Source organism: Peromyscus eremicus, chromosome 11, assembly GCF_949786415.1.
Source record: "Peromyscus eremicus chromosome 11, PerEre_H2_v1, whole genome shotgun sequence".
In the NCBI taxonomy this organism is placed as follows: domain Eukaryota; kingdom Metazoa; phylum Chordata; class Mammalia; order Rodentia; family Cricetidae; genus Peromyscus; species Peromyscus eremicus.
In genome coordinates, this window is record NC_081427.1 from 37619529 (window position 1) to 38196244 (window position 576716).

At 39.6% G+C, this 576716-nt stretch overlaps 4 protein-coding genes, 3 long non-coding RNA genes and 1 pseudogene across 8 annotated transcripts in view; 5 read left to right on the forward strand and 3 right to left on the reverse strand.

Annotated features, from left to right (window-relative positions):
- The window catches only part of LOC131921769 (uncharacterized), an 11811-nt gene extending 11036 nt beyond the window's left edge, over nt 1–775 (reverse strand). The window contains exon 1 of the long non-coding RNA XR_009382087.1: nt 643–775. This is a non-coding gene — a long non-coding RNA (uncharacterized LOC131921769). The remainder of the gene's footprint in view (nt 1–642) is intronic.
- Nucleotides 776–195967: 195192 nt separating this feature from the next.
- On the forward strand, nt 195968–335961 carry Itga1 (integrin subunit alpha 1). The gene is made up of 29 exons (XM_059276100.1): nt 195968–196433; nt 246916–247036; nt 258499–258611; nt 261415–261503; nt 261619–261730; nt 262424–262551; nt 274575–274723; nt 280073–280223; nt 285539–285704; nt 289769–289842; nt 290715–290859; nt 297089–297231; nt 300546–300689; nt 302385–302642; nt 304787–304917; nt 307420–307586; nt 308587–308723; nt 309879–309989; nt 312007–312216; nt 314233–314313; nt 317273–317349; nt 318869–318958; nt 320312–320414; nt 325045–325158; nt 326920–327024; nt 327171–327275; nt 328788–328880; nt 329767–329883; nt 333584–335961. The coding sequence occupies exons 1-29, from the start codon at nt 196373–196375 to the stop codon at nt 333626–333628; spliced, it is 3540 nt and encodes a 1179-aa protein (XP_059132083.1). The 5' UTR covers nt 195968–196372; the 3' UTR covers nt 333629–335961.
- Nucleotides 203501–209292, reverse strand: LOC131921414 (uncharacterized). 2 transcript variants are annotated; one of them, XR_009381999.1, is made up of 3 exons: nt 208874–209292; nt 207270–207399; nt 203501–204981 (listed from the first exon to the last, which is right to left on the reverse strand). It is a non-coding gene; the product is annotated as an uncharacterized LOC131921414 (long non-coding RNA). The 2 variants fall into 2 exon arrangements; XR_009382000.1 differs by having other exon boundaries at nt 208774–209292.
- Pelo (pelota mRNA surveillance and ribosome rescue factor) lies at nt 208502–210215 on the forward strand. Its single transcript, XM_059276101.1, has 2 exons — nt 208502–209302; nt 209602–210215. Exons 1-2 carry the CDS (start codon nt 208577–208579, stop codon nt 210031–210033), a joined length of 1158 nt encoding a protein of 385 aa, XP_059132084.1. The 5' UTR covers nt 208502–208576; the 3' UTR covers nt 210034–210215.
- Nucleotides 335962–355386: 19425 nt separating the features above from the next.
- Nucleotides 355387–355816, forward strand: LOC131922029 (ubiquitin-like; annotated as a pseudogene).
- Nucleotides 355817–358308: 2492 nt separating this feature from the next.
- Nucleotides 358309–454351, forward strand: Itga2 (integrin subunit alpha 2). The gene is made up of 30 exons (XM_059276337.1): nt 358309–358502; nt 387860–387977; nt 401619–401728; nt 405650–405741; nt 409090–409204; nt 409366–409493; nt 411883–412031; nt 415785–415935; nt 416181–416346; nt 418088–418164; nt 420383–420521; nt 421800–421945; nt 422797–422940; nt 424485–424688; nt 425349–425485; nt 428408–428547; nt 431122–431273; nt 434065–434175; nt 435059–435141; nt 435298–435439; nt 436655–436747; nt 437235–437311; nt 437397–437480; nt 441072–441174; nt 442443–442553; nt 444603–444707; nt 447297–447410; nt 450690–450779; nt 453341–453457; nt 453979–454351. Exons 1-30 carry the CDS (start codon nt 358442–358444, stop codon nt 454057–454059), a joined length of 3540 nt encoding a protein of 1179 aa, XP_059132320.1. The 5' UTR covers nt 358309–358441; the 3' UTR covers nt 454060–454351.
- A 7503-nt stretch (nt 454352–461854) lies between these two features.
- Nucleotides 461855–473617, reverse strand: Mocs2 (molybdenum cofactor synthesis 2). Its single transcript, XM_059276200.1, has 7 exons — nt 473512–473617; nt 472261–472405; nt 467889–468016; nt 467158–467308; nt 466073–466196; nt 462933–462993; nt 461855–461983 (listed from the first exon to the last, which is right to left on the reverse strand). Exons 2-7 carry the CDS (start codon nt 472356–472358, stop codon nt 461946–461948), a joined length of 600 nt encoding a protein of 199 aa, XP_059132183.1. The 5' UTR covers nt 472359–472405; nt 473512–473617; the 3' UTR covers nt 461855–461945.
- A 56773-nt stretch (nt 473618–530390) lies between these two features.
- On the forward strand, nt 530391–535497 carry LOC131921688 (uncharacterized). The gene is made up of 2 exons (XR_009382066.1): nt 530391–531071; nt 534884–535497. It is a non-coding gene; the product is annotated as an uncharacterized LOC131921688 (long non-coding RNA).
- The last annotated feature ends 41219 nt before the right edge of the window (nt 535498–576716 follow it).

Consider the following 576716-nt stretch of genomic DNA (forward strand, 5'->3'; position numbering starts at 1 on the left):
ATTTTCATGTAAGTTTTTCAATAGTTACATAGTTCTTTAAGTGCAAATTTTAGCTAAAATGAAATAGACTGGTATTTAATTAATTTTTAAACATTTTATTCAATTATGACAAACATTGGGAAAGCCTTAAGTATCCATAATTACGGAAAACACTGAGTATATTTCCATTTCTATTATACTCATACCTATTTGGGAAATGTCAAAACTTGCAGAAATTATCGCTGCCATCCAAAGGCAGGAAGCAAATGCTAGATGAGCTATGCAGACCTGAAAGTCTAGGTAATTCAGGCACAGCTGAGATGAGCCCACGGCCAGAATATTGCCTTTCCTCCTGGCACCAGAGAAGCTAATGCTTACAAAAATAAATTAAATGTAGTATCTTTCTATGCTCTTGCTGAGAGAGACAAAATCAGCTGAACACAATGCCTGCTGAAAGTCACAAGGAACCAAGAACTGATTATGTTTCTCAGCAGCATGAGCCTGCTTGGAGAGAAATTGTTTGCAACTCTGATAAAAATAATTCCCTGCAGATTATCATGATAGAAAAAAAAATAAATGAAAATTACTGTGAAACCCTCCCAAAAAGAAAGTCTCAAAAAGCAAACAAAGGCATTAATGGATTCGGAGCAACATAAACATCACCTCAAAACCTTCAGATTGGAAAAGAATTAGTGCTGAGGTAACCCTGCTTTTTGACATCATTTTCAAAGGACTTTTGGGAAATCCTTTTCACAAAATTAAACTCTTGCACTATGGGTTGCACAAATTACTGCCAGTAACCTCCTGTGTGGAAAAAAGAAAAACCACTTTAATCATTCCCTAAAAACAGAAAAATATTAAATTCTTGGCTTCATTAAAACATGTCAGGAGTAACTATCAACAATTCCCAAGAACAGCAAAGACTGATAGCTTGTAATATATAATGAATGTAAAAAATATATGTATATAATCACTAAAATACACAACTATCTCCATAATTATTAGAATCAATTATCTTCACTTAAGTATTATTTTTAAAGCCCAACTTTATATTTTTGCATGGTTTTTAAATATCTACATCAAAATACTGATCATATGAATGAATGTTGTTAATTATACTTATTGCTAATCAAGCTTTCATCTTATTTAAAATTTTTATATGTATACACAAATGAATATGTTACATATATATTTTTATATACACACAATTTATTCATTTGTTTCAGAAAAGTAACACAATATATTGGCACAGATGTCAAACAAAAATTATGAACTCATTGACCAAAGTCGTATTATCAGAAGTAAGTCAAATTTCTAACAAAGATGACAAGGTACAAATGAAGTTAAATTATGTGATCATATAGGAGTCACAACACCCAGGTGCAACTTGCCATATTGGATACTGTAGACTCAACCTAGATCTATAGATAAGTAATTTGTTTGATTTGGGGTAAGAAAATTGAATAGAGATAGTCTAGACAGAATGACCTCATTACATATATTTGTTTCACAGTAGCCCAAATCTAATGAAAACTCCAAATTACTTTATTAAATAACTGTTTTAGTTGTGTATATATGTTGCTTTCTATGAGATACTGGCAATTCTACTGTAGCCATATTAAATTCTCTATTGCATGACAAAAAAAAATGTAAAAGTCCTGTGAAGTAAATGTAAGAAACTAGACAATTTGATTTATTCCTCTTTTTCTGCTGTTTATTTCTTCTAAATTTTCTATTATCAAATTAAGGCATCTAAAATATGTATGTTCAGGCATAAATTTCAGAAAATTTTCCAATTTTAAACAACTAAAAACTGGAAAAACTAGAATATAAGGAAAATCCCAGTGTGCTTACATCTTTCATTTTTAATATTTCTTGGTGCTTACATCTTTTATTTTTAATATTTCTTGGTGCATTTCATTGTACTATTTTAAGTTTAATATATTTATGTTGTTCTTCAGATTGGATTGGATTGTTTGCAATGCTTGGAGAATGGAATATTTGAATGAAAGAAATAAGGACCAGGATTGAAATTTTAGGACTAGGATTAAAATTATTTTGACCTAGGAAATGTAAAACAAATTCCAAAGGAAATTTTTAAAAAACTGGGAAAGTGAGCTAGCAAAAAAAAAAAAAATTGAACTTTATACCTGGATCATTTAAATTGATTCTGTATAACATCAGCATTTATTGATACACATAACATGGTAAGAACTAACAGTGGTTTGGGGCATTTAAACAAACAAAACAACAGAAAAACACCCACAATGAGTGATCTCAGACAGACACAAGGAACTCTTGAAAATGTACAGATCAGTAGACATCATTTTGTGGAGCAATTCCAAATTCTCACAGAAATAAGTAAGAAATTCCCAATACTCTTTAATTTGGAAAAAAAATAAGCTCCCTGAGTGTGTGTGTGTGTGTGTGTGTGTGTGTGTGGCGGGGCGGGGATGATTTCATAGGTTGATACATCATTAAGAACAAAAATCTCCATCTTCTTCAGCTTTCCACAGAACTGAGAAATCCAGGTCATCATCAGCATTTCAGCATTCCTCAGTGCCAGATACTTGACTCCTCCTTTCAATCTGTTATTGGCCACTGTCTATAATCAATCTATTCTCATTGCTGTGGGCAAATGTGTTGTAGTACATGTCATTTTTCTCAAAACTTACAACCAACACTGAATAGAGGACTTTGTCAATTGTTATCCTTTGCAGAATTCTGGTATGACAGACAAAATACAGAGATACACACAGAGACTCAGAGCCAGAGCAGGTAAGGAAATCATCTCTCACCATTTCATGAACATACCAGCAGAAAACACTACCAAGATCCATGTAAAGGAAGTGTCATGTGAAGGCCAGAGATGGGGAAAAATGTTATACATGCCACGCCCAATACACACAGGGGCCAGACAAAATGTATATCCTTTTCTGTGAAAACAGATTTCCCATTCTGAGACATCAGACTGATCAAAGGCATTAGTGATGGAAAGTGGAAGTTTAGCAAAAGTGTTTTATTATATAATTATTATAATTATATTATTATATTATTATATTATAATTATATAATTATATAATTATTTTATAATATAATAATTTATAATATATATAAAATATATGTGTATATATATGTATATATATGTGTATATATATATATATATATATATATATTGCACAAAGATACCCCTCTAATGAGGTCGGGGACTTACACGAATCCTTGTTTAAAAGCCTTTATGCTTTGAGCATTCTTTTCTATAACTAAAATACTTATGGAAAATTACCATTTAATACTTAGGCAGTATACCATCATAGTGCTTGAAAATGACTGTCTAGGAAAATGAGCAGCTAGGAAAAGTAAAATGTAAAGTAAAAAGTAAAATGGAGCATAGAGAGCTCCTCATCTTAAAACAAGGGTCCTCCTGGTCCCAGAATAGCCACTTCTGTCTTTAGGTCAGAAAAAGAATCAAACATACTGGCCTTTGAAGGCTTTCTTTTTCCTACATGATGCCCAAGAAAGTGTCTTGACATTCTTGCTACAGAGGATGTAATTCTTTCCAGGAAAGGGCTCATCATAAGCTTCTGCCCATCACTCATTGTGGCAAATCAAAATGCATTTTCATCCCTTCCTTACTAGGAGAACTCAGTATAGATTGCATGGTGATGTAATAACCCCCAGAGAATAATCATATTTAGCAATCTTACTTTCTTTTTACCCAGAGATTCATGCAGATTGCATATGAAATTCAATTATGGAAAACTAAACTGGAGAGAGAGTTAGCCCAGTGCTCAGGATGTTGGGAAGAACATACCCTTGAGGTTGGGGAGATGCCACTATGAGTCGGTGCTTGCTGTATAAACATGACCACCTGAGTTTGCATCCCCAACACCCAAGTAAAAGCCAGGCACCGGAGTACATGTCTATAACTCCACAGGAGAGTGGAGACAAGCAGATCTTGGGGCTCACTGGCCACCTAATTTGGCAGAAATGGTGAGCCCTGGGTTCAGTGAAAAAATTTACCTCAAAAACAAACAAACAACAGCAAAAAAAAAAAGTAAGATAGTAAGATTGTAAGATGGAGATTAACAGAAAAAATACCCAGCATCAACCTCTGGTCTCCACATGTGCTAACACACGCAAACGCACATACACACACACACACACACACACACACACACACACAGAATTTTTTTTCCATTTTTACCTTTGTTCCTTTGTTTTCCAGAGTGCTTCTATGGAAAGGTTTGAGGCTCAGAGCCCAGCTCTCATTATGACCATGCACAAAGACAGAACAATTCCATGAAATAGGGAAGCGAAAACACAGGAAGAGTAGGATCATCGTAATATCACTAAGCTGTTGAAAATGTCCTTTCCACCCACACTTTTGTTTACTTATAGGAATTAAGTGGCTGCATTGTTTAAAACGCTGAATCCTGAAGCAAAACTCAGCCTTTACAGTCATAGTGCATTGGCACTGGAACTTTAAGTCAGGTAATATACATCATTACACTGTGTAGGATTCTGGTTAAACATACAGTTAGTCTGATGCAGGAAAACAGCAATCATGTTCAAATAATTGGATGTGTTTTTCATAATTGATACAAAATTGGTGATCTCATATAGTACATCATTGGTATGGCCCATTTAATACCTCATATTATAACCATTAGAACTCATGGATATAAAAAGAATAATAACAACGGTAAGAAACTATTATTTGTTGAAAATTAGTGTGTTCCAGACATAAGACTAAGATATTACTCCTAATAGATATGACCACCCAGAAGAGGGACAGTATGCTGGTAAACCTCTAGTCACTGTAAAACATAAATAAATAGTGTAAATTTTATTGATACCACTTAACAATTGAAGAAACTACAGGAAAGAATGAAAGACTAAACAGGAAGAGGGTGGGAAGGCTGAATGTTAGGACTCACTCTTTCTTATCCCAAACCTATGTCTTTAAGAAATCTGACCAAAATACCCACGTTTCAGGATTTTTCTGGTTGACCAATTTGAACCGACAAAAGGAGATGATGTATCAGTTCTGTGTGGTCTGAGCTGCTTGTGTTTGCACTAAATGTCTCATCTATGATGTTCTGAGCAACATTGCTTATTGGTAATTATCATCAAGCTATATCACAATGTGACAATGTAAGTCTTGTTCTAACACTGTCAGAGTATATCTGCATTAACATCACACTTTGTGGAGAGCAGGTTATGGTTTCCCAAAAGGCTCAGATCTGAGAACACCCTCACTATCTGCAGAGGTTCAGGAGAGAATCTGGGAGGCTGCTGGGCTGCAGACATCATGGGATGCAGATGCCAAGCTCAGTTTTAGTTCACAGATGATTGAGAGACTGTCTTGATTTTCTTTTTCTTCCTTCCTTTCTTCCTTCCTCCCTCCCTTTTTTCTTTCTTTTTCTTTCTCTCTTCTCCTCTTCTCTTCCCCCTCTCTTTTTTTCCCTGAGACACTATCTCTCTAGTAGCCCAGGCTGGCCCTGAACTCACAGTCATCCTGTGTCAGCTCCTGGGGGCTGGGATTACCAGCCTTCACTGGTTACCACACTTGGCTGTATGTTTATGGTTTAACTTTTTGCTCCAAGGCTGCCATTTCCCCAGGTCATATGGAAAGCTTTGCTTGTTGATTACTGTTCACTTTTCTCACCACAATTCAGTCTTGTCCAGGACGTTTACAAAGTTAAGGCATCTATGAGTAACAAGGTCCTTTGGATCTCAGTGAGGTTTGGCTGAGGCGTTCATTCATTGATTCACTAACTCTGCTACAATGGCCACATTAAGCTATCTCGCCTATTGTCATGCCTCTGTGAAGGTAGAAATCCCTGCTAGGGAAGTTATTTTTAAAGTGCTAATACCTTCCCAATAAGTTACCAGGAAGCAAAGCTAGACTCCCTGGCCAGCTAGGACTTGTGGCCCATGTCTTTCTCCAGTGATCCTTCACAACTTGAAACTGAGAAAAATCTCTCTGTGATGGATCAAATGTTCTCATCCCTTCAATTCCTTTATAAACATCTCCAAGTTATTATACATTAATAAATAACATTTTCTGTATCTCTAAATAAATACCAAACTCCTTTAGTCAAAGGTTAGCTATTGGAGTGTAGCAGGAATCTTAAAAGTTCTTTTTAATAAAATCAAACCTGAGGCCAGTTATTGGGGTGAATGCTGGAAGATCAGAAAAGCAGAACATACCCCAGCTACCTCACCTGGACAACTTCTCAGCTGATCTTGAGAAATGTGGTGGTATTGTGTTCCCCAAAATATTGTGTACACTAATAAACTATGCTGGAAGATCAGAGAAGCAGAACAAGCCACAGCTACCTCACCTGGCCAACTTCTCAGCTGATCTTGTTTCCTCAGACTGGAAGCCTCTGAGTCCTCATCCAGAATGAATCTCAGCTGAACTGCTTCTCAAAAGCCTGAATGCTTAACCAGCCAAATGCTTCTAGTTTCTGGTCCTCATGCCTTATATATCTTTCTGCTTTCTGCCATCACTCCCTGGGATTAAAGGCTCACTGTCTGAGATTAAAGGTGTGAGTCACCGTGCCTGGCTGTTTCCAATATGGCCTTGAACTCACAGAGATCCAGAGGGATTTCTGCCTCTGGAATGCTAGGATTAAAGGTGTGTGCTACCACTGCCTATCCTCTATGTTTAATATTGTGGCTGTCCTGTTATCTGACCCCAGATAAGTTTATTAGCATGCACAATATTTCAGGGAACACAATACCACCACATTGGAGTAACTGCCTGTAAATCCAGCACCAGGGTATACTCTGAAGTATTTTTATAACTGCATATGTAATTACAATAATGGCAGAATATCTTTTTAGATAAGCAAGGAAGACAGATACCCAGTTGTTGTAGAGGAGACTTTAGAAAATAAGAAGGAAGCATTTGGTTTTCTCATGTTTGTTCACTTTGTTTTGTTTTACATTTTTTTCTTTGTTTTTATTTTTTGAGATTATAAGTACATCATTTCCATTTTCCCTCCCTCCAAACCCTCCTATTATACCCCTCCTTGAACTTTTTCAAATTCATGGCCTCTTTTTTCATTTATTGTTATTACATACATATATGTAAATGTATGTACATATGTATTCCTAATACATAAATAAAACCAGTCGGTGCAGTGGTGCTTGTATGTATATTTCAGGGCTGACCACTTGGTATTTGATAACCAACTGGGGCACTCCTCCCTGGAGAAGATTATTTCTTCTACTCTCAGCATGCCTTAGTTGTTTTTAGCTCCTTGTGTAAGGTTGAGGCCTCATGGTCTTTCCCCCATCCACTTTGGCACGTCTATTATTATCATTCTTGTTCAGATCATGTGTAGGCAATGGTGATGGTAAGACATTACGGTGCAACTTCTGACATCCTAGGAGACACAATGTCACATCAGATATCCTGGTCCTCTGGCTCTTATGGTCTTTCTGCCCCGTTTCAGCAACAATTCCTGAGTCTTGGGTGCAGGGGTGTTTTGCAGCTGTATCTGTCAGGACTAGGTTCCACAACACTGCCTTATGACTGGTTGTAGTTTTCTCTAATGGTCTCCAATGCTTACAAAGGGAAATTTCCTTCACTGGGGCTGGGAACTGTACTTATCTGTGGCTATAAAGACAAATATTTAGAGTGTCTTTAGGGACTATGTTGGTTTAGTAAAATGGTGGTAGGTTCTCATCCAAGATCCATGATTGCACTAGTCCTGAGTAGTTGGCTAGGTTTTTAGTACCGGTCATGATTTTCCTCTTGTTGAGCAGGTCTTAAACCCAGTTAGAGAGCCATTGGCTACAGCCAATGTAATTGTGCTGCTACTGTACCCATAGGGTTATCATGCCATACTAGTCCTTGTTGTGGTCCATAAGTGTCTAGCTGTGTAAGACTATCGGTTCCTTCCTTCCTTTAGAAAGCTTTAGAAACCTAGTCCTCAGAGATGTGGCTTTCCAGGCCAGCTCCAGATCAGGAGTTTCTGGATTCTATCTGAGTTGCACAGTGCCTTCAACAATAGGGACTTATGGAAGGAAGCAATATTTAAAAAAGAACAGTTTAGGCTTAAGTTCACTCACTAGTAGTGTGTGTGTGTCTGTCTGTGTGTCTGTGTGTCTGTGTTTATCCTCCACTTCATTTTGGGTTAATTCTGCATTGCTTTCTTATACTTACACATCCTTTAATGACCACTCCATCACTGAGACTCTTTCCATTCATTCATATTGTTTAAGAACTCTAGAAAAGCACAATGTTTGTTTGTCTTCTCCGTGTTTTTAAGTGAAAACAAATTAATCCTGGTATCAGAAAATAAACCATGGTGACTCACCTTGCCCTGTTTTCATCTTTGACACTCCAGTTCTATGGTAATTTTGCTAGTATCCAAACTGATACTCACTAAGGGAACAAAATTGCTTGGAAGATCCCATAGAAAGCCTGCATAAGGAATTGTCACACCTGACCTGTCTGCCCACTGCTTAGAATGGAGGGAGGGAAAGAAAAGAGGAGGGAAGAAGGAGAGGAGAGAGAGAGGGAGAGGAGGGAGGAGAGGGAAGGTGTAGTGATATTGTGATCCCCAATAAATTTATCTGGGGTCAGAGAACAGAACAGCCACTAGACAGACATAGAGGCCAGAAAATAGTGGCACATACACCTTTAATCCTAGCCTTCTGGAGGCAGAGATCCATCCATATCTCTGTGAGTTCAAAGCCACATTGGAAATGGCCAGGCATGGTGACTCACGCCTTTAATCCCAGGAAGTAATGGCAGAAAGCAGAAAGGTATATAGGGCGTGAAACCCAGGAACTAGGCTGGTTAAGCTTTTAGGCTTTTGAGCAGCAGTTCAGCTGAGATTCATTCTGGATGAAGATCCAAAGGCTTCCAGTCTGAGGAAACAGGACCAGCTGAGGAATTGGCAAGATGAGTTGGCTGTGGCTTGTTCTGCTTCTCTGATCTTTCAGCTTTAACCCAATACTTGGCTCCAGGTTTGATTTTATTAATAAGACCTTTTAAGATTCGTGCTACGTCTGGCGCCCAACTTGTCGGCTACGAATCTGGGAAAAAGCTACTTGCCTATGGCCTTGTGGGCCCCAGTTCAGACCCAAGCTACAGGTTGTTGCTTGTGGTGATGCACACTGGTAGGATTTGCATGAGGCAGAAGGCAGGGCAGAAGGATCCCGAATTTGAAGCTGCCCTAGGAGGCTTGATGAGGGAGAAGCTTTGGCCAGGGACCAGCGACAAAAGGTGGTGGTGGGACCATGGAGGCAGCGGCTGCTGCTCTGAGTTTCTGGCTGCTTCTCATCATGTTGGTGACTGTGGTGATGCTGCTACCTGGGACAAAGGGTTTACTGCTGCTTGTTCAAAGAAGAATTGCCAGGACCACTGTGTTACAAGAAAGCATCGGCAAAGGTCAGTTTGGAAACGTTTGGCAAGACAAATGGTGGAGGGAAATTGCTGTGAAGATTTTCTCTCCTAGGGAAGAACATTCATGATTCCGAGAGACAGACATTTATCAAACTGTGATTGCTCCAAACCACAGAGGAGGCACACACACATACACAAATTCTTCAGGGAACCATGACCATGCCTAACAGCAACTTTGAAATCTTCAAAAGGATGATAGGACCCCACAACAATGATTCTACATGGACTATGATAAAGCCATTAAGCTGACTAACACCACAGAAAGATGGACTTTGGACTACAAACTGCTCAGGACAATTTCCAGATGGCTAGCTGAGATGATCCAGATTTGTAGACTACTAGAGCAAGGACTTGAGACAAGCCCTACATTTTCCCATTGTGCAGAGACTGGACAACAAATGATACAGCAACCTCTCCAAGGATTTGACAATTAACCCAAAAATATTCTTTTCAGGATTCCCTAAAGATGTCTTCACCCCCAGAAAGTAGGAAGTAATTTTAAGAAAACAACATCCACATTCCCAAGAGGTGGGGTGGGTGTTTTTTTGGGTCTTTAAAGAATTATGGATATTGTCATTGTTTACGATGGTTGGTTACAAGTTGTTAATGGTCAGAAAAAACAGCTGAACAAGGAGATTAGATTCAGAGTTTTTCTTTAAAAAAGAAAAAGAAAAAAAGAGAATATAGATATGAGGTAGATCATTGACTCCACTCTGAGAAAAAAAAGATAATAAAATAATAGGATAAATGGGTAAATCATTGAATCTACTCTAAAAAGAAAAAGAGGAAGATATAAAAATGACAAAATACCTGGCTCTGGGTTTGATTTTATTAATAAGACCATCTAAGATTCGTGCTACAGGAGGGAAGGAGAGAAGAGAGGGAGGGAGGGAGGGGAGGGAGGAAGGAAGGGAGTGAGAGAGAGAAAGACAGAGCAGAGAGACAGTGGGGTGTGTTAGGAGTGGACAAAAACACCTGAGGAACACCACCTGAAGTCACCCTCTGGCCTCCCGACATACGAAAGCACACAAATAAAACCAAGGAGGGAGAGTAAAAAAATATTTGAGTGAGCTCTGACTTAATTATTTTCTTTTTTAATTAGTCCGGACATCCAACATTCTCAACAGATTCCAAGTTGGATAAAACCCAAAGGTATCTATAATGTCACAAACCAAACTGGTAAAAGTCAAAGACGACAAACTCAGACAGCAGCAAAGGCCATGCAACTCATCCATGAGAGGGATGTTTGCAAATTGGATGTCCTTTTAAGAATCGTGGATCAAAACACAATAGGCTGTTTAAAGTGTTGAAAGACAAAGGAAGTCAATCAAGAATACCATAATTCAGAAAAGGTACATTGAAAAAAAATAAAACAGAAATTAATCATTCCTAAACTTTGTATGTATGAAGTACATGTGTGTTCCTGTGAATTCTTTACTTTCTAACAGACAAACTCTACAAGAAATATTATAGGCCATCCTTAGACTAACATTAGTTATCATGTTATCACATAATAAGTTATTTCCACATAAATATCTTCATTTTCATACTTTCATCATTATACATAATGACTGGACCTTAATATTTTTTAACTTATAATTTAATTACAATGTTTCTCTCTTTCCTCTCCTTCCTCCAAACCCTCCAAGATACCCCTCCTCACTCTCCTTCAAATTCATGACCTCTTTTTTCACTAATTGTTATTGCATGTATACACACACACAATATAAACATATTCGGTTATACTGTTAATTGCATATATGCTTTCAAGGCTGAACATTTAGCACTGGACAACCAATTGGAGTGTTCTTCCTCTTTCTCTCCCAGCTCTCCTCAGTTGCCTATATAGTTCTGTGTGTAAGCCTGAGGCCTCAACTAAGAGTATAATTTTATTTATTATCCTTCTTTTTGTGTGATTTTAAAAAATACTGTATAAAGAAACAGTTATTTAACTGGGTTATTGCTGTGGCATAATTCTTTTATCCTCTCTAAAGATTTGCCACTGGGATTGGTTTAACAAAAAGCTCATTGGCCAGTACCCAGGCAGGAACTATAAGTGGGACAATCAAACTAGGAGAATGATGGGAGAAGAAGGCTGGAGTCAAAGGAGATACCAGCCAGCTGCAGAGGAAGCAGGATGTGTAGAAAATGAGTAACAAGCCATGAGCCAAACATACATTAGAAATATGGGTTACTTTAAATGTAAGAGTGAGGTAGTAATGAGCCTGAGCTGTTGACTGAGCATTTATAATTTATACTAAGTCTCTAAATCAGTTATTTGGGAAGCGGCTGCCAGTTATTTGGGAGCAGGCAGTAGGTACAGAAAAACTCTGCCTACAGGTTATGTATATATGTAAAAATATGCTTTGAATAATAATCATAGTATAAAGGAGGAAATAACAAAGCTGTTTCAAAGAAATTCCTTTTTTCAATCCCAGTATTCATTCCTTGTCAATTCCAAGTAGCATTTTCTAAGTTAATGTTAATTATAATTCTTGAACAAAGCACTAATAATTTTACTGAAAAGTAAAATAGTAATGTTACTAAAATAGCACACATGAAAACATATATTTAACTTTTTTTAAAATGAAGGAATTGGAGCAAGCCAGATGGATCTGCAAGCAAAAGCACCTGCTATACAAACCTAAAGACCTGAGTTCAATCCCCTGAATCTACATAAAGATAGAAGGAGAGAGAACACCTCAACTTAGCTGTCCCCTGACCTCCACATAGGCACCATGACCTGAACAGCAATGCAAACACATACATATAACAGTTAATGATGATGATGATGATGAAGAAGAAGAAATTAGTAAATTAGTAAATAGAGATCAAAGTAGACCAAAATCATAAGAATCACAGAAGAGTATCAAATGGAAATTATGCTTTGTCAATAATTAGGTTGAAGTAAAATAGGTTATATACTGCACTGGGAAGGCAAATTGCCACAACAAATTTTAAAAGAGATCCAATTACATGCGTTATGATAAAAACACAAATTTGATTTTGTTGTTGTTGTTGTTTGTTTTGTTTTTATTAACTATGAAATGTCAAATGAGGTCTAAAACAGCTCTTCAATTACTACACAAAATATTTTCAGGATAAAAATGATACCTGAACCAAAAAATATATTTTATGCTAAGGAGGATCACTCTTTCAGGAAAACATAAATATATATATCCAGAAAAAGTTCCAAAGACAGAAATTAAATACTAATGGAAATGTGGGCAGAAATATGCAAATTACTGCCAGGACAGTCCCTGTGCTCTGCTTGCATGGAAACTGCAATATTGATTTAACAAGAACATGGAAGACTTGAAGAACAATGTAAGCTAGTAAGTTTCAATCAGACTTCAGTAGGATACTCCTTCTTCTTAAACATTCTCCAAGGTAGATCCAAAATATCTATCCAAATAAATGAAAATTTAAGTTTCACCACAACTTAAAATATTGGACACTTGTGAATAAGTCTGTCAGGATCACTATGGCATAAATTTCTCTCTGAGAGTTCCTGATTTCAATTACATTACATAAATATACAAGAGGAGAATTGCTGAGTTATACAGACCTTCTATATTTTTCCACAGAGGCTTTTTTGTTTGATTGGTTGGCTCAGTTTTGATTTTTAGAGACAAGATTTTTCTGTGTAACCCTGGCTGTCCTAGAACTTTGTAGATCAGACTGACCTTGAACTCACAGAGACCCACCTGCCTCTGCCTCCCAAGTGCTGGGATAAAAGGTGTGCACCACCATCTGAGCTCCAGAGGGACTTTTTTTTACTTAAATTTTTTTTTTATTCATTTTACATACGAACCACAGATTCCCCCTCTCATCCCTCCTTCCACTCTCCCCAGCCTGCCCCCTCCCATCATCTCCTCCAAAAGGGTAAAGCCTCCAATGGGGAGTCAACAAAGTCTGGTTCATTCAGTAGAGGCAGGACCAAGTCCCTCTCCCCTGTATCAAGACTGAGCAAGGTGTCCCACCATAAGTAATGTGCTCCGGAAAGCCAGCTCGTGCACCAGGGATAGATCCTGATCCCACTCCAGGAACCCCTCAAACAGACCCAGCTACACAACTATCCTCTGTATTCAGAGGGTCTAGTCCGGTCCTATACAGGTTCCACAGCTGTTGATCTAAAGTTCGTGAGTTCCTATATGCTTGGTTCAGTTGTCTCTGTAGATTTCCCCATCATAATATTGACTCCCCCTTGTTCATAAAATTCCTCTTCCCTCTTCAACTAGACTTCTGGATCTCAGCCTGGTGCTTTGTGGATTTCTGCATCTGCTTCCATCAGTTACTGGATGAAGGTTCTATAATGACAGGGTATTCACCAATCTGATTACTGTGGTAGGCCAGTTCAGGCACCCAGAGGGACTGTCTTAATTCCTACCAATTATCTGTGAGAGTTTCCATCTGTCTCCAAACTATCTCACCTTGTCAGTACTTTCTTTTTTCCCCTCCCTCTCTTCATTTCTGGACTAGTCACTTTATTGGATGTAAAGTGGTGTCACATTCTAGTTTTGATTTGCATTTTCCTAATAAATGCCAGCACTGTGTTTCTTTTAAATACTGGTGGTAGAAAAGGACACCATTCTAATGTTCCCCAACTCAGGTGGGAAGCATTCGGTAAATACCGTTAAGTATCATGCTTCTTGTCTTTTAACCATTTTAGGAAGTCTGTGTGATGACTTTCTTCAATCATTTCAGTTTATCAATGGCTATTTCCCTGCATTTATTGAGTTGACCACATCTTCATTCTTCTGTCCGTCTAGAGCAGGACACTGATTTTGGATATTGCAGTAACTTTGAATTCTCGGGATAAATTCCTCTTAGTTGTGGTTGTTATTTTTGTTGTTTGTTTGTTTGTTTTTTGTGCCACTAGGTTCAGATATTCTTCTACTATTTACTTTATATTTTATTAATCCCACTTGGAATGTCTTCTTCTTTCCACCCTTGAATTGAATTTTCTTTTTAAATTTTGTTCTCTATTTCTCCAAATGGATGATGAGCTTACTAATCAGGAGCCTTTCAGTTTATCTCATCTGAGTGCTCAGTGCTATTCAAAGCTACTAAGCACAGGCTTGGCTCTCGGGAATGAACATTAGCATGCCTTTTACATTTGCGATATATTTAGAATATTTTTAAGTTTATGTGCCAATTTCTTCTTTTACCTATGACTTCTAGGCACATGTTTTGAAATTATCAAGTATTTAATAATTTCTTAAATTACTTTTTTTGTTTTCATTTCTTTTTTTTAATTTTTTTAATTTTTATTTTGCAATACAATTCAGTTCTACATATCAGCCACGATTCCCTTGTTCTCCCCCCTCCCGCCCCCCCCTCACCTTCCCCCCAGCCCACCCCCCATTCCCACCTCCTCCAGGGCAAAGCCTCCTCTGTGGACTGAGATCAACCTGGTAGACTCAGTCCAGGTAGGTCCAGTCCTCTCCTCCCAGGCCGAGCCAAGTGATCCTGCATAGGCCCCAGGTTTCAAACAGCCAACTCATGCAATGAGCACAGGACCTGGTCCCACTGCCTGGATGCCTCCCAAACAGATCAAGCCAATCAACTGTCTCACCCATTCAGAGGGCCTGATCCAGTTGGTGACCCCTCAGCCATTGGTTCATAGTTCATGTGTTTCCATTCGTTTGGCTATTTGTCCCTGTGCTTTATCCAACCTTGGTCTCAACAATTTTCGCTCATATAAACCCTCCTCATTCTCGCTAATTGGACTCCCAGAGATTCACCCGAGGCCTAGCCATGGATCTCTGCATCCAGATCCCTCAGTAGTTGGATGAGGTTTCTAGCATGACAATTAGGGTGTTTGGCCATCCCATCACCAGAGTAGGTCAGTTCAGGCTGTATCTCGACCATTGCCAGCAGTCTGTTGTGGGGGTATCTTTGTGGATTTCTGTGGGCCTCTCTAGCACTTTGCTTCTTCCTATTCTCATGTGGTCTTCATTTACCATGGTCTCTTATTCCTTGTTCTCACTCTCTGTTGTTGCCCTTCAACTGAAGAATAGATAAACAAAATGTGGTACATATACACAATGGAATACTACTCAGCAGAGAAAAACAATGACATCATGAGGTTTGCAGACAAACGGATGGATCTAGAAAAAATCATCCTGAGTGAGGTAACCGAGACTCAGAAAGACAAACATGGTATGTACTCACTCATAGCAGGATACTAGATGTGGAACAAGGATGACTGGACTGCTACTCACATCACCAGGGAGGCTACCTGGAAAACAGGACCCCAAGAAAGACACGGGGATCGCCCAATGACAGAGAAATGGAATGAGATCTACATGAACAGCCTGGACATGAGTGGGGGTAGTGAAGGGCGAGGGTCGAGGGAAAGAGAGCTTGGGGGAGCAGGAGATCCCAGCTGGATCAACAACAGAGAGGGAGAACAAGGAATAAGAGACCATGATAAATTGTTTTCATTTCTAACTTCTTTGTGTTGATGGATATACTTTATAATGATTTCAACCTTTCAATCTTAAATTTACTGACTCTCATTTTGTGCCTTATCAAATGTTTAATTTACACAGAAGTTACATTTTTAAGAAGAGTGTGAGTCATAGTGTTGAATATAATATTCCTACAAATATCCAGCTGTTCATTTGATATATAGTATTTTTCAAAACTCCTAGATTTTTTTTTTTTTTTTTTGGTTTTTCAAGACAGGGTTTCTCTGTGTAGCTTTGTGCCTTTCCTGGAACTCGCTTTGGAGACCAGGCTGGCCTCGAACTCACAAAGATCTGCCTGGCTCTGCTTCCCAAGTGCTGGGATTAAAGGCATGCGCCACCACCGCCCGGCTCAAACTCCTAGATTCTAACTGATTTTCTTTGTAATTTTTCAGAATTTTATGATTCTTCTCTTAATTTTGCCTCATGCTTCTGAATTTTTTCTTGAGGTATGCATCTTTATTTTTTACATATGGCTCATGTGTAGATAGATTTGTCATTCTAAAATAAGCTTCTTTATTTCCAGCATTTCCATATAACATGGTATATATTTTCCTATCATTTTTTCCTTCAATCTATGTTAAATTTGATCCAGGTTTTTATTTAATTTTTAACCTTATATGTGGCTTCTTTAGGCACATGTGATATGTCCTTCATTTTGAATATGGCTATCTATCTTTATACTGTATTGTATACATTTACATATAATCATAAATATGTTTAAATTTGTTTCTGACAGCTTACTACTTGTTTCTAATATTTTCTTTACTATGGAATATGGTTATTATTTTATATTTTACATGGTTTTTATTTTATTGAAATTTTAGAAATGCCAACTCAATGAAAAAAATTTTTTTTGTATATTTAGCTATTATAAATGGATGACCAGTGTAAAAACAAGCAATAAATTTGAGTGTGTTTAGCTTCAATGAAAAAGATAACAAAGATTGTATCTCTTTATATATATTTACATGCATGAATATATGAACCAAGATAATATATTCCTTTCATAGTTTAAATAACATCACTTAGGTTGATGAAAAAAATCAGTCTAGACAAGAGAGTAAAATATATACAAAATTTCAAGTATGGAACTATGAAAAATATCAAGGCGACTTGACAATAATGACAGGGAACACCAAGAGATTTTCAACTCTAGACTGCGTCTTCTTTTGGGGGTTGGTAAGTCCAACTGCTCAGGTCAGATGCCAACCATGAAAGTACAGATATTTCCTTGGAAGCACTCTGTGGTAGAAATGAACATGAACTGGGTTTGGAGGAAGATATTCTTGGGATCAACACATCCCCACAAAACCATAACCCAGATCTTCAACATGAAATAAAACATGGTCATTTCTTCTCAGAAATAGAATCTTTCAAACAAAAGTTCAATGCACTAATACATTGCCTTTCTTTCTCTCCAAGGAATAGCTTTGTTTTAACTCATTGCTTAGAGTGACTAATTCATGCCTGTGGTATATTTCTATGTTCTAACTCTTTGCTTAGAGTGACTAATTCATGCTGTGGTATATTTCTATGTTCTGACTCTTTGCTTAGAGTGACTAATTCATGCCTGTGGTATATTTCTATGTTCTGACTCTTTGCTTAGAGTAACTAATTCATGCCTGTGGCATTTGCACGCTTGCCATCAGAACACAGATTTCTTTGCTGGCAAATTTCAATCAATTTTTAGGGAAACAAAAGTGTAAGATGAAGCCTGAGCAGCAGGCGGTGAGTGGAAGTGATTTTTAATTCTGAGTGAAGCAAAGAAGAGCAGAGAGAGTCACCACCACCCAACTGATCAGTGGTTCACAAAGCATGGGGTCAGCAGTTACAGACCAGAGAATGAGCTTTAAGCATTATTAGTTCTATTGCTTACCTGGTCCCCTAGCATGCTTTAAATGAATAAAACGTCATTTCTGCGATCCTAAGCAATTTAGATCTAGGGGCTGTCAAAGACGGAAGTACAGTCTCACCTGTCCTGCAACAACAGCCAGTTTTCCAAAATGGTCTACACAAGGATCTGGCAACTAAATAAATCCTACTCAGTGACTACTCAGAGTCATGAAGGGAAGTTTCAGGCAGATGAAGTCTATTCAGCCAGTTATACCAATAATAAAGTTCTAGAGAGTGTGTCCCAGGGGATGATCTGGCACTCACAAGTATATGGGCAACACAAATTGGACTTGGTGAATTAGAAAGAAAAACAGGAGGTAGGTCTGGGAAAAGTTAGGAGAAGAGCAGGAATAAGGAGGATGAAAATGCATGTATGACATTCTCAAGCAATTAAAATACTGTGTCTTTTGAGTTCTATTGAACGTACTCTATAAAAAACATACAACCTAACTTCATAAAAACAGATTTGAGAAAGTTTCAAAGAAACTTTTCTATTGTTTAAAATATACCAATCAGACTATATTTAATGCTTTTCTCGCGGCAGTATTTAACTGTGGGGCAAAGTAGGCACTTTTAATCTCTATAAGAAATGAAATATTCCCTTCCTAAAAAAGAAAAGTATGGGGTGAAGGGTGGCACTTGTCATATGGAATAATACCACAGGTACTTTATCTGGGTAGGAAGTGGGCACTGGGAACTGGTCCTTTCCAACAGTTCTCCACAGTGTCGCGGTGTGTTCCATATGCTCAGCCTTTCTCAGGGAAAGCTTGAGGGATCAGCGTCACAGAAAACTGAGAGTCAAAGGCCAAGGGGTGGGGGGCATGCCCCAGCCACCAGCTACTTAGCTACCAGTTCAAGTTTCTTGTGAGTTTAAAACTGTCATTCTGATCAAAGTCGGAACACTTGAGGACTGCCTGGAGCAGCACAGAGGGCCTGGATTTGCCTCTAATCGCACTGGAGCATTCCTGTTGCAGGGTGTGCTGAACTTACAAGGAGCTCTGACCTAATGGGACATAGTCCCTCTATTCAAACTTGATAGCGACTCTGCTCAGGATTGCCAAAATGATGGCATCTAAATTTACATAGTTTGGAATGCTTTTTTCATGACCCCATGCGTGATGATGGCCTTGTTTTTTCCCTTCCTTTACTTTCTTTCTTTCTCTTGTTCTGAAAAAAAAAAAGCAAATAAAATATACTTGCATTTCTGAAATGCCTTAACATTGCTCAGAAAATTATGGAACAACGAAGTTCTAACTATGAAGATAAACCACATGTCCTGAGACACTGTGGTCTTTTATACACCCATTTAGTGAGACTTTTTTTTGTTACGTAAGTCATCCACTGTAAATTTTCATTTGAACATAAGAATGCCATCATAAATTGATTGAATGAAACAAACCTGCCTAAATATTCACATTTACCTTCAAGGAATTTCATTATTCCAAATACAAATTATCGGATACTTACAACTGAGTTCTGCTTTTATTTAATAATTACATGCACTAGGCATTAATAACAGCATACTTTCTGATTAAATTCATGTTTCCCTGACAAATACAAATGTTAAAAAGAATAATACACATTTCCAAAATAATTATAGTTCATCTGAAAACAGAGATCAAATATAAAACCACTTATAAAAAATTATGTTTCTTCAATAACTGATGCAATCCCCGTGAATACACCAAAGTAGTATTGCAAGTCTTTGTCTGATACTCTGCTAACTGTATACAGGATTCAGTGGAAGAATGTTTGTAAAGAAAGAAAAAAAGCACGTAGGGATAAAATGTCCTTACACGGAGCTACAGCATTATGACTCTTTATAAAGCTCCACCTCTTCTTGATAAATAAAGAGTTAATGACAGTGACATCGGTTAATTATTGTCCAATTAATTTGCTTAAAATTTAATTTAATTTGCTATTAAAATGAAACATAAGGACTGGGACTCAGCAGTTAAGAGCACTTGTTACTCTTGCAGAGGACCTGAGTGCAATTCCCAGCACTCATATGGCATCTACAGTCATTCATAACTCCAGTCCCAGGGAATCTAATGCCATCTTCTGACCTCATCAAGCACTAGACATGCACATACATACACACAAAATAATAAAATAAATAATCCTAAAATGTAAACATTTTTAAATTTAAAAAGTAAATGCTCAGCAACATTTCTTTTGTCTAATTTTAGCCAATAAACTTTCAATGTAATAAACACTTGCAATGATTTTTTTTTTACAAATTCAGTAACATTAAAAATTATTTTACTTCAGTAAAACTGGTCATCATTCTAAAAGATAAGAAACCTGTTTTATAATTCAAAATTTTTATTTCCTGTACTTTCATAAGACTTGCACTGATTAAAGCCAGTCTCCCCAAGAGGCTACAGGCTTCTTCAGAGCATTCACCAAGAATTAACTAGATCTGAGAAAATTCAGAGCAAGATTTAGCTAAGCAGATCCCCAAAGTCAAAAATGGAACTAAGAGGATACAAGACGCTTCATAAAAAAATATTACAGCCACTTTCCCCATTCCATAAGTCCCTTGGGTAATCTTTATCCTGAGAATAAGGTGCCATTCATCAGAACTAACACTGCTATTTATAATATATGATGCACCAATTAGAACATCTGTTACTTCTTTGTCCAAGGCTCATGATAGAGTATGTGACAAGTCTTTATGAAGTATCTAAGAGACATCTATTCAGGTTCCTTGGACTATAAGTGCTCTCCAAAGAAAGCCTTCTGAATGTGGGTGATAGCTGTGGAGCTTGGTCTGTTTGTGGGGCCCCTGGCAATGGGACCAGGACCTATCCCAGTACATGAATTGGCATTTTAGAGTCCATTCCCTATGATGGGATGCCTTACTCAGCCTTGATGCAGTGGGGAGGGCCTTAGCCCTGCCCCAACTTGATATGCCAGGCTTTGTTGACTACCCAAGGGAATCCTTACCCCCTGTGAGGAGTGAATGGGGGATTGGATTGGAGGAGGTGGAGGAGGGACAGGAGAAGGGGAGGGAGGGGAAACAATGGTTGGTATGTAAAATGAAAAAAAATTAAATAAAAAAAGAAAGCCTTTTCCCCAAATATAACATTGTTTATGTATTAGCCAAGTTTTTGTCAGTGTACCAAGTAAAGGTTGCATTGTGGCATTTTCATACATACTCCGCTCTTATTCTTCCACAATAAGAAGAAATTCAACTCAAAAAGTCATCAAAAGATACATAAAAACAGTCCACCATAAAATGCCTGATATGATGTCATTGTTTTTTACTGCTGAGTAATAATACTCCACTGTGTAAATGTACCACATTTTCCTTATCCATTCTTCAGTTGAGGGACATCTAAGGTGTTTCCAGGTTCTGGCTATTACGAATAATGCTGCTATGAACATGATTGAGCAAGTTACCTTGTGGTATGATTGAGCATCTTTTGGGTATATATCCAATAGCAGTATTGCTGGGTCTTGAGGTAGATTGATTTCCAATTTTCTGAGAAACCGCCATACTGATTTCAAGAATGGCTATACAAGTTTGCACCCCCACCAGCAGTGGAGGAGGGTTCCCCTTGCTCTGCATTCTCTCCAACATAAGCTGTCATCAGTTTTTTTTAATTTTGGCAATTCTAACAGGTGTAAGATGGCATCTCAGTGTCATTTTGATTTGCATTTTCCTGATGGCTAAGGATATTGAGCAATTCCTTAAGTGTCTTTCAGCCATTTGCTATTCTTCTGTTGAGAATTCTCTGTTTAGATCTGTACCCCATTATTCAATTGGATTATTTGGTATTTTGATGTCTAGTTTCTTGAGTCCTTTATATATTTTGGAGATCAGCCTTCTGTCAGATGGGATTGGTGAAGAACTTTTCCCATTCTGTGGGCTGTTGTTTTGTCTTATTGACAGTGTCCTTTGCCTTACAGAAGCTTCTCAGTTTCAGGAGGCCCCATTTATTAATTGTTGCTCTCAGTGTCTGTGCTACCGGTATTATATTTAGGAAGTGGTCTCCTGTGCTGATGCATTCAAGGCTACTTGCCACTTTCTCTTCTATCAGGTTCAGTGTAGCTGAATTTATGTTGAGGTCTTTGATCCATTTGGACTTGAGTTTTGTGCAAGGGAATAGAAATGGTTCTATTTGCAGTCTTCTACATGTTGACATCTAGTTATGCCAGCACCATTTGTTGAAAATGCTTTCTTTTTTCCATTATGTAATTTTAGTTCTTTGTCAAAAATGGATGTTCATAGGTGTTTGGATTAATGTCAGGGTCTATGATTCAATTCCATTGATCCATGTGTCTGTTTTTATGACAATACCAAGCTGTTTTTATTACTATAGCTCTATAGTAGAGCTTGAGGTCAGGGATGGTGATTCCTCTGGAAGTTCCTTTACTGTACAGGATTATTTTGGCTATCCTCAGTTTTTTGTTTTTCCATATGAAGATGAGTATTTTTTTTTGAGACTTGTGAAGAAATGTGTTGGGATTTTGATGGGGATGGCATTGAATTTGTAGATTACTTTTGGTAAGATTGCCATTTTTATTATGTTGATCCTACTTATCCAAGATCATAGGAGATCTTTCCATTTTCTGATAGCTTCTTCAATTTCTTTCTTTAAAGACTTAAAGTTCTTGTCATACAGGTATTTCACTCGTTTGCTTAGAGTTACCCCAAGGTATTTTATGTTGTTTGTGGCTATTGTAAAGGGTGATGTTTCTCTGATTTCTTTCTCAGCCCGTTTATCATTTGTATATAGGAGGGCTACTGATATTTTTGTGTTAATCTTGTATCCTGCCACATTACTGAAAGTGTTTATCAGCTGTAGGAGTTTCAGGGTATATTCACTTATGTATATTATCATATCATCTGCAAATAGTGGAAGTTTGACTTCTTCCTTTCCAATTTTTATCCCCTTGATCTCCTTTTGTTGCCTTACTGCTCTAGCTAGAAATTCAAGCAGTTTATTGAATAGATATGAAGAGAGTGGACAGCTTTGTCTTGTTCCTGATTTTAATGGAATCACTTTGAGTTTCTCTCCATTTAGTTGATGTTGACTGTTACCTTGCTGTAAATTGTCTTTACTATGTTTAGGTATGTTTCTTATATCCCTGATCTCTCCAAGAAGGGGTGTTGGATTTTGTCAAAGTCTTTTTCAGTATCTAATGAGATGACCAAGTGGTTTTTTTTTCCTTTCAGTTTGTTTACATGGTGCATTACATTTACAGATTTTCATACGTTGAACCATCCCTGCATCTCTGGGGTGAAGCCTACTTGATCATGGTGGATGATTTTTCTGATTCGGTTTGCCAGTATTTTATTGAGCATTTTCACATCGATGTTAGTGAGGGAGACTGGTCTGTAATTCTCTTTCTTAGTTGTGTCTTTATGTGGTTTGGATAACAATGAATGCTTTAGTAGCATTATTCATAACAGCTGGCATCAAAGTGGAAACATCCACCCATCAGTTGACAAATGGAGAAAGAAGCAAAATGTTTTATGTTCAAATAATTAAATATATTCCCTACAAAGAACAAACTACTAATGCATGGATATGACAGTGTGAACAAATAACAAAAAAAAAATGTGACTATAGAGACTGACGCACTGTTTTATATTATAAGCCTTCATGCACATGAAATACAGGAAGAAATTCAAACCTATAAAAGCAGAAACTGATCAATCTGAGACTAATAGAAAAAAACCGATAGAAAATATAATGAGGGAACTTTGGGAAGTGATGGAAGCATTGTATACTGGGTTGGGTGGTACCAGCACGGTGCTACAATTTACAAAAGGATTGCCTACTTGCACAATTATAAACAGAGAATTTTACAGAATGTGAATGATACCACACAAAACTTGTAAAGACTTGTAAGTGTAAAACTATCCATAGGATATCACAAAAGCTTGAGGCATTTCATCTCACTTTGTCAAGTTCACCATTACAAAATGGTACCCATAAAGTGAATCTTTATGGGTACGAACCAGCAGCTAAAGTAGATCGAGCAAATCTAAACAAGAAGGTAGCATGGGCAATAATGTGATGGCAGGAAATGGAATGTGTTGAGATTCCTGGAGTAGAAAAAGCAGAAACGGATTAGCCGAAGCATGCATTCTTAACTTGGTAAGACACTGTGTCTTACAATGTTGGAAGCATGGTCAGGCAGGAAAGACATTGCTGTTTGTTTGTTTGTTTGTTTTTGCTTTTCATTTTCTTTTCATCTTTATCCATGTTGATACTAGACCAATAATACGACCAAAAATCAGCATTAGTCAGGGATGACCTATGTGGGATCTTTTAGCATTGTCTAAAGAGGGCTTCTACATATAGATGTGTAGCCAAACTTTGAAAAGCCAAAATCCATCTTTGTTTTTATAGCCATGTATTAGGTTTCCTAAATTAATCAAAATCACCACCTTAATATGCTAGAAAATGTGTTATGCAGATATATGTATATTTGGGGGGTTGTTTTCTTTTTAAGTAGGAATTTATAGACTTGATATACACTAGTAGCATTTCTTTTGTGATTTTAAATTTTATTTGACAAACAGTACTCTGCATATATTAACTACAGTGATAATTCAAAATTTTTTTAGAGTTCTGACAACAAAGGAACTCTCCCTAAATAGAGCTCTGGAGGACCCTTCCCTTGGCTCTGAAATGACCTGTCATGGCATGTTATTTTTCAGGACATCATGCACATTGGAGGTCACTACATAACCTTAGAGAATTTTTTTTATTGTGGCTATTAAATGGGTGGCTAGTTCACAAGTTGTCAGACAAATATGGTTCTCTTGGTGCAGTGGGTTTTTACTAAATACTTTATTTAATACTCACATATGCATATAACTTACTTGGATCCAACTAACCCCCTGATTACCTCCTCTCCAACCCCTCCCCTATTCCTCTCACACACTTTTTCCTCCTATCTTCAAATGTTCTCTCATTTCTTTTTAAGTTAATACCACTGAGTCCATTTAGTGTCTCCTGTGTGTGCCAAGGTATGTGATCATCCATTGAGGTAGAATTTTAAGACATTTAGAATATATGTGAAATACCTTGTCTTTTCTTGATGATATAAATGCATCTAAATAAACAAAGGGCAATTGGAAATATTTATTTCAACCTATTAAGCATCATTTAACAAGCTGTGGTTTAAAAGGTCTCAGTAATATGAATAGAAAAGATCCAGAAACCTTGGTCATCTGGCCCATTTCCTTTGGCTGGAGAGGAAGGAGTCAGGTAATGTTAAGTGTGATGGTGAATCTTCCCTGTCTAAAGGTGCTTCCACAGAGACTTAACTGAGGAAGAAGAACAATTCTGAATTAAGTGAACCCCACCCTTGGGCTGGGGTCCTAGACTGAATAAAAGAAAAAAAAAAAAGAGGAAGACAGCCAGACACAAGGCCTCATTTCCTTCTCCACAATGGGAACAGCTGCCTCACACTGCTGCACGTGCTTTCCCCACTGTGATAGATTGTACACCCTCAAATCAGAAACAAAACAAAACCTTCCTCTCCTAAAGTTGTGGCTGTCAGGGATTTGATCACAACGAGGAGAAAAGAAATCAATACAGAGGGACAGATACTGACTGAATTCAAACAAAATGTAAGAGTTCGGAAGACCTGGATTTTAAAATCCTGCGAGTTGACAAATCAACTATGATGAACTTGAAGGCAGGAGTGATTTATTTGGGCCCATAGTTTCGTAATTTCAGTCCATTATATATTCAGTCGTTTTGGAACCTCTAGTGAGGCAGACGAGTACCAGGCAGCAAGAGATTGTGACGGAGGGAAGCTAGGCGTGACAACTAGGAAACAAAGAACAAGAGAAACCAGCTCGTTAAAGGCATGCCCCCCCCCCAATGACCCACATCATCAAACTAGTCACCACTTAGCACACTTGTTGTCATTTTGTATTAGCCATCAAACTATTAGCCACCAATGTACTGATCTAGCAATGAAACTCATGTCCCCACTAGCCAATCACCCTGTGAAGGCTCTGTCTCTGAAGTCTATACCACACTGTGAAAACAAGCCCTCAACACATGAGATTTGGGGAACATCTAAACTCAAACTATAACAATGGAGAGAGAATATAAAGCATATATGGACTCAAAGATCTGTATGGGGGTCATTTCAAAAAAAAATGTTCAAATATCTCTATATGGGACTGATGTATGTTGTAGAATAGTTTATCCATAACCATATTCTCTCAGCACTGACCTTAAGGTGTACATGATTGGTTTCCTATTGCACCCACTAACTCTGAATGATTTCTCTGGGCTGAGAAGCTCTTTAGATTTGCAAACAGAACAAGCTAGAAGTCTAGTTTTTTAGCTCAAAAACAGCCTCCAAATCTGAGCTGAATGCAACAGGAATGCAGAACCTCCTTGGGACAAAAGTTGCCTGCTTGTTCAGTCATAGGAATAGTCAGTGGGTAGACTGGTTCATTTACTGCATTAGGTGATTCAGTTATGTGCCCCATGAAGTAGCATAAATGGCTAGAAGAATACATTCAGGTAGCATTGTTAACCAAAGAGTCTATCTTTGGACTCCAGCATGGTGTTCTCGGGGAATTTGGGCTCTTAGTTGATATTATAGGGCTTCCAGAAGTGCACCAGGATCTTCTACTGAAAGCTGTCATTTTTAAAATTCTATCTGGTGGCTTGGATAAGAATGGCCCCCATGGGCTTTTTGTTTTGTGCTTAGTCCTCAGTTGGAGAAATGTTTGGTAAGGAGGAAGAAATATGGTTTTGTTGGAGGAGATGTGTCACTGGGGACAAGCTTGAGATTTCAAAGAACTCACTCCAGTCCCAGTGTGCTCTCTGTTTCATGCTTGTGAGCCAAAATATGCATTCTCAGCTGTTCCTGCCACCATGCCTTTGCTCAGCCATCATGGACTCTAACCCTCTGAAACTGTAAGCTCAATTATACTTTAAAAGTTGCTTTGATTATGGAGGTTTGTCACCACAATAGAAAACTAAAGAAGACAGCGAAGAATGCTGCACAAAGTTAGACATCGGTTTTGAGTTGATACTAAAAGATAGTTCACATCCACCTCCACCTAGGAATGAAATAGTAGAAAAGATTTAGTATCAATAAGAAGGAGAACACAATCCAAGGCATGTTCACATTATGCACTGCAACGAACTACCAGACCTCAGAGTTCCTAATTAAGACAATGCTGTATACTAGCTCATTAGAAAGCACTGTGAAATCATGGAACAGGAAATTCCAGATATCTGTCACACCCAGGAGGGAAGCACCTCCTGTGTCATCTCCCAACAACCATCTTGGAATGTGCGTGGACTCTGTGTTCACAAAAACACCAGGACTTTGCCACAACCATGTTTCAGGAATGTCCTGAGGTCACAACTCTAATGACCACTGGGGAGAATCAGAGACTCCAATTCCAGCTCCTATCTCAACTCCCAGGTAAGGGGAGGGGGAGCTTTTGACTCTGTCTGTGATTGTTATTGATTTCAATAATTTGGGAAGTGTGCCGATCAACCAGAGGGCAGGAACAAGTGTGCAGAGCTCAGCTCAACTGAGGTCAGCTGAGTATGGTTGATTTGAGTGGTCAGTAATATTTTACTTCCACCTTTATTAGATTTTTTTTACTTTCCCTATATTATATATGAATAAATGATATGATTTTGAAATTCAGACAAAGAGAAACTTGTGCTAACAAAGCTCCACATACCATAGCATGTCTTGGGTACTATTTATGTGATCATCCAAGTGGAATTTGTCAATCATTTCCAGATAGGCTCCTGAGGTTCCAGGAATTCTGTAGTCTGTTTCTGGGTTATTTGCTAAATAAGTGGCATTAGCAAGAAATAAGCCTTATGGCATTTAGTTTTCTTAATAGGTATGCTGCCATAATAATGCTTCTGCTATACCTTTTTTAGAGAGGTATGGAAGGATTAAACGTAGTAAGAGATGCAGAAATTATGGGGAATAATTTGCATGGTGCATCCAGATGCCCCAGGGTGCTGGTTAAGTGTCCAAATCCCTTTGCACCAAAATTGATTACTATGCCTTAGTCTCACTCAATAGCCACTAACTATTTTCTGAAATGAATAAAAGCATCATCACTAATTCTGCCAAAAGGAAAATAGTTTTCAAAAATATGCATAAAAGGGTCATCAAGATGGCATATGCTTGCCATAGAATCCTGATAGCCTAAATTTCAGCCCTGGAAACATGGAAAGGTGAAGAGAGAGGACTGGATCCTTAAAGCTGTTCTCTGATCTCTCTCTCTCTCTCTCTCTCTCTCTCTCTCTCTCTCTCTCTCTCTCTCTCTCTCTCTATCTATCTCTCTATCTATCTATCTATCTCTTTCTCTCTGTCTCTCTTGCTCTTACACACACACACACACACACACACACACACACACACACACACACACACACACGTGTGTTCCCATAGACACATAGTAATAAAAAGATTTTTTTAAAAAACAGAAAAAATTCAGGGGAGATATTTTATAGCAGAAAAATCAGAACCGAGAAATAATTAGAGCCAGCAAGTATATTTTTTTTCAGTAGGTATGAACTGTTCCAAAAGCACACATTAAAGAAACCACAACACAAGTACACCCTTGAAAGTTCAAAGAATTTCTTCCTTCTGCATTTCTAAGAAGAGAAAGTTAGAGTTGCGTAGGAAATAGTGTGGAGAGAGAAAATTTCTCTGTGAACCAGATGGATTTTTTTTTCAGCACTTAGGAAATATCGTAGGCAGCCACCATAAAAGCCTCTGGCTGAGATGTTTAAAGGTGAGCAGTCCCAGCCTTCAGCCAGGCAGTCTGGGGGAGGGGTGAGAAGCTGTGCAAAAGGACACGGAGTCATGTGGTCCAACTGTAAAATAGAAAAATTGCGTGCAATTATTTTACAAGCAGAGTGCGGTGATGTGAAAGGAAGAACTAATGATGATGCTCTCAGCTTGTTAGAAGATTTTCCTTCTGGGGAGCTTGAGGTTACAAGGAGCTCCGCTTGCTGGCATTCTTTCCCCCCCTTCCTTGTCTTCCATATACATAATGCTACAATAAATCCTGCACAGAGGGGGTTAATGTTGCAAGGATGTTTTTAAATAATTTCTGTGACCAAAGCCAGAGATACAAGCCTGGCAATAATTCTCCCTGACTCCAAGCATCCTGTATTGATTGATTAATTATTCCACCAATGAACTAACAGGTATTGACCTTATCTGGTTGAGTAGCATTTAGCCAAAAGTCAGTAATCTACATCGACCACTTAATGGAACATCAAAGCTCAGCATTCTGACAGGTTTATGTCATTCAGCAAAAATCTGTCTACGTTTTGCTGATACCGTGACCTTTTGTATCAAGCAGTCTTTATAGAAAGCGAAAAGCAATGACAAAATTAAATCTTGGAAATAATGCTTTGTTATGTAAAAGGAAGTTCTTCCTCATCTTTTGCAAATAGCTTCAGCCAAGAGCCCATTGAGGGCTTTGTTTTGTGTTGTTTCATTTTTTTTTTCTCTCTGTAAAGTGGTTTTCTGCATGGTGGTAATATATGATATTCTGAAGCAAGAAATTATCAAAACAATGAACTATGAGATAATTAACACGCTAAGGATGGGTTCACATAAAAAGAAGATCTTGGGTCAAAGATGCTGGGTGTTCAAAGAACAAATATGTGTGTACCTGACCACCTAAGTCGAATTATTCTGATTCAAATATTTGGTTAAATCTGCAATTCCCTGCAGCTGCATCTCCCTCTCAGACTACAAGTAATTGTCATTTTTAAAAAAAGTAAGATTTGCTGATAAACTCACATGTCATTCTAATTGCAATTTTATATTTATATTGATATACAATTGCTATGAAAAATGTGCAATATATTCTTGTTGCAATTCCTTTCATTGAAGAATACACGAAGAGACCTAGTAAACAAATCCCCAGCAACAGTTTCCTCATCATCCCTTCTGAGGCTTTCATCTGTAGCTCTTGGTTTACTCCTGTCCTCTAAGGCCAGTCTGCATAAGGTTGCCCATTCTTGCTTCAGAATTCTTATTTTCAAGTTTTAATTATTATTCACTCACTGAAGTCAATCACAGTTATTTAAGCTAAGATGTTTTAAAAATGCTTTCTAGGACTATGCCCATGGGTCACAGTAGATTGTGGGCCTGCCCAGCAGTGTGAGACACAATGGAGAGTACTCTGGATACTTTTTTATTTTAATAAATGCTGCTTGATGACTGGGGGACCCACCTTGTGCGCCTATAGTCATGACCAGCATTGGGCTTACTGGACTGAATGCTCTTTCAATGGGAGACAGATGGTTTTGCTAGGAGTCTCATGCGAAGTAATACTTACAGTTTCAAAGCAGAATCCTGATCTTCCATTTGCAGTGACCATTATGCCTCCTCTGTCTCCACCTTGAGCTCCAGCCACACACTGTATCTCCTTACACTTCAATAAACTTCGTTTATGTCCACAGCTTATTTAATCAAGAACTAAAATTTCCACAACTTATTTAATATGAACACTAAAATTTCCCTCTATAATAATACTTTTCAATACTGTGGAATGGCTTCCATATATAAAATAATAATCCTTGATTATAACTAAAATGGGAAACAGATTTCAGCATGGGTGCTAATCGTTCTCCTTGTCTTTTTAAGTTAAGAGGCCCGCAATAAATCATTTGCTATCAGTTTCCTTGTAAGTAAAATATGTGTGTTTATATATATATATCATTCTACTGTTCTTGAATATTTATTAATAATTTATTTTATAAACTGCTAATGGAAAGGATTATAAAAAGGGAAATAACGTTCTGTATTATCTTTTTCTACTGTTCCATAAATTATGTCAGAAAAAGAATAAAAATGGAAATATACTTTTACCTTAAACAGTCAAATAACAATTTGATCATTAGAAAATACCTTAGCCGGGCGGTGGTGGCGCACGCTTTTAATCCCAGCACTCGGGAGGCAGAGCCAGGTGGATCTCTGTGAGTTCGAGGCCAGCCTGGGCTGCCAAGTGAGTTCCAGGAAAGGCGCAAAGCTACACAGAGAAACCCTGTCTCGAAAAAACCAAAAAAAAAAAAAAAAAAAAAAAAAAACTTAGAACTGAAATGGTTTTTTTATTAAGAATCTGATTTAATAGATACAGTCATGTGATGTCAACAGACACACAGAGGAAAAAAGAAGAGGCAAGGGAGAAGAGAGGCAGGGAAGGAAGGGGAAGGAAGCTATGAACTTCTTAGCACCTTTCTGGGAGGAAGGGAAATGCACACAAAACCTAGGAGTTTTGTTTTGTTTGTGCTTCAAAAACAATAGTAAAGTTCAGGGAACTAAGAAAATTTTAAAATGGATAAATCTCACATAAGTTGTTTTCCTTTAAATATGAAATGATTAGACTAAGTCAGATTACCTAGAGAAATATATAATAGGTTCTGTTATGACTTTTTTTAGATTGTAGGATGCATTTTATGATGATTCCCTTGACCACATCCTCATCTGCATTAATAATGTTGATTGACATCCTGGTCACTTGTTTGGATTTTATCTTTATTTTGTTGGAACTGAGATATTTTGTTTCTGAGATACATGTTTTACTGTACAGTATGCGTTCATCCCTTGAATTTACCTTAATATTCATTCATTTTCACGACAGATTTATGTTGTCTCTAAGCTCTGGAGAAGACAAGATGTTCAGTCTGAGAAGCAAACGGTGGTACCTCTTCCAAAAGCAATAATCTTGAAGCTGGTGCTTTGTAAACAGCATATAATTTTTGACCAAAAAAAAAAAAAGTGGGTGGGTGAAACAGGAATGCAAGTGAGCAGTCCTTACTATAGCAGTTTAGAAAACACTAATTGGTATGCAATTAGTGCATAAAATATTAATTACAATCAGCAAATTAAGCAAATGTATGTACCTCAGAATGAAATTTTCCAGGATTCAAATCATTGAAGTAAATGAGCAATCTGTCATATATGCATGTAAACTGCAATGGAGGAAGTACTATATTTGACTAACATGTAAGACATGTTACTCTGCCTAATGATTGGCTATGGGTTTCTGCATGTACACGCATCAGCTGCTAGAGGAAGCCTCTCTGCTAGGTACAGAGCCTATGAGTATAGCAGAATATCATTAGGAATCATTTCATTGGCTTTCTTTCTTTGTTTGTTTGTTTTGTTTTGTTAGTCATGGTTGGTTCTACCCTAGGTCTCTGAGCCATCCAGCTTCTGGATCCTGGCCATCTAGACAGGGCTCTCTAACATCGTATGGGCCTCAGGTTAGATCCGTCATTTGTTGGGCACTCCCATAAGCTCTGAGCCACGATTGCCCCAGCACATCTTGGAGGCAGAGCAGGTTGTGAGTCACAGATTTTGTGGCTGGGTTGGTGTCACAGTCCCTCCACTGGGAAGCTAGCCTTATTAGAAAAGATGGCTGGTTCAGGCTCATATTCTCCATTACTAAGAGTTCAATACCCAAATGTAAATAACTACAATGTGTCATTCATTCTTTAAAGTAAAAAAGGACCATGGCAAAAATAAAAATAAAAAAGTCAGTTCACTCAGCTTCCACTCAAATAACCACACAGCATCTTTGCCCTCAAATGAATTGTCATTTTCTTGTATGCAGCGTGAGTTGTTTTATGCACACTTCTGATTGCCCATGCAGTGTAGAAAACTAAAATAAACATACTAAATGGCCAAGGCTCAATCAACTAATTGTGGACTCCATCACTGGGAAGGTGAGCTAGTGTTTGAAAAAATTTGTTAGTGCGAAGCAGTGAAAAAGATATTGAGTATGGTAGATCACATGCTGTACATTTGTTGATTAAATATCAGTTTTGGCTGTCATAGATTTTACACCATAATAAACAAAACAAAAAAGTATGGGTTCTTACCTAAATAGATTTGAGCTTTGGATCATCACCAAAAAAAAAGGGAGCGGATAAGTTCACCTAAAGTTTCATAGATTACACTTTAAAAACTACACAGTATATGGTTACCTATCAATTACAGAAGTCTTCAGGACTTGTTGAAATGTTCATATTTTCATTATGGGTAGAATTACATACAATTTCAGGGGATCATAGAAAGGCACAAGGTTCCTTGTGGGCAAGTACAACATTGTAAAGCATTTTATCTGAGACATGGGTTTCATCAGGCTGCCATGCTGACGTGGAATTTTAACATCACAAGAACTCTAAAAATGCTTGAAGCTTGAATAGATTTTTCCAAATATATGTATGATTCTCTCCAAATACTGTGTGTGTTACATATAAGATAATAAATTAGAAGAAACCAATTTTATAATGATGCTGTTTATAAAGCAATATTTAAAAACATGATGTTTTTCTTTCACTTTGTTTTATTTGGGGGCACATGGCATGTACATGCTATGATGGATGTGTGGTCATCAGAGGACAGCTTGAAGAAGCCAGTCTACCATGTGGGTTCTGGGTTTTGGTATCACGTTTGCAGGCTTGGCAGCCAGAAACATGGTTTTTTAAGTCATTGCTTTTACTCCTTGAATGTCTCTCCTCTGTTAAGAAAACCAACCTAAATTATTAATAAAATTGTTTTAATGTGTGTGCACTTTACCTCAAAGAAATTGACCAAATGCCCCTTTTCCTAGAGATCTCAGTTTTTATCTCCACCCTCGTGGCATACAAGGAGCATAAATGAGACCATTTTACATTTAGCTTACTGCTAGTAGTTGATGAACTCGGGAGAGTGTGCCATTTGGTAGTTAGCCTAAAGTAACAAGTTTCAGAAGCATACATGGGAGATTAGCAAAGCCAACACTGCCTGCCTGGGCTCTGTAAAATTGCAGGGCATTACAGATATCTGAAAAAATTTAAAAACTCTCAGCATGGCACTAATCTTACTCATACAAACAGACACACATATCATACCTTAATAGATGCATTATCTAGGGAGAAGGAAGGGAGCTTTTTAGTACCGTGTTGCACATAAACTGGGCTTTCTGTACAGAAAGTTACTTTACACAGATAATGAACCTAAAGTAAAATGGTTATTTCTGGCAGCTAATTCAGCTTTATAGTATATAGAGGTACATTCCTCATAATGGTACCTTCTGATTCTACTTTCCCTGAGTTCAGTAATCAGTGTCAATTACTGCTGGTTTCCATGGAAACAAGACAACGAACGGTTTTTAAATCTTCATTCATGGAGTAGTTTTACAAATAATGTAGACTTGGGGATGACTGCTTCTTCCTGAGGACACCATGCTAAAGCAGATCCCAATAACTTTAACCCCTTCCAATGATGCTTAAAGTTTTGTGTATGGTTTCACTACTACTGGATCCACATGTTTAAGCACAGTGTTCTGTATTTCAAACAGTAAGGAGAGATTAAGTCTCCTTTCCCTGAAGGGATGTTGAATAAACTGCAAGCAGCTGTGGAGCAGTTGGGAAACCTCTGTTGTCAGATCGTTGATTACAGTAGTGCAGGAACGTAGCTAGCATCCTTTCCAAAGAGAAAGATGGTTTAAATGTTACTTTAAAAGATGTTGGCATTTAGGAAGACTTGTGGACACCTGCGTTAGTTACATTTTGTCACTGTGAGAAATGACCTGACAGAGCAGCTTAGAGGAGGAAAGATTTCTTTTAGCTCATAATTTCAGATCTCCACCCACCGTCCCAGGCTCTGGTGAGGCAGAACAGTCCAACGCCAGGCTCTTGTGAAGGAAGAAATTATTCTCATCAGACAGGAGGCAGAGAAAAAATACCTAGACAAGGGACCAGGTATAATATTCAGTCATAGCCCAGTGGTGTTCCTCCAACAAGTCTCCATCTCCTAAAATGTCCAAAGGCTTCAGAAATAGCATCTCCATTAGGGGATTAAGAATTCAACATGTGGCTGGAGAGATGGCTCAGAGGTTAAGAGCACTGGCTGCTCTTCCAGAGGTCCTGAGTTCAATTCCCGGCAACCACATGGTGGCTCACAACCATCTGTAATGAGATCTGGCGCCCTCTTATGTCGTGCAGACATACATGCAAACAGGATACTGTGTACATAATAAATAAATCTTAAAAAAAAAAAAAAAAAAGCCGGGCGGTGGTGGCGCACGCCTTTAATCCCAGCACTCGGGAGGCAGAACCAGGCGGATCTCTGTGAGTTCAAGGCCAGCTTGGGCTACAGAGTGAGTTCCAGGAAAGGCACAAAGCTACACAGAGAAACCCTGTCTCGAAGAACAACAACAAGAGACAGAGAGAGAGAGAGAGAGAGAGAGAGAGAGAGAGAGAGAGAGAGAGAGAGAGAGAGAGAATAAAAGAATTCAACATGAGCTTATATGGGACATTCATATTCAAACTTCATAACACTTCTCCAGTCATTAAGGACAAAGGAAACCAAGGCAGGTAACAATACTGATAATTACATGGTTTTGAAATGCATTTGAATTATTAAGTATCGGTGCCCATTATGTAAGTAATTATTTTCTTCACTGTTTTAGAACAACCCTTATCACGAATACAGATTTGGCGTGTGGAGTTCCTTTTGTATTTGTTTTCTTTATGTATGCTGTATTACTACATAGATAATGGTTTCACATTTTGTTTATGGTACTCACTATTTCATATAGACATTGAAATATGATGACAATAGCACCGGTCAAGTTTCCATCAGTTACTGTGTTTCCTTTTGGGGGGCACTTCTTTTCGTCTCCATAACATCTTTAGAATGGTCTCCCAGGTTCTGAATTTATTGACTTTCGTTGCTTCACCTTGTTGAGATCCCAGAAGCCATGCTCTGTCCTCATGCTTTCTCTCACATCAGTTTGAAGCAAGAATGCCACGCTGACCTTCAGAGTGTCCAAAGGACTGTGGGATACCATGGTTGTGGGTATTGTGGCTCACCTGAAACACATGAGGGCGTTAGCTTTGTTCTATTCCAAACTCCATGTATATTTCCTTTCAATAACAACAGAAGCATCCATCTCCCTTCTTTCCTTAAGTGCATGGTATCACCTCTCCCATGACCTCTGATGCAAGGGAATCTCACACATTGCAGCAGTATATAATTTGCAATCATCAAACATGATTTATCTGTGACACAAAAGTTAAGTTAAACCTCACCTACCCTTAGAATCTATCACATCTCTGTATGTGTGAGTTTGATTTGTAGTAGAATGTCTTCATCACTGTCATGTGCCTCAGTGGGGTTATTTGTCCCACATTTGTTAATGTCAGCTTGCCTTAGATTGAACTCATTGTTATCTCGCTTTTCAAAAGCAACTTTAAAAAAAAAAACCCAGCAGGGCCCAACTGAAATATTTTCTTTCAATACAACCAAGCTGCAGGCATAAAACACAATAGTAAAATATACAATGGGGCAAAGTAAAAGGGCTTTATAGCAGATCTTTGTCATGCCACTGCAAGTATTTCATAACATCAGCGACTGCTTTTCTCAATTGACATCATATAGGTCTCAGTTAATGAAAAGAGACATGGAGCATATTGCATCAAATAGATTCCGGACAGGAAACAGAAAATGGATCATGAATCCAGGCCCCCCAGCTAAAGCAGTCAGACCTCTGAATAGCAAAGGGACTAATGTGCTTTAGCTGTTCTCCCTTCCAGCCATAAACCCAGGAGCGGTACTAAAAATGTTTTCTTTTCTAGGCTGCTCACTAGCCCCTCCCCCCACACACACCACCATGAAAGCCAGTCAGCAAGAATCAAAAACATTTCCTTTTAAATGAATCACGGCATCCCAATAAAGATGCAACACGCAGATTATGTTCAAATCAATGGCAGAACCAGAGCTAGTATCAGCAAGCCTCGAGGAACAAAAATTGCTCACAGTCAGGGGGTGTCCATCCAATCATGAGCTTTGGGGCTGAATACAGAGCACATGCTATGGGCTGAGCAAAATCCCTCCAGATCATCTAGTTTCCATTTCTTTAAATAACTTTAGAGTGCTGTAGTATTGTTCTCCTCATATCTTCCACAGATGGGCAAAGACTGGTGAGCTAAGCCATCCTAGGGGGTCTTCAATGATGCAGTTATATCCAGCAACAATTACAGCTGTAATGCTGGTATCTAGAAATAAATGCTAAAATAAATAAATAAGGAACAGAATTGATTTAAAAGAATAAGTTACTATGTAGAGCCATGTGGAACCCCGAAGAATAAATTCAGAGGAAATTTATAAACATTCAAAGCACTTGCAGTCAACTGTCACTGGTTTTCTATGTGCTGTTTATTTCAAATGTGTGAAAAAGATTTTTTTATTACACAAGGTTATGCATGGCCTTCTCCATATGAGGATATAATATATTTGGATTGTATTCCCCGCAATCTTCTCTCCCATCTCCCAATTCTCCTTTGTTTCCTAGACAGCTCTCTTTCCTATTAGTGTCTTTGGTGCACATATTTCTTATATGTCCATAAGGTCTAAGGCACACAAATGAGAGAAAACATGATATTTGTCTTCCTGAAGCTGACTTAATTTTCTTAATATCATTATGTCCAGTTGCATCTATTTCCTGCAAATGACAGAAAAATGTTATTTTTTTTAATGTTTTGGAAACAGAAGGATAAACAGGATTTGATTCTTGTGACTATATTCTACAATGTTCTTTTCACTCTTTCAGTTGTCTCAATTTTGTTGGTTTTTTGAGCCATCGTGTTGTTGAGACTTTACAGGTGTAGTTTCGGATGTTAGTAGGACTTCATTCACCTTTAATAGCTTCGCACATCTCTTCTGGAAGTACTTGCTATTGTTCTTTCTCTATAACACAGTCACTTTCATATTAGCCCTGCAAGTCTACAAATAAAGGCATGAAGTTCAGTCTGCAGCAGTGAGAAAATAGGAGGAAAGAGGATCAAACGCCAATCACCAGTCTTGCTGCGGAAGAGATGGGTTTTCATGAAGACTTACATCAACTACTTGTAAGATTTCACATGAGTCATTTATCTTCTTGAAATGGCAGTTCTTCGGCAGCCCAAACTTTTCATCTCTGTATTTTCAAACCTAAGAGTATGCTTCCAATTAAGAGGAAAGCAATCCCAAGCCTTTCATAGTTAATCAAAAGAAAGCTCCTGGCCTCCAGACCCTTCCAAGGGCATCTTCTGTGCTCTATTAAGATTTGACAACAGTTGATCTACCATGGGCTATTTTTCTTCTTCACATTATAAAAATTATATGACTATGAGTCACCTCATTTAATCCATTACCTGCTAATAGCCTTCTTTATGATTAGCCTAGAGGTCTAAAATAATAACTAATAATCATCTGCTTGTTAGAAAGCTATCTTTGCTGGAGACACTCCTCTCTCTAGACTCTGCAGCCCATTGTATTTCATGGCCAGACCCCCAGGGTCTGCTGATCTCTGTGTGCAGTCAGGGCATATGGTACAGTTCTCCTCTCTAGAAGGATAGGACCAATTTATTCCAAATAGAAAGGACTTATCAGATCGAGACAGATCTTTAAAACACCTGTAAGATAATTTGGATTAACAGCAGTAATAAAACAGCAAGCAAGTTTCCCTCCCCTTAAAATGATAAATGACTGTGTTTCATTGAGCAGACTTTTCCTTATCTGATTTGTTTTTAAAATGATAAATAGGTTTCCATAAATCTAAAGGAAACTCAGGAGTCACCATCTACCTAATTGAATCAGAGCTTATATGATTCAAAGAGATAAGAACACATTAAACAAATGAGGAGATTTTACATGCCCAAAGTGGATATAAAATTCACCTTTGAAGAACACAGACCAAAACCTGAATATCCAAAGCAGATATACTATCAAAGTTAAAGTGACATTAGTTGAAACTACCCCCATTTATGAGTAAATTCTGCTTTTTGTCTCAGTTTTAACATTCGCAAACATTCTGACTGGGTTTTATCATGATTCCCTCAAACATTTTTTCTTACCAATTTCCCAGTTGTATGCAGTTTATAGTAAAATTTTTTGTCAGTAAAATTCCCTTTCTGTTCATGACCTTGATGTTTCCAGTATTAACTATTAGAGGTTCTGCGGCCTAAATTCTCATCTTTTCAGGGAGAAATCCACAGTGAGCTGTGCTCTTCTGACCCTGATGTCCGCTTTGGCTTGCCTACCATTTCACCTTGCTCTCCTCCTCACAGACCCTGCCCCCACCCACCTTCTGGCTGCAGTCTGACTTTCTTACTACACTGTCTTCTTGTGTTTGTTTGTATGGTGATGGTGCTGCCGCTATGGTCTTCTGCTTTTCCTTCAAATCTTCTCACAGGGAGAACCCTCGGTCCTTCTCCAACCACCATGGACACACATCAGTAGCTCTGCTTCTGAGTCTATCACACACAAAGGCAGGTGCTTATAGAGGAAAAGGCTGGTTTTCATAGACAGGCAGAAAACGGGTTCCTAAATGATTTTCATGAGTAAAGACACAGACACAAATACCGCTTAGAATCAGGGACACTTTGTCACAGTGTCTTCAGACATAAAAACAAAATCTGCTTGGCATGAGAGTAGAAGATAATTGTTTCATTTCATATCTGTAAATCCTTCAAAACAAAACAGAATTCATTTTTTTCCAAGACAGTTAAGTGAATATGAGATTAGCGAATGCTTTTAAGTTTACGGTTGCATCCATGTACCTTTTCATTTTACCAAAAAGAAAAGAAAATGATGAGGCGAAATTTTTCTAAATAATCTAATGCATAAATGATGTTTGCTCCCAATGTGTCATAATGGTTCAAAGAATTTTAAATATGTAAATGAGAACAAAGGGCTGAGATTAAAACTTACTGGTCCCATGCCAAATTCCTATTTACAAAGCCTAGAATTCAATCTCCACTGCTTCAAAAATAAAAATTGAAATAAGTGAGAAGATGGCACTCTTCATTTCATAATTCTTCAAAGGATTTCATAGTATCTATAGCAAAATCCAGAATTCTTGTTAAGATTCAGAGGTCCCTTCATCAGTCAAATTTTGCTAGCGCCTCAAGGTCCAGAGTGTCTCCACTGAATAACCAGCACTTTTCATCCCAAATGACTGCATGGGTCTTCACATGCATTCTATCCATTCTTTAGCAACAGCAAGCTGACACTGGACAATCTTCTTTCTAAATTTCTATATCCAAATCTAACCAAGGGTCACTCTGCTTGGAGATACTTTCTACCATTTTATCATTTATTCAATGGATATCTCTTCTTTATCACCACTCTCTAGACTTTTCTGCATACACATACATATATGGTGATATATATGTATATACACATATATATCACTATAGAAACCATTTGACAACACAAAATGCTTACTGAAATTTATTGTGAAGCTGTAAAGGTGACCTAACCACAAAAGCGCCTGTTGTGCAAAGTCAGATTCACAGCACCCATGTAAAAGGCTGAGCATAGTGGCACTCATCTGTAACCTGAGTACTGGGCATTGGGGAGTAGACGAAAGCAGATCCCCAAAGCTTTATGGCCAGCCGATCTATGCAGTCAGTGAGCTCTGGACTCAGGGAAAGACCCTGTCTCAAAAAATAACATTGACAACAACAGAAAAGGATACCTGACACCAACCTCTGGACACACACACACACACACACACACACACACACACACACGTATCACCTATACATGTACACACACAAACACATTTTCACACATGCAGTACACATGGACACACACATACGAAGACCTAGTATTTGATGAGACCTCTAAAATATCTGCTTCTGCTATTTATCACTTACTAAGTCTGCTTTTTTTCTCACCCATTAGTGTCCTACTTCCAAGAAACAATCAGTATGTGTTTGGGGTGATACATTTTCAGCACTGAGGACAGTTCCTGGCTTGTATAGGAAGTGCTTATCAGGTCTTTCCTTGGATATGGGGAAGAAGTAGCTTTGTATTTTAGACAACACATTGATAAGGATGAAGAACTTAATGCTGCAGTATTCATGCCCCAAATGTGTGGAATTAACCCTCAACAAATTACATTCCCTACTATACAAAAAACTTGGTGCTAAATGTTATAGAATCAGCAAAGACAAAGCACAATTAATATAGCCCCTAAGCTCAAGATATGGCTAAGAATACATTGTATGTTGTGGAAATGAGAGTTTATATAGACAAAGATAAATAATTCTTAATTTGCAGAACAATTTGCCTGAATGGAAATGAAAAATCAAGCAAATGGATATTTATTGATCTGTAAAGTAAATAAGAAGCAGTGGTTTGTAGCCCATAGATCACATGTAATTAAGTTTAATTAGGAAAACATTTATATGGATAATTCAGACACATCTACAGTTTTAACTACTGTTGATGGAGTCATTCTCATATAACAATAAACATTCACTGGTGTTACTTTCTCTAATATCTTGTCAACACTGAATGTGTCTAAATGTGTCCACCAAAGTCTTCTTAACTAACCAATTTTACAAAAATTCACAGATCATGAAAAACAGAAGACTAAAATGTTTCGAGAAAAAGTTATAAAGATAAGCTTATGGTGAAAGAGAAACAAATACATGAAAAAATAATTATACACAGCAAGCAAATTCATACGGATATTATCAGATATTATTGCTAGAACCAGAAAGAATTTTCAGCACTTTAAATATATTTTGTGTTTGAAAAATTAGGAGACTAATTCACAGCATACTAACAAGATCCTACCTCTCAAAATGTATATTCTGAACTCACAATTTTGAAGCAAGCTAAATGTGCAAAATTACTCCAGAATAATTTTGGAATGGACAAATTTTTTTCTTCCACTATAGTAAAAGTAAATGTGGGACCAGCCTTCATTTTATCAGTGTACAAAAACCTAAGGAGACTTTCCTGTGTGAACTATCTATTCTCATTTTTCTTTAATTCATCTTCATTTTTATTTCTTTTGGCATTCCAGACTTTTAACATAGTACAATATACTGGAACAAACATATTTTATATAGTCCAAGAGCTACACTTTTTCTGGCCTAAAGGACCATTTTCACTAAAAAGAAAAATGTTTGTTTTGTTTTCCTTTTGAGACAGGGTCTTATGCACCTCAGGATGCCCCAAATTTTTAAAATGTAGGTATAATTATATTGATGTTATAATGTTAATAAAACTGATTTTCTATTAATTCTTACTAAGCTTTCATACATGAAAAATAGTAGAGGATAGAATAATAGATGGGTGATTGGAGCTTTCCTAAGTAATAATTGGTAACAAAAGACAGAGAGAATTTCCAAACACAAATTATGAAGGTCAAAATAGGACAGGTGAATCTCAGATAATGATCTACTGGCCAAAGAACCACCTATTCTTAAAAATAATAATGTCTTGGAGCTAGAGAGATGACTCAATAGTTAAGAGCACTTAATGCTCTTGCATAGAAACCAGGTTCAGTTCTCAGCACCCACGTGGTAGCTCACAATCACCTCTTACTCCATTTCCAGAGTGCTGATTGCTTCTTCTGGTCTTTGTGGGCTCCTACATGTACATGGTGCACATAACCTCATGAAAGCAGACATATACCTATTAAACATTTATTAGGTATATTTATTAAGTAAATGTGACATAATTTATTAATATATCCACTGGGCCTAGGCTGGAGATCTTCTTTGATTAGCTGGGGATGAGGATATGTAAGTGGTCAAGTGTCTCACCCTACTACACTACATATTTAAATAGTACTGACTAATTGAAGTGCATAACAGAACACATTTCTTTCTACATAATCAGTTTTCATTCTGGATGATCTTGCATTTAATATTCCCATATCAATTTTACCAAAAATGTACTTGGAAATTAAGGAAAACAAAAGCATCATTCTAGGAAATATTACAGGGGGCATATATTATACTAATTTCATTTGTTAATATTTATTTATTTTAATTAGCATCCAAATTTTTACTTGAAACATTTCAGTTTGGCATTTTTCATGCTCTAGAAATCTGTTTGTAAACTTGATTAGTTATGAGACTCTGGTGGATGAATGTTAACTAATTGTTAGTAAAAATAACACCATTGTATTTTTATTGTTATGTAACAATTCCAGCAACAGCAGTTAAAAGTGTAGATTTGTCTGAATTAGCCACATAAAGTTTTTCTTAATTAATCAGGTTGCTTTGCTTCATCATTATACTTTGTGGTCTCAGTATACCACCGTGGTAATATATTCTAAGGATTCTGTCCTACCACAGAGATATTCATGTTTATTGTTGTTTATTATTGTACATCCATGTTTATTGTTGCTCTGTTCATGGAAAAAAATTGAATCAGCCTAGATGGGCATAGCAGATGAAACAATAACAAAAATGTGGTATATATCTACCAAATTTAATCTGAAAAGGTATCTTTCTTGAACCATGTGCTCACAGACAGTGGTTTTGTGGATGTTTCCAGCTCTGATCATGTGGACATGTTAGGTGTCTGTTTACAGTTACATATTCATGAAGGCAGTCAGAACATTTGAAGCTTAGTAAATTATTCTATTACCATTATCTGATTTTTGTCAAAAATCCACTTACCTTAAAAAGTCAGAAAACATTTTGATGGGAACAATTCATATTTTGAAAATTTATTTATTTTTATTTTATGTGTAGGAATCTTTAACTGAATGTGTGTATGTGTACTACATGTGTGCCTGTTGCCCAAGGAAGACAAAAGAATGCATCAGACTCCCTAGAACTGGAATTACACATAGGGTTTTTTTTCTTCAATTATTTTTCTTTTTTTTCCTTTATCAAGAATTTTTTTAATTCATTTTACATACCAACCACAGATGCAGATCTTCCTATCATCCCTCCTCCCACCTCACCCCCAGCCTTTCCCCCTAATCCACCACCCATTCACTCCTTCAAAAGGTAAGGCCTGACAGGGGGTGTCAGCAAAGCCTGGTACATTCAGTTGAGGCGGGTCCAAGCCCCTCCACCTGCACATAGTTCTGAGAACTATATGAGTGCTGAGAATAGAACATGGGTCCTCTATAAGAGTAGCAAGTACTCTTAACTGCTAAGTTATCTCTCCAGCCCCAGGTATCTCATTAAAAAAAAAAGAAGTAAGACAACTCCCATAGACTTACTGAGGGACCATTATCCACATTAATAACAAATATTTTCAAATTATCAGATAAATGAAGATACTTGGAATGCCCTGAATGAGAGACTCACCTCCTCAGATCATACATATAATGAACATTAAAAAAATTAAGATAGTTCTTCATAGGTAAAAGTACACAGATAATGTCATAAAGTTGTAATTCATGTTTGACAATGTTCCTTCTGGCCTCAAAAATGCATGTCAGGGCAACTTTGGATTTAAATTTTCTATAGATTAGCATTTATCTTGTTACTTTTTGGAAATACTTAAATATATATGTATGTATGTACATATATATATATAAACAAATAGTAATGTGGTTTACTTAATTTTATTTTATGAAGTCACTACTCTTTGAGTAATGTTCTTATAATTCCTTTAACAAAACGTACACTAGGTGAATGTCACAAAAACTTTAAGAAAATGTGTTAACCATGACTCAAATCTCAAACTCTATCAATGGAATCAATTCAGCATCAAATATAACCAGTAAGTTGAATAAGTATGTGTATTATTCAGGGTTTTCTAGGGTAACAGAATTTATAGAATATACATAGAGAGACTCTATTAGAATGGCTTTCAGGCTGTTGTCCTTCTTGTCCAATAATGGCTGTTCTGCATTGGAAAGTCCAATTCAATTATTAAGTAGTTGTTCAGGTCATTGAGTCCATGTGGCTGGATGTCTCAGCTGGTTTTCAGCATAGCTCAGAATCTCAGAGAAGTGGACTTTAATGCCAGTGAAAGGATGGACTTGCTAGCAAGAATGAGAGCAAGTAGTCTGATAGCAAGCTTCCTTCACCCATGCCCTTTACACAGACTGCCAGCAGAGGGTGTGGCCCTGATTAAAGGTGGATCTTTCCACTCCAAAAGATCTGGATTAAAAGTGGGTCTTCCACTTCAAATGATTTAATTAAGAAAAAAATCTTGGGTTTTAGTTAGAAACAGCTGTCACTGTGTTGACAAACAAGAATTGCCCTAACAGTCTGTAATGGGCCTGTAATCAAAATAATTTCTTTTTCTTTCCCATTCATCCTATTAAATATTATTCAGTGGTTGGAATATCTTTGACCATCTCCAAAAATAATAATAAAAAAATTCTGAAGACCCATGAATTTAGTAAATAAGCAATTCTAAAGCTGCTTGGAGCTTCAAATGCCTTCATGTCAGAATTTTGATGTTTTCATTCCATTGTAAATATCAAAGCTGATCTTAAATTATACTTCCCTCTTTTTCTGAAGTTTGAAAGCAGCATTGGGTGCCTTCCTTCCCTCATCTCACTATCTGTTGTTCCAACTCTATCTGTAAATGCTAGACAAGTTCTCTTTATGTGATACCAGGGCTTGAATAGGTAGTCGAAGACAGATTCTGCTGGGCTTGCTAAGTAATTCATTTCCATTCTGGAGGTGTTCTGAGCTGAATTCACTAAGAGGGATGCTGTGGGGAATTCATGGGGGGGGAGGGGGGGTCTCTGTGCATTGTCTTTAACCAAGATGGGTCTTCCACAGATTTTGACACTCAGCAAACCCAATCTTTTCTGCTGAGACAGTCACAAAGATTATGGAAAGAACCACAGCTGACTCCTCCCATTTGCCTCCACATTGTGACCCACAGCTTTTAGACGGCTTTCAGCACTAGAGTGCTCTCAACATAGCAGTTAAACCAACCATTTCTTGCTTTTGCCATTTCTGGTTAGACACCATCCTATGCATTTCCCAGATTCCTCCACACTGAGCTGCAACAGCTATGTACAGAGAGGTGGGCATTAGGATGACCCCACCCAGTTCCTTTTTCATGGCTAGAGCTGGAAGATCCTTATAGCACAGACTGTTCTTCCCTGTCTCCCAACCCATCAAAGCTTCTAGTTGATTCCTTTGTTATTAATTCTTTGCTCTGGCTGAGATATGTGAGTTAAAGAACAAAATTCCTCTCATCCTCTGCTAAGTTCTGCATAGATGAGCAAGAGGTAAATAGTTGGGTATGTGGACAAATGTCACAGTGTAAGCTCAAAAGAAATAAGCCAGGCTACAGTAATAGCTTAGTCACATCACAAATGATAATTAGGAAAATATGAAAAATCACACACACACACACACACACACACACACACACACACACTGTATCTATTCCTGGGCTTTGATATGCTTTTGCTTTCCAACATGAAAAACCTCTCCACAATGGTTGTACCTCTACATTTTCCATTCAAAAAACACAATCAGTTTTTCAGCTCTCACTACAGCAATTTGCCTTGCTAGGGAAAGGACATTAAGTATTCTAAGCTTGGGGCTGCCACTGAGGTTATTTATTTTCAATTATGTATCAAGTGACAGCACAACGCTGTGTTGGGAATTGAACTGCTTTGATTCTCCATTAAGTGTGAATTCAAAGCTCAAATGTAGATGTAACCAGCCATGATCAAGGTGGAATCCGACAGGGGTCCATGCCAGTAACATGATTTCATTTAATAGATTCATTTTCAATTTGTCTTCTCCCTTATTCTGTACAAGTAATGGTCATTATAATTAAGAATAAAATGAGCTTGAGCTAACAGGGGCTACAGGAAAAAAAGAAACATGAAGTGCCACCAACATCTTTGTCACCTATAATTATGGATTTATTGAATTAATTTTGTAAATCTCCTTCCCATGTAACAACATATATATGCAGGCAGGATAACTGTCTTCTCCTTTGGATTGATCATGTATTCTCACTTACTTGGAAGAATACTGTCCAGCACAGAGTATTGTTTTGATAAATATTTGATGGGTTGAACTGTACTGAAGAAAGAATGAATGAACTGATAGAAAATGAAAATTTGAATCGATTTTGCAATTAATTCTATAGTAGAAGAGGTTTGACTTTTTTATATTTCCTAGTGAAGTTCCCTATTTAAGATTCTAATTTTACAGTTATTCTAATCATAAGATATTTTCACTTTTAGTTCATTCCCAGAACTTTAGAGGGCCTGGGTAACTATTTGGGTCTTCAGGTTACTGCAACAAATGCCACAAAGCGACGTGATTCAATACAACAGGGATGTGTTTTCTGCTAGTTCTGGATGCTAGAAATGCAACACCAAGGTGTTGTAAGAGTAGTGTTTCTGGGAATGCTGATTCACAGTATGCCCTATCACCACATAGATTCTGGTGCCTCCCAGCAGATATTTGTGGTATTTGGCCATAGCTGCATAATTCTAATTTCTGCCTCTGTTTTCACAGAATATTGCCTCTGTATCTATGCATCTCATCTTTTCACTTATAAGTACAATGTTTTTATCAGATTTAGAACTTATTCAAAGTCAAGAATGATCTTATGTTGAAACTCTTATGTTTGTTATATCTGCAAAGACTATTTTCAAACAAGGCAACATTCATAGATACCAGGGACTGTTAACTAAACATATTATTTTAGTAGACAATATTCAAAGCACTACAGTGATTTTTAGCAACTTGTTAATGGAAGCCAATACTAATGGTCTCAAGAAGTATTAATTCAATTATGCTCACCTGTTTTCAGGGCCTGAGGAATCAAATCCAGGGTCTTGAACTATCTCTATACCTCACCTTGGTTTCTATATTGTCCTCTGAAGCAAGTGACCTCTGGTTACTCCATACCCCAAATTTACCTAGTTTGGTCATTAACAATAAAAAAGAATAAGAATCCTGCCCATGAGTTCTTACCACACTGGCCACTTATATGAATGACCACCTGCCTTTCCTACCCTTAATGTCAATCTCCTGCCTGCCACTGAGCAGAGCCAGTCTATCTTATGTGATGTGCCACCCTCTTTATCACCCCCTCTAAATTACAAGAGGTCTAGACACAGGTTTTCTCAGCTTTAGTTTTCTTTTCTGTCTGCATACCAGATTGTGGTCCACCATAGGGAAGGGAGGAAGGTGGGGGGCGGGGGGAGAGGCATATAGCTGGAAGTTTTTCTGTGTCCTGCCCAATCCTGCAGCCAGTCAGACCCAAGTAAACACACAGAGGCTTATACCAATTACGAATTGCATGGCCGTGGCCTATGGCTCAATTTTCTTGCTAGCTAGCTCTTATAACTAAACTCAGCCCATTTCTATTAATCTATATGTCACCACCTGTTCCATGATTTTACCTGTGCACCATTACATGCTTACTCCTTGCACGGCAGGCTGGCATCTCCTCTGCCTCTGCCTTTCTTCTTCCTGTCTCACTCCTGGATTTCCTGCCTGATTCTAAACTGCCTTGCCATAGGCCAAAGAGCTTTATTTATCAACCAGTCAGAGCAACACATGTTCGTAGCATACAGAAAGACATCCCACAGCAGCGGGGAGTGGGAGGAGGAATAAGAGGGGGATCTGTGGTTGGTATGTGAAATGACTTAATGAAAAATAAAATGTTAGATCCTCAAAAGCTTTCTTAGAACTGCTTAAGCTAGACTGTGTTCTACCACTAGAGGGAAAGGGGAGCTAGACTCCTATAGAGCACCGTGAAGCCTGAGAGGTAACAGAATGCTGGTGACAAAGAACAGGGTTCCAAGGAGGAAGGTTTGCTTTGTTTAAATGTTTTCTACAGCTGTCTTATTTTCACCTGTGAGTCTCACTAGTAATTTTCCCAGCCCCTTTCTCTAGGCATCTCAAGTTGATGGTGCACACATATCACAGAGACAGAATGTCACATTTTCCCCAAAAGTGCAATTAGATTTACCTTATAACAAGGATAGCACTAAAAGATCTATAAGTTTTTTTTAGAATGATAATCATGGCTCAAAGGTGTACTTTTTACATATGCAAAAAAATAATCTTTTTAAAAGATATGAAATTTAGTTGGAAATAGAAATGCATCATATTTTCCCACATTATCTAATCAGCTAGATTCAAGAGACCTTACTTTTTATCTTAAATAAATCTTACCACAATTTGTGAGCTCAGACGGTTGGGAACTTGCTTTCCGTCATCCATAACAACTACTCCAGGGATTAGATTCATTCGCATTCTAAAAATGTTCAAATACAGTCTTCAGGCAGGTTCCATACTACAAAGAAAGGTGAACTGCAGTGGAAGCCTGCGTGCTATCAGCAGTATCAGGCATTAAGTGGCACTCACCTCTGTGTTGACATTGGTACCGTAGCACATTCCGTGCCACCAGATTGAAACAAGAGATTTGCATCAATTACATTGGAAACAGAAATCACAACTCCTGAGGATCCATCAGATTTCTTCAAGCAATTTCATATGAAATCCAAATTTCCAGGATTTTTTTAAAGAAGAATCTGCCTCACTGAGCATGTATGCACATGATGCATTGAACAATTGGGGTTAGACATAATGCTCATTTTCAGTGGGTCTTAGAATTCTGAATTGCACAGTTCCTGCCACTTCATATTTCCTTGGAGCTGGGTTACAGATCAGTTGTTATCTCTAATTTATGGTTGCTGCTTTTTGGCCTATTTCAGGTGTCTAAAACACAAACCTCTTTCTCCTAGGAGACCTGAAATTTGCAACTTGTGTTTTGACCACTCCCTAGACTCCTACTGAATGAAGGTGTGCCAGAAGGGTTCAAGCCATTCTATGAAAGAATGGGCTCTTTAACACATAGATTCAGGAAGGAAGAAAATGCCGCCCTCTGCTCTCTACACTAACTACTTAATCTCAGCCTTCCAGATGTCAGGAGTTTAGCCAGTATTTTTGTGTTTCCAATATTCTTTATAGTATGATCCCAATAGTGGTCTCAAAGAAGTCAATGCAGATAGAAAAAAAAAAAAAGTATTTTGCCTTTCTCTGCTCATGTAGCTTCCTTTCTATGGTGCCTCTACCTCCTACCCCACCACTGTTTTGTTCAAACTTAGCATGAGAGCTTTGAAAATAAGCTTTGTAATGCCTATTTACCTTTGTGTTAATTTAAGGTTGGCTACCTTCTTCTATGTGGAAGAAACCAAACCTGAATCTTTGGGGCAAGCTCTGCCTATGGGTGCATTTATGCTTCAGTGGACTGGAAAGCTCAGGAAGGATAGACCTGCTTGTAATACAATACACCTCAAAATGACCAAGGATAGAATCTCATAGATAAAAAAAAAAAATCAAGTCAAGTTTCATCTGGACTTTAGCTAAGTCTTGCTAAGAGTGAGTTTTACATACTCTCTCAACTCCCTCAGTTATTGCTGAGATTTTTCCATGCCAGAATTGAAGAAGTAATTCCACAGTCATGAGTTTCATAGAAGCCCATTCTGCCTCTTAATAAGCAAAAAGATGAAAGAGAAGTAAGGGGAAACAATGAAGACACAACATATTTTGATCACTAGATGCTACATAAAGCAGCATTTCCAGTAATTTACCATATTACCATCAGAATAAGGATATGTTTCCTCTCTTTTTGTGCGAGCATTAGTGGATATTAATATGCTGTGAGCATTTTCTAAGTTATGAAGGCTTTCAGGCAGTAGCAACAGTTAAAATCACAAGGCTTTTTTTTGGTACAGGCAAACTGATAAATGGAGTAGGACAGTTGTAGCAATGCACTACTTGAATGATTTAGATGGTCTTTGTATCCAACCAATGGAAAGAATACGAGTTTCATAACCTAACAAGAGCATAGGGTAAAAAAAGACCCTGAGAGTTTTAAAACCATTGAAGTGGTCTCTCTGATTTTATCTCTATTCCTCTAACCCCTGCCTTTAGGAAAGCTGTATGATTCATCACAATTTAGAGAGTTCCCAAAATCATTCCTCATCCTGACACTTCAGAGTCCTGGGACAAATCTGACTGACTTGCCTAATTCTAAATAAACTTTGTGGATGGGGTGATTAAAGATGACCACTATTGATAATAATACATTTCTCATTTTGGTTCACAAATTTCTGATTCAAATATCATCTCATCACAAGGACCATCCACTGGTTTAGTGGCCATGGAGCTAATTTAATTATTCCATGGGTCAGACTTCAAATACTAAATATATGTTCAGTCTGAGCGTTATTTTTAAGTGATAAACAAATATCAAACTCTTGTTAATGGTGTGTATATGGAAATGTTTATGGGATAAGTCTTTCACATTTGATAGCAAAAAGATGTATTGATGGCTAGCTAAAGGAATAATGGATACATGTGTGATTAGACAAATATGGCAAAAATGAATTGCAAAATATAAGCAGAGGAAAATGGATTTAAATGTTGTACAAATCTTTTGACTTTTTGCTTATTTAAACTCAGCTGAGTTATAATGTTATTACCTTTTTCCTCTTAAGGTATGATCTTAATAATATTTAATAATAAGGGTTTCCCCAAAGACCATCACCTATTTGCCAGGTACTGCCACTTCCTGCTGACATCTTCTTTCCATCTTGGCTTCCAGAGTACAACTCTTCTCCCACACAGGACCTGCTCTCCAGCCACTTCAGGCAGCCAGAGACCCTGATAGAAAATAAAGCCCCCTACTTGGCCCTTCCCTACTTGAGTTGTTCTGAAGTCCAGGGTGCCAACCATAGACCACTGTCTTCTTCTGGCTAACCTAGATTCCTTTAAAACCTACCAGAGTCCTGCTGGCCGCCTATCAGGGAGCCTCCAGTGGCCCCATGAGACCTTGAGATGTCCGAATCCTCCATGCTGCAGAGAAAACTCATTCTAAGCAGTCTCAAGTGCTAACCAGTATCTGGTAACCATAAGAAGACTTTGAGAAAGCCAATCACCTTCAATACTAGATAAAAAGAAATAAACATCCCTACTATGTGTTAGTCCCCTCCTGAATATTCTAAATATCTCCACTGAAAACAGAAAGGCACCTTGAACAAGAAAGAAAGAAAAACATCAGTCAACAAACTCCAGGTGCCCAAATTCCAGTTCAGAAACAAAAACAACATGAATCAGTTGGGGTTGGAGAGACGTATTAGTGGTTAAGAATGCATACTGTTCTTGCAAAAGATCCATTCAGCTCCCAGAATCTGTGGTGAATGGCTAATGACTATCTCTAACTCCAGTTGCTGGAGATACGAAGTCTTCTTCCGGCATCCATGGGTAACCACACTCATGTGCACCTACTCACACACTGACACACACAGACACACAGACATGTACATAATTTAAAAATAAATGTAAAACTTGAAACAATATAATAAACCAAGATAACATGTTTCCTCCAGAAATAGTAATGCTGCTAATGAAAATGAGCCTCCATAAAGAGAATTAAAAGAGCCGGGCGGTGGTGGCGCACGCCTTTAATCTCAGCACTCGGGAGGCAGAGCCAGGCGGATCTCTGTGAGTTCGAGGCCAGCCTGGTCTCCCAAGCGAGTTCCAGGAAAGGCACAAAGCTACACAGAGAAACCCTGTCTCGAAAAACCAAAAAAAAAAAAAAAGAAAAAAAGAATAAAAAGAGAATTAAAAGATGTTTGTAATTACATTCAAACAATTCAAAGAAGATCTGAAGATATTCAAAAAGAAAAAAAATGAACAGATAAATGAAATAAGGAAGTCAATTCAACATATAAAAATAGAATCCAGCACACAGAATTGCTGAAGAAAACCTAAACCAGAGGTATGCTAGAAATTAATTAATTAATTAATTAATTAAAAACAAACTCAAAGGAAAGCCTCATTAGTAGAATGTATCATGCTGGAAGGGGGACAGGATGGGAGGTAAATCAGAATTGGAAAACAAGGTAGAAAAACTGGATTATGCGAAAAAGGTCAATGTTAAAGCTAGAAAAGCATATGCATGTCGGCATACATATACAAGGCCTGCACAAAGTCAAGTCAGGCAAAAATCTCAGCATGTGTGTGGGAGGGACTCATGAAGTCCCACCTCCAGATGAGCAGCTATTGACAATGGATGGCTGTTGGCAGACAGAGTCAATCTCTTCAGAGAAATGATCTCTGAGGGTCAACTTGTGCTCTAGCAGATGGTCCTACTACATCTATGCACATAAGGGTAGCACTTAGACTGGTGGGGGTGTAAAATAAAAAGTGTACAAGACGTTGGGAGAGAAAATTGGTGGACAGATAGAGGGAAATTAGATGGAGAGGAGGACATTGATCAAAACATGTTGCATGCATGCAAGGAAATTAAAAAACAATTAGAACATCATATCATAGACGTGGGTGAAAGGGAAGAATACCTACCAGTACAAAGGATGTATTTCAACAAAATCTTAGGAGAAAATTTCCAAAACCTAGAGAAAGAGATGTTCATCCAGATCTAAGAGGCCTAATATAGAATAGTTCACAGACAAAATGTCCTCTTGGTGACTCTCTGCTCTAAGCCCTGAAGACAAATCCAGATCAAATCACAGCAGAATTCAACCAGACTTTCAAAGAACTACAAGCATTACTTCTCAAATTACGTTTTTAAAGGGTAGAAACAGAAAGAACACTTCCAAACTCTTCTACAAAACCAGTGTGACTCTAATACCAAAGCCAGAGAAAGATACAATAAAAATTAAATATATAGCCAATGTCCCTGTTAAACATGGCTGAAAATTTTTTCAACAAAATAATTGCAAACTGAATACAAGAATAAATCAAAAAGTGCTGCAGGCCACAGGACTATATCATAAGAACTTAGCTGGTTATGGCAAAGTCACTACCTGGAGGGATCAAGGATTTCCTCCAGAGGAAGCCAAATTCCAAGGAGCTTTTGGTGTTATTTGGCTTGTTATATATCAGCTGTCTTCTGTTATGAAAATCATGTGTGCCTTCATAGTTTTCCCAATTGACGTTTCCCTAAGAAGGGCTAACAGTGTGGACTGATCACTCTCTGGACATACACATTCCAGGTATTTGGAGAACAGCATCAGGAAAGGCTTTCTCTGGAATCAGATATCTCCCTTAGTCACTTTCAAGGACTACAGGAAACATCACCCAGGTGGGCGCCCAACTTTCGAGGACTAACAATGATAACAGCCCACGTGCAAGTCTCCTGACAAGGTAAATTCCACAAGGAGACACTGCCTAGGTCAGGTGGACGTTAAGTAATAGCTTGACACAATTTGGCTCGGACCCTCCCTTTATATACCGGGACTTCCAGGGCACAGGGGGGAGAAAAGAGAATGGAAGAACTAGATGGGTAAGAACTTGAGAGGAACAAACTGAGATGGGGAAGAACTAGATTGAAGGGATAGAAGAGAGTACTAGAGGAACGAGATGGGAGATGAGGAAGAGCCAGATAGGGAAGAACAAGATGAGGAAGAGCCAGATGAGAGAAAATGAGATGGGAGAGGAGCTGATAGGGGAAAGAACTAGATGGATGAGAATCTAGAAGGGTCAGAACTAGATGAAGGAATCAAGATAGAACCTAGAGGGAACAGTAGATAAATATAGAGAGAAATCAGGAAAGAAAGGAGCTAGGCATGAGAGCAGAATAGAAGCTGTGTAGAGAAAGAACTATCACAGAATAATAAAGTGTATGAACTAAGGAGTTTTGTGTACATAGATTCATTTCATTTCATCAAAGATTAATTATCAGCTGGTTGTAGATTCTTCCCAGACCCTGGGAGGGGACTATCAAGGGGCTGGATCCCCCTAGTCCCCGATAAAAAAGATTTTATGTTAAAATCAAGTGGGCTTTATCCAAGAGATGTAAGGCTCATTTAACATACATAATTAATGAATGTAACAAATCAGCAAATAGACTAAAGACAAAAATCACATGATCATTTCAATAGATCATAGGTGCAGGGAAAGTTACTGAAAAAAAACAATATGGCTTCATGATAATAGTCCTAAATAGAATATGACTGCAGGAACATACCTCAACATAATAAAATTTATATATGACAAATCCACAGCCAACATTATCCTAAATGGAGGAAAAAGTGAAGTAATGCCATTAAAATCAAGAATGAGAAAGGCCTGTCCACTATTCCCAAATCTTTTCAATATAATATTCACTGAGTGTTCAGAAGTATCTCTGTACCATAGCAGGAAGTCAGTAAATATAACAATTACATCATGAGATAACACAAGCCTTTATGAATAACAAAAGAGTTTTTAGAATACAATGGAGGAGAAAAAATGAGGAAAGAAACTAATTGATTGCATTCTGATGGGATATCTGAGAAAAATGTTTGACATCCCATGTGTACCTAGGAGCCAGGAGATTCTGCTGCCCATCCTTACCTTAGACACACTGCCATGAATTGACAAATCCCTCCTTCTCTTGACTCATGCCATAGATATACATAGCACCTAGTAGTATGGGGAAGAAAGAAAAAGAAAGAAAGAAAGAAAGAAAGAAAGAAAGAAAGAAAGAAAGAAAGAAAGACAGACAGAAAGAAAGAAAGAAAGAAAGAAAGAAAGAAAGAAAGAAAGAAAGAAAGAAAGAAAGAAAGAAAGAAAGAAAGCAGGGAGGGAGGGAAGGGAGGAAGGAAGGAAGGAAGGAAGGAAGGAAGGAAGGAAGGAAGGAAGGAAGAGAGATGTGCCGATGAGAAAAATAGAGTCCAAGGTTCTTTCCACAGGAATTTCAAGATTATTCATGCTAAGTTTTGGGGAGAAGATACCCAGTGTCCAAGTACAAGAGACAGTGTACAGAGGCAAAGGACATCATTTCGGGAGACCAGATAATTTACTGTCAGCTCTAAGGCTTTCCGTTAATTCCCTGACTGCTAACAGTCAAGTTTCCTCCTATGTAGAAATCAGCGGCACAGGGAAATGCTTTTAAAGAACGCTTCTGCCTCCAGCTTTCTCTAATTTCAGTCTCTAAGGTTTTGCAAGAAGGTCTAAGTTCTGCATTAGTTGCCATTTCTTTAACATTTAAAGGGAGAAAAAGGAGGAGTCAAAGGCAAAATACCATGAAAGAAATGCAGTAATTAGTCTGGGGGTGGGACTGTCGAACTTACGAGACACATCAAAGAAATAATAGATTTGACCTCAGGTACACAAGAAGAAAATGAAGCTAAGTACAATATATGGTGCTGAAACACACAAACAATATACATTTTTGCGTATTCTTTTCCTCTCTGTGTTTAGCTATGTTTTCAGGCTTGATGGCATCCTGGGGAGTAGTTTATTAATACCATGGTATGAGAGACCAAATCAAGGCCAAATGATCTCTGGGAAGAGTTGGTCTCCCAGGTTCCTCCTCTGCTTGTCTATCTGAGGCATTTAGGGACCCAGAGAATTGCTGACAATGAACGGCAAAAAGTAAAGAAGAGAAATGAGAGACATTGCTAAGTCCAGCTGTTTGACTTCTAACTTCCCTTTTCTGCTAAAAGAAGGTCAGGCTATCCATCACAAGAGGATGAATTCTGGGGCACAAGTACCTGCTTATATAATTTCTTTGTAACCTATTTTATTATATTAAAAGAGCCAGGCAATATGTAGAAAAATGTGACCAATTTAGGCAGCATAGTGAAACATGCCATTTGGTCTCATTTATCTTAATAGGGATTTAAAAGGACACTCATGAGCCATTAGGACCCATGAGTTAGATGAGCTGAACAAGTGGTTTTATGTAAGATCCATTCCTAAATCATAAAGTGCCTTCTTGCATCATTAAAGGCAAATATATTTTTTAATTTGAAATTGCAAGAATCATAACAACTTGTCATGGAAACATTTTCAGTCATACTTACTGTGCTGTAAGTACGACTGATAAAGGAGTACCTTTATCCTAAGTTTCCAATCCCTCTGAGATGCCTTAGTGGATTTCCCCCTCACTTGTCTGATGAGGAAATGCAACTGACTTGGTCCCTTCCCTCCTTTGCTATAGCCCTGCATATCATCTTTCAAATGAGCAATAGGAAGAAGCCAATGAGGTACCATTCAGAGATAAGTAACAGAGAAGATAAAGCAAGAGCCGCGGGAGAAGGGAATGAGGAATGGCGGGCAGGTCAGCATGTCAGACATGTTACAAACAAGATCCAGTTTTCTGTTTTCATGGGCACTGTGGCACTTCCATGATAACTACCCCAGGAAGTGGTAACATATCTACCCATCAAGGGTATGGTTGTACCTCATGATGTTTAGAAAAGTGATTCATATCTCTCCATCTTGACTTCATCCCAGATGACATCAGAACCCAGGATAGTATGTTGCATTGCTAAGAATCAGTGTTCTTTTGTGACTAAGGAGATGAAGACCCAGGGTGAAGGAATAATTTGGACTAAAGGGCTGTTGTTTATACAATATACAAAAGTATGATCAGGTGGTTACTTGTATTTGCTACATCAAGCTTTGAAGGCTTAGGATGTATGCACATTTGTTTTGTATTCATGATGAGCCAATAATGTATGCGGTGTTACAATAAACATTTCAGAAATGGAGGCTTCCCTGAGGCACAGGACGGAAAAGTTGTTCTAAGTAGATGAAGAAGATGAAATAGAAAAGAAGGAATGTGAATAAATGTTGCTTCACATGCTTCACATGCTACCCTGCCTATTTTACTACTTCACAAAACGATGACTAATATCACATTGAAAATACTGAAATTGCTTTTAAAACAGGATATTAGAATATAAGTCAAATGGCTTCTGACAGCAAGTAAAAACTGAAAGCAATGTTCCATGCTGGTAAGTGCCAACACTGTAGAGAATGTCTATTGCTTAACCCAGTTCCATGTCAAATGTTTGCTTGACTATCTTGTGCCTATTGGGAGACTACGAACCAGACTTGTGTTTCGTTATTTGTTCATGAGCCTTTATAAGATTTGAGTTGCTTTTCTAAAGTAACTCTGTTCCGGAATTCTAATCTAATGTCCAATCAATTTCTTTTTTTAAATGTGCAATTATTTCAACCTAGCAGGTTGTATTTATGTATTTAGAAACTTATATGATTTTGCTTGTATGCATGTTTCTGGGAATGACTTTTTGGTGTTGAATAACTAATTGGTGTGCTCTTCCCCAGTGAGAACTGTTTCCCCAATTCTCAGCCATCTCAGTGTGAATGAGCCTGTGTTTTTATTAAATGCCTTTAGAATATCTATGAACATCTAAGACTGTATACGTTTTGCTGATTTATATTGTCGTATCTGCATTCATAAGCAATTGAAGCAAGTGAAAAACGTTTCTTATGAGCAGAAAATACTATGATACTAAAGTAGAGTGTAACTTTTGACTACTAACAACAGAAGCGTACATTAGTCTTCATCTAAAATGTTTCAAATTGGGATGCTACAGATTTTAAAATTTTCACAGTTTGTAATATTTGTCCATATGTAAAAGCATATTTTATAGAATACATAATTAATTTATGTTCATATCCATCTCATACAGAGGTCTTCAAGGAAATTTTACAGTTTTTAGTGCACCCACGCTTTGACTATCATATAAGACCAGGTACAGAATTTTTCACTACTGGCCTCATGCTGGAAGCTCCAGATATTTGTAATTTTGAGTTTTTTCATATCTGACTATTAAGAATGCCCAGAATGTAGTATTATATATCACTAGAGGTTGTAATCCATGTATACCTGTCTTTAAAAGAATATAACTAAAATAAATGGAAAAGAGAACAAACTATGGTGTGGCTGAAAAGGCAATCATATAAACTCAAGAAATTACCCAAAAAATTCATGCAGTAACACTTAACATGGCAAACATTCTATATCAACTCTACTTTTCAGTGTTAGAAATGATAAAGCAGTTCGGTCACCATACCTGTAGAGCACCTCTCTTCAATAAGTCAAGATTAACTGGTAGTTTCTAGAAACATCTGATAAGCAATGTTCTAGTATTTACTAAAATCTTGAAGAACATTTTTTCTCAATTCCAAGGAAATGCTTAAGTTTAAAAGTGGTTACTATTAATTATTATGTGGAATGATGTTATAGTTAGTCATCTTTCTGATGCCAAATAGTCTCTAACTCTCACAAATTGATTCTAGCTGCCTGCCACAATTGCTTGTTATCTCAAACATAACTCTCCTATTCTGAAAATTGTGAGAAATCAGTTCTGATGCATTCAGGAATCTTTACATATTATTGTTTAAGTGCTAAGGCACAGAAATGTCTACTCTAGCTTAAAATTTTCCAAGGAAATAATTGGCTTAAGTCGCTACAAATCAATAGGCAACTCAGAATTCAGGAAAGGTCTGGCCCAGCACCCTGAGTGAGTCACAGAAAGTCAATTCTGATCTGACCTGACCTGCATCCTTGATTTCTCCAAATAGGCCCAACAACTTCTCTGGGTACCACTCTGGAAATGGCTGGTGAATTCTGCACTTCCAAATTGTGCGTTCCCATGCCACATCAATCAAGGCAAGAAAGAAAATATTTCAGAAATAAAAATAATTTTCTTATTGTGTTCCACTGACGCTGACTACCATTTTGGATGGCAGGAAGAAGGGACTTGTTAGCAGTTCAGTCAATTAAGAATTAAGACTGCAGCGGGAAGAACAATGCTCAAACCACTGGCTTAGTGAGTCGGTACCTCAAGACAAAACTGAGCAATGTGTAGGAGAGTGATGGGATTTAAATCAGATGACAGTGCCAACAATGACCCTGCAAACACCCACAGAGAGCATTGTATCTAACATTTCAGATAAAGGAATATGTTGAAGAGATGGAAAATAATGTTCTTGTGACAATCTGTAAGGTACAGAGATCATTGCAACATCTATTAGCTGAGAAAAATTCGATCATACAGCTTCACACATCTACAAATATGACTTTGTGCAGGCTAGCCTTTCACTTTCCTGAATGGTATATGACTATAAGAACCATAGAGCATCATGTCCCCTATCAATAACTATATTAATGAATTTTGAAATAATTATTCAAGTCTTAAAAGTTGGAAGAAATGCTTCCAACATTGGATTAGGAGCTGGGCATCTGGAAATGAGATGGTAGTGAATGATGTCAACATACGTGAATGAAAATGAGAACATGAGGGCACTCTTAAGCGTGGTTGAAGAGAAGGGTTTTATTGTAGCTATGAGGGAGAGAACAGCCAGAGTCATCTGGAAACATCCAGACCAAACTGGGCCATGAGAAGAGAGAAGGAGGAGAACAAAGAGAGGAAGAGAAGAAAGAGGGGGCCAAGAGGACCAGGACTGTGCATGGCAGCCAAGATAGCAAGCAGCCAAAATGGCTGAGCTGTACAGCCACCAGAAGCTGGAGGAAGGGGAGCAAAGCCCAGCCTCTGGGTTGGAGAGGTTTGGGTAGGGGACAAGGTGAGAATTGCTGGGAGATGCCACAGGTAATGAGTGAGACTTGTTCCAGGTTTCTTTGGGACCTGACAATATACAGATGTCACAACCACAGGAAGAAGAAACACAGACTCATTGTAAATAGGATATAAATTTATTGGAGGAGGCAGATCTTAAGCTACTTTCAGAGGATTAATAGCACCTACTACACCTACTCTCAAACCTCCCACAACACGTCTTGGTCAACACACAACTGTTCAAAATATGAGAAATCACAGACCTCAAAATGTTTAGAAATCATTAGTTTGCTGGCAATGTATTAAAAGGAAACATTTAATAAGACAGAAAACCCACCAAAAGTCAGTAGTTTTCTAAGTCAGAAGGTATTAATGTTTCATGCAGGTAATGAGAGAAAGTTTGGCTGTGCCCAGGAACTGACAAAAAAAAGAACTCTGCTACACCTCTCAACTGTTTTCCTAGTATAAAAACTGGCTCCAAGACCCAGAGCCCTGAAGTCTTTAAGTAACAACTGTCTAGCATTTGGCAGCTGCCTCAGGACATGTTAACACAGGAATGGTGTGTGGTATTTATTGCAAAAGATACCTCAAATCGTTCAATCATTTAGTAGACCTTTAGTCTATTTTGTGTGTCAAGTATTTTAATACGTAATGGGAATATAAAGAATGAGTGGCAACGTTTAGAGAAGAATAGGAACAAAGCCAGGCTGTTATATGGACTGGATCTACATTGGTGAATTGTGACATGGAATGGGTCCAGGGAGTCATAGAGAATGCATGATGAGCTATGGCAATCTTTTCCTGGGATGGAAAAACTGAACAATGAATGAATGAATGAATTTCATGATACAGAAAAAAAGGGAAAGAATTCTTTTTCATGAAATTACACCAAAAGAATTGTCTGAGTTATAATGGACCATCTTTGGAGCAATGTCCCTTTGATATAATTAGATAGCTGTTTATTCCATGCAAGTTAATGGCATGGGCCAACTCAATTGATTAATACATTGATTTTAAAGGAAACTTAAAGCTATGTAATGGAAATACGCAGCATTCTCATAGTGTGATACATTTTTTTTTATAAACTTCATGCTTTACATAGCTTTTAGTCAATCCTCCTTGATTATAATTTCTCAAGACCAAGACTTTGGTAGGAACTGAACAGCATACAATTCAAAATTACAACTTGTAGTGCAGATATTCTGAGTGGCTGATTAAAAGCAAAATCACATTCTTTGACAATCAGTGAGTAGGCTTCCTATAGCAATTAAAACACCCAATCAAGATGTTGCTGAATGGATGACTACCCCACCTCTGCACTAGGGTAGGTCACAAAAACCCTTATTGGCAAAAAAAGAGAAATTCCTCAGAATATGGTTCTGGGTCTGCTCCAACACACTGACAAGTGCACAATCAGGACCCAAAGACTCTGTGCCATAGAGTGTGGGCAGTGTAAATCATCATAACTTTTACTTGGAACAGTGGGACACAGCATTCTGGTGTACTCCTAGCTTGCCAAATGTTCTCTTGTATGGTATTTGATCCACTGAATAGAGTTACATGGTCTAAGCAATTAAATACTCAGTTACATTTGCTAAAAGTACCAATTTTTGTTTTGAAACCATTCGAAGATTATTTTCAAACACTATCTCTTGCAATTAGCACGTACTGAAGGCATTCCTTAATACATTTAATCACAGGGAGAAGAATGAGTTTCTATTTTTCACAATATAATGGTGTGAGAGCGAGGAAGATATGTTCTTCAAAAGGCTGAATGATCCATGAAAAAATTGCATGATCTGTGTTTGAAATGTTTAAGTTACTAGCCTGGTCTTACCAGATACGAAGCAGAGGGGGAGAGTAGCCGCATAGGTGCACACTAGGAGGGTTGGGGTCTTGGTTGTGGATTAGAGTTTTGCCGCTGTGATGACATAATACCATCATTTAATCCCTTGATTCTCTGTTCTTCCCTTATAAAAAAGAGAAGATAAGATGTATAAGGCTAAATATCAGTTTTCAAGCATTTTGCAGTATAGATTTCTTCAAGTAGGAACATGGTGGTCATCTCAGTGAGCAACATGCTAAGGGCAGATGTGCAGTTACTCTGGCTTAACAAAGACAAAAGATACACCTCTCAAAAAGATTTGCTTATTTTTACTTCATGTGCCTGTGTGGATGCCTACATATATTTCTGTGCACCACATCAGTGCCTATTTCCCTTAGACCCTCCTTGGAAGTTGGAGTAGGGATGTGCTTCTCTGAATTGGAGTTACAGGCAGTTGTGGGCCACCATGTGGGTGCTGAGAACTAACCTCTGTCCTCTGAAAGAACAGCAAGTGCTCTTAACTGCTGAGCCCTCTCTCCAGCCTGGCATTTCCTTTCCGTATCAAAGCACTCTTCATACAGAGTCATAGAAAACTTTAGAATCATATAAAACACATTCATGAGAAGAAAACATCTAGAAGTAGTCTTGAAGATGAGCATTAGACATAGCATTAGTGATTATCCAGCACAACATCATTGTATAGTCTGAAAGCTGAGTCAGATTCTATGTTGCTTTCTGTTTCCAGGGTGTTCAAAATCTTTATTTTTGAATATCTTATTTTTGTACTCTAACTAAAAGAGAAGAAAAAAGCTTTTTATGGCAATCGTCTTCTACAATGGTGGATGCTAAGTTAAAGTGATTTTAACTTCGTTACAACTTTATCATTGTTTTGAAGTTATTTTTATCTTACAAACTAATTCATCCTTTCATTTAGAAAAGTAAATGTGCACCCATCATCATCTTCATCAGGAGAACAGTGGACAGTAATTGATAAAATATGCAATATTCCTCAGTATATGTGATATTCATCTTATAAACTTCAAGTTTTTTTTTAAATCTTTTAGAGCTCTTGTTTTCTCACTCTTGAAGATTACATTGTTTAGCAAATGAACCAGGCTCTGCTGACTCACTATGGGATGCCTTACCTTCTTGTAGGAGGAAATGAGCCAGGGGGATGAGGGAAGAGGAGGAATCTGTGATTGGTATGTAAAATGGATAAAATATTTTCTAAATATAAAAAAGATTACGATGTAGCATGAATCTTAAAAGGTCTTATTAATAAAATCAAACCTGAAGCCAGGTATTGGGGTCAATGCTGGAAGACCAGAGAAGCAGAACAAGCCACAGCCACCTCGCCTCACCAATTCCTCAGCTGATCCTGTTTCCTCAGACTGGAAGCCTCTGAGTCATCACCCAAATGGATCTCAGCTGAACTGCTGCTAAAAGCCTAAATGCTTAACTAGCCTCTAGTTCCTGGTCCTCATGCCTTATATACCTTTCTGCTTTCTGCCATCACTTCCTGGGATTAAAGACGTGTGTCACTATGCCTGGCTGTTTCCAGTGTAGCTTTGAACTCACAGAGATCCAGATGGATCTCTGCCTTTGGAATGCTAGGATTAAAGGCATGTGTGCCACCATTTTCTGGCCTCTATATCTAGTGGTTGTTTTGTTCTCTGACCCCAGATAAGTTTATTAGGGTACACAATATATTGGGGAACACAATATCACCACATTACATTGTCAAATTACATAAGCTTAAATTTATGAAAAACAATCCAGTTTGAGATTGTGTCACTATTACCATTCTAGTCAAACACAGATTTCATCAGCCAAAGTGAAAATTTTAAAGTGTATTTCTCACTCTCATCTCTCTACACAAGTATGAAGCCCGCAAAAGAACTCACTACTTGAGATGCATCCTGTCAACACAGAAGTGGAGCAAAAGTGCCTCCAAACTTTACAGAAGTAACAAGGTTGTGACTTCCAGTAGCATGGAAGTTGGAGGGCACTTGTGTGTTGTGTGAATACAGACCAGACCCACAACACTTAAAACTGCTCTCCCTTCAAGTGACTAAACCACTTCTGCAAGGACTGGACAGAAACGAAAAAACAAAACTCAATTCCTCCAGCAGCCTGGTTAAAGAGGAGAAACGTGACTCCAAAGGTAAATACTCCCATCTGGTGGCTCTGACTGAAATAGCATGTGTTAGCTGAGGATTGATTGTTCTAAAAAATGTTATTCCTTTACCATCATCATTGCCATTTATTAACCCCATCTAAGTACCAGATACCATTGTAGGCACTACATATAAATCTCTTCATGATGAAAATAACATCAATGAGATGTCACTTACATTTTGCAATAAGTTATGCAATGTTGTAACAGTATAACTACAACCCTACTTTCTAAGTTCACAATGAGAGCAAGAGAAGTCAAGGATTCATACATATTGGCAGTCATTTATTCCAGTGGTCTCAAACTTTTCATTTCACAGTCTTACAAATATACTCCATCTCTTGTATCATACTGTTCTTATTCTTCTGTAGACAGGAAATTACAAATACGTAAGTCAAAAGCATAGTCCTGTATGCTCCTTATGTTATTTCTTTCAAAATAAGTGATGTAGTTTCTTTTTTCTCTATTAATAACTGAGTTCAAGTTTTCATTCATCTCTTAGGAGGTGGGCTTTTTTGTCAATAGTGTAACATTTGAGCACGTGAAAATGCTAGTAGAGGTTAGTTAAAGGCCATAAAAATACTCCAGAATACAGAACAAATGCAATGGATCTCGGGACAAAAGATACAAGTTCAAAGAGAGCATTGCATAAAATTTCATGCCTAGAATATATATTATTAACAAATTACATGGAAAAAATGATTCAACCTTTGTGCTACAGGGCACAGTTCACTGTTGTGCCTAATTCCAGAAGAACAATGGAAGACACAGAAACTTATTACATTCACTTTTCTTCTTAGTTTTTAAAACTTATTCTTGGAAGATTTCATACAGGTATACAATACATTCAGATCATGCCCATCCTCCATCTCCCCATTCCTGCATACCCCCATGACCCATTGCATCCCTTCCCAACTTCCTGTGTTCTTGTTCATTTTAATTATCCCACTGCATCCAATCACTACTAAGAAAGTTGGATTTGGGGCAACTTTTCTTTAATGGGTATTTGTTAATGTTGCTCAAGTGCAAGAGACAGAATAAGCCATTACCATGGGGGTTCTCCACTTATGAGGTACTAGTCTAGAGGCCTCTGCCTTAGATCATGAGAGTAAAAAGCCCCTGAACATAGATGCCCATTTTTAAAAGATTGCTCCAGCTTGGAAAGAAAATACTGACCAGGTAAGCCAACCATCACAATTCTTCATGTTTGGTTGCTTCCAGCCTGTTAACATTTTCCAGATGCCTCAGTACCAGAAGTGAGAAACAGTGGCTGCCTTGGTCCTTACCCTTGCCTGTCCTAGCACAACTCTAGGGAAACTAACCAGGACATTCCTTCATGAGCAGTCACAGGAAGGAAAGATAGAGCTTGATGATTTAGTTTTATGGCCTTCTCTGGAAGGAATACTTTTTTCCTATTACAATGAATTTGAATAAGATGTCTTTGGAAATTAAGAAATCAAAGGATTCTGTGTCCTTACTAAAATGAAAGTAAAAACAGAGAAAGAATTATACTTATATTAATATGATAAGATTTGAGTTTTAAGTAAATTTCATGTCAGAAATATGCATCTTTATTTTTTTTAAATTATGGTTTTCCAAAACCATAAACTCTTTTAATATTTTGATACCAAAAAAAATCTTAGGGAGATAAAGAGATTAACTAAAACCAAGTATGTATGAAATGTCATAAGTGGACCTGCTACTCTGAATTCTAAAATAAAAAATAAATAAGATACTTTGAACATCATGGCAAAGCTTTTTATTTCAGCAAATATGATTTAATGTTCAAATGTAATTAATACTATGGAGTATTTGAAAATAAATTTCAGTCCATTTTTATATTTTAAAATAAGCCTACCTGTGTGTGTGTGTGTGTGTGTGTGTGTGTGTGTGTGTGTGTATGCATGTGACCTACATGTGACGGTCATAAGACAATCTTTTTTATTTACATTTTTATATAACATATTTTGATCATATTCTTTCCTCTCCCCCTACTCCTCCCAGATCTTTCACACCTCACTACCCCCACAATTTGACTCTCTCTATATATATTTTTTTCTCACTACAAAAAATACCCAAATATACAATCAAAACAAATACAAAAAATTCAGTAAGACAAAATGCCAAAATAAAACAAAATGAAAAAAAAGAAGCCTCTATACATATACACACACCAAAAAACAATGGAGTACATTTTTGTATTGTCCAATTATTCTTAGGAATGGGGCATGCACTGGAGTGTGGCTGATATACCAAGTGACACTACATTTAGGAAAACTGATTTTCCTTTTCCCAACAGGTGTCATTTGCAAATAGCTTCTTCATTAGGGATAGGAGTCTGTGATCACTTCTGACTTCTCAGTGCTGGAACTGGAGGACACTCTTAGGTGATAACACTTTCCACATTGTCTGAGAACTCTTGTTCATCACTGAGTGTACCAGGCTGGCTAGCCCACGAGCTTCTGTGGATTCTCCTGTCTCTACTTGGCATTTCACCTCACCAGTGCTGGGATTGCAGGCATATACTACTGCAGAAGTGGGGCTTTATGTGATTTCAGGGGTTCTAGACTCGGGTCTTCACACTTGCATGGCATATGCTTTACCTACTGACCTATCTATTCAATCTGAAACCCAGTTTTTAAAACTAGACTTTCATTCTTGCATAGTTCAGATTTATGGTTATACATCAATAACTGTAAATTTGTATCTATAAATAAGTATGTCTCCAAATGCCTGTACTATGTACACACATGTGTACATGATATAGGCAAATTGTGTCATTTTATAGTCTCTAAAACACCATAAGTTGTATATAAAGACTAACACTCCAATTTGAAAGCCTGTTGTAGGAACTGTGTCTATTCTGCCAATCTTGGCCAACAAGCCATACAAATTAGCTGCTGACTGAGGAAGTGGGCCTCTCAGTATCAAAATGCACTCAGTATAATAGTCTTCACAGCCTGAAAGAGCCCCTGAGGTCATATCTTCAACATCTGCATGCATGACTTAGCACTTTAGCTATGGTTGAAATTGAGATGGCAAGCTGCGATATGTACAATGACCAAATTAGCACACCACTGCTTCTCGTTACTGTCAAATTCCACAAGGCTTTCTTCTTCATGAATTATGTCATTAACTCCTTCCACTAAGAGTAGTAAGGGAATAAAACAGACACATGAGCATATAGTGTCAACTCTGAATGTCCCAACCCAGACACAAGCTCCCCAAAACAAAAGAATACCTACAGAACGATTTGGAAACAGTAATAAGATGATCGCCAACAGGGTTAAATTTATGGACAATACATCCATTTGTAAAACTTGTGTGCTTTTTGATTACCCAAAAGGGACTGCTAAAATCTCTGCAGATTCCCAATTCTATCTGCACTCTGTAAGAAGAGATAGGAACCATGTAATACAACTCTTGAAACACTGGGACAATCCACACACAAGTGGAAATGAGGCATCACAATATACACACAAGAATAGAATTGATAAAATATGTTCAGCCATGGGATCTGGTATGCATGATGCCAAGGTCCTTCAGAAGAATTGCCTTCTCTTGTGAGTCACTGAATTGACAGAGATCTAAACTCATTAATATTTTTGATAAGGAACTCCTTTTCAAAATGATATTACTATTATACATGATGACACTGCCCTATGCTTATTGTCAAAGTTAAGACTTATTGAAAATTTACTAAAAAGAAGTTGAAGAAGATGGTTGTTAGGTTACTGGAGGAAGATGCAAGACAGTGTGAATGGAGAAAGCACAGGTTTCTTTTAATGTTCAATTTGATATCTAACTTTTGGTAGGGTTGATGCTCCACCTCTATTAAAGATGTGGCATTGATGTCTCCTCTAGGAATTAGTAGCTATGAATTCAAAATAAATGCCAAGCCTTTGGATAATTGTTCACATTCTCTCTAATTAGCAGCTGTGTGGTAAGTTTTGCCTTTGGGTAACCATCAATCTGACTTCTATTATTCAGAATGTGTACTGATTTAATTATGGAGAATACTACACTGTTTTTATATTTCATATTTTAAAATAAATAAATCACCAAAAAACCTAGAAGTTAATGATAGACCTATGTTTCTTGATTCCTATTGTAAATGATTTGCTTTTATTTTGTCAAGAAATGTTTCTTGTCAGGTGGTGGTGGCGCATGTCTTTAATCCTAGAATTTGGGAGGCAGAAGCAGACAGATCTCCTGGAACTCACTGTATAGACCAGAGGCCAGCCTGGTCTATACAGTGAGTTCCAGGATTGTCAGGGCTACTCAGTGAAATGTTATGCCAAAAAAAATTTTTTAATGAAAGAAACATAAATGCTTCTTAAACATTCATGTTTTCATTTACTGAATGTCCATTCCCAGGGGCAATCATGTCATATAACATGGACCACTTAGACGAACTCTGGAGAGCCTCTGGTCTCCTAAAAACATAAGAAGAAATCATAGGAAGTCTCTTCAAGGTGTCAGTTAGAGAGATGCTTGTGAAAGGTGAAGTCACCATGTAGGATCCATGTTTGCGACAATCAGCTGGGTAAATGGTCCCGATGTCCTTCGAATTTTCTTCTCTGTGACAAGCCTGATATTTACTGAGTGAAGGTCCTAAAAAGGCTATGCATGGACTACTGTTTTCTGTGTCTCCAAGTGAGAATAACCATTGGTGACACCAGTAATCACAACATAAAGAGGAGAAATTTCTCAAAATTGTTTGGAGAATAACCATCAAGTACCAACACCTACCTCTATAGTGCATTAACCACCAAGTTATCATCCTCTTCCCTTCAAAATGTTTGCTGTCACAAATGTTTCTTTTTCCTACTAAATCCTGAATTTGATTTTGGAATTGACCTAGTATGACGTGACTCAAGTAAAAATACTTACCAAATCTTCTAAGATCCGGGTAAGATTTCATTCTCTTCCCCTTTGCACGGAAGCGTTTCCAAACTAGGTACAACAGACTAGTTTCTTCCTGTCTTAATGAGACAGAAACTCAGTGTAGTTTTGATTTTGAATTTCCTTGATCTTCACATTTTTCATTATTCTTAGCAATTTACAATTCTTCTTTTGAAAATTGTCTGTTCATCTTGTCATTTTTAGGGGGTAAATTTTTGAGTTTTTCATATATCTAAATATTAATTCTTTGTGAGAAGAACAGCTGGCAGAGATTTCTCCGCTGTACACTCTTAATTCTCATGTTTTTTTTCTTTATTGTGCAGAATTTTATAATTTTATAAGTTAATGCAATTACATTTGTCAGCCCATCCCCACAGCTATCAGAGTCCTTTTCAGGAAGTTGTTGCCTGTACTTACATTTCCAAATGTAAGCTGGGTGAGTGATGGAGCACGCCTTTAATCCCAGCACTTGGGAGGCAGAGGCAAGTGACTCTCTGAGTTCAAGACCAGCTTGGTCTACAGAGGGAGTTTTAGGACAGCCAGGGCTACACAGACCCTATATCTAATAACTAAACAAACATCTTCAGATGTACTGCCTATGTTTCCTCTAGTACTTTGAAGTTTTATGCCTTACAGCAGGGCTTTCAATCAATGTTCAGTCAGATTGTTAGAGAGATAAGAGATATGGACCCTAGTTTCAGTTTTCTACATGTGAATATCCAGTTTTCCTAGCACTTTTTAATAAAAAGACTTTCTTTGCTCCAATGCATACACATTGCATATTTGAGGAAATCAGTTGTCTGTAGAAGTGTTTCTAAGAACCCTACTCCTTTGGACTCAAGGCCTATTTTTACACCAGTACCGTGATGATTTTGTGACATGGCTCTACAGTATGTTTGGAGCAGGTATTGTCATACTTCCAGCATTGCTCCTTTTTGGTCAGGTAGCTTAAACTATGCTGAATATGTTGTGTTTCCTTCCGCATGTTAGATATTTCTTTCTAGTTCTGTGAAGACCATTATTGGCATTTTGATGGGACTACATTGGATCTAGAAAATTATTTCAGTCGTATGGCCATGTTGACAGATTAATCCTGAACTGACATATCTATCCCTCAGGTAAAGAATACAGACTTAGTCTATAATACATAAAATTTCTCAAACAAAAGTAATAAGTGATTGTTCAGATTAGGAAAAACAGTACTAGAAATTTCACAGTTTAAATGTTTAATGGATTATTTTATATGATAATGAAGAATATACGTGATAGTTATGAATATCAGGTTGAATTGATTACTCCTTTAATAATTTTTAAAGTACATGTCATTTTCATCTTAGCCATATGATGCTAAATTTGCAGTCCTTTAAACTGTGGATTCATGCACATAAAGGTAGCTTGCACTTTGGTGCTCACTCTTATTTGCTTTGGCAAATACCATTTTATTTTAGTTGGAAAGGAAGATTTGAATGGGCTTAGAACCACCTACATGTCAAATAGTTTCTATAGATACTGTGGTTCTTAACCTTAAGCTACATGTGCATGAGATAATTAGAATTGAAAAGTAGTCAGAATAAACTACAAGGTGACAGCAATCCAGTCAATGCTTGCATATCTGAAAGCTCCCTTGATGCATTCATGAAGTTCAAACTTGCATCTGAATTTTTATTTGCTTCATAGAACACTATTTTGGCTATAAAAGCTTGGATCACTTCAGGCAAAGGATATTTGCAACCAATCCCAGAAATGCACACAATCTAAACTCTAAACCCTAAACTTCTTTATGACATCAGAAGTCCAAAGATCATGCAAATGAAGCTCTCTACAACTTAAAATTATCACTCTTTTTAAAAATTGTATATAGACATAGGGCTAAGAAAATACTCAGTGGTTAAGAGCACTTACTGTTCTTCCAGAGGGTCTGAGTTCAGTTCTGAGCTTGAGTTAAAACTGCCTATAATTCACGGGGCGGTGGTGGCACACCCCTTTAAATCCAGCACTCAGGAAGCAGAGCCAGGCATATCTTTGTGAGTTCGAGGCCAGCCTGTTCTACGGAGCGAGATCCAGGAAAGGCACAAAGCTACACCGAGAAACTCTGTCTAGAAAAAAAAAAAAAAACCTGCCTATAATTCTAGTTCCTGTGGTTCTGATAGACTCTTCATGCCTCTGAAGACACCCCCCACCCCCACATATGCAGATACACATAGACACATCAACATAAGTAAAAAACTAAAAATGAATATTTTCAAATTCCATGTCCATTATATATATTTCCCAAAAGGTCTGAACAAAATGGGAGAATCTCAAACAAGTGAGTATCAGAAACTAAACTCTGTATTTTCAAAGAAACCATGCTCGGGTTAATGAATCTGAAAGCCTGTGGACATCGGATTCAGCCTTAAAATGCATAACCAGCACACGTCCGAAAAGGTGGTTTTCTCATTCATCTCAGCAGAACATCAAACAAAGAAACCTGAAATGCACCAACTCCAGTCCATCTGGTTCAGCCAAACCATGGGAAAGGTTTCTAATCACACACTGAAGATCAGAAACAAAAGCTCAATCAAGAAATATAGTCATCTCCTTCCTCCATAGCCTCCCCTTTCCACCCACTCCCTACCCTGTGACCTCAAATAATCCCAAATCTGGGAAACATTAGGAGCATTGCTTTAGCTGACCCCCATTACTGTGCACAGTAGGTGAAGGTAGTCTCTGAGGTAGTGAATGTCAGGGTTTAGTGTGAAGTATAACATTCATTTCAGACACAGAGATACTCCATAAGAAATAAAGACGCCATTGATGGAGAAGAGCATAAATGTCTTACAAGCATAGAACAGTGTCCTGGGTGAGGAAGTGATAAATAATAAGGCTTTCTCACCACACCTGCTACTCATTAGGAGACAGAAGCCTCTTGGCCACCATTCATACTTTCAGCATCTGCCAGAGGAAATAGAGGGCTTTGCAAAGAAAAAGATGTTTTTAAAAGGTGGTGGTAGAACTGAACAGATGCGTGTCTATTTTGTGGATTAGAATACAATGAAATTTAGTGAATAAAGGTTCCATGATTAAAGCAGACACATAAAAACAACATCGATCAAATACAATTATCTAAGAAATGGAGGCTGGTCAATTCAACTCAGAAAAGCATACGAGCTTCAAGTATCCACTTTGCTGTTAATATTGCATGAAGTAAAAGATGTTTCTTGACTATAGAGACACTCTTTGTAGCCTACAAAATGAGGCTTCTTGCTAGGAATTTTGAGGAGTTGGGCCAGAGAGATGGTTCATCTTTTAAAGACTAGGCTCACAATCAAAAACATCAAGTTGGAGAATTAAAGGAAGTAATGAGAATCATAAATAAAAGCTCATCTTTTCACAACATGAAAAATGAGCTGCCTTAAGGATCTAAGTAGTAATGAAAGATGGCTCCTTCGTCTTTTCAAGAACCACTGAGACTGGATGGAGAAAGAGTAGATGTTGGAAAACAAGCCCTCTTTGTCTTTTCAAACTCAACATGGGAGCAACCCTGACAATAGTCTCAAAGTGTAGGGGTTGGGGGTGAAGTGAGTAGCCGACTTCTGAAAAGCTGAAGACTGTATTTTCACTAATCCCACCTCTCCCTTTCTATCAGGAGTCTCTGCAGAACCAAATTAAAGAAAGGTACACTGGAAAATATGCACAGCACTGTAGCTCCTGTCTGAGGCTGAATCTAAAGGCTGATTTAGGTTTGGCTTGAATGAAAAAGAACAATGAAATTGTCATATGCATATGATGCTTTTGTCTATTAGAAAATCATTTGGCTTGATTTACCAGGAATCTGAGTTTCTGAGAGAAGATTAGTAGGAGCTTCAGTTCCTTAGTGCCTCTAAGGGACCATCAAAACCTGTGTTGCATATCTGCTCTCTGCCCTAGATCCATCCCCAGTCACTTTTACAGTGTGACTGCTATTGTTCTGATGTCTTCCTGGGCAGAAAGGAAAACTAACTTGATAACCACTGAGGTTTTTACTTAGATCAAGTATTTTTTGTAGGTACTGATTCTGCTTTCTCATCTTAACCACTAAGCTTAAAGTTTCAAATCTTAAATACAGACAGTATTTGCTATTTCAAATTGCAGCCACAAGGTAGCAGGATGACTTAATTTTGACTCCTTCTAAAACTGATTAAGCAAATTGGGAAATATGTTAGGAATATGATAATGATGTGGTAAAGGGAAACATAAAATTTACCACATGTTTTTTATTGGGAAAAACAATTTTAAATATATAATGCATAAATAAGTGGGGTGGGGGCATCAACTGTTCTCTTGTCAGTGAGAGGCACCGAATATGTGAAACTAAAATTAGTCATATTTGGCTTTTCCTAGTTTGTCTCATTTGCTAAATCCCCGAACCAAAATTGTCATGATTAATAAAAGAATATAGTGCTCAAATTTATCTTTATTAATAGCCAATAATCAAAGACTAGTATATAGAAGATTATGAATTTCCCAAAAATCTTGTTTTTATAAAATAAAGACAGTAGTGAAAATTAAAACCCTGTCCAAGTTTTTAGAGATTTAAATATGTATATACGTAAATCTGAGTCTTTCTAAATAATTTCAAACTCTTATTATTTTCAATATATCACTAAGATTTGTAGCATGATTATAAAATGAACATAAAAATGAAGAGAATATTGTATTCTTTTTGATTAAGTAGTAAATGAAGTAAAATGAGGTCATGAAATGTTCTCCAAACATTTAAAGAAAGTAAAATGCCTCATCTTAATGGTAGTGGATGAGACTTCACAGAGCCAAGCTAGAAACATGTCTCAGGAATCTTAGCTGGTCCCTGGAGGATTCCCAGCATTCCTTTGCATGCATGTCTCCCAAGAGTAGAAGCCTGAGAAAACAGATAAGCATTCCTCTGTGGCACTGAGACCAACAACCCAGACTTGAGTAAGAAGTCTATGGAGAATGCCAGGGCCAAGGACACTTCCCAAAAGATACTTTTCTTTCTTTACCTCAGAATTAAAAAAACAAACAAACAAACAAAAAACTTACTACATACAGTATCGAGTGTGCTACAATCCACAATTGCTAAATGTCTCATTAGACTCACCACAAAAGACAAAAAGGAAAATGTAGACAACACCAGGTGAGTAGACCAATCACTTTTGAAACAGATACATCAAGGGATGTTCCATCATATACACCAATGTTTAATTGTTAATTATAGAGTGAAGCAAGAGAGGATAAAATGGAAAGGTAATTCTTTGTCAGTGGTAATGAAAGAGAATATACTGAACTTCAAGAATACCTGTAAGAAAGAACAATTAATACCATGAAGGAGAGTTTAAGTATAAAAAGTACCCAATCTAAGATTTAATGATACAAAATATGTCCTCAATATGAGTGTTTTTTGTAGTAAATACATGAATAAGTACAGTGGTTCTGCAAAAAATAGAACTTCCATATAATCTAGCTATACCTCTCCCACATCTACCCAAAGGTACCAAACTCAACAAACAATTGAGTTATTGAGTCAACATCAGCACTGGTCATTATAGTCTAGTGATAAAATCAGACTAGGTACCCATGAGCAGATGAATAAATAAAGAAATCATAACATATATTTGCCATAGAGTATTATTCATCAATTAAGACTCAAATAAGACTATAATGCCAGTTATAGGAAAATGGATGGAACTGGAGACCATCGTGTTAAGTAAAATAAGTCAATAGCAGAAAAACACACATCATATGCTTTCTCTTATGGAATCTAAAGAAAGAAAGGATGAGAATATTAAAAATAGCGAGGGATCTAGAAGGAACAAGAATGAGGAAGAAAATATGGATAGAACATGTAGAGAGTTAAAGACAGTCAGAGTATCTTACACATATATGTGAAAATGGTGTAACAAACCCAAAATTTTATACAGTTAATACACAGCAATATAAAAGGAAAAGTATTTTTAGGAATGGGTAAATCTCAACACCTCTGTTCAGAAAAAAAGTCGGAATGCAGTAAATAAATGCTAAAATGATTATAACCATCTTAATTCTTACTTTTGTCTATAGAAAGACTTAATTCCCTAAGGGAGAAATAAAAGCAAAACAAGAAGTGTTTGGGACTATGACCTGCTTTACAGAACCTCAGATGGAAGTTAGAAGACAAATGACTTCATCCCATTCTCACTAAAAATGTTGAGATTCTGTCTCCTAGGAATGTCAGAAGCTACACCCATAAAGTCTCACTAACATGACTGCCCAAATGTGAGCTGAACAAAGATGACACCTATGGACATGCCCATGTGGACAGGGGAAAGCTCATAAGGCTTTTCCTACCCTACACAAGGACCTATAGGCAAGTGAGGAACACTGAGAATAGGGAAATAGTCTTCTCTAGGGAGGAGTACACCAATTGGTCAGTCCTGAAAACATATATACAAGGAACAGTATATGGACTGAGTGGGTTATATTTAGGAATACATATGTATACACATATGCCTACATACATTCAATAACAATTAATGAAAAAAAGAGTCCATGAATTTGAAAGACAGTGAGAAGGGATATATGTTAGGGTTTGGAGGAATGAAAGGGAAAGGAGAAATGTTGTAACTGTATTATAATCCCAAAAAGTTCAAAAGAAAGTTCCCAACCTGCTTTAATATACTAGTCCTCAAATATGCGCAAACACATATCAAATAGTGATTATAGAAGAGTCATTTACCCATCACTCAGTAAGTGCCGAGTCTTGCCTTTCTTTCCTGTATAGCCTGGAACAGAGCGTTGTCAAACTGCTTTCTTTTAAGTGTACTCATTTTCACTTCAGAAGAAAGACAAACCACTGGGGAAATTTGAAGGTTGCTTTTCCTTGTATGCTTTTCCAAGTCTTGGTTGGGTTTAATTTAAAGGACGATGAATGCTGTTATGTCCCAAATCACACCCTATCAACATTGTAATTCTGTGTTCTGTGTTTGCCTGCCAACTGCATACTCATCCTGAATGGCCAGACACCTCACAGACTCTGCCAGTCCAGAGAGCTAAGGAATTAATGAGTTCATTCTCTTCTACCAATATTCCTTTTTTATTATTTCAGAAAAGGAAAAAAATGGTCTTCTCTTCATTAACTCAGTTACCATCTGTCTACTAGTCACTATCTGCATCCTCATCCTCTTTGCCACTATCTTAATTTGTGGCTTTATCCTTCTTGCCTAGTGTATTGTAACAATCGTTCTAAATTACTGTGTTGCTTCCAATATTGAATTGTTTCATTTTCCTTCCATTGACAATTTTCTGGAAAGTTATTTCTCTTTCTTGAAACCTTAATGACTTTGCTGAGAGAGAAAGCTGAAACTCCTCGAGATAGAATTCCAAATTCCCCAAGTATAGGGCTAAGAGGTAAAGGTAAAACTGACATGTAACTTTGAACACAGGAACACACATGGTCAAGGAAAGAACCAACTTCTATGAGTTGTCCTCTGACTGCCACACCCATGCTTTGTGCAGGACACACAAATAAAATAAAATACACTTAAATTTAAAATCAAAGCAAAATTCCCTGTGTGTGCTTAAAGCCAAGATCTTTATGTCTGACCTCTTCTTTTCCTATCCCACTACCTTTTAACTATTGATCACCTTATGTTCTCAGTATTCAGAATTGCATGTAATTTTCCAATGTTTCATGCAAGCTCAGAGCTCTAAGCCACAGTCCTGTATTCAGGACTCAGGTATTTTACCATCTTAAGACTTCAACATAAAACTTCCTTCTATTTCTTTAAGATCCCTTAAGATTTCTTAGTCTACTAAATTTTCCTTGAACCATCTACTCATGTTTTACTAGTTTTTCTTTTTTGACAACCTAGCCCTAGCATATATTTCAAATATTGCGTGATACATTTTATTTTCAAATAGTTTTCCAAATGTCTCACCTTCTATAATTTAAACCTTATAACAAAGAAATACATCCCCATTCACCACCTTTTTTCTATGATACGTTCAGTTACACTAAGCACTAAATAATAAAATTCTAAAAATAGGTAATGCACAAGCTTAATAGTATACATTATTTCATGTGTAAGTCTTTATTCTAGATTTTGGGGAATTACAAATATCTATAAAAAAGTATTGAACATTAAGGAGATAAAGGAAGCAACCCAATGTGTATGTATATCATAATACATAACAATCAAGAAAAGGACAAGAGTTTTTACATGTAAAATAAAACTGGATGTGTGAATTGAGAGACTTGTGAAGCCCCAAACAACAAAGTATGTAAGTTCTGTTGATAATGAATGAGGAGCTCTCAAGGTTTTACAAGCAAGAAAATAAAAACACAAGCTGTGTTTCAAAATGATTGAACTGGGCTCATTAGTTAAGATTAAATGAATCAATGAAAGTTGAGTGCAGAGAAGCCATTTGGAGAATGATTGTAATATATCATGCAAACCATTCTGAAGGAATTGCTATCTGTAGCTCAGAAATGAGATCATAACTGGGAAGTAAAATGAAAAGAACACACTAGATGTATTTGGAAATGGTACAGTCAGTGGTTTCATCCAACCAGATGAAAGGGATTGTCACCCACAAAGAATCAGAGCCTTTAAACACAAAGAAGAAAAGGATGCTGATGATAGGAAAGATGTGAAGATGCTGAAATGGAGGATGACTTGTTTGGATCATTGCTTCCATATAGAGGTGCATCCAAGAGAGTATATTCAGTAAGGAACAAGATGGTGTCTGAAAAGTCAGGGGAAGATCATGATTGAAGACAAAGATTTTGGTCATTTGTACAAAGATTTTCAAAGACACTGGAATGAGCATTAATGCCAGAGATAAATGTAGGAAAAGAAGAGAGTTGGAAAGGCACATGGAAACAACTTGCAGGTACCATGATGAAGGAATAAAAGAGCACAGGAATAAAAGAGAAGCATCACAAAAGAGGAAAGTAATTAGGGTCACTGACACCAGTGAAAGGATCAGTGTGAAAGAACTATTGACAAGATCTAGTAGAGGTGAGGTACCAAAGCCACATGTGCCTACTGAAATGTCTTTTTTTTTCTCAATTGTATTATCTGCATTTCAGTTGTGAAGACTTCTGTGACTACAAGCCAAAACAAACATTTGATTTTCACAAGCCAATTATCTCAGTTATTTTGTTGCAGTTATGCTAAGGTAACAAATATATGCAGTTATTTCTTTGGACTTAATTCTGCATTCAATGATGATATATGCCTTTTATCTCTATCCTTAGACAACCATTTGTCCTAAGGAAAGGGAAAATAGCAGCAGTATAGTTCAGAGAAGGAATCTACCTGCTGAAGATGAAGGAGACAAAGGTGATCAACATGTGATGTATCAGGCTTAGAGTATACCTGAATATATACAGGAGCCCAGGCCACACAAGTGACTGAATGGGAAGATTTCTTTAAGTGTCCTAGAGGAAGACTAAGCATGATTGGATAGCACTGAAGGTCCTTGAAGAGAGGTGAGATGGGAAGAAAGATGGAAGGAAAGTGCCGGCATCAATTTAGCCTTCTGGTTTTTGAAAGGATGAGTGCATTACCTGTTGAAGGTACCATCACCTGTTAGTGAGGAGGTTGGATCAGAGAAATTTTATTGAAGAAGGGCAAGGAGTACAAAATACTCTTCCAAGATTTCTTGAGGCACTGCTGGCCCACTCCTGGGAATGATGACAGTCTTTTAACATACCATCCACAGTCACTGGCCCTTGTAAGGCAGAGATTAGTGAACTGATGTCATGACAGGTGAAAGGTAGCATGAAAAAAAGACGAATGAGGCAAAGAAATTCATCTAGATACTTTTTGTTCTCTGTCCATCTCTACGTGGGAGTAGAAATAAACAGTGAACCAGGACGAACTAGGAAATGACTCACTAATTTCATTTCACAAACTGAGAACTAAGAAGAGGACAATTTAGAGAATTTTTTGTAGCCAGGCCCAAATACTGTTTGGTTTTGCTTGAACTTCGAGCACATGCTAATCATCAATATATTTGACATTTATGATATATTATAATCCAGATGGGACTATTGACTTAGAGGCAGTGAAGATCTTGTGCATATCAAGTACACAATGATTTATGAATTGTTGTAGAGGAGTTAATAAGGATAAGGAAAGGACACTACTTTTAGTCATTTTGTAATCTTTTGCATGTGTTGTGTCCCCAGACTTCTTAGAACAACAGTCACTGTGCTAATCATTAAATATGTGAGAATAACTTAGCTATATGATAAATTTGATTAAAATATTAAGTCCAATTTTGAAAAATCTCTATATGAATTTTAAGCGGAACCATGGTTCCACTCATAAAAATAAGAAAATATTCTTCATATCCCAGATCTCACCTAAATAAAATCCCTGCAATGTTGCATATGCCCTACCTGTTTCCTGCTCTCCAGACCAAAAACTTAGGAGGAATATAAAGTTTGACCGGAATTCATTCAAGATGCTAAAATTCCAGTGACCAGACACTATCACCCATTTAGCTACTTGGCCCTAATGAGAACCCTCTTCCTTAAACTGATTATTGATGGCAGGTTTATGGAGAACTTGGAGCAATGCAAAAGAATGGTTTGGAATGACCTGATCAGTCAGGGGCAGGGGAAACTGGCAAATTGATGATCATTTTTATTCACCATGGTATATAAATAAGAAACTAAAGAGTTTGGAAAACTAAACAAGGCTTGCTTAAAGTAAAACGGAGACTACTCACGAATTTGTTAGGCTGTATCCCTCCTCCAAAATAGGGTAGTGTGAAGTTAAGAGTTTTTCTCTATGAATCACATGTGGGTACATGGGAGCCATGTGCCTTCTTGGGTCTAACATAGCCTTTGGTTTTTCTCTGAGTCAAGTTTCGCTGTGTAGATATAAGAGCTCTTAGTAAATCAACAATAGCTTCCCAAGCAGTCGACCAGCCCTCTCCCTTCTGTTTATATACACTAAGCCTGTGCTTCCTGCGACTACTTCAAAAGAAATATAATTTTCTTAAATAGTACCTAAGGGCAACTGTATAACGTGAAAGAAAGTATAGATGACTTTGAGTCTTTTACTACATGAGTGGGGAAAGAAGGAAGGGGTGATTGAAATGTTACACTGACCAGCCTAGGAAATGGGTAATAACTTGTGATTAAATGCAGATGTCAACCTGGAAAACTCAGTTAATCACAGGTATTAAACCTGCCTGGGAGCCATAAAAAGGCAGGGAGTAAACCAATGAATAACCTGCGTTGAAGTAGTATAGTGACGCACAATTCACATTGGGGAAAAATTATGGACTAAATTTATATTACTTCAACTTTTCCATCTTATACAAATGTTTATGCACAAATGAACAGGCTGTTACATGGGATGGTAACCAGAAAACATTGGCAACATGAATAAATCAAAATCAGAATAGACTATATGTGAATGACAGATGCCTAAATAGCACTTAAATAGAGAGAAAGGTGAACAACTTTCTACTTGAAAAAATCACAAACCACACTAAAAACATAAATAGTGTTTGAGGTGCATGATGCTGGTTAAATCCAAAGATAGTACAATAATACAGAAAAAATTATAGTCTGCATATGCAGGGCCACATGATCACAGCATGGTATCACATAGCTATGGCTCCATGGTTTGGGCTTTGGCATTCAATTGGCACATAGTAAGTGTTAGTTCTGATTTATGGCTAACAGTGCTCCTCAGAGGAAAAATGCAGAATGTTATAGACATGAGAGAACTTCTAACAGAACTGAAGTAAGCAAGTATAATTGCTACAATAGTATGTATATTCATGGCCCGTACCAGCAGTCACCACTCTCTGCCACCTCCAGCAACCAAGGGAATGTTGAGGAGCAGTGCTTCACTCTGAGCCCCCATGAGTTTCCTATTCACCATTCTTAGCTGTTGATTCATCACACTGAGTGACTGGGTCTGCAAAGCCAGTTTCAGTAGTTCAGAAGTTCACTGTAGGACCAGCAAAGCATGTGCACAAACTGAAGAGTAGACTTTAAATTTTGACCCTAATTTTTAACATTTTCATTTCTGATATTGTTGATCTTATTGTCTGGATTTTTATCCAAAAGATTAAAAGGCTGATAGATTTTATGTTGGTCTAAGGAGTTCTATTGACATGTGACAGGGGAAATTAAGGGATTTACAGAAGGAAAAAAAATAATAAAGCCTTCCTAACAAAACACATAATGCAGCATTGAAAACTGAGATAGTGTGGCTGTGGGACGTTTGTAGTTGTAATACTCTCATAGAGTGGAAGGATACGAGTCTTCAGGAAGTCACAGAGCAGTGACAGTGGGAGCCAGAGGACCTTGACCTGGTTCTTCTGACTCCTGAGATATGAAGCACTAACAGCCAGCCTGCAGAGACTTGCTGCAGGGAAATGGTAGACGAAGGACATGAGAGTAAAGAAGATGCATCACATCTCATACCTACAATCGTTAACGGTAACCAAGGGGGATAGTCTAATGGATGAGGCTCCTAGAGAGGCTAGTGCTTGGTCACTATAGTATGTCCATTATAATAGGCCCCCACTCTAAATGGGTCAATGACTACAGAGTTAGTGCTAGTACGCTAAACACCAGGCTTCCTTATCGAACTTGTCTCAGCAGGACAGAAGCCCCAACCTCTACAAAACAAACCCCAGCTCAGTTGCAGTGTGAAACTTGGAAATCCTAACATATAAGCTCAAGATGTAGTCATTGCCACAGCCTGAGCTCTACTATAACTGTGGAAATTCTGGTTTCTGATTCAGTAATTCATACCTACAAACATGGACACGCAAACAAATTTATTAAATCACAGAGAAACTAAATTGACGTTTTTCTTCTGTTTTAGTCTCCTGAGCACACTCTTAAAATAAATGTAAATTATTTCCATCCTACACTATCCAATTTAAGTTTGAGTTATAATTGAATATATCCAGAGGTGAACCAATAGTGTTCTTTAAGGTTAGAAACAGAATGTGCCATCACCTAAGAACTGAGTGGAATCCCATCTCTTGTCAACTATGGTTGACATGAGCATCTTCAGTCAATATGAAGCTATGACTCATGCTGTTTATTACGGGCTTATTCTGTTGTAATGCTTCTTGTGGGTCATCTGGCTGGCTGCATTAAAGGATCTCCCTACGTTTACCACCTCCTGAAAAATTATCAGATGTTGGTGTTTGTATTTGATATTGAAATCTCTTCATCAATTTGAAAAGATCAGAGTACTCTTAGACATATCTTGCATAAAACTAGATGATATCAATAAAGTACCCTGAAATGATAAGTTTAGGAGGACCAAGTATATCCATAACTACTTTTCATTCTGGGAGGAAAAAAAGGTATACTAAGGCCTGGGACAAATACCATTTATGAAGCTCCAATTCCTATCAAAATGGTTGATTCATAATACATTCTGAATAAAGATGTATTGATTGACAGAATGAATAACTAAATGACTGAAAAATAATTTAGCATGTCGGGATGGTTTTACTTGAAGAATCTTAATGAATGTAATATCTAATTTGCTGTTATAAAACTGGACAGAAGAGGAGGTGGGGATCAAGCTGCCAGAAGATATTTGTGATCTTGTTGATATTATTAATTCATTATAAGATACAAAGTGAAACCCAAAATACTCAATTATGTTTCCAATGTTAGGTCTTTCTTTGCTGATTATTTTCAAGTGACTATAGGTTCAAATGCTTTTGGGAGAGCAGTGGTTCTACAAAGCCTCTACCAAGTCTCTACACAATGTAGAATTCCTGGCTGTAAGTCAACATTAATGTTATGTTCACTTACTTGTGTGTTTATGTGTATTTATGTCTATGAAATCAGTTTTATCACCTGTAAATTTACAAGATCCACAATGATTTCCGTTTTTTAAATTGAAGACTTATTTTAGTTATTTCTCTCTGTGTTGTGTATACATATATAGAAAGATAGATGATGGATAGAGATAGATTAGATAGATAGATAGATAGATAGATAGATAGATAGATAGATAGATAAAAATAAGATAGATAGAGGTAAAAGGTAGATTGAAATATAAGGATATATGGTATAGTTAGATGGGTATAGGTCATGAAACTAGAAAAGAGCCCAGATAAGAAGGGATTTTGAACAGGGAGAAAGAAGTAACAAGAAGGTGATGCTACATGTACAGCAGGAAGCAGAAGGTGCAACACTGGGAAAGGGAGAGAGGAGAACTGCTAGGGAAAGGAAAATGGGGGAACAGGAGACAAATAAGGAAAATGTATGTATAAAAGTGTCATAATGAACCCATTACCTTGTATTCTACAGTTTAAAACTAGTAAAATTTGGAAGCTTATTATAATAATTAAACTGCAACTCATAAACCAGGTAAGATATGAGCTAGGTAATATTTAAACATACTATTTCACATACATACACATATACACTTAGATGGATACCCACATAAACAAGTAAACTTGGAACTGACATCACTTCTTCAAGTAGAAAAATGAGTACATCAGGACAACACTCCAAAATTACTGACTAGTTTTGTTAAAGAAGTAATATCACAACTGCTGCCACCCGTAAGGGGCTATGACAATTGGGGAAATATTGTATTTATATATTTCTGTTCTCCACACTATGAATTTAAACAGCAGTGATGCTTCCTGGAATCATCACTATACATTTTCTTCTTCATAAAACCATAGATTTATCTCTAAAGCAACGTACTAAATTTCAGGACACTCTGGACTACAGAATGAGACTTCTGACAAAAAAAAATAACTAAATAACAATTAATATTAAATTCCAATGTTTTCTCTGCATAGTCTTAAAATCTAGTTCAGACAAAGCAGGAATTTAAGCTCCCTCCTCTTAATTGTAGCACCATATGGAAGTGTGCCATAAATAAATATAAATTCCCTCACTGGAAATGCCCTAACAGGGCTGGGTGGGTGCCTACAGGAGACCACTGGAGTTAAATGTGACCAGCTGCTAATTGGCTACACTAAGGGCCACCAGGGGAAAGTAACTGTAGGCCCAAAAGGAGGCAAATTTTTTGCCCTCCCTCCAAAGACTTTTTTAAATCAGAAACTTTGAATACATAATTTTAAATATTTTAAGAAATAAAGATATAGAAACAATAGCTCTCCACAGCAATAGGGAAATGTGAAAAAAATAAGTAGAAACTGAATAAGTTGGAGTACCAATGAAAAAGACATAATTTATGTGTGAGAGGTCCTTGAGATCATCCTTAGCTTAATGATTCATTGACTAGATCATAGGACTCAGAAAAGACTTTCATTTATGGTTACAGATTATTAAAGTGAAGGAATGCAGATTAAACATTAGCAGTAGAACAAATACAAGGAATGAAATCCAGGACAAATGAGGCACATACCTCTAAGAGTCTTGTCTCCATGGAGTCACACAAAGGGGCTTAATTTTACCAGTAGCAATATATGATACCATGTAATGTACTGTAAATCAGGTAGTACACTTGAGTCTTGTGTTCAGGCTTACCTTTAATGCTTTTTTATATGGCCATGCATGAAGCCATTGTCTTCAGGGCTTACCTCAGCTACTTATACTCCGTTCAGTCCTGAAGACCTCAAATAGGTACTCAACACAGGTTAAGGTGCTGGAGCTGTCCAAAGGCAAGTTCTAAAAATTAGGAAGTGTGGAGCTTAAGAAATGAACACTTGTAGACTTAGTCTTCTCCTGGATACATTTGAAGCATATTGAATCTAAATAAGTTCAGAGATTAACCCACATACATCTGCCAGAATCCACTAAAAATTAATCACAGTAAATGTAGAGAAGAGAAGCATATAATGACTCCCTCAGAAAAGTTAGTTAAGGATGAAACAGAAGTAGGTTCTTGCTGTCCACTGAGATTCTAAAGAACATGAATTCAACCTTAAAGGAGTATATCAAGTCACCAGCAGGACAAGAACAGCAAATCTATAACCAGCACTACCTGTACAGCTCACATGCAAACCTTCATACCAAAGAGGAGTCTGCTTGTCCAAGAAAACAGAGTAACTAGTCATTGTGTGCATCCTGTCAGCTTTGGCATTTCCTATTTTGTCCGTGAAGAACAGATTTTAGAGGAATTATTTCACCCTTGAGTCATGTCATTCCATTGCCTCAGGCACCCTTTGTTGGTAGCTTTTATGAGATTTCCTGTCTGAGAAACTTATTTAGCCAATTTGTGACTCCAGTTCTTCATTTGTAAAATAGAGATAATGGTTTTGATATTTTCAATGAAACTCAGACATTCTCAAATAAATAGATGAAATTTTGTAACTTGGTTTGTCTTTTAAAAGGAAATGCTATAAGAAATGATTCAGTGAGAAGTGAATGGAAATTAAAGAATAGGATGGGAGAAACAGACATTTTTGACATTATCTATCCATGTAAAGTCTGAGCTTTCAGTTATGTACTTTGAGGTCATTTGTAGCTTCAGTGAGTGAATCTGTCTGGTCCTAACTCCCCTTGGCTGATGGACAAACACACAGCTATGCCTGTGACTTATTCCTAGGTAGTAGCTCAGTAGAGCAGTGGTTCTCAACATGTGGGCCATGACCCCCATGAGGGGTTGGATGACTCTTTCACGGGGTAGCATATCAGATATCCTGCATAGCAGATAATTACAGTATGATTCATAACAGTAGCAAAATTACAGTTATGAAATAGCAATGAAAATAATTTTATGGATGGTCATCACAATATGAGGAACTGTATTAAAGGGTCACAGCATAGGAAGGTTGAGAACCACTGCTGTTGAACAGTTTCCTATGAAGTGATTCTCATCTGCTTATGGTGAAATTAGAAAACATCAGTGTAATAAAGAGAATTCTGTGGTGGTATTTTACTTGTACTGAAATGTGATTTTAATTGTATGTTAATAAATAAAGTGGCCTGGGGGTCAGAGTTTTAGAGCCATAGCAAGTGCATGGCGGTGGTGGCGCATGCCTTTAAGGACCTGGAGGGCGGTACATACAGGCAGTGACAAGGCAGTCACGTGTTTAGTTTACAACCAATGAGAAGGCAGAACATCTAGACTATATAAAGACATACACACAGAAAGAGGCCCTTTTTTCGGAGAGCTCTCTTGGCTGAAGCAGGATAGCTGAAGCAGGAAGGGTAAGGCTCTTAGTTTTGACCTCTTGGCTTTCTTCTCTGAATCGGCTCTGTGTTTCTTATTTAATAAGACGGTTGGTTACATCTACATAATTCCATAAGTCTAACCATCTGAGAAAGAGAGAGATAGTGTGAGTTCATGTGTGTATACAAACTTACTAAAAGTCATGTGTGATGGGCAAAGCTATGACTCAGTTTTCTCTTCAATGTATTCTTTTAGTGTCTTGGTTTAGGTTGTTCAGAAAAGCCTAACAAATAGGATACATGTATTTAACATGGAGAAAGATACTGTTGTAGGAACTATTTACACAATTAATTTCCGTCTTTATCTGTGTTTGCTCTCTTTGTCTATCATTAATGATAAAATAACTAGGAAGGTCACTCCCTCTTAGTGGGCTAATGAGTAACCAAGTACAACATACTGTATTTTTTCCCATTGTGAGGGGCAGGAAGTCTAAGTAACAGAATACCCAACTACACAGTTTTGTATTAGCCACCAAAGAGAAAGAATTCTACACCTATACTACTTCAGGGGTAAAAAGTATAGAAGATTCTTGAAAAGAGAGCACAGAGGATACAAAGACCTGGGTACTATTTGTCACAACTGCATGTGAATTTATATTACCTCAAATCGAAATAAATTTGATTTTAAATAAAACATATTTTACATACCTTGAGGGGCTAACTGAGCATATCTTTTCTATGGTAGAATATTCATAAAATTTATCATTTAAACAGTGACAACTCAACAGCATTGTTTAATGTTGTGCCCTTTCTTGAAACACTTTGTTATCCTTAAGAGAAACCTCATACCCCTTAAGCAATCACCCCCATTTCCCCTTCTCTTTATCACCTGGTACCCACAAATCTGCTTCCTGTTCCTATGAACATACCAACTCTGGATATCTTGTAAAAGTAGAGTTGTATGTATTGTATTGACTTTTGCTTCTAGCTTCTGACCTTGGTATCATCAAGGCTCATCCATTTTGTAGTATGTATCAAGACTTCACTCTTTTGTATACCTGAATAACATTCTGATATCTCTTTTTAAAAGGGAGCAATCACATTTTATCATCCATTCATCTGCAAATAGCTATTTCTCTACTTCTTGGCTATTGGAGAAAGTGCTTTTTTTTTTTTTTTTGGTTTTTCGAGACAGGGTTTCTCTGTGTAGCTTTGCGCCTTTCCTGGAATTCACTTGGTAGCCCAGGCTGGCCTCGAACTCACAGAGATCCGCCTGGCTCTGCCTCCCGAGTGCTGGGATTAAAGGCGTGCGCCACCACCGCCAGGCTCACAACCAAAAATATAAGAAAGTGCTTTTATAAACAATCATGAACCATTTTTTTCTGTAAGAATATTTTCAGTTCTTTAGAGTAATATACCTAGAAGTAGAATGGTTTGATTGTGTGTTATTTCTATGCTTAACTTTTTGAGGAATAATCAGACTGGTTTCCATGGCAAGGGAGCAATTTTATATTCCTTCCAGTCATGGATGAGGTTTCTTAATTACTTCCCACATTTTCAAAGCTTAGTTTCTGATATATTTCTTCTTACTTTTTCATGTCCATCTGACTAGGGGTGAAGTGGCATCTCATTGTGGTTTTGATGTACTTTACTCTGATGACTAAAGACGGGAAGCATTCTTTTCACGTGCCTTTGTCTACTTGAGTTAATTTATCTGGAGAAACACCTCTTAAAATCCCTTGTCCATTTTCAAATTAAGTTGTTCACCTCTTGGTTGTTCAATCACTGTTCTAAAAGGAAATGAACCCAGGAGGCTTCCAAGTGTTCTTTTTGTAGGTCTCATGGCAAGGATATGTTCATTTTGTGATATTTGTATATATATATGTATATATTGTATACATATACAATATACATATTGTATATATATATATATATGTATATATTCCCTGAATGTGTTCATTGCCTAGGGCTACTATATCAAATCACCAAGAATACATTGGCTTTAAAAAGCAGAAATTTATTCTGTCTTGACACTGGGAACCAGAAGTCCAAAATCAAGCTGTGGCAAAAGTTCCTCACTTATGGGGGCTAAATACATTCAAACTACCATGTTCTACTCCTTAGCCCTGTAATCTTTTGGCAACATAATAATGTAAAATGCATTTAGTCCAACTTCAAAAATCCCCATAGTCTATTATGGTCTCAACAATGATTTAAAGTCCAAAGTTCAAAGTCTCTTCTGGGAGTCATGCAGTCTCTTAATTGTAATCCCCTATAAAATCAAAATCAAAAAACAGATTACATACTTCCAACATATAATGAGATAGGACATAAATTACCATTCAAAAACATAAAGAAGGGAGCATAGTGAGGAAATACTGGACCAAAGCAAAACCAAAAAACCAGCTGGGCAAACTCTAAACTCTACATCTCCATGTCTGGTGTCAAAACGCTCTTCAGATCTCCAACTCTGTTTAGTTTTGTTGACTACAGCACACATCTTTCTCTTGGGCTGGTTTCATTCCCTGTTAGCAGCTTTCCTCAGCAAGTATCTCATGACTCTGGCATCTCTAACATCTTGAGGTCTCCAAGGCAATCCAGGCTTCAACTTCACAGCTTCATAAAACGGCCTCTATTTTATGAAGGGCATAAAAGGGCATCCATTCAGGGACAACTCTGAGACATGCCTGGCCTCGGTGGCTTTCCTTAGGCATGGAGGCAAATTCCTATCCTTAACTCTAAAGCCAAAACCACATGGTCAAAGCTGCCAAGGTCTGCTGCTTGCAGGGGCTGAAACATAGACCCCTTCTCAATTACACCTTCACTAGCTTTCTGTCCTTCATTGCCTAGGCTTGATTTTCCTGAAATTTGTTCTATAAACCAAACTGGCCTCAAATGGAGAGAACTTTGCCTAACGAAGCTCTAACTAATCTTTTATTTAGTTCCTTTTCACAAGTTGGAAACTTAGCTGGGTGGGATCTTGGCCTGAGGTCACCACTCCCTTTATTCCATTTTTTTTTATTTTTTATTTTGCAGTACAATGCAGTTCTACATATCAGCCACGATTCCCTTGTTCTCCCCCCTCCCGCCCCCCTCACCTTCCCCCCAGCCCGCCCCCCATTCCCACCTCCTCCAGGGCAAAGCCTTCTCCGGGGACTGAGATCAACCTGGTAGACTCAGTCCAGGTAGGTCCAGTCCCCTCCTCCCAGGCCGAGCCAAGCGACCCTGCATAGGCCCCAGGTTTCAAACAGCCAACTCATGCAATGAGCACAGGACCCGGTCCCACTGCCTGGATGCCTCCCAAACAGATCAAGCCAATCAACTGTCTTACCCATTCAGAGGGCCTGATCCAGTTGGTGACCCCTCAGCCATTGGTTCATAGTTCATGTGTTTCCATTCGTTTGGCTATTTGTCCCTGTGCTTTATCCAACCTTGGTCTCAACAATTCTCACTCATATAAACCCTCCTCATTCTCACTAATTGGACTCCCAGAGCTCCACCCAGGGCCTAGCCATGGATCTCTGCATCCAGATCCCTCAGTAGTTGGATGGACTTTCTAGCACGACAGTTACGGTGTTTAGCCATCCCATCACCAGAGTAGGTCAGTTCGGGCTGTCTCTAGACCATTGCCAGCAGTCTGTTGTGGGGGTATCTTTGTGGATTTCTGTGGGCCTCTCTAGCACTTTGCTTCTTCCTATTCTCATGTGGTCTTCATTTACCATGGTCTCCTATTCCTTGTTCTCCCTCTCTGTTGTTGATCCAGCTGGGATCTCCCACTCACCCAAGCTCTCTTTCCCTCAACCCTCACCCTTCACTACCCCCACTCATGTCCAGGCTGTTGATGTAGATCTTTTCCATTTCTCTGTCATTGGGCGATCCCCGTGTCTTTCTTGGGGTCCTGTTTTCCAGGTAGCCTCCCTGGTGATGTGAGTAGCAGTCCAGGCATCCTTGTTCCACATCTAGTATCCTCCTATGAGTGAGTACATACCATGTTTGTCTTTCTGAGTCTAGGTTACCTCACTCAGGATGATTTTTTCTAGATCCATCCATTTGTCTGCAAACCTCATGATGTCATTGTTTTTCTCTGCTGAGTAGTATTCCATTGTGTATATGTACCATATTTTGTTTATCCATTCTTCAGTTGAAGGGCATCTAGGTTGTTTCCATGTTCTGGCTATTATAAACAATGCTGATATGAACATTGCTGAACACGTGCTCTTGTGGTATGATTGAGCATTCCTTGGGTATATGCCCAAGAATGGTATAGCTGGATCTTGGGGGAGATTGATTCCCAATTTTCTATATTCCATTTCTTAATCCATTTATCTCCTTGAACACAGAACTTAGCTCCATTCTGCTTTCTGGTGCTCCTTTTCTCCTCAAATATTTTTCCTGATTCAACTTGCTCCTTTTAATTATAAATCTTCATTAGAGTTACCCCTACTAACCACATGACAGAGTCTATACTAGGCTGTTTTGAGATTTCCTCTGCCAATGGATTTACTCCAAAGCTTTTCACTTTACCTCAGGCAGACTCTTCAGAGAAGGGCAAAAAGCAGCCACTTTATTCACCAAAATACCACAAGAATGATTTCTAGGCAACATACTAAAATTCTTCTCATCTAAAACCTGTTGAGTGAGCCTCCCCAAGTTCAAATAACTCTTTGTACTATTCTCTTCCATGCTCTTACTAGTATGGCCAATTAGGCAGTGCTTAAAGCATTCCATTGTTTTCCTAACTCAAACTCTGAAAGTCCGTGTTTCTCCATTGTTTGGCCTATCACAGCAATGCCCCAGTCTCTGGTACCAAGTTCTGTCTTAGTGAGGGTTTCTGTTGCTGTGAAGCAACAACATGACCATGACAACTCTTATAAAGAAAGCATTTGATTGAGGTGGTGGCTTACAGTTTCAGAGATTTAGTCCATTATCATCATTATCATCATGGTGAGGAGCATGGCAGTCAATGTTCATTCAGACATGGTGCTGGCTATATCTTGATCTGAAAGCAACAGGAAATGGACTGTGATACTGGGCAGCATCTTGAGCATAGGAAACCTCAAAGTCCCCACAGTGACACACTTCCTCCAATAAGGCCATGCCTACTCCAGCAGAGCCACATCTACTAATAGTGCCACTCCCTATGAGTTTATGAGGGCCAATTACATTCAAACTACCACAAAAGATTAAGTAACAGCAGTAAATGTCTTTGAAAAAGCCAATTAGAAAAATCCAAAAAGATGTAATTCAGACAGAGTATGAATAAACCTTAATGTGCATGTACAGTAGTGCACATGTTTGTGTAAACATATGTGTGTTGAAGAATGAACAGTAATTAAAAATATTCTTCTTCTCATAGAGAAAAGTTTCAATAAATTGTGGTATATTGATAATATAAAATATTAATTAGAAGTTCAAATAAATGATCTAAATCTGTATATATCGTGAGAAGGTATGGTAATAAGAAATTCAGGTCAATTACAGGATATTGCCTATGGTATGGCATTCATTAAATACTTTTTTCATTAAATACTTTTTAAAACATAAAACTCTACCTTTTTTGAATACACATGTACTTAATAAAAGAATATAGACTATGTATCTATGATGATAATAATAAAATTTCCTTCTGAAAAAGCACAAAAAGGGAAAAAGAAAATCTCAGAGAAGTAGAAAGTCCTCACATAGCTGCAGAGTTCTGTTTCTTTTCTTTAAAAATATGAAGCAGATATAACAATCTTTTATTTTTCTTTAATGTTAGGAGCTGGTAAAGTCTCTCACTAGGAGTCAAATGCTTGTCCACTGAATGTCCTAGAGAGAAGTACCTTCAAATATCTGGGATCTAGGCATTTTCTGAGACCAATATAATTATCTTGGCTATCTCCTATATTTCCTAAACTAATTTGGGGTTTTTCATGAGTCCTTTAAAACAGTGTATTTTACTCTCATGCACCTGATGACCCACAAACCTTTAAACATAATTATATCATATACTATCCTAAAAAATTGCTAAATTATGAAGCTTATTGTCACCCATTTTCCAAAACAATCAACATAACGCAACACAAAAAAGTACTTTAAAACAAAGCAACACATTTTAAAATATGTGACTGCTCAGTCAATATTATAAGTGAAAATGCAATTCTAGTTGCTAAAGCTTATCAAGCTATAAAATATATCTTGAGAAAAATAGATGAATGAAGCATGATCAATGGCTCCTTGAGCCAATGATTTCCTAATATCATTCACTTCTCTTGTGAAAGGCCTCGAGAAAGTACTGTGCAATCTTTTATGCCATTGATAGTCTTTGGGAACTGGTTGCATACAATTACTTTTATGTTTTTCTAAAATCAGCGGTTCTCAAGTGTTCATGTTTGAGGAGACTTGATAAAAGAAACTACTTAGTCCCATCCCTGTGTTTTGGATCCAATGTATCTGTCTTGCCACCTGAAGAGCTGTATTCAAATCACATTCCTAGGTCATGCTGATGCTGTTGGTTCAAAGACCACATTTGAAAAACCACTACTTAGAAAAATGATGTATTTCTTGCTGCCTCTCTTGAGAGGTGGACTATGGACATGTTTGTTCTCAAAACTTGCCATCATCTTTGACTCCATCCGTGGATAACAGAACAAAATGGAAATGATAGTTTCTTGTTCACACACTTGGACTTGCGACACTGAAATAGTGTGTAAGAAAGTCAATTGCTCCAGCGTCCAGCGAGTGGGTGACACACCTATGTCTTCTGTAACACTGGGAAGAGTTAGGACTTTCAGATGTCCCATAGAGAATCTATTATCTCGTGAGAAACAGGTAAATATTCTCTTCCAAAGCATAGGCAAACATCTTGCATGGTGAATTAGGGCTCCCCATGTGAGAAGTCCAAGAAAGAAGGAAAGAAAGATGTGTTTTGTCAGCCAATGTCCCCAACGTGATGTCTCTTTTCAATTGAGTGCTTACAAAGTCACATATCACATTTCAGAGCAGAGATACTGACTTGAATTTTTCGCAGAAAGAATAGAAAAGAATGTTTATCAACAGCGATTCCCCCATCACCATTGTAGACAAAAATGCTAATGTCAGCAATGTCTCTCTGGGGGAATATAGCACACTAGTAATCCAGTGTCTATAAAATGTATGTATTTCAAATGACTCTGAGGGAAATACCATTCCTAAATTCCCTTTTGTGAAAGAGTTGTCATCCCAGAGAAGTGGCCACACCATGATTGTGTTAGGTGTGTTTCCAAGGATCACAATAAGACTGCAAAACTGACAAGTAGTCTTTTTTTCTCAGTATTGATTTTGACTATTCTTGAACTATTCTTTTAAAAAAAATCTCTACGTGCTTCATAATGGTTGATGAATATACCCTGGGCTTATATCCAGGGTATTCCCATAGCAACCTTCCTATTTACAAACTCAAAGTCCAAGCTATGAATCTTTTTCAGATTTCTCCTGGAAAAGATTAGAGCAGAGACAATGGTAGTGTAAGAGAAAGGTCACCAGAAGCTTCCATGGATTCAGACAAGGAGAAAGGTGCAGAAATCCTAAAAGTGTGACAGCCAGGGCAAATGCCAAATGGATGGCCTATGAGGTCAGCTGTGCTATAAGTGTTCTCACAAGGCAGATGAAGGGCCTTTTGATATTTTCTCCTGTTATTCAAAATTTCTGCTAAACCACAGAGTTTCTAAACTCTAATTTTTTTTTTTCGAGACAGTATTTCTCTGTGTAGTTTTGGTGCCTGTTCTGGATCTCGCTCTGTACACCAGGCTAGCCTTGAACTCAGAGATCTGCCTGGCTCTGCCTCCTGAGTGCTGGGATTAAAGGCATGCACCACCACCGCCTGGCCTTCTAAACTAAATTTCTAAACCTAAATAAATAAGTGAATAAATAAGCTACATTTCAGCTCTGTTCCCTTCCTGATGGTAAGTATGACATGACATTTGTACAAAGCCAGAGCCTTCAGAATTTGGGGTCTTTTCTACAGCTGTTTACTTTATACACTGTCTACAATATATGTTTTTGATCCTTATATGCTGGAAGAAATTTCTAAGTCTTTGGCATTCATTTAAGTGAATAAAAAGTTTCCATCAAGGGGGTACAAGTCTCCCTCTGCTTAGAATATCTTTATGATTTCTAATAAGCTGTATTAATTGTGGAGAACAGCCACCCTTTTGGGGCTTGGATCACTGAAATAAATTCTGTCTACATTCCAGGAAATTGCACATTTCCACTCAATATATATATATTTCATGCTATGAATACTAGCCAATAAGTGAATATTTCTGAGTTGTTTATTAATCCAGGATTCTCTGTTTCTGTAGACGTATCTCTTCTTTCTGAACTTTACTACTCCACATTAGTGCCTTATCACTGTATTTGAAGATATCTCAATCCTACATGGCTCTTCTGTGATCCTGATGCCAGGACCTTAGATACTTAGGACTATACCAGAGAATTTATTTATGTGTATCTCTTTGTATCTCAGCTCCTTTTTCATATCCAGAGTTCAGCTGTATCTTGTATGTGGTCCACAGACAAAAATAGAGTGAGGTGATGGGATGAATGATATAAAGTCAGAGTATAGGAACATTGGCTTTATTCCTTCAGTACAGCAATCCTTTGTTCCTCTTCCATAAAATCTCAGTCAATCCCTAAGCTCTCCAAAGCATGAGTTTATCATTTATCAACACAAACTATGATGATTAATTTTTATATTGGGTTGGTTCCTGTAAAAGTAGCCAACAGACTACATGAAAAGTGATATGTTGGATTATTTCTACTTTTTTGGTAAAAGAGCAGACTGATTCTTTTCAAACCAAACCCAGATGAGGCATCTTCCAGAAAGCTACAAGGGGGAATTGTAATACAATGCATGAGAATGTCTGCCAATTGGATCCTGGAAGGAAATAACTCAGAGTTACTTTTCACTTTTGTGAGGGTCATATTACAATACTTGCAAAGAAAAATCCAATATTCAGTGTGAGTTATACAGTAACTTAGTGAGACCAGGGAAAGAAACGCTGAGCTGGTAAAGCTGTGTCCTCTTTCATAAGGTCAACCAGTAGGAAATATAACAGCTAATATCCTAGACAGTGGGAATGCAGCAGAGAGTTTTTTCCCTTCTTTCCCAAGAGAATAAATAAATACCAAGCCAGTCATTTTGAAATCCAGAAAAATCACAGCTGGAAACCCAAAATAAACCTTCTTCAGTCCTCGGATTCTACCCTTTGATTTATTATCTGTTTGAAAAAATCCCACTAAAGTGAGACATTAAATGCACATGTAATTCACTCTGATAGCAAACCTGGAACCCCAACCTGAGATAACTTGCTATGTAGAATAAGGCTGACAGTGTAGCTTTTCAAGTTTAATGCCACTCATGTAAATGATTACTATCCTATTACTGGCTGGACTTTTATCGTCTTCCTCATCTTGTCAAATAAGCCTGTGTGTTTTCTAACCTTATTGTGTTCTGGAATTGCAGATTCCATACCTGATACATATTTCTCTGCTGCCATGCTTCCTCTTTAGAAGCACTCGCTCCAGTTCTCATCTTCTTGCCTTGTAAAGTAGAGACAAGATGTAAAGATCTTTAGAATCACTGTGTGGTCAACTATTTTCTGCAAGCTTTATCTGCTGCTCTTATTACCTTGGTTTTATTTGGAAACAAGAAGACAGCAAAACAAACAGTGGCCAAGGAAGGATGTATATGTGTGGCCCTTCTTAATACTACTGTACAATCATAACAGATTATACAGTTTATTCACAAGCTCTGGGTTATGTATTGTCTCCAGCAAAGCTGGCTTCAGTGTCTAATAGTCAGAGTAAAAAATTCATGAAGCTAAATCCATCTCCATAGCCTGTGTTGTGAGTAACTAAAATTTTTTAGAACATTCTTGCACATTCTTCCAGTTAGACTGTGACATGTTGAAAGTATTTCTCTTCCAAAGAGATTGAAGAAAATCAATGACTAGAAAATCCATCAGAATAAATCATTCTCCATAAAATAGCAGCACATGATTGCATGTTACCCAACATGCACCAGATACTCTTCTCCATCCTTCATATATACAGATTCTTTTGACCATTTCTACATCCCTGCAAATTAGGCATTGTTCCCTCATGGTATGGGATAACTGGAGAGACCAGGGCACATAAAGAGCAAGAAAACACCATACCAAATCCATATTCCTTAGCTGTGATGAGCTACTGACCATCACATGAGACTTTAGCTTCCCTTGTTGACCTAAAATCTGATTGAGGTAAAATGCTTCCCAAGAGAAGGCTTTTCCTGGGAAGTCAATGGCATTTTTCGTATCTGGGCTCTACACCTGCAATAAATGATGGGACACAAAAATCACACTTGATTCTAAAATTCTCTGATTACAACTCAGAGAAGGCTTGTTTGTTCAAGAATGAAAAAAAAGAACCATAAATACTGAAAAATTTTAAGCACTATGAGGTACCCAGATGGACAAAAGCTGCATCAGTATCATTATTCTTTTATGTATTAAATTACTTTTCCAAACATTTATTCTGCATAATGACTCTAAGCATCCACTATACATGAAACACTGGGCTGACCTATAGGGTGACAAAGAGAACTGCTATTTGTTTAGAGGCTATAATGGGTGCCTCATTATTAGGCACAATGTACAGCTATTGTTCTTAACCTTTGCCAGATGTTTGTTCCAAACCTTTCATGATTTCCATATAAAACCAAAATTGAGAATTCTGAGGGCCACTGCTGCATGGGACCCATCATGCCACTGCCTGAATGTCTCCAGCAAAGGATCAATAGTGCATAACTATTTCCCCTTCCATTCTATTCTCCAAATAATTGGATGATGGGCTGTAGATCCCTATTATTTTTTAACCCATTTAAGATAGCTATCTCTGGAGTATTTGCTTCTCACCAAAGATAATGATGTACGGTGAGAATGGTTAAGTGTGAATTGCTTTACACTTCGAACTATGGAAGATTCAGTAGAAAGTTAGAAGGGAGGCAACATAATGGTATGGAAAAATGGTCCCATCACCCATGCTCAGTTCTTGTGCACAATATTATAACCTTGGAGTCATCTGTTTCAGTCTTGGTTAATATATATTACATAGAGTTATGAGCCGAGCATAGTGACCAATGCCTTTTATCTCAGCACTCAGAAGGCGAAAGCAAGTGGATCTCTGTAAGTTCAAGGACAATCTGGTCTACACAGTGAGTTCCAGAGTACCACGACTATATGAGACCCAGTCTCAACAACAACAACAAAAAAGTAACATGCCTATGAACAGTGCAATCACCACTTGACTAGATGATCAAGGAAAGCTGTCATCCACCTACGACATTGATCTTGCTAAATAGTGCAAATCCTGGCCCTTCTTAAGTCCTTCTTTACTAGGCTCTTCTGCTCTGACACACAGGATAATGATGCTAACGGGCTGTTCTCTATATTCAGATGGAAGCCTTTGAGCTTTTCCATTTCCTTTCGTGGCAATTTCCCACACTGGATGGTTGAAGTCACATCTTGGCTTCCTCCTAACAGTTTTCAATTCTTCGCATACTTTTGTCTCTTTCATTTTTTTCCCATATTCCAAATTTCCACTTTCAAAGGAGTCTGTGCTTTTAAGATCTTCCCAAATAGTTCTTTCCTGTTACCCTTCCTGCCTCCTCCCCCCAACCCAGTGCTGAATCCCCCTTTATCTTCTCACCATGCTCTCATATATATAAAACAGACACTAAAACTCTTTTTATTCCAGTTTTTTACTGCAGCTTTTACTTTTAAGATTAAGGCTCTAAACCCAATGAATATTTCATGTGGAACATGTCTCAGCTCTCATTTGCTGAGATGGGTGCAATAACCAAGAAAAAACCTGTAATAAAATAAACTCACTAAAGATAACCAGGCAGTACATATTAAGAGGGCTGAATTTATGACTGCTTGATGAGTGAGAATGTTCTAGAAGAAGAATTGTGGTTTCCCTCTTGTCTTACCTTTCTTAATCCTTTTTCTCAGTGCTGTTCTGTGTCATCCTTTGCTGTTAATTTTGGCAGACTTCTTTCCTGAACCAGTGAGCATGTCGTGTGTCCATTCTTAATAATTTGCTTTTGCTTTATCAGTCACAGGCAAGAGTTTAAATAGTGCTTCACTGGGTTTTTCTCCGATATCTATAAACATCACAAGCCCCGTCCTATTTTATGCACCTAATCTGCTTCTTCACATTTTTCATTTTCCTATAGCTTCCAGCCTCGTGGCAGCCAGAAAATCCCCCTAAAATATGGCTTCCTTTCAGGCACATTGAAGAGTCTTCTGTGGGAGATATAACTAAATCCTACACTTCCCCTTTTCACAAACACAACATTGACTAAAAGGATTACAGGAATGGATTTGTGAGGCTCCATGAGTGACTGGTACTTTCATAGCAAGAAACTCATGATCAACTTGGCACAATCTAGAGTCATTTGGAAATAGACACATTTTCAATCGTGAAAATGGCCCTATCAGCTTGGCTTGTGTGCACACAAATGTCTGTCAAATGTAAAGATACACTTTACTTGGAAGCAATTAAAGTACTTAATTTAAAACACAATGCAATTCTGCCTTTTCAGGGACTGTTCTGTAATCATAAATATCAGTTTGAGTTAAGTTGAGTTAAGTTAGCATTAAAGAAATGAATGGGAAACACTTCATTGGCATGACCAATACTGAGGAACTACAACCATTCAAATAGTTCAACTCCTTTGGGAATAGCCTGTCTATTTTTAATGTATGTTCTTCCTTTTCTCACAGATTCCAAAATAATGTAAACGAAGTAAAAAAAAAAAAACCAATGCTTTTCCATAGTCACAAAAGCTAAATAAATTTTCTCATCTAATGACTTCTTACATTTTTTATCCTTATTTCACTTCTACTGAGCTGATACATGAGTTTTTAAACAAACTTTCAAGTTACTTTGCTAGATTTTTCATTTATGTTATACTTAAATTAGACTTCATATGACATTCATAAACTTAAGTGCCTTCTTAAAGCTTTAGAATATACTCACTCTTGTCTTTTGACATGCAATATGGATGATTCCAGGGAGACACAAAGCAAAAACTGATGGATATTAATGTTTAAAAATTAATCAGCTCCAGAAAAGTAAGAATCTATTTGCTATGTAAATATTTATTTTATTTTTAATTGTGTGTGTGTGTGTGTGTGTGTGTGTGTGTGTGTGTGTGTGTATTTATACCCATGGAGGCCAGTAGAAAACATTGGATCTTCCTAGAGCTGGAGTTAGACACTTCTGAGTCTCCTGATGTGGGTGCTAGAAACTGAATTCAGGTCCTCTGCAAAAATAGTATGCTCTCTTATATACACTCAGTATACACTGAGTCATCTCTCAAAATCCCAACATCTACTTCTTCAAAATAGAAATGTTGATCCCTAACAAAAATGTCTGATATATTTTCTCTCAAGAATACCAAGGTTTTACTAAAATGTTATTTGTGTTGAAAAGAACCAGTCTCAACTCTCCCTCCACCAAACCCAAGCTGATGGATAGAGGTACAAATATTCCAGTACGATCTTGAAGTTAACTGTTATTTAAATTTTAAGGAAAGTGAATTAATGATAAAATAATTCTTAAGAGTGTTTCATTGTGTCAGTCCATAACAAGAGAAATGTATCATAATAGAAAGCTCTACCCTTGGGTAAAATTTTTCATTGTTTCTGAGAAATTTAGAAACATGCATCAAGAAAGAAAATTATTCATCTTCTTTTACGAGATTCTTCTCTTAAAGCTATGTGCTATATAATTAACTATGAAAATATTAAGAAACATTGAAGTTACATAAGTCTTTTTGTACAATGATAAACACTGAAGCATAATTTATGTCTTCAAAATTCAGTTTATATGATAGAATACAGTTAAAGGAAGGTGTAAGTCCTTACATGAAGGTTCAGTTTTAGGTACTAGCTTGAAAGTTGGTGAAATCAAGAGGAGCTTCATTATCCTGAATAAAGGTCTCCCCTCCTCATTCTGTCCCCACAAATAAGGGGCCTGGGACTCCTTCCTGCTGAGCCCTGAGGAACAATCTTCAGTTCTTCTGCCAGCAGCGGAATTATTCAAATCAACCAACTGACCAAGTCATTCCTCCTGAAGGAACCAGGGCTCACTGACTTTGAATCTACTAACCCTGCCTCCCAGACATAGTTGTTCACATGGTTCTAGACTAGAGGCCACATGTGGCTCTGCATTATGCAAGATCCTTCTCCCTCAGGCCCAAGTTCCTATGACAAGTAATATGCAATGTGTCACATTCACTCATTTCCATAGTTCTACAGAGAGACCCCATCCCTCTTCAACAGGGTGAAACAGGGAACTTTTAAACAAAATCTATGTACACAACAATTCACAGTTACATAGAAAAAAGAAGAATTTACAACAAATAGCAACCCAAGACCAAAAAATGTACACAAAATGAATACGAACTCAATTTCACTTAAAAAATGTTCTTTAATGAATTAAAAAGAGCTAACATATAGATGGTAGTTTTCTTTTTCCTTAGTGTGAGTCAGTACATTTTTCTATTTGATTTCTTTTACAATGTCATCAGCTTAATGAATTAAAATGTCTCAAAATAAGTTCTTTTCTTTTCCCTAGCCGTGAAAACATAGACACCCTCAGTTACTCTGCTCTTTCTGTTACCTGCCAAGAGCGAGTCTAAGAGAACCTTTTTGAGTAGTGGCTGGGTTAAGTTCAGTGTAGTCTGGTACTAGCTTACAAATTGTGATAGGTTAGATAATGCATGGCATTCCACAGTTAATTGTTACAGCAATAAGCAAGAGTTCTTCCATTAACACAGCTAGATGGCCAGTTTCACATAAGAGATCCCTGTCTTCTGGGCTCTGCTAGTTCCTCAAAACTTTCTATAGTTAAATAAGCTAACTTCTGCATTTTACTCTACTCTCCAACTCTTCAATGAGATCCTTTTAACTTTCTAGGACCCCAGATCACTTTCAGACAAACCACAAAATTTATTCTATGATAGCAATTTTCTCTTTGCCCTCCCCCTGCCAATATCTTGGCAAAGCGGACTGAATTCACTCAAGGCTCTAGTTCCTCATTTCTGGTGGTTATTATAATGATCAGAAGACAGTCCAGACCATCTTCATACTGGGTGAAAGTGTGTCAGTGGTTTTCCTTCCCTGAGAGAAATGTGTGTGTGATTTAACAATACCTTTTTATAGCTTTGACCCAAAGAACCAGTGCTATGGGAAGTATATAAATACGTTCTAAAAATTATCATTGTGTCACATCTTACATTACCTAATGACAAGGACGTATGCCACCAAAACTAATAAATGGAGCAGATAATTAAAAGTAGCCCTCCCGCTAACCATTGCTGGCCAATGTATGCCCAGGGTAACCCCGGTATGGGTAACAGTGTGATAGATGGGGGAGTACTGCTAGTTCATTGAGGGCTTAACCTGTCAAAACTCCTTAAATTATCCCCCCATATTCTGCTTGCCAAGGAAACTTAAGAGCATGTAGTGGGAAGGGAATTTCAAAATACACGTCTCGCTCTGTGAATTTAGTCAGATGTAAAAATGTATTCTTAGAAGCAAATGAGATTTGTGTGCTCATGTTCTTTTTTCCTTGTTATTCCGTCACCTTGATGGATGTCAGGGAGCTGCATTTTGCAGGTAGGTTGCAATTTCTTCATAACTCGAGCACACACTGTGATTATATGCTGCCGGGTCAACAGCTAAAGTACTGAATGGCCATTTCTAATGCTACTGGCGTCTCTATTGTCCTTTTGTGCCTGGAATTCAGGTACCGGTATTCTGCTGTAATTATTACTTGACATTTGGAATGGGATGGGATTTGGGTTCTTTATTTTTAACTACTGATCATCAAAAGACCACATCAGTGATAATTTCAAACATCTTAGGAGCCCTGTTTCTGTCTACACATTTGATCTCCTGTAATTATAGGTTAATACTCTATTTAGAAAGGCCTCGGCAACTCTAGTTTGAGGCATTCACGAATATATACGTGATGCATTGTGCCAGACAGCTCAGCTCTGGAAATGCAAGGTTAATAATGATAAATGGTGAACCCACAAGGCAGTTTAAGGGATAACAAGGTACTGAGTGAAATTAAGGTAGGGAGGGAAGCAACAACCAAAATCACTGGGATTTTTCTGAAGTAAGCTACCACTGAACAAACTCTTTCCTTTACTAAAATGAGTTGTTGTTTTTTTTAAAGCACGTCAAAAATGATGGAAGTATGTTCTAGTGGCACACCTTCCTCCAGCTCTTCCTCCCCCAAAGGGTATTTGTTTTTGTTCCGAGCTTGCCAATGAACTGCTTTCTGCTGAGCGTAAAGGAAGGAAAGGGTCTTTCTCCCACAGAAATGCCACCAGTGACCGTTTATGAAGGCAATGGTCCCGGTGGGTATTTTGAAGAATATTTAGCTGGTTTTCTTTTATAAATGGTTACAGGCTATAATCTTCCAGTTTAATGTTTTTATGGGATTCCTGAGTGTGCAACAGAGTGGGTCTCTGTTTCTTGTGCCTTCTCTTGGGCTTCTTTCTTTCTGCTGGTTTGCTTTGTCCAATTCCAAAGCGTTCGCTTTTGTTTATCTTGTTATACTTTATTTTATATTATCTTACTTCATTAGTGTCCTTTAGAAGCCTGTTTGTTTCCTAATGAGAGACAGAAAGGGTGTGGATCTGCACTAGGAGCAGGGATGGGGGGTGGGGGGGGAGTAGGGAGTAACTGGGATGGGTAGAGGGAGGGGAAGCTGTAGTCAGGATATATTACATGAGAAAAAAATCTATTTTCAATAATAGGGAAAAAACACAGAAGCAATGTGGGAAGGCAGGCAAATATTTAATTTTTGATATAAATACTTCTCAGGGACAAAGCCTACCCCCTAAGATGGCCCATGCCATCTGATGAATAAGAGACCTATATTCCTCTGGACTCTGTCTGAAATCACCACATTTACCATTTAGCCCCTAGAGCAAAGACTTTCTAGATCCAAGTGGCCCTAATAGTAATGGTATAACGTTTTATCTGGAGATGCTGTCAGCACAATTAGAAGAGGTGCCCTTGACAGGACTCTCTGTAGGACAGAAACTTAGGAGACAAAAGAATGCCCAGAGAAAGGATGGACCTAATGGTGACAATAACCATTCCTTTCAAGGTTGTCAATAGCTTTTATCCAAGTTCAGAGATACACACTATGGGCACATGCACTTGGGCACCAATTCAATAGTTATTTTCTAATCAATAGGAGTTTGTTGGATCACTTTAGCTTCTAATTATAGACTCCTATGAGAATTCAACTCTAGCACAGTACTCACTGGAGAACAAGAGCTGCCAGTCTTGTCCAGACTAGGAACTGGGACAAGTATTACATGTCCTCATAGCCAGAAATTTATCAATTTAGACCTGCAATGATGTTGGAATTTGGTGGCACATGTGGCCATCTCTAGCTGGGTATTTTGTGAGTCTTCTGCCAATAACATCCTGTAGATCCATCAACATTACATGATAAACATTCTTATAAATATTGTCGGTATTCAGGAAAGCCAACTGGAGAAGGGGGGAGTGGGAGAGAGAGGGCCAAGGAGCAGGAGAGTGGGACATGGGAGGGGGCCAGTACCAGAAAATTAACAAGAATGAAATATGTATGAGAATGATGTCAGTAAACTTTGCCTTGTATACTATTTCTTAAACTAATACAAAGGATCAAACAAAGCTTGGAAGAAATCTTATCTCTGTGTTCATACATTACTCCTGCCAACTAAACTAAGCTAAATCTCCATATATTAGCACCACAAACCAACCAACCAACCAAAGTCTAAACAGGAAGTTCTTAGTAGAAACAAAATTTGAATATGAATGACAGATAGTCACAGCAGCTCATGGCCATGGTGGAAACTGCGTTTTTCTCACACCTCTGCACTTCCAATTATCTTAACAGCTGAATGTGGAAATGCTCAAATACCAAAGGCATGATTCTTTCATGTTATTTATGGCCCAGCCAGAGCAGGAAGTATCAGAAACCTCATGAGGATTCCCTCCCTCCAGTTATTTTTGTCTCCATGCTTGCGCTTGTAGAGGTCTGAATAGTTCACAAGCCTCTCTCAAAGGCAAATAAGCTTGACTCTTTTTCAAAAGCAAGCCCTAAGGGCCCTTATAGTAATATTTTCTAAGTGTTGTAAGACGTTAACAGGATTGTATCCCAGAATATGAACACAGCCAGACACAGTAAAGAGTTTTGCCGAGAACTATAAAGGTCTAATCTAAATTTTATTCAAACCAATCACATAGTTGGCATGCCTATGAATGAGCTCAGGGGCACAAGTTGCTACACAACACCTAAGTATACTTATCCATACTCTTGTTTGACTAAGCACATACTTCAGCTGTGTCTGTGAGAGAGGGAAGCCTCTTGTATCATTGGCAGTCACAAAGGTACAGCAATACAAACCCAGCAAAATAATAGAAAGGGACAGCCACTTCTGGTCAAGGTCGCTACTGCCATACTGCCCGGCTCTGGAAGAATAAGCCATCTGCGAGGACATGTTGGAGAAGGGATGTTCTTTCAGGCAAAGACATTGGCATCCTAGGATACACGGGGGAGCACAAGCTGTGGGACTCTACCCTGGCCTAACGTCCCAGTGATGCTTTCATGCCCAACAGCCCATCACACAAGCTCTGTTTTCATACCTTGCTCTCATTCTTGTCACCAGGTCACGTGTCCAATCCCAACATAAGCGCCCAGGTACTAGTTTTAAATATTGCTCTCATTTTATGCCTCCCATTTTACACTCACTAGAAAACAGGAAAATGCAAATGTATTTTCTGTTGAAAAAAAAATCTACCTTCTTTCTTTCAGCCAAGGTAGAAAGGAATATAAAGAAGACTGTAGAAAACAGATGAGATACATTCTACAGAGTCAGTTCACACCATGACATTTTTGAACAAATACAACTCTTTCAGGAATATTAAGTTTCATAAATTGTTTGTACACCTTGTAAAAAGTTCAATTAAAAAACTTCTCATAGTACAACCTGGTGTTTGTCAAATATTTAAGCTCTTATAGCATTTCAGAACATAGCATAGAAGTATCTTTGTCATATACATTTTCAATGGTAGAATCACATGTAATATGATTAAAGGTTTCTCATAACTCAATGAGAGTCATCATGCATCTTATTCTGTTCTCTGTTCTAACCTGGACTGTTATGTGGTACTTAACCACTGAATTCTGAGTTTTGTATAAACACCCAAATTAATTCTCTCAAATTACAAGATGCAAACAAATGGCGAGAGAATTTAGAGAATATATTTCTTTTCAACCAAAATGTGAGTTGGGTATAGACTTAAAGCAACTGTTCTCTTCCTTATTTTGTCTAGAGGTTGAAAGCTGCCATTCATGTTCCAAGAGGAAGTAGTGCCTCATGAAGTTGGAAAAGACTGCATTAGCCTGCCTTTAATAGCATTTTCTTCCCTCGCACACTCTGTCTTCTTGGTGACTTTAGCCCCTCCTTACATATTGCCTGAGACTCAGAAATGTTGTCACACCCCATTTCTAGAAAGTTCCTTCTTCCACTGAAACATGACACCTTCTGGCTACGTGACAAAAAAAACACTCATATCCCAGGGAATTTCCTCTTTCCAGAACTCAATATGAAAATCTTACTTTCATGAAGCCTGGGTCTGACTTCCTTCACTACTGTAAACTGTAGTTGCCAGATTTAGCTTGGACCAGATACAATGCATCTAATCATGCCATCTAAGCTCGCATTAGGTTCTCTTGAGTAATACTCTTGATGCAATGAATTTCTCAGATTTTAAATTCCTGGGGTCAAAGAAAGAAACTGCTGTTACCTAAGGCCCCATATCTTAGCACTATACAGAAAATCTCTTTCAGTCCATTGTGTCTGCACTATAAACCTTTCATGCTATACACTGTATTAGCTTAACTCTTCATCTTCATCCAGAGTGTTCACAAAGCATTTAGGCAAGCCATAGCTCCACTGAGACGTGTGTCCCACTAACTTCAGAACTTCCTCTAGAGAAAATTCGAGGACACAGAGAAGTCTGAAAGGAGAATGGAGTGGCAGGGGGGATGTAGATGTAGGTCATGTATGAAGTTCTCCCCTAAAAATTAATTGATTAAAAAAACAATAAAACGAAGCAGGCAGTATTACATGATATTAATATAAGAGATTCCCTTCTTTGTTTGTCTATTTTAGATTTTTTTCCCATCTGAAAACCAGGTTTACATTGAAAGAAATAAAAGTATTCTGGTCTACTGTACTCCCACCTCAACCCTAAGTCTGGAAATACGTGTGAAATCTGGAAATACATGTAACATTTAGGACTGGGTAGAGAAGGTAGATGTGGTTACTTGCAAAGAGAGAGGATGGTGTTGCAAGCTAATTCTCAGTAATAGTGAAGATATTTGGTCTTTCAAAGGCAAAAAGAAACATGACATTTCCTAAATGTCAATTTTTTCCCGAAACATGGATTTTTTTTTTTTAAATGAAGCTCAGGTGAATAGCTGCCAGAGTCTAATGAAAATTCTAAACTCACCCAGAGAAGCATTGGGAGTATTTCAGTGTGACTCCTATGCAAGGAATAGTTTTTCTTGCAAATTCTAGAAACCGCAGCTCTCGCCCCAAAGGATAACACATAGTTTATTCTGGAGCCAAGTATGAGTGACCATGTCCTGGGAACATAGATTTTGGTTACCCCAAATTCCATGTTCCACTGTGCTAACATTGTTTGTATAGTAACAAAATAGTCACAAAGCCACCTTCTTTTAAAATGAGTTGGTGAGTACGTCAGATAGAAAGTCTACAGCAAAGTAGAAAATCCATGACACAGGCCTCAGATGCTATGACATTCTCAGCGCCTGGGTTGGTGGAAGCCAAGGGTCTGCTTAAACATTCCAAAGGATTTATGGGAAAGTCACAGAATGTCAGTTCACTCACAGAGGTGGGTAATGCACAGCTATTTAAGGAGTCAAAGATAGCTCAAGATTATTTGGCTGTGAACCTGTAACCGTCCAACTCCCCCACAATCACTGGCATTCAAATCAGTTAGTCAGACGGATTGATCGAGCTCAGTGTAGGCACAATCCCTTTCCGTCATCTCTAGTTCACACCATCGGAGTGTGGAACAGGGATGGATCTCCAGTCAGTGGGTGACAAACAAGGTTTATACAGAGTTTCAGAGGAACAAGGACAGACAAAGGCTCTTTAAGTTTATGTTGCATCCCTTTAAAAGGCAAAACATGAGGGAGCCTTTTGTTTCCCTTCCATAAGCTTTGGCTCATTAAGAAAACAATCTGCAAACTACGGAGGCCAATGGCTTACTGAATGAGCTGAGCAAAATTACTTGTTTACAAACCCTACTGCTCCAGTTTCTTTTAGATTGCCTAGTTGCTGGCAGGTGTTCATTAATTCCTCCCTACACGTTATTTCCACTGATGCTTTCATGGAGTCCATAAACAAACTTTCCCGAGGATATGAATGCTATGGATAAAACTACTCGGTATAAATTTTCATTTCTTGCTACTCGGTTGCTTGTATTTTTTTAATCCCCAAATAAAATAATATGGTACATTAGGATTTCTTACCTATTTCTTGGAGTTATTTCAAACCATATACTTACTTGCACTATGAAGTATCATCTTTGTGTGTCCATTATTTTTAAAATTGTCAATTAGAAGAGCCACGTTTATTTCACTTGTGATGGATTACATATGACAAACCTACTAGGCACGGGGTATGGTGAAACCTTCTGGTTTAGATATAGAGCTAAGTAAATCAGAATCCTCATCCTTGTGGATTTTGGGACTTGCCATGGTAGGTGACATGTCTTCCTCTCCAAGGGCTCCAATTCCTTTTCTTCAACAGCTCGGGAGTGAAAATTGAGGTCCAGACATAAACTATCTAGTCTGGAATAACATATATGTGAGAAAAAAAAGTCCAGAATTCTTCTAAGCTTTGGAGGTGTCCCACAAAATCCACACTGTCTAGTCCAGTGCCTAGAGATGACAAAGAAGTCAGTTAGCCAAACACTAGACATCCTGTCCGATCTTCCTTGTTGGCCAAGTTCACAACACACTTGAGAACAATACATGCAGTTCCTGTGAGAGATCCCCAGTGCTTCCCTGGAGACAGCAGGTAGCAGAGCTTCCTGCTCCATGTCTTTTGTGGCACTGGCCAGAAGCAACCCCCTCCATTCCACGCACTGATGGGCTGACATGGTGCAGGAGCCAGCAGCTGGTCTTGCAGAAAGACAAGCAAGTTTGAAACTAAGGATTGCTCTTTACCTTCTAGTTTAAATTACACTTGACTCCACCTTCGAGGCTGTCTAACACATTCTATGGGTGAAAGCAGCAATGTGTCCTGCTCTTAAGTATTTCTTCCGCTTCCCTCACTATTTGAATACATGACTGGCAGGAAGTTCTAATTCTTCTGTGTCAAAGGACAGACCCTCTGTGTGAGAAAGATGACCTTTTCCCAGAGCTTCTGGCTCCCCATTTCTAATATGTTTCATTTTGTTTATAGTATTTATTACTTTATAATATATTACAACATGTCATTGTCTTGGTTCATTAACTATTTCTTCCCCAAGTAAAACATACGTGGAAAATGGATCTCTTAGGGGTTTGTACGTTATGAAATACCTAGAAACTAAACTAGTTTCTGGTCTATGACAGTGCTCAATAAATATTCATTCAGTATTTCTTAACTAATCTTATACCAAAAATTGTAGTGTCTGTGTTTCATATAGCATAAGCCTGATGACATGTAATACTACAGGCTTGCTATTGAATACATTTATTTAACTGCATGACTATGGATGTGAACAAAGAAGGACAAATTCCTGTTCTCTGCAAGTTGCCATGACATCTGCACCCCACTGGATTTCTCCACATGAGGATAGAGATGTTGCTAGTATCCATCTTTTAGAATTGATGGGAAGATTCAATGGAACATGCAGTGTAGGTATCATTACTTTTACATATTTCCACCAAACACAATGTCATAGTGTGGGCTTGTGAGATTCAGTACAACACCTTTCATTCTGTAGGGCAAATAGTTCATTGTCAGGGACCTGCCCTGCCCTCTCAAAGGTTCCTTGAAGGGGGAGTGAAGAATGAGAAATGCTAGATAGGAAAAATATAAACATAGACGAAGAAAAAGAGACACAAGATAGCTTCAGGAAGGCCCTGGGTCAATAACCCAGTTGCCTCAAGTTTATTCCTAAGGGGCATTTTTATATACTAGCAAGGGGAGATGCAAAAAGACCTCCCCCTTTCAAGATCAAAGTACAAAGTACAAACAAGTGTAGCCCTTTCTTAATTCACTAAACACCTGGTAACCATGCCTTCTTGTAGTTAGGCCTTGAAGCATAAGACACCTGGTAATCATGCCTTTGGCCAAAACATCCCATTATGCAGCCTTGGAGAGCAACACAAACTTTGACTTTCTGACCTTGAGTCAAAATGGAAACAAAGCACAAGTTGGAATCTTTGTAGGCTCCCACAGTTCACTAAGTGATCTACCAACTGTCACAGGAGTGGCAGCCTCTGCTTGACTGCGAATTACTAGACTGGCATTGCTAGATATGGCATCAGTAAGTAGACTGGCATTACTAGATATGGCATCAGTAAGTAGACTGGCATTACTAGATATGGCATCAGTAAGTAGACAGGACACCTTCAGAAATAACCACACTCTATTTCTAGTAATCACTTCTCTCAAGTACCAATCAATCACACATCCTTAAAAAAAAAAAAGAAAAGCTAAAGATCTCATAGACAAATATATATTTAATATTAATTATTATATATTAAATATATTATTACTTACATATATTAAATACATATTTAAATTTCATCTGAGTCCCTTTCTCATTAATCATTGCTCATCACACACACCCCAACCCTACATTGGACCTCTCCCATCCTCTTCCTCATGAGTCAATCCTGCAGCCTCTGCTTCACATCCTGCTGTTGTCCAATGCATCCTTACAAAGCAGTCCATCTCACACATACACAGTGCATAATGTAAAAAGCCCTCCTTTCCACAGTACTAAATCTACTGGCTGGTTCTGATCTCAAGAACTCAGAGTGAGTTAGCCTTTCTGTCCATGGTTTACTTGAAGATACTCTATAGTCTAGAACTCTCTTCCTCTGATGAAACACCCCTACCACTTATGACCATACCTGATGTGGCAAAGTTACTAGGTTTCTTCACCCTGGCCGCTTCCTGTAATTTGTTTCACCCACAACTTGAACTGTAACCCACAGGTCATGACTCAAAACTATAAGCATGGCATGACTTGTACTTTGCCCTGAAATTTGGCCCTAAACAATGTGAAATGTTAGCCTCTTTAAGGCTCTTGTGCATATGTCTTCAGAGAAGAGTGTAGCCACATAAAGCTCTTGTGTCAGCTGCTATAGGGCTGGATTTAGACCTAATGGCAAACATCGGTCAATTACTTTCTTCTGGGAATACAGAGATGTGCTGGGATCACACATGATGTGGGAATCATCCTGTGACAGGCTGGGAACCAGGATCTAGTGAAAGACTGCTGTAGAAGAAGCCAACCAGTTCTCTTCTAGAGGACTCAAGTACAGTGTCTGTCAGGCAGCTCACAAATGCCTAAAACTCCAGCTCAAGAGGATCTAATGCCATCTTCTGGCCTCCATGGACACCTGCCCATTGGACACACACACACACATACACACACACACACACACACACACACACACACACACACACTAATAAAAATAAAATCTAAGATAAAAAGGAAGTGAGAATGGATGTTTGGTATCAGGAGGAAATCAACTTGAGAAAAATCTGAAATAACTGAAAAGAAAGGTTGGATTAAATAATTCATAAATAAGTATGCACAATTTTATGGTGATTTATTTTCAAAGTCTAAAATGTGGAAGTATAAAGCTAAATGTTTTCTGCTCAATGTTTCTTGTCCTTCGATCCATATGTACTTTACAGTGTCTGTAGCCATCCTCAAAGGTGTGCAAAACTTAATATGACAACCACATTTTAATTTCAGTGTTTACTTACTATTAGCAGTGTGTGCATATGTGCCTGCATACATGTGTGGGGTATGTATGTGTGTGTGCATGTGGGGGGGGTGTGCATGTGGAGTGTGTTGTGTGTGTATGTATCTGCAGGTCTGTGCATGCCGTGGCATGCATATGTAGTTCAGAAAACAACTTTGGAAGTCAAATTTTCCTGACTCTCTGGGTTCCAGGAATTGATTGAATATAAGAGCTTAGGTTTGCAGAGAAAGCGCCTTCATCTACTGAGCTTTCTTGCTGACCTGCATCCATGCCTTTTTTCTCAGTAGTTTTTCTGTAGCCTCCATTAAATTCTAAAATTCGAGGGAGAAATCAAGAACAGTTAGCATTCCACTTTTGTACAAACAACATAAAGCATTAGAAAAATCATTCAGGATTATTTAGAAAACAGGTAACAGGATCTGAATTACAGTCTAGGTTCTCAAGCTCTCAGTAGCAGATCTTGTCACTGCCACACGTGATTGCAGGAAAGCATTACTAGGTAAAAGGAAAAAAGATACATAGTAAATGAGCGTGTCTATGTTGCATAGCAGTTTACTCCAAGATCAAAGCCTTCCATCACGTTTGGAAACATCGTAAGACATAGGATACAAAAGGAAAGCAGAAACAATAGACTATTCCAGGAAAAGTTGCTCACAATGAGGTGAAACACAAGATGTTCCACAGTGTGGATGAAACGGCCCATCCTGTAGGGAAGCTCATTAAGACAAGAAGTAAACAATTCAAAACAGCTTCAGGAAGTCCCTGAAACTGATAGGTTCAGTAGGCTCTCCTCATGAGTGCATAAGCAGCAAAGACAGCTGAGAGTCGCTCTCAGACAAGCCCAACAGCCTGGAAGAAGCAGAGGCCAGAGGAACAGCCAATAAGAAACAAATATGAGGCAAACTGCTTAGAAGAGGCTCAGAGCCTCTGGGCCACCAAGAATAGACAACTGACAACCTATAAAGCTGCCTGTAGGATGGGTAGAGTGTTCTGTGTACCCAGACTTCATAAATTGTCACCCATGCTGGAGTAGGCATTTGCTGATACAGCTCTTTTTATCATTTCTGCTCCTGTAAGGAACCCCTCGCCTATATTCTCTATACATAACCACAATAAAAACATTAGTTCACCAGGTCGGACTTCGGTGGACCTAGGTGGAATTCATTCTTTGGTCTGTGTCAGGTCCCTATTAGGGTGAGTAGATGCTTGTTTCACATCTCCCCAGTAATAGTGTCATATAACATATTATAAACATAATATAACTTATTATAAAACCTAGACTGCTTAATTTTAGATCAGCATATTCAAGTCTCATGTTCAAAAATGACCTTAGGCATTGCTAATTGATCACAGACATAGCTGAAAGAATGGTCAGTGACACAGGGTAGGAAATGCTTGTTCATAGACATTACGCAATTGCTCTTTGTATTTTGTAACTGATGATTTGAACATTGTAAACTTCAAAGTAGAATCTCTACTTCAAAGTCCAACGGACCTTCTAAATAAAAAGAATATTTAAAAACAATCACTGCTCTATTTGTATATATGACACACAGTAACAAGAACCATAAGAATCTAAGCCACATTGTTGCTCTAATTGAAGGCTGCATAGCTTTTGTTAGAGGGAAGAAGTAAATAACAACCTTGCAATGTCTGTGACTTAATAGTTTTTAAAGTGTTGTTCAATAGTTGGGATGTTTGGGGTTTGGGGTATCCAAGTTTTATTCTCATGTTGGTTGAGGTCTCAAAACAATGTGTTTTGTCATGAAACTCCTTTTTTCAGTTCTCACTCTGAAAATCTTTACCCTACTTCCCTATCAACATCACCAAACAGAATGGTAATTTCATTACCAAAGGGAACCAAATCACACATTGTTCCTACCCAAACACCATAGTGTACACTACGGTTTACTCTTGGAGTTGTGTGTTTTATGAATTTGGACAAATATAGAATTAATTATATGTATTCATCTCTACAGTATCATACAGAGCAGTTTCGATGCCCTAAAACTTTTGTTGACTCAGTTGATACAGTTTTAGCTTTTCCAAAATATCATGTTGTGGGACTCAAAATGTATTCAGCCTTTACAGATGGATTTCTTTTTCTTAAACATTGCAATTAAATTTCCTCCAAGTCTTTTCATGGCCTGATAGCTCATTTCCTGCTACAGGTCATATTAATAAGCTATTGTCTCAATTTGCCAGCATCTATGTGTCTGTGGCCTAAAGGGAATCTTGAATCTTGACGTTTTCCATGTTCTGAAAATTGAGGGAAAAAAATGCTATACATTTCTATCCACAGTCGTCTGTGTGGGTGTTAAGTTTCCAGCTTGAAAATTTACCCAGTAAGTTGCAGAAAGATATGCTACATTCAGTTTCATAGAAACTTAGCCTGCCTTCCAAAGCAATTGATGGTTTTATTTTCCTATCAGCAATAGATGAGACTTCCCAAGACTCTACACCCTCCTCAGCATCCGCCACTGTCTGGTTTTATTTTTTCCATTCAAATAGGTGTACACTGTTGTAACTATTGTCTTCATCTCCCTTATGAAGTAAGAAGTAGAAAGTACATTTATATTTTAGATATCATCTGTATATCTTACTTGGTAAGCTATATTTTAAGGTGTTGGCTCGCTTTTTCAAAGTCTGAGATACCTTTTCTTTATTAAATTTTAAGAAATACTTTTTATGCCCATTTGGACACTAGACCTTGTTAGATATATCTCTTGCAAATCATTTCTCTTAGTTTATGACTTGTCTTTCATTATCTTGACACTGTCTTAGACTAAGAAAGAATTTTTAATTTGTGTGTGGAGGGGTGCACACAACTCATGCACCACAGCACATATGTGGAGACAAGTTTCTGAAGTCAGTTCTCTCTTTCTACCTTAACAATGAGTTTGGAGCCCAAAGCCAGACTTGTGCTGAGCCAGATCACCCACTCCTGAAGTTTTAATTTTGGTGAATCCCACATTGATTCTGTGGCTTGTGCCATCAATATATCAAAAAAAGTCATCACCAGGGCCAAAATTGGGCAGATTTTTTTCTCTTATCTTCTTGTCTAGCAGTGTTATAATTTGGCATTTTAGATTTAAGTCAAGATCCATTTTGAGTTTTTTTTTTTTTAAGTGAAAGCTCTAGAAAAGACTCTTTTCCACATTCCCTCGCATTTGCCAGATGATCAAAATCACTTGGCTGTGTCTTTATAGGTCTGTTCCTGGCTCTCTGCTCTGTTCCGTTGATGTACCTGCCTTTCATCAGCATGACACTGTCTTACTTACTGTATCATTCTGATAAACCTTAAACCAGCTTTTACTGGTTTTCCAAGCTTTATTCTTCGATTGTGCTGACTATTCAATGTTTTATTGGACATTCATGTAAACTTTAGAGTCATTTGTGGATAGATAGAAAATTTTCTGGAGTTTTTACTGAAATTTTACTGTTTATATATAAACTTGAGGAAAAACTACTTTCTTCACTGTATTGAGTCTTCTTATGTACGTATTTTGAGTGTCATTCCAATTCTTTAATTTTTCTTTGAGTTTTTTCACCAGGTTTTTATAGATCTCGCACTTATGTTGTCATATTTAAACCTAAATTTTTCATTTTAGAGGATATCATTGAACATGTTATTGTGTTCCTAAATCCAAACTAGATTTATTCATTACTGGTGAAAGTGATTGGCTTTCAGCTATTAACTCTGCAGCCAATAACCTTGTTTCAGTCACTTATTACCTCTAATTACTTTTGGTGTGGGGTTGACCTTCCGGGTTCTCTCCATACATCATCACAGTTTCATCTAGGAGCAGGAGACTTCTACTGCTTTAGCCATCAATGCATCTCTCTTTCTTTGCTTGTCTTACTGCATCATCTAGGGTTTCCAGTGTAACTTTCAAAAGGATCCGTGAGTGAGCATCTCCTTAACTTATCCCCGAGCTTAGTGAGAGTGTGTCTAGAATCTCCCCAACAAATTCGTTGTTGCCTGTTGGAATCTCATGGGTGTTCACTATCAAGCTGAGAATGGCTGCCTGTATTCCAAGTTAACTGAGAGATTTTATTACAAGTGTTCACTGTTATCCAGTGTTATTTACACATTTGTTGGTATCATCACTAGCTTTTATTCTTTTAGGTTGTTTCTGTAAAGAGTTTAATGAATTGATTTTTTTTAAATATATTTATTTGTTTTATAGGAGGGTGCAGAGGTCATGGTGCTTGCATGAGGTCAGATGACAGCTTGTAGGATTCTGTTCTCTCCTTCCATTACTTGGGTCTAAGGGATCAAACTCAGGCCATCAGGCTTAACCACAGGTGCCATTACTGACTGAGACATTTTGCTGGTCCTTAATTTTTTTTTTGAAAGATAAACCAGTCAGATATAGCTGAAGTAAATCTCATTTACTGTGGTGTCCAAGTTTTTTATGCAGTGTTAAATTTGATTCTTCTGATATTTCAAAAAGGATTCTTCCTCTATATCTATGGGAGACAAGAGTCTCTATTTCCTTTCTTGTAGTGTCTTCTTCTAGTTTTGGGACTAAAGTAACACTGGTTTTATATCATTGGTTAGGAAGAATACACCTGCTTTTGCAATCTGGAAGTGATTGTATAGAGTTGGTATAAAATTTTTCTGGACTTCCCCAAGCAGCTGTACTCATGTAAATACAGTCATACAGAAACACGCACATGAACATATACACACACACACACACACACACACACACACACACACACACACACACACACAACAGCCAGATTTCCTGTGTCCTAAAGCTGCTTCGTCCCAAATAAACACACAGAGGCTTATATTAATTACAAACTGTTTGGCCTATGGCTCAGGCTTATCATTAACTACCTCTCACCTGTTAAGAGCACTGGCTGCTCTTCCAGAGGACCCAGGTTCAATTCCCAGCACCCACATGCCAGCTCACAATTATTTGTAACTCCAAGATCCAACACTGACTATACTGACATACAGACAGATGGGCAAAACACCAATAAAATAAAAATAAAACGAATTGAAAAATTATGTTTATGCAGCTCATTTAAAAATTTAATGTATAGTCAAGAAATACAAATTAATAGTCATCTATAATCGTCAAATATATGCACAGAAACACATGCACATACATACGCACACAGAGAAACACATACATGCACATAATTTTAAAATAATATTTTATAATTTAATAAGTGATCCTAATTATCGATCTATATGAAATCCTAAAAAGTTTTTTTTTCCCCAGTAAGTAAAATTTTCCAACTTAGTGCTTCTCCAAGATAGAAGCATGAATGAACTCTCTAGCGTATACACATGATGTTTAGGGTATAGGGGAGGCTTGCAAGGAAAATGGAAGGGCTGGAGGAAAAAGTACGGTTGTGAGCAACACAGTCATTGCACTGAGACTGAAGGAACACTAAGGAAAAATACACAGGTGATTCGTGTTGAAGGATCTGAAATAAAAGTGGTGGAGATGCTGATGAAATAAAGCTCAGTACCTTGGAGTCAGACCATAGACACCTGCAGGCTAATGAGCACATACCACTGAGCTCATGGAGGGCAGTGTTACCTAAATCAAATCCGTGTGATCTGTGCCCAGATACATGTTGTTCTGAAAATAAATATGAAGGGGGGATAAAATAAATATTGGAGGGAGAAATGTGAGATTTTATTTCAATGTGCATCTCTCAAAATCATTTAAAGGAATTCTAGTCCATCAGGCATTCAGAAATCCTTATCAACTGTCTGGTCCTTGACTCTAGTCCTTACAACTCTTAGCTTGAGGAATTCCTTCCCAGAGGAATTGAGTGCAACCTACTATCTGGTTACCTCCCATCTCTGAACCATAACTTCCCTCAAGAATTCTTCACCAGCTTGCCCAAAGTGAGGGGTATTTTTAGTAAGAGAATCCTCCCACTTTTACTTGTCTCTTCCCATCCCAATGCCAGCTGTTGGTGGGGGAGAGACGCTGTTGTGAATTCCAAATCATGACATACTTCTTCCCCTCCACTAATTTCAGACAATGTTATAATCGCACTATAAGAAAATCATTGTATTCCTTTTCAGAATGCCCTATCAGCCAGGGTCGGCTAAGAACTGATGACCTAAGGTATCCACTGTGTGTGATGAGTCAAGTTACCTCCTGTGTACCATACAGGACGACCTCTCCTCAATTTCCTAGAATAAGTCATGAAAACAGTCTGTCAAATCCTTTTCTGTACAACTTACTTCTCTGTGGAACCCGTTGAGGAGGAAGGCTGCTTTAGAGAGCATGGTAAAGTTTCACCTAATTGCTCTCTGTGACTATATCTTTTCCATAGTCTTGAGTTACTGGTGCATTGACAAGCATTTAGTAAGGATTGGTTGAACTGATGGATAAACTGCTTAGGACTGATTGTTCTGTTTAAATAAACTTACACCCCAAACCACAACAATAGAAAGGAAACAAAGAGCAAGAACATCCGAACAGGATGCACTTGTACTTCAACTTGTGACAAGAAAGGCATCTGTGTGCTGGTGTTACACAGTGATCACACAGTACTCCATTGCTACCTCTGTTCTGGGAAAAGCAGGAGAAAGCCAAAAGCTAAGGCTCTGCTTTAGAGAGGTAACTGTGCTAGTTTTTCTCTGGAACCAAAGACTCAAGGGTGTGGGTAGGGTCAGCGCTTTCTTTTATGACATTTGCAGGTCACTCTTTGCATTTAGCCTCAGCCAACTGCAATTTCCAGCAAAACTTCCTGTTGTTTTATTTTTTTCAGAATCAGTCTGATAAGAGCAAGGTGGGAAGTCACAGGAAGCCATGTCCTGTTTCTCATCTCTGATACATGGAGGTCTATCTTCGTGCAGGATGCAGTGGTGGATAAACAAATCACACAAACCATCAGAGGTGTGCTGCGAGCTTTTCATTTCCAGCAGTTGGCAAAGTTCACTCACCATGTTTTCAAGCCAATGGACATTCCTCTGTCTCACCCTTCTCCACTGTGGCTAATAGTTTGCAGATTCTTGAACCTTCAGTGTGACATGGACCCGAGAGATGAGGCGCACCTGGGCTCTGGACAGGTCCAACTGCATCAGTAATTGCAGAAGTAGAGTGTTACATTGAAGGACAAGCCATAAACAATGGTGTCCTGGAAGGCATCCAGATCTTCAGTCAGTGTTTACTAGAGCATAATGCTTCTAAATTCAGGTGGAGACAAAAGGCCCAAGGTGTCCATCAGGGTTGTTTCCTCGAGCAGCTGCCATCCTGTGCGTTCAAATAGGATGATGTGTTCATACTTTCTGGAAAAGTCCATTTCTGCTTGGCAAAGAAAAAGAAAGTAGAATAGACTGCAATGGAACAAATGGGTCCCAGCTGTTTAAAATTATGCTTCTGAAAAAAAAAAAAAAAAAGGAGTCCTTGTAAAAGTATTCTCCTTTTTCTGGGACTATTGCGTTTTAATTAAATTTAAACCTTAATGACTTGCTCATTTTAAGTACCAATCTCTCCAAATTGAAGGCTGAGATAGTGCAACAACTGTGCATAGGCCCGCTGGTGACAATAATGCTGTCCCCATAACCTTAATTACCTCCTTTACTTAGTGTGTAAGTTGTGCATTTTTCAAAAAGCAAAACAAAACACTTGACTTACCACCCAGAAGACTCTGACCACAGGAAAACCACGTGACTCGTGGGAAAGCAAGACAGAGTGAGTTGGGAGAATTCAGCATCCGGATGCAGGAGACCCGGCGACCATGTCACCATCTCTCAGTCCCATGGACTTGGCTCCTCTCTTCAGGTCTCTTGTTGAACTCTTATATGAAGATGTGTGTTCCTTGACGTTCACTCTCAGATTAGTTCTGTGATGTTTCTGGCATGGATTGCATTTCTAACATGTCTTAAAATCAAACAGAAACATATAAATTGGTCTCTTAAGCTGGTGGGGCTTTCCCAGGACATGCTTTGTGCTTCTTCCCACGCCTTCCCCATGCCTCTTTACTGTAACAAAATGGGAAGGTCCTTGTTGGTTTCTGTTGCTTCCGTCTCAGAGTCTGATCTTATTGTGATATCAGTGCCTTCTAATTACAAAATATGCTACTCCTAAGTTTTTTTCATTCTTTGACATATCAGTTCAGATTATGATAATTCATCTTAATTCAGAGGGTAATTTAAAATACATTGAGTATTTTATAAGCTTTCTTGTCAGATATTGTCAAATGTTAAATGTTGAATACTAGTTGTTTGATATTCAGCATATAAAAAGTCATAAAATATTTACAATGCACAAATCCTTCCCCACTAAGTAGAATGACTGATAGATTTCTTCTTTTAAAATAGCTACTTTAAATGACATGAGGTCCCTAGAGACCTAGAGAATCGAGAGACCCGTGAATCACTCTGTGTCGGCCTTTTTGTCCTACCATCTAAGTCTTTGTTTCTTAAAAATACATGGCAAATAAAGAGTTGTCTGAGGTGGGTGTAGTGAGCCCATGTTTTGAATCCCAGTACTCCCGAAGCAGAGGCAGGAAGATCACTGAGATCAAGGCTAACCTGGTCTACTGAATGAGTTTTAGGACTCCTAAGGCTACACAGAGAAACTCTGTCTTCACCATGAACAAAAGGATGGATAGCCCAGAAACTTATGATAGAAAGACAAATCAATAAAATGACTTCTAATAATGTTCTGCTTTTTGGCTATACTCCTAGATTGTTGCCTAGCCAAATCATCATCAGAGAAGCTTCCTCTGACAGCTGATACAGAGACCCCATAGCCAAATGTCAGGCTGAGAAAGTGCCCAAATTGGAAATCTCCACTGGGTCCCTCCCTTCACAGCTGGGAGAACCCCACAGAAGAAGGAGAGGAAGAACTGTAGGAGCCAGAAGACTGGAGAATACTAGGAGAACATGACCTGCAGACACCAACTAAATAGGGCTTATAGGGACTCACAGACTGAAACAACAATCACAGGGCCTGCGTGGATCTGATCTAGGGCATAGGCAAATATGTTATGGTTGCTAGCTTGGTATTTTTGTGGGACTCTTAAGAGTTACAGTGGGGGTGTGTGACTCTTTCATCTGACCTTTGGACTCTTTTCCTCCTACTGGGTTGCCTTGCCAAGTCCTGATATGAGGGGTTTGTGCCCAGTCTTATTATAACATGTTATATTGTGTTTGGTTGATATCTCTGGGAGGCCTGCTCTTTTCTGAAGGGAAATGGAGAAAGAATGAATCTGGGAGAGAGGAGAGTTTGGGGGGGGCGGGGGCTATGAGTTGTGGAGGGAGGGGGAACTGTGATTAGGATGTATTATATGAGAGCAGAATAAAAGAAAGAAAGAAATGATATTTGAGGAGCTATAAACTCACACCCTAATTTAAACATTACATATTGTATATATGTATTGAAATATTACACCCCATTGACATGAATTTTTATGTATTGATTAATATAAAGGCTGAAAATTTTCGTACAAAAAAAAGACAGTTACTAAGTCTGACATATTTTCCTGAAGCATTTATTCTAGGATTTAAAAAGAGAAGGAAGTTATTTTGCTTCCATAAAATAAGAGATATAAAATACTTCTCGACTTTCTTACACAATCCTCATCAACATACTGCCAAAACTCATTTCAGTTCCCATTTTTCTACTGTGTAGGGATACTGTGTGGGAAGATTTGAGGAGTCTAGAGCTAGGGACACTTGGGTGTGTCTTTGACACATGAGAAGACTTGCAAAATAGAGAATACACAAATCCATGTCATCCAGGAATGTGGATAAGTTGGCACTATCAGTTTGCACCTGAGTGTGTATCTTTAAGTCTATGAAGCGCTCTCTATCATTAACTTAATCCTTCAGGCTTTGATCATGCTAGTCTCACCCTTTGATTCTTTTCCTAACATAATATGTAATAATGTAATACCAGTCTTGTACAGTCTTAACAAGATGCTAAATGTTTCTTACCTAGTATTTTTCATCTTTGTTAAGTCAATTATTATTTTATATAAAATGCTACCCACATTATTTCATGAAATATCAGCAATATGAACACTATTTTTTAATGTATTTGTAAGACATGGTTTAATGTTTTTCAATTTAACAAAAAGTTTGTAAATATTTTCTAATGGTAATGATAAAATAGAAAATTGTATATCTTCATACACACAATGTTACATTACAAAATTACTTTTTATGTTTTTTTTTTCTAGATAGGGTTTCTCTGTATAATAGCCTAAAAGCCCTGACTGTCCCGGAATTCACTTTGTAGACCAGGCTTGTAGACCAGGCTGGCCTTGAACTAACAGAGATCCACCAACTCTGCCTATCTAGTGCTGGGAGCCACCATACCCAGCTAAAATAATTCTTAGGAGAAACAAAAATGGCAAAGTTATTCTAAGATAAAATAGATAGCTACCGAAAGATATGGGGTAAGGAGGTAAATACCTCTGGGAATTTACCTCACTACCTTCTACCACGAAGGGATTTTTTTCTACAAATAGCACGCAAGCTTTCTTTAAAACACATTCTGTTTACCCAACACTAGGGAGGTCTCACTCATCTCTCTTCTCTCAGTAAAGCTTGGGCCACCAAGTTCCCATGGTCTGTTACTTTTCTGCAGAGTAGCTGCTGAGCACTAGGTAAGAAACTGAAAAACAGAGCTAAGTCAGACACCATTAGAAAGAGGGATAGCCTGGAGGTCTTCCTGCTGATCACCCTTGCAAGCTGCCCCTTTATCCTACAGGAAAGAGAGGGTTAAGCCTTGTCAGGGCCAGAGATCAGTCAGGAGCCCATTTGGCCACATACAAGAGTAACCTGCCAAAGACTCAGAATGCATTTCAAAGGGATAGATATGGCAAATCTCCAAGAAATCAATCCACATGTTATTTTTTTTACAGTGAAAATAAATCCTTAATATTTTTATTGAAAAGCTACTATATGTTGATTATTCAGAATAATCAGTTCAGAATAATCAATTATTCAGTTGTAGACCCTGCATTGGTATCCAGGCAGTCAGGCTTCAGAGTGCAAAATCTACATTCTGTAGGAAATCACACTACCCCTGGCATCTCCGCCAAGTTTAATGATTCAAATAATATTTGAATCACAATCCAGTTAAAGACAAGATGAGTGGGGTGATTTGAATAGAAATGGCCCTCATTTGGCTCATAGATTTGATTGCTTGATCACCAGGTAGTGGCGCTATTCAGAAGTGTGGCCTTGTTGGAGTAGGTGTAGCCTTGTTAGAGGAAGGATGTCTCTGGGGGTGTACTTTGAGGTTTCAAATGCACAAGCCAGGACCAGTGTCTCTCTCTTCCTGCTGCCTGCAGATCCAGACATAGAACTCTTAGCTCCTCTAGGACCATATCTGCCTGTATACTGCTTCCCACCATGATGATCATAAACTAAACCTCTGGATCTGTAAGCCAGCCCCAATTAAATGTTTTACTTTATAAGAGTTGCTGTGGTCATGGTGTCTCTTCACAGAAATAGAAACCCTAACTAAGACAGGAAATGATTGCTAGATCCTGGGGATCTGGCACCAAAGAAGAGGCTTGGTGTGTTGTAAAATAAATATTAACAGTAAGACTTAACATGCATATAGTAAAATACATTATACCAAATAATATGTGTTTGTACACACTCATGAAAGTGCTTAATTCCCAAAATATCCTATCAGTTACACCTTATACTCATCATTCTATAAATGTAGTAACTGGAACTCAGAGGTTGACACAATCTTCTAGAGTCACAAAAGTAATGTATTGACGTGTACTATTTATTATTGACATCTTTCTGACCAAATTCCCAACTCTCGGTATGAACCTTGAGTTCCACAGTAGGTCAAGTACTGTGAAAACCAGAAAAAGTATAAAACAGGAAATAAGGGTCACAGAGCATGTTCTTTGCTGCATTCAGTCGTTACTGGGCACCAAGTACATCTGAGTGCTGATACTGAGTCAGCTAATTATGTGCTCCATAGTGTGAGATCAGTCTCGGTCTGTACTTTGGTTTTTCCATCTGCCAAGTAATCCCAGTGTCTTAAGATTCTGATTCTGAATCATCTAGTGATGATAAACTACTCTCAAGAAAATGTGCATATGAAAATAAGATATAAACCAGTTCTCAATTTCATAGTAGAATCATATTTATTGAAAGGATTTCCTATTGAAGAGACTTTTGTCTGCATCCTCGGTTACTAGGACAATAGTTGGTATGTCGTCATGTCATGGGTTCCCAAAAGACATCCGTCGAAGTGTGACATTGATGAGACTTCCTTTTTCTCTTTGAAGTCACATCTCATTTACCCTGGCCTATGAGTATCCAGATCTATTTATTGCCACTGTCCTTTTTGGATCAGAGAGATCTAAAGTTGAGCTAAATGCAAAGGCCCAATGCTGCTGTTATAGCAATAGCCTTGAAAATTCCATGTGCCGTGACACAGGGTGTTGATTTACAATTCACCAACTTATCTAACAGTAAGTATTCACATGTGTGCTATCACACGGGGTGCTAATCTTCTAGTATTAATGCTGCTTATCTTTGACAGCTCTTACTTACCTTGAGTTTACCACATGACAAAACCCAGGCAAGCAGATAAATGCATGGTATTTCCTGCATCTTGTAAATTGACTACTAACGCAAATAGAGCCCATTTCTGTTTAAGGTACAGCTCAGTTGTATTTCTCCTCAAATTACAGGATTCAGAATTTATCAGGGCTTACATAATTTCAAATGTTTCTTTAATGATGTAGCAACAAAACAGGTTAAGGCTGAATTTAATATAAATGAGTCAGACTTCCCAAATAACTGCTAAAACAAGAAAGCAGTGTGCTCAACTAGAAGCAAAAGCCCTTTAAAAATGCATGCCAAGTTTAAACTTCGGGCTGGTCAAAGTATGGAACAGTTATTCCATTGTGGGGCTTCTGTATTTTATCACAAAACACCATGGTTCACTTTATTCTGCAGTCTAGGTATCTTATGACATCCAGTATCCATTATTCAGGCACTGCATGATGAATGTCTAAAAGCCTCTAGAGAAAGCTACTGTACAAGACCCTAGGTATTAGAAAAATATGAATCATAGAAACAAATAGAATTGTCTTTTGTGAATTGTTTTATTTCATGAAGTAAAACTACTGCAGCATTAAAAAATACTCTATTGAACATATTTCCTAATCTTCATCTAGTGCTTAACCATGACAATGGCAGTTCATTATGAGGGGTGGGGAAAACAACTGGCACTGGCAGTGGGTAGCAGTCTTGCATGCTAAGAATACTCAGGTCCCTCTCTCACCACTCAGCTTGAAGGTGCTATTTAAGATCTCCACCAGACTCTGACTTTTTTATTCTTAAAGGTAAGTTTCCAGTAAGATGGGTCTATGTAGCAAGTATCTTAATAGTTCTTATTAATTAAAAAAAAAACGGTGTCAGTTATTGGGGTGAATGCTGGAAGATCAGAGAAGCAGAACAAGCCACAGCCACCTCACCTTGCCAATTCCTCAGCTGATCCTGTTTCCTCAGACTGGAAGCCTCTGAGGAGGCTTTATCCAAATGAATCTCAGCTGAACTTCTGCTCAAAAGCCTAAAAGCTTAGCCAGCTAGTTCCCAGTTTTCATGCGTTATATACCTTTCTGCTTTCTGCCATCACTTCCTGGGATTAAAGGCATGAGTCACCACGCATGGCTGTTTCCAGTGTGGCCTTGAACTCACAGAGATCCAGAGAGATCTCTGCCTCTGGAATGCTAGGATTAAAGGTGTAAGTGCCACCATTTTCTGGCCTCTGTATCTAGTGGCTGTTCTGTTCTCTGACCCCAGATAAGTTTATTAGGGTGCACAATATTTTGGGGAACACAATATCACCACAGGTCTAGGTAGAAGTATTTTGAAATAATAAAACCAAAGAAGCTCCCTACAGAAAGAATGAAAGCTAAGAGAAGTATAGCACAGGCCGCCTGCCAAATAGAGAAGACTATCGTGGTGTTCTTACATAATGTTTAGCCCAGATTCTCTTAAAGCACTCAGCAGTACTGTCTGCTACATTCATTATGAAGTCAAAAGTTTTTTGGGGGGAGGGGAGAAAAGTGAATGGTATTTTGTCTTGTTTTATGAAGTCCAAAATCAGGGATGGGGGAAAATAAAAAGGGTTTTGCCTTGCTTTATGGTATAGATGTTTTAAATTGGCTTCTACAAAGCTAGGAGGTATTCAAAATATGAAACAAAATATAGACTAAATAAATCTCAATACTAAACCTATTCCAGTTCCTAAGTGGTGTGTGTGTGTGTGTGTGTGTGTGTGTGTGTGTGTGTGTGTTATGTTTGCCTTCTCTTCCCACAAAAGGTGGTTGTGTGCCACAAATCATAGTGATTCAAATCTCACATGAAGAATTTAATTATATTTATCCTGAAGAAATGCCAGTACTAAGTAGAGTTGAGATTGTAAAATCAGTAATTACCTATGTAGAAAATACATTAACAAGTCAAGGTTTGGAAAGCCAGTGGTTTCGGCTCCTTCCCTGACAATGTCTATGCCAACTCTCTCTATTCTCAAATTGTTGAACATTCCAGAAGAATACAGTATAATTGTTTACATCTTGGGCATATTAATATTAGAACCATGAAAGATTAAAAAGAGAAGAAAAAACAAAAGTAGGAAATCAGAAAAAGCAGACTCATGAAATTCTGCTTTTCAAAGGTCATGTGGACAATGAGAGAGCCAGGAGGAGAAATCCTAATAATTGCAGAGTCAAAAGCCAGCACCACAGTCATCTAGGACAGTGACATCCTTCATGTCATCTTATCTCCTAGCATGAAAGGAAGCAAAAGCAAAGGCCAGGGTCTCTCCTCAATTAGGAGCCAAAAAACCCAGCTAGGAAAGAGAAAAGATCCATTGCTTATAGGAACATGTTTAAAATGATGGCAATTCAGATAGGAAGGTCACTGATTAATAAACTTGTAATTTAAATTTAAAAAACAGAGTTTGGAGGGAGAAAGGGGAAAGTGATGTGGTCATATTCAATTTAAATATGTAAAAATTAATAAAATCAGTAGAAAAATTTTAAAAATTACATAATTTTTTTCAGTCTCCAAAGTATCAAACAGAGTAAAAGTGAACAAGTCTAAACACAGAAGGAACAGCAAACAGCAAAATTTATCCCTCAGCTGAACAGAGTTGAAATCATTGCTAACAAAAGGGAAGAGTGGAAATTAAAAAATTATATCTATCACAGTAAAGTGATAAAAACTATCAAGAGAAAAACTGTGTCTCCAGACAATGAGACACAAATAATCGTCACTTGGAATCTCAGATTCCCAAAACGTGAGCAATGAGGCAGCTTAACATGGAAGAATGCTGTCTTAGTGTTACTGTTGTTGTGAAGAAACACCAGAACCAAAAGCAACTTGAGGAAAGGGTTTGTATCACTCACAATTCCGTGTAACAGCTCCTCTTCAAAAGCGGTGGGGACAGGAACCCAGTTAGGACAGGAACCTGAAGCCAGAGCTGATACAGAGGCCATGGAGAAGTACTGCTTACTGGTTTGTTCCTCATGGCTTGCTTAGTCTGCTTTTCTATAAAACCTAGGACCACTAGCCCAGGAATGATACCAGTGGTCTGGGCCCTCCCACATCAATCACTAATTTAAAAAAAAAAGGAGCTGGGGAGTCAAGGTCATCACAAAGGAACCCATTGAAGCAACTAACCTGGACTCATAAGAGCTCAGGGACTCTGGATTGACAGCTAGGGACCCTGCATGGGACTGACTTGGGCCCTCTACATATGTATGACAGTTGTGTAGCTTGGTCTTTTGTGGGAGTCCTAAACAGTGGGAGCAGGGCCTGTCCCTAATGCTTTGACTGGCTTTTGGGAACCTATTCCTCATAATGTGTTGCCACACCCAGCAAGGGGAGATGCTTAGTCTTACCTCAATTTGATATGCCATGCTTTGTTGACACCCATGGGAGGCCTGCCCCTTTCTGAACAAAAACAAAAGAGGAGTGGATGGGAGGAGGAAGAGGGGAGGCAGGGGAAGGGAATGGGAGGAGAGGAGTGAGGGAAACTGTGGTCAGGATGTAAAATAAATGAATAAATATAAAAAAAGTACTCTACAGGCCCACTCAGTCTGAGGATTCATAGAGACAGGACACTCCCATTAGGTCTGAGACTTCATAGAGAAAACAAGTGAGTTGCAGTTTAAAAGGCAAGATTCCTGCAGGCAGACCTGTCTACCACTACTCTCCATCAGGCCCTGTAATCTACAAGCCCACTCTGTCCCCCAAACCCACCCATCCCCCGGGAACCACAGCTGCTCCCTGAGACACAGACTCTACCAGCTCTGACTTGGCCAAGAGCAGCTCCCTAAGACACAGACATGATTTGCACCAATTGGAGGATGAGATGAGTAGATGCCAGTGCAAGAACACATTCAACAACATAACAAGCAATATAGCACTACCAGAACCTAGCAGTTCTACTATAGCAAGACCTGAACATCCCAATGTAGAAGAAGCAGAAGAAAATGATCTTAAAAATGACTTTATGAAGATGATAGAGGCCTTTAAAAGGAAATGAAAAATTCCCTTAAATAAATCAAGGAAAAGACAAACAAAAAATTGGAAGAAATCTATAAATCCTTAAAGAAAATCAAGAAAAAGCAATCAAAAGCTGAAGGGTTCAAGACTTGAAAATTGAAATAGAGACAATCAAGAAGACACAAACCAAGGGAATACTGGTAATGGAAAATCCGAGTAAACAAACAGCAACTACAGATGCAAGCATAACCAACAGGATGCAAGAGAAGGAAGAGAGAGTCTCAGGCATGGAGGAGTCAGTAGAGGAAATAGATTCACCACTCAGAGAAAACATTAAAGCCAACAAAGTCATAACACAAAATGTCTAGGAAATCTTGGACACCATGAAAAGACCAAACCTATGAATAGTAGGGATAGAAGAAGGAGAAGAATGCCAGCTCAAAGGCACAGAAAATATATTCAGAAAAATCATAGATGAAAACATCCCAAACCTAATGAAGGAAATTCCTACGAAGATACAAGAAAGCTTATAGATCACCAAATAAAGTCCAAAAAAAGTCCCAAAAAAAGTCCCCTTACCACATTATAATCAAACCAGTAAACATACACAATAAAGAAAGAATATTAAGATCTGCAAAGGAAAAAGCCAAGTAACATATAAAGGCAGACCCATCAGAATAACATCCAACTTTTTGATGGAGAGTTTGAAAGCCAGAAGGTCCTGGACAGACATTATGCAGACACTAAGAGACCATGGTTGCCAGCTCAGCTTATTATACCCAGCAAAATTCTCAGTCACCATAGACAGAGTAAAAAAAATATTTCATGACAAAACCAGATTTAAAAAAATGCTTATCCACAAATCCAGCCCTATAGAAAACACTAGAAGGAAAACTCCAACCTAAGGAAGTTAGATGCACCCATGAAAACACAGGCGATAGATAATCCCACACCAACAAATCCCAAAGGAAACACACACTACCACCAAAAAATAACAGGAATTAACAATCACTGGTCATTAATATCCCTTTATGTCAATTGACTCAATTCACCTATAAAAAGACGCAGGCTAACAGAATGGATATGAAAACAGGATCCATCCTGCTGCATACATGAAACACACCTCAACTTTAAAGACAGACACTATATCAGAATAAAGGGTTGGGAAGAGACTTTCCAATCAAATGAACCTAAGAAGCAAGCTGGTGTAGCTATCCTAATATCTAACAAAAAGACTTCAAACTAAAATTAATCAAAAGAGGGCATTACATATTCATCACAGAAAAAGTTTATCAAGATGAAGTCTCAATTCTGAACATTTATGCCCCAAATACAAGAGCGCACACATATGTAAAAGAAACATTACTAAAGCTTAAATTGCATGTCAAACCCCACATACTAATAGTGGGAGACTTTATCACCCCACTCTCAACACTGGACAGATCTGCCAGACAGAAACTTAACAGAGAAATAAGGGAAGTAACAAATGTTATAACTCAAATGGACTTAATAGACATCTACAAGAACATTCCATACAAACTCAAAAGAATATACCTTCTTCCCAGCATCCCATGGAACCTTTTCTAAAATTGACCATATACTTGGTCACAAAGTAAATCTCAACAGATACAAAAAATTGGAATAACCTCTTGTATTTTATCAGACCACCATAGCTTAAAGTTAGAAATCAACAACACAAATTACAGAAAGCCTATAAACTCATGGAAACTGAATAATTCTCAGCTGAATCACCACTGGGTCAAGGAAGAAATAAAGAAAGAAATTAAAGACTTCCTAGAATTCAATAAAAATGATGTACAACATACCCAAACTTATGAGACACTATAAAAGCAGTACTAAGAGGAAAATTCATAGCTCTAAATGCCTACATAATGAAGTTGGAGAAATATTACACTAGTGACTTAATAGCACACTTGAAAGCTCTAGAACAAAAAGAAGCAAACTTACTCAGGAAGAGTAGATTCCAGGAAATAATCAAATTGAGGGCTGAAAACAATAAAGTAGAAACAAAGAGAACAAAGAATCAATGAAACAAAGAATTGGTTCTTTGAGAAAATCAAAAAGATAGATATACACTTATCCAAACTAAACAAAAGGCAGGGAGATAATATCCAAATTAATGAAATCAGAAACAAGAAGGGAGACATAATAACAGACAAAGAGGAAATTCAGAGAATCATCAGGTCATACTTCAAAAATCTATACTCCACAAAATTGGAAAATCTAGAAGACATGGTCAATTTTCTGGATAGGTACCACATATCAAAATTAAATCAAGACCAGATAAATAATTTAAATAGACCTATAACCCCTATGTGCTGTGGGATGTTCTGTATGGCAAATGTGTTGCTGATTAGTCAATAAATAAAACACTGATTGGCCATTGGCTAGGCAGGAAGTGTAGGCGGGACAAGGAGGAGAATAAAGCTGGGAAGTGGAAGGCTGAGTCAGAGAGACACTGCCAGCCGCCACAATGACAAACAGCATGTGAAGATGCCGGTAAGCCACGAACCATGTGGCAAGGTATAGATTAATGGAAATGGATTAATTTAAGCTGTAAGAACAGTTAGCAAGAAGCCTGCCACGGCCATACAGTTTGAAAGCAATATAAGTCTCTGTGTTTACTTGGTCAGGTCTGAGTAGTTGTGGGACTTGCAGGTGATAGAGATTTGTCCTGACTGTGGGCCAGGCAGGAAAACTCTAGCTACACCTATAGAAATACAAGCAATCATTAAAAGTCTCCCAACCAAAAAAACTCCAGGGACAGTTTGGTTACAGTGCAGAATTCTACCAAAACTTCAAGGAAGAGCCAACACCAATACTCTTCAAATTATTTCACACAATAGAAACAGAAGGAACATTACCAAACTCTTTCTATGAGGCTACAGTTACCCTGATACCCAAATGACACAAAGATGCAACAAAGAAAGAGAAATACAGACCAATCTCCCTCATGAACATTGTTTCAAAAATACTCAATAAAATACTGGCAAACCGAATCCAAGAACACGTCAAAAAAAAAAAAAAACATTCACCATGATCAAGTATAGGCTTCATCCCAGTGATGCAGAGATGGTTCAACATATGAAAATCTGTCAATGTAATCCATCATATAAAAAACCTGAAAGAAAAAAAAACACATGATCATCTCATTAGACACTAAAAAAGACTTGGACAAAATCCAACACTCCTTCGTGATAAAGGTCTTAGAGAGATCAGGGATACAAAGAATACACCTAAACATAGTAAAGACAATATACAGCAAGCTAACATCCAACATCAAACTAAATAGAGAAATTCAAACTGATTCCACTGAAATCAGGAACAAGACAAGGCTGTCCATTCTCCCCACATCTATTCAATATAGTACTCGAAGTTCTAGCTTGAGCAATAAGACAACAAAAGGAGATTAAGGGGATACAAATTGGAAAGGAAGAAGCCAAACTACATATGTAATCCCACAAATTCTACCAGGGAACTCCTACAGCTGATAAACACCTTCATTAATGTGGCAGGATACAAGATTAACTCAAAAAAATCAGTAGTCCTACTATATACAAATGATAAATGGGCCAAGAAAGAAATCAGAGAAACATCACCCTTTACAATAGCCACAAATAATATAAAATACCTTGGAGTAACTCTAACCAAACAAGTGAAGGACCTGGACGACAAGAACTTTAAGTCCTTGAAGAAAGAAATTGAAGAAGATATCAGAAAATGGAAAGATCTCCCATGCTCATGGACAGGCAGAACCAACATAATAAAAATGGCAGTCTTACCAAAGGCAATCAAGAGATTCAGTGCAATCTCCATCAAAATCTCAACACAATTCTTCACAGACCTTGAAAGAACAATTCTCAACTTCATATGGAAAAGCAGAAAACCTAGGATATCTAAAACAATTTTTTACAATAAAGCAACTTTTGGAGGTGTCACCATCCCTGACTTCAACCTTTACTATAGAACTATAGTAATAAAAACAGCTTGGTATTGGCATAAAAGCTGACTTGTGGACCAATGGAATCAAATTGAAGACCCTAACATTAATCCAAACATCTATTTTTGTGATTTTTGACATGTGATTTTTGACAAAGAAGTCAAAACTATACAATGGAAAAAAGAAAGCATCTTCAACAAATGGTGCTGGCATAACTGGTTGTCAACATGTAGAAGATTGCAAATATATCCATACCTGTCACCATGCACAAAACTCAAATCCAAGTGGATCAAAGACCTCAACATAAATCTAGCTACACTGAACCAATAGAAAAAGTAGGAAACACCCTAGAATGCATCAGCACAGGAGACCACTTCCTAAATATAACACCAATAGCACAAACACTGAGAACAACATTAATAAATGGGACCTCCTGAAACTGAGAAACTTCTGTAAGGCAAAGGACACAGTAAATAAAACAAAATAACAGCCCACCAAATAGGAAAAGATCTTCACCAACTCTACATCTGACAGAGGGATGATCTCCAAAATATATAAAGAACTCAAGAAACTAAACATCAAAATACCAAACAATCCAGTTTAAAAGTGGACTACAGATCTAAACAGAGAATTCTCAACAGAAGAATTTCAAATGGCCTAAAGACATTTAAGGAGTTGCTCAACATCCTTAGTCATCAGGAAAATGCAAATCAAAATGATTCTGGGAGGTATCATCTTACAGCTATCAGAACAGCTAAGGTTAAAAACACTGATGACAGCTTACCTTGGAGAAGATGTGGAGCAAGGGGAACACTCCTCCACTGTTGGTGGGAGTGCAAACTTGTACAGCTACCTTGGCAAGTTCTCAGAAAATTGGGAATCAATCTATGTCAAGACCCAGCTATACCACTCTTGGACATGTACCCCAGCAATGTTCAATCATACCACAAGGACAGTTGCTCAACTATGTTCATAGCAGCATTATTCATAATAGCCAGAACCTAGAAACAACCTAGATGCCCCTCAACCAAAGAATGAATAAAGAAAATGTGGTACATATACACAATGGAGTACTATTTAGTAGTATAAAACAATGACATCATGAAATTTGCAAGCAAATGGATAGAACTCGAAAATATCATCCTCAGTGAAGGAACCTAGACTCAGAAAGACAAACATGGTATTGTTAGACCCCAAAATCTTGGGTCTCAAGTGGGCGCCCCAAGAACCCAGACTCCGGTCCAGTAGATGCAATAGCAAGAGGTGTTTATTGATGCGGCTATACAGTCAGGCAAACTCTGCTCCAAAGAGCAAGAGTCGCATCATACTACAGTCACATAGGTACTTTTAAAGGAAAAACCCACAAAAGCCATAAGATTACAATTTCTATACAATTTCATGGCCTGATCACAGGGTGATCACAGAGTGGGTACAGTCACGTCCGCATGCACATTCTTCCAGAAACCTCAAGGGGGGTATCACGGCGGGAGTGGAGTTTACACAAAGGTCACAGTGGTCCTTCCTGGAACACTTGCAACTATCCCAGTCACAGTTGAGCACATCTCTTAACAGAAATCTTTTTACATTGTTACATTGTTGCAGGGATGATTGAATAATGGCTGAGTCAGGTTGCCCTTGGAACTAGTTTTCTTTTTAGTTCCTTATTCTCCTGGAGCTTGGGGGGGGTGTAAGCCTGAAGGGTTAGGGTCTTTCAGTATGTACTCACTAATAAGTGGATACTAGATGTAAAGCAAAGGATGATCAGACTACAACCCACAGTTCCAGAGAAGCTAGGAAACAAAGAGGACCCTAAGAGGGACATATGGATCGCCTTGGGAAGTGGAAATAGATGAGATCTCCATGAGTAAATTAGGGATGGGGAGCAATATAGGGGAGGGGATGGGAAATGAGAACAGGAGGGAACAGGATGGTCAAGCTGGAGGAGGGACAGTGTGGGAGAGCAATGAAAGAATTGATAGAGGGAAACATTATGGGGTTAAGGAAGAAACCTGGTGCTAGTGAAATTCCCAGGAATCCATAAGGATGACCCCAGATTAGACTACTAGCAATAGTATAGATGGTGCCTGAACTGGCCTACTCCAGTAATCAGATTGGTGAATACCCTAACTGTCATCATAGAGCCTTCATCCAGTAACTGATGAAAGTAGATGCAGAGATCCACAACTAAGCCCAGGCTGAGCTCTGGGAGTCTAGTCAAAGAAAGGGAAGAGGGATTTTTATGAGCAAGGGGATCAAGATCACGATGGGGAAATAAATCTTCAAAGAAAACTGAAGCAAGCATGTAGGAACTCATGAACTTTAGACCAACAGTTGTGAAACCTGCATGGGACCAGACTAGGCCCTCTGCTTATGGGAGACAGTTTTGTAGATTGGTCTGTTTGAGGGGCCTCTGGCAGTGGGATCAGGATCTATCTCTGGTGCATGAGCTGGCTTTCTGGAGCCCACTACCTATGGTGGGATGCCTTGTTCAGCCTTGATGAAGGGAGGAGGGGCTTGGTCTTGTCTCAGTTGAATGTACCAGGCTTTGCTGACTCCCCATAGAAGGCCTTACCCTTTTGGAGGAGGGGATGGGGGTGGATATGGGGAGGGGGTTGTAGTGGAGTGGGAGGAGGGATGAGAGGGGAATCTGTGGTTGGTGTGTAAAATGAATAAAAAAATTTAATAAAAGAAATGCTCTACAGGGTTTCCTACAGCCGGATCTTCTGGAGGCTTTATGTCAGTTGAGGTTCCCTCCTCTCCAATGACCTTGCCTGTGTCAATCTGACCAAAAAACTAGCCAGCACAGATGCCTCTATGAGAAACCTGCACTGTCCCCATTCACAGTACCTTGAAGAGTGACAGAAGTTCTCCATCATCAGTCAAGGCCACACAGTTCCACTGAGTAAAAAGAATGAGCCAGAAGTACTAATCACTGCAGCCATCAAACTCAGAAAGTATTAAAAATCAGTGGAGGCAGTTGTTGGGTATTATGATTTCAGGATCCCTCATAAAGAGAACCGTCTGAGAAGAGGCTCAGAAAAGCACATCCTTGATTCTAGAATATACAGCCTCTGTGACACCTCATGAATCATTTAAAGCTGCTCTCCCAACTCTAATGGCAGAGGTGTGGGTGAGCAAGCTGGCCTTGAGATCATAAGGGTGGGAGAGTTGCCCCTGCTTCCCCCAGCTGCAACACTCAGGAGAACAGGCCCTGTACCTCACCTGAGCAGCACAATAGAGTCAACCCTATTGGCAAGTGTGTGGGTGAGCCAGCCCCGAAGTTGTCAGCATGGGAGAGCTGTCCCCATTACTCATTTGTCATAGGTGGCATGGGCTGGGCGGCAGAAAGAGATGGATTCCCTTCTCCAACAATGTCTGAGGCAGGTGAGAGAGCTAGCCCTGAGGTCATAAGAACAGGAGAGCTAGCCCTGTCCCACATCTGCTGTAGCACTTGGGAGAGTGGACTCTATGCCATGCCTAAGCAACACAATAGAGCTGGCCATGAAGGTGTGGGTGTGAGACATCCAACCCTGAGGACATGAAAGCAGGAGAGCTGGTCCTGCCCCTTGCTCATAGCCCCAAGGGGTGAACTCACTAAGGCAGTGAAGGAGAACTCACCCTGGTGGTGAAGACAAGGGGAAGCTGGCAGGATGGCAAACCCTGCAACTACCCAGGCCCAGAACTAAGGTTATGTGTTGACCTACCCCAACATCCACCTCATCTGTGATCTGCTGGAGCACGTGAAAGGACCTGTCCTGCAGATCCAAATCTTCAGAGTTTCTACAACACAGGGCAACAGCAGGATAACCAAGAGGAGTTCCAGTGAGGACTCAGCATTGATAGTGTAGCAGAAAGCAGAGGCCTCAATGACTCTTTGTAATGAACACCTGCAAGTAAAGATATATAGACAAAAGGGTTTACTCACTGTGTCATACTACAGCTTCTATAATGAGATGTTTTTCTTCTTTTCTTCTTTTTCTTTTTTCTCTTCAATTTTATTTGGGGGAGGGGGTGCAAGGGCAGAGGGAGGATACAAAAGAACAGGAAATGAATGGGATTGAGAGGCATGATGTGAAAGACACAAAGAATAAATAGAAAGCAAGTTTTTTGTTTTTTGTTTTTAAAAAAAGCTGCTCTTGCCACTGTAAGCAAGAGCTATTCTAACTTAGGTGGGTGCTAGCCCATCTTAGGCAGATGCCATTCTAGTTGATCATGGTGAATACCACACATTTTCCTCTCTTCCCTACAGATCAGGAGTGAGCACAAGCCAACCTGCTTGCATGTTTGGGTAAATGAGACTATTTAGAGGATTTTCCGCCATGCTAAACCCAGAAAGGTTAAGCGGTTCACCAGACTGCTAGACACCTGGGTATGAAGGAATATTTCTTCGAAACCCATTTTCTTTTATTTCTCTTTTATAGTCTATGAACATTGTGTACACAAGTCTGTATTTACTCACAATGTTTTAACAGAAGAATACATGCTGCTTGTCTCAGTTACCAGAGGGATTTTAGATGCATTTACTGGCTTGATTTGAATGACATTTTTTTTTTTTTTTAGAGACAGCATTTAAAAATTATCTCCAAACAATTAAGACAACAAATGGTAAAATTGGGCAGTCTTACATCTGCTTGGCATTTATATTCCTGATAACATCCCTCTGTAGTAGGAATCTTAACAGGTCTTATTAATAAAAACAAACCTGGAGCCAGGTATTGGGGTGAATGCTGGAAGATCAGAGAAACAGAACAAGCCACAGCTTCCTCACCTCGCCAATTCCTCAGCTGATCCTGTTTCCTCAGACTGGAAGCTTCTCAGTCCTCATCCAGAATGAATCTCAGATGAACTGTGCTTCTCAAAGCCTAAAACCTTAACCAGCCAAGGCATGTGCTACCACTGCCTATCCTCTGTTTAATATTGTGGCTGTCCTGGTCTCTGATCCCAGATAAGTTTATTTATTTATTTTGGGGAACAAGATACAACCACATCCCTCTTTCTTCATTTCCATACTTCTCTACACCCTAGACTTTCTAATAAACTCTGATAGAACACAGTGAGTTTTTTACAAGTGTTCCCCTTTTTAGAAACCTCTTTACACTATTGGCTGCTGATCAAACTCCACCTACAGAAGCCTTGTTTTGTTGACTTATTGGAACTTGAAACTGAAAGGGCTTTTTCAAAATATACCCATGGAAGTTACTTGGCACAGTTCAATACTGATAAACCATATTGTTTAGCCTCAGATTAAGCTACCCTTTTAGGAATCAAAAATCAGTGTGTGAGGGTCTGTGAAACAGCTTAATAGGTACAATGCTTCCCTACAGTTAAAAAAAAAAAGCCAGACATGATAGCATGTAGTGCAATCCCAGCATGGGATAGGCAGAGATGAGTGGATTCCTAGGGTTCTCTGGCCAGGGAGTCAAACTTACTTAGTGAGCTCTGGACAATGAAAGAACCTGTCTGAAAAGAGGTAGGACAACACCTGAAGTTGTCCTATAGCCTCTCATCATACCTTTGCACATGCACACACATACACACACATGCTCACACACATGAACACATGCACCCATATACAAGTGACTTTGTTTTTACTCTGTATCTTTTCAATCGTAGAATCTTAACACATCATTTTAATACTCAGTGTTCAAATGGAAGATCTGTTCTGTAAATAAGAAAGTTTTCTTAATTTAATAAGATTTTTGTTTTTATGGCCATGATGACTTACCCAAGCAATTCTGTCCTAATTTGAGACTTACTTTTTAAAAAATTATTATGCTGTTGTTGGAGCCATGGATGACATTTATTACTTCTGGGGAAGTCTGGAGTTATTATTTGTAAGATAAGTATTCATGTTGTGTCAAAATAAATAAATAAACAAACAAACACTGTTCACATTTGTGTGTCCAGTTCATGGCAACCACATCAATTGTTTAGCTTGGAATTCAATATTTCTCTCTTGTGATCAGACACCACGCCATAATTACAAGCTACCCCCCAACATCTTTTTCTTTGGAAAATGGAATTATACACCTTGAAAATGACTGGCTAGATTTGAGTGTCTGAGAGGCGTCCTCTTCGGGGTGTCCCGCTGTCCTCTACAGGGACTGATTAGGGTGGTGACATTGATCTTCACTCTCTGGGCCTTGGGAAGCTCTTTTCAACAAAATACATCATCTGTTTCCTGCTTCAGCTAGAAAGCTCATTTCCAGCTGAGTGAGCTGCTCCAGGGTTCATGGCTCTCTTATCTCTTCAACATGTGTCTGCAGCTGCACCCCTGCTAGTTCTGTAACTGTAACCTGATGTCAGCCTTTGCATTCCACCTATTTTATTGTTCCCCTTGCTCAGCTATAACCTCCTGGTTTTTTGTCATCTAATTTTCTTGTATTCTTATTGTTTTGTCTCTGCTGGTCAGAGTGTTTAGCATTAAATACCAGCTGCCCCCTCCGCAGGTCAGCACAGCCACCATCTCAGCTTTCAAATTCTCTCCACATGAACTTTACCTCCTTTCTGTGTTCTCTTTCCAGCTAACACCTTCATCCTTCCTTCTACATCCCCCTCTAAACTTTGCCGTTCTCCCCCTCCCACTGTCCAAAAATTCCAAATGGATTTCTTACCACTTACTTATGCTACAGATAGCAAAAACCAGAATCCACAGTGAAATCAGTCTTTCGGGTGAAATACAGGTAAAGTTTGCGAAAATGTTAGCATGGAACTGGAGAATTAAACTGAAAAAAAATGGATTTCTACAAGTTAATACATTTGGCATCTAAGTGCTTGTCCTGTGAGCATGAGGACCTGAGAGTCGATTCCTGGCCTGCGTGTCTATGGCTGAGGGTGGTGATATGCCCCTGTACTCCTAGCACTGAGGAGGTGGAAACAGGAAGATCACTGGGGTTTACTGACCTAACGATCCAGCCAAATGGTTTGCTGCAGGTTCAGTGAGAGATCATGTCTTAAAAACTGAGATAGAGATACAATTGAGAAAGATGCCTAAGGAAGACCTCTGGCCTCCCAATGCATACATGTATGAGCACACATGAATACATATTCACACACACACACACACACACACAAGAAAATATCAGGCTAGGGATACAGGTCAGTGATAGAGTACATGCCTAGAACACATGGCCCTGGCCTCGATCTCCAGCAATGAGAAATATAGTGATAATAATGAGATAAATATCAAGTTAACAAAAAAAAACTAGTAAGTTCAATGGTTTTCCTAACTAACATTTCGCAGGCAGTTTGGTCAGATTAGTATACTTGCTTTTACGTTCTTCCACGTCTTAGAAATATATATGTACTGTGATCAAGATCTGGTAGCAATGCTTTTAAGTTATTAAATATTACATAAAATTATTAGGCAGCAGTAGTAAGCCAGGTACTTTCCAGTTTCTCTAACTATAATACATTCCTCTGTGTATACGATGCTTCTTTTATTGCTTTATGTTCTCCAGTAATGTCTAGTCTGAACTGTACTTCACTCCCAAAACACTGATGTCAAACCCCATTCCTTTACTTACCTCCATGGTTTTCAGTGAGTCATCTGCCAAAACACAAGGTGATTGTAGAATGAAGACCTTACTTCCAGTGAGATAAATCACTCATAACAATTAGAAAGCACAATGCATTCAAAGCCAATAAAGAAAAGAAATCCACCACCTTGCCTTGGTCTAGAGTACATTGGTTTCATTTGAATGTTGTTTTTACTAAAGATCTCTGTGAAGTACTGGGAGATATAAAAGCTAGACATTACTAATATGTAAGTCGTAGCTGAAGCCATGTGCCACATAGTATTTACAAGAGATATTCACAGTCAGGCAATGGTAGTGCGTGCCTTTAATCCTAGCACTTAGGAGGCAGAGCCAGGCAGATCTCTGTGCGTTCGAGGCCAGCCTGATCTACAGAGCAAGATGCAGGACAGGCACCAAAACTACACAGAGAAACCTTGTCTCAAAAAAACCAAAAAAGAAAGAAAAGAAAAGGAAAAGGAAAAAAGAGAGAGAGAGATGCTCACTACACCTCATCAAAGGTAAAAGGTAAAGGCTAATATTGAGTTGGCAAGACAAGTGTGGCTTTTCATAGTCTTCTTAAAATCACTTTCTTCTAATCAAGATGAATTGTTGAAGTCAACGGTCTTTTTGTAGAACAGAGGGGGCAGAGAGAGAGGAAGGGGGGTTATATGTACCCAAAATGTATGACAAATGTGTGCAAGACTATTGAGGACAGAAGCCAAGCCTCATAAATATGGACAGCATTAAGTGGAAGCTCTTGTTATCCTTTGGCTGGTCATAATAGAATTTTTAAGTGTAAGAATAAAGACTAAATACTCTTGGGTTTCACACATCTCACCAAGCATTCTGTGCAACACACATAACTATAACAGTGTTCTTAGCTGAACACGGATATTTAATGTCCTCAACTCTTACTAAAATTAGAATATGACTAAATGGTGCCCTGGCACTTTAAACGTATGGCTGTGAAAGAACACAGAAGCCCTACACAATCTAAATACTAATTTTACAGATCGAAAAACTGAAAACCAGTAAGATGAAGCAATATCTCCGATCTCACACAGACCATTGCTTCTCAGCCCCTTTGACATTTTCTATTTAATAAGAGGAAGCAGCTATGTTTTGTGATTTGCCTCCACAGTGTGGAGGCCACATCTGAATGTGATTTGCATGTGTTCCTCTAGCCTGGAGAGATGGCTAACTTTACATTGTTTCCGGAACGGCAAGATGCCAAGACTTTACATTTTCCTTATGAGTAGAACATCTGCCATTTATTCAGCCACCGAATGTGCCAGACCTTGTACTATACCCTTGATTCACAGCTTTGCACTTTGTTTTTGCAATGACCTTGTGTGGATCCTGCTATCCCCATTCTGCAAAGGAAGTTAATAGCATTGTCAAAATATGTGTTATATCTTAGATAATGTAAGAAATAGGTGATAAAAATGCAGCATTTAAATCCAGGGCAGTCTGATGACTATAGCTTTTATGTGCTTCTTCCATCATTGAATGTATCCTAGTGTGGGGATGAAAGACAGAAGACAGTCAAAGACTGGCCAAAGTATGGAAATAATCATGGAACAGTCAAAGTGGTACCTACACATTTGCTTGGAAGAACTAATGTAGAGTCAATCTGACATCCCTCCTGGATATGCTCAGAAGTGTTGTTGCTGTATTAATAAACAGATTTGTCTAGGGGAAAATATAGAAATATACTACCATAGGCTCTCATTGTATAACCTCCAAGACCAACTGTAGAAAGTTCTGGTGATCTTGAAATCAATCTGGGTATCAATTTGTGATATTGCCTTATTGAAGTGATGTATCCTAATTTACACATTAAATCTAGTCTACTAGCATAGGCTGCTTTAATTAAAAAATTAAAATTTTATGTGTATGGATATTTTGCTTCCTCACATGTCTGTGCACCATGTGCAAGCAGTGCCCAAGGAGGCCAGAAAAGGGAATCAGACTCTGGGATTGGAGTGACAAAAGTTTGTGAGCTGCCATGTGGGTGCTTTTGATCGCTGGGATCTTCTGGAAGAGCAGTCAGTGCTCTTCCCCACTGAACCAACTCTCCAGCCCCTTGCCAGCATTGATTTTTTTAATAGCAAATCCTAAAACACCTTAAGGTTGGGGAATATTACCTGCAAATTATTGGGAACCCTGAAAATCAATACTATTTTGAGCTTCAGAAACTCCTTTGATGTGCCCAGATATCCTGAAGCCTCAAAGAACGGTTTCCACTTTTATAAATAGTGGGTTTCTACTTTACACAGAATCTGGGATGTAGTGGAGACTAGACAGAACAGGACCCAAGCAGTCATTTTGATTTGGGTAGTAAGAATGGATTTCAGTTTACTAATACTCAAGCGGTACCCAACAATACACCCAAGGAAGAAGACAGTATTTGTCCCTCAACCTTCATGCTGCTGTTCAAGAGTCCAAGTCCCCATGAGAAGGCATGCTATCTGACATGCTAGCTCCATCATTCCTTGCCCTGATACTCTTCAGAAGTTCCCCCATTAAACTCCCCATTTTACAGTTTGATTATTGTTGTTCTAAAATTCATGGCAATTGTTGGCATAAAACTGTTATGGGAATCCCACTGATCTTTTCCTGCCATGCATGTATATGAAGCAGGGAAATGTCTAAATAATGGAACTATGTTCCCCTGGGAGGGGAAATCAGACTATTTAGAGGTCATCAATTAGAGGCAAACTTCTGCCTGGGCTAGATTAGGTAGTACCAATTGTCAAATGTTCTAGTGGGTCTTTCAATATTATATTCCAATACCTATTCCATCAGAGAGAGAGGGGGGGGGGGAGAGAGAGAGAGAGAGCGCTTCACCTCCTGCTGTCAACATTTTTCAGAATATAAAACTGAACATAAATACTGACCATCTTGTTTTGTTTCTTTGAGACAAAGTATCACTATGTGGCCCTGTCTAGCCTAGAACTTGATATGTAGATCAGGCTGAACTGGAACTCACAGAGCTTCCCCCTTCTCTATTTCACAAGTGCTAGAATTGGTAGTATGTACCATCATACCCAGCTAATACTGGTGATCTTAATGATACTTCTTTTGATTTTTCAAGACAGGTTTCTTTGCATAGCCTTGGCTGTCCTGGAACTCACACTGTAGAGCAAGCTGGCCTTGAACTCAGAGATTTGTCTGCCTCTGCCTCCCAAGTACAGGGAATAAAGGTGTGAACCACTACCACCTGGCCCTTAATGGTACTCTTAGTCTGTAAACAGTAGCACCCTTTGCCAGCAATGACTTGTCACTGGAGTCCTTTCCTGTGTGCTAGCAGAACTTCTGAGATGACAAATATGCCAAGCAAGAAATAAGAAATATGGTAGCCTAGGGATGTCAACTGCAAGATGCCGCCATTGCTACCCCAACAGTTTAAATTGTGCTGAGTGGTCATTCTGTAGACTCCATCTCTGACATAACAGCACCTTACTAAAGTAACCATATCATTTAATTAACTAGATATATTAGCATGCAAATCCAGGCCATTGTTAACTATGAAGTAAGGATAAATGAATCCCTCAGAAGCCTGAAATGTGAGTGCCTCATCTCTTTCTGGAAAAATTTGTGCTACTTTCTCAGTTTAGAAGTCTCCATTCTCATGAATGAACTGTGATTAAAGGAAGTTACTGGCATCTGGGTGGACTTCTTCTCATGCAAAATAAGTGCATATATGTATATATGCAGTGTATGTGCATATATTACAATATGTATGAATTTTTACTCTGTGAGCATATTATATCATTTGATACCTTTCCCTCAACTTCAGGACCACTAGGAAAATAATTGGGAGAAAGGGAGACACAGGTAGAGGCAATGAATAACAGTATGTCTTTCTATATGTCTGAGATGATACATGAGTGAGCCTACCTTCCGGATAAGTGGGTAAGACCTATCAATCTTGAGTCTACAAAACTGAACTAGACGGATTCTTAACAGGAATTTTATGTGGCAGGAGATGGCTCAGTGGTTCAGAGCACTTACTACTCTTGAAGAGGACGCAGGTTCAGTTCCCAGCACCCACATGGTGACTCACAGCTGTCTGTAACTCCAGTTCCTGGGGATCCAATGCCCTCTTTTGGTCTCTGCAGGCACTAGGTGCATGAGTGCACAGACATACATGAAGGCAAACATTCACACATATAACTTGAATTACAGATAGTTGTGAGCTGCCGTGTGAGTGCTGGGCACTAAATCCAGGTCCTCCAGAAAAGCAGCAAGAACTCTTAACCACTGAGCCATCTCTCCAACCCCATAAATAATTTTTTATAAGAAAAATATTTGGACTGCTGAACACACCTGTTAACTTTCTTTTTCCCAAGTGTCTTTAAAAATTATAGTATAGTATAGAGCCGAGCGGTGGTGGCACACACCTTTAATCCCAGCACTTGGGAGGTAGAGGCAGGTGGATCTTTGTGAGTTCGAGTCTAGCCTGGTCTACAAAGTGAGTTCCAGAAAAGGCACAAAGCTACACAGAGAAATCCTGTCTCAAAAAACAAAAACAAAAAACAAAAACAAAAAACCAATTATAGTATAAAAAGTAGATGGAGAAGTAGTCACCAACTGGATAGAGCAAGGGAAGTAACCACCTACCTCCCAGCAAAGGAAAAACACCAAAGAAAATGATTCATGGACTCTAGATAGCCTGTGAAGAGTGTGGGAATGCCACCTTCCATGCATCAAGAAAAGCAAGAATGCACACAGACACATAAAAACTGTAATTTTCCAAAGCCTACACTCTTAATGGGGGTTGTTTTAAGTGGGTAGTTATTAACTATATGAAAGCTAAATGTAGTCTGGGAACTTAGGACAGAGATGGTTATTATTTGCCAAAGAGTAGTCATGTTAACATGCCTGTGTGGTAGAAATACACAGGGAGGAAGAAGGGAAGGTATGTGGACATGGTGATGGTAGGGGAATCTGTAGAGCATAGAGTTTTAGTTACTACAATAAGATGCTAAAACTGCATAGTATTGGCCTACTAGAAATATAAAAATGAATCAAATACATTAATATAATACGTGAAAATTAGACCCTGAAAGATGAATGCATGGGGGAAACATTTCAAGATAGGGTCCAAAACACAGGAAATAAAAAAAAATGCTACAGCATCAAGAAAAAGCTTCTGCTAAACTAAGATGTGCTAATTATCTTGTAGTGATGATTGGATTACATTAGTGATGCACAAAGATGTGCTAATTGATCTTGTAGAGATGATTGGATTATACTAGTGAGGCACATGTCTAGGTATGTCTGTGAGTGTTTCAAGAGATATTTTGATCACAAAGGCTCTGATCTAATCAATGGTTCAACACACTGATTGATTCAAACTTTGAATAGGCTCTTGGGAAGTTTTAGAGTGTGGAAGATGGAACCTGATTGGAAGAAGTTGATATCTGGCATGTGTCTTTGGTGGGTGTTCCTTGGCCTGGCCATTTTTCTCTTTGCCTTCTGGTTACCATGAAGTAAATGGCTCCCCACCCTGACCCCAACCCCCATATCCTTCTTCCATAACTTTTTCTGTCTGGCACAAACATAACTGCAGTAGAGTCAACTGACCATGGAGTGAGACTAGGAACCAAAGTAACTCTTTTCTCCTTTAAATGTTTCCCTTGATGTTGGTCATAGCAACAAAAATGCCAGCCTACAGAATAAGAAAATATATTTGCCAAAAACTCTTCTGATGACAGGCTAGTACCAAGAATATATACGGAACTAAATAATTTTAGGAATCAAACAATGATAGTGATCTGAGTAGATAGTTCTAAAAAGAGGAAATACAAGTTGTCAGTAAATATACGGTGAAAAAGCTAGATATTATGGGCAATAGGAGAAATGCAAAGCAGAATTACAATGAGATGCCATGCTGTGGTTCTTAGAATGGCAATTGTAGAACAAAAATACTGTCAACAAAGTGAAGAAGGAGAACTCTAGATACTGTGAGCAGTAATGTGAATTAGCACAACCATTAAGAAGAACATAATTGTAGCAGGGATCTTAAAGGTACTTATTAATAAAATCAAACCTGAGGCCAGTTATTGGGGTGAGTGCTGGAAGATCAGAGAAGCAGAACAAGCCACAGCTTCCTCACCTTGCCAGTTCTTCAGCTGATCCTGTTTCCTCAGACTGAAAGCCTCTGAGTCCTCATATCCAAATGACTCTCAGCTGAACTGTGCTGCTCCAAAGCCTGAAATCTTAACCAGCCAAATGCTTAACCAACCAAATGCTTCTAGTTTCTGATCTTCACACCTTATATATCTTTCCTTTCTACCATCACTCCCTGGGGTTAAAGGCTTGCTTTCTGGGATTAAAGGCATGTGTCACCATGCTTGGCTATATCCTTGAACAGATGGATTTCTGCCTCTGGATGCTACCACTGCCTATCATCTATGTTTAATATTGTGGCTGTCCTGTTCTCTGACCCCAGATAAGTTTATTAGCGTGCACAATATTTTGGGGAACACAATACCACCACATTTCCCCTTTTTTGTCTAAAATTAAAAAAGCTTATAACTAATACAAGAAAAATTATATCCAATAAGTATATACAATATACAGTCAAGATTACATTAACAATGTCTAGTCCATTAACATTTGACAGATTTAAACAAAAAACTCCATTAATATGTAACAATGTCCAGTCCAGTAACATTTGATAAACTCAAAAAAAATTTCATTACTTATCCTATTTAAAACAACTAGTTCCTTTTTAAAAGTTTTTTTTTCATAATAGTTTCAGTAATCTACCTTTTGTCATGGAGGGTCCTCAAAATACAACATGTGAACCTAGCATATGGTCTTAGAGAACCTACTTCCGGGCATATCTCCAAAAGAAATGAAATAAACATACCAATGAGCTATCTGTTTGTTCTAGAACTACTCAAATAGCTAATCAAGTCATAAAATCAGCTTAGGTGACCATCAACAGATGAACAAATAAAGATAATTTGATATCTGTTAATAAAGAAGAATGAAATCCGGCTGTGTGGCAGAAGAGGAGGGATTGTAAACAGTACATTAGATGAAATAAGTTAGACACACAAGGTCAAGCACCACCTGTTTGCTCTAGAGAGTAGAAGCCTAAAAACAAATGTCAGACTGAAAGTTGGATAGTGATTAATGAAGGTTGAGAACAGGATGAGAGTTGGCAATAACGATTTGGCTGGATTACATCAGTGTACATTATACTGCATGTTTGATAATATCACACTGAATTCCATAAATAGATACAATTTAAATATTAATAATAAATAGTAATGCAAATGAAATGCCATTTAGAAATATTATTTAGAAATAGTAAGGGACTATTTGGGGGAAAACTGCAGAAGTTGAACATCATTCCCTCAGACATGAAACAGGAACTGGGCTACATAGAGAAGAAGAGACCAAGTCGTAACAGGAAGCTTCCAGCCCTTCTAACTTTTAAATGTCTCACTTGATTCAAAACAAAAGAAATTCTGGAGAGAGTTGCCTGTGTGGGTAAAAGCACTTGCTGTACAAGCCTGACATCCTGAGTCGGATCCCCAGAACCTGTAGAGAAGCCCAGCATCCGAAATCCCAGTGCCACCCTCTAAGATGTGTCAGGCTGCCTTAGAAGACTCAGTGGAAGCTCTTGGTCCAGCTAGCCTAACCTATGTGGCTGCGAAGAGACCCTGTCTCAAGCAGAAAGTTGAAGACCAACAGGAGAACTTTGTCCTCTGACCTTCAGAAGCATAGCCCCATACCTGCACACATACTCCAACATTCGTACATCACATGTCACACACACACACACACACACACACATCAACAACAACAGCAAAAAATAAATATAAAAAGAAGAGAAGTGCACATCTTGGATTGTTGTAATAGTTGAGATATTATCGTGGAAGAAACTAAAGGCTGAAGTTTGACCTTCTATAGACCTCAACAAATCACAAGAAGGTTCTTTAAAAAATATTTCGATCTCCATTCACTTCTGCAATTTCTAGGGAAAAGCATGGTGCCTGACTAACATAGATGCCTTAAAAGTAGCTGTTAGACAACACATAGAGAGATTAGAGACATATTATTTAGTAGAGTATTGCTGGATTAATTGGCATGGGTGGGGATAAAGGAAGTTCTAAGGAACATTCAACTTGCAAAAGGCCAAATATAACTGGGAGCTATGCCAAATATTCACATGCTTAAGAAACCAAAACCAAAGCAAAGCCATATCAAACCACTAATAAAGGGACACAGGATAAAATATAATCGAGGTGATGTATTTTTTTCATATACTTAGTATGCCTGGAGTGGAGCTTATGAACTCAGAATGTTATAGTGGTTGATATTTTAATATTTTAACATATATGAAGACCAGTGATTGATACATGGATATGTCTGATTCTCACTATTAGGCTTGGTCCAGCCCAGAAAATGATATGACTCTTTGAGTGTGCATGTGTATAGGTGGGGGTAAAATATATGCATGTGCACATGTCTATGTGTGTGAATATATGTGTACAAAGGTTCATGTGTATATGTAAGTATGTTTGTGTGGCCATCCAGCGTTGATGCCCGGTGTCTTCTTAGCTTCTCTCTGCCTCATTTTTTTTTAAAAATAGAGCTTCTCATAGAATATGGAACTCATTGATTCAGCTGACTTGGCTAGCCAGTGACTTCTAAGGACCTACCTGTCTGTGTCTTCCCAGTGCTGGTTTACAGATGTGTACCACTGAACCTGGCGTTTATGTGGGTGCAAATGATCTGAATGTTATGAAAATATCCTAAGAGAAACAATTATTTTAAACACTAAATAAAAGATAAATTTAAAAAGTCAAAAGAAGAAACAGTATATCCAGTGATTGCCATTTTAATGTGAAATATCTCCCATAAACTCATGTTTTGGACACTTGGTTCCCAAGCTAGAAATAGGCCTTGAAGTGAAGCCTTGTGAGAGGAAGGGGTCATTGTGATGGAGGTTTCTTAGTGTAGCCCCACTTTCTTGTGCTTTCTCTGATTCCTAACTGTGGGTTCAATGTTACCAGCCACCTCACATTCTTGCTTAAATTGTAAGACAAAACAAACCACCTCCCAACTTAAATTGTTTCTTGTCAAGTATTTGATCACAGCAATTAGGAAAGTAATCAATATAGAAAACAAGTACCAAGGAGTGGGACTGTTGCTATGATAAATCAGACTGTGTGGTTCACAAGCCTTTGGAACCAGTTTGTGAAAGGACTGTGAAGGAGTTTGGAATCATGGACCAGAAGAGCCCCCAGTTTGATAAGCATAAACAGAGTTTGATGGGTGGTTCTGGAGTTCTAGAAATCAGAATGCCAAGAAAAAAATATGAACAGTAAAGGCACTGTTTATGGCATTTCAGAGGGAACAAGGATTCAAATGGGAAGTAGTCTACAGATGATCTGTATTATATTCTGGCAAAGGACACAGCTATATTCTGCCCATGGCCTAAGAACTTGAATGAAGATGAATTCAAATCAATGAACTAACTTCTTTGGCAGAGGAAATCTCAAGACATCTGGGCTGTGTCACAGTTTTGTACACTGTTGTCACCTGAGTGTGCAGTGAGAAACAGAAACAAGCCAAGTTAAAAAAAAAGTGTGCATGATAGGGTCAGCTTTGCTGTCAAAACAACTGCAATATGTACAGAGAGCATCACTGTTAAAGCAGACCTGGGCTTCTTCACTGGAATCATAGCAAAGATGCATGAAGGACAAGACCTATCAAAAGCTTCATCAAATGTGGTTGAAAGCACAGAGTCAAAAAATGGAGAATATTGTCACAAGAATTGTCTGCTAAAATAAAAGTAAACAAGAAAAACACAGGGAACTTAGACAGAAGTGGATGCAACTGTAATCCAAGGGGGTTAGGCTCTATCTCCAGACAGCAATAGAATTTGGTAGCACCATAAATGTGGTATTGGTTTTACAGGCATGAAAGTTCAGGAGAAATGGATCAGAGAACACAGAGCCTTGCACAGAGATTACTGGGAGCTTTGAAGCCACATAATGTGTTCTTGTATCAGATATCCTACAAAACCCTGAGATATAACTATGTGAAGCTGTGAAGGTGAAGCCTAATTAAGATGGAGACCCCCATATTATGCAGCCATTTAATCTGCATTGAAAAATTCCATTCTGGGAGAAAAGGGAGACTCTTAAGACTCGGGAACTAAGTAAAATTTATAAGATTAGGGAAGTAAACAAACATCACAATTATCAGGAATCCCTTGAAACTTACAAGACCCACAATTTCTGGAGTGTAGACTATCCAGCCACCCATACTACAACCTATGACTAATACAGGGAGTTCCAAGAATGGAACTTTCATAAGTCATCATCCATACTGGAGTGGGATTGTCAGTGGTCCAACTGACTTTGAGTCATCTGCAATGTTGTATAGCAATTTACTCTGGGTTGGTTGAACCACTTCCTCTTTGAGGAAGCTCATATAAGACTCATGACATAAATGAAACCTAGAAGGTTCAGGAAACAAACAAAACTAAAAAGTCTTAGGAAGCTCCTGAAGTTTACAAGACTTAGAAAGTCTCTCCCCCAAGGTTATATAAGCAGCAACAATTGCAGAGGAGAGAAAACTTTCTGACTGGCTGAGCTTAAAGTCAAGTGAGGAACTCCAGGAACGCAGTTTTGTGATCAACTCCCATTCAAGAATGGGTTTTTTGGTGATGCAGCTGTCACTGAGTCATCTGGGTAGAACTGAAGTTTGTGCATGTCCCCGAGATAAAGTCTGCTAACAAAGCTGATACCTGACCAAGGACTGATTAAACCAAAATAAGTTGGAGAGGAGTGGCTGCATGGTTCCTTCAAAGGGTGTTTAGATATACAACTGAGGCTAATCTACATGAAGGTGGAATGTCCATGGATACAATCTCAATATGGCTACCATTCCCTAGGGAATGGTTCCTACTGAATTAAATTATTTCTTAATGCTCCTGTGAGCACAGTTCTGGTTGGCCCAGTGAACTTAGCATCAGGCATTGTTTCTTTCATACCCAATGCCCTCAGTAGTGCCTATCCTTTCTCTATTGCCTACCAGTCACTGATTTTCGTGGGACCACATCTGGTAATAACCATGTGTCCCTAATGATTTATATGAACAAGCCCCTCAGAGGCTGATTTCCATTTTAGTTTCCTTCTTTTCATCCAGGGATTTGTGTAGATGTTCTATATTAAGGAGAATCCAACTCAACTTAAGCAAACAAAAGTGATTCCATCTGTTAGCTTTCAATTTAAGGTAAGAACAGTACTAGAAGTTTGTCTCTCTGCCAAGTATCAAAAAACATACACAGCAGAACTGGCTTGTTTGCCAACACAGTTATGGACAAATTTGGGCAGTGTTATGGAGGCTTTTGAAAACAAAAGCTTTGATGTCATGGTTTTCAAAGTGCTGACTTTCCCCATTTTTCTCTTTTATCTCTTTCTTTCCTATTTGTTCATGAAATTTAAGAATCATTTGAGGGCATTTTAGGCATGATTCTCAACCAGCCTGTGAGATGAAAACTTGCAGAAAGTTTATTGATAAATGTCCCTCCCTCAAGTGATCTCAATGGAGGAGAAGGGAGAGGCCAAGAGATTAGCCAAAATGCTGCTTAACCTAGACTTCACAAAATCTCATATCTGGATGGCCTAGAAGCAAGAGTGTCTACATCAACCTGTCATTATTCATGAGTTGGGGGGGGGTGGTTAGAGGACAACTCAACTAAGACATAACTATTAAAATTAGCAGCATCGGGGTAATGGGCTCTGCTATCCTGGGGGAACCTGCATAATGATGCATAGCATTTCTTACAAGGGCGCCTATCTACTGGGAATATGCTATCTCATTTTCAGGTTGAGTTTTGAAAAGCAATGCTGCAGAACACAGCGTATACCTAATCGTGTTTAGTGGAATGTGTGTATTCGGAGTCCTTCCTATGTGTTCTTGACCAAATGTTGACATTATGAGGAGACCTAGTTTCCCTAAGAATCGATAGGGTACTCTTAGTGGGAAGTCAAGAGATTAGGGTGTGTCCATCCTCTTTATAACCTTCAGAGCTGGCCTAGCTGAACACCCAAAAAAAACATCAAAGAAGCCAAGTGGCAGAACCGGTGCAGATCTCTAGAGGGCAAGGGTAGCAGTGACAGAGTAAAATGAGAATAAAATGAAGGCTGCCTGCACAGCCCCACATTTTCCCTCATCTTCCCCTGGCATCCCTCAAGATAGCACCATCCACTCCCCCTGCTGTCCTCACCGGGCAAGGTCTGTGGTTCTTTTTATTATTATTATTATTATTATTATTATTATTATTATTATTATTATTATTAAATTTTCTATTCATTTTACATACCAACCATGGATTCCCCTGTATTGGTGAAATTATTCAGGCCACTCCACGTAGTTAAAAGGGAGGTTTATAAATGGCTATCCACTACACCCCTGTCCTCCCTCTTCCAACCCACCCCCCATTCCCATCTCCTCCAAGTCAAGGTCTCCCATGGGGAGTCAGCAGAGCCTGGTACATTCAGTTGAGGCAGGTCCAAGCCCCTCCACCCTACACCAAGGCTGCACAAGGTGTCACACCTCAGGCAATGGGCTCCAAAAAGCTTGCTCATGCACCAGAGAGGGTACCTGAACTGGTCTCATTCCAGTAACCAGATTAGTGAATATCCTCACTGTCATCATAGAGCCTTCATCCAGTTACTGATGGAAGCAGATGCAGAGCTCCAGGAGTCCAATCAATGAGAGAGAGGAGGAATTCTATAAGCAAGGGACATCGAGATCATGATGGGAAAACATATAGAGACGGTCAGCCACACTAGTGGAAACCCATGAATTGTGGACCAATAGCTGTGGAGGCCCCATGGGACTGGACTAGACCCTCTGGATATGTAAGACAGCTGTTTAGCTTGAACTGTTGGGGGGGGGGCGGTCCCTAGGCAGGGGGATCAGGATCTGGCCTGTGGTTCTTTATGCCAGATGGAAAAAAATGGAACAAAGATGCAGACATTATTGAGGTAAACAATACAATTAATAATGGAATTTTACTGCATATTTACCCATGAGCAGCTAGTTTCAAGCATAGTAGGTGAAAAGCTACTGGATTAGCTTGTTTCCATACATCAATTTGGCTTTCCCACTGCCAAGAATGAGGTGTTTTCCCAGTAAGAACACAAGTGTTTTCCAATAAGAACATAACAATATGCACCTATGTACCACTATAGAGGTGTGTGTGTGTGTGTGTGTGTGTGTGTGTGTGTGTGTGTGTGTGACAGAGTTTCTCTGTGTAGCTTGACTATCCTGGAACTCACTTTGTAAACCAGGCTGGCCTTGAATTCAGAGATCTGCCTACCTCTACCTCCCGAATGCTGTGATTAAAGGCAAGCCCCACCACCACCCAGCTAGAGTTTTATATATAATGAATATGTGTTGTGTACCTGACCAGTTAAGTGCATTTTGTCAAACACAGTCCTTACACTTTTTTTTTCAGAAAGAGGCATGAAGACTTTACAAAACTTGCCATATGCCAACCTTGCAAGTGAGTGGCAGTGCTATGGTTCAAACCTAACCTAATCTCAGTGTATTTCAACTATTTAACATATTCTTTGGCAGTTTATTGGGATTGTATTCTGGCCAGGCATCCCTTGCTATGAAGGCTAGGTAATTTAGAAATCATGGAATTTATTTATCTCAACTCTGAAAATTGAAAAGTCCACAGTGAAAGTGCCATCAGGTCTAAGGTCTGATGAAGACTTCTCTCTCGACTTCCAAGATACCCCTGGCTGTGTTCTCATGTAGAGCAAGACAGAAGGCAAATAGGGAGAGCTACTTCCTTCAGACACATGTATAAAAACACCTAATACAATTCATGAGGACAAAGCCCTTGAAACTCAGTGAGCTCCTCAAGCTACACCCATTCATAGTGTTGCATGGGAGAGTAAGCTTTCTCATGAATTCAGAAAAAGGCACCACCATTCAAGCCACAGTACTAAGTTCAAATGTGTTGAAGGAGTTCTCATCCATTTTTAGCTTATGGAGACTGCTTGGGATAGCCCCAAATCAGAAGTTCATGTCCAGACATAAAATGTAGGTCACATATTCTGTTAGTTCTCCATAGCTGCTGTGGGTCCTAGCTCTATGCTATGCAGGGTGTGAAGCTGCTGCCTGGAGAACCACTCCACAGATCTCAAGGAAGGAAGCGTGAATCCAAACCCAGAGTGCTATTTCTATCGCTGACCTAGTTAGAAAAGGAAAAGGGTGGAGTGGAAATGAATGGAAACAATTTTGGTTCTGCCTGAGCTGTCTTTAATTTACCTAATTCCGTGTAAAGAAGTAACTAGCATCTAGCCAGGGCCCATTCTCTGATTTAACCATTGTTATGTTTAGAAGATATTATCAGAAATCACAAATTTATTAAACACTGCCTAATCATTCTCGAGTTTATTTTAGAGTTATAGTTGCTTGGTTATTTTTGCTTTCCTTATTACAATGTTGTTTTCATCAAACAGACAATCATGGCTTTCCATTCTCTGAAGGGCACTTGTCTAGTTTGTGCTCTTGTGCACTGACCTTTAAAATGATTCATAATTAAACTACTGAATGCTGCTCGCTTATTTTCCAACCTCGGAGTTAAAAAGTAACTGCTCGAATAGTCTGTGACCTATAAGAAAGAATGCTAACAAGCTCATAATCATTAGAGAATAGTGTTCTTTTCTACAAAGGCACCAAATGTTAAGTGTCCCGTTCTAAGAGAAAGCAAGTAACATGAATAAGACATGATTTTTCTATATATTTCTATACAGTCTAAGTCTTAAATTACATGTTAAACCGAATGCCTTATTGATTATATTTAACATGTGTCCACCAAGTACAAACATTCTTCTTGGAACAGAGATTCAGAATGGGACGAGAATCTCACAGCTATGTGACAGAATCAGACATATAAATAAATGAACTTAAATTAACTTTGGGAATTGTAACAACAAAATGGATACACACAATCCTGGAGAAAGGGCTGTTTCCTTCTGTGGTAATGTCAAAGAAATGTCCAGAAGGCAAAATTTCCTTATTACAGGTTCAAATGATAGCATGATAGTATTGGTCACATAAACAACTCTCTATCTGTTGCTGGAGAATTTCTCTCCAGCTCCTGCCACCAAGTCCCGTCAGTCCCAGAGCCCACTTATAAAATAAACACACGAACTCTTACATTATTTAAACTGCTTGGCCATTAGCTCAGGCCTGTCACTGTCTAGCTCTTACTCTTATATTTAGCCCATTTCTATTAATCTTTACTTTGCCACATGGCTCATGGCTTACTGGTACCTTACATCTTCCTTGTCCTGATGGCGGATGGCAGTGTCTCTCTCTCCGCCTTCCACTTCCCAGCATTCTTTTCCTTGTCCCGCCTATACTTCCTGCCTAGCCAATGGCCAATCAGTGATTTATTTACTGACCAATCAGCAACACACTTGACATACAGACCATCCCACAGCACTTCCCCTTTTCTTTTCTTAAAAAGGAAGGTTTTAACTTTAACATAGTAAAATTACATATAACAAAACAATTATCAAGCAAGAATTACAGTTACAATATTAAAGAAGAGATCCTATCTATCTTATATTTGTAAGTTTAAGGTTTTATATCTAACTTATCTTTTATTATAACTAAGGAAAATTGTAAGTATCTAGTCTTTAACCACATCAAAGACCTCAGAAGGATATACTACTACCTGAGAAATGGAGAAGGATATAAGCAACTTTTAGGAGTCTTGTAGGGTAGACAGAGACAGCTGGCAGCCTGGACAGTCATTCAAAGTTCTCTTGTAAAGTTGGGGCATCTGTCTTCAGCCCACAGGCCTAGAGTCTCTTATTCACTTTTCTCTGTGTCCTGTAGAATGTCTGGCAGTTTTCTCTGCAAAGCAGGAACCTGAAGGACCATTTTGTCAAGCAAAGTTCAGTGGTCACCTTTGTATGGGTCCTGCATGTCCAGTTGATCAGACAGTCCAGGCAAGAACAGTTTCTTGCCCAAATGGCTATTTTTGTCAAGGTGAAGATAAACTCCGTATGGAGTGTCTTCGATGCCCATCCTCCTCTCTGAAGTAAATCGGTGCTGTCAGGAGCAGACATGTCTCACTGTCCAAAAAGTCTAAATTTTTAAAACATTTTAAATGCCATATTCTGTAGGTCTTTGAAGTGTTTGAAGACTACCTATCTATCTGAAATATATCTATGTATACCTAGAAGACTTAACTAACATGGCTACAAATATTATCATAGATGACTAACTATTAATCTATTTTTTAATTATCCATTACAATTTTAAATGAGTTACATAAACATAATACCTCAAACAAGAATAGAAATATATATACAGTATAACAAAATTAAGTTTAAATTTGTATCAATAAACTAAAATCTATAGCTATGTAAAACATTTTAAACAAGTTGTTACTCTTTAAAAGTAGGTTCATTAATCTACCCTTTCATCCTATCATATCTAAACTATCCCCTTTTTTTCTTTAGAAAGAGATTGTATTTATAATCAACCTGCTTTAAATAAAAATATTGGTTTTTGTCTGTCCCACACCAGAGGGCTCTTCTGATTTGGGACATAAGAATCTCTTAACCATTTTTTTTTTTGAGCAATATGTCTGGGTTTAGAGGGGGAGTGAGCCAATTCCATCTCTAAAGCCAGCTTGGTATATTTGGGAATTTGGGCGTAGCTTCTCTTACTACTTCCTGCTGGAGGGGGGCGCTGTATCTTATGGGGACACGAAGAAAATTTTAGGATCATGGAGTAGTCCATGAGGCTGTATCATCTGAGCCAGTTGCCTTGGAACCATTCTGGATGTTGAGTCATCTGGGCCATGGTGTCATTGGAGACCTTTCAGGGGGTCTTGGCTGGTCAAACCTGATGTATCTTAATCTGGAACAAATCCATAGTCTCTGGCTTTCTGTGGAAACAAGAGCAGAGACTCTTTTCCAAAGCAACATATCCTTATATCCAAATTTTGAAGTCAAGGTACCTTTAAAATATACATTTTGGCATAACTCAACAGCTTTTACAATCAAATGTTTTTCTGCAGTTACGAATATCAAAGAGAACGTAATCCAGATTCTCTGTGTGGTAGTCATCTTTACGTGGCTTATTTTTTTATATTAGCTTGAGCCTATTGCTTTAAACTGCAGCCTTCTAAGCCTGAAACAGTGCAGTGGCTGCTGGCTCCGCCCACTTCAGCTTCCCAACATGGCGGTCCGCTTTCCGCCAGCTCTGGGAGCCATAACTCTCAGAAATAGTGGGTCTACACTTTTACCAAAGTAGCGTGTAGCCCAGAAACCTCTTTTTTTGTTTTGTACTAGCAAAGGCTAAATTCATCACACAGTTTAATGTGCTACTTGCAGAGGCCTCATTCCCACCATACTGCAGGTCGAGAGCGCACGCTAGGAACCCGCCAGTAGCTCAAACCGGCAGCTGCCGCTTATTTGAGAGAGACAATTAGGAAGCTGTTTTTAGTTCCGTTTTAGAATCTTTTTTTTAAGTTTTTAGGTGGAAACTCTTGCCACCACGTTGGATGCCATTTGTTGCTGGAGAATTTCTCTCCAGCTCCTGCCACCAAGTCCCGTCAGTCCCAGAGCCCACTTATAAAATAAACACACGAACTCTTACATTATTTAAACTGCTTGGCCATTAGCTCAGGCCTGTCACTGTCTAGCTCTTACTCTTATATTTAGCCCATTTCTATTAATCTTTACTTTGCCACATGGCTCATGGCTTACTGGTACCTTACATCTTCCTTGTCCTGATGGCGGATGGCAGTGTCTCTCTCTCCGCCTTCCACTTCCCAGCATTCTTTTCCTTGTCCCGCCTATACTTCCTGCCTAGCCAATGGCCAATCAGTGATTTATTTACTGACCAATCAGCAACACACTTGACATACAGACCATCCCACAGCACTATCTGTTACTCACTTGATTGGTGTCTGTGTTCTCCAAAAGAATCATTCACATGAAGGCTTTATTTTGACTCAGAGCATTCCTGTTCATTTTTTAAATTTTCCACGCTCAACATACTGTGTACAAAGGCTTTCAGTAACTTTTATTATTGAATATTTATAGGCTCTCTCTATTCCCATGAGGTCACCTCTGCACCTCCAGTCTCCCCCATTTCCCATCTTTTTCTCTTCCTCTATTCTTCTTCCTCTTCTCTCCTCAGCTCCCTTCTCTCCTTTCCCCACAATAAAACTCTCCACATGAAAAAAAAAGAATATTTATAGGAAAGTTATTCCTAAAATGGTACTTTGAGATACCTGCATTGTCACTGGAGGAAGGTTAGAAAGTTTCTAAAACGAGTCAATGGGAAGGTATTTCAAGAAAAGGATGGAGGTGATATGTGCAAAAGGATGGAAGCATTTGTGCTTGGTGTCGGGGTGTAAAAACAACAGACTAGCTTTGGGTAGACTGTACTGAAAACAGAAGAGGAAAGAGTACAAGCCATGAGTGATGTCATTTTAATCAATTTCAGCTTTTGCCCCATAGTCAGGTGATAGGAAGTCACAAAATCAGATTAGCCAAAATTAGCATAATACAATTAAAATTTTCCTCAAATCTTCAAAACCTCCCATTTTCACATTGGGATTTTTAGTTTGCAAGGAATGAAAGCTCACTCGAGTTGTTTAAGAGTTATATTCCAACAACAAACAGAAAAAGAAAGTAATGTCAACAACCAACGAAATAACGTGGAGACTGGTTAGATGTCACTCATGACTTTGGCAAGTTTCATGAATTCAATAACAGAAAACTTACGATTAATGGAAATAGAGTTATTTGCTGGCAAAGAGATAGAAGTACTGATAATGGGATGCATTTTCCAAAAACTAGAAAAGAAAAAGAAGCATCCATGCCAATGGGATGTTCAAGTTCTATGACTTCAAGAAATGGATGAAGTAAATAACCCTCATGGGCAGAATATTGCACACATGCATGCCACATCCAAGCTCAAACATAAAAATGGGTATCTGATACCCTTTTGGATGAGAAGCAAAACAGGAAGAGAGGGGTGAATGAAAGCATAGTTTTCAGGGGTGTGCAGTTGTGGCAAAGCATTCAGTAATTGTGAATGAGAAGTCAGAAAAAGCAATCCTTCCACAGGGAGGCCCTGAGTCCACTTGCTGTTTGTAGCTATGGGTGTAGTGAGCCTCTTTCACGTGTAAAAGGAACTGGAGAAACATACGGGCTATTGACATTCTGTATTCAACCTGAATCTCACATGCTCCCAAACATTCCACAGGTGCAGTAACTTCAAATTGTGATTAAAAAAACCTAGTCCCTTCAGGCAGTGGTGGCGCATACCTTTAATCCCAGTACACAGGAGGCAGAGGTAGGTGGATCTCTGTGAGTTTGAGGCCAGCCTGGGCTACAGAGTGAGTTCCAGGAAAGGCTCCAAAGCTACATAGAGAAACCCTGTCTCAAAAAAAAAAAAAAAAAAAAAAAAAAAAAAAAAAAAAAAAAAAAAAAACCTAGTCCCATCTTGGGAATCAACTTGTGTGCAGAGGCAACATTGAATTCTCTAGACAAGGACAGGTAAGTTCTGTGTATGTGCATGAAGCGGTTTTCATTTGCCTGTGTCTGTTTGTGTGCCAGTGTGAGAGAGACAGACGAACAGATGGAATGAGGTATGTATGATATGTGCCGAAGTGTGACAAAGCCTGAAGATGACTGATGTTACCAAGGAATTGGTGAAAGCATATTTTTACTGAAATATAATGGAAAATATATATGTTGAGTAAAACAAACACAAACATACCAACATCATATGTGATTACATAGGTAGACAGTCGAGAGATAGGTAATGATAGATAGGTCAATGACAAATATTTAGACATATAGGCACCTATTAGAAATATAGAAATTTATTAAAAAATACCAAAAATTAGAAAAAAAAAGAATGAAATGCTTTCTAGACTAAAACAGACTGTGAGAATAAGTTACCTAAAGTATAGAGCTGGCAAATTCCAGCATGACTAAACTTTCCTTTAAATCTTCAAAACATCACATTTTTACAGCCTGGTGTCTACTGGGATTTTTAGTTTGCAAGAAACAGAAGCTCACAAGTTATTTTAGAGTTCTATGGAAAGACACAAAATGAGACTAAAAGGCTCCAACGTTTCAATGTTCTTGAAAGAAGAAGAGAAAGCATGGGGATCTAAAGTGTTAGACAAGGCACTGTTCTCATTTTATATCATCATGAGATGTCTATTATTTCTGTAGGCATACCCAAGAATCTACTGACCATAAAACAATTTTTACCCTATCAATGTTCTTATTTAGTTAGTTTGCACCCCAAACAATTTACAGAAAGACCTAATTAAAAAGGGAGGTTTGACAGGGCAGTATATTTCTGCAAAGCTGCAGCATGCTACCAATGGCCTCATAGGTTCAAATGCCAATGGTTTTATCCTCAAGCGAACTGCAATAACTTCCCTGAACTCACTCCCTGGAATTTGCAATTGTTAGGTAATGGAATTTTAATTAAAGGAAGAATCTAGTCCTGTGTGCTACACTAGAATGGAAATCGCAAAACTTCAACTTACTCTTAGGTTCAAATAAAAAAAAAAACCACAGTAAAGAAAACTAACATTTCTGAGAGCTTACTATGTATCAAGGAGTGTAGCGGACAATTTTACTTTAGCATGGAGATTAAGACTCAGAATATTCCAATAATGAAGGGTTTTTAAATAGACAGATTTCAGATTTAAAGGCTTTGAAGCAATGTTCCCAGTGAATGAGTTTCCCAAAAAGGCTTGGTAGGGATACAGAACAGCACACACTTCTAACAGCCTGATAGCCCCACACAGTAAACAAGTGTAGTATCATTCCAAACATGGCTGCAAATGCACAGTCCTGTCTCAAGGTCTGTTTTACCTCTCTCAGTAACCCAGATGCTTGCCCACTTTCTCTCCATACAAAATAACATTTATTCTCATTAACATAACATTGATGACTCAGGGAGACATTGTCTCTGTTTATGCATCTAACTTGTTACAATTCAAATAACATTTTCTACAGGTTTTAAGTTCAATTTAAAGGGAGAAAGTATGATTCCATGTAATCTATTAAGAGACCTGGTCAGAAGATTATGTGTGATTCTGCATTTAGGCATCAATTACTCACTACAAGTGAGTATGCTGATACATACAGACAAGAGTAATTACACACAGGCATAACGTTTTAAAGTGTTTACAAATTAATTGGTGTAAGGTGAGTTCATAATGTATCCTATCAACTATTTTTATTGCAATTTTTGTGTGTATGCTGTTATTGTTTGTGTAGGTGCGCATATGTGTATATGTGTGCAAGCATGTATGTACACATGCATGTGGAGGATATAAGACAGTCTTGGAGTCTGCTTCCACAGTGCTGAGATTGCAAGTGTGTGTCACCATATCTGGCTTTAAAAAAAAAAAAAAGAGTCTTTCTCTGCTGAGTAGTATTCCATTGTGTATATGTACCACATTTTGTTTATCCATTCTTCAGTTGAAGGGCATTTAGGTTGTTTCCATGTTCTGGCTATTACAAACAATGCTGATATAAACATAGCTGAACAAGTGCTCTTGTGGTGTGGTTGAGCATTCCTTGGGTATATGCCCAAGAGTGGTATAGCTGGATCTTGGGGGAGATGGATTCCCAATTTTCTAAGAAAGCGCCATATTGATTTCCAAAGTGGTTGTACAAGCTTGCATTCCCACCAGCAGTGGAGGAGAGTTCCCCTAGCTCCACATCCTCTTTAGCACAAGGTGTCTTCAGTGTTTTTGATCTTAGCCATTCTGACAGGCATAAGGTGGTATCTCAGAGTTGTTTTGATTTGCATTTCCCTGATGATTAGGGATGTTGAGCAATTCCTTAAATGTCTTTCAGCCATTTGAGTTTCCTCTGTTGAGAATTCTCTGTTTAGGTTTGCAGACAAATGGATGGACCTAGAAAAAATCATCCTGAGTGAGGTAACCCAGACTCAGAAAGACAAACATGGTATGTACTCACTCATAGGAGAATACTAGATGTGGAACAAGGATGACTGGACTGCTACTCACATCACCAGGGATAAACAGGTAAACAGGACCCCAAGAAAGACACGGGGATCGCCCAATGACAGAGAAATGGAATGAGATCTACATGAACAGCCTAGACATGAGTGGGGGTAGTGAAGGGCGAGGGTCAAGGAAAAGAGAGCTTGGGGGAGCGGGAGATTCCAGCTGGATCAACAACAGAGAGGGAGAACAAGGAATAGGAGACCATGGTAAATGAAGACCACATGAGAATAAGAAGAAGCAAAGTACTAGAGAGGCCCACAGAAATCCACAAAGATACCCCCACAACAGACTGCTGGCAATGGTCGAGATACAGCCCAAACTGACCTACTCTGGTGATGGGATGGCCGAACACCCTAATTGTCGTGCTAGAAACCCCATCCAACTACTGAGGGATCTGGATGCAAAGATCCATGGCTAGGCCCCGGGTAGATCTCTGGGAGTCCAATTAGTGAGAATGAGGAGGGTTTATATGAGTGAGAATTGTTGAGACCAAGGTTGGATAAAGCACAGGGACAAATAGCCAAATGGATGGAAACACATGAACTATGAACCAATGGCTGAGGGGTCACCAACTGGATCAGGCCCTCTGAATGGGTGAGACAGTTGATTGGCTTGATCTGTTTGGGAGGCATCCAGGCAGTGGGACCGGGTCCTGTCCTCATTGCATGAGTCGGCTGTTTGAAACCTGGGGCCTATGCAGGGTCCCTTGGCTCGGCCTAGGAGGAGGGGACTGGACCTACCTGGACTGAGTCTACCAGGTTGATCTCAGTCCGCGGGGAAGGCTTTGCCCTGGAGGAGGTGGGAATAGGGGGTGGGCTGGGGGGAAGGTGAGGGGGGCGGGAGGGGGGAGAACAAGGGAATCTGTGGCTGATATGTAGAACTGAATTGTATTGCAAAATAAAAAAAAAGAAATATTTAATTAAAAAAAAGTCTGGTGATTAAACATAGGTCTTAATGATTACAAACCAATCATGCTATCTTCTCCAGTCTTTTATTACAAATTTTGATCTGATATTCTTGGACAAACATCATAAGTATAGGTGGTGAGTGGTAGGTTTTTGGATGTCACAGATTACTGAACAAACTTTGGGCCAACATAAGCCCATCAGTGATAACCAGACTACGCAGGTCATGGGATACACTATGATATATATATATATCTCCTAGGATATATATTCTAGCAATGGCTGTCAGTTGTGTTACCTAACAGTGCTAGGTGCTTTTTACTGTTTATTTGTGTATTATGTGTATACTTATTTATTTTATGTAGATGGGTGTTTTATTTGCATGTATCTCTGTACACCATGGGCATGAGGGCTCCCACAGAGACTAGATAATCATGAAACATGAGTTACAAATGGTTGTAAACTGCCATGTGGGTGTTCGGAATTGAACCTGGATCCTCTGGAAAAGAATCCAGTCTTCTTAACTGGACAGAAGGCCATCTGTTCAGGCCTTCTAGGTATTTTTAGATGTTTCCTTAAAGTTGTCTGGTACCACCTATACAACTGTACCATGAGTTCACTGCATTATTGTCAAAGGAACAATTTGTGGTATATTTGCCATGCTCCAGCTATACTTTTTTTTTTAATTTTCATGAACATGACAATCTGTAATTAAACATTTTATTGCAAATCAGGCCATATTGTCTTTTGTCAAACAAAACAAAACAAAACTTCATTTGTTGAGCCTCATGAATCAAAGACTATTTCTTGCCAAGCTTGACACCCACTCTAAATAAATCCAAGCTTTGATGGCAAGATAAAAAACATTTGGAATTTTGTGATCACTTACCCATAAGCAAACTTATCTTCCTCTTCAGGAGGGTAAAACTAACATTAAACCTCATTTGAAAATCCCAGAAGATTTTGTTCAGACACCACCCAGCTTCTTCAGATGCAAAGCTGGAAGAGTAAGAATAAATATATCAAAACATCTGGTTTTCATTTCCTTGAAAATGTACGTTAACTTTTTCTAAGTTCAGGCAAAGGTCTTTCTGAAAAGGGCTAAGAGTTATATGAAGCCAAAATGTGTCCGTCATGGGATTGTGACAAGAAGTTCTGATTTCCCGTGTGCACATATATACACAATATTGCAATTGTACCTCGCTTCCTAGAAGTGATGTATTAAGAAATGAAGGGACTTGGAAGCTTTGAGAGGGTTGGGGGTATGGCCCTTAGCATTTTTCAAATCCTCCAATATCAATGAGTAACGTAGGTGGGATAGCTCCCCTAAGGTGAGAATCAGTGTGTGTGACAATGGCACAGTGAGACCGTAACCCCAGATCCTTCCTCTGCAGTCAATACCAAACCCCCTCCAGCAGGACTGAGTACAATCTCAAAGGTTTCCCCTAATCTGCAGTGTCAAATCGGGTAGCCCCTAGTCACATACAGCTACTGAGTAATCGAAATATGTCTACAACTAAGGCTATGAATTTTCCTTTCATTTCATTTTCATTATCTTTAATGAAAACTAAATCACTTCATAGCTACTACAATGGACACCACAGTGATACAGAGAATAATTAAACTGGTGCGTGAGTAGATGGTAAGTATTTAAGTACGTCTCTATAGGAGTAACGATCATGGCTAATTCTTAACATTTGTTAATCACTGAGTGCTCAATCTGCTTATTTCTCATATAACCAATCTCTACCAATTTTCATGCCCTGAGTTTGAGGAAACTGTTCTAATGACCAGAAGGGAGGACTCATTGATGAGCACAAGGATGGACACTGGACACAGGATCAATAAGCACAAGAGATGATGGAATTAGGGATAAAAGTGCTTGATGTATCACATGAGCACCCACATGCAAGCAGCATGAGGCAAAGCATCATATGGGTCTGGTGAGAATAGTGGGAGCCTAAGGATCAGAAGGCTCTTGGACAACATCAGGTTATAGGTGACCTTGATGGACCCCTACATCTGACTCATGAGCTTAGTGAGTCTTCTGAGGCAGAACAAAGAAGAGTATGAGTTTAGCAAGCTATTTGGGTTAGGACAGGAATATTTACAAGTTAGGAACAGTTTGCTTTTGAAACACACTTGACAATTCTAGTTCACTTCTCTCACAACCTTCATCTGACCTGTTCAACGACAGTGCTCACCTCTACCCCTAAAGTTACACCCAGCATCTAACTACCTTCTGTCACCTTCACATTGATCCAAACTACTATCATGCTGTACTGGGAGTCTAGCCATTGTTTTCTCTGCTTGTTTCGTTTCAGTCTTTGCCATGTTGTAGTCTATTTGAAAGGCCACAGAATGATTCTGTAAAATTAAGTCAAATTATTCCATGCCTTTGCTAAAAATCTTCCACTGGCCTCCATCTCTGAATGAAATACAGGTCCTGTATATGGACTGTCTAAAAAATCTGGCCACATTTCCTACCATGCTCTGCTACTGTCAACCTCACTTCACATGGGCTATTTTCCTGACCACACCAGGGATGATTTTGCTCCAAAGTCCTTTAACCGATTTACTCTTGCTTCCTACAACACAGGAATGTCAAAGACTACACTGTTGTGGAATACTAGTTTAAGATGTGTTACATTCTTTTATGCTGTGGAATATTTGCTTAATGATGCAAAGATGTGTTGCATTCTTTTATGTTGCATTTGTTTAACTCTGTAAAGCTGTGTTACTTTGCCGGTCTAAAACACCTGATTTGGTGTAATAAAGAGCTGGACAGCCAATAGCCATGCAGGAGAGAGAAATAGGCCAGGTTGGAGGGCAGAGAACATAAACAGGAGGAGAAATCTATGGAACAGAGTGAGGAGCAAGAAAAGGAGGAGAGGAAGAGGCTGGGGACCCAACTACACAACCAGCCACAGAATAAGAAAACAATCAAGCAATCAAGCAAGGAAGGAAGGAAGGAAGGAAGGAAGGAAGGAAGGAAGGAAGGAAGGAAGGAAAGGAGAAAGAGAGAGAAAGAAAGAAAGAGAGAAAGGTAGATAGAAAGGTAGGTAGGTAGATAGATGGATGGATAGATAGATAGATAGACAGACAGGTAGATAGATAGATAGATAGATAGATAGATAGATAGATAGATAGATAGATAGAATAAAGAAAGGTAAAAAGCCCAGAGGCAAAATGTAGTTAAAGAGAAACAGGATAATTTAAATTAGAAAAGCTGGCTAGAAACAAGCCAAGCTAAGACCAGGCATTCATAAGTAAGAATAAGACTCTGTGTATTTATTTGGGAGCTGGGTGGCAGGCTCCCAAAGAGTTAAAAAAAAAACCAGCTACACTTACAAAGTAAGTTCTCACAGACCCTACCTGCTCACATCATCCCCATACTTCCAGGCCTAGTTCTAGTCATGCAGCTACTTCACTGGCCCAAGCTGAAGCAGGCTAGACTCTCACATCTGACACATAACCAATGAAAGAAGTCCACACTCCAAGGTTCCATCACAAGATCACAAGCACTGGTAAAGGCCAAAGCAGTATGGATGGCAGGAAACTCACTACACCTATAAAAATGTTCTCTAATGAGAACCACCTACACAAACCTCAGGACACAGAATCTAAAAAGAAAAAACATAAAAAAAATTATCTGGGAATTCAAAGATTTTAAAGAAGATGTGAATAAAACCTTAATAAACTTAAAGAAGGTGGAATAAACTCCCATGTGATGTCTAATAAAACACAAATATACAACTGAATTGAATGATGAACACAATACAGGATTTCAAAGCTGAAACTGGTAGAGGTAGAAGTATTGACAAGAACTTAAGCTGAAATGAAGATGGAATTGAAAAACTCAATAACCCAATTAGGTAACTCAAGAGAAATCCTTATTAGGAGAATGGGTCAAATAGAATACAAATTATCAGGACCTGAAGATAACATATAGAAATTGTACCACTCAAGCAAAGAATACTTTTAAAAATAATTATTTTTACTTTTTCACTTCGTGTGTATGGTGCTTTACCTGCATGTGTGTCTGCATCATGTGCGTGCGTGGAGATCACAGAAGCCAGAAGAGGGCATCAGATTCCCTGAAACTCCCTAGAGACTGTTGTGAGCTGCCATGTGGGTTCTGGGAATCAACCCTGGATCCTCTGGAGGAGTAACAAGCACTCTTAGCCACTGAGTCATCTCTCCAAGCATGGGGGGGGGGGGAAGTTTGTTGTTTTTTGTTTTTTGTTTTAACACACAAAAGGAATATGCAGGAACATTAGGAAACCATTGAATTTTTTGAAAGGACTCTTTCAATCACAAGCATAGAAGGAGAAGAATTTCAGGTCAGGGGTATAGACCACACCTACAACGGGATCATGGGAGAAAATTGCTTCAAACTAAGGAAAGACACACCCACACAGATATGAGCAGTACACATAACACCAAACAGATAAGACCAGAAAAGAAACTCTACACAGTGTACCGTAGTCAAAACACTAAATATGCAGAATAAAGAGTACTGGAAGCTGGGGGGAGGGCATAAGTCACATAAAAGGAAAACCCATCAGAATAATAGCTGATTTCTCAATGAAAACTTTGAAAGCCAGAAGAGCCTGAGGCCACATACTCTAAATCCTAAAAGACTACAGATGCCATCCTATACTACTGTACTCAGCAAAACAATCTACCATACTTGAAAGAGAAAGAAAAACTTTCCATGATACAAACAGACTAAAGTAATTGATGTCCACCAAACCAGCCCTGCAGAAAATACTGGCAGCAATAGTCTAGACTGAAAATAGGAATAAACAGAACCAAGAGACTGCAGAAAGGAAATGAAACTACAGTTCCTGAAACACAAAACAGAACTGAGAACCCAATCAGAAGAAAATAAGACAGTGATCAACTGTATATATATATATATATATATATATATATATATATATATATATATATATATATAATTAATAACTTTAAATATCTATAACCTCAAATCCCCAGTTGAAAGGTACAGGTTAGACAAATAGATTAAGAAAAAAAAAAGTCCCTGGCTGCTTTCTACAAGAAACCCATCCTGCTTTCAAGGATAGGTACCACTTTAGTGTGAAAGGATGGGGGAAAATGTATTCCAAGCAAATGGGACCAGAACTGAAGCAGGTATCACTGTCTTAATATCTGATAAAAAAAACCAACAACAACAACAAAAAAAAAACAAACCCAGGTTTTTCAGGGCTGTAGAGATAGCTTAGTGGTTAAGAGTACTGGCTATTCTTCCTGAGAACCCAGGTTAAATTCCCAGCACCCACCCACATGGCAGCTCAGAACTGTCTGTAACTCCTGTTCCAGAGGATGCTCATACAAACATACATGGAGGCAAAAACACCAATGTATATAAAATATGAGTAAATAAATTATTTTTTAAATAGATTTTTATTTTTCTTAAAATGAGCCAGTGTTATGGAGTGCTAGGGAGATGGTTCAGTCATTAAAGGACTTGCCTTGCAAGGATGAAGACATGGGTTTAGATTCTCAGTACCCATGAAACACTGCTGGGGCAGTGTGCCTCGAATACCAGCATTGGAGAGGAGACAGGACAATCCCTGAGGCTTGCTGCCTAGCCCTTCTAACCAATGAGCTCCAGGTACAGTGGCGGACTCTCATTACCGATTGGTTCAGCAACACTAAATGATGATCCCTGAACATGCAAACACACAAGTGACACTGTACAGACTGAGCAGGTGGGATTTAGGAATATATGTGTGCGTGTGTGTGTGTGTGTGTGGTGTGTGTGTGTGTGTGTGTGTGTGTGTGTGTGTGTGTGTGTGTATGTGTGTGTGCATGCAATAACAATTGTGAGAAAAGAGCCCATGAATTTGAAAGAGAGCAAGAAGGGTTTTATGGGAGGGTTTGGAGGGAAGAAATGGAAGTGAGAAATGTAATTATATTTTCAAAAATAAAAAAACTGAGGTGGTCATCTTTTGTAAATAGACACATCCGATCTTATGAAGGTGGTACTTGCGTGGCTTACAAATAGTGCTGAGAAGCCCCACCTCAATAAAAGAAAGCTGGAAAGAAACTACATACATAAGTTAATACATTAGTATTACCTGGGTACATACTGATAAACTATGGGGCTTTAAAAATTCCCTGGTAAGCCTATAGAAAATAGAAGGTAGTCTTCTACAGTACATGGAGTAACAGCCACGCTTGGGGCTTTGAGTGAGTGTTTGTAGCAGATACAAAGCAGCAAACAATAGCGAAACATCATCGAATTGATGTTTATAACATCCAGGAAAATTCCAGAGGAATCCCTGTTAAAATGACCAAACAGGTACCTCTTCCCCATTTCAGTTTCTTACTCCAATATAGGACAGAAGAAGAGTCAACATCTTGATGAGTCTGAAGAAAAGAATGTTTAAACATAAAAGGAGGGATTTGTAAGAAGTATCAAACATCAGTCTTTTCCATCAGATACTATAAAACATTGTTATATGTCAAAGAAACTCAAATCTTTTTATCTCCCCCACCTTGCAAGACTTTTATGTAAATGGTTTAACTGCCCCCCACACACACAAGCAGAGAGAGAGAGAGAGTTACTTACACAAATATCTCAACCGCAGTTCAGTAATTTGATGGCATGGAGTAGTGGCCCTCTTCCCTTTGGAACAGTGGCCCCTTCATCCTTCATTTCCTGTGCTTCAATTATTTAAGAGTGTCCAGTTTCAACTGTCTACAAGGTGGGACTCCAGCCAATGGGGAAAAGACATCATCAGCATCTGAGAATAAAATCCAATTAGACTTCACGTCTCTGTGTTCACTCTTCTGACTATATATATTGTCTTGGGGAAATCCCTCTGAATCCTTTTTGGTTAGGAACTTAGAAATATAAATTAGATTGTTTCCAAACATTACAAAGTTGTGATTTATTTTTAAAACATTAGTAATATTTATAACACTAACTCCGTACCCTGAAAAGCTTCTATCAGCTGGATTCAGTATTGGCTACTCCCCTTACAGGAGGCCTAGTTTTCTGCTCACCAAGTTCTCTTCACTTTTTTTTTTCATGAGCAAATGTTATGTTTTCATTGGCATCCAATCGTATAAGCATTTTTACTTTACTACACTAAAAGGTTTTTCTGGCCCTGTGTTACTGTCAAAAGTGCTGGGGATGAGAAGGAGATGAAAGTAAAGATGGAACTGAACTGAAAGAAAATGAGAAAAATCGTATTTTTTAATTGAAAAGTAGCCATGTGTGTTTGAACTATATATATGGGTAGCAACAATTCAGATGGGTTTTCAGCCTTGAGTTTTGCTCTGTCCAGACACGATGAGTAGCTCACTTTACAGATAGCAACTGAAAGCCACTGGCTTCCTGTTTGCCTCGTCTATCATCCAGAGATATGTGTCACTAAGGCTCCTAACCCACAGCACGCATACATCTGAGCTTAATGTCTCCAAAGCGGGGGTAGTCCACACTTCCCCATCTCATAAATGCACAGAAACCCCATAAACCATGTGTTTGGTGAAGCAGCATTGAGCTCTTCCTAGCAGATCACTTAACCCAGGGGAACTGAAGCTCAGGGAGTAGCCTGACTTTCCTTTAAAAACAACCAGATTTTTTTCCTCATACAGTTTTCAGCAATAATTATGTGACCAGATATCCACAAGTGTAGGCACTATCAATATTTCATTTATAACGTTCATAAAATTGAACCCAACCAAGGTGAAAAGTGAAGTAAGTGTTATTTACTCAATTTCTTAAATATGAAAGTTTCTTAAGTGGACTATTTTGATCAATAAGGAGACTTCAATGTTTTTAATAAGAAAGAAAGAAAGAAAGAAAGAAAGAAAGAAAGAAAGAAAGAAAGAAAGAAAGAAAGAAAGAAAGAAAGAAAGAAAGACTTCAGACATTTTTCAAACTCTCATCCCAATTCTAAATCTTAGTTAACAAGAGTAAATGTAACATTTGGTTTTATTATGTTAGCTTTTTCTAGGCCTTTCATGCAGGGTATTTCACTCATTTCAGAATGATACAGACCTCCAAAATTCCAGTATAACTAGATTCCAGGTGTGCCACATTCTTCCATCTAGAAAGATCCTGAGGTTTATTTTCCAAGGGTTTCTACAAAAACTTAAAATGGGTTTCACACTTCTTGCTGCTTGAGGACATCTTCAGAAACTGGACCTTACTCCAGGGCAATCTGGCCAGTGCACACACCTTCTGCAGTGGAGGTCACAAACAGGAACTGAATGTGCAGACTCCATGCACAGTCATATTGAAGTCTGAGTATTGAGTTCCTTAAAGAAAGGAGAGCTGTCTTTGTCTAGGTTTAATTCCTGAATCGTAAATTTAATCTATACCAGTATTTTATTGTATTTCCCAACCTTCTTGTAGAAACTGTAGTATCTCTCTACCCTTTTAAAACATTGCTAAAATCTTTTGACCCCCCTCCCCTTGCTCATATTATTCCTCCTCCCTCTCTTCGACTTGACTCCTGGAGCTCGGCCTGGTGCTTGGCTGTGGATATCTCTACATCTGCTTCTGGGGCTAGGGACAAACCTGGTGCTATGGAAATTCCCAGGAATCCACAAGGATGACTCCAGCTAAGACAACTAGCAATAGTGGAGAGGGTGCCTGAATTGGCCTTCCCCTGTAATCAGATTGGTGAGTACTCTAACTGTCATCATAGAGCCTTCATCCAGTGACCGATGGAAATCTACTTCTTTTGTGTCTACAGCTTAACTTGTGTTATTTCATTCTGTTCTGTTCCACTGTATTTTTTTTCTTTTCTGCTCTTGTTTTTAAAGTTCTCTGGATTCTAAGTAGAGGGCCATGTGCAAGGGCCACAGTTTACACTTCTTGTGCTTTGTGATCACTTCTTGAGTGGCTTTGGAGATGACACTGGAACTTTGCTTTAATGGATAGTCATGATTTTAAGGAAGAATGATGAGTCAATAGACTTTCATTCTTCACAACCTTCCAGACATGTAGGGAGGACTGCCAGGAAGTGGCATTATTTAACATCTTTAGATTCATTTTGTGAACACAGGACAAGTATTTGACCACTTTCCTGGCAGGGCTTGTAGCCATCACTCCTACCCACAAGCTTATTTGCTAATGGTAGATTCATTGGAGTTGATTAAATCAAACTGTTATCAAACATTTTATTATAATTTAGTTGCAGAGTCAGTGGACTGGTTAAGTCTGGAAACAAAGGAAGAACACATTTTTACTGTGCTCATACAAATGACAGTTTTATCAGGAAGACAGAAAGAGGAAAAGAAAAGGGAAAGAAAGTCAAATACTTATTTTTGAGTTCTGAGGGTCAGTGAGAGCAAGGGACCATGTCAAAACTGTTCTATTCAATTAATGATCAAAGAGAGATTAAGAATAAAGATAGATGATGGTCAGCTTGGGTCTTCTCATCTGTCCTATCATTTGCAGATGGGTTTCTCAAACCTCATCTTCTAAGTCTCAAGTTTGAGGTTTCAGCTTCTGAGAAACCTGGCTGAGAAACCCGAGAAACTTAGACTAGACTCAACTGAGTGTCTATATCATATGCTTTTATTACACTCTTCTTAGCCCTGGTTAGGTACGTAAATATGTCATTATTCATTATAACAAACATTGGAAAGGTGTGAACTGACCAGCAGAAGACAGCATGAGAAATACATACAGTGAAATATAGTAATGAAAAGTTACAGTGCTAATGTATACTAATATATAAATGACCATGTATTGTGATTCATGTCTGTTCTCCTAGCACTTGGTAAGTGAAGGCAGTTGGATCAGAAGTCAAGGTCATCCTCAGCCCTGTGGAAAGACAGAAAAAGATTATAGTAATAAATTTTTATAATGAAAAAAATAGATGCAAAGAGTATAGTATACATATTGTGACCACATTTTTATAATTATACATTTGTGCACTAAATAAGATTTAAGGATTATAGTTGTTACTAATATGTGTTATCATTTGATGTTAGGACTACACATTAGTTTCAGAAGATAATTTTTGTATTATATTGAACATAAATTTTTTCTCAGAGAGAAAAAAAATGTTATTGAGGTAAACATTTTAACCAATATATCCTGATTCATTCCATAAAATGACACAAAGCTGCTCCACCACTTATCTCTCTAGACTATCCACATAGTCACAAAGTTAAGTATCTCAATACTTAATACTTTTCTGCTTCTGATAACAATGCCATTCTTTTCTTCATGGAAGGGCTAGATTGAAAATAATTCTCATTAAAAAAAAAAACAAACTAAAAACAAAACCCAGTGGTCCTCAAAATTCTAATGAATTCTGCATTCCATTTCTAAATGCCAAGTGTAAGCTCTCTGGATTCTTCTGGCACGGTGCCAATCTCTGAATGCCCACCAGACTCACCTGATGGCTTCTTTAGTTATGTCAGTTTGTACAGCACCAGGTAGAAACTGGAAAACAGTTGGCTCATACATTTTCTTGCTTGAGTTAATTAGGTCAAATTTGTTGCTGTTAAGTTTTTTCTCCAATTAGGAAGAGCTATTTACTAATGACTCTGAAATAGAGAATGTCTCCTAATGGGCTCCACATTTAGATTTAGTCAAAAGATAGAGAAACCACAGCTTGAAAGAGGAATTAGTACTCTCATACCAGTCCACTAATTAAGAAATAAGAAAGGAGGGAGAAGGAGGTAGATGAAGAGGGAGGGGGAGAGGACGGAAAGCCATGATGGAAGGAGAGTCTAGGAGCATGTAACAGGACTGTTACTAACCTGCTCTTGATAGGTGACAAATAATTAACCCTTAGAAACAAACACTTCATTTGCTATTTCACTGAAGCTAGAGTAAATCACAAATCCTACTTACCATGGATAAAATGATGTGATGTCTTACCAGTCCCCTTCATTTCCTGCACCAATTGTTTGCTGTTGTTTTGAGTCCCACCTTTGATGATATTTTCCTTTCCCAGGTCCAGTCGAGAGAAAAAGAACTAGGAAGGGATGGCTGCTTTGTATTCATCTTCACGCCCAGATTGAGTTTTACTTTATATTTGCCTCCACAAATAGCTCCTCTTCAATAAGTTACTTCTTCTTTTAAGATATATTTTTTTATTTATGTGTATATGTATCTGTTGGACACATGTGTGTAGATACCTGTGAAGACCAGGAAAAAGTATAAGATCCCCTAGAGAAGAAGTTATAGGTGGATTCCACCTCCTCCATGTGCATGCCAGGAATTGAACCTGGATCCTCTGTAAGAAGAGTAGTTAGTGCTCCTAAGCACTTAGTCATCTCTCCAACCCTAATGAGTGCTGTGGATATTGCTCTGTATAAATAAAATGCTGATTGGCCAGTAGCCAGACAGGAGTTATAGGCGGGACAAGCAGAGAAGAGAATTCTGGGAAGTAGAGGCTGACACAAGGAAACATTGCCAGCCACCATGAGGAGAAGCAACATGTTAAGATACCGGTAAGCCACAAGCCACGAGACAACTTATATATTAATAGAAATGGGTTAATTTAAGATATAAGAACAGTTAGCAAGAAGCCTGCTACGGCCATACAGTTTGTAAGCAATATAAGCGTCTGTGTGTTTATTTTAAAAGTGGGCTGTCTGACTGCCAGGGCTTGGCGGGACCTGGAGAGAAAACTCTAGCTACAAATGAGTTGTTTTTTTTTCCTTATGAAACTTTTACCTCTTATCTGTAGATGTTCACCAGTCTTCTTGGGCAAGTCATCTAGAGTCTTACAGGATGAATGATGGGCAATGTATGGCACAAAGAGACTGTCAGTGGGCTTTTGTTTGTACTTTTCATATAAGGTTGGATGATCTTTGTGATATTCACAGGGCCTGTCATTCAAGCAGCATATTATATGTCATTTGTCAGGTGGGTCTTCTTTCAGTATCCAAAGGTTGCCATTGCCACTCTGTTGTATATATATTCCTGTATAACATGATTTTTTATTCACTTATCATTTATTGTTTATTCTCTCCCACCCACCCCCACAAAAATAGTTTCATGAGGACAGTGCCTTGCCTAATTCATTTAAGTTGCTGAAGACAACTTGGGCTACACAGTAAGTGCTGAAGAGTGAATATGTGCACCAACTTTCCTATCTGAAAAGAAGAGTCACTAGACCACCTGGATAGTCTTCAAACACCAGTGTGAGTAATTGTTTTGTCTACCCAATCCTGCTATTTCCTTGTAGACCAGTGATTTTCAACCTTCCTAATGCTGAGACTCTTTAATACAGTTCCTCATGTTGTGGTGACCCCCAACCATAAAATTATTTCATTGTTACTTTGTAGCTGTAATTTTGCTAATGTACATAGTATCTGATATGCATGACTCTGATACCTGACCCCTGTGAAAAGATCCTCCAATCCCCAGAAGGGTTGCAAGCCACAAATTAAGAACTGCTGTTGTAGACATAGTCAATGTCAACAGGAAATTAGATATGATGGATAAGTTTTCTTAACCAACAGTATAAAATCCATAACTCCATTACATGTGGACAACAGTAGACAAACTAATGAACAGCATGTTAAATATTGATCTTAAACAAATATTCCAAAAAGGACAATATGACTTCATAAATTTTTGAAGCATGATTTATTACATGCTCATGAAGTCAGCAACATTTCTAAGATACTATATTTCTCCTTGATGGTTCAAACCTAGCAGATATTATGTTAGAAAACATGAAGTAAATGAAGAAAGCTCATGAATCTTGATTATTAAAAGTGCACCTAAATAAACTGTGAACATGAGTATTTAAAGAACAAAGCTTGTCTGGGCATGTATAAAACTCAGCCTCTGTGCCTGAAAAAATGTCACAACAAAGTCTTAAATTGTCTTTTTTATTTGGCATCAGTAATTCTGAAAGGTCATTTGATTTCCTGTAAACGCAGCTCTATGGAGTGATCCCGATAATAAGCAATGCATTCAGTGTTAGCCAGCTATTTAGTGTCATGCTATTTCAACAAAAGCCACTGCATCCTGTGTGACAGGAAAATGGGTGGAGGACCTTGTGTATCGAACTTCCAGAAACCCTTGTTTGTAAGGCTGAGTTTTTGTGTCACCGTGTGGCCATCCAAAAGTTTTTGAACAGGTCATGACTTTTTTTTTCTAGGAATGTTATCTTCATAGAACACATTAATATTTCTTTCCTTTCACAAATATATAATGAAGTAGTTGGTGGTAGTTACATCAGCATGAAAAAAATTAAATAGAAGGAAATGTTTGATACTGAGTAATAAATATTTATAACATCTATATAGTAAGACTGTTTATAGTCATTACTCCATAAGTATATATTGTTCCAGTGGATCAAGAAATTGAAGTACAAGTTTTCCTTGTGTCTCCAACACTCTTTTCTGAATACTTCTGAAGTCCCTAAGTAACAGAAATGGCAGAGCCTAATGATGATGAGATTTAAAGAGCTTATTGAATATTAATATCAACACATGCATGCTTGGTAGTTTTAAGTCAGAAACAACAATAAAGCCAGGACATTCTGTCCCTCATATCGCTCTCTGTCATGACAAGGCCTGGCCATCTGCCCCACTGTCAATTGTCCCTGTCCTTGTAGTCTAGTTTTTTATCAGCTCACTCCAAAGAAATGGAAATACTGATTTATAGTCCCCTTGACCTGAGATGTTTCAGAAACAAAACTGAAACAAAAACTGAAGAGTTCTAGATTCTACTAGTGTGAGTGAGCATCTCAGAACCCTTCTGGTTCAGCTACACTGAAAACTTCCCAACACCCTTTTCTTTTCTTTGTCTTAAGAGAATAGGATGCCTCCAAGTAGAACTAATCCCACCCGCCTTAGTTGGCTTGTCTCTCAAAGCAGTCAGAGCTCCCTTGACAGACTAGTGCACTATTGGTCTTTGTGCAATACCCTAGGCTTTCCCCAGCAATTGAGAAGGGGCTTCAGAGTACATGCAATTAAAAGGATCATTAGAACCCCTACAGGCAGAGGTATTCCAGCTGCGATTTTGTCTAGGAGTCCAGCCTCTGCCTTTCAAAAGGTTCCTGGGGGGAGGAGAAAGGAATGAGGAAGAATAGATAGAAATATAGGCGGAGACGACAAGAAAGACAGAGACACAGGATAGCTTGGGGAGGGCCCTGGGTCAATACCCAGTAGTCTCGAGGTTTATTCCAAAAGGCACTTTTTATACAATGCTAAGGGGCAAGGTAAAGGACCTCCCCCTTTCAAGATTAAAGCACAACGGACAGCCAAGTGTAGATCCTTCAAAACACCTGGTAAACACACCCGTGGCCAAATCATCCCATTATGCAGCCCTGCTGGGTAAAGCAAGCTCAGATTCTCAGACCTTGAGTAAGGTCTTACTAGGGAGTCTCTGTGGGCCCCCACAATTTTGTGATCCTGGAGAGTTTTTGACAGACACAATAATGTTGGAGGCACTGTGCCGTGACGGAGCCAAAGCTATGCCACTGCCCTTTCTAGAGCAGAGAGTTCTGGTGCCTTTATTTCCTCTGTAAATTTCAAAACTTTCAAAGAGTGATTTTTGTGATTTTTTTTTCTTCTTCAGTTTTACTGATATAGTTTTGCCAAAGGAGAAAAACGCCACAGAGGGACATAGTCTAGTAATAATGGTTATTCACTGCTTCTGGATTTTCTCTGTCATCTGAAAGCAATTCTGAGAGTTGCTCAGGGAGGTAACATTGGATCAACAGCATCATTCGGTGGAATATAGAGCTAATTCCCTCTGTGGGTCACAGTGTGTCCCTTGACTTTCAAGGAAGGTAAATTTAAACAACTCTAAACCGGGGAAAAACCAAATTCACAGGTGTTTAACGGTAGTGAACTATTTTCATGCTATCCCGTGTTTCTATGATGCTGAACAAATGTGTTTTTAGAGACAATTTCGGTGCCTTTTGAACAGATGTTCTTTCTTCACATGAGAACAAGAGCTTTACACAAATGTGACTAAGAAAAGCTCATTTTAAGGGCATCATGGAGAGGATGGGGTAAATTCATCAGGTCTTAACCAAGATCCAAGACTGAATTTGATTCTAAAACACGTTCATTTTTCTAGAACCATTTTTGTTGAAACATTCTCAGAGTTTTGAACACGTGAACTACTCAGTGAAGGAGACGTGCAGCCAACCCTCTGGTGCTATCCATCTCAGGATGTGAGCCAACATGACAACCAAATCCTGACCTCACTGAAGTTCACTGAGAGGGCTGTGGCTCACCGGAGTTAAGGGTCATGTTGGGGGACTACATGATTTTAGGGATGTGAATCATTGCTAGCCTTCAGAAAAACTACCTCTAAGATGACTTCAGTCCTGACTGACTCATCCTGCTCAATGAACTCTGGGTCATGAAGACCTGAAGTTCAGAGGGGACTATGAGGAAGACTCATCATTATATGCACCATTGCCAATATCCTGAGGTGTAGACAAAGAACAGGGCCAATAGGAAGCCTTACCCACTTTAATCGCATGGCCCCATGGGTAGTTGTCTCAGTCTTGTAGGAAGGAATCCTTAAATATGTAAACAAATATCAAAACCAGAGCAGGAAAAGGAAGCTCCGATGAGGGAATTTCTTGTCCTCCACAGGCTGCCATGTCCCTCAGACCCGTTCTCTGCCCTTTTCTATGCTGTTGTGTGTTATGGGGGAAAATAGGTCCTATGAATGGAATTATGGAGGGCCCTTCAACTTCTACAAAGTTAAGACAGTAAGAACCACTGCTGGGATAATGGAGACTAGAAAGGGCAGAAGACAATGCGCCCTTGCTGAGTCACTCTTACCGTAGACTTTCTTCCCCTTCTCACACCATGGGCTGCTTGCTGCTACACAAACAGCTTCAGCTGAACAGGAATCCTCTCCTGAGGCTTCAGCTCACACTGCTGTGACTAGGTAACTAGTTAGGCATTAGCAGACCTGAAGGACACTAGGGCTGGACCTCTCCAATGTAGCTTATAAAACCAGGGACTGAAACTCAAATACACTAATTACTGGTTACAGGAATGGGAGGTGAGTCCTATCTCTGAGTGTCCTGGTAGGAAATAAGGCATCCTAAACTTGGCAGAAGCTCATTAATTGTCATCTAAATCTGGTTACAGACACCCCAAACCTAATACCTATATAGCTTTACATACCTCCTGTAAAAGTCATTCCACATGGGCCTGCCACTCACCTAGACAGGAAAATTCTTCTTAGGAAAACTGTCTGTTCTAGAGAGTTTAGCAAAGGCCTATCTGAAATGTAAACCAGCACACAAGTCTGTCTGGTCATTGTCTACTCTCACCCTTTGGGGGTGTCTTACTTTATTCTGCAATAAACTCTTCCTGTTTTCTATGCTAGACTGTGTCTCGGCTGAATTCCTTCAGCAGAGATAACAAGGGATGCAAGGCGCCAAGGGAGATACCAGGAGGTCCCAATGACATCATTAGAAAGGGAAATGTCCTTAGTTCTTCCAAGGGAAGCCACATGATCAAAGAGACTCTGATCCATCCCAGTGGATGACATTAGAAGGAAAAAATCTGAAGGAGTGCAGAGGTTCCTTGGTAAGAAGCCCCTAAAGTAACTCATAAGGAGTCTCAACTGACTTTAACATTTATAAAGGAAAGCTGGATTTGTAGCCATCTACATGGTCATAAAAGAACTCAGCAGCAAAGTCTATGCAAAGAGTTAAGTCATGGATAATAAGACAAAACAAAAAAGAGCTAGAATAAATTGTAAAAGGAATACTAAGCCAGCTATTGAACAATGTACTCAAATACAGAACACCAGTAGGTCAAATGTTGAAACTAAAAGATAATGAACACCAACAGTCTTAAACAACAACCACAAGAACTCCACACCCCGAGTCCTACCAGCTATTCCAAGTTATATTCAGAAGGAACTTCACTGATCTTGCTAAGTACTTCCCTGGTTGTCAAATGCTGGGAAATTACCAACTGGCTTCACCTGTCCAAGTTAAGATTTTATTTTCCAAAACACTGAAGGTAAAGTATAAGGGTTCCTCTGTGGAGCTGTGAACTGACTGAGGGTTAATATCTCTCTTCAGTAGTGGCCCTAAAAGCCAAGGCTCAGAATCCAAACAATCTACCCTCAAGTGATTACACACCCAGGGTTCCAGTGCCTACCACCAGCACAACAGAAGCCAAGCCTTCTAGATCTAGATGTGACTGTTCTTCACTCCCCTGCTCCAGTGCCCACTCTCCTCAGTTAACAAGGAATAATGGATCTGAGGCATCTGGACACAAGGTTGATACCACTACTAGACAACAAATAAATACAGAAAAATAAAGTATTACTCATCTCCCCTTACAAGGTAAATAAGGACCCATATTCCTTGGGGTGGGGAAAATAGTAAGGGGTACTAGTCAGGGAAAAAGACTATCAGCAGCTACCTTTTTCCCAAGCACCATTTGAGGTGTGTTGCTCATTTATGTCAGCTTCCTCTAGTAAGAATAGCATGATTCATTTCTGGCCCTTTCAAAATGACGCAGACAGCAAACGTCACCCATGTGTGGAGACCTCTTTGAGACGTTCAGGTACCACAAAGAGCATGATTAATGGCTTGGTTGGTGGTTGATAAAACACTTGATTATAGAGGAGAGTAGCTTCCTTTGCCTAAACAAGAACCCAAACCCCCCTGTGATAAAGGGAAAGCTTCGTTTTACAACCTCAGGAGGACAGGCTGAAGCCTGAAGTGGAAAAGAAACATGACGACACCTGAGGAGATGATGAGATGAGAGGAATAGCTATTCCTCAGAGCAGTTACATACAGACCCTCACTGTGAAATCTGTTGTTCCCACTCTTTCCATGTGACCTTTCCAGACACAGAGCAAGCTCCTAAGCCTACTTGCCCTGACACCCTGGGCATTGTTACACTGTCTCTAAAGAAACCCTACCTCCATCCTACCCCATACTACTGTTCACAGACTTCCACTGCTAAGCCTGTCTACCTTTCAACCTCAAACTCAGAGAGGATAATGGTCTCCCCTTTTACTTCCTTCACCTCCCCTCAACAGCTGCCTAGAGCTCCAGCTTGTCTGTCTGTTGTGTTTTCTCCAATTAGATTGTCCTTGAGTTTCCTTCTAAGCCCATTTCTTAAGTTAGTTTATCTATGAAACTAAGAGCTTACAAAAGGGACACTCTGTCCCGAGGCTTAGGAATGGGAACAGTTTTTGGCCCAACAGGCCTAGCCAATTTCTCCCCGCTCCCACCTACCTCCATAAATATCTGTTTGGAAGAGTGTGCAAACTCACCATTGTCTGTAACTTCCCGCATCCATCTGTAACTGCAAGCCCAGGTGATCTGATGCTCTCTTCTGACCTCTCTGGGTATGAGACACATGTGTGGTGCAAATACATACATGCAAGAAAAAGAATCATACACAGTAAATAAAGAAGTAAATAAAAACTAATGTTTAAAAAAAAAACAGATGGAATTCTACCCTAGAACAAGCTCAGCCTGAGATATGTAAAAGGATCCCTGCAGAAGAAAAGAAAACAAACAAGTAAAAACACAAAAAGAGGGGGAAAGTTTTATTTTGACTAATTTACACCAAATGACAAACTGTAATAAGTTTTCTTCTAGATCAAAAGTTAGTAACCTGCCTATAATATGCTACAATTTAAAAACTTGTCTACCTACTTAGACTCAACTGTGCTCCCTAAAAGGGAGAATAATATGTAGGACCACAACACAGCATCAATAATGAAAACAGAATAATCAAAGTTCTTTCCTGAAGTTCCTACTTAGCGCTATTGGAAGGCATAGCATTTCAAAGTTTATTTTCTAAACAAATATATCCCAAAGCTGGCTTGATTTCTTAGGGGCTGTGAGATCATTAGTTCCCACATTACCAATGAGCGATACAAAACATCACCACGACTGCTATTGTCATTTCTTGGGGCTTTCAACCGCCACTTTTCGTCCAGAAGCTTCTAACACGTTGTACACAATGAACAGGAAACAGATGCGTCCTAGAGATTTATTTAAATATTTTGTGTGTATTTACTCCAAACAGAGAATTAAAATACCAGCTCCCTGCAATGCAAATTCTGTATAAAAATTCTCTTAAAAGTGTTTCCAGCTTGTGGGTTCATAGACTAAAAAGCAAAACATAAAATCTCCAAAGTCAAGTTGTAATCACAGTTCCACTGATTGGTTATGTGTCACTTGCTTTCTTAAAGCTAAAGTAAGTTAGAGACATTTATTGCCAATGATGAACCTATGAAACAAAAATTTTAAAAATGATAGAATAAATTCTAAGTTAATTATGAAATATCACACAGTAGTACTGCAGAGTTTTTTTTTCCTCTCTGAGGCTTTATGAAATGTCATAATTGTTCTTTGTTTTCAAAATAATCTTAAATCTTTGCAGAGTGGAAAAAGATAAAATCACTTCAAAGTCTATGAAGAGGTGACCGAAAGAAAGAAGGAAAGAAAGAAAGAAAGGAAGGAAGGAAGGAAGGAAGGAAGGAAAGAAGGAAGGAAGGAAGAAAGAAAGAAAGAAAGAAAGAAAGAAAGAAAGAAAGAAAGAAAGAAAGAAAGAGAAAGCTATATTATCAGATGACCACATCATATTCCTCTATGAACCACACTGTTTTACTGTGGATCCTGTGCTGAGGAAGACAGGGTGTGTGTGTGTGTGTGTGTGTGTGTGTGTGTGTGTGTGTGTGTGTGTGTACATGTGTGTAAATGGGTGTATAAATGGGCATGACAGGTGTAGGTAAGATATGAATACCCATCGCCTTCCTCACTTGCTCTCTACCTCATCTGTTTTGCTGTTTCGTTGTTTACTGAGACAGGGTTTCCCACTGAAGCTGTAGCTCACTGATTTGTCTAGACAAGGACCTTCCTGTTCTACCTCCCCAGTGCTGGGATTATAGGTATGTACCACTGTGTTTGGCTTTTACAGGGGAGCTTGGGATCCAAACTCAGATCCTTGTGCCTGAGCATCAAGCGCTTCACCAACTGAGCCATCTCCCAAGTCTTTTTATATTACCTGTTCATGTACATGGAATGACAAAATATGTGGTCTGTTGTGTATGCGGGGCTTTTTTTTTTTTCAGAGTTCTCTCATGGTGAAGCATGTGTTAGAATATTATTTCTTTTCGTGGTTGATAACACTACATTATATAGATATACCGTATTTTACCCATTCATCTGCTGATGAACATTGGAATTGTTTGCAATGGTGAATGTTTGCTGATATTTGTATGAGGGACTTTGTATGGCAAAATATCGCCAGTTCTTCTGAGTACGTGCTAGGAATAGAATTAGTTGGTCCTCTGAAAGCTCAATGAGAACTTTATGTAGAACTTTGAGAAGCTAGGACTTTTCTAAACTGGTTGTACTATTTAGGCTAGGGAGCTAGCTCAGTGGTTAAAAGCATTCACTGCTCTTCCAAAGGTCGTGAGTTCAATTCCCAGCACCGACATGGCAGCTCACAACTGTTTGATGCTGTCTTCTGGTGTGCAGAGGTGCATGCAAAGTAACCATATACATAAAATACATAAATAAATAAACCCAAAAAAATAAGAATCTATATGTGTGTCAATTTTTCTACATCCTTGCTAATTCTTCTCACAAGCATGTCTGATACATATGAAATGGTAGTTGTTCACAATAAATAATGATGTTGACATAGTTTCATATGCTTTTTGATAATTGTTATTGGCTTCTCTTTGTAGAAATTCATATTTATAGCTTTGATAACATTTAAACTAGATTATTTGTTTTTTTAAATTACTGAGCTATGAATTATATATTAGTCCTAGACACCTTTAGATTAATGGCTTGCAAACTATTTTCTAAACTAGTATAGAATGCATTTGCTTGCTTGTTTTCCTTACATTTTGATTATGGTTTTGAAATATACTTTTCAAATTGTATTAAAGTGCATTTTATATTGTTCTTTTATCACTTGTGTTATTGGCACTGTATCCAAGAAACCATTAACTAATCCAAAGCTGTGAAGATTAATTACTGTTTCTGGTAAGTATCTTATAGTGTTGTTTTTATATTTATGCTTATGTTCATTTGAGTAAATATTTGTGGATGGCTTAAGAAAAGTTCCTCTATTCCATTATTTCTTCATTCTGTTAATTAGATAGTTTATAATATACTATAGTGTTTCTTTTGTTGATCCTTTTATAGACTTTTAAATCTATTTTCTTCATATTTGTCCTAAAAATTATATTTAACATTTTAATTTAAGATGATGTAGTGGGGCTAATTTTAGTAATATATAACATCTTGGCTCACATAAAACTCATTTCTATCCTCTTTCTCTGTTTCCCATTCCCTCTTTCATACCATTATCATCATACAAATTATACTAATTTATGCACATTGACAGCTTTATCATTATTGTCCTATATAATTGCTGTTTATCTTTTTGGTATTTGTTTTGTTCGTTTTGAGACCTGGCATCATTAAATAGCTCAGGACTTGCTAAGTAGAGCATTCTGGTCTCCATCACGCAATTATTTTTCTCAGTTTCACAAGTGCTGGGATTACAGATATGTGCCTCCACTCCTGTGGTATCAGTTGTCTTTTCATATGATAGACTTGTGTGGTGGTTTGTTGTTGGGGGTTTTACTCTTTATTTGAGGGGTGGGGTGGGGGTGCCACCCAGCTACCAAATAAATGACACAGGGAGGCTTATTCTTAATTATGAATGCCTGGCCTTAGCTTGGCTTCTTTCTTGCCAGCTTTCTTTAACTTAACTTATCCTGGCTACCTTTTACCTCTGGGCTTTTCTGTTCTCTTTCTTCTGTAATTCTTACTTTTACCCTGTGGCTTGCTAGTTCTGTAGCTGGGTGGTGGGACCCTGGAGTTCTCCTTCTCTGTTTGCTAGATCTCTCCATATATGTATATATATATATATATATATATATATATATATATATATATATATATATATATATACCTGCTAGCCCTTCCTATCCTTTCTCCTGCCTTACTATTGGCCAGTTCTTTGTTAGACCATCAAGTGTTTTAGACAGGATGGTAACACAGCTTCACAGAGTTGAACAAATGAAACATAAACAAAAGTAGCACACTTTAAAATATTCTACTACAGTGGTTTGAATGAAAATGGCCCCCATTGGCCCATAGGGAGTGAAACTATTAGGAGGTGTGATCTTGCTGGAGTAGGTGTGACTTTGTTGGAGGAAATGTGTCACCGGAGGTGGGCTTTGAGGTCTCAGGTGCTCAAGTCAGGCCCAGTCTCTCTCTCTCTTCCTGCTGCCTGCAGATCTGGATGTAGAACTCTCAGCTACTTGTCCAGCATCATGTCTGTCTGCTTGCCACCATACTTCCTACCATGATGATAATGGAATAAACCCCTAAATTGTAAGACAGCCCCAGTTAAATGTTTTCTTATGAGTTGCAGTGGTCATGGTGTCTCTTCACAGCAATAGAAATTCTAAGACAACTTGTACATAAAATTAGGTTTTGTTATCTTTTACAGTTATGCGTGTAGATATCTTTAGTAATGTCTTTATTCCTTCATGTGAGTTTGAGTTACTGCCTAGTGTCTTTTCAGAATGGAGGGTTTCTTTAGCATTCTTTATAGAACAGGGTTACTAACAGTAAGTTCCCCCAGAATTTACAGACCTCAGAACATTGGGATAATTTTGTTGCACTTGGTTAAAAGTTGTTTTCTTTTAGCTGTTTGGCTATTCTATTCTGACCATCACAATGTCTCATGAGAAATGATTTGTCAGTCTTAGAAACTCTGTATACAGAAGGAGTATGTTTGCTATTTTATTATGCCCCTTCTCTTTGACTTTTGACAGTTGACTGTGAATCAAAATGTGAATCTCTTTGGCTTTCACATAGTTGGAGTTCATCGTCCTTTTTAAATATGAATTTTTAAAACTTTTCATCTTATTTGGAAAGCTTTCAGATAGTATTTCAAGTCTACTTTCCCTGTTCTGATTTCTTCTTTTCTGTGATTCTCATCATGAATATATGAATAGTGTCTCTTTTTCTTCCTTCCTTCCTTCTTTCTTTCCTCCTTTTATTTATTCATTCATTTTCTTCTCTCTTTCCTCTTCTACACACTGTATAATCTCAGTTGGTCTATTTGCAACTGACTAATTCTTCTTCCTGCCAATTCAAATCTGTTGTTCAGTTTCTCTTGTACTTTTTTTATTTTCAGATATTGTACCTTTCACCTATTTTTTGAAGATTATTTTTAATTATGTGTAGGTATGGGTGTCTGCACACATGTACAGTTGTCCTATGAGCCAAAGGTGGTATCCAATTCCATAGAGCTGGAGTTACAGAAGGCCGGGAGCTATCTGACACAGGGGCTAAGAACAGAATTCTTAACCACTGAGCCGTGTCTCTACCCGCAACCTTTCAAATCCTTAATTTCTATTATAATATCTCGTTTTTGATATATTCCAAATTTAGTAAGACATCATTCACCTATATTTATTTTATTCATTGCACTTTTGTTAGTATTTTAAAACTTAACATTTTTTTCTTTGTTGTGTGTGGCATACACCTTTAACCCTAGCACTAGGGAGATAGAGGCAGATGAATCTCTGTGAGTTAGAGGCCAGCTCAGTTTACACAGAGAGTTCCAGGCCAGCCAGGGCTACATTGTGAGACTTATCTCTAAGTAAGTAAGTAAGTAAGTAAGTAAGTAAGTAAGTAAGTAAGTAAGTAAGTAAATAAATAAATAAATAAATAATAAATTTTCTTTGTGAATAGTTTTATTTGTGAAACCTACTTTAAAGTTTTGTTTTGTTTTGTTTCCTAACAAGCCCAAAGGTAGAAGGGTTCCCGATTGTTGGTCAAGAGAATGGGAGCTGAGTTGTATCCCAGGCTTAGGGTGGAGACATAACTTTCTGAATGGCCAGGGAGATTGTAAGATTACTATCTGGCAGGAGCCTTTCTGATAATGAACAAGGACATACCATTGTCCCCTCCCTTAAGAGTTCATCCACATGGGCCTGTCAATCGCCTGGGCAGGAAAGCAGGCTGCAGGAAGCTATCTCTCTGTTCCAGAGATTTTATAGAAAACAGTATAGGGCCTCTGGGTGTGGTGGTACACGACTGCAGTCCCAGCCCTCGGGGGCAGACAGGAGTATCAGAAATCCAACGCCTACACTGAAAGTACGTTTGCTAGTAATACAACTATTGAACGTGTAGATCAGCGTTTTGGAGTGTTTCATGTTACCTTATAACAAATCTTACCTATCTTCTATACTACATGCTGTAGTTTTCACCTGAACTGCTGAAAAAATGATCATAAAGACCAGGGAGCCTGCCAAGGTGAGGCCAAAGAGAGATCCTGGTAACATCTCAATTAAGATTGAGGAGAGGATAATAAAAACGCGTTAGAAGATTTTAAGAAAGATTAACGTAACTATCTAGTTATTGAACAAGGGCTTAGACACTGATTCAGCTAACTCCATTGTGTTTCCTTTACTTTCACTCCCTCTCTGAGTCAATCCTGTTCTGTAATTCATTTGAATTCTAGGTGTCAGGTTCTGGTGCCTGCTAGCACACCAAAGGGCATGCTGGCATCCAGGCTCCTTAGATACCTATGGCTCTTCTCACCCCACCCCCAACTCTAAATTTCTGCAGCTCCTGGGCTTCCTTCTCTCCTCCAGCTTTACTTTCTCATACAACTCTGCTGCCTCGGCCATGGGCTTTCTTTGTTCTCTCTCCCTATTCTCTTCCTCTCTTTGTGTCCTCTCTTTTGCCTTCCTCTTCCGGCCCCCTCTCTCTTGGTCATCCCTTTCTCTTCCTCTCTAGATACTCCTATCCCCCTCATGGCCCTGTACAGACTGCTATCCATGTTCAATTTGCTACTTTCTCTCCCTACTCTGGACTCTTCCAGATGCCTCTGGCTGTTCTCTCCCTCATGTCTTTAATAAAAACCTTCCCTTCAACCATACCTTGGATTGGTCACATGCTCAATTTATACACTAGGAGTAGTAGGTTTGGTTGACAAACATATTTAGGGCAAGAGACTGAACATACCCCTAGCCACAAGAGCCCCATGATGAGATCATCCAAAGCAGATCAGTTACCCCAGGAGGGGACTAAAGAGACCCTGAAGCAGCGAGGATCTCTCTTTCCTGGAATTTTGCAGAACCAGTCTTGAGATAATGATCAACCAGGTCAAGCTTGATCAAGATTGCCTTCAGTGGCAGCTGTACAAATCCTCCAGTTTATACAAATCTCCAACCTTTTGTCTTTGCTCCCTTCTATGGAACCTCAGTGTCCTCAAATCAGGTCTGGATAACTGAATTTCTTCATCCCTGTCATCATGCTGATTAAAACCTCATTTACTATGTCACCACTGCTCATTTCTTTGATTGACAGGTTGGATAGGAGGCCACAGCTAGTCTGTTGGGATCTTTGGACTTTCACTCTGAGATTCCAGTAGCATTATGATGCAGCCAACTGCCAAACACACATCGCTTCTAGGTTTTCAGGCTTTGTTTCTCAACACTTAAATGTCCATTTTTGCAAAATACAAAAATAATCATTTCCAGTCTAGTTAATACAATTTGGCTCTTGGTAAATATATGTGGCTACTTTTAGTCAGTTGCAACTCAAGATGGAGACCTCAACAGGGTTTGTTAGTCATAGAAAAACATACATAGGTGGAAGAAAATAATCGTTTTCCTCTTGACTCCACCAACACTCATTCACGTACTCAAGTCTTTAGGTTGCTTCAGGCAGCCTACAATATTAAACCCTGGGCTATTGTCATTGGTAGTCCTGTGTATTACTGAGGTCATAGCTGGGTCAACATAAAAACCTAGCTATACCGAATCCTGATACAAATGATGTTTTCTGTTTATTCACATAGCAAAGGGTGAGTGGCAGCTTGAAGAGGATTCTTTGATATTGCCATTGTTCTGATCTTGTTTATAGAGCTTTTCTAGGAGAGACTGACAACAGACTTCCTGGTATTCTGGCTCTTACAAATTTTTCTCCTCTCTTTCTGAGACGTTCCCTGAGCAATAAATGGAGGAGCTATGATGTAGATACAGCCTTTGTGGCTGAACTCCCAATGATCTGTTGTTCTCAACAGATGTGCCACTTGTGGTTTTCTGTGATGGTCTTCATGTGCTCTAGAGAGAGGCTTCTTTGATCAAGGTGGGTAGCTACACATTTATGTATAAGGATAAAATTTAGAATGTAGCAAGACATTATGATGTGGGAAACAGATTAATGGGGAGGAGGTTTTAGTTGGGGAGGAGGAAAGGAAGTCAATACTGAAGGAGGAGGGAAAAGCCGATGTTGCTTACTTTTTTCTTTTTGTTTTTTTTGATTGAAAGGGTTCAACAACTTTATGTATCTCTTATTACAAGAACCTACTATTTTAGTCACATACTCTCCCTTTATTGATTTATGGCTTCCTTTCGTATCTCAGTAGAACGTGAAAAAAAGAAAAACTCAATTACAGGGATCAGGAGAGGACAAGACTAAATTACACTTTAAGATTGGAGCGTGTGATGGTTTATATTGATTGGCAACATGTCAGCATCTTCTTGAAGTCAAACACACCTGTCTGGAGAGATTTCATGAATTAGATTGATTGTGAGTGGTACCGTTCCCTGGGCAGAGGTCCCTGACTGCCTGAAAAGGAGAAAGTGAGCTGAGCAATAACACTGATAGCTCTCTGCTCTTCCATTGTGGAGACAATGTGACCAATTGTCCTCCAACTCATGTCACCCTGTTGTCCCTGCCACAATGGACTGTGTCCCCTCCAACAGCAATCAAGCCTTTCCTCCCCCACCATGATGGACCATGTCCCCTCCAACAGCAATCAAGTCTTTCCTCCCCCACCATGATGGACCGTGTTCCCTCCAACAGCAATCAAGCCTTTCCTCCTTCAGGTTGCTGCTTGTTAGGAATTTTGTCATAATGATGGAAGAAGTAAATAGAGAAACTTGGTCCTGAGCAATGGAGCCATTAATGTCATAAGGAAGATCACGTGGTTCTTAAGCCTTTGAACTGACTTGGGTGAAGATTGTGGAAGAATTTGAAACTTTGGTTTGGAAAAGTCCAAGAATGCTGTAAAGGGAGCTTAAAGGACCATGCTGGTGTGAGTTGAGATAACAAGAATGTTGAGAGAAATGTGGACAGTAGAAACCTGGTGCCTAAGGAAGGGAATGAGCACTCTATCAAGAACTGGGCTGGGGTCAATTCTAATGGTATTCTGACAAAGAATGCATCCACCTGTATTCTGAAAACCTGAGTGAGAATGAAGTTTAAAATTATGGATGAATTAATTTTGCTGTGGGATGTCTTTCTGTATGCTGTTAATATTTGTGGCTCCCATTGGATAAACAATAAAGCTGTTTTGGTCTATGACAAGAAAGCTTACAGCCAGGTGGGAAATCCAAGCAGAGATACAGAGAGAAGGGTAGAGTTGTGAGAGACGCCAGCCCTCCACCAAAGGAGAAGCAAGATGTCAGCAGACCACTGGTAATGCCATGACCACATGGCAACATATAGATTTATAGAAATGGGTTAATTTAAGTTGAAAGAGCTGGCTAATATAAGCTGGAGCCATAGGCCATACAGTTTGTAATTAATATAAGCCTCTGAGTGATCATTTTATAAGTGGCTGTGAGAGCTCAGGTGGAGAGATTCATCCAGACTGTGGGGCTAGGCGGGACTGAGAAACTTCTGACTGCGTAATTTGGCAGAGGAAATATCAAGACAGGATGTCATTCGGGTTGTGTCATAGTTACTGCTCACTGCTATTACCCCAGGTCTTTAGTGTGAGACAGCAAGGAGTAGAACAGACAGAAGTATTAGAAAAATGTGAAGTTTGGCAAGGAAAGACATATATTTTAAAGTTTGGGACAATGAAAATTTAGATGGCCAAGTATCTGTCATTGTAGATTAGTGCCATTAAAGAAAAATGAGTCACTCTGCACTGAGACAAAAAGGGGTAAGTGTCTTGAGGGCAAGACCTCACCAACTGAAGTCTCCATCCTGTGAAAATCCCGTCATTCAAAGAGAGAGAATTCAGACTGAGGATGCTGCTGAAGGGATTCCCTGCTCAAGAACAACTGTCCAGGAAAGCGTTTTCCCAGGCTTGGCCTGGAAAGCACACAGAGACCAATGCTACTGTGTCCCAAGGGTGCCAGGCTACACCTTGAGCTGGCAGCGTCACTCATGTGGTGCTTGTTTGGCAGGCATGAGAGATGCAAGAGTGAGGGGGTCATGGGGTCCTTCTCTGAAGTGCCCAATGCTCTTCTTGTCTGTAAAATTCCCCACTCACTTCCCGCAATTCTGAACTTCTTTTTTTTTTTTAATCTGCGTTTATTATCTTTAAGGGATAACATCTCATTTTTTTCCTGTTGATTTTACTTATCTTCTATTCTTTATTCTTGGGTCTGATACAATTAGAAAGCCTATCCCATGCACGTATTTCTAGATAGCTTCTGAGTTTACGTGATAGGGCCTCACACTTCAACAAATTTAGAAGAAAGAGGCTTCCCGGTGTGTCAAAGTAACTTGATGAATGTTGGAAGGAATTACACAAGGTCAAATGCTGGAGGAAAAAGGTCAGTGGTAGACTGTCTTGATATATATTTTAGAACAGTACAGCAGAGCATGACTTGTAAAACAAGCTACTTAAGTTATTTCCGGACCAAGCAATAAGCTTCTCTTCCCTTGATATACTTTTCTTTTTAAGATAGAGACAAAAGATATTTCCCTACAAATGTGTTTAATGACCCAATCCTGCTATAAGGAATACTGACGCTTTTATTTTCTTGTTATCATAGTATTTTAGCAAAACAAACAAACAAACAAAACCTTGCTTTATTCAACTTTTTAGAAGTTGGTAAAGGGGAACCTGGTCAAACAACCCCAGAACTGCCTAAATGCATAATGTAATACAAGAGCACAGACTAGTATTTCAAGTTAAGGGACCCAGCAGTGCAGCCCAACTCTTTCTGGCCATCATCACTTTTTCTTCTGAGTCAGAGAGTGCCACGAATGGAATATTCCTGCCAGGGTACCACCCTGGCCCAGCCTCTCTGCTGCAGCGTGGTGTGTCACTCATGTTGAAGCCTGCCAATAAGTCAGGGGAAGTTATATACAGTGTTAAGAGCTCAACTAACCTCATCAGGATTCTAACGTCAAGGATTATTTTTTTTTTCCTTTTGTACCAGTTGCCCAAATGCCTTTGGACAAGGTTTCTGGCACAGACATGTTCAGGAAATAGGGCGGGAGGAACACCTATTTAAGTGAAAAAACACTCTGGCAAGAAAGTTACGCAATGACAGAAAACAAATGGTTGGCCAGTGGTGAAGTCTGAGCTCCACATCCCTTGCACTTGATTTGGTCATAGAGGAACAATCATGAATTTTTAAGGTGTAACAGCATTAATGAATCTAGGCTGCGTTACTTAATAGGCTTAAAACGAAGCAAGCTGATGGTAGACTTGAGGGCCGGCCACTTATTTTCTGTTTCCAGTTACAAGTGAAAGAAGTTAATGGACAGCAGATTTGCAGTGGAACTGTGCTGCTCATTTTCACCCCAGAAGAAAACAACACTGGAGCTCAGTCCCCAGCAGAACTTTTTCAAAGACTGAGTCGGCTGCACACTTTACCTATGTGGGTTCTCCGTATCAGCAAGCATCACTGCACTTGCCCTGGGGAATAATTCCCTGGTTACTTACATATTGAAATGATACAATCTAAAACTTTATGGAATCATTGTAAAAGGAAAAGCAGATCTAGACAATTCTGCCACTAAATCCTTCGAGTGAGCAATGAGTGAGATGAAGGTACATTTTGATGGTACCTTAAACATTTGCAGTGAAGGGTACTGGAGGAAGTGGCATAGGTTTTGTTCAGTGGTATAACCATAGATAATTTTCCATTTTTCCAATAAATACCCACCCCACCCCCCCACATACAATCATGCAGCTACCATAATTAAACTCAGTGTGTCGCATATACAAAAACATATGAAAGTGGGCAGGGAGGACTTGGTGGATTCAACGGTTTCAATTCAACGGAGTTGGAGGGGAATGAGAGGAAAAATAGGGGGTTAAAAGTGATCAGAATTCATTATTTACATGTACAAAATTTTCAGAGAATTTTTTTAAATAAAAAAATAGCATGAAGCAAAAAAAAAGTATTTGATAGCTCAGCATGGATTTTTCTTTAAAAAACATCGTTTTTAAATTTTTTTAGATTTTTTTTATTTTGGAACAAACTTTAAATTATTTATTATTGAGCACAAGTTGCAACACCTTCTGGTTGGGAGCACTTTCTTACCCTGTGGCATTAGGCTTTGCTCTTTGAACCCTCCTACTTCCAAAATCTTGGTGACACTTGCTTTTTTTGTTTTCAAAAAATCCATTTGACAGCTAGCTGGTTTGAAAAGCAAATTCATGCCAATGTTATAATGGTTTGGTATCTTAATCTACACTCATCTTGTAGGCAAATCTTCTGGATAATTCCATAATTTCCAGCAAATATGACCAAGTGATTTATGAAATAGTAAGAGTCGATGGAGATTTTTTGAGGTTAAAGTACTAAAGTTCCACTTCTGATGGCCATCACACTGCAATTTTTTCCTTCAGGGCCTGTCACACACAGGGACTGCCTAACTTTCCACTGTTGAACTAGTGACAGTTCTTCTGCCATGGGGAAGAAGACTGTTTAGTAGCTCGTGAGCACTTAACGCAATCAAAGCGTTTCACTGACTGCTTGTACATTGCCTCATTTAATCCATCAGTCTTCAGGGAGAGGAATTATTCCCATCATTAGAAAACTATGGTGGCACATGCCTTTAACCCCAGTCCTCAGGAGGCAGAGGCAGGCAGACCTTTGTGAGTTCAAGGCTAGCCTGGTGTACATAGTGAGTTCCGGGACAACCAGGGCTGTTACACAGAGAAACCCTATCTGAAAAAAAAGAAAGAAAGAAAGAAAGAAAGAAAGAAAGAAAGAAAGAAAGAAAGAAAGAAAAAAAAAGAAAAAGAAAACCTAGGCTATTTTTCAATGTTATATAGCTATGGTACTGTGATTCCAGAGCTTGAGTTTAGGAACTCAATTGCTCCAGAACTTTAGTAATTTTATACTAAATGTATTATACTAAATATTTATTTAATATAAATTTATTTATTTTAAATTCATATCCTAAATAAATTTATTTAGTTTAAAAGTAAATGAATATATATTTATACTATGAATATATATATTTATACTAAATGACACTAGTGGATTAGACTAAGTCCAACGTAAACTTTAGGGTAAAATCCGTGTGTTTGTTTTTTAAGACAATGCACCAGTAGTATCAACTGTCTTAGTTACTTTTTCTATTGTTGTGATAGGACCCCATGATCAAAGCAACTTACAGAAGAAAGGGTTTGGTTGGGGGTTTGCAGTTTCAGAGGGAGAGAGCCCACGACAGTCGTTATGGGGAGCAGGGCAGTAGGCAGGCAGGCAGGCACGATGCTAGAGCAGTAGCTGAAAGTTTTCAACTTGATCCACAATCACAGTGCAGAGAAAGCTAACTGGGAAGGGCATGGGAGGAGCTTTTGAAACCTCAAAACCCACTACTAGTGACACACTTCATCCAACAAGGTGACACCTTCCAATCCTTCCCAAACAGTTCCACTGACTGGAGACCAAGCATTCAAACATATGAGTCTATGGAGGCCATTCTTTTTCAAACCACTAAACCACCTATCTGGCCTCACTCCAAAGACTCAGCTTTACAAATTCTTCATCACTTTGGTCCTCAGCTTCTTACTCATTCATTTCTAAACACCAGAAGGGATCTGATCAGACCAGGTCTTGTTTAAAATAGCTAAGTATAGAGTTGGACATTTCCTGCCCAGGCTTCACATAGAATTATTTTCTTGTAAGACCTGGCATTTCTTTTTGCTAAACTCCAGTTCACTCAATGGCCTGTCTTCTTACTAGTCAGAATAAACAAAGGAAAGTAGTGGGTGTGTTTGACAGCAATTTGTATTTAAGTTTATGGTAGTCCAGAAAATGAGAACGGATTCCAATGCAATTCTCCAGCAATAGCTACTTTCCAATCTCCACATTGATTTGGTGGGAAGATCAATTAAAAATAAAAGTCATACCATACATAGCAATTCTACTGGTAGTGATCTTATCACTGCTAAGTTTTTAACTCCTGGAGGAGATACAAATATTTAAATTGGAAGGACAAGTCAGCACCCAGCAAAGAGAGGAAAAGCTCTCACTACTTACAACCTTGATCATATTACAAGAATATCTTAACATTACGTTATAATAAGATATTTACAATTTTTGTTGTGTCTAGTAAAATGCATTGTCATACACATGTGTCTGTATTTACACGCATGTGTATATACATAAACACATATATGCATATATACATACACAGACAGATCATATTTTGAAAACAAATGTTTGGGGAAAATACTATTGGGAAATTATTTACTATGAGTTTTAAGTGCCCAAGCATTAATCAATACTTATTGATTACTTTGTGAAGTCCATTGGATCATACAGAGAGGCAGAAGACACAACAGACTGAGCAGGAGACATGGAATGTACACCAGCAAGGCATTCTTTGGAAAGATTTTGAATGCAGGCAAGGAAGCCCAAGTAATGTCTAGTGGGAACGAACTCTGATCCCACAGAATACTATTTTTCTAGATATTTGGGTAATTCTGAAATTGGAACTGAGAGAAGACATGAAAACCAAAACCAGTAAGAATGTGATATTTAATGTTTGCTACATCATCACTTGAAATGTATGTGGGAAAGGGAATTCCTTGCCAATGGTCTAATGGGTCACGGTATTGACGTTAGATAGCCTTCAGCCTTTGAATTCTGCTGTTTTTCAGAGAGGGTCTCACTCTGGGGCCCAGGCTGCCTCTTGAATCTGCAGTCCTCCTGCCTCAAGTTTTTGAGCGGTGGGATAACAGGCATGTGCCTCCATACCTGACTAGCTCACCCTATTCTTTATCATTAAACTTCCTTGACATTAGTCTTTCTCCCGTGGAGCTGCCGTATTTCTCTATTTGGCATTTACCCAGTGATGCCTGTAGGCTTCTCCAGGCCCCTCCAGCTGTGTGTGACCCCCAACCCCTGTGCTAGCTGCCTTGTCGTCTAGACAGAGGGCCCTCCTTCGGGTGGCACGTCTGCTTGGTCCTCTTCTTGCTAGACAGAGATGTTCCAGTATTTGCTGACTTGGACTGATTTCTGCAAAGGCCTCTAACCACAAACCCACCCCATCCATTCCTTTCTCTTCTTTGAAATTCTCAAAAGTGTGAAGGCACTTGAAAACGGCATGTATTTGTTGAAGCTAATACGAATCTTGAGTGACCAGCCAAGAGAAGCTGACGAACTCCGGGCCACCTCTCCTAGACAGAAGTAACATGAACGGATTTACTATGCATTCATATAAGAAGGAAACAAAACAAAAACAAAAAATTAAAACAGTACCTTGAGTTCTCTATTAGAGTCAGTCCCCAGGGTTCAAACATCCTAATTTAGCTTAGACAAAATAGCCCAAATTCCATTTCCTCCCCACTTCCGTTTCCCTAACCTTTCCTTGCCCACCCAGTCTAGTTTATCCTTTTTCCTTTTGTCACAGTCTTACTCTTCCCCCTCTTCACCCCCCCCCAAAAAAAAAAAAACCTTATCTACAACTTCCTTTAATCAGTAGCCTTCTTAAAAGAGTCAAGCTCTCCCCAACTGAAAGCAAAGCCCTCTGCGAAGCTTGTCTGTGGTGAGGACGCCCTGGGGGATGAGAAGACTCCAAAGCCAAGTCCAGGCGTCCTCTGGCAAGAAAGGGGTTTATCCGACACGCTGACTTCCTTGCGAGTCTGATCCCTTCTGCGCAGCTGGACACAGGAAAGCAGCCTCCCTTCGTGGAGTAAAAGCCCGGGCACTTTCAAAGTGCCCTTCCTACCCAGATCCGGGAGAAGTCCGGGCACGAAGGCGGGGCCATTAGGCTGGCTGGCGACACCCTCCTGAGAGTCCAGCCCCGCCTTCCCACCACCTTAGGGATTTGGTACATGAAGCAAGATCGCCCTCTCAGTGAAAAGCAGATGTCCCTTTAAGGTTTGCTTTGCCGTTGCCTGTGTGGACTTTAGCCTAAACACGGTCCCGCGAAGTTGGCTTTATTTGTCCATGTCTCGGATCGAGGCTGGGACGCTGCCAGGGAGATTTCAGAGACCCAGCGCTCGAAGGGGCGGGAGATGTGGCAATCGGTCTGGGATGTGAAAAGCGTGGAGCGAGCTTAGAGGCAAAACACAGGAAATCACTCCTCCGCGGCTCTTGGGCGCTGCAGCCGCTGGGGCCACTGCTGGACACCCGCGGAGACCGCCCGAGTGACCCAGTGCGCAAGGCACCGGCGCCCAGCTCCTGCCAGCTCCTGCCAGCTCCTGCCCAGGAACCCGCACGTCAAAGAGAGCTTGCAGCCACCCCAGCCATGGTCCCCAGGCGCCCTGCCAGCCTAGAGGTCACTGTAGCCTGCTGCTGGCTCCTCACTGGTGAGCGACCCTGCTTTCCTGATCATCTCTGGTGGGGCTTGGTTGGGACTCTGGGGAGGGGTGACATACACAGAAGAGGGTCAGACCGGAGAGACCCTCAGGTAGACCAGCCAGATCAGAGGACTGAAGGGAGCGCCTGCCTGCGTCCAGCCCAGGAGTGAGGGAGGCAGTGCCTAGAACTTTCCAACTACAAAAGGCTTTTCAAATTGAAGTTGTTTTTACGATGTAAGCTGTGCTTTAGGTATTTGAATTTTTGGAAAGGAAAGTAACCGTGGACGCCTGATTAGTGTGCAAAGTTCCTGCCTTAGGGTTGCTCAGAAGTGGACTTTATAGCATTTTCTTCCTGTTTAATATTCAGGACCTTTTCTGCTACAGAACAAGGAAAGACAGGCATGCCAGGCAAAACTTGTCTCAATGTGACATTTCTACATTAGCTCGGAACGTTTAGTATACAAAGATCACAATGTAGTCTTTCAAATACAAAATGTAGTTTTCAGAAGACTTAGTACCCGAGAAATGCAGTGTTATACCCAGCTGAGAGAAACTGGGAGCATTTCGGATTTTCCAAATGGAAGCGGTAGCTAGGGTCACAGCCTTTGCAGTGGTTACCCGTTGGGGAGGTGAAACTTAGCTGGTGGGGGAGTGAAATGGTAGAAGCATTAAGCAACTGATTATCACCTCATCAGTCCTTTAATTAGTGGTTGTCTTTTTTTTTTTTTTTTTTTTTGGTTTTTCGAGACAGGGTTTCTCTGTGTAGCTTTGCACCTTACCTGGAACTCACTTGGTAGCCCAGGCTGGCCTCGAACTCACATAGATCCTCCTGGCTCTGCCTCCCGAGTGCTGGGATTAAAGGCGTGCGCCACCACCGCCCGGCAGTGGTTGTCTTTAATATGCCATGATATCCTATGTCTGATGTTTCTACTGTTGATATGATTAACTAGTTAATTTCACGGTTGACTATTAACAGTTAACCCAGCAGTGGATGGCTAAACACTGAGAACTCTTAAGTTTACTTAAGAATGGATTATCAGCAAGCCCATCTTTTCTCGTAGCGAAGTGGGTGTGGGGAGTTAATAATGAGCTAATCTTTTCTCCTACTGAAGTGGTGTGGGGAGTGAATAATGAGCTATGGGCTTTCTCGTCCACACATTTCTCACTCCTCAGGAAATGTCCACTAATCCGAACAGTGGTAACTTCGGAACAGCAATCCAGGCCAGGGAGTGGTTTAACCTACTACTTATTGCCCCGGCCCTTGATGGCACCCATGACCTGTGGTTCCTTTCCAACCCGAACTTTCAGAGATTGTTATCTTGTTGTTTTGCCAAATTTGAATTATTTACTAACTACTGAAGCTATTATCTTTTCTTTTCTTTTTCACGTTTTACCAAACATTAAGTCAGTGCAGAAATGAGGGCTGTGTGTTCTCGAAAAAAATGACAGTTTTCCAAGAGGGGCGGGGATGATGGAGTAACAATTTCAAGTATACATTGGTGTAGCTTGCCTTGCCGAATCCAAGACGAGAATTAGAGGAGAAAAATCGGTAGATGTTTCTAAAGTAAGTTCAGATTTTTTTTTTTTTTTGTATACTATTCAGAGCATTATTGACCCAGGGAGGGCAGGTTTCTCATGCGTAGTGTATTTATGTCCATTTCACAAGATGGCTTTAAGGATCTCAGGTCTGACTTTTCTCTTAACAATTGCTTATACTTGGAAACCTCTCACCAATTCATGGAACCCGTAGTTGTTCTGGAGTCTTAGACATACTTGTGAATGATGTTAGAGAGCTTATGTTGTTTCCCAACCTTTAACCCTTTGTATATATTTAAGTAGACCATCTGTGGTAGTTCATGGTTGCCTCTCAGATAAAATCCAAAATTCTCAACCAGTTGCCCAAATCCAGGGCCCTGTGTCTGTTTCCTATCACTACTGTAACAAGTTGCTATGGATTTATTGGCTTAAAAGGAGATATTTACTATTTCACAGTTCTGTAGGTTTTCAGTCACACTGTGATAAAATCAAGGGCCCCCCAGAGCATTTCCTGTGGAAGCCCTAGAGGAAAATGGGCTTCCTTGCTGCTTTCCACTTTATGTGGCCACCTGCACGTCTTCAGAACTAGGAGTGCAGTTTTTCAGTCTTCCTCTCCAAATCTGCTTCATGATAACATCTTCTTCAAGTCTACCTGCCCATGGTCCCTGCATGTGTTGGGTATGTCTCTCCAGACCCCTGTTGAATTACATCTGCCAAATCTGTTTTCTTATCTAAGGTAACATACTCAGCATTCATGGACTAGAGCAAGGGCATCTTTGATGGGCCACTATTATTCTGCCTATCACAACCCTTAAACAGGGCACCCATCTCATCCAGTCACATTTCCTTACTTTGCTCATGATCCTCTTGCTCTTCTTGCCCCTGTGGATACAATCTTGTTTGATGCATCTACAAAAGAACCCCACCCTTCCTTCCCACTACCCCCTGCCTTCTAAACAAACTCTCGCTGGCTTTCAAAGCTATGCATAGAGCATAACAAACTACTATAATTCCAACAAACTTCCCAAGGATTTACAACTTCTTATGTTAGTTTCTTCCAACATACATTAAACAATTTGCCAAGAAAAAAGGAGTTCTCATTTATATCCAAATAAAGTCCTTTTCATTGTTTTATACATCTCAGAGTCCTGGTGTAATATATGGCAAACACAGAGGACTTAACTGAAGGGAGTCTCATAAGCAGACAGCCTGGAGGAGGCCTTAAGAGAGCCAATAAAGGTAGAGCACCTGGGATAAGACGAGGTAGATAGACATCACAGGAAGCAGCAGAGGGGAAAGAAGCCTGGAAGAACCTGGATACTGGAAGGAGGCTGCTGTATCAGATCAGTGGTGACAGGTAGACTGCAACTGGACCAAAAATGAAGTTCCGCCAAGAAGGAATAGAGGAAATAGAGACCTTCGCCCTCTCCCTGTAATATCTTGCCCATTGCTATCATTGAAAATATTCAAATGGTTAGATCCAGCCTTCCAGATAGATGATGATTACAGTAAGTAGCACAGACTAGCACTGGAACTTACTACATGAAAGGCCCTGGGCCAAGAACTTTGTAATGTTTTATCCTCATCTAAAAAAGTTGAGGTTTACATGAACATCTTTCAGATTTTGAAGACGGAACCCAACAAAAAAGTACTAAGATTAATTGCACTTGGCCAGAGTCTCACAGCTGATAAGTGACAAATTACTTCAATTCGCACCTCTGACCTCAAGTTTCCGGCTGTGAAAAGAGCCTAAATACAAGTTCATGTTCCTCTTGTTCTCAATTAAGTGAGTAAAACGCAAACACAAATGCCTAAAATACTTTGGTAAGGAGCTATCTAGTTAATGAAGAAAGTGTCATTTCCATGATTTTTAGGTGTACAGTAAAATTAGATGATAGCACACTCTACCTTAAATAGAATCTAAACAAGATTACTTCTACCTAAACTGGGGGGAAGTTTGTCTTACTCATTATGATGTCTATAAATATAATAATGAATCCACTGGGACTTGTTCATTTGTTTAGTTACAAGGCAATGAGAATAACACACACACACACATATATATATATATATATATATATATATATATATATATATATATATATATCAGTTTGTTTTGTTCTAGGTGGTCTTGATGCTAATATTGATGGTCAATATTAAGTAAAACCTAACTCTCGACTGTCTCTGAGGGCTACATTTTCAAGAGATGATTAGATCATGTAGGTTCTCACTTAATGTGGTTTAATCAGCTGATGGATGTAAAATTTGAACAAATTACTGAGAGGTGGTGGGACTTGCTGTGTGATTGCAGGAAGGAGGTCCCTGGAGAGGTGTCCTTGGGGACTGTAGCTTGTCCCCCAGTGTCACTGCTTTATATCCACCACGATGGGAACTGCTGTTCTACTGTGGCCTGCTGGCCGTGGCCTGATACCTTTGTGACCCTGAGCCAAGATAAATAATTCTTCAGTTGTCTCTGTTAGGTGTTTAGTCACAGTAAACAGGAAAGCAACTAATGCAGTAAATCTAGCTATGTAACGCCTGAGCTCTGGAGCCCGGTCTGCTCGCTGCTGATGTTTTACCTATGTGGATAGGTGCTCCTCCGCCTTCCTTCCTCTGCCCCCAACCCCTAAAACTGCCCATTGAGATTAATAACTGGCCGAATTGTCTTGTACCCCTAAAACATTTTAATAGAATAAATTGTTGTTTGAGACATTTTTCTGAGAGTTAGGATCCAAGCACTAGTCTTCATAACTGCCCTTCTGATACAGGAAATCGTGTATTTGAGTTTGTGTTAAGCAACTGGGATGAAATATTTTGGAATCGTTGTCACAGTGCTAAAGTCAGAATAGATTGCCCATTCAGGGCTGTCTGTGACTGGAGAATTGTATTCATTCTCAAAATGAGTACAGCAAAGTATCAGGAGATGCAAATGAGATGGATATATTCCTTCCTCACATTTCTGAACTTCCTTCAGACTTCGTTCGTGTGCCAACTCTTCTGAAGTTACCTCTGAGCCTTTATGGAAGCAGTTACTCCCTCTGCTACGAACCATTAATTCCCACACAAATGTGATTCCCGAGCTACTTAAGGAGTTGGACTATCTCTCTCCTTGCTCAGACACAAGTGTGTCCCAGTACCTTGTTTCTATAAAAACACTCCACCATATGACATGATAAGGAAATAGGTAGCTGTCTGTCTTCCAGCTTGTTGTATGCTCTGTGAGTGCTGTGTATCTTTTCTATTAACCTTAGTGCCTAAGAATAATTGACACTTTTACTCAATAAATCATAAAATAACAGACTATAGACAAACTTATAAACTACTTAAAAGATGAGCATGTCTCTTTAAGTATATTCTTGTCCTATTTAACCAGATTTCTATTTGACTGAGTGGATAATACCACTGTTAGGTCTCAAATTTGGGACAAATGGCTACTGAGGTGCCTATTTAACATATCAGAGGAGACCTGGCCTCCAGATTCTCCAGCATCTCTCAATTCCTTACCTGTTACAGGGTCTGTCTGGCATACCCCGAAGTCTACCCTCAACTTCTCCAGTCCAGAGGCTGGGCTGCTTTCTCCTAGCTCCCCTTCCCTATTCAATCCAGCCATTCTGGTTACCTGGCCCTTCTGGTCTACCCTTTACCCTCCTGGCTTCTGGTCTCCTGGCTGTCCCTCCTCCTCTCCTCACACGGCCTTCTTTCGGCTCCAACATACTTAGGAGAGGTCAAACATACTTAGGAGAGGTCATGTCCTTCTTTTTTTTTATTTTATTTTTCATTTACCCACCAACTGAAAGATGCACCATTTTATGTAGCACTAGACCATATGAGCACCGAAGATAAACAGTTTGTAATTTGCTAGGTTGTGAGCGGCATCTTATTAGGGAAATGTTAAAGGAAGAAAATCAGACACATCCGAAGATTACAGTCAACACATAGTTATTGCCATGGCAACTTCTGTCACATTTCTTTGCAAACTGCATCTTGTTGGGACACGGTAGTTCATGCCTTTTATTCCATCACTCAGAAGGCAGAAGCAGGGTGATTTCTAGGATCCGAGGCCAGGCTAGTTTATATGCTACGTTCCAAGCCAGCTAGGGCTACACAGTGAGACCCTCTCTCAAAACAAAACAATCCCCCAAACAAAAACAGCAAAGAAAGACTAAACATGAAAACGGCATTTTAAGATTTCGAAGCGGCTAATACAGCGTCCCTTCTAGACACAGATATGGGCACTGCCCTCTTTTTGGTTGTTTCCTCAGCCAAGACTGTATCTGATCGAAAGCAGAACTGCCCCTATGGCATCGGCAGCCTCACCATTCTCCCCAAACAGCTTCCCGGGCACAGCTACTTTGGGAGGAAGGGGAGAAAGTGCCGGGATTCAGTGGCTCCAGTGGTGGCAGACTGTGATCGTTCTGGCATACCCGTGAGTGATGGTGCTGGGTATGCATGAAGGGCCTATTTGTAATCTGATCTTTTCTGTGGCTTGAAAGGAAACTTTCAAAAGTCAGTTATGTGTTACTCAATTTTTTTATGTCAGTAAAGTTTTAAGAGAAATAGAAATGGGTACACTCTTTTGTCCAAAACCTGCTTTCTCCAAACACTTGGCCGTCTGTAAACAACTAAGATACTTGGGTAAATAGAAAATGATAATTTAAATATCAGGAATAAAACCACATCCACATATTCCTGTGTGGATTATTGGAGATCTGCTGAAATAAATGCCAACTCTTAATGTTTAACACAGCATCTAAATTGCGTTAGGTCAAATGACTAAGATGATTTTCATATTTTATTATAAATTACATTTTGTGTGTACAAGCTCTCACGTAGATCAGATGAGTCTCAAACTTACTATGTAGCTGAGGATGACAGAGCTCCAGACCCTCTTGCCTCTCCTTCCCAAATACTCCCACTGCCTTAATACTAACTAAGTGTATTTTGAAAATTATTCCACTAACTAGACTTCTAGCCCCTAAAATATTCGTTAAACATTTTATTATACTATATTTTGACAAAATCTTCCCATACCACACAGGCACATACAGACAGTCAGATACACGTTCACATGGGTATGGCACATACACACACTAACACACAGAGGTGGCTGGGGGGATGGTGGGTGGGTGGTGGGTGGGCATTAGACTGTTGACTTTGCCACATTAGCATTTGTAGCTAGAAGGAAATTTAAATAGTGAGTATAAGACATTTCTTTAAAAAAGTCTTCCCTCTTTTTCCCCTTTCCCCTACAATTAGCTGAAGAGCCCTCCCTGTCACACACTTAACTTTGCTTGTAGAGGTTACCCAGGAGCCTTTGTACAGCCTAAAATTGGCATATTTTCTTTTTAAAAATAGCATTTGTCCTCAGATATAACCAGAGCTCTCACTACCTATGTGTGCTGTAAAGATCACATTTCAGACCATGTATAATAAATTTAATTTATTATATTAATAAGTTAATATTTAATAAAATAAAATAACAAATTGTTATTTATTATTTTAAAATATTATAATACTTTGTCTTAGGAAGATGTGTTTAAAATCACTATTTTCCTATGTAAGTACTGATACCTTTAAAACTGAAAGAGGTTTATAGATGTTTGCCTTAAGTGTAATCTTATGCATGTTTTTAGTAACAGCATAAAACGCAAAGCACTTTCTTACATTTAAGAGTTCAGTGACAGTCAGGTTAAAAATTCTAAATTAGGGGAGAATTGCTGCTCAGTCTTTCATGTGGGCCATGTTAGAGTCCATGGATTGTGTTGGGGAATAAAGAAGGTGGTCTGTGCCCTTCAGGGGCTTGTGGTCTGGAGGAGACAATAGACACAGAGAAGAAATGTCAGGATGGACTCCCAGGGGTGCTTTAGCAAAGTTAAGTCTTGCCAGAAAGGGAAACAAAACCACAAACAATGCCCCCCTCCCTCGCAAACCTAAATGAACAACAAGAAGAAGATGAAGTGTTCAGCATGAAGTAGTTAAGCATGATATTCATCTTTCAAGAGCCTAGAATCCTTGTTGCCATCATACAAATCATTCCTGGCATATTATTTTAATAGGAACTATCCCAACTCAGTAAACAAGGAGGTACCCAGGCACCATTTCATTCCCTAGCACAGCTAGGAAATGTGCTACAGTAAGGAATTGTACGCAACCTGCCTTCCTTCAGAAAATCTCCCAGGACGGTTATTTCCAATGTGATCCTGTTCAGATTCATTCTTACACTTCCTTTTGTGGGATTCTGATGTCTAGCTTCGAGCTAGGCCGTCTTAGAGATTTACCAGAGTGCCTCGTTCACACAACTCTACAAATCTACCAGCTAGCATATTCCTGCTAGAACTTCGTGAAGACTGTCAATATGAGAAGAGGAACAATCTTTTTGTGATACAAAGGGAAAACAAAACAAAAAGAAATGTGTAGAGACTAACATGGACGGACTCCAGCTAAAAAAGGCCACCCAAGTCTACCAATTTCTGATTTTATTTAAACCCTTTTTACATCTATTTACTTTGTGTGTACATGTGTAGGGGTTCAAGTGTGCCACATAGTAGGTGTGCAGGTGAGAGGACAGCTTGCCATAGTCATTTCTGTTCTTCTAGCAGGGCATCCAACTCAGGTTTGGTAGCGGGTACCTTCAGACGCACTTTGTTCTCCTGTGGGCCCAATTTATACCATTTCCTGATGCACAATCGTTCAACCCCTGATCACTAAAATGGGGTTCAGAAAGAGTCAGACTTAGATGAGTGTGCAAGACCGAACACAAATGTCACAGGGGTTAGTTTCCTTAACGTGACACGACATCGCTTTAACAGCTGTAGTGTAAGCGACTGACTTCAATTCCCCCGGTTGTCAAGTAGGAGAAACTGAGTTTCAAACAGACCGAGTGAGCCAAAAGTGACAGTGAAACCGAGCGAATGGCGGGAGCCACTGTCCTCTTGACTTCCAGCCCAGTTCTCCACCGGCAGTGTCCAGAAACAGCAGACTCAGGTTGTTGGAAGGTAACAACCGTGACTTTTTTCTTCTTCTGGAAAGATTGACATGAACATGGGAGAAAAATGAGATAGAATTAGAAATATTCATGTGAAGGTTTCTATTGTCAAAAGCCAATAAGTACAAATGACAACTTCAAGCAGCAACACTAAATTGTGGGTGTTTTTCTCGAGATTTTTGATTATTTGGGGAAAAAGAAAAAGAAAACAATCTCTAACTATCGTAGTTTTTAAGGGTCATTTTTAAATGAAATGAACTACATGCGATAATGATATCGGAGTGTTACGGAGCATCCGTAAAGTTAATATAACTGTCACATTAATTAATTAAAGGTAATAAAAAATATAGGGGGGTGGTAAATCTGATCATTCAACACTTTACCCCTGACTAGATTACAATTACATATGACACTCCAGGCAAAGGACTTGGTGGGGACCGTGGAAGGACACAAGAAAGAAAACATCCAGAGTTCAGAGTTCAAAAAGGCCAGACAATGATTCGAATTGACATGGATGTGGTTTTCGGATGAGACATTTCAGCTGCCCCTTCCGGATAGGCATGAGGAACCAAGTGAACTATGAAGGACTGAGGACAGGATGAGTAGGTAGAGGATAAAGATTCCCTGGGTGTATTTGGAACAAAGGTTATTCTACTGGTGAAATTAAAAGTGCCTCAAAACGAGAGTGTGATATCTAAGGATGGAGCACATCGGCTTGAATGCAAGGATTTGGAATTTAAACTAGAAACTACAACCCCAAGTAACTTAAAATAAGAGTGTCATGACTGATTTAGAAATATACTATAGGTAACATAAAATATGGGGAGGGGGGTATCTGATCACTCAACACTAAGCTCAAGTAACAAAACAAAAGCAAGCAAACAAAAAGTTCCCAGCTATCGGAGGCAGGTGTTGCAGAACACAGTAACTCTGAGAAATACTGTAGTATGTTCAACCACTGAGGAATGACATTTTAAGAGGTAGTCTAGGGCTGGGGATGTAGCTCGGTAGGCAGAATGCTCTCAAAGCTCCAGGTTTGAGCCTCATAAAAGCCTCGGGATATAATGGCACATGCCTCTAACCCTAGTAATCAGGGGGTGAAGGCAGGAGAATCAGAAGGTCAAGGTCAGCCGGGCAGAAGTGGCATACACCTTTAATCCCAGCACTCGGGAGGCAGAACCAGGCAGATCTCTGTGAGTTCGAGGTCAGCCTGGTCTACAGAGTGAGATCCAGGACAGGCACCAACTCTACACAGAGAAACCTTGTCTTGAAAAAAAAAAAAAAGAAGAAGAAGTTCAAGGTCATCCTTTACTATATATCCAGTCAGAGGCCATCTTGGGCTACTTGAGACCGTACCTCCAAAAATAAATAAATAAATAAATAAATAAATAAATAAATAAATAAATAAATAAATAAATAAATAAAGTCAGTTCAAAGATGTTTGCCTTACAACTTAAAAGAATCATGAAATATAAAATAGAGTCATTGTGGACTTTCTACATATCAAATTAGAAATAAATGCATGCATATTTTTAAAGTAAAGTCTTTCTCAAAAATAACAGTGACTACCTAGACTGGGTAGAAATGGAACTGTGTGCAAAACAATATGTTTTCAAGATAGAACAAATGCAGAGGAGGGGGCTCAATGCATTTCAAATTGTCTAGGCTGATTCCCAGACTGTGGATAGTGAACTAAAGGTGTTAGCTAAAGGAGGTGGCAGAGGATAACAGCATAACTTACATTGCAGAGATGATTTCATATATAAGACAGATTGGTGGTTGGTAGAACAGGGTGTGTGTGTGTGTGTGTGTGTGTGTGTGTGTGTGTGTGTGTGTGTGTACTTAATCAGGCCTGAATCTGAATGCCACTTACATGCTCAACTTCCTCAGAATTTCATTTTACCTCCCTACAAATTAAGGTAGCATTTTCCTTATAAGAAAAGATAAGAAAGTGTAGGAAAGTGCTTGAGAATTTTTCAAAAGTTGATTGTACTCCAATGAAAAACCTTTCATTCATTAAGAGCCCATGAAGCCACCTTCTTGATCGATCGAGTGAGACCAGTGCCTTGTTTAGGGAAGGCTGCTGGCTTTGGAGAAGAAGGAAGGCAGTGTAAGATAGGGACTCTGTGTGATAGGAAGATGGGAAGGGGGAAGAAGGAATGAGAGAGAGAGAGACAGAGACAGACAGAGAGACAGAGGATATAAAGCAAGTAAGGGTTCTAATTTATACTGAAGTCTTGGAAGGGCCACCCCACTCCCACCTCCCTGGCAACCTCTAAGAAAGATAGCTGACATCAATTAACATGATTCATCCTCCCTTTAACCTTGTCTTTTCAATTAAGGCTAAAGAGCTCTGCTTTAAGATCCTCATACAAAACGCAGTGAGAGTATGTGTTCAGGACTTCTCTGCTTCCCACTGTCCTCAGTCTCAAGAAAGAGGCATTCCCATCGCCACTGTGGGGAAAGAAAAAAGGAATGTAAGGGTTTTCTTTTCTTTTTTTTTTTTTTTGTGGCTCTTCCTTGGGGGAGGTCATAATTAGTAGATCAGTTTATCTTTACTTCCCATATCCTCAGCTTTTGGCCCGCCTTTGGCAGGGAAGATCCAGCACTAATCTAGTGCAGCCCAGCTCCCACACTAAGCGCCTCAGAGACTCCTGCGCAGTGGAGAGCTGGCTGCCAATTTTGGATTCTGGGATTCCCAGGACATCGGGTCAAGCCACACAGAGGTCCACCAGGGGTACATTCCACGCATAGTTTCTGCTCTCTCTGGGCTCTGTCCTTTAACATCTGGGTTAACTGGATCGTGCAAACCGGGTAACTAGGTGCAGAAAGCAGCTGGGCATGTTGCTGAGCTCAGGCCGAACGTGACTAGTTCTTAGAAACTGCTTCTGGAAATCCCAGTGCCAAGAAGCGCGCGTCACGTCTGAGCGCGGGTAAGGAATGAGCAAGACAAGGAATGAGCAAGACCAGGCAGAGTATGGACTTCGGGGACTAAGTCTGCACTTTCCAAGGCGCTTTTCATTTTTACATAAGTTTGGAAGCTGGCTTCATACCAAGGAAGGAGGTGCAAAACGGCAAACTGAGTTTAAATGCATATGTTAGCACTCACATACTCCGCAATACCTCGGACACAGGGCTGTATGGGAAAACTCGGCAAATCGGAGCTCAGCTCTAAGGTCAGAGCGACAGCCGGGAGCCGCTTAGCGCCTCCCTTGACTTTTACCTAGGGCGCGCCTTTCCTTTTACTGCGCCTGCGCGCGCGCGCAAACGACAGGCCCCGCCTCTCCGGTAGGGACGACAGACGTGCGCCGGGAGGCGGGCTGCGCACGCGCGATCGCCCGCGGTCAGCCACTTGCGCGGGGCCGGTGACTTGAAAGTACCGGGGGTGTCTTGTGCTCGGCGCGGGGTCTGCCGCCGCGCAGCGTGGATCGGCGCGCGCGGAGACCGAGAAAAGCGTGGGGGAAGGCTCTGCCCCGGGGCTGCAGGAAGTCAGAGGTAGTGTTTCTTTCCTGTCCCCTCCCCAGCCTAGAACCCGTTCCCCCCCCCCCGCCCTCCCCCTCCAACCCTACCTCTCTCTCCTGGGGACCCGTTCCGCGCCTCCTGTTCTGAAAGTGAGCCCCCTGGCAAGGTCATGAAGCTTGTGAGGAAGGACATCGAGAAGGACAATGCGGGCCAGGTCACCCTCGTCCCCGAGGAGCCCGACGACATGTGGCACACCTACAATCTAGTGCAGGTGGGCGACAGCCTGCGCGCCTCCACCATCCGCAAGGTCCAGACCGAGTCCTCCACGGGCAGCGTGGGGAGCAACCGTGTCCGCACCACCCTCACCCTCTGCGTGGAGGCCATCGACTTCGACTCCCAAGCCTGCCAGCTGCGAGTGAAGGGGACCAATATCCAAGAGAATGAGTACGTCAAGATGGGGGCCTACCACACCATCGAACTGGAGCCCAACCGCCAGTTCACCCTGGCCAAGAAACAGTGGGACAGTGTGGTTCTGGAACGCATCGAGCAGGCTTGTGACCCGGCTTGGAGCGCTGATGTGGCAGCCGTGGTCATGCAGGAGGGCCTCGCCCACGTCTGCTTAGTCACGCCCAGTATGACCCTCACCCGTGCCAAGGTGGAGGTGAACATCCCCAGGAAACGGAAAGGCAACTGCTCCCAGCATGACCGGGCCCTGGAGAGGTTCTATGAACAGGTGGTCCAGGCCATCCAGCGCCACATAAACTTTGATGTTGTCAAGTGCGTCCTGGTGGCCAGCCCAGGATTTGTACGAGAGCAGTTCTGTGACTACATGTTTCAGCAAGCGGTCAAGACGGACAACAAAGTGCTCCTGGAAAACCGGTCCAAATTCCTGCAGGTAAAAAAAAAAAAAAAAACTCTTACCCCAGAGGTAGTGAAGAGTGGACAGAGGGATTGGTATGAATAGTTCCTAATGTTTTAGAACTGGGAGGAGCAGAGGGCTTAACAACCCACCTTAGCTGGGATTGTAAATGAATTAAGTAAAGAGAACGGTGTAGTGTCTAGCACATTCGTAAGGTACCCTTTGCTGAAGTCCTTAAATAGGTAAGGCCTTATTCATGCTTTTGTCTTCTGCCATTGTGGGCCGATTCATGGATACTTTCAAAGAGTCTTTGTCTTTTATAATTGTGATTCTAGGTACACGCCTCCTCTGGACACAAGTACTCCCTGAAAGAGGCCCTTTGTGACCCCACTGTAGCTAGCCGCCTTTCAGACACGAAAGCTGCTGGGGAAGTGAAGGCCTTGGACGACTTCTATAAAATGTTACAGCATGAACCGGACCGAGCTTTTTACGGACTCAAGCAGGTGGAGAGGGCCAACGAAGCCTTGGCGATCGACACGTTGCTCATCAGCGATGAGCTCTTCCGGCATCAGGACGTGGCCACCCGGAGCCGGTATGTCAGGCTGGTGGACAGCGTGAAGGATAACGCTGGCACGGTCCGGATATTCTCTAGTCTCCACGTGTCTGGGGAACAGCTTGGCCAGCTGACTGGAGTAGCTGCCGTTCTCCGCTTCCCAGTGCCGGAACTTTCTGACCCAGAGGATGATTCGAGTTCTGAAGAGGATTAAGACTGACATTTAATAGTTGCTTCTTCTCTTACTTTTTTTTTTTTCCTCTCGGCATCCCTTGACAGGTGCAGGACAGGCACTTGTTGGTCGTGCTGGGATTTCTTGCGTGTTGGTTACACTAGAGATGTTTTCTGGTTGGCAGGACATGTATTTAAATAAAATAAACCAAAAGAAAAGAATGTCCAAGCATTATGTTTTCTGATTAGAGTTATTTTTTTTCTAAATACCTGATAACAGAAATTCGCATATCTAAGGGGGAAGAAGTCTATTATTTGGGTTTGATCATGAACCCCCACACATACCCGTTTTAACTGGTTTTCCTTGGAAAAGGCTTTAATCTCTCATGAAGTTTATTTACATTCTACATGGTGTTTTTGCATTTCATTTAATGATCCATTTTCTCACCTCTTTCTAGTTTTTTTTCCCCAAGATTTGCCTACATTTATTACTTAAAATGGGAGCCAAACTGTAAAGAAAGCCAAGCCTAAAATGTTATTTTCTCTTAGAGATTTGTTAAACTAGTCATTTTAAAAATACTCTCGTTGCTCTTGTTATTCTAATCCTATTTTCTGTAGACGAACAGTTATTTTCAAGCAGCAGAGGTCTGATCTACTAGGGATTCTCAGCATAGTCTCAGGACCTTAAAAAGGAGACGAAAGTGTGTGATTTGCTTACTGTGTAGCTCAGGAGTGGCAGATCTGGGCATGTCTCCAATCTGGACCTCCGTTCTTTGACTGAAACCCTGGCACATTCCTTGGTTTGCTGTGTTTTATTTACTGTGACTTGGCCCGTGTTACACTTTCACATGGAGCCTGTGGTGGTAGTCTGTGCTCTCACGTTCTTACTGGTCCATGGTATGTGTGGGGAAAAAAGCGTGTTCGGGGAGTTGAGTAACCCAGATGACTATGTGGAAGTTGGAGTCTAGTACTCCTAACTGTAGATAAGGAATTTGTACAAATTTCCATTTGGGATATTTTTTACTATGTATTTTGGATGTGCATTTCTTAGATCAGAAACTTGGGAGACATGGAATTGCAACTTGATCTTTTACAAAGCTCAGTTTAGCACATGGTTAGGGATTCTGTCTGCAGGCTGGATCAGTGATGCCTACGTCCTATAAACTAATCTGCGGGCCTCTTTGTGGTATGACAAGTTTGGGGTTATCACAAGTTCCATAAACTTGTTAACTTGCTTAGATTTTTCCTGTGATTCTTAAAACTGATACATTCATGGTATATAACTTTATCTACTTCCTAAAAATAGCTCAGGTTGTCATTTCATATTAATAGTTAGCTTTAATATTGAAACTACTTTATTAGATAACTTCATAGGAATACAGAGAGGAAGTCCTTATAGCTCTTAAATTTAGGGCCTGGTTGGTAATGAATCCTCATCTCAGGACATAGATTACTGCTGTAATATCTCTAGCAGGAAAAATGAAGTCTAATAAACCAGTGAATACATTTTAGAGCAAAGGTTCCCTATTGAAAAGTTGGAGCTTTTCATTGGGAGCTCTTGGTGACTAAGCTGAAGCCCAGACGAATTAAACAGCCTTTCACCCCTGGAAGTGCTAGTGGGTCCTTTCTACCCATTACTGAGACAAACTGGGCATGGCAGCCTATGCTTTTCATCTCAGCTCTGGGGTGGCAGAGGCAGGTGGATCTCTGAGTTCAAGGAGGGCTGAGGCTGCATAGTGAAATCCAGTCTTAAGGAAAAACTACTGAGACGTTTGCAGTAGGCTTCAGGGCTGAGAGTTTGATTCAGGACTTACTATTTGCACGTGAGCTGATGAGACCAGCAGCGCCTGTGCAGACTTGCTAGAACCTTGAATCCAGCGCTCCCAGCCAGCGCCGGCTTGTTCCAGTGTCTTCAGGTGATTCCTGTGTGGAACAAAATCCGATACAAATGTTGGTGATGGTCTTTCCAAGCAGTTAGGAAATCAGGCTAGGCTTTAAGACTTAAGGTCAGCAGGCTCTTCTGATGTGGCTATAAGACCTCCTATATAAAGTATATAGGAAATCTTCTAACGCTTATTTTTTTAAAATTTATTTATTTATTTTGCTTTTTTGAGACAGGGTTTCCCTGTGTAGCCCTGGATGTCCTGGAACTCACTCTGTAGACCAGGCTGGCCTTGAACTCAAGAGATCCTCCCATCTCTGCCTTCTGAGTGCTAGGATCAAAGATGTATGCCACCACTGCCTGCAAACTCTTTTTTTTTTTAACTCACATTTTATATTGCTGTCCAAAGTATAACTCATACTATACCATAGACACAAATACAAAAATAACGATAAAAGCAAATTAAATTTAAAACTCAATTATTGTTGGCTTTTCCAAATATCAGAATGAACCTCAAGTCTTTGGGAATCATAAGTTCGTCTGCTCATCATTAGGAAGAACAGCAGCGTCTTAACCTTAGGTGAGAAGGAGCTGGAGATGTGGGTTGGCTGGGGGGCAGGTGTGCTCAGCACAGACAGGTCACCGGAAGGAGTCTGCACTCACCAGAAGGGGAAACAAGCAGATGGGTGGACGTGAACTGTTTTTATAAATAATCACTGTTAAGCTGCATCTGGATGGACAGGAAGAGGCAAGAGTGTAAACAGGAAGACTGCTCAGAAGGGTGTATAGTGAAGTGAGGGGAATAAAAAGCAGGAACACAGCAGCACGGCTTACAGTCGGAATGCAAGGATGCCACGAGAAAACGTAAAGGGGGCAAAGTGACTTGGGCTGCGGATGTTTCAGGAGGCCAAGGCAGGAGGGTGATGAGTTCTAGGCTAGCCTCAGCAACATAGCAAGATCTTCTCTCAAAAATAAGGAGAATTTCAGATTAGGTTAAAAAATCCTCAACAAAAGAGTTTCCTTGGTATTGATTCAGCACTTTAATTATTGTTTTGTGAATAAGATTCTTTACTTTAATTCTCTGTGCTCTGAAACATTCCCAGACTGCTTTCTAAGTGTGTTTTGTATACATATAGAAATTAGAATGTAAATCAAACAGTTAGTGATAATTTTTTTAAACAATTTTTGGTGTACATTATAATTTAAAGATGAAAGCAAGTTTATTGATAATGAAGTAGATGCGTTAGATTTTACATAAGGGATTAAATCTTTGTGGAAGAGCTGATACTACAAAGTGTTCATCTTCAACATTTTTAGAGTTGAACCATGTATTTCTTTTGTTTTGTTTTGTTTTGTTTTTTGGTTTTTCGAGACAGGGTTTCTCTGTGTAGCTTTGAGCCTTTTCCTGGAACTCACTTGGTAGCCCAGGCTGGCCTCGAACTCACAGAGATCCGCCTGGCTCTGCCTCCCGAGTGCTGGGATTAAAGGCGTGCGCCACCACCACCCGGCGAACCATGTATTTCTTATATGCTCCATGCTGAGACTGTCAGTTGTCATGAATGCATAGTAGGAAATGACAGAGGTGTGTCTAGGAACATTTCATAAGTTCTTGGAAATTCTGACCCTAATCTGTCAAAATCCATTTTATTTAACACTGAATATACTGCCTTGCCACCCCAGTTTGAGTGAACCCTACCTGAGACACCTGAAATACCTGAGACACTTGTATGTTAGGAATCCCTGTTTTCTACCCTTAGAGAAACAGTGATTTCATTAGGAGGCAAAGACCGTAATCGTAGCCTCATTCTTATCAAATTAGCATATCTTTGGATTGTGTTAGAATGTTTAATTTAAAAATTGGTTGAGTTGTCTACTTGCTCTTTCATGACCCATTAATATTGATTGCCCACATCAAAACCGTATTTTTAGGATGCTGATTTAATGAAAGTGCCTGTTTTCTATAATGTCAGAGAATTAGAGGACCTGTGGTCTATTTTGATTTGGGTGACATCCTTGGTTTCGGAACAGCCAATATTGAAGCAGGTGCAACATCCAGCAGGCGGCAAATACAACAGAAATGTGAGTTGGAGGCCCCATGCCTGCTGTGCACAAATTGATACACTGTCCCCATTCTTCAAATGTCTGGTCCTGTGATGAGGGCTTTAAAATGCCTTAGTTCGCCAAGAACCTTTTAAAAAAGACGTTATCATTTTCATATGAGAAAAATTAAATTAAAAGAAGATAACTAACGACCTAACTCACAGCTAGTGAATGTAAAAAAGTACCCTATATAGCTACTCCATTAAAGTGCATAACAACGTCGATTCTATTTCCTACTTGTCCTTTTGGTATTGGTCATGTCTGTGTCTAGAACAAAACTAACTTGATAGCTCTGTGATGTAATGTTCTTAAGTTTATTTAAGCATTTTGTGTTTTTATTTTCCACTATGTAATCTACTGAGAAAAAAAAATCAGCAGCTCAATCCTATGATTTTTCTGCCTAAAATACAACTGAGCATTAGAAAGTGTAAGGGAAACGTGTATGGAAGCAAGCCCCTCCAGTCTGCCAGGAAGTTAGCAAGCTTGTTTCAGTTTTTAAACCTACCATTTCTATATAATTACGTGTGCATACCGGTGCACATGTGGGCACCTGTGCCTATGAGGGCCAGACAACCTTTGGTGGAGTTTCTAATGCACCAGCACTTTTTGGATTTTTGTTTTTGTGTGCGTGTGTTTTTAATTTTAGGAAAGGTCTCTTTTGACCTGGAACTTGCCAAAGAGGCGAGGCTTGGCTATTCAAGGAATCCCAGGAACCTCTCGTCTCTACCTCTCCAGTGCTCAGATATAAGGTATCACCACACTGGGCTTTTATGACTTGACATCTGGGGGATCAAAGTCAGGTCCTGCTGCTTGCTGAGCAATCACTCCACCTACTGAGCTAGCTCTCCAGCCCCTAAAGCCATCTCCCTAAAATGTGATTACTTCAACACATATTCATTTACTAAGCATCTTCATAGCTGCATTTGTGATACATGTATATGCAAATTAGGTACTGGACAACAGCAACCATTGATGGCCAGTAGGCTTACAGAGAAGTCATAATAGCTGTTAGAAGTGAGCACTACAGCCCAGAAATGCAAAAGGTTAATTAGTCTTTTTCTAAGGCCTGCAGACACTACTATGGAACAGCAGCTAGTGTTCCCAGTAAGGAAAAGACTGACCTACATTAGCATATTCTGTTAAAGAAGTCAAGGAAATATAATGTCTTTCTAAATGGTTTGTCTAGAAAATGGTGATGATTGCAATGGCAGGGAGCAAACCCAGGGCCTACTTGCTAAGCAAGTACTCTATCACTGAACTACCCCACCCCCATTTCTCTGTCTAAAACTTAATAAATGATATCAGTACATACATCCTTAACTACCAGCCCTGGATAGGATGACAGTCTCAAATAGCTAGGGTGTTTCAATAACACAATAGTCTCAATAAGAAAACTCAACTGCACATTGGAAGCTGGGTTGTCATTAAAGAAAAGGATTGCAGTAGAATTTTAGTTGTGAAATGCGTCCAGAGGTGGGAGGTCCTTCTGAGTTCAAGTCTCAGTTGCAGAAATTTTATGTCTGGAATTTTTCATCAGGCCCTCGTGTAAACACTGACTAGAACTTTCTGCTTGACACCATTGTGAAAGATTGCTCTGTGGATATAAAACATTTTAATCTTGTTTCAGCTCATTTGATCTTGCTACTGTAATTTATAGCTTATTTTTCCTCTGCAAGTATGTGTAAGAGTGTTTTTAATGAGGTCAAAGAGAGAAAGACTAAAATATACTTCAGGAGAATGCGCCCAGCCTTTTAGTATCAAAACAGGTTAAATCTGAAAGGACCGCTGTACAGCAGGTATAATCTGAGGTCCAGCAGGCAAGTCACATGCTCAAAGTCACACAAATGGAAGCTTTTCAGAATGTCTACACTCCTGTTTGATTTATCCCATTCCAATTTCAAAAGTATTTTCTTGTTACCAGCACATATTGGGAGTTTACTGGATGGAGTAAGGGAGCAAGACAGAATTCAGGATTTTATTGTGCCTTAAACTCTCCTATATACCAATTATTCTTCATCTTATAGGAGGATATTTTCTCCCTGAGCATCATCACTGACACCTAAAGGCACACTTTCCATTCCATTTCCACACCCTTTTTCTAAGCTACTTACCAAGTGCCTACTGTGTGTTAGTACACTGTTTGCCCCCAAGGATCCAAAGTGAAGGGAGACCACAGATCCTTCCTTCCCGGGCAAAATGAAGACACATCAGTCAGGAATATGAGGGCCCAGAGGGGCTCCTAACCCTGCCTGACTTTGTGAGGACCTGCTGCCAGACATGAAACTACAAAGTTATGACAGTCCACAATCACCTCGAATTGCTCTCCAGAGATGACGCAAAGAGGAGCTGAGAGTATTCTCCTTTTACGTCCCCTTGGCATTTCTTTACAAATTTGTTTGAGTTGTGGTCCATTAGTCTTTAATTTCTCTGGATATTAAGTTTTTATAGTGTAACTAACTTAGAAGAGGAGACATGGGAAAAGGGAATATCTCAATTCTCACCCCCAGAGATAGGAGGAAATTGTTGAAGTCAGGTGAGAAGTATAGACTAGGGCTTATTACTGAGAGGACTTTGGGCAATGCTGGGACCTTTTGTGACACCCATGATATTACTATCCTCTCCATTGCTCTTTTGTGAGTCACAGAAAACTGCTAAATTGGAGCGATGAGTTTGGCTCGTTTCTCTGCAGCGCAGCAAAGAAGGGATGGTGACTGCCAAGGCTAAGATACTGTTCTTGACAGCTACTCTTGTTAGAAAAGAAAAGAAAGAGAAAACATACCAAGGATAAAGTGGGTGAGAGCTGGGACCTTGGGCTACTCTGGAAACAGACTGAGGAGGGACAACCAGGAAGCAAGAAAAGACAGACAGCCATTATAGACCTGGAGGAAGATCTCAGGGTGTATGAAAGGAAGATCCACTAGGGCCTTCCTTATCACCTCATTTATCACTTGGTCCCTAGTTGTATAATTCAGTAAAACATCTTTAACAAACTAAGGTCTGCTTGCATCACATATTTCATTAAATAGTCAACGTGGGATGAGTGTGGTAGACGAAAATGATATTTTCTACAGAAGGTAGATTATCTCAGAAAGGATGGGCTGTAGGAATAGGTCTCTGGTACCTGTTTCTCAAAGGTATTCATTCCCTGCCTGAAGTGAAAAGGAGGAGATACCTGGGAAGAATTGTGGAAGTATGAGGGATCAAGATAGAAAAAAAAAAAAATACCTGACCAGGGCCTTCATGGTACATACCTTTAATCCCAGTGCTTGGGAGGTGGAGCCTAGGGGATGTTTGAGTTTGAAGCCAAGCTGGTCTACACATTGAGTTTCAGAGCAGTCAGAAGTACAGAGAGATCCAATTTCGAACAAGAGGAGGAAGAGGAAGACTAACTGTCTCATTGAAAGTAGACATATATTTTCACAAAAAGGAATAAAATATACATTGTTTCCTCCCAGCCTAACTCCTTTCCTACAACTTAATAGGATTTAGTGGATGTAATATTTTCCCTATATTTCAGCCTTATGTATGTCCCTATGTCACAGAAAATATAGTGGGTGATCAGGAAAAGGACTTCTTATAATGCTTGTAAATTTAAAGCACTTGGATTTGCATTTCATAGTCAAGTTCACACATTTTTGTGGGTGAATCAGAAACTACAAAGTAATGAACCTCAGTTTTATGTTTGGGACTTTGGAAAAGATGTTGCTGACCAAAAGTTACAAAATAATACTATTTGCTATAGTTACCAAAGATGGGTATTAGCATTTGCAACAACATTGCATTTGTGATTAATCCCGATACAAGACTATCACCCATGCCATTCTCAGAGGATGTTTGAGAACTGATCTGTGAGTGTAAGACCAGAAGGTGCCCAGGTCCAGCTTTTAGGTTCTGATTTCAGGAAATCATTTCTTTGTTTGTGGCTTATTTTTCTCTCTTCTGCTACAGAGTAAATAAGAGGATGAGGGTTGGAGAGATGGTTCAGCAGTTAAAAGGCTTGATACTTTCTCAGAAGGCTAAAGTATGTTCCCAGCACCCACATCAGGCAGCTAACAATCACCGGTAACTCCAGCTTCAGGAGAATTGACTCCTTCTTCTGGTGTCTGGAGACACTTGCATGCAAATGTACACACACACACACACACACACACACACACACACACACACACCTTTTAAAAAATGAATAGGGACTAGCCAAATGGCAGCTGTGGTGACCTCCTGCCAGTTGGTGACTTTCCCCTGGACTGGGCGAGGTTTCAGGGTACAAGTGTCACAGAACAGGGAGAAGGTCATAAAGGGGATGGTGCCTTAGGCTGCCTCAAGGTTGTATAGAAGCCTGGACAAAGAAACAAAAATAGGAATATTTGGTTACTGTGGCCTCAGTTCAAGCAGCACTATCACTAGTGTGGACTGATCCCTGGTCCTCTGACACCTGAACATCTCGACCTTAGGTGTGCTGCTGTGGGGTCACTGGTTTGTGACTGGTGTCCATCATTATGAGTAAACGATACTACCACCATGGGGGTGGGGGGTGGGGAGAGGGTGTGGGTGGGATGAATACAGAAAGGGGGCTCTTGGTTTTGTAGTCTTGCAGGCTTCACTGACTCTGCTCAGAGTAGTAACAATAATTATTGGTTATTTTTACAAGCTCTGTAAAATAAAATTTTACTGACTTAAGCTTAAAAAACAATCTGTTTTGTACCATATTTCAAAAGCTGCCAAAACTTTGGGTTTGGCTGGCTGCTCAAGAGCAGCCTGTTAGGAACAAATTCCAGGGCTGGGGGGGTCACTGACTTGGAATGTTTTGCCAAACACTCCCATATTTCCAAACTTGTTGGGGGGCATTTGAACTTGAATATTATGGGGCAAGTTGATTAAACCAGTTGTCAGCAGACACGCTAAAATCTTGAGGTTTACAGCTATTTTTTAAATAGTTTGCCACATTCCAATGACTTGCCAAGTGACGGGGCCCTGCCACTGTTCTCCTTGTTATTTTCCTTCCTGTCATTTCTGCCTGCTCCCCCAAAGAAACGGGCAGCGGGGAAACACACGTCTTTATTTTGATTGCAATGTTCTTTGCAGTGGGCCAGTGATTTCTCAAAGTGGACCGTACCAATTACCTACAGAATTTTCCCATCGTGCTGATGCCTACTAAACCTTACCCTCAAACGAAGCAGAATATCTGGGCAAAGGAACCCAGGCATCTGCACAGTTTGAAAGCTCTGCAATTGCTTCCTATCTACATCCAAGGCGAACCTGTGAAGTGTCATCACCGAGTAGGTCATTTGCTTTAATATGTGCTGTATGGCCACGGTGTGAATTAGCTTTCTGGCTAGAGAAGGAAACAGACATAAACACTGCAGAGAAAGTAGCTTGAAACAGTTGGGGAGAGGAAAGTACTTTAATACCCTTTATAGGATTTGGTTGCTTCTATGAATTATTGAATTTGCTATAGTATCTGCATAAGAGTAATACTGATAAGTTTGTAAATAATGATGACTTTTTACTGTATACGTGAGTTACAGTAAGGGGATTGCAAAAAAAAATAATAGAGAAACAAGCTTGTATTCCTCAGAAGAGAGAACTTACAGTATTTTGAGGATGTAATAATTCTGTCACATAGAACAAGAGTATAACACTCTTTCACAGTATAGAATGGTTACCAACATTGTTGAGAACAGGACGATATCAGAACTGGTTGGAATCATAGGAAAAGATGGTTATTGGCACTGATCCCACTTTTGAATGTTTCTCTACTAATCTGGTGTGGTGAGAACATTAGCTGTGGGCTCTATAAATGTTGGGCGAGTCATGTGGCCATCACTATCCTCAAGCTCAATGTCACGAGCTTTTATTTATAAAGAGAGAAACAATAGAAGTTTCCTCAGATTTGCAAGGAATGTGTAAACAAATTCATAAAAAAAAATACCTGGAAACTTATATAAGAGCTCAATTAACTTAGTTTTTTTTTCTTCTATTGCATGTTTAAAATCACATAAATAATCTAGATATCACAGTAGCCATGGGAATGTGACCCAAGAAGTAAATCATGTCCCTTCTGTCATAGATCCTTCCTTACTAAAGTCCCCATCAAAGATGGTGATCCAATGAGAGCCATAGGAGGCCTCCCTGAGAGTTCCACTGAGATGAAGATGGGCTGACTCCCTAGCTCTCAGTATTTACGTTTTTCATACCTTCGTAATGGGTACATACACATGTATCACCTCCTAGCACAAAGGATTGAAGCAAGAAATCTCAAGTTGGTGACTCAATAGCCAATATGGAGGAACATGCTAGAACACCTCTGAGTTGTAATATTCTTGTTGGGAATAATAGCCCATCAGATGCCACTGAGAATACAGATGTTGATCACCACCTCCTAAGAGTCAGTTGTGACCCTCAGGAACCACAGAAGGGAGCAGTAGAAGCTTGAGTAGCACCATGGCATAGAGATGAATTTTTTGTCAGCCTTGATCCACTGTTCAATTCTGTCAAGTAATACTGATGTTAATTCTTACATTCGATGGTGGCTGTCTTTCTCTTCATGCAAACAACTTCATTCCTATGGTACCTGTTTATTATCTGAGTATTGTTCTATTGCTCGGTGTCTTTCCTTGGATATTTCAGCCATGCGTAAATCAGAAACAAACCATAATTTCTCTCCCATTTCTTAGTTATGTGTAGAAATATACTCTGGTAATGTAAATATTAAAGGAATATTTAGAGGAAGAGGAAGCTGCAGTAGGAAAAAAGGAGAGAAGAAAACATGGAACTCTGCTGACATTGCCTGTGTGGGGATCCCCACCTTCAGTCAGTCACCCATCACCTATCTTTTGGGCTTAGAACTAAACCAGAACCACTGAGAGCAATCTCTCATGGTTGCAAACGTCAGACTGGCCTTCCAGAGGCCACACACCCATGTTCTGTGGTCCAGGAGGGAGGACCAAAGCTGGCTCCATACTGCTACTCTGTACCTCCTTCCACTCCACAGCTTCACATTTTATCTCCCACCCTCACCAGAAAGTGTACGGATGCTGAGGATACAAATCCAAATTCAACAGTCACTTACCAATTTAAAACAGTAAAACACAGAGAACAACTTTTTTACTAAGTACCTTGCCAAGGTGAACCTGTGACGTGTCATCACCTAGAAGATCATTTGGCTTGAACGTGTTCTGTGTGACCGCAGTGTGAATTAGCTTTCTGGCTAGGGAAGGAAATGGACATAAACACTGCAGAGAAAGCATCTTTAAACAGTTGGGGAGAGGAAAGCACTTTAATATCCTTTATAGGATTTGGCTGCTTCTATGTGTTGTTGAATTTGCTATAGTATCTTCACAGAGTCCTGTGTTGGGGACATTCATCATACATTGTCCTGATGTCAGAACCCTGTAGACAGACCAGCATGTTCAGATCCACCTCAGCCAGCTGCTAGAGAAAGTGGTAATGCTGCTGAGTTAGGAGTTTAGACCAGTCTGAACACAGGTTTCATACCTGCTTAGAAAATAGAAATTATCCAACCATGTAAATTAACCTAAAGGTTAATATAAAATTACTTTTCCTTTAATATGATTTTTCTGAATACTTGCATTAAATCTGACTCATCTTATCACAAGATGCTCATGTTAGAATGAGTGTCTGATCCACCAACAATAGCTGCTCCCGCTGGTAGATTTTAAGTGGTGGCTCATTTAAATACTCAGAGTCAATTGCTCTCTTAGGTTTTCAGCATGGGGACATCTGGGCAAGGAATTTGACATTAGTCTGAAGCATCAGGAAGGAAGTGCAGGAAGCTCAGGAAATGCCTTGCTCCACAGTCTAAGCTCTTCTTGGGGTCAGACCAGGCCACATGCATCTCTCAGCGTTACTTCTGTCCGGCTGACTCCTGAGCCTGAAGGAAATGGAAGGCAGGGAAAGAGGAGGTAGTTTTGAGCCTCCTGACTCCCAACACACACACACACACACACACACACACACACACACACACACACACACGTTCTTCACCTGAATATTGTCTTCCAATCCAGCTGTCTAAAATTTAATTACAATTTGGAGAGGAATCGGCCAGTACACGTGTCCACATTTCCTGTTGGATATCAAATGTTAATCATGGTAGTACACAAATATTTATCCTAAAAGAACAAGGCCTATTGAAATTTTTACTCTCCTAAAATAAACTATAAAATTAGAGAGCCAGCAGGATGATACTGAGAGTAAGCTAAGGTGTTTGTCACCAAGTCTGACCACCTGAGTTTGATTCTTGGAACACACATGCTTGAAGGAAACACACACACACACTCACACACACACACACACATGCTTGAAGGAAAGAACTGATTCCCAAAAGCTGACCTTGGACCACCATTTTTGCTGTAATGAGTACTCACATGTATACACACACATACACACACACACACACACACACACACACACAAAGTAAATAAATGTTAAATCATTAGAGATGAACCCAACTTAACAATACGAAGCCCGTAGCAAATGTTTTTCTTCTACCTTCCTATACTTGCTAGATTTAGGGCCAGCATTGGAGAAACAGTGAATAAGACATATAATTTTTTAAAAAAAATTATTTGTTTATCTGAAATTAAAATGTACCTGGATAGATTTTTTACCCAGGTAGCACCCCTACATGCACTTATCCATCTCCCAATTCAGTTAGCCACTCTTGGCATGGGCAGAAGAGACTTTTGCTGAGGAGAATGTTAGAAGAAATTCTGGTGAGTGTATTCCTGAATTACACTTGGCCCTAGTTTCAGAGGCTTTGTTGAAAGAAAAGAGAAGGGATGCTTTTCCCCCATGGTTGGAAAACAAAGCTAAGCCTTCAATAACAGCTTTGAATGTAAATGACTGCCTAGTTAACAGTCACTGATTCTTGAAATAGTGTTACTCAAAGGACATCCCAGCCCTTCGGAGACAGAGTCAGGCAGATCTGTGTGAGTCTACATAGTAAGTTCCAGGCCAGTCGGAGAGACATACAGATACATAGTAAGACCTTGTCTTAAAAATAAATAAATACATAAATAAATAAAAGATACTCCCAAGGAGGTGCTTAACTGTAATACCTATCTGCTAGCATTAGTTGTGTTTATGATATTACTTAATAATACGGAACTTTCTTCCATAATGAAATTAGTAACTCCAAGTGGATCATGATCTTGACAAATTGAGGATGCTTAATTGAAACTATATTGTTAACAAAAACTAAATCCCCCCCCCAAAAAAAACTTCTTAAGTTGGAGAACATCTAGGGAGATAGAGGCTAAGGGTGAAGGCTCTGGAGTAAGAGTATCTGGGTTTGATGCCTCTAATATTATTTGGTGGCTAACCTTAGTTTCTTCATCTAGATTTTAACGCCATTGATTTCTGTGTTAATACTGTTCCTGCTGTTGTTAATTTCCAAGGTTAGTGAAACTAGTTAAGAACCTGGTCCAGAAAAAAATGCTCAAAGTACTTACCTGAAGGTCTAAAAATCTCCCTAGATCTCAATACATCTCCTTGAAGGCTGAGCACATCTGTCAGCTCTCAAAGGAAACTATTGTGCCAGCAGAAATTAAGCTCATATCTGTTTTCAAATGAAGACAATTTTTTGAAAGGATGATAATTAAAAGTATCTTGCAGTCTATTGATTATGTCTAGCTTTGCTCCACCCATGAAGTTCATGTTTATTTTATTAACCCAAAAGAATCATTCCAAGCCATGGCATACAGTTTTTGTGTTGCCTTCTTGTGACTAGGTAGATTCTCCAGAAACTTTCATTCTTCTGAAGGGAGGAGGATGGTGTGGTAGTTTGAATGTAATTGGCCCCCATAATCTCATAGGGAGTGGCACTATTAGGAGGTGTGGCCTCATTGGAGTAGGTGTGGCCTTGTTAGAGGAACTATGTCACTTTGGGGATGGGCTTTGAGGTCTCTTATATGCCCAACCCATGCCCAGTGCCTCAGTCCACTTCCTGTTGCCTTCTGATCAAAATGTAGCCAGCACCGTGTCTGCCTGCACACCACATGCTCCCCACCATGATGATAATGGACGGAACCTCCGAAACTGTAAGCCACCACCTCAATGAAATGTTTTCCTTTTTAAGAGTTGCCACGGTCATGGTGTCTCTTCACAGCAACAGAAATCCTAACTAAGACAGGTGGTGACTGTTAAACTGACTGCTTGTTACTCCGTTAAGAGTTCACTCCTGGGAAGGAGTGTCAACAAGACTCATCAGCAGCCATCATGACCATTGCTCTGTTAGAGACTAACATCCTGTAGACCAACTAAGGACCAAATGGCCACATCCCGAGGGCAGAGCAACTCTCTAAGCTCATTTCTCTAAGCTCATTTCACTCATCTCTCTAAGCTCAGTTCAACTCTCTAAGCTCTTTCAAGTTTCCTCCCAGAGTTCCTCGGGTGTTTTTGCTCAGGGCATAAAGCAAAGTTCTTTTCCATTGAGTTTCTGGAAAGCAGTGTGCTCCTTCTCTCCAAGTTATTTCAGTTGTGCTCAGAATCAAGTAGGGGGAAAAAAAAATCATGTAAACGTTTGCATTATGGCCAGTTATAGCAGGTGGAGGTTTTCTTTGCAGTGACATTTTCAAGTGGTATCATCCAGCAGCTGGGTTCCTTCGCTTTGACAGAATTGGCGTCTTAATATAAAGAAAGATAGAAGCACCCGGGGGCGATAAACTTTCATCAATGTGGGCTCAGTGTAGAGCTACATAAAACCTCTCATGGTTGATGGATTTGAAAGCTTCGATGCTATGCACTAAGAAATCATATCTGAGGAATTTTATTCTGCTAAACATTTAGTCTAGTTTAAACCTACTAAGATCTTAATCTTTCCAGAGCTCATCCTAGTTTTGGCTTCCATAATTTTTATACAAGCCACTGGGAGTTTAGCACATCAAAATGGCTGAACACAAGGAAGGAGTGGGGGAGAAAGTACCCTAGGCTTGGTTTCAGGAAAGTCAGGTCCAAACATTGATTTTTGCTACTACTTTGGACCTCATTAAACCACTGTCAGCCTCTAAAGAGTAACATCACCTGGAAATGTAGGGAGGATTTAATTTTAAAAATTCTTTATATAAGTATCTGGTGTTCATGATATATGCTCAATAAATCCTAAATCTGTTGCCATGGAGACAGATGGTCACAGTTTTGCAAGGACTCCTTGTCTAAGGAGAGGTAAAACGTGCATTACTGCTGGTGGCCCACAACTTTAATCCAAGCACTCATGAGGCAGAGGCAGGACCTCTGAGTTCAAGGCCACCCTGCTCTACAGAGTGAGTTCCAGGATAGCCAGGGCAACACAGAGAAAAAAACCCATCTTGAAAAAAAAATGAGTATTATTTCTAAAAGTCTACATCTTGGCCAAAGAGAGATTGTTATCCTCCTCCCAGAGAAACTAAATGGTTTTGGAATGACAAAGAATTGTATAAATTTGAAGATTTATATAACTGTGTTTTGCCAGCACTTAAGATGAACAATAACTTATGATAAGGAAAAGAACATTTATATAGTGGCTTACTGAGTTAAAAATAAAAAGCATAGTTCTCTAAATATACTCCACTGAGATGTGAGTAGTATGGAACTGACATTGTGAAATGGATTGTACTTCACCAGGCCTTTTCTAACATAGATCCATGCTTATTTGCTCCAATAGGTTTTAATATTTGTTAAATTTAGGTGTGTGTATGTGCTCGTGCAGGCACGGGCATGCCCGCATGTGTGCATCATGCACATGATAAAACAATTTTGACATTTGACTCAGACTCATTGCAAGAAGATCAAGAACAGGATTTCCTTCTGCTGTCCAAGAATATGTTACAGAATTTCTGGGAAGTACACTTAGGCATAGCTTAACTGGCAGCTCCTGAGCCACTGTGCCGTAATTTCCTGCAAGAACCAAACCAGTGAGGCCTGTGAGTAGCTCTATTGCTGTTTTCATCGTTCACTGTACACAATGCTCTTTAAGAACATTTTTCTTTGACTCTTTTCTATAGAGAGAGATAGAGAACAATGAAATGTTTAGATCCTGACAGAAGTGTGAGAACAAGAGGTTGGTGCCCACCCTCCTCATTTTGGTCATAAATGCCTCATAAACCAATTCAATCTTTACCATCTTTATGAAGCATCCATTACTAATACATACATTAGAAGGGTTTCCAATCTCTTAAGAATTTAGATATTTTGATGCTGTAAATTTTTATAGTGTTCTACTTTGTGAGTATCTAAGAACCAGACACCTATCCCAAGATCAACAACAGGCTCAAAGCTGCTAGTTACCTCCAAAGACCCTAGAATGTGGCTGCACACAGCAGGGGCCATTTCACTGGTTTTTCTCATTCCAGTGTGGGTTGGATGACTTCACTCTCTGCTTGCTGTGCCATTGCACACATACAACCCAAGGTCACAGGCAAGGGGAAGGAGAAGGTGAAAAGACTTCTAAGTGCTTCAGCCCAAGCTGGAGAATATGCAGTCTAAACTGTTCATCATCCACTGAGGCAAAGCAGCCTGCTTAACCCCACCTAGCTGCAAGGAAGGCTGGGAAATATGGGGAACACACAGTGTTAAGGGATAGTTGCTGAGCACTGAGAGACAGGAAAATATTGAAAGCGTTTATCTATTATATTAATGATGGGATCTAAATAACAATAAAGTTAAGAGTAAAACTATATAATCTTATCATCTGAGTTTTCATTGACTTGGTTTTCTTGAGACCATACAATGGTAGAATGTCTGATGCCTTCTTTTTTTTTCCAATTTTAATGTTGTCTATAGTGTTTAAAACTCTCTACTCCTTAGTGAGAAGATGGAACTGGTCTAACTATATAATCCTTAGCATTTATGTCAGTAAATTGACATGTTGTACATTCCTTTGTATTAATAATGCCACTGTGTACATAGTGTGTATATACTATTTGAACTAAACGGAAATAACTATGTATCCTGTCAGCAACTAGTCCTGCTTTATACATTTAACACATGTTGGACAATAATGACAAGTTTATATACAATAGCGAATATTCAGGCTTAGAGTCAGTTAAATCGAGTAATTCTCCATAGCATGAAAAGAAAAGTGTGACTGCCTGTAGTTTGCATTTCTAGACTGCCTGGGGATTTTAGTTTGGATCAGTGCTTTGCATAATACATCCAATGAACTAAACTTGAAACTCTGCTCTGATTCCACAAACTTGTATTCATCAAAGTGTTGTAATTTCAGACATGTAATTTCCCCATGCACCATTCTACATAAAAAATGGTCCTACTGGAATAGAATCACTTCCCTTCTAGTTCATGTATCTATTGGTGAAGTGGGTCTCTCATAATTGATAAGTGGAAAATGATGTCACTCTAATAATGTGAAGGACAATGATTGACGGGCACAAGCATACACTAACCCAGTATTGTGTACAATGCCCACTTCCCTTGTGTTATGCTTGACTTGTATATGATTTATTGGAAGAGCTCATTACATGATTGGCTCCACACTTAGTTCATTTTGCCTCTGTCCCCATAACTCTGCAGCCTCGATATGTGCTTATCTCTCCCCTATGCTTAGTATAGAGTCTATTTGATCAAGATTTAACATGCCTTTAAAATGAGACTAGTCTTTTTATTTGGTCTGTTATTTGGCTCTATTTGTACCCTGGCTGTGAAGTTATACAGTTGAGTTGGATGCCTGTATTTACTTTTATCATAAACTCTGTTATTTTTACATGTGACTTTTTAGAAAAGTAAGATTGCTGTTAGGGACAAGTTTGTCACACTGTAGTAGGAATGCCTGTGTTCTCATAACTTAAACTGCTTGAACTTTGTAGACTAGAAGACCGGCAGCAATAAGGCTGACACAGGGCCTAACCTGATTAGTTACCATGTTGATACAGTTCTCTTTTCATCCTCTATATGTTAGACAAAGCATCCTTGTTTGTCGGAATCCTCAAATGCTGTTCACATGTAGCATCTCATCAAAGACTCCTGCCAACAGTTATTAGTGTTTCTATTTAAGAGGTTTGGAAATCAAGGCTCAGTGGATAAACATTTCCTAAGGTATATTGGTGACACATTCCTGGCTGTAACTACTTATTTTCTGTTCAAATGAACAATTTGAGAAGCTCCTTATTGAAGCTGCTTGGATACAGAGATAAATACAATGAAACTGAGATCTCTTCTAGCCAGCTCCCTCTTTTCTCCCTCACATTGATGGAGAGCCCCCTTTCAGCCTGGAGACGAACAGAGCTCATCTCAAACACAGAGCTCCAGCCTTGGTAACTTGCTAGAGCAGGCAGCAGCAGAATGTCCTGATAGCTTCTCACTGGGCCGGGAGAAGGCTAAGTAACCTAGCCTGATGTTGGCTGAAGTTTGTCACTAGTCTCTGCTTCCTTTCTACTCCTCATTTTGGTCTCTATCTTCTAACCCGGTCTTGCCCAGCAGGAACGTGGCTGAACAGTAGAAGGCCTAGCACTACCGATCTTTCTGTCTTGCATGAGCTGCGTTTACATTCCGGGATGCAACATGAAGAGGGCTCATTACTGTTCCCCAAGTTTCTTGGTGTAGGAGAGTGGGCAAAGAATAAAGGCCAGGAAACACTGTTCTGTTCTTGGGTGGTCAATAAACTAGCCATGCACATTACGCACATTAGCACAATGGCTTAGACCTTTTTGTGTTTCCCATCACTTGAGGGGACTGACTAATTAGGTAGTTTAATAATGACTTCTCAGAGTACCTTCATGGACACACTTGAGTTAGTTTAACAGGTGCTTATCGACAGATTCTGAAGAGCCAGGTTCACCAAGCTCAATGATAAGTAAGGTCTCTCTCAATGAGGCCTGAATATCCTGAAATTTTTTCAAAGCGTAGGCAAGTTTTCGAGGTAGATAAAGAAAGTCCAAGATGGGACACCAGGTTGGATGGATTATTCAGACATTCTACTGAAGGGTGATTAAAAAGGAAACCTATAGCTGAAACCACAGAGATATTTAAGATGTAGAGCCAGTCATAATGAAGATAACTATATTTGAGACTAATTCAGTTTTTCGTTGATGTTTGAGAAGACAAGCACGTTCAAATGTCCCATGAAAGTTTGTGTAATACTCATCTTAAAATCGTGCCATGCCATGACTTGAGTATAGATACTTAAATCCCAGTCCTTTAACAGAACTCACTTAGAATGTAGAGTACTGCTTTCTGACATGCCAGCCTTTTGCTGCCTCAGAATATGGAGGCTGCTGACCCTTGAGACCTCTGGTAGTTTGAGTTTTGATCCCATGATCTTGATGAAGGCAAATTCCACAGACAATAAAATGTTTCTTTCCTTGGTCAGCATTTAGCTTGTGGTTGGGATTTCAGCTATCCCAGTGGAGACAGAAAGAGTGGTGGAATAAAAGCTGATGGGAAGAGGTCATTGGAAACTGAAAAAATAAATTAAAAAAAAAATTTAAAAAGTGGAAAAGCGCCTTTACAATTACCATTTAATTTTTCCCTACCTGCCCACAAAGTAGACAAGTTTGTTTCTAAGTGTGTGGTAGTACAAAAGAAGAAATTACATGTATTATCACACTTGCTGACTTATTTCATGAGCACAAAAAGTGTCACTAGCATGTTCTGTCAGGAGATGGTTGGCATATCAGATATGTCTAGAACTGTAGCTTAAATAAAATGCCCTTTGACTTAAGAGTGCTATGTGTCTTCTGTTCTCATACTTAATGATCTGTGAACTAACTGTTTTGAGCCCTGACTGGGCTTAGTTTCATGGATTAAAAAGAAATAGTGAGTAAACATGTATATGATAATCATTAAGCCACATGATTATTCAACATATAACAAATGAATTAAACATGGAAAATGCATTTGAATACGTACACAAATCATTCAAATTTTAATTTCCATCTGTACCTCTGTTTGCTCTCTTTGTCTACTATTAACGATAAAATAACTAGGAAGGTCACTCCCTCTTAGTGCGCTAATGAGTAACCAAGTACAACATACTGTATTTTTTCCCATTGTGAGGGGCAGGAAGTCTAAGTTACAGAATACCCAATTACACAGTTTTATATTAACCACCAAAGAGAAAGAATTCTATGCTCATACTACTTTAGGGGTAAAAAGTATAGAAGGTTCTTGAAAAGAGAGCACAAAAGACATAAAGACCCAGGTACTATTTGTCACAACTGCATGTGAATTTATATTACCTCAAAATTTAATTTAATTTTAAATAAAACATATTTTACATACTTTGGGGGGCTAACTGAGCATATCTTTTCTATGGTAGAATATTCATAAAATTTATCATTTAAACAGTGACAACTCAACAGCATTGTTTAATGTTGTGCCCTGTTGTGAAACACTTCGTTACCCTTAACAGAAACCTCATACCCCTTAAGCAATCACCTCGATTTCCCCTTCTCTTTATCACCTGGTACCCACAAATCTGCTTCCTGTTCCTCTGAATGTACCAACTCTGGATATCTTGTGAAAGTAGAGTTGCATGTATTGTATAGATTTTTGCTTCTAGCTTTTGACCTTGGTTTGTCAAGGTTCATCCATTTTGTAGTATGTATCAGGACTTCACTCTTTTGTATAACTGAATAACATTCTGATATCTCTCTTTAAAATGGAGCAATCACATTTTATTACCTATTCATCAGCAGATAGGCATTTGTATTTCTCCACTTGTTGGCTATTGGGGAAAGTGCTGTTATGAACAATCTTGAATCAGTTTTTCTGTGAGCATATTTTCAATTCTTTGGAATGATATGCCTAGAAGTAGAATGGTTTGTTTGTGTGTTATTTCTATGCTTAACTCTTTGAGGGATGACCAGACTGGTTTCCATTGTAAGGGAGCCATTTTGTAGTCCTACCAACCATGAATGAGGTTTCTTAATTACTTCCCATATTTTCAAAGCTTACTTTCTGATATATTTCTTCTTACTTTTTCATGTCCATGATGAAGTGGCATCTTATTGTGGTTCTGATGTAGTTTATTCTGATGACTAGAAATGGGAAGCATTCTTTTCACATGCTTTTATCTACTTGAGTTAATTTACCTGGAGAAATACCTCTTAAAATCCCTTGTCTATCTATTTTCAAATTAAGTTGTTCACCTCTCGGTTGTCCAGTCACTGCTCTAAAAGGAAATGAACCCAAGAGGCTTCCAAGTGTTCTTTTTATAAGTCTCATGGCAAGGACATGTTCATTTCGTGATATTCATGTCCTTATGTATATTCCCTGAATGTGTTTATTGTCTAGGGTTACTGTATCAAATCACCAAAACCACAATGGCTTTTAAAAGCAGAAATGTATATTCTGTCTTGATGCTGGGAACCAGAAGTCCCAAATCAAGCTGTGGTGAGAGCTTCATGCTTTGAAAGCTCTAAAGCACATGTCACTGCCTTTTGTAATTTGTGCTGGCCTCTGGGATTCCATGATGCTCTAAGGCTTGTAGATACATCACACTAATCTTGATCTTCAGCTTCCACGACTTCATCCACTGTGTTCCTGTGTCTAGATGCTTCAAATCTTCCTATTCTTTCTCCTATGAAGAGGCCACTCACTGAATTTGGGGCTTAAGATAATCTTCCCTGAAAGGTCAAAGCCTAACTTAGTTACACATGCCTATTTCTAAATGAAGCCAAATTTACAAATACCAGGGGTGAGGAGTTGGAAATATTTGGGGGATAACAAAAAATCCAAGCCACAACACTATTTATGAGTTACGTCTTCTTAAAAATAAGAGATTTTAAGAAAGATAATGGAAAATAATTTTAGAAAAATGTGACATATCTCCAAGTCAAACCATCAGTAAGTCAAAGACCCCTAAAAGAGCAGAAATCTAATTGATTTTTGAAAAATGTTGTCATTAATTATGACTCTAAAAAATTTAAATAAGATTATCAATGAGTATTTCTGTGCTATTTTTTATTTTTGAGAAAAATGAATGAGAATACTCATGTATATAGTAAGGAATGTGTTTTTGATAGTGCTAAATACAAGTGGCTCTATTTAAACATCTCAAGGGTACATGTGTGTGTAAAATTTCTTTCACACTATTATCATCTGTGCTCTGTGTTTTCTGCATTTGTCCTTAAATCATCAATAACATTGGGTTTTGAGCATTTTGACCATTGTAAGCCCAGATTTAATCTTATTTCCAACTGACTAGGGACTCATAAACAGAATATTGTATTTAACACTTTACCCAGCATGCTCATATTTTAATACAACTTGCAGTTTAAATCCAATCCTGTTATGGTCTCATTTTATATAATTAAGTATATATGTAAGTGAATCAGTCCTTTCTCCCTAAAGAGTAGGGTTCAATGTATTAAGTATTGAGTTATGAAGATATAAAATACCTGGTAGAATGTGAAAATTAGTTCAATACGCAAACATAGAAATTCAAGAACATGTCCAAAAGTTTACTCAAAAAACTTAAATCGTGGAAGCCTACTTACTGGACCCTAGAGCTATTGTAGAACCCTTTTTTTTTTTTTTTTTTTTTTTTGGAAAGTGGTGTTAAGATATAGATGACAGGATTTGCCTCATCACGTTCTCAAACTGTGACCCCATAGTAGAAGATTTCAAAGATAAACTTTAGGAGCTTTCATAAATGTCAGCGTATGAAGGTTTTGAGAAAGTCTGAATTATTTCACCAAAGAGAATGACTCTTTTTTTTTAAGCCCTTGCTTTACTTGACACGTGGTTTTTAAAGCTAACTTTTTTTTCTAAGTTAATTGGAATCCATCCAGAAAATCATTACTTATTGGTAAATGGTGAAAAGTTAACGGAGTTCAAGTTTTTCAGTTCTCACAAAGCCCCCTTTATACCACCAAAGCAGTGAAGAGTCAAGTATTTACAAGTGTCCATCGAAGTTGCGTTGCTGATCTTTGATCATGACAAGGAATAGTCGTGACACTCAAGATAGGAGGGTCATGCACTACAGGGTTTGTCTGTGAAATAACCAGCGTAAAGCTGGCTCACTCACTGGGGTACCTTTCCTTCTAAACACCCAGCAGGGCTGTTAGTTTGCGTGGACGGATTAATGGTGCCTCATTTAGCTGTGTGTTAATAAGAAAACTCATTCCAAGCCAAAATTATTCTTTGATAACATCACCTCTTGCTCCTTTGCATCAATTTAAATAAATTATTCTTGCGTGCACGATGGAAGAATTCGGTGTTATTCTAACCTAGACATGAAAGTCAGCATAGTTCTCTCATTTTGTTCTGCTTTGATTATACTCTCTAGCAGGGTTTTTTAATAACGACATAATCGTCTCAATTTGTAGACTGAAATGGAAAGCCCTCTGGGAAAAAGTTTTCCCGGGGTTTTGTTGTTGTTGTTGTTGTTGTTGTTGTTGTTGTTGTTTTTCATAACACAGAGAATAACCCCAAGTAAGTCTCCAGATCTTATCTATTCCCAAATCTGCATTAGGTAGCACAGAATTTTTTTTTAATGATTAAAAACAAAAAGTCAGAAATGGGTAGACTCAAACTCCATTGGCAGTCGTCAAGGTTACAGCAGTCATGGGCGCGACCTCTGCATTTTATTCTTTTGTTCTCAGCTTTGCCTTACATTGTGAAGTGACTCCAACTTCTCTGTGGGAAGGACTGGTGTTTGGGTCAACCTTTGGTTCTTTGCATCTCTTTCCATGGTGGAAGTTTTTAATGCTTGAGGAATGAATGTAATATTTTTTATTGCAGCCACAAATACATATTTATTTGCAAGTTTATTATCTACCTAGACAGCAGATCCAGTCACTCTTTTTTCCTTTTAATTTTTTAAGTAGTTCCTGAGAAGAAAAGGATTTTGGTTGTTATTGTTTGTTTGTTTATTTGTTTGTTTAGATTCTATTGAGGCAAGTTGTAGCTTTCCTTTTTCCTTAGCCTATTTACCCTATTCTTTTTCTGCAACCTTCCCTCAGCCATGGTAGAAGGATAACCTATCTGGATCGCTAGCCTTGGGCTAAGCCAGTCCTCAGTTCCCATCTGTGTTAGATTAAAGAATGAACACTGTCACTAACCCTGGACATAACTCAAATGCTGACAAATTCTCTAGCCTGAGAAGAGCCTTTATTCTGACAGAAACAGCTTGGTCCATGTATATTTGTTTCCTATATTATTTCTTAAGAGTTTAATTTAGTTCTATTTTTTTTTTCTTGTTTTGGCAATTGCATTGTTGGTTTATTTGGGTAAGCTATGATTACATATGTACAATATCAAAAGACTACCAAGGTTATCTTTGCAAGGGTAGTAGATGGCTTTTACTAGACTTTTACTACTATGTGGAACCCTGAGGATCCTCACTATTGCTTTATAGAAGCCTACAGCCCAGTCTAATGCCACTTAATTATCTATACAGTTTTCAAGGCACACTCTCTACATCTCCACAGGTTTAGAAAAGGCTTCTCATAATATCATGCGATATATTATGGGTTCCAGAAGGCATATATATGACAGTATTTTTTTTCTGGATAACATTCCTAACAAATGTCTTCATTCTCTATGCTTTTCCTTTCTCTTAAATTATCCCACCTGATTTTACTACCCTGATTTTCCTAAAGAGTTTTCTGAAAGTTTATTTGATATCAGCTAATATCACTTTTCCTGGGCCAGTTTGTAGGGACTGAGAGTTTTTTTTCCATTGTGTTATCATAAAGCTATAGTTAGAGCAAGCCAATTCATTGCAAGTCTACTTATGGGTAAAAGTTGAAGTTGTCCCACCTCCCAAAGTGTATCTAAACTAAAATGTAACTTAAATCTCTGATTTGGCTGTCTGAAAGAAGGTATTTTAACTTAGTTTAGTTCAATTGTACCAATGAATATAAAAGGGATGAAAGACAGACAGGCAGACAGACAGACAGACAGATAGATTACAGCCATAAATGTTATATACAATTACAGACTTACCTGAGATAGTAAATTGATAGAGCAAAACATCTTTTTAAAACAATGTCATTCTTGTCTTATTTTTGTTCATTCAATAGGTTTTCTTGAACAGTTACTATGTACTAATACGTCTATTAAGTTTCCCTGAAACTAATAAAACTATCATTTTTAATAAATTTAAAACAACATAGCATAAAAGAAAGGCACAGCAAGGTCATGGTGACTTGTCATTGTCATTCCCTGCTACTTCTGTCACTTTGTCTCTCCATCCAATGCATCACTTCCAGGGAAGTTCACCTCTAGTCCTACGTGGCAACTGTTGCTGCTGTTAGTCTTGCTCAGGCTGTCATAATGGACTATCACAGACCAGACAGCTTACCCAGCAGAAATGTGTTTCTCACTGTTTGGAAAAGCAGCAAATCCAATATCAAAGGGCCCATAGTGTCTCTTTATAGATTGTAACTGTCTACCATCATTCTCTCTTCCTCTATGTGCACGGGCAAGAGGGAGAGAGTAGAGAGAGAAACAATGAGCACGAGCTCAGATTCCTCCACTCCCTTAGAGGGACACCATTCCTATTGGATTAGAGACTCACCCTATGACTTCCCTTGGCTGTAATTAGCTCCATAACAGCTTGGTTTATCAATGCAGTCACATTGGAAATTAGCGCTTCCATGTTATTCTGGTGGGACACAGTAGACTCCCAACAACTCTGCTTACCACGGAGAAGCTCACACCCCAGGAAGGACAAGGATAGAAGGATAAAAGAAAAACTTGGAGGACAAAGAGGTGCAAGTCTCACAGTGGAATCAGGTCTGGAAGGAGCTTCTGGGTTGTCACATATAGTAGAGCTATACATATCTAGAGGTGCCATATAGCCATGTGCCTTGCTGCTACATGGGAAGTACTTATCACTAAGAAAAAGGAGAAATAGACATTAGAAGTTAGCAAAGTATGTTTGCCCAGGATTTAGTGTTACTTTAAGTACTTTGTAGTGGAACAATTAAATTGTGCACATAAGTGAGTTATTTGCAATTTAAATGATATTTCTGCAATAAATATCTGAGAGCTTTGTGGGAACACAAAGAAAGAATATCAGTGGAGAGAGTGGAGAAGGGTGACTTTGAAATGACTTTTGAAAGATGGAGGAGGTTAATAAAGAAAGAAATTGAGGAAGAGGGGAGAACTTTTGGAAACAGAAACTCAGGATGTTTCTGGGAATTTCAAGAACTGAAGGATGGCAATAACTTGACATTCTCCATTGGGAGAGAATGGGATTGGCAAGGTGGGATGAAGTGTCATTTAAATGGGTATAAAGTGCTGTTATGAGAGTAAGAAGGCATGTGGTAGAGTCTGAAAAAGCACTTACAGAATAAAGTAGTGTTATAGCCATATGGCATGTTTCTGAAAAATATCTTTCTGGTAACAGAAAGAAGATACAGTGATGATCCATAGATAGTGTGTGTGTGTGTGTGTGTGTGTGTGTGTGTGTGTGTGTGTACATGTTTGCATGTGCATGTGTTTTAACATAAACACCCTTTGAAGGAAGAGTATCAGTTTCCAGTGATGTCACAAGGGGTAGTTATTGTTGGTTGGCTGTGTCAGCTTCTGCCCCTTTAAAGATACAAATAATGAATTAACATAAGAGAGTTGAAAAACTCTATAGAAATGGTTGAGGTCAGTCAAAAGCTTAGAAAAATTTACATTTTGAAGAAAATTACCCAACACATTCTAATTTTTCTCCATTAATCTTGTTATAAGCTAAGCTGGTGAATCTTGCTCATATTGTAGAAGCTCCTTGGTATTTCTTCCTATATATCTTTTGACATAGATTTTGGAAATAATTGTTCGAGCCTCTTCTAGCATAATGAGAAGTCCTAAGTTGAACGACAATATATTTCTTTTGCATGGCTCCTGCGTGTTTCGCATTCATAAAATAGAGCTGTCCAGAGAGGGTCAGGAAGTGTCAGCAAGAGTTGATTTACTTCCTGATAGGTTTTAAACTTTCAGAGTAAGAAGTTATAAATCCAAATTTCTTAATGCAGCCCACAGTTCCAGACCTGAAGAAATAGCATTCCATCTAGACTAAATAGCACAGAAATAAGGTATGAAATAAGACACCAGACTATGTCTGAGTGTTGATGGAAAATTTGAGTAGTCATTATCCTCTGGGGAAGGTGCAGTTCTTTAAAGGCATAGTGCAAGTCAGCTAGCAGTAGTGTCAGTTTCATTCCCCAAATCTTGCTTTGTTCATCTTGTAGGTTGACTGTGAGTGGTACACACATCAACATATAATATGACAGCCTCCATCAAACCCATCTTGGCCAGATTCCTGCCAGGCTGCTGTTCATTTTCCTTGCCTCTGAAAGAACCACATGATGATGCCCTTTTCCTGATCATGCTTCCTTATGTTTCTGTTGGCCCTTTGTCTTGCTCTCAATGTAGCTAAAATTATTGAGATAATAGAAACTAGGTTACATATAAAATCATAGAAAGCAGCCATTCAATTCATTTCATATTTGTGTCCTTGTACAAAGAGCAGTGGATCTATGATCTGGCTTTGCAAAGCATGAATATTTTCCCCATAATTTCTTTCAATAAAGCTTCATTCAGATTTTTGAGAAGACCAATAATGAGAATATCCCTTCCTCATGCACGGTCAAAACCAATTGGGGAATGCATTCAAGTGGGTCTTAACTAATAAGTGAAATTTCTGCTGAACTGAAGACCAAGCTGTCCTGATCTTGTAGCACCAGCTGAGACACTGACTCAGTGGAGCATAGAAAACCATGTTCTCTCTACAGCCAGCCTCACTTCTGAAGGAAAAAAATAAGAGAGAGAGCATGAGAAGACTAGACTAAACATGCAGTTCCTCCTTCCAGACTTCCCAATCAAGTATGAAAGGAGAGTGGGTGTAGAAATAAACCAATGTGCAGCTAGTGAAACACCCTCTACATGGGAAGACACATCAGGAATAGGAGCAAACATTTCTCTAAAATGTGTGTGTGTGTGTGTGTGTGTGTGTGTGTGTGTGTATGTGTGTGTGTGTGTTATGGGGGTTTAAATCTAGTGCCTCACACAAAATAGGCAAAGACTATGAGCTATGTCCTTAGTCCTGAAATACAAATTTAAAGCCACATTTTTATCTTCTTTTCAATAATGTTCCCATCATCTTCTTCCAGTTCAGAGGTAAGCCCTACCTTGAATTAAGCTTCTTGTAAATAACAAGTACTTAATAACAGCTGTGAAACCAGAATACTTCCATTTAAGGGAAATGTCGGCTGAAGTTCTTGGGGATATTGGCTATAACATCTGCATTCACTTCCATTTCAAGATACTCAAGTGGGCTAATGGAAAGAATGTAAAAGATGATGTGACCAGATAGGAATAGAGTTTGGATCCAAGGATTTTCCTGTTCAACTAACGTTTTAAATGTTAAGAGATCTTGGTAGTCTTAGCAACAATTAGAGCTAAGGAAATCAACATTTGGAGCTATCTCAAAACAAAAAAGCAAGAATCAAAAAGTTATCTCTTTCCTCTGAAACGAAAACAAGTTTTCTGCTGACCCCTGCCCACTGAAATATTTCAGAATTCCGTTCTACTGAGACTCATCTTCATTTCCCACAAACTGCTACATCTTTTAACAGTTTCTGATTTGTTTTCTAAATGGTCTCAGGTGGATAACAGATTGTACTCAATTGGCTTACATTATTTCCATTTGATAGTCTGGATTTGTTTGAAGTTGAGCAGAGACACCAAGAAGCTTTTGAATGAACAGAATGTTTGGTAGTAAATGATATCATGGAAATGTGCTGTAACCAGTAGCTAAGAAGGAAGGAAAAGTATACAGTCATGTTAGTTTAAAAGTCAGTGGATGATTAAAAGCAATAGTAGTCATTCAGGAAAAAAAAAAAGCCTGTTACGTGGTATAGGAAGATCCATAACGGCAGCTAGTACATGGAGAATATGAACTTGTTGGTTGCTACTACTAGCGAATCCTAGGATGAGCAGTCATTCCCCTATTGGTTTTGGTGTGAGTGTGCTATCAGAGTTTGCACAACATTTCAATTTTTAGTTTTTTGGAAGTATTTACAAAGGTTAATGAGTGCCCCTGTGTGTTAAAGCAGAAAGTGTGTAAACTGTATTCCATCAAAAGTGACATTATAAACCTGTTTTCTTGGCCTGTTTCTAATATGGCAAATTAACGAAAAACTGAGAGGTAAGAGAGGTCAGCATACCAGTGGTAGCAAAATGTAACATCTCTATGGGGCCCAAGACATTACAGAATGAAGGTGGACCTTACCTTATGTCTTGATTGTTTCCTTAAAACTTTGCATACAACTTATTTTTGTCCATTGGTTTATTTATTTTAGATACCATCTTCCTTTACAGCCCCAGCAGGCCTGAAACTCAATCTACCCTAAACTGGCATTGAATTTGTGATCCTCCTGCCTCAGCCTCTCAAGTACTGGGATTACACGTGTGGGTCACACTGAGCCCACTTCTAAATAAAACATTTTTTTTAAGTGTAGGCTTATTCCCAATTTGAAAGAATGTTGTAGCCAATTCAAGAGGCCTGTAATTACTTTCTAATCTAAACAATCACAAACTACTTTGGTAGTGTTTTCATGTGTTGGAATTTTTCTAAGGAACAAACTGTTATGTTTAATAGTGATATGATATAGCAACAGGAATAATCACACTGGAAAAAAGTTATCTTTAATTCCTCAAATTTTAACAGTCTAAATAAATGGTTTAAGAAATTATGTATTTTAAAATGCCATAACAGTTCTTTTTCATTCTTTTATACTTATTTTTTTGTTATGCCCAAATATGTTTTTGCTTAGTTAGCTCCAATCTTGAAATTGTATACTGGGGAAAGAAAAGGCCAGTTTTGAACCTTCTTGTACTATTTGTACATCAGGGGACAGAATAATCTCCCCAAGCCACATTTTGTCATGTCTTTAGTTCTGCTTTGGCGTTGGATCTTACCCACCTACTATGTGCATTCTGTCAATTGACAGACCCCAGGAGAAAGAGCTTAAACAAAATACTGTGGTCTCTTTCCAAAGGTTCTTTCAAATGGATTTTATTAGTTTACATAGGATTCCTTCTCAAAGAGATATATAAGCCAGAAACGGAATATCAATCTTAAGTTAATTTTTATTATTATACACAAGTAGCTTCATGGACCAGGAAGACATAGATCATACACAAATGGTTTTTCGGGTTTAAAATGCTATCGGGTTTATTAAACATAGGAACAAAAAGAAATATCTCAAGCCCTACACCTCAGACCTCAAAAATACTAATTAATAGATTAGGAAAATCAGTAATGGGATCTCTTAATGTCTGGAATTTTAGTTGTCAAGTAACACTATTAAGTAAGTTGGAGAAAGTGTTTGCTGCACATACAGCCTGTTGGCTTTTTTGATTCTCAGAAGTACCTGTCCTGCACACAAACAACAGTAACTGGGGAGTTATTGTTGGGGCTGGGGAGATGCCTGAGTTAGGAACCCAACACCCAGGAAAAATGTTCAGTTATGTCTGCAAGCGCTTGTAACCTCAGTACAGAAGGGACAAGTGGTGGCAGAGACCGGATCATGACACTTGTGGGCCACCAGCCTGACCAAAACAACTAAGCTCCAGATTCAGTGAGAAAACTACCTCAAAGAAATCAGGGAGAGAATGGTAAGTTGGACATGCAGTATGCTGTGGTGTACACACAATTATGCAGTGGAACACACATCTTCATACACATGTAAACACATGTGTACACCATGGACACACAGAGGCAGGATGGGGTGGGACAGGGCGGGGAGGGGGGAGGCTGGTGTTGTTAATAAAGATCCATTGAAAAGATTCCCCCAACAAAGACAGAGCTGTTTTTCAGGTTTGGTTTTTTTTTTTTTTTTTTTTTTTTTTTTTAATATCCAAAGACTATACATCTTCTATTTCTGCATAACACTTGGCCACCCTGATTTGTTTTGAAGTGCAGTTTGCCTTTCCATATGCGGTGCTCAGCTGAGCCATCAAGGACATAATGAGTTCAGCTCTCAGGATGCCAGGGCAGCTGGAGAACAGCCCTATGCTCATGCTGCTTGCACAAACACACGAGTTGTGTTCCCACAGTGGGATCCAGGACTCCTAAGGTCCTGCAGCTTTTTTATCCTGTAAAACACATGACGCTGACAGGAGGTGGGGGGTGGGAGGGTGGTTCCGAGAGTAAGAATTTCCGAGACCAGAGTAGACACAGTCTGAAAGGAGCATGTGAAGCAAGCAATTCTTTGAGGTGGGAGGGTATGGGCAATGAGCAGATGTCTGTAGATACTACAAAGGAAAATAAACACTACGGAAGAGCAGACTTACGTAGGGAAACTTTGAAGGGTTTTTTTTTAAGAGTGATGTCTGGGAAACGCCCTGGTGGAATTGAATACTCTGGGTAGCGCTTCTGAAAGGGAACAAGTTCTTAATAGTCAGGGTGACTTCTCTGCTCAAAATCCTTATTTTTTCTATTTATCCTGTCCTTCTTAAAAACATGTAGAAAACACCTACTATGTATTAAATAATATGCTTCCTTGAATCCTCCCAACCAGCCACACACACACAAATATACACAGCACTTTGGAGATCAAATGCCATTTGTTAACAGCTAGAGGTCATGGACTTTCAAAGCAAAGACAAAACAATTCACTGAGTGCAGCAAACTGAATTCACAAAGCAGCCTCCCAGGGGGAAGCTGGAAAACACATGCATATCAGGGTATTTGAGTTGGCTTTTCTGGCCTTGCTGATGGAAGGAGACATCTTGCTGACATATTCCATCATTTCTGATGAAAGGGGCTTGGAATGGTGTGTGTTTTCTTTAAGTCATTATATTGGGACATTTTTTTCTTGTTTCGAAGAACACAAATTAGACATATTTCTTTGTATGGCAAGTATGGGTTTTCTGTGTTTGAAGTTAGGATGTCATATCCAGCTACTTTCTTTCTTTCTGTACTCTCTGATCAAGCTCTGTTATGGTCATGTTTTCATTATTGATTTCCCATACCTTTGCTAATGGAGGCTTTTGGATCATTTTCATGACCAAAAAGCTATAAAAATAATCTTTTCAACTTTCACATCAATGGAACGATGTTATTCTATAGCTGTTTTGGCCAGATCTTGTTACCATTTCAGTCAAGTTCCTATTCTTTTTGGCAACCATGTACCTCAAAATTGAGATCCAATTATGTAATCCATGAGGAGTAAATTAATTAAAATTTCAGAGACAAAGCATTGATACCATCAAGTTTGTTATACATAACAGACAGGAAGGAACTTATTCTGGAAGTCATCAATTTACTGAACACTTTAACTACGATCTTTCATTTTATGTGTCCTCATTTCAATCTTTAGATTGGAAATAATGTTAATTATGAGTTCTCCTGTTGCTAGGTTGGATAAACATACATGAGAAGTTATTAATGGAAAGCAATGGAATTATAAAACATCTCCTTCGCCACCACTTACTTGATGCCCACTTGCCTTGGGCTCAGAATTTGCAAGGTAGAAATTTCCATTAGCTATTACATATTCCCGTCTGGATATGACTAGAGCGGTATTGCTAGGCCAGATGGTCAGGTCCAGAGTTGCTTATTTAAGCAGTAAACACACAGGCCAAAGTAACTGTTCTTGGAATCGGGAATGTGTGTGTGTGTGTGTGTGTGTGTGTGTGTGAGAGAGAGAGAGAGAGAGAGAGAGAGAGAGAGAGAGAGAGAGAGAGAGAGAGAGAGAGAGAGCAAGCTCCATCTGACCCCACAGACTCAAAAGAAGCTCATATTTTTCTACCTTCATTCAGCTTTTTTTTCCCCCAGGTCACCCCTCAAATATTCCAAAACTATACAGGGTTAAAAACTTGCATGGGCCAGTTGAGTTTTGTTTTTAGGTGGGTTATATTTTTATCCTTATCAATCTGACCAATTTGTTTAACCATTCTGGAAATGAAGACAGTCTAGAGTTTGTTACAGAAAGTCCATGATTGGACCTGAAGAGATCCATGTTGGCATCCTCTGTCTGCTGTTAATACATTCAGCCTAGACACATCTCTCAACCTTTCTGAGGTTTAGTTTCCAAATACACAAAAAGAAAGCAATAACTACTAACCTACCTAGCCAATGACATAATATGTTATTTCTATGAAAAACAGTATTTTGAAGCAAATAAACCCAGACCTGGAAGCTATGTATCTCTTTCTCTCATTTACTGCCTGGCACACTAAATTTCACTCTGGTGGGGGAAAATGAACAAGAATGATTTAATTTACAAAATACAACCTCCAGCATCAACCACCTCATCTTTCTCCTCTGCTTTTTTACTACTGTGCACATAACATATGGCCATACTTGAAAAGGAGCAGACTCCTTCATTCCTTTTCTCTACAGACATATGTTTTCATGAAGTCCTTCAAGAAGCTTGGTCCGAGTTCTGTTGCCATGACTACTTTCCCATACCAGCGTCCCCAACATCCTTCTCAGCCAGTTGCCGCCAAGAACAGTTTCCTCCTCAAACTGCCATCTGAGGACACAGAACTATACAAACTCATCCTTGCTAATGAGAAGGCACTTTCTTCTAAAGCTGGCCTTGAGTTATTTGTCACTAGGGTTTTTGGTTTTTTTTTTCTGGTTTTAGGGAGAAAAACTGAATCAATGTGAACGGTGACTGATGCTTTATATTATGGAATCCCATGGAGACATGAGGACTCTTCTTGGCTCCCAAAGCTCTCACTCATTCACATGATACTGCTGAGAATGGTATCGGCATGGCTGTTGATAAGTTTAGTGGGATAAAAAATGAGGAACAACACGTGGCACATGGTATAGTTGTTAGTAGAGAAAGACTTCTCAGGGGTACATGTCAGAGTAGTGTTTCCTTTAGACATCTGACTCTACACTGTATTCATTTCCAGTTACTTTCAATATCTTCCTTATCTGGACTCTCAAGCCTTTCAGACTGTTATGTTTTGTTTTATGATTTTTGTTTGTCTGGGTTTTTTTTTCCTTTCATTCAGATAAGTGTCATTTTTGTCTTACTTCTAGAACATAAAGTCCCAAGAAAATCTACTCTAATAAAATGAACATTGAACTAAGAGTTATGAGACACTGCTTTTACTGTTTACTGACTCCTTTAAATCAAAAGGACAAGTTGTAAACTACTTTAAAAAAAAATGTCATCTCCTGTGCTACAGGCTCCTTAGTGCTTCAGAAAACATAAAAGGGACAGATTTACAATCGCTTTGAGCAAATTGCCTCTAGAATTCTAAGGAAAGGAAATGAAAAAAAAAAAAAAATACAGCACCCACCCTTGGACATTCCATGCAACATGTAGAATAGACAGACCCATAATACCAAACACTCAAGTGGCCTTTAAGAGAGAATCAAAAAACAAACAAACAAAACAAACAAACAAACAAACAAACAAAAACGATAATGTGCTGAATAAAGAAATCCTTCAAACAAGTGGAACTGACCCTGACAGAAAAAAAAATAATAATACATTTCCCATTTTGTCTAAAGGGAAGTCATTTGAATGTAGATCATTTCTGCTACCTGGGTAGACATAGTAAAAAAGAAGCAACATGTCACATAGACATGCTTCTTAAACCTTAAGAGGATGCAATCCCATGGAGATTTGATTCTTGAAACCTGGCTGGAACCTGAGATTCACAATCTCCTGGGTGATGCTCACTTTCCTTGGGCGACATATCCAGTGATCTGTGAGCCACAGCTGGTGTACAGTCGGTAGTAGTTCTCTGGTCCTTGTTTCTCTTGAACAGTTGTTCTCAGTTATGTATAATTTTGACTCCACAAGATGTTGGCCATGTCTAGAGATAATGCTGATTGTCAAAACTCACAGAATGCTACTAGTACCACGTGTACAGGGGCCATGGATATTGCTAAGCACCCTTCAGCACAGCTCCTTATGACAAAACTGCCTGCAGTGCCGTGGTTGAGAAACCACACTGTGGAGGCAATATTCCGTGTATATCTCCTATGGAAGAAATCTGTTGAAACCGTTCAAAACATCAAAACTTTAGAAAAAAAAGCAGTCAAGCGCGTGTACTAGAAGCTTGGAGCAGGGAGTGAGCACTGTTTAAAATGACCTCCCGGTATCTACAAGAGGATGTTGGGGATGGTAGCCAGCTGTTCTCCATCGCCCTTGAGGAATAAAGAGGAAATGTACATAAAAGGACCTGTCCTGGCTGTCTACTCTTGGTCTACTTTCTTCATGCCAGCCGAGAAGACCGCTTCGTGAGCTCACAACCATATTTGTCCTGTGTGTCTCACTATGCTCAGAGACCCTCCCAAATCCTGGGTAGAAAATTTCTTCTCACTGCCAAGTCTCATCTCCCCCTTACCTTAGAGCATTAAAAAGTCTTCCTTTGCTAGAATGAGATGGCTGCCTGTGCCTCTCCAGCCACAGCTGGCATCCTTCCCTCTCCAGCATGTTATCTTTCAGACTATAAACATGTTACTGCCCATCTGTGTAAGAAGAATTGTGCCAGATTTTTACAAAGGATAAAAAGATGAGTAAGACTGTCTTCGGTTTTAAGACTTTCCTAGTCTAGATGCACGGGGGGGGGGGGGGGGGGGGGATGGGAAGGAGAGACTCCAATAGATAATAATATAAATAGTATTTAATGGTTATCTTGGTAAGAAATTTTTTTAAAAAAATCAAAGAAGAGGTTAAGGAATTAGAAGATCAAGACAGACTATATAGATAGATCTATGAGTGGAAAGAAAGGTGGTTTTTTTTTTCTGGAAGTATTTTCTCTAAATTAAGTTCAAATCCAGTGCATCAAATAAATACTTGTTATTGTTGATGTAATTTAAAGGTTGTAAGTTAGAGTAATCTGGATTTAGAGCATATTTATGGAAAAAGTTTAGTGTGAATAAAAGCCAAGAGATTAGATGTGTTAGATGTCCTCAGTCTATAGGAATAGAACAGGGAAGTTTCCAGAATCTGTGTGGTTGAATCTAGTTTTGAGAACTGACTTTAAAGACCTCTGAAGATGCCTTGGAATGTACTATTGTAAAAGGTGGTGATCTTTGAGAAGAGTTGTTGGTTACATTCAGGATGGGGATATTGAAACTTAGAAGTCGATTTTTCCAAACTAGGACCAAATGAGGAATTTGGTACCCGCCTTCAGACCTTGTGATTTCAGAACCTCTGTACATGGTCACCCTTCATGTAAAACTTGTGTTTCACCTGGATCACAGAGAAATCAAAGAGATAAGCTCTCATTGTGTGTGTGATGTGTACCAGGCATGGACTAATGAGAATACTACCTAACTTCATCCAAAACGTTTGTGAGTTTATCACAGTCAACACTGGTGCAAAGAGGCTTTTTTTGTATTGCTAAAAAGGTCCATCAACTGCTTGTTTCTCCAAGATAAGCAAAACTTATCTCAGGCCTGCCTAGGAAGCCATCCCTGAGTGGAAACAATCCTCTAAAGATCATCCAAAGGAAAGGAATCCTTTGAGTGCAAAGGAAAGGCAATTTCCTTTCAGAAACAGAATGGAGAAAGCTCTTGCCAGGGGGGTTTAGATGCAACTGCCTGCATCTCCAGACCTTGCAGAGGGGAAAAGATGCTGTTTAAAATCACCCTGGTCACATTTTACTGTAGGGATCACTTCTGGGAAAGTATCTGCAAACTCAGAGGGGAAAGGATGCTGTTTAAAATCACCCTGGTCACATTTTACTGCAGGGATCACTTCTGGGAAAGTATCTGCAAACTCACTAGTCATTTTTAATTTCTGTGACTCCCACCAATGCTGAAATTTTACTTCTGGGAATGGTACAGATACTAATTTCCAAACATTTTAAAAAATCCAGCCTGTAGGTGCTCAACGAGTAACATCCTCTCAGAACCTTGCTTGAGTTCTCATTCTTGAGTTTCAATTGTTCTTTTCCATAAGAGCACAGCTTTCATTGGTAACCCTAAGAATGCCTTCCATAATCCCAAACACGATGTGTTCTCCATTAACCCTGTGTAACTGGACTTTCTTTCCCCTCTCAAAGTTATTCTAGGCTTCTGCATATCCTTCAACGTTGATGTGAAAAATTCAATGAGTTTCAGTGGCCCAGTGGAGGACATGTTTGGATACACTGTTCAACAATATGAAAATGAAGAAGGAAAATGGTAAGCATACAGGCTCTATTGTTGTTCAGTTCTTTTCCACAAAAAAATGGAAAATATTTTCCGCTGGTTTTATGAATGAAACATTAACTGAATTACTCATTTGTGCTAGAAAATGTATTCTAGTGGGGCGGTGATGGAGGCTGACGTGAAGTTAAAGAAGCAACATTCCTTGGAGTTTTAGAGGAAGTGGTTACACATTTCTGCTGGTTTATTACTGGATTGACCTCAAGGAAGTTTCTTATTCTAGCATTCATTCACTGTGTTGCTTTGACAAGTGTTTCTGGATTGTTCCTATTCTAGAGTTACTTGAATAGTTGACTGAAATTCATTAAGAAGGAAGTGGTAGGAGATGAGATGCCCAGAGAGAGTTACTATTACTTTAGTTGCAGGGGGTTTAGGTTTTTTTTTTTGGTTCTTTGGTGATATACTAAGTGTTGTCTAAAGATGACAGTGAACCCCAAGCTGGGGAGCCTTGTGAGTAAAAGTAGACCTTCAAAGACAAATAACAGCTCTTTAGAACCAAAAGCAGAGCATGGGGAAACCACTGGAGGTTGTTCATTAAATGTAATTTAGGAAATTAATGTAGATCTGACTGGATTGCCTACAACTTATGAAATCCACCTGCAAGCAAGACCCCAATTTAGTACTTAAAAGGTGAGATTTTGTAGGGTCTGGTCGGACAGCCTGGAATCCTAGTATGAGACATGGAGATGGGGAGATCAGGAGTCCAGGGTCATTTGCCATTATATAGGGAGTTCAAAGCCCACCTGAACTACTTGAAACACAGTTTTGAAACAAAATAAAAACAAATGAATAAATAAATAAAAACAAGCCAAAAAGAGAGATAAGCCCCAAGGCTACCCTAGGGGTGACTGGAATCAAATAAATGTGTATCCACAATCAACTTATGAATCATTAAGTTTTGATAGAGCTTTAGAAATGGAAAATGAAGGGAATAAAGGGATGAGAAATATTCCAAAACTTCTGTATTGGAATATTGGAAAATAGGGAGTCATTGACAGAGACATTTTTATATACAGACATATAAAGTCAATCTTAGGGGAAGGTGATGAGTTTATTTTAAAACAGTTTGAATTCAAGATGGTGTCTAGTTAGTTAAAAACTTCAAAAAGGAATGCTGATAGGTAGAGAAACTAACAGTAGAAAAGAAATGAGCAATGATTAGTTGAGTGCCCACCCTTTACCCTGTACTCTGCCCTGTTCTCACATGTGGTTGTAAACATAACATGCACTCAATGGTTATGTACTGACTAAGTAGCTAAATCTTGTATAACATGTTCACACCATCCATGAAGCCTAACTACATGAAAATAAATGAAGAACAGTTCTCTAAGAGAAATGGAACTGTTTCAAACAGTGCTAGAAATGACCCTCAAGGCTTTCTGTGCCAATCCCCTTTCTTAGAAATGCATTAATAAGTCAATTTTGATCATCATTATTTTTGTGGTTAGTACCAGATTTTTACATGTCAGTGTGTATGCGAGAGCATGTGAGTATTTTGAATGTATATGGACATACCTGTTTCTATTTTAACACCCCATATTTCCAACAATATTTATGGGAAAGTGAAAAAAAAACAAAACAAACAAATAAGAAAATTTCCATCCCAGAATTCTCAAGCAGTAATGTGTGGCAGGCAGTCAGCTGTGGCTCTAAAGAGACCCAGGCACTGGTGATGTAGAAAGATGTTTGGATATTCTGCAAGTGTTTATAAAATTGGAGAGAATGCAGGCTTACTCTGGAAAATACGCTATGGAATAACTGGCATACTTTGGGGAACAAGGATTCTGTTGTTTTAATTTTCTTCAGGGGTGAACATCTTCATAAGTATTTGCTGCCCATATTTTAGAAACTTGTCCAATTTAGGTTAAAAAAAAAACCCAACCCATTCTGACTCATCTTACCTCTTGGCTGCACCATGCCTAAAGAAGGAAGGAGTTCTTATTGGGTCACTGTACGTGTGTCCCCTGTGTTTGAAAAACATTGCTTAAATTCTTTGGAAAGAATCAAAACAATACCAAAGTAGCTTTATGTCCTCTTTACCTCTCAAGCATTTACTGTCAAGTGTAAATTTACTTTATGACTTTTGCCCAGAAACCACATGTTTTCTCAGTAACAGAACGCATCATACCACTGATTAAGATCAGTGTTGCTCATCATGGCTAGCATGAGTTGCAGCATTCAAATGATTGCAGTGCGGTGCAGAAGAACCCAGAAGGACATAATTGGCCTAATAGCTTCAATTTGAAGAAAAGCGATTAAACAACACTTGGCCCAGCACAAGCTTTTGGGAAAATGCAAGATGTGGTTGGGGCTTTCCACTGCTCTCTCTTGGTCCCTTATTTCTTCTGTGCTGGACTTTTTTTTTTTTTATTTTGCAATACAATTCAGTTCTACATATCAGCCACGGATTCCCTTGTTCTCCCCCCTCCGGCCCCCCTCACCTTCCGACTGTCCAAGCTACCTTGGAGGCTTCCATGGCTTCACTGGACATATTCTCCCCCAGTAGATGTCAGGCTGTAGATAGATATATCCCTCCAAACCCAATCCTCAGCTCAATGTGTATCTAAACTCTGCCGTCCTTTGTGCAGTCTAGAGAACACTTCTTAGAAGGAGAAAACTGGCTGAACATCCCAGGGTGCTTTCACATCCTTGCCTTGTCACAGGCTTACTATGTAAACCCTGTGGCCATTCGCTCTGTGTCTCAGTTTCCTGTCAATGACCTGATGATCACAGCAGAGTGAATGGCCACAGGGTTTGCATAGTAAGCCTGTGACCAGTCAAGGATGTGAAAGCACCCTGGGATGTTCAGCCAGTTTTCTCCTTCTAAGAGGTGTTCTCTAGAACCTTGAACTGGTGAAATGCCTTCTGTGACCCAAAGTCCTGAGTGAACATTCTAGAGGCAAAATACCCTCTAAAATGGAAAACAAGACAAAAACAATTTCATAATCCAAGAATCTCAATTGTTCATAAAGCACAAAATCAGATCTCACTTATTTTCATTTATTATTCTCACTTAAATTCCCCTTTTAATACTTTTTATTAGTTAATTTAAATTTTCCCCAGCCCAATCAGTTTTCCCTCCCTACCTTCCTCCTCTCTTCCCAGTCCCCTCCCCATCTACTCCTTCTCCTTTCTCTTCAGAAAAGTGTAGGTCTTCCATATATATCAGTCAGCCATGGCATGTCGTGTTACAGTAAAACTAGGCATCCTCTCTCCTATTAACACTGGATGAGGCAACCCAGTAGGAGAAAGGGGTCCCAGAAGCAGGTAGCAGAGTCTGGGACAGCCCTTGCTCCCTCTGTTAGGAGTCCCATAAGAAGACCAATCTACACAACTGTAACGTGTGTGTGTAGAAGACCTAGGTCAGTCCCATGCAAGTTCTCTGGTTAGTGGTTCTATCTCTGTGAGCCACTATGAGCCCAGGTTAGATGATTCTGTGGTTTTCTTGTGGTGTCCTTAGCCCCTCAGGCTCCTATAATCCTCCCCCTATCCCTATCACCTCTTGCACAGGATTCCCTGAGGTCTGCCTAATGTTTGGCTGTGGATCTCTGCATCTGTTTCTATCAGTTGCTGGATTGGGTGTCTGATGACAATTGGGCCAGGCAATGATCACCTAGTGTAGCAGTAAATACCCTTCTATTAATATGTATCTAAAATTGTCACCTGCACTAAGGATATATAAGTGAACAAAAATTAGTGGATATTGGGGAGCTGAGGTTCTACCGTAGAGGGAGGCACATAAAAAAATTACAAGGTAAGTTATACTTTATGACAGAATGTGGTAACTACTGCCAGATTAAAAAAGATAACGGAATTGAGACATGGGATTGCTGGAATTCCACAAACCCTCTGCTGATACTTTTCTTAGATCTTATTATTTTTATGTAGCCTGGGAAAAATGAGACTTACTTAGCCTTAGAGTGGTAAGGTATGTGTGATTCAAGACGAGCATGCTGGCTGCCAGAGGAAACAGCCCCCAGGAAAGTAAATAACCATTTTACATGCTATATCCTGCCGGGGCATCCTCTACCATTGGTCACAACCCCCAAACTTCCTGTCTCAATCTTCTGCTGCTGGGTTCCACCACTTCCTGTTCTCACACAGCTTTATGTTTATTTTTCCCAGAGTTTTTAGTATGTCTTGGCCATAATTGTTGCATCAATTCAGATTCCAGGTCTTTCTGTTTGATATGGACTCTATTGTGTTAAAGACCAAACATTGTTTTAGCCCACCTGCCCTGGTGTGCCCTGGAAGCTTTACCCCGTTGTGTTCCAGCCATTCATACCTCCCATCATTTGTCCTTCTGGTCTTTATTCTCCTGCCTCTGCACATTCCCTGGCCTCTCCACAATCTCCATATCCCTTTCTCCTGTCATTCACAGCTTCTGTGTTAATAACATGCTTCTCAGGATTTCATTTTCATTCATTATGCCAGATTTCCCAAGCTAATAATATATATATTTTCCAAATAGTCAGTTCTCTTATACACACTATATCTGTTCCACTGAAAAGATGGAATTGGGGGGTTAGAAGGGGCTTTGGAGTTGTATTGCCCGTCCATAATCGAAATGTACTTGAAAGTATGCCTGGTCAGCTGGACTGTCACTTGAAGTCACTCTACAAGTTCATACTCTGCTGCCTCTCCCTTAATTATTGCTAAATGAATATAGCTATTTTGCAAAGGAGAGAGAGAAGATATGAAACCCAAACTTGTATTTCCTTCCTGTTTTTTTATTATATATTTTCTTATTTTGGGAGATTATAATAATTACATTAGTTCTCACCTCTTGCTCCTCCCTTCTATCCTTCCCACGTACCAACTGCACATTGCTTTCTTTCAAATTTGTCTCCTCTTCTTTTTGTTCTTTTGTGTTGTTGTTGTTGTTGTTGTTTGGGACAGAGTCTCTCTATGTAGCTCTGGATGTCCTGGAACTCACTGTGTAGACCAGGCTTCCTCAAATTCACAGTGACCTTCCTGTCTCTACTTCCTGAGTGCTGGCAAAGGCTTGCCCCGTTACACCTGGCTCCTTTCTTTCTTTGATCATATGTAAATGTGTAAAAACAACCTGTTCATTCCATATAATGTTACATGATACTATATAATAAACATATATATATATATATATATATATATATATATATATATAATAATTTTTCCCTCCCCAGGCTGATTATTTGGCATTAGATAACATCTGGAGTACTCTTCCCAGGGGAAGACTATTTCTCCTGTCTCAGCATTCTTTAATTGCCTACAGTTATTTTTGTGGGGTTGAGGCCTCATGAGCTTTCTCCTTCCACATGAACATGTCTATGTTGTTGTCCTTGTTCAGGTCATGTTTAGGCAGCCATGTTCGTGAGGCTTCATAGATGTAGACTCTCTGACATTTCTAGGAGACATAATCTCACAGCAAATCTCCTGATCCTCTGGGCTCTTCACCACAGATGTAGTTCTCAGGTTTTATCAAGGAAACTGCTCTTTGCAAAAGAGACAATTATAGAAAACCACAACTGCTCAAAATGCCAAGTTCAGAAGCCCAGTCCCAATGGATCCATCAACAATACAGCTGCTGCACCCAAGGTCCAGGGAGCACTCTGGAAGAGGGGAAAGAAAGACACAAAGCCAGAGGAACAGGCCATTTCTTTCCTGCTTTCATTTATGGTTGCTGCATAACCAATCACCCCAACACTTACTGACTTAAAGCATCACTGATTTTATAATTCATCAAGATTTTGAGGATCGTGGTATTCTTCTGTCCCTTGGGTTCATTCATTTGACTTTAGTCTTTTAGCACCCCAACCAAATCCAGATGGTCCAAGATGGCTTAACTCCTATCACTCATGTCCTGTGAACAATGTCAGTAAACCAGTGGCATCACAGACATCAGAGAAGGAAAAGGGTCCAGAAGATCAAGTAAGAATAGAAGCACTGAGTCTGCAGCCACTCTATTTCAAATAGCTTGGTTAAAAATTAAGGAGATGAGCTTATGCTAATAAATTTGGATTTACCTTTTTAACAAAGCAATAAGTACTTAAAGAAAATGAAATGTATTATAGAATCAGTCTCCTTACACTTAATGACTGTCAGAAAGAATGTAGAAAAACTGATGTTACAGCAGAGGCAGTAGGGTCCCTGACCATACAGGCAGTGCTGAAAGGAACAGGCTTGTCTGAAAAATGAGGAAGGTTACAATTTGGATGTCTAGGCAGCCCCAGAAAAAGAGATCCATAGACAATTGGAATTATGCATTTCTTGGTGTTGGACCTTTGATCTGCATTGCTTCAAGAAAATAATCTATTTGCATCTATTAAATTTGGGGTTTGTTTTATAAAATGAATGTATTAGAAATGACACTGAGCTCTGAGGCTGTCTCACCTGTCACTCTGGACCTTTTCCCTTCTCTGGCTCTTGTGACACCACTGGTTCCACATTCTCTCTCTCTCTATCTCTGGTCACTCCTATCTCACTTTCTTCTTTCACACACATGCCAGGTTCCAGCCCTTTCTTACTCTGCACTACTTCAAGGAGGTAATACTTACCTGTAGGCTGATGCCAGGCTCACAATATGCTTATATATGTTTCACATGGTTTCTGATCACAGCTACCTATGGAAGTAACCCATTCTTTATTTCTTTATTTCTATAGCCAGAATTACTTTCTTCATCCCCTCTATCTTTTTTCTTCTTCTAACTCCACATTTGTGCATGCCTAGAAATGTCTTGAAAGAGTCTCTCTAAACCATTGGACTTTTTTGTTTGTTTGTTTACTTGGGGTTTTGTTGTCATTGTTTGTCTTAGCTCTCCTTTGGAAGGAACCTAGACTGAGCAGCTCATCACCTAAATATTGATTTATAGGATTGGTTCTCCTTTTCTATTTCCTTAGTTCATACTTCATCTGAATTTTTATATTGTCCCCCTAACTTTGCTTCCCTCCAATTTATCCACAGCAATGCAGGCAAATATGTTTTATAAGACACTCACCTGTAATGGAAGTCAAATGTGGTAACACACACAACTTTAGGCCAGAACTTGGGAGGTGGAGGAAGAAGGATCACATATTGGAGGCCAGCTTTGGCTACCTAGCAAGATCCTGCCTCAAAAATGAATGAATAGATGAACACATGCATGCATTCATGCATACATACATACAGGTTCCGTGGTTTTTGAACTTGCAAATATTTTATGGTGGACCATAATAACATTCATGATTTGAGCCTCATCTACTTCCCCAGACTCAACTTCTATCCATCTACACTGAACTCCATGCACTTAACAGCACAGTGACACATTTCCTTCTAAGACTTTGCTAAATTTGCACCGTTTAGACTCATTCACTGCTGTGATACATACAGTTGTCTTCATGCTTCAGTTTTAAGACACTTGAATTTTGAGTTTTATCCCTTTTCTATCCTCATCTCAAGGACTAGTTTAAATGTGAGATACCTATTTTTTTCCAGTTGTGTCTCATATAGCTCAAGGATGTTTCAAACTCACTATATAGCTGGAAATGGCCTTGAACTTGTGATCTCCCATTCTTCCTACTGATATATACCAAGCACCAGGACATACATTCCCCATGCCTAGCTAGACTCCTCTTTTCTTTATGTGCATGAGTGTATGTCAGTGTGTGTGCATGTGAACATGCTTGTGTGTGCTGGTGTCTGCAGAGAACAGAATAGAGAGTGAGATCTTCAAGACCTTGAGTTTCTGGCAACGGAGAACCACCAGATGTGTGTTCTGGGCACCCTACCCTTCTGGAAGACAGCAAGTGCTCTTAACCACGGAGCCATCTCTCCCATCCCATTTTTAATAAGCATTAACTTATCTAGCCAAATGCTAAAAGTTTCAATAAGAGTACACTAATTTCTCTAAACTGTTTTACCATAAATTTATGTAGCCATATTGCATAAAACTGTAGAAGAAACTAATCTTAATCTCTTTGGTATAGCATGTTGTGATTTTACACACCCTATTTTAAATAAATGTGTTACATAGATCTTAATTGCTATTAATCTGAAATAAAGATACATCAATAGAAATAACTGACATTTAGAGAGCCCATAATATGAGCTTGAGGCTGGTCTAAGCCTTTTGCACATCTTAATTGTGTTAACCTTTGTGGTGATGATAGTGTGAGATAGGGATCTGCTTTCATTTTGGCCATGAAGAAATTAAGACACAAACAGGGTCACTGACTTACCTTTAACCAGATAGCTATTAACACCAAAGCCACAGCTTGAACTCACAAAGCCTATCACCAAGGCTTGTGCTACCTTCTACAGAGAGAATTTAATTATTTAGAATATGGAAGGCACTTAGGATGTGTCTGGCACATGGCATAAACTCAATAAATGCTGGATGTTATCAATGCAACTATAATGAGTTTAATAATTTGGTTTCATCTCCTTTAAATTAGACCAGTTTTTCACTTAAATTGGCTAGGGTTTCTCTTTGAATTGGGTCACAGATAAATTTTCATCCTATTGCATACACTCATTAACTTCTGGTTTGTATGCAACACAAGGTTCTCCAGAATCTGCCTATAATAATCAATTAGTTTTGCTGCTGTCCTTGTTTCTTAATTATCCCTTAGCATTGCCTTTATGGATTAAGCCCTTTTCCTTATTTTAGACCATTTTAATGATGACTTCCTAGAAGTAAGAATTGTAGCCTAAAAGATGGAAATATTCTTATGGTTCTTTGTGTACATCAGAAAATGTTCAGCCAGTGCACCATACCATATGTTTAAGGAATTCTGCTTCATAGCTCATTTATCATTTTTGTAAGTTTATTTATGTTAATTCAAGCTTTTACAAAGCATTTATAGAAAATAAACAGCATCTTTTGCCAGCATGACAAACTTACAAGTATTTAAAATTGTTTAAGTGTCTGCTTGAGCCATTTGTACCCCTCTATAACCTCTTAGTCCTTCTTAGTCCTTCTTCGGGCATTTCCCTCCTTACTAAATGTCCCAGTTTTTCTGGAGCATTTCTTCTCTGACAAAACTGCCTGACTCTTAACCATCTGAGTCACAGTCTCCTAAATGCATTCCATTGTGCCTATGTTCCACTTAATGTGAGGATTCCAGACATGGCTAGGGCAGAGCACAGAGGGGCTATCGCTTTCCTTGACCAGAGCATCTATTTCTAGCAATCCAGCCTAAGGTCACATTAGCATATTTGGCACTAAAATACACTGTTGGCTCATGCTTTTGTGCTGTCAACCCAATCCTCCATGACTTTTTCACATGAACTCCCATTAAATAAGGCTTCCCACATCCTGTACTAAGATAGACAGTAATGTGCAGTTTGGTAAAGTTATTTACACAAGTTCCTATTAAATTTTAGTTCATCTAAATTTATTATTCTAGAATAATGAGACATACTTATATTCCAAACTATATATAGATGTGGTTTTAAAATACTTTAATGTGTTTTGTGTCTTCTCTGAGCTCATAAGAACATAGCCTCAAACAATCTTGAAGTTCAGAGTTTTATGGTATATGAAAGAGTCCTAGAGATGGAATATAGCTGTTTAGCCATCATCAAAATCATCATTTGGGGATCCACCCAAGGGCCTCAGCAATCGTGAATTCTGAAGTGTCGTTTCGTGATGATATTCTGGGAGACTATGTAGGTTAATGGCACAGATCTGAACTCTGCCTGAAATGGGGAGGAGCTGAAACAGCTCTATTTTCTTCATCAGTGATGGAGTATTTCATCATGTTGTCTAAAAAGACACAAGATTTTATCCGGGATCTCAGAACTATCCTGCTTTCCTAAGTACTTATAATCTAAGACCTTCTCATATTAAATCCCAGGATGATCTCATGTTTATGTTTCCTGCTTTCTCTGAAATTGGCAGTTTCTCATGGGAAAAACCTCATTTATACTTGTGTGTTTTCATAAAGCAACACAGTAGCAGGATTAGCTGTGATAAATATGGTAGTGATAGATAAAACAATAAAGAAAAATTGATGACGCCCCGACGCATCTTTTTAATTATTTAAATTATGCCTTGTTAGTATAGAAAATAACTCACAGTGCCCTGTTTAAACATGTATGTCATTTGCTGTTATTCATATGGTTTTACACTTTTCCCTTTTCCCTCTCCCACCCTACTGATTCCACTGCAGCTTTTATGTTATGTGTACATCCTTTAGCTCCAGATTCTTCATATTAGAGAGAATATGATATTTGTCTTTCTCCCCTTACCCTCCCGCTTTTTAAAATTTTTCATCTACCCCAATATGGTTCCCGCTCTACTTTCATGTCATATATTATGTATGTATGTATGTATGTGTGTACATATATATGTATAGATTCTATATACAAGAGAAAATATAAATATAAAATACTTGTCTTTCTGAATCTGACTTATTTTGATTCACACTATGATGTCTTCTTCCATTTTCCAGCAAACGGCATAATTTCATTCTCCTTTAGAGTTGAAGAAAACCCCATTATATCTGCGTGTGTGTGTGTGTGTGTGTGTGTGTGTGTGTGTGTGTGTGTTCATCTGATGATGAGCATCAAAGCCAGTGCCATATCTTGGCTATTGTAAATAGTGTAACAATAAACATGGATGTGTAAGTATCTCTGGACATGCTGGCTTAAAATCCTTCAACTATATATCTATCCCAGAGTGGTACAGCTGGATCAGACGGTAATGCACTATTTAGTTATTTTTTAATATGTACTTCTTTTTATGTTTAAAATTTTTTTTTTTATTTTATGTGCATGGGTGTTTTACCTGTGTGTTTGTCTATAGACCATGTGCATGTAGTCCTCAAGAGACCAGAAGAGGGCATAGATCCCCTGGAGCTGGAGTTATACATATTTGAGAGCCACTGTGGGAGTGCTGGAAATCAAAGCTAGGTCTTCTGCAAGAGCAGCAAGTGCTATTAACCACTAAGCCATCTCTCCATCCCCACCTGAAGTTTTATGAGGGACCTTTACTGCTTTGTAATAGCTGTACTTAATGCAATCTATACCGATTTCATTTTCTCTACACCCTTTCTTCCTAGCATTTCTTGTTTGTTTTCTTAGAGATTACCAGACTGACTACTAAGATTTGTAGCAACATTAAAAATCTGAAGCTTGCCGGGCGGTGGTGGTGCACGCCTTTAATCCCAGCACTCGGGAGGCAGAGCCAGGCAGATCTCTGTGAGTTCGAGGCCAGCCTGGGCTACCAAGTGAGTTCCAGGAGAGGCACAAAGCTACACAGAGAAACCCTGTCTCGAAAAACCAAAAAAAAAAAAAAAAAATCTGAAGCTTGATGGTGACACTCTGCTTGTTTTAGATGACATTAAACTACCAACAGGGTCACAATCTTGTAGTGTTTATGGGACCAACTGTCAACTGTCTTAGAATTTACCATAAGATAATTAAAGCAAATATCTCATTATGTTTAAAATTTTTAATTGCTTTATTCAACTTCCAGGGTTCTTATTGGTTCTCCTTTAGTTGGTCAACCCAAAGCAAGAACTGGAGATGTCTATAAGTGCCCAGTTGGGAGAGAAAGAGCAATGCCTTGCGTGAAGTTGGATTTGTCAGGTGTGTAAAATCAAATAGTCCATCCTTACTTGTGCCCATATTCTCACTGAAAAAAAACCTTTCAAGTGACTCCAAATATTATTTTGATATTATAATATAAAATATTAATATGAAATATAGTATAAAGTATTAAAAGTAATAAATGACCATTCTACAGTTGATATCTAGAATCCCCATAGAGTAACATCATGGATCCTTCAGCCCTTTGTTTCTGTTAACTCATTGGGAAAGTCATAGAATCAGAAGAGCTACTCCTCTGGTACGTTGTTTCCTTACATTGTTCAGGATCCTTTGTAAACAGGTAGTTTGCCAAAGTCTCTCGCATTCCTCACACAAAATGCAACTCAGTACCCAAGTCTTTAAAGGAAACTGAAGGAAAGAAATTTCATTCATTAAATTTACTAATAGACTTTAAAAAATATGAGATATAGTTATATCAAAATAGTTATGTTTTCATAGAAATATCACTTTGATTGTAGTATGACTAGAAAAGTTCTCCTAAAGCTAGAGAGGATTTAGAATTCTTTCAGTATCTGTACAATATTAAAAACGATTAAATTATCTATATCCTTACAAGTTCACTGTAGATAATGCATTTTTTCAGATCTCTGGTTTTCAATTTCTGATTTCTTTCAGAAATTATTGTGAATATTTTTCTTTTGCATTCATGAAAACAGCTACCCTAGATGTTTGAATGCCCTTGCTTGACAATTGCAGCATCAAGGATGTCTCCAACATCACTCTCCAGTTTGCTGCCTTTCCTTGACATTGGATTAAACTTTTTGGCTTCTCCTTAGTTCTTCATATTTTTGGGACACAAACTGAACTATATTTTTAATTATGAATATAGTAGTTCTAGTCTTTTATGTTCCTTTGAGTGGTTTTTTTTTTGTATTAACAGGGAATATATTGGGCAGAACACATTCCCAGATTCTGATTTTTTTTTCCAGCTATAAGTTCTTAGAATTCCATTTGGTTCTTTTTAATTTCCACTAGGCTGTATGGACTCTACTGTTCACATTACCTATCCAGATACACAGATCAAGTACCTAAACATATAATTGTCCTTTTATGGCTCATTTTTCAAGATACTCCATGTTCCTTTTTGTAGATGCTGATATTGACCCTAAATTTCTACCCTCCTTTTCTCCAAGCCTGGGACTTCTGTTTGAGTTTTATTACCTGATTGAGTCTCTCTTTAAGGAGAAAAGAAAAATGAACCACAAAACCAAGGAGCCCAGTGTCAGCCTCTTCTTTACACTTTTGTAGTCTCTTGTACCACCTGGCTTCTTGAGGTCTCTTCCCAATGTCTTCACATGGTTGGTTCATGCATCTTTAGAGTTTTTCTGGGATTTATCCTCCATTCCTGAAAATTAGAATAGTTTTTAAACTAGCCTAGAAATTTTAGCAGTAAGAAACATTTCAATAGCCTCTAATTGTCCTAGCAATGCATCATGATCCTAGACAATGCTCACTTAAAGTCTCCAGTGCAGGTCATTGAATACCAATGTACATAGTAGCCCAGTTCAACATGTATCATTTGGAGGTCCTTTGACTCACAATGCTTTGTCAAGGCTTTTTTTTTTTTTTTAAATTCAGGTCCTTTGTGTATATATCATGTTTTTCCAGTTATGTATTTTTATGAGATTTCCATGTGTGTGAACATGTGTGTCTCTGTGTCTCTGTGTTTCTTGTGCTTTTTCCTTGGCTCTTTTCCCTCTGTTTGTTTTATCTTGTTTCATTTTGTTTGTTTTTGTTTTATCTCATTTTATTTTATTACCATTCTTCAGATGCCTGTTTGTTTTCTAAGGAGAGAAGGAAAAGGTGTGGATGGGAGGGGAGGCAGCAAGAAGTTGGGTGAGGCAAAACCGCAATCAGAATATATTGTATGAAAAAAATCTATTTTCAGTAAAAGGAAAAATAGAAAAGAAAAAAAAAAGATGCTTTCAAAGCAAGACAGACCAAATCCTTGAACAAAACTTGGTTCTCAGATTAAGAACCTGTTTCCCTGTTGACTATAAGCCTGTAGGTAAGAATATGTGCAGACATGAACAGTATGAAGAGTCTTCTTGAACTTGAGTTATGCCACTTTCAAATATTTATGCCTTCCACTCCAAGCAGAGTTTAAAAGTGTTCACTTTTCTTGCCCAGTCTTTTTATTTTTTAATGTGAATGTTTAAGCAATGCTTCTTGCCAGTTTTGTCAGGTTGGAATGCTGTGGGACCCAACATTCCTATCTGGAATGTCTAATGTAGCCCCATCACTGTATTCTCTTTATCCAAACTTCCTGGACACTTCTCTAATCTTGATCCAGTTTTCTTTGCAACTCTCAGAATGTCCCTATGATTTTGAAAATCCCCATAAAACCATTTTGTTTGACTTTTCTGTTCTATGCATCTTCAGTTTTCCTCCCAGAAGTTGAATTTGGCCACTGATTGTTTATAACAAAGAACATAAATTATCCCTATAGGCTTAGGAAACTAAATATTGCATTTGTTTCAATTAGCAAAAACGTGTGAAAACCGATCCCACATTCTCATTGCCCTGCTAGTTCTGCGTTCTTTCAAAGTCCAGCCAAACTATTTGAAACAGTGATACAGACACAGTCTCTGGGAAATCCGCCAGCTCTTCAGCCTTAACTTGTTCATTATATTCCCCAGTACCGGGAAGGCTATTTAGTTGAACCAGAACAAGAATGTGCTATGAGATGAGCAAAGCAAATAGAATGTTTTAATGAGGAGGCACTTCATTTCATATTATGAAACATATTTTCATGGTCATGAAATTTTGCTCTATTTTGTAGTGAACACATCAATTCCCAATGTCACAGAAATCAAAGAAAACATGACATTTGGATCAACTCTAGTCACCAACCCAAATGGAGGATTTCTGGTGAGAAAGAAAAGAGTAATATATTTCATAAAAGTCAGAATGAAGCTAGTTAATGTCTTTGAAACCTGTTAGAGGATGTTCTGTCTTAAAGGTTTTCATTTTTTATGTTTTAAAGGCATGTGGGCCTTTGTATGCCTATAGATGTGGACATCTGCATTATACGACCGGGATTTGTTCTGATGTCAGCCCTACATTTCAAGTTGTGAACTCCTTTGCCCCTGTACAAGGTACACACCTTATGTAATGTTTGTGTGCTTGAAAGCATAAACACTGAGTGAGATACATGTATACATAAGAGCATACCAAAAGGCTTCACCGATTTGTCATCTACTAGCATGACCAACTTGGGAAAATATTTGCTTTGCCAGTATATACCCAAACTTTGCTCCTGTTTTGGGGATTGATATAGTATAAATAACCTTGAGAATCATGTTTAAACTTTGTGGCTAATGCTATCATGCTGATTATATTTAAAGAGTGAATCTCTTTGAGGAGGAGAACGTCCTTTGAGTTGTACAGAATAAAAATAGAATCAAACCTGTGATGAGAAAATTCTCAAACGTAGCATTTATATCATTAATAAAGTTAAATTAGAAGGCCAGGATGGTGGTGTACAGCTTTAAGCCCACCGCTTCAGGAGCCAGAGGCAGGCATATCTCTGAGTTTGAGCCAAGCTTGGTCTACAGAGTGAGTTCCAGGACAGCCAGGGCTATACTAGAAACCTATTTCAGAAGGAGCGGGGGACATTCTGTGGCACAAAGTCCAAACTGATTATAACCAAATACAGTATTTAAACAATGGTTGCACTTTGAAAAACATCAGTGTATCTTTCCAAATGAGTTTCTTTCAACCAGGAAAATACTTGACTTACTCCTAAGATGGCAGATTTCAGACTTGCACACCACCTCCTTCTGTTTCAGAATGCAGCACTCAGCTCGACATAGTCATTGTCCTGGATGGCTCCAACAGTATCTACCCCTGGGAAAGTGTCACCGCCTTTTTAAATGACCTTCTTCAGAGGATGGATATTGGCCCTAAACAGACACAGGTATGTGACTCTGCATTTTCACTTCTGTTTTCTAAGGACTCAAATGCATAATTTGGGACGGGCAAGTGTTTGGGTAGCTCTCTTAGAGTAGATGTATGCTGTTTTTATTTGTGAGTTAAATTGAACTAAAGTGATTTTGACTGGGTGTGCTGAATTGATTTAGTGTTTATTAAGTTTATCCTTTCAAATATCTTAAAATACATAGGAGATGTGATGGATAACAGGCAAATAAACTGTCTGGGTGAGCTCAGGGCATAGGAGGCTGAAATCAGTGCGGGGGTTGGAGGTTAAAGGTTGTAGCACAGTAGGGTAGAAGTAGGAGAGCATAGGAAGCCTCAGGGCTTTGTACTTATGTCATCCAGTGTTTTTCCCTTGCTTTTCTTTTCACTTTGTTTTTGTTTGTTTGTTTGTTTGTTTTCGAGACAGGGTTTCTTCTTTTGCTTTTCTGAGATGACTTTGGGAGAAATTTCTGAAGCATGGAAATAGCTGTCTAAGGACATCAATGTTTGTCATATCTACATTAAAATTAGGACATAATTTCACATGTACACAAATGTGTCTCTGAACATGTGTGGAGGCTTAATCTCTTTCACGTAAATATATACATATATGTTTATAACATATATTATATTGTATACATATACTTTACCAAAGAGATGATAGTCGAATAATTTAAATTAGAAGTGAAGCCTTAAAAGTGAATTATTATTTTTCCATGTTCCAAGACTGAAAATTCCCTATGGAGACATACTAGAGGGGTAATGTTGTAAATATCCAACTGGAACATCTTGAAATCAGTTAAAGAAAATAGATTTTTATTTATCATAAAATACAAATTTTCCTGTATGTGACTTTTAGTTTGTAATTGATCTTCTCAAGTCTTGAGACTAGGAGAGGATGTTGTACCTGCTGAGGGGACACTGGAGACTACTGATTGGCTCTTTCTTCAGGTATATAGTCCATCTCAATGAAGCTCCCCGTTTTCCTTTCTAAAGAACCCCTTCTTTTCCTTTCTCATTTCTCCCGTTCTTTCCTACCTTGGTGGGTTAAATTTCATACTGTGAGAAAATGAAACTGGTGGGAATCTTTAGTCACCGAGCCTCACATGTCAATGTATGAGAAGATTAGTGACGGTCCCAATTCACCTGGCAGATTTTCGCAGGTTGGAAGAGGCGAGCTCTCAAAATGCAATCCCAAGATTTTGCTCTCTGAGGCCTTCAGTTCTAGGAAAGTCTCAGAATAGGTCCCATCAGAGTCTATGTAGCTTGTCACTCTGATTCTCCTGTCCTTTCTAGGTCCCCTTGGCCAGGGTCACTCTGTGCTCCATGGTGGTCCGTTCTCTCCACCATCATGGCTGATATTGACATACTTGCTCACAATTCCTCCCTCCCTCCCCACTTTCCCTGTGATGTTCCCCCCCACACACACACACACACTTATTTTTGTACACCCACTTTTACTGTCTTAACAGAGCTTTTCTATCCAAGCCTTATAACAGTCTTTGAAATTTTTCTTTTAATTTCTAATATTGCCTAGGCATTTGAATATTTCATTTTATCTTTAAATCCAGTGGTTTGTTTCGCTACAAAAATATTTGTAGCTGTTTGTGAAAGCCAATGCAGCTGTTTTAGAATAATCATCACGGCCTCCATGAAAAGTGGGGCCAATGACTTGGGTTTGGAAATAGAGAGCGATGATATGCTTACACGTTCAATGTAATCTGTTACCATTTTGTGTGTGTGTGTGTGTGTGTGTGTTTCACTGTTAGAACTACAATTAATTTGCCTTAACATTCCCAGAGGAACTATTCTGCTTGGACATCAGAGGAAATTCAGCTTGCCAGGGTGGGCTTCATGGAGCTCTGAGCCTTTCTTGGATGGAACAATGACACTATTTAGAGGCATGGAGGCCAGCCCTTGAGGGCCAGGTGCTACAGGTTAACGGAGGGAAATGAACTCACTGGGTTAATGGAGGGAAATGAACTCATGAAGTCAAGGATGGAGTCAAACTCATTTAGTTCCATTTCACAGATATTTCTTTCTACAACATTATCCCCAGTGTCATTTGTAGTATTTTCTAGCTCTACCCAAGACAACCTATTTCCTAAAGAGAGACACTGAGCAGGGTATAGTAGTATGAGACAGAAGAATCATTGTGACCTGAGGCCAACCTGGGCTACACAGCAAATCTCAGACTAACCTGTGCTACATGGGGAGACATTGTCTCAAAAAAAGTAATTTAATTTACAAAAATAAAGTAGAGAAACTGACTGTATTTCTGAACTTCCACATCACATTTTGTATGTACCAGGCACAGTGAAGCTTAACCACACTCACTCATCTATTCAATCAGAGTAACTGGTGAATATGTGTTGTGTGGCAGCTCAGTGTGAGGACTTTGGTTATTGTGGGAAAGAAGAAATGTGACTGTTGCTTCGGTGGGACTTCTAGTTGAGGCAGTATTCCTTCACACACTCCGGCTGTAATTCCTGCTTCAAAATGCCCCAGGTGCTTGGACTATATCCAACACTTCCAGAATCAGAATTTGTGAAGATGTTATGGGAACAATGAACCTGAACCTTATATGATTCTTAAATATATTAAAGTTTGGAAACTCTAGTTTAGTGCTCGATGCTTATATTGATGTGCATGTGTCCATTTCTGCCACTTACTCTGGAGTACAGTCAACTCAAGAGCAAAGGGTGGTTTATCTTACCCACATTAGTTTACCACTTATCATTGAAAGGATGAACTTTAGCGGACAGTTGACAAAAGATGGGAACAGCATAATATTTGCTGTATTTTCCTCTGATGGTGGATATTTGATGAGATTTTTTTTTTGCAGGTGGCATTTTTAATTTTCCCCTAAGCATATTAATTTAGCCTTGGTTATTTATACTGTCTTTACCTTCTGATTTAAGATATATCAATGACTAGTTTTATAAATACTTTTCTAAAGTAAAAGGGATTAGAAGGGATCATTAAGCCAATTACATTTGCTAAACATTTGATAAGACATTATGTATGACATGTTAAACTCTTAAAATTTGACCTCCTTTCAATGGATTCAGAAAATAGTTTGTGTATATAAAACGTGGAAAAGTATTTCCTCTCCAAAGATAGGAACTGAAATGTATGCTAATATCCCATGTGGTCTCAAGCAAATCTTCTCAAACATGGAAAATTTGTTTTGACAACCATTTATTTTCTGACTGATTATGAATATAATTTAAAGAAATTTGATTCATGGGTTGCTTTGCTTTTGTTGTGATTAAAGCATTCAATTCTTACTGACTTGCAAAATTAACTTCTAGAATTTTCCTTCCCTTTTCTTATCCTCCATTCATGAGAAGAAGAAAAATAAAATAGGTTGTGTGAGAGATTTTACAGAAGAAATTGGAAATCTATGCAACTAAGGGCAAGCAACTCTTAGGCATCTGATATTTATCAAAGTTATAACTGCATTAAAAATGGAATTAAGAGACTGGGACGATGGCCCAGCAGGTAAATTACGTGATGCTCAGACATGTTACCTAAATTCAGATCCACATCACCTATGTAAACACTGTGTATCTTAGCACATGTCTGTAATCTCATCATTAAATTGGAGGGATGGAGACAAGTACGTTCCCTAGAGCTTATTTGCCAGCTAAACAAATTGATGAGCTCCAAGTTGAATAAGAGATCCTGTGTCAAAAGACAAGATGGAAAGCAATCTAGGAAGACACTTGATGTCAACATCTGTCTTCCATATATGTGTGTGAATACACACATACATAAGCACCTTCTGTCACATATGCACACAACTGCATAAATGTGTACATATACCACACGCACATAACCCAAATAAAATAAAATAATATGAAAAGAATGGATCTGTGAAGATTTCTCTGTACAGATTCACCTGAGCCCTACAGTGATCTTGACACATGTTCCATTAAGCTCTATAGTAGTTGTGATGTGTTTATAGAATTGGAACACATGACCAACTAATCCCCAACATACCTGTAGCACCAATAATTATGGTTAGCTACTGCTGGTCAAGTCAAAGCAGAGACATCTATACTGGGATCTTCCTTTCTTCCATGGATTTGTTAGAGTCAAGAATGTGTGTGTTTCCCATGATCAATATGGGTCACTCACCAAGATCTAGCATGAGGTCTCAATAAAAAGAATTTTTCAAGAGACCCACAAAAAAGCTACAGTAGATAGCTATGTAGTAGACAGCTATGAGACCCCAGCTCATCCTAGGACAGTACCAATCAAGTAGGAATTTATCTTTCCAACTCTGTGTCTGGAACGGTCAGAAATGATGGGTAACAACCTAAGTGAAACACGTGGAAAGGAAAAGCATGCCATGCCCCTTCCTCAACCACAGGCCTCTGACCTCCATTAGCAGAGGCAGGAGAACGGTTGAACTAAGAGTAAACTTTGGTGTTTTGTCTGAACTTTGTTTTAATCGAGATAGAGCCACATAAAACAGTTGCTACTTAATTTATTTCCCCTTTGAACCTGCAAACACGGTGATTTCATGCAAAAATCTAAATTAAAATATAGTACCTTAAAAAAAATCAGACATCTTCAAACTAAGAGTTAGAAAAACCTTAGATATCTCTTTGTTGATGTCAGCAGAAATACCTCATCCCAAATATGTTTTAAAGGGAATAAAAGGTTGTGGGCTGTGAGGCTTTGTTTTCTGTAGTGACAACAATACATTTAGTTCAATGAAGATATTAGTGATGTCCTGTTTCTGCAGTTACAGATTCATCCTTTAGTAACTTCAAACAATGAAAGACTCTCAAGCCATGAAACATTTCTCAAAATCACACTTATCCCAAAAAGACAAAGGGAGATGGGGAAAAGAAAGGAGGGAAGGAAGAATCCAGGAAAAAAAAAAGGTTATGTGTATATTGTCACAGGACAATGTGTATACATTAGGTAGATGCATAAAAATGATAGAGATATAATTTTAATTAGGTACTCACGAATCCCTCCATGTTTCTGGTGTGGCCCCATTAAGACTTTGCAAACATAGTCAAGGGGATTTTTGCCAGCCAATCTTTTACCTAAGGCAGAGTAAAGGCCATAAAATTGCCTTTTCAAAAACCACCCATAAAAACAAACCTGAAATACTTGGAGCTTGCCATAAAAGATATGACGGTATAAACATTATGGAGGTCTTATTGATCCTCAATACCTAAGCATAACATTGTTTTGAATAATAAATGGGAAGGATGTAAATATGTCAAATACAAGTGCATTACCCTAAATAAAACCAGTAAATTGTGAGGCTTGATATAAAAGTGAAATATACTAATGGAACAATGTCTAGATTGTTCCCATCAGGAGTACAGCATGGCACTAAAGCAGGCAAAATGAAAGAGAGAGATTAATTAAATTTTAGGAATATTATTTATCTTTCTTTTTACTGCACATTTTATGGCCATTTTCCTAGAAGCCTTAAATGTGGCACCTGATTCATTGGTTTTATGTCCAAAATGAAGCCCAACTGGGTCCTGCAGCCATTGCCTTGTCAATCAGTGGAATTTCTGGATGTGGTACACAACAGGAGATGAACCTTCACCCTGGCTTGTCTCCTGGTCTCCATTCTTCCCTATCTCTGTCCAACATGTACTCGAACAATCATTCCAAAGTAAATTTCAGATACTCTCCTTACATAAAAGTCTACTTTATTTGCCCTTTAAATAATGTACAAGCTCTTCAGGGCACTTAAAGGCACAAATGACAACCTGGCCACGGTCATTCCCAGTGCATCCCCTAGTGGTGCCCACCTCAATCTTCAGACTCTCCTTGGTCCTTCCTTGCCCTGCATATAGTGTGTGAGACTCTTCACACTCCCTCTGGATGGAACACCCTTCGCCATCCCAGCCCTGTATGCTCTGTGGACTTCATTAGATACCTTCCAATGTCACTTTTGTTCAATTTACTGGGATGATCTCACCCACAGGATCCCCTTTCCTGGTTCCATGGCATTCTCATGCCCTCACCCATTGTTCTCATTCCTTCATAGCATTTCTACTTGTTTTATGGGCCTGTGTCTCCTGGCTGTCTGAGAATTCTTTGATGACAGGATCGTGCCTTTGTTCTTTCATTTCTGGGATGCAGGTTAGAGTTTATAGATAAGCAGGTCACTCATGTTTTATTTTTTTCTTTTTTTAAATAGAACCCTGGCAGTTTCTCTCATAGTAAGATAAACAAACAAAAAACATTGTAGTGACTCCTTTCCTTTACTCTGCTTCATGACGTCAGATTGAACCCTGGGCTAGGAGGCACTTGTATGAGAAACTCGGATGGGCTTCCAGCATTTCAATCTTACTTGACAGGTGTTCACTCACTTCCTCCCATTTGTCCCAGCTGTGATTTGTCCCATAGAATTTGTCCCTGGACCACAAATATAGTTCTTGCTGTCATCACTCTGGTCTGCGGTTTTCTGCCAGTGTTGCTGCATCCATCCACTTTTGCTGATACTGTACTCCTTTGCTTTTCTTCATTAAAGAATGTCCAGATTGAACTCACTTGTTTCTTTCAGCTATCATCCTTGCTTACTCCCCTCAAGTTAGCAAAAATACCTAGAACATCCTCCATGTGAATTATGTATCAAAAGTCCCTACTTAAATTCTACTCTCAAGTTTCTGTACATTCTAATACAGTTTGACAACTTCAGGCTAAGTATAATCATTGGTTGTTTTTCTTTCCTTTAATTGCCTGAATGGCTTAGATTCCTTATCCCCCTGACTTGTGCTCCAGAATCAATGCCACATTATTCTTCCCCATAGCATTTTCTAATCTGCTTTGTATCCTTTACCTGGATGTACCTTCATCCATGAAGTTTTTCATTGTAAAGCAGTGAATATGAATGCTTCTTTCTCCTCTTGATCCCCAGAACCTGTTTTCAATGCTTGACTTATTTTTACATCTTTAATTTTCATATTTACTTACTTCGTATGCTTATTTATATATGTCATGCTTGTATGGATTTGTTTCATCGGCCCTAAATTAGAAGCTCATCTTGATCTGAAATCATCTATATTGAATTGGTTCTTACCAGCACTCAGCATAATATTATGTGTATGTATTATTATTTGACTCTTAAGACAAAAATTAATGAATGGTCCCCTTTCCAATGAAGACCCACTGTAGGCTTTATTCTCTCTAGTTTCTAAGAAAATATGCATCCTGCCTTGGCCATCAATCAACACTGAAGGTCGCCTCCCCCAATATCTGAGTTTCTCCCACTTCCCTTCTCGTTTCCCACACTCTGTGTATCATGCTTGGTCTGCCTATCGCTATTTCTTGGCTATCTCAGTTTTCCACTTGTTTCTCTGCACTGTCACGGTCATCTACTCGGAACGTACGAGGGTCAACTGTGAGCGAAACAAAGCGGCAGGAAGGGATAAAGGAACATGAAAAGCTGTGACACAGTCCATGCTCTTTACCCTGCCAGACCCTGGGAACTTCATTCCACTTGTAAAGATAAGACATGCACACAGCACAACTGAGAAGAATGCAGGGTAGGCAAGCGCGCCCCTGAGTTCTCAGACGGGGAAGCCAACGGTAGTATGATAGGCTGTGTTGACAGCTGGGTGAGAAACGTTTTGCAAGGAAGGTGGAGTTGAATCTTCTAGAATGAATGGAGCGACAAAGCTGTGGGGAGAGAGATGTGTATATGTGGTGTTCACTCTGATTTTAATTTTTTTCTTTTTCTCTTTCTGCCTTTTTTTTTTTTTTTCAAGAGAGTGTTTCTTTGTGTAGCCTTACCTGTCCTGGAACTCACTCTGTAGACCAGACTATCCTTGAACTCATAGAGATCTGCCTGCCTCTGCCACCTGAGTGCTGGGATAAAGGTGTGTGCCACAACTACCTGGCTTTAAAGTTTTTTTTTTTAAGGAACCTGGCACTTTGACATTGCATTTTACCTTTTCTCTCTTTGAAATGAGAGTGAAAATACTATACAAAACTATTTTGCGGAGTCCCTGATGTCAGCAGGGGGGAACAATGGGAGGTTTTGAGTGGGAAATTAATGTGATGGCTGCATTGTTTCAGTTAATAGCCCAATGTTACACAGCAGGACTTGAGAGTGGGCGGGGTGAGAGCAACCCCTGCTGTGGTTGAGGTTCAAGACCTTGACATCTAGGTTTAGGTGGGAATAAAGGAGCGCAGATAGTGCCTGAGGTCCAGTTCCCAAGGGCAGATCGTGGGAAGAGGAGTCACATAGTATGGATTCGTAAGGAAGCACTTCTTGTAGAAAAGAAACAAGGCTCCATCCAGGGAAGCAAAGCGGAGTAGTGACGGAGGATAAGCAGAGGTGTGGTTTCAGGTGGAGTCCAGGCCTCAGATCCACCTGAAAGGGACAAGGGACATGCAGCTTGAGTCCAGGCTCCAGACTGCTGTTTCCTGTACTCAAGCCCTGCCTAAGAGAGGGTGATGGGTTGGGAGAAAGAAATGTTCCTGTTCTCTAAACTTTCAAAGCAAAACAGGTGAAAATCCTAAAGACAGTCAGTTGAAAATAGCCTCCAGTAGGGTAGTTAGACATTGGGCACCCTGAAAAGGTGAGGGAACTGGCTATTGTAAGCTCACTGTATCTGAACATTTACAAAGAATAAGCTTGCAGAAGTGAGAAATGTGTTAGAAGATAGATGACAAATGTTAGATAGGTAGATGATGATTGTATATAGATGGATAGATGATAGATGGATGATAGATATGTAGGTAGATAGATAGATAGATAGATAGATAGATAGATAGATAGATAGATAGATAGAAACAGACAAGTAGATGGTAGACAGATGAGCTAGATGATAGATAATAAATAGATGGCTGATAGATACATGGATAGATGATAGATAATGACAGTTGGATAGATAGATAGATAGATAGATAGATAGATAGATAGATGATGGATAGATGATAGACAAATGGTAGACAGATTTATATATTTGATATATGACAGATAGATGATAGATAGATAGATAGATAGATAGATAGATAGATAGATAGATAGATACAGATAAATGAGAAAATATAAAGCACATGTCTCTGACTTACCAAGTGTATTACTTTTCTATTGTTGTGATCAAACACGACAACCAAGGCAACTTATAGAAGGAAGTGTTTATTTGGCTTAAGATTCCAGAGGAGTGAGCCCAAGCATGGCAAGCAAGCCACAGGTGTGGCAAGTGGAGCAGAAGCTGAACCACAAGTGTGAAGCACAGAGAGTGAACTAGAAATGGTGTGAGTCTTCAACTGTCAAAGCCCACCCCAGTGACATTTCTTCCAGCAAGGCCACAACTCCTAAATCTCCCCAAACAGTGCCTCCAACTGGGGACTCAGTCTTCAAACATCTTAGCCTATGGGAGACATTTTCATTCAAACCACCACACCAAGATCTTGAGTTTTCAGTGTTTACAGTGAATATAATTTGTTTAGACAATCCATCATTCAGAGCAGACTCTTTGAGATATGTAAAGTATATTGTAAAAATAAATCACTCACACTTACCTGGTATCCAGCAGCCTTGAATGGTTGGTATGACTTCTGTCCCTTTCTTGTGAGTTCTTTGTGAGCACAGTTAAGATAAATAGATAAATTCTCCTGTGAGCCTTAACAGCCCTTGAGAAAAATCTGATTGAAATCAACAAATGGGAACAAAGTACATTCATTAGTAGCAAGTTGTATGACTGTTGGGTGGGGCTTAAATGCAAGACCCCATTTGAGATTCATAGATATAACTTTAGCAGGAGACTGATACACAAGCTAAGTGACTCTTGCATAGAAACATTCAGCACTGCAGAATCACACATAAAGATAGCTGGATTTACCTGGAGTTGGAAGTTAGCCAGGTGAGTTAGTGAAGGAGAAAAGAGGTTAAATGAGTTAGATTTTTGCAAGTAGATGATTACAGTAATTGTACCATAGAATCCAGTCTTAGCTTATAGGTTGCTAAAGATATTGGCAGTCATGAGGTCTTGATATGGTCAAGTAATTGACAGTTTAGTTAGAACAGACAAATGAGCTGACGTTAATGGCCAGAGAAGAAAACACTTGGAACTAAGACTATTGCTCTTGCAGATGATAGAATCAAGGATAGGAAGCCCTTGAGGAGAGCTGTCATCCATGAGCCAGAGGGAAAGATTCTCAGAGCTCAGGAGGTCAAAGGCATGAGAGAAGAGGATATTCAGTACTGTTAAAATAAGGACAGGAGTGAGAGTGAAAATTTCAAATTTTTAGACTCCTGATTAATTAACTAAAAATGTGAAAATAAAAAGGAAACCAGCTCAGTGAGATATCTTAAATTCATGAACAATTGGCTTCCATAGAAATCTTTATGAAGCTTGGTACTTAAGATTAGATATAATGAATATCTTAGTAACAAAAGTATTTCATTGAAATCTATATTGCATGTTTATAATGGCAAAAATCAAAATATTTATGCGTTTCTCTTCCTGAGGTCAGTATCCCTCAGGATTGATAATCTAAATCTGTATTGTCATTAGAGACAATAATTTTAAATCTAAAAATGGGTAATAAAACCATTTAAATATAACTCAAGGAAATAACCTAAATTAGAGTCATGGGTTTGTCCTCATTCATTTTTAATATTTTGTATAACTAGTTGGCTACATCCTACTTTGTTGCATGAATCCTAAATGGTCTTATAATAAAAACCTGGAGCCAGATATCAGGGTGAAAGCTGAAATATGAGAGAAGGAGACCAAGCCACAGCCACCAGTTCTTACCTCACCAACTCCTCAGCCTGAAAGATCACCGAGTTCCTGTCTCCTCCTGCCTTATATTCCTTTCTCTGCCTAGCCATATCACTTCCTGTTTCAACCTTCCTGGTGCTGGGACTAAAGGTGTGTGACTCCAAATACTGGAATTAAAGGTGTGTGCCACCACTGCCTGGCTCTTTCCTTTTTAGACTGGATTAATCTCATGTAGCCCAATGCGGCCTTGAACTCACAGAAATCCAGACAGATCTCTGCCTCTGTCTCCCAAGTGCTAAGATTACAGATGTGTGCCACCACTGCCTGACCTCTATGACTAACTCTGGGGCTAGCTCTGTTCTCTGACCTTCAAGCAACATGTATTTCCTATATTACAAACAATATATCACTACACTACCCTTTATTCCTATAGGGAATAAAATTCCAATTGAATAACCTACAGTCTTGGGATATATAGTAAAGAAATTGGGTGCAAAATGCATTTGTAGAGGAACAAGGTTATCCTAGACATAAAATAAGCAGAATTCATGTTCAATCATCTTACAGTGTATGTCTTATCTCACAATTATATAGATTTTCCATCTCCTTTATTTAACCTTATGACCAACTAAACAACTGTAAGGGAGAAATAACATATTCTATTTCTTTTTAAAAATATTATCAGCTTATTCATTTGCCTATTTACTCTAGTGTAGCTCAAGTTTTCTTTTGATTACTAGAAGCTAGCAGCTCATGTTAACTAAAGAAGGGGAATGCTAGGAGGGACCCAGTTTTGACATTTCTGAGGCTAGACCCCTGTCTCCCTCTTCAGTGTGGAGCATAAGTTTGGTTTGTTTGTTTGTTTGTTTCCTTCCCTGCTGAGAATTGAACCCAGGGCCTCATGTATGTTATATCCCCAGCCAGGAAATTAGTTCTTAAGACTCTGTTTCCTCATTTATTAAATGTGATGATTTGTTACTATAATATGAATCAGTCATATAAGAAAATAAAACAAAAGAAGGTTAAAATATAGCAGAATATGCCCTGGGAGCCTGCTGAAATCATTCTCTAAAATTTTTTTATTAGTGACAGCAGTTTTATTGTTTTTCTTTGGACTGTTCATATTCACAAAGTGGCCATTATTTATTGCTATCAAGGTAGAAGGCTTTACGTATTGATCAATTACGACATTCATCTAAAAAGCTAAAAGGTATTCTACTGGCCCTATATGTTTAAAGTCAAGAAAAATGAGCAGGAAATTTTTCTAGATGCATGACTCAACGATAACTTGGTATTTCAGGTTGGAATTGTACAGTATGGAGAAAATGTAACCCATGAGTTCAACCTCAATAAGTATTCATCGACAGAAGAGGTCCTTGTTGCAGCAAACAAAATAAACCAGAGAGGTGGTGTCCAAACAATGACAGCCCTTGGAATAGACACAGCCAGGTATGTATTAAAAATCATGTTGGTGAGACTTTATGGATGTGGCTTCTGACATCCCTAGGAGACAAAATCTCACAGCAAAGTTCCTGATTCTTTGGCTTGTCTTTCTGTCTCCTCTTCTGCAATGTTCCCTGAGCCTTAGGTACAGGAGTTATCTTGTAGATGTATCCATCAGTCAGCCCTGAAAACATACATACAGGTAACATTATACATACTGAGTATGTATATATATGTATATGTATATATATGTGTGTGTGTGTGTGTGTGTGTGTGTAGGAGCCCCAAAATAGCTTGACCACACAGCAGCCATGACAGGCTTAGGGGCCTAGACACAGCTTCTATGACAAGCTTACTGGCAAGCAAATCCAGATCCAGGAAAAGCCTTAAGCTGATACCACCCAAGGATCCACCCAGGGGTGAGGAAGTACCTGACATCTCAGACATTCCAACCATTAGATAAGGTGGCCAGATGTCCTTGAGTCTAGCACACACCTATTTTTTGTTTTACAGATACCCCTAGACAATTGTCAGCCAATCAGGGTCCTGGACTCTGGAAATCCCCTCACCTCAACCTCTGCTATGATAAAAAACTCTGCCCCACCTGAGCTCAGGGCTCTCTTCTCTCACTGCTGTGTCGGACAGACAGAGGAACCAAGCTCCAGAGCTTGACATAAAGGCTATATGTGTGTGTGTGTGTGTGTGTGTGTGTGTGTGTGTATGTGTATCATATACATGATAATGTGGAATATATATCATATATATGATAATGTATGTCTGTCTGTGCATTCAACAACAATTAATGAAAACAGAGGTCATGAATTTGAAAGAGAGCAAGGAGGGGTTATATACGAGGGTTTGAAGGGTTGAAAAGGAATAGAGAAATGATGACATTATAACCTCAAAAGTAAAAGAAAAAAGTAAAAATGAAACCGTGCAAAAGACCATTCAGTACAATCGCTAGCTATGCCTGCCTTTGGAATTTGACTCGGTGTTTACCTTGACAATATTCAATGCCACACTTTTCATATTCCATTTAAAAGATTTACTATTAAACCATCAAGTTCTACAGTAATGTAGTCTCACTACCCTGCTTATCTTTGCCTTTCATTTCAAGGGTCTGATGGTGAATCAACTAAAAACTTAACAATAGTTGATATGCTGTTGTGAACTGATGCTTAACATTAATTCTTGTGTGAGGGTTCCCTTTTGTCTTCGAGGTCAGTTGGCCATCCGTCAACGAGGACAAAGGGGCAGAGATCCTTGTATTGCACGTAAACATGACAGAGACAGCCCTCTGGGAGAGACTTCAGTGAATCAGCTCAGCTTTATTCCAGAGTATAGAAAATATATACGATTGGGGAGCCTGGGGACAAACCCTAATTTGCATTAAGTGGCATGCTCCTATCATAAGCCTTCAAATGTGGCAGCAGGGTCCTATAGCAGAGCTCCTAGTACAAGTCTTAGTTACCATATGTGCAGCAAGGGAGGCACCTAGCAGTGCTCTGTACCAAGGGTCAACCTAGAGGTAAATCAAGCATCCAGGCTTAGAGACAGCTTTCAGAAAAGGTCAGTCCTCTAGGCTGGGGGATATTTTCCAGATAAGGGCCGGTAGAGAGCAGGAAGTTTTGTTGCTGGGGAAGGAGTCCCATGTCATCTAGCTTTGGAAAAATCTTTCGGGCCATGATATAGACTGCAAACTCTGACCAGCCAGCAATGCCTCCCAACATTATTGTATCCATTTGATTTTTATTTTTCACTTCTAGGCATATGGATAAATGTATCAAAATACAGTCTATGTCTAATCAACTTACATATTCTACCATGTTCTTGTATCACTAGCACTTGATATAGGATTTTTCTAACATATAGGTTAGAAAAATATAGGTTTACATATAGGGTGTGTGTATGTGTGTGTGTGTGTGTGTGTATGCTCGTGCACATGCACACTGCCATTGGAAATAAAGTGATTACAAATTCAGGAGACTAGTAAAAATGAAGCAGTTTTTAATGTACTATTCTTCAGAAAGGAATGCTGGCACACAGGCAAGGCAAACATGGTCAGCATGCTGATTTGGAACAAGTTATTCATTTTTAAAAACTTCTACAACCCCCCGAAATTCCTATTCTCTTTTCCTTTAGACTAGAACTGCACCCCTCTCAAACTCCACATCCAATTGGCCCAGGACACAAAGTCTTGTACAATAAATGATTTGGGGTTTGAGGCTACCCCCACCCTACTTTTCTGATCCTGAAGTCAGTCATGTATCAGACCACCTGTAACTTAACTTCTAACTCTCACAGTTGTGAGACGAGCAGATGCCACATGCCAATCGGGGAGAGACAGACCTAGCACTTTTCCTGCAACTCTGATGAACTCACCTCAAAAACACTGTGAGTGCACCTCATTTTGAAAATAGCCCATACGAATCTACGTGTTACATGAGTACATGTCTGTGTGTGTGTGTGTGTGTGTGTGTGTGTGTGTGCACATCTTGCCTCTGCTCTTTAGTATAGGGAATACAAGTGCATGCCACTACACAGCCTAGCTTTCTTTTTTTTTTTTTCTTTTCTTTTTTTTGGTTTTTTTTTTTTTTTTTTTTTTTTGAGACAGGATTTCTCTGTGTAGTTTTGGTGCCTGTCCTGGATCTTGCTCTGTAGACCAGCTGGCCTCAAACTTACAGAGATCCACCTGCCTCTGCCTCCTGAGTGCTGGGATTAAAGGCATGCACCACCACCACCCGGCCTAGCTTTCTTTTTAAGATGGGTTCTGAAGACCGGACTTGGTCCTCATGTTTATAAAGACCAGAGCTTTAGTGACTGGGCTACTCCTCCGGTCTTCATTCAAGAATTTTTTAAGAAGCCAAATTAAATGTTTCCTTATCAAAAAAAAAAGCTTCATCACAACATTGTTTTAAAAAATGAAATGTCCCCATCATCTGCGGTGCCTTGCCTGCTTCCTTCTTTTCTCTGCCTTTCATCTCATTACTCTTTGGGTAAATTTTGCTTCATAAGAACCTTCCAAGTGTTTTCTTTTACAGATGCAGAGCACTGTACTTCCTGTATTTTCTCCAGTCTTTCAGTTCTTATCTCTGGCTCTTCCTTCTGTCATTATTTTCAAACCTAGCAAACGTCTAAGCAGAACCTAAAATTCACACAATGCTTCATAAGTGTTTTGATTCATATTAAGAATATTTCTGGCCAGGTGGCAGTGGCACATGCCTTTAATTTCAGCACTCTGAAGGCAGAGGCAGGTGGATCTCTGTGAGTTCGAGGCCAGCCTGTTATATAGAACAAGATCCAGGCCAGCCTGGTCTACAGAGCAAGAGCCAGGACAGGCACCAAAACTACACAGAGAAATCCTGTCTCCAAAAAAAAAAAAAAAAAAAAGAAAAGAAAGAAAAAGAAAAAAAAAAGTATACTTCTGTTAAGTTGTTTCAACCTCTGGACTCTTGGCTGATTTTGAAAAGGTAATTTATTACAGTCACATTCTACCTGCCTGTGAGAATGGATACCATAGGAAGCTAATTCAGTCATAAATGCTACAAAAAGCACATGGTTCAAATTTTATGGGAACACACCACACACACACACACACACACACACACACACACACACATACACACACACACTCACATGCACACACATGCACACACATGCACACACATATGAACACAAATAGCTGTGGTAACTGCATTTATCTGCTTATAGGATTGCATATTTGCATGCTTAAGGAGTGCATATGTGTAGGTATTCTGAGAGTGCCCTCAATAGCTGATTGAATGTGAACATACATTCGCAGAAAGTCAGAGCTTGCTTTAAAAGCCCTGAGCCTGTAAAGAACTGGGAGTTTTCTGGAGGCAAAAGCTTAAGAATGAATATTTATCTTTGTGACTAATGGAAGAACCACTGTCGCTGCTTCCACTCCAGTATAAATGCTACTTGAAATACCATGGCCTTATATGGGGTTTGCCCACATTTCTCACATGACCTATCTCTAGACAGAATTTATTAAGCTTGGGGGTTACACAAAGAGTCTTTAATGATACTGCAGCACAATTTTTCTCACACATGAATTTATCATGTGTAAGCACAGTTTTGATTGTGTTTTATTCCTTTTAAGGGGAGCCTGTTACAAAAAAAATATTTTGAATGCTTTGGAATCTGTTATCTTCATTTTCAGTGAATTCATTCACTTCAGTTCAGAATAGCTTTGGATGTTCTCTTCTTTTTCATTCCTGTAACCAGGCTTAAATTATTTAATTACTCATAAATCCTGACTTCTCCTATCCCAAAGTAAGTGGCTTTCCTGAAATACTTAAAATTTTAAAGGCCCATGGGGGGTGAGGAATGATGCTTCATTCTAAGAAAAGACATTAGGTGTTGGTGTTTCAGACATGCTAACTCCTTAAGGAATGCCCTTGAGATGGGAAGGGTGGACTCTGCAGTTCTGTAGCTGCCTGCTCTTCTGTTATATGACGTTGGCTCGAGTTTCATAGGAACCAGAATTTCTCTAAGAAAGGACTGCTGCTAATCATCTTCTTCAGATGATATTCATTATGTTCAGCTATGACCTTAATCTTCAGAGAATTAGAAGCTCTGGATGATCCACTAAGGAATTAGAATTGCAAAATAGACTAAATGTCATACAATATTCATGTCCAAACTTCCTTTAAAACTTAGCTTTTGACATCTGTCTTCACCTTTGTCTAAGCATTTAAAGAAATCAGAAAATCTGCATTACAGACTCAGGCTAAAGAAAAAAATATTCATAAGGTTCTTAAAGATGGGAACCATTGCAATGGGGTGTTGCAGTTGAGTGACATTCGGCTCAGCTTTTAATACAAGGACAAGTAGAGATTTAATGTGGGACAGAGTTGGGGGGGGAGTCATTTGATGAAAACTTACTAAGAGAAATCATGTAAGTTGGGGATTGTGCTTAACTGACTTGGCCTGGTTCTTGATGAAGGTAAGTGAATAATAGGAAAACTTCCTCTGTCTGTGGTATCCATAGTCCAAGCTTCACTTCTAACAGTAGATGTGAATATTCTTCCCCACACTGACACCAGTCACAACACTCCTTTAAAGCTTCCAAGGAAAGCAATGCACCTGTGCTTTGTATGGGCATCTGTGGCAAGTGGTAATATGCTGGGTCCCTATCACGTGCAACACCCGTGGAACTATTGCAGATGGGAATCACGGTTCCTCTCGTCTCTGACCCTGGAGTCCCTGATCATTCATCTTGGAGGGAAGTATTAGGCTATGCAGAGTTGCTGTATTTTTGTAGGGCTTTTTATTTTGTCTGACTTCGGGCTGAGTTTGACCAGCCTCTCTTTTGGTCTGTGTTCCCTTCAGGAAAGAGGCATTCACTGAAGCTCGGGGTGCCAGGAGGGGAGTTAAAAAGGTCATGGTCATAGTGACTGATGGAGAATCACATGATAACTATCGACTGAAACAGGTCATCGAAGACTGCGAGGATGAAAACATTCAGCGATTTTCCATAGCTGTAAGTACCTTGCTAGCAACGGGTTTGTAAACTCTCAGTGTCTGTCATGAGCCAGACATCATGTACTAGGCAATAAAGATTGCTTCTTAGTTAATAATTCTTCCAGAAATTTGAGAAGCCAGAATCAGAAGATGTCTTTTATAATCATCCACTAACAAGTCAATCACGATATTTCTGTAGCCCCGTTTACCTGTCTGCTTAAGCTGCCCAGGTTCTCACATTTCCCAGGTGCAGGAAATAGAAAGCATTGGAAGGCTAGGTGTGGGAAAGGACAGAGAACAATGTGTTTCAGGTCCTGAAACACCTTTGGACAGACTTTCATGCTGCATATCATCTCTGGGACAAATGAACACGTTCCTAACAGTCTGAGCTTCAGTATCTTCCTCTGTCAAAGGATTATGTTATTCCTGTCAGTCTGTCTGTCTCTCACCACATGAAGAATCGGTGACAACGGTGGCCAGTGAGGCATACAATAAACATTATCTTTCTCTCTGATCCTTTCAAGGAACTCACAACCATGAGCTAAGAAGAGCCTGGTGTTCAAGAGATAAAAAGGGATGTGGGTTTCCTCCTTGCTCAGAAACCATCGGGGAATTCCCCAGAGACTACATCTGGCCCTTCCTTTCTGCTTCCACCTTGTAGCCCTTCATGTGTCTTTGGTCTAGGGGCAAGCTTCTCTTTTATCTGAAATCAATTGTCCTTTTGTTCACTAAAATTGATTTAATTAATAGACTTTTTTTTTAAGCCAAGAGAAAAAGATTCCAAACCCCAAGAGCGCAGCCTGAACGCTTTACAAACAATAATCAAATATTAGCTGCATTAGTTTTCAACATCCAGTCAATGAATTTATCTTTCTTTCAAAAGCATGAATGATATAAGTAGTGGGGGAGGGGGTTACACACAGAAAAAAGTTTCAGGACATGATTCACAGCTTCCTAGGGCCAAGGCACTCATTTTATAAACAAGATGATTTGGTTATAAAGTGATAATATCTGACTGAATCATTTTCTTATTTTATTTGGGATATAAGATATATATAAAAAATTCACTAAACATCTAATTGTTTCTCTCATTATCGCTATTGCTTACTTTTATAAATTTTCACTTGTCAATTATTATCAAATTCTTTATTGCCCCTTCTGCTGTGGAAATGTAACTATTTTGATTTCGTGGTTGAAAATAGTTTCAAACAGTCTTGCCTTCCCTCAGGACAATGTCTAAACAACAAGTGACACTAAGTCTATGGCTGATCTCTTTCTTCAGTGTGTAAAGCCAGAGCTTGCTCACTTGGTCCAGACATTACATAAGTATCAGAGATTGTCTCATTTTTCTGCTTCCCCCTGAGGACTAGTTGGCATTCCAAGTACCATGGATGCAGGCCACAAACAGCATTAGGCATCATCAGAATTAACAGTATTGGTGCTGAGGATGTAGTTCAGCCAGAGATTGCTTGCCTCCCTCATGGGATCACTTAATACTCAGCACACACACACACACACACAGACACAGACACAGACACACACACACACACACACACACACACACACACGCACAACCAGCATTAGGGACACTTCCCTGGAAAGACAAAGACAGTGCACAACTTTTTAAAAGTGAATTCTGTGTTTTGCATTATGTCTGATGACATAGTCAGTTTTTCCTTGTCTTAAACTCTTTGCCTATTTGGAGTCCTATTTGATTGTTGTACATTGCCTCTCATCTAGTAAAAAATAGATTTCAAAATCCCATTCATCTTCATGGAGAACCATATATTCATGTGTTTTCCATTTTAATCAGTGTGTTATTATCAAACTGCTCTTGAAATCTGTATAAATAAAAAATAAGAAAATGTCACTTAATAATTAGTTACCTTTCCTACTTGGTGTCTCTTTTCCCTGCTATACCATATTTATTTTTAAAAATATTATTTGAGACTAAAATAGAAAACAAGACACTTGTATTACTTTTCCTCATTTGTGCATAACACAGAAAGACTTCAGGAATCTCTATTCATGCTGCACATATTCACACAAATATAAGCTCTATCTTAATTATTGCCTGGAATATTCTTTTATCTCAGTTATTGTCTGGACTATTCTGTCTACTGCATCTTTTCCCCACTGTTTGGTTCTGATCAACACAGAAACGTGTTTTGACAGGAAACAGCTCCCCAAGAGAATTAAATATTGGTGATGTAAGTTCCCTGTTTTAAAACTTCAAACATTTCCTGTTAAAATTCCATATTTTGAGAGGCCACGAGTTGGCTTTTAGTCCTCTGTTTCTGTCAGTGGAGAATATTAGACTGGTCCATCAGGCCTTATTAGATATTCAGATTCTACTCCTAGGTCATAATGGCTGAGAGGTGTGAATTACTTATTGCACTCAAATGTAAATGAGACATCAGTGAAGATCACAGCATTCCATTTATATTTTCAAATAAAAGGCATGATGCTGCACATAAATGCATTGCACATTTACTCTGACGTATCTGCTTCAAGGAGATTTCAGTTCTGACTACATTTTTCAGGTAAATATTAGCAGAATTTAAATGCTTCAGTTCAACAGATTGGAGATATACTTAAAAAATTAGGTGTATTATTTGACTTTTTGTTTGTTTTCATAGAAAACATTTTTACAAGTTAACAAACCCTGGGGTGAAAGATCCCAATAGGCTTCTGTCATTGTTTTTATCTGTGACATAAGGTGGTTCAAGCCTCTGTAGGAGCCCAGAAATCCTGCATCTCTGAGTATATTCTCCAAAATTGTAGTTACCCACTTTATTCTTACTCATTACATATGTCCTGTGGGCACTTTTCCTACTTAGTTAAATCTACTTATCTCCCTCCTTTCACATTTACCACTAAATGTCTGATAACATTCGCTTCACAATTAACAACTTCAACTACACACGCCCTAAAACTCAGCTATTAAGTTTGTTTTAAGTATATTTTGAATTTCAGCAATTTTAAATTAAATGGGAGTTAATATGTCAATTCAATAGTTAATCTAGAACATGCTGGGTAAGAATCAAAGAGGAGCAATGATGATTTATCATCCCAGGATGTCACAAGGTCTGTAGAATAAGTTAAGTAAATCAGTGGGGAACTCAGAGGAATCCACATCATCCAGGATTTGAATGGATCTAAACATATAGGTTACCAAACTGATAAAAAAAGAAAAAAGTAGTCTAACCATGTTCAGCAGGAAATGCAGGGGTATGGTTCCTTTAGAACGTGTAGACTGTTTCCTGCAACCAGATTCAGTGAGACATCCAACTATAAGAAAGACATCTTGATAGCTCTTCTTAAATGAGGTAGGGTATTTGTTCAATGTTGTGAGAGCATGGCCTTTCAGTTTTGCCTCCCTACCTAACATCTCTCTGCCGCCTCCTTCTCCACTAATTCTCCTCCATCACATAGCTAACGAGCAACACAGTGCCAGGGGTCTCTGTTGAGAGGCTAGCCACATATAGTGTTTGCCCTGGCTTTTCATCACAATAGCCAGGAATTTAGTTTTTGTTTTCTGTAATAATTTGTGAAGTTCCTGCCTAGACCATTCTATGCAAAGTCTGGGTATCATAGTAGGAAGAGTGAGGTTAAAAATGAAAATCGAACAGAACCTAAGTCATGCACAGGCTACCTTGTCCCCAGCTCCAGGTTTCCTTAGACACATGCTTCCCCAAAGAATGGTCGGTCGGTCCTTCCCAGATACTCATGTGTCATTCATTTTAAGCACATTAACGTGTGAAAGAACTAGGGTGGGCTGGATGGATGAGGTTTTAAGAGTGAAGAGTGAGGAGTTGGCTTGATGTCCTACAGTGTGGAAATACAACATTTCCTCTGTGCTGGTCACTGGTGTTCCCAAGGGAAAGGGGCAAGCACATCATGCAAAGCCTCTGTGAGCCTGCTGACTGGAGCAGATATGACTCATATTCTCACATGAACAGTTCGTGTGCATCAGAGTTCCTCAGTTGTACAGTGTTGCTCGCACACTATTCATCATGTGAAACAGATAAATCTGCCAGAGGTCATAAGAAGAACTATGTAAACAGTAACTTGAGTTTTTTCTCATTTTTGTAAGTACCTATCTATATATCTTAATCAAAATATCATTTTGTAGCCTACCCCATTTTATGCATCATTATTTACAAACATCTAAGTTGTTCTCAGTGGGATAGTATAATAAAGGAGACAGGAATATTTAAAAGAACTGGTCATCTTCAAATGTATCTTGTAACGAAATAAAAATTAAATGTGCTTTATTACAAGAGTGACATTTTCATTATAAAAGAAAATGGCCTTTAAATAAATGTGGGCAAATCAATGATGGAAATATAAAATATTATAAACAGAAATAAAAAGTAATATATTATTTGAATCTTCTTCCTGTTACTCACACAGCTATGCAATTTTAAAATATAAAATTAGATCATACCTTTGTATTGGGGACTTTTAGTTTAAAATTTACATATTTATCACAAACATGGATATTTTCACACTAAAACTAAACAGGCAAGATTGTGCAGACCTTAAAGAAAAAGCATGATTAGTATGACTTCATGAAAATGTAAAACTTCTCATAAAAAAATGAAACAAACATGAAAGTCTTCACTCCAGAGTACACGCAGAGCTTTCACAAGTCTCTACGAAAAAATACACATATGCACACACGTGTGCATGCACACATGTATAATATATATACACTTAGGTGCACGAACATACAAAACATTTCCATAACTCCCTCACTGGTTGCTCTGCCAGAAGATGGCCATGTCAGTCACTGCAACCATACCACAGTCATATAGAAATTATAACGTTTCTTTTGAACTGTCGGATTTCAAAGCTATAGCTGTTACACAGCATCACGGGAGTGCATAAGAAGAAAGATTTTTGTTTTCCCACCTCAACCGTGGTTTTAAGAACCAGTATATAGGCTCAGTGGTTAATATCATGTACTGCTTTTGTAGGGGACCCAAGGCTGCTTCTCAGAACCCATGTCAGGCAGCTCACCTCTGCCAGTAACTCCAGCTCCAGGAAGACTTCATCCCTCGGCCTCAAGGGAACCTGCACACAGGTGCACATACTCATACACAGACACACACAGACATAATGAAAAATAAGATAAATATTCATATGAATCAATATTAGGAAAACCATGTACTCAGACAGCTTCTCTTCCATAAGTATTCCCATAAGTACAAAACATTATCACATGATAAGATAACCTGAATGTTCTTGTTCACTGAATATATATGTTTGAGACATTTATTTAACATTTAGAAGTTAAAATATGTTCTTGCCATTTTTGTTATGCCCTAGATCCTTGGCCACTATAACCGAGGAAACTTAAGCACTGAAAAATTTGTGGAGGAAATAAAATCAATCGCCAGCGAGCCCACTGAAAAGCACTTCTTCAATGTCTCAGATGAGTTGGCCCTGGTCACTATTGTTAAAGCTCTAGGAGAAAGGATATTTGCCTTGGAAGGTATGACTATCTTTCCTAATGCTGCCTGTCGCTTCTAAAATTCAAATTTAATATGGTGGGTTTGGGGTATTCTCAGCACACCACTAACTCATTTTCACTGTGTGCAGTAGCCATCAGGGAAGAAATCTTTGTTATATGTGTCTGTCATGAAGCTACTTTACAGAGAGCTGTGTCTGCTAGAAGCAGTTATTGTCAGGCTGTGATGATGCCCAGGAGAGGTAGTGGACACGGTGGTCAGCATTGACATTTGTAAGAAACCAAATGCCTCAGCATGCCTTGTTCCTTTTCGGTGACACAAGTTTAGAATGAAAAGCCACTAGCTCAACTTTTGTTTTCTGACTGTGTCTCTGTTTCCTTAGGGCTGCTAGGACAGTGTTCTGATGCAATCATTTCTGTGTTCATTCCCTCTGTAATTTGCTTTATGCACATTTGTAAAGATCTTCATGGAGTTTTGCCTCGAGTCCTGGGGTTGCAAAACTTCATCTACTGTAATTGTCTAATCATGCCACCTCTTCGAAGATTTTTCTTTGACTTTTTCAGCGGTAACAGTCCGTTGAAGCTACTGAATAATGCTAGTCCCTTAGGTGGAAGGTGTCCAGTAACAAACTACTTTGGAACTCATGTCCTTTGAATCATAAAGTCTTCTTTGAATTTTTGAAGGTCTGGAGACTCAAGACTCAGACCCCAGATCCCTGCAGAAACCACAGGGAATTCTTCTGTCCTTCTGGGGCACCCCAGTCCTATTGACTGTCTTCAAGGGGGCCCGATGAAAATGTCACTTGTGTAATTGTGAAAAGTTCTATCTTGTTATCCCTGACAGAACCTGTTAATTACAAATGAAAGAGAATGTGAGGATGAGACATGACTTTAAAAAGGGTAGACAATTTTGAGCGAGTATCCAGTAAACAAGAAAAAAAATGTGGGTGTGCGCGCATGCACGCTGAGGACTGAACTCAGGGCCTTACATATGCTGGACAACTGCTCTACAGCTTCACTATACCTCTAGTTCAAGAAAATGATGGGAAGCAATGGTTTTCAATATTTCTTGAGTAGCCCCTGAAAACAAACATTTTGCTTTGCAAGCCAGCACACACATATTCATGCATATAAAAATACAGCCAATGTCAGCGTGTCTCGCAATAGTCTGTTATGCACAGTGCACGGCGCCTCGCTCACCTCTTCCGGCTCGCACAGGAACCCTCTTTCAGAGACAATGAAATGGCTTTGCTCACCCCGTTGCTTTGGATCTGAGTCCCACTCAGTGCTCAGGAGCTTGGATTCCCTCTGAGGGTGACGAGGACTGGCTTTCCAGGCAGAAGGAGTTTCTCTGACTTCCTTTTTGTCTTCTGCCTCCAGAGACAGAACACTTGAATCATAGCCGTTTCTGAATGGCTCCGCTGTCCTGTGTTCTGAGTCCAAGTCACTGTTCCATGGCTTTGGTCTCTCAATAGCCATGGAGATGTTATTTAGCAATAGGCCAGGCCATGCTTGTCTAGATTTAATATGAATGGTCTTCTAAATTACCATGCACTTTTAACTTTTAACAACACAGGCCAAGAAAGAGTCTGTAAAGGGTTGAGTTTTTTGCTTGTTTTTGTGTTGTTTTATTGTTTTTTAGACTGTAATATAACCACAGCATTCCTCTGTTTCCTTTTCTCCCTCAAAACCCCTCTCATATAACTCTGCCACTCTCCTTCAAATCCATGGCCTCCTTTTTCATTAATATTATTGCGATGCATGTATGTATAGCTGTACACATAAAAATATCTAAATACAACCTGTTTGGTTTGTATAATGTGACTTATATGAGTTGGTTTTTTTAAAAATTACTATTAGACTAGTCAGTTAAACATAGTAAGTGGCATTTCTAACTACTCTCTAAGTCAGCAGGCAAATATAACCTAGAACTGGCCGAATGTGACCTGCGTGGTTCATTTTGTCTGAAATGACATTTTAAGATTCTTTATAACCTTACTAAATCACACTTAAAGTTCCTCACTAGAATGTCCAAATGCTTCAATAAATCTCTATATTGAAATATGAAATCATTTTATGAAACTCTCCAAAGATTAAAATTTTCTTTCTACATCTTTTTTTTTCTTTTTTTTTTTTTTTTTTGGTTTTTCGAGACAGGGTTTCTCTGTGTAGCTTTGCACCTCTCCTGGAACTCACTTGGTAGCCCAGGCTGGCCTCGAACTCACAGAGATCCGCCTGGCTCTGCCTCCCGAGTGCTGGGATTAAAGGTGTGCGCCACCACCGCCCGACTCTTTCTACATCTTAATGCTGCTCTATCAAGACTAAAGTCATGGGGGTTGTCTGTTTTGTTTCCGGTTCTGTTTTTGTTTTCAAGGCAAAGTGTCTCTGGCCTTGATCCTCTTGCCTCAACTTCCTTGGTACTAGCATTATACAGCGGCGCTTCCAGTATACTAGGTCTCATTATTTTCATAATGAGATCAGAAAAGGCTTTTTCCCCTGTCATTTGGGAAATCTCCATTTCCTGTCAGTATTTGTTTTAGATGGTAAATAGCTACAATTATGACAGTCTGGTTGGCCAAGGACAGTGCCACCTAGTGAGTCAGGCATGCTCAGGAGTTGACTAAACGGATCAGGAAAAGATAGGAATCTTCCTTTCTTATCAACTTCCAGGGGACAATGCTCACATTCCCAACCAGATACAGTGCAAGAGTCAGAGTGGTGGGTTTACTCCACATCAGCCTGTCAGGGACAGGTTGAGAGTGAGAATATGAGAAACAGCATATGGCTAGGCTATTACCATGATGCTAATATAGCATGCAGAATGCCACGGAGCTCCTTCCTCTGTTCTCATTTGAAAACACAACATCAGCAGAGGGTGAGGGAGGCTGGTGTCTACTACGATGTTCTTGCTATCCATCTTGCAAAAATAAGCGTGGAAGTAGCTTAAATCATTATGTATCAAAAACACATTTTAATTTGAGGTAAAATGCATCTTAGTCATTTAAAGGGCAATTTGAATAAGGGATTAAAATGATAGATTCAGATTCTTGATCGCTTGCCACATTTAATCTAGCCCTATAAAAATTCAATTGCAGATGCATTTTTTTACAGTTTTTATGCCATAAAATAAATAGTAAACATGTTTAATTTCACAAGTTTAATGATTCACACGAATCAATTGACAGACAGGCTGACTTGGCCAAAATTATATGTTATTTTTAACTTATTTTTAAGACCAAGTAAACCAGTGACTCCCTGGAAGCAAGTAGATCAACATTCCCTCAGTTCCCCCAGGAAACTGTGGCTTCTGGTCTGTAAATATTTTGAGAAGAGTGCAACTCCATACAATGCTCTAACTTGTCTGGACTTTAGCAATGAGCTTTAAAATTGGTGTTTTAAAAATATAAAGTTTCTTTAAAAATAAAGACTTAGATGGGACACAAATGGAAGCTATGTGAAAAAGTCACCTCCTGAGATGAACGATCCCCACATCCAGTATTAAGACCGACATGCACTGGGATCCTTCAACTCTATCAAACAGTGGCTCCTAGAGAGGATATAGGGCCTGAAGTGTAGGTGGGAATGATGAGCTGAGAATCTCTTTAAATACACGAGTAAAGTTTTGTTAGCCCTGTAGGGTATCAAATTTAGCTCTAATAGGGTTCCCAGACCAAGTAGACAAGATAGTTGACCCCTACTGTAGTAATTCAGCTCTCCAAAGCACCAAGGAATCACAGTCAGCTACAGTCAAGAACAGACAGTCAGGCTGACTTGGCTAAAATGATGTTAATTTTAACTCATTTTTAAGACCAAATAAACTCTCTGAAAGCAAGTAGATCATCGTTCCCTCAGCAAGGATGGGAAGCCAATGCTTAAGAATGGGAGAAGAGTCCTTTCTCTAACCTCTGTCTTGTACTTAACTTTGTCTAGGAGTTTTGGTTGAGAAGTATATGGCTGATAGTGCCCTAATACGTTCCATAGTTCTGCTTGGCAGGTCCCCAGATTCCAGCACTTCTGTGTCCAGCAGATCAGTGGAAGCCTAAAAGACATTGGCAGTCACTTACTGTGTTATGTTTCTCACATTGTAGCTACAGCTGACCAGTCCGCAGCATCCTTTGAGATGGAAATGTCTCAGACCGGTTTCAGTGCTCATTATTCACAGGTATGTTGAGCATGTCCAGGAAAGCAATATCTTTCCTGCAAAATTTCCCCGCAAGCAATGCCCAGCCACTGATTGTGTAACATTGCTTTGAAGTTTATGTTGAGGGGCAGCTCTGCAGGCTGTGGTTGTGATGTCTAATCAAAATGGAGAAAACGGCATCTCACAAGCTTCTTATTAGGAGACTATGTCACACAGCTTCTATATTTTACCAGTTAATAGTTGTGAACCAGACAGTCTGAGCTCTGCTGAATGGAATTGTGCACCTAATGAAATGAAAGACTTAAGACATTTGTTTAAAATGTGGAATCTTTTTCTCAGTTTTAAGGTATTCATTGGTCATGTTAATATTCCTTAGAAGACTAAGATGTGGGAGTGTGTGTGTGTGTGTGTGTGTGTGTGTGTGTCCAGAACAATATAGAAAGGCAAGAAGAGAAGACATCATGGCCCTTATACAGGGTTATTGACATTTCAATGTGGAAGTTACATAGTGTACTTCAGCTTCCTTTTTAATTAAAATTGGGATTTTGCTTTCTTGTTTGTTTGTTTGTTGTTTGCTTGCTTTTTGTTTGTTTTCAAGACAGGGTTTCTCTATACAGCCCTGGCTGTCCTGGAACTCTCTCTGTAGACCATGCTAGTCTAGAACTCAAGGATCCACCCACCTTTGCCTCCTCCTAGGTACTGAGATAAAAGGTGTGGACCACCACCATCTGGCTTAAAATAAAGATTGTAATATTGTGTTCTTGCAAAGAAAGTTGGTTTTAGTACTATATGAATTAATTTTTATAAAGCACTTTGGACCATTCCTATCATATGGTTAGTGCTACCGAAGTGTTTGCCAATACCATTTTATTGCTCTCTGTCTCATACATTAGGACTGGGTCATGCTTGGAGCAGTGGGGGCCTATGACTGGAACGGAACTGTCGTCATGCAGAAGGCTAACCAGATTGTCATCCCTCAGAACACCACCTTTCAACCTGAGCCCGCCAAAATGAACGAACCTCTTGCTTCTTATTTAGGTAAGGCTTGGATACAACTGCTAGAAGCATCTTCAAAAGAAATGTTCACATGATTTTTTTTTCCATAACATTGTTTTCCCCGGTGTTTTAAAAGATTCGGGAAAGGTTTCAGACTTCTGAGCAGCCTTAGCGAGTCAAAGTCATAGAAGCTGGAGGTCATTAGCTCAGCGCCTGCTGAGGTGTTGGACAAATGCAAGGAACAGTGTTAGCTGACACTGAGCGCTGTCTAAGAGTGCCCCCTGTGTCCGGTATTTCCTATAAAACCCGAAGAACTTTGGACCCGGTAGACAGAAAAATGAGGTTAGAAAAACCTTGACATGGCCTGCATAATATGTATCTTTAATTTCTTTCTACAAGTTCTCATTGTGAAAGAAAAATTTCAACTGCTTTATCATATAGCTTCTTCTTTGATTCTATTCTAGTTTATATCTATAGCTTCTTCTAGTCACATTCAGTAAAGCGCCAGGAATAAGGAGATGGGACACATGTTTGTCGTTGCCTTATTCAGGATCTATACCAGGCTCAGAACCAACTGGGTGGGGTGGGGGGTGGTGGTGAGGGCCTCTCATCACTGTGAAGGCACAGGAAATAGGTGGGAGGCCTAAACAAAAATGGAAAGGATGCCAGGTGGTGGTGGCGCACGCCTTTAATCCCAGCACTCGGGAGGCAGAGCCAGGTGGATCTCTGTGAGTTCAAGGCCAGCCTGGGCTACAAAGTGAGTTCCAGGAAAGGCTGCAAAACCACATAGAGAAACCCTGTCTCAAAAAAACCAAAAAAAAAAAAAAAAAGAAAAAAGAAAAAAGAAAGAAAAAACAAAGGAAAATGGAAAGGGCCCCCCTGATGCTGTTCCCCTATTCCCACTTAGCATACTTGTCCTTAGGTCCTTTCTTGTCCTGTCAATATTCTCAGCATTAGGGTACAGTGATAAAGCAAACACCTTGGTCTTGAAGTATCCCCATTTTACTATCACAGCATTCTTTCAAGGAACTTTTGATCCTGGAGGCAAGGCTTTTTCTGTCTAAATCCTAGTTTCTTTCTATTTTATGAGGAAAATACCAAGTTCTGGGGTACCTCCACATCTCTTCTTACTCAGAGCACTTGTGGCAGCTGCAGAGGAGGCAGGACTTCAGAGTTTGGGTCTCTGTTGTCTAAACACATAACAGCAAGCAGCAGAAGGCATCCCGCTCTCCTCCTACCAGAAAACAAACAGACTTGAGCAAGTCAAAGCCCAAATGACAAAGACAACTTAGAGTAAAAGGTAATTTAGAGCAGATAGATGTGGAAATGAATTCCCTGACGCAAGCCCACCTTCCTCCAAATCTCAAAGAAATTGGAAGCTGGAAAAGGAAGTGTACTGTGTGTCTTTGAAACAGCTGAGAATGTGTGATGGTGCCAGGGCTGAGCTCATGCTTCATACTGTGTCAGTCATGGTGAGAGACATGCTTAATCTGCTTTCTAAATTAATCATCAGAGAACAGAACAATTGTGCTCCAGTTACCACTAGCAGCTCTGACACACCAGTCAGGTCACCTGATTCTTACAGGAGTATTCCCTGTATGAAAATACCTGACTCTGGGCTAATTGGGAAAGCACTCACAAATACAGAGTGCCTATGTTGTGCCAAACATATCAGACAAATTTAAAATGACAAAATGGATGAGGCAGACCATTGTTCTGGATGAGAAACAATGAAGAAACAAGCAATCCCACTGGGTATGCTATGGGCATATGTATGGTATGACAGAGAACTGACAGAAGTAGGGGGGGACAGGGGGTGCTTAGCTCAGATAGCATCTGAAGTTCTTCATAACCTAAGATTCTGTGAGATTGTTATATGCAGAAAACCTTGGAATCAAAAGTCAGTTTAACCTAAAGCTTCTTTCTGCCCTAGATAGAACAACTATAGATCATAATGGATGGATTTGTAAATGTAAATTATTATAATTCCTATGAAAGACAGTTGATTGTGTGTTTGCAGAGCCACAGAAAGGATCTCTCTTCATTGCCAGAAATTCACTTTAAGACCCTAGCCAAAAACAAACAAACAATCAAAAAACAAATTCAATGTCTAGGCCCTAATCCATGGACCTATTAATGTGTTTCTTTATGAGGCAAAAAGGACTTTCCAATTGTAACTTTATGAGGGATCCTGAGATAGATTATCCCTGGATATATTTTGTCTTAGGGTTTCTATTGCTGTGACAAAACACCATGACCAAAAAGCAAGTTGGGGAGGAAAGGGTTTGTTCAGCTTACACTTAGACATTGCTGTTTATCACCAAAAGAAGTCAGGACAGGAACTCCAATAGGGCAGGATCCTGGAGGAAGGAGCTGATGCAGAGGCCATGAAAGAGTGCTGCTTATTGGCTTGCTTCCTCTGGCTTGCTCAGACTGCTTTTTTTATAGACCCCAGGACCACCAGCCCAGGGTGGCATCACCCATTATGGGCTACCCCACCTCCATTGACCACTAGTTGTGAAAATGCCTTACAGTTGGATCTCATGGAGACATTTTCTCAACTGAGGCTCCTTCCTCTTTGATAAATCTAGCTTGTGTCAGGTTGACACACAAAACCAGCCAGTACATATTGCCATAGTCCAATATAATCAAGTGATGAAATCAGAAAAATCTTTCCTAGATGTGTTTAGAGGGAGATAGAATTGTAGGAGATGGCCAGAGAGATGCAGTGTTGTTGGTAATGGAGGAGGAGGAGGTGGGAACATATGTGATCTCTAGGTCACAAAGAACAAAGAAATGTGTTCTCTCCACAGTCTCCAGGAAGGCATAGCCCCCACTTGCTTCTTACTGTAGTGCAGGGAGAGCTATGTAGGACTTGTAGCTTACAGAATTGCACAGTAAGACATTTGGAATGTACATGGTAAGCCATCAAGTTTATAGTAATTTGTTATAGCATCAGTAGAAAACTAATACAGGTTTGTTAAATAATACAGTTTCTAGCACTGATCCTATTACAGCTGAGTATTTAGACAAAAAGACTGAATGAAGAAAACAACTATGTTTGACATGGTCACTACTCCCTATATTCACTTATTCTAATTATTAATTTAACAGTGCTGTATTTTTGGTAGTCTAGGTTAGGATTCTATGATCAAATTCTTTAAATCAAACAAAGTTCTAAGTCTGTTATTCCCCTAAAGTTTGAGTCAATGGTTGATTAAAGCATGCTTAAATGACTTAAATTTTAAAAGATTGTACTGCACATAAGAAAACATCAAAATAGCCTTACTTCTTTCCATGGCCCCTTTTATCATTTACAATTCAATGAAACTGGAAAAATTACTTGTTGACAATGTATATATGCAAATATATGTAAATAAATGTGCATATTTATGGCTCCTCTATGCATAAGAAAAGATAAGTTTGCATATGCGGTCTATCGTATATTAATGTATTTTCTGTTCATTTCATTACCTGAGTCAAAAGTTAAGATATAAGACATTTACCAACAGGTGTCTAATAGGTGTAAGATGTCTTTCATATGCTTCCCCTAACCCACTCCCAAATATTTTTTTTCAAATATGAAATAAGGCTTTCAAATATTTTGTTGTGGGTATTGTAAAATTATAGAGAGACTGAGTTCACTGCTTTGAAATCTGGGTAAAAAGCAACCAGTGAGGCCATGTGAAATCTTACAAAGAGGGCAAAATGAGAGGCCAGCCCTCTATGGAAATATGTGTTCATCAATGAAAAGGAGGCAGTGGGAAATGTAGCATGAACACCCCTCTCAGGACAGAGTCATCCACCCAAATTCTTCTCACCCCATAACCTGCCTCAGTATGTGCTTAGCCATATTGCAGTTGAGTGTGGTGGTGAGACTGTGGGGGAGCCCGAACTCTGTCCCCTTCATCTGTACTTTGTTCTCATACATCCGTGCTATGTTCTGATCACGCCTGACACACTCTAAAGGAAAAGAAGTGAGCTAAAGGCACAAAATGAAGATAAGCCATTCATTTCCTACTCCATCACCAGGGCTCTTGCTTCTTCCCAGAAGGTATGAAACTAGACAATACTCATCCTTCGTAAAGGAAGATGAAGGTATGAAAACAGATGAAAAAATTCACAAAGGATAATATGCCTGACCAATTTTGTTCCCTTAGCACTTATAAAAACATTATTTGTACAAAAAATTATTTAACTTATAGTAAAATATTTACTACTTAAATTAAAAATATGATCTCTTTCACAGTTGGAAGTGGTTCTCTGTGACTTTTTGAACTATGCTTGTCTTCTACTCCAGGAATAAGCCACTTCTAACTATGAGAGCATTGCTTCCTTCTGCAGAACTCAAGCATATGGGTAGCAAGAGTTATCCATTGATTTAGCTCCATTCTCTACAGATACAAAAAGCAAAACTATTTTTCCTTCAGAAAATAACAGTAATCTGACCTAAAGCCACAATTCAAGCTCTTTTCCTAACTGGCCAGGAGTGACCTTTTGGGAGGGTTTGCTATGCATTTGATCCAGAACTCCCCTCAAAATCCTGTATATCAAGACACTCAAAACATCATGTTCATTTCAATAACATCTGAGAAACTTCCCAGGCCATCAAGGCTATGACTATCTGAAGAGCCACTACGTATCTCAATAGTGACTTTACCATTATTTTGTGAGTCTTTCCATCTCTGCAGAGATGGACTTATAGCTAAAAAGATGGACTTATAGCCTCAAAAAAAGGAGTGAATGCCCAACAATGGTATGAAAAATTTGCTATACGTGTATACAAATATATAAGGTAATGCCAAACTTGGGAGTTGTCCGTGTATCCCTGGTGAGTGAGCTAAATCAACAGAGACACCTGTGATGAGTGCTTGGCCATGCTCAGGATGCATGAAGACACAGAGCCCATGATCAGATTGACCCATGCATGAGCTGGCTTTGTCATAACAAGATGACTCTGACTGAACTAGAACAAGGTGTTCTTAAACCTTAAGTGGATGTGGCATGGAAGGAAAAGGAAAATAGAAAAAAAAAATTACAGGGCTCATGAGAAAAGTCTACATAACATAATATATGTAGTTGAAAGCAGAAGCAGGTAAAAGAAAATTTTACAGAGCATGAAAAATGAGATGAGTAGATGTGTGAAAAAAACTCAGTTTTAATTAAAAAAAGAGTTAAAAATCACAGCAAAGAACTGTGTTATTCAAAACACCCACAACTATAAATCATGGTACTCACACACAATGCTTGAGAAGGTTTAGTGAAACTGAATGAATCTCAAGCAGCAGTTCATGGAATAACCCTAGTAGTGATGTCCTGGAAGTGGCTCACCTCACATTGTAAGAATGAGAAACACTGATCCTGTAATCTATTATTTGAAATTTATTGTCAAAAATATTCAAAAGAAGGAAAAAAAAGTCCTCAAACTTGCTTTTTGTTATCTCAAGCATAGTACAAAAAATGCTCAAACAAACAAAAAATAAAACAACAACAACAAAACACCTAAATTCCATTAGTCCATCAGCAAATGGCCAGGAAGTTGGCAATACCTCTATGATACAACTCAGACAAACAACCTTTAACCATATAAAATTACAGTTTAAAAACGTGGTTAGCAATGCAGGAAGGGATTATACTTTCTGTCATCCAAGTACATAAAACGATTAGTGTTGATAGTATAGACACTTGTATCTAGATCAGTAGTTCTCAACCTTCCTAATGCTGTGACCCTTTAATACAATTCCTCATGTTGTGGGGACCCCCAGCTGTAAAATTATTTTCATTGCTATTTCATAACTGTAACTTTGCTACTGTTATGGATCATAATGTAAATATTTGTGTTTTCTGCTGATCTTAGGCGAGCCCTGTGAAAGAGTCATGCAACCCCCAAAGGGATCGTGACCACAGGTTGAGAATCACTGATCTAAATAAAATGTAATTTATTTGCTCCACAATGGTGATTGGAGGGTTTCAAGGTGTGTGTGAGTGTGCATGACTGTGCACAAGTGCATGCAGGTACCTTTTTCCCCCTTCTCTGTCATCACTGTTGTATCATTTGCATCTGTAAACAATGAAAAACTTGGTTTGGGGGAAATTATCATTGCAGAGCCATTCAGGTGTGATCGGAAGAAGGAGCCCATTAAAGGCTTCTCACCAGCACAAAATGCAAGAAAATGTAAAAATGATTAGCCTAACCATCTAAAGTAATTCATACTATATTACAAAGGACTTTAGGGGTCCAGGTACACATCTGGGATCTCTCTTTGGTTAGGTTACACAGTGAACTCTGCCACTGTCCCTGGAGATGTGCTCTATGTCGCTGGACAGCCTCGATACAATCATACAGGCCAGGTCGTCATCTACAAGATGGAGGATGGGAACATCAAAATTCTCCAGACACTCGGTGGAGAGCAGGTAAACTTGAAATAAATTGTTTTCTGTAATCTGTATGAATTCTGTGACTTTTGACCTAAAGTTTTAAAAACCCAATTATTCAAAATCCATTGTGAAGAAGGCTTTCTATTGATTCTTTAGAGGGTTGTGAAGTAGCCATAACTTTGATGTCATAAGCACATCAGTTGGAATGAGGTAGAAGTAGATATGTATAGATGATAGAGGTTGCATGCAGTTTTATTCAATATACACAAGAAACACTAAGATCTACAACATCAAGAAGCGCAAAAGGGCAGTTGCATTGATGCACTCATAAGAGAGAAGGTCATTTTAAGTTATGCTTGGTACAGGAAACTCATAGGAACTAAACTTTGTGCTGGCTCTAAATGGAAAGATGGGATATAGATAAGAAGAAAGAAATGAAAGACTTAAAATTCAACACATTGGATCATGCTATAGGTGATGGGAAATTGTATGTAACATTTAAAATTAGAAAACTCTTTAAAATATCCTTAAATATTAAAAGTCATTTAGGAAACTATACATACAGCAGGCACATATCAATACATTCAGTGTTTTAGACTGAAAAATATGTCTAACTGTGGTATTCAATGGTTAGTTTTGAAGAGTAATTTGAGTAACTTGTATGTGTGTGTGTGTTTTGCTCATGGGTTTCATGGGTTTTCCAAGCATTCCACAGTGAGAGTTCATTAACTTCATTCTGCCATTTGCAAGGATGTTTGTAGTTGAAGTTTTCCTGTGTTCCGGCCAGCTGGTGGTCAGAAAAAATCTCTCCCACTTCCGTCCCCCAAGTAAACACAAAGAGGCATATATTAAATATAACTGCTTGGCCATTAGCTCAGGCTTATTACTGACTAGCTCTTACACTTAAATTAACCCATAATTCTTATCTATGTTTAGCCACATGGCTTGGTACCTTTTCTCAGTTCTGCCTCGTCATCTTGCTTCCTCTGTGTCTGGCTGGTGACTCCTGACTCAGCTCTTCCTCTTCCCAGAATTCTCTTCTTCTCCTCACCCCACTTATACTTCCTGCCTGGCTACTGACCAATTAGCATTTTATTTATCAACCAATCAGAGCAGTACATATTCACAGAATATTGAATGACATCCCACAGCAGATGTTCTGCTTAGTCTTTGGTAGGCAGGGCTGAAATCAAATCGACCTTCCTTTTCTGTGGCAGTCCTGGCTGCAGCCATCATAACCTGCAGCCAGGAATCAGGCATCACACTGAGTTGGTCTAGAAGTGGCCCTAGTGTTAAAGCCTTGAGCCCCAGAGGAACCATGTGCTTTATGATAGTATAGCCATAGCTCACAGGGGCTCTGCAAAAGGCCACCACAGTCTGAGAAGCCACATAATACACGAAGAGTTCTCTTCCACTTCCACCTACCTTAACTGTAGCATCCTAACCAAAGTTATTTTCACCAACATCAGCATGATTCAATAGTACAAGGAGAATATCCTCAGCAGACTCCTGAGGAATCCCAGAGTACGTCAGAGGTAGTCCCTCACATTCAGGTGAAAGGTTTTTATTAATTTAGCCATTTTTGCATTCAGAACTCATCGACAATAAAAACAGTCTATTATTCCAGCTCAATGGCAATATATAAACAACCTAAAATGGTTTATCAACATTATGAAGTTGAAAGGAAAGAGGTAAAGTAGGTGGAAGTAAGTGATAAGTGAAGCTGAAGAATAGGAAAATGCTATTTGTTGCTGTTGTTGACAGCTTAAGTCTCTTACCATTCTGAAGCTGCCTGCAAGTATAAGGGAATATAAAACATATAAAACAAACATTCTTATGTAAGCAAAGGGGAATGCCATGGCTGATTTGTAAATAGTAATCATTTCTGTTCTAAGCCTGAGATTCTTTTTAAAGGGTTGCTCCATGATTATGTGGTCAACCATTCTTGAAGTTGGGGTAATTCAAGAACATCATTACACTTAGATGTGTTTCCTGTGGCAACACAAATTCTAATAACCAAAGCTGCTGGGAATGAGACAGAGGAAGTCAGGATACTGAACCTGGGCGGCTCGTGAGCTCACTCTCAGCTGCAGTGGACCACTGACACTAGGGATGAATGTCCAACAGAGCAAGGACTTACAGTGAGGGGAGGGTTAAAATTTATAATTAGTTCAAATGTTTAAAAATGATAAGCCTTTTAAATGTCTGTGAAGTTGTACTTTAAGGATCGCTGAAAGATATTCAAAAATGAGCATATTCAAAAATGCATGCTCACATTCATATTCAGCAGTTTCTAGAAACAGCCTGGAGCCCAGTACGCAGTAGCAAAATAGTGAAAGCATTGGAGAAGCATCTTCACCTAGCCTTAGAGAATCCAAAGAAAACTACAGGCCTGACCTTTAGGGCAGGACAAAGTTTAGGAGATGAGAGGAGAGAAAGGCTCCTGCAAGGATGAAAAGCAAGCACTGTTTATAGTGAACGTGGTAGCTTATATCTATGATCCTAATACTCTAGTGGCTGAGACAGGAGAGTGGCCACAAGTTCAAGAAGAGCCTAGGCTAGATAGTGAATTCCAATCCAGCCTGGTCTACAGAAAAAGACTGTATCTCAATCCCTCACATCCGACCAAAAAATAATGTTATATATGCTGTAGAAGCAGAGTTATGAGAACCAAGATAAAAATAAGCCTACAATGGAAATATCTGTAAGAAGAATGTTAAGAATGTAAAGTAATTAAATACAGGTCAATCTGTGAAAAGTGATTAAGTTTTTAGGTAGTGTAAAACCAGTTCCCCACTAAAACGGGTCCTTTTCTTTAAAATGTTGTTCAAGAGGAGAGCCCTGAAATCTTTTCCTATTTTTCTATTCCTTGTAATTGCTGGACCACATCTTAGCCACTATTGAGTAAGCACTAATCATAGACCAAGACTACTGAAGAAACACTCAGCCACTTTTATGAATTTGTTGCGTATTCCCATGGTACCTTATTTATACAATGATGAAACCAGAAAACCCTCTCCAATCTCATTTATTTTCTTTTTCCTTGAGAAACTCACCATGGTAGTATTGATCTGATATGTGGATAAGCAAGGACAGTCACAATAGAAATAAAGGTAGTCATGTCTCTAACTCCTAGACAGAAATCTGTCACCACTGGTCATCCTCAAAGTCAGGACCACATCATGCTCCAGTCTACAGAAGATTTGGCTAGCAAGATTTTCTATATTTTGGTGCCTTTGACACCAACTCTCACTTCCGCTTCTAGACCAGGACAAGTAATAGAATGGCAGACTTCCACTTCCTGGAGCACTTCCGAGATTTCATCCCTGCTGTTTTGTCTTGGGTCCTAGATCGGTTCCTACTTTGGTAGCGTCTTGACAACAATTGACATTGACAAAGATTCTTATACCGACCTGCTTCTCGTCGGGGCCCCCATGTACATGGGGACAGAGAAAGAGGAACAGGGCAAAGTCTACGTGTATGCTGTGAACCAGGTAAGGGCATCTGAGTTTGGTGAATCCAGAAAAATCCCTTCCCTTCAGATCCCACTAATACAGCTAGAAGATTTTTCACTTGCTTGGAGAAAAAAGTGATCTAAGAAGTTTGCAAGGCCCATTCAATTTCACAGTTTCAAAAGGAACATTTAGAATCCAAGTAAACTACTTTCAGACCTTAATTATGTTTTTCTTGAAAATATGAAATGTGTTTTTTTTGCTTGTTTTTTGTTGTTACTATTAGGTTTTGTTGTAGCATGAATCTTCAAAGTTCTTATTAATAAAATCAAACCTGAGGCCAGTTATTGGGGTAAATGCTGGTAGATCAGATGCAGAACAAGCCACAGCTATCTCACCTTGCCAATTCCTCAGCCGGTCCTGTTTCCTCAGACTGGAAGCCTCTGAGTCCTCATTCAGAATGAATCTCAGCTGAACTGTGCTGCTTGCTCCAAAGCCTGAAAGCTTAACCAGCCAAATGCTTCTAGTTTCTGGTCCTCACGCCTTATATACCTTTCTGCTTCTACCATCACTCCCTGGGATTAAAGGCTCACTTTCTGGGATTAAAGGCGTGAGTCACCATGCTTGGCTGTATCCTTGAACAGATGGATTTCTGCCTCTGGAATGCTAGGATTAAAGGCGTGTGCTACAACTGCCTATCCTCTATGTTTAATATTGTGGCTGTCCTGTTCTCGGACCCCAGATAAGTTTATTAGGGTGCACAATATTTTGGGGAACACAATACCACCACATTTTGTTTCATTCATTTTTTTTTTTTTCTAAACCGGAGTATACAGTATTTTCTAAAAGGCAAATACAAATGCCACTCACTTGGTAAATAATCCTGCTCATAACCTATTCAAGAGCTCCAGCCTGGCTAAGTTGGGGCATCCACAGTTACCATGGTGATAGACAGATACAACTTAATAGCGGTGGTATCAAGCCCTTCCTGGGAGACAGTATGGGTTTTAGAAACACTTCGCCAAGTGAAGGGAGATTCTGATTTCAATTGTAGTTTTAGACATCATTTGTTGGGAGAAGTAAATTTTGCCTTCTTTATTAAAAGGATATTTGCTATTTACAGACAGGTTAGTGGCTTGTTTTGCTGTTATTGTTTTTAATTCTTATTTTTCTCTGATACTAATTATTTTAAATACCAAATTACTTACCTTTCCTTCTCTCTTTTTCTTGGCTTTCTCTTGTGTGTTTAGGGGAAAGAACCTATGTGTTCTCCTCTCCTCTTTCTGTCACTCCCTCTTTTTCCAAAAAAAGTGTGTTCTTTCTTAGCATTGTCTATGGTTCCCTCCACTCCAGGCAGCTGTCAAAGGTTTGCTTTTGAGCAGAGTAAATTTTGTAATGGTCTTCAGTGGAGAATAGGCAGAGTCTTGGCCAAGAAGCACACTGTCAGGAAAGCAGGGCTGGGACCACAATGGAGGATTTCATTTACAGTTTTTTAATGAGTCAAAAACATGCTACTAATTATATCCTTAGCTTCATTAAGAAGAGCCTGTTGGAATTCTCAGCATGCTTGCCCTCGAGGCTCCTTTGGCTTCCCTACTTCCTCATATATCGTACAGGTTTGCTGTTGGTATGCTAATGGTTATTTCATAAGGCTGGTTTAGCATGCTCTTAAAAACAAACCTGCTCCTCTGGAGCAGCGTTGGGACCTCTTAAGTATTCTGTTTGTCTTCCCTCCAGACAAGGTTTGAATATCAAATGAGCCTGGAACCAATTAAGCAAACGTGCTGTTCATCTCTGAAGGATAATTCATGCACAAAAGAAAACAAGAATGAGCCCTGTGGGGCCCGATTTGGAACAGCAATTGCTGCTGTAAAAGACCTCAACGTGGATGGATTTAATGACATCGTGATCGGAGCTCCGCTGGAAGATGACCATGCGGGAGCTGTCTACATTTATCATGGCAGTGATAAGACCATAAGGAAGGAGTATGCACAAGTAAGACACAGTTTCCCACAGGCTCTCACCCTTCCATGCCCAGTGGTCTCACCTGCCTTTCTCTATAACTCATAACTTACTTTGTTTCTTTTCTTTATTCTGACTCTCCCGGGAAACTACATAAGAGTGTCTCCTGTGTTCTTTCTTAAGAATTAGCTAGTGTTTTACACCATTATCTAGTTATTTTTCTGTGATTATTATTGTCTGCCTTCATGGACCTGATCATTTGAAATGGTAAAAAAAAAAATAGAAAACCAGACCACCTGGTAATAATGTTCCTTGACATCTACAACATGTTTAACCCCAAAGAGTAAGAGGGCAATAATAATTTGATATAGTCAATATGGGAGATGAGATTGTGTCTTTTTTATTCAGTGCCCATATTGTTATTAAACAAAATGAGATTAAATTTATAATCATGAATCAATATTAATTAATTAATATTTTAATCAAATTAATGTTGGTTTCTGAGGTTTACAATTTTTTTCTCAAGTAATTCTGAGAAAAAATGTGAATGATTAATCTTGACCTTCAGGGGATTTTCTGTTGTTCTTGTTTAAATTTATTGATAGCTAAGTAGTTTTACATTTATTGACCTAATCTATAAATTTAATTTCTTATTACATGAGAAAAATATTCACTCACATAAATGTTTAATGCATCATAAACACAAGAGGGTTTAGAGAAGTTGTAACATAATGGGAAGTTTCTATAAAATTGTAGTCAGCAATGAGCTATTATGAATAAATAGCTTATAATTCAACATTTACATCAACACTCTCTAGCATCTAAGCCATGAAGAGAATCCAGACATCAGCTATTTCTTTTTACATTTCAGTGGTCTCTTTTATTTCAGTAGTTAATAGAGTTCTCAAAACCTACTCATGTAATATTTTGTTAACTTTTTATAAAGTTATAATGACATTACTGGTGACCAAAATAAAAGGCTTGTATAAGTAACAACGCTCCTGTCCATTTGACAAATGATTTGTTTCTCTTAAAAATCTTTGTGGGATTATATACTCAACTAGTGGCAGGCATTGGGGCACTAATCAGTGGGGCGTTGGGGAACCAGGAAATACACACAAAGAGATTTCTTGTGTTTTGTTGCTTTGTTCTTTCAGGATGACTTTTGAATAGCCTTTGGAGCAAAGAAAGATTTTTCATTGTTTAATGGAATAAATTGTCATATGTAATGCCTTTTTAAAAGTAGTGGTAAATCAATATGCAGCTTTAAACAAAATTAACAAAACAGCATTTGAGTTCAATTGTTTTTTTTTTAGTGGAAAATGCTTTCCCAGGGAACAAATGAGGATGTACTTACCCATTTCCAGGAACGCAGCATGACCCAGAATCAAGCAGTATCAGCTCCTTCAGAGCTAATGAGGCGCATACCTCCTGATTGGTGTGCCGAAAAATTATGGGAATATTTGTTAAGGGGACATATGGTATTTCCACTTCACCTTTTTCAGTTTGACTTCTTCCTTTTTGTTACTTAAAAGGAATCAAGAAGGAAAAGAATATGCGAAGTTTAGGAAGGGTCTGTTAGTCCTGTCTCCTTGCCAACAGGTTCTATTAAAATAGTATCTGCTTGGACAAACACTAAGCTACAGAGCATAGGGAGATCACTTTCTGTGTAAGGTGAGGTGCATAGGTACATGGATGAAGCTTCAAGAACCCCATAATTACAGTGCCCTCCTCACATTAGGGGTGGAGGTGAGAGGAGATGAGTGTTTTAGGACAGTTTTTTGAATTGTCCTATGCAGTCATCTGTTCTTCCTCTTGCCTATATGATGTGTCTTCAGAGTTTCTAGTACCTTTGAATATATCTGTTTATTAGAATTGAAAAAGAAGTCAGATAAAGCCTGTTGCTCAGATTCCTCTTGAGCATTAGACAAAATGACATTATATATCAATTTCCCCTCTCTCTAAGTCACTAAACCTGACCTGACAGTCTGTACCATAGGAAGAACGATTTCCTTTGGGAATATCTCAGGATTTCCTCTTGCTTCTACTCAGATCCCTCTCAGTCCCCAAAAGATCATTACTTTTAGCTTTATTCACTAATCCAAACTCACAGATTTATTCAAAACTATTTTAAATGGACTCTTCTGACATCAACCTGTCTGTTGGGATTTTCACAGCGTATTCCATCAGGTGGGGATGGCAAGACATTGAAATTTTTTGGCCAGTCTATCCATGGAGAGATGGATTTAAATGGTGATGGTCTGACTGATGTGACCATTGGAGGTCTTGGTGGAGCTGCCCTCTTCTGGTATGTATGTTATAACATCTGGATATACATTTGGCAGTATTTCCCATATGATTCCAGACCACATAGTATGATTAGAACTCTTGCCATATCAAGTGTTCTATTTCCTGTCATGCTGTGCTGGCAAGATCCAAGTTATTCAATGGATTGATGCATCAGTGAATCTTAAGAATAAGGAAGCTGAATAGGAGTAGGTAGAGTGAACTCTTAATTTGGTTCTCAATTATGCACTTGACACTAAAACAAATGTTCTCTTCTAGGGAAAGTTGTATGGGTAGTGTCTTTAGGAGATATGTGTAAATAAGAAAATATTCCTCACTCTGAATTGTTCAAGTTTTTAGAGATAACTGATTTTGTTAGTTTACCTGAATCACAGAAATGGATGAAGACCCTTTCCTGGCCAGGCTTCATTGCCAGCAGAACAAAATAGACTCAGATAGTGCATCATAAGGACCAAGATTATGCCATGCAGGAGGCGGGACTGCAACAGGATACAGAAGGCAGGTGACTGAGCAGATGCTGTTAATGAACAGATAGCAAGAGCCCAGTTATGTGGACCACACACCCATGCTTCCACAAAGATATAGTTGGGAAAGAAAGGATGAGTCAAGTAGACATTAGTCAAGCCTGTCTGGAGAATCCATATCACCCAAAAAGAAACCAGACATGCCCATTCATTGCTGGCAAGGAGTAAACTAACTAAAACTCACCAAGTGTTTGTCAATAAGCGTTTCAAAAATCTTAAGATAGCCTTGCTTATTAAAGCAATTTGCTTCCTAAAACAATTTTAAGGTATAGTATAAAAATAAACATTCCTTAAAATGTGTGATCTTTAGAACCAGCAGAGAACTACATGTAATAACCACTTCCTAATATGACAGGATGGGCTAGGGAGATGGCTCCACCAGGAAAGCCTCCCACACAAGCATGAGAGCTTGACTTTGGATTCCTACCACTGTCACTGAAAGAGACAACTCTTATCTTACAGGAATGAATGGCATGATTTATTCTTAAGCAAATGTGAATGACCGTATCTTGTCTTGGGAACATATATTCAAGTCATTTAAGTATCCCCTGATATAATGTTCCTGTGTGGAAACAGTTTTGTGGCATTTTACAGTAACAGAATAGAGAAATTCATAAATTGGGGCCATTTTCAAATGTTTGGTAGCTACATCGGAGTGACAGCAACAGAAAACTGGGGAAATCTTTTCTATATTTCTCAGATGTTATCTGACGACATTCCTAGCCTTTGTGTTAGTTTGAAGCTAGTGATCTACTAAGTTGATAGATCCCAAAAGGGTTTTGTCTATTTGTTACAGGATGTGAGTTCTGACACAGAGTTGGACGAGGAATCCAGGGGGTTAAAACTAGACCAAGATAAGATAATTTGGCTTCGGACCTGTACCATGGCAGCTTTTCCACACCACCACAATTCTAATCAGACAGTTGCAGACACAGCTTCTTTCCAGGAATTCTCATTCACACCACCCACATAAAAAGGCATGACAACACATGGAACCCTGGTACAGGAGGGGTGGGCAAACAAGACTCTCCGGGTCTACGGGCCAAGTAGCCTAGCTGTTCAGAGAAAGATTGTTTTAAACAAAGAAAGATTGAGGTTGATAGAGGAAGAAACCTAACATGAACCTCTGTTCTCCACATGCACATATAGGCACACAAGGAAAGAAAAAAAACCACAGAAAAGAAAGCTAAAAATCTAGTGAAAGAGAAATAAATACAACATGATATATGCCTTTACTGGTATAGGTCACTTAATTAAAATGCAATTAAAATGTAAAGGTGGATACTCTGGACTGGAGATGGAGATGGTTCACAGCCCAGGCATACAATGGAAAAATTACAGATTTTTATCATGCTACTTGGAACAGTGCCTAATTTAAAACATGATTATTTTCTTCCTGGAGTTTTCTGTTTAATATTTTTGCACCCAGGCTACCTATCCATGGATAACTGAAACTGTGGGAAGCAAAGCCATGGTTAAGAACTGGGCACTGCAGCATTTCTGATGATTAAAGCTAACTTGGGAGTTACATGAAACAGCATACACTCACAGTGTCTCAAACATACTTCTTCTTCCAAGAAACAACAGCAAGGCTACCTCCTCAAGAACAGAGAAGTGTTATAGTTTTGATGAAAGCCAACAGGAGGCAGCTAGTTTTCTAGGTGCCTTTGAATCATTTCCAAATTGGAAACAAACTCAGAGAGATCCCCAAATACCATTTTGATTCTGAGCTTGCATCTGGCCAATTGGTTCCATTTTAAGTCTTCCGTCTTTGAACGAAATGTCTAAGATGGTTCTAAACAAGGAAGGTCTCCGAGGACATGAGATACAATCTTTTATGTATCGAATAACCTTTAAAGAGCAATAGTCCTAAAAGCACACACAGTCCACAAAGGAGAGTGTCCTTTGAAGCACCCACATTACCCTCCCCAGTTAAATGCAACAATGTGTGAGTAATCCCATTGTTTATGTGTTTGCAGGGCCAGAGACGTGGCCGTAGTTAAAGTGACCATGAATTTTGAACCCAACAAAGTGAATATTCAAAAGAAAAACTGCCGTGTGGAGGGAAAAGAAACAGTATGCATAAATGCTACAATATGTTTTTATGTGAAATTAAAGTCTAAAGAAGACTCAGTTTACGAAGCTGGTAAGCATCATGATGGTGGCAAGTACTTTCAGGCAGAAGAAAGTGTATGGGCTCCAGGATGATGACCTCTCCCAAGCATAATTCACTGTTCAAAACATTTGCCCACTGGGAGCCTGTTGACCCCTGAAACCACTCCTGCTCTAGGAGGAACAATTATGGAACCTAGTAAATTCTACAGCAGAAATTACATGTTTGAATGCAATGACCTAAAAATTCCGTATTTACCTATGCCTCCCCATATATTTATATTATATACATTCTCACGGGGAGCATTTAAAAAGCTCTAGGAAAGATTTTTTGAAAAAGAATCCTCTCCCCTCTCCTGCCCCCTGCTGGGGAAGACTGGTATTGCAGATGACCTGACTACTTCACACCCAGCCCAAGGCTGTTTTCTCATTGAGATGAGGCTCATATGTTCAGCCACACATATTGTGTGTGTTACCTTCGGGTGTGTAGAGTCGATCTGTGTGTCCCCTCAGCTGTATGCTCTGAACTTTCTAAGGCAGCCTTCAATGATGTTGAAATATGTTGGGATCAAATCTATGAGGGCTTATTTTGTGGAATTTCATGTTTTGGACACCATCTAAGTTGGCACATTTCTACAAAAAGGTGAAAATGGTCTTTGTTTATTTTTGTCTTTGCCAATATTTCTAAGCTCTAAAAAATTATTTTGAACCAAAGTTTAGTAAATTCAGACTTGGTTGATAAGTCATAGTTCACATATATGTTTATATGAGGGGGTGTGTGCGTACATACATTACACATAATTATAACTTAAATGTTAAATGCATGGTCAAGTCAGAAAGCCATTCTGTAGACTTTCAAGGTTATGTCATGACTGCTCCTGTCTCTGTGTTGTAGCAATACAGATATTCTCAGTGTAGGACCATTTATCGATTGATTTGCTCAAGAGATTTTTCTGTAATGCTAATTGGAGTGGGGTCATGTGAGAGTCATCCTCAGATAAACGTGTCTGTCAAATGTTCCTTCATGTTTGTAGATTTGCAGTATCGTGTCACCCTTGATTCGCTGAGACAGATATCACGGAGTTTTTTCTCTGGAACTCAGGAAAGAAAGGTTCAAAGAAACATCACAGTTCGAGAATCAGAATGCACTAGGCACTCCTTCTACATGTTGGCAAGTAAATCGTGTATTACAGCTGCCTTCTTCCAGATTGAGAGGATAGTGTATATGTGTGTTTGTGTGTGTGTGTGTGTGTGTGTGTGTGTGTGTTGTGTGTGTGTGTAGAGTTGTCCCTCCTTAGTTATTCAGAACTGAGAACCGACAAGCTAGAACTTGTATAAAATTTGATCAGCAATTGCTTCTGACAGTGACTGTATATGTACAAGGTCAGAGGATGAGCTCTGTTCAAGGACCAACAATAAAAGCAACCAACTAGTTTCAAACATAAAATCCTTTGAATGATGTTAGCTATTTTAATATTTGCTCTAGAGCTAAATGGGATATGGTTTATATCCCAGCTGTCTTGCGTTCTGAATGACTGTGGACAAGTCATTCAGTCTCAGAGGCTCTGCATAAAATAAGAATCATCAGGCCGGTGGTGGTGGTGGTGGTGGTGGTGGTGGTGGTGGTGGTGGTGGCACACCTTTAATCCCAGCACTCAGGAGTCAGTGAGTTCAAGGCTAGCCCGGTCTACACAGTGAGTTCCAGAACAGCTAGAACTATTATACCCTGTCTTGAAAAATCCAAAAAAAAAAAAAAAATAGGTAAGACTCATCATAGCTACCCACCTCAGAGGTCTACTGAGACAGTTCACAACAATGTGTATAAAGATCATTGGTTTTGACATCGAAAACAATGGTTCTTACTGAAATGGAAAACATTAATCCCATTCACATCATTTCTGTATCAGTATGCAACGCAAATCACATAGGTTTAGATGTCTATGAGTGCACTACAGCTGTATTGGAAGAGTGTGCCTTCCTAAAGTGAGGGAGACACTTTCCCAGAAGCAGCTACTGGCATGGATCTCAAGAGAAACCATGTTTTTACCATGCAGCTCAGTGTGGTATATCCAGGACTCTGGCAAGTCCCTCTGTGGAGCTCTGAGGGGGTTACCTGTCATTCTGGAGCTACCACTTTCTAACCACGACCCTTGTCAAAACAGAAAAGCTACACTACTTCAGTGAAGCAAAGGCCTCCCGAGGTGTGATGTCAGAGTAGGTGAGCAGGAATGTTCCGGTAACCACAGGTCAGAAGGGATGCTGCAACAGAGTCCTAACATCCAGCAAATATGGCACCGGTGACAAATACTTATGTTTCAACTTGTAGGACAAGCATGACTTCCAGGACTCCGTGAGAGTGACTTTGGATTTTAATCTTACGGATCCAGAAAATGGGCCTGTGCTTGATGACGCCCTGCCAAACTCAGTCCATGAACATGTAAGATTAATTTATGATGTCTGTTTGTGAATGTATTAGAAAAGCTAAAAACACATGGACACATAATTTAAATCATTTGTGTGAGGGGGGAGGAGAGAGACAGAGAGAGAATTGGACAGTTCTATACTTCTCCCATTCCCTAGAACTTCCTCTTGCTGGGGTTTAAGAGAACTGAAAATAAACAATTGAAAAAAGGCTTTTGTCCTAATAAGCACTAAGTGATGAGACACAGTTTCGGGATGATACACTCAAACTGGACCTCATACTCGGACCACAGCTAACCATTAGTCAGCAGTGTAGATTCATCTCTGGTCTTCCTGGTGGAGGCCTGTGGTGTAAAATCTTGTGTCTTAGTCACTATTCTATTGCTATGAAGTGACGTCATGACCAAGACAACTCTTAGAAAAGAAAACATTCAACTGGGGGCTTGCTTACAGTGTTAAAGGGAGGGTTAATCCATGATCATCATGTTGAGAAGCAGACAGGCATGGCACTAGAGCATTTTCAATCCTGATCTGCAGGAAGCAGGCAGAGAGAGACAGAGACAGAGAGCCAGACACAGACACAGAGACTGGGCTTGCAATGACAAACCTCTTCCACCAAGGCCACACCTACTCCACCAAGGCCACACCTCCTGATCTAGCTCAAACAGTTCCACCAACTGAGGAGCAAATATTCAAATATGAGAGCCCAGGGAAGCCATTTTCACTCAAACTACCACAGCTGCGACATAGGAGCAGAGCAGCACACGGGCTTCCTGTGGGCACAACGCTGCCCCAAGAACAGAAGAGATGGGGAGAGACTAAGCTGTGCCACCTCCGTTCCATTCCCAAAGTTCACTGACACACATCCAAGAGTGGCTGAGGGGACAGAGAGGGAAAGAGTACCACAGGAACGGCCACAAGGGAGAAAAGCTGTAGAGACAGAAAATTCATTTTTCTCATTCATCCGCCTTCCAATCTCCCCCTCCAACCTTCCACATATGTCTATCATCCTACAAGCACCAAACGTGGAGCTCAGTCTCACCTTGGAATTGGGCTGTCAGCAGTAATTCAATGCTGTGCTGTGAAGAATTTCAGATTTTGCAACAATTCCTACCTAGTCTGGGGAGTCAGAGAAAGCCCCCACGTAGTTATGGCTTTTAAGTCGAGCCCTGAAAGACTGGGTGATTTTCCACCCTGTTCGCAGTGTGGGTGGATGGTAGTAGGTGTGAAGATGCTGAGCCATGGCAGGGGCTTAAAATACTGGCTACTGTAGCCGAAACCAAAGCACACAGGTGAAGGTGATAACAGCATATGCCTAGACTCACAGGCCAGCGTGAGATCTTCTGGGGTTTGGTGTGACTACCCAGATTATAGCCATTTTAAAGGACAGTGCAGTGCTGTTGACTGTTTTAATTTAGCTCCGTGGGTACCAGATGAGTGCTGTTTAAAACTACAACTGCCACAACATGTTAAGTGACTGAAGGGAAACAAATGGGTACTGAATGGCCGTGGACAGGCTGCTTTAACAGGAGAGGTGACAGGGGAGTTGGAAGATATGGAGAGGAGGTTAGGAAGGACATGCATGATGATAGACTGGATAAGAGGACAGTGGACTTCAAAAAGAATCAAGTTTCCAGCTACATGGCTGGACCATTTTACTGCCTCTTGACAGGGTTCCTCAGTATCTCATTCTTTTTGTAGGAAATCATATAGATGAAGCTGTGTAGATTTAGATCTTAGAGTTCTTGACTTGAGGTTTGGAAACTGTCCTTCATTGGGAAACAGATAGTAGTAAAATACCTATGAAATCTACCTCCTTTAAAGGACTGGGAAATTAAGACTACAAGTCAACATTTATTCTTTCTCCCATAAAGTCAGCAGTAAATGTAAAATCTCTTAAGATCTCAGCAATGCAGTCAATTTCTTTGTTGAGCTCTCTCTTACCTGGGTCCCATGCCATTTCTGTTGCACAGAATGTTTTTCAGTGATGTTTAAACTACACCATGAAAACTATGTTCCTGTGGCCATTTCAGATTCCCTTTGCCAAAGACTGTGGAAACAAGGAAAAATGCATCTCCGACCTCACCCTGGACGTGTCCACCACAGAAAGGAGCCTGCTGATTGTCAGATCCCAGAATGATAAGTTCAATCTCAGCCTCACAGTGAGAAACAAAAGAGACAGCGCCTACAATACCAGGACAATAGTGCAGTATTCCCCAAATCTGATTTTTTCAGGAATTGAGGTAAACTCACTGTTTTTCATTCATCCTCTTAATGATTATTTATTGAACCTATTTTTCATGCTACTGAGCTAATTAATTTCATAACATTGATTTGAGAAGAGTAGAAAATATTTTGTTATGTATTAGAATACACTAATGGTCGTAGATGCAAGCTTTTAAGGTATTTAAAAACTTTTGTTATTTTATTTTATGTATATGGGTATTTTGCCTATACCTATGTCTGCCTGGTGCCTGCTACCACAGAGGCCAAAAGAAGACATTGGATCCATGAACTATAGTAACAGACCATTGTGAGCTGCCCTTGGGTGCTTGGGATCAAATTTGAGTCTTCTGGAAGAGCAACCTAGCACTGGGCCATCTTTCCATCCTTCACCCCCACCAAGCTTTTGTATATTTATTTGGAGAGGCATATCTCTTCTTATTTCATATTTTAAGTATTTAAGAAAGACAGCTCACAATTCAAAATTTCTATGTTTCATAGAGTCATCCAGCAACTGAAATTGAGATTCAGCCGAGTAAAATATATAATAATCAAAGATGCAAGGAGAAGTTCAGGTGTTGAAAGAAGTTTCCATCGGAAAAAAAATCAAGATACTGTTTCTTCCTGTGAAAAAATTTGAGCTAAAGATTTCTTACTTTAGCCAAAGATTTCTGTTAGACGACAAGTCTTACTTATTTATAATTTTATAATGAAAGAGTTCATCTTGGCAACAGCCTGTCTGTGTATCAGACATTTTATTAACTTGACAATAACCCCCTGCATAGGATACTGGATCATTTGTCAGTATTTACAAATTTGAACTTAGCTTTTGATTTGGATTCCAAGTGTTTTCCCCATGTTAAAAATCTGTGTATAAGCCGGGCGGTGGTGGCGCACGCCTTTAATCCCAGCACTCGGGAGGCAGAGCCAGGCGGATCTCTGTGAGTTCGAGGCCAGCCTGGACTACCAAGTGAGTTCCAGGAAAGGTGCAAAGCTACACAGAGAAACCCTGTCTCGAAAAAAAAAAATCTGTATATATTTACATGAATAAATTTAAGGTATTTTGATTCACATTAAAATGAATAATGCTAATGTGAATATTTCATTTATATTAAAAACCAATACCTTTAGGTCTAGGGATGTAGTTAAATAATGGAGAACTTGCTTAGCATACATGAAACCCTGGGTTAAATCCCCAGCACTATGATAGACACACATATTAATGCATAGTATTAAAAACTGTTGTCTAGTTCCCACGAATTTAAATTGCTACTGTCATTTCCCTCTATTTGTTCTGATATCATTTGGAGATATGGTAGCTAAGATAGGCTCATATATGGATCATTTGTTACTATAACATTTTGTTTCAGAATTTTAATTATGAATATGAAATAACTGTAGAAATGCAACACATAAATGTAATGTGGAGAAACATTTGTTGTCACTGGGCTGTGTCTGGAAAGGGAACTACGTTAAAAGACATTGCCTGTATCCACTCCAACTAGCTTTCTGGCCACAGCAGACAGGCAGGACATGGCAGAGAGCAGAAAGAATACCCATAGTGCATGGCTGTTAATTTAAGGAGGTCCTTAACCTTGTATTACAGCCACTCTTTCTTTAGTTGTGTTATATGCTGGGTGGAGTAAGGAGTTGGGTCCTGGTAGTTGCAAGTTAGAGCCTTGTTCTTGCTCAGGACTCCAAACTCCTTCACCTGTGGGATGCTCTAATGGTGCAGATGTGTGACCTAGGCACCCGCCCCTGCAGTTTACTGTCCATTGGTGCTGTTGGTGCTCCATCACCCCTGACCACTCCTGCCAGAGAAAGGTGTGCTTTGTCCCTCAGGAGCCCTCAAGTGATGGTTTCAGATCTCCCTGAGCTATGGAACTGGCAGTCCTCTCGTGCTGTGACTCTCCCAGCTAAACCAAGAGACAAATCTTTGCAGGGCAGCTGCAAATGCATAGCTGGGAAAATTCTCAAATGATTAATTAATATTTCACTTGTGTTTCTTCTCTAATTCCATTTATTTTCCATTTTAGGGGATCCAAAAAGATAGTTGTGAATCCAATCGAAATATCACATGTAGAGTTGGATATCCTTTCCTGAAGACAGGAGAAATGGTAAGGAGGCTGGGTAAAATATAAGTAGCCATTGCCAGGGGGAGGTAATATGCTCAATGACAAATGTAAATCCTTCTAATGAGTAATTTGTGACAATATAGGCTAGGAGCACTGAGTGCAAAATGCTTGCAGCTTAGTATCTGCTAGGGTATGATTTTCACGTCTCTGTAAAATTGGTACACTGCAATTTAATCCCCAATGTGACAGCATTAGGAGGTGGTGCCTTTGGGACTTGTGGCTTCACAAAAGAGGCTCAAGAGACTTGTTTGTCCCATCTACCACCTGAGGCACAGTATCTCCACAACAGGCCACCATTGCACTCCAGTCTTGGTGCTTTCGTCCTGGAGTTTCCAGACTCTAGAGCTATGAGTAGGAAACCTCCAGTGTTTATGAATTACTTAAGTTTACAGTCTAAGTTATATCGCTATAAAAGCTCAAGAAGACTAAGACATCATCAAAAGTGTTTCACAAGTCACATTCAAACACAAAGGCTGAATCTATAGTAGATAAACAGATGTACCACTTTACATTCCTGCCAGCGGTGAATGAGAGCTCTAATTTCTCCACATTATATTATTATTATTATTATTATTATTATTATTATTATTATTATCATTGTCCTGGTGGATGTGAAGCAACGTTTTATTGTAACTTGGATTTGCATTTCCCTAGCAACAAATGGTGATGTTTTTAGTAACTTTTCATTGCACACACACACACACACACACACACACACACACGCATGCACGCACGCACACATGTACACATGCACACACTCACTGTCTTTGGAGAACTATCTGCTACAATACTTTTTTATTGAAACAGGGTCTCACTTTGAAGCCCAGGCTAGCCCTAAACTTATGTTGTAGCCCAGGATGTCGTGAACTCTCAGCAATCCTCCTGCCTCTGCCTCCTAAGCCACCATGTCCCATTCTGTACCTGTTTTTAAATTAGGATATCTTTTGTACTATTAAATTGTAAGAGTTCTTTAAATAGTCTGCATTCAAGCCTCCTACCAGATACGTAATTTGAAATTTTTAGGTTTTTTTTCCAAGAATTTTATGAGTTTTTTGCTTACACTTAGGTCTGTTATCCATGTGAAAGAACTCCTAGGTTATGTGTATTGAAAGAGTCCAACTTAAACATTTTGCATGTGAATACCCAGTTAACCTGCACCATTTAAGGAAGGCATTGAACTCAAATATTTCTTTCTCTATCCAGCAGTCCCTTGTGCTTGTGCTAAAAGCTTATATCAAAATATCTCTTAGGTTATACAATGGGTGATGGGAGGAATTTGCAAGCAATTCCAACTTGGGTTTCACACTTAGAATATTCTTGGGCTCAAGATATAGACTTTCAGTTCAAGTATTTCAGGTTCATGTGAATATACAGTAAGCATCTTCCTCAGACCTGCTTCTCTGCCAGCACCTTCCTGTAGATAAAAAGGCCATGGAGAACACCAAGACTCAAGTGGCCAGGTTAGTTGTGGAGGTTAAGGAGAGACAGGAAAGATCCATCCAATAAATGTCCCTTTACTAGAATGGAGATCAGTACTCCAAGGCAAGAGAAAAACCATCTTTCTTAAAAGAACTTGTTTTCTTCTTCTTAAATATAAATTAAGATTATATATGGGAGGGAAGAAAATTCCATACATACATTGATACAACCATGCTAATCTCACGGCCCCACTCCATCTGTGAATGGTGCCAATTGTTCACAAGCTGTAAATGTCACATTTTTTCCCATGTAATATTTATCATAAAGATATAATTATAAGTGGTTTCAATTAGTTAGGTATTTCTGGAATGTTTTTTCTGGCCCGAATTTTAAATACTTCAATTAGCACCAAATGAGATTAGTTCTGAGATTGAGATATATAATTCATAAGAATTATGATGAGATCATTGGGCAAGAACATGCAGGTGATCTTTGTTTTAAATAACTTACATTTTCGTGTGACTGTTGGTGTTCACATAAAGCCCTGTGTACAGGCAGAGCTTCTCAAAAGAGAGCCGTCTGTATATGATATTTGTATAGCAGAACACTTTCTGTGTTTTCTTCAGTAGTGTTTTAAGTATGCAAACTCTTACAAAACAATGTTTTTTCATAATACTTTATTCTAAGAGCTAAGCCATTTTGGATTATCTTCCTGAATTACTCAACAGTGATAAAAAAAAATTACACTATCAAATTAACAAATCAAGTATGTTTTCCCTGTTTTATAATGGTGGCTAGCATGTGTATTAAAGAGACTTTAATTATTAACATGCCACAAATATGTTCATTACTGTTATTTGGCAAATTATGGTAATAAAACTAGTAGAATGATTCTTCTTGATTTGTGGTTTGCATAAATGCTTTTTGTTACTATGACTTAAATATGGTATTAAATTCAGTGTTACCATGTGCATTCAGACTGCTATAAAAAATAGCAGGAATAGAGAAGCACATGAATGAGAAATCTATTTCTCATAAATATGGAAACTGAAAAGTCCAAGATCAAGACAATGTTAAGCCCATTGTCCAAAGAGGATATTTTGATTCAAAGATGTCTTCTCCCTGTGTCCTCAGGGAGTGAAAAGGAAAGGCATCTTCTGGTACCTCAATCGTAAGGGCATTAATCCCACTCATGTGGATGCTCATGAACTGTTACCTGCCAAAAGGACCCACCCCCTAGTATCATAACATTGATAACTAAGCTTGAACATATAAACTTTAAATGGAATAAAGTATTCAGACTATAGCAATATGCAAAGCATATTACATATTCACATTTAGAAGTGCATGTGTGTATTGTATCTTTTTGTATGTATTTATGATGGGGCTGTATTTTGTAAGACAATATTTCTTAAGTAATTTTATAATTTCTGTTTAGGTAATGAATTTATATAAACTATATTTTTTTCAAAGTTGATGTTTACCTCATCTGTTATTTAAGTTGTCTATTTTAATTTCATAGGTAACCTTCAAAATAATATTCCAGTTTAATACATCACATCTCACAGAAAATGCAATCATTCATTTAAGTGCAACAAGGTTGGTTTATGTATGTGTGGATACACATGTATGTGTGCATATCATTACTTTCATGTAATTTGATTATTTTGCTTTGTAGAATCATTGGCAGCTTCTTGAAGCTTGTATAAGATCAGCAGAAGTAACAGTCCATGAACCACTTTGCCTCACAAAAAAATGCCTTGGGAGTAATTAGCAAGAGTAGAGGAATTCATACTCAAAGCAAATAATTTAATCTATTGGATTAAATCATTGTTAATATTAACTGTAGTCTATCTTGTAATTACACATCACTTATATCTGCCAAATTGCATTTATGATCAACAGGACCTACTAATTTTAAAACATTTACTATCTGTCTATCAAGGTCAATTGAGTCATCACATGGACTTAAAACAATGATACCCTTCCATACTTCAATAAACTTTATGCGAAACATTCAAAACTTCTCAACATTATCATAAAACACACGCAAAAAAAAAACAGAGCTCTCTAAATCAACATGAGCAAAGCTCATATGATCTCACAGAGAGTGAGGCAGCCTGCACAGGGGCCGCATTGGTCTGTACCATGCCCTCAGTGCATATATTATGGCTTCCAGTTTAGTGTTCTTATGGGATTCCTGAGGGTGCAAATGAGTGGGTCTCTGATTCTTGTGCCTTCTCTTGGGCTTTTCCTTCTGTTTGTTTTGTCCAACTGCAATGTGCTAATTTTTATTTTATCTTTTATTTTATTATTATCCCTTAGAAAACTTTGTTTTATAATGAGAGACAGAAAGGGATCCAAACATGAAGGGAGATGAGGAAGAACTAGGAGTCAGGGAGAAGAAACCATAACCAGGATATATTATGTGAGAAAAAAATCTCTGGTATATTGTAATCTGGTATTACAATATAAAGGCACCAGTGTTCAAAAACAACCTCATTCCCTATATCTGGTCATAAAATTATATATCTCCTCCATGCTTTGTTCATGAGTATGAGGTATATTTGTATATAATGTATATGTGTGTAAAAATATAATTAAATTTTCAAATATTATGAAAATTATACCCCAAATCAAGGAAATACATAAAAATTTAAATAACATGCATACTGAGTACTCTGTTTGGAAAGACTATGAAAGGCAAAATCAGATTTTAGATTCATAATTAGCTGTATGAGACTAGTTGAGTCTGTACATGATCTTTGTATGTGATAAATATAAACGGAGGTGATTTTGTATTCATATCTTTATGCACAGAAGTCCAGCAACCTCAACATTTTAATGATTAAGCAAGCAGATTCTAATTATTTCACATGATTTGGATAAACAAGGACCTGAATCAGTGTAGTTTTCAATTCTAACTCTACAGTGTAATCTATTTGGGAGCATTAATAATACCGATCTCTACACTTCCTTCTCCTCTCAATAAAGACAGAGAATTCTATGATTTTTGTGTTTTATTAATTTTCCTATATAATCTTCTCTTTCAAATGGTTAGAGATGGTCTATGGATAAGCAAATTTAATGCCTAGTGTGAATGTGCTGTGTTTTCCAGTGACAGCGAAGAACCACCCGAATCTCTTTATGATAATGAAGTAAATATTTCCATCCCAGTAAAGTATGAAGTTGGACTACAGTTTCACAGGTAGGATGAAGCCACCTTTATTCATTGACAGCTTTCTGATCACCAAATGGTTTTCTTAGTGTGGCCTTTGGCTGAGAGAATCACCATTCAAGAACTTAAAATAGTAGGTACTCCAGTGCCACGCCAGACCTGCTGAGTACAAAAATTCTGGTATGATGCCCGGCATCCATATTAAATGTCTTCCATATAATCCACGTGCACCTGAAAATTTGAGAATCTGTGTGCACTAAATACCAACATAAAATGTGCTAATGACAGGTCTTTGCTCCTAAATGTAAGCCAAAGTCCCTGAGAAAATACAGTGTTTTCTGACAGGTCGGCAGGATATTCCTGGGTCACTGTTTTCATCCTGTGGGATGAGATCCACTGCCTATTCTGTCATGCATTTCTCATTGGTCAGCCATTTATTCCTTCCACTATTTGGAAACCGTTCTTTCTGTTCAGACCTTATTTTCTCTTCAGGTGTCAATCATGTTAGTAGACTTCCACTCTACAGAGTCCCTTGCTTATGAATTCCCTTACTGGAGCAGAATTTCAAGCTTTTTAAAATAAATATGTGCAATACCTATAAAAAATGCCAGAGCCAGTTTCAAGGCCAGCTGAGTCTAGCACCCTTCTGTTTTGTTTGTGTCTTGTGGCACTTTCTCTTTGCTAAAGAGAGATCAGAAAGCAAGGGTTATGAGGTAGGCATAGACATGCTTATCTTCCTTAGCCTTTGAAGTCTGTTGTCTCTTGTCTGATTTGCTGTGTCCACTTCTTTCAGCACAAAGATTGCCCCAACAACTTTCTACTTAATTCAAATCAACTTTTGGCACACATTTATACATTCCTTTTATTTGTCTTTTCTTGCCTGAAATGCTGCTTTAAGGGGAGATCTTATGTTCTACCAGGGTCATCCAAAGACCATGACCTTCGTAGGGAGATTGAGCTTTACCATTTAGCAGTAATGGGACTTTTAAATTGTATAAATGTAAATGTAAATGTTTTTTTTAAAAAAACTAGTTTTTTCACTTTCAGCATGACTAAATATATCAAATTTTAGTCTGGCTTTTCTCTAAGTGTAAATGCTAGCAGATTCATGGAAATTCTTCACCTGTTAACAGTGGAATTCTATTTTGAAACTTACATATAATTTAACTTATTGGAGTCAGGTAGCAACAGTGCCTACTGAGTAAAGTGATTCCTAGCATCTGCAAATATTTAATTGAGGTTTGAGGGTAAAAGGATTTCTCTATTTTGAACTCTGCAAATATTTTCATGGAATCATGTGACATAGGGAAAGAAAAGAATAAAGTCTAATAAACTTAAACTTTATTGCATATTATTTTCTTTTTTCCAATTAATTCTTTTAAGTTCTGCAAGTGAACACCACATCTCAGTTGCAGCCAATGAGACTATCCCTGAACTTATTAATTCCACTGGTGACATTGGAAATGAAATCAATGTCTTCTACATGGTAAGAAACTATCTCTAAGTCAATATTCTAAATAAATTATTTGTATTAAGAAAACAAGGAAGTGTTTCAACATTTAATCTCCACATCCTAGAATAGTTTTCTTTGTAATTTAACTGTGTTAGAATATATTGTCCAAATTGATAATTAAATCACTTCTTGGCCTTTTGGCTAAGATGAAGTGCAAACTGGTAATTATACCTTGAGTCAGTTTTAAAAGCCAAAGTCTCTAATTTTCTTAGAGTAAGACATAGTAACCTAGAATAACTTCCTAGAAGAAAAAAATCACTCTGGTGTCAAATATCTACTACAAATGCAAGGTATATATACTTTATATTAGTTTTAGTATGGCTAAGAAAACCATGTTTCACAGAATCATGACAATTTCAGAAATGAATTATTTCAAAATTCTTTGGGGAATATTTCCCTTTATTCAATGTGTCATGGTCCCTGTTCTGTCTATTGCTTTCTTTCATATAAATTATACTGTAAATTACCAATGTTCACACTGCAGTCTCCTTAAATGATATGTTCTACTACATTAATTTTTTTATTTTAAATTCTTGGTTGCAAACTTTGCATGAGCTCTGTCGTGGAGCTTTAGCCTGAGTGACACTCACAGACTCAGTGTTACTCCAGGAGAAAAGAGTATTCAATTCGAATGAATGATTTATGTACATATGCCATCAAGTGATACAACACCATCATAAATGAAGCCAGTCTGAACCTTTTGGGGGAACTGTCAGCAATGAAGAATGAAGTTCTCTGACAAAATGGGAATAATTTTCCCATATTCTCAAGAGGAATAAGTTCCTCTTGAGAGGAATTTGTTTTCTCTCCTAAAATTGCAATGATAAACTGCATTCTGGAAATTGGTATGAACGCAATCTCCCACTCAGTTCTCAGATATGATTTTGTAATTCAGACTGTTAGGCTTGTGCAGCATAACAAACAAAAAGAAAGAAAAGGAAAAAAAAACTTGACTGTTGTAGATCTTCATGCATTGTAACTTATTAGGCTCCAGGTTTGAGATAGGAGCTCCCTGTTAAGTAATGTTAACATAGATAATAACATTATATATCTCTGATTATTTTGCTGTTTTACATTCTAAAATTAAATTAATGGGATAAAAATAAAACAGCATATTTAGGTGACATCTAGTGACTTACTACTGGTAATTTTCCCTTAAAAAATTATTAATGATTAAAATTTTCAGCAGCACTCTTACGAAAGGCTTAAATGTTTAACTCTTAACACTGTGAAGTTGCCTACATGAACTGTCATTCATTCGGTGAAGAGAATGCTATATATTCTGTGGGAAGATACTACCTTATAATATTTTAGCTACAGTTGCGACTTACCAGTTTTACATGCTTGTAACATTTTTTTTCCATTGTTTTCACATTGCTGCTCATGGCTAACACAGAGATAAGGAGACCCAAGTCTAGAGTTAAGAGTTAAGGCAGCACTGTAAACCATACGATTAGCACAGTGAGTTTCACACAGGTAGCAAGTGTTGTAGATAGCACAGTGTTTGCTGTTTAGCTATTAGAAGTCATACTCTCAAGTAACCATTATGTTTTTGGGAAACGTAGCATAATAAATTTAATAAACACGGTTTTGTTTTTTTGTGTATGTGAGATATAAATTGTATGATATAATACATGCAAACAATACAGACAAATAATGTTCTCCAGAAAAGTGTTACTAAGATGGTTGGATGGTAGGAGACCTTTTGTTTTATGTTTATTTCCAGTATTTTCCAGTGTTTTTAGAAAGACTGCTTCATAGTAAGAAAAAACAGTAATATCAGAACATGATTCCTCACTGAATGTCAGAAGCAGGTAACATTCAGCTGTAAAGGCTATGCCAGGCAAGCCCCAGGCATATTACCTGAAGATGGTTGCAGGCCACGTTCATGTATGAGGCCAGGCATGGACTCAGGAATCTCCACCGTTCCAAGGTTGATGAATTACTTAACATCCAGCAGCCATGGAGAATCACTACAGATCCGAGAAGCTCTCCATATAGGCTGCTTTACTAGCCAGGCAGTCCTGGCATCTGTTGGTGCAAATTATAGAGTTCCTATACACAGAGAAGTCCTTAAGAATGTGTAAGACCTGGAAATCATACCCATATGGTAGCCAGGGGCCATATTGCACCTGGTGGTCCCAATTCAGGGACGTTAAATGGGGATTCTGAGTTACTGGATCAAAACACATAGAAACTACGATGGAAGTCAGCCTGCTTGTCAGACTGGATTATCAATAATCAGTAAGATAGTATCCCTAGCTTGCTATACAGTTCTGGGAGGAAGCCAGTGGATATCTGGCTTACCTGAGCAGTGATGGTAGGTACCATCTAGCTGAGGTTAGAGATGACTTATGTCTTTGGGGCATTGAAATTAACTAGGTTAAAGCAATCAAAAAACATGCTAAGTTTTTCTTGTCTAGATCAAGGAAATGATCTCCACCTCCAAAAACCTTGGATAGAGGCTTAGGAGATTCCTCCGTGGGTATGAACACTTGCTCTGCAAGCATGAGAGCCTGGTTTCAGATTCCAGCACTTAAATAAAAAAACAAAAACAACAACAACAAAAAAAAAAAAAAAACGTAGACATGGCTGTGTGTACCTGTTACTCTACCATCAGGAGCAGAGACATATGGATACTGAGAGCTTGCTGTCTAGCCAGCCTAGTCTAAATGGTGAACTTCCAGATCACTGAGAGATCATGTTTCAAAGAAATAAAGCAAAGAGTGATATAGGATGACACCTGACCTCCCCTAACCTGCACATGCATACACATGGTAAAGGAGATCTAGACATTTATGTGTATGCAACACACACACACACACACACACACACACACACACACACACACATGAAAGGTTAGTGGACACGGCCACAGAACAATAATAAAGATAATTTTCAATACTCTTTTCCCACTAATACTTTCACTGGACAGCTCAGTCTGAATTCATAATATACTTTGAAGTCACCTAACACTTAAGACTGCTGTCCTACTGTGTACTCAGCCTGTTTGTTTAACCAGCCTGTAGGAGAACAATGTAATAACCAACCTTACATGCCTTGGATTTCCCATGTGAACAACAACTAATGTATTACAATGTTATGTTATGTTCTTTCCTGCTCCCGACTCAGTGTAATGTATGCTTGCATATGTGTTATGATAGTCATTGGCTGGAATCTGTAAATAGGCCGAAAGTGGCTTATAACATGAATATCCACCATGAATTCTGAAAGCAACATACAGATATTGCGCGGTAGTGTTTGCAGTTTGTTTGTTAATGAGGTCACTTGCAGTCAGTTGGAGACAGTGGCTTGTAAAACTCTGTTGAAGACGTCAGTGAAGTGTCCGTCATTTCTTCCCCGTGGGATGCTTTCTACGATGATGTTCAATAAAAGAGAGAACAAAGCCTTTCTTAGCGACAGATATACAGGGACACAGACATGAAGCAGGCAGGACAGCATTCCAACAGCGTAGATCCAGACTTACCCAGCAGACACATGGGCACGATGGAAGACAGGGGAGAGCAAAGTAGAGATTTCAAATCTGTCTCATCTTGATTAAACAATGCACAGGGAGGTGCCTTGATTTCTTCTCTTAGTTCAACACCAACACATTGTTGGTGACTGGGTTTATTATTGATGTGTCCAAACTGATGGCAACTAAGTATTATCTATATGCATAATATTATTAATCCTATTATTATCCTGGAGTGAAGGATGAATAAACAATATAATAATAGCAACTGCATATGACCATTGATGGGCCTTCATATTTTCTTGCTAGATTTATGAAGCCAATTCCCACATAACATCATGAACTACCTTTATGTGGATGACTCAAAATTTTATATAATTTTATATAATTAAGAGCCAAAGTCTCTGGGTAGTGGTGACACATGCCTTTAATCCCAGAACTCAGGAGGCAAAGGCAAAGGCAAGTGGATTTCTGAGTTCCAGGCCAGCCTAGTCTACAGAGTGAGTTCCAAGATAGCTAGGGCTACACGGAGAAACCCTCTCTCAAAAACAAACAACCAAACAAAACAAAACAAGAACCAAAATTACCTTTTATCCCAGATCCCAGAAGTGTAAGCCCTGGTTTAAAAAATGAGAGAGACAGTCAGTCAGTCCTGGGATGATGGTAGCTGGGGAGATGGTCAGTTCTTAGTATAACTCTCAAGCAAGCAAGACAACTGGAGTTCAGATTCGAAGATCCCACATAAATTCTGGATGGGTACGACAACTTGGCTGTATTTGTAGCAGGTTGTCTGAGACAGCCAGAGGCAGGAGGGCACCAGAGCAAGCTAGCTAAGGACACTAGGTGTACTGGGCAGTTCTGGGTTTGATTGAGAAACCCTACCTCAAAGAATTTCCTCTGGAGGAAATTTCCTGATACCAACCTCAGGTCTACAAACACACACACACACACACACACACACACACACACACACACACACATGCATGTATATTTATGTATGCATGTGGACACACATATACAAATGCACACACGCATGAAAGAGGAAAAAAGAACCAGAGTCCTATGTAACATGGAAAGGGTGCTTTTGAAAGATCCAGAAATGATTATATATCTATTTATCCCCTACAGATCAGGAAAAGGAGCCATTTCCCGATGCCAGAACTTCAGCTGTCAATCTCGTACCCCAACTTGACATCAGATGGTTATCCTGTACTATACCTGACTGGATGGTCATCTTCTGACGTAAGTCACATATGCTTTTCAACCAGGTCACTACTGTCATCTTCTTTTTCAAAAGTCACATCTACTTATTTGTTTTGTATGGGGGTGGTGGTGGCATGTGTGTGCCACAGTGCACAGGGGAGGTCAGAGGACCTTGCAGTAGTTAGTTCTCTCTTTCTGTGATGTGAGTCCTGCAGTTTGATGACTTGGGGGCATCCGGCTTGGCAGCAAGTGCCTTTCACCAGAGGCCATGGGACAGAACTCAAGTCACAGGGCTAGCAGTGAGTGCTTTTCACCTGTCAAGACATCTCTGCAGCCCACGGTGACCTTCCTCGCCTGATGTGTAAGCCTCATGCTTTGTAGGGACCTTGTGATAAGAAAGGTTAGTTTTAAAACAAGTGGAGAAGCATTTAAAAACTAATAACTCCCATCAACTACTTAGAATGTGCAAGTTCAATATCTAGGGTTCCTGAAACAAACTGTAGACAATGAGTAATTAAACCCAATAGTTGGTTATTTAATAATGTTGAGGGCCAGTAGTCCGGTGTCAAGGTTCTGATAATGGAGAATCCCTCCGGACCATGGTTTCCCTCCCAGTGTTTGCTGGTAACTCTACACATTCCTTTGCTCCATTCCTCCTGTGATTCTGTGTTCATTTCTACCTCAATGTTTTTCTGTACACCCACCATTGGATTTGGGGCTTTCCTGAAGTACAAGATGTTCTTACCGGCAGAACCTCAATTTAATGACATTTGTGAAGACTCAGTTTGCAAATAAGGTCATGTTTACAGATTCAGGATGTTAGGACTCAGCAGTGACCTTTCTGGAATCATGGTATAATTCAGTAGATCTTATGTAATTAATTATTGATGGACACATGAAGTTTTTGCTGTACTTTAATTTCTTTGAGAGAGTCAATTCAATAAAGAAGCCTTATTTCTAAACATACGTAGCTGTCCACAAAAGAGTAGATGACTGTGCACTTACCCCAGACAACCCCAACACTGCAGCCCCATTGTGCTTGTAGCACTGAATAGACTATGTGCTTTTTTATTATTATTATTATTATTATTATTATTATTATTATTAATTATGTGGCATTAATTATTAATAATATTCTCTGTGTAGTGTCTAAAACACAAAAAGCCACAGTAATTGTTAATTTAGTGTACGCATGAATTGAAAATTTAACATTATGCCTTCTTTTCATAAAGTTTTTAAAAACTGAAGCTTTCTCAGAATTAAAAACAAAACATGGCAACTGTAGTATTTGCCTTTCAATCATTTAAATATTTTGCTAAGGGCAAGGAAAAAAATCTCTGGAATTTTCCTCTAGTCCAACAAAATAAGCATCAAATTGAGCCTATAACAACATGTTAACACTTTCTTTTTCCTCAATAGAATATGTGTGTGTGTGTGTGTGTAGTTTAATATATATATATATATATATTATGGGAATATATATATATATATATATATACATATAATGAAAATTTATCAGTTGTTCTTTGAGAAACAATAAATTAATAACTATGTTACTCATGAAATAATGAACTCTACTAGTATGCTTCCTCCTATGTGGCAATTACAAGGGTCGGTGATTGTTATCCGAGTGGGAACACATCGTGGATGTCTCATAGCCTCTCTACCCTGCACACTCACAAACGGACCTTCAATGTATATCAATAGCTGCCGTTTGCAGATTCTTCATGCTGTTGCACCAACTGGCCTTTTCCCTCTGGCTTTGCCACTTTCTAATGAGGAAACATTTTCCTTCCTTAGAATGTGAACTGCAAACCCCGGAGCCTTGAGGATCCTTTTGGTATCAATTCTGGGAAGAAAATGACAATATCCAAGTCTGAGGATCTCAAAAGAGGCACAATCCAGGTACACTAAATTCTATTTTCACTTGATGTTTTCCAAGTGCAGAGCATCCAGTATCAACTTAGAAATAAATAACTATCTGAAGAATTTACATATAGAGCCTGTGACCAGATTGCAAGCACCCTAACGTGTCTCTGTCAATCCGACAGGATTGCAGTACCTGTAAACTTGCCACCATCACGTGCAATCTCATGCCTTCCGATGTGAGTCAAGTGAACGTGTCACTCATCTTGTGGAAACCAACCTTCATAAAAGTGAGTGGTTGAATTGCTCTAAGCAGTTATCGAATCCAATCAGTAAGTGTTAGTTCACTAACTACTAAGTGTGTTGGTGCAAGTCACAGCATTGCTGTGGGAAGAACCTGAGGCTGGGAGTCTCGGAGAATGTGACCGAGGACCAGCTCTCCTTCACCAGCTGTGTGGGGTCATCTTCCCAATCTGTCAATGACAGAGTTATCACCAGTGTTCCCTGCCAGATGCAGGGTTCTGGGGGTCTTTCTTCCTCAATGTTTGCACTACAAGAGAGAACTACTTCTCCGGTACTGAAGCTTAGGCTTATATCCTAATAGTTTGGGACCTCATTAAGGTTCAAAAAAATGATGGATAGACATTCTTTGATACCATTAACAAAGTAGAGGACTTGAATACATTATGGAACAGTGATTTATTTTTGAAATTTCTATGCAAGTATATTCTTTATCCCTCACAAAGCCACATTCATGTGAGTGCAGGCTGTTTTAAAACATAGTTTATTGTATTTTGTATTTTTTTGTTTTTCTTTAAAGAAATATTTAGTTGATCATATGAAACTGAGCATTTTAGGTTTGGTCCTATTAATATTTTGCTAAGTCATGGCATTTTAATGTTGTTAATTTCATGCACAATCCTTAATAAGTGCCCGTGCATAGTCCTAATTATCAGATTGTAGCTATCCCACGCCTAGATGCATGAGAAGCAAGGGAAGTTTGAAGTTTGTTTTTCTAGAGAAAAATCAGATGAGAAATTATTTTGAAGTTTTTAGTTCTCATTCTATGAGAAGGATCTTAAGGACAGTTTAGTGGGGGGAGGGGAAAGGAAGGAGGAGGAGGAGCCCCCAGTCACCACTGTATTAATATCACAGAACAATCTCAGTTTTTTTCCTCTTTTCTTTTTCAAAAGTACACAATGTATTTTGATCATATCTACTCCTCTCACCCCTTTCCAAATCCTCCCAGAACAACTCCCAACATCATATCTTTCTTCTATAACTTTTTATTTATTTTTTAACCCACCCAATCTAATTAGAGCTGCCCATACGCATGGGTGTGGGTTCATCCACTGGGACACGGGGAACTCACCAGTGGCCACACTCAGTAGCAGCACTAAGTAGATTCAGCAGACTGTGTTTTGTATTTACTCATATGTAACAATAATAATTAAAAAATAAGATATAATGATTTGAAAGGGAATAGGGGTTTATGGAAGTGACTGGAGGGGAGGGAGAGAGAGGAGAGTGTGGGACTATATTTTTATTTAAAATATATTAAAAAAAAGAAAGAAAGAAAAGAAAAGTGACTTTCCATCCCCCAGTAGCTATCAACAGTTCCTCAGCTAGAGATGGGACCTCGGGAGCATCTTCCTGAATCCATATCAGGTCTTTAGCTGGCTTGGTCTTGCCTGTCTTGCATGGGTGACTGCAGCTGGTGTGATAATTATGCTGGTCACACATGACCATGTCTCACCTTGATTAGCCCGGTACAGTAATAACGAGTCCTACCTGCCTTGCAGACACATTTTTCCAGCTTCAATCTCACTATAAGGGGAGAACTTCAGAGTGAAAACACAACACTGACTTTAAGTAGCAGCAACCGGAAACGAGAGGTAAGTGAGGCTGCACGGCTGGAAATATTTTCTGCCTTTCACTCCAAACTGTCCGTCTGAAGATAATAAGCATCTCACTCCCAACTTGCCGGTGGCGTTTTCTGTTTAGCACACAGGGGCTACCGCAGTGATTGATTTGATACTCTTGTCAGAGATTCTTAGATTTCCTTTCATTGGCTTCTAATGGGATTTCAGGCTTGTTCTTACTCCTCAGAAGCTAGGAAAACCGTAATGTTTACAACTCACCGACTGTGCTTTACTTTATCGCTTTTAACTATGACAGTGACTAGATGTTTCTACTTTCGCTTTAGTGACAAGGGGATGCTTGTGAGCTTTCTCCTTAGGATCTAACATTATATAATGCAGGTGGCCTTAAATCTATTTACAGAATGCCTGTCTATTGTGTATATGTATATATAAATGTGTGTATGTATGTATGTATGTATGTATGCGTATGTTATATGTGTATAAGGTTTTAAAACTCCTTCACTTAGTTACTGCGAAATCCCAAACAAAAGTGAGGCCTGTCAAGCTGAGTCCTTGGTAAAAATACAAACATTTTACTCCTGACTTTTTAAATTCAAAGAACTTGTTTTAGACAAAAGCTTGATTTTTCTTGTCTTGTCCTGGGAAGCTTTAGATTTCCCATCTGGGAAGCTGCAAAATTCTATTTTGAAGGGCTCCACTTTTGAGCGATAATAAATTTGACATTATTGGACATTTTGAAAGGCATTTTCAAATGTAAACCCGACGGGGTTTGTTTTTGTATACAGTCATGAGATTAATTACACCATTTGGTAGAAAAACTGTAGTCTGTAAGAACTCCGTGTCCCGGGAGTTCTAATGGGTGTTTATCAGTGTTAACAACCTGTTTAATCATTTTCAGCTGGCTATTCAAATATCCAAAGATGGGCTCCCAGGCAGAGTACCACTGTGGGTCATCCTCCTGAGTGCCTTCGCCGGGCTACTGCTGTTAATGCTGCTGATTTTAGCTCTGTGGAAGGTGAGTACCACTGTCACTGTCACCCTTTGTTCCGGCCACCAACAGAAGACTGGCAAAACAAATTATGAGTTATCAATGCTTTGGAATATAATAGTATATAAACATTTATGATAAGCGACAATTTTTTAAAATGCAATATTTTAGACATTGTGTACGACACATCTCGTTTTTGCAAAGGAAAAAAGTCTGCCTCTGTTGGGGATACGTATATCCAAAACTCCTGGGGGACCTCTTTACAGGTAGGGATTACTGAGGACTGTTCAACAATAAACTAAAATTTTATTAAGGATAATTATTATCTTTAAAAGTAAGAAAAATAGCCAGGTGGTGGTGGCATACGTCTTTGATCCCAGCACTTGGGAGGTAGAGGCAGGGGGATCTCTGTGAGTTTGAAGCCAGCCTGGTCTACAGAGCTAGTTCTAGGATAGCCAAGGCTGTTACATAGAGAAACCCTATCTCAAAATACCAAAAAAAAAAAAAAAAAAAAAAAAAAAAAAAAAACGATTGAATGTCTGTGTTGATGTAGGGCATACAAGGACTATTCATGGTTGAGACGAACCTTGTTTAAGCCATACCACTCTATGTGTCTTAAAGATAAAACGTTTCTTTGGTGTATAAACAGAAAAACCCACATTTTCTGCAATAATTGTGTGGCTGTATAAGGAACAAGTAATGTAATAATTAGCTGGCATAATAAAGAATGTAAAGTTGACCACCATATCAAATCCTTTTGGAACACCAAGTGGAAATCTGTTTTCTCTCAAGTTAATCTTGACATTCACTGAGATGGTTTAAGGTGAGAAATGTAAGAACATATCGTTTTCAAACAAACTATGATGATCACTTTTAGGATGAATTTACCAAAAAACAACATTCCATAGAAAAATTGAATTCAGTGTTTTGGTTTTTTTCAACTAAATATGGAATCCAAACTGCCTGGCATTAACATGTTCCTATATTTCGCCTACTTATTTCTTAAATAAAATTATGCAAAATGGAAATGTAACTGCATATTCATTTTTCTAACGGATAAATGACAGAATTATTTAATCAAATAGTTTATATAGCAAGTTTCTCTCCGACTGAACTACAGCTGTCACCATTCTTTCTGGCTTTTTTGTGATGGCAAACTTCCTCTTTGGGGGATTTCCTCCAAGGAGAACCTCCACAAGTAGCATTGAATTCCATAAATAGAATCTATGATCCAGCAAAGTCCCAAGACCCAGGTTACATTCAGTATTCTTTCTTCCCCTCAAGTTCCAAGATGTCAGTGCTCGCTGCAATACCTAGCTTTGCCACACTGTGGAGCCCAAGGCCTGGTTTACAGCTTGTGTTGACACAGAGGCTGTGGTTTCCCCACTTGGAAACACCTCTTGGCTCCTCCATCTTTCCAGCCTCTCCAATACCTCTTCATTCATCCTGGTGGCATTGGGAGCTGCAGTGTGTCACACTGTGTACCCTCTTCTTAAATACTCACCATCCACTCTGGTAAAAACCTCCCTGAGTTACTGTCCTGGGGCACATGGGTGCAGGTGAAGGACTGAGTGATATCTAGGTCCGTAGTTGCCACAGAGGAAATGACTGGTGTTCAGGAAAATATAACCTCAAGGCAGTTTCCAAGTTCATTCATCCCATTACCATGCTTTCCTCATCTTCTAGCAACTAGATTCTGGCAGAGAGAATCTTCCTTGCTTGGAAAGACTTATTCTTTATCATCTGTCCCTGTGAGCTCTCAAGTGCTCAATCATCATGTGCGAAGCATATAGTCCCAGGCTGGAGAGAAGTTTAGTTAGCAAAGTGCTTGTCTTCCAAGCATGAAGACCCGAGTTCCAGCCCAGAACACACATTAAGAAAAAAATCGGGATGGTTAAGCAGTGGTGGCTGGAGAGATGGTTTAGCAATTAAGGGCACGTACTGCTCCTACAGGAGACCAGAGTCCAGTTTCCAGTACCCACGTCAAATGGCTCACATTTACCTGTAACTCCAGATCAAGGGGATCTGACACTTCTGGCCTCTGAGGGCACCAGCTCTCACATGCACATTCCTACACATAGAGACACAGAATTACACATAGTAAAAATAAATCTTTTTTTTTTTAAAGTTGTGCATGTTGGCATGGAGTTGTAATGTGATTATAATCCCAGCACTGGCAGTGGAAACAGGACACCCCCCGGGGGGGGGGGGCTCTCTGGATATTCAGGCTAGTCTAATAGGCCAATGAAAGATGCTGTGTCCAAAAGCCAAGTCCACAGCTCCTCAGGGACCATGCCCAAGTTGGTCTTCTAGCCTCTGCATGTGCATTCCACCACCACCATCCACACAGGTACCCCACAGTAACATGCTCCTGTTATCCATAGCTAGCCACAGATTCACGTGATATGGATACATTACATTTGCAAATAATTAACTCACTTAAATTTAAAAAAAAATTAGAGCACACAATTTTTTTTTTTAATTTTTATTTTTATTTTGCAATACAATTCAGTTCTACATATCAGCCACGGATTCCCTTGTTCTCCCCACTCTGGCCCCCCTCACCTTCCCCCCAGCCCACCCCCCATTCCCACCTCCTCCAGGGCAAAGCCTCCCCCGAGGACTGAGATCAACCTGGTAGACTCAGTCCAGGTAGGTCCAGTCCCCTCCTCCCAGGCCGAGCCAAGCGATCCTGCATAGGCCCCAGGTTTCAAACAGCCAACTCATGCAATGAGCACAGGACCCGGTCCCACTGCCTGGATGCCTCCCAAACAGATCAGGCCAATCAACTGTCTCACCCATTCAGAGGGCCTGATCCAGTTGGTGACCCCTTAGCCATTGATTCATAGTTCATGTGTTTCCATTTGTTTGGCTATTTGTCTGTAGAGCAGACAAATTTTAAAAGCTACTTGCCTAGTACCCTTAGGTATGTTTTTTTAAAAGTTAAATGTTAGGCTTAAGGAAGATTAAATTATTTAAATGAGATTTAATTTATTCAATACATTTTAAAATAAGGTTAGGTCACTTCCAAAGTCTCATTGTGTGTCAAATCCTTTTGCTTTCTGTATAATACGAAGTAAAAATAAAGGCTGATGACTTTGCTAATGGTTCAATGACAAAGAATGGTGTAATGTGACTTACATTAACCACTATGTGATTTTTTTTTTTTTTTTTTTTTTTACCATCAGTGACTCTGTTTTCATAGGTAAATGACATGGGGTCTTTCGAGAAACTTCTCCTGGAAAGCTTATGTGCAACATCATGACCCACTTAGAGTCATCTGGATAGTTCTGACATTTCCCTGGCACCTTACCCATGGCCTTCCACCAAGCTCTCTAGGAACTCTAAGAATTTCAATGTGTGGCCGTAGGTTACTTGAGGGAAACGTTTCTGCCACTTGAAAACAATGGCGATGGCACAGGAGAAACAGTGTTATTGAACTGTCGTTCGCCTGCCTCACACTTCCCAGAGTGCTGCTTCTTCCACACATGCATGATTTTTACTAGACCATAGACTTAACTATCGTGGTGCAAGAGCCAAAGATAAAGCAGCAGTTTGACAGATGTTATCTAATTTACATTCAGTACTAATTGGTCAGCTAAACTATGCATCAGGTATTGGAATAGTTGTATGCCCAGATTTTTCTAATGCACGGTTAAATCTAAATAGATTGCCATCTATTAACTCAACTAAAATAATGGTGTTATCCTTTGTATTTTCTCAACAGATTGGATTCTTCAAAAGGCCACTAAAGACAAAAATGGAGAAATGAAATATTTTACAGGAGGAAAAAGAACTGTAACAATTATTCAATGATCTATCCTCAGGTTTGCCTCAATCATGTGAGAAGAAATTCAGAACTATAACCAAAGACATGGTCACATAACTCTATGTAATCCATCATCCAGCTGGGATTACTCACTTGGAAAGTGACAGATCAAGTATGATCCAAAAAGGGTACCCAAAGATATGGTTTAGAAAGTGATGAGAAATACTTTTAATAATTACTCATTTTTGTTGAGTAAGTGAAACAACAAAATGTTTTATAGAGGAATCCCCAATATAAGTATGTTTATGTGTTTAAATGCCATGCAGAGCATTTAGGGGATGCACAAAAAGAGCTTTGTGTTCATTGAGACAGTTACTCTCAGCACAATGTAAATTAAGCTTTTCCCCTTGATTATACCTTCAGAGTGACACTCAGCATCTATAAATGCCAACAAAGGAATGAAGTGGAAAAGATCTCCCAATTCGGATGAGAAAAGCTTTGCTTAGCAGAGTCCATGTAAAATATAGACTGAAAATAGAGTTAAATCACAGGAGTAACACTCATTGACTTCTTGGGTTCAGCTGTTGGAAATAGTGTTTTCCAATGTGATTGGAAAACAGTGCCATTGAGCTTAAATTCTATATAGAATAGACAGTCAAGATAGAGTTGTTATTTAAAAACAAGGGCACTGCATCTGTTCATTTGAACTTCTACAAAAAGTAAAAGTGCTTAATTTATATTGAGCTCTAAAACACAAAACTCTTTTATAAAGGAAAAAAAAAACAGTTAAAGCAGTTTGTGTAGCATTCATGAAAAGTCACAATGTGTGTGTGACCCCCAGAGGGTTTAATGAAACATGAGAGCATAGAGAGATAACCCAAAACAACTAAAGTCACCTTGCTGAGCAGTTGTTAAAACTAGGGCTTCCAGATGTTACATTAAAGTAGGAGACTTCTCGACACTTTGGTATAGGGTTCAGTTAAAACCCCAAGATATGAAAGTTTATTTTCAAAATTTTTAATTTTCTAAATACATTTTATGTTACTATTGAAAAAGCTGTCTCCCAAAGTAGTTTTATATTTTACCAAGAACTCACTGCTTTTGAACATGGCATATCAGTATTTAAACAGAAACTAAGAAATGTAGTTTAAAGAATTTATAGCTTGAAAACTTAAACCAGCAGAAAGATACAACTCATTTGTATGTACTTCTGCATTCCTGAAGTTCCTAGGGACCTTGGACTCTGCTGTAATGTAAGCTCCCAGATCGCTCCATTTCTAAGATAAATAACAATGAATGAATGTACAGTATCTTCATGTGTGAACTACTGCTGTAAAATTTGCTGATCCTCCTGCCCCAAAGCCACTTCTCCACCTGGTGGACCACCGTCAAGAATGGAACCTGTCAATATCCCAAAAGATCTGGACTCTGCTCCCCTCAAAACACAGCAAGCCACCAGAGAAATTAAGTGCTATGGGTTTGATTATTTAAAACGTATTTCTGAGGAATTATCTTAGGGCTCAGATTCAGCCTACCTCTTGGCTTTCCAGCCCTACGTGTAAGATCCCTAAGGGATGGACATGAGGATGCCATAGTCATCCCTGGCTGGAAGAAAGGTAGACAGGCAACAAGAAGAAAGGTGTGTTCTCCACTCTGTCTCTCACTGGCTTCGGAATCATGCCTTCCTCCTGTTCTTCTTTCCCCATCAGAACTCAGGTGTTTCTTGCTCAGTTACCATGGTGCCCAACTCCGGCACTCACGCTCAGCAGCCCTACTTCTAACTCCAGGCCTTTGGGAATGAAATTCAACCGATACATTTAGACTCATCTTCGACATCAGGGACTGCCAGGCGCTAGACTTTATACACTGAGCTACAAGTGTGCATCTTTGAACTGAAAATGTTTTAAAACCAAAAGTGCAAGGCAGAAATAAGTATATTTTGAACTTTTAAGGAGAGTAAGAGCAGTTAGGCTGGATAAAAAGGTGCCAAAGCCATTTACCTACCAGTTTTTAACATATGTTATTCCTGGTTAGCAGTAAATATTTAAGGAATCAGACATCTCATTTTTCTACGATCATAACTGAATCTGTGTGTGTGTTATTATTTGTACACACATATATATACCATTTTAACACAGAACAATTGTGTTTAATGATAGAGCTTACAAAATTAGGGCCAAAACTAAGCACACAAAAGCAACAGCACCAGTGATGGGAGGTCTGTTTCCTTTGCTTCTCAGACAATATTCACTTTCATTAATATTTAAGTTTAGTCATTATTTTGTAAGCTAAAAAAAATACAAATGCAGCAGCTTTGCTTTAAAAAAAAATGATCACAGGTGCCCAAAATTAGCTTTATAGAAATATTCTAGAACATATAAATAATTAAGAAATATACTAAATTCTATAACATTATTTTAAAACAATAAGAAAAATTGGGTGATACTTAAGGCTATTTATGAACTTACGGATTAAAATAAATCACCAAGTATCTTGTAGCTTTGATTTTTTTAAACACTATTTCTTCCATTTTCCACTGTGAACTGAACTATGTGTGCATTCTCTGTCCTGAGTACACACACAATGGAACACGAATAAATTACTCAACATACTGTTCTTCAAGAGGAGAAAATAGCCCAGTATCTGACTTTTGTGGCTTGAGTCCTCTCTCCTTAGCCAGTTTTAGACACCTAACATGTTCAGCTTGCAGAATTCCTACAAATGTGTGTCAGAGCTTACCGACTAGTACGAGATACTGCGGCATATCACCGAAATACACTATGTAGTTTAATTCTACGTAGTAGAAAAACTGATGTATAGAGATGCAGATCAGTGTTCTCAGTCTACACGCACACCTGAGCACGCACTCTAATCAAGCTTCCAGTTAGGCTGAAAATATTGGTTGTATCAGTTCCAGAAGTTAGAATGCTACAGATCATTCATCCTTTAGTTTTGAATTTCTAAGACTAATCATTCTTTAATATGAATAAAGCAATACGAATTTGCAAGGAGGAAGGACTTGAAAGCAAGAAAATACAAAACATGGCCTGCACTCCACTAAGAACCAGAGCCACTCAGGAGTCACAAAGAAACTGTTCTGCTTTCTCAAGAAGCTCCCAGGCCTGAGGGGACATGAGGAAAGGTCTTCTTTGGCAAAAATTGGGATCTGATTTAAACATCAGTGGTGTGATTTGTTAAACTATTTTTTCTGTGAGTACTAGGATCATTGGCAACTTTGACCCCAAATATTTTCTGTGTCATATGTATACTTGAATAAAAGCTTGTAGGAAGAGAGATTTTTAAAAAATTTGATGCTTAGGCAGCCAGAATAATTTTTATCTATATCTATAGATATAGATATTTATATATAAATATAGATATAATGTGAATATATTTTTCATAGAAAATCATCTACTTTTCCTTTTATAAACCAAAATCTAAGCTCAATTGGAAAGCAGAAATCTTTGCATAAGAAATTTGTGATAGAGTGGCACTGTATTACAGTAGTGGCTATGGAAAGCTCTTGTTTTACTCTTAGTAAGGCCACAGCTAACACACTGAATGGCAGCCATTGGCTACCATGGAATGTGCTTTCCATAGCAACTTCTTCGTTGAACACACCATCAATTTTTTTTATTAACTCCTATGCTGTTCTGCATGATGCTGAGCAAACTAGAGAAGACCCAGGCTCAGAGCCTGTCTCATGTGCCAGGCCCAGAATCGGCCTCATGTACCAGGTGTACTTTATCATCCAAATAAAGTGCCTTCTGGTGAATAAGTTGTCCAAAATCACATTTTATGCACTCTTCATTGGTTCTTAAAAGCTCCCAAGCATTCTTCTCCCCATCACTCTTCTTCTCAGATGTTTTTCAGAAAGACTGCCTTAGTAGCCTGTTAATAAGACATGTACTGCTGTTACTGTGAATGCCAACTTCAGTGAATGGATCATTCATTCAAGTTTTCCAACCCAGCTTTTTCAATGACACTCCAAAGGGCTGGCATGGCATCATACAGTATAATGTACTCCAGAGATGCAGCATCCTTCCCTGAGAGGCTGACAACCACATGGGCCGCTGTTCTCCATGACTCTATGGGAAAAACCAGAGGGATTTAAGCCTTCAGCAACTGTCCCTGCGTATTTTTACAGTCCCCAGCCTCACCCAAGGGACAGTTCTAAAAAATGAAAGAAGGGCTTTGTCCTCAGGCTGGTGCTGTTTCAAAATTACAATATGCAAATTAATTGCACCAAAGAGATCTTAAATGCAGATACAACTTCAACATGAATAGCCTGGGCTCTCGCTTCCAACTGGACAGTGGCCCCCAAGCTCTAGCTACAGAATCCACCTAGAATCCAGAATCCCCCACTGCCCATTAAGTCTGTATTGAAAGGTAAGTCAAAGCACATTGCAAAAGGTCACAGGCAAGGCTGGGTGTAGCCCAGTGGTTGAGTGCTCAGAGAGTTCATGCAAGGCCCTGGGTTTGAACTCTAGAACCACATAAGGGCAATGGGTACTATCATGCCATCATTTCTCAAATGGAAGTACTGTTGTACACTACTATAAAAATACATAAAATATTTTAAAATAACTAAAAAAAAGCAATGGCATTGTGGTCCTGTGAACTAATCAGTGCCTTTCATCCTCCTATTAAAATGTTACCTCAAATTTAGAAATTCAGAGTAAGAGATTTAGCCATCAACCATGAGAAGAATACAGAGTAGCATGTGGAGGCAGCAAGTCTCAGCCCTATGGTCCCTAAAACATCTGGCCCAGGGGAATGTACAGCTCTGAGCTATGGAAATAAATGAATAAATAAATGACAAAGGGCCCGAGCCCCCACTGTTCCCACAGCCCAGGCTCTGCTCCCCACTTCAGAAACACTTCTTGGTGAAATGTTACTATACTGCAGATGTGCAAAGCTGAGTCTCACTTATCACTGTTGGTTTGGAGAGCAGCTCTTTGTTTACGTTGTTGATTGCATTACTGCAAAACTTTCCTCTAGGATGTGGTAAGTCGAAGACTTGCTCCAAGACTTCCTTGCTTTTCCTCCTGACACAGCCTGTAGGATTGGAGTTGCAGAAGATGGACATCAGGAGCTAGCGTCTGTTTGCATCCTTCCTCGGCATGCCAGTTAGATTTCTCTTCCTCAGCCTGCAGATGCTTTGGTGTGGGGCTTCCTCAGCAAGGTTGCCCCATGCCATATGCCCCTTGTGGGGATTGGCTAGTGTCATGTTATATTTTGTGAACGAAGACTCAGAGACCCCTTATTTATCACATCATGGGAATCATGGCTATAAAGCAGGGGCCAATGACACTGAGTGCTGTGGCCCTGTTTGGCATTTGTGTGTTTCAAGGTACATACTTAGAAAAAGGAGTGTGGAGTTTTGAGGCTCTTATGCAAGAGTCTGAGGCTGAATATCTGATCTCTCATTCGTTTGATTTATGCTTATGAACTGGGGACAAAAATCTTAAAAGAAATCTTCCAAATGACATCAGAAATGGAAACCCACTCTATTCATGATCAATCCCTATTAGTATTGTTTGTCCTCACACCTGTATTTTAAGAGCTGGGGCAAGATGGAGGGAGAAAAGGGAAGTGAATATTGTTTTTGTTTTCTTCCATAGAGTAGCCATAGGGAAGGAAGTCACCACATGTAGATCTGATGTTACGTGACAACTTATACTTGGATAAATACAAAAGAAATGTGGGCAGACGAGGACGTGAAACTACCTGTCTTTGATTTCTACCACCCAGTCCATGAAAATGGCCAAAGTTTCCTAAGACTCCATGTGTCCCACCCTACAGCACTCACAAACATACTTGTCACTATAAGAGCGAAAGTATAATCTTACTTATAGATTAACCCCGGGCTAAGTTTCTGGGGTTAACACATCTCAGCGTCATGTGAAGACCATTGTCTGAAATGACAGTTTGCAGATTCTTTCTTCTGGAGCCATTCCACGCAGGTGATCCTAGTGGTTAGCATTTGAATCTGTGCCACCTGCTGCCCCCACACGGGAAGCAGCAGGTCCTGGCTGCAGGATTAGGAAACACTGGCCTGTAGGGATGATATGCTGTGTGTTACTACTGTGAAGCTGTAAGATTGTTAATAGGCCATGTGCACTATGTATCTATCTTATTAAAAAGAAGAATATTGCATTTAATAACTACCGCCTTGGAGCATCCATCATACTCCCTGCACACGTTTCTGCATTGCCTAGTTTAAAGCATTAGATTGCTCGTTTTCCTAACTTACCTCAAACTGAACTCATCAAAGGGACAATTTAAAGTTATTTGCATAGAATCATTAATCAAAAATGATTAGGTGAAAATGCTTTGTTGACATTCAAGAACAAAGAACCTTTTGCATAGAAATTTGTGGAATTTGCTGCAAGGTGACAGTCATTGGCGAGGTATAATTAGAATTAGCTGAGTGTGTGAAAGAGCGTTTTGAATGCTCTGTGTATGGCGTATCCTGTACACTGTTCTGAGGTCAAAGGTTTGATATTTTTGTATAATTCTATTTTATCTTGCGCTTCAGCTGTGTAATTTACGTCAAGGTAAATGAGCATCCTGTTTTATGTCTTAAATAAAAAATGACTTAAGGAAGAATGTGATTACTGTGATTTTTCAATATGTATTTTCTCCAAAATGAATGGGACTCCTTCCAAAGGATCAACTATTTTTTAAGCTCCATTGCAGCCTTTACTTTGGTACTCTACAAGGAAGGAACAAAAAGCAAATTAAGTATGTCTGTGGTGTTTCCTGTACAAGATGCAATGTGATTGTCCTGCGAACTTGAGGCAAAAACCACAGAATCTATACAACTGCCTACCTTCTCCTAATGAGATGATCTAATAATAAATCTTTTGTTGTATAATAGGTTAGGCCAACTGAGGAAGTAAAATGAATTTCAGCTTTTCCTACACATTCTAAACACAGATCATTTCTGTGACCTTGAAAAGTGGAGATTTGTCTCCATCAGCAAAGCAAGCAGTTCTGGAGTGGAAACCAACCAGTTGGGCATCTTCTAATTCAATCCAGGACGTTCATGATCTACCTTGAGGGAATGTCATGGATTACCAGCCAGCTGAGCATCTTCTAATTTGATGCAGGACCTCCATGATCTACCTGGAGGGATGTCAGGTCAATTCCCCAGAACGGTCCCTGCATTAGATGCTAGTCACAACCCCAGAGTTCGTAGCCTGAGCTTCCAACCAACCAGCTTTAAGTCAGGATTCCCTCAGTCCCCTCCCTGAATTCAAGATGTTCACATAACATGGAAAGGGGTTTATATTCACTGGCTTGTTGTAAATGGAATTAGAAAAGACAGAGATGAAGAAATGCACAGGGCATGGTATGGGAGGAGATGTACACTGCTTCCAAGCCTCTCTGGGTGCCATACCTTCCAGGAGCCTCCATTTGTCTAGCTGTTTGGAAGCTCTCTGCTTTCCCTTTGGGAAATTACAGAGACTTCTCCGAAGAGTATGATTTCTAAAAGGGTAGATTGGGAATGTTACAAGGCATGTCCAGATTTTTTTTTTTTTTTTTAGCTTTTTTTTAATCTTCATTATGAAGCATGAACTCTCTGGAGAGAGGAAGCATGGAAATGATTCTTACAGATATATTTGAATAGTTTAAGAATACACATATGTTTTTAACTTTGAATTTTGTTCTCTTTCTCGTGTGTGTGTGTGTGTGTGTGTGTCTGTGTGTGTGTGTGTGTGTGTGTGTCTGTGTGTGTCTGTGTCTGTCTGTCTGTCTGTCTGTTTGTGTCTGTGTCTGTGTCTGTGTGTGGCATATTTCTGAGTGTCTGTGTGTGTGGTGTATTTCTGTGTGCCTGCATGAGTGGGTATATAGGTATGTACATGCACACACATACATGTGTGAGAAACCAGATGTCAACATCACATGTCTTCTTCTAACACTCTCCACTATATTTTTGAGTCTGAGTCTTTTCGTGAACCTAGAGCTCACCAGTTTGTCAAGACTAGCTGGCCAGGGAGCTCCAAGAATCTTCTTGTCTCTGCTCCACAGCTCTAGGCTAATGAGCTCAAGGCCACCATTACCAGCTCTATGTATGGGTACTGGGGATACAAACTCAGCTTCTTGTGGGCAATTTACTGACTGGGCACTCTCCCCAGCAAAGAAGAAGAATCATTCAGGGTAGAACATTTTAAAACACAATTGTAAACAGCCATCCTGGAGGTATCGAGTTAACATGCTTCAAGTGTTTATTTAAAAGTTTAAATATTACATTTAAAGCTTCTTTAGTATAAATATATAATAATCAGACACTTTCCCTAGATATGGAGATGACAATAATGTAATTACCCCCTCTTCTTTATTCTCTGTGTCTGTCAATAACTACATATATATAAATGTTATTCTAGATTTCTCCATAACCCTCATATTTAATAATTATTTATTCATCTACTTCTTCAAGAAGTGGAGTAAGGAAGAAAGCATACAGTGGAAGACAAAAGACAATCTCACTTAGAGTCTAGCAAACACAGTCCCACTTATGCAAAATCAACTCTTGTCTTATTGGCAATCATGTGAAAGAGGTTTTTGCCATGAAAAGGGGTTGGAATCTTTGTACTACAAACAACAAAAAGAAGACAGTGACAGAAACAAAGAAAAAATGAGACAGGAGACACATAGAAAACAACCAGTAACATGAAAAAATGTACCTTTGATTATATTAATAATATATTTAATTATATAATATTAATATATTAATATTGATATATTAATAATGTATGTTATATAAATATATTACCAATATAATTAATATTAATAATCAATATATATAATTATATAAAATGATGAGTGGTCTAAACACCAATACAAAATGACAGACTTTTTCATACTGATTTTTTTTTAAAGGGTTCAGATTCAAAGGCCCAAGTAATTAGAATGGAGATGGCAGATGAAGCATCAGGTGTGCAAATTCTGAGAGAACTAGAGGAGATCTGTTGTTATCAAATAAAGTAAACTGGTTTTGTTCTTGTTTTGCTTTGTTTTTATTTTTCGAGACAGGGTTTCTCTGTGTAGCCCTGGCTGTCCTGGATCTCACTCTGGAGACCAGGCTGGCCTCGAACTCAGAGATCTACCTACCTCTGCCTCCCAAGTACTGTGATTAAAGGTGTACACCACCACCGCCTGGCTAAGATAAACTTTAAAATGTGTTCAGCACCGCAGAGACTGCTGAATAAATCCTAATCGTAAAAAAATCTTAGATACTTGCTTGTGTTGACATTGATGTCTTACTGACCCCATTAATACTTCAAAATGAAACTCAGGTTACGTCAGAATCTATGGGACTAAACAATTCTGAACCACGACTGTTATACTGATGTGTAGAAGGACCTGGAATGTTCACAGGTTCCAGTTAGAATGATCCAATTCTTTTTCTAGTTAATGAAATCTATAGGACAAGAAAGCACTGGCTTCAGTTAATAAGGCAGTAGTCATGCAGCTAAAGGTTTGATCTTATGTTTGCTCAGTAGTCATGCAGCTAAAGGTTTGATCTTATGTTTGCTTTTTGACCTGCTACTTTTTCTTCTTTGTGGTATCTTTCAACTGAATATTCGAAAATAAATTCATATACATGCTGTAGCCTAGAATCACATTCTGAAGGGTAGAAATGCCTCAACCTCGTAGATAAGGAACAGCAGCTGAATTTGCCATTTACTGTTAAAGGTAGAGCCAAAGTTGCCAGGCCAGGGACTTCAGCCAACCTTGGCAAAACTCACGGGGCTTTTCAGTTTTAGTTGCTGAGTCTCTCTTGCCCTGTGAGTGCGTCTTACCTTGAAGCTGATGGCAGATTACAATGCTACTCTGCCCCCTATCCTCACTCTCCCTTCTGTGAAGTAGTTACAGCAGGAGTCCATAGATGGGTTATAGGTTGGATGTAGTGGGAAGTGGGAAGAAGGGACTATATCTTACTGTGAAGAGTTCTCCTGCCTCTGAAGTACCTGTCACTCTGGTGCTCTCTCTTTCCTGAGAGAGAAATTGTCAAAAATGAGAGGGAATGCCAGATCTCCCCAGGAAATATTGATTGACTTGCCTTTGATGGTACTGTTGGGCAGGCATCCTTGAACAGAAATAATGCAGGATGGGACTGGCTTTAGACCAGAGGTTACTTAGCTTTCCAGTCAGGCCTTTGTTTTATGTTTCACTATTATTTCCACTGATTATAAAAAAGAACCTTCATTCTCTTTTATCAGTTTCTACTCAAGGCAGGAACATATGCTTCGGTAGATTGAAAATGCCTTTTAAGTACGTGATTAAATATGAAGAATGAGTCTCTCTTCTTTCCCTTCCTAGACACTGTGGCATTAAAATATTGGCTTTTTGTTTCCTTAAATTGCCTCCTCAGGTCCACCACAGCTCCTTACCCAGACGGCTTTGCTGGAGTCAAGCCCAGACTTGACTCCATTTATCTTCTTTTCTCTAGATTTATATTTTCCTTTTGAATTGAATTTTTCAAACTTGGAAGCTGTGATTACATGCCAAAGTTTATTCTTTTCAATTCCGAAGTTCTTGGGGTTTAGAAAATGTGCATAGCTGTAATATATCCTATCACCTTTGACAGTTTTCAGTATTTTCCCTCGACTCCAGCCTGCTCAGTTGATAGGAATTCTGTGTCTTCAGCTTTGCCTCTTAAAATATGCCATGCCGATGAACTCATGAAGTTTAAAGCTTTGGGTGTCTGCCATTTTCATTTAGCATAACGTGTTTACAATTCAACCTGTGCCTATATTTAACAATTGCTCATTTGTTTTTGTTGCTAAGTAGTGTTTCATTTTATAGATATATTTTATTTTCTTCTATTTGATACTCACGTGTTTAATGGGTGAGAAGAGACTCTTTATAGATTTGAAAATCTGTGGTCTTTTTCATCTTGTGTTTCCTGTGAAACAATATCATCCTAGAGAGGGTTGAGCCTAGGACTGAACATATGTACAGGCCTTCAGTTGCCCCAGCAGAAACTCCCTCAAATGTTATACGATACATAATAGATCCCTGCATTGACATTGTTCTTTTCCATGTAAAGTAGATTTGAAAAGTATAATCAGGGATTTCGTGTGTCAAAGTATAATTTGGCTCAGTAAGGCAATGGAAAGTGAATGGGACTTGGAGACACGGCCCTGAGTTCTGCCATTTACTGGTGGCTCATGCTAGGACATGTTGCTGGAGTCCGTCTCTCCTAAACTGAGCTTCCTCATTCATACAATGCAAATCGTAATGCCTGGATCATGAAGTCATTGTGGGAAACTAGAATAAATTGAGCTTAAAATAGTAACAGACAGATCTCTCACGGCCCCGTCCTCAATCCCCACAGATTACGTTCTTCAGTAGGTATAGATTTTTTATGTCTTATTTATTTCGTACATGGGGGTGTGCAGATTTCATATGTGAACATCTCAGGACAACTAGTTGAAATTGCTTCTCTCCATTATGTGAGTCCTGGGGATAAAACTCAGATTATCAGCCTTGGGAATAGGCATCTTTATCCCTGTATGTGTATTTTCTTCTAATTAATTTCAGGCAACGCAAAAGTTATTTTTTTCTTTGGATTCTAGTAAATTACATCAGAGAAACAAAACTTAACCAGCTGTTATAGCAATCACTGTAATAAAAACTAATAAGCATTATTATTTTAGTCAAAATAGGTACATTTTAAGTCACAATTTATAGCAAATACATCTATATTTATAACCAATAGAAACAACAAGTTATTCTTCAGGTTCAAACTAAACCATACATTAGCGCATAGATGAAATTAGTTGACCTGAGTTTTCTGACTGCCATTCTTCACCTCCATTATCATGTTCATGTCTGCAACTCACAACCCACATATGCCATATCACAGAAGTTCTGTTGCTTTTGCTGAAAATGATGAGTTGCATAGCATGAGACCCTAATTTGGAAAGCAGTTATGAGCACAGACCCTGAGCAAAAGTAATCAGCGCCAATATGCAGCCATATATAAGAGAGCCAGTAGAACTGTGTAAGCCTTGAAGTCTCTGCTGGAGGCATGCTGTAGATGCAGGGTAGCTTTAGAACAAGGTTTCTGTGGCTGAGCTACTACCTAAGAGCTGGACAGATCCTTCCTTCTGAGCCTCTGCTGCCTAACAGGACATGTGCCTCGTGCCCATCAACTGGTTGTGATTTTTTGTTTCTCACTACCATGATGGTCCAATTCGTCAAAGCCAGATTGTGTGGCATGGTGCTCATGTTACCATTTTCCTCTCCTGGTCTTGTAATTGATTGCTTGAACGTGCTTGTGAGTTCTAACTTGTAGTCAGTCCTTTCTCTGATTCATGACCTAGTAATGTATATGATTATGTGAGGAAAACACCTACCATCTTACATATGTCACATCCTGGCCAAGATAGAGCACTCTATTATTACTGTCACGGGATGTTTTTACCATGATGAGCAATTTCCTCTTTTTGCAATATTTACTCTGTAATCCCTTCGATGAGCCTCTTGTCATCATTTGATAACAATTTTGAAATGTTATCCTGGATGTATGCATATGCCTACATATGTATTAGCCTGAGATAGGAAATGGCAAGAAGTGAGTCTCTCTGGGCTGGGTGTACACCTCCATGTATGAGCAAGCCTTCCATGAACCTCCTTAAGATGTCAGTCTGAAAGGAAGCTTCATTGTAAGGCAGACTTTCAAGCAGACCTAGCATTATGAAGGCTGGTGCTATCACAGACCATGGATATGGATAAGAGCTGCACATTTGGATGGTGGAGAGCTTCGGGGTCCTCAAGCCACAGAGCCGAATAGCAGAAGCATGAGGGCCTGAGTTCAGAGCTCCAAAACCCACATAAAAAGCCAAGTGCAATGGTATGTGCCTGTAATCCCAGTGATGGGGAGATGAGAGGTGGGAGGCAAAGATAGGTGGATCCCAGGAAACTCATGGGGCAGCTGTCTGGGTCCACATGGCAAAGTTCTAGGTCAATGAGACACCCTGTCTCAAATAAAAGTTGGAAGGTGCCTGAGAACTACACCCAAGGTTTTCCTCTGACCTCCCCTCACACAGAGAACACATACATACATGCACCTTCACATTCAAATTAACACATACATACACACAAAAAGGTAAAGAAGAAAAAGACCAAAAATAGAAACAATTCTAAATGCAGGAGCCTTATACACAGAAGTCGAAACATTCAAAAGAAGACATTTGGGCATTTTATGAATGGGGCCTCATTTATACTCAGAAACAGGTTTATCAATTGTGAAAGTTACTACCCCCTCCCCGTGTATACTTCATAAACAATAAGAAGAAATGCACAGCGTTATAGCACCATGTCATCTGAAAACTTATACTTTTAAGGGCCTTAAAACTACCAGTTTTTCTGCAATGTAAACTTTTAATAAAAGCGACCCAACTTCTTAACTTTGTGATTTCACATAGTCCTCTACAAAATTCATCCTTGATAACCATGCAATCAAGTTACAATAAAGAAGGGAGGCAGAATCTCTTAAAAATAAGTTTATAATTTCTTGTTGGGCCACATTTGTAGCTGTCTTAAAGCAAACGCCTTCTTTGTCTACAGATCTGAAATATTAAAGTACTATGTCAGGATAAGGAATTGATTCAGTGGGTGAATCACTTGCCACAAAAGCATGAGGAACTGAATTTGAGTTCCCAGAGCCCATCTAAAGCCAGACACAGAAGTCCAGACACAGAAGTGTACATCTGTAAGTCCAAAGCTTCTAAGGCAAGGCGGGAGGCAAAGAGAGGAGAGCCCAGGGAAGTTTTCAGGCCATTGAACCCAGCATATAAAGCAGAGGAGCAATAACAAAGACCCCCTACCTCAAGCTTTTCTGAGCTCCATAAGTAAGTACAAGATGCATGTGTGTGTGTATGTGTGCGCACACACACACACACACACACACACATACACACACACACACACACACACACACACACACACACACACTACCCAAAATTTTGGGTGTCCCTTTCTGATTTTCAGGTGATACTGATGAAAACTGGATTCTCCTCTCAGAGTTTAGTCCCAAAGAATTGAAGACAATTTTAGTGGGGTTTAAGAGAAAATCCCTAGAGCAAGCAAACTGGAAATCACAGTTGCCTGGAGATGAGAATGAAGAAGAGAAGGGGAAAAGCCATGCTACTTGAGTTAAGTAGACATGGACGTCAAACACATGGTGGACAAGTCGCCAATAGCAGGTAAGGAGGCTTTAGACAAAGAATAAGGAACCCCAAAATATGAGTGTAGAAAAAAATGCCATACATAGGTTCTAAGAAAGACATAGAAAAACACAAAGGGAAAATTCGGACCTTTCTGCACCAGGTGGGCAGACCCAATGAGCCTCATGGCAACTTGTAGGGACTTGGTTAGAGTGGTCAGGAATTCTGGAAAGAAGTAGTATGGTATCTCATTAAAAGAATTATGATTCTGCCTATCTCTTTAGCATGACTTAAGGTAAATTTGCCTTACGAGGGTCCTTCTCTTGGCCAGGTGATTGACATGGCCCAGTTGTAGTGGGGCCACCCAGGCCAACCCACCCAGGTCAGTGATTCTATTCTCTTGACCAGGAGATTTCCCTTAAAGGACCTTTATTGCTACTTTAACATGTGCACACACATCATACACACTCACAAAATAGTACCAGCCACCCTGCATGCAATTTATTTTTATAAAGGTTCATAGCAAGTCTAAAGAAACTGTATCTAGATGGTCTTCATTTCCCTGACTATCACAAAGAGATTGAGCTTCCATTTTCTTTCTCATGTGCAGTATAATTTCAACTACAACAGTTCCTCGGAGGTAGGGTTTGGTAATGAGATTCCAAGGGCACTGACAACAGCTATTGAAGGTCACCAATATTGGTTCTGATCACAGTACATAACCCAATAATCTGCACATGGTAGATGTGAAGTAAATACATACCTGAACAATTAATTACAGCATTACTTCCTGCATGAATCCAAGTGAAGAATCATTCCAGAAACAAGAGTTTGTGGAAGAGATGACAGTCTAGAAGAAAATTAGGGAGGAAACCTGGAGAAAAATGTGAGCTTGCAAAAGAGCTGCTGCCTTTCATATAGCACAGTGGGGGCCCAGAAGCAGAAAAGATTTAGAAGGTGATTAAGTCTGACATTCTGACTGCCCAGAAGTGCAGAATCTTTGGAGGTTCTCCCAGCATCACAGAGTTCTTTTGATGTGTAAACAAATCTCACTGGCCTGTCAATCAAATAAATGCTAATGGGATTATTGGCTCTGTTTGATTTTTTTGTTGTTGTTGTTGTTAAACATTTGAGATGTGTTTCCATCAGAAAGGACAGACTCCAAACTAAAAGGTAGAATCACAATTGCTTTAAACAAAATAGAAGTCAATGTCACTCATGAAATGTACTTAAGGCTAAATGGTAAAATGGCTGAGGAAGAGTTCTTGACCTTAGGGGTTGGGAATTAAAACTACGTAGTAGATAAAGGATTGTTTATTCTCCACACAAACCTTAAAAAAAAATACCTTGAGTGTTTTTTGGAGGATGTTAAACCAAAGAAGACACTTTACTAAATTAGAATATTACTTAATTCAGAGCAGAGAAAGGTCATAAAAACCAAAGGCATTTAGAAGTCAAAGCTAGAAGATGGAGAGAGTGATTGAATAAGGAAGTCATCCTACAGAGGAGGGAATGGAGTACCCAGCAAGACAAAGCTGAGATGTCATACAATGCTTAGATGATGCCCAGAGTAAGTTGTGTTCATGGTTTTGCACCCCAAGCAGGCTGTCATAGATGCCTTTATGTCTGGAATTTCTTTATATTCTTTCAATTAATTAACTATACTTTGGCTGACACTAATCTTAAGTATAATGAACTTTCCCCCTCTTGAATAACAACTGATCTCTCATTGAGATCAAGTTTTCCTCAGACAGCAGAATAGCTGATAGTTATAAGCTGCCTTGATCATAAAGCAGGTATCCTAAAAAAAAGCAACCAATCTAATTTTTTTTTTTTGAGCAATGCTTCCCTTTCTTGGGCCTTTTCATCCTTTACAATATTAGCTTCTTCTTTTCTGTTTTTGTTTTGTTTTGTTTTGTTTTATTAAGCAAAAGAATTAGTCATTAGTTGAGCAAATATATTTATTCATTAATAAAACAAGTATTTATGGTGCATCAATTCAGTGGCAGGCCCTATCTTAAGGACAAAGAATGAAAGAAGTTAATGGCACATGTTCACTGTCTTTAGGGATTTCCCACAGGAGGGAGAAATGTGTGTTCCTGCTAATGTGGCATTATGAATAGAAACCTGCTCAAACAAGTTCATGAGAAAGATTAAGAGGGCATAAGCACATTTCATGGACTGAAAGGTAAGAAGGGCAGCTAAATCTCCCACATAGCTGAAAAAAGGAAATAGAAAACATAGAACCCAGACTCAATCTCATCTTTCTCTCAAAAGAACCTAGAAGACTCAAGAAAGAAGTTGGTTCAATCTCTGTGAGCCCCTAGGAGCCCAGGTTAGTTGATTCTGTGAGTTTTCTTGTGGTGTTCTTGACCTCCCCTGGCTCCTGCAGTCTTTTTTTCCTCCTCTTCTGCAGGATTCCCCAAACTCTGCCTAGTGTTTGGCTGTGGGTCTGCATCTCTTTTCATCAGTTGCTGGTTGAAGTCTCTCTGATGACAATTGGGCTAGACACCAATCTGGTCACAGGAGATGGCCTCTTCAGGCTACATATCTGCTATTGCTAGGAGTCTAAGCTGGGGTCTTCTTGTAGATTCTTGGGGGATTCCCTTGTACCAGGTTTTTACCTGACCCTGAAATGCTCCCCCCTTCCAGTAGTCTCTTTTAGCACTTTCTCCTTCTGCTCCCCACAACCTGATCACTCATATCCCCACACCCACCCACCCTCGGTCCACTCACGAAATCTCTTCTATTTCCCCTTCCCAGGGAGATCTGGATGCCCTCCCCATGAACCCTCCTTTTTACCTAGTCTCTCTGGATCTGTGGCTTGTAGCATAGTTATTCTTTATTTTATAGCTCATATGCACTTATGAGTGAATACATACCATGTTTGCCTTTCTGGGTCTGGGTTACCTCACTCAGGACAATGTTTTCTAGTTCCATCCACTTGCTTTCAAATGTCCTGGTGTCCTTGTTTTTAACAGCTGAGTTAATACACCATTGTGTAAATTTACCACATTTACTTTATCCATTCCTTTTCTAGGTTGTTTTCAGGTTCTGGATATTACAAATAAAACTGCTATGAACATAGTTGAGAAAATGTCCTTGGGACTGACCTAGGAACTCTGTATGTATGTTACAATTGTGTAGCTTGGTCCTTTTGTGGGACTCCGAACAGTGGGAACAGGGGCTATCTCTGACTCATTTACTGGCTTTTGGGACCCTACTCCTCGTACTGGGTCACCTTGCCCAGCATTAATACATGGGGAAGTACTTAGTCTTATTGCAACTTGATATGCCATGTTTTGTTGATACTCATGGGAGACCTGCCCTTTCCTAAACAGAAATGGAGGAGTAGGTTAGGGGATGGGAACAGAGGGAGGATGGTGGGAGGAACTGGGAGAAGAGGGATGGGAAATTGCTACCTGGTTGTAAAATAAATAAATTTATTTTTTAAAAAAGAAAGAAGTTTTGAAGTTTTAGAGGGAGTATGGATGACTGACATAAATAAACATATATGAAATTTAAAGTAACTTAACTTTTAAAAAGCTTCTATGATGAGGGTTGAGAAATGCACTAATCTATAGGTATAAAAAAGGAACTCATGGGGCAGTTTATTTCCATCTCCATTTAATAAATAATGTTAGGGTCTCCTCCAGGGCTCCTATCCATCTACAGTGTTTGTTTTTCTCCAGCTAATGGTAACAGATACAGGTTTTGTCTTGTGAGCCAGTCTTTAAATCCAGGCAGAGTGGTTGGATACTCCCATCACACTCAGGTCCTTATTACACCAGTGGGTAGGTATATCTCACTAGGCCAGTCATTATAGTACCTCCCAATATCCACAGAGAGGTAAGACTATTAATAAACGTCTCTCCCCTGATAGCATGCACAGAATCTTCTAGCATTCTGAAAGCTAGCCAGCAGAGATGAAATTTCCAGGTTGATACCAGCTTGGTATCTCCACGTCCTATGGCTCAGGTATGTGATGTTTTCAGCAATAGGTTCTTATCATCAAGCTCTGGAAGATATCCAAGAACAATAGCAATGGCTGGTAATGTTTGAAAGTGTCTACAGCATCTCACTGAACAACTCAAAAAGCACTGGGATTTCAAGTGATAGCTTATAATGTCGGGAAAAAGCATTGTACCCCCATGATATGGTAACTCCATTGAAATCCCTTCTCTCTCTCTCTCTCTCTCTCTCTCTCTCTCTCTCTCTCTCTCTCTCTCTCTCTCTCTCTCTCTCTCTGTGTGTGTGTGTGTGTGTGTGTGTGTGTGTGTGTATCTTAGGATGCTTCTACAGTAGGATTTCCTATGGCATTTCCCAAAGGTCTTTAGTACTAATTACTGTAGTACTCCCTCCTCCACCTGCCCTCCCATCCCCAATGCCATTTAACCCCTCCAGTTCCATTATTCCTCCTTTACTTTTCATAGCACCTACGTTCTCCTTCCTTTTCCCTGAAATCACCCTTCCACTTTGCTAGTTTCCTACCTTCTGTGGTTATTCCAATGTAAGGACACATATCTAAAAACTCAAAGCAAACATACACATATGAGAGAGAACATAAATCATTTGTCTTTCCAGGTCTGTGTTACCTCACTGAAAATTCTTATTTCCAGCTCCTTCCATTTACTTGTGAGTTTTGTAATTTCGTTTTTTCTTGACAGTTGAATAATATTCCATTGTGCAATGTAACACATTTTCATTACTTATTTAGCATCAGTGAATATCTAGGTTGTTGACACTCCCTGGCAATTATGAACAGAGCATCAATGAACATTGCCGATCAAGTATCTCTCCAGTAAGTGTGGAACAGGCCCAGGAGTGGCTTTGATAGATGACATGGTAAATCTAGTTCTAGCTTTTAAGGAGCTTCTACACTGATTTTCGTTGTGGCTACACCAGGCTCCACTCCCATCAGCAGTACAAGCAGTGTTCCCTTTTCTGTGCTAGCATTTGTTGTCATTTGTGGGTCTTGTTGTTGTTGTTGTTTTATCCTGGCCATTTTGACTGCAGTAAGATAAAATCTTAAAATAGGATAACAATAATAAGCATGCCAAAATTGATGGTAAAAGCCCATAAGGCCTCCACCCCACACAAAGAACTGTAGGCAACTAAGGAAAGCAGGGGACAAGAGAGGTGATCTTCCTCAAGGAAGAACATACCAACGGCTTGTCTGGTGCCCAACAGTCAGTCCTGAAAACATACATAAAGGTAGCATTACACACTGAACAGGTTACATTTAGAAATAGATAAGTATGCACATAAATGAATGCAATACAACTAGTGAAGAAAGAGGCCATGAATTTAAAGGAGAGCAGGGAAGGGTGGATGAAAGGGTTTGGAAGGAGAAAAGGGAAGGAAAAAATGTTGTAATTAAATGATAAACCCAAAAATAAAATAGAAAAATGCTACCTTTTCTCCAATGCATGTTTTTGGCCACTTTGTCAAAAATCAGGAGGCTGTGAGAATGTGAGCTTATGTGTGTGCCCTTAATTCTATTACATCGATCATTGCATCCATATTTAAGTTAGTCTCGTGTTGTGTTTACTACTATAGCTCTGTAGTTTAACTTGCAGTTGGGGATAAGGGGACTTTAAGTAGTGTTTTTATTGTTTGGAATTGTTTTTGCCTATTCTGGGTCTTTTGTATTTCCACATGAATTTTGAGGTTATCTTTTTCAACTTCTGTGAATAATTTCTTGGGAATTCTGATGGGGATTGCATTGAATCTGTACATTGCTTTTGGTAAGATGGTCATTGTTGCGACATTAATCCTACTAACTCATGAGCATGGGAGATCTTTCCATCTTCTGGTGTCTTTTCAGTTTCTTTCATCAGTATCTTAGTCTTTATTGTACAAGTACTTCATTTCCTCTGTTAAAGTTATTCCAAGTATTTTTCCTGGGGCTATTTGAATGGAATTATTTCCCTGATTTATTTCTCAGTATATATGTCATCGGTGTACAGAAAGGCTACTGGTTTTGTATCCTACTACGTTGCTGAATATGTTTATCAGTTGTATGAGACTTCCAGTTGCTGAAAGACCTTAGAGTCTTTTATCATATCATCTAGAAAGGATGATATTTTGATATCTTCCTTTCCAATTTATATCCCCTTTATCTCTTTTTCTTCCTTGATTGTTTAGGTAACAATTCAAGTACTGTGTTGAACAGGAGTGGAGAGAATGTTGCCAATTTTGGTAGAAATGCTTTGAGTTTTTCCTTCATTTTGCGTGATTTTGGCTGTGGGCTTATTGTATATTGCCTTTCCTATGTTGAGATACGTCCCCTTTATCCCTAGATTCTCCTGAACTTTTATCAGTAGGGATTTTGGATTTTGTCTAAGGCTTGTTTTTTTTACAGTTTCTCACTTAATTTGCAGCTCACCACTTTGACTGGCCACTGAGTCTTTGTGATCTACCTGTCTCTACCTCCAGCACTGATTCATGCTGCCACTCTCGATCTATATGTGGGTGATCCAACCCCATGTCCTTGTGTTTGCCTACTGAGATATCTCCCCATCTCAATATCTGAAGATTTATAGTAATCAAGCTCACATCTCAGAAGGAAAATTATAATTACAAGTATAAGTGCAGACTGAAGACAAGAGAAAGAAACACAGATTATGTAGAAGACTGTGTCTTAGGTACTGTCCTATTGCTGTGAAGAGGCACCATGACAAAGGCAACTAATAAAAGAAAACATTTAATTGGAGGGGGCTTGCTACAGTGCAGAGGGCTAGTCTGTTATCATCACGGTGGGGAGCATGATGGCAGACAGGCAGACATGGTGCTGGAGAAGTAACTGAGAGCTATATCCTGTTATCCAGGCAACAGACTTGGTGTGGGCTTTTGAAACCTCAAAGCCCAGCCCAGTGACACACTTCCTACACCAACAAGGCCATGCCTACTAATCCTTCTAGTCTCAGACAGTTTTACTCCCTGGTAACTAAGCATTCACATATATGAGCCTGTGGGGGCCATGTTCATTCAAACCACCATACCTGCCAACTGGTGAAAAATCTTGCAAGCAACAACAGAAGGAGGCTCAGGTAGCCATGGCACAGGGCATACAAAGTTAGTTTGGTGGCAAGGTGTCTTGGTGATAGCCCTGAAAAAGGAGAACAGAGTTTTCTAGAACGGTGTTTCTATAGGAATGAAATAAGCAAGATGAACAAGAAGCAAGAAGAGGTCAGAAAGGAACATGAGGAACCTCATCAGCCTCCCCTCCCTCATTCAAAAAAATTCTGGCCTAGCTCTGAGAGAAGAAAAATATAGGAAAGCCTCTTCCACCCATGACCAGCCTCAGAGTGTTCAAAGACTCTTCCAAGTGCTCAGTGATGCCAAAACAATGTTCACAATCATACTGAGGCATCGGTTGCCCATGCCACTTATTATTTTCTCTGGCTGTGTAAGACAAATGTTGAGTAATGGTCATCAATATGGAGGGAAGCAAGGAGACCAGTGAATTTTAATGCTGTAGAATAGGAAAAGTCCTTAATATGTTTTCAGATGTCTTAACTAGCTTTTAGGAAATGGATTTTCTTGTTTCTAACTATCCATCTGTAGTAGAAGATGAAGATTTTCTGGAAGACCCTTTACTGGGAGGGCTATCACTCTGAAGGCTGAAATCTTTGACACTATAGAATATGGAAAGACCAAGATCCAGGGTAAGGAAGGAATTCTCCCTGATTGCCAAAGGCTGTTCTTTGCTGTTAAGCAGCCGGAATATGGCTGTATTTCCTCTGACTACACTCAAAAGGAACCCACCCTTCATATTACGCTGAGATTTCCTGAGTCTTACCCCACTCCCAAGAAGAATAAGCAGAAGATAAAGAAGGGTGAACTAGCTGTCCTGAAACATGGTAGATTCAATGAAAATGGCAAACGTAGTCACCTTCAGTAAGAGCATCCTGGGATTTTTACAGCCATCTATGTTGACAGACATTACGGTGACAAGTGTTGTCTGGCTGAATGCCCCAACAAACCAGGAAACAAGGGTTAGTGTATGAGTTAATAAAACGATAAGAACTGGAGGAAGAAAAGAAACTGCTGCTTATTGAATTTTGATACAATATTAGAAGATTGTCTAAAATTGCCATGGGTATAGAAACTACACATCTGCATGACAACACACTAATCCTTATGATTTAACTCAAAGGATCACAGCAGCAGGATCACATGTCAAGCCAGATATGTGAATTAACATGTCTGTTTTTCAGCCAGATAATTAACAAAAGTGTAAAGCAGTGCTGCTCTTTTCATGGGTTGATTTACATCCAAAAGAGGTTATTTTCTTTAATACATCACATTTATGAAAATATGTAATGGTTACCGGTATTAAAAATTAATTTACAAACATCTGAAAATGCTCTGTTTTAATATTTTATATGGTAAACGTAATAAAAACTAAAGTTCCTTATAAGTTTGAATGGCATAAAAGGATCCTGAGGCTACAGTGGGAAAACTCAGCCATTGCCTTATTTCCTGAAGTGAATGTGGCTTCCCAACTAACTAACCCAGGCAAGGTATGTGTGAGGTAAGACTTCGGAAATAATTTTGTCTTAGCCACTTCATGATGGCTAAACATTGCAATCCACAAACTTGCGCTTTCTTTCCTAACATTTTTGCCTGCTCAAAAAATAAAAAATAAAATAAAAAAATACAGCTAACTCCTTATCTGCTCTGCCCCTACAGCAGCATGGTGCTAATTTGTCCTGTTCTAAGAGCAACATCCCCCAAAAGGTGCACTTTCTTCTTCCCAACGCAGACAAAACACTTTAAAAGAGCCGTCCTGCTTCCCAAACGAGAGTCTGCTCCAAACAGAACTCACATTTCAGTGAGTCAGAAGGAAACAGACAGATAGTCATCTCCCTGAAACCTGGCAGACTGCCCACCAGGAGACTGTGAGCTGCCCAGCTGTGTGTCAGGGTTAGTGAGCAGCCACCTCAGGTCTTACTAAGCACAACATACACAAAGTCAGAAGTGTCTGATAGGATCAGTGAGTAAAACTAAACAGCGGTGGTTGAGAGAACAGGAAGCAACCTGGGACTATAAGGTTCTGGGATGCTGAATTTATAGTGTTAATCATAAATTCTAGCATCTAGGGAGTGTAGACTTGGTACGGTCATGAGTCTAGCATATCATCTAGTCTTGCCTATTTAGCAAGATCCAGGCCTGTGAGAGACACGAAAAGGTCAATGGCTCCTGAGGAGCAACAGTCAGGTTTGTTCCCTGGCCTCCATACATATGCACCCATCCAGAAACATGCATCTCACACACAAACCTATACACACATGCACACACACGCACAAAACAAGAATTCAAGGTTTCGACTCGACCCATTGTTTAGTAAACAGATAAGTGTTTGGTCTTTACCAAGCAGTTACATCTGTTCTACCTAGAAAGGTCTTGCTGTCCCATGGACCCAGGGAGTCCTTTCCTGCTTATGGGCCCGCTCCCAAAAGCTTTTGAATGATGTTAGTAATAGCGATTAGACTAGCAATTCTTTAATTTGGGAGACCTTTTGATTGCCTTATAGAAAGAAGTCATTGGAATAACTCTAGTGTCGTCAGTGTGTAGGAATCTGTGGCTGAGCCTTTGGAGGAAAGTCGGAATTAGAGGCGATTAAAAGTGGATATTCTGGGGTTGGGGATTTAGCCCAGTGGTAGAGCGCTTGCCTAGCAAGCGCAAGGCCCTGGGTTCGATCCTCAGCTCAAAAAGAAAAAAGAAAAAAAGTGGATATTCTATTTCTTGGATCTGGAAGTGAGAGTCTGAAAGACCGGAAAATGGTGACGGCACAAACTAGAGGAAGAGTTATGAGTCTTCAGCGGCTCTTCCCTCTTCTCACCTGTCCAGAAATAAATCAAGTAAACTCGACAATCCAACTCCCTCATCACCTCGGAAATGAACGGTCCCCTCCTCTCTCTCTCACACACACCCCTCTGTGGTGCAAAAATAGTACCTCGGGGATAATCATAACTTGAGAGCAGCTCTTTCTGATGAGTTAGTGTCGAACCTGGTCATTCTGAGCTTATTTCTGTCCCTTTCTCCACCCACTCAGGAAAAGCAGAGAAGGGCACGCACGTAGTAGCAGCCTAGGAGCAGCGTTCAGGGCTCATGGCTTCCTGCTGAGAGCTTAGAGGGTTGTGGTCTGCTATAACTGCACTGGGGGTCTGGCTAGGGGTTTCCTGTAGACAGAGGACAAGTGTGGGGGGTGCGGGGAGTGGTCCTGGACTCTTGGTTCGGGTGTGCTAGGACAGTCTGAGACAGGGCAGGAAAGGTCACCAGGCAGGCAGTCCCATCCGCACTGCCTGCAGGATGCGGGGGCTGGGTGGGAGTCGCAGGATCGTGGCTCGCTGTGTGGAGCCCTGGAGGAGTTGCAGCCGCTGCTGCAGGGGCTGGGCTCCGTGGGGCGTGGCAGGGCAGATCCGGAGTTTGCCCAGGCTGAGGGGCGGGCAGGGGCGGGTCCTAGCTCAGAAGCTGCTGCAACTTTTCCTTGCTCTCATCCAGGCCGGGAGAGAGAAGTCTTCGGGGCAGCTTCTGTAAAGTCTCTAACTTCTGGGAGCCCTCGACCAAGGGTACTGTGTGCACCCCCAGAGCACATTAGATTTCCCAAAGCAGACCCAAGATGGAGCCGGGACAGGCAGGGGGCGCGCTTCTGCTGCGGCTGCTAGCGCTCCTCGCTCAAGGTAAGTCTGAACTCCGGTGCCGTGCGCGTACTAGGCTGGAGAGACCCGCAGTGGTTCTGGGACAGCCGCGAGGGATCTAGTGCAGCTGGAGAGCTGGTGGAGGAGTCCGCTTGGCATCCACGTGGACTCGGGATCCCGGCATCGTGGAGCCGCTTAGACAGACAGACACACACACACACACACACACACACACACACACACACACGTCCGGATTAAGACGTGTTTCACCCGATCAAGCTCCCTTCAAAGTCATTTTTTGAAGTGTTTTGTGCTTAAATGTTCTCACACTCACACATTCGGAGCCTTAGTGGGTGGCCCGCAGACGGTGCCTCCCACCTACAGAGCTTCCTACAGAGCTATAGATTGGGCAGGTGCTGAGCTAGCCCTGAATCAGGAACCCGGGATCTAGCGCAGTACTGCAGCTTAGGGCTCCCAAAGAGTAGCTTTGCAGGAACCCCTGATGTGTATTTTTCACCCCACAGTCGTGCACAAAGCCCCCTATTTCTTATTTCAGAAAGGCGCACTGGTGTTTCTTTTCACAGGAGGGAGGAAAGCCAAGCACTCCTTAAATACTAGGCGGAGGGGAATTCTTCCTTCCCTCCTGCCTTCCTCTCATTGTTATGTCGTCCTTCAAAGAAAGTAAACTTAAGCCATTTCTATCCACTTTCTTCATCTTAGACATCGCAAAGGGATTAGCTAGGCTGCCTGGCCTGACTTTCTTTGCCTAAGTGAGGAAGGAGGGTGGGGGAACCAGCCGGCTGCTGGGAGATTCAAGAGAACTTTCTCTCCACCTTTATCTATATCCTGCATATGCCCAAGAAGAAGGCTTTGGGGGCAATTGCATCTGGACGCTAAACAGCTAACAGAACTTAATGGTCACTAGTTGTCAATTATTTTTACAAAGGAAAACATTCCCTAAACTGTGCTTCTCCGAGGCTAATCTTTCTTTAAGATGGAGGAAAACTAGTCCAGGTTAGCCTTGTGGAATTTCCTGTGTGTGAGAGATATGAGAGAACTCTGCTGGCGCCCAACACTCTAGCAGATGCAGGACACCGTTAGATAATAGGATGGTACCTTGTAACCCACACTTCACACATGCTCTGTCCTGAGGACACACAATTGATTTGAGCGGCCATCAGATCTAATCTAGGGGCTTAAGACATCTGGGTTGGATTCTGAAATTCTGTTTCTGAGGCTCTCTTAAGAGGTACTGGAAACACAAATCCAGGCTTTTCATCTCCCTTTAATTGTTGGTATTATTTGGAGAAGCTTCTGAAGCACATCATTTTCTAATCTTGAAATGTTGAGGCTTGTTCTGGGAGGAGCCATGAGAAGGATGTTGGTGGAATGTGTTGCCGAGAGGCATGAAGTCAGGTACTGGGATTTTCTTCTGTAGTTAGTTAACAAGGATGACTCAGTGTCGTCAACAAGTAGATGGGGTTTCTACAGCATCTTTAAAAACTACTCCACATATTTATTCCCTCCTTTTGATTTAGTTATTCGTATTTTCAAGGAACACATTTTCTCTTGATTTTAATCATCTAATTAAATGAAATCACACAATAAAATTTTGCCATTTGAGAGGGCAGTTGAGATCCTTAGGCAGGTAGCGTGATGTTTGCTGCCTTAGGTATCTAAGGTTGACATCTAGTTGAAAGCTCTAGGCCAGCAGTACTTTAATTTTTTATTTTACCCTAGCTATATAAGCATTCAACATTATTTAGCACTGAACAGACACATATATTAGTCTTTCTAGATCATAGGCATGCACAATTGTGATTGCAAATACCTACAAAAGTTTGAAGTGTAAAGGCATGCATGAATGTCTGTTTCTTCTTCTTACATTCTCTACAGCACCCAGGCAGACCATATTAGAAGACAGTTCATCTTGGATCTCATTTTAACACTTAGATTCAAGTTCATTTTCCATAACCCTTCTCACAAGTGGATAAGAGGAACAAGTGCTCAGTTTTGTTCCATATTTATCACTTTTCATTGTTCATGGGCAGGCTGAGGGTGGAAAAGAGAGATCACAAGACACATAGATAATCTGTAAACTAAGGACACATCCAGAGAGGAAATCAACTGTAACCTTAACATGAATAAAGTCACACGTTCTCCAGGGGCCTCATGGGCTAAGGAACCTTCCATATGGATTCTGGATCACATCGCTTCTTAACTTCCTGCTGAGCTGTCAGCCCTCTCTTTCTCCTGTAGTATTGCTCTCCTTGTCTGTAAACTAATCAATAGGTTCCTCTCATGGTAAGTTTTTCTTTTAACTTTTGATTTCCACATGAAATGCCCCCATCCCTGGCTTCTGTTCTCTTTTTCTCCTCTCCTCTCTTCATCTTCATCTCACCTCCTTTGGAGGCTCATCTTCTACCTATTGCTAGATGGTGTTTGCAGAGTTCCATCCTGGATCTCCCTCTTCATCCTAAAGGTGCTGCTAGACCCAGCTCCTTCCCCAAGGTGGGGTCTCTAGCCTCACTCACCTCTTGAGTTCAAAACACCACATTTCCACACCGATGTGTCCGATTCACACGCCAGACTCAATATTTCCTAAACTGAACCCACTACCCGACTTCCAGAATCTCTCCTTTACAGTTCACATAGGCAGTGTGCCATGCAAGCAGGGAGGCGGATAACGTGTTTGTCATATTTTAAGTCTCACCCTTGCACTCCAGAGTCTACCAGTCAATGCAACTTCTATTGCACCTAATTCCAGCCCTCATCTTCTTGTGTCAGAACCTCTGTAACTTTGGAACTGGCTTGCCCATTTTGTTTCTTGTCTTTCTAGCTTATCATTCTCATCGCCAGACATGCTACCTTTCTAAAACACTTATCTGGGGTCAGTACTCTACACCCTCACTTCAAACACTTGGTGTTTCCCACCCATCTAATACAGGGTAAAGTCCAAAATTCTTGGCATTCATAAAAGTCCTCTGCCATGTAGCTGGAGTTTTCTCCAGTCCCACCTGGGCCCGCAACCGCTCAGACCCAAATAAACACATAGACACTTATATTAATTAAAACTGTTTGGCCTAATGGCTCAGGCTTCTTGCTAGCTAGATCTTATACTTGAATTAACCCATTTCTATAAATCTATACCTTAACATGGCTCATGGCTTACCGGTATCTTTACATCTTGCTTCTCCTGGTGGTGGCTGGCAGCATCTCCTGACTCAGCCTTCCTGTTCCCAGAATTCTCCTCTCTGCTTGTCCTGCCTACACTATACTTCATGCCTGGCTACTGGCCAATCAGAGTTTTATTTATTAACCAAATCAGAGCAACACATTCATAGCATACAGAGAGAGATCCACAGCACTACCGTCTGGCTGGTAGTTTCCCTATCCAACTGTTTTTTTTAATACTGACCAATCCTACACATAAGCACACACAGGTACTCCACATATGTATACAATGTACACATTTTAAATCTTATAAATATACCCAGAGGGGTTGAGAACCACTGTATTATGTGACTTCTGGGAAAAGAATCTTCATTCTTCAGACAATATGATTTTGTTAGATTCAGATGTGAGGGTCAAAGAAGCTTCAGCCATCCTGCAACCATGATGCCAGTCAGTTACCTGAAAGATGAAACCAAATATACTGTGGGTAGCATCACAGAAAGATGGAGAAGCAATTAGTGCCTGGTGTTGTCTTTGAGTTTCTAAATCATCAAAAGGAAATTCCACTCAACCTCTTCAAAAAAATTTATCTAATTTTAAACTTAGTTATGCTTTCTACAACTGAGAATTATTATGTTTCTATGGCATAATAAGTATTATGTTTTCAAACAGTTAATGAGGGACACCAAGCAAAATGTGGCATTTAGGGAAAGAAATATCATTGTGACACTAAAAATTCCAGCCTCCAGAGAAGCTTTCATAGGAACAGAAAGGAGTCATTTGAGTTTAGATCTTCCGTGGAGGACTGTGGAGGCTGCAGATTTGGTCCATCATTTTACCTGGATGGAAGTAGTATTATAGAAAGAGGAGGCAGACAGCAAGATTTCTAGAAGGAGACCTGAGTTAATTCCTCTGTCAGAGAGGAACACTGACACAATGAAAACAAATCACGAAACAGACAACACAAGCTCAGAGAAGGAAGACCGAGAGGTCAGGGGTCATCCGGCCTTAAGGCTGTTCAACTATGGCACAGACAGAGTCTTATCTAAGGATGAGGGAAGGCTTTGAAGGTACCTGAACAAGGAAGTGATATGCTCAGACTTGCTCACTACCAGAGCACTCCAGTGACCAGGAGGAGGACAAGGGACAGAGACCAGGTAGAAGATGCCATGCATGTCTAGGAGAGAACCAGTTTTAGTGTTAGTTTACCACACCAGGAGAGATGATGATAAAGAAAAAAGACCTCAGAGAATAGCAGTGGGGAAAGAGAGTAAAGTAAAATTTAAATGCTATGAAGGAAAAGGACAATACAGGATTTGGCCATGGACTTCATTATGTCAAGGGAAAAAGATAAAGCAGATGCATCCACTATGATATGTAACACACAATGTCCAGCCATTTATGGAGGTAAGGAGTGCTAATAGAGGCAAGTTGTAGGGAAGAGATGATCAATTTGAAGAGGTGAGTTAGAGACATTCTCTAGTTAGTAGACAGTATTGTATAGTAGCCTTAGCATATGTCAAGTGAGTGAGATAGAGAGAGAAATGGGAGGTATTGCATCTGGAGACAACTGAACACATGGTGTTGATGAGTCAGGCAAAGAGAGAGGAAGAAGCCTCTAGCCAGAACTTGGGCACTACTTTAGAGGATCAAGTGAGGAACAAGTGGTATAGGGAGAAAGAGAATGGTGTCTGGAGACTTAGCAAGAAGTCTGTAGGAAGTGAGGCACCACAGAAGTTCTTAGAGAAGGAAGTGTTGGTCAATAAGACAACTTTGCAGAAGTTAAGTGAGTGTGGCTGCTTGGGTAGTGAGAATCTCCAAGGACTGAGTAAGTAGAAGTGAAGAGTGAATTAAATGAGGTCATACCACAAGGAATGCTTGATAGAAAAGTGGAGGAGAGAGCAGAGAGAAGACAAGACAAAAGTATCCAAACAAAGACGGAAACGCTTGTACGTAACTTATTATAGTTAGTTTTCAGATTTTCTAATCATACTCATTCATGGTGCATGTATAATTTTTCCAAAATTGTGTTGTAGCATCTGTACGAATATCAAACACTCACAACCCAAGAGTGAGAGGGAACAGCTTTGGTGTCTATGGAAAGAATCTTAGAAGAGAGAAAAGAGAGAGGAGGTGGGGAAAGCTGGTATTTCTTCTTAATTTTGTGTGTATGTGTTTTGTGTGTGTGTGTGTGTGTGTGTGTGTGTGTGTACATGCACAAGTATGTGTGTACTTGCCCAAGTGCATATGTGTGGAAGCCAGATGTCTATGTTGAATATCTTCTGCTGATGCTCTCTACTATACTTACCTATCTATCTACCTACCTATCTATCTACCTACCTATCTATCTACCTACCTATCTATCTATCTATCTATCTATCTATCTATCTATCTATCTACTGAAACAAGGTCTCTCCTGAATCTGGAGCTTGCTGTTACATCTAGATTGGCTAGCCAGCATCCTCCCAAGATCCACCTGTCTCTGGTCTCCCTTTCATCCAAGTGCTGGGGTTATAGATATCCACTGCCATGCCCAGCTCCCTTTACGTGGATGCTGGGAACTCCAAATTAGGTCCTCATGATTACAGAGCAGCCACTTTATCCACTGAGCCATCTCCTTTACCCTGTTCTTAATATTGTTAGAGTTACAATTATTGCAATTGCATATATTCAGTTTTTGTACAGTCTATACCTAATGATTCGTGTACAGAAAAGTTATATTCACTATGCTGTACAAACTTAAACTGAAGACTTTTTCTAGCCCTTTCAGCTCACAGAATACTGTGGCAGCCCCTGATTTTAAAATATATTGTAGTTTCTCTTGAAGATTTGTCTGTTTTCATTGCCCAAACAGTTAAAAATAAACTAGAATTGTAAGCAAAGACTCCTGCCTTATCATTCTGTGCGCTAAACCTGCAACTGCAATTCTTGCTTTTATCAGTTTAAAGTGAATGGAGACAGTCTATAGTAAGAAGCTTTCTGTTGAAAAATGAGGTTAGTGTTTCAACAGAACTAGGCAAATGAAAGCACACTGGAGGCTGTATTGTCAGTGTCTGAGATTAGTTCATTGTTGGTTAAAAAGCATGAGGAAAGCCACCGCTCCAATGGCCACGTTGGACACTGGCAGCTGTCATTCATCGAAAGGTGGCCTTTGTTTGTCTTTGTGCAGGCCTGAGTTCATTGCCATGGATACCATGTAGCTGTGCAGACAGAATACAAGCTGGATTCTGGCCAGAGCAGCCAGACAGCTCTATTCTGAATTGTTTCGCGCTTACATTCAGTTCCTTCAGCCCACAGCTTCTTCAATGCTTAGTAGAGTAAGAACCGTCTTGGATTTTATAACCCTTTCTAAATCTCTGGGGGACCAGAGATAGGTGGATCCTGGGAGGATGCTGGCTAGCCAATCTAGATGTTACAGCAAGCTCCAGATTCAGGAGAGACCTTGTTTCAATAGATAGATAGATAGATAGATAGATAGATAGATAGATAGATAGATAGATAGATAGATAGATAAATAGGTAGGTAGATAGGTAAGTATAGTAGAGAGTAACAGCAGAGAGCTGGGTGCATGAAGCAGATAGTTTACATTAATTGATAAGGTTTTCTAGGTATTTGTTAATGTTCTTTTGTGGGGGCGGGGAGCAAAAGGAAAACTTAGCCTGAAAATTATAAGACTCTTACATGATCTTTATTTTTCTTTTAGAATAAAAATATAATATATAATCCTAATGAAAATGCAATACAGATTTGAAAATGATCTATGCACATATAGCAAATAAGAAATTCCTTCATTACAACTATGCTTAATATTTGCCCCCAAATAATCAGGCTGTAATAGCATCATTGCAATATTATTTCTGGTTATTGTTCAGAAGAGGGTCAAGGCCTTATGACATTGTTTGCCTCTGGTCAACATACAGTCCTATAATTTATTTTTTTGCTTCACGGCCTTCTGTCCAGATGTACTCAAGCTATCAATACCTGATTTGCAAATCAATTTAATTCTGTTTCATTGAAGTACGTGTGTCTCAGGAAGCACACACATCCCTCATGCAATTCAGTGTCATTCCCCACGTGGACCCTTTTGGCAGCTCTCACATGCTGATTTCGAATGCTATTTGCTCTGATTGACTGTGAGCTAGGAGAAGACAAGCCTCCTCCTCCCTCTTCTGTATCAAGGACTTTGTTAATTCTTTAAAAATTGCTCTTGCGTTTATTCATTTAGTGGAGGAGGAGTGCACACATTAGCACATGTGTGGAGGTCAGAGGACAACTTGTGGGAGTCAGTCCTCTCCTTCCACATATGGGTTCTGGGGTGGAACTCAGGTAGCTAGACTTGGTACCAAGTGTCTTAACCTGCTGAGCGCTGTCACTGGCCTTGTTAACCTTTTGCTTGTGAAACACAAATGAATTTAAGAATCACAGTAGAGTTGACCATCTTTGTGCTGATTTATAGGACTTTACCAGCCAGTTATGTGTGATCCAAAGATAGCCTTCTGCTCCATTTTATTCTCTTAATGATGTATATTGATAATATTCTTAATGGAAATGTAGTGGAACTTGGATTTTGTGATAATTGCTTTCGTTTTGTTTTATTTTAACTGTAACTTCAAGGAAAGTTCCCTAATTCAATGTTATAAAGATATTGTATTGCATTCCCTAAAACAGTATTGACCTTGAATTTTCATGTAGACCTACATTTTCCTGTAGTAGATTTTTGTGAATGAGAGAAGTAGAAGTAAAGAATCATGTTTTTTATATAGATAACTGATAATCTTAGCAGCATTTGTTAAATGAAGAGTTCATCCTTCAGTCTCTCCTTTGTCCCAGACAAGCAGTGTGGATACTTGCCTCTACCTCTTGCTTCTCTACTGTCGTCCAAAATTACTCTGTCTTAATTAGAGCAGATGCATAGGATCTCCAATAGAGCATTTTTCTATTTCTTCTTCAGGAGTGTCTTGGTCTTGACATTTTAATATATAATTTGGAATTAGCTTGTTAATACCAATGCATTTCTTTAGCTTTTAAAATGTTTAGAATATTTAACTGTATTGAGTCTGTAAATTAATTTTTGGATAATGGACATACTTGCGAACAATGAGTTCTCCAACCCACCATTCTAATAAATTCTTCATTTGCTTAGGTCTTTCATCTTTTCAGTAATGATTTCTAGTTTTCTGTACAGACAACTCTTAATGTATGTTAGATTTTCGTTAGGAATGTGATACTTTTTGATATTATTACAAGCAATGAATTCTTAAAATGGTTTTCTAAATGATATCAAGGTTTTGATACATTGAAATGTAATTTCTGTATCATTATTTTATATAATTCTGTCCCAAGAGCTGACAAAGTGGTAGGAGAACTTACTCCTGAGAAAATGGTTCCCTAACCTACAAAGGTATGCCATCACACACACACACACACACACACACACACACACACACACAATTTATTGATTATTTTATTCATTGGTTCAAACATATTATAATCTTCTTTGATTGTAGTTGTTCATTATCATATCAGGTATACATTCTTTTTTTAACCTTTTCTAATCCTTTCTTGTCACACTGACCTAAACAGGGCCTTCAATACAGTAACAAATGCTGTGTTGAATATTGAAAAGAAGAAGCAAGAGGAGAGTCCTTGTCATGAACAGATTTCAGTATGTCAGCACCTAAGTGCTCAGTGCACTGTTGACCTTGGGCTGTTCAAAGATATTCTTTCTTCATATGATTCTCCTTCCCTGTTACTTTGCCAGGATATATTTTAAATTCACAGCTGATTTACTTTTATAAATATTTTTCTGCATCTTGAGGATCATGTAAATTTTCTCCTATAATCCATTAACAGGGCAAATGACATTGACTGCTTTTCAGACATGATGAAAGTCTCATATTAGTGGACTGTGTCTGGCTTGATCAACATTTGTAATGGGTTGTTGGATTAGTTTTTGTATTCATGTTCATGATTGAGATTAGCTTTTGATTCAATTTTTATGCACTCTTCCTTTGGATTTTGATGTCAAGACCGAGCTATTACCATAAAATGGAAACCATTTCCTTTTTTTTTTTTTTTTGAGTCTCTCAAATTTTTTTCTGTGAGCTCACAAGATGCCTCATCCTTGTTACACAAGGATGGCTTGAGTCTCATCTCCAGAACCCATGGAAAATCAGATGTAGTGCCTTGCATCTATAATTCCAGCACTCCTATTGGGAAATGATAGGTGGGAACAAGTGTTTCCTGGAAGCTTTCAGGCCTGCTAGCCTGGAATACAGAGAGCAACCAAAACAACAAGGTAGACCCTGTGTTTGCAGGAGGAAGGAGAAAGCCACCTCCTGACCATCGTCCTCCGACTCCCCTATTCTCACTGGGTCACATGTGCAGGCAGAAACATGTGACATGTACACATATACCACGATTTTTATGTACACATATACCACGATTTTTAGAAAAAAAAGTTTGCATAAATTTAGCTCATTTTCTCATATTCTTTTAAAGTATTTGTGTGTGTGTGTGTGTGTGTGTGTGTGTGTGTGTGTGTGTGAGAGAGAGAGAGAGAGAGAGAGAGAGAGAGAGAGAGAGAGAGAGAGAGAGATGCCTAGAGGCCAGAAAACAATGTTCAATCTCTGGAGTTGGGGATGCTAGCCTCCCTATGTACTGGGAACTGAATTCAGGTCCTCCAGAAGAACAGCAAGTGTTCCTAACTGCTGAGCCATGCCACAACTCCCTTTTTAATATTCTTGACAGGAAGCTCTGGAAAAAAAAAGTTTCTCCTTTTTTTTTTTTAACAGTGTAAATTTAAACAACAGCTTAGATATTTGAATTAGTTTTAGAATGTCTAATACTTATCTTTTTGCCCTGTAACTTTTTGTCTTTCCATTATGTCAGACTTTATTAGGTAACAATACATTCACACAGGATATCAGTTTTGTTGGCTATAATTTACCAAGTAGTCTGGATAGTTGGCTATTACCAAACATTGGTTTTGGTTTTTCTTATAATTATTATTCCAATCTTTTTCGGAATTCCAATTGTTTACTTGAACTCTCAAATGTCTTAGTTGCTTTTCTTTTTGCTGTGTCAAAACCTCTTGAACAAAGCAACTTATAGAAGCAAGAGTTTATTGAGGGCTTGCAGTTTCAGAGGGTGAGGCCACCACCATCATGGCAGGGAGCATGGCAGCAGGCAGAAGGTCATGGCATCAGAGCAGTAGGTGAGCATGTACATCTTCATCCACAAGCACAAAGTGGAGAGGACTAACTGGGAACGGTATGAGCTTTTGAAACCTCAAAGCCCACCTGCAGTGACACACCTCCTAAGCTTTTCCAAATAATTCCACCAACTGGGAACCAAGCATTTAAAAATATGAGCCTTGGGGGGGGGGCAGAATTCTCATTCAAACTAACACAACATCTCATACTACACAGTAATTATATCTATATGTGTATAAGTTACAGAGTATAACTAAAGATGCTTCATCAGAATTCACGGATGCCTTACAGAAGTCAGAGACAAAACACTAGTAGACATGCAAATAGGATCTTTTTGTGGGAGGTTAGGTAATAAACCTCATTTGGAGAAATGTCGTAGATGCTGCTGCAGAACCAAACTGCAGGGTCACAGGGTTGCATCAAACATTAGGATTGAGTTGAGCTGCAGAAACAAGGTACAGAAACATAGAGGCCACAGGGTTGAGTTGTAGGGCTAAATCCAAACAGATGAACATTTTACCTTATATTTACAAGTTGTTCTTATTCATAAATTTTGTCATTTAAATTTTCAAGTGAACAGGAAATGATTTTCATAACCTCAGCTTTTAATTAGTGTATGATCTATATAACAATTCATTGTCATGCCTGTTCTTCATCATTCTCACCAGGTTATGAAATTTATAAACACTGTCAAAGAAGCAATTTTTTAGTTTCACTTATTATTTACATGCTGTGCTTATGTCCATTTCAAAAATTTGGGGTCATATTTCTATACTCTTCCTTATTTTCCTCATGACATTTCTCAACCAGCATATTTTAAAAATTTCTTCATCCCCATTTTTTTTTCATTTCTCGTTTTCTTGGACTTTAGTAACACATGAAATTGATGTTCCATTTCTCACAAGTTTTTATTTGCAAATTTGCCTCATCATTAATATGTGTTTACCGTATCATCTGTCATCCCTAGGGGTTACATTTCAATACCTCCAGGGGATGTCTGAAACCATAGATATTACAAAACCTTTCCCCTATACCTACATATATATCATAGTTTTATTTATAAATTAAGCATAATTGTCTGTGTACAGACAGCCAAGTTCAACTGCGATCCCAACACTTAGGGAGATAGAGTCCAGAGTCACCCTGGTCTACATGATGTATTGAAACCAGCCAGGCTACGTCATAATATCTTTTTGCAAAAGAAAAAGAAAATAAGCACAGGAAATACTAGTAATTTAAAAATAGTACCAAATAATAAAAAGGAATAATAATAAAAGTGCTATAATAAAGTTGTGTGAATGTGGTCTCCCTCAAAAAAAGATATAGTATCACTCCACCTTTTCCTTTGTGGTGATGCAAGGCCTATGTGATAAGGTGATGTGAGATGACTTACCCAGACATTGTGACATGGCATTGGAGGACTATATAAGGTCTACCCGAACACAATCTCTGCAAGACCATGATAGATATGAGATGACTATTCAGTGGCTAGCAGGCAAGTAGGGCAAGTAGCTTGGATATGCTTGAAAGAGGGGTGATTTATGCTCCAGGAGCATGGAGAAGGCAATCTCATTGGGCTACTTAGACTAGCATGCAAATTAAGGCATAAGTTGTTTGTTTCTAAAATTTCTGTTTACTATTTGGATCATGGCTTATTTGTGGGAATCTGATCTGTGAAAGAAACTATGGAAGAGAAGAGGGTGTGCTTCCATATTCAGAGCCCCCAAATCAATAGCAGAGGAGCTTTTGTGGTGGGACAGGAACACAACAGCAAAACATTGGATTTCCCCAGTACATGTTTTCCTAGCTGATATCAGTAGGGAAGTGCTCTGCCGGTCTGTCACAGCTTTCCTGGCATACACAAGTGTTCTTATTCTAGTCCCTATTTCTTTCATATATGTAGGTATGCTCATATGTATGTATGTATGTATTTATCTTTGGCTTTGTTCTAGAACAACTGCCTCCAGATGCAGTGCTGGAGTTCTAATGAAGTGTGAAAGAGTCCAAACAGCCTTGCAGAGAAAATCTGTATGTTAAGCAGTCTTCCTTCAGGCATGAATCAATGTATCCTGCTTTCTCCTGGTTAGCTATTGTACCATTGTTGGATATTTAGGTTGCATCCTGTGGGATTTCCTTCACCCCTACTATATATAATGAAGCTATACAAGAAGGTTTTTTTTCCTCCTGTTTCCTTTTGGATGACTTCCCAAAACAACATTGCAATGCCAGAGATGGTGTGTGTGTGTGTGTGTGTGTGTGTGTGTGTGTGTGTGTGTGTGTGTGTGTGTTAGCTCTTGTCACATATTCAACAATATAGCCATCTGCAATGCAGAAATCTATCAACTTCCTCAACATTATATTCTTTCATTTACTTTTTGTAATTTGTGAAATATAAAGTGATACACTCATCCCCTTTATTGACAAGGAATCACTGCTTTCAAATTACAACTTTGGGATGTATATCTTGTGAAAAATATCTATAGATTCAGGTCAAAGAATTTAAGGCTAGGGCCCTCTGATATTGACCCCAAAGAAATCTCAAGAACTCATCAAGTTCAGCATGCTCCTGCTTCATTTTTACACCTGGAATTTGAAATGATTAGCACCTGGGACTCCAACCTGCAATGTTCTGTATGTGTTTTCAAGATGCCTTTTGATCACCCTCTGAATATGTCCTTGAAAACCGCCCTTTTGTCTTCATTGTTATTGTTACAAACAGTCCCAACAGCTTTCACTGGAAGACAGTCCTTGGTACTTTCATGTGTCAGAAACTTGCAGCAGGGAAGGAAGACATTCTGTTTGCCACAGCAATTCACTATGGCCAACAGTCTGTAGATTGCACTGGTTAGCTATTAACCAGTCACCCCAAGCTAGTGTCTCAACTATCGTTTATTATGTCTCGTTCTTATGCTGGGGTGTTCAGGAGCGTCCTGATGGGATTCTGACCATTTGCTGCTGTCAGAGGGCAGGCAGCACTCCCTTTCTGTGGAGTATCCATTTGTCTCTCTAGCAAGGCATCTGTTACATAACCTGACTTCATGTGTGGTGACTTGGTCTCCAAAGGCAAGAATCTCAAAAGGATACTGGGAGGAAATTGGAAGACATGTCTTGGTGCTGTCAAGCACATTCTGTTCATGGAGAGGGCCTGAGTTTAACTCCCAGCCACCGTGTAAGGTGGCTCACAGGCTCAGAACCACATGTACCTCTAGATCCAAGGAGACACCTCTGTCCTCCAAGGACACCTGCACTAATGTGTCCAAACCTACACCGAGACACACTATGCACATAATTAAAAATCAAAACTTTAAAGAACACTGAAAGAAAGTCATGGTCATCTCTGTCTTTGACTTAGAAATCACGTCATTGCATCTCTTCATCCAACCGTGAGCAAGTCCCACTTCACATCAGGGGGAGGCAAATGAGACTCTGCCTCCTGATGGAAGAGTATCAAAATATTCCACCACGGAAACTTAAACAACTTAATGTTGCTTACGAGACTGCTCACTGTTTAGACTACAGTTCAGACATCAGCGTTGCTGACATCTGGGGCTTGATAATTCTTCTAGACCCGGGGGAGGGGAATAGACCGGGAAGCACAGGATACTGTTCAGTGTGTCTGGCCTCCACCCACTAGATAGTACACCCCAGTGTGACAATCAAAACTATATCAGACATTACCAAATGTCCCCTTAGGGAAAACCACTGAACAAAACAAGCTTGTATTGAGAGCGTTTCCTGCTCATGGCCACATAGAACTGAAGTTATGAAGAGTAGGTTACATGCCATCGCTTTTCTATGTGGATTTAGATAAATCACTAGCAAATTATTTTCTACTTTGTTAGTTCACAAGGAGGATCAAGTGTAAACGTTATGAAGGGGAGAACACTTTACATACTGTAAATCCATAGACTGGTATTCATTCATTTTTATTATCATATATTTACTTAGGGGAACATTAAAATAATGGCATGCCCATCATATGCCACTTGAGTGTCAGACTCTAGAAAACTGGAAGCAGCCTCTGCCTCCCAAATGCTAAGGTTGCTGTGTGTCACTCTCCCAGTGCATTTTTCTTTCTTTATGAAAGCCAAGGTCAGGGTTACGGTGCTGCAGTTCACATTGGACTTCTATACTTTTTTGTGTGTCTGTATCTGTAAGCCAAACATTACAGAGCTTAACTGTACATGCCATGTGCTCATTTTCAAAGGACTGCAGCTTTTAGACCTGATTGTATTCGTGGGGAGAAGGTACCTTCTACCTGCACTGTGATCCTTTTTATACTGATGACAATACTACTAAAACCAGATTTCCTGTGGTTGTGTGTGTGCGTGCAGAAGATCTTATGTGATCTATTGCCATTTCCTGTACCATGTATATTCTTCGTAATGATTAACTGCACTTAGAGTTGAAGACTGTTTGCTTAATTCCATAGTAGGGTCTGCATCACCCACTTCCTGTCAGTGTGGCTTCCTGGGAGGGTCCATGGACTGATACTATTTTCTTGGGTTTTATGGTGTGTTTTTTTGTGTGTGTCAGCAGAATGCAGCCATCTGTCATCTGACTACTCATGATGCAGCAGATTTAGGAAATTAAATGGAAATTTGTTCAGGATATGCTCGTTTGTCTGTGGTGAAAGTGGGTGTGTCCTACAAAGTGGTGTTGTTTGGGAAAGTTCCCAAGAAGTGTGCTAGTCTCAAGCAAGCACAATGATACTAAGAGTGAAAACAAAACAAAAAGAAACTGACTTTCCTTTGTGCCGATCACAGGTTGGGCACTTGGTTGAGAGTTTCTCAGGCACTTTCTGATGTATGGGAGGAACACATATTGACTTATTTTATGGTGAGATAGCAGCAGTGGTCACAGACTGAGAAACTTAATCACAAGGCTGCTCTAACCTCACAGGCCAAGCTCTTAGATACCACAGCCATACTATTGCCCTTGCTCCATTAGTGGATATTTGTTTACATTACAAAAATAATTTATTTCTGCCTTTGTCAAAATTCTGCCATCCTACCAGCATCAAATGTGAACAATGTTCTAGGGTTCTCCTACAACTGCTTTAGAAGAAAATTGAGATGTTTTATAGAACTCTAAATAGAAAACAAACCATGTATATTTGCATGAACACAGGAATTCACAGTATATACTCTTAATGCATGTGTTTATAATTTGTATTTGTACAGAATAATATGTAACACGTAGTCATTAATGTGTCTACTAATCCATCCATAGATAAGTCAACTCAGTACCCTACATTCCCTTGCTTTGAACCAGCCAGAACTCTGAGTCATTTCTTTATTAAACAGGTCTTTGTTGCCTATCCACTGTTCATTGTTTATAGGTTAATTGGTTAACTGGTTTTTGTTCATTCAACAGTTACTACTGATAGCCTCTACCATAAGGACTGGGACATATGCCAGCTAATAAAGTAAGCATGATCCCTACTCTTATGGACAAACAGGCTATGTATAAAACATACAGAGATCAAGTTTTAGTGATATCTCTGTACAGGCCCTGCCCATACACTCACACAGCCTGATATTTTTATTAAATATAAAAGAGTTAAGATTATTGTCTCTCTCCCAATATATTTCAACAACAAAGACATCAACCACAAGCCAATTGTTAAATTTTGTAATCCAGAGTTCTGGATTAATCCCTGGAAAAGAAAACTTAAGGAGCCTTGAAATGTCCTAATTCCTATATGATTGGAAAAGATTTACATGACATTAAAAATAAAATGTACAGAGGGAGAGGATATACTTATCTGCTATAATTTCACCATGATAAAAGAAAGAAGTGAATCATGTCATTGCATTTAGAGAATTTTTTTTATAATTAATTTTTTATATGACAGTTTTTATAGCTGTCATTTCAATAGGCAATTTAAAAATGCACAGCCACGAACTGTTGGAAAAAGATTACTGTAGATGTGTTTGGGGAATTAGTTTTTTATTGTCAGTTTTTGAAAATGTCCTGGGGTTGCTTTTTTCATCCCAAATAAATATTTTGCCTACAAATTTGTCTAGCAAAATAATTTTATTTCTTTGAAGAACTTCTCTTCCTCAAATTTTAGAAGTTTCAATCCCTGCAAAAGCACCGTGTCTCCCTTTCCACCTATTTTAATAGGTCGGGCAGATGATAAAAGCATATGGAATGGGGATTATATTTGATTATGAATAAATAAATAAAATGTAATGAAGAAGACAACGAATGCTGGGTAGAAATGGGAGCAATTATGTTGTTTGTATAGATTTTATATTAGTTATTTATTATGGTATGACAAATTGCCACACTGTACTGATGTGAAATAATATGCACCTTTCTGAGTTTCTGAGGGTCCAGAGTCTGGACATGGCTTCATTGGAGCCTTTTCAGACTTTTTTTTTAGAAGGCTGTAATCGTGGTGTTGGGTGGAGATAGGTCTCATTTGATTTTCTGCCTGAAAAAGGATTGCCTTTCTGTTCCTCACATTGATGGTAGGTATTCACCATGACATTTGCTTCTGTCTTTGCTTTTAATCTTCCCATGTATTATATAAAGTTGAGGGTCCTACTTTCACCTAAAGGTATGTATGTCAGGCGATGAGGATCATGGGAAGAACACTTCAGTCTGTCTACCATAGGTGTGAGGGAAGAGTCTCTGAGAGGATGATATGTGAGAGTAGCTGGGAGGCAGAGTGTATCCATGGCTCTCTGGAAAAGGGCTCATAGCAAGCAGGGGGACAGATTGAGTTCGGATGTGTGGGGGAGTCATGGTGTCAGCTATGTGAGCTTTAGGTAGGTGGGAGAATAGGTTCTAGAACAGTGGTTCTCAAATTGTGCATTTCGACCCCTTGAGGGTCAAATGACCCTTTCACAGGAGTCTTCTAAGACCCTCAGTTAACACAAATATTTACATTATGATTCATTCATAATAGTAGCAAAATTACAGCTATGAAGTAGCAATGAAAATAATTTTATGGTTGGGGGTCGCCACAACATTAGAAACTGTTTTAAAGGGTGGCAGCATGGAAGGTTGAGAATCACTGTCCTAGAGGTAGAGGAGGACTGAGCATGTAGCTGTGATGCAAACTACTCCATGAGATGCAATTGGAGAGGACTGAGGACTTACCAAGGAGATACTAAAAAGGTGTGTGAAGGAAGGCTCAGATGATCAGGGAAGACCATGCAAAAGACGATCTCAACAAGGATGATACTAATAGGTGTGTGGAAGGGGATGGAGAAAAGCCCATGAGGCTTCAACTCTACACAACGAACTATGAGCCACTGAGAAAAGGTGGGAGAGGAAGAGGTGATTATCCAATTGATTGTCCAATGCCAAAGAGTCAGCCCTGAAAACATACACACAAGTAACATTATATAGACTGAACAGGATATATTTAGGAAGATGGTGTGTGTGTGTGTGTGTGTGTGTGTGTGTGTGTGTGTGTCTGTGTGTGTGTCTGTGTGTGTGTCTGTGTATATTCCTCAAAATGCACACACATATGCATCTGATAACAATTAGTGGAAAATAGATACCGTGAATTTGAAGGAGAGGGGTATAGAGGAGGTTTTTCAGGAAGAGAAGGAAGGGAGAAATGTAATTATAGTATAATCTGAAAAAAAAACAAAATTAAAAAAAGACTATAGAGAAAGAAAGGGTGTGGAATTGTGTCGGAGGGGAGGGATAGAGGATCTCAGAGAAGGTATGGGAGGGGGAAAGTGTGATCAGAGTATGTTATATGAAAAATTATTTTAAAAGACACTTTATAGCAAAGTTCCCTGTGGGCAGAGATGTGAGAAGCAGTGGTCATTTTAATAGTGATTGTTTCCCTATATACTGCCTGAAGATGACACTTACTTTGTAATGAGCAAGTCAGGTAACAGGTCCTGACTAGTCAATTATGTGAGGTGGAGAGAAATAGTGGGGAGACCAGACAGGAAAGGGGCTCCTCTCCTACGCGGAAGGCATTTACCGAGAAGTCGAAAATAGAGCATCACTTCAATGAAGGAATTGCAAGGAGTTCTCCCAGCAACTCTTGGGCCAGCACGATTATTTCACTGTCTCGAGCTCGGCTGTCAGGAGACAGTGAGTCTGCCAAGTGCAGCTCACCCTCCCGCATCCTTTAGAAAATGAAGGAAATCTATTGAGTTGCTAGGCGGCACCAAGTCACAGTAAATGGACCCAAAAAACAATTACAGTGGGGCTGTTTGAGATGGTTCTTCCTTTCAAGATCGAATAGTTGAAATGTGGAAAGGCACTGACATGACCTGAGCACATGAAGCCATTCTCCAGGACTTGATGGAGTTTCTTTTCTCTTTCTTTCTTCTCCTCTGCTCCCCACTAGCTCCCCTAAACACACACACACACACACACACACACACACACACACACACACACACACACACACACATCACTTTGAATTTTTCATAAAAATAAGAGCATTATGTGAAACATCTGTTATATATCTTTCTTTGTATTTATATATGTGCTTATATGGATAGAATCTTTGAAAGTAGAGCAATAAATTGAAATTTTCTGATAGAATTAGACTTCCCCTTCTCTAATCTGCTAGCACTGCATGACAAATACTGCAGACAAGATACCTCAACTAGCAGAAATTTATTTTCTAATAGTTATGGAGGCCAGCATTCTAAATGCTTTGGGGACAAGTACAGAAATGTGAGGGGCTCTTGAAGATGGCTGTCTCTTTTCTTGTCTTTGCATGGTCCTTCCGTGTGTGTGTGTGTGTGTGTGTGTGTGTGTGTGTGTGTGTGTGCGATCTGTTGCTTCCTCTTCTTGGGAGGACACTGGTCATGTTGGATTAGAGTTCAACTGTGATGGCCTCATTCAATTTGAGTCACTTCCTGACGGTCCCTCTCTCTAATTGCACTTACACTGGGAACTAGGGCTTCAACGCAGGACTTTTGAGTGGAGCCCACAGCATTCCCTGAGCCTGGATAATACATTTAGATGTTTATTTCAAAGTGATGCTATTTCCTTTATGTGAACATAGAGTCATTGCTCAATACGTGATAAATACATTTACTGCAAACAAATATTTGTGAACCAGAGAAAGATGTTACTGTTCACGGCTTCGCAAGTTGCATGAGTATGCTAACATAGGAGCCCTTTGACCCACTCCAGCTAGTCTCGTGGTGTTTATTTGAAAGGCTAGGTGAACATCTGTCCAGGTAGTGCGTTGTCCTACAGGAAAGAGGGAATGAACTTGTGAACTTGCCTTTTTACAGCAAATGTTTGTAAGCCTATTCTTTGTCCTGAAGGGATATTTTTATCTGCCAGTGCAGTTCAATATAAGCCCAACTCTGTGGGAAAAAAAAAAAGGAGCAAAGTTTCTACACTCTTCCCATACCAATTTTATTGAGTTGAATGGTGACCCCCTCAAAAATAAGTCACCACTTAGTCCATAAAACCTATGCCTATTGCCGTACTGGCTAGTTTTATGTTAAATCAACACATGCTAGAGTCATCGGAGAGGAGGGAACCTCAATTGTGAAAATGCCCGCATAAGGCTGGGCTGTAGGCAGGCCTATAGGGCATTTTCTTAATTAGTTATTGACATGGTAGGGCTCAGCCCATTGTGCTTGGTGCCACCCCTGAGTTGATGATCTTGGATGCCATTAGAATGCAGCCTGAGCAAGTCATAATGAAGGAGCAAGAGGTAAGCAGCACTCCTCCATGGCTTTTTTGTCAGCTGCTCCTACTACCAGGCTCCTGCCCTGTTTCAGTTCCTGTTTTGATGGCCTTTGAATATGTACTGTGATGTGGAACTGTAAGCAAAATAAACCCTTTTCTCCCCAGGTTGCTTTTGGTCATGGTGTTTCATCGCAGTAATAGAGACCCTAACTAAGACGGTTGCTTTATTTGGCAAAGGGCTCTTTATATAATACCTTGAGGAGAATGTTGATACAAACACAGATGTTCAAGCTGCCTCCAGACTTACAAGGAACTATGGAAAATCTTTATTGGAAACTGGAGGAAATGTGACTTCCCTTGTATTGTGGCAGAAAATTAGATCTAACTATGCCTGTACATTGTGCAAAAATCACAGTAGTGAAGCTTGTTCTTGGGTCATTTAGCTGAGCCAACTTCCAGATCTAATGCTGAAGGCAAAGACTGTCTTTTCCTTGCTAACACAGCAACTGTGAAAAGAAAAGGCAAGTTGAAGAAGAACCAAGAATCATCATCCTTGATGATCCAGAAAATCCTCAGCCTATGCAGATTGTAGCACATAACACTCAGAATGCTTATATCCCTCCACATTTTATGTATTGAAATCTTCAGTGAAAGTATTTAAGGGTTAGCCTATGGGAGGTAATTAGGTTATAATACTGGAGGCCTCATGCAAGGAATTGGTGTCCTTACATGAAGACTAGACATTTAGCTCTCCCTCTCTCTCTTTTGGCCTAGTGAAGCAGAGAGAACAAGAACTCAGCCATCTGCAAGCTAGAAGAGGGCTCTTACTGTAACCCAGCCCTGCAGGCATCCGGAATCAGACTTCCAGTCTTCAGAACTATGAGAAATAAGCTCCTGGGCTAGTCCCTCATAGCAGTCCAAGCCAAGCAATATTATGAATTTCATCATTACAGAAGCATGCCCAGCACGAAGGCCAGTGCTTGGCTAGACAAAGTTTTTCTGGACAGACTAGGATGTTAACCGTGAGTCCTCAAACAATCTTGGCACAACCAGGTTATCCAGCACAGAGGAGGTTACCCAGGAAAGATCTGCTAATGGTGGTTCATCCATTGGCACAGATCCCTGTGACGTGTATTACAGGTTTAAAAGGTTTTTAAGGGATGTTGTGCCAGTAGAAATGCTACCATTTTAAGTGGGAAGAGCAAGGATCTTTAGACCGTTGCTGTGGGTAGCAAGGCCTGTAGTGCCAATAGTTCATGGGACAAAGTCATGAATAACAGAGTTATTCTCAGACCCAACGAAAACTTCCCCTCTAATGTCAAATGATTTTGAGACTAGTGGCTCCTTTATTCTGATTTTTGCCTTTTGGAATGGAATTGACTTTCCTGTGCCTACCCCACTATTATATTTGGAAGTAGATAATTTGTTTGGGAAGTTGGGAAGCCCAGAGATGAGAAGGAATTTTGTTGAGGAATACAATACAGAAACATCACTCCTGCCTGATTTGGATGATAAATTTGGGACTGTGTTGAGTTGGTAATAGGTGAGATTTGGGGCCTAGAGTTAGCATAGAATGGGTTGAAACGTTTGGAGAAACATGATGTATTTTACATGTAGCATGAATGTGACTTGGTGTGGGAGGCAGACAGCAGAGCAAAACAGAATTAGTGGTCATTTCTGGGGGAAAAAACCATGTCAATGTCCTAACCATTAGAACTAGTACATGCTACCTTATTTGGTAAAAGGCTTCTGTGAGTACAATTAAGTTAGGCTCTTGAAATGAAGCATCTGTTTTTACCTGGAAGGCTCTAAGCCCAACAATAAGTGTTCAAATAAGAGTGATGCAGAGGCAGATATGACAAAAACAAGGAGTTTAAGTGACAGCATGACAGATTAGAGCAATGCAGGTACAAGTTGAAGTGTGCCCTTAGTCCCCAGAAGCTAAACCAGGCAGGAAGTAGATCCTTCCCTAGAGTCTCAAGAAGGCTCACACACTGCTGACACCCTGACTCAATTTCTTACAGAACAAGTTTCTGTAGTTTTAAGCCATTGGCTTTGTAGTAATGTTCTGCAGTAACCACAGAAAACTAATATTAGAATGTGCACACATTCTTCAGTAGCCTGGCTTCTATTGTCTCTGACCTACAACTTTTATTTTCTCAGTAGTTAATCAAGAAGTTTCCTATGCAAAGAGAGTTCCTTGGTAAGTTACATAAGCATCCCCCCAGTAAATAGCAATTGGTTGAGCATTGACATTGTATAGCTTTTATTTGTGTCTATGTGTTTGCCTCTGTGAGTCTGTTGTGCATGATGCGCATGTAGGTGTTCTCAGAGACCAGAAAAGGGCCTCTGATTCCCTGGAACTGTAGATGCAGGCGGCTGGGAGTTGTTATCATGGATGCTGGGAACTGAACTTGAGTCCTCGGCAAAAACAGTGATGTCGCATACATGCAGGAGAGATGAGCAAGAGATGGTAATGGAGAAAGATAAGCTGAGAGCTGGAAAACCTGGAGAAGGAAGAATCTTGAAAGAAGACCTCCTCAAATCTAGAAGGCAGGCTCTCCGAGGCTGAGAACACAGTCTCCTGCATGTGGATAGCAAAGTCAAAGAGCAGAATTTACAAGTGTAAGCATAGCTAGCTACAGTTGTCGTCATGGAGTCAAACAAAATTGTGAACGCAGCACAATGAAAGCATAAGGGAATGATTTTTTTTTTTAGAGCCTTGAGTTTGTTTGTTTGTTTGGATAAAGAATCCTATCTTAAATGTTGATATTAATTGCTTTTTAGTACTGTTATTTTTAAACATTATTAAAACTTGGATTCAACTGTGAGGTTACTGACTTGGCTTAAGTTAGTCTTCGTGCTTAAAGGTCTTGTCAAAACATACACCTTTGATTAACACCAAGAGGATTAGAAGAGTATTCTAGAAAACTGAAAACCAGGATTTTAAGAGCACATGCTGCCTTTGTAGAGGACAGGAGTTCAGTTACCAATATCTATGTCAGGTGGTTCATGATCACCTATCACTCCAGCTCCAGGGGATCCATGGCCTCTTCTGACCTCCATGTATATATGTGCACAGAATTTCTTTTAAATCCTTAAAGAAGAACATGAAACTATATGAAGAATTGGTTCTATTCTTGAGAGATTACTTTCTTACTTTCTTTTCCCATGACTGTAATAAAAAACCTTGACCAAAAAAAAAAAAACAAACCTCAAAACAGTAGGACTTCATTCCAGTTCCCAGTAACTGGCTGAAGTCAGTCATGGCAGCAGGAGCTGGAAGCACCTGGTCACATCACATCTAAAACCAGGAACCAGAGACTGATATGTGCTGGTGCCCAGTTCAACATCTCCTTTTTTATGTAGTCTGGGATCCCTACTCAGTGAATGGCCCCAACCCCACAGTTAAGGTGACTCTTCCCACATTAACTAATCAATTTCCCAAATTAAACTAATCAAGACAGTCCCCCACAGGCATGTCCAGAGAATAAATAACCCTTCACTTCCCTCCGAAGTGATTCCAGATCCTGTCAAGTTGATCATTAACACTAACTACCAAAATATCTAAAATTCATGAGGTGTTCTATTTCAAAAATTGCTTTAAAAAATCAACTTTGAAATTTAATCATTTAAATGAGGAGACAATCATCTAAGAAATACAAACTATAAAATGGGAAATTCATATATTATAAGCATCTCCAATTACTTTGTATTATGAGAAACTATATTAATTAATAGAATTTCTATACATAGAAGTCCTAGACTAAGTCCTTATTTTCAGAGGTTAAAAATACGAGCCTTGGAGAAGGTAAGAAACTTGCCCCAATGCAGCACAGATGATGCTAAGTCTCAATCTTCATTACTCCCAGTACTTTCTTCTTCTATGTGACTCATCCATAATTTTCCGAGTTACGAAATGTAACTCAGATGAACAAGCAGGGCTGAACACTGAGTTATCAGATTCATTCTTGTCCATTCCTGCAGAAGTATGCTGGTATGTGAGATGGAGGAATGTCTCCTTCAAAGAGGGACCAATATTGTGTAGGCTGCAAGCCCAGATCTTCAGATCTGTGGGTGCAGGACAGCACCATTTCAGGAAGGTGGAGCCCGGCTCTCCACTCCTGAGAGCCCTGGTTGGTAGAAGCTGCATGTTTGGAGCAGAGGGAAGGTCACTTATGATTTGGAGTGTCATGTCCAGGGCACACCACTTCTGTGAGTAACTTAGAAAAGGGATGGTATTCCTCTATCCTCATCTGTGGTGTCTTGAGTGAGAATAGTTCATATATTTGAATGCTTGCTGCTGTACTGGTGGAACTGTTTGAGGAAGGATTAAGGGGTGTGGCCTTATTGGATCAGATGTCAGCTCTGGCACTGCTCTAGCACTATGCCTGCCTGCCTGCTGCCATGTTCTCCATCATGGTGGTAATGGACTCACCTTCGGAGACTGTAAGCAAATCCACAATCAGATGCTTCTTTTTATAAGTTGCTTTAGTCATGGTGTCTCTTCACAGCAATAGAAAAGTAACTAACATACCCCCACTACACTGAGTGGGTGTGAACTATATAGTGAGCATTTGATGAGATTTACTTGAATACTTTGGCTTGGCTACTGTCAGCAACTGGCTAACAAGGTCATCTTTGCTGAATGCTTTAAGAATGCTTATTGTGCTGGGCTGTGGTAGTGCATGTCTTTAATCCCAGCACTCAGGAGGCAGAGGCAGGTGGATTTCTGTGAGTTCAAAGCCAGCCTGGTCTATAGAGTGAGCTCCAGGACAGGATCCAAAGCTACACAAAGAACCTCTGTCTCAAACAAACAAACAAACAAACAAACAAACAAAAATTCTTGTTGGATAATGAAAGCTTTGTAGTCTGGGTAATAATATGCTCCTGGCAGGACAAAGTGTAAATTGGTTAGACACTGTATCTAATGTAGAACTAGGAACATTTGCAGGAGTGAAAGAGGATGGTTATAGCTTTCTGAGCCATAAGTATTCACCGTTACCATAGTCTTCTCTTGTATACCTGTATCCGACTGCTGAACATGATGATCCTTGACGATCCTTGTGCCTGGAGTGAGTTTGTCTGCATAGAGTGAATTCCAACTCATCTGTCAATACCCAAGTTAGTTGCTGCCTCTTCAAGCTTGTCTTAAAATTTAACTTGTATTGAGGACTGGTATCTCTTCCTCTGTTTCTATGTTTATCATGTTGTGATGTAATTTTTCACTTGTTGTCAACTTGCAAGAGTGGAAAGTCAGAGAAAATAGGGATATTGTTTGTTCTTTTCATCTGCCATATCCTCAGGATGTGGAAAAGTTCATGGCACAAAGGCTCTACATAAATATTTGTTGAATGGGCTATTTCTTAGTGGGTATAGACATGTAGGCATAGTTGAAGAGGGAAGTTCAAGATGAATTAAATGTAGTTCTTAATATCAATATGGTCCTAAAGAGATAATAGGAAAGTGTCATTACAAAAGTTAGGATTACAAAGGAGAAATAGATTTTGAGTTAGACAGGATGCTTTATACACAAGTATTAGATTTACAGAAACTGAGAAGATAGCTTCTGTCCAATGGGAATTGATGGCACAGATACTGAGATGTAAGTACATTTTAGGAGAGGAGTAAGTGTGTTTGATAATGCTTAGATTCATCAAAAGAAGCAGAGTCTCAAGGAAATGATTTAAATAGCAGAAAAGGAGAATTTTAGCATCAGTAGAATAAAGGGATGGTGATGGCGAGTGGCAGGTTTTATGAGAACATGAGCAGATCATATATTAACAGAATTTCTAAACAGTAATGTTGGAGAAAATGAACCATGTCAAGACTTGAGGAAAAACTTGGACATAGCAATAAGGACATTTAATCTTCATGAATTATACTTTCCTTATTTGTCAATTGGTGATAGCGGGCTTTGCAATCACACAAGGTTATTCTAGGGTTCAAATAAGTAAAGATAATTCTGCCATTGTCGTGAATACATGACCATTAAGATATAGTAGGTTTTGCTGGGCAGTGGTGGTGCATGCCTGTAATCCCAGCATTCGGGAGGCAGAGGCAGGCATATCTCTGTGAGTTTGAGGCCAGCCTGGTCTATGGAGTGAGATCCAGGACAGGCACTAAAACAACACAGAGAATCCCTGTCTTGAAAACAACAACAACAACAAAAAAGATATAGTAGGTTTTAATGTAATCCTGGATTCAGTGGAATAGTAGATGATAGGATATGTACTTTGGCTTAAACTATAGAGAGAAAAATGTTGGGAGGAAATATTTAAAAAATAACTATACTTAAATTTGAAGAATGCACTCTGGGCTGTGCATTATTTCTCCCTCAGTTTTTGTTCAGTAAACATCATCTTAGCTACTGAGGTTGTAGAGATGGCTCAGCAACTAAGAATACTTCTATGTAAACAACATGAAAGAGGGCCTGAGTGCAAAGCCCCAGGACCCAAGTAAAGCCAATGCAAAACCAGCTCCTCACCAAGTAGGGAGTGGAGACAGGGGAGTGCTGGGGCTTACCAGCTGCTAGTCAGCTCCAAGTTCATCGAAAGACTTTCTCAATGGTGTGATAAAGCAGGATGCCTGACACTGTTCTCTGGCCTCCATATGTGCATGGGTATGTGCACTAGCCATATGCAACACACACACACACACACACACACACACACACACACACACACACACACACAAATACATTACCTTAAGTGCTGAGAAAATATGGGTAAATAAAAGCCAGGTCTGGACTCTCAAGGGGCTTGCATTTTAGTTGACAGAAGCAGACATTGAGAAACATGGACACATGAGAAAACTGCAGGTAATTGTCACTCCAGTGGGATAATGTTGGAAGACAATATTGCTGCTAAATCGAGGGATTAAAGAAGTCCTTGAAACAGAGACTAACCAGGCTGATATGATGAATGATATCTAAACTAGAGTTTGGAGGAAGCTACAGGCAGTGGGACAGATATCAAAGACCGTGACTGGAATGTTCTGGGCGTGTTCAAGGACAGAAGGAAAAGGGATGTGTCTGGGACCCGGTGAAGCAAGGAGAGGGTGAGGCCAGAAAGCTACATGAGCACCAGGTAGGAAAGGACTTTGGAAGCTCTGTGAGGAAACTGGATTTTCTCAGTGCTACAGCAAGACCTTGGGGTTTTAAAGAGAAAGATGAAATGATTTCTTCCACTTTTAAAAATGGTTTCCACATACACATTTATAATATACATACATTTATAGTACAATTAGAGTGTTAAAGTGAACTCCAATTTCCTTGTTTGTAAATCAATCATTATATATGTGTATATGCATAGATAATAATGCGCGTATGCTATATGTATGTGTTGTATAGCAGTATTTTAGTCAAAAAACAGATGACATAGAGTACCACAGACCCTTAAGAGAAAGAAAGAAAAAGGACATGAAATTGGTTGGGTAGGGAAACAGGGAGGAGTTGAGAGAAAAGAATATAATCAAAATATATTGTATGAAAAAAAATTCAATAAAAAAATTTAAAAGATTATGTTTCCCAAGAGTGTAATAGTGATCTTGTGTGTTTATGTGCATTTTATGATTGCATAATAACAAAAGCACCCAAGAACACATTTCTGAAAGCATACACTTGCCACTACGTGAAATAAATGCCTATAAATGCAATATATCATAAAATTGAATAAGAAAATGAACTCCATCCTGATTCACTTCCTATTACATGATTTGCCAAAGTCTAACTTAATAGTGGGAGGGAGCTGTGTTATTTATTGTATGTCCAGCCACATATATTCTTTCTGGTGTTAGATATGTTTAACGTGGCATCACCTCTCAAACATTAACTAGAATATGGAAGACCTGATAAATATTCAAACAGTATTTGCTAAATTCTCATAGTGGGTGAAAATGAAGAAATAATTAGAAACACAAGCATTCTGAATGCCACTTTCAGTATTCTGTTTAATTTTATGTTATTTCCTTTTGCATTTTTTTTCCTCAGTAAAAAGGAACAGTGGTTGTATCGAGAGACAGATGTTACAGGTTGAATTTCCAATGTTGACCTGTGCATATTATGTCACATTGTATTTCAAAATTAATATGTGCCCTTTTCTTCCTGGCAACTTTATTTTCCTAAGAAATAATGAGTGGGCTTTTTTGAGTGAGCAAACGCCCAGTAGAGTATTTTTGGCACTTAAAAAGGCACATTGACTATTTCAACTCCCCAAAGCATCGTCAGTGACTTCATTTTTCCTTTCAGAACAGTCTATAGAATCTCCTCCCGTAAGTTCAGAAGCACAATGGGAAAGCAAGCCGTTTCATCCAGGCTTTTGGTGTGTGGAACTACAGACGTCTGAAACATTGTGCAGCCTTAATGCTGCCCCCAAAGTGAAATCTTCCCTTGTGAAGACAAAGGGTACAGGAGCAGTGGCATTAAAGTCTAAAGAGTCCAGGTGTTTTTAAGCTCTGCAAAGATAAATGCTGAAGCTCCAAGGCACGTGCACATGGCACACTGCCATCTTTTGCACGCCACAAAGCCTGGCTTCTACAGTGTGAAGGTCTCCCAGCATCATGCCCTAATGCCAGAGGGAGTTAACACTACTCTTCTCTCCTCTCCTACCAGAAACAAAAGTTTGTCAGAAAGTCTATTAGGTATTGTCTCCCTCGGTTTGCTCTGTTTTTCATGATTGTCATTTATTGACCATTAAGTAAGAAAACGCAAAAGACAGAAGTGCTTTGGCAGTTTCCACTGGAATCAAAAGATAATGCACCATTTCCTAAATCTTTAGCCTATAAAAGCATCACTTTCCGAGAGGAACAGTGATGCTGATTTCCTGAGCTATGACTTTCCTCCCTCCCCAGCACAGCGTTTTTAACACACATTTCAGGTGGAGACCATGTCAGGAGCAGGGCACCCTTCCGGCACTGTGTGAGTAGCGTAGAGTCTGGCTCTGCGAGGAAACACAAATAGAATTTAAATCACTTCATAATTCTTAGAGATAGGACAACAGTTTAAGAGCCTAGCGTCTTGATTCAGTCTCCTGTTCAAATCCTGGTCTTCCCTTAGCACAGGACACGAGAGACTCACCTGGAGCCTCAAAAATCTCTGTGAAGCAAATATGCCTTTGGTGACTATCTCCTGGGGCTGGATAGTTAAGGCAATGAATTTTCATATGATTATCTAGACCCATGCCAGGGCCCACATAAGGACTTTAGACGTAGTAGCTATTATTTCTTATCAACACTGATAAGGAGAACAGTTATCGGGTCGAACAAGGGTTTTTTTGTTGTTGTTGTTTTGTTTTTAACATGGTCTTTAACAATTGTATTATACCCTTACATTAAAAATTGTAAATATTGATCATGTTTTCTATTTTTAAATAGGTATTTTAAGTTGTCTGGCATACAATGTTGGCCTCCCAGGAGCAAAAATATTTGCCGGTCCTTCAAGTGAACAGTTTGGCTATGCAGTGCAGCAGCTCACAACCGCGCAGGGCAAATGGTAAGACTATTCTCTCCCTTATTATTTCAATAAAATATATAATTGTGTAAATGTAGTATTTAAATCCATTTTAATCCAAATAGATGAATGAATATACTGTTAATGGATAATGCATTAAAATTGCCCATAGACAGCCTCACCGTCTTACTCTGGCTGGCCCAGAACCCACAGAAATATGCTTGCCTCTGTCTTCAGGGTGTGTTGAGAATTAAAGGTGCACCCAGCTCTTCTGTTTGCTTGTTTGTTTGTTTGATCAAATATTTGTAAATGAGGGTTTTTTTCTTCGAGAGTTGATAACTGTAGATTGATAACTATTGGGATACTAGAATAGTACTATTTAGTGAGGATAAATCTCAGACAGAAAACTTTCTCTAAAAATTTTACTGACAATACAAGTTCTGACCATTAAGGTGGTAGATAAAACAGAGACAGATGGATATTGCCTTGGTTCCTTAACCTTTGAACTGATTTTCCTTGAGTTTTAAAAGTAATCATCTAGCTAATGTTATTTTGATGTCCCTTCTTGCAGGGGGAGGGGCAGAACAACTTCCTAAATCTTCTCCTTCAGTGGGGCTTAGCCCCCTCTGCTCCAAGTCAACTTTCAATGTGCCTGATAGCAAGAGTTCTCATATGTATTCATAGAAAACTCACAAAGTTGCCTTCATTTAGTTCTGTCCTAAAGTACTCATCTTAGTTTAAGTTACTATTGCTGTGATAAAACACCATGATCAAAAGCAAGTTGGAGAGGAAAGGGTTTATTCAGCTTACACTATCTCATCACAGTTCATCATCAAAAGAAGTCAGGACAAGAACTCAAGCAGGCCAGGGGTCTGGAGGCAAGAGCTGATGCAGAAGCCATGGAGGGTGCTGTTTACTGGCTTGTTCATCACGGCTTGCTCAGCCTGCTTTCTTACAGAAGCCAGGACCACCAGCCCAGGGATGGCACCACCCACAATGAACTGGGCCCTCCCCCATCAATCGCTAATTAAGAAAATGCTCTACAGCTAGATCTTACGGAGGCATTTTTCTCAATTAAGGTCCCCTCCTTTCAGATAACTCTAGCTTGTGTCAAGTTAACATAAAACTAGCCAGGACAGTACCCAAGAATTTTAATGTAAAGGATTACATTTTGTAAACCAGACTTTATTATCTGGTGAAAAATGACTACCTTTGAGAAACTGGAGGAAAATATGCATCCATATATGTGTATATGTATATATAATAAACATATAATGGATATGTATATCCATTGCTAATTTAAGTTTACTGTGAAAGTAATAGAAAAAAAACTCAAGGAAATAAGATGACCCTGAAAATTATGTTGAGGAAGGCATGTTCCTCCTCTCTCCAATTTGATGCCCATTTGTAGACAGGTCCATGGAACCCAACCTCTCATTGTAGCCCAAGGACTTAAGCTCTGCCCCCTCAGCCTGGAGCTTTAGGTCCTGATCTTCACCTTCTGGATGTTTTTAAACAATAACACGAACTTCGAGTGACCTTTACGTGAGAATTACCATGTATAATCTTCATGTTGTGAACTTACCTTTGATTCACTAATCCAATAGATTTAAAGAAAAAAAAGATTATTTTAAGTCCATGTTGTTTCTGCACTGGGGCATGCTTACCTATGTGATGAGGAAACACAATGCAACTATCATGGTTTATCTTAGAAGGCATTTAGAAGAGGCAAAGATTGAGGTAGGATTAAAATGATGGAGACTGGTGGGCTGGAGAAGAACCTGAACTACTTACTCTGAAGAGATCCAGAAAGCAATCACTGTTGGAAACAGTCTGTCAGCCTGGGAGAGAACAGCCAGGCTAATCATTCCAAGGATTGCACTACTGCAATCATTTGGAGTACAGGAGGGAGCATCAGTTCTACCAATTATAACTTTTTCTTTAATTACTATAGAGAAGAAAGCAAGCTAGAAGGATCATACAGCCATGTTTTGACCTTAGAATCTAATTCATTAAGTTGCCAATGAACTCAAGTTCGCATCTGCTCCTTTGCAAGAAATCCATAAACTATTTCTTGAGGCTGGAGAGATGCCTCCCTAGTTAAGAGTGCATACTGTTCTTGCTGAAGACCAGAGTTTGATTTCCACTATCCATGTAGGATGACTATCAACTGCTTATAATCACAATTCCAAGGGTATCTGACACCTGCACTCACATGCACACATTTGCACACACATATAAACACATAATTAAAATACAGCTTAACATTTAAAGAATAATAATTTGTTGAATGACTAAATGAGAAGCCTACTTCCAAGTGATTCACCATAGATAGCCTATGGGGTTCTATTTGAGACTACCTTAAGACCTATGAGCTGAAGAGGAGCTCCACATGAACTCCAGTGGTCTACTGCAAAGGCACAGCCTAGCTAAGAACAATCTGGCATTGAGTTTGAGGTGGTTTTGTCTTGTTTTCAGCATCAACTTCTCAGGGGCAGAATAAGTCTAAGAGAAAAAGCCACTATCTGTAATAGATGTTATTAGAGATGATGTCTGTTATGGATTGGTGAGGAACTCAACCGCTGGCTATGTGGCAGTTGAATAAGACGAAAAATGACAAAGAGATGACAGGGACCTAATGTAGAATCCTGAGAAAGTGAGGGTCAGTCTTGATGTTTCTCTCTGTGTAAGAAGAACTCAAGGTATCATTAAAAGGCTTTGGTATTTGCCGATTATATTGAAATTCTCGTGCTGATCAGGTGACATCGAGATCAGGGACATCAGATAATTCGAAATCCTGTCTTAGCCTTCCCATAATATTCTTTGTGTAAATAATGACAATGGCTATTGGGAAATGAAGCCCTACTCTACAACTGGCTGGGTTTGTGCCTTCAATACCAATATGGAACTTTCTGGTGAAGTGTACTTTTTAGCTTAGGATCACAGCCTTCCTTCCCTTCAGCCAGTGTCTAATCATCATCAGCCTGTGCAGACGTACTGCACCACACAGAGGAGAAGGGACAATTCATGTCTGTCTAAGGGGCTGAAGGCACAAAGCGGAGAAGAAGAGAGCAGAGCTGGTGGGCAAGCCTGTCCAAATCCTCTCACCGCCTCGGTCTTGCCAAGCAAAGGAACAGACAGGCTAAGCCATGGACAAAATTACTAATCCACTGTGACCGGATACTGTGCCTATGTGGGGTGTAGGAAACGCAGAGCATGGAACTTGCCCTCCGGAGTGTGGAACGGTCTAAGAGGAAGATTTATATGCAGAGTAGGAATGCAGGAATAAGAGAGAAGGAATAATTCAGGGCCAACCCTTGTCATAGCTCATGTTTTCATGCTTCTACCTCCATTAAGGGTAAAGCTCATTTTCCCTTTCCAAGGCCCAGGACACTAGAGCTACAAGATTTCCTCATGGCCTCTGTCATTAGCCCGTCCCTATCAGTGGGCCTTCCTTGGGTACAAGGCACCAGGGCTAGGTGGTCCTGAGTTAGGACAGGCTGTCTTCCCAGAGCAGAAGAAAAATAATGCGGAAGCTGGGCTCCAGAATGGCCCATTTGTTTTGACAATTGGCCCTGTGCCCTTCCCCACTCCTAATTTATGACAATTGCCCAGACGTTATGGAAGTAGCAGATGTGGGAAAAACTGTTTAAACATTAACTTTCCTTCTGATACTAATGAAGTTAACTTTTGCTAGGAATCCGTTCAATAAATTGTGAGTGTTTGCTCTGAGTCAGGGTGTCTCACAGACACACACACACACACACACACACACACACACACACACACACAGAGGTCAATGCTGTCTTACTGCTTATTCTGAAGTAGGTCTTGCCCCTTTTCTGTCTGCTTACTTTGACTTCCTTTACAATCTCTTGACTCCATCTCTCAGCCCTTTCCTCCAACCCGTTCAAGGCTCCAGTAGAAGTGTTCTTAAATCGCACTGTTATTTCGGAGTGCAGTTTGAGTTGTCCTGTGTGTCCAATGTTAAGAATATAGGCATGTTTTACTTCAAGATCTACTAGATTTTAAGGAAGCCAACTTGGCTATTTTAGTAGCATTATTTATTAGGTTTTTATTACACCCTAGACTTCTACTTTAATAGTATCAGTGACATCTCTTTAGTACTCCTTGAGCCTTTTCCACAGTCTCCTGTGAGCTGCATAGTTTTAAGAGCAAGCTGACCCTCCTGAGCAGAGCTGCTGTGCAGCCCTATGGCTAAGAGCAAAGGCTGGTGTGCTCCTCATTCGGCGTAGGCAGAGGAGGGCCAGCCTGCCTCTAGCCTGAGTCTCACACACCGGATGTCCAACACAGATGATGCAATCCTTATCACAAACAATCTGTGAGGGCCTGAGACATGTTTCAGATCATTTCCTGTAACTAGCAGTGATATGCACTGTTTCTGTTTGTGTAATCTGAAGGCTTGCCCCAAGAACAATCTGAGTTCATTATGTGACTCAAAATCATTGTAACTGAAATCACTTGTGAGACGAAGACTGACTAAGAATGAGGGGTATTTCCAGTCATGGAAATGTATTTTCTTGTTTCATCAAGGACTGGTGCATTCTACTTCCTTATAAAGAGAGAAGAACTATGAATGAATACTTCATCAAAAAAAAATCACTGCATCTATATATGGGCATGTGTTATTGTTTTAACTTTTTGGTTGAGAGAAATTTTAGTAAAATTCTTTATTTATTATAAGTGTGATAGTTTCCCCTGTAGGAAAAATTTAAATAAAAAGTCATATAGAAGTGAGAAATTTTCAGTTTTATAGCAGACACAAAGGCTATGTGTGTTAAATATCTCTTACTCTAACTTGCTTCTCCCATCATCCATTCTAGACTTGGGTTTGTGATGCTCATGTACACACACACACACACACACACACACACACACACACACCCCACATTTGTGACTCACACTTGAAAGATACCTGCTGTTCTAGAATGCTTGGGACATATCAATAATCTATGGAAAAATCCTCCATGCTTCTGAAACATCATATCAGATATTCCTCATGATAATATCAAGTACCTGCTCCAGAACAAAATTTACTTACAAAAGTAAAGAGCTTTGACACATACGCCTTTCTGGTATCCATCCATCAAAAAACGTTTCCCTCCATCAGAACATGGATGTGGGAAGTGCTAAGTGGCATAGATAGGAGGTAGTTGTTAATGTTTTTAAGTTCCATATGATGAGTTCTTGTCTAAAAGAGTTCTAAGTGGACCCAGTATGGTAGAATTGTGGATTTGGAGGGAAGGGACGTAGAAGTGGGTGTATATTCTGCTGCCACTGAGACTCTGTACTAGTTACTTTCCCGTTGCTATGGTGAAACACCATGACCAAGGCAATCTAAAGAAAGAAGTTTACTTGGCCTTATAGTTCCTGAGGGACGAGTCCATTATGAGCAGACATGGCAGCAAGCATCAGGAGGAGAAAGCTAAGAGGTCATATCCCAGTCAACATCAGAGAGAAGAAAGAGAAAAAAATGGAAGTAGGATGAGGCTATGTTCTCAAAGTCTGCCCTCAGTGACAGACTTTCTCCAGCAAGGCCACACCTCCCAAATTTCCCCAGACAGCACCACCAACTGAGGACCAAGTGTTCAAATGCCTTCGTCTTGGAATGGGGCAGGTGCATCTCATTCAAACCACTGTAGACACAGTGTCTTTATACAAAAACAGAAATAGGTATAACACCTCATAGGTAATTATAAGGACCAAAAGAGATAATTCATATGAGTCCTTCATTAACCATTGTGTAGTTTTATAATGCTGTTGCTATTCAAGTGTTTATCTCTGATTTAAAAAAAAAATGTTCTCCAAAGCACCCAGCAGAAAGATATTGTCTCATGGGCTTTGATGTCTGAAATGTAGTAATCTTAAAAATTGTACTTGGTTTCCTAGGATGGGTAAAAGTGGAGGATTTTGTATCACCATAAGTCTTTATAGTGAGTATGATGTTTTGAAGCCACAATTGGTATTTATTGGCTCCTTTGATTCCAGTAAGAAAATTAATTTCTAGGGTTTTTATGGAGCAGAAAAGATAATGAGGTTGGTGGACTCTGTTGTGACATTGAAAGACCTTGAAGGCTTTGCCATCTCACCACTTCAGGGAACAATCTGGAAGCCGAAGAGTCTGTGGTCACACAATGAGGTTGACATACTAACATTGCTTTTAACTTACACCGAAGAGTTTGACTATTGAGTTTGGAACAGCAATACTATGACCTAAAAGTCTACCTGCCCCCTCTTTCCCTAAGGGGCAAAATTTCATAGGTGACTTCCTTCATTCACAAATACCTTTTCTATTAACCAGCAAAAAGCAAGGCTCTATTTATAACTTGCCAGATGCACTGTATTGTCAATAACCTAGAATAATAAAAGGATGATATTCTTATTCATACACTGTGGCTTTGAAATTTCTAATGTTAATACAGATATTACATAGAATAGGCTCCAGTCATGAGTAAGGTATCACCTCCAGTGTCTAGAGGACATCTCAAACTCCAGGTGTCTCTCACACAGCTGTTGAGCTTCTTCATCTCAAAATCTTGCTCAGCTGACAGCATCCTTTGTGATGATGACACTGATTCTGCTTAACGTACTAACTCTAAGGGTTTGCCTTAAGCTTGTGCTCATCCCTCCACCCCTCTGTCCCTCTGTCCCTCTTTCTTGCTTCCTCTGTTTAAGTTTTCCTTTGAAGGACAACCTAAAGAAATCCTGCTGGCCCTACTTAGACAAACTATTTTAAACAAGACAAGTGCTCACCACCGGAATTCTCTGAATTTCTGTGAGTCTCCGCCAGCTTTTACCCAGGAGACTGCAAGGACCTTACAAATACTTGACCTGCTCCCCTGTGGCTTCAGTACAATCGTTTTAACGAAGTACCTGTCACAGTTCCCCAAGTATGCCACATTATGATCACTCTACTCACCCCCCCCCCGAAACATTTCTTACTTAGAGAACAACAAAACAAAACAAAACAAAACAAAACAAAACAAAACAAGGACTAATTAAATGCAAGTCTATATGTGGTATGGCCCCCTTGCTAAGCTGATCCCACCTCTTGTCATTTTCCCCAGCCACTGGACTTTCCAGCTTATTGCAGCCCCAAGCTACTCTTCCACCAAAGTCTCCTGACTCTTTTTTTTTCTTTTCTTTAAGTCTTGAATACTTAAGTCTCCTTAAATCTTGAACAGTTTTTTTTTTTTGGAGGGGAGGGGGTTTTCTCTAACCATTCAAATAAAGATTATACCACTCTCCACCTCACACTCCCAACTCTATTCCACTTATCTTCCTTCCAATGCACTGATCACTGAAACCATATTGGTTCACTTACAAGATTTATTATCTATCTTTTCCCTAGGATGTAAAATTTGAGGCCAGAATTTTTCTAGTGACTTCCTTGATACCTACGACTGAGTATGGTCCATAGTAGGTATTCTGGCTAGTTTTATGTCAACTTGACACAAGCCAGAGTCACTAGAGAAGGGAGCCTCACTTGAGAAAATGCCACTGTAAGATCAGGCGGTAGGCAACCCTATAGTGCATTTTCTTGATTAGTGATTGATGGGGAGGGCTCAGCCCACTGTGGGTGGTGCCATCCCTGGGCTAGTGGTCCTGGGTTCTATAAAAAAGCAGGCTGAAGAAGCCATGAGGAGCAAGCCATACAGTACCATTCCTTAGCCTCTGCATCAGCTCTTGCCTCCAGGTTCCTGCCCTGTTTGAGTTTCTGTCCTGACTTCCTCCAGAGATGAAGGGTAAAATGGAAGTGTAATAATAAACCCTTTCCTCTTCAGTTTGCTTTTTCTCATGGTGTTTTAGCACAGCAATAGTAACCCTAAGACAGTAGGTCTTGCCACTGTACACAACCTCATAGGTGGTCTACTGTACAGGGCCAGGACATACAGTTTACATAAGAATGGTACCTCCTGGAGTTGTACAACATGTCCATCCCATAGGCACTCATTAAACATTTCTTGACAATACCATATTGTTTTAACTGCGCCTCCATTGGCAATCTCTATAAAAATCCTTACTGTTGATGAAATGTCTGGAGAGTTTAGAGACCCACTGAACAAAGGAAGATATTTTTAGCACCTCCTGGGTTGTGGGTTTAAAATTGTGAGACCTACGCCACCATAAATATTGTTTACTAACTAAACAAAGCACTTTGAATTCCACTGAGGTGGGCAAATTGGCTACTTTTGGGGAGTCTACATAATCACTATTTTCCCACAAGATAATTGAACAGTAAGTGTTATTTAAGACAGTCTTGGAAGAATTGCCAGTTTCACTGTAGGGAAGAAGAATTTTATATCTTGGGTTTTTGTTTAGTTTCGAGGATCAGCACTCATGACTACTCACACAGCTCTATTTTTTTTCTCTGGTTCAGAGTTAATGAAATCTATAACTACAAAGAATTCCTGTCATGTTTCAACATGTTTTTCCCACCTGTGGATGCCATACCTCCCTTTGTAAAAATTTGTACTGTTGTTCTGCTCCCTGTTACAGCCGTGTGTCCATAAAATTTAATGGTTGACAATACCAGCCTCCTTAACTTCCTGTCTGGTTGATTTAAGGATGTCATGATTCCCTGGGAGTGGCCTCTGGTGACTTCATAGCCTCCTCTCATGGGGATGAGCTGTAAGGAAAAGGATTCCATAAAAATCTGTGGGTGTGGTGAGGTGTCTGCTGCAGGGTGGGAAATATTACCAGTAAAGGTCATGGCAGTGGTCTAGAACCTTCCCTGGAACTGCTGGCCTGGAGGTGGATACCTAATGTGCTATAATATTTACGGAATGAGTCATGCGTGAACTAGGGACGAAGACTCCTTTGTTCTTCAGGTACACCCCAAATAGCCAGGTTTTGTATTGCTTTCTCCTGTCTTCTGTTAATAATTTAAGATAACAGATGAAGAAAATAACTTTATTTCTGTTTTTTTCCCCTGACATCTCAGTGCTTTTATTTACTCCTTATTGAGTGGCATATGATAGAGCAGAAATATGTCTCTCCCTCTTCTTTGTGTCTGCTTACCTTAAGAGAGTCGCAATGTTCCCAGTAGTAAGGGTGATGGTAGCATCTTAACCCTTCTCTAATTTCAAGGTTAACTAATCCAGAATTCTGAGAGGAGGTGAGAGGAGGTGAGAGGAGGTGAGGGGGCCTGCCCATCAGGGCTCGAAGTGGGAGAGAAAGCAGCCAGTATCTCTGATTCTTCTCAAGGAGACTAGCAGAGAGCAGGTGCTATATCCTTGCCGCTGGAGACACTGAGAAACAGAGCACTTTAGTTCAGACATACTTAACTTTCCTCAGTGTGCCTCCCCTGGGCTTTGGTAAAGAGGTGTGTATCAGAGAAGTCACCTGTGTGATCAAATCTGGTATTTACCGAACATACTCTGTCCTTGACTGTCATTGCAAACAGCATGGCCTGTCCCTTGCTGTGTATATGTACTCTCACAGGGATGACCATAGCATGCACGTATCTGAACTGTGGCTCCCTTCAGCACTACATAGCCGTATACCTGTTCCCAGTAAGTGTGACCTGGCCCTCTGCTTCCAGTTTCTAGAACTCATCTCATCTATGTAGAGAGTTTTCCCAAGCCCCAAGCCTACCCTAGGGCTTCTTGCACTGAAGAGGAAAGAGAGCTGTCTGGAGGTTAAAAACCAGTTCTTCAGACAGGGACAGAGTTGACCATGACCAGCAATTTTATAAGGAGTGAATTGTTCATCTCTCTGTCTCAACACTTCCATTTGTAAAATGCCAATAATATAATCTCAGATTTGTTTTTGGAGATTAAATAAGATAATTTTTGGAAAACCTTATACCCACTCCAAAATATTGTAAGATTTACCAGCATTAACAGGAATTCCCAGAATGCCAAGGGCCAGAGCCACACTTCCTATAACTGCTTGTCTTAAGGTACTCCATTAGTTACTTTTCTCATTGTTCTAACAACACACATGGCAAGAGTATTTTAAGTAATAATGGTTCATTTTAGCACACAGTTTGAGGGCACAGCCATCATGGTGAGGAAGGCGTGAACACAGGAGCATAAGGCAGGCAGTCACAGTTCATTTCTGGTCAAGAAGCCGAGAGTCATGAGTGCTAGAACTCAGCTAGATTTCTCTTTTCCATTGGATCAAAGCCCTGCCCCCTCAGCCATGGATGATTGTTGCCCACATTTAAGATGAGCCTTCCTTTCTCAGTTCAACCATCTAGGAATTAAGCTTCCTAGACACAGTCGAGATTATGGTTCCATCTGATTCCAGATCCAGTCAAATTTGGCTATGAAGATTGACCACCGTGGTGCTGTTTTCTTCCTAAATAGACTCCGCAGTCTACTTTCCTTCATCCCTTAAACCTTGACCAGAGAAGCTTCTTTGTGCTCAGAGACTCATAACTGATCAAAGTACCAAGTGTAAAATAACACGAAGTGCTGAGTTTCACATGGGTCATCTGTATCAACTTTTCGCCATCTAAGACTCAAGAAACTATGCAGAATTGGGAGGAGGCAAAAGAACGGAACAGTCAGTGGATGGGGAGTTAAGCTGGGAAATGATGACTTCTGGGTTTGCATAGTCATCAAGAACATCAACTCCCAGCAGCTGTGTTCTATCTCTACGTGATCAACACAAGATCAAGCCAGTCAACATTCCATCATGGATGAGGAAAGGGTGCATGAGAACCCACTCCTAGCCGATGAGTTATGGGTAATTGATGGCTGCTGGGGAAGGAAAAGTCCATTTTCTTCAGGGTGTGGCTACTGGTAGGCTGCCAAAACCCTAGTGAAGGGTCGAGCGCCCATGCGCTTATGGGTAACACTAATTGGAATCAGTAGGAGATTTTAAAAAGGAGGTTGAAAGAATGCACTGGTGTACAAGGGAGGTGGCTTGGGAGTGGAAAGTGGTTATGATTAAGACACATTGTATACATGTATGAAAATTTCAAAGATAAATTTAAAACATTAATTTTCTTAGAAGTATAATTTTGATGCATAGTAGAAGGTACAGACTGAATCTGAAATAGCTGACAGAACAGTCACGGTGTATGCTTCCTTTGGGCTCTCTTTGACTTTTCAAGAGCCTTAACCTGTGTGCCTACTGTGATTGAAGCATTGAGTACAAGAAACATTTTAATAGGTAACACTAAATTTACACCATATAGTGTGTGTGTGTGTGTGTGTGTGTGTGTGTGTGTGTGTGTGTGTGTATTGGCTCTTTATTTTCACCTTTACTTGGACAAAAATAGTATGTCCTTCAGCTAAAAGATAATTATAGATTATTAATTAACCTTTCCTTTACTGAGACAGTCTTCCAATCAGTAACTGAAATGCTTATTTTTTTATTCATTTGTTCAGCAAATATTTAGACCTACAGGCACAGAATCTCTGCCCTCATCAACCTTCATATTTACTGGATATGTTAGTCCTCAGAGATCAAAGAGCCAGATGGCTTTCTGGAGGGAGGATTATCCAACAGGAGATGTAGCTGATGGGTAGAACCTGCCATGCATGGAATGGCATGGCATGTATGAAGGTCTGGAAGCATAAGAGACTCTGGTCTAGAAAACTGAATTCAGTAAGACTGGACTCTTCAACCCCAGGAGTATGCAAAAATAAGACAGTGCTGGACAGGAAATTAGAGGCATATCACCTGATTTTTTTAAGAAGTGTCTGTGCAAGAAAACCAAAATAATGTTATGTAGACCCCCTGTAAGTGAGTACTAGAGACTACTAAAGAGGGAGAAGGTTTGAGCTGTTGTTGAAACAGTTTTCACAGTGCAAAGGAGATTCCTAACTTCCTCTAAGTGGTCATGGAGAACACCAGACATGCTCAAACATGCATGCCAAATGCCACCAGCAGCTCCCCACCACTAAAATAAATACTGTAACAACGTTATAGCCATCACTCAGATTTCTGACTTTTCAAGAGCCTTAACCTGTGTGTCCAATGTGATTGAAGTGTTGAGTACCAGTAACATTTTAATAGGTAATGCTATATTATCTGCTTTTAGGAGGACAAAATCTTTCAGTTGTAAACTTAATAAAAGTTAATTGAATTATTAAGTATTCTGAATGTTCTCTAAGAATAATTTTATGCAATGAATAAGGTAATTATACTATTGAAGTATAAATTTTCATCCTTTATGTCTCTTTTTGCATCCTTTGACCATTTTAACATTTTAACATTTGTTTCACAGAAGAGCTTAATTCCTATCCTTCATCTCTCGCATATAATTGTTTTATTGGTTATGTATGTTAAATAGTTATGCTGGATTTAGTAGACAGGATTTCTATATGTCTACTACATAACATTGAGCATGGAGCAAAATTGTAAGTGATAATGACAAATTATTAGCAAAGAACACTCACGGAAAAATTTCATAGATAATCTTCTCAACTTAAAAAAGCACAACTAAGAGTAAAGCAAGTATACTCCCTTAGTAACTGGATGTTACACAATATATAACCAGCTATGGCCTCTGAAGATTAAGCTGATCGGGTTGAGCAATAGCTCAGTTGATAAAGTGTTTGTCTCAGAAGCGCGACCCTGAGGCCCAGAACCTATGCAAAAATGCTGGGCCTGGTGATTCACTTGTTACCAGTGCTATAGAGGCTGAGGCAGGTGGATCCTTGGGCCTCCCTGCCAGCCAGTGTAGTCTAAATCAGGAGTTCCTAGCCAATGAAAGATCCTGTCTCAAAGGAGGTTGATAGTGTTTCAGGTTATTGTCTGACCTACACACACTCACTTGCACACACATGTGCATCTGCACACACATGCATAAGAGAAAAATGATCCAACAGTACATACTCACTGTTCAGTACCATATGAGCATAAACATCTAGTGAATGTTTCTGTAGGGAGGAGAAGCAGAGTCCCTAGAAGGGAAACAAAGCTAACCAAAGGAAGGATGTGAATACCAGACTCATCCTGTATTCTAGATATGCACCAAAAATATTGCAATCAGTAAGGAGATCTCCAAGATACATGTGTTCAGTGTTTCTGCAAATATCTGCTTTATAAAGGCAGTAGCCATAAAGCCACCAAGCTATCTCACCTGCTGCCTAAATAACAACAGCCTGTGACAGAACTTAAGGCATAGAAAGAACTCCAAAAATGTCAGTTGTTGTTACTCTGGGGTATGAATGAATATAATGTCATTCTTCAGCACTTTGCTAATACATATAGTAGTATCTAACTGCTTGTGCCCTTTACGTTCTTAAAATGTTGCTTGCATATTGATATGTGTTCTCAGCATAAAATATGCACCCAATTTTAAATACTTTGTAGGAGAAAATTAAAAGTAATTCATTGAAATATTTTATGCTGACTACATGCTATTTTTTATGTGGAGCTAATATACATTATTAAAATTATTTTTGACTGTCACTTTTATTGCGTTAATGCAACTGCCTAGTAGAAAATACTGTGGCAAGCATTATGCTTTTCTAGCTGCTGTGGAGAGACATCTCAGGGTGTTTAGCAAAGCAGACATATCACAGACATTAAGTGTCCTGATCAGCTATGAGGAAACAAGTCAAATTATAAGTGAACACCTTTGAACTATGAATTTATATAAGATTAAAGTGAAATGTAATGTTGCTGACCTGTGGTCAGTTTTCTTTTTAATAAACTGTCCATAGCATGCTATGACTCATGAGAACATCTTGTTCCTAGGCTACTGGTTGGTTCACCATGGAGTGGCTTTCCTGAGAACAGAATGGGAGATGTATACAAGTGCCCTGTTGATGTACCCGCTGCCACTTGTGAAAAGCTGAACCTGCAAAGTGAGTTGTACTTAGCAATGCGATTCTTCACAAATAGCAAACTCTCATTTGTCATAAACTAAGACAAAATGACAAAAAGATCTCAAATTTGTCTTCAAGAAATGTAGATAGCCTTAGGCCTTTGTTTATTTAATCATATGGACACCAGTTTTAAATGAGTTTGAAGACCTGGTTTAATAATCTTCATGGGTAATGTTCTGCCTCCTGGGACATTTGCCTTAGACCATGGACTGATTTCTACCATTTTTATTTTTCAAATTATGGCCAGAAATCTGAGACTATCAATATTTCTCTATCTCCTCTTTCTAGAATAAGCCATTATGTACAAAACACAATATTTCTGGGGCTGAGATTGAAGGGTCTAAGAAACACTATATATTTCAGATTATACTGAATAGTTACATTCTAAAAAAAATACACAACTTAAAACTATTTGCTATTTTATTTACTTACATTGCAGGTGTATTATATTACAATGTGAAATATTTAATACAGATGTAGGACTAGAAAGCTGAAAGAGTAATATCCCACACAGTATTTCCTGAAGGAAGTAAAAGGACATTCAACTCAATGGTTAGCTCCTCAAGAGAGCCATGAAAATACAAACCTTGCTGAGCCCAAGTCCTCAAGAAACAAGGCATAAAATGAGAAAGAGCATTGTTAAAAAACTCAAAGAAAAAAAGGATTTCAATGACAGTTATTAAATATTAGAAGCATGGCTAGGGAGGTGGTTCAGTCAGTAAAGGACTTGCTTTGCAAACGCAAATATCTGAGTTCAGTCCCCCAAAGTCACATAAAAATTGTCAGCTATGCACTGCCTGGGTGGCTAGGAACCAGCAACAGGACAGCCCAGAGACCCAAGACAGAACCAAACATGACGGGGGGGGGGGGGGGGGGGGGGGGAGGTCAATGAAATGATCCTTAATGATGTTCTGCTATACTCATAGATCAGTGCCTACCCCAGTTGTCAGCAGAGGGGGAGTCATCTAGCAACCAATGGGAGCAGATTGCAGAGACCCACAGCCAAACACTAGGCTGAGCCAGGGGAACCCCGAAGAAGAGGAGAGAAAGGATTGTAGGAGTCAGAGGGATGGAGGATACCATGAGAACACAGGCCATAGAATCAACTAAGCAGGGCTCATAGGGGCTCACAGAGACTGAAGTGGGTCTGAGCTGGGTCCTCTGCGTATACCTCATGTTGTTCTTGTGGGACTCCCAACAGTGGGAGTGGAAGGGTATCTCTGACTCTTTTGACTGCACTTGGGACCCTTTTCCTCTCACTGGATTGCTACATCCTGTCGTGATATGAGGGTATATGCCCAATCTTATTGTATCTTGTTAGGCCATGTTCGGTGGATATCCCTGAGAGTTCTTCTTCTCCTTCTCCTTCTCCTTCTCCTTCTCCTTCTCCTTCTCCTTCTTCTTCTTCTTCTCCTCCTCCTCCTCCTCCTCCTCCTCCTCCTCCTCCTCCTCCTCCTCCTTTTTCTTCTTCTTCTTCTTTTTAAAGGGAAACCAGAGGAGTTGGAGTTGATCAGGGGAGAGAGAAGGTGGGAGGAGGGACTGGGAGGAGTGGAGGCAGGAGGGAGGGGAAACTGCAGCTAGGATGTAATGTATGAAAGAAGAATAAAATTTAAAGCAAAAAAATTAAAACAGCCATGGCCTCACACACTTGTGTAAAAAAATCAAGTGTGCTGACTCAGATTTGCAAAAATAGCAATAGGAAGTTGGAGGCAGATGGGCCCCATGAGCTCAGGTCAGCCAGTTTTGCCAGCTAGGTGAATAACCCAGTAATAGACCCTGTCTGAAAAAAAAAAAACGGTAAATGGTGCCTGAGGAACAATATCCACAGTTGTCCTCTGGCTTCCAAGTGCAGGCATATGCACCCAGACCCCCCACACACACATATACACACACAAACACACATACACACACACATATACACACACAGGTTAGAAAAAGGAGCAGGAGTATCCCTTACACATCTCTATATGACAAGTTTGTAACATGTTTTCTGCCCCACAGTAGGAGCTAAATAAGCCTATTTTCAGTGAGTCATATGGTCAGTGATGTCAAATGCTACAGGGATTGAAGTGTGAAGCCTGAGTACACATTTTTCGTTCACATAAAAAGGGATGTGGGTGATAGACTTCTAAACACTCAATCATATATGGAATTGATACTCAAAAATTTTACTTAACAACTGGGTGCGTAGCTGAATGGTAGATCCAGGAATATGTGAGGACCTGGGTTCTATTCCCAGCATTCCAGGAAAAACAGCATCAACCAAAGGGAACCACACACCACCCACGTTATTGTATCACCTCAAGCCATTGTGTCGTCTCAATGTTTCAGCACTTAGGTGGTGGCCTTCTGGTAAGATTTTTCTTCTAGAGTCTCATTTCCCTGGAGAGAATCTGTGGTCAGTGTCTTCCCACCACCCCTATTTTCAAACAAAACCTGGAGATTTAAACATCGGGGTTTGCTTTTGGGTCAATTATACTATTTAGATAGCCTAGGAAAAATAACACTGTTGAGGTATAGCCGGATATTCAGCAAAAACGGTCATAGAACGTTTTTGAATAAAACAGGGAGTTCAGAAGACATGCACATATTTAATTTTAAGTTAACACATGGACTGGCACATTGCTTTATGGATAATATGTTTACATAAAAAATAAATTTAAAAATAAGAGCATACGCACAGGAGTTTCATTGTTTTCTTTCTATACCAAAGAAATTCTTACTCTACCAAAACATATGTAACTAACAAACTAACGTAGTTGTAAGTCCAGTGGGCCTGGGAGGTAATAAAGCAATAGATAGATAGGTAGATAGATAGATAGATAGATAGATAGATAGATAGATAGATAGATAATACAGATAGATAATACAGACAGATAGATAGATAATACAAGGATTGATAGCCAGTCTACATTTCTAGAAATTAGGTAACACAGGAGAGGTGGAAAGACAGCTCAACGGGGTAACAAGATTAAGAATTCTTTCCAGAAAATGGCAGAGATTGCGAAGGGGTGGTACAAATGAAGTGTGTATTGGCCAATGACAGTGCAGCGTTTAATCTAGCCAGAGAAGTGTCACTGGTGCCTGGCAGAATGAGTCTCAGGGGAACACCTCCTCCTCTAAGACAGACAGGAAGGAGGGAGGGGGAAGTCCTAGCAGTAACCCTCATCAGTGTGGAGGAACCAAGCTCCCTGTGATTCATGGCCACAGTGTGTGAGCTTCTCACTGAGGCTGAGGGAAGCAGTGTTGAACTGAAGGCTTCCAAAGAAGAGGGAAGTCTTACAGCAGTCGCCCTGGGAAATGCGGGAAGCCACCCAGCTGAGGATTAACGAAAGCAGTGGCCCTGGCTTGTCTGAAACTAGAGAACTTGTTACCGAGGTGAATTATGGAGTTTAGTGGCTCAGGAGAGAAAACAGCCAGGTTGGTGCTGTAGCTCGGAGGGACAGATTCATTTCTTATTTTACCTGGCTGGTCCCATGGTTTTGTTTTGAAACTCTCCTACTGCTTTGAGCCAGAGTCTGTCAAATGGTGTTCATTAAGACTATTTTAAACAATCCCAATTTAAAAAAAAAAAACAACAAAAGAGCAGGAGACAAGGTGACAAACAGAAATGCATGGTACCCTCATTGTGTGTTTTGTTTGATGAGAACATTTTTCTTTTAAAAACACATATTTAAATACCCTGACAGTGCAACTGCCTAACTGCCTCTCACACGGGAGTGAGCGGTGAGTGGCTGAAGACACCACATCCCTACTCTTCATCATTTAATGCTAGTTTCCAGACACGTTATGCCACATTCAAACCTATGTAGAAACGTGAGTCTGCCTGTTAGTTTTTATTATAGCCTTATGTGAATGGTAAATAGTTAATACTTTAAAACATCTCTTTCTCTCCTAAAGATTCAACAAGCATCTCAAATGTTACGGAGATGAAAACCAACATGAGCCTGGGTTTGACCCTCACCAGGAATTCGGGGACCGGTGGCTTTCTAGTGAGTGTTATGCTCTCAGATCCTCCTTCCTCTGGAGAGAACTTGTGGTCAGTGTCCCCCGCCATCCCCCTTACCAAATACAATCTGGAGTTTTAAACGTTGAAGTTTGCTTTTGGATCAACTATGCTCCTTGGATAACCAAGGAGACGTAACAGTGTTGATGTGGAGCCTTCTTGAGTATTCAGCAAGCAATAGAATGTTTTCGATGAAACGGGAAGCCTCAGAAGAAGCCCTTTTCCCCTGGGAGGTGTGAGGAGCAGGTGTGGATACCATCAAAATCCCAGGTCCTGTTTCTGCTTCCTCAGGGAGCATGCGCAGGCACCTTCCATTCAGCAGGCAGGGTTCAAAGCCAAGCAGCGCTTCTGTCTTTAATCACTACTGTAAGCTCTGGCTACTCTGACCCTATGTAAAGTGAGGAGCTGTCTGTCATGTCATTTATCTGCCTGTCCTGTCACTTATTTCCCAGTGAGCTACGAAAGGAAATTTTCTGAAGGCAAGAAGAATTTCTGAGCTCCGATTTAATATAAGAAATTCCTGAAAATATTTGACTATACCAACAGGGAGAAAAAAAATTCACATACCCTCTCCATCCCCTAGAACGTTGAAAGACAAGAAGACAAGTAAAAACTAAATCACATTTGAAGTTTCCTCTGGCTCATATAAAAATAGTCTAGTTAGACAGCTCTGAAATACTGTCTTCAAAGGTCCAGGCTGTCTGTGCTATTGACCTGTTAACCAAAAATCTTGCTTAAAAAAAAAAAACAACTTGATTTAAAAAATTGTAACCAATATTGTCATTTTGTTTAGTATTCTAAACAAACATTTACATTTAGAAAAACTATTACCACTAAATAAATTAAATATCCGTTATCATATGTGTCAAAGCAGTGTATAAACAACTATTGCAAGGCATCTTCCGGGCTTTGTTATATTCTGAGACCTTTATAATAGAGTTGGTTTTATGGTTTTTGTTTATTTCTGCAGTTGGCTAAATCAGAAGAATATCTTGAGAATTATGGACTGTGGATGTACTTTAAATGTTTTAATCCTTAATTCTAGATACAATAAAATTTTTTAACAAAGAGAATTAGTAGTCACTGTAAAGGAGCTGGGAAGAGGAAAAGACCCAACTTTCTTTACACATTGAAAAGGTCAGGCTCTTGAGCTCCTCTTAAGAATTATGTGAAAAAGACTGACAGTCATCACATATTTCTGAACCTTCTTAAGTTCTGGGCTTAAAGCAAGAATGCTTTGGCAGTAACAATTGGCGTATTGTAACTTCTGCTTCTTCGTTCTGTTTTCCATTGCTTATGAAAAAGAGCTTCTCTTCTTGCATATATCATGAGTTACCTGCCACAGTGATAAAGCGACTGAGGATGCAGACATGGGCATGAATGATTGTCCTCTACTGTGTGTGTGTGTGTGTGTGTGTGTGTGTGTGTGTGTGTGTGTGTATGTGTGTGTGTGTGTGTATGTGTGTGTGTGTGCTAGCCAGAAGCAACAATGACTTTTTCCTAATTGGCAAAATGTTCCAGTTTTATGGCAGGAAAACCGTGCTTGCTCACTGAGCGTGAAATATGAGCACAGCTGCTAGGATTAAGCCACTAACAGTTAAACTGGGTCAAATAGATTCCTTTTGTTTTTCCAATTGCTTCCTATAAGTTCACACTTCTCTATTCAGTTTTAATAATTGATCTGTCCATAAGTTTAGTGCTCTGTTATGCATGGGTCACAGCTTTATATAACGTGAAATTCTTTAGGTAACTTTTAGTATCTTTAGACTTGACCTCTCTTCCTCTAGAAAATTTGATTTTAGAGAGTCTAATGTCTCCTGTGTGTTTTCATCATGATTTAATCACCAGTTCTCAGCTTTCATCGAAGGGCTGATGAAAATGAAGAATTGGTGCTGTGTTCGTGGAGATAGTAAGAGTCAGGATATGTATGCTTGAGCAAGGAGATAAATACTAGCCAGCTTGGGACCTTGAAGCTCACAGTAAAGAAATAGTTTACAGCGAGGGTAAAATGTAGCAGTTCATTACCTCAATTGTGTTGTTTTGTGTGTTAATGTGCTTTACAAGAATGAGGTTTTACTCAAAATTTGCCTTCACAATCTCAGAAAGAAAAACAAAGGGTTTTAAAATATCACATGGGCAGGGCCACGGTGGCCTGCCCATGAATGTAAGAAGTATGTTTTTTGTTTGCCATAGTGTCCATACTGGGCTCAGGCACTCTTGAGGACCCCTACGTGTCCTTAGAGGCAACTGGATTTTTGGTTCCTGTTGAGACGTCCTAGATGAATGGGACAGGAGGAGACCCCCATGCTCAGACAACCACAATGATGTGCTACTGCAGTAATGGCCCTTTCCCTTGACTTGTTCTGAGTATTTTATATCTATGGATCATTGAACATTCAATCTTTACAATCTTACAAGCAAAAAGACCTGATTATCTTCATTTTATAAATGAGCCACGTGAGACCCACATACCTGAGAGACGAAAAGCCAACTTTGCATTCAATTTTCTTATGGAGCTTTTCTAGAAGTAGTTTGGTGGGGGAACCCATGGTCTCTCTCTCTCCATTGACAGCTACCCCGATGGCCGCATCTCTCTCCCTGAAGGCCCATCATGAAGCAGCCCATCTGTTGCTTTCTTCTTGTCTTTTTAGCCTTCCCAGAGCATGGTCCCTCAAAAACATTTTATGAAGATTTTTGAGAGTTTATTTTTATTTCGACCATATTTGCCTGAATGATTGTCTGTGCACGAGGTGCATGCCAGTGCCTATGGAAACCAAAGGAAGATGTCAGATGTCTTGGGACTGGAATTATAGAAGGTTGTTAGCTGCCATGTGAAGAATGGGAATTGAATCTGGGTCCTCTAGAAAAGCAGCCAGTGCTCTTAACCACTGAGCTATCTCTCCAGGCCTTCCAATGCATTTTTGACTTGCTAGTTTTGTAAAATTGGTAAATCAGGTGATGGCGAGATGGCTCAGTGATTAAGACCACTGGCTGTCCTTCCAGAGGACCTGGGTTCAATTCCCAGAAGCCAACATCCTCTTCTGGCCTCCAAGGGCACTGGGCACAAAAGTAGCACAAAGACATAAGTGCAAGTAAAACACATATGTATGCACACACATGCACACAAATATATATATATATATATATATATATATATATATATATATATATACACATACATGTGTACATATGTATGTATATATACACATGTGTGTGTGAGTTGGTAAATCCTAGTATCTTGGGAAATAATGAATATGGTGTCTCAATTCCATAAAAGGAGAAGTAGAAGGTTACATTTCCTGTGTATATGTATTGTTTTCTCCTTTCTTTGAAGACCTGTGGTCCTCTGTGGGCACATCAGTGTGGAAATCAGTATTATGCGACTGGAATTTGTTCTGACATCAGTCCAGACTTTCAGTCCTTGACCAGCTTTTCACCCGCAGTTCAGGGTAAGATATGAATGTGAAGGATGTCTGAGCAACGCCTTACCATTAACGGGGGAGGGGGTACCAAGTCCAACCCAACCTCTCCGTAAGTCTGAAGCGTATATGGTGGTGAAGTTTGACTTATCTTTGGAAAATGTGTTCTTCCTTCATCTCTCCCTGTGCAGCTTGCCCTTCCCTCGTAGATGTTGTAGTTGTATGTGATGAATCAAACAGTATTTATCCCTGGGAGGCGGTAAAGAACTTTTTGGAAAAATTTGTACAAGGCCTGGATATAGGACCTAAAAAGACACAGGTAAGGACATCAAAAATCATAAATGAGCACGTGGCTCTCCTTTGGGGAAAATAATGTTAGATGTGAAGTCTTAAATTTTTCGTTTGTCAGATCTTTATTTTTAATGCATTTGGTGGTGACCTGGGAAATGAATTGAAACATACACTTCTAAGGTCAGTATTTGGCCCATGGCTTCATTCAGTGTTGTTGATTTTAGTTTTATTTTTGACAGAGTTATCAAAAGAATGGTGTATAACATTAGTATCTCTTCTAAAAGTTGCTTTATTTTAATTTTTTAACCCATGAGTTTATTAATAATACCTTTACAGGAATAGAAAGATGGCTTAGTGCTTAAGAACACTTACTGTTTTGCAGAGGACCCAGGTTTAGTCTCCAGCCTACAACTCTAGTTCCAGGAGATCCAAAGTCCCCTGGCCTCTACAGGCACCTGTACACACACACATGGTGCACATAAATTCACACAGACACACACATATACACATAAATTAAAAATAATAATGTATTTTTAAATTAGATACATATTTTCCCTATATCCACTTTGCTCAATAGTGAATTCCTCAAGTTTACACTTTGCTTGTAAAAGAATTATCTGAATTCTGTGAAATTTAAAAACAACTCTGCATAATTCTGATACTAGTTTATAGCCTTTTGTTTATAATCTAGTATAATCTGACTTGCATTTTACATAAGAAAGTATTTTCAATAATTTGAAATTTTCTATGTTTTGAGAAGTCTCAATTGGATGCTATTATATCTTTTTGTTTTGTTTTTTATGTTTTTATTAATTAATTAATTAATTTATTTTACATCTCAGCCATAGTTTCCCCTTCCTCCTCTCCTCCCAGTCCCTCCCCCAACCCCTTCTATGCCCATTCCCCATCTTCTCCTCCTTTTCTGATTAGGAAAGGGCGGGTCTTCCATGAGTATCAACAAAACATGGCATATCAAGTTGCAGTAAGACTAAACACCTCCCCATGTATTAAGGCTTGGCAAGGTGACCCAGTATGAGGAGTAATATATGTAGTTTTGATGTTGATTTTACATACCAGGGGAGTGGGCAAACAGCCTTCTGAGACCATGAAAGTTCTACTATGGCTTTTTACTAGAAACTTCTATTAATTAAGGCTACATATCACCCTGGTTTCTGGAGAACATCACCTTTAAATCTCCTTAAGAAGAAACTGTCCCCATTTGTCTGTTTCTTTCCTGTCTCTAAATCAGTTACCATACCTGTCCCAACTGATTTAATAGTCTCCAGAACTCTCGACTTTTTTCTGTGTCTTTCCACCACAGTCTATTGTCTCCTCTCCCGAGGAAGCTGAGTTCAGTCTCTCTTCTTATGGCCCGTATTTAATATACACCTTATCTTTAAGCCCTCCTCTCTGCACTCAGGTCTACGGCTGTGTCATAGGATCGTATCTGGCTGATATCCTCAGTTAGTTTAGAATCAGTTGCACATCTTATCTTATAGTATGATGTACAGGATGATCACCATGTTTCTCATGCCTTCCCAGTGGCTGTCATACCTCCTCCCAGGCAAAACTACAAACTGGACTCAGCCATCAAGGGCTGTCCTTCTGATTCCCTTGTAGTCTTACCTCTTAAGAGTCTTATGTCTTCCAGAGAGCCTCTCACCACTCACCCGTTTCCTGCTCACACGATCCCATCTCCAGGGCTGGGAGAATTCTTCTAATACTCAGAAATAGGCATAGAGATAGAAAGATGTAAGTTCCTTGGTCTACAGGATTAGAAACTGTCCCCTAGATACCTTGTTCAGAAGTTTATTTTTCTGTTTGCTCTCTCAAATAAGGTTCTTTCCACTGGTGTGTCCTCTGAAGGCCAGAGGTTCCCTGCCCCACATGGATTCTAACACCCTTGCTCTAACAGTCAGTTAAACTAGGTACATAGCTTAGGAATACATGAGCTTTTTTTCAATTCAACTGTGACTCTGTTACATAACTACTCAAAACTATTGAGATATTACCCTCCATCTGTGATTGCTTGTAGTTGTTTTCAAGCTAGTATCCACTGATAATTAGAAAGTTTATTTATTTGTATCTACTTTCATCTTGGCACCAGAAAGCAGAATCTAATATTCTTTTGCATTAAATATACTAAGGAAGTGCTTTGAGAATCTAAAGTTATTTCTGAACCAAACATGCAAGCTGTAACAGATTGTCTTGCATGGCAATCGTGCTCCTGTTACATACTGAAGACCTCTAACAAAGATAATTCCACAGAAAGAAGAATGATTTTTTCAAGCACAGAATTGTATTTGGTTTCTTTAAGTTATCAGACTACACATCTAAATTCACCTTTCTTATTATATTGGCTAAATATAAGTTGTGTATAAGCTAATGACCATTAATAGACTTCTTCTCTTTTGAAGGTGGCATTAATTCAATATGCCAATAGCCCAAGAGTTATATTTAACTTGGACACTTTCAAAACCAAAGAGGAAATGGTTGAAGCCACATCCAGAACCTTCCAATATGGTGGGGACCTCACCAATACCTTCAAAGCAATCAAATTTGCAAGGTAAGTTTTAATGCTATCGAGTCAACCCTTTGACAATATGAAAATGCTCAAAGTAAAAGAAAGGAATGGAAAAGTCAAAACAAAAGTAGCCAGCAGAGACAAGCCTGAGCTTTCTGTGACCTGTGTCCCTTGACATGGCACAGGGGAACTGAGGTCACACACCATGGTTCTGGAATGGTCAGACAGACTGAGTGATGTGATATGATTGTTCATGAATTGCATAAAATACAAAGGTCTTAGATTAAAATAGTGGGAAATGAAAGAATCTATCACTGTTAATATTAACCTCAAACAAATAAAGCTAATAGAGTATTTTGTACACGTTAATGAAGCTCATGGTGCATTATGCACACGAATCTAAACGTTAAGATTATTATTCCTGCTGCAACACACAGGGAGTGTGAATTTTACAACTGCATGGCATCCACCTCCTTCTTACCTCAGTTTCTCTTTCTCTGCTCTGTAAGCTTTATTAGACACTTTATTAAATGTCTGCCTGTCATTTTTTAAAAATGAGAATAATGTGCCTGCCCTTAAACCTGCTCACAACCTTTTCCACTTCCTGTTTTTATTCTTTCAAAAGTCATTAAAACAAGTTGTCTGTGATTCTCCTCGCCTGTTCTGCAAAGCCTGTAGCTCTGCCCCTAGGTGAACATGGTCTCCGCACCAGCTAGCCTCATGCACTTGCCTCAAGCCTGTCGCCTTTAGCACCTCTGAGCATTTGATAAGGGCAGACATACACTGCTGCTCTGAACTCAGTCTTCATGGAACACCATAAACTTCTGGGATTGCCACCAACTCTGGCCTCTTCCTGAGCTCCTTCTACTGGGTTTTCGCCACTGAACAAAGACCTCTTTCCTCCACGGTCCTTTCAGGAATAATGTCCTTACCCTTGGTGTGAGGACTAACCCTGTGTGGGCTCCCCCATTGCTATGTGTCATCTCTTAGCTCGCTCCCCAAAGTCATCAGGCATCCCACTGAAGTTGAGCGTCTTTATTGGGAGTACCATCTCAGAACATTCACTGTGCCCTAAAGCAGTCTCATTCCATTTCCTCACTGCTCATGATGCTGGTGTCTGTTCACGCCATCATCAGGCAAATCCCTCCATGCTGCCTTACCTCTTCCCACTTCTCCTAAGATACATAGCTGGCCATCATGAAATTCGCCACGTCTATCTCCTCATTCCCTATTTTATCTGTCCCCTCATTCTCTCTGTGTGTATACTGAAGTTGCTGCTTTCATCAACTGGTGAGATTTTCTTCATATGGCTTAAAAGACACTGTCCATATGAGAAGATGCGATTGTCTTCGTCTTTCTGTCTCTAGCTCTTTGGGGGCTTGACCATCTCATAAACTGCAGGCCATAAAAATGAGTCACCTGTCATTGAGTGGGGAGCCCGTTCCAGTCTAGTAACTCAGACTAAGGAAAGAATATTGTCAAGATAATCTCAGAGGACTTCAGTCTTCAGCAGAGAATGTAGCTGGGGCCTACCCACCAGGAAGGAACCTGGAGGCCTGTTAAGCTTTCATCTCCAAAATAAGGCATGATTACTGTTTGTTGAGGTGTGGCCTGTCTGGCTTTTATTACCTTTTTAAAGCCCTGGTTTCCCCACTACCACCACAGTTTCACAATGAACAAAAATCAGGACCCACCCAAATTCTAATCATCACCTACCAGAACACACAGGTACATGGACACAGACAGACAGACAGACACACACACACACACACACACACACACACACACACACATACACACACACACACACACACACACACACACATACACATACACACACACACACACACACACACACACACACACACACACACACGGAATTCTGATAACCTTTCTGTAAATATCCCCTTATTTCCACACACTTTATTTCATCAAACACCTACCATTATAGGACAATTCAGGAAATAAAAACTAAATGAGGCAGATCCATCCTCAAATCACTCTTGGTGTACACTGTACCCACAAAGGATAAACGTCACTTTTTAAAAAAGGATATGACATGAGCTCCATGATTAAAATTTGTCTGTCTGAAAATATGGGATATATTTCTTCATTTCCATGTTTCCTAATAATATACACATATAATATTTTGTCTAACAAAAATGATTTATCAGCTTCAAAAACATTGGCTTTAGAGTATTGGTAAGTGGGTAGATGGTTAGCCAGCACTGAAGATATAAATATGAAAATAGAAGAGATGAACAGGAAACAGAAATCATTATATAGCTAGCTGATAGTTTACCCTATGAAGTAGGTGGCATCACCTAGGAAGAATGTCATGGAGATTCTAATAGACAGAGAGAAATAACTTGTTGGTTGGCTGTCTATATAGAAGAAAATAAAGCTGAATAATGTACCTTACTTCTTGCATCAAAATAGATTTTAGCTGAATTAAATTTTCAATCTACCTGGGCATATTGGTGTATGCCTATGATCCTAGCCTGGGCTACATGGCAAGACCCTATCTCAAGGAAAGAAAATACAAAATATAAAAAATGAAAGCATTAAAGGATTAAGCATGAACATGAGATTTTAATGATAATTTTAGACATTTTTAAAAAAGGAATCATGTATTTTTTATAAGTGCCGTATCAAATATAAAGGGAATATAAGAAAATGGATTAATAGATTTGACTCTTTAAATATAAATACAGGGTTTGGGTGGGGCTGGAAGATTGCCCAGTGGGTAAAGTGCTTTCTCCACAAGACTGAGGAGCTTACATGGATTCCCAGAACCCACATAAAAGCCAGGTGCTGTGGTATATGTCTGTATGCTTAGAACTGGGAAGGGGAGAGACAGATCCAACTCCAGAGCTTGCTGGCCATGCAGCAGAGCTGAGTCATTGAAATCCAGGTTTACTGAGACCTTGTCTTAAAAACTGAAGTGGAGAGGTATAGAAAAACGACACTGAATATTGATCTCTGACCTCCATATGCACATTCATGCATGTGTATCTGTGCATTTATACAGGAAAACATATATGGGCCATATACAACACACACACACAGAGAGAGAGAGAGAGAGAGAGAGAGAGAGAGAGAGAGAGAGAGAGAGAGAGAGAGAGAGAATAGAGACAGAGACAGAGACAAAGACAGAGAGTCAGAGTCACCTGGGAAGGCCAAACTGAGGAATTACCTCCATCAGACTGTTCTATGGACATGACTACATGGCATATTCTTGATTAATAATTGATGCCTGGGGGGGCGGGTCAAGCCCACTGTGGGCAGTGTTATCCTTAGGCAGGTCGGCCTGGGCTGTATAACAAAAGCAGCCAAGCAAGCCAGATGCAGCAAACTGGTAAGCTGTTTTTCTTCCACAGTTTTGCTGCAAGCTCCTGCCCTCAGTTCTGCCTTGATGGTAGACATAACCCGTAAACCAAATAAACTCTTTTCTTCCAAGTTTCTTTTTGTTTTGGTGGTTTATCACAGCAACAAAAAGCTAACTAGAATACACACACACACACACACACACACACACACACACACACACACACACCATGAAATCCGTTGAAATTACTATTAAATGTGAATTATATTTTTTATTTCTCTGAAGAAGCTACAAATAGAACAATGCTCTTAAATATAACACCGGCATTGACATAGAAGGAATTGATGTGGAAAGCACAACATAGTTTATGATTGATGTGCTTAAAGATGCAAATTTCCCATTTCTACTTCAAAGCCAGGGTCTACATCTTAGCTTCTGTTAATAATGAGCATTTTTATCTGTCACAGAGATGAGGCTTATTTACCAGCTTCTGGTGGGCGCCCAGGAGCTACGAAAGTCATGGTAGTTGTGACTGATGGTGAATCCCATGATGGGTCGATGCTGAAAGAGGTGATCCAGAAATGCAATGATGATGAGATATTGAGGTTCGGCATAGCAGTAAGTGGCTTCTGTTTGGACATGTCTGGCGGTTGATGGGTACACAGTCCTGAACTTCATCACTTTCCCAGTCTGCAATTTGTACAGTCTCTCTGCTTCCTGCTCGTTTTCAGTCCTGTCAACTGAATAAGTGGCTGTGGGAGTGTTTGCAAGAAGCTCTGGGATGATCAGAAACATCCTGAAATGAACAGATAGGGAAATCGAGGTAGAAGAATGACCTTTGTCCTGCTCTCTCTTTTTTCAAGGTTCTTGGGTATTTAAACAGAAATGCCCTTGATACTAAGAATTTAATCAAGGAAATCAAAGCCATTGCTAGTACTCCAACAGAGAGATTCTTTTTCAATGTGGCCGATGAAGCCGCTCTTCTGGAAAAGGCTGGGACGCTCGGAGAACATATTTTCAGCATTGAAGGTAAAAAGGCCTTGCACAAACTTTCCCTTCAAATAATTTTGTTGGAGAATTTGTTATTTTCATATAATGTATTTGCTATGTGGATATTAACTTATAGACTATGCATAAAAACTAACTCAGATATGTCACATGTCAACAAGAAAGATAAACAAAACACATTGACTATATGATTTATAAGAGAATTGTAAGTGATTAGCAAGCAGAAGAAAAATATGTATCCAGCCACTTTTGTGCTTTGCCTAAAAGAAGACACATCAATACTGTTTAATTTTCTACAAGTCTCTGAGGTATAAAGCTCATACATGGTTGATAAGATGATGAATTTTTTCAATTTTCGAGAGAACAATCTACCAACATCTATTATAATCATAGTTTTTTCTTTTTATGTTATTTCAGAAATTCTTGAATTTGTTTATAGTAAACATATATACCTTTAAAATATTGAAAATACAGTGATGATCTCCAGCAGTTCATTAGGGGAAAGGCTTTACTTATTACAGCTCTACTGATGCACCTCCATAGCCTTGGAACATCCTCAGGGCAGAATTGTCACCCATGCAGACAAGCAGGACCTCTTCACAGTTCGTTAAAAAAAGTTCCATGCAACCCAAATCCTAGTTCCAGGAGCTTAACCCAAATAACTCAGCAATAAAGCTGGTGTTTAATTGTGTACCACATATCAGGTCCTGCTTAGAAACTGGTTTGAAGGTATTGCAAAGGTGTCCACTTCTGCAGTCCAACCTTGATCTTTTGTTGATGAACTAGAAATTTCTGTCCGACACCAAATTTTATTGCAGAAGTGTGGTATTTCTGAGTTATTTAAATCATCACCAAAAACTAAGGCCTCCTGCAATTATTCAAAACTACTAAGGCATCTGTAAGAGCAAATTTGCTGGGAGTCTGTGAGTAGGAGTAATTACAATGTAATTTAAGGCTAACTTGAAATGATCTTGGACATTTTCTATTGTCGAAGACTTTTGAGGAACATAAACGTATTTCTCCCCCAAACTGTGTCTATGCAATCAGTGTCATTATCATACTTCCTAAGCAAGAGGACCCCTCACAGTAGTAAAGTTTGTTCTATTGAAGTGTTTGTGGAGGAATTTGGCTTGCTTCTCAGGAACATTATTGAAAGACAACCATTCTGACCACACCAAAAAGGATGTGCCTACCAATAGAGTTCTGCTGTGTTTGACACCAACAGATACTTAAGTGCAATTAAAACAAACTTCCCAGCTGGGAAACTCTTTTGTCTTGAGTCTTGGTTTCCAAAGGTTGACACAGGTTTCTGTCAGTCCAGTCTACTGTACAAAATAATCACCTCTTCTTCCAATGCATCTGAAGTATCTGTGCATTAGGAACACCAGTATTTAAAAGCAAAACCCACATAATTTCTTAACTATTAATGATAAATTTACAAGAACACTCTGATCTCAGTTTCCACCTTCACTAATACTTTTTCTTTGCTGAGGCTAATTTGATATCAAGAACAGCATAAATATTACATTAAATTAATGCTTAATGGGGGATCAAAGCCAACTTTGAACACTTCTTTGGACACTTTTTTAGTAATTTCCCCATCCTAGAATCCTCCAACCTACAGCTGTAAATTGACATGAGAACACTTGTGTGTGTGTGTGTGTGTTCATGAATGCACATGCTTGCAGATGTGTGTCCATGTTTTAAATTTTGATTTAAAATAGCTGACAATAGTATAATTTTTGAAAATGATATTTAACAGGTACTGTTCAAGGAGGAGACCACTTCCAGATGGAAATGGCACAAGTCGGATTCAGCGCAGACTACTCTCCTCAAAATGTGTGTATACCAGATAAGCTTAAGCCAATATTGCCACTGACCAGAACACACACAAAGACACAATAGCTTAGACACAGTAGGAAAAACAGCCCTTCCCTGAGCAATGATTCAGATTCCTGGGCCCAGTCACTATGCTTTAAAAAAAAAAAAAAAGCAGTTAAATTCTTCCTTCCCTATGTCAGAGGAAAATACCTTTTATAATAAAAGCTTTGAGTCTCCTATGGCAAAGACACTATACTAATTCCAAGCATTATCCTTATAAGAATTTCACGGGAATCAATTAATTACCTAAAACATTTGTCAGAGAAAAAAAAAAAGCCCTTTTTATCCCTGACACAATCACAGACCACATTGCCATGGTATCAATTTCCACAAGCAGAGACAGAGAATTGTTGAAGATGGGCAATTTGTGAGACCTGAGGTAGACCTGGAGTCCATGTCTTGGTAACTCAGGGAGTCCATCCAGTGTTCTCAGAAACACCCTCAAGGCCTGGACCCAAATCCTGCCCAGGACATTGGAGGGGAATGAGAGACAAAACGGTACAAGATTCTGGGAAATATTTAGGAATGAATTTGAAGTCAGAGGGTGATAAACAGATCCAAGGACCAAGAACAGCTCATTCTTTGCCTGGAATAAAAGATGCTCATGTTACTGATTCAACAACACTTAGAGATGCTGAAAAAAGTTAGAAATCTTTCCTGTAGAAAGAAGTAAATAAATACAATAGTACAGAAATATTTTCACACAATTCCATGAGGTTACTATCCCGTCATATACTCCCAGCTTAGAGTCTGTGCTTACATTATGCTTATTCTCAAAATTTTGTATTTTTCCTCAGAATGAGATATATTTTTTTCCCTATTTGGTATTTTTAACCCCACATCACCATATCCCTGTTTCCTTATATCAAAACAAACAAACAAACAAACAAACAACAACAACAAAAAGACCCTTAACAATAACACCTTTCATTCTGACCAAGCCTGTTCCTAAGGACTTGTAGCCTTTCATATTTAAATTGAGTTTGAACCAATGCAGAGGACCCTGAGCTGTCTGGTCTTCCCCATCCCTGACTTAGGCTTGCTTTCAGTCGGCTACATTGACTGTCACAACTACAGGTGAGTTTTGTGGCTGTGCCATGGTTAAACACATGGGCTATAGGGATGTAGATGCGAGAACATTTGAAAAGGACTGAGGAAAAGAATGAAGGACCTTAAGGGCTAGAGCAATAACTCAATGGATAAGTGAGCTTGTTGAACAAGCATGAGAACCCGAGTTCAGATCCCAGCACCCACAATTCAGGCAGGGGCACATGGCTGCCCATGCACCTGTAACCCTAGCACTGTGGGGAGTGCAGAGATAGGAGGATCGCTGGGGTTTGCTGGCCACCGTCTTTGATTCAGCTTTAGTGAGAGATTCCATGTGAAGGAAATGAAGCAGAGAGTGATAGAGCAGTGTGCCTGGTGTCCTCCTCTGGCCTCTTTGTGTACAAGCATGCACATCCAAGCATACAGCACACACCGCAAACATACAGAGAGTTGGAAATACAACCGGTCAGAAGGTCTCCCAAGACATGCTAGGGAAGAGCAGCATCTCCCCCCTCCTCTGAAGTCAGCACTTTCTATTGCTTTAGTGTGTCTCCTATTCATGATGAGCCTTTCCTAGGAATGTGTGGGATGAGAAGTTCTCGGGTTTCTTCTGTAAGTTCTGAAAGGTTCAGCATTTTCAAAACTGTGCCTTTGAGTTGAAGATGACTGTGCATCCATCCTGCGCCATGGCCTACTGCAAAGAGTTCTACATAATGCATTATCATAAGCTCCTCCAAGAGGGTATAGCTCAGTGGTTCTCAGCCTTCCTAATGCTGAGACCCTTTAATGCAGTTCCTCGTGGTGTGGTGACCCCACAACCATAAAATTATTTTCGTTGCTACTTCATAAATGTAATTTTGCTACTGTTATGGATCATAATGTAAATATCTGATATATAGAATGGTCTTAGGCGACACCTATAAAAGGGTGAAAACTGTTGGCATAGCTCATAGTAAGCTAGTTCTCCAGTAAAATCAAAACAGTTATATATATATATATATATATATATATATATTTTACTGTGCAAATTTTCTTAAATTTTGATTACTTATTTCAATGTTTTGACTAGCCTGAATTATCTTTCATTAAAGGTGATTTGTCTTAATCTTCATTTCTTCAATTGTTTCAGGATATTCTGATGCTAGGTGCAGTGGGAGCTTTTGGCTGGAGTGGAACGGTTGTCCAGGAGACGTCTCGTGAGCACCTGATCTTTCCTAAACAAGCCTTTGAGCACGTTCTGCAGGATAGAAACCACAGCTCGTTTTTAGGTGAGACGCAATAGCACTCGGCTCAGACAACTCAGGTTCTTTTTCTTCAATCTCTCAGGTCAGCTCAGCAGAGCCTCTGTCCTCTGCTTACGTGTTCTTAATCCACAGATGTCACCTCTTTGGCAGTCAGGCCTCAGCCCGTAAGTTAGGGAAGCTGAGTTTTGCACACAAATCTCTGTGGAGGTCTGTTAAGCTCATGTGACTGATGATGTTATTTAACTCCACTGTTTCTAAAACACACAAATCTGTTCAGGCAGATATCTCTGGAACACGGTTGTTTCTCCACAACAGAAGTTGTTCCTGAAATGCAATACACTAACTAGTGTCCTTCTATTGTTTTAAAGTTCTTATGTGTTTTTGGTTTTTGTTTGTTATTGTTGCTCATGTGATAAGCATCCAGTGATGTTCAGTATCTGTATTCTGTCTACACAAACCCTTCCAAAATCCTTTGAGAGCCTGTGACCTTAATAATTTTTATCAACTTCCACAGCCTAGCAAACAACAAATCCAGAATTTAAACCTAGATCTCTGTTAATTTCAGGACCTGTGTTCTTTCCATGAAGCAACTTTACCATTTCAATTCATTTGTTTATTCATTAAACACTTGTTAAAGGCCAGTGTCTTTGTCTTGTTTCTTGTTGCTATGGTAAGATACACTGACAAAGGCAACTTAAAGAAGAAAGGATTTCTTTGGCTCACATTTCCAGGTTATAGTCCATCATTGTAGGGAAATCAAGGCAGCAGGAACTTGAAGCAGCCAGTCCCATTATATATACCATCAGGAATAGAGAGAAATAAGTTAATGGATACATGCTTACTCCCAGCTCACTTCCTTTACTCTTACCCAGTTCAAGATCCCCTGCCTAAGGAATGGTGTCACCCACAGTGAGCAGGTCTTTCCACCTCAATTACTCACGTAATATAATCCACCTAATTCCTCCCAGATATGCCCAGGGGCATACTGAATCTAGACAAAACCTCACTGAAGTGCTCTTCTCAGGTAATAGTAGATTGTGTTAAGTTGACAATTAAAATTAGCAATAAGCCAGGCTTGAGAGGTAGCTGATGAGAACAACCCAGGATCAAGGGACAGCTTTTTAACTTGAGAGCCTATGTATGGTAGTCAGAGCTACAAAGAAAGATGAGGACAATTTATCTCAGGAGCATAAGTAATCATCACATCTAACATCAAGACTTCTGAGCATCTCCGCTACCTTTGAAAGCCCTCTCTGGCTGAGACAGTGAGGGATGCTTACTCCAGAACTTCTTCTCTCCTAGGTTACTCTGTGGCTGCAATTTCTACTGAAAATGGTGTCCACTTTGCTGCTGGAGCTCCTCGGGCAAATTATACTGGCCAGATAGTGCTGTACAGTGTCAACAAGGATGGCACTGTCACAGTGATTCAGTCTCACAGAGGGGACCAGGTAAACATCATTACTAGCAAGTGAAATTAATTTTATGAACAACTGGGGCAGGTGGACAGTTGAGTGGGCAAAGTGGAAACTGATGTTTACTGAGTGGCTCCTCTGTGTTTGGGAATGTCATCTGAATTTTCTCATGTCTATGTTAAATCCTAACAGCAGAAAGTTCACTGGGATTAAATCTGACCCTTCTCTTGCCATTGATTTTATAGGAGTAAGGGAGTCACAAACTAGTCACAAAGTAGCTATTAGATCAGGCTTTTGTCTCCTCTTTAGTAGTTTAAAGAATGGTGTTTCTATTTTGAGAAAAAAAGGAATGACTGTGTCACAGAAGAAATCACTTATTAATTTTTAAATCCTTAAGAAATGTTCACACAGGCACTCACTGAACACTGCTGGATGGGATGGCATTCAGATCTCCAGCCCTTCTAATTTTACTTCATCTCTACCTAGTTCTCCCATCTTTTCTCCCAGGCGACATGATCTGTGCTGGACCACACCACTGGCATTACATCATTCATATTTCCCTCCACCTAGAAAACTCCTTTTGTCCTTAAGATCCTATTCAAATGACACTTCCCTCCCTGCCCCCTCCACCCCCTCCCTACACTCCGATAAGGCATCTTTATTACAACAGTTTTTGTTTTGCTTTTCATGGGAACATGGTTATTTGCTGTCCTTGGCTGGCCCTGTCCCTGCTGTCTTCCTCTAAATCACAGTTCACGTAGCTATTACGGGTTCCTCTTTTGAATGTGGCCTCTTGCTCATTGGCATCAGAAACCCCTAGAGTTGCATGTGCTAGGATACATATGTGATAATATGACTCCTAAGATGAATATGCTTTGCTACTCCAGATTGGCTCCTATTTTGGTAGTGTGCTGTGTTCCGTTGATGTGGATAAAGACACCATTACAGACGTGCTCTTGGTAGGTGCTCCCATGTACATGAATGACCTCAAGAAGGAAGAGGGAAAGGTCTACCTCTTCACCATCACAAAGGTAAACATCAACATCAAACAGACAGCTTAACTGACTCGAGTACCGATAAATAAGTTCATCTAAAATTTGAGGGATGCTTATTATTCTGGAATAATCACTAATTTTCATGCATAGTATGATATGTATTTAATTAAATTCAAGGTGTCATCATTGTTACAATTTTTAAAAAGACATTAAAAGGCATGGGGTTTAATATTTAGTGTTTTTCATGAGAGGTCTTTGGGTATGTGTTCCTATTCAAAGGAAGCCATTATAAGCACAAATAATTTTTAGCATACACATAAATATAAATATTGGTTCACTTTTATAGCATCTTGTGACATTTCTTTGAAATGATAGTAATCACTGGGCACGCTGACCTCTTCATCTCACAGTGAAAACAATTGTCCCAGCAACTCCAGCAACCTCCAGATGACCTAGAATGCTTTCTACATTAGTTTGTCAGAAAATTCCAGTGCTTGGTGTCACAGTTAGGTACACGTCCAATCCTTGGAATTTCAGATTCTTGCCATAAAACTGAGCTGACTCAAAGAGAGAAGGCATCATTTTTCCAACTTGTAGACAGAACTCTAAATCCATTTCAGTAGGAATCTGAAGTTCTGCAAGGACAGCTATAAAAGCAAATGAAAGGCAGTGGTTGACACAGGAAGCCAGATAGGTGTAGGGGGCAGGGACAGCTGTGCTTAGTTGTTGGGATATTTTATATGCTTGATACTTACTATATATTAATGTAAAAACTGACCCTTTAACACAAGCAGTTAAAATAATGGAGTGCTGGGAAATACTGTGGGTTCTGGGAAATGAACACAGGTCCACTGCAAGAGCAAAGAGGCTCTTAACCACTGAGCCACCTCTCCAGTGCCTAACACTATCTCTTCATGCTTTCTCTATCTCAGAAAATTAATTCATCTCTATAAAATTACTATAAACGAGAAAGAATCAACACTGACCCAGTTTCCTAGGTGAGGCATTTTGCTTTCTTGCAAAGCCATTAAATATTTTCATACTTGAGCACAAAATCTGAAGGAAAAACTGTTTTATAAAAGAAAATGCCTTTTCCTTTGCACAGAACCATTTCGTGTTGCTTGTCGTGAAGTGATAGTGACTTCATTTTCCACTTCCTACCCATTATAATGATGTCACCATTCAGCAATAAGTGAGATCTAAATGATCATGTTTCCTTGTGCTTTGTACCTACCTTAATTTCACTCACGATATTTAGCCTTTCACCGGAAAGTTTTTAAATCAAAGATTTGGAAAGAGGTAACAGTCCCAATACTAAGAGAAAGTGGAGATAGAAGGCCAGACGTTTTATGTAGGTTTTTCAGGTACAAAAAAAGAGAATTATTACCTCCTTTAATCTTGGCTTAGGAGCAGGTATCTTATGACCTTAATTAGTGAAAATTTTTATTTGTAACTCTCATCACAAAATAGAGAATCATCAATTCTAAGAATAAGTCCCTGTCCGCTTTCACATAGTTGCGTTGAATGTTAGTGATACACATGGAAAACTTTGCCGCAACCCTTCCTTCTCCCTTTGCAAGGGCGTCTTGAATCAACACCAGTTCCTTGAAGGACCTGAAGGTACTGGAAATGCTCGGTTTGGTTCAGCAATTGCAGCCCTATCGGACATCAACATGGATGGCTTTAATGATGTGATCGTTGGTTCACCTGTGGAGAATGAGAACTCTGGAGCGGTATACATTTACAATGGTCACCAGGGTACCATTCGAACCAAGTATTCCCAGGTAATCCATGAACGTAACGGCTAGAGCTGGACAGCTTCATCCAATCCATGCCTCTTACCTTAGATCTGTGTTCTTTCCATCAAAAATATTTAGTAAAGCATTACTATTTGTTGAACGCCATCTCTGAGAATGCTGTACAGAACAAGACAGACAAAATTCTGCTTTTTGCTGACCTTATATTCCAAAAGAGAAAATGTGAATACAAGAAGTAAGTTGCAGTGCTATAGATAATAACAAATGCCAAGCATCAAGCATAAGAAGTCAGTTAAGAGGTCAATTTTCAAGTATTGTGAGGGCTATCAGATGATCAAAGGATGGTGAAGAAGGCCTCACTAACAGGCAATTTTGTGTAAGTCCTGAGGAAAGCTAGCTAGGAAAGGAATCAAGACCTGAACTTGTCTCAGCTCATTCCTAGCCCACTGACTTCTCGCCATTTTGTACTGGCTTATACTAACACATTAAAGATCCATGCTGTTTCCTTGAGGAAAGAATCATTGTAAAAATAATACAGAGATCATACGTGGGGGAAGAAAACAGTAAAATTTCCTGGACCAGATAACCTGAAAAATGACCATATAGAGAATGTAAGGGGCAAGACAAAGGCTGTTGCTCCGAGTCAGCTGTGTGTACTACAACTTCATGTTAAATCTGCTCTTTCAGAAAATCCTTGGATCCGACGGAGCCTTCAGGAACCACCTCCAGTTCTTTGGAAGGTCCCTGGATGGCTATGGAGATTTAAATGGGGATTCCATCACTGATGTATCCATTGGTGCTTTGGGACAAGTGGTTCAACTCTGGTGAGTCAGCAAGTGCAAGATTAAGACTAGCTAATTAAAATGTCCTGCTGGATTGTGTAGTATGTGTAATGTATTTTACACAATGTATTTTATAAGACTGTAGGAAATGTATTTATCATGGTTTGAGTTGCATAAAGGAAGAAATACACATGGTTTTTCTGAAAGCTGGGGGAATACATATGTGTGTGTGTGTGTGTGTGTGTGTGTACACATATATATGTGTGTATATATACATTCATATATAATTTACTGGCAGTCATGTATCTTTATTACACGTGTACATATATGTACATATAGAGATAGATAGATTTCTTTGTCATTAGAGTCATACTTTTCTTCTCCTTATGTGGAGTCAGTGTGTAGAAAAGAAGATACCCTTAAAATGCTATCCCACATGTTTCTAAATGTTATCTTCTTACACACAGCCTCATTTCAGCTTCCAGTCAGGAAACCTCATGAGAGCAAACTTGTAGGACACAAAAAAGTGAAACTTCCTATGTGCTTAAAAAGCATAGTTTAAAATCGTAGTCGTGAATAAGAATCATTGTTTTGGCTTCGCTGAGCTCTTCATTGCCTGTGTAGGTGTAAAAGTTGGGGGAACATGAAAGGACTCGAAGGAAATATGGTTCAAGGTTTTAAAAATTAGGTATGTGAAGAGTTTGTAAAGATAGCTCAGTTGGTTAAAGAACCTTCTGTACAATCATGAGGACCTGAGTTCGATCCCCAGAACCCATCAAAAAGCCAGACAGAGTCAGGTGAGGTAGCTCATGCCTTTTATCCCAGCATTTGGGAGGCTGCCGCAGGTGGGTCTCTGTGAGTTTGAGGCCAGTCTGGTTTTCATAGAGCATTCCAGGCCAGCCATAGCTCTATAGTGACACCATTTAAATAAGTAAACATACAAAAAGCCAGGGTTAGTGGCATGTAACCCCAGTGATGGTGAGGCAGAGACAATACCTGGAGCTCACTAGCCAGCTAGCCTAGACTAATTGTCAAGTCCCAGGGCAGTGGAGACCATGTCTCAGTCAACAGAGTACCTGGGGGATGACACCCAAAGTTGGCCACTGACATCCTGATGCACATGCACATACATACATGCACCTACACAGACACAGACACACACACACACACACACACACACACACACACACACACAAGAACCAGACAAATACACACAAAACTTGGGTCTATGATCTAATGAGATACTGGAATTGAAAAGAAATTGATTATACAGTCAAGAATACTCATACGTCCATTTTTCTCTGTTGAAAATATATGCTTTAACTGTCCAGACATATTGGGAATAGAAACACAGTCCACTGACATTATATGATTTCTGAGTTTGATGCTACTCTCTACACATGTGAATTGAGCTTTTCAAGAGTGAAATGCATTTCTTTTTGACAAGTGAAACTGTTATATGGAAAACCAAGGATAGCTTTAAGACTGAGAAACTAGAAAATGCATTTACTGAATAAAATTAGTTAAAATAATTAAAGAATGGCATGCTAGGAGTGCTATAGAGTTACATGGCTTCATTTAACACAATGTATCAATCACATACTTGGCAGCAATGGCACCGTATAAGCCTCTAGGCGGTCTTTCCCACGTGGTGCCTTTGCATTTACCATACTGTGACATAGTTTAGTCAGTGATGTGGCTAAGCTTCTGATCTGAAAGGTGTACTTGATTCTTCAGAAAAGTCAACACACGTGGAATCAAATGAATGTGCTGAGCTGACTGTTCATGCTAAGCTAATATTCTGTGGTCACATTCCTACAAAGTGCTGAACTGCTTTTTCTGGATAACTCTAGGAATAATATGTAATGCATTTACAAAACATGTAAATCAACATCATCTGTATTAGAATGAATGTTCAGTCCCTCAAATAGTTGCGCTAAAATTCAATTAAGCATTAGATTGTAAACCTGAAGCCCTGTTACATTTCTTATTAGATGTGTCATGGCTGCATATTAAGAGAAATCACAGATACATAGTAACTTTTGAAATAGTCTTTCCAGTGATGCCTGAAAATAAAAAGAAATGTTTTCTGGATCTATTTGTAGTACTTTTCAAAAAGGTGAAATTACTAATCATTGCTTGCTGCCTTAGAAATAGTGGAAGGTGTACACAGGAGTCATTGTGGTAAAGTTCAAATTCCAGTAATGGGAGGACTCAGACTGTAGGTTCCATTTCCTCACTGACAAGTGTCCTGTGAAATGGTAAGCCTGTGTCTCAGATATTTTCATTAATAGAATGGAACCAATATTTGTTCTATTTCACACCAGCTTTAAAAGAGAAAATAAGGCTGTCTCGGGTACACAAAGGGCCACACTGGGATAGAAAACTCTGGCACCCTGTAATGGACGCCTCAGTCATATTCTGCCATCATACTCATTGCCACCATCACGGACAGGTGACACTAACCATGGAGGCAGCAAGGCACAAGCCATGGCAACATTCATCAGCTCTGACACCTCCATTTCCCTGTCTTCTCTCTCTCTCCTGCCATCTCAAGAAGCAAGAGTTACACCAACCCCAGTTGGGAAGACACAGAAGGGTCATGACTTAACACTTCATTTGCAAAGAGATTTCAGGTTCCTATTCTGTGTAGGCACAACTCTGTTACTTATATATATTACACACACACACACACACACACACACACACACACACACACACACATATATATATATATATATATATATATATATATATATATATATATATCAGGCACACAGTTACCAACAAAAAAATCCATTCACTCCTGCTGCAATCTTTTGCTTTCAAATAGGAAAAACTGCTCAAATTCTAAGACAATGGAGAGAAAAATTCAATGATACCAGCCCTGGGTCCTCTATGTGACGTCATGTTTGCTGGTATGCTGGGCAATAATGTGCATATGTTTCCATTTGTGTCTTTCAGGTCACAAAGCATTGCTGATGTGGCTATAGACGCTTCATTCACTCCAGACAAAATCACTTTGCTCAACAAGGATGCTAAGATAATCCTCAAACTTTGCTTCAGAGCAAAATTTAGACCTACTGGGCAAAACCATCAAGTGGGTGAGTAGACCTTAAATAACCCATACGGAGATGGGTTTGCCTTGACAGCTTTAGCTAGACGTTCTGGTTTACAGACCAGAAGAAATAAGGATCTTTTACTGGAGATGCTTAAATTGTCACACATTCAGTATCTAAGAGTAGTTCATTAGGCATGGGAGGTTTGTCTAGAGCATCTTTGCTCAGCTCTAGCTGGTGACATTTTACTGCAAAACATTGTAATCACGATGGCATAATCATAGGCTCTGAATTTGAGTCTCTCTTATCCACAGTTCCCTTCCGTAGATCCTCAGCACACACAGATTTCACTGAACTGTGGCAAGTTCTAAATGAGTGGGCCACCTTCTGTCTATACCATTGTCTACGTAGGTGTGCTTAGTAAAAACACTGGTATCAAGCAGAAGAAAAAGAGAAGGGAACACACACTTTGTAACCATTGTTTTATCATTTCTATAGTAGGAGTCTGAAGTGTGTCCCATCAGACAGGGGAAAGCTCAGGCAAAGGTCAGCAGGAACTGTCATCCTGTCTCTCCTAGAGAGATGAGGTCATCTTGCAGGACCTGACTGCGGTACAGCATCTTCTCTGAAGCCATTTCTAACCAAACAACTGCTCTGTTGTCTCAGCATCCTCTGTAGACAGCAAGCAAAACACCACTTCATTAAAAGCTGAGTGTTTTCCCTTGCTAATCCATGGATTCTGATCTCCCCTCCACCAGACTCCAGCTCTATATTTCAGATCTCTTAGTTCCTAGTGGCACTTAACGAAATTGCAAGCAAATTAACATACACGCTGAAAACAATCAGGTCGGTAGGTTGTCATGCTTCGTGCCAAGAAAGAAATGAACAAGGAGAGAAGCCAAAGTGGGATTCACAACTGGCACAGCTTCTGGATCTCCTTACTCTCAGGTGTTCAAACCCCGACCCACCTTTGAGTGGCATACCTCACAGGCCTGCCTTGGAGCACACATCCATCTGAGCAGCCATCATAGTTAAGCTGAAAACCACCACCATATAAACATTTTTAGTCTGCTTAAAAGATTAAAATGGAAAATGTATTCTCTGGCAGACATGGCTGGCTGCCCAGCTATCTTGGCCCTAAAGCATGAATAAGCCTTGTGTGTCTTCCACGTTTTGAGTGTTCTTCATATGTTCTGTTGGCACATCCTGAAAACCCTGTACTTTCAGAGGATTCCCTTCCCACTGATTGGCTTTTGAGTTTGGGGCTTTTCTTCCCTTTGGGAACCTTGCCCTTTTGACACTTTATCCTGCTGTGCTCAGGTCTACCCTGATGAGCAGGAAATAATTTTTCACTTTGTTGCTTGGCAATAACAATACACAAGAACGAAATCCCATTTTTAAAACCGTATGATCTATGGAACTATATATCTATTTTATCAAGCTATTTTTTAAAAAAGTATATCAAATGTGCTAACTTTGTCCTTTTGACAGTTATCCAGCCCCTGTTATTAGTTTTCCATTTCCATATTTTTTCTCATTTTCTTTTCGTCTGTCCATTCAATTCTTTCATGTTTTTGATGTTCTTGTTGGTCTCATTAAGTCACGGAAGCCCAGAAATTTCTTGTTTCTTTAATAGAGATATTAAAGGTAATGTAGATACATTGTCTTGGGAATTATATTCAACTTTAAAATACTGAATAAATAGTGATAAAGTAATTCCAAATTAGACAGCTGCTGTAACCAGCTGTCTAATTTCTGGGATGCGGCCCACGGACTTTCTTAAAGGCAACCGGTCTGACTATTTAGACCTTGGTTACTATGGTCATTTTCTCATCATACAGGAGTATTTTCATTTCCACTCCTCTGAATTGATGTTAGTCATTTCTGATTGCTAGAGAAACAGAGACTCAAAGAGGGTAGCTCAAGGTCAAGGAGGTCATAAACTGTAGGATTACTGTCAATCTAAGAATATCTGACTCAAACCTTGGAGCTGCGATGCTGCACGTCTTTCTCCACGTGAGCATCTAGAATATGTCAGACCCTGTACGTAGATGATCACAGTTACTTCTCATAATAACATTTAGTCCTTGTAATGGCGTGGAAATGGAAAGAATGTGAACCTTCATTTCAAAATGAATCATATTTCACCTCTGACCTTGTCCCAGCGGTGTGAACTCATGCCCATTATTCTGCCTCCTCTGATCTAGTTTGTTATCTTGACAGTAGCATCAGAATATCCAGTGTCCAGGTTTACTGTAGAGTTGGTAGCATATGAGGATGTGTTCAACCGGAGGCGTTCCTTAATGACGACTTCTCTGTGTGCCCTATGCTATGGCAGATGAAGCTAATACACAGGAAAAGGACTAATTTGCCCCATTTATCCAGTAGATTTCCCAGGGCAAGTACAATTGTTTTTGTTTTCCATTGCTGATTGCTGCATTTCTCTGGTTCAGTTTTTTGTTTTTTCCTTCACTTGGACTGAATCACATGAAATTACAAATGCCATATGGTTTCTGCATTTTGTTGATGTCAGACTCTTGTCCAATAAGATACAAGAAAACAAGATTGTTTTCTTCTTCAGAGCTCACTGGACATATTTCTTTGTGATTTTTATCCTAGCCATCCTGTTTAACATGACACTTGATGCGGACAGATACTCATCCAGAGTAACCTCCAGGGGGATATTTAAAGAAAACAGTGAACGATTCCTGCAGAAGAACACGGTTGTAAATGAAGTACAGAGCTGTTCTGAGCACCACATTAGCATACAGGTGAGACCTCAGAGTTACATCTCTCCACCTCTTTCTTCTAAAAGATTAGCGAGTACAGAAAGTCTAAAGTGGGATTTACATGTTAGGAAATTCTCGCCTTTCTAATGACTGCATCTCTTGTCTAACTCTGTGAACGAGAAGCACATTTCTTTTTTTTAATTTTTATTTTTATTTTGCAATACAATTCAGTTCTACATATCAGCCACGGATTCCCTTGTTCTCCCCCTCCCGCCCCCTCACCTTCCCCCCAGCCCACCCCCCATTCCCACCTCCTCCAGGGCAAAGCCTCCCCCTCGGACTGAGATCAACCTGGTAGACTCAGTCCAGGCAGGTCCAGTCCCCTCCTCCCAGGCTGAGCCAAGCAACCCTGCATAAGCCCCAGGTTTCAAACAGCCAACTCATGAAATGAGCACAGGACCCGGTCCCACTGCCTGGATGCCTCCTAAACAGTTCAAGCCAATCAACTGTCTCACCCCTTCAGAGGACCTGATCCAGTTGGGGACCCCTCAGCCATTGATTGATATTTCATGTGTTTCCATTCGTTTGGCTATATGTCCCTGTGCTTTATCCAACCTTGGTCTCAACAATTCTTGCTCATATAAACCCACCTCATTCTCGCTCCCAGGGTTATTGTAATACTTACAGTCACATTCTGATTTTATATGTGTTAGTGGCATTGCATTTTATATAGGGAAGGCAACTAAAGGGAATAAAAGATTGTTAAAGAAATCAAACACTTGGGGCTAGAGAGATGGCTGAGCTGCTAAGGATACCTGCTGCATAGGCATTAGTGCCTGAATTCACATCTCCAGCACTTATGTAAAAATGTTAAATATGGCTATACATGTGCCTGTAAGCCCAATGCTGTGAACGTCAGAGACAAGACAATTTCTGGGGCTTGCTGGCTGCCAGGCTAACTCCAGGATTATCTAGAGACTCCATCTCAAGGGGAAAATGTAGAGCATGATGAAGGAAAATAGCTGATGTCCCCCTTGTCCCCCCCCACCACATGCACAACACATATATGCACGCACACACACGTGCACATACACCACACACACACATATACACAGGTACACATGCCCCTACACCATACACACGTTGAATAAAGAAAATAAATAGATTAATTAAATAAATGCTTTTTTTAATTGAAAGACAACATTTTCTTTTTTTGTTTGTTTGTTTTGGGTTTTTTTGGGTTTTTTTTCTTCTTTCATTTTTCTTTATTAAGAAATTTTCTACTCACTCCACATACTATTCACAGACCCCCCCCTCCTCCCTCCTCCCACCTCCCAGCCCTCTTTTCCAAGCCACCCCGCATCCCTGCATCCCCCAATTTCTTAAATGACTAATTGGGTGAACTTTCCATTGACAATTTCATTTTGACATCTCTTCCATTAGGTAAAAGTTTCAGTCATTTTAAGCTACTGAACATGAAAATCTCAAATGTGGTGTCTAATACCGCTTTACACTAGGTCAGTGGTTCTCAACCTTCCTAATGCTGTGACCTTTAGTACAGTTCCTCATATTGTGGGGACTCACCCCCCATCATAAAATTATTCCATGGCTACTCCACAACTGTAATTTTCCTACTATTATGAATCATAATGCAAATATCTGACATTCAGAATATCTGATATGCGACCCCCAAAGGGCTCATAACGCACAGGTTGAGAACCGCTGTGCTAGGTGAATGATGGGAGATTATGTGATAAAGATTCCTTGTTCTCCTATTAGGCCATAAGTGCTAGAGTTCACATTGATTTGGGAAATCTATCCTGTAGGAAATATGCTTCTTAGGAAAAACTTTCCAATCAGAAACTTATTTTGTAAGTTACATGAAACACCCCCCTCAGCAACTGTGTAATAATACCTTAAAAGTAACAGAAGATACCTCCACATGGGCACATATATACATGTGCATGTACACACACAACATACACACACACACACACACACACACACACACACACACACACACAGAACACTGTGGGAAAATCTCTTGAAATTTTGATGCATCAAAATTAGTTCTGTTATTCTATTTATCGGTTAATTTGAAGAATTCTTGTTTATGAACACCTGGGGCTTTTGTAAGTTATTGAAGGTCCCTCTGCATCATACACACACACACACACACACACACACACACACACACACATACATGCCACACACATGCACACACACACATGCACACATACACATGTGCACACATGCACACGCACCCACATGCACACACATACACACACACCCACACACATACACACACATGCCCACACATTTGGAAGGAAAGAGAAGGGTTAGGAGTGGACGGGAACAAAGGGTTGAGATGGGCAAGGAGACAGGAAGGGAAGGAGGGAGGAGACGGAGCAGGGAAGAAACTTGGCTTCCGTTCTTTCCAGACTTTGTCTACTATGGGATCAAATTACCCATGCAATTCCAGATTTCATGGAAAGAAGAGAGAGGATACTAGGAATGAGAAGCAAGACCACCCAAGAGCTGGGCACTGACATAGGACATATCTAAATACTCATAATTACTTGTGTGTAAATAATCAGATTATTTACCATTTCAGTAAGAATTGCCACTTCAGATTTTTATTGTAATCGAGTCCCCTTCGCCTTCTGAATTTAGAGGATAAGAGCAGAACTGGGACCAAAGAGGAAGTCTTGGTCATTCAGCACAAGCCTCTTCTCTGTAACTGATGGTGCTTTTAATTATAAACACATTTGCGGACTTTGTTTTTTAAGTTACTATGTCTAAGTAATCAATCATCCCCTCCTCCTGTATTTAGAAGCCCTCTGATGTTGTCAACCCTTTGGATCTGCGTGTGGACATCAGTTTGGAAAACCCTGGCACTAGCCCTGCCCTTGAAGCCTATTCGGATACTGTCAAAGTCTTCAGCGTGAGTGTGGCTTGCCCTTCCCAAGTGGAGGCTGGCTAGCAGCTTCCAGAGTCACCGGGGTGTTACAGATGCCACAGATGTGGCCTAAATGTAATGATGCACACAATTTGTGAGGCATTTCAGTTCCACAAAGCAGAGATTTCTTCTTCACCACTCTGTTTCCAGTCCCAAGAAAGGTGCCAAGCTACCATAGGTGTTCAACAAATGCTTCTTGAAGAAATAAAGACTAAAGCACGCCAAACGGCTTGTGCTCAACACTCACTTAAAAATTCGGATGCCTGTGGAGTTGTCTGTCTCCATTATAACTATTTAATTTAGCTGCCCATAAACAAGCTATTACCAGCCAGACATGGTAGCACAGGCCTTTAGTCCCAGCACTTAGGAGGCAGAGGCAGGCAGATCTCTGAGTTCGTGGCCAGCCTGGTCTAGAGAGCTAGTTGTAAAAACTGTCTCAAAAAGAACAAAACAATTAAACAAACAAACAAAAAACAAAACAAACAGAAAAGCAAACTACTATCTTGAATTTTGTATTTTTTCAATGTTTTTTCTTTATGATTATGCTATGTAGAAGCTCCTAAAACTTTGTTTGGTTCCCATAGTTTCGACCTTTTGTTTTGTTTTGTTTTGTTTGTTTTTTGGAGTTTTTTTTTTTCAAGACAGGGGTTTCTCTGTGTAGCTTTGCACCTTTTCCTGGATCTCGCTCTGTAGACCAGGCTGGCCTCGAACTCATGATCCACCTGGCTCTGCCTCCCAAGTGCTGGGATCCCATAGTTTTGACCTTTATGCAAACGGGATAATATTGTATATATTCTTTTACGTTTTGTTTTTAATCCACAAGTACCCAAGAATGATGATGTTTTTTTTTTCCCCCCTTTGGTTGTAGATCCCTTTCTATAAAGAATGTGGCAGTGATGGACTTTGCATCTCTGACCTGATCCTGGACATCCAACAGCTACCAGGCATGCAGTATGTTCAACTTCACGTTCCTGTGAGGGAAAAAAAAAAAAAAATGCAGAAATAAAAGGCGCATTACATCTCCTCACTCAAGATAAAAAAGTTTTGAATACCGGGGTAGTTTTAACTTCAGTGGCTTTACCTGTCTCCCTTTTCTTGTGTGAACAGAAATCAACCCTTTATTGTCAGCAACCAGAACAAAAGGTTAACATTTTCAGTCACACTGAAGAACAGAGGGGAGAGTGCTTACAACACAGCAGTCTTGGCTGACTTCTCAGAGAACTTGTTTTTTGCTTCTTTTACCATGCCGGTAAGTAAGGAACCCCGCCCCCTGTAGCGCCCCCCCCTCCCCTCCACACACACACACATCCCTATCCCCCCGACTCCCACACACTCCCACAAACCGCACCCCCACACAGCATTTCGCTCCTTCGCTCTGCCAATCGCTGTCTCTGGTACTTAATACCTTCCTGTCCTCCAAACTGTCTGAAAAAAAAAATCAAAGCTGACCCCGGGCATGCTCAGTCCCACCTTGTGGATTCCAGTTAGTAAAGCCTCCTGAGAACGCAGTCTGGCTCCGAATCTAGGGCGGCTCCATTAGCAGTGAGGGTCACTTTTTCCTTTACCCCAGGCCTTGGCGGAGACAACTCATAACTTCTCCAGCCATCGGTGCTGTGAGGAGGCCGCCTGTCCTGTGCTGGACAGATGTGGTGCACTTGCTCAGTGGCATCCAGTCCCACAGTGTAGTCCCAGCTTCAGGATGCTGCTACTTCTGATGCCAGGATGGTGCATTCCTGCAAAGCCATTCTATTGAGTTGACCTGATCACTAAAGCAGGAATACACTTAACCAGGAGAGCCCCTTGCTAATTCTTCTGCTCTCAAGCCATGAGGAGAAAAAAAAAAAGAAAAGAAGGAAAATCTGTTTTCCAACTGGGCTGCTTGATTAAAGGATATAAAAAAGTTTCTTTCTATTTCACATGAATGTGAACTTTAGAGGTTTAGAATTGCAAACCTATGCTGACCTCTGTGTTTAAATGGCCTGTGCCAGATAGCAGCTCTTACATTAAAGACAAAATGAACTGAGGAAAACTGGCAAAACCTGTTAGTTACTTAAAATACAAACGCCAACATGTATTTTTCTTCTTTTAAAAATACGCATTTCAAAAACATTATGAAGAAGGTATTTCTAAATATTAGGCTCCTGAATATTATGTTAAAGATATTTGTGCTGCTGAAATACAAAAGTTGATTTCCATCTTAGTGCATATTTCTCCAATCCTTTAGCTTCTTCAGTGTGTCTTTAGAGATGGCAATAAAAACATGTTAACCATTTGGATAATACAAGATATTCAAGTCTTTGAGAGCAATAAACTATTTCAATATAAACCAATATCACTGCTAAGATGTCCTTGTCCACCTTTCAATGTGGGTACACACAACACACACATACACACACACACAAACACACACACACACACACACACACACACACCACTTAATTGTTACTCCTTTGGTTCCCTTCAGGTCGATGGAACAGAAGTAACATGCCAGGTTGGCTCATCGCAGAAATCAGTCACCTGTGATGTGGGATATCCTGCCTTACAGAGTGAACAGCAGGTACAGCTTGCATTGTCTAATCCCAGCTCTCCACACCTGAGAGCACTCACTGTCTTTACCAAGCATCATCATTTAACAGACATCACAAAATCACCAGCCACATTCCTGGAAGGGGTTCCCTCACTGGGGTCATTCTCTTTAAATCGTTAACAGAGGTAACATTTCCTCATGTACCTTTTTCCAAGTGCACATGCCATACATAATGCTCTTTTGTGTGACTATGTTGACCAACATTGGTCAAAGTCCTGTAAGTAAATATTAGATCACCACAAAACTTGACAATTCTGAAAAATGTAGCTGGATGGCATATACTTCTGATAGAAATTAAGCTCTGGTTCTCAGGTAAGCAAGGTACCCAGACATGGTCTACAACCAAAATTTTAAGATGTGAAATCCGGAGTTACAAGAGAATGGGTTCATCTTGCTGGGGAACTTTTTTTCCTGGTATACAGTATCCCAGGTTGATGGATTTTAATGTTGTGTCTAGGTGACTTTTACCATCAACTTCGACTTCAACCTTCAAAACCTCCAGAATCAGGCATCCATCCATTTCCAAGCCTTCAGGTAAGATGCAATTTCATCATAATTTTATGCTAGGTAGGCTTTATGAGATGTCTCTTTAAGTAATTTCTAATATTTGTTTTCATAGTGAGAGCCAAGAAGCCAACAAAGCAGATAATTCCGTCAGTCTCAAGATCCCTCTTCTGTATGACGCCGAACTTCACTTAACCCGGTAGGTGAAGTCTGCTACCCAAGTGGGTAGGTTTTTCTCCCCTGACAGCACCCTGGTACATGAATCATTTAGCTCAGGACTACAGTCCACTGTCCGCTCAGTCTTAACACATGAATTTATTTCCGACTTGTCAACTAGATTAGAAATATGCAGACAAATTGATGCCTAGGAACCCTTGAACTCTTTAGGTTTATTGACTCAGAATAGCACCAGAGGAAATGGCAGAGGAAAAATGTTTTCATCACATGTCATAGGTCAGCATCCCTGAAGGTGGTAAGCTGCCTGTAATCTGTCCTAACATGCAGAAACAGACTCTTAGAGGTTGTGAGAGTTGCCAACACTTCTCACTGCTCCCTTCACAATATGATACTGGATGTCAAGAATAGACCTGTTCTTGGACATGGAAGTCCCCAGCACCATGTTTTGGACATTGAAGGGGCACAACAAAAAAGAAATGGAGTCATGGATGAATAAGCTGATATGGAAACTAGACCAAGTCTAGCTTCTTAATGGAAAACTTCAGACATGACTGATGATGGTTTTCTTCCAACCAGGAGGAAATGAGGGATTTTCCAAAGGAAGTCATCCGTGAAGAAAGACTTAATACCTTTTTCTTGCCTTCCAATGCAGGTCAACCTGAGGACAGTAGTTAAAATGTTACCAGTAGACATCAGAGGCAGGTTTCTGGGGAAATGGGTAACATACAAATCCAACAGATGCTATAGGCAGGTCCAACCTTAGTTCACTCTCAGATCTAAGGCCACTTCCCTGTGTAAACCAAAGACCTCTGAAAACATTAAGCACTGGTGTCCCAGTAAGTATACAGGCCACCACATTCTCTAACCCCTGTCTTGACAGCCCAGTCCATGAAAGCATGGAGCATACAGTTCATGCAATAAATTACAAAACAAAACTGAAAAGGAACACCTGCCATCCTGTATGAAGCCTGAGACAGATGAGCAAAGATTAAAAAGAACATGTCTGTATCAAAGTCACAAAGGTGCATGTAGAAACAAAACATAGCCCATGTTATCCAGCCCTGATAAGTGTATCCGTAGCTAGAGTTTCCAAAAATCTCTCTTTGCTAAAACACGCAATTAGTGACAAAGCTACAGTAATGAGTATTGCCCCATCACCCAAACTTCCCCCCTCTAATACATACAATTCTGTATTGTCTTAAACACATTCAGTGAGAGTCTATATTTTTTCAGGTGGGTTAACATGGAATAAATATAGTATTAAAATATGACTTTACTTTTACCAACATCTTAGCCATGTATTTTTTTGTGATTGCAATTTTTATTCTAATGCATCCTAGTATTAGAGTCTATAATATGTCATAAAATGTTAAGGTATATGGTAAAAATTTTTGTTATGGAGAATTTTAAAGAAATGATTTCTGATCCTCCACCCAGATGGCTTCCCACATGCTTCTTTTTTTTTTTTTAAAGCATTACATGAATGTATTTGGAAAATCCAAATCTTACAGGAAAACACAAAGTGAAGAGATTAGCATTATCCTCCACCTTGATGACAGTCCCCACAAATGACTAATGAGACTATTCTGGAATATCTTCAATACATACAGTTAATTTATCTGCAAGGTTATATACACACGCATGCTCAAACATTTTACCTACTAAAAGGGAATACTAAAACGTTCTTTCATATTTTCATATGGTTTTCATAGCAGGTTATACATATTTAACTCATTCTATTTCTGAATATATCATAATGCATGCAACCACTCTAGCAGTAATAAGATATATTGGTTGTTTCACATTTTTGTTTGTATAGCCATCAAAAACAATACTGCAAAAAACGCTTTAACATTTTGCAAACTTTTGCGAAAAGTCCCACCTAACTATCATGTCCCTTAGTAGACACATGTAATACTGTATACATGTGCCACTATATTCTCTGCATATAATAAATATAAATAGAATTGTTTTTAACAGGATCCTCCTGAATTTAGATGATTGCTACTGTAAACCTAAGTAAACTAGAGAAAACTTACATAAAAAGTGGACAAGTGTCAGATCTCCTTAAAACACAAAAAGCAGACCGTATCAATCAATTTAGGAGTTGGCTCTGTTTAGGGGCTTACATAAACATCTGGAAAGCAAAGAGGATAACTCATGCACACACAACTGAGTTTTCTGTTTCAAATCCGAGTCAGTTTTCCCATTTTCCATACAAGGCTGACACATCATTGTTTCCTCTCATACACATAAAACCTTGAAAAATTCCACATATATTCAACTCTCCCTGTGACAGATTTTCCTTTTGAAATTTTGGAAGAACTTTCGTAAAAGATGGAGAGGGGGGAGAGAGAGGAGGGGGAGAAGGAGAGAGACAGAGACAGAGAGAAACAGAGAGACAGGTATGGAGAGATAAAGACACAAAGAGATAGTGATGCCCAGAGGATAGAAAATATTCTGTCTCAGAAAATGTCTAGTCCATTCTTTTAGGAAGTGAACTGAACATCCCATAATCTAGATAAATTGTCCCCTGGAATGCATGGAGGGGCATGCATAATGCTTTTCAGAATCCCACTCTGGCTATCAGCTCCTTTGCACTCCACATAATGCAAAGAAGCTGCCTGGTTGGGCTGTAGCTTCAAAGCACCAGAAATAGGTGAGAAAATGGAAGATATCCAGTTTCACCTACATCTGAACAGTTTCCTGGGGAATCCTCTGGCCTGGGCATTACTATACTTGCAGGCATTAATCATGAATCCTAAATCATGTGGTCAAGATCTCATATTAAAAAATCTTTGGATTTTAAGAGTGGTTCTGCAATGATGGAAACAAATTCAGTCAACCCTCAATTCATTGCCAACTATTCGAGTTGGTAAAAAACTAGAGAAAGATTAATAAAATAAATCTATGCCCTGTCTGAAAGACATTTAGTAACAAATACTGCAGGAGCTAGTAACTGGTACCCATCATTGTACTACAGCCCCAAGCAAGGGAAGAAAATCTTGGCTTAGAGATCCAATCCAACCACCAAAGCTGGAGTGTCTACCTTCTCAACACATTTGCCAATGTAACAGAAGTCTGGAGACTAATACAACTGTCAGTCCTAAAACAATACTTTTACACCTGTGTTAGAAACTTAACAACTGATAAACACACAGGCTGTCCTCAGAAGGACAGTGAAGGAGTATGATTTGAAAGGAAGTTGTTTTAATCTCAGAAACACACACTGGACTGTGGAATCTAACATGCATTCATTCACATTTGTTATTTTTTAACTTTTGGATTATGATAATAATTAATAATTCTAAATATTTAGAGGCTCAATATTATGTATATGTGTATACAAATAACATCAGTGGTAGGTAGCACTGCCATTACCATACTCCCCAGATGGCAGCCAAGCAGAATTCTCATATTCTCATATCAGTAGATTCTCATATTCTCTCATGTGGAAGCTTAAAAAGTAGAATAATCATTTGGTGCTTCTGTAAGTAAAACTGAACCATTTTGATGGTAATCCAAGCTAGAAGATACTTATATAAAATAAATATAATATTTCAAGAGCAACATCAAAACAGAAATAACTAATTTTACCAATGTCACCCAACAGATCCACCAACATAAACTTTTGTGAAATCTCTTCGGATGAGAATGCCCCTTCTGTCATAAACAGTGTTGAAGATATTGGTCCTAAATTCGTCTTCTCCCTCAAGGTTGGTAAGCTTGTCATAAAGATGACAAAGCAGGAAGAGGAGGAGCGAAGTGAGGGAGTATAGGATGAGAAGAAAGTAACACAAGGTTGCAGTACACCAGTGGCTGTCAATCTTGAGTGTGCAATAACATCGGGAGAGTGTGTTACAGCTCACACAGCTGAGCCCCGTTCCCAGGTTTCTGACTCAGAAGGTCTGTGGTGAGTCTGGAAGTGTGCATCTCCCACAAGCCCATGGGCCATGCTGCAGATGCTGCTGGCTTGGGTGTCATACTTTGAGAACATTGAGGTAGATGACAGGAAAGTAGAAGGACTTGTGTATAGTTGTGTGTCGTTAGTAAGGGAGAAATTATATATTTTCAAAGCAAATACTCAGGATGAACCAACAAGGCATCGCTACACTGGCATTATTGTGGATGAGTGTCTTTTACACTACTTTATGCTTGGAGACCAGTCTTGTTTGAAAAGCTCATCATTTGTACACAGTACAGATAGGGCTTTTGTACAGTTATGCTAAGTAGTATCTAAAATGCTTTGAGTCAATTCAATGCAACATAACTAAGTATCTGTGAATAAGTAACTATTAATCTAAAGATTGGAATCAGTTATTAAAGAGAAATTCAAAGAAAGACACCTGTAATCCCAGAATTTGGGAAGCTGGGGTGAGATTGCTGTAAGTTTAAGGCCAGTCTGGGCCACAGAGTATGACTGAGAAAGAGAGAGAAAAATTAAGTTATAAAAGAATAGCTGATTTAGAAAAGAATGCTATAGAAACTTTGGAAAGTAAATAGGAATTCACCCACCTCCCTGAGTCAATACCATTCTGTGTCTGTGCATTTTCACTAGGACATGCACATGTTCAGATCTGCAGTTTAGTGGCATGTCTTTAATGACAAAAGAATCTTGATTTGTTATCCAGATTTTGTGTTTCAGAAAATGAGGATGGTAACCACATGCTTTATAAGATTTTTAATCAATTCATGGTAAATAATAATAATAATAATAATAATAATAATAATAATAATAATCACACTATGTAAGCATCAGCCATTGTATCGTGGGTTTTACACACTAACAACATCATTCCCATTAGTGAGAACAGATAGCACATGACCACTGAATTTTTGATGATCTTTAATTTTTAGGTGAAAAGTTATCCTTAGGGAGGTTCAGTTTCTTGCCCAAGCCACACTGCTACTCTTCAGCCCCCTCGACTAGCATCAGGAGTGGTTTTTCTGGCAGCATTTGTATCACGTGTTCTTCTCTACATAGGTGACAACAGGAAGCTCTCCAGTAAGCATGGCGTCGGTAACCATCCACATCCCTCAGTACACCAAGGCAAAGAACCCACTCCTGTATCTGACTGGGGTGCAAACAGACGAGGTAAGGACAACACGACCGGCCATACAGATGTACAGAACCCATGACTTAAGGGTGATGGTGTCTGCACCTGAATGTTGAAAAACCAAAGAGAACACTACGCATACCAGATCCCAACAATCCAGCATCAGACTTCATATTATAAGCAGAACACCGTCCTAAGAAAATCAGCGTCCTGGTGGCTGAAATCTCTGTTCAGGGTAGCAGAGGATTTGACTCGGTCAGAACCCTATTAGGAGAGAAACCTGAGAAGTGAGAAGTTCGGTCTATTGTGGGCATGTAGCACTTAGTAGGTCTAGAAAGCTGCAATTAGTAGCTGGTCTTTAAGCAGCTGGTTTGGACTTTCATCTAGTAGGACTCAGTCCTAGCTATTCATTTTAATTACCCCAGTTACCTTTTAAGGAGAGCCATCAAGGCAATGAAATCAGGATCTGAAGATAAGGCCAGAACACTAGCATTCCTTTCTTTCTTTCTTTCTTTCTTTCTTTCTTTCTTTCTTTCTTTCTTTCTTTCTTTCTTTTTTTGATTAAGAAATTCTTTAATTCATTTTACATACCAAAGATCCCCCTCTTCCCTCCTCCTGCTCTTCCAGCCTCCCCCTCCCAACCCACCCCTATCCCCTTCTACAAGATGGTAAGGCCTCCCATGGGGAGGAGGTACATTTAGTAGAGGCAGTCCTAAGCCCCTCCCCCGACTCAAGGCTGTGCGTGGGTGTCCCATCATAGAAGTGGGCTCCAAAAGGCCTGCTCATGCACCAGGGAAGGATTCTGATCCTACTGCCAGGGGGCCCCTTAAGGAGATCAGCTACACACCTGTCTCGCTATGGCGTTACTCTTTGAAAGCTACAGACAGGGGTTCTTCCATGCGGCCTGGACCAAGAGGTAGTGCCTGCTGCCATAACCAAATGTGTTAACATTGGGTCTCCTTTAGTTGAGCACTTAACTGGTCTTACAGCAGTATTATTTCTGTAATATGCATAGTAGACTTCAAGAAATTAAAGTCCTAAAGTGTTCCAGACAAAAGAACCTCAAATTGAATCACTCATGGTGTTTTTGTTTTACTATATTCTTTAAAAAAACAAAAACAAACAAAAAACTTCTTTTTATTTATTCTTTGTGTCTTTCACATCATGCATCTTGATTCCATTCATTTCCCTATTTCTTTGTATCCGACCTCTGCCCTTGTAACCTCCCCCAAAAGAAACACACACACAAAAAAAAATTAGAGTAAAAAAGGAAATATCTTGTCATGGAAGTTATAGTGTGACATAGTGAGTCACACAGTAAACCCTTTTATCCATATATCTTTACGTGCAAACGTTCATTGCAAAGAGCCATTGGTCCCGTTTGAGGCCTCTGGTTTCTGCTACACTACCCATGCTGGGCCCTCACTGGGACTTCTCTTAGATATCCTGTTGTTGCCCTGTGTTGTGGAAATCCTGCAGCTTTGGGTCCACAGGACTGGCCCCTTAATCTCATGTCATACTGGAAAAGTATTAGCTCATTTTGCATCTTTACAGATAAAGAGGCTTATTTAACCCCCAGTTCTTGCTATTTAATGATATGATGCCAGCATCATTTCAGCTCTGGTGAGGGACTCATGGTAGTTGGTATAAGGGGGGTTGGGGGGGAGACAGATGGAAATACATTTGCCAATTTGGAAACTAGAGAGGGCCTAGAATTCTGAACTCCCTTTTTTAGGACATCCTTCCAATTAGCCTGTAGATGTTCTAATGGAACCCAACTCTAAAGGTCCCACCTCCTCTCCATACTGCCAACTTGAGGACCACACTCCTAATGTGTGCACTTCGAAGAACAAACTACATTGAAATCATGACAGGCTATGAGAAGCTCGCCTGCCTCATCTGGTCACATCAGCTGACTGGAATACTTCAGGTTTTACTGGAGAACAAGCATTTGGCCCCTGAGCCCCTGAGAAAGCAGCTTAGGGCCCCTCCCACACCCCACATGATGGCAGGATTTCCTGGCAGGCTGAAAGAAACAGCACCAACCATTTTTCTTTCCAAGTCTGACGTGGTCTTCTTCTCTGTAGGCTGGTGACATCAGTTGCACAGCAGAAATAAATCCACTAAATCTGGGACCCGCGTCCTCCCCTGTGGCTTTCAAGAGTGAAAACTTCCGGACTACGAAAGATTTGGTGAGGAGAGGTCAATGTTCCTGCCGAACTTGCCTTTAAGTGATCTGGTGTTCCTTGCACCTGGAACTGGGCCTCTTGTTTTATCCCAGCAGCTGATACTCCAGAGTGTCTTTTTGCCTTTGAGGTCGAGCGGGAAGTGGGATACAGCAAACACATTTTTAAGCTTAGGTCCACAGTTCACAGCATCAGCAGGACATGTGGGCTGTGACAGGGAAGTGCCAAAAGCCCACTGGAGGTGGAGGGGGCAGAGGGTCAGGGGATGGAAAGCAGGGAAGGAGAGTCAACAGAAACAATCAAGCTTGAAACCAGCACATGGAAACCAACACTTCCTCTGCTAGCTTTGAACAAGGAAGTCCGTGTGCTTACCATCTGCTGCCCAGCTCTGCCTGTTCTGGGGGAAGAGGTTAGTATAGCAGCTAGCTCAGTCATCGGGTAAGTAAACCATAAACCCTAGCAAGCTGTGGCTCTTCACCGTCAGTGATCCTGAAGTCGTCCTTAGCTTTTTTTCTTTGCGATTTTTTTTTTATATTGTGATGGATGGAATAAACAGAAAAGGTTGAAGTAAAACTTTTTTTCTATAATGCATTCATATGTTGATGTATATGTATGTTGTTACATAAATAAGCCATGTTGTTCTTTTTTGGCCATACATAAGCCAATGTCATAGACTGCTTTTGGGTTTTCAGGGGAGTTTGTGTGTGTGTGTGTGTCTGTGTGTGTGTGTGTGTGTGTGTGTGTGTACAATGTTTGTTGGGGGAACATGGTGTGTGTGTGTATACAATGTGTATATCTGTATGAATAGTACAGTGTGTGTGTCCCTGTGTGTGGTGTGGAGTGTATGTGCATATGTATGTGGTGGTTTGTGTGTATGTGTGTGTCTGTCTGTCTGTCTGTCTGTCTGTGGTTGTATGGTACATGCACAGGAATATGGGGCCAGGGTACTTCTCTATTGCTTTCTATCATATTACCTTGAGACAGGGTCTCTCACTACACTGGATGCTCACCACTTTTTGGAAAGGCTAGATTACCAGAGAACCCTCAGGATCCACTTGTCTCTGCACTGCATCCCCGAACACTGGGGCTACAGGCACACACAGCCAGGCCGAGCTTTTCATGTGGGTGCTGAGGACTTGAACTCGGGTCCTAATGCTTGCAAGTACTCTAATCCACTGTGCTCTCTCTCTCTCGGCCTTATAGACTGCTTTTTAAAAGACTTTACTTTTTAAAGCAATTTATAACAAAATCATGTGAAATGTAGAGGAATTTCCCATATACCTCCTGTTCTCACATATGCATGGCTTCATCCACCATTGCAACCCCATGATAGAGTGGCACATTTGTCATAAGTGACAGACCTACACTAACAGAACATATCCCCTATGCCATAGTTTACACTGGAGCTCATGGCTGGAATTTCAAACATTCACACTATGGAGTTGAAAATGTATAATGGCCTGTGTCCATTAATTATGGCAGTATACCGGGTAACTTAACAACCCTAAAAACCTACTGTGGTCTCTGTAGTCACACCTCCCTCTCTCCCCTAACCCCTGAGAACTACTGATTCTTTTACTGACATATTTTAATCTAGGAAATTCATTATTGTCATTGATGGCTAAATTATACGACACATTTCTGTTCAATAATTTACTTGCCTAGCACATTGTTGATAACATGAATTAGTTACTGTGTTTAGTTTTTACAGTCATAAATAGTATAATGAAAAGGTTGTGCCCTTTTGTAGTTGGAATTTTCTTTGGGCCACCAACCAGCTCTCAAATAAAACACAGAGACTTCTTATTAATTATGAATGCTCAGCCTTAGCTTAGGCTTGTCTCACTAGCCCTTCTAACTTAATTTAACCTGTTTCTATTCATCTACATTTTGCCTCAGGGCTTTTTACCTTTCTTTCATTCTGTATGTCCTACTTTCCTGCCTCCTCCGTGTCTGCCTGGCTGGCCTCTGGCGTCTCCCTGGTGTCTCCTTTTCTTTCTCCTTTGAGCCTAAATTCCTCCTCCTACTTGCTCTCCCTGCCTGGAAGTCCTGCCTATACCTCCTCCCTTGCTATTGGCCGTTCAGCTTTTAATTAGACAAATCAAGTGCCTTAGGCAGGCAAGGTGAAACAGCAACACATCTTTACATAATTAAACAAGTGCAACACATCTTTACGTGGTTAAACAAATATTCTGCAACATCCTTCTTTTCACATATTTCTGTTATCTCTGAGGTTATCAATACAGATGGGAAATGGCTGGGAAAAGCTATGTCAACTCTGTTTATAGTCTGAAACATAATATCAAAATCCCTTGAAGTTATAAATTAGTATAAATACTAATAATATATAGCTATAAATACTCATAGAGCTAAATACTAATAATAAATACTAAAATAGATATAAATACTAATATAAATTAGTATAAGTAATAATAGGTATAAATACAAATAATGATATGGATACCAGTTGAGTCTGATAGTGCCTGTTTCTGCAGGCCCTTCCTAGCACTGTTTTATCTTTTTCTAAAGTTTTAGCATTTGTAACACCCATTTTCTCTCTCTCCCTCTTTCTCCCCATGGACTCCGATCTGAAAGGACTGCAGAACCACCTCCTGCCGTGACATCACCTGCTGGCTGAAAGACCTTCACATGAAATCAGAGTACTTCATCAATGTGACTACCAGAGTCTGGAACGGGACGTTCGCTGCTGTAAGTATCAGCTTTTACTACTGGGTCTATCCAGGGAGAGCAAGGAAGCATGCAGCTTCATTGTCAAAAATATTCCTCCTTTTTGATGAAATCATGCCCTGCCTACAGTCAGAAATGCCCAAGCAAGCAAGTTCACATCCCTTTTCAGTGCTCACCCTGTCTGGCTTTGCCTCAGAATCATCTGGAGAGCTCATGAAGAGGTCTGCCTCTTAGATGCCACAGCAGCCCATGGCATTGATATGAACGGTGCCAAGGATCCCTTTGCTGTCCTTGGCATAGACAGCATCTTCTTGGTCTCCCTCATGATGTCCCCACAGTTCTCTTTCCGTGGTCACACCTGAATCAGGATGCTCATGCCCTTGTCTCTGTCTTTGAACTCTCAGCCAAGTGTGTCATTGATCTTAAACCATGAAGAGATGAATCCAGCATGAGGGTCCATCTCCCTCTATTAATAAATAGGCAGACACTCTACTTTCCTGGTTTAGCTTCAGTTTAATGAGTAAAACCAGACAGCATACAACTCTTAGGCTATCTCCACACCCATGAAAAGGAAAGCGCTAAAACAATTGTCGGTGTTGTTTCCCTACACAGCGGGCAAGAGTCCACCATAGCACTATTTGAGCAGGGGTTGGGTCGCCAGGATTTTAGTCTGGCAGGAACTGTGTAAATACAGGTAACACAAGAAGGAGCGGGCCTCAGCCTCCTTGATCCTGGCTGCTGGAATAGCTAGCTAGTCCCTTTTCCAGTGCTGGCACTGAGCGTTGACAAACTATCTTAGTTTGGATCCTTAGAGGGGATCAGTAGCCCTCACTGGTTCTCCTTGAACTCTGGTCCCTCAATTTTCACCATTTCACAACCAGCGATAGTCCCCATTCTCTGAGTTGGGGTTCTGGATTAGATTTGAGATCGCCCTCCTACCTTGGACCTGGAGTCAAAACCCAAGCAGTAAGATTGAGTGACGACATAATATGAAAAGAGTGGCGGAAGCTTAGGGAAAGATTTCAGAACTGGGGGAGTGGGAAGACTGAGGGGTTGGGATTCCTTTTGAAGATATTGTCTCCTTTTGCCTGTCAGCTGCATTGGCTTTACAGCCTCTGGGATGGTTCTAAGTCCTAAAAGATGATGTATGCTGTTGTAGGCACCACCATTCTCCCAGCTGCTGAAGCTTGGTATCCAGTCTCGGTACTCAGTGGGTTCCTGGCTCCTTAGATCTGAAGAGCAAATATTTTTGTAACAAACTTTGCCAAGTGGAAAGGAAAACTGACTTCTGCACATCAAAATATTGTCGCTCCAACTCCTCTGTGAAAAGTATTTGGGTTTTCTGGAGTTTGCTTGAAGCTACAATATTTTAACCATCAGGTTTTGTGAAAGTACCTCTCAACAGGCTCTGAGGCAGCCTTTCCTTTCTGGGTGCAAGTTCTTAAGCAGTGGAGAATTTTTCCTTTTTCACAATAGCTATACCCTCAGAATTACTGCTGGGTGTCAATAGGTGTCAAGCACAGCACATCTTCCTCCTCCTTGAGAAGCCAAGTAACCCTTGCGTTACTTTCATCCATTGTAACAGCTGTTCCAGTCTGAGATTCGGGTCTCATTTCCTGTATGGGGCTCACGATGTGATTACTTCTTTTTCTGATGCAATGCACATCAGCTTAACATCTCAAGTATCTCATCACATACTGATTGCTCGGGCTTCCCAATAGCATTGGCTGCCTTTTGTAAGGAAAACCCTGGCAAATGCTAGCAAGTGTGCTACTTTGCTCTCCTGGGTGTGTGTTGTACACCTTCCTCTACTAGTTAATAGTGTAGGACATTGGATCTGTGTAAGAATAGCCTGCTCTGTGTGGGCAGCTATATGAGCATTTTAAGAACAATTATTTCATCACACAGTCTACAGGGGCTATATAGCCTTGAGTTCACTTGACTGCCACTTTTTGTTTAAGTGTGTGTGTGTGTGTGTGTGTGTGTGTGTGTATGTGTGTGTGTGTGTCTACATGAGTTCATGTGTACTACATGCATGCAGGTGATCTTGGAGGTCAGGAAAGGGAATTAGGTCTTCTGTAATTGAAGGTATAGGTGAGAACTGAACTGGCGTCCTCTGCAAGAGTAGTGAGGGCTCTTAACCACTGAGCGATTTCTAAACACACACACACACACACACACACACACACACACACACACACACACACTATAAGTACTCTTAATGTTTCACCTATAATATATGTTTAAAAGATCAACATTTAGGGTTAACATATGATGCAATTTTCCATCTTGAGAAAATTAAGAATAACCAGAGACTGGGCCAGCAGAAAGGAAACAAATTGCTCAGTTTTTGGAAATATATTCTCTCTTGCTGGCTCCTGGATATAGTCTAGCAAGTTACTTCATGAAGATGTTGACTTGTGTGCCCTAGTAACCAGGACAGTGGAGTCCTAACAGCCAGAGCACATGAAGACAGTTCTAAAATCTGAGTGTTAGTTCTATCATACCTAATTATCAGGCCCACAATTTGTGTTGTATAGCAAACACTGGCAGCAAGACATTGGCATCATTACGTTCCCATTGAGTAGACTATTTTTCCATAAACAAATTGATAATGTCATGCAAGCTTCCTGTATATCCTTACTTATAGCATCAGCATAATGTATGTCCTTATCCGTCCACCCCAGTCAGTATCATCTGATAGAGACACTTAGATTAGGACATATGAAATCATTCCCAATGTGATTAACATGGAAGAAGGCTCAAGGTTTCCGCAGCCATCATGTATAATCAAGTTCAGGTATACTTTCAGATAGTAATACTTTATACAATAGAAGAAACTCAAACGCTGCTGTCTCATCCCATAATGTGCCTCATTCGGGTACGAGTGAAAGAGTATTGTGTGCAATTTTCTTTCATGTATCAAGCTTCATTAAATTTAAGAAAAATCTCAGTGACAAACGTTTCTTTTTAAAAACAGGCCTTGTGAGCCTTCTGTTTGAATCATGTTCAAATTTGAATGATGTCAGGAGGTGTTTCCAAGGCTCCCATCTGGGTGCCACCCTGAGATTTGGTCTAATTTGCAGCAGCAGGCTCCAATCACTGCCCATTTCCAAGGCTGCTCAGCAACTTCGGATGGGCAGGCTTAGTCCACACGGCGAGTTGAAGCACGCAAGGGAGGAATCTTCAGAAGCGAGTTTTCTTCTTGTGACTTTCCGCCAGGAACCAACCAACCTCCAACGTGCCAGGCTTTCTGTGTTTACTGCTGCAAGGATGAAATGTTTCTGTTCTATGTTCCAGTCGACCTTCCAGACCGTGCAACTGACAGCAGCAGCAGAAATTGATACACACAACCCTGAGCTGTACGTGATTGAGGAAAACGCCGTCACGGTGAGTGTGCTGCATCCCTCCCTGGGACAGACATTCTAGGGTGTAAAACATGGAACAGCTGTTCTCACCTCTGACCATCCAGAAGGCTCCCACCGAAACACTGAAGGCCTGGGCTTCATCAGGTGGAGATGTGGTCAAGGTGGCTGTGGCACAGAGTCCAGTGACACACTTGCCTCCTTCTTTGCACCCGCGCCCCGCTCCCCCTCCCCACCCCACCCTCATGCTGCAAAGTTGGCTTTCTAGAAGTGAAGATCCACCAGAAAAGGTACAGAGGGGCTCTGTTGTGTTTGGGACACCATGGTGACAGTTCACGCCTCAAGCCACATCACCACCTCTTCCTGTGCTGGGAGAAACCATCAGGCTCTGAGGCATAAGACCTAAGTTATACTGGCTTAAATCATGACTTAGATCCAAAGCATTGTAAGAGTATGTAAATCAGGCATTTATTACACTTTTTTTAAAAAGTACTTCTTATAACCAGGCACTATGACATGTCCATTCATGGCCTTACAGTCTAAAGACCTACAAATGTAACCTTCATTCAAAAGGGAGAGTACTATGGAGACTTGTCCTTTTACAGAAGACAAAGGCTGTCTGTTCTTAGGGCTGGCAGAGGCGACTTTTCTTAGCAGTGATCCTCTGGTTAGCATGTGCCATTTTTAGATACAGCAGGATTTCCATGCCCGACGAATCTGCTGGCAGAGCCCCGAGCATTTTCCTCCCAAAGCTTTTGTTAAAGAACTGGAGGTCAGTTCACAACTCTGCCCCCAAGGCCAGCTGGACCGTTGGCCCCTGTCCAGAGCTCCAGCCTACAGATCGGTTAAAAAGCCAAGGGCCCCATGAACTCTGGGCCTCTCTCAATGCCTGCCTTGAGTTCCCAACACTGCTGTCCCACTCATGTCCCAGGAAAAATGATTCCACACAATAGAGGCCGCTTTTCTGCCTCTGCTTTGGGAACCTCAGTGAAAGCCCACACCCTCTCTGCAGAGGCTGGGCATGGAAACCCAGAAACGGAACCAAAGGGAAGTGCAAGTTCCAAAGTCAAACTGCTATGAACCTAAGTAAAGAGAGAAAGCAGTATAGACTGTCCTCAAAGCTCATGTTAGAGAAATGCAGCATTGGGGGATATGTAAACTCTGCTAAAGTCGTTCTTGAAAGCAGCCCTTGAAGATATTAATTGAAGATTCAAAGTTTCATTTTCATGAATCCACCAGATTTTTCTTTTCTTGGTTTTTCTATGAGCAGTACTAAATTAACAGCAGAGACTGACTTCTACTTGTGTCTGTGAAATTAATCAGTAATCCAAACAATAATCTGGATGACCTTTCGAGGAATCCTTGGAACCCAAAGAACACATTGGCACACACCTATATGAAGGCCCATTTCAAAATCAGATACATGAAGAAGTATTGTGCTCAAGGGTACAGGGCGATCCAAGCATCAGGTTGGTGGGCTCTGGAATAAAGCTTTAGTAGCTCACTACTACACAGAAGTGAACTGCACGAATTTATACCAATTTCATTCAGAACACTTGAGCTTTTTAATACAAACGAGGAGAAAACATAGTCACAGAGCTGGCTTCCTATGTCTCCTACCATAAAAAGCAGCTTACCAGGTGGTGGTGATGGTACATGCCTTTAATCCCAGCACCAGGGAAGCAGAGGCAGGCTGATCTCTGAGTTCTGAGTCTGAGGCCAGCCTGGTCTACAGAGCGAGGTCTAGGATGGCCACGGTTACACAGAGAAACCCTGCCTCAAAAAACAAAACCAAACCAGAAAAACAAGGAAACAAAAAAAGGCAGCTCCTTTGTCAGTACAGTTTAATATGGTATTAAGTAAATAAATTAAGTATCGTTCCCTTTCGCTCTCTAAGACTATTTTGTGGTGACTCCTTTTCTCAACTAAGAAAAGGGATATGAAGTGTCACTGTTCAAAGCCCCTGAGGATGCCATTCCACCCCACTGCCTCCATCCTCATGGGACATGGGCATAAGGTCATGAATATGCCCAAGGGCAACGTCATCACTGAATATGTCAACTGCACCCCTGAGATCTCCTATCGATTCTACTTTCCCAGTGTTTTATATCAAACGTGAATGGTATTGAAATCAGGACTTTAAAAGCTGGCGCAAAGTTATTGAATGAGGGCTTGGATAAGGCAATGCTGGCCCCCCTTCCAAGGATACTTTGGTCTCGTCTGATCACACACACACACACACACACACACACACACACACACACACACACACACAAAATGTACGCTGGAAACTGAAGTGCCTACTTTAAACAACGAAAGCAATGGATGCCTTCAGCTCAGCATAGCCATAAGACAGCAATACAGCTGAGGAAGAAAAAATAAAAAGGCTGTGCATTACCCACCCGAGTTTCCAAGTTGTCTCTGCAATGTGTTTTGCACGATGCTTAGGGGACGGATGCCATTATGACAAGTCACAGCCCCCCTCTGGAACTGTGGGTCGTTATTTATAAATTATTGAATTGTGTTAGGCCATCTTACTTCTCCGCTAAATAGACGACTCATTTGTGAGCACGTATTCATTCACAGATTCCCCTCATGATAATGAAACCCACCGAGAAAGCCGAAGTACCAACAGGGGTTATAGTAGGAAGCATAATTGCCGGGATCCTCCTGCTGGCGGCTCTGGTTGCTGGTTTGTGGAAGGTAAGAAAACTTCATGGCTAAAATGTGGTACTCCCAAAGGCCCCTGTTTTGAATGGCACAGTACCTCTTGCCATCGAGAAAAGAAATGCAAGGCTGTTTGTCTTTTCTTACTCAAGTCTTTGAAAAGCCAGTAAGGACTTGTTTTTGTTTTAACCTCCCTATCACCCGGCACCCTGAACATTTTGTTCAGTTTCAAACGGATATGACAGATATTCAATTCCACACAATGCAACTTAACTCCCTGCACATAAAGTTCCTCAACGTACGGGTGCTGACATTAGTCAGCAGCCTGTGCACCAGTCGCCCCAAACCTCCAGGCAGTCCAGAGGGGCTGCAGAAAAGTGGGCAACAAAGCAGGTCAAGGGCACGTGCTGAGTAAGCCACGGGTGGTAATGTCATTCTTTTCATGGTTGGTATTTTCCGGGCACGGTGTGGTGTGGGCTGCATGGGTTTCGGGTAATGATCAAATCAAGGTAACTGGAGTCACAGTGTGGTAACAGGGTTGTGTTGTCACTTTACAGCTTGGCTTCTTCAAAAGACAATATAAAAAAATGAGCCAAAATCCAGATGAGATGGACGAGACCACAGACCTCAACAGCTAAACCCCCCACACACATGGACACCACGGCATGGGGGCTGGTGACACCCCACCTAGAGTTCACTGTGTGGTGAATGGATTTCTTTTACAGTCCAGTTTTAAATAATTCAATAGCCTGATAGTTTTAGAGTAACTGCTGGTCAGTTGAGAATGAAGACATTGTGGGTGGGGGTTAGGGCTACAAAGATCACACATTATACAGAAAGGAAAAGCACTCTTTAAACTGGCTAGTCCAATGTTTACATGCTAACATTTACTGTGTCAGGAAGATGGGGTGCATCTACGCACGACAAGCCTTCAAGAAAATTGTAACATTTTTCAGATTTGGGGGTGGGACAGTGCATGGGGAATGCTCTTTTTATTTTGATTAACAGTATCAATAAAAGTGGAAAGCACCTGGTATGTATATAATACATAACACATATTATATATGTTATATATAATCAATATAGCATATATAAGTATGTATTACATATATATAACTGTGACATAAATTATATTGTAGATAATATGTATATTATACTGAGTCCTTCCACATACATAATAACTATATTACTATAATGAATATGAATGTTTGTTGAAAAGAGAGAAAACCAGCATAGATTGCTTTTTCAATGTATGCTGCTCATCCAAGGTTGCTATAGAGGATACTTTTAGGTGACCATCTTATTTATAAACTAGGTTTTTTTTAAAAAAAAAAAAGTCCTGCTATCGCAGGACAGTAATCTCAGCTGCTCAGGAAGTTGAGACAGCAGTCCGAGGTCTCCCTGAGTTGTACAGTGAGCTCAAGGCTATCCTGGACAACTTAAGGAGACCCTGTCTAAAAGCAAAAGGTAAAATGATGCTGGGGCTTAGCTTAACCGTAGAGTACTTGTTTGGCAGGATCTCAAAAAAAAGTAGATAAAATTTGTTGCTTTCTTTCAGGCCCTGACTGCCTCTTCTGAGTCCTATCTTACTATAAACATGCTTGAATAACCAAGAAAAACAGATTATATGTACATAATAAGTATTATATATGTGTATATAATATTTGCAGATAAATATGCCACCTACTAAAGAAACCCCCACAGACATTATGCTGGGGCAGGGACAGTTTAAAAGTCAAGGTACCAAAATTTACTAGTAACCTATACTATAACAAATTTATAGTAGAACTGTCTGCTGGGGCCATTTCTTGCCAAAGGAAAGGGGGAGGGGCATTCCCTTTAGGAATAGCAAGAGCTCTCTTTCAGTTGGTTAGCTAGCTGGGAGGAACCTAGAGATGAGCAATTTCTTTTGCTAACTGCCTCCCCTGCCTCTCCCCTTCCCTGTCGCCCTTAGTGACAGAAGCCCCTGGTCGCCTGCCTTTCTCTCTAGTACTTGTCCACTTTATCTCCCACACCGTGAATCCCAACCCGCCCCCACACACTACCCCACGTAGTGGCATGAGAAAGTCCCCTGTTTAGTTCACACACCTGTGTGATCACTGTTACACACTACTTTAGGGGGCTATTTTCATTTGCTGCCACACAACTAAGAAAACTACGCCTGCATTTGAAGCTCTCGCAGTTACAAAGGAGGTGAATGGAACAGCTCAGGGATTTGCAGGCTGGAGGAGCAGCAGAAACCACTCACGTAGCAGGTGCACCCATTGTTCTTGACCGGGGCAGGCAAAACTGTTCAGTCCCAACTCCTGAAACTCTTACTAGGTCGGGCTGATAGAAAGCCCAGTGGCCCGCATTTTGACAAGCACCCAGTGGTGGTGAGGTAAACAGACTGCACCCCAGGGAGCTGTGCACCCTTTCCACCCTCTGTATCTTATTTCTGAGCCTATACATTCTCCAGAAGAGAGTTGGAAGAATGGGTTCAGGGAACAACAGGGGAGGCCACTCTGTCACACACTGTACGTGCAAATCTTTGGCCCGGTCCTTAACCTCCAGGAACTTCATTGTTCTCATTATGAAAGGGGAAGTCAAGGTCAGGGCTCAGCAGCGACTCATCCTGAAAAGTCAACCATAAGGATTTCCTACTATACAACCTCCAAGAACGGGACCTAGAGAGCTCAGAGGAAAACCAGCTCGCCAGGCCCCTGAGTGGCCGTCCAGAGCTAATTGGAGCAGTTACTGGCTTACTTCATCCTTGATAAAGCCAAACAAACAGAGGGGAAAAAAAATATTAGCTGTAAATGTCAGGGAGGCACAGCAAAAACAGCTTGGTACTCTCTTAGTTACGTGATCCAGAGTCCAGTTCTTCTAACAGCTGTGTGGAATCATTGGGTCATTCGAACCAAAACTTTAGAGTGGAGAAACCAGTCATTAGGTTGACAGAGAATACTTCACACACCATGTTAAGCTACTGCACACGCACACACACACACACACACACACACACACACACACACACACACGCACACGCACACACAAAAGTTTTCTAGTGTGCTTTATGAGTACCCATAGCACACAGTTCCTTTATTTAACAGCCTCCCTCTCCTTCTGTAGGTAGCAAACAGGTTTATGTACTACTATACACATAGAGCTTATGACCTTTGACTAGCCTTGGCTTGGGTGATCAGCTTTGATTAGTTTTTAAAAGGTAGGGCTGGGTTACAAGCAAGACTTAGACACAGTCTCCACAGCATTTCTCACACAAGCCCCAGGGTCTATGACTTTAGCAATACTGTAATTTTGGAGCAGGTAGTTTTAGGAAGGGAGGGCCTGTCTTGTTCCCTACTGGGTTTTAAGCAGCATCCGCGGCCTCTACCTACTCAAGGACAGATTGCATCTTCCGCCACGGTCAGGACAATAACAAATGTCCCCAGTTGAGCCCCACACCCAGTCTTTACTAAACGAGTCCTGTATTTTTCAAGAAATTTTAAGCAAAGATGAGTGTTCTCAAGAAATTATTGGGGGCAGGTAGGCAGTGTTTGAAAGGAAGTTACATGGTCCATTCAACCTTACCTTTGCTTCAAAAGTAAGTATAGGACTCAAAAGATGTCAGGTTAAAATTTCCATTTCATAAATGGTATATCACAAAATGTGATCTTAAAAACCCAGGTTGCTTCCTGTGTGGTCATCACACAACTCTGTAAACAGCAGGAGGATAAAACAGTGTAATAAAGAAACTGGACACATTTCAAGTGACACACCACTCATCTTAGCAGCAAACTATGAATGCCTAGCTGGACAGACTTTTCCTACCTGGCAGTGTTATTTTCATAAAACAGTGCAACTTGCCTTTCAACTGTGAAGACTAAAGACAACTACAGCCAATTTTTGATAGTCACACAAGTGATTATTCTAAATTATATGAAATAATGTTACACTGTATCCATCCTGATACACAGCTGTAACCTAACATGTGAAAGCCTCAAGATGTCATTCATCAGAAGGCAGGATACTCAGCAGAGCTCCGTCATCCTTACACACAGAACAAGTCTATACACAGCCTCCTAAAACTATACCCTTCATGTACATTCAGGAAGGTTCGTTCCCATTAACACAACAGAGTAAACATCCAGTTAAAAGATAAACATGGGGGTGAATTTGGGAGTAATATATTTACTACTTTGAATTTTAAAGTATAAAGATGTAGTCATTGTGTAAATATATAGATTGTATTGTTTGTACTTGATTTTGGCAAAGGAAGCCAAATGTAAATGTATATATTGTACAACTATATTAGAATTATCTATTTTTAAAAGAGGAGATTGTCTTATTTCCTTCACACATGATAGGTAATCTTGGTTAAGATGTAACGTTTGCAGGTTTGAATTAAATGTTTTGTCTTTTTTCTCTCCACCAAAAGTAAATAAGATGAATGTATTTGTTTGTACACCAACTTGGTGAACTTATTTGATTTCTTAGAAACAAATTGTAGTAATTGACACAAATAAAGGCCTTTCTGGTATCAAAGCATGAGAACCAGACAGAAAAGTTGTATTTACTTGTAAATTGTTCTTTTCATACCCTGTCGTTAAATGTCATTAAAACTGTTTTGAAAGTGAGCTACTCGACTTGGGTTTTTATTGCAAAGTTACACATGTCAATATGTCTTAGGGACCCCTTTTGCTTCAGAACACACTCAAGATGTGTTCTGAAGACTCGGACTGTCAGTAACGTAAGTTTCTGGTCTGGTAGAAACTCAAAGCAGCTGATGTGCTACCATGTGCAACGGATAGCTAAAACATTTGAATACTAAGTGAGAGGTGACTTAAATGTCAAAAAAATTACATACACTTAAATGAACACACTGAAGAATTGAAGCTAGACAGACTTGAGTTTGCAGAGTGCCGTCATGATATGCATGGCAGTCCACTGCAAAGTCCAGGCAGAATATGACTGTGTTGCCGCCCTCTGTATCAACGTTAAAACATCTCCCACTCAGGTATCAGGTAAAGGCAAGGCAGAATGTGACTGTGTTTCCATCTGTATCAACGTTAAAACATCTCCCACTTAGGTATTAGGCATTCCTACATGTGAATTCTCACTCCCAAATACATCTTTCTATAGAAAAACGAGTCCATGTGCTTAAAATTCAATACTGGGAAAAAGAACTTTTTGTTATTGTTTTGTTTTTAGTTTTCTGTTTTATTTTTTTCACAGAGAGACCTATATTATTTTATTTAAAAATTTTCAGACAACATATTCCAACCACACTCTTTCCCCTCACTTAACTCTTCCCAGACCCTCCCACTTCCCTACTCAACTAACTTTGTTTTTTTTCCTCTTCTCTCTCTCCCTCCCCACCCCCCCACCAAAAAAAACCCACGCAAAATAAAACAAAAAAAAATAGCACAAAAAAGCATGGAATCCGTTTTGTGTTGGCCATCTACTCCTGGGCACAGGGTCTGCCCTGGAATGTGGCTGATAATGCCAAGTGACACTCTATTAATTTCCATTTCCCAGCAGGTACCAATGGCAGATTATTGGTCAGTTTGGGACTTTATGCCCACTTCCCCTTCTCAGCACTAACATCTGAAAACCTGCACTAAAGCTATCATCTTGTCCCATACAGGTAACTGTATAATAATTCTCTATTGACCCACTTTTAAAAGGTAACTGATTCCTTTTCCTGTTCCATATTAGTATTAAAAACTACAAACAAAATTTCTCTACAAGTCTGTCCCTCCCCCTATTGTAACCCTTAATTTTTAAATAAGATACTAATTAAAGGTCAAACATTAGTTACACTTAAGGACCCCTCTAGCCTTACAGAATGGCTACACTAAACTCAACTCCAGTCAGTATAAAATGTGATTTAAGGCAGTCACAATTATAGGCCTGGATCTACTGCCCTCTGCTGGATGGTTCAGCTAATTACAACACACAGTGGACTAGACTAGCTCCCTTTGCCCACTGGTTCCTTTAATCAGATGCCTTTTCACATCTGTGTGTGGCACAACTTACATGTCAGGTGTGTTTAATTTGACACACAGTATGTGAAACCAACAGCACCAGTACTCACTCAACAAATACTTGAGTGAACACTACAAGCTCATGTACTTTGGTGACACGGAGTCGTAGCTAATGTCAAACTACTGATGATAAACTACTGAATGTAGTACTTCAGGCAGCATCAGGTACCATAACAGAACATGAGCACAGGAAACAGATAGGACTCTACTTTTAAGCAGGGTAGTCTGTGGAGGCTCTCTGTGCTAATGACATTCAGAGACTGGAACAAAGTAAAGAAGCAGAATCCACAAAATCTCGGAAGGAAGAATAATCTAGAAGCAGCAATAGCTTGCCCACACCAGTCACAGCAAAGCAGCAAGCCTGAAGCAGGATGGGAGGTGGGGAGGAAGGCCACTTTGTTGGATTGCAGAGGTGAGAACTCAGGGCTTTGGGATCTCAGCACTGGTGAGAAGGCTCATTACTAGAAAAATTAATGAGTTAGGCTGGAAATGGTAGAGAGGGAGCATGACTGGTAGGTGATGGCTATAGTTCACAAGGCCTGGACCAGGGAGGGAAGTAAAGAAACGGGATTCAAGACTCACCCAAGAATCCCATTAGCCAAGATGTTCATACTCAGAAAGTCAAAACCGAGATCCAAACTGCTTCTTAACGACTGTCTGGAAACATTCTGAAGACATATTGTGACTCTACAGATCATATCCAAAAGATAAAAATCTAGAGGCTCCATCAACGGCTGAGCATCTATTACTTCCATGTGAAGATAAGACCCTTTCTATTCTCTACTCATTCAAAGGCAGTTGAAGCACAAACGTACCATGATTATCGATCGTGCTTCTTAAGGGAACTCACCTCATGCCCAGTTACAGTCCAAAGCAAGCAATCTACTAAAGGCTGCTGCTTGTTTTTAAGGCTACTCTTCCACTTCAACAGCCAGCTGGCAATGGCTACATGTTGGGGTGACATCAGCCTTTGATCACTCAACAACCAATTAACTCTGCCACTCCTAGGTGGGGACTAATGAAGCTTCCAGTGTCCTGAACTACAAACTTTCAAGGATGCTCCATTCTGGTTCTTCCAGCATATCCCAAATCTAATCCTCCATTTTCATGCTGGAGACTTAGGAGCACAGTATCCAGGTCCCACACAGCATCAAGGCTACTTACTGAAGGCATGATTCTTTAAAGCCATTTTTAATGACTTCTCTATGCTCTTTAAAAACATAATTACCTTCAACCAAAGCCTTGTAAAGAGCATTTGAATAGAAAAATCGTTTTGTTTTATTTTGTTTGGTTGGTTTTAGTTTTTGAGACAGGATTTCTCTGTGTAGCCCTGGTGTCCTAGAACTTACTATGTAGACCAGGCTAGCCTCAAACTCACGGAGACCCTCTCTAGTGCTGAGATTAAGGCATACACTACCACTCTCAGCTCTAGTAGAAATATCTTAAAACTTGAAAGTATCTCACATTAACATTAAATGCAACACATTAACACCAGGAGTGCAAAATCCTAATAATATACACAGTGGCCCAGTAACCTAATGTGTTTTCAGGGTTAGGGTAACTGACTCCAACACCCAGCTCTTGACCCCCCCCCCCCAGATGCAGACTAAAGCTTGGTGGAAGGACAGGAAGGTTCTAAAGTGAGAGAAGGTTGAGACAGACAGATTACCCCAAATCACTAACAGAAGTGGGTAGAGATTTTTCTCTTTTCCAAGTGTCCTTCTGACCCAATCATTAGGGGTGGACCAAGGAACAGAGACCAAGTAACCAAGAGATCCTTGAGGATGCATAGCTATCCTGTCATTCACAGCCATCAGAATAATCTTCTCACGATAATAAAGGTGGGGGACAGGGTGGGAGTCTCATCATACAATAGGCTTTCAGAAAACATTTGTTGAATAGATGAGCTAATTAGGTAAAATGTGTTTTTCTTGGATATAATAAATAGGATTTGTAGTTGGGAGTTTTTTTTCCTGTCCTGCCTGTCCTGTGGTCAAGACAAATCTCTCCTACCCGCCAGTCCTGCGGCCGCTCAGATGCAAATAAACACACACAGGCTAATATTATTTAAAACTGCTCGGCCATTAGCTCAGGCCTATCACTGACTAGCTCTTACACTTAAACTCAGCCAATTTCTGTTAATCTATATGTTGCCATGTGTTCTGTGGCTTTACCTGTGTGCCCGTTACATGCTGCTCCCTGGACGGCTCCTGACTCAGCTTTCCTCTTCCCAGAATTCTCTTCTCTGCTTGTCCCGCCTATACTATACTTCCTGCCTGGCTACTAGCCAATCAGCATTTTATTTATCAATCAATCAGAGCAACACATTCACAGCATACAGAAAGACATCCCCAGCAAGGATTACTAAGTTACTTGCCAAAAAAGAAAAAAAGAAAAACCCCTTCACTCTGTGTTTAAAAGTAGTCTTTATTCTCATTATGAATGTTGCTAATTCTAGGATGAGATCAATTATCCAGTTATGCTGGTATTTTCATTCTTTATGAGCTCAGAATGCACCTTAAGTTCCCCACTGAACCTATATGAAGCAACAGATGTGTTATTCATCTGGGTTGTGATGATCACATTATAACACAAGCATATCAATATCACATTATAGAACTTAAATAGATTTTACTTGTCAAGCATATGTCAATAAAGCCAAAAAAAATTTCAGAACAAACTGCATGGGACTTTTGCACTCAAACCTGCCATGATATATTGACCAACCAAAAACTGGATGTTTGGTATAAAAATATGCAGAAAATTTAATTTGTTTAGTAATAACTTCACACCGGGTAATGTTACATTAACATTATGAAAACTATTCAAACTACTTTAATAAATAATTACATAATCTTTCTAAATAGCTGTGGGCCAACTTTTAAACAACAGACACCATTTTAACACAAACCACTTTGCTGCTAATTTTGGAACAATTTTATAATAATTTGTACAGTCATAAGGATACTGATAACTCATGAAATATAAAAAGCTTTATTGTATAATTATAGATTCTGAAGTCATAGCGGTCTCTAATATAAAATTCCTTAGGTATTATCACTGATTATAAACAAACAGGATCTACTTTTAAGCTGTTTAAATCATGATTTATTTAGTTTCATTTTTAAGTTACGTAAAATATATATCAAAACAGATGATGACTTTCTAATCCTGCCAAATTTTTCTAATACATGCCTGATAACGATGCTGTCAATATACTGTGAGATGGGGGTTCTTTCTGGGTCAGCTTAACGTAAAAGGAAGGCCACAACTCCTCATGAGCTACAATTAGGAGTAAGTCACAGCAGGATGGTCGAGCAGACACCTTATCTCATATTTAAATTAAGCCATTTCTTCCCATCTTCAGTTCCTAGGCAGCCCCTCATCCCACACACTCATGCATTCTGCTTTTCCTCCACTTGTGTGAAAGAGATGGTTTACCACGTTCAAGACTTGATGCACCAAAAAATGAAGGAACTAATCACCAGCTGCCCAGAAGCATTCTTTGTTTCTTTTCCAAGATGATGCTGATTCTTCGTAGATTTCCTGAAAAACAGAACCACCGCAGGTATTCAAAATGAGAGAACTAAACACACTTGAACAAGTCAGGCAAGTGAACAGCACACCTGCTTCTACCACCCACCCCTTTTAACCCATCGAAGCAACATTTCCCTGAGGCACTAAGAGCACAAACATGGATGACAGGCCAGAAGTTGTCACAAGACAAGATGCAACAATAGAAAAGAATAAACAATTCCATCTGGCCACCACCCCCTTTTCATGTCTACTTTTATTTACCAAGAGTTATTAAGTTATGTACGAGAACATGGAAAGTCTTTAGCTTTAAACCTCTTTTCTTTCCAAATTCACCTACTTGGACATTTCTAAAATGAGGTGTGGACTGGACTTCTACCAGCTGTGAAGCTCCATGAGTAGCTGGGAAGTGTTTGAACAGGCCTGCACTGCAGTCCACTGCGACCTCTGTGCAGGACCCTCTACCTGCCCGCAGGACCCTCTACCTGCCCACAGGACACTCTACATGCCCACAGGACCCTCTACCTGCTGCAGACGCCTTGCCTGTGTCTCGGATGCCCTTCAAGTGTGTGTAGATGTAACCAACCTTCTTATTAAATAAGAAGCACAGAACCAATGCAAAGAAGAAAGCCAAGAGGTCAGAGCTAAGAGCTAAAATCTTACCCTTCCTCCTGCGGTGGTCCTACCTCTCCGAACCAGAGCAACCCCTGTGTTAAAGTCTTTATATAGAGTTCCTGTTCTGCCTTCTCATTGGTTGTAAACCCAACCACATGACCGCCTCATCACCACCTGTCTGTATAGACCTCCAGGTTTTCCATGATTGGTATTGTGATTAAAGGCATGTGTATCCAATACTGGCTGTATCCCTGAACACACAGAGACTTAACTAGCTCTGCCTACCAAGTGCTGGGATTACAAGTGTACGCTCTGACCCCCGGGCAACTTTATTTATTAACATACAAATAACATTTTAATATAAATAAAATATCACCATAAGTGTGAGCCAGGCAAAGAATCAGACTGGAACTCAGACAATTGAACAGGAAGAGGAAAAGCATTGCCTCTTCCCACACCAGCCAGATTTCATTTCTACAGCAAGAGAAATCCAGATTCAATTGTCCTTAAATTCATTCCTGTAGTTTTCACCTCTAAGACCCATCTCTTCTCCTTCCTCTCTCTCTCTCTCCTTTGTTGTTTGTTTTTCGATACAGGGTTTCTCTGTGTAATTGTGGAGCCTGTCCTGGATCTCTCTCTGTAGACCAGGCTGGCCTCAAACTCACAAAGATCTGCCTGGCTCTGCCTCCCGAGTGCTGGGATTAAAGGCGTGCGCCACCACCGTCCGGCTCCTTTCTCTCATCTTCCCTTTCGTTAACCTCTTATCCTCTCCCTCTCTCTCTCTCCCTTTCTCCCTCTCCCTTTCTCTCCCTCTCCCTCCCTCTCTCCCTCTCCCTCTCTCTCTCTCTCTCTCCCTTTCTCCCTCTCCCTTTCTCTCCCTCTCCCTCCCTCTCTCCCTCTCCCTCTCTTCCTCTCACTTTCTCTCCTTCTCCCTCTCTTTCTCTCTCACCTCTACTAAGTTGCTGAACTGATTTTTCTGGCTTGTCTCCGTTTCCTCCCAAGAGTGATTTTAAATCCTTGCACTGAAAGGTCTGCCCTGCACGTCTGGCTGGGTCACTAATGTCACGTCTGCTCTTGGATGGGGTCTGGGTTCCCTGCTCTACTCCATCGCCTCTGAGCACCGTACTTTTCCACACTTTTCCACTCCCCTACAGACCACAGAGAGCAAATATGAAGTTCAACTAGTCCTTGAAGCATAAACTAGAGGTACGTGCCCGCTCTTGCCTCTCGCTCTCAGTTGCAGGGCTAGCCCCCATCCGCTGTCTTGACTGTCTGTCCTCTCCTCTCTAGTGAAGAAAGCTACCCTTGCCATATGGCTTGAAGCTCATTTGGAGTGCTCTCAGCTCCCCGCCCTCGTGCAGGCTTGCCTCCATTCTCTCAGAATCACGAGGTCTTTACACACACCCTATCCTGCAATCCCAAAGTAGTTCCTAAACTCCTTAGCCCACGGAGAGGATCAGGTTTTACCCGGGCCCTGGATCAGTGTCCCACCTGATCATCTTTCCCACTGACTGAGGCCAACCACTCCTTTGAGGGTAGTCCTGGCCCTGTGTGGCTCTGCTGATCCTGTGTGCTGGCACCGGCTCCTCGGCTTTGGGAACAGCCATATGCTGAGGACAACTCGGGAGTTCTCCACTCAGACGCATAAGTAAACGTTTCTAAGACTTCCAAGAGCAGAACTGTCTGTTCAATGCTGCTACATTCTGGGGGGGGAGGGGCGGGGGAGGGGGGCCGTGGGCGGGGTGGGGGGAGGTGTCCCTTCAGAATGCTCCATTTAACCAGAGAATTACTCATTCTTGTTTAGCTTGACTTTTTGGCAGAAAACACGACAGAATGGCCTATCAATGTTTTTATTTTATATATACATATACATACACACACACACACACACACACACACACACACACACACACACATATGGGGATGGGGTCTATGTAGGCTAGGACAGAATAAAGCTTGTGATTCCACTACACTGCTGGAAATGTAGATATGCAACACCATGCCTTGTTCCTATTTGTTTTCTAATCCACCCACTGACATTTTCTCAGACACACTCTCCACCCTGAGAAAAGAACCACTAGATAAAAGCTCTTTTGCTTTAGGGGATTTCTCCTTCAGCCAAAGACTAAGCAGCTAACATTATTCTCACTTTCCAGAGAAAGAGCTCTAGTGGAATAGAGTCCTAACTGAAGGGAGATTATCTTATGAACTGCAGGAAGCGTGCGGACTAGAAATTCTAACTGCCAGCACCCATGGAGGCCTTCTCTACACCATGCATTCCTTGGGGCATAGATTCTTTTATGCTTGAACTTGGAAAACAGCCACAACATAAATGCACTATGTCGGATAAGGAACACAAGCATCTATGGGTATGCAAGGCACAGGAAGCCAAATTACGAAAGTACTCTTAATCACGTCCTTTATCTAAGCATCAAATCAGGTCCACACAGCAAAGTGAGGTGTTTTCTTCACTCACCTTTTTCCATATGGGCACCTTGGCTTTTAAAGAGTCGATGGCATAGCTCACAGCTTCGAGGGACGCGGCTCTGTGAGCCGAGGACACAGCAATAACTGTGCTGGCTTCTGTCACAGGAACCAAACTTTAACAAGATGATGATGAAAAATTACCATTATTTCTTAATTCACACATGAAATAAACCACCAAGAAGGTGGGAAAATCTGTATATATGTTAGAATTACAATGTCATTCTATTGCATTTAAATGTCTAGGTTAACTAGAAAATGAAAATTCATGCCAGTTATATTCAGTGGAAGTGAGCATCTATCCATAAACCTTCTTTGATGGGGACTAAGAAGAAAAGGTCCTCTCCCTAATCCAGTGGTTTTGCTACTGTTATGAATTGCAATGTAAATATCTGTGTTTTCCAATGGTCTTAGGCGACCCCCGTGAAAGGGTCATTTAGACTCACAAAGGGGTCAGGACCCACTAGTTGAGAACGACTGCTCTAATTCCAGCCATTTAATTCAAACAAGGTACAGTGTAAGATGGTATGTAAAGACTACAGTGACCACATACACTTAACATACAATTAAAGACAAAATATCAATTAATCTTGAGCAACAGGATCAGCAACACCCAGTAGCATTACCGGTTAGTAATAAAATTATAGCTAATAACAAAATAATGACAGATGTCTTAATTGCTGGCTTCTTTGAAAATCCTGGAATGCCGTTCTTTCTGGTGGTGTGAAAAATGAACTGTTTTTAATGGCTTCAGATCTGTAGCCAACTTTCAACATGCACTAAGCCCAGAGGCCAGAACAACTGTCTAAAGGCATCGGGGATTTAAGCAGACATTCCCACAGGCACTCGGGCCAGGACCTGAAGGTCTCGGTGGTTATATTTCACTAGAGCAAAAGAGGGAAGGAGCCATCCAAAGCTCCAATCCAGCAAGCAACCACGGCAGATGCTGGGAACCCTCTCCACAGTCCTCGGGCTAGAGCGCAAGCTTTCCGTGCTTGGCGGACGGAGTCTGGGTCAGTATCAATATACAGACAGACAGCCACCACATTCAACGTTCAAAAGATAAAGAAAGCCTACCCAAGTCGATGGAACACCGCTATGTGTCGGACTGGCCATTTCTGCCTAATGTCACTACAAATTTTCCTGATTTCATTTTCTGCCATCGGTATATATGCTTCATATTCTAAACTAGTGACTTTTTTGCCTTCAAAGTTATTTCTTGTAGTCCCTAAAAAAAAAAGAACAAAATCACACAATGAAAATAAGAATTTTTCCTATAACAGAAATACTTCATTCATAGAATGTTTTTAAGGATTATTTTTAACTTACAAACAAGTATTGCACATTTCTCTAAAACCTATTTTATATTTTCTACAAGAAAAATTTCACTAGGAGAACAAAAGACAACTATCTCCAAGATTCAGAAAATAATATTTAAGCAAGCTCCCTGAAAGCATTCACATGCCAAAAAAAGTTGTATTGCTCTTCTTACCAATAGTGTTTCATGCTTAAAAGGAAAATATCTGTATTTCCAGTATTAGTAACAGATACATTTTTTACCTCAGTATTTGGAAAGTGCAAAATTTCTCTCTTAGCACTGACTTTTATCATGCCTTTATTATCCCTGTAATTTAATAAGGCTTGTTAATCAAAAAGTAACTAAGATAAAACTAAAACTGAAAGTTTCTGTCCACTTCCATGGGCAATCTTGGTTTGCCACTCAGTACTATGCATCCTGTGACTGTGGACACTAACGTGGAAGACACTGACCAGTTTCTAGGCAGAAAGAGAGCAGCTTACACACTCACCCACAAAGAGTGACACCGCACCACACAGCGGGGAGATCACCAACTGTGAGACTTCATCCACTGAGAGCTGCTTGTCAGTGAACTGTATTATGTCTTTAGGCTTCTCTTCAACCTCATCCACCTCTTTCCTAGAAAGAAGACGTGAACAGCCCTCAGCGAGAGTGTCAGAAGTAACACATTCCACTTTCATGCTGCTTCCATGTCCACTTTTACTCTATTAGGTAGAAGAGGAGGATTTGATTTGAGGGATGAGTCTAAAGTTTTAACAAACAATTACAACTATTACTATCCCTCGTGAGTCTTCAGGAATTCTACAAGTGTGCCAATATACACCAAGAATGTAACTATTGTTCATCTCTCTCATCACGGTCCAATTGAGGGATCCCCACTTTCATCTGTACGTATGTCATCACTAACAACTACGTAACCCAGGCCGGGCGGTGGTGGCGCACGCCTTTAGTCCCAGCACTCGGGAGGCAGAGGCAGGTGGATCTTTGTGAGTTCGAGGCCAGCCTGGTCTACAGAGAGAGATCCAGAAAAAGGCGCAAAGCTACACAGAGAAACCCTGTCTCAAAAAAAATCCAAAAAAAAATTAAAAAAAACACAACTACGTAACCCAGCCTCACACCACCTAGATCAGCACTAACCATCCAGTAACCAAGCCCCACACCTAGAACATCACTAACCACTCTCTAACCAAGCCCCACATCACCTACAACATCACTAACCACTATGTAACCAAGCCCTACACCTACAACATCACTAACCACTCTGTAACCAAGCCCCACACCTACAACATCACTAACCACTCTGTAACCAAGCCCTACACCACCTACAACATTACTAACCACTCTGTAACCAAGCCCCACACCTAGAACCTCACTAACCACTCTGTAATCAAGTCCCACACCACCTAGAACATCACTAACCACTCTGTAACCAAGCCCCACACCTAGAACCTCACTAACCACTCTGTAATCAAGTCCCACACCACCTAGAACATCACTAACCACTCTGTAACCAAGCCCCACACCTAGAATCTCACTAACCACTCTATAACCAAGCCCCACACCTAGAACCTCACTAACCACTCTCTAACCAAGCCCCACACCTAGAATCCCTTTTCCTTTTATTCAAGCAAGAGATGGAAAAAGAGAAGAGATGATGATTCCATAGGAACAAGGAGCCCTTCACAAGCTGGCTCAAGCGCAGTAAGTCATGGAAAGAAAGAAGGTACCATCTGAAACCGACTGTCTAGGTACTGTGGACAGTCTTCTTTAGTTTTTCATTTATCCATCAAACAGTATTATGTAACGCCATCTGTTTATACTGAGCTGGGTAGTTTTATGTCAACTTGACACAGCTAGAGCTATCTGGGAAGAAGAAACCTCAATCTTCCCCACCAGATTGGCTGCAGGTAAGCCTGCAGGGGCGGGGGGGGGGGGGGGGGGATTTCCTTGATTGATGTGGGAGGGCCCAGCTCACTGTGGGGAGGTGCCACCCCTAGGCTAGTGGTCCTAGGTCCTCTAAGAAAATAGGCAAAGCAAGGTATGACAAGCAAGCCATGAGGAACAATCCAGGAAGCAGCATGCATTTCTCCACGGCTTCTGTTTCAGCTCCAGCCTTGAGTTCCTGCCCTGACTTCCCTCAGCCATGGAGTACAACCTGACATTGTAAGCAGACGTCAACTCTTTGGTTCCCAACTTGCTTTTGGTCATGGTGTTTTACCACAGGAATAGAAATCCTACAACAAATGGCTAAGGGCTAGAGACTACCCTAGGAGCTGGTCTGTGGGGAACAAAAACACAGGCTCCTGACCTCAGAGTGCTCATATCCATATAGGAGAAGCAAACCAACAAAGAACCACAGGTTCAGGAAGATGGCTCAGCAAGTACAGATACTTGTCGTCAATCCTAACTACCAAGTTTCAAGCTCAGGACATACATGGTGGACAGAGAGAATCAACTCTTACAAGTTGTCCTCTGCTTGCTCCGTGTGGCATGTGTCCATTCACACACACACATACACACACACACAGAGGAATCACAAACCTACCACATTCAGCTAACTTAATAGAAATAAATGAGTGTCTGAAACAGGTCTCAGAGACTGTTGCAGATAAAGGGATCCCAAAGGTCTCTCGAAAAAAGTAATGTTCAAAGTTGACCCCTGAAAGATAAGACGTGACCACAGGAAGAAACGGGAACAGGGTGTAGCTGATGAGAGGGAGTGGCAAAGGTCCAGACTTGGGAACAACAAAGAATATGATGTGCTAAGAAGCACCGGAGTAAAGGGGAGAGAGGCAGCCTGGGGACGGCCAGGTAAGAGGACTTTCTTTATACTCTATGTTATGAGAAGCATAATTAGAAACCCTGTGACAGTTCATCTGATTAGAAAAATGAAAGAAGGCTCAAAGAAGTTATTAAAGACAGGTTCAAAGTGCTGAGACTCCAAGAAGTCTTAATTCAGTGTTTGTTTCTCTATTATCAAACTTAAAAAAAAAAAAAGGCATCTGACTCGCAGGATTTCCAACATTCTCTCCATGCTATCTGAGGTACTTAGATCCTTTATACCAGCGGTTCTCAGCCTTCCTAACTGCAGCTCTTTAATACACATCCTCATGCTGCAGTGACCCCCAACCATGAAATTACTCCATTGCTATTTTATACCTGTAATTTTGCTTCTGTTATGAACCAATATAAACATCTGATATGCAGGGCATCTGATATGTGACCCCTGTGAAAGGATCATTCACCCCCCGCCAAAGGAGGTCATGACCCCCATGTTGAGAACCACTGCTTTATACCCCCCCTTTTTTCTGATAACACAGAACCCAAATAGGTCACCTATGTGCTTCCAACCATACTGAGTCCCCATACCTCTGATTGTACAAGACTACTCAAACTTAACTTGCAGGTTCTAAAATTAGCTAAGATAAATCACTCAAACACAATACAATGCTATTAGCAATCTTTCATACCTTTCTGAATAGCTGCAAGTACACACACACAGGCTTTTAAAAGTAGAGCTCCCTGAGATTATCTTGGTGATATGCTGATCAGAATGTCCACATGAAACTAAGATCCATGTCTAACAGGGTATCCTAGCGTGTCCAGACAGCAGGCCTGAGACAGAGCCCCAAGAGTGGACATGCTGGCATCTGCTATACAGCTTTCCAGGAAAGTGAGGAAGAGAAAAACAGGTGCCCTTGGCTTGTCTTTGATGGGGCCAACCCTTTGCCTCTGTGTAGGATGTTTACTGTTTTTTAGTGGGAAAAAAAATCCTATCAATTTTTTTTAATCTATAGCTTAAAGAGTTTCTAATCAAGAATAATTTAGTTTGCAGTTTATTCTTCAGCTGACAATAAAGTAAGCTGTTTTGACTCGATCCCTAAGCTCGATGCTCCCAAACTACCCTGAAGAATGGTTCTATGCTTCCCACTCCACTGTGAGCTAAGTTGCCTTGGAGCTGCACACTGCCACGCAGCTGAAAAGCTGTGCCTCTGTACTGGCCAATGGTGGACTGTCTTGTCAGGGACACTGACCATTGAACTTCCTACTTGCGTAATTTCTTTATGTCTGAGGGAGCCGGGATCAGGTCTCAGCAACCGCATGTGTTACAAAGTAAACAGGATCATATTACAAAGACGAATTCAAATTTGGGTTCTGCCACTGTGACCTAAAGCCATATTTCAACCATGTGACCAAAGGTTTTGTGTGTATGTGCACGTATGTGTGTGTATTCATGAACCTGAACAGCATGTATATTTGGGTGAAGGTCAAATGTCAACATTGGTGTCTTCCTCCACCACCTTTCACCTTAGTTTCTGAAACTAAGTCTCTCACTCAGTCTGGAGCTCACTGGCCTGCACACCCCAGGGATTCATCTGCCTCTGCCTTCCAGAGCCGGGATAAATATGTATGCCGGCCCATCTGCCTTTCACAGGGTGCTAGGTCTCCAACCCAAGTCTTCAGGTTCGCACAAGCACTTTACAGACCGAGTCACCTCCCCAGCCCCCAAAGATGAGGGTTGTTTTTTTTTTTTTTTAATTCTCTGAATTTGTTTCCCCACCATCAAAATACAAGCATAATAAGACCTCAATAAGAAATGTTAAATGAATATAAGGGACACATCACATTGACATTAAACTGCTTACCATAGAGGTGATGGAAGATGGTAGAGAGTGTCCATCAACACCTACCATCAATACAGTTACCCCACTTGCTGCCACATCAGTAAAGGACTGGTACAGACAGACTCACAAAGAATATATAGTATCAGCGAACCATATACAAGTTGTCATGTGTAGGATCTTTCACCACAAGATTGGCTGAAAAAAAAAAAAAGAAAGAAAGAAAGAAATACCACATACCTAGATGGCTCCGATGTACTATCCTCCGCTAATTGGGGGGATAATGGCAATTTCGTCTCCGGGCTGAAGCAGGAGTTGCTGATCTCCAAGCTCGACATACTCTTGACGAACAGCAAATATCACCTGATTTCTAACATCAGCCAATCTGAAAGAGAAACAGTCCGATAAGAAGTTGCCAAGTCAGCTGCATCTCCCATCTCCTCAGCTGCACTAAGGAACTCATATCACTCACAAGGTATTAATCTCATTCCCATTCTGTAGAGGGCATACCCCTCGAAGAACATACTTGATTACAAAGCTATGTTAGGTTGCTATTTGCTGAAAAGCTGAGTGTTTGGGGTGGGAGGAGTGGGGAGAGAAACAAATACCCCCAAACTACACAGGAGCCAATATTCAAAACTTTAGGCAAAAAAACAAAACAAAACAAAAAAACTCTTCCCAATCAGAACACGGCCTTTTCACAGGCCTAAGTGTAGATAGATGTATAGTAAGTCTAGCTGAGAGGTTTCCCACAAGTACAGCTATGTTACTCCAGGTAAGTAAAACAGTACAAAAGTACAAAGGTCTTGCCAGCTCTTCATTAAAAGTAAAAGCAATCTGAAAGACTCCTAGTCAGGGAGATGTATTTCCTGCTGAGCACACAGTGCAGCATCTTCCCACAGAGCACTGAGTTCTGGGTTAACCAACCCTCTCTGGGCAGGCAGAGCAGCACTATTGGTATTCCTGGAACATTTTCAAATAAATCCCTTCTGTATTTTATCCCAGAAGGGCTTGAGGTAAAGACGATGACAGTTACATTTCAGACTTTCAGAGACCAGGAGGAAATTTTTCAAATATCATAAAACCCAAGCACAGCAGCGTGTGGGGTTGTTATACTTTTTTTTTTCTTAATCTCAGAAAATTTTGAGTATGCTAAAGAAAAGGACAGAAACGTTTACAGTGAACATTTTTAACTGCATCTTGTTATAAAAGGCAGAACTTACATTTTGTGTCTTAGAAATTACAAAAATGATTGTTGATTATATAAACATGTCTAGGGGTATCCACGTTACTATGTCTTTTTTAGTAAATGACCTCCAATGTTCCTTGTGGCACTTGAACATTACTAAACACTAGAGTTTTAAGATTTCAAGAGAAATACAACTAGTACTCATACGTTACAACACACACTCACATACACACACACATAAATTTACACACTTTAAAAACACTAAAGGGTCCATTATATATGCATTCTACAACTTTAACTACCCAGGATGTAGGGTCTCTATCTCCTTCCACAGCTGAAACGCTTTGATTTCTTGCGGCACAGAAATGGTCTCTGAACGAATTCCGGTTATTTCGGCACTTTTTGCAAAATATAACACTTCAATCTGAAACGAGAAAGGATGCTTTAAACAACTCGCACTGAGAAATGTAATTGCCCATAAAACTCCAACACAGCCACAGATTCATATCTGAGACGAAAGTTTTAAACTCAGTTCCGATTTCTGCATACTTTTTAAACCTGTCAGAAACCTGTGTGGCCCCAGTCAATCCGAGGACATTTCCTTAGAAAACATGGGTAAGTCTGACTTCAATTGACATAGAATTGACTCTTCCATACATCCTAAAGCAGTGAGCACAGGTCTGGGTCAAGAAGTGAATTACACAAGTAAAATAAATTGCTCAAGCAGCAAAGGCCTAGCTTTCATTTCACGGTGGTCAAATGACCTTTGATTCAAGTTACACAACACTCAAAACGTGACATGCAGCAAAGCAAATGGGCTTGAATTACTGGATAAACTGGTACTTCCTAGGCCAAACAGCCTGGGAACTAAGGAACCTGTGTGCAATCAGCCTGGGAACCAAGGAACCTGACCATGCAAAACGGCTTACTTGTCATTCAGTACAACTTAGGTCTCTATGCAATAATCACGGGGTCCTGCAAATTATCCAGGGCCTGTCAACCCATAGGGGACGCACATTTCCTCGCAGTAATTCTTAATTTGGTGCGTTTTAAGAAGTGCGTCTCTGTCGAAATGAATCCATCAGGAACGGCAGTTAAACAAAAAGGTCTAGAAGCCTTCAGAAGGGAGTCGGTCATGCAGGCCACGACCTGGACTCCAGAGTTCAGGGACAGAACTTGACTTTCAGTGAGCTGCAGGCTCAAGGCCCGGAACCAGGGACGGGATGGGAAGGAAGGGCCGAGCCTGCGGTGGAGCCCCGAGCCTACCAACTCTTACCTGGCACCGTGGAACCATCCCGCTACACACCGGGGAACCTGTCCACCATCGCAGAGGCTCAGGATGACTCAAGGCGCACGCGCGGCCAGAGGCTCGCCCTGCTCTTTGAGCTCAACACTGGGCGTGTGGACACTACGCATGTGCACACTTTCGCCCCGCCCCGCCCCGGTTTGGGCAGGCACAGAAGTTGTCTGCTGCAGTTCCCTTTGCGTTCGGGTCTCTGATCTGCAAGCAGGTCAGCTGGTCATCTGGCGGGGCGGTCTTCCCGGCCCCGCCTCTGCGATCCCTCCATCCAGCGTGGGATTCGGGTTCTTATCCCAGCGTGGGGACCGTATCGGACCGACAGACGCTTGCTTTGGTAGTTTCTGAGTCAGCGACTCCATCCAGGCTTCCTAGCCGCAAGTCTCTGTCGCAGGGGTACTGGGATTTAAGCGGCCTTTGCTCAGCGCTCAGTCCTGAGCAGAAGACTCATAAAGGTGAAGGGTAACTGTGTTCCAAGTTTAAACCGGGGAGAAACCATACATTTTATGACAGTGGAAGGGAGCGTGGCCGAGCCACCTGCTTTTTATAAAAAACCTTTCGCCGAGAAGATCCTTGTGCCGAATAAATTTGCCAAAAATAGGAACAAATACGGGAGGAAGGGACATTTCACGTTTCTGTGTCAAGCCATAGGGTTGTAACTTTGGGTAATAAATTCCCAGGAGGGAAGTCGTTGGCAAGGTGGATGCTCCCAGTGCAAGGGCGGAAAAGAAATGCTGGAGCGGGAGGGGGAAAGTAATAAGCTTGTTTTATGGTTTACATCAACATATATTTTGATAAGGTTGCGAAACACTGAGGTTGTATGTCCTCATCCTGTTAGAAAAACAAGGAAACTGTGACAGTCACCCTAGGCTCCTCATTGGTGTCCAGTGACAGCATTGTGCAATATCTACAAAAGGCTGAGAAATAAGGCATGGCCCAATGCGATTATGCAGCCAAACTGGTACACATAAAGACCAGAGCCTATTGCTACTGACTGGGGGGAAGGGAGTGTGTGCTCAAAAAATGACCCAAGAAGAAGCCTTCCTAAAAACTAAAAACTTTCTTTGGTGACCTCAGAGCTGAGTCAGAGACTAAAAGCACTGGCTGCTCTTTCCGAGGACCCAGGTTCAATTCCCAGCATCTACGCGGAAGCTCACAAGGATCTGTAATGCCAGTTCCGGGGGATTTGATGTTGTCTTCCGGCTTCACCGGGTGCCAGGTGCACAAGTAGTGTGCTCAGACATGCAGGGAAAACATGCATGCACATAAAAAAGAAAATATTAATGACAGAACATCTTTCTTTGGGAAAGATTTCCTTAAAGAGTGTGACTAAAATAAATAGCACAGTAATACATTAATAGCAAAATCAAAGCTCATTAAGGTTTTAACCCATTCAAATATATAAAAGCAATTATGGGACCAAGTTTATAGTCTAAAGTGTTTATAACATCAAAATAATATCATTTATTTTGAAAATGTTCGTGAAAATTGCCCAGAATTGAAGTATGTAATTGCAAAACATCAAGTTTCTATGTAGTTTTCATAACGATACCTCTACTTTACAAGGTTCTTAGGGCTGGGGATGTAGCTTACTGTAAAGCTATAATCCATAGCACTAAAAAAAAATAAAATTTAAAAAAATCTTTTAGAAGCTGGAATAAACACCGGTTTCGAATGCCTTCACTTTTTGATAGATGTGTAATGACTTAGCTAAAAAATAACATCGTTTTGCTCTATTATGTTGAGAATCTTGCTGTTTCATTTCTGAGTTATTAGTGGGGTGAATCTTTTCATGGTGTTTGTTTGTTTGTCTCTGATACTTGCAGTTTCTATTTTTTTTCCTTCATTGCCCAATGAATAAAAAGCATGCAGCCCTAAGTTCCGGATTGCAAGCATGACTAACGTCAGGATATTTTCATGTGATGCCAAGGACTTTGATGTTATTTTAATTATAACCCCACTATTTACATAAGTGGGGTGGGTGATCAGAATGGAATATAATAAATTACATTAGGAACAGCAAAACCTCTTTAGTATTAAGGTTATTATTTTGCTTAATTTACAATTTTTTATTAAAAAAAAATCTAGAGCCACCATCTTCTCAGCTGTAGTATATGAAATGCCATTTAGTTAAAAATAAGAACATGAGTTCAGATAAAGACACTTCCATTTTATTTCCAGATTTTTTAAAAAGGCTAAATTCTGTGATATTAGGAATGTAGGAACATTTTGGTTCCTCCCAAAAGGATCTATTAAGATTTCATAAAGGTAACTTTATCTTAGGAATGGATTTCCAAAAATAGTATTTCCCAGAGATGCCTGACAGGATCAGGGTTCATCGTAAGCGTTACAGCTTGGATGGAAAGGTATCCTGGCAGCCGGGTGCCAAGAAATACCACCAAGTCACACCACACAACAAACCTCACACAAATTTATTGGGAGGGAGAAAAAAAACACGAGGTTGGCTGCCTCTGTCAGCGGAGAAACAGCAGCAAACTAAATACAGAGTTTCTTGGGAAGGGGGTGGAGCTTTCCAGGGTGGAGATTGGTGGGATTTCACATCCAGAGACGGGGTCTGTACGGTGGGGACCGGGTCCAGCAGTTAGGGGCAGTTAGAGTATTCTGTGGGTGGAACCGGGCCATTAGAGGTCCTAGGGGGAGGGACCTGGCCTCGAGGGACTTAAAGTCATCAGATTTTTCTAATAAATTGAGTACATAGATAACTGCTTTCCCTGTCCAATTTATATCGTGTAAATACTTTCTGCCATGACTGTTGCACGTTACTGCTGCGCTGGTTAGTTTAAATGTCCACCTGCTACAACCTTGAATTACCTGGAAAGGGAGTTTCCGTCTAGAGACGTAGCTCAGACTGGCTGTGGACGTGTCTGTGGGAATTGCCTTGATGGGTAGTTGGCCCATCCTCCTCATGGCACCGTTCCCTGCGTTGGGCCTTGAACTTCGTAAGTGAAGAAAGTCAGAGGAAAGCGAGTAGTGAGCAGCTGTGCAGTCATTTTCTGCTCTTCATGGTAGACGTGAAGTGACTAGTTGTCTCAGGTTCCTGCTGCTGCTGTGGCCCCCTCTGTAACCCAGAACCACAAGCCAAAAAAGCCCTTTCTTCCCTAAGGTGCTTTTGGTCAGGGTGTTTTATCACAGTCACGGAAAGGAGACAAGAACAACGCCTTACCCTCTACTTGAACTGAGCCTCAAGAGAACAATTTTATTTTCTATTTCTGAAATGCAGTCTACCTACCTAGTTCAGATTTTGGGTTTTGGTTTGGTTTTGTTTTCTGGGTTTTGTTTTGTTTTGAGGGCTTTGGGGTTTTTTTGGGGGGGTGTTTGTTTTTTGGGGGTCTTTTTGGGTTTTTTTTGTGGGGGGCTCTTTGTTTTCTGGTTTGTTATTGTTTTAGAGACAGGGTTTCTCTGTGTAGCCCTAGCTGTCCTGGGACTCCCTCTGTAGACCAGGCTTGCCTCGAGCTTAGAGATTGGCCTGTCTCTACATCCCAAATGCTGGGATTAAAGTTGTGTACCACCATCACCGGGCTCAAAGATTTTTTTGAAAATCTGAATATTTGTATACTTGTAAGACAAATTGCTAAATGGTCTTATTAATAAAAAACCCAGAGTCAGATACTGAGGTGAAAAACCGAGAGATCAGAGGAATAGGACAAGTCACAGACAACCTCACCTCACCAATACCTCAGTCGCCAAAGAGAGCTACTTCCTGTATACCCATGCCTATATGCCTTTTTGTTCTGCCATCTCATTTCCTCTCTCCACCCAGCTACATCACTTCCTCTTCCTGCCCAGCTCTTTCACTTCCTGTCTGTCTGTATAGACCTCCAGACCTTTATGGTTAGTGCTGGGATTAAAGGTATGTACTACTACTCCTGGCTCTGTTCCCAGTGTGGTCTTGAACTCACAGAGATCCAGACAGATCTCTGCCTCTCGAGTGCTACTGTTGCTTGACTTCATTGTTTACTTATAGTGGCTGGCTTTTTCCTCTGATCCTCAGATAAACTTAATTAGGGTACCCAATATATTGGGGACACAATATATCACCACATGTACTCACAAAAAATCTTAACCACAGCCTATTTCTATTTCTGTCCAAACATTTCTGTGATCTGTTTTTTAGTTATTAAATCAACCCTAACCCTGGGCATCTACTGCACATTATCAAGGATTCCGGCTAGAAAGACACTTGGCTTCACTGATTGGAAAACATTGAGGCCTATGAGCATATGCTATGTTTAAAAAAAATAGAGAGAGAATAGATCGTCAAATCTCAGTCTCTGTATAACTCTTTGAGTATAACAGAATTTATTATCAGTGGAAACATTTCTGAAAATGTTTGGAGGCTTGTGTGAGATGAGTAGGCACTGGATTAATGTCTTTAAAGTATTTCTGATGCCATTGAAAAACTGATGGCATGATACTTATATTTGTAAAAGGCTTAGCTTTACATAAATCTGAAAAGATACATCTTAACTGGTGACCCAAAGTTTCAAACACCAATCCACACAAATGACTTATAAAGGCAGATTTATTTTAAGGCATATTATAAAAGCACACCTAGTACAAAGGCATGCTATTGTTGAACACACTTCACAATGCCTTACACAGTACACCTTGTAAGTATACAAATATTATTGAGTTGGTTTTGCAATCAAATGAGAGTATTTGAAAATATGATATGCATTTTATATAATTTTATTCATTAGTAATTTGTGAAGAACAAACCCCATATAAGCTCCATATACTTGTTAGTTTATTGGAGGAAATAAAGTCAAAACAAGCACACATATCCCTGTGACTACTTATTTCTATTACAGATCTTTACCACATAAAAAGGTAGCTAGCTATTAAAGACACTATAATCATTTTCAAAAACATTCAATCACCATAGACGGAGTGAACAAGACATACCAAGATAAAAACAGATTTAAACAACACCTATCCACAAATCCAGCCCTACAGAAAGTGCTAGAAGGAAAATTCCAACCTAAGGAATTCAGGTATACCCACGAAAACACAGGCAATAAATAACCCCACAGCAGTAAATCCCAAAGAAGGGAAATACATACACAGTACCACCAAAAGATAACCAGAATTAACAATCACTGGTCATTAATATCCCTTAACATCAATGGATTCAATTCATCTGTAAAAAGACACAGGCTAACAGAATGGATACAAAATCAGGCTCCATCCTTCTGCTGCACACAAGAAACACATCTCATCCTCAAAGACAGACACTACCTCAGAGTAAAAGGCTGGGAAAAGACTTTCAATCAAATAGACTTAAGAAGCAAGCTGGTATAGCTATTCTAATATCTACCAAAATAGACTTCAAACTAAAATCAATCAAAAGAGATGCAGAAGGACATTACATACTCATCACAGGAAAGATCCACCAAGATGAAGTTTCCATTCTGAACATTTATGCCCCAAATAAAAGGGCACCCACATATGTAAAAGAAACATTAATAAAGCTTAAATCACACATCAAACCCCACACATTAATAGTAGGAGACTTTAACACCCCACTCTCACCACTGGACAGATCTGCCAGGCTGAAACTTAACAGAGAAATAAGGGACCTTACAGATGCTATGACCCAAATGAACTTGATAGATATCTACAGAACATTCCATCTTAACAAAAAAGAATATACCTTCTTAGCACCCCATGGAACCTTCTCTAAAATCAACCACATACTCAGTCACAAAGCAAATCTCAACAGACACAAAAAATTGGAATAGCATCCTGTGTTCTATCAGACCACCATGGCTTAAAGTTAGATTTCAACAACAACAACAACAAATTACAGAAAGCCTAAAATCTCATGGAAACTGAATAATGCTCAACTGAGCAACCAATGCGTCAAGGAAGAAATAAAATAAGAAATTAAAGACTTCCTGAATTCAACGAAAATGAATGTATTACATACCCAAACTTATGGGACACTATGAAGGCAGTGCTAAGAGGGAAATTCACAGCACTAAATGCCCACATAAAGAAGTTGGAAAAATCTCACACTAGTGACTTAACAGCACACCTGAAAGCTCTGGAACAAAAGGAAGCAAAGTTACCCAGGAGGAATAGATGCCAGGAAATAGTCAAATTGAGAGCTGAAATCAATAAAATAGAAATAGAAGAACAATACAAAGAATCAATGAAACAAAGAGTTGGTTCTTTGAGAAAATCAACAAGATAGACAAGCCTTTATCCAAACTAACCAAAAGGCAGAGAGAGAGAGAGTATCCAAATTAGCAAAATTAGAAATGAAAAGGGAGACATAACAACAGACAACAAGGAAATCCAGAGAAATGGACAATTTTCTGGATAGGTACCACATATGTAAGTTAAATCAAGACCAGATAAATAATTTAAATAGACCAATAACCCCTAAGGAAATAGAAATGGTCGTTAAAAGTCTCCCAACCAAAAAAAGCTCAGGACCAGATGGTTTCAACACAGAATTCTACCAGAATTTCAAAGAAGAGTTAATACCAATACTCTTTAAATTGTTCCACACAATAGAAACAGATGGAATGTTACCAAACTCCTTTTATGAGGCTACAGTTATTCTGATTCCCAAGCCACACAAAGATGCAACAAAGAAACAGAATTACAGACCAATCTCCTTTATGAACATCAATGCAAAAATACTCAATAAAATATTGGCAATCCGAATCCAAGCACACATCAAAAAATTATCCACCATGATCAAGTAGGCTTCATTCCAGAGATGCAAGGATGGTTCAGCATACGAAAATCTGTCAATGAAATACACCATATAAACAAAAAGAAAAAAACCACATGACCATTTCATTAGATGCTGAAAAGGCCTTTGACAAAACCAAACACCCCTTCATGATAAAGGTCTTGGAGAGATCAGGAATACAAGGAACATACCTAAACATAATAAAGGCAATTTACAGCAAGCCAACAGCCAACATCAAATTAAATGGAAAGAAATTCAAAGCGATTCCACTAAAATCAGGAATAAGACAAGGCTGTCTGCTCTCCCCATATTTATTCAATATAGTACTTGAAGTTCTAGCTAGAGCAATAAGACAACAAAAGGAGATCAAGAGGATATAGATTGGAAAGGAAGAAGTCAAACTTTCACTATTTGCAGATGATAGGATAGTATATAGAAGTGACCCCCAAAATTCTACCAGGGAACTCCTACAGCTGATAAACACCTTCAGTAATGTGGCAAGATACAAGATAAACTAAAAAAAAATCAGTAGCCTTCCTATATACAAATGATAAATGGGCTGAGAAAGAAATCAGAGAAACAGCACTCTTTACAATAGCCACAAATAATATAAAATACCTTGGGGTAATGCTAACTAAGCAAGTGAAGGACCTGTATGACAAGAACTTTAAGTCTCTGAAGAAAGGAATTGGGGAAGATATCAGAAAATGAAAAGATTTCCCATACTCATGGATATGTAGGATTAACATAGTAAAAATGGCAATCTACCAAAAGCAATCTACAGATTCAATGCAATCCCCATCAAAATCCTAACACAATTCTTCACAGACCTGGAAAGAACAATATTCAACTTCATTGGGAAAAAACAGAAAACCCAGGACAGCTGAAAGAATCCTGTACAACAAAGCCACCTCTGGAGGCATCACCATCCCTGACCTCAAGCTCTACTATACAGCTATAGTAATAAAAACAGCTGGTATTGGCATAAAAACTGATATGTGGACCAATGGAATCGAATTGAAGACCCTAACATTAACCCACACAACCTGTGAACAGCTGATTTTTAACAAAGAAGCCAAAACTGTACAATGGAATAAAGAAAGCATTTTCAACAAATGGTGCTGGCATAACTGGACATCAACATGTAGAAGATTGCAAATAGATCCATATCTATTGCCATGCACAAAACTCAAGTCCAAGTAGATCAAAGACCTCAATATAAAACCACTTACACTGAACCTGATAAAAGAGAAAGTAGAAAGTACTCTTGAACACATTGACACAGGAGACCACTTCCTAAATATAACACCAGTAGCACAGACACTGAGAGCAACAATTAATAAATGGGACCTCCTGAAACTGAAAAGCTTCTGTAAGATAAAGGACACAGTAATAAAGATAAAACAACAGCCTACATAATGGGAAAAGATCGTCACCAACCCCACATTTGACAGAGGGCTGATCTTCAAAACATATAAAGAACTCAAGAAACTAGACATCAAAATAACAAGCAATCCAATTTTTTAAAAAATGGGCTATAGAGCTAAACAGAGAATTCTCAAAGGAAGAATTTCAAATGGCTGAAAGTCATTTAAGGAATTGCTCAGCATCCTTAGTCATCAGGAAGATGCAAATCAAAATGACTCTGAGACATCATCTTATACCTGTCAGAATGGCTAAGATCAAAAGCACTACAGACAGCTGTGGTGGTATTGTGTTCCCCAAAATATTGTGCACCCTAATAAACTTATCTAGGGTCAGAGACAGAACAGCCACTAGATACAAAGGCTAGAAAATGGTGGCACTCACACCTTTAATCCTAGCACTCCAGAGGTAGAAATCCTTCTGGATCTCTGTGAGTTCAAGGCCACATTGGAAATGGCCAGGCATGGTGACACACCTTTAATCCCAGAAAGTGAGCCTTTAATCCCAGGGAGTGGTGGTAGAAAGCAGAAAGGTATATAAGGCATGAGGAGCAGAAACTAGAAGCATTTTGGCTGGTTAAGCTTTCAGGAGTCTAGCAGCACAGTTCAGCCGAGAGCCATTTGGATATGAGGACACAGAGGCTTCCAGTCTGAGGAAACAAGACCAGCGGAGAAGTTGGTCAGATGAGGTTAGCTGTGGCTTGTTCTGTCTTTCTGACCATCCAGCATTTCACCCAATAACTGGCCCCGGGTAATAAGACTCTCTAAGATTCATGCTACAGACAGCTTATGTTGGAAAGGATGTGGAGCAAGGGGAACACTCCTCCACTGTTGGTGGGAGTGCAAAATTGTACAACCACTTTGGAAATCAGTGTGGCAGTTTCTCAGAAAATTGGGAATCATTCTTCCTCAAGACCCAGTTATACCACTCTTGGGCATATACCCAAAGAATGCTCAATCATACCACAGGGATGCATGCTCAACTATGTTCATAGCAGCATTATTCATAATAGCCAGAACTTGGAAACAACCTTGAGGTACCTCAACTGAAGAATGGATTAAGAAAATGTGGTACATGTACACAATGGAGTACTACTCGAGAGAGAGAAACAATGACATCATGAAATTTGCAGGAAAATGGACGGAACTAGAAAATATCCTTCTGAGTGAGGTAACCCAGACTCAGAAGGACAAACATGGTATGTACCCACCCACTCATAAGTGGATATTAGATGTAAAGCAAAGGATAACCAGACAACAACCCACAACTCCAGAGAAGCTAGCTAACAAGGAAGACCCAAAGAGGGATTGTGGATCACTCTGAGAAGAGGAAATAGATGAGATCTCCATGAGTAAACTGGAGATGAAGGGTGGGCAATCGAGGGTAGGGGATAGGGGTTGAGAACATAAAGGAATAGGATCGTCGAGCTGGAACAGGGATGGAGTGGGAAAGTAATACAAGAGAAACCATGATAGAGGGAGATACCATGGGGATAGAGAGAAACCTGGTGCTAGGGAAGTTGGCAGGAATCCCCAAGGATGACCTCAGCTTGGACTACTAGAAATAGTGGAAAGGGTGACTGAACTGAACTGGCTTACCCCAGTGATCAGATGGGTACATACCCTACCTGTCATCACAGAGCTTTTCTCCAGTAACTGATGGAAGCAGATGCAGAGATCCACAGCCAAACATCTGAGCTCCAGGAGTCCAGTCAAAGAGAGAGAAGAGGGATTCTATGAGCAAGTGCCTAAAGATTATGATGGGAAAACCTGCAGAGACTACCCAACCAAACGAGTGGGAACATATGAAAGTTGGATCAATGGTTGTGGAGCCTGCATGGGACTGGGCTAGGCCCTCTGCATGGGGAGACAGTTGTGTAGCTTGATCTGCTTGGGGGGCCCCCTGGCGGTAGGATCAAAATCCATCCCTGGTGCATGAGTGGGCTTTTTGGAGCCCATTACCTATGATGGAACACCTCATGCAGCCTTGAGGCAGGGGAAGGGTGTGGACTTGCCTGTACTGGATATGCCTCCTCATGGGAGGCCTTGCCTTCTTGTGGGGGGGATGGGAGAGTGAACTAGGAGGGGGAGGCTGGGAGGGCAGGAGGAGGGAAGCGGGGATCTTTGATTGGTGAGTAAAATGAATGAAAAATTTTTCTTAATAAAAAAAAGGAAAAAATTCTTAAAAGTGAATTCTTTGGGTAGTGATTATCTATAGATCATGAGTAACATGCTAATATAATCTGCCAGTGCTGACCTGTTTCCCTTGTGAACCAGGAGAGATTCCTGGAAAGGAGAATCTGACTTCTGTCGAGTTATGAGGAAACCTGTTTAGCAGTGTCAGTTCCCTATGACATGAGTGGTTCTTTCCCTGGAAATTCTATTGTGTCCTGGAAAGCCCTGGATTCCTTTCTGATATCACCTGTGTTGTAGCAACATGAACTGCCTTTTGGAGAGTTTTGTCAGTGCCTTGACTGTTCACCCATAAACACGTTGGCAAGACTGAGGAGTATATTTGGAAGAGATAATGGAGAGGATAGAAAGACCAGAGAGAGGCAGAAGCAAACCGGCCTTCAGCCTCCATGTAAAACATCAAGGAAAAATGGTCCAGAGGATGGTGCAGGGCCTCCAGGGAGCCACTGTCCACCAAGAAGCATGAGAGGCAGGAGGTGGAGAGTCTGACCACTCAGCTACAGCTGATAACCAGACAACGGAATGAACTGAAAGATCATCTCATTTTAGTAACTGAAGGATCCTTGGACAATAGGCCCTATCACAGGCCAAATCCTTTCTACAAGAAGCTCAAAATGGAGCATAAGCAGGTCATGTCAGATCTGCAGAGACTGGAGAATGAGAACACGGAAACCCCACAGAAGATCAGTGATGTAACAAAGGAGAAGAGCTTTTATTTTGACCTGATGGAGCAGAGTCAGCTGAAGAAGAAGAAGGTGGGTGGAATGAGGCAGGAGAACAAGAAACTGCTGGAAGATTGGGTCCCACTGAAGCACCACTTGGAGAACATGAAATTGCTCAGTAAGGACCAAGAGGAGACCAGTGGCCTCCAGAACCAGCAACAGCAGCATGATATTCTCACTCCAGACCAGTGCTGAAGCTACTGCATGTCATGTACATGTGATGCTGGAGTTGTGCTCTACAGAGATAACAACAACCCCTCATTAAGTCATCTTAGTCATTTCTTTTGTCCATTAAGAAATCGACTGCAGATGCTCCTGTGTCACAGCCTTGACTGAAGAGAACTGTCCAGAGAAAAGATTTTGAGGGGATGTCACTATGAGCTTTTATGTCTTGAGATGGTAGATGCTCCCCATGTCCTTTTTTGGTCTTGAATAGGCACACGGACACATGTTGGCTGAAAGAATCATCTAGTGGCCAACATAGCATAGGATCAACCTTGACAATGGCTTAACCTACAAAGACCCAAATTTTCATGGCTACTCTTGTTTTGAAAAGGTTATTAAATTCTGTGGCTGACTCCCTAATACGTGTCCAAAGCCAGACACAGGGTGTAGGACACTTCATGCCACTAAATCTGCATGAAGAGAATTCTGCTTAATGAAAAAATTTTCATTTGTCATCTGGGTTTGGGTTTGTTTGCACTGAGGTTTTATTTTCTTTATTTTGATGTTTTGTTATTTTTTGGTTCTCTCTTTTGTTATTTGATTCGATATATTGCTAAGGATATACACTCTATTTACTGAATGACCTGTTTAAGCTCCTATTGAGTCAAATAACTGTATTTTCATAAATAAAAAAGCAATTTCCAAAAAAAAAAAAAGAAAAGAAAATGAGGTAACAAGCCATGAGCCACATGATAGAATGTAGATAAGAAATGTGGGTTAATTTAGGTTGTAAGAGCTAGTTAGTAACAAGCCTAAGCTGTTGGCCAAGCTTTTATAATTAATAAGAAGTCTCCATATGGTTATTTGAGAACTGACTCCTGGACACAGAGAAACTCCACTTACACCAGTTGAGGGTGGGAAAGGAAAGCCAGATCTCAAATTTTCATTTTGGCAAAATCTAAGATATGCACATAGAGATATGCAAGATGCTCAAATAAGGAAAGAGAGGGTTAAGAAGGGAGAGAAGAGAGGAGAAGCTGGTCAAATGTTGTTAGCCAATGCAAAGCAAATCTCCTTTAAGGACCATAGTACAGATTCTAGAAAGTTCCTAACACTGACTTTTCAAAAGCATTAGGAGGGAGATTTGAGGAAAAGAAACCCCTCAAAATGATGAAGAAATAGAAGACCTATTCTCTTAGAAGATAAAGAATAGAAGATTGGAAACCGTTTCTGAGGAGGGTACAAACTATGCCTGGTCTTGAGAAATAGCTCATGGAAAGTCCTAAAACAGCTACATAAGGAAGACAAACTCGTTTTTTGCATACCTCTCAGCCTTTGTCAGTAGCAGTGGCTAATAGTGGAATTCAGGGCAAGAACACAAGCAGGATATCTCTCCTTAAATGTGAAAAACAAACAAACAAATAAACTTCAAGAAATTGAAATGGGGCTAGAGGCTGGATATGATCTGAAGCCCAGGTTTCTTTCAGGACTCAAAGGACCTTTGCCTGGCACTATGGACCACATGTCTGCATCCTCCAAGATGCATTAAGTGGAAAGCCTGCCCCACCCACAGCAAGCTGATGGCATTTGGAGGTAGGTGTATGGAAGATAAATAGATCATATAAGAGTAGAGCCCTGTTAAAGGGATTGGTGCCCTTGTAAGCAGAAACCTACAGAACCAGATTGTTCTTTCTATAATGTGAAGATACAGCAAGAAGTTGTCAGTCTCCAACATGAAGGAGAGCCTTAACAGAACCTAAACTTTTTGTCACCAGATTCCAAACTTCCGGCATCCAGAACTGTGAGCAATGAATTTCCTTTATGTATAAGCCAACCATGCTATAATCCAGTCAGCCTTGTACACAGGGGCATATAAATCAAATGCAAACACTATGCTATTTCACATAAGGGAATTGAGCACCTGTAGCTTTGGGCAGCCCCAGAAGAACCTGGGACAAACTCCTCATGCCCGTAGATGTTAAGGACAACTGTATTGTATGGCAGCCTGATCTGAGACATGATGTAAAGCTGAACAAAATACCCCTTTAAAAGCTGTGAAGGCCAGGCGGCAGTGGCACACGCCTTTAATCCCTTTAATCCCAGCACTCAGGAGGCAGAGCCAGCTGGATCTCTGTGAGTTCGAGGCCGGCCTGGTCTACAGAGCGAGATCCAGGACAGGCACTAAAACTACACAGAGAAACCCTGTCTTGAAAAACAAAACAGCAAAACAAAACAAAACAAAACAAAAAAGCTGTGAAGAACAGAAGGAGACCAGTATGCCTGAGGTGGGTTTTCCAATCCTGTCCTCACCCTGCTTTGCGCTCTCAGACTACAGGTGGTTGTCCCTTCCCTGTACTTGAGAGGTCAGCAGACTTTTCTGTGAAGCATGAGATCATAAGGGTTTAACCTTCCCAAGCTCTATGATCCCTGTCTCAAGCCCAGTTCTGCTATTGCACCTTGAAAAGAGGCGGTGGTAATAAACCAGTGAACGGCCACAGCCTTTTCAGTACATTTACAAATTGGAGGTGAGTTCCTTTGTCCCACAGGCTATGTTTGATAACCTTGGCAGTATAGCTCATAAAATAAGAGAGAAAAGACAGGGAGCTACTGGGCAGAACTGAGACACATTGTAATTACAATAAATAGGCTAGAATAAATTTTTCAAGAAGTTTGCATAAAATGAGAAACATAAAATGGGAGAAATATATTGCAGCCCAAAATAAGTAAATAAAACTCATTTGCAAATTTTCAGCCTGCAAAGAGGAGATGGGAAAACATGATAGGAAGATTTTCGAAGGAAAAGTCCTCTGTGTTTACACTGAGAGAGGTTACCATAGATACTTTTACTCATGATCTCACTTTTCAATTTCAGTTACATGCAGTCCACTGTAGTCCAAAAATATTGCAAAGAAGGTTCTGGAAAAATTCACAATTTTTGGTTTGTACATAATTTTGAATCGTTTGGTGAAATCTTTATCATTTTTGTTTTTCCAGAGATCTAAACCATAAACTGTCCCTTCAGCCAATATATCCACTTACCTGTTAGTCACTTAGTGGCCTTCCTAGTTGTCATAGTGACCGTCAGGATATCACAGTGCTGTGTTCACATATCCTACACCACAGTGACTGCCACATTCATACCTCATCTTACATCACAGTGCCTGCCTCGTTCATCACCTTATCACTTGAAAGGTGGCTACAGATGTGTTCTGACAGAGAGAGACTATTCATGAAAGTTATTACAACATATGGTTACAATTGTTTTGTTTTATTATTAGTTGTTATTAATATGTAAGGGAAATTATCAAATTATACATATACGTATTTTGAGACCTTCATTGGAGGTCTTGAACATATCTACTCGGGATAGTGGGGAATATATAACAAGAACTCAAACTTATGTTAAGAATACTTCAAGAGCCAGGCGGTGGTGGCCCACGCCTTTAATCCCAGCACTCGGGAGGCAGAGCCAGGCAGATCTCTGTGAGTTCTAGGCCAGCCTGGTCTACAAAGTGAGTTCCAGGAAAGGCACAAAGCTACACAGAGAAACCCTGTCTTGAAAAACCAAAAAAAAAAAAAAAAAAAAAAAAAAGAATACTTCAGGAAAAAGACAAAACCAAGGAAATGAGATAGCTTAGTGGGTAAAGTACTTATTACCAAGCCTGACAACTTCTGCTGATTCCCAGACGCCATAAAAGTAGAAAACCAACTAATGCATCCTCTGGTCTTTACACACCATTTACAGCTCACAGTGTGTGTGTGTGTGTGTGTGTGTGTGTGTGTGTGCGCATACGCAAATAAATGTAAAAATTTACAAGTAAGAATAATTCAGAACCACAAAGTAGAAATGAAATTCTTAAGGAAATACTGATACCACTTGAGAACCAATCATTAAGTAAGACAAAAACCGTAACAAGCGTCAGAGTCAATTATTGTTCCAGGTCAGTGGTCTCAACCCTCCTAAAGCTGCGACCCTTTAATACAGTTCCTCATGTTGTGCTGAACCCCAACCATAAAATTATCTCATTGCTACTGTTTTTATGTTACTGTAATTATGCTACTGTTATTATAATGTAAATATCTATGTTTTCCAATGGTCTGAGGCAACACCTGTGAAAGGGGTCACAACCCACAGGTTGAGAACCATTGTTTTAGACTCTCTTTCCAGAAGTCTCTGAACTAATGGGAGTGTGCCACACCTATGGCCCTCAGCGTAGCCACAGGCATCTACCGCATGGTGGAAATGTGTCTAAGTGCAAAGGAGTTGAACTTCAATGGCCTTCAATTTTGAATCAATTTAAGTTTAAGTAGCCCCATGTTGCTTGTGGCTGTTTATTGAATCCCAAGTATGAAGGATGCACTTGGAGCAATTAGGTTGAACAAAGGAAAGGATACTAAATAGTTGCAAAGAGTACAATAAAGGCAGAATAGATGAATACATCATAGCATATAGAAAGAATCTATGTCTTTGGAAAACAGCAAATGGGACCTGACATGCATTTTAAGTTGTAATAGAAGGCAATTTTGTCATATGAAGGAAGAACTTACACTATATTCTAAGGACACTGTGTATTCTTTTTTTTTTAATTTTTTAATTTTACGTATCAGCTACAGATTCCCTTGTTCTCCCCCCTCCCGCACCCCACCCCCTACTCCCGCCTTCTCCCCAGCCCACCCCCCCATTCCCACCTCCTCCAGGGCAAAGACTCCCCTGAGGATTGAGTTCAACTTGGTAGATTCAGTCCAGGCAGGTCCAGTACCCTCCTCCCAGGCTGAGCCAAGTGTCCCTTTATAAGCCCCAGGTTCCAAACAGCCAGCACATGCACTGAGGACAGGTCCTGGTCCCAGTGCCTGGATGCCTCCCAAACAGTTCATGCTAATCAACTGTCTCACTTATCCAGAGGGCCTGATCCAGTTGAGGACTCCTCAGCTATTGGTTCATAGTTCATGTGTTTCCATTCGTTTGGCTATTTGTCCCTGTGCTTTTTCCAACCTTGGTCTCAACAATTCTCGCTCATACAAACCCTCCTTTTTCTCGCCAATTGGACTCCTGGAGCTCCACCTGGGGCCTGCATCTGGTTCCCTCTGTCATTGGATGAGGTTTCTAGCATGAAAAACAATGACATCATGAGGTTTCAGCAGAGGAAAAACAATGACATCATGAGGTTTGCAGGCAAATGGATGGATCTAGAAAAAATCATCCTGAGTGAGGTAACCCAGACTCAAAAAGACAAACATGGTATGTACTCACTCATAGAAGGATACTAGATGTAAAACAAAGATGACTAGACTGCTACTCACAACTCCAGGGAGGCTACCTAGAAAACAGGACCCCAAGTATGACACAGGGATCACCCAATGACAGAGAAATGGATGAGATCTACATGAACAACATGGATGTGAGTAGGGGTAATGAAGGGCAAGGGTCAAGGGAAAGAGAGCTTGGGGGAGCGGGAGATCCCAGCTGGATCAAGAACGGAGAGGGAGAACAAGGAATAAAAGACCATGATAAATAAAGACCACATGAGAATAGGAAGAAGCAAAGTGCTAGAGGCCCACAGAAATCCACAAAGATACCCCCACAATAGACTACTGGCAATGGTCGAGAGAAAGCCCGAACTGACCTACTCTGGTGATAGGATGGCAAAACACCCTAATTGTCATGCTAGACACTGTGTATTCTAATAAAATATGGAAACATTCTAATGTATCATCACAACTGTACATGTTCATGTTGATTTTTTTCTTTGGGACAGGGTCTCACTATGTAGCTCTGACTGGCCTGGAACTCTCTATGTAGAGCAGGCTGACCTCAAACTAACAGAGATCCTCTGCCTCTACCTTTCAAGTGCTATAGTTCATAGAGTGAGCCACCATGCCTGGTACATATTGAATTTTTATGATAAGTATCCTTTCTGGTCTCCAGCAAGAATAAGAAAAACTATTTACACAAAGAAAACAATTGAGCTCACATGTGATTTCTTCTCAGTCACATTGAGCATTAGAAGACAGGGAATAATAACCATAAAATGCTTTGGAAGAGGAACTGAACCAAAACTTCTTCCATACAGACCTATTTCCCAACTATGAAGGTAACAGGCAAACATGGAATGATTTTGGAACTATTTAGTATACATGGAGTTCCTTTCATCATAAAAAGCTTTATCAGTACAGGAAACAAAGTATCATGATTTTAAAAATGAAACTCAGACCATGCACAAACATCAAAACTACTCAAATTACAACCAAATTTAGGCGAACATGAGTGCAATACTTACCTTCTAGAATGAAACAAATTTTAACTTAATAGGTAAATATACAGGGTACCAAACAATCTTAAGCCTGGTTTTCCAGATGTATAACCTTAAGTTGGGGCTCATGGATAAGTGGTTTATTGAGGAAATCCTCCAAGGAAGCATTAAGAAAATGGAAGAGAGGGCCCGGAAGGAGAAAGGAGGCAAGCCTCAGCATGAAGGTGCAATTTCACACAGAACTGCAGCACATTGTCCTGGAGGATTTCTAACTGAATTAGAATTCTCTAACTAAATCTAATGGTGGTCCGGGCACATGTGTTTGCCTGTTCTCTCTCTCTCTGAAAACCTATTGTCAAATGAGCAACAACAACAACATAAAGTTCAAACAAGCAAAGAAATGGCAGAAACCCAGGGAATTGAGGCCTTGAGGAGAGAGGGGGGAAAGGTTGAACGCTAAACAGTAGGTGGAAAAGGTCCAGCTCGTGATGGGTGAGCTGCTTTCAAGCTTCCTCTCACACGCACACAGATTATATAATTTGGAAAGACATACTAAACAAATGTCTTCATACACCAGATAGCAAAGGCTAAGGCCCTTGAGAGGAGAAAACACGTGTCATGAAACAGCCTTCTCCTTGAGGGCATTTTCTAGTTCTGGCACAGGAAAATCGAGCTTTCGAAAGAGCAGACAGATTGAGAAGAAAAAGATGGAAATACACACATGGTGTAAGCCCTGTTCAAAAGAAAGCTGGTGTGGTGGTGGCCACAAAGAACAAGGTATATTTTAATATAAGAAATATTAAATATGCAGACATTATATAATGAAAGAGTGGATTCAATTTTGGAAGGTACACCAAAGCCAAATTAGTTTATGCCATATAACATAGCTTCAAGACGCATAAAGCAAACACCGACATCCTCCTCAAAACCAAAGCCAAATTTAACGTACTAGCTGTGTATTCTATAAATATCTATCAGCAACTGTCCTGGTTAGCCATAACTGTGAACTTGACACAGCCTTCCGTCATCAGAGAGGAGAAGCCTCCATGGAGGGATTGTCGAGATCAGGTTGGTCTGGGTGACATCATTCCTTAGGCAGGTAGTACTGGACTGTAGAAGAAAGCTGGGTAAGCAGAAGCCTTGGAGAAAGCCAAAAAGCGCATGCTGGGAAGCAGAATTCTGCTTGAGGTCCAGCCCTGATGTCCCTCAGTGATGGACTGTGCCCTGGAAGCCAAATAAGCCCTTCCTCCCCTAAGTTCCTTTTGGTCACAGGGTTTCATCACAGCAACAGGAAGGAAGAACTACAGCGAGTTAGCCAGCAGGCAAAAATCAGTGGGCGCACGAGTCTGGATTAGCGACTGACTTGATGTAATTGACAAACATCATTTCCAACAACTATATCGCTTCTGGTTCCCACCCCTTTGGATGCTTTAGAAAGGTTGCTCCAGTGTGAATTTTTTATTAGTTCCTCTGTAAGCTTCCTTCATCCCTCTCTATGTATCCGCATATGCTTCATTCCCCTTTTAGATACTTTGTTGAAGGTTTCCCGTTTTGCTTTACAAGCGACTCAGACAAAACATGTTTTGGAAGGGGTTTTCCTTTGTTCTTATTCCTGGGGTTCACTGAGCTTCATTAAAAGTGGACTTGAAGTTTGGGTCACATTTGGAAGATTTTAGGCATTCTAATTTTTTTTTAAACAATTTCTCTTCTTCTCCTGTGTGGACTATAATTATATAAAACATTTATTTATTTATACTGAAAGCTGCCCCCATGCTCACTGTTACCTCTTTGCTGTTTTTCTAGTCTCCTTCCTTTTCTCCCTTTCTTTTTCACCTTTCATTTTTCCCTTTGTATGGTGACTATTAATTCGTTTACTAAAATATTCTTTTTTAATATCTAATTCATAATGAATATAATCCAGTTTATTTTTCATTTCAAGCATTTAAATTTTCACCCTTACAATTTTGCATTGGCAAATCTGTCACCTTCATCATTTCTGTTCATTTGATTGATTGATGCTCCCCATGATTATGGGAGAAAATGTTGACCATGTATTTCTTTTGGGAAGCCCGCTGATATTGTTTGAAGCTGGAGTATCCTCCACAGGCTGATGTCTGGGGTGGTGGAGCTATTACGAGGGGCTGTGGAACCTTGAGAAGGTGGTCCTTAGTTGGTACATGGGTCACTTGGGCCAGCTTTGAAGGTGGTAGCTCGGCCCCAGGTTCTGGCTGCTTTCTGCTTCCTGTTCTCCACGTGAGTAGTCACTACCTCATGCCCCCTCCTCCATAGGTAAAACCACTCTTTACATCTCCCCTGCAACAGTGGACTGAGATCCTCTGAATCACAAGCCACACTGAATCTGTTCTCCCTTAAGAAGTTTCTGTGAAGCATCTCTTTCCCTCCAATGGAAAAGTCACTAATGCATCTGGCAGTTATTAGTGGGTGCCAGTGAATTTTCCTTTCTTGGGTGAAGATGCTTTTTGTATTTCTATAAACAGTCTTTCATTTTCTCCTGGTACAGAGTAAGATTCTTGGAAAGATGTTAACGTTGGGTAAGTTGACTTTAAAGCTTTGTTAAGAAATAATATGCTAATATTTTGTTTTGGGTTCTCTGTCCAACCAATTTGAAGTTTCCCTGTCATCTGAGGATAATAGATACTCACCTTGGGTCTGTGAGCCCTATTAGTCTTTTCTTTTAATCTTCTCTAGTGATTATCTGTGTGGTTAACTTTCTCACACCACATGTTGATCAGTACCCAACTGAACACTTAACAGAGAGCATCACCAGGTCTTCATGGCTGGTGCTCTGTCTGGGTCTGGGGATACCTGGTCCAGGTGTCCAGCTTACTTGGCTTCTACTAACTCAAGAAGACAACTGATTTCTGCTTGGATTTCTCCTCCTATGTTTCAGTATAGAAATCCTATCAAAGATCTGAGTGGCTCAGTTCTAGCATCCTTCTTCACTGCTTCCATTTTCTAATAAGCCTGATATTTAATATCCTAAGCAACAATGGTCCATGGACTTTGAATAGTTTTCCAGCTGTTTCATTGGAAGGCTAGAACTGGACCATATTACTCTACATTGGCCAGAAGAAGCCTTTTCTCACAACATTTGGACTGAAATGTAAAGAAACACATTCTGGCTCATTTCTTAGGGCATGATGCCGTGCGGAACTCTGCATACAAAGACACGAGTGGCTGAGGCTTAAAAGTTCTTCACTTATTCATTGTTGATGGGAGTGACACTGGTAGAGCCACTCGAAATCAGTAGAGAAGTGCCTCTAAAAGATAGAAATCGATCTACAACATGATGCAGCTGTACCACTCTTGGGTAAACACCCAAAGGACTCTATAGTCCACTGTAAAGTTGCTTGTTCACCCATGTTTGTTGTAGCTCTGTTCACAATAGCCAGGAAATAGAAAAAGGTCTAGGTTCATCAGCCGATGTATGGATACTGAAAATGCCGTGCATTTACTTATGGGATATTATTCAGCTATTGAGAAACACAAAGCAAAGTTATGACATTCTCAGGTAAATGGATGGTGCTGGAAATAATTACTCTAAATGAGATAACCCAGACCCAGAAAGAAAAATGTCACATATTTTCTCTCATTTGTGGATGTTAGCTTTGAATCTTCATATATGTGTTATCCATTTGGAATATTTATAGAGGCCAAGGAATTAGTACGGGGCCATGAAGAGGAGTTTCATTGGGGTGTAGGTGGAACATAGTGGTACAAATGGTTCAAAGAAAGTGGCAGATGGAGTAGAAGATGGGAGGGCAAGGTGGAAGAAGATATACAGAGAGAGATAACTAACACTAAAGACATTTTGAAAAAAACTCATATGTGGTGATATTTTGTGTATGATCTAACAAATAAAGCTTGCCTGAAGATCAGAGGGCAAAGCCAGCCACTAGTTAGCCATAGAGACTAGGCAGTGGTGGCACACACCTTTAATCCTAGCACTAGGGAGTTTGAGACAGGAAGTGATTTGGCTGGACAGAGAAAAGAATATAAGGCAGGAGGAGAAAGAAGCCCAGTCCTCTTTTTGGCTGAGGAGTTTGCGAGGTGAGAGGTGGCTGTGGCTTGTTCCTTTGTCTCTCGGATATTTCAGCATTTACCCCATATCTGGCTCCAGGTTTTTATTAAGACCAATTAGGATTCGTGCTACACTCATAAGCAAACCGTTTACTTTAGATGCTCCCTAAAATACATAATTATATACTTACATATGTGCAAGAAGAATTTAAATTATTCTAGAATGGGGCAACAATGTCCCTAATTGATACCACACACTAACAAAAAATCCAGTGCAAGGAATGGACCACCTCTTTGGAATTGTTGGCCAGTGAGGGTGCATAGATCCCTAAACATTACAGGCTATTGCCAATGCTCTTTGTTACACTCCAGAGCTACACATTAAAAACCTATTGCTGAAGACACCACATACTTGCGTCATACAATATGGAGAAATCATACTGACCTGGAAGCTTCATTCATACTGTCTAGCTTTCATAGTACTAGAAGGTGCCAAGCATGTTTCTAGAGGGGAAAAGTAACCATCCATCTTACCCATCTGTGAGCCCTTTGAGCTACAATAATGCCCAACCTGCCAAGACATGAACACTTGTACAAGAGTGGCACATACCGTGGTAGTAACCAACCACTTTCTGATTCAATTTAAAGTCTACTTCATAAGTTGGAACACATAGGTAGTGTCTTAGCCAATGTTCTATTGCTATGAAGAGACACAATGACTACAGGAACTCATGAAGGAAAACATTTGAATGGGGCTTGCTTACAGGTTCAGAGGTTTAGTCTATTATCAGCATGGTGGGTAGAATGGTAGCACACAGGCAGACATGGTGCTGGAGCAGTATCTGAGAGTACTATATCTGGATCTGCAGGCAGCAGGAGACAGAGAGAATACCACTGGACCTGGCTTAAGGATTTGAAACCTCAAAACCCACTTTCTCTTTCTCAAAAATTTTTTTCATACCATGTATCTTGATCATGATTTTCTTTCTCCCAATTTCCCCCAGATCATCCCTACCTCCCTACACGCTCAACTTTATGTTCTTTTTTCTCTTTAAAAACAAACACAAACAAAGAAAAAAACCCGTGAAACACACACACACACACACACACACACACACACACACACACACACACACACGAAATAAGCAAGCAAAAGAACAAAAAGACAAAATGTTGCCCAAACAGAATAAAATGGGACAAAAGGCTTCCAAATTACCACTGAGTTCATTTTGTGTTGGTCAACTACTCCTGGACTGAAGTGTGGCTAATATACTCGGTAAGACTTTATTGGAAGCCTATGGGTAGGCTTCTGGAATCCAGTGCCTGTGGTGGGACACCTTGCACAGCCTTGGTGCAGTGGGAAGGGGCTTGGACCTGCCTAGGCTCAGTGTGCTGGGCTTTGCTGATTTCCCATGGGAGACCTCGATTTTGGGGATGTGGGTATGCGGGGTGGCTTGGGAAAGAGGGCTGGGGGTGGGAGGAGGGAGGAGGGGGGGTCTGTGGATAGCATGTGGAGTGAGTAGAAAATTTCTTAATAAAGAAAAATGAAAAAAAACTTTATTAGAGGAAACTGATTTTCCTTTGAGTATCAGCTGCACATACCTTCTTGGTTAAGAGTGGGAGCCTATGTCCACTTCCCTGTTGCAGTGCTAGGATTCTATCAGGCTTGAACCTGTGCAGGCCTTGTGTATTCTCCCAGAGTCTCTGTGAATTCATACGTGCATCAGTCCTGTTGGTCTGGAAGACACTGTTTCCTTGAAGTCACCCATTGCCTCTGGCTCTTACAATCTTTCAGACTCCTGCTCCACATACATCGCTGAGCCTGAATGGAAAGCTTTGAAGATATCCCATTGAGGACTGAGTGCTCCAAAGTCTCTCATTCTCTTTGTTCCTTTGTGGGTCTCTGTGTCAGTTCCAATCTACTGCAAGAAGCTTCTCTGATGATGGCTGAGCAAGGCACTGATCTACTAGATGGCAGTATGTAATGAGGAGTCATTTTATTGCTATGTTCTTTTAGCAGAATAATTGTCTTAAGTTTTTACCTAGGCCCATGTCCTATCTACTCTCAAGTTCTTGGCCACTTTAGCCATATCAGGTATGGCTCCCATCTCATGGAGTGGGCCTGAAGTCTAATGTGAAAGTGGTTGGTTACTCCTATAACATTTGTGCCACTGTTATACCAGTATAACTTTCAGACAGGTCAGACTTTGTAGCTGGGAGATGTGGGTGCCTTTTTCCTCCTGTAGCATGCAGAGTACCTTCCAGTACCATGAACACTAGTTAGTAGTAGTAAAACTTGTAGTTAGGCACCAGCTAGACTTCTCCATGGTTGATGGTACTACATTCTTAATTCCATACAGCAGCACAATTATCTGTAGCTTCGGATTTCTGAGGCCTAATTAAGACCCCATCAGTTGTATCTGTCTCTTTAAATTCTTAAGACTGTGCCACAACATGCTATATCCTATTCCTCCAGTGTTCCATGTCCCATCCAGGGTTCCATTGCTATTTTATCTGTTAATACTACTATTCCTATCCATTCTCTCTCTTGCTCCCTCCTCCCCTCCCTCTCTCTCCCTCCTTCTCTTCCTCCTTTCCTCCTTCTTCTCTCTTTCTCCTTCCCTCCCTCTCTCTCCCTCCCTCCTTCTCTGTCTTTCTCATTCTCTCCCTCCCTCCTTCCCTCCCTTCCTCCCCTTCCCTCTCCCTATGTGTGTTCTGTTTAAATTCCTTCATGACTGTTTAAATTTGAATATTGTCAGTCTACAATGTAGATCATAGAACACCATATTTAAGTGTTTAGTGTTGGTCAACACATTATTTTTATGTTTGTTTTTAAATATATTATTTCAGGGCTGATCACTTGGTATTGGATAACCAATTAGGAGAGCTCATCCTTGTGGAAAACTAATTCTCCCTCTCTCAGCATTTCTTAGTTTTCTGTGATTCTTTATCTAGGAGTGGGGTCATGTGAGATTTCCCTCTTCCATGCTAGTGTGTCTATTAGTGTTATTATTATTTGGACCTTGTATAAATAGCCATACTGTTGCAGTATTATGGGTGTAACTTCCACGTCATTACTAGGAGATACAATTTCACAGCAGACTTCCTGGTCCTCTGGCTCTTACAACCTTTCCACCTCTTCTTCAGTGATGTTCCCTTAGCCTTAGGTGCAGGAGATGTGTAGAGGATGCTATCTGTTGGGGCACCCTGTGATCAAATGTCCTCTGTAATTGACTAGTTGTGATTTTTCTGTGATGTAATACACTAATACAACAATACTACACCACAGAAACAATACTGCAGAATAATACACTAATACAACAATACTACATCACAGAAACAATACTGCAGAATAATACACTAATACAACAATACTACACCACAGAAACAATACTGCAGAATAATACACTAATACAGCAATACTACACCACAGAAACAATACTGCAGAATAATACACTAATACAGCAATACTACATCACAGAAACAATACTGCAGAATAATACACTAATACAGCAATACTACACCACAGAAACAATACTGCAGAATAATACACTAATACAACAATACTACATCACAGAAACAATACTGCAGAATAATACACTAATACAACAATACTACACCACAGAAACAATACTGCAGAATAATACACTAATACAGCAATACTACATCACAGAAACAATACTGCAGAATAATACACTAATACAGCAATACTACACCACAGAAACAATACTGCAGAATAATACACTAATACAGCAATACTACACCACAGAAACAATACTGCAGAATAATACACTAATACAGCAATACTACATCACAGAAACAATACTGCAGAATAATACACTAATACAGCAATACTACATCACAGAAACAATACTGCAGAATAATACACTAATACAACAATACTACATCACAGAAACAATACTGCAGAATAATACACTAATACAACAATACTACACCACAGAAACAATACTGCAGAATAATACACTAATACAACAATACTACACCACAGAAACAATACTGCAGAATAATACACTAATACAGCAATACTACATCACAGAAACAATACTGCAGAATAATACACTAATACAGCAATACTACACCACAGAAACAATACTGCAGAATAATACACTAATACAGCAATACTACATCACAGAAACAATACTGCAGAATAATACACTAATACAGCAATACTACACCACAGAAACAATACTGCAGAATAATACACTAATACAACAATACTACACCACAGAAACAATACTGCAGAATAATACACTAATACAATCGATACATCACAGAAACAATACTACATACTCTCTGACTCTGCAATACTACCCAGACTCAGCACATTGCACTTCCATATTTATGCGTATACACACAGAACAATAATAACCAAAGGAAAAAAGACCATGAACTTGAAAGGGACTTGGGGAGCAGTGAGAGGGGCTTGAGGGAGAAAAGAGATGGGTCAAGTGATGTAACCATCTTTTGATTAAAATTTTAGAACTGTTAAAGAAAAAAACAAAATAACAAAAGAAAAGTCAAATTACTACAAAGAGGTCTAAACAAATAAAAGCAATGTAATACCTTTTAACCATTATCCAGGATCCTGACATTTAATGACTTAGTTTCAGGAGTTCATTTTAGATATATTGCCTTTTACACACAGTTGAGTTACTATGCACATATTTGAAGTTTCACAGTATTAGGGGCTATTTTGGTTAATATTTGAAACAATTGAAGTTAGAATTAATTTAATTGAGTTATGAATTAACCAAATTATCAAAACCAGTATATTAAAAACTAAAAAGAAATTGCTATTTGCCTTAATGGCTCACTAAATGCATGCTGTTTCTGCTCACACCACATGATGGCACCACTTCAATTAACAATTACAAATACTGGACTCCAAAATTTGACTTTAATTGTGCATCTTTTGAATGCCACTAGATCTTCATAGATGAATCTCCAGCATAAACTGCAAGCACCCAGTTTAAGCACCCGGGTCACCCAGGCCTGACCAACTCCATAACTGACTTTGAACTATTTAATAGTGAAACTTTAACTATCAAGATTCCCCAGGATCCTCCCCACTCTGTAAGGACCAGGAGCTGAGTTTTCCTGAAAGGTTTTGCTACCATCTTTTGAAGCGGCCCCCATCGCAAAGGAAAGGGGTACTTGGCACAGTGTTCTGTTTATATAGATGTAAATTCCAGGTCAGATAAGAATCTTCCACAGAGTCCATTCAAATTTGAGAAATGAGTGTCCCAAACAGTAAACCCAGATCAGAATATTACAAAATAGTGTGGAAGAATGAGATATTGTCCCTTGCTTCCCAAGGTAATACTATCAGAGGAAATGAGTGGACACAATATAATCGTATCCAAGGAATTTTTATTTAGTGTGCCATCTGCTGTCCTAGCTTATTGATGTCTTAGACAGCAAGACTTCCTACCATGACCCCACTTTTTATATTGTTCCTTCCCCTCCCTAAAAGTCATTTTTATGTCAGGCTCCATACTCTGTGCAGTTAGTATTAAGTAATATTTAATTTTCACAAATCTTGGTGAGATAATCACTTTTACATTATAAGTGAAAGGGAACTCAAACACTTGAGGTCTTTCATCTAGTGAAGAACAGAGCATAGGTCTATTTGTGCTGCAAGTGCAACACATACCCTTCACCCCAGGATGCTTCCTGCGACCCTAGAGTGAGTGTACCTCTGTTTTCTGTATTGCCCTTTTCTCAGTCTGCATTGAATGCCACCCTTAGTCAAACCTGAAAACTTGCTGCTAGAAATAGTCAATATATACCCCAATTAAATACAACCACTTAAAAATAACGGTGAAAGGGTCTTGCATCACTACCATAGTGCCTAGTCCCTGGGCTGTCAGTGTACACTGGGACTATCCCTTTCAAGATTCCAAGGGTTTTTTTCTTGGAAGGATAATTTCAGAGAAAGGTACAGATCCATGCTGTGGGATTTGAAACATCTTCATCATGTTGGGACTAGAAAAACAGCAACGGAGTTAATTAGTTCATTCAGATGCTAGATGCTAGGTTGAATAGGTGAGCATTGTAATCATCTGAAACAGGAAAGATTATCAGGTCCAAATAACTGATGGAACTTGAATATGTTCTCCCAAGGGCCTGTTGGGCATCTGGCCACCCACCAATCAAGTCTCTTGAATGCCTGACAATTCTACAGTCCAAGAATCACTTTCAGTTTTGAGCAGGTAGGACTGTTTTTTCATATGCCAAGAAGCTGGAGGTAGATGTGGCTGCTGATATTACCAGAGGATTGCTCACTTGCTGAGAACTCCTTCAGACCTGGGTGGGGACCATACCCCAGGGGAAGGGGCATCAAGAGAGTCTTTGACAGGCCAGGTGTTACAGAAGAAGAAAGTTGATGAAGATACCATCGGATCTATACAATAGGATTCATAGAGAATTTCACTTATATTGTAATGAACTTAATCTGGTTCAACATTTTATAATGAAATATAAATGTACTTAATTAAACAAGGTCTAATTCAAATCAGGACAGTCAAATAATGCCAGCTAAAAACAAGAAAAAGTCTTAGATTGTAAATCTGTATAGACATTCATTCTGCTATGTTAATTCCTTTTTCTAGATCGTGTGTATAAGAAAAAAAAACATGCAATTAATTTGAAGCCATCGAGTGTCTGGAAAGAGAGAGAGACAGTTGTACATTTTCTTCTCCAACACCTAAAATAGTCAGTTCCACAAGGGGGAGCTAGTGATATTTTATCCTCAGAGTACTTACTTGAAATAATGTGTTGTTACTGTATTTATGTAGTAGTGCAAAGTATTCAATGCACACACATAGTTACTTAGGAAGATTAACTTTGTTATTACTATCTCCTTCAAAGTAACATTTCAGATTACTAAAATTGAAATTTAAATATGGTATTATCTCATTGAAAAAGTAAATGTTAAGCAGACTATGATGATGACGCATACCTGTAATATCAACACTTGGGTATTGGCTGAGGCAGGAAGACTATGAATTTAAATCCAGTTTTGGCTATATTGTGAGTTCCAGGCCAGTTGGCTTCTGCTGTGAGACCTATAAAATGAAAAATAAGTGTTAAAGATGCATTTTAGAAATAAGAATTAACATTATTGCCAATATTATAATTTAATACATAAAAAATGTCCAAATACTGTATTACTTTAAACATCAAAACGAAAAGTGCACTGAGTGGCTCCTTTTGTGTGTTGAAATCCTACTAAATTCATAGGTATCCAAAATTTGTAGAGTCACCAAAGGGTCTTGTATTGTTCTTGGAAATTATGAATATCTACCGGCTTCGTCCTCATTTGAGTGTCTTAGTGACCAACACGAACACATAAAGACATGTAGTCATGTATGAATATACATATATGTAGTCATATCTGCATATGAATACATGCATATACCATTACTTATAACAACTCATACTTCTAGGTCTCTGCCACCTTCCAGCTTTTACATTATCCTTCATTTGCTATATCCAAACGTAACAGAAGAAATGGCAAGAAAACAAGCTTGTTGTACAGGATAACACTACCAAACTGACTGGTTCTAAGAAGTGGAGGGGCTTTCTTCCTATTTAGTGTGTTTATCCATAGTATTTCTCTCTAATGAGGAAAGGTGAGATGTACCTAGTAATAAAAATGGTAATTACTTAGGGTCCAGCTATATGCTAGGTACTGCATAAGAATAATTATACCAGGCACATTTTATTTTATCTTCTTAACAATTTGAGAACTTAGGCATTATCAATGACACTGTTCTAATGGCTGAGAAACTAAGTTCTTACCAAGGGTTCTGGGTTCCTTGCTCTAAGCAAGATTTGAATCCAGGTCAACCTTATTCCCAGGACCTATATGGGGCTGGTGGAATAGCTCAGCTGTTAAAGGCTAGGCTCACAACCAAGGTCCACTGCCAGTAGGTTTGATGATACTGCCAAGTTCACAACTTAGATTTGTGTGCATCTAGTAGAATATGTTTGGACGTTATTGGGTGTGCAAAATGCATGACCTTCTTTGATGGATATCATGGGAAGTGAGGCAGGGATGGAAGAAAGCTATCTCCCAAACTTCACATCACTCTTGGCGTAGCATAATTTATCCTTGAGCACCGCACTGTGGTCAGGGAGATGTACAAAAGGCGGGTCACATTCCAGGGTGTTTATAACAACAATGGGATAGCTTATCTTTGATGGTGTGAGTCTTTTGGGCTCCCACAAAAACCCTGTGAGTCTTTGATCAACTATTTCTTCATCCAGAGAAAAGGTGGAAGTAGCATCTGGGAGCTAGGAATGAGTGTGACATGAAGTAGGTCTTACTGCTTAGACTCATATGGTAGGTAAGGCAGCATACTTCCTCACCAGCAGAACCGTGTCTGGCCAGATTCTCTGTCCCTCCAAATGAGAAGTCTCCTAGCTGATTCACCAAACTCCAACAGAGCAATTTATGAGGCTATTGGGCAGTGCTTTCTCAGACTTGGCCCTTAGGAGAGTGTAGTCAAGGTTCAGATCAGTCTCAAGATATACATAAAGGCTGAAGAACTGAAGCAACCCCATGTTCTAATCTGTGTGAACCAGGAGTTCTGAGGAGAGGAAAGGGTGGGGCTCAGTGAACTCCCTATTGTTGAAACTGTAAGGTTTCTGATCAGAAATGATTCACCTCTTTTATCCAGAGAGAAGAAAATCCTCCTCCACCAAGACAAATAACAAAAAGGCTCAAAAGAAGGGCTCAGAGCCTGGGGCCTGCAGACTGTGACTCTCAAGGAAGATGGGTTCCCTGGCTAGGTGCCAGTGTAAGTCTCCTATCTGATGTGCACATGTTCCTGTCTGGGTTGGGAAGAAACCAGCCAAAGACAGTCAACAGTACTAGACCTGTGTTACAGGCCTGTAATCCAAGCTTCTCAGGAGGCTGAAGCAGGAAGGTCGTAAGTTCAAGGTCTGTCTGTCTAGAATAGAGAGCATTTTAAAGCAACCTAGGCAGCTTAGGGAGACCCATATCAAAATAAAAAAGTAAAAAGAAGGCTGAGAATATATTTCAATGGTAGAGCACTTACCTATAGGTATATGAAATGTACTGTGTTCTAGTCCCAGTACCGTAAAAGAGATGGGGATGGGAGAGAAGGAAAGACACAGAGAGCGATCATCCCTACCATCACTCATGGCAAAGACAAGTGAGCTGACTATAGGCTCAAGTAGGCATTGCAAAAAGTAGGCAGCATCTAAATCCCTGTCATGCCCATGGTGGTGACTGCTCCAAACAGAAAATTCTGGTAATACAAAACCATAGGTTTGTGGCACTAGGTAATGACGGATGAAAGAAGTAGAAACAGTATAGTTAACAGCTGGCTCTCCTGGACAGACAACCACAGAGTAGAAGGATCCTACAAAACCCACTAGGATACTTGTATGTAGACCACACAAGAAAGATCCCAAGGGAGGGAAAGGATTAAAATCAAAATTGAGATTGATGCTTTAAAGTAAGTATAATGGGTTTTAGTGGCTCAAAATGACTGAAAATTTATGGGATCTATCCCAGATGGTATTAAGTGACAAGAAATGAAGAATGGATTAGGCATGGTTGAAGGCAGTGACTGGAAGAAATAAATCCTTTATGTATTTACACCACACTGAGTAGATTGTTCATCAGCTCTCATGGAATACTGGAGAATTTCTCCTTCTCCATTTTCAGCTGACAATGGCCCAACAATCAATAGAAACTATGGCATCAGATGAGAAGTGGCCATGATGAGTGAGGCACCAGTACCTTCCATTCACAACCACACTGCCTTGTCTGTCTTCCTAGACAACCTGCTTCAGAAAGTCTTGATAGAAAAGATTGAGAGTAAGTCACAAAGAGATTACTGTGTGTCTAATGGTTGCTCGGGTTGCATAATGACCTATTGGTTGCTCAAGAATCAATTCAGAGCTTCATTTTGAGAAGAATGAGAAATTTATCACTTTTCCTATACGTAATTTATGTCTCTTGTTCTTTTCTAGATGTTAGGAGACTTTTTTACTTTAAAGTCTATTTCTAAAGATACATTATGCTCATTATCTCCAGTAGGTTTTAGGGTCACTGAACATGGGATGATTCTGGAAAGGATGATGTGATAAGGACCAATAAAAGTAGAAGTCATAGGTGTTTCATTGAAATACGTATGCATTTCTTAGCTTGTGGGGATCCTTAGCTTGTGGAAGATGTGGGTGGGCTGCGGGGAACTGCGGACTGCCTGTCAAGGGATGCAGCTGCTACTCCATTCCCGCCAACTGTCGCCATGTGAACATCACACCTGGTTTAGCCAAGACTTCCAGTTTCTCAAGATAAATGAAAAATTCACTTTTTCATATAAATCTCACTATTTCTAAGCATTGGCAACTACTCAAAAAATTTTCAGCACTATCAGGGCCAAACAAAGCACATCTGTGGGCTGATATGGCTGGTGGGTTGCCAGTAACCTCTGGCATAGGTAACGGGAGAAGGTGGTCAGAACTGAAATATGGGATGAAGGCTCCAGGATTGTTGATTGTTATTGCCGCTAAATGGGCTCTGGATGTCTCTCTGGCTGGAAATAGGAACATTGTAGGAGGTCTGAACACTAGAAGAAGCCAGTCAAATTCTACTAATGCTGAAGAATGAGGTACCAGTACCCCTAGGATGATGTCATTCACCACATGTAAGCTGCAGGAAGGCTTCTTTCAGGCATCCCTGGGACAGGGATGTGTCAGCTGAAGCAGCCATGTGCTTTGGTGACATTCAGCTGGATGTGCCACAGTTGGGACCGAGAGGGTACAAAGTGAAAAGATAAATCCAGGCACATGACAGAATCTCATGAAAGCCTGGCGTATCAGGGATTCCTTGGAAGAGGAAAACATTACAAAGACAACTTTTCTAAGCACACAGAAAAATCATTTTGAGCCAAAAGGCCAAATGTCTTCCTCTCCTTGGATAGTGTTTTGGGTGGAGGTGGACTGGACAAGTGCTGGCCCACATTCAGAAATGAGATCAGAGCAGACCACGTGTGGTTCTAAGAAAATGCTACATTGAGAAACTGGCCATGAGGTGAGCATCATGTTTTGACATTGAACCCAGACTGGGTTGGATATGTGTATTTCTTTTTAGTTTAAATTTTTTTTTGAGAATTTTCTATACGATTACTGTATTTACATCATTTCTCCCCCTTCTTCACCTCTCTCCAACTCCTTCCACATTCCCCCGATCCCTCCCACATTCATGGCCTCTTTATTTTTAATTATTATTGTTACATATATACATATTAACAACATCTAAATATAACCTGATGAGTCTATATAGTATTGCTTATATGTTTATTTTAAGGCTGACCACTTGGTACTGAATAACCAATTACAGGACTGGCTAGTTCCTGGGGAAGACTGATTATTCCTCTCTCAGTAGCCATTCGTTCCCTGTAGCTTTTCATCTAGGGAATCTGTGTATTTCTAAGAAAACACTCATCTAGTATTTGCATTACTCAGCTGCCTCCTAATTTTTCTCCCTGTTTATGAACTTGACCTCTACAGTTAGTTCTAAACACAAACCCCAAGTCATACTTCGTAGATCTGATCATATCACTGGCTCTGCTGAAAACTCCCAGGCGTCTCTTTTCATCTGAAACCAATCCCAAAGCCTTTGAAAGATCAAGGTCCCTGATCTGTCCTCAACATCCTTATTTTGTGTCATTTGCTCCAACCCTGACCACCTCATCTATCCACTGGCTCCAGCCATGTCCTGAACATATCTAATATCTCTTCTCTCCCATGCTCTCCTCACCTCTCCAACATCTGTCCACTGGAGTTCCTCAGTTTCTTTCGGTCTTGTTCAGATCAGCCTCCGCTGACCTCTTAGTGTCCATAAGCAGCTCTGCGCCTGTTTCTCTCTCCACGTTACTGTGATTGTTGTTCTCAAACCATTTACCACTACCTGGCCCACGTTCTTTGCATTTATCTGTTAATGTAACCATTTACCCACCATAAGAACACATACTCCTTTAAGGTTTTATCTACTGATCTAATTCCTAATCCCAGAGCAGTGCCTGGCACATAGTAGGTGCTTGATAAACGTGTTGAGTGAAGAAGTGAATGGAAGAACAAATTAAGGAAACTTTTAATGACATCTGGGTAAATTAACAGAGGCTGGGGAAGTACTTCGACAATTTTTCAGAGAGATTTAGAACCTTGGTGCATTTCCAACGCTTAAAAACATATAATTGTCGTTGTCTATTCCTCTCCTGTGATGAGTAATGTTAGTGACACAAAGTTGAAAGGGTGGGTGGTTGCTTTCTGGAAAGAAGGAAGGCTGACTCCTTGAAACTGTTGAAAGATCAGAAAGGAGTAGATAGGATTCCAGGCTTGCATGAAACGCTTGGCTCCAGAAAGGCCCATATGTGGGTTTACAACAGAGAGGACACGATGTCTACAAGCTTGCTGAGAGTGTGCCAGAATCTGCAATCAGGACCTATGACTTCTCTGTATTTCTTAACTTTCAAAAAATAAAAAAAAAACCACCACGATTTAGATATATTTCTTCAGAATGCTGGCTGTCATCAAGATCCAGTAGTGACAGCAATCTTTGGAGATTCCTAGTGGGCTTGCCCAATTTGCTGAGAATTCTTTTCTTCTGTAATACATATTTATAAAACATAATAGAGAGAGAGAAAGAAACATTTAAAGTATTTTCTCCCAAAGCTATTTTTTTTCTTCTCTTTCTCTTTCAGATAAATGACATGTTGCAGTACACATCTATTTATATATATATATATATATATATATATATATATATATATATATATATTTTATATATATATATATTCTCAGCTATGCTTGGCTGCTGGAAGTGGGTGGAAGAGGCTAGGAATCAGATGAGTAACTTAATTTGTTGCCTAATATTAGCCATTTAACATCATGTCAATCAAACAGCCTTCACCAGAAAAGACGGGGGAGACAAAAATGACTCCCATGTTACCACAGTGAATGTCTATATTTGTGATGGACAAGACCTTACCATTTTTAAAACTTAAATTATGTCTTGAATTTTAACATTATTTGGTTTCAAAGGTTTTTCAAGTGCCAGTGCAAAAAAAAAACCAAAAACCCTCTGCTTTGTTTTTTAGGATAATTCATTTTAATTCAAGTTTAATAAACTCAAGATGGGGAAATGACTCAAAAACAATGAAATGTGTTTTCCTAAGCAATCATATTGGGTTATAATACAAAGAAAACATGTGAATGAAGCCACAAAGAATACAATTTTAATTAGAATATTTTATGGCCAGTTTTCCTTGTACAATATATAGAATTATGTACCCAATTTCCATTAAAAATAATGAGCAGAATGCACAAAAGCTCACCACACACATCAGTTAAAATGTGACTTGGGACCAAAGAGGATTTCGCTCTTTGCCAATGACCCTAATGTCATTTAGGTTGTCCTATACCTCAGTGGGACTTTCCCTGACTTCTTGATAGTAACTGAATGCTTTGTTCTTTGATCCTGTCTATGGAATCCTGTGAGTTTTACCATTTCTTGATTCTGTTGCTTCTAACTTAACTTTGTGTTTTAAATGCTTCTTGTCTTTCTCCTTTATCCATTCATTGACTTATCTAGGGTCAAAACGTTTATTTGTGACATTTCAATCCCTCCCCAAGAGGATATTCTGATATATAAGATTTCAGTCAAGGATTAAAATTTCTTCAATGAGACTGCACACATATTGTTCTTTGCTTTGTTGTTGTCTTTACCACACAAAGCCAAATTCTTTCAAGAATTTACCTCTGGAAATTCTTTTAAACTGTAACATCTGGAAAGATGTGGAAAGTTTTCAGGAGGACGTGAGATAGACATAGGCTGGACATTGAGGACTTGATAGCAAACTAGAGACATAGAAGTGGGATGGTGTTGGTGGAACACAAAAGAAGAATCCCTTGGGGAAGCAGTGGCCTGGGCAACAGTCAGAAAGGGAGCAGGTAGGAATGGAAATCAGTGAATATTCTGAACATGGATCAAGTTGAAGGTGGAGGTGTGTGGAAAGGAAGCCTTGAAAAAGGTACTGTAAGTATCTGAATAGCAGGCTGAATTAATTAGGAGTAATGTCATCTTCAATAAGCAGAAACCTGATTAAAACACCCCAAAAAAGTTTGCTTTCTTAATTAAAAAAAATCCAGAATTAGGCAATCTCCGGGTTGTGTCAGCAAGTCAACAGAATTCTCATGGACCAAAAGCTTTCTACTTCTCCCATGCCATTCTTGAGGACTTTCTGTTCTGTCTGTCTCCTTACGGTTGGAGGGTAGGAAGCTCCAGGCCCCATGGCTACATTAAGATGGGAGAAAGAAAGATGATGGCCCCTATTCCTGGGAGAGAAAGACAAAGGGCTTTTCCTACAGTTTTCCAGTAGTCTTATATCACATTGTCCAAAGCTGAGTCAGTGGACTTTTGCAGCTGAAACAGAGCAAAGAAAACTCTACTCTTTCCAGCCTTTGAGGTGAGATGTCAAAGGGAAAATTGGAAATGCTGTTGCCTGTGTTAGCCAACCTGCCCAAGTGAGTGGGGATCAAATGGATCTTGCTGGAAAGAGCAGTTGCCGCTGATTTTTAGAAAAGAAATGGCACAAAAGCAAGGTTTTAATATGATTAATAAAACGGTTTACAGAACAGATTTGGGGAACTAAGAGACTGATGGCAGAGGATAAAATGATGAAGAACACACCAGGTTCCAGACATGTCAGACTTGAGTTCCTGTTGGAAATGTACTCACTGTGAAATGACCAAAAGAGCTGCCTGCTTGAGTCCAGACTAATTTTCCAGTCCACGTAATTGTAAGCTAAATAGTGGTTCTTGCCTTCAGCAGCTAAAATTTGAGATGGTCTATTACTCAGTGAAGCTAGTGGACACAACTTCCTGGCACACATCTCTGCTGTTACCATGGTCAACTCAAGTCTATCCTTAGTCCAGAAGACAGAAGTAACTTTCTGAAAACACAATAATAATCGCATCATTGATTCCCTCTACAGTGGGACTCACAGCGACCTCCAAAGTTGTGTCACCATGTTACTGATGTTCACATAATTCCAGCCACGCGATCCTTTGTGCTTTCTATTCCAGCCACACCAGCTCTCTTGCTATTTCTTGAACACATTAGGCACACTCTGGTCTCAGGACCTTTGTCTTACCTAGTGGCACTGCCTGAAATGCTCATTATCTTTCCCAACATCTTCTGATCATTTCTCAAGTCTCATTTTCCCATGAGACTTTTCCTTCTTATATAAAGCAACCTGAATCCCATCTCCAACAACCTGTCCCCTTTGCACTTGTTTTAATGCTTGTTCTTCCACACCTATCACTTTCTCATACACCCTAATTGGTACCTACTTATTATGATCACTATTAACATATGGTCCTCTGTGCAGCCAGGGTTCATCAGAAGAGTAAAACCAAATTAACAGTAAGATGTATGTGCTGCATTGGTGTGGGTTTAGATATATCAATAAATAACATTTGTTTGTTTATTTGTTTGTTCGTTTGTTTTTGTTTTGGAGTTTGCCTAATTATATTGTGGGGACTAGCAAGTTCAAATTCTTCAGGACACTAGAGACATGGGAATCTGAGGATGCATGGCAAGGCTGATATTACTGTTCAGGTCTAAAGGCAATCCGAAGACAAAACTCAGGGACCCCAATCTTTAAATATGACCTCATTTTGTTACTGTAGCTGTCCTGGAACTCAGTATGAAGGTGAGGCTGACCTTGAATTCATAGAGCTCTACCTGCCTCTGCTTCCCAGTAGCTGGGATTAAATATGTGCCTCACTTCCTAGCATGATCTCAGCCTTTTCCTTAGAACTTTTAAATTAATTGGATGGTTCTAGCCACATCAAGGTAAGTACTTTGCCCAACTCTAAATCCACTAATTTAAATAGTAATTTGTTGTTTAAAACAATACATTCATAGCAACATCTAAGCTGGCATTTGACTAATTACTGTATATCATGGCCTTGCCAAGGTAACAGTTCAAATCTGTGACACTATCTTTAGCAAAATATAAGACCTTTGAGGAAAAAAAGCCTTTATTTTGTTCTGTAATATATTTTAAGTACCTGAACCTATGATTGACACATATATTAAAATGAATCAATGAGTCTTACAAAATATAAGGAAAACACAACAGGAATATTTTGAGTGTCTAGAGGATGGTGGGGTCAGTCCAGAAAGCTCCCTGAAAGATGTGCACTTCAAACACAGTTTTGCAAGGGATGGATTTTGGCAAAAGAAGGAGGAAGAGACTTCAGGAAATCAGAGTGATGTGTACATTGGCTCTAAGTAGAGAGAAAGAAAATAAAATGTGCCCTCTACAATAACCACATCTTGTATAAACAAAAGGGACACTTTTCAATTATCCCTGAAAAACTAAACACTTCCTTATTATCTACTAAGACGCAAAGCATCATTTGTCTGTCTATAACTTTTTTTTAAATGTGGTCTCTTGAACATTTGAATGTTTTCCAAGTGAAATAAAGCAATTATATAAAGCAGATGCATGCAACATAACCTTCAACCATAATTTTCCTATTCCTACAATAAGATCACTACAAACAGAAGGGACCGTTCCCTGGCTTGAACCAGCAGTTAGAAAGAAGCCAGGTTCAATCTAATGGCTGCGGATACCAACCAAGCCCGCTTAGTTTTCTGCAGAGACAAGCAGCGTCTCTAGGCAAAGTTGTTGCCAATTTCACTGAGCCATGAAATCCTCCCAGCATCTGACCCTGATGAGGCCCCTGGAGTGTCCTGGATAGCTTATTCTTTTTGTACAGATACAGAAACAAAAGCTTATGTGGGAACGATATTTATAAAAATAACTATTTCTCATTATGGCTCATTTAATCATTATCACGAACATTTCTGGTAAGCTCAGTGCAGCTCCATTTCTCCACCTGCTTGTTTGCTCCATCATATTTCAGTGTTTCACATGTTTCTGACACATGTGTATGTTGCCCTCCTGCTCTCCAGGCCAAGGACTGGACTTCTTCCTAACTTTAGATGGTGGAGAGTGTGCATACCAAGAGCCCATCAGTCCTAGCCACCCTTCAGCCCCTGGGGATTACAAATCTCTTGGTGACAACAGTTTGAACTGTGCTCTTTGCTTTGTTTATCTTTAAGAAATTGTAAAAGTTTTAACCTTCTCATGAGATAGAGTGCCAGAATTGTATATGACCTTTGAGAACAAAATTCTCCAAAAATCAGCTTCCAGTTCAGGAAATCCCATCTCTAGATATTTTTAGTCTTCTTTCTATAACACAAAGCAGTTTTGGAGCAGGTTATTAGCAAGACTACAATAGAACTATATTTATATAGTATAGACAACCATGCACTCAGTCATTCATGAGACACTTGTTAAAACTATCATTACACCCAGTGTGTTTTATACCATGAGGAAGGATAGAGACAACACTTATGAGTTTCAAAGATTTTAATAAATCACCACATAAGTGACTGACTGATAAATCAGGGCCTCAGGACAAGGACTCAGGAGCCTTGTTCCTCCTGACAGCCCCCAGCAGGGTCGACAGCATGGTTTACAAGCACAAAAATTGCAAACATTTGTTGCCAAGTTACAGTTACAATTTTGACCAATAAAAAATCAAAGATTATGGACTTTCTTTGTGAGTTCCATCACTGTCAATCAACATACAATGCAAGACTTTCAGTCCAACCAATCAGATTCATTTGTTCTTTCTGCTGTTAGGAAGAGCCATAATGTTTCTAGAGAACTAAAGATGCATAACAACTATTTCTATGATTTAGGGAAGAGGTTGGCCAGTCACTGGAAAGTTCTCATCTCCACTAGGGGTTGGGAACCTGATCTCTATTTACCCTACAGGTAAAATGGAATCTGAAGTCAAAATGGCAGTACTCAGGCCAAGGTGCTTCTGCCTGTTCCCTTCACTATCTGTAGTTTTTTCCCTTAAAATATGGATATTAGTAATAAACAAATGCTTATGTTTTATTTCCAAATTTGAGTTCTCACATTGTGAGTGGAAGGGAGGACAAACTTAAAAACACATTGAATCTTTTTTCGATACTGATTTCTATAACAGACACAGATATATTTGAAATATATTTTATAGAGTTGATTAGTATCATCAACCACTGTTCAACAAATATTTTACTGCTAATAAATTGATGGATGAAACAAACAAAGAAAAAAACCCTGTGCAATTGGCTAGCTGGGAGGCTACCTAGAAACTTTTCTATAAGTCAGTAAAGATATCTGTGCACATTAGTGTGGTGCATGAAAAATACCAACTGGCTATCACCAAAAGGTTAACCCCAGTTTGCTCTAGAATCACAGGAAACCTGAAATATATTTCATGGTACCCTGGACAGTATAAGCTGCTAAGTCCTGCCTGGATTTTATAATTTATTTTTACTTATGGAACAAATTACATCATTGATGATATTTCACTATTGTAAGGAGAGTTAGGACTTAGAAAGAAGAGGGAAAAGAAATCACACATTGTTCATCTGAAAAAAAAAAGGATGTGTATGATGCATATTGTATTGAATGCTTAATTTTTTCCATTCCTACGCCCCGCAAAACATATATGCTAGGTATCAATTTCAGTCACTGTCTCACTGTAACTTTGCTATTTATAATAGCAGAATGTTATCAACAGTCTTTGAGAAATGATTTTTAGACCTACAAACTCTTACAGTACAGCTGGCAGCCACATAGCCTACCATCCTCTACCATTCTGGAAAACAAGTATTGTTGAAGAACTTGCCTAAAAGTTCACTGGGAAGAGAATTCAATAAAGATTCAAATTTCTCCAAAGTTTGGTTATATGTGGACTAGCATATACATTCAGATGAAGTTTACTTGGTGCTGGGCATTTTTCCCCTTGTTTGACAGCCTTAGGAAGCTTTTAAATTTTTATTTTAATACTGTAGATGAGCAGTGATTTTTTTTGAAACTCTTTATCTTAGTGAAATGATGTATCAAAAGGAACTCATTCTCTAACCCTCTCCCAACTTACCCTAAAGAGCTGTAGGATGATGAATATTTATATTAGTGCATAAAAAATCTTAATCTAATTTACAGGAAAGAGAAAAGTTGTATTCCAAACCCATCCACCTTCCACAAATGCAGGTAACCTGTCCCTCCAATAGATAAACAGCAGGAATGAATTAACTCACATCACACAGTTTCATGAAATTGCTTCATTTTTCAGATGCTAAAAACAGGTGCCTGGAAAAGTAGTACAATTTATCTACAGGTTGATATAACTTCAAATTTTTAACTTTATAAGCTAAATATAAGTTAAAATAAAAAGTTAACTGTGAATCAAGCCACATCCTTGACTTGTAACCCTTTCTAGAATGAAATGGATTATAAATTATTTTTAAAGTCCATAGTGCATTGTAACTGTACATTGTTTTAAGGATATGAGGTTAATATAAAGTAAAGTGAACAGCTAGCAAGTAACTTACAGAACTAGGACTTCAAAGATGTCTATAAAGATTGTCCCTTAAGCCGTCATTTTTTATCTACCATCTACCTTGCATTGTCACAGTTAATGTAACCAGTATTGAATTCTAATTGTCCCTTGAATGTTAACACTCACACCACACAATCTAAAATAAGAAAAAGCCAACCTGTGGATTATTCTTCTTATGTTCCAAAAGTATTAATAAGAGCTTTCAACACACAAGGGGCCAAAATGTATAGAGATCAAGACAATGAGTTACACTCACAGGATTTCTGATGGATCAAAGAACACAGACCTCACAAACATCCCCCTGTTTGCCCTCCATGCATGTTACAAAAATGAAGGAACAGTTAACTATTAGAACATAGCAGTACAACAATAATGATTGCTGATTCAGGAAAATGTGTTTAAAGTGATTTTGAAAATGTAGGAGTCTTTTACCTCTAAGGTGACTTATTAATATGTGAAGATTCAAAAAAAATCTATCTTCTAATTCATTAAAAGGATTATACTTGCATCATTGCACTTAAAACTTAACTCTGCCGGGTGGTGGTGGCTCGTCCCTTAAATTACAGCACTCAGGAGGCAGAGGCAGGCAGAGCTCTGTGAATTCAAGGCCAGTCTGGTCTACAGAGCTAGTTCCAGGACAGTCACGGCTACCAAAGAGCCCTGTTTTGTAAAAACAAAAACAAACAATAAAAAAGGACAACTCTAAGATATCCTATTTCTTTTGTGAGGTCATCTATCAGGTTTTTTTGGTAGAAAATTTTCTCATTTACATATGCCATCAAAAATGTCAGCAGGAATGAATTCAACAGATCTTGGCTGCCTACCATACCAAGCACCAGTGAGTAATGATGGGGAACAGCTTTTGGTCCAAAGGATTTGAGAATCTGGTAAGGAAAGATTTAAGAGTATGGAAATGCTTAGCTAACTGTGATTCTAGGGACTTGATTTCCTTTCTAAGATTGGATACCTTACAAGTTGCTTTCAACTCTGGACATCAATATAAACACATTTTTTTTAGTGATACAAGCTTAATAGAAGAGAAAGTAAATTAAAAGACTAATAAAGTATCATGAAATTAACTACCTGATTCTAAAAAGACACTAGTGTGTTGGTTCTCTGGCTCTATCTATTCTCTACACCATTGGCTTGTCCTCAATGCAATCAGACAATGAAAATCTTTGGGGCAGACATGCCTTGGTTTTCAGGAATATGGAAAAGGAGATTTCATTTGCATATAATTAAATATCACATTTGTTCTAAGAACGGTAACTTTTTTGAACAATGAAACACACTTACTTTGTGGCTGGGGAGGTTGTTTTGTGACTGGAGGAAGGGTAGAATAAATAAATGTGGCTTTTGAGCTAAACCCAAGATCAAGTGTGGGTCTTGTATGATCTGTCAGACTTAAGGAAATTTCTTGACATCAACTTATCAGATGTTTGGTTTCCTATCTATAAAATCCATATATTAAGATCCCTTACGTTGTTATAAGGACAAGTATTCAATATTGAAAACTGTACTATTTAATTTGTTCTTCCCAAACTCTGAAGATAGCACCAAGTAAGATAAAAAAAAAAAAAAGGTTCTTGTGCAGAGAGGGAAAAATTCCTTTAAAATATCTTTCCACCTTTGCATGTTCATTCCAGTCAGAATAAGTAAATGAATGATAGTGTTTAGCCATGAGAACCTCATGTCCAGTCTATAGCCCCTGGGCTTCTGGTCTATGTTCCCTCTGCTGATACAGTTCTCAATGTAAGAATGGTTTCCTTCTCTCCTCTTCTATTCTTCTACCACCTGGATGTACATTCTTCCTTGCCCCCTTTCCCTTCTTCGTAAAGGTCTTCTAGTAGCTATAAATGAGAACCACAAACATTTTCCCCAATAGTCACTTGGAGATAAAATTTTGCTGATTTGCCAGGCAATGGTGGTGCATGCCTTTAATCTCAGCACTTGGGAGGCAGATCCAGGCGGATCTCTGTGAGTTTGAGGCCACCCTGGTCTACAGAGCGAGCTCCAGGAACTACACAGAGAAACCCTGTCTCGAAAAACCAAAAAAAAAAAAAAAAAATTGCTGACTTTCTTTTTTACTTTTCTACTGCTATGAAGACATCATGACCATAGCAACTTATAGAGGAGACAGTTTATTGGGGACTTGCAGTTTCAGAGTGTGAGTCCATGACTACCATGTTGGGGAGCAAGACAGTAGGCAGGCAGGAAGGTATAGTGCCAGAGCGTAGCTGAGATCTTACATCTTCATCCACAAACACAAGAGAGAGAGAGAGAGACAGAGAGAGAGAGAGAGAGAGAGAGAGAGAGAGAGAGAGAGAGAGAGAGAGAGAGAGGGTCTGGCATGAGCTTTTGAAACCTCAAAGCCTACCTCCCAGTGACACACCTCCTCCAACAAAGTCACACCCCCGAGTCCTCCTAAAACACCAAATAGGGACCAAGTATTCAAATACATAAACCTGTGGGGATCATTTTCATTCACATCCCCACACTGACTTGAGAGAAATCTCAGTCTTTCTGAGTCTATAATAATACCTCTAAATATTAGGCAGAGAGTTACTGGAATAGGAATGGCATATATCCTTACTTATTTTAGATTGTCTTTAGCCTTTGATTATTCTTCCTGGACCTAAAGAAGTTGATACTGGCACCAGCCAGTCCTGCAGCTTTGCTTAATCTCAAAAAGCCTACGGGCACTTGACACACTGTCGCACATTTTTCCTGCCATGGTTTTTAATCTTTTGAAAAGAAAAGGCAAAAACTTTCTAAAGGAAATATGAAATGAGGCCACGTTGAATTTAACTCTCCAGGCCCAGGAGCTGTTGCAGGAATGGGATGCCACCAGTCTCCACACTGCCAGAGCTCTAAAAGGATGACCTCAAACCTCTATCTGTCTCTTGGCTGTGTCAACTTTGGCACAGACAAGAAAGATCCCCTTCAGGAAGGAAGCGCTAGTCTTTAGTTCCTCCTTACACTGGACTTGTGTGAGGCATTTTTGTCATCTTGTAGTTTCACATGTCCTTAAATTTACAAGTGCAATGGCCCATTATAAGGCCCTTTGTTTTCCTATCAGCTGGAAGGTACAATGTGAGTAATTAGGAAGGCAGGGTTTCTTTAGCTGGAAAATAAGGAAAATGGTCAAAGATGAAATTGTTTCATTCTTTCTCCTCAAGTAACTGCAGAATTACAGATGTCTCTTGAATACAATCAATTAATTTCAGCCATGTCTGTTTATTTGTGCACACATTGCCAAAGTAAAGGCCCAATCCAAAGACTAATGATTTGGAAATCTGTTGGGTATTCTTCTGGACCCTGTCCAAGTATTTTTCATGAGAACACCCAGATGAGCTCCCTTACAGTACAATATGCAGCCAGTGAAGTGACTGGGCAGTCAATGTGCATCAAGGCACAGTTACACTCAGTCCTGAGCAAAGGCAGAGTCCAGCTACTTAACTCCAGTCTTCTTTAAATGTAATTAAGTAGAGTGGGCCCTAGTGAGGTGGAGCCAGAAACGGGAAAAGTTGGGTTATTCAATGGAAATAACAACTGGTTATAATCCACAGACAAAAAAATAATGAAAGTATTCAAAGGAAGAAACTTTTTGTTAAAAAGAATCAGATGTTGTATTATTGGCTTTTTGAAAAGTATAACAAACTGTTTCATTATTTGCCAAAATAGTATTCATCTACGTAACCTAATAAAGGCACCACTGATTAGTTTAGGAGGAATCTGATTATTGGGACAGAAGTTGAAAGTAAAATGCACTTGCTTAATAGATAGATTTTTCTCTTTACAAACTCCCTTATATGCTTCTCTGCCCTGATAGATGACAGACACTCACTGTTCTGGGAGGCAGTATGCCACTAGGCAAACTCAATCATGGCTGCAACATGTAGTTCTTGCAATCATCCCATTATAGAACTAGAAAAATCAGATGTGACATTATTTTCCTTTTTTCTGTCCCTGTTCTTCATGGGATAAAAGTTATAATTTATGTGAAGTCCTCCTGTTCCTATAACAATGTTGCAGAATTGCCAACACTTGGCGCTGTCAGTCTAGACCTTTTAGGTTTGTTCAGGCTGGATAGGAGAATAGTTAATATGACTGGCCTGAAAATTATCCTCTCCATATGAAAATTTTATATAGATGTGAGTGGGAATGTTGTACCTATTGGTTTGTCAACAAAAATCTACTTACTACTCTTGGTTCTTAACCAAATTCTTATAACTGAAAAAAAAGTTCTTAAGGGCAAAGAATCCTAAGGGCAGTGTTAATTGTTTACAGGTAATATTAACCAACCTAGATATCATTATGATAGCTTAGAGTTAGTCAAGTGCACCTCTACTGAGACCATGGCTTAGTTCTCCTGTAATGGCATTCTGCTCATCTGTTGTTTTCCCATTTACCCAACTGTAAGTTTTTTGAGTCCATAAAGACAATGATTAATTTTATTTATTTCACAGGTGACTTAAAAGTAAAACTTTAAGAACCAAGTTTCACTTGCATCAAAATAGTGTGGAATATGATGACAAGTAGGAGCACAGAGTTAAAAGCTGAGGAAGCAAAGCTGCCTGGGAAGTTAGCAGTCTCTCCTGGGAAGGTGTTCATTTCTCATAGGCTACAGAATTTGGAAGTATAAAGCAGACGTGAGGCTCCTAATCCATGCTAGTTGACATGAAATCATCACATGACTGACAGAAAAACTTGGTTTTTATATTAATTCTTAACCAGTCCAAAAACCACTGCCCCCTGAAAACCAAAAAACATATGAATCCCACTGATTGTTGCCGATGCAAATGTGTAGAATTCAGCCTCAGCCTACGTTAGCACTGTCTGATGAACTGTGTTTAGGTACATGGCTGGCTGCCTTTCCCACTTAAACTAGCTTCAGAACTACTTTCCTCTTTGCACGGTCTATTCTGTTCCTACAATGCATGGTGCATTCTGTCTCAGTCTATGCTCATTGTATGCCTTCCTTCAGTTCCCAGTCACATTTCAACACTTTTGTGCTTTAGTGGCCTTTAACACTGCTCTAGGTAAGACCGCAATGCCCTTTGTATTGAATAAAAACAAAGGATATTTTCTGATTCCCAAATTACTGCTTTTTCATAGCTTTATATTTTATGAAGTGCTCCTCTTTTGATTAAATGTCTTATTCATCACTTTCTCAGCATCCCTTTAATGTTATTTTCTTGTCTGCCTTTCATTGCTATTTGCTGGGACTTACCATTTATTGTTCCCTCATTATTCATCTATAACATATTAACTGTATATCAATAAATACCAAATCTTTACTATCAGGCTATCCTTTGTTCTCAGGTTCCAGATCAGTCTATCCTTTCTGGCTGGGGCATTTACTTTCAAGGAGAACTCATGTTTGAGACTCATACAGAGTTTTTTCCAAATGGGAATTCTTATTTCCAGTGGTCATTATAATCCCCAAGAAGAAGTCAATAATATAATCTGGATGATATTTCTTGCCAGGGTAATTTGATTACCTGATCATTACCTAAATTTTAGGGTCTCTTTTGTGAGAGATGCTCTATGATAGGCATTGACATGAGCTAAACATATTTTCACACTTTATCTCATCTCCAACTTAAAATATTCTCATCTCTGGGTTTCCAAAGCAAATGAATAAGTGCTGAGAGTAAGTCCAAGTATATTGTGAATGTTTTATATCCAGGATATTTTTCTTCCAACACAAGAAGTGGAGACCTGGGTCTGTAATCTAAATCTCTGTCCATTATTAAGAGGCCCTCTTACTAGTAATACAATACATGGTAGATGGTCTGAGCTACAAGCTCTAGACACTTGCATTTCTTCTGTAGCTCCTACCTGTGCTTTGTCCTGGGAGTACCACTTGTACTAATATCATGAAAGCATCATAATATTAGCATTGATTCATGTTGAACCTACTTGTCTTTAGAGTTTGATAGATTTGACGGTATTCATGGTAGATCAGGTAGGATGGTAATTTGATATTTCATGGTCATACGCTCCACTGGTTTCCACACGGCCTCTTAAAAAAATTGATCTTTGAAAGGCATATAGCTTCCCACTGCAAGTAGCTTTTCCCACCAGCTATACATCTGCTGATAGAAGATCTTAATATCACACCATGAGATCAGTAGACCTGCTAGCACTGAGACTTGGAACTGATACAAAGATATTTCTTGCTCTGAATCTCTCTCAAATCTATCAGTCTTTGATGTCACTTACTATATTAATTGGAGCAATACAATGGGGTGGAACTGAAGAGTTACTGAACCCCTGAGAACAGATTTCTGTGTGAAAAGAATGAACAAACTTATTTTTCATTAGCAAGATAAGCTGATTTTTTTTATTAATACAGATTTTTTGAGCCAAGTTATAATGATACAAAATTTACAGGCCAAAACCACAACCTGTCACATCTCTCAATATCCCTTTTCAGTAGCAAACATGGTAATTTTGATACTTCTGTCTTAGTGTGCAACATCACTTAGGCATCACTTCTATAACTAATACACACCACAGGCAGGGTGTTAAATGTTATATCTGAGAAGCATGAGCCCAAATTGCTAGACTCTCCATCTTCCAACCGTATGCTCCTCTTCCCTTGAAGAATACTGTCAGAATCTAGCCTTGTACACAATATCTCCCCAGACCACATGAATATGAAGTCTCCTAATCTCGAAGTTCTTTGTGGGCATAGCCCCATTATTGTCAGGATGGTGGTAAGTGGCTGATGTGTGATATTTTACGTATGCTCTAACAAATAAAGCTTGCCTGGAGATCAGAGGGAGGAGCCAGCCACTAGTTAACCACAGAGGCCAGGCAGTGGTGGCTCACACATTAATCCCAGCACTTGGAAGGCTCACACCTTTAACCCTAGCACAATCAGGAGACAGAGAATATAAGGTGGGTGGAGACAGGATCTGAGGCCGCTTTGCATTCCGTCTGAGGATTCTTAGAGGTAAGAAGACTTCAGTGGCTGCTGCTCTGCTTCTCTGATCTTTCAGGTTATTATCCCAGTATTTGATTCCTGGTTTTTATTGATAAGACTAATTAGTTCAAGTGGCCCAGTTCCAAATTCGTATCCCAGAATCCACTGCCTCAGAGCACTCCTGACACCCACTATTTATTGAAGCTTTGTTCTTTGAGGAACACACTTTGAGACAAAAATTTACTCTTCCTGAGATCAAAATCTTTGGAAAGGAAAAGGAAGAAGCAGAATTACCTAGACGAATGAGTTAAACTTCATGATAGCCTCAAAGGAAGCTCAAGCCAATGCCTATATTATATTTTATGATTCTGAAGACAGACTATTCCTTTCTAGTTATCTAAAACTGGGGAGGATTGTGGCGATTATGTTCCTCTGCCTCGAGTGTTGGCCACCACATGAAGAAGGTATGAGGCCCGACACCGGAAGGCCATTTACAATAGCATGCTCAGGAGCCTGTGCACTAAGTTCTGTGTCTTGAAATGGAATCTCAACGGTACATCACAACCTCCACCACACTGTGTAAAAAATACTGGTATTGAACCAAGCAGGTCTTCACAACTATCTATTTATTACCACTTCAAAATTAGATGCTGTCAAAATTTTTTTTGGATAGCACTCCACAGATTGATCCAAGAACTTAGGGAAATTGTTATCAGTTCAATGAATATGGCCAAGCTGGAGAGACAGCATGGTGCATAAAGGCACTTGCTGTCAAGCTTGATGATGAGGACTCACATCGTAGAAGGAGAGAATGGAATCCCCATCAGTTGTACTATAAGCTCCACATCAGTGCTATGGTATGCCCATGCCCTCACATAGCCACACCCATACCCACACAAATAAATAAATAAGTAAATAAATATAGTTTTAACAATCTTTCAAAAGGGAATAGCTATGTGTAGGTCTGTTCCAGAAGCAAAGTGCCACCAGCATCTTCTTCCCACAAAAACTGAATGCTTTCTAATCACAGTTAGGAGTCCAGTGAATGTGTCTTAAATTTGAATTGGTGCATTTATAAGGCTAGGAGATATTGACTAAAAGAGTCCGTGCATCTTTTTGCCTGAAAGAAGTCACATAGTTTTATTCAAAATAAGAAAAAGATATGATCCTTGGGCACCAGGCATACACATAGTACATAGACATACATGTGAGAAAAACACTTACATACATAAAATAAAATAAGTAGAAGTAAAACAAAGAAAAAGGTACAAGAAGAATAGCATGGGAGAATCAGGTTCCTTATGGTATAAAAGTTGCCGGGCGGTGGTGGCGCACGCCTTTAATCCCAGCACTCGGGAGGCAGAGGCTGGTGGATTTCTGTGAGTTCGAGGCCAGCCTGGGCTACCAAGTGAGTTCCAGGAAAGGCGCAAAGCTACACAGAGAAACCCTGTCTCGAAAAACCAAAAAAAAAAAAAAAAAAAAAAAAAGTTATGTGATCCTTCATGGGAAACCTGGTCAATGAAAACAGAAGAAACTTCAATAAATGTAGTTTGTACAGTTCATCAGAATCCAAGTTACAGGCTCCAGTTAAGAGAGTGAAGATTGCAGCATGAACTGGGAAGCACATTGTCAATGGTACTAGAATCTCAGGCTGTTCCTTACACCTCTCACAGTGGTTTGCTGGGCATTAAACCAACAAGGTGCGAGGTCATTCTGGTACATCCCAAAACTAGAGCTTTGAAATACATAGTAAGTCTGACATACCAATCGGTGATGAGTCCATGCCAACAAATCTCTCACAGACACAAGCTAGAATCAAATCCTTAGTTCTTGGAAATGCTTTAGGACTTCAGCTCCCCTCCAGGGAGCTAAGGCCTACAAGGAAGCAGAATTAGTTTTAGCTGGAGGATTTGAACAGCCAGGAAACAGTAGCGAGCAAGAACCACCAGCATTAGGGCAGCCAGGGTGGCAAATTGAATCTGGTCCTTCTGCCAGTGTTAAAGGTGATATGAAGTCTGCAGAAGTCTACCAACCTATAGAAGTGGGCAACTAGCATCATTGACATTAGTTTCATGGGACAGTTATAAAACTTCTCTAGTGCAGTCATCACAAAGCTAGGCTTGTGCAATATGCTACATTGTATAATGTACTTGATAATTGGTTCTTATAAGAACATTAGGCATATAGTATTTGTCTTACTCTGTTTCCTATTACCTTACTATTGAGTAAATAATAAACAATAAAAGTTTATTTGGCTAACAGATACGATCGCTCATATATCAAATAAAAGAAGTTATTTCCAGTAAGGACCCCCCATGCTGTTTTATAACATGACAGAAGAGCAAGGAAACATAAATGAGACAGAGATAAAATGAAGGGCCCAAATAGCTGAGGAGCCCCTATGGTACTGGACTAGGACCTCTGGATAGGCGAGACAGTTGTTTAGCTTGAACTGTTTAGGGGGCCCCCAGGCAGTGAGATAGGGACCCATCCCTAGTGCATGAGCCTGCTTTTTGGAGCCTAGTGCCTATGATGAAACACTTTGCGTAGCCTTGGTGCAGCGGCTAGGGGCCTGGACCTGCCTCAACTGAATGTACCAGGCTCTGCTGACTCCCCATGGGAGACCTTGCCTTGGAGGAGGTGGAAATTCGGGGGTGGGTTGGGGAAGAAGGCTGGGGGGCGGAGGAGGGAGGACAGGGGAATATGTGGTTGGTATGTAAAATGAATAGAAAATCTCTTAATAATAATAATAAGAAGAAGGAGGAGGAGGAGGAGGAGGAGGAGGAGGAGGAGGAGGAGGAGGAGGAGAAGAAGAAGAAGAAGAAGACGAAGAAGAAGAAGAAGAAGAAGAAGAAGAAGAAGAAGAAGAAGAAGAAGAAGAAGAAGAAATGAAGGGTCCAAACAAAACTAAGCAGATCTTAAGTAATACTAATTCACCCCTGAAGGTTCAGTCTATGACCTGATCCCATCTGGAAAGATCCATCTTCTAATACTGTTGCAACAACAGTTGAACTTTAATAAGAATTTAGGAAGGGACCTCCAAACTATAGCAGCATTGATGATATGATACACAACTGTTGGTTGTGTCATTTGTTGAAGCCAAAAGGCATCTGGATCACTTTGATATTCTTTGGTTTTGGTTTTGGTTTTTTGAGACAGGGTTTCTCTGTGTAACCCTGGATGTCCTGGAACTCTCTCTCTATAAACCAGGCTGTTCTCAAACTTAGAAATCTGCCTGCCTCTGCCTCCAGAGTTCTGGGATTAAAGGCACACATGCCACCACACCTGGACACTTGGTTATTCTTACAAAGCATGAAACTAGAGTGTTACATACATGATCCCATAACATGGTGTGTCATGAAATAGTAAGTGTAACCCCAGAAGAATATGCCTGTGGTAGTGTTGGGAAACATTTTGATGGGGTTGATTCAAATTGAATTCAAGTAGGATTGCCCTGCCCTTGGCAGGGAAAATGCCATTATCTGTCAAATACAATGCCTTAATTTCAGTGACTTTCAAAGTAAGAGTTGAAAAAAGGACCGGAGGGATGGCTCCGCTGTTGTAGGCTAGGCTCACAACCAAAAACTAGAAGAGTTGAAAAGCTTTCTTGTAAACATGTTTTCACCTACAAACGTGTCTCATGGATGTGGAATATTTCTTCATTGAGACACCTAGCACCTTTGGTCTACTTACCCAATAAAAGTCAATAGTATTGATGAGTGGAAAGAAGGTAGAAATAGGGACTTTCTGATATCTGAACCCATGGGTAAAGAAAGTATTAAAGGTGGTGGGTAAATATAAAGAAATCACTGACAACATTATCACTTGGCCAGTAGTGTTTGTCAACTCTCTTTTTAAAAAATTTTTTAATATATTTAAATTTCAAAAATTAAAAAATATTTTGCAATTTTTTTATTAATAAAATTCAAAGGCAGATACAGTCTTCACCTAAATAAAAGACAAACCTAGAATTTTCCTAGCAATAAGATGAAAGAGAAATTAAAAGAAAGTAGTTTATAGTAAAACATTATAGATTCCATTAGTAAATGCATGAAACAATAGAAGACATAATAAAGTAGCCACATGCTCATAGCTGTATGTTGAATCATACATGTGATAGTTACATATGCTGACTGACACAGACATACACACTGAGAACAAAACACCAAGAATGCTTTTGTGGCAGCATGATTTTCTGAAATTGTGAATAATGTTTAGACATCAAAAATTACTTTTTCACAGATGGTATCATTTTTTATGTTGAAAAACCTCAAGATTGCACACACACACACACACACACACACACACACACACACACACATCTAGAATCAGCAAAATTACCAGGATTCAAAATCAACACACAAAATTTAGTGGCATTTCTATATGTTAACAGTGACCAATCTTTATAAATAAGTGAAACTTCTTTGAAATAGCTTCCAAAGAATAAAACACTCAGAAATTAACTTAATCAATGAGACAAAAGCCTTGCACAATGAAAACTACAAAACACTACTGAAAAAAAGATTAAAGAGGATGATCATAAACATATCCCATGTTCATGGATAAGAAGGCTTAATATTGCTTAGATTTTGGTACTATTAAAAGCAATGTATAGTCAGTGAAATCCCTAGCAAAATCTTAGGATTTTTTTTTATGGGAGTGCTGGTAATAGGAAAATCCCAGGAGACTCCCAATAGCAAAAACAATCTTGAAAAGGAACAAAACTGGAGGACCCATTATATCTAACTTCAAAACCAAAGACATAGTGATCAAAAAATGTTTGTTACTGGCATAAAGAGAAGTATTTCAAACAGAGGGTGGAATGGAAAGTCCAGACATAAACTCATGTTCAAATGGTTCTTGATATGGGACTAAGACCATTCAATAGGGAAAAAGGCATTTTCAACAATCCTGCTGGGAAAACTGAATACCTACCTGTGAAAGAACAAAGCTGGGTTGCTAATGTTATGTACAAAAAAATGAATTAACCTGCCAAAATTGGGCTCTACCATATGATCAAAAATTAACTAAATTCAATCACTCCCCCCCCAAAAAAAACCTATGAAAGTCCTTGAGGAAAACAAGGGAAAGCTTCATAGAATTTGATTTGATAATGATATTGGGATATGACAGGAAGTCACAAGCCACAAAATAAAAAATACCAGTTGTACTTCATAAAAAGTAAAGTTCTGTGTATCCCAGAAGACAATCAATATCGACAGATGAAAACACAACTCAATAGAATAACAGCAAGTACTTGTATATTAAATCCTTAAACTTAATTTAAATATATTTAATATATTAAATCCTTAAACTCAGCAACATAAACACTAGATTAAAAATGGACAGACAGGTTGGGGATTTAGCTCAGTGGTAGAGCGCTTGCCTAGCAAGCACAAGGCCCTGGGTTTAGTCCCCAGCTCCAGGAAAAAAAATGGACAGACTTGAATAGACATTTTCCCAAGTTAACACAATGATACCCAACATCACCACTGTGGAAACAGGAATCAAAACCATGCAATGCCATGTTACACTCATTAGGAAGGATACCATTAAGAAAGTAATCATATCAAGGATATGCACAAATAGGAGCCCTTGCATAGTTAATGAGATGGTAAAACATATAGCTGCTATGAAAAAATAGTTCAGTGGTCCTTCAAAACACAAACAAACCCAAAGGCAGCCAACAAAACCAAAGAAAGACAAAGCAGAATTACTAGGTAATTCAGCAATCCTTTCCATTACATGCTCAAAAGAATTAAAAAGCAGAGGCTAAAAAAATGTGTTTGTACACTGTCCTAGTTTCTTTTCCTAACAAAAGCAGCTTAAGAGAGAGAGGCTTGACTCTGACTCGCAGTTCAAGGGTAGAGTCCATCGTGGTGGGGAAGCCAAAGCAGCGGGAGCTTGAAGTGTCTGACCATATCACATCACACTCAGAAAGCAGAGGGTGATGAATGAATGCCTGTGTTCCCATAGCTTCTTCTCCATTATTCATCCAGGAACCAAACCCAGTGAATGGTGCTGCCAACTTTCAGTGTGTGTCTTGCCAACTTTCAGTGTGCGTCTTCCCACCTCGATTATTCTAATCAAGGTAATCCCTTATAGGCTTGCTCAAAGGTCAAATGTCCTCTCGCAGTTCATCCTGATGGTTTGTCTCCCAAGTGATTCTAAATTCCCACCAAGGCAACAACATGAACCATCACATTTTTTCTGTGATCATAACATCATTGCCTACATGGATGCCAACCCAAATGTGCATCCATAAGTAAATGGGAAATCAAATATGGGAGTCATATATAACAAGATATTAATCTTAATAAAAGAAGAAAATTCTGGAATAAGCCCACAATATGGGTGAACCTTGATGACATTGTGTTAAGTGAAAAAAGAAATACTACATGATTGCACTTATATGAAATAGAATAGCAAGACTCACAAAGGCAGATACAATAGTAGAACCGGGGATGGGGGAGGTTGTTATTTAGTGGGCATAGTTTCACTGTTATAAAATGGAAATAGTTTCAGAGATTAATGGTATGATAGCTGCACAAACTTAACAACTATTTAGTACCACTGAACTTCAAAATAGTTAAAGTGGTATGTTTTATAATATGTGTATTTTGTCACAATTAAAAATAGAGGAAAAGGACCAATGAGATGGCTGAATGGGTAAAGGTGTTTGCTGCCAAGACTGGCAACCTAAGGTCCATCTCTGGTAACTACATAGTGGAAGGAGAGACCCAAGTTCCCCTCCTACAAGTTGTCCTCTGGCTTCTATTTATGTGCTGAGGTATGTGTGCGCACACACACACACACATGCATGCATGTGTGCACACACTCACATGTGCACACACACAGTATCACACAAAATGTTTTTAAAATTAAAATACAAGTATATTAAGAACTGCATATTCATCTTAGAGAAGACATTCTACATTTGTTTCCTTTAAACACTGACTTTCCTATTAAAATAACATTCAAATTACATTTTCCCCCCAGTTTACATAGTTGTAACATTTCTGAATACTTGAGTATATATTAAATTACATCAAAACACTTTACGTTTGTAAGTGAAATAAAGTTGTTTTTTTTCTAAACCCAGATAATGATAATTAGGTACTTCACCTACATTAAATGTCTGGCAGATCTGGGACATTTCTTCACTATGTCCATGTAGAGAAAGACACCCTGCTTCCTTGGACCCAACCCAGTAAATGCCAGTGATATTTTTTTCTGATAACCAAACTTCTGCCATGAGTTATCAGTTCTTCTCTGTGGAGACTCCCCAGTCTATAGAATCAAGGCTCTACTGTTAGCTCAGAAGGCCTCACAAAATAGTACAAACAATGGGCCTCAGAGTGGATGCAGGTGGGGTAGGGAGAGGGAGGTGGGGTAGCGCAAGGAGGGGAGGGAGGGGGAACTGTGGTTGGTATGTAAAATGAAAAAAATTTTAATTCAAAACACAGTGGTGGGGTTCTGCTAATAGTTCTCTTCTTGACTTTCGGTAAAGGTACCTTGTGTATCTCTCTGTAGGGGAAGGGAAGGAGAGCACAGCATTCGCTCATGCTCATGTATCCTCCTCTAAAGCCAGCCCTGAAGTATCAAGACCCCATCCTTACGATGTCATTGACTTTTTCTTATGTTCTTAAAGTCTCTGTTTCAAAACAGTCATGTGGGAGGCAAGGACTTTACTGTGTGAATTTGGCAAGGCCAAGATTCAGGCTGTACCCTTAGCAGACTAGAGAAGCTCAAACACTTCTTGTTTGCCCCAGGCCTTGCTGGATGACAGCACCAGACCACCCACAGGTCCCTGTGCATATTGTGACATCAGTTTCATGCATTTGTGCCATTGTTCGTGCTGTACTCTGTGAATGAAATGACTGGCCCCTCATTCAAGGGAGACTCAGCCATACTCTAACTTAGGCCAAGTATCTCTTGTGTTCCTCTGCTGGACTCCATCTTTAACCTCAGCAGAGTTTTCTGAGCTGCATCATATCTGCAGTTGAATCTCCATCTCCAAGCACAGTATCAGCACCTAATGGATTCTCTATTTCCAGATGAAAAGAGCCTGGATGGACAGAATAATGGAGCTGATAAGCTCCTAAGGACCCAAAGGAAGAGAAAGAATGCAGTGATCTGTCAGTGACAGCAGAGAAATGGAATAGAATGTACATGTAGGGGAGAGAAAGAAACTTCAGAGTTTTTGGAAATTAGAAGGCATATCAAAGAATACATGTTCAGCTTATTTCAGGCCTGTAGAACTAAGGCCAATGAAATAACATAAGGTTGTTGAAAAAAGAGTTCCAACAGATGGGGGCTGAAAAGGAGCAAGAGAATGTATGTTCAAAAAATGGGGTGGAGAGAAAGTAGAGGTTCTCATGATAACCTGCAAGCCAGACCAGACACCTAGAAAGTAGCTCTTCATGAGCATTGTTCCATGTGATGTTGGCTTTGCCGTTAGATTGTAAAGATGTGTTTTATGCAGAGGCTATGAAATGCATATACAGAGAGTGCAAGAAGAAAGGAAAAGTCATTCAAACTTTCACAAGTCTGAGTTGAACACTATGCTGTGGTGAGTATCCTCCCATTCACATTCCTATAGCATACATATCCTTATTAGTGTACTCAATTGTTTCTGGAACCGCTTTTAGAATCCAGTGACTGCATGGACTTTATATCATTTTTGCAATTCTTGATGTCTTATTACTTTGTGAATTGCAGATGTCTTAACTAAAGGACAGAGAATTTCATTGGTAATAGAAATGGATATAATTTACCCTGGGAAATGACTTTCAAATGGCATGCCTTTGGTTGAATCCTGTGTGTACTTTTCTTTGGTGCTTGTGTGAATAAACAACTTCATAACACTTTTGTGCTTTGGGGGCAGGCATGATCTCTTCCTTTTCCACATTGTGTCCCTCTTTGCTTTCATTGAACTCTGAGCTCGAAGAAAAGTACCAAGATGGGAGGCCCTGGACATTTGTCTTCCTGCTAAATTGTGAATTAAGATCTGGTGAAAACCCTGGGACAAAAGACCAAGACAGGGACAAAATCTCCTGCTGTGGTTGGAAAGAGAAGTGGGAAAAGGAGACTTGGCTTGGCCTTGCCATTTTTCCCTACTCCCTCAAGGGGTGGAGGGTCTCTGAACATCCCTCTGTGCCTTGTTCTTACTGCACTCTGTAAGGCAGGTCCCCAGCTCCCACTGCATGCAGAACTGGAAGGTAAGGACCACATCTACACTGTGAACTCTTGCCCCTACCTCCCTTCCATACAGAGGACGGTCCTGCACTGGGAGTCAAGGGAGATCTTCTAAATTTAGAGACTTAACAAACCGACCTTCGCATATCCTCCCACATCTACGATTCTGTGAGTCTCCAAGGCAGGAGCCTTGCAGAGGCAAGGAAGTTTCCATTTTACTCTCGAGAACCCTTAGTAACTAAGGCTTAGTTGCAATGAACTTTGCAGTCCAGACTTAGTGACAGAGCTCCTCTTCCTCGATGTTTTTGGCAACCCCCGTCCCCTTCTTCCCAATGTGTGGTTTGATTCTGGAATAAAATATTCTTTGTACAACGGAAGCCTGAGTCCCCTTAATCAATTGCTTCAAAGAAGAAACAGAGCCAGGCACAATGCATGAGTTTACTGGGTCGATGACAAAACATTGTTCACACATCAATTAGAAAAAAAAGATTAAAACAAAATGCTTGAACTAGATGCTATATCATACATTTTAGAAACAATTTTGACTCATCTAGGCACTTCATATACAAGACTTTGCACGATTGGTTGTTTTAGATAGGATCAATAGCTATATAGAGAAGGAGTCTTAGCCTAGTTAGAAGCCTATCTCCAGACATGCTGTTTAGGGCTTGCTGGCCTATAGTTACTTCAGCTTGATGAATCACTACGCTTCTGACACAGCATAAATATGAACACACATTGCATATGGCATTTTTCTCCATAACGGATTACATATATGCTAGTCCAATAAGATAATATTGCTTAGAGACATTGAAACCCTCTTAGTTACTGTAAGTATACTTCAAAATGTTCCCATAGCTAAATAACCTGATGACACATTTCTTAGAATGTATCCTTGTACTTAAGTGACATATGACTACATATGTGTGCACATGCAAAAACACATACTTTATAGTCATCTGCCAGTTCTAGAATTTATGAACATAATGGGGTGCCTGGGAATATTTTATTTTCCTCCTGAAAATGCCCACAGCTGCTTATTCTGAACATCTGGGATAATGGAACTCTAAACAAAGTACAGTGTGTGCATAATGCCAGGCACACTTAATCCCTCTTTTGAATGAATTACCAAAATTAGTGTGAAGGAAAGAATTCAGTAGACCTAAAAGGGCCGACCTTTAATATCACAGCTAATACATTGCAACACAAAAATCTCCCTTGAAGTGGATTTATTCTTATGGAAGCCCTGTCACATAGGCCAAAAACAAGCCAAGATATGACATCCAAAAGCAGTGATAAATGGCTACCCCTGGAGCAGGGAAGGTGTCCAGTAAGGTCTCTACGGTATTGGAGTGGAACCAGGTTAATTTAATATCTTTATTCCTGTTTTTGTAAAGGGTGAGGGGTAAACAGTATCCCCTGCTAGCATGATAAATGTATCAAGTTGGCAGATGTTTAAAAATTACAACAATAGAAAATATAATGCACCATGGAAAAGTGAGGCTAGAAATATGGCATAAAAACATAAAATGAGGTTCAACTTGGAAATATGAACACTAATACAATTGGGAATTATAATATGAAACGAGGAAATTGTCCAAGAATCTGGCCTGAAGGGAAAGGGGGTGGGTGGGGGAATGAGTAAGGAACAAAAATCACAGAACTGTTCATTCCCAAACAGGATGTGGCATTTTTAAGAGTAGAGCTTAGACTTTACCTATAGACAAAGAGCATGCCAGCGCAAGTGTGGAGCTGAGGACTGAACAAGACAATGGGTACAGCAGGTCGAGAATCATGTGAGTTCCTCTCAACACACCACAGATGAGCCTTGCGGGAGAGACAGCAGGGCTGCACTGCCCAGGTCTACCAGATAGCCTCAGATGATTGGAAACCAGTCACATTAGAAACATTTTTGTACTCTGGGAAGATGGAGTAGGTGGCCACTGACAGACACTTTAATGGTCTGTCTATGACAGTCAACTTGTGCGCAATTCAAAGGCAAAGCATTGAAATGGTTTTCTTAGTCCTTCAAAAAGAAGGTAAAAATAGATGCTAATGCCATGAATATAATGATGACCAATAGTCAGGATTCAGTCCAATAAATATCTTTCTTCCAATGATTCAAACATTTCAGAAGTGATGTGGACGTTCAAGAGAAACCCAAGATGAATGAGCTTGCCAAGAGAATGAGGAAGTTTTTCTCTTTTTCTTTTTTTGGTTTATTAATACCCTCTCCAGTCATCCTGAAAGTTTTTTGAGGTCATTTTTCATTTCTTCAGCTGTAAAAAAAAATAGGTAATATTCTTCCTCTCAACGCTGATAGAAAAGCTTAATGAATAGTGTACACACAAGTCCTTCCACAAGGCAACTTTAGCATGTAGTAATAGTAGAAATAAGACTGAACAAAAACCAGAGTGCAATGGGTATGAGGACTTCATCCAAATGGCTTCTCCCAGATCTCTGAATCTGAGTTCCTTAACAATTTTGTGCCTCTGTTTTCTTTCTCTCTCTCTCTTTCTTTCTTTCTTTCTTTCTTTCTTTCTTTCTTTCTTTCTTTCTTTCTCTCTCTCTCTCTCTCTCTCTCTCTCTCTCTTTCTGTCTGTCTTTTTCTTTCTTTCTTTCTTTCTTTCTTTCTTTCTTTCTTTCTTTCTTTCTTTCTTTCTTTCTTTCTTTCTTTCTTTCTTTCTTTTTGAGACAGGGTTTCTCTGTGTGGTTTTGGAGCCTTTCTTGGAACTCCCTTTGTAGCCCAGGCTGGCCTTGAACTCATAGAGATCCACCTGCCTCGGCCTCCCGAGTGCTGGGATTAAAGGCGTGCGCCGCCGCCACTGCCACCACCACCACCCGGCATAGTACCTAGCTTTATACACCATGTTTGTGAGATAAAGTACATAGACCAACTCCTCGCATACAGCTATTTAAAAAAAAAATACTAGCTGCAATGGATTAACAAGGCATTTCACTTAATTATGTTAGGTAAAACACAATTGATTAGCCATCCGGATTTCACTTCATCTGTCTTCTACTGTGTGAACAATGGATGTCTACAATGTAATGCCCTGCCAAGATCAAAGAGCAGGATTCTGGGGGCCAGCCACACCTGGATTCCAGTCTTGGCTCTGAGTCTTACTGGTTGTATCCTTGTGGGTATATAATTTAACTTTCTGGCGTTTCATTTCCTTTCTCTAGAAAAAGATTATCTACTTGGTGGGACCCTGGCGAAGAAGATTCAAGGTCCAGCAGAAAGGCGGTGACAGATGTTGACTCCACCCTCGACACCACACAGGTCCAAAGAGTTAGAAAACGCTGGAGAAATCTTTCTCCTAGTCCTCCTGTATTGTGGGTCAGCTTCTCCCAACTATTTCCTAAAACTGGGAATAGTTCCAGGGACAGGCTGCAGCTGAGGACACAGAACAGAAGAGAACAGAAATCAAGGACAGTTGGGAGACATAGCTGTGGGCAAACTCAGATCCTTGTGGATGGAAGTTGGCTAGCCCTGGTGTCATTGGGCAATGACCATGGGAACGAACAGACAAACAAGAAATAGTGCACAGTCTTAAAGGTACAGAAAAAGCTTCAAAGTCAGAAGAAAGACAGGTGATTTCTATGAGTGGATGGCGGGAGGAGTGGACGGTGAGAGGCGGTCTGGAAACATCTCAGATGCTCCAAATGTTTGCTTTCTTTGTGTTCTTAAAGTATGGGTGAAATACCACATGCTTTTTGAACCACTGCCATTGCTTCCTTTAACTACTTCTGGGATTTGTTTTTCCCCCTCATTCATAAAGCACTGATTTATCACAAAATCATTATTCTAAGCATCATTTTTTTTATCATCCCAAACAATCAACTTTTATTGTATACTATTGAAATTAGAGGGTCCAGGGGAGGTCACAGAACAGACTGCACAGTAAATACCCCTCTCCCACAGAACACTTTGTTTTCTCTCTCCACTGGAGATGAGAAGAGCAGAAATAAATTTTGATGAACGAAAACAAAATATCTCCCTTAAAAGGGGTTAGGAAACTAGAAACATGACAGAGGATCTACAAATAACCTGTAACTATGGTTATTAATGACGGATGACAACGTTATAGATAACAGAATAAAATTAGGCAAATTGAACTTAACCCTAACCCTGGGAATAAACATACAAAATATGAATAGTCTATGAAGATATTTATTAGTCCACTCGCCTTATGGTCTATAAAGTGAGCCCCACACAGATTAAAATCAGTGACTTCCTAGACACAAATTACACCCTGGAAGATGCTTATGCCTTTTGGGAAGTTTTTCAACTCCCAAGTTGTTTGAAAGCTTTTAATGCAGGAGTGGAATTTATAACTGATACCCTGGGGAGCTCGTAAGAATTAAGAAGAGAATGACTCAAAGCGAGTCATTTGGGGAATTCGGTCAAGTGTAAGACAAACGGGACAGGAGAGGTCCTTCTGTGATTTGGGCAAGACTTGAACTGTCCACACCCTTCTCCACTTACTCCCAATCCCTGTGAATTCCAAGTGAGGCCTGGAAGAGGCTCTGTCCTGATTAGCATCTAGAATCCCCTGTAGTGCTCTAGCAACTTCCTTGGAGGCAAATTTATTAATGAGGATCCAGCAGAGAAACTGTGTTCCTGTGTGTTTAATTTCTTAGCAGAGTTCACTGTGTATCTTACATGTGTACAGTTTTTATGACTTTTTAGTAGGGGACTTTGTTACTGTTAATCTAGTCTGGTCAAGTGAACTTTTTTCTGTCAAAAAAGACACTGTCCTTGTCACCATTTTTGTTAACATTTTAAGAGTTCTTTTTCAGCGCAGGAGGCTGGTTTCTTATGATAGTGACAAGGTATGAGGTCACTTGGTGATCAGATAATGTAATGGCCTTGCATCTAATAAGATGGAATTCATAATTTGAAGTAACTTCTTTTTTTCTTTTTTAAGTTTTTCAAGACAGGGTTTCTCTGTGTAGCTTTGGAGCCTATCCTGGAACTTGCTCTGTAGACCAAGCTAGCTTCGAACTCACAGAGATCTGCCTGCCTCTGCCTTCAGAGTGTTGTGACTAAAGGCATGTGCCACCACTGTTGAGCTGTAACTTCTATCTTAGACCTCAAGACAGCACATTCTGGTCGATCCATAATAGTACTTCTTGAGTAGATGAGCATTCTGTGTTTTAACTCAACTTTTTACTCATACTACACAATTTATCAACTCAGAGGTGCTTGTTAAACAAATTATCATCATCACATTTTATTACATCGATTTAATCTTGCTTGTCATACATTATAACTAGAATTGTCAAATGATATATTATTTATTAGGTAATTATTCCCTTTGGATAACCGTGTGTTAAGATGACAAAAATGTGAAATTCAGAAAGACAGTTGCTGTTTGTAACATTTCTTATAAAGCATTCCCAGTAGGGTCTAGCTAAGCTTAGGCTATCTTAACAACTCTCATTGGTTTATTTATTTTTTAAAGATCTCTGGTTCCTATGTATATGGGTCCCATCTGACACTTGGAACCCTCTGTTACTTCATGAACATAAAGTGATGCTTTGAACAAAAGAAGCCTCCAAAGCAGGATTTCACTGAATTAGCAACTCACCTTTTGTTTTTCTGAATGATGGATTTTCTACACAGAGCAAGCCTCTGGCAGGAAGACCTTTTTTTCCCCCCTGAAAATTTATTACAGACCAAAATTCTAGGGATCTCAAGTTCTGAATGAAGATGTAAGAAAGACCAGGGCCCTTCCACAGCTTGCTGAATCTTAGGAGGGATTTTAACAGTTATATTCCTTCTTTTAAAAGTACTTCTGTCAGAAAGGGACCATATGGAACATTCTAGTCAATTAGCCTTTCAAGCAACCTTGACCTTCACAAATCATCCTTGCAAATGAAACTAGAACTGAAAATTTGGGAGTGCTGAGAAGGAACTGAAGCTTTGTTCCAGTGGTCTTTTGTTTTGTTTTGATTTTTGTTTGGGTGGGTTTTGTTGTTGTTGTTGTTGTTACTTGTTTTTTCCCAGATTCACTTCGTCATGACACAATTTTACCGTGATCTGGAAAGACAACTTTAGCTTGTCCTGAAGAGTTCCTGTGAAATGATCATTGCTGCTTGATGTCACACGTCTGCTATTCACCAGCAATTTCTCTGCGGTCATCTTGGACCACATTTTGGATGAAGCTATTTGGTTCGGATTTATAGAAGAAGTGTGTATAGAGAAGGTAAAGAGTCCTTCTCTAGCTCACGACCTAGAGCACAGCATCCCAATTGGACCATAGCCACCACACTGACTCTCTGATAGAATTTCTGGGGAAGCAAGTGTGGTGTCTGAACCTAAGTGCTGCTGTCATTTGGGCACCTCTCCATTGGGTGGCAGTACATGTTCAGAACAACCTAACAGGACCAGCTAACAGTATTTCCAAAAAGGAACTTACTCTTTTTATAAATTCGAATAATAGTCCTTTTTAGGAAAAATAAAACAACAATTCACTGGCCATGTAATTGACAAGAGATAAATGAGAACTAAACTAGCTTCCAGATGCTTATTTATTTTAATTAATTACTGCAGCATCCATAGATACAGATACCTATGTCATCACTACTGTATTACCAATATCTCCTTCAGTCTCTGGCATTCAAGTTTTTAAAAACTAATTTTATGCCAATAGGAGATCTAAGAAAAAAATCTAAATTATGAAGAATGAATTCATCAGTCTTTTCCATCAAGTGTCTGGAGCTCAGATTACCATTCTTGGTATCTAAGCAAATTTAAAGGCTATAATCATTTTTATCTGGCAGGGCTTACATGATCTTGTTTTCCGCATGGCATAGGTAGAAGCTGCTAAGTTACCATTCCCACTGAATCATGTGTAGAGTCATTTGGCCAATTTTCAACTTCTTACAAGTCTTCTAGATTTGATGTTTAAGCATTAACCTACTCAGACCTGTACATTGGAGTAAGTCGGCAAGTACGACACTCTTGAGGATGGTTGGTTAGCTTCCTTTGCATCTTTGTTGTGGCTGTTTATTTACACTGAAGATGCTCTTTATAACCAGTTAATTGAGCCAGGGTGCATCCTAAAAAGTGGTTTTGGCCATAGACACATACCATCTGTATTAAAGTAAACTTGGAATTATTTGTTAGGGGAAAAAGATTATTAGCACAAACTAAAAAGAAAAAGATCTCAAAGTGAATTGTTGGAGCAAATGATGGAGGATTAGCAGATTTTATTGAAAACATTGACAATAAGCAGATAGTTTACCTAAGTAATTGTCATTGAAAGCCCACTAAATATTTCTTAAACAATTCTTAATGATTTTAATAGTCAGAAATTGTAGCTCACTAAAACGAAACTGGGTGAGAATAAAAGCATATGTGCTTTTAATATACATGCTTAAAAATTATAATTGTACAAATTCTTCTGTGTATCTACAGACTCTTTCATTTTAGGTTTTCAAGACTGGGTCTCTCTGCATAGCCTTGGCTGTCCTGGAACTCACTCTGTAGATCAGGTTGGCCTCAAACTCATAGTGACTCACCCACCTGCCTCTGGGATTAAAGGTGTGTGCCACTACCACCCAGTTTCTACAGACATTTTTACATGTCATATGATGGGAAATGTACAATTCTTCCTTTCCTATTATTGCAATAGTTACAATCACATAGGTTTTCATTGGAAATTTTTAAAGAAACCTTTTGCAATTTTGCTCAGTTGAGGAAAATTAAGCCATGTGTATAGAAAAGTAGGTAAGCATCCAGATCCATCAGCAGTTGGATGAGGTTTCTAGCACGACAATTAGGGTGTTTGGCCATCCCATCACCAGAGTAGGTCAGTTCGGACTGTCTTTCGACCATTGCCAGCAGTCTGTTGTGGGGGTATCTTTGTGGATTTCTGTGGGCCTCTCTAGCACTTTGTTTCTTCCTATTCTCATGTGGTCTTCATTTACCATGGTCTCCTATTCCTTGTTCTCCCTCTCTGTTTTTGATCCAGCTGGGATCTCCCACTCACCCAAGCTCTCTTTTCCTCGACCCTCGCCCTTCACTACCCCCACTCATGTCCAGGCTGTTCATGTAGATCTCATTCCATTTCTCTGTCGTTGGGCGATCCCTGTGTCTTTCTTGGGGTCCTGTTTTCCAGGTAGCCTGCCTGGTGATGTGAGTAGCAGTCCAGTCATCCTTGTTCCACATCTAGTATCCTGTTATGAGTGAGTACATACCATGTTTGTCTTTCTGAGTCTGGGATACCTCACTCAGGATGATTTTTTCTAGATCCATCCGTTTGTCTGCAAACCTCATGATGTCATTGTTTTTCTCTGCTGAGTAGTATTCCATTGTGTATATGTACCACATTTTGTTTATCCATTCTTCAGTTGAAGGGCATCTAGGTTGTTTCCATGTTCTGGCTATTACAAACAACGCTGATATGAACATAGCTGAACAAGTGCTCTTGTGGTGTGGTTGAGCATTCCTTGGGTATATGCCCAAGAGTGGTATAGCTGGATCTTGGGGGAGATGGATTCCCAATTTTCTAAGAAATCGCCATATTGATTTCCAAAGTGGTTGTACAAGCTTGCATTCCCACCAGCAGTGGAGGAGAGTTCCCCTAGCTCCACATCCTCTCCAGCATAAGGTGTCTTCAGTGTTTTTGATCTTAGCCATTCTGACAGGCGTAAGGTGGTATCTCAGAGTTGTTTTGATTTGCATTTCCCTGATGATTAGGGATGTTGAGCAATTCCTTAAATGTCTTTCAGCCATTTGAGTTTCCTCTGTTGAGAATTCTCTGTTTAGTTCTATAGCCCATTTCTTAATTGGACTGTTGGGCATTTTGATGTCTAATTTCTTGAGTTCCTTATATATTCTGGATATCAGTCCTCTGTCAGATGTGGGATTGGTGAAGATCTTTTCCCATTCTGTAGGCTGTCGCTTTGCTTTGTTGACCATATCCTTTGCCCTACAAAAGCTTCTCAGTTTCAAGAGGTCCCATTGATTGATTGTTTCTCTCAGTGTCTGTGCTACTGGTGTTCTATTTAGAAAGTGGTCTCCTATGCCAATGTGTTCAAGACTACTTCCTACTTTCTCTTCTAGCAGGTTCAGAGTAGCTGGATTTATGTTGAGGTCCTTGATCCACTTCGACTTAAGTTTTGTGCACGGTGATAGATATGGATCTATTTGCAGCCTTCTACATGTTGATATCCAGTTTTGCCAGCACCATTTGTTGAAGATGCTTTCTTTTTTCCATTGTGCACTTTTGGCTTCTTTGTCAAAAATTATTTGTTCATAGGTGTGCGGATTAATATCAGGGTCTTCAATTCGATTCCATTGGTCCACATGTCGGTTTTTATGCCAGTACCAAGCTGTTTTTATTACTGTAGCTCTATAGTACAGCTTGAAGTCAGGGATCGTGATGCCTCCAGAGGTTGTTTTATTGTACAGGATTCTTTTGGCTATCCTGGGTTTTTTGTTTTTCCATATGAAGTTGAGTATTATTCTCTGGGAGTCCAATTAGCGAGAATGAGGAGGGTTTATATGAGAGAGAATTGTTGAGACCAAGGTTGGATAAAGCACAGAGACAAATAGCCAAACAAACGGAAACACATGAAATATGAACCAATGGCTGAGGGGTCACCAACTGGATCAGGCCCTCTGAGTGGGTGAGACAGTTGATTGGCCTGATCTGTTTGGGAGGCATCCAGGCAGTGGGACCGGGTCCTGTGCTCATTGCATGAGTTGGCTGTTTGAAACCTGGGGCCTATGCAGGGTCCCTTGGCTCGGCATGGGAGGAGGGGACTGGACCTACCTGGACTGAGTCCACCAGGTTGATCTCAGTCTGTGGGGAAGGCTTTGCCCTGGAGGAGATTGGAATGGGGGGCGGGCTGGGGGGATGGTGAGGGGGGCGGGAGGGTGAGAACAAGGGAATCTGTGGCTGATATGTAGAACTGAATTGTATTGCAAAATAAAAATTAAAAAAAAAAAGAATTCTAAAAAAAAAAAAAAAAAAAAGAAAAGTAGGTAAGCTACATGTTTAGCTAGTCCTGTGCAAGTTTTCATATGTAGAATTGTGGTCAGCATAGAATACAATGTAAAGAGTCAGATTCCCTTGGCCATTGCTTCAGAAAAGCACCCAGCAATGCTGTATGCCAGGGAAGTGTGTCAAAGAGGATCCATCAGACAAGAACATAGCATGTTCTTTGGCAGCAGGATATACAGTGTGTATCTTCTCTGTGTGCCTTTTCAACAGATGGCTATATACTTGATGAAATTTAAGATGTTTTCGAAATAGATTTCTTGATCAGGTGAGGGCTAAAATGAATGTTCCCATGGACACTGTACGAAGGCACTGAGCAAATGAGGCAGACATCAATCCCTAAGGACATGGGGAAGAGGGAGGAGATTGTTGGTCTGAACTGGGCACGATGCTCTCTGCTGCATGTGATAGTGACTGTCTGAAGTGGGAAAGAGTGAATCAAAGAGAAAGCATGCCTATTGTATTTAGTAGTCCTCCCTGCTCACCTCCCTGCTTGGAGATAATGAAAATGGGGTGTGGTTGGTGTATGTGGAAGGATTTCAGTGCTTTACACTCCCCATTCCTGCCTTGGAACACGTCTCAACTCTCATCTGTCTGGGGTTGTTACTTGGGTAAACAGCGGAAAGCTACAGTGAGAAGCTTCAACTGGCAGCCCATACAAAGACTCCGTCTGCACGTGATCTCACATAGTTTTTCAGTTGACTTAGAAAGACTGAGATTAGCGATCGCCATGCATATCAGTGAAGGAGACTTTTAAAACATTCTGAGGATGTTTTTCTTCAGAGTAGCTTTGGGAAATGTTCTTAAGTCACCACCATTAATGGAGCAGGCATATCACCACTTAATAAGATATCCCAAGAATGTACCCTTCGAGGAGTAAGTGAACCAGTTTCTGGGAGGACTGTTAGCTTTGGATTGGAAGCAAGGCTTCAATTCTGATCAGTTTCCTTGTAAAGTTTCCAATATTGCCTAAATGCTAATTTGACTACATACCTGAAGATGATAGATCTGATTGCAAACCAGACTCTTACCGTTAATAAAGAAAGAGCTGGTGTTTTGTGTGTATGTGTGTGTGTGTGTGTTTTTTTTCTTTATTACTGATAACTCCAAAATCCAATATGTGAAAGATGCTCACATCGTTTCCTCATTCTTCACTAGGCTACTTCACTCAGGCCCCAGCTCTGCAGATATCATCTGTTCTAAAAGCCTCTGAACATCCCTGTTGCAGGTGGGTTCATACCCTCCCTCAAATTCATACGCCAAGATCAGACCCCCATCTATGGTAGAGAATACACCTTCTGCATTAGGGCCCTACCAATTATGACTTCCTTCAACTTCAAATATATCCCTCAAGATCTTACCTCTGAACATAGAGGTGACATTTGGGGTTACAGCCTGGGCATATGAATTTGAGGCATGGTATAAATCCCCCTGTAACAGGAATTGGGGAAGGCTTTTAGAATACATGGCATCTGCAGATCTGGGACCTGATTGAAATAGCCCAGGGAAGAATATCTAAGTGATAATCTGTCTTACTTGTTCTTCTGACATCTTATGGTAGATATGATCTGAAAGGAGATGGAGAAGGAAGGACCAAGGACAACACTTAAATTTGGACCAAAAAGGAACAAGAAAATGGTGACGGCATCTTAAGAGGCATGAACCAACATGGAGCCAGTTCAATGGTAGAGGATATCTAGTATGGATTCTTCTTAGTCTAGCTCATTGTTTCTCAGAATTGAAATGTATAAACAGGAATTAATCTGGGAATCTTTTACAAATTTGGGTTCTGGTTTAATATCTGTAGACTGTTCTCCACCCAGTACTATATTATTTGATTACTAGAGATATGTTATAGGTGTGTGTTGTGTAGTATGTAGTAAAAATATTTAAATTTTGTCCTTCTCTTTCAAAATTGTATCCTGGCCATACTAACTTGATTTACTAACAACAGATAGCATTTCCCCAAGTCAGTGGAAGCCAGCAAGTTACAGACCCAAGGATCTAGGAGAAACCTATGAAAGAAGTTTGTAAAGGGAAGTCCAGTACAAATGGGAACATATTAGACAAACTGTTGTAAATCAAAAATAAAGGGACCACCTTAAAGGCATTTAGAATAAAAAAATTCACTGTGTCAAATGAGACAAGTAATTCCCAGCTGACTCCTTTACAGCAACCGTACAACCCAGAAGATAAGAGACTATTATCTTTGAATACTGCAAGCAGAGTGGACAGAAATGATGAGTTATAAATATCCAGGATGAAGAATTCATCATTGTAGATTCTGCAGACATCTCAAGAATAATAAGCAGCTACCTACCACATCTACATTTTGACCGTTTCACAAACATAAATCTGACACGGAGGGAAAGTGAGTGAGCTCACAAAAGGGCAAAACTCCTCAAATTCTCTCAATCAAAATATAGCCTAAATAGCTCTATTCATAATATATAAACCAAATTAATAATTTAAAACTTCCTCCCTTATTGTAAATTTTACTAAACATTTAAGAAAGAAATAATACCAATTCTGTACAAAGTACTCCAGAACATAAAACGGGAACACTTCCCATATTTTGTGAGACCAGTATTACTCTGATAACAAAAACTCAACATTTTCCATATACATATGAACAAAAATCCAGCAAAATATTAGCAAACCAAATCTTGCAACTATATAGTATGATTCAAGTAGAGTTTATACATTAGGCAGAGCTCAGGGAACCCTTAAGAAGAGGGGAGGGAGGATTGTAGGAGCCAGCATGGGCAAGGACACCAGGAGAACAGGGCCAATAGAATCAACTAAGTGGGGCTCGTAGGGACTTGCAGAGAATGAAGCAGCAGTCACAGAGCCTACATGGGTCTGCACTAGGTCCTCTGCATACATGCTTTGGTTGTTTATCTTGCAGTGTTTTGGGGACTGCCAACAGTAAGAATGGGGGTGTCTCTGACTCTTTTGCTTACTTCTGGGACCCTTTTCCTCCTATGGGGTTGTCTTGTCAATCCTTGATATGAGGATTTGTGCCTAGTCTTATTGTATCTTGTTATGCCATGTTTGGCTGATATCACTGGGAGGCCTGCTCTTTTCTGAGGGGATATGGAGGAGCAGTCGATCTGGGGGAGAGACGAAGGGTGGGGGTACTGAGAGGAGTGGAGGGAGGAGAGGCTATGGTTGGGATGCATTGTATGAGAGAAGAATTAAGAAAAGGAAAAAAGAAGAAAGTTAATCTCAGGAACATAAGATTGGTTCAATTTTATAAAAATCAATGTGATTCACTGAATCTATGTTTTTTTTAAAAAAAAATAGATATATTTTATTTTTATTTGCATGTGTACCTGCACATGTGTGCATATGCACATGTATGTGGGTGCCTGTGGAAGCCAGAAGATTGTATTGGATATCCTAGAGCTGGAGTTACAGAAAGTTGTGAGCCACCTTATACGAGTCCTAGTAACTGAACTCTGATCCTCTGAAAGAGGAACAAGTGCCTTAACTGTTGAACCATTTCTCCATCCCCTATATTCAGGTTCTAATAAGAAAAACTACATTTGTCTCCATAGGTGCAAGAAAAAAAAACATTTGATTATATCAAATTTCCGTTAATGATAGACTCTCTTAAAACTAGAAACAAGAAATGGGCTGACGAGTCCGGCAGTTAAAGGGTTACTTTTATTATTAGAGATGAGAATGTTTGGAGCTAGGTGGAGATACTAATGCTCTGTTTTTGAATTAGTCGTCTTCCTGATCCAGATGTTAGGGGAGCAGCATCCAGCTCCCCCTTTCAGATGAGGGCCCCTATGATGTTGGTGTTGACTGTCAACTTGACAGAATCTAGTGTCACATAGGAGATGGGCCTGTAGTTACACTACAGGGAATTATTTTGATTGTTTTAATCAACGTTACAAGACCCTGAGCCATGGGCATGACCATTCCTGGGCAGAGACTCCTGAACTGTGTAAGTGTAGAGGGGAAAGTGAACAGTAGCAAATGTCCATTCATCACTCCCTGACAGTAGACACAATATCGTCAGCTGCTTCAAGCTCCTACTGCTGTGACTCCTCTACCAGGATGGGTGCTACCTTGAATTGTGAGCTCTAATAAAGCTCTTTTTCTTAAGTTGCTTTGGTCAAAGTATTTAAACAGAGCAACAGGAAAGTAAACCAAGACAGTCCCTAAAACCTCATGGCTAAAGACAAACCACAAAACATCTCTCCCCCAGTAGGAGAAGACACTTAATTGGCCACATTTTATTCCTTTGAAATTCATGAATTAGATGTCACCCTTATCGGCCGGGGTAGGAATCTCAGCTTCCTCTGTCCCTTCATTCACTCCTCTAATGACTAATTACTGATGGTCAACTTGATAGGGTCTACAACCACCTAGGAGATATCCTCTAGGCACACCTGTGAGAGATTATCTTGATTAGGTTCACAGAGGTAGGAAGAGCACCCTAAGATGGGGCACCACCATTCTTTGGGATGATGTGCCTAAGGAATTAAAAAGGTAGATGAGCACTAGCACCCCCCACTCTCTGCTTCCCCACTGTGGATGCAATGTAACCAGCAGCATCAGGATGCAATGTAACCACAATGGATAGCACTCTTGAACTGTAAGCATCAAATCTTGACCCTCTTAAGTCGATCCTTGTCAGGTATTTAATCACAGTAAGGATACAACAGCTAACACAACTGCTCTAAGCACACCACTTAACACAGTATGCGGGACAAAACAGGCACTCGGTAAATAGCCTTGAATGACTTCTCACTATAATGGTGTATCAACATGCTGCCGAGCCTTAAGTTCATAACTTTTTGAGAAACTAGTATAAAAATAAAGTTGTTCAACCACCTACTAAAATTTGAGCTCTATGTCCACTTTACCACCACTATTCCATTTATTTGCTAGTGATAAAGCTTCATTCCCAGCTTAGAGATATTACCTTGAGAAACCAGGCTTCGGGCTCCTCTATGTCTCACCTAAAAAGAACATTGGCAATGTTTGTCATGAGGCTGGTGGACATGCCTAGAATCTCAGCTTCTGTTGACTTGTTTGCATTGACTGCCCATAGGTCTCTTGTCATTTGCAGCCCTTTCTTCCCCCCAAGCAGAGAGAAAGAGTTTGACTCTACTGGATCACCATGATGTTAATCACTGTGTGTCTTCTGAGGCACTGGATCAGTTGGCTTTAAGTGAAACCCATGTCATATGGCCATGCCTTGTTAGTCCTTTGGACCAACATTTTTGAAAAGCTAAACCTTTGAACTAGATGAATGACCAAGACAGAGAAAACCTGCGTACTTCTTCAATGGGAAAAGATAAAACCACTATTTAATGTTCAGCCATTATAAAGAAAATATCAGTTTATAAAATTATCTATTTGAAGTTAAAGATAGAATTTTAATACATGAATCAACAATGCCTATTTCCATCCTCTATAAAATACACCAAGATTGCCTGAGGCAAAATCTCACACTATTGTTTCTGGAAATTGTACTCTATCTAAAAAAAAAAAATTTTGAGTGTGGAAGGGTACTGGGGATGGAACATGAATCTGCACCTTCAGATATTGGGGGGGGACATTTTTAATTTTACCCAGTAGATTTCAACTTCTCTGCCAAATTAGCTTGCTTTGCTAGAAAGATAAACTTGGTCATCTCAGCTACCTTAAAATAGACATACTTGATATCTGGAGATCAAGTTCTGGCTATTTATTTGCTTCTTCTACCCCACAGAATGTAAAGCAAGATTAAGTTATGGTTATTTAGTTGTTTCTTCTGCCCCACAGAATGTAAAGCCCTAGGCACAGAAACTAAGATGAGAGTTACTTTGATGACAGAGAGGATAAAACCCAGGCCAGTTTCCTAGCACTATGGCCTGCAAAGCTGACAGTAGCCCAACTTGTATTTGGGGCCAAGATGTGCTGTGAGAACATACACATGACCCTCACTGAAGTCCCATGTGAGTGAATGGAACCTTGGTTGGACCTCTGTCAGGAAAGAGCTGTGATCCAGAGACAAATAGGGAGCCGCAGCTATGGTTCAGTTGGAACGTGACATCTTCTACACAGGCGCTTTCTCCACTAATCATGCACTCAGGTTGATGTGGCCAAGCACAGAACTTAGGAGGTCAACAAAATCAAGCCTCTCTCAGATGTAATGAAATCTCCCATCAGAAGGGATTAAAGTAATTCCCTGAGCAATTTTAAATACCCCAATAATTTTCAAAATGATTCCCTATGTTAACATAGTGTATCTGAGGACCTAAACAAATCAAAATCATTGTGTTTAACCAGGCCACCTCCTGGTTAGTATAGAGCAACAGCTAGAGGGAGGATTGCCATTTGATGTTCTGACTTTCTAGTTCCATCCTAAGTATTGCACCACATTCTTTTTTTAAATGTTTTGGAAGTTATTTTTGAAATGCTCTTTTATTTTGGAATAACTGAATGTATATTGAGTACCTATAAACCAGGACAAAGAAAAAATAGATATATTTTCTCTAAAATATCTTTTTCATCTAATTTAAAATATAATAGCAATAAAGTATTGAATGTGTTTGGACACAATGTCAATCTCTACTACTGAAAGTAAGTTCACATCAAACCATTTATCTACCTGAAAATTATGTAATGGGTGCTGAGTATTGGCAAAGACCTGAAATGGGAAAAGAAATGCTGGACAGGAAGTGATATAGACAGCTATTTCTAAACCAGGTGTTCCAAGTTTATGGACCAAAGATCCTAGTCCATTCTTCCAATGTAATTCAAACTCTGTATTTAAATAAATATAATGTTTTTATTTTTCTGTGGTTTCAGGCAAAGGTAATGCCCACCCATTAAGTATATTTCTATATGATGTGATCAGAACAAATGGCTGTTTATGTGGTTTTGAAGAGACATAGTATGTTAAGAGTGAAACCCACTGCTGAGGAGAAAGACCAAGACTGGATAGACCATACCATAACTTCCATGGAGCTTTGAAAACTCTGAGGATAAAAACAGTGGCTGAATGCAAAGCAGCAGGATATTGAGTCCATCCTCGAAATTTTAAATGAGAATGAGTTGGGGTTAATGAGCATCCTTGGCCAGTGTTGCTCTTACTGGTTTCCTTCCTGGAAAACTTGGGCTCTGCTTGGCTTAATTTGAAAAGTTGGTTGCTTCCCTGTTATTCTTTTTGCCATAGATCATGTGGTGGCTAACTTGACAGGATTGTCAATTTGACCGGCTCTATCACTCGGGAGACAAACCTCTGAGAGTTCTTGACCAGACTTAGGCTCTTGCTGCCCCATCTTCCTTGTCATGATAGACTTCCTCTCCATATGACTTAACCTCCTTGCTTAAGTTGCTATGGCTCAGTACTTTGTCACACTAATGAAGAAAGTAACTATTACAACCATGTCCTGTTACATAATAATGTAAGACATACCTGTATTTTTATGCACAACTATGTCTGATAGACAAACTCAAAACTTATAAAAGGCAGGCAATGGCCGGGCGGTGGTGGCACATACCTTTAATCCCAGCACTCAGGAGGCAGAGCCAGGTGGATCTCTGTGAATTTGAGGCCAGCCTGGGCTACAGAGTGAGTTCCAGGAAAGGTGCAAAGCTACACAGAGAAACCCTGTCTCAAAAAAACAAAACAAACAAATAAAAAAGGCAGGCAATGATCTTATTGACTTTGTGATTTTTCTGGAATTGAGACTGAATGTTCTTTCTGCAAACTCAGATTCACTTTTCTTGTATCCTATTCAAAATGGCAGGACCTTCAAAGATGGCTGGGATTAGGTTCCAAGTTAGTGTTTCAACCTTCAAAGTTTGCCTCTAAGATCAATATCTATGAGAACAAATGTGGCAATGACAAGGAGGTGGTATGCAGTCTATGAACCCTTTATCTACATGATAATGCTGGAAGAAGACTTAACTATGACATCCACACAAATCTGCTTGCCACAGTTCAATAGTCAAGTTCCAGGGTGAACTTTATTGCCCTTATTATAACTTTATTAGTGTAGTGGGTAATCACTCAGCCAATGACCTTGGGCTACTTAGCCCAACAGAGGCAGTGCTTCTTATCTGTGTACATGACCTCTTGCCTGGGTATGTGATGCTCTCTTCTTGGTGTGATTGGACACCAGACAGCCAGGTGCATTTGCTCCTGGACAGAACAGGTATTTACTTGGTTCTGTGCTCATGAGTGTACTTTCCTATTTAAAATCTTAATAAATACCTGATACCCCTTAAGCAGACTTTCGTGGATTTCTCACACTATCTGGCACCCAACATGGGGCTCAAATCTGTGACCTTGGGATTAAGAGTCCCAGGCTCTACCAACTGAGCTATCCAGGCAACCCCTACCTTGTACTTATCTATTATTTCATACATCTGTACTATATTTATTCCCCCTCCCACATCTTCCCTCATATCCCTCTCCCAACTTCATATCCTCTTTTTTCCCCTTTATACCCCACTTAGAGTAGCACATGGGTATAAGTTATTGCCCTATTCTATTTTGAGTCTCTGTGTTATCTAATAGTCATTCTTCTCTATTTATTCTCTAGTGGAAAAAGAACTAAGAAATCAAATACTGAGATCATTAAAAATAGACTAAGGAAAACAGAATAAATTAGAGAGAGAACCAAAAGAAAAAAAATACCCAAAAGTTACCTAAGTTACAAAATGTATTGTTGTTTTTGTCATGGAGGACACTGAGAACCCACCCCAAATTGGCATAAACATACAAATGAAATTACTAGCTTGTATATTTGAGGAGTCTTAGTGAAGGCTGGCTCCTAAAACTGACTGATGTAGAAACTCAGAGTTCTCTGAGTCTTAGTTTCTTTGTTTCCATTTTTCAACTTCATCTCCTTGGACAACCTCAGTCTCAGAAGGAACAATGTGACTTCTACAAAGCTGTATTTTCCATTCTCTTTGCTGTCAATTCAGACACAAGGGAAACTCTCTTTTTCAGATGTTTTGGTCAAAGTTTCATTTCATTACAGCAATTCTGTATAAGTCACATGTCAGTGCTCATGGCCAGAACCACCTTGCTTCAGCTAGCCTAGGTGAATGTCACAAGCTTATAAAGGCCATGGCACATAGGCCAAGAGGATAGGAGTCATTGCTTAGGGGGAATTCTGGTTTTACCCAAAATGAAGAGAAATACCCAGTAGCAAGCACAATTTATATCTACTACTTTTCTGGTTTAGTTTTTTTCTGAACATCTACTTCTGAAGCACTCCACACTTAATTCTCAAACATCCTCACTGTTTCTGTGTTGTCTCTTGGCAGCAAATTCAACATTACAGCATAGACGTTGTATCCTGAGCACTTATTAGTTACTGTTTAGGTATTTCCCCCCCCCCAAGAAATGTAAATTCCCCTCCCCTCCCCTACCCCAGCACATCAATGCCCAAGGCAGATGAGAGAGGTCATAAGAGCAGGAGAGTTGTTCCTGCCCCTTACCAACTGCAGCACTCAGAAGAGTGGCCCCTGCACCATGCCTGGGCAACACAGTAGAGCTAACCCTAAAGGTGTAGGTGCCCTACCCCTTGCTCATCCCTGCAAGGAGTGAACTATCCAGTACAACACAGGAGAGCTTACCCTGGTGGTAAGGACAAGGGAGAGCTGGCAAGCTGACCAACCCTGCAGCCACTCAGGTCCAGAATCAAGTTTATGAGTTGATCCACCCCAACATCCACTCCATCTGTGATCTACTGGAGCACATGAAGGAACCCAACCTGCAGACTCAAAGCTGCAGGATCTCCACAACACAGGGCAACAACAGGATAACCAAGAGGTGCTCCAGTGAGGGCCAGCGTCAATAGTGTAGCAGAAACCAGAGGCCTCAAACCAGACCACTGGCTCTTTGTAATGAACACTTGCTAGTAAAAAGATATATGGATAAAAGGGTTTATTGTATGACTCACTGTCACACTATAGCTTCCATGACGAGACTGATTTTTCTTTTCTTTCTTTTTTTTCTCTTAAATTCTATTTTATTTGGGGGGTGGGGGTTGCAAGGGCAGAAGGCAGATATGAAGAGATGGGGAAATAAATGAGATGAAGATGCAGGTGTGAATGACATAAAGAATAAAAAAAAGTTAAAAAAAATAAAATTTCCATGAAGATATGAAAAATATTCAACATCCTTAGCCACCAAGGAAATGCAAATCAAAATGACATTAGGATTTAATATCTCTCCAAACTGAATAATAATCATCAAGATAACAAATGGCAAGTGTTGGTGACTATGTGGGGAAAGATAAATCCTTATTATTGATCATGAGAGTGTCGTTATGTAGCCACTACAGAAATCAGTATAGAGGTTCCCTGAAACCAAGAACTAGGTAACACTGATGACCCAGTTACACTATTCCTGAGCATATAATTGAATGGATCTAGTTAGTTTAATATCTGTAGCTGTGTTAAAAGACCCCAACAAAAAGCAACTTGAAAGGAAAAGGGTTTATTTTGACTCACACTTCCATCACTGCAAGGATGTCACAGCAGCAGGAGCTTGAGATGGATGAGACATCATATCCACAGTTAAGAGCAGAAGGAGTGAATGCACGAATGCTATTGGCTTGCACTCAGCTCGGAATCTTCACTCCTATGTAGTTCAGAACACCCTGGCTAAGGAATGGTGCTGCCCACAGTGAGCTGGGTCTTCCTACGTCAGTTAACTTAAGACAGTCTCCACAAACATGCCCACAGGACAACCTAATCTAGGCAACTGAGATTATCATTCCAGGCAATTCTAGGTTACAACAAGTTGACAACTAAAGTTAACCGTCACAGAATATAAGTCAGCATGCCACAGAGATATATGCACTCCCATGTATATTGCTGCGTGATTCACATCCTAAACACCCATACATTAGTGAATAAAGACAATGTGGTATATATACGTAATGAAATTTAACTCAGTTATAAAGGGGAACAAAACTTTATCATTTGCAGGAAAATGGATGGAATTATAGATCATGTTAAGCAAAATAAAGCCAAATAACAAAAGACAAATATTACATATTTTTTCTCATATACCAAGTATGTATATATTTAATACATAAGATATGAAAGTGGGAAATACATTAAGGGAAAGAAGGAATATAAAATGGGGGAGAAACAGAGAGTGAGGAGGAGAAAAGAAAGACATGTACCACACATTCACCCATTGAGAATTCAAAGCCTTGCTGCATTTCCAGCTTGATCTTTGGGCTTAGAGTGTGAAGTTGAAGATGTGATCTCTCAGCTTCCTGCTCCAGGAACCTGCTGTTACACCACCCCTGCCATTTTTGAACTTGACCTCTGGAGTCATAAGCCAAAATAAACTCGTTTTTTCCCATAAGTCACTTTTGGTTTGATATTTTACCACAGCAACAAAAAGAACTAAGACACTGGGTTTCCCATGTAGTATCTGTCACCTTCTCATGGATCATCTTGTCAGTCCAGACTCTAGTGTAGCAACTAGCTATGCACAGGAGCAAATTGCCTACCCTGTGTGGACCAGCTTTCTTTCTGCCTTGGAGCCTCTCTGCCCACATCACTTGCAGTCCTAAGCATTCAGGTGGACAATCTTGAAATTGTGAGAGGTCCCTGGCCAGTAGAGAAGGAAAGCCAATGGAGAAACAGTCCACTGTACTGTCTCCTGAGCTGAAGAGCCCCAGGCTCTTCTCTATAACTTCTCAATGTGTCTTCACAGAAATAATATTCAAGTTGCCTACAGCTTGGCCACTGCTCTTGGACTGGTTGTTCTGCAGTTCCTGTTTTAATTTTTCGACTCCCTATTCTGGCTTTTTTGAATCTATTGCCCAAACGCACTACTGGTCTCAAGCCTTTTGCCTCAGCTTCTCCATTCTGGGGGATATTCATCACAGATGGGCTGAGTTCATTGTTAGTAACCTTACTGATTCAAGAACAGTGAGGGTACTGAAGATATATTTATGGACATAATCTGATCAAAAAGAAATGAGAACAGTAAAGATGCAAACCAATATGTGTTATATTTGACAGACACGTGTACTAGATACCAGTGCACTTGGAGGAGACACGTGACTATCAAAGTATAAATGTGTGAAGTTCAGTCCAGTGACCAAACATCAGAACCTGGAGTGTGTCACACCCTTAACCTTTTATACCCCTTTAGTCACTACTTATTCTGGAAACATGATTGCTCATTATTCCAATTAACAGAAATTTTCTAAGTGAATGCCAATTTTTACTTTTTCTAAGCAATAAGCATTCATGTCAAAACCTGTGATTTGCCCTTTTGACTTAGGATCAGCAAGTTATGAAAATATTTGTCTCCGTCAATGCAAATGTAAAGGTTGATGTGTCTGTGTAGAGTTAAGCAATAATGACTTGCAGGCTAGTGCTTTGACTCTTCAATTGCTCCTAAGTGCTGCTCAACCTCTGCAATTATGATTCTTCCCATATGCTGATGGACCAGGCAGAGTAACACTCAGAGAGAAAGAGAAGAGATCAATATATAACTACTCTAACTCGTGCACGAAGCCCATTGCCATGCCTGCCCAATGACTTGTGAGAAAGAAGTCCTCCTTGAAATGTTCCACGGGGTCCTCAACAGCATCACCTTAATGGGTTAGGCTGCATTAGCAAAACAAACAAAAAGTATTTCCTGCATTAACACAAAGCTATTTATCTCTGCGGATTCTTTTTTAAAGGATTTTATAGTGACAGGCTTGTCTGGAAGCCCACAGTTGTCTAACTCTTGCCTAGAAATGGGAAGAAGGGGGAGTGGGTAAAACATCCTGACCTTTGATGTGATGGCCCTTCTCAATGGCCCAACAAGAGAAATGGTGGAAATTAGCATCAGAGGACCTCTGATGTAACAAGAGTCTTTACACATTGCACTAAGCTGAAGAATGCCACCCTGCCTCTCTGCCACCAAAATTACTAGATCCTACTTCCTCTCTGCATTATTCTGCTTGGGAAAGGATCTTTGCTGATGAGTCATGAGAAGGGGAAAATGATCCTTTATTGTTCGGGTGGCTTGTTTCGGCAATCACAGATGAGTCTGCAAGAGAGCAGCGGAAGAAGGAGGTGGGGCTACACAGAGAGTCAAAAAGATGTGGTCACAAACAAAAAAAATGCTAGCAATCCCCAAGAGCTGGAAGAGACAAGGAACAGAATGGTTTCTTTCCCAAAGCCTTGTGAAGAGAGTGTAGTCTTGAGGACACCTTGATTTTAACTCAGCGATACTGATTTCAGACTTTTGATCTTCAGAATTGTTTAAAAAAAATACATTTCTACTATGACAAGATGAGATTATGATTAGTTCTTACAGCAGTCACGGGAACATAATACACACACACACACACACACACACACATTGCTTGCTCAAGTCTCATGAGAACCTTCTGAGGTAGCTATTACCTGTTTTATGGGAAATTGAGGCTCACACAAAGTGTCTGGCAAATAAAGGATTGATACAAAGGCTATTTTCTCAGCTGAATCCCCAAACCCCAGCACTTTATCACAGCCAGTGATACTGCCACACAGGCCTGTCCCTCCATTCCCATGTTCTGCCACATTCCTTGTTCTATCTGACCTACCTGACCACCATAGTGTGACCATGGGTAGGCACACGTGCATGAGTGTGGGTGGGCATGCAAGTGAGTGCATGTGTAGGTCAGGGAAGATTTCGGGTGTCTTCCTCTCTCACTCTCCATCTTATCTCTTGAGAGAGTCTCACTCTCATTGGCTGACTGACCACCGAGTTCTCCACCTGTCTTCACACATTCTCCTCTCCACACAGCAATAAGGTTAGAAAAGCACTACCATATCCAACCTCCATGTGAATGCTAGGAACCCAAACTTAGATACTGAGCCATCTCCCCAACCCCCTAAAACATTTGGTGAATGAATATAAATTATGCCCTATTAATATATTGAAAGATATAAGAATGGAGAGGTTAATGAAAAGAAAAATAAGCACTTTGGGGTTTTTTTGTGTGATCAAAGTGTGTGCAAGGAAGGACTTTTTCTTTTTTCTTTCTTTTTTTTTTCACTGCCTTGGTTTCTTCCTATGTACATGCATCCACTTACAGAGTTACTGTCTGTATTAAAAAATGATGCTAGCACAGTATAAAATGTATGCAAATGTTCCTATTTTCAATTTCTATCATGTGACTTTAGCTTCTAAGAGGGGAAGTTTTGAAAAGAAACAAGCAAATGATTGAAGAGCTTTAAAAGCTGTAATGAATTTTTAAATCTTGTCATTCTTTAGAAAACAGAACCATTCTCAAGCAGATAACTTCGTCATGGCTATGCAACCACAGCCATTTCAAAACTGGAAAGGTCAGTGCCTGTGCATTCATCTATTCAGACCCAAAGCAGGAAATATTAACATGTCAGAAATGCTAGCAGGCACGCCTAGTTGAAATTATACTTGAGCCTCTCCATAGTGGTATATTTGAGCATTTGACCTCTGTCTTAATGTTGTATTAATCTTTCAATACTTTGATATTTCTAGATTAGCCCCTGCCAGGAATTCAGTCTACTGCTTTGTTTTCCACTGATGAACAAATTGGACTAATTTAAAACACGTGGAGAAGAAAGCCCTCCTCTGTTTGCCTGCAAGAGCCCTAACGTTGTTATTAATTAGTTCACAAGTTTTCATATAATAAGTGAAAACAAAGGCTTCATAGAAGATGCTCAGATAAAAGAATAACATACTGAGAAGTTTTGCAGCTACTTCGGGTTTTAATCTTTGTTTCTGTTCTCACAAAGCAAATGTAAGATTGTTTTTCAGTGTCACATGTTTCAGGGTACACAGATAAACAGCTTGAGACCTAGAGTGTAATGCCTATTGCTTGACCTTAAGTGAACAAAATTGCCATTGCAAGCCATGGTCTTTAGTAACTTGGAAGTAAATTCATCAGTGCAGTTCTGTGGTTTTATAATGGTTGCTTTTTGTTGTAGATGAAATGCTGATTGCAGTGGCAGGAATATATCAGCCCATTCTTCCAGTCCAACATGCACTAAATCCCTGTACCAAGATCCCCAAAATAGGTCTGTACTTTATCCAAGAAGTGTTTCTTCTTCTTCTTCTTCTTCTTCTTCTTCTTCTTCTTCTTCTTCTTCTTCTTCTTCTTCTTCTCCTCCTCCTCCTCCTCCTCCTCCTCCTCCTCCTCCTCCTCCTCCTCCTCCTCCTCCTTCTCCCTCTTTTCTTCTAAGTCTTGTTCCTCCAAACAATGAAGCACATGGTCTTGTCAGAAAGGAATGAACTACTCGCTCTGTTTTATTTACACAGACTATCTCCTGAGACACCACCAAAGACAAGGGCCCAAGGATACCCACCAACCCCTCATGATGAGCCATAATTGGTTTAGAACTAAGGCAGTCATGAGGGACCTGAAGAAGAGAACAGACAAAGATCTGAATGGGACAAGACAGCACTAGTCTGAATGCAATGGTTAGTGTAATGAAGAGACAATTTGGAGAGAAAAATAAGATGTGAAGATTGACTGGATGTGGCTAATGTAATAGAGGGATAAACTACAGATGACTTTGAGGTCCCAGGTGAGGAAAGCCCATAGATAAGTAAGGTTACATACTAACAGAGGATATACAGGAGACAGAGGATGAGGAGGCTAACACCATGAGGAAGGAGAGATAGACCTTATTGCTGAGAATATTGAATTTAATGTGCTTGAAGGCTAGATGCCTTACAAATAGGGGGACATTCAGAATTGATACCTGAGGAGTACAGTCATAGTGATGATTTTATATTTGTTTAGAGTAATTTTTTATAGCGTTGTACATTAAATTGTTTTCTTACCATTCTCACTCTTTAACCTCATAACAACTCTGTATGATCAACCAGAACAAATTCCAAAAGGAAAACAAAGATCTGAGCGGTTAAATTACCCCCATGTCTCCATCGGGAGATAATACCAAAGCCAGAACCAGACTTGGGCCCTTTGAAATTTATGTTAGTGTTTTGCAGATAGTGAAAAGGAGAAGCTGGAATCTGTCATTTGCCGCTCACAGTACAGACTAGATATGTATAGCGAGATGGCACATGAAGTCACTCAGGTTGCTTAGATTCCCTTAGAGACTATCTGCATTAAGTGAGCAGCTTGGGGATGAGAAGCCAGGGAGTGAAAGGTGATTTAAATGATCAGAAGTTAGAATAGAAACAGGATCACAGAAGGACATGAGAGAACAGAGTTAAAATTCCAAGTAAAGGGCTGTGAACAGTGTAAAAAACCTTTTTTTTTTTTTTTTTTTTTATCCTCAAATCCTTTCTGGTACTACTCAGAGGCAGAGATGAGCTCCTCTCAGACTGAAGCACGAGGATCCTCCTGCACCCCATGTGAGAATCCTGTCTCTGTGCATAGAGTAAATCTGTGCAGCTCCTTCCACTGGAAATGGGGATTTCGTGAATGCACGCTGAGCACTACCTCTCCATGATAGAGCCATCAGGAAGTTTCACAAGATCTCACATGCAACCTTCAGTACGGATCAATATGTAATGACATGCTTTTAAGTGGAGATCACACTGGAGATGCCATGTCAATACAACAGCAAACAGATGTTCTGGCAAAAAAAAAAAAAAAAAAAAAAAAAAAAAAGGAGCGCCTTCATGTGTTGATGAGTGGCAGGATTTCATGGTGAGAGTCAGTTACCATCCATCCTTCAACTTTGTTTTCAGATTTATTTTAAGACATTTGTTTCTGATACATGAAAGCGGAGTTGTTCAGACAAAATCTGGCCCTCAAAGAGCCAGGTTTCCCCTTGAAGTAGACCAACGGTATGTACAATGAAAGCAAAAGAATTGGATCAAACTGCTCAACAAATTCAACGGGATGTGTGTTAACTGAGAGTTTTCCATGTATCAAGCAGAATGTTATGCCCTCTGCCAATACAAATACGTGAAAATATCTCAGAAATGTTTTGCCTGGACAAAGGTAACAGGGCCCACCAAAATTCTTTTCTGTTCTCCTGAATCTTCCAGCCTCCTCTAGAGCTAGGCAAGGCCACATGATTCGTTCTACCAATAATCGTGGGAAACTGATGAAGGCCTAGAGATGGCTCCTTAACCTCGTTATCCCCCTTCACATCTTTAACAATCAAGGTGTTCTAAATGGTTCCATGCCACAATCATCCAAACTGTATCAGCTGGGATTCCCAGAGGCAGAGCATTTGAGAGGTGAAGCCTGGCAGAAGGAATTATGTTACTGGAGGAAACAAAGTAAATTCTGAGACCCTGTTCCTGCCTGAGACCCTGTGCCAGCCTCTCTCTGCTCCTCTCCCTGGCCCTCTCCTCCTTCCCTCTCTCTCCCTATCCCTAATCACTTCTCTCTCCCTATCCTTCTCTTCCTTTCTCTCTCTCCCCCTTTCTATCCCTCTCCTTTTCCCTTAAGTGAGAAAGTAAACAGGTCTCCTCCACCATGTGTTCCCACCATTATACCCTGCACTATCACAGCCCCAAAGTACCAAGGCCAAGAGATTGTAATCTTACCTCTCTGAAGCTGTAGTTCCAGCCCCGAAGACTCCACCTCAGGTCGATTGAACTCCTTCTATCTAGACTGAGTATCACTGTTCACTCAATCTTGTATGTTTCCCAGACAATGGAATTGATACCTATCACCCACTCACATCTATGCCTTAGCAAAGGAGCACTGATGGACAATATATCTAAAAAGACATAAACTAAATGATAATCTAAAAGGCCATCAATAAGCAAAGAGGATCATGAAGGTTTCACAAGCTTTAGAAAACAGGTGAGCTCTCTTATGAATGTCACTATTTGCTTGTTTTGAAAAATATTAACTTCAAAAGCACTGTATGTAGTTCTATCTTTCATATAACAAGACATAATACAAGTAATTTAGTTTTTTTAATGGCAGGGATAGATACACGATTGGTTTATGTTTATATTTTTTGTCTTATTCCTAATAGCAATATTTGAACCTAAATCCTAACAACCCTTCCATTTTTCTTCTGTAAGTGCTAGTTTGATGATTTTACTAGCACCTTGTGAAGTGTACGATTAGAAGAGTCAGATCTAGAAAGCAGACAGTGTGGAGGGAATGGTCTGTGGTCCCTGCCTCACTTTGAAGGTAGATGCTGCCATATACTAGCTGGTCATCTTGGGCAAATTATTGAACTCTTCTAAAGTCCAGTTTCCTCATCTGTATAATGAAGGTGATGGGAAAAATATTTTCCTGAAGATTGTTTGAATAGACGTTCTCTGAATATTTAGTATAACATCCAAAACATTTCTCCCTTTTTCTGATTTAATTGGGCCAAGGTTGAACTTGCAGAACACGGTAGAAAGTCCATTCCTGGGCATTAGGAAAGTCCTCTGCTCCTTCCTTAGACATAATACAGGCCACAGGAGCGATTACACCTTAGAATGGGCTTCAGCTTCACAAAGTGAGTAGCTATGTGATTCTCTGTCTCTCCAATGTGCAGATAGCCACTGTTGAACTACCCCCTCCCATTGCATAGGCTAGTCTAATAAATCACATATATGATGTGTGTGTGTGTGTGTGTGTGTGTGTGTGTGTGTGTGTGTGTGTGATACATATATGGTCTATTCATTCTATTTCTCTACAGTAGTCTAATTAATACAGACTTGGGTACCAGGAGTGGCTCTAGGAAAACAAAATTATAAGGATAAATCTATCTAATGAGTTTGGTGATTTCTGGAGCTGGCCCACTGAGTATGCTCAAAGTGTCTTGAGAGAAAATCTTTTCTCCAGAAACTATGAACCTAAAGTTGCCAAAAAAAAAAAAAAAAAAAAAAAAACCCAACTCAAGCTCATTCTTTGATCAAAGAATGGCTTATGGTCAAAGTTTGTCCCTTTGTTTGCCTGAAGTGTGTTTTCATTTCAATCGAGGACACTGGTTGGAAGACAGTGGGATACTGTAACCAGAGATGGAGATATGTGGAAGGACCATGTTGAAGTCTACAGCACTGAACTCTTGGGTCTTGATGAGTTTGTTTTTGCCTTAGGAAGTATCATCTCCACCTTTAGTAGTAGATGGAGCTCCACCTCCATCCTCGATCCCTGAATTATTGGCCTTTCTACCCTTGACTAAAGTAATTAATATCTATGGAACAGCACTAATCTTCCCCAAAGAAGATGCCAAGCCAAGCCATTATTTGACAGACTCATTGAGTAAAGCTATTGTGGTTTAAAGGCCAAATAGAACTCATTAGCACTGCATCTACTTGAAGAAACAGTGAATCAAAACCAATATTGCAGCCATGGAGAGGTTGCAGAAATAATGCCACCATCAAAGACTAGGAGAATGCAGTGGTAGTTTCCAACACATATCTACTGAACCTTGTTATTTAGCCTTTGCAGAACTTATGTGGATTTTGGGGAATGATGGATGATTACCATCACTTAATCAAGTGATGATTTCAATTGCAGCTGCTGACCCAGATGTACTTTCCTACCTTGGCAGATTAACCCACCTAGTAGTCTCAGTATTCAGCTTTCAATTTAACAATTTTTTTTCCTTCATTCCTGTCCACAAGACCTACCAAAAGCAATTTCTTTCAGATAGCAAGGCCAGCACTATAGCTTTATGGTTCTACCTCAGGGGTAATTAATTATATACCCCTGTGTCATAACTTCATTTTCAGGGATCTTTATTGCCTGTATCTTCTACAAGAAATCAATTATATGGATGATATTACAGTAAATAGATCCATCAGACAGAAGGAAGCTTCCAGTCTGGTCACTCTGGTCTTGCTGGTAAAGCATTTGTGCATCAGAGCATAGGAAATACATCTAACCAAAAATCCAACAGCTCTACACATCAGTAAAATTTCTAGGAGTGGAGAAAAGGAAATAATAATAAAATGTGTAGGAGCTCCACTGGTGTGGAGCTTGCAGAATAACTTCCTGACCTTGACCTCTTGTGCCACCGATGAAGAACAAACAGCCACTCACTGGGACTACTAGATTTTGGAAGGAGCACCCTTCTCACTTGAGTATGTCACGCTGTCCCATAGACCCTGTGACCCAGAAAGCTATGAGTTCTGAGTGAGGCCTCAAAAAGAAGGCTCTGAAACAGGTGCATGCTGCTATATGGGCTGCTCTACCACCTGGACCTTATGATCCAGCAGACTCAAAGTGCTGGTGGTGAATAAGGCTGCTACTCATGGCTTTTTGCAGGCTCTGATGGGTGAATTACAGTGGAAACCTTTGAGATTTGACACTAAGGTCATGCTATCACCTGCAGATAACTATTCCCCCTGTGAAGTACAGCTCTTGGCTTCCTCATGCCCATGAGTCAATAGGCTAAGAAAGCAATTACAATGTGAAGAGGCATGATGCATCCAGACTATTAGAGGGCCATTGTACTTCTGTACCACAATAAGGGTGAGAGAGAGTGCAACAGATCCCTGAGTGTGTTTCTTTGACTACAACATGTGTAAGTTTAATAGAAAACTGTAACAAACCAATCTAGGCAGGATGTTGGCAGACCCTTCAGGAACCAAGGCATAGGTCACTCCTCCAGGCAAAGAATCCAAGCCAGATGATGGTGACCCATGCCTTTAATTCCAGTGCTCAGGAGGTAGAGACAGGTGAATCTCTGAGTCTGAGACCAGTCTAGTCTACAGAGGGAGCTCCAGAACACCCAGGGCTACACAGAGAAACCCTGTCCTGTAAAAAAAATCCAAGAGTGAGCCAGTGTGCCTCTGCCTGTCTTCGCTTGTTCTTCCCTAGCAAGTACATCATTCACTACTGCTGACTTCCTCTGTGGACACCACCCTCCAGTTTCTGTAGCCTCCAGTACAGTCTCCACACCAGCACCTGTCTAGGGAGCTCCAGGCCTTCAGCACTGAGCTAGGACTGCTAAAAAATCCGGCTTTGAGGACTGAATCCTCTGCCTCTACTGCATGCAGATGGCCGTTGTTGGAATTCCCAGCCTCTACTGTGCAGGCCAATCCAGTAAATGTCCTTTTACAGTATATGTTCATGCTATTGGTTATGTTCCTCTAGAGAACCATTCCTAATACGTGGAAGTAGGTGGTGGATATTTAGAAAGTACTTTAAAAAAAACCTAATAGTCGTCTAAACTTACTGTTTGAGATATTTTTTGAAGAGTAAAATGAAACAATGACGTCATGGGTATACAATAAGAAGCAGAGAACGAAGTACCATCAAAGTGTAATATTTTTAAAAATTCATTTCTAATGCATAGAAGACAGAGAAAAGCATTAACGTTTGGGGGAGGGAAACAAATCCAAAATGTTATGTAATGGCATAAAAATTGTTGTGCGTGTCTCACATCTGCAAAGTATGAGCCGACCATTGCTCCTTGCTGATTACAAAGAGCAATTAGAAAATTCGCCACCTAACATGCCATTACCACATGACTCACTACTAGAAAAAAACCTTTGTAGCCTTCCTTGCCCAACCCTGACTCATCGGCAATATATGAGCTTGCTCTCTCTTTGTGTCAGTGTTCCTGGAAATGAAATATTTTCTCAGTGATTTGGTAGTGGAAATTATGGTCATCAATAAACCTTCTTCTCTTTCTATTCCCTCCAAGAACAGTGATTATGGAAGATAGGATCGCCTTTCTCCTAATTTGCCTGGAATTTCCCTGACCATAAAATGGGGAGAGACTCAAATATGGCACTGCAGTGTGGAGTGTGGGGTGAGTTCTTCTACCCTAGCAGATGCAATAAAACGAACATGTTTTAAAATGTTGCCTTTTGAGCATGACAACCTTTAATAAATGAACAATTTCTATTTGTCATTTGGCTCCTCTATTCCTAAACTATTTTCTAACAAACTTTCCACTTCCCCTTACACAACATGTTCCCATAACAGCTCAGCCCACTCATCAGTCTCAGGCAAAAATTTAAATAAAAACTGCCTTCAAATACCCTATAGCATGCTAACTTTCATTGGCATTTTTAGCTGTACTTAATTAATTCGGCCTTTTCTTTTCTCCTCCTGCTAATTCATAAATGACATACACTATGAATTGTAGCCATAGAAATGAAAGGATGTTTATAGTGCACAAGACTGTTTTTAATTTTACTCTGTCAATATTTAAGACGTTTTGAGAACAAAGGTGAACGCATAGTCAAAACTGACTCACCATTTTTTAAAATTTTAAAATGCTTTTAACAGAGAACAGACCATGGACTAATGAAAACCCACAAGTAGTGTGAACTGCAGAGGTAATAGATATATAATGGAATCTGTGGGTAAAGACTGTACATTACACTCCAAATTCTATTGGAGAGTCATAGAACTTGTTGAAGAGATTCTTTCCAAAACTATCAGAGACACTTGAATTAGAAAAGAAAACCCATGAAATCCCTACTTAGTGATGTACAAGGAAAAGATGACTCAGAGCGATCTTTTGCACAGAGGACAGGAAAGCATACTATCTGACTTAAATTCACAGTCTAAGGTTTTAATTGCTTTGGATTTTAAATTTGATTATAAATCTATGTTGGGAGCTGTTTTAAATGACTACACACATTTCAAACTTACTAATATCCAGAGTATGTTTAAAATAAATTTTTAGAAAGCTTAATAATACTTCACATTATAATGTAATTTTGATTCATGGGTACACATTTAGTGTTTCCAAAATGGGAGGCAGCTTTATGTAAAAGATGTTTACAAAGACATACATACACTGAAAAGCAATTTTGAAACATATCACTTCAAATGAGGAATAAAAGAGAAACAATTATTTAATTTGGTATTTTCTAAGGAAATAAAAGTATATACACACTGAAGATTATACATACCAAAATTTTTCAGTTACTGAATTTCTCAAGTGCAACAAAAATAAATGATAGAATATATTAATGGGGAGAATCTGGGAGATAACAATAGGGAGAAAGAAGGATAAAAAGGAGCAAAGAGATCACTGGTTCTCATTCGGGCAAGACATGGAGACTGTGTCTCATCGAACACAGGCCAGGGTGAGAAAAGCTGTTGCCTTGCTCAACATCACCCAGACTTGCAAGGGCCCCATTCCTGGAGGCCTACAGCAGATGTCTCAGTACTGAGACACATCCTGAAAAGCGCGTGCTTCTCCAGCTTAGGGATAGTCCCAGAGCGGCTTTTATGGGCTTCCTTTTGTTTTCCTGCCCAGCCTTAATAAGGGTGTTGGTATTTGGGTGAGAGGATTCCTGGACTGGCTAATTATGATTTCCTAAGAGTTGACGTATAGTTGTTGGTTGGCATTCCAATCTGCATTAGTTTGTACTTTCCATCCCCAGCTTAAAAGAGACAAAGCCAGAGGAGAGAGGAGAGAGGGTGGGGGAGAGGAGAGAAGAAAAGAGGAGAAGAGAGGAGAGGAGAGGAGAGGAGAGACAGACACAGACAAAGAGGTAAATTCAAACCAAGTAATTGAAAACAAAGTGAAGTCCTCGTCACCCAAACACTACTTTGTATGTAGATCACCCGTCAATTATTGTTTGAGAATGACAGCCTTCACTATGGGATTATGGTGGTGACTGTGCTGGGCCACACACTTGCCTCTTCAAAGAAGGATCAGTAGATAACAATAGCTGTCATTTCCTTCAGGATCTATATCACCTGCAGAAAGTCTCATCACACAGTCATACCTTTAACTGAGGCAGCTGAGAGCTAATGACTTATTAGTACAGGAGTATGAAGTAGTCCTGCCATCTTGACCATATTACAAACAACTCTGAAAAACAACGAGGCTCTAGAGCCCTAGTGGGGACAGCCACAGTTGCCTGGGTGCCACCCATAAAAGAGATGTTGATCTTAATGCATTCCTCAGTCAACATCCAATGAATTCACTCCCAGAGTCTCCTTCTATAAACACTGAATACTTGACCCTGTTAGATTCAAGTTTTGGTGTCCTTTGTCTTGACAAAGTATACAATGCGAAACACGTATATCTGAAGTACAAGGCCAACATCATGTAATTATGAAAATTCTCTAGAGTACTTAAAGTCATTGGTCACTCCAAGCTCTTAGTGTCTCTTCCGGGTGCTTCTGCTTGGATCACGTGACAGAGTCATTACAATGATTGATCCCATTCATGTGGAAGAGGAAATGGAGATGCTTTTATAGCTGCCATTATAAGACAAGTCATAAGTATTTTATAGTAGAAAGAAAGGAGAGAATCTTCCCAATCTGAATGGAGAACTGTGCTGGACACTTTCTATGTGACTACTTGTTCAAATAGACTACACTGGCTAACATAAAGTCATCAATGAGCCTAAACCAACAGTTCTCAAATTGAGCTAATTAGATAGCAAAAATTTGCATACTAGAAGAGGGGAAGAGAGGGGGGAAGAAAGAGAAAGGGTAGAGCAGGCAAAGTGAAGACTACTCACCCCAACCAAATATAGCAGACCCATCTCACCTCTAGCCATTGTTTTCTTTTTTGTTGGTAATAAAATAGAATTTGTATTGCCAGGTCCTGTCCGTAATTTTTAAGGGAAGCTGTAAATCCTTCCAGAGCCCTGATATAATAGTGAACTTTTTGTCAAATGTTTTTTCAGTTATCACAATAAATCAGGTTTTGTGACTGTCACTATATTTTAAGTACCAAGAACTTTGTTGTTTAATGGAAGCTCTTAAAGAATGACTTATTTTATAAGATTTTTCTTTTTTTTTTTTTTTTTTTTTTGGTTTTTCGAGACAGGGTTTCTCTGTGTAGCTTTGCGCCTTTCCTGGAACTCACTTGGTAGTCCAGGCTAGCCTCGAACTCACAGAGATCCGCCTGGCTCTGCCTCCCGAGTGCTGGGATTAAAGGCGTGCACCACCACCGCCCGGCAAGATTTTTCTTAAAAAATGGGACACCAATCTGAAAAGAAGAGACCACGTTATAAATATGATCAAATGTAATGCAAAATATGTATGGTGTGTGTGTGTGAGAGTGTGTGAGTGGTGTGTAGTATTCTACGCATATTCTGTGTCAGCATAGTGTTGTGTGTATAGTATGTGTATAGTTTTCTGCAGTGGTACGTGTGGTGTGTATGTACCTGTGTGGTGGTGTATGCATGGTATGTGTGATGTGTATTTATGTATGTGTGTATGGTAGTATATATGTGTGTGGTATGTGTAATCTGTGGTGTGGGTGTATATGTGTATGGTTTAAATGGTTTGTGTTTGAGTGTTCATGATGCGTGCGTGTGTGTGTGTGTGTGTGTGTGTGTGTGTGTGTGTGTATGGTTTGTAGTAGAGACAGCATAGGCAAACAGTCAATTAATCAATATTTCCCTTATGTCTCTTACCTTCTTATTCTGGATATAGTATCACCTTCAAAACTTCATTAACAGCAGTTTATCAATGTCAAGCTAAAATCAATTGCCCAATGGCTTTTAAGTAGTATAAAGTCTTTTAAAATTGTGATATAGAATTCACTTTTAAAACCATTACCATCCAGTGCTTTTTAGTATATTGGGAGTAATCCAGCTACCATTCCTATCTGATTCCCACATGCCTTTATTATCCCTATACCAGCCCATGCCTTTAAGTAGTCACCCCCTTTCCTAGATCCTGAGAACCCATAATCTACTTTCTGTCTATAAACTTGTTTTTTCTGGATATGTGGGTGCTTTGTATAAATGAAATTATACCCTATTGTCTTTTTAGATCTTTCAGTTAGGACATTTTCAACATTTACCTATATGGTAGTAATGGTTTGTACATTGTTTTTTCTTTTGACTGACATTATGCTGTATGGACATGCAACACTGTATTTATGGACTCGCTAATTGCTAGGCATTTGGATTGTTTTCACTTTGAGCCTGTGAATGGTAGTGTACACGCTTTTCAGTAGACATGACACTCACTTCCCTCCTACATATAACTAGTTGTAGAATTTATGGGTTATATGGTGACACTATGTTCAACTTTTTGGGAAACTGCCAAGCTGTTTTCTAAACCGATTGAAACATTTACAACACTTTGTGGCTCCAACAGTATAGATGAGTTCCAATTTCTTCACATCCTCTCTGGCACATGTTACTGTCTGTCTATTTTATTCTAGTGTCCTGATGGGTGTGAGTGTTGCCATATTGTGGTTTTGATTTGAATTTCCTAATGACTCCTAATGCAGAGAATTTTTTTTCATGTGCCTACTGGTAATTTACACATCATCTTTGGAGAAATGTTTATCCAAATACATTGCCAATTTTTTAATTGAGTTGTCCTTTTATTATTAAGCAACATATTGTTTTCAAAGGAGTGTCCTCTAAAGATACACATGGGACTCCATTAGAAGAGTTACATCCTATGAGACAGATGCTGTAAGAATGTAAGAAGTTAATCTTCTAGAAGATGATGAACTCACCTCCACAAGGAGTCCAGAAGTCTGAGATTGGAGCATCCAAACCTGGTTCCTGGGTTACCATGGGGGTTGGTCCCAATTATGATAATTAGGAAGAATAGGAGTAGTAGTGAAATAATACGGTGTATGGGTAGTTTATGGTGGAGACTGAGTAAGGAACTATTTAACCAATCACAGTTTAGTGTGCAACATGTCTCTCTTCTTTTTATTCTAGATGTAATATCACCATAAAATTATACAATGATGATGGTCGAAGAGTCTAGGTCTAGCCAAACCACATGTCTTGGTTACTTTTATCTTGCTGTGATAAGACACCATGACCAAGGCAGCTTATAGAAGAAAAAGTTTATTTGGGGCTAATGATTTCAGAGGGCTAGAGTCCATGATAGTGGAGAGGTGGTAGCAGGTGTCCGGAGCAGCAACTGAGAGCTCACCTCTTGAACAGCAAGGAGGAAACAGAGAGAGCATTGAGAATGGTGGGAGTCTTTTGAAATCTCAAAGCCCACCCCCAATGACACACCTTCTCCAACAAGGCCACACTTTCCCCAACAATTCTACCAACTAGAGACCAAGTGTTCAAACATATGAGCCTATGGGGGCCATGCTCTCAAACTTCCACTCCATGTGTCTAAGGACTTACAGATAAAGGTGAACAAGCTTGAGTGCAGCTGGTACTGAGAGATCTCTGGGAACAAATAACCTACTTAAGTGAGTATAATTTGGGAGGAAATTGCTTTAGTGCAAATTAACAGTACATGCTTTAAACCTAAAGTGACTGTACAGTTTCTGTTCCCAGATTATGACACCTTTAAACATAAATATGGTGACATAAATAATTCACCTGGACAGGATAGAGAAAAAAAACAACAAAACTTTGCCCTTTTGCTGTGAAACCTTTGCTAGTCTAGACCACATTTGGAAGCACTGGTTCTCTGTTGCAATGTCACCTCAAGAGTTCAAGCCTCTTGTAGTCAGTGAGAAAAAAAAAATGGTATTTTAACAGTGAAAGAAGGAAGGACAAATAGTGAGCAGAAAGTTAGCTGCTCAACTGGCATTTGGAAGCAGAAGAAACTGGGCTTTACTGTTGGAAGAGAAAATGTCTCTGTCCAACTAATTGCACCTGAACGATTAGATCGGTTCATGTCCTTTACCAACACACAGGTGGACAGCATATTTTAACAAAAGCCTGTAGACGTAGAATTTATAGCCGTTTTATGCAATATAGTAGCTACAAAATATTTGCATTTCCTCGTGTGGACAGAGACAGTATTTATTACTGATACATAATCTCAAAAGATATATTTTCTGTCACAAATCACAACCCTTACGTGGAACATTTCATTTGTATCCCTGAAACTGAAGATAGGAGACCATGCAGTATAAATATTAATCATTCATATTTACTAAGAGACTTGAGAAATTTAAACTCATGCTTCAGTCCTCCTAATCTTGGCATTGCTACTATTCACTTTACCTCATTTCACTTGTGCGATGCCATTTAGCTAGTGAGACCTAGCCTCAGACATCCTGGTTTCCTGTTTTAGTAACGGCACGTAAATGAACAACTGTGTGTGTTCATGAGCCCTACATCTAGAGAAGGAATGGTTGTGCTCATAACTGCCTACATTCTTCTATTATTTAATTATCATCTGAACTATGAGGGAAGCTCTAAAGCAGTTTTTACCAAGTATGATACACTGATCATAATGGTCCCCCAGCATGACAAGAATGATGTGCTTCCTACAACCTTTTACCTCCCAATGGTACATATGTCAAGTGCATAAATAAAGGACACAAGAAGCCAGATGAAATATTGTCAACTCAATGGCCCACGCTATTTGTTACTTCCCTAGCTGGGTACTCTCTGAAAGTACTGAGATACTCATACCAGCTTTGGGATGATTTTATTTAGAAGTCACATAGAGCTGCCTGCTCTTCAGTAACTGGGTGAGGCTCCAGTTTCTTTGCCACACCTTCCTGGTTTGGACACATATTTGAGTTCAACATTAATGGGTTCATGTACAATCCATGTTGCACATTCCATGAAGATGGGATTGCACATGTCTAGCACTCAAAGCTGAGGAAGGAGTTCATGAAGATTCGGTGAATTTAGGGATCGCAACCTTTTCTTCATATTAATTATTTTTTTCTAAAGGTTTGATTAAACAGGCTTATCCTTCAAAAATACCTACACTAGTCTGTGTGTCAGTGTCCCACGGTGCTGTAGCTTGGGTAAGTACAAAGGTCCATGAGTCAAACGCTTGGTTTCCAACATGTATATTAATGGGTGGTGAGGGAAACAGTAAGAGATGGGACCTAGGGTTTATGTAGTCAGGGTACGTTCTTGGGGGGAGTTAAGAGGCCTCTTCCACCTTTCCTTCACACATGACCATGAAGCTTCCTCTACCAGGTCCTCTCCATGATGCTCTAAGCTGCACAAAGGGAGCAAAAGGTCACAGATTGAAAGCTCCAAAGCTATGACCCAAGTAAAACTTTTCTTCTTTTATAACTTGATTTATCTCAGCTATTTGTCACAATAACAGAAAGCTGAGTAATAAATACAGTTTTGCCAAATTTTTCATATTACGTATTCCAGAAAACCCAGTAAAACATTGTGGTTTATCTTTACCTATCCATACAAGAATCCTATTACTGGAGGTGACCTCACTGTAAGGAAACTCAAGGCTGTCAGTTAGGCTTAGTAGGATTCTCCAGTGTGCACAGCTCTCCTGGAGGACCATCACACTCTGTATCTACACAGGAACTACTGCTGTGAACTTCCAGTTAGAAGGTCACCCATGGGACAAATACAGGAGTCTGCATGAAGATCATGCTCGGATAATTTTGATTTCAAGATCAGTAGAGAAGTCTGAAGTGGAGAGTGTGCACTGCCTACGTGTTTACCTATCTGGTCCACCACAGGATCTGGTCTCATAGCTCCAACTCTTCTCTAGTTCCTTCAAGACATATTCTGCTGTCTTTTAAGGAGATGAAGAGAGGAAGTTAGATAGTAAGAATTAGCCTTCATTGGCACTAGGGACTTAGATCAGTGGGGTAAAGCATTTGCCCTGTAAGTGTAAGGACCCAAATTCTAACTGGTTTCTAGAATCCATATAAATCTGGAAAGTAGCATGTGGCTGTAAGTATGCCACTCCTACTATAAGATGGGCGTTAGAGCCTGGAGAACTCCCAGAAGACGATGAACAAGCTAGCATAGTGCACATGGTGGCAAACAATGAGAGGCCCTGTCTCCAATAAGGTGGAAGGCAAGGACTGACACCACAAGTTGCCTTCCAACATCTGAATATGTGTTACGCATGCATGTGCCTGCACTCACACAATGTGAACACATATGTGCTTAGGCATGCACACACAGACTTACACACAAAGACTTAAAAGAAATCAGCATTTGTCTAACTCTGTATACTTTGCTAATGTGATAAATAAATCTATAACCATGGTTTGGTAGTATGTCTACTTAGCATCTCTGAACTTTACTTTTCACATCTAAACTGTAAAGTAACATGGACCACAAAATACCATTCAGTGTGTGTGTTGGTGCCAATATTGTGACATGGACCACTAAATACCATTCAGTGTGTGTTTGTGCCAACCTTGTAAGCTGTTTATGCAATCTCAGTGATTCATGCATTTGCACTCTACAAGCAAGTTTTTTTCAACAGATGTGAACACTTCTCTTACAAGGGAGTCAGTTTATTCTTTGCCCATAATAGATAAGCTGAGTTTAAGGCCAAAACAAAGAGTTCTGGAGGCTTTGAAGCCCCTACCTATACAATTTCTGATGGCAGATATGAACAACCCATTTTCGGAGGGTTTTGCTCACAAAGTGATGGAGCATCTCTTTGACCTGCATCTTTCATCCTTGTATCCTTCAGGTTCTTATTTATTTCCATATGTTCCTATTATCGGAATGCCAGGAAAGGGATGAGTACAGCTTATCACCGACTAGAGTTGCAAATGGCAGTCATTAGAAAAATCAAAGTTTCCAGGTAATGTCCTCAGTACGCTGTGACTAGTATCACAGACTTGCTTATAGGATTCCTGCTTTAATGTCCATTATAATAAAGGAAAGCCAGGATTTGGGATACATTCCTGCAATATCAGTACATAGAAGATTGAAGCAGGAAAATTGCTGTTAGTTGAAGGCTAGCTTGGACATTGTGTGTGTGTGTGTGTGTGTGTGTGTGTGTGTGTTGTTTGACTTGAGGGCAATACCGGAGTTCGATGTCTCTTTTCCTATTATTGGTCAGGCACCAACTTTAAAAAGAAAGGAAGACAGGGAGGGGAAGGGAGGGGAGGGGACCAGAAAGGAGAAGAGGTTAGGGGCGGGGAAGGGAGATGAGAGGAGAAGAGGTGAGGGAAAGGAAGGGAAGGCAGAGGAAGGAGGAGCATAAAGGAGTGGGAGGTGAGTGAGTGAGATGAACAGTTTAGAAATTTACATAAAATTCTAAGACTTTGGCCTCTGCTGTATCTAGACCTCAGTTTTTGTGCGGAACTGAACAACAAACCACACTCAGATATTTGGATTTTAGTCATTTTTCTCAATCTATGTACAGTCTGACCATTTCTGTGTTCCTTGGTATTTAGATTATTAATGAATACATAAAACTAAAGCAGTCTCAGATCAGTAGCACAATTAAGAATGGAAAATTATAGAGGGAAATAATGTATTACCCTAATTTCTATTACAGACTTTTACCAAAATAATGCTGTGGCCACACATGGAGATGCAATCCTGAAATCTCAGGTATTTAGGAGGGTAATGAAGGAGATCAGTGGGTAGCATTCAATCTAGACAACTTTGTTATACCTGGTTTCAAAAGTCAACCAGAAAGGCTGAGGATGTAGTTAAGGAATAGTTTAAAATTTTACTGTAATTTGTCATATCACACAGAATATTGGGAGTTAGATTTATTTTTTCCTCCTTGCAGATTTTCAAAAACTATTCTACTGTTAACTTCCAAAAACTCTCAAATCTGGGGCCATAAAAGAGTAAGACAAAAATCTGAGTCAATTCCAAGCTTGCTTGCCCATTCCTTATGTAATTCTATTGTGACCTTTAGTTTGAATTTTAGTCCTTCTAGCTAGTGAGCTGTAGCCAGCTCCAGAGGAAATTACAATTACCATTAACAGATAGTCTTCAAATTACAAACTTTGGTGAAGTTTTGAAGGACACTTAGCTTGAAAAACATTTCCGTTATGACTGTGCTCTGTAGCAGGTCTCAAGAAGGAACAAGAACTTTGTTCAGGGAAGAAAAGAACAAGCTAGATTCTTCTAAATGTGTGGCATCTCTGTTACATTGGTCCACGTACTTGGGCAGAAACAAAAGTGTTATATTGCCATTGGTTCTCCATCGGTGGACACTGTGATGAGATACTTGGGACAGGGCATTAAGGAAAAGACCACTGGCAGCTGTTTTCATGGCTGATCACTGCAGTAGCAGCCCCCCAACGTGAGATCGTGAACCATCTCTTTTCCTCTCTTTTCCTCCTGGCTTCTTCCCCAGTCCACTTTCTCATTCCTAAGCTCTTTTTGAAAATCTGTTGAAGGAGAGAAAAAAAATTAACAATACACTGTGTTCTAGGATTATATTTCTTTCAAGTTGGCTGACATCCTAACACCTCGAGCCATGGGCTGTTAAGAATGCATCAGCTTTGAAAGGTCAACCCAGCCACGGGACTCATCCAACAACAACAGACGCATGGTCAGATGCTGTCTGGGGAACTGAGTGCATCTCTGGGTTCATTCCATCCAGCCGTGTTTGGGGCACTGTGTCATGAAGGGTACTGCCCCCAGAGAGAGAAGAGGCAAAGTCAGAGACTCTGGAAGGTTTTAAAAATAGCAAACATCTTCCCTCAAATGGAGACAAGTCCTGGACACTTATGAATGATGCAACTTCATTTTTGTGTGTCACATAATATTCCTAATCCATCTTTCTCGCCTAGCAGCCTGGGTTTGTCTCTATCGTTACATAAGTTTAATATTGGTGCATCATGGTTTCATTAAGAATGATGTAAAGTTAATGCCATACAAAAGGCAATTATTTTTAAAGTTATAGTTGTGTGTATGTGTGTGTGTGTGTATGTGTGTGTGTATGCACACGCACACGCGCATGCCACAGCATGCATGAGAAGGTAAGAAGACAACATACAGAGTCAGTTCTCTGCTTCGACCATGTGGGACCCTTGGTAGACTAGAACTCAGGTCATTTACCTTGGTGGCAAGCACTTTTGTTGGCTGAGTCATCTCACCTGCCCAGCAAGCAGATATGAGTTCTTAACCACGTAACAAGCCGGCTGCTTCTACAAAGTTCAGTTGTTTTTCACTGCAGCGCACTCTTCACAGCACGGAACCAAACCAAGGCTCTCCTCCCCACATCCAGCTGATGAGTGGACCTAAGGGTCTCCGTTCACTTTGCCTTTTGGACCTCAACTATGTGTACCATGGAGCACCCCAGTAGTTGCTACTTGGGTCTCTTCACTTCCCCCCGGCACATGTTACTGTCTGATAACGCTGCAGCTTATCTCAGAAGCCCCTAGAGGTTACATTTGGATTCTAGTACCAGATGTAGCCAGCCTGCTATTTTTCATTTATTGTTTTTGTTTGTTTTTGTTTGGGGGCTTATTTTGTATTTTTAGTGAAAATAGAAATTATTTCATACAATGCATTCTGATTATGGTTCCCTTCCCCGAGTCCTCCCAGGTCCTCATCACTCCCCACTCACCCAAATCAGCACCCTTTCTTCTTTTTCTCATTAGAAAACAAAGAGGCATCTAAATAATAATAATTATATAATATAAAAACAAACAAATCAGAATAGGAAAGAAGCAGATGAACAGAAAAAAAAAAAGAAACCAAAGAAAAAGTGGGAGAAATACAAAGACATGCATTCAAATACACAGGAATCTCATAAAACAGGAAACATAATATATAAGTGAAAGACTTATAACATAGAAAAAAATCCCAGAAAAAGCATTATGAGAAAAAAATACCACTGAGTTCGTTTGTGTTGGCCATCTACTGCTAGTCAATAGGGCCTGCCCTTAGGAATTGTCTGCATACCCAGTGAGAACCTCTTGGAGAAAACTAATTTTTATTTCGTGAGAAGTTATCAATTGGAGATAGCTTTTGAGTTAGGCATGGAGGGGTGTGTTCACTTCCCCTCCCTGTGCTAGGATCCCATCTGGCTTAGACTTGTGGTCAGTTGTGGAGAAAGATCAATGAGCTACTGTGTAGCCAGAAGGTTTCTCTGGTCCCAACCGGTCCCTCGGTCCAGTAGCAACTTACAATCATTTAGAGGCTTAATATTATTTACAAACTGTATGGCCTATGGCAGGCTTCTTGCTAGCTGGCACTTTCATTTTAAATTAAACCATTTTTATTAATCTATGTTTTGCCACATAGCCATGGTGTTACCAGTCTTCTGGCACCTTGCTTCTCCTTTGGTGGTGGCTGGTGTCTCTCTCACCTCTCTTTTCTTTTCTCTGTATACCTGCTTGGATTTCCCACCTCCTCTAAGCTACCTTGCCATAGGCCAATGCAGCTTTATTTATCAACCAATCAGAGCAACACATATTCACAGCATACAGAAAGACATCCCACAACATTTTCCCTTTTCTGTCTAAAAGGGAAGGTTTTAACTTTATCATAGTAAAATTACATATAATAGAACAGTTATCAAACAAGAATTACAGTTACAATATTTAGTCTATTTGTATTTGGCAAAATTAAAGAAAATGTTCTATCATCTATCCTATATTTGTGAGTCTAAAGTTTCATATCTAATTTATCTTTTATCATAAGCAAGGAAAATTACAATTATAACTATTGAAGTATTGTAACTGTAATTCTTACTTGATAACTGTTTGTTATATACAATTTTACTATATTAAAGTTAAAACATTCCTTTTTGATTAGACAGAAAAGGGGAAATGCTGTGGGATAATGCTCTTGTACACTGGTTTAATAAACACTGATTGGCCAGTAGCCAGGCAGGAAGTATAGGCGGGGTGAGCAGACTAGGAGAATTCTGGGAAGAGGAAGGGCAGAGTGAGGAGTCACCAGCCAGACACAGAGGAAGCAAGATGACAAGGCAGAACTGAGAAAAGGTACCAAGCCATGTGGCTAAACATAGATAAGAATTTGGGGTTAATTTAAGTGTAAGAGCTAGTCAGTAATGAGCCTGAGCTATTGGCAGAGAAGTTATAATTAATATAAGCCTCTGAGTGAATATTTTATAAGCAACTTCAGGACTACAGGTGAGAGAGATTTGTCCTGACTGTGGGCCAGGTGGGACACAGGAAAACTTCTGAGTATGCTGCTGAGAAGAGGATATATTCTTTTGTGTTTGGGTGAAATGTTCTGGAAATATCTGTTAGGTCCATTTGATTTATGACATCATTTAGATCCAGCATTTCTCTGTTTGGGTTTTATCTGGATGACTGTGAGGGTCAATGTGTGATTTTAGCTGTAATAGTGCTTCCTTTGTGAACTTGGGTGCCCTTGTGTTGGGAGCAGAGATGTTAAGAATTGCAATGTCTTCTTGGAGGATTTTTCCTTTGATGAGTGTATAGTATCCTCTTTCTCTTCTGTTTACTTTTAGTTTGAAGTTGATTCTGCCAGATATTAAAATGGCTACACAGCCTTGCTTCTTGGGTCCATTTTCTTGGAATATCTTTCCCCAACT

What these genes read in the sequence shown, in the direction of transcription:
- Itga1 (XM_059276100.1), top strand. Translation starts at nt 196,373, where the DNA reads ATGGTCCCCAGGCGCCCTGCCAGCCTAGAGGTCACTGTAGCCTGCTGC. An exon ending in AGACACTCGGTGGAGAGCAG is followed by an intron (nt 297,232 to 300,545) that starts GTAAACTTGAAA and finishes CTTGGGTCCTAG; the next exon opens with ATCGGTTCCTACTTTGGTAG. An exon ending in TGATTTTTTCAGGAATTGAG is followed by an intron (nt 312,217 to 314,232) that starts GTAAACTCACTG and finishes TTTCCATTTTAG; the next exon opens with GGGATCCAAAAAGATAGTTG.
- Pelo (XM_059276101.1), top strand. Translation starts at nt 208,577, where the DNA reads ATGAAGCTTGTGAGGAAGGACATCGAGAAGGACAATGCGGGCCAGGTC. An exon ending in ACCGGTCCAAATTCCTGCAG is followed by an intron (nt 209,303 to 209,601) that starts GTAAAAAAAAAA and finishes TTGTGATTCTAG; the next exon opens with GTACACGCCTCCTCTGGACA.
- Itga2 (XM_059276337.1), top strand. Translation starts at nt 358,442, where the DNA reads ATGGAGCCGGGACAGGCAGGGGGCGCGCTTCTGCTGCGGCTGCTAGCG. An exon ending in TTCGAACCAAGTATTCCCAG is followed by an intron (nt 424,689 to 425,348) that starts GTAATCCATGAA and finishes CTGCTCTTTCAG; the next exon opens with AAAATCCTTGGATCCGACGG. An exon ending in CCTTACAGAGTGAACAGCAG is followed by an intron (nt 436,748 to 437,234) that starts GTACAGCTTGCA and finishes TGTTGTGTCTAG; the next exon opens with GTGACTTTTACCATCAACTT.
- Mocs2 (XM_059276200.1), bottom strand. Translation starts at nt 472,358, where the DNA reads ATGTCGAGCTTGGAGATCAGCAACTCCTGCTTCAGCCCGGAGACGAAA. An exon ending in AGTACATCGGAGCCATCTAG is followed by an intron (nt 468,017 to 472,260) that starts GTATGTGGTATT and finishes TCTTCTTTCTAG; the next exon opens with GAAAGAGGTGGATGAGGTTG. An exon ending in GCGGTGTTCCATCGACTTGG is followed by an intron (nt 466,197 to 467,157) that starts GTAGGCTTTCTT and finishes ATCTTGTTAAAG; the next exon opens with TTTGGTTCCTGTGACAGAAG.